The sequence below is a fragment of the Choloepus didactylus genome, chromosome 8 (assembly GCF_015220235.1).
Source record: "Choloepus didactylus isolate mChoDid1 chromosome 8, mChoDid1.pri, whole genome shotgun sequence".
NCBI classification, from domain to species: domain Eukaryota; kingdom Metazoa; phylum Chordata; class Mammalia; order Pilosa; family Megalonychidae; genus Choloepus; species Choloepus didactylus.
The window spans coordinates 24,414,313-24,853,015 of NC_051314.1; the positions used below are offsets into that span (position 1 = coordinate 24,414,313).

Sequence of the window (438,703 nt, forward strand, 5' to 3'; positions counted from 1 at the left end):
GTCACAAAGCAAGTCTCAACAAATTTAAAAATATTGATATTATATATTGATATTATACATTTCTCAGACCACAATGGAATGAAGTTGGAAATAAATAAAAGGCAGAAGGTCATAAAATTCACAAACATATGGAGGCTAAACAACACCCTCTTAGAAAACCAGTGGGTAAAGGAAAAAATTACAAGAGAAATTAGTAAATACCTCGAGGCAAATGACAATGAAAACACAACTTATCAAAACTTATAGGATGCAGCAAAGGCGGTGCTGAGAGGGAAATTTATTGCCCTAAATGCCTATATTAAAAGAGAAGAGAGAGCAAAAATTGAAGACTTAACTGCTCACCTGGAGGAGTTAGAGAAAGAACAGCAAACTAACCCCAAAGCAAGCAGAAGGGAAAAAATAACAAAGATTAGAGCAGAAATAAATGCAATTGAGAGCAGGAAAACAATAGAGAGAATCAACAAAACCAGAAGTTGGTTCTTTGAGAAAATCAATAAAATTGATGGACCACTGGCTAGGCTAACAAAAAAAAAGAGAGAGCAGATGCAAATAAATGCAATCAGAAATGGGAAAGGAAATATAACCACCAACCCTGCAGAAATTAAGGAGATAATGAGAAGATACTATGAGCAACTATATGCTAATAAACTAGACAACTTAGATGAAATGGACAACTTCCTAGAAAAGCATAAACAACCAACATTAACTCAAGAAGAAATAGATGACCTCAACAAACCAATCACAAGTAAAGAGATTGAGTCAGTCATCAAAAAGCTCCCAAAAAGGAAAAGCCTAGGACCAGAATGTTTCACATGTGAATTCTACCAAGCATTCAAGAATGAATTAGTAGCAATCCTGCTCAATCTCTTCAAAAAAATTGAAGAAGAGGGAAAGCTACCTAACTCTTTCTATGAAGCCATCATCACCCTAATACCAAAACCAGGCAAAGACACTACAAAAAAAGAAAATTATAGACAAATTTCTTTAATGAATATAGACACAAAAATCCTCAACAAAATTCTCGCAAATCGAATCCAGCAGCACATTAAAAGAATTATACACCACAACCAGGTGGGATTTACTCCAGGTATGCAAGGCTGGTTCAACACAAGAAAATCAATTAATGTAATACACCACATCAATAAATCAAAGCAGAAGAACCACATGATCATCTTAATTGATGCAGAAAAGGCATTTGACAAAATTCAACATCCTTTCCTGATGAAAACAAATCAAAGGATAAGAATAGAAGGGAACTTTTTCAATATGATAAAGGCAATATATGAAAAACCCACAGCTAACATCACACTCAATGGGGAGAGACTGAAAGCTTTTCCTCTAAGATCAGGAACAAGACAGGGATGCCCACTATCACCATTGTTATTCAACATTGTGCTGGAAGTTCTAGCTAGAGCAATTAGGCAAGAAAAAGAAATAAAAGGCATCCAAATTGGAGAGGAAGAAGTAAAACTTTCACTATTTACAGAAGACATGATTCTATATGTAGGAAATCCAGAAAAATGTACAGCAAAGCTACTAGAACTAGTCAATGAATACAGCAAAGTAGCAGGCTACAAGATCAACATGTAAAAATCTGTAGTGTTCCTATACACAAGTAATGTGCAACAAGAGGAGGAAATTAAGAAAAAAATCCCATTTACAATAGCAACCAAAAGAATCAAGTATTTAGGAATAAACTTAACCAAGGACACAAAAGACCTTTACATAGAAAACTATAAGAAACTGCTAAAAGAAATTGAAGAAGACCTGAAAAAATGGAAGAACATACCATGTTCATGGATTGGAAGACTAAATATAGTTAAGATGGCAATTTTACCTAAACTGATTTACAGATTCAATGCAATACCAATTCAAATCCCAACAACTTACTTTACAGAAATAGAAAAACCAATAACTAAATTTATTTGGAAGGGTAAGGTGCCCCGAATAGCCAAAAATGTCTTGAGAAAGAGGAATGAAGTGGAGGTCTCACACTACCTGATTTTGAAGCATATTACAAAGCTACAGTGCTCAAAACAGCATGGTACTGGCATAAGGACAGATATACTGATCAATGGAATCTAATTGAGTGTTCAGAAGTAGACCCTTACATCTATGGACAACTGGTCTTTGATAAGGCAGTGAAGCCGAAGCAACTGGGAAAGAGCAGCCTGTTCAATAAATGGTGTTTGGTGAACTGGATATTCATTTCCAAAACAATGAAAGAGGATGTCCATCTCACACCTTATACCAAAATTAACTCAAAGTGGATCACAGACCTAAACATTAGCACCAAGACCATAAAACTCTTAGAAGAAAATGTAAGGCAATATCTTAAAGATCTTGTGAAAGGAGGTGGTTTCTTAGACCCCATACCCAAGGCACGAGCAACCAAAGAACAAATAGACAAATGGGATCTCCTCAAAATTAAACACTTTTGTACATCAAAGGACTTTGTCAGAAAAGTAAAAAGGCAACCTACACAATGGGAGATGATATTTGGAAACCACATATCAGATAAGGGTTTAATATCCCGAATATATAAAGGAATCCTGCATCTCAATAACAGAAAGACAAACAATCCAATTAAAAAATGGGCAAAAGACATGAACAGACATTTTTCTGAAGAGGAAATACAAATGGCTCAAAAGCATATGAAAAAATGCTCAACTTCACTGGCTATTAAGGAAATGCAAATCAAAACCACAATGAGATATCATCTCACACCTACCAGAATGGCCATTATCCAAAAAACAGAAAATGACAAGTGCTGGAGAGGATGTGGAGAAAGAGGCAAACTTATTCATTGTTGGTGGGAATGTAGAATGGTGCAACCACTCTGGAAGACAGTATGGAGGTTCCTCATGAAGCTAAATATAGATTTGCCCTATGACCCAGCTATCCCATTGCTGGGTATATACTCAGAGGAACTGAAACTTAAGACACAAACAGACATTTGTAAACCAATGTTTATTGCAGCATTATTCACAATTGCCAAGAGATGGAAACAGCCCAAATGTCCATCAAAGGACAAGTGGATAAACAAACTGTGGTATATACACATGATGGAATATTATGCAGCTGTAAGACAGAACAAAGACATGGATCATGTAATAATGTGGATGAACTTTGAAGACATTATGCTGAGTGAAGTTAGCCAGAAACAAAAGTACAGATTCTGTATGGTCTCACTAATATGAACAGACATTAATGAACAAACTTTGGGAGTTAAAAGCTGACAACACAGGCGACCAGGAGATAGAAAGAGGGCAGAGATCAGCCATTTGATGCTGAAGGACTATAGAATGTTTAGGATTGATTGCATAGATCCAGAAATAGATAGCATAATACTGTGTGATGGTAGCACGGTATTGTAAGTACACTGAACAAAGATGTCTGTGAGTAAAGCTGAAAGAGGTGGGATAGGAGAATGTATGACACCAGAGGTAAAGATAGATGATAAAGACTGGGACTGTATAACGTGGCAAAAACTGAAGTGGCCAATGACTGTTACTAAATATACAAATATAAAAATGTTTTTACATGTGGGAAAGCAAATGAATGTCAACCATGTAGAAATTTGAAAAAGGGATGGTATTCAGGAAAAACCATAATCAAAGCAAACTGGAGTCTATGGTCAACAGTAACATTGTAATATACCTCCAGTAAATGTAACAAAGACAATATGCCAATGCTAAATGTATATGAGAGGGGGATATAGGGGAGTAATATGGGATTCTTGGTAGTGGTGTTATTTGCTGTCCTTAGTAGTATATTGTATTGTATGACATGTTATTTTTCTTTTTATCATTTTTTCTTATTGCTAAAAAAAAAAAAAAACAATTTTTCTTGTAGTAATCAGTATGTTCAAGTGCTGATTGTGGTGACAAATGTAGAACTTTATGATGATACCATGAACAACTGATTGTGCACTGTGGATAAATGTATAGTATGTGAATATAACTCTATAAAATTGTAGGAAAATATATATATAGGAGTAAAAGTGTTGGAGAAAACATGGTGAGAGGGATGATACCTCACAATATGGACAAACTACAATGTGTAAACTCAGAATTGAATCTTAGAACATAGCCTAACTTGGACACAATAATTATAATAGTCCCTAGATTGTAAGCTCTTACAGCAGTTAACTCTATCCCTGAATTGTAAGGCCTATCTCTAAACTTTGAGATGCTGATCCCCTAGCGTATAACCTGATTGGTCTCTGGAACAATGCATATCTCTGAGACACCTGAAACTCAGAGCTAGAGCTCAGCAGATATGAATGTCAGTATTAGTGCATACAGCCACTGTCAAAAAAAAAATCTGAAAAAGAGCCCAGACTTCAATTAGTGATATGAATGAAGGAGGTCTGGTTAAGACCAGGGCAAGCCAGGCCAAAGGATAAAGGTCGAAACTGATTGTGTTTTAAAACTTCAACTTTCATATGAGACCAAGGGAATAGATATCTATTTGGTACAGGATGTAAATTTTCTAAACGGTACAACTCTACAGTCGATTTGTTCAAACACCACAATTGCATGGAACTTTGAATAGAAAGTGAGATACGGTAGGTTAGTATAGGCTGGAGTGAAATAGTGACACATCCTAGAGTAATTTGGGCAGTTAATAAAAATATATTTGCAGCCTCCCCCTCCCCAGCCCCGAGGATCTGGGGGAAGGTGCGGATGTGTTGGACATCCTCACCTGGACTGGTGTTGATGTTGTCACGGACATTGGGACTGGTGGTTTGATGTGCTGAGCCCTCGAACATGGGACTTGCCCTTATGAAGCTCATTACCACAAAGGAGAGTCTAAAGTTGTATGTAATGGTGCCTAAGAGTCTCCCCCTGAGTACCTCTTTGTTGCTCAGATGTGGCCCTCTCTCTAACTGAGCCATCTCAACAGGTGAACTTGCTGCCCTCCCCCCTACGTGGGACCCAACTCCCAGGGGTGTAAATCTCCCTGGCAATGCAGAGTATGACTCCCGGGGATGAATGTGGACCCAGCATTGTGGGACTGAGAGTATCTTCTTGACCAAAAGGGGGATGCAAAATGAGATGAAATAGTTGCAGTGGCTGAGAGATTCCAAATGGAGTCGAGAGGTCACTCTGGTGGACATTCTTATGCACTATATAGATAACACCTCTTAGGCTTTAATGTATTGGAATAGCTAGAAGTAAACACCTGAAACTACCAAACTCCAACCCAGCAGTCTGGGCTCCTGAAGACGATTATATAATAATGTAGATTACAAGAGATGACAGTGTGATTGTGAAGACCTTGTGGATCACAACCCCTTTATCTAGTGTATGGATGAGTGGAGGAATGGGGATAAAAACTAAAGGACAAATGGGGTGGGATAGGGGGATGATTTGGGTGTTCTTTTTTCACTTTTATTTTTTATTCTTGTTCTGGTTCTTTCAGATGTAAGGAAAATGTTCAGAGATAGATTGTGGTGATGAACGCATAACTATGTTATCATACAGTGGACAGTGGATTGTATATCATGGATGATTGTATGGTGTGTGAATGTATTTCAATAAAACTGAATTTAATAAAAAAAAAAGCTAAAAAAAATCATAGTTGAATATACACACATATACTTACATCTCTGACTTCCATTTTTAACTCCATATTTTGATCATCTTCCCATGTCTCTAAAACTTTGTGAAATATTTTAATAGCTACAATAGATAGCATATACCAGAGTTTAATATATTTGTCAAAGACGGCAGAGCAGATGGATGCAGATATTGCCGTCGTCAATATTCAGGCAAAGCAATGGTTCCTACTACTTCTCCTCCTCCTCAGTTTTTAAACTTTTTAAAAGCTTGTGAAAGAAACCCACATATGTAAAGAGGCTTAAGGAATAAATGTGGGTATAATGAATAGCAATAAACACCTCTTCTGTCAAAGACAGAAGGTAATAACCTACCCCATAGCCCATTGGCTTTGGGGGAGGAGTTTTAAATGAGTCAATATATGTCAAGTGTTTGGAACAGTGCCTGGCACATAGTAAGTGCTTATTAGGTGCTAGTGTTGTGGTTTGTATTATTTAATCACAACAAGGAACTATCAATTTAAAAGCATGACTTTGAGAATCAGACAAACTAGGTTACAATTTTATTTCCCTCTCATAATAGCTGTGGGACCTTGGGCAAGTTTCTTAATATCTCTAGGTCTTAGTTTCTTCTGGGGCAGGGTTTTCACTTTTGAAAAGTAGAGATGATACCTTCTACACCCACAGGGATACTGTGAGGATTAACTAAGATAATACATGTAAAGGCCCTAGGATTTAGTAGGTGCTCAATAAATGGCAGTTTGCTTCCCCAGCCTGAATTTGTGGAGGCAGGGATTCTCCTGAAAGAGAGCTGTTTTTATTTTGCAATGCTGGGCAGCCATTGGAGCTCATGGAAGGAGGTGGATATGTGCCTCTCTCTGCTGAATAGAGAGCCACAGGATTTAATGATAACACTCAAAAATCTCAAGGTAGCCAAAGCAAGCAGGAAATGTGAGAAGAATCAGGACCACTAACTAAAGATTCACAGAATTCTGAGCCCAGAAGAACCTTTGAGGTCATTGCATCCCGAGATTTTCAAATTCTCCTTAGTCTCCTTAGGAACCCTCAAGAAGGATGGAGCTGGGATGGGGGAGGCCAAGGGAGAAGGCTACAGACCTCCCTCCTGTCTTTCCACCTCCCCCTCAGCCTTTCAACCACAGCAGCATCTTGATTTCTTTTACATCATGGACCATTCTGTGAACAAAGAATCCCTAGGCTAAATGAAGTTGAAAGATCCATGATCGATCTCATTTTAGAGTTAGCACCGAGTAAGTTGAAATGAATTTTCTCTGATGGCGAGAGAGAAGATGTGAGTCTGATACTTGGGGCTTTTTTTTTTCTTTTAATTCAGTTTTATTGAAATATATTCACATTCCATACAATCATCCATGGTATACAGTCAACTGTTCACAGTATGATCATATAGTTGTGCGTTCATCACCACAATCTATTTCTGAACATTTTCCTTACATCAGAAAGAATCAGAATAGGAATAAAAAATAAAAGTGAAAAAAGAACACCCAAACCATCCCCCCATCCCACCCCATTGTCCTTTAGTTTTTATCCCCATTCCTCCACTCATCCATACACTAGATAAAGGGGGTGTGATCCACAAGGTCTTCACAATCACACTGTCACCCCTTGTACTCTACATTATTATATAATTGTCTTCAGGAGTCCAGACTGCTGGGTTGGAGTTTGGTAGTTTCAGGTATTTACTTCTAGCTATTCCAATACATTAAAACCTAAGAGGTGTTATCTATATAGTGCATAAGAATGTCCACCAGAGTGACCTCTCGATTCCACTTGAAATCTCTCAGCCACTGCAACTATTTCATCTCATTTTGCATCCCCCTTTTGGTCAAGAAGATACTCTAAGTCCCATGATGCCGGGTCCAGATCCATCTTGGGGCTTTTCTTGATGCAAAAACCACTGCAGAGGAAAGGAATGGATGTTTTTTCCTTAAAAAGTGGGAAGGAGGGGAATAAATGTGAGGGTTATCCATTCCCAAAGAAATTTACCCAAAAAGGGAAGAAAATAAAAGATATCAGCAAGATAAACAATAAGCAAAGAAAATTTAAAATGAAGTACATATATACATATATATCCATACTGGATTAGGTGTGATTAAAAAGCATTGAAACACAATGCAGCCCAGGAGACTCTAGCCCATATCCAGGATAGGGAAATCTGCCCAGATTTCCAGAGACTCTCAAGGAAACATAAAGGATAAGACATGAGTCAATATAAAAGATCAAGTAGGAAATGATGTTTGTAAAAAAAGGACATGCAGCAAGTATGAAAAACTAACGCTCGTAAATGTGGCCTGGTGGTGACACTGAGGTGGGACGCAGATTCGACAGTCAAGAGCAGCTTGAGTAAAACCACTTGGTGCAGCCCCAAGATTCCTAGAGTTTTCTTGGTGTCTCAGGGTGAGGAGGCTAAAGAGGGTGGGTAGTCTCTGGATGTAAGTCTTCTTCTGACTGGACTTTTGCACAGGCTTTCATTTGAACCAAGTGTTCTGCAGTTTGTGCAAACTTTAAATGAAAGCTGTTGCACTGGGACAAAGAACCACTCAGTAAGGTGGGAGGTCCCCTGTGCAACAACCTACATGAAGCCTGATTACAAAAGCAGGCAATATAATGCAAGAAAAACTGACAGACCTTGGGAGTCCTGGCAGGTAGTCAAATTGAGACGAAGCGGCGGATTCCCGCAGTATCTAGGGCTCCAGAGGAACGCCAGTGCTAACGGGAATCATTAAAGATCCATTTTCTGACCTAAATGGCAATCTCAAGTCAGACACTGGGCGGGAACAACTTGGACGTCCACATAGGAGCAATGCTCAAAGACAGACAAGCTGGTCAAGGTTGTGCATGCCAGAATCAAAGACAGGACTTACGAAGCCTCTATTAAGGATTTAAGAAGAAAGGAGAGGGAACACGAACAGATGCAAGAACAGAACATATTTAGAATTATCCCTCGGACAATGGAGAATAGAAAAGGAGGGCTTTGGGAAAAATTTACCCAAAGCTAAGAGAAATGGAGTTGTCGGATTTCTTGCAGGGCTAGGTCATGTTGACATTTCTTTTAAAAGCCCAAAGAGGTTTGTGAGCGGTACCAAAACAATTTGTCAACCCCAAATCCCACAGCAACAAGCGTTGCATGAGCGGCAGTGCAGATTTGAGTTGGATGAAGACGCTTTTGAAAGAGAAGTTGCCTCGCCCATTCACGGAGGGAATGGTTAACGAAGGAACATTAGCGTCTGTAATTAGACCCCAAAATAGGAGAAGCACAAGATGCAGATTCGACTCTTGAGAAGATTTAAGATTACTGGGTTAATTCACACACCTGTCTCCCTCACCTCTGAGTAGGGTCTCAATAATTACTTTTCAAAATTATTTTTAGAATTTTTTTTAAGTTAAAAATTTTTAAATTTAAAAATTAAAAAATCAGCATACCAGGTGAACTCACAGCCCCCACCCCCACCCCACCCCATGTGGGACCTGACTCCCAGGGGTGTAAATCTCCCTGGCAATGCGGGATATGACTCCCAGGAATGAATCTGGATGCGGCATTGTGGGATTGAGAACATCTTCTTGACCAAAAGGGGGATGCAAAATGAGACGAAATAAAGTTTCAGTGGATGAGAGATTTCAAATGGTGTCGAGAGGTCACTCGGTGGACATTCTTATGCACTATATAGATAACCCTTTTTAGGATTTAATGTATTGGAATAGCTAGAAGTAAATACCTGAAAGTATCAAACTGCAGCCCAGTAGCCTTGACTCTTGAAGACGATTGTATAACAATGTAGCTTACAAGGGGTGACAGTGTGATTGTGAAAACCTTGTGGATCACACTCCCTTTATCCAGCATATGGATGGATGAGTAGAAAAATGGGGACAAAAACTAAATGAAAAATAGGGTGGGATGGGGGATGATTTGGGTGTTCTCTTTACTTTTATTTTTTATTCTTATTTTTATTATTTCTGGTATAAGGAAAATGTTCAAAAAATAGATTGGGGTAATGAATGCACAACTATATGATGGTACTATGAACAGTTGATTGTACACCATGGATGATTGTATGGTGTGTGAATATATCTCAATAAAACTGAATTTTAAAACAGTGAAAAAAAAATCAGTGTGCCAAACACTGAGCTAGACATTAAGAATATGCTGGTAACAAAACAGAAATGTTGGTTCATGGAATTTAAAGTCCAGAAGATGGAGAGCACAGAATGAAGGGAAATCAAGATGTTTAAATTTACTATGGCAGATAAGCAAATAACAGAAAGCAAGTCTTGGTAGCAACTAAAAATGTACTTAGAGGGTGATGAAAGATACAAATGTATCAATTAATTTAAGTTGAAAAGATGGAACTTTATGGATGAAGAGCCACCGACTGAATTAAGAACAGATCTAACAATCTGTTGTTTAAAGAAACATATAAAAATGAAGGTCATAAGGGCGTTAAGTTATATGAAAAAGACAACAAATAATAGCTTACTACCTTTCAATATGTAATAAGGTCCTACAATATAGATACCCTAATACCACTTGATGAACAGATAGTTTAAACATAAGAAAATTCAGATATTTAATTACTTGATGGGAAAAGGAACAATTTTCCTAGCAATATAAGAAAAAAATAATAATTGAACAATCCTCTAGGTACCATTACTCACAATTGCAGCTAATGAAAGCAAATTAGATTTATAATTCCAATGCTAGCAATCAGCAGAAATATGTATTCCTATTCCTAGTGGCTTTATGAATGGGGTTTTATCTTTCTGGGGGCAATAGGAAATTTTGTGATAATAACTATAAAATTGTTCCATCCTTTGTTCTGGTAACTCTACTAAATCTCAAGGAAATAGCCTTACAAAGGGGGAGGGAAAGTATTTTTTTACAATAATGTTCACATTGATACTGTTAATTTTTTTTAAGTAGAAAAATAATCCAAATCCCAAGAGTTAAAGCCTTAACTGAACAAGCCATGGGATGTTGGCTTAACTACAGCTATTAAAACAAGCAGATTTGCATCTGACAAGTGGAGTGAGACAGTCCAGAAACACCTCCCCACAATAAACTACTAGAAAAATGGATTTTCAAATGTTGGACAACAGGAAGAAGTGGACTGAGTCCTGGAGAAAAGGAAACAAAGGAGGTGAGCGGTACCATTGCCAAGGCTTTCTGCCTGGAGGTGATTCCCAGACTGTGGCTCACAGACGGCAGCACCAGACTCAGCTGGAAGTCTCCCTGAGGTGAGGAGAGAGAAGAAAGTTCTGAGAGGCATGTGAGGCTGAAATTGGTATGAGGCCTATCTGAGGGCAGAGAGCTGTGTTGAGAAAGAGCTTCGGTCCTTGGAGTCATTGGCTAACACCAATGAGTGTATGCCTGGGGTAAAATCCCGCTAGGCCAGACAAGAACAACTTCCAAGGAAAGGACGATACCAGAGAGCTGTATGACTAGTAATTTCCAGAGGTTACACAGGGCCAGGAATGATCTGATTTGTCTCCAGCCAGACTGAAAGCCATCGTTGAATATTCAGGGACTTAATTAACACAATTTCTACCCGAATTCCTCCAGAAAATAGAAGAAGAAACACTTCTCAAGTCATGTTATGAGGCCAGCGTTACCCTAACACTAAAACCAGACAAAGGCATTCATTACAAGAGAAGAAAACTATGGGGCAATATTTCCTGTGAATATAGATGCAAAAATTCTTAATGAAATATTAGCAAATATGATGCAGGTTGCATCGTAAGTTATACTGAAAAACTGAATGCTTTTCTCTTAACCACCTTGAATTAAACCTTGAATTAGAGATTATAGCCTGTGCAATAAAGAAGAAAAAAAAAACATATTGGAGGAATTTCCTACAGTAATTAAGACAGTGTGCAATCTACTTTCTGTCTCTATGATATCAGTATATAGAGAGAAATATAGATGAGTGGAACAGAGTAGGCTGGAAAAAGAACCATGAACATGTGGTCACTTAATTTTTGACAAAGGCATCAAGGTGGTTCAATGGGAAAAGTACAGTTTTTTCAACAAATGGTAATGGAAAAACTGGATATCTATACGGTCTGAACTATGACCCTTATTTCATACTGTATACAAAAATTAACTCTAAATGGATACAGGCTTAAATATAAGAGCTAAAACTATAATATTTCTAGAAGACAGCATTAGAGAAAATCTTGAAGACTTTAGGTTGGGCAAAGATTTCTTATGTAAGACACAAAAAACCCAACCATAAAATAAAAAATGATAAATTGAAGTTCATCAAAATTAGAACCCTTTGCTCTTTGAAAGACACTTAAGGAAATGAAAAGGCAAGCCCCAGACTGGGAGAAAATATTGCACATTTCTGATAAAGTACTTTTCTTCAGAATTTCTAAAGAATTCTTACAGCTCAATAATATGAACAATTCCATTTTAAAAATGGGAAAAAGATTTGAACAAACACTTCTTCAAAGAAGATATGGAAATGTGAATATAAAATCTGAAAATGATAAATGCACATAAATGTGTAATTCATTTATACACAGTGGAAAGAAACAGAAAGGGACCAGAAAACTATTTTGAGTTTAATATCTTCTGCAATTTTTAAAATCAAGTTTTTTGACATAAAAATTTTGGAAAGCTTTAAATTTATTTAAATAGATAATGGAAAATCATTGATTTTGGTGACAAGACACCAAATTTCCAACATTCACCACGTGATCACTCCCCAGTGTGTAAGCTCAAAAGTGAAGAATGCGGATGTGGGGTATCACATGAATTTAATTTTAGACTTTGCAGCATTTCAAAAAGAATGATACATTGACACATCTGTCTGAGAATTTATAGCCCAGGTTTATTTCTGTAAGGAGAATAAAGTCTCTTCTTTCTTGAAGGAGCAGAGGAATCGGGAGTAACTTTTGGCTCCAAAGTAATGACAGGAAATACATTCTCCAAAGCACACAGCTCTCATTTAAAGAAGACATTGGCATTTGGATTCTGCTGCCACTGATGGAGACCTCATCTGTAGTGATAAGAATCACAGATCCAAAATGAGGTTTTGCTTGCTTTTGTTGCTCTGCAATATTGCTGAGTTCTCTGTCTGCCAGCGAGGGTGACATTGATGGACGCTTCCAGCAAGGGGTGTCTGGCTTTGGCCTAAGTGCTGCCGGGACACACAGAGGCTTGTTTGAAAATGTGGTCCCTTCCCCAGTGCCAGCTGGGGTTGCAGCTCAAGGGCAGGGAAGGGCACATGGAGTGCCCAGACTCCCCACAAAAGGGGATCACTTCATTCTATGCTTCCCCTTCCTGATGTACCTGTCTGAAAATAAACGTTGCCCATGAGGGGAAACCTGCACTGTCCACCAGTGTCTTAATAAACCTTTGGAGCTAGTGTGATGTGGAAAGAGCACGGGGTTTGAACTTCGACTCCCTCATGTACAAGCTTTGCGATGACTTGACTTCCCTGAGCCTCAGTTTCCCCATCAGTAAAATTGGGATAGTACAAGTTCACAGTCCTTATTTGAAACACTTGGTCAGATGTGTTGTAGAACTCAGAATTCTTCTAATTTTAGACAAGTAATTTTGTGCAAATAGTATGTATCACCTAATACCTCAGTAGGGTCTAAGGCTGTACCCCTATAATAAAACACATTAATTTATCTGCAAGAAAATATGAATATTCACAGCAAGGGGGATAAATAAAGACTAATTAGTCTCATGTTAGCTCAGATAAGATTTTGCTGTCAAATAAGTTAACTGCAAATCTATGAAAAAATGTTTGGTTTTCAGGATTTTGTGAATTTCAGACTTGCAGATAATAGAGTAGACTTGTATCCAAAGCCACTGACAGCTGTTAAAGCTTTTGTGCAAATTAGAACGTGAACCTTTCAGGTGGTCACAGCTCCTGTGTACATTACTTTGCAAGCAGAGTAAGAAAAAGGCAAATGTCAAATCCTTACCCAGATGTTTTTGTGCAGTGCACAACATGCACAACCAGACACAGTGGCCCTGATCATACCCACATCACAAGGTTGTTTGAAGAATAAGCAATGATGTAAGATGATCCCATCCCCTACCTACCTCCCAGACTCTTGGGTGCTCTAGACCAGCACTTCTCAAATGTGCTTGTGCATACAGAATCACCTGGAGGGTCTTTCTAAAATGCAGAGTCTAGTTCAGGAGGACTGGAGTAGGGCCTGGAAGTCTGCCTTTCTAGCAGCTCCATGTTGCTGGTCCATGGACCACACTTTGAGAGTGAAGTTCTAGACCCACTTATCCGTCTGCCCTGGATATCCCACCTGAACCTTAATTCAGGGTGATGTCATGGCCTTTCCACAGACCTGATTACCTGCCTGCCATTAATGACCCTGGCATCCAGCCACTGCTTCCCAAGCCAGGAACATGACAATCCTCCTTGAATCTGCATTTTCCTCTTCCTCACCGTGCTCACCCATTCAGTTATGAAACGTCACAGTGTCTACCCACTTTAATATTTCTCCCACTCAGGGTTTCCCAACCTTGGTGCTACTCACATTTTGAGCCAGACAGTTCTTTTTTTGTGTGAGGGTCTGTCCACCAAGAGGCAAAATCAACCCCCCTTGAGAATCCCTGCTTCAATCCCTCACCTTCTCTCCACTTCTTCAGCTACTGACTTAGCTCACTTCTTCCCCAGGGAGACTTTGGTGTTTCTTCTTCATGTATATGGCAGCTATCCCATAATTATCCATGAACATTTCTGCCTTTCCCACTTGATTATGAGTCCTAAGACTTTCCTGCACGGGGTTTGACAGAGGCAGATGCTTGATACATGTTTGAATGAATGAATGAATGAATGAACAGCTGTGTCCCCTGACAGCTGCAGCTTCCGAGCAAGGATGGGGAAGGTCAGGGTTCCCATCTCACAGGAGATCTGCCCCAGGGCTGGAGTAATGCCCGCGAGTGTCTGCAGGGAGCCCTGCAGTGAAGCTCTCAGCCCCGATGGACATCCAAGGCCATCTCGGCCCCCAGATCTCCCACCTGCCTTTCTCTCTTACCTTGTTTTGCCTGGCCTCTGGAAAGATCATTCATCCTAGTTAAATGGATCCATCCCCACTGCTGCTCAACCCGAGTGCACTGCAGGGGGCGTTGCTGCTGAGCAGCTGCTGGACTACAACACCTTCGCGCAGAACAGCTGTCCTCGAAACTGGATTTCAGGTTTCTATTGGAAACCAACGCTTGTTTGTTCTGTCCAGTGCATCATACACTTACGGTGTATCCTTTTCATTCTGCAGTCACATGGTTCCCTCTGGGACCCCCAATTTAAATTTCACTTTTGCAATTTAACTTTCTAAACAGTTTATCTGAATTTCACCATAAGCAATCCAGCTGTTTTTGCAAGATGCTGTAAATAGGCAACACGGGTCAAAACAATTTATTTGGACAGATTTTCCAGTTTTCTGTGACTAGTTTAGCCTGAACTTTGCCCTTTAAAAAGTCTTCCTTTTTTTTTTTTTTTTTGTTTTATCCTGTTTACTTGCCTTTTAATTGTACTTAATCAGCTTTGCCAATTTGTCTCAGGTTTTCATCTCCTACCTGCCTCTTGGTAACACCATGATCCCTGGGTGTAGACTTCTGGCTTCCTTCCATTTTGGTTTCCCCTCGTGGCCCAGAAGTGATGCCCCATTCTGTATAATGAGCCACCAGACCAGGGTTTGAATCCTGACTCTGCCACTTATTAGATGAGTAATTTGGGGCAAGTTACTTAAGCATTATTCTAGCCTTCTACTTACCTATAAAAAGGGTACAGTATCTACTTTGTTGGTTGTTGTAAGGATACACACTGAGTGGTATAATAACTAATAAAAGTTAGTTAATAAATGTTAGCTAATTTTTATGGCCAACTTTCTTTATGAAACTACGTATTTTTGGAAAAGACTGTGCCAAAAGCAAACATTTCTAAGCCACCTACATTTGAGTTTGTACTCATTGTGCAAAGAAGCGCAGCAGGAAGGAATCATTCCTACAGTCAGAGGTCCTTCTTCTCTCATCTCTTCTTTTGGCATTTTTTTCTCTGTCCTGTTACCAGTTTGGCTTCAGGCACAAAGTTGTTTCTGGCTTGAAATAGCAGGTGAAGACCCAAAGCTGGGCCCAGCCACAAAAAATTCTCCTCTGGCTGCTGGTTTGTTCAAACCAAAGGGAAATTCAAAGCCCTTGCTACTTCCCCATAACGAGACACTCGATTAGTTTTAAAAACAAACATTGAAAAATAAAAAGCAGATTAATACAGCGACTGTTTTCCATTCCACTCTCTTGTATTTCAAATTAATAAGGTTTTATAGGAATTTGGAGTTTGGTGGACTGTTTGGAAAGAGTAAAAGCTTTGGTTCCCATGTTAAATCTGGGTGTGAGCTATTTCTTTCCTGCATCTGCTACCTTTATTACTTTTCTTAATCTTATTCTAATATTGTTGCCTTAACTCCCTTCTTGAAGCTGTTTTCACTTTCAGGGTACTAGGTAATTGGCTAATCAGTGTGTTTGGTGGAAAGCCACAAAGGAAGATTTGGAGTAGATCTTTAGAGAATGGCAAAGCTGGAAGGGTTTCTAGAGGCCATCTAATTTAGTGGTTCTTAAACTGTGTTCCTCAGAACCCTAAGAGTCCACGGAAGGCCCACAGAAACTTTATGGGGAAAAGAGGCTGAGCAGGCCCTCAACTCTTTCTTCAATCACTGCATCTCTGCATCATCTCTTTCACATGAGTGTTCAGCATACAAAAAATTTTTGATGCCCATTTGAAAAAAACAAAAGGTTGAAAACCACCAATCTAGCACAATCCTTTCATTTTAAAGATGTGGAAACTGAAGTCCAGGCAGGGAAGGGATTATTTTTAGGTTACAAACAACTCCTTGGTGAATTAACTAGACTAGTTACTTCAAGAGTTCTTATTTATCTCAACTTTGGCATAATCCAGTTATCATTGTCTGTCCTGTTTCAAAGAGGAAGAGACTGTGGCAGTATATATGTGAACAGTTCCCAGCCAGCTCTAATTTGGAATCAGGTTGACAGTTCTCTCTACCTGTGGGCCTTCCATGGACTCTTAGAACCCTGAGGAACACAGTTTGAGAACCCCTAAATTAGATAACCTCTAGAAATCCTTCCAGTTCTGTTACAATTTGAGGAAGAGGCTAGCACCAGGAGAGAACTGTGAAGTGGGGGAAGGTTTTTATTCTTGTCCCTGACCGTGTAGTACTCTTGCTAGAATGTCCCTTTGTGTGTTACACTGGAGTTGTCTATTACCCCAGACCCAAGACATCTGATAAACTTTCTAAGGTGAACTTGGCCAGACCTGTCTTCTTCTTCGTGGAAACCATCCCAGGACCCCAGGGGGCCACGGCCACTGGCAATGCACCTGCAGGAACGTGGGTACCAGCTTGTGCACCGCTCAGACTTCAGCCTCAGGAGGGATTTCCCCAGGGTTCTGATCTCCACCAAGCCCTCAGGCTTCTCCCTTGCTCACTTCATGCCTCAGATGCATTTTTGGTTAGTGGTTCCTGGTCTTTTTGGAGATCATGACTTTTTGAGTCAATGTTTAAAATTTCTTTGCGGGCTAACATAGGATTGCCAACGTTTTATTTTCTAATATCCATTAACATGTACTTTTATAGGAGAAAAGTTATTCTAATACTAAAAATGGAGAAAAGGCATAACTTGAGAATGGAGAGCTCTTTCCAAGAAAGGCCATGTTGCCACCGTATACTAGTGACTCTGCCCCCTCCTATTTTTGTTCACTCAGTGGTGGATCAATAACCTCATCCTGGTCTGCCCCTGGTAGCGTTCTAGGCCATAGGCTCTTTGGCATCTGTAGATCCCACAGTGTCAGACAGGGGCCACCTGTGACACCATCAGAAATATCTACTGATTAGCTGACCACAGACAAGGGGGCATTTCAGTCTCACTCTAAGAGGGGTAAATGGAGGCTGGAGATGTCTTGTCCAGCCTTGTGTCCCACTGACCTTTCATGATGCTCCAAATGAGACAGAGACAAGCCATGGACTTGTAAAGGCATTCACCACATTAAAAAGAAAAATGCATTTTCCATTAATTCAAGATGACCAAGCTTCATGATCTGAACATTTCCCAAACAGTTGGGATCAAAGCAAAGAAGATGGGTGGGAACCAGGCCACCGGTGGTGAGAACCATCTAGTGGGTGGGCCTATTATAAACCATAGGGCACATGGTTGAAAGTGGAATATATTTCCTAACCCAGTATTCTAGTGTTCAAATGTCTAGATAATACATTTTTAAAAGAAAGACAATACAAAATAGAGAAACAACTGAGTATGATTTCTTCTTTGGCAAAACACGAATCAATCATTTTACCAATAAAGCAAAAAAAAAAAAAAAAAAAAATCACCGATCAATAAAGTTGAAGGAAGTTATGTGGCGCATCAGAAGAGGAACGGATTTGGAATTGGAAAATCACAGTTTGACGTGCAAGCCCGCACTTCTTGGCAGAAGGATCACGGGCAATCATTTAGACAGGAGCGCCATTTAGTGACCAGATCATGGGATTCTGAAGCCTCTTCAACCTGGGTTTGAAGACAGACTCTTCCACCCAAGCCATTTTACCGCAGAGCCTTATTTGTCATGAGTGGTAGAGTACATGATCACGGTGGGCTTTCCAATGCATCACTCTACAAACAGTTAATCGGCAAAACGGAATGAAAAAGACTTTCATTCATCCGATAAACAGAACGGGTTTGGATCCAGGGGGGCCTTCCTTTCCCACGGGGTCCGTACCTCCCCCTCCATCCTCTGATGCACATGAGCAGGGCCCCCCACATGCTAAGGAACACGACCTGTCCCACCCCTGCAGTCTTTTGTCACTGAGCCATGAACAAACTATACACAGAGAGAAGCTTCTTTTTTTCTTCAATTTAATTGAAGTTACTTAGAAAAATAATCAGGCTTGAATGGCTTTTCCTGGAGGAAGGTTCATGAACATTTCACGCTTTTGTTGGCAATGTGGAATTCAGCTCTCTTTAACAGTACAGTAAGATACAGGGAGAGTTTTCTACAACAAGCCTTCTACTGCATACAAATATGTAAAAAAGGAAATACTCCACAAAGATGTGAAATTATATGTCCATATGCTACTGAGCATGCTCATAAGAAAATAGTACAGGCAGCCCCTTCTGTACCTGACAAAGAGTAGCAGACTGAAATTTGCCTGTTAATGGCCAAGGGTCAAGCTGGTTCTAGAAGGTTCTGTCACTTGTGGCTACTGTCCAATTGGCTGTGATAGGAAGAGGCTGGAGGAAATGCTGGCTGTGGGAATTTGGGGGAGCAGTGAGGTCAGTCCTGCTGACATTGATGTGGGCAGGAAGGGAATTTGGTCACCAGGACTGCACGGAAAGGGGTAGCCTAGATTGCATGTGTGTGTGTGGCAGGGAGGACTGGGCTGAGAGATGTGTTTCAACACATACCTACAGGGACAATAAAAATGGTCCTCCTGTGGGATGAGGACTTTTGCAATCACTGTCTCAGCTCTGGTCTAGATCCCTACCAGCTTAAGTGGGCTAGAGACTTGCTTTGTTCTAGAAGCTTTCTAGGAGCATCTGTGTCAGCCATGGATTAGACCCTCGACTGAAGCTTCTACTGCCCACTGCTCTCCTGTGGCATTCAGAACCTGAATAAGCTGGACGCCAGCGCTCCTCTGGGGGGCAGGGGGGAAGGAAGCTCCCCTCGGAGACATCAGGGGTCAGCAGACGGCCCTTCACCCCAGACCAGCTGGGGAGGGTCTGCAGAAGCAGCCGGATCAGCTGTGGCTAATAAGTTTTCTAACCTAAGGGATACGGTCAACAACAATGTCCTTGTAGATATTACCCTGACTGTACCTGGATTTTAAAAACGTAGCAGCACCTTTGAAAAGTAGCTCGGAGATGGGATATCTATCTGCCTGTACTTTTCTCCAGCTAAGCTAGGAGAGTTTTCAAACATTTGTCTTTTAAAAAACACTCTTGTTTCCAGGCACATTTTCAATAATGGATCATTTTAAACCAAGGACACAGAATACTTTCTACATTCTGCAAAACAGTTGAAGCAATTTTTTTTAAAAAGTATTTATACCATCAGAAAAAAAAATGTGAACATAAAACAAAACACTAGGAGAAAGAGACCCTCATTTCAGAAACGTACTGATGTCTCCTCTCCTGAAGGACAACCCTTCTCACTTAGAGAAGAGGGAAGAAAAACAGGTGGTCTGCGCGTAACACTGAGCCAGTCTGATAACTGATCAAAGGCTGACAGGAAATGCAAAACCCAGGAAATCGACATGAATTTCCATTTAAAACCACAAAAGCACACAGCGCACAATTGAAGAAGCACTTATTAAGGGTTGACTCTTGCTCCCATTGAGCAACTTTTAAGGCTTGAGAAGGGGCCACCCTATGGCCTCATGCCCCACACTCGCCCTCCCTCCCTCCTCCGCACCACCCAAGTCTTTCATCCACTCCCTTTGGGAGGGATGGAATTGCTGCCCGTGGCAGAATCCAGGATTAGAACCATTGCACATAAGTAAAAGTTTAATTCATTTGATAAAGTACCTCTGCTGCTATAAACCAGATGGAGACTGTGTGATTTTTTTTGAAGGGGAGGTGGGGAGGCAGTTTTTATCCAGGAAGACCTCGATGTGTTAAATCAACCAAACCAAAGTATATTCTGCAGAACACTAGCTCTGTCAGATGATCTGTAAAATAGTCTATCCTGATCATATATGTTCAAGAAATGCATCTGGCTTGATGCTGCTGATGGGGATTTACAATGCACAGCATCCATTCAAGGCTCTGAGAAGTCCTGCAGAAAGGAAGTTGACTTAACATTGTTTCCCAAGGGTACCTGACCCACAAAACACTTATCTCGCAACACACCCAGGTGATGTCCTTTAGAGCACGTGTTCTGTAGAGCACACATTAGAAAATGATGTAGGGCCTGTTCAGTTAACAGAGCCTTATTTCTGGGGACAGCATCTCCTGCCTTGGAAATAGGGTCCAGACTCTTGATTCAGGGACAGCCCAAGGTCTGTCACTCTACTTGGTAAAACGCATTGTGTACATCTCTCTCCATCAAGAGTGTAGAATCTTCATTAAGGGGAGAGAGCTTGGGAGAAGGTACACAACATTTTATAAATAGCTCCCACCATCCTCTCCGGTGCACACCTCACACACGGTAAATAAAATAAGTTTCCTTGGTGAGGTGTTGCAGCTGCTGCTTGCTGAGCTTGCTGTGAGCATTACAATACAGTTTTAATAGTTTCTGTGAATAAATTATTCATTTTTGTTTGTTCAGAATATTCTTCTCTCCCCTTCACTATATACTGCATCAGAAACAAAACCCTCCCCCATCCCACCCCCCAATTATTAGAACTATTGTTATTATTATTATTATATACAGTATCTGCTACCAACTTATTCACTAGCTGTAAGAGAGATGTGACTTAAACTTCAAACGAGAGTTGTCAGAAACGGTGGGAAATGAGAAGCCTATGTAGATGTTGATTAGCAAGGAACAGGAAACTGGAAATTTCCAGCCTTCCAGAGGAAAGCTGGATTAAGCTCACAGAAGCCTGTCCTTGCACGGCAGACCCGAGGGCGCCGATGGTCTCTCAGCCTCTGGAGGACGTGGGAAGGTGTGCATGTCTGTATGCGTGAAGAGTCTGCCCTTGATCTTCACAAGGAGTGTAAATGCCAGACCACTGCAAATCCACAAATGAATGAGCCCTGCCACAGCATGTCCCGCACTCTTTTATGCAGCAAGGAGTTGAAAACAACACTTTTGGGGCTGTGGATGCTGGGTTGGGGATGACAGCAGGGCAACGTTCCCCTTCCCTCGCCCAAGACAGACATTGCTACTCCACCATGCTGTGCTTAGCAAAGCGGGCTTCAAGACAGACATGACCAATCAACTGCAGCAGGCACATGAAAGAAAACACTTTTGCCATCTCTTGTGTTGGGAAATGGGCTTGGATCACTTACCAAGTTAAGTGGCCTGCTCCAAGCATGTGGTTTTCAGATTTGTGCCATAGAAAAATACAAATTTGGGGGTGGTGGTGGTGGTATGGAACTTCTAGGGTTGTTCATGAATAGTCCAAACCTCATGTAAAGTCCATGAATGTCAGGGGCTGACTAGTTATCAAGCTGGATGCTCTGTGTCCGTGTAAAGCTTCTGGAGGGCAGAGACTGTTGGTTTTGTTCAATGCTGTATCCCCAGGGCCTAGAATTGGGCCTAGCATATAGTAGGTCTCAATAAATATCTGTTTCATATAAAGCAACAGCCACTTCACCTTCATTGCAACTGGCACTGCCAGTTAAAAATTCCTGTGGAAAAGCATATTCTATCAGACTGCAAATTCCGGTGAAAGAAATGCTACTACCATCAGCTCCTCTTTAGGTTAATTAAAAAAAAAAATCCCATTTCTTTAGTGCAAGAGACTTGCAGGTCGATTAAAATTGGTTTTGGATTTGTTCCTTGCAAAGATGCCTTATTCTTAGTGCAACAGCAGCCTATTTATTTCTACCAGAATTTCAAAAACGGTGGCATCCATACACATCACAATGGCCATTATCCTACAACTCCAAAACAGATTTGCAAGGAGAACATCCCTACCACCAAAGAAGCTGTAGCAAGCAAAGCACAAAACGTAGATTTCTCCTGCAAAGACATTAGAATTTTGCTGCCACAAAAAGAAATCTATACAGAGACCATGTTTAAATAACTATAAATAATATTAATTAGAATTTATGGAATGCACAATTCATGGAATTCACCAGAACACAACGAAACCTCTGAGACAGTGTTGCAGTATTCACTTCTAAAAACAATACCCATCCTATTCCCCCGCAAAGACAGCTGTTCTGCTCTACCAGGGATTTTAAATAATTCTCACCATGCCGCTCGCAGCATCACCCCCAAAGAAATATTAATTTACAAAATAACCCAATATCCATATATTTCTTTTGACAAATAAAAATCTTAAATTAAAAAGCATGATTCTTTCCCTCTCCCCACCCCCTTTTATTCCAATTTCAGGTAGCTTGGCACTGAGTAATTGAACATTAAAAAATCGAGTTTGTAGACTTCGTACAGCTGCGTTTGGTGCTCTGAGCTGATGTTCTGGAAGAACTCTGTGGTCATTTCATCAGTAGTTCTCGTAGACTTGGCATAGGTGGGGAACTTCAGGTAGCTGCCCACCCCTGCCAGCTGCAGGACATAGTTAGAATCCTCTTCCAGCGTCTCATACTTGCCCACGAGGTCGTAATGGATGTGGCACGGGTGGCAGAGGGAGTAGACGGTCTGCCAGTGTTCGTTGAACGGCTCCTCCCGCTGCGTGTGTGGGTCGATGAGATAGGCCACGAACTCCTCGAACTTGACGTCGTCCCCCTTGCGCAGGGCCTCCTGGGTGGCGTTCTTCCGCTGGCGCTTGATGATCTTGGTGCCGTAGCGCTTGTGGAAGGACGTGTTGTACTTCTGCGTGAACTTGTTGCGGTAGGCCGACACCAGCCTCTCGAAGGGCTCCCGGACGAACAGGAACTTCATGTAGCTTTTCAAGCGGTGGTTGATTTCTGGGATGCTGTACTGGTTCAGGGTCTTCAGGTTGGTGGAGACGTGGGCCTCGTTGGCCGGGATCTCCATGGGATCGCTGTACTTGCCCCGCCCGGTCAGGACCATCATGAGCCGCTTCCAGTTGGTGCACGCCACCTTGGGCACGTAGCAGTAGATGAGCTCGTGGTCCTCGTCCACCACCAGGTGCTTCAGGTCGTTGGGCGTCAGGACCCGGCGCTTGCGGCTCAGGGCGCTGCTGGCTCGGCACGTGTCCGTGACCTGGTCCCGCCGCATCTGGTGCAGGATGGCGGTGTTCGAGAGCTCCAGCTGCAGAGGAGACACAAGAGGAATGAGAACTCAGTCCTCGCGGGTGCACTGCCACTTGGCCGCATCTATGACTGCAATGGCTAATGCAGGTCACTGAGAGGCAATCAACCAACCAACAGACAACTTAAAAGGCCCATGGCTCCATTTCTAAATCTCCATCAGGCAGACTTTGTTTCATCCTGCTTGCTTTGTCAGAGGAATAATCACAATAAACTCTGTAATCTCTTCACGATCTACGGGCCAGGCATTTTATTAGGAGCTCCCTATATGCTTTTTCTTTTCTCTGTACAACAATCTTGAACCACCGTTGATTTATTTAACATTATCACATAGCTACCCCTGTGCTAGATACCATGCCACCGGGCAGCGGAGACAGAGTAATAAAAACACTGTGACCAGGGCACTGCCTTTATGGAGTTTGCCGGCTGGCTGGCGAGACAGAGGGAACTAAGGCTCAGAGAGGTTAAGCTAGCAGGTTGAAGGCACACACTTAGCAAAGCCAGTATTCAAACTTGGGTCTGCGCAGCACCAGAGCTGTCCACTTTCTACTCTACTCTGATGCCTAGTCCTCCCATCTTCCTGACCAAAGGAGGAAGAAAGCTTTCAGGTCCGGCTTTTGATTGATCTATTTTAAAGCAAGGGGAGCAAATGTTTCTACAAGCCTGTTAAGGTGGACATCTGTCACTCTTGGCTTCCTCTGGTACCTGCTATCCCTCACTCTCAGGTCCTTTTTCCCTGAAGTTGCTGAGCTAAGAGGATGGCAGCCTGGAGCTGGAGGGCAAGAGAGGAGGGTCCCCATGAGGGGAGGGCTGGCCGGGCAATGAAGGGTACAGAGGAAGAATGAGCAGAGATGGGGGGATATATTCCCAATGGCATCATCTGAACACCTAGGCCCATATGTTGCTGAAGCTTGACCCCAGCCCCTGGACTTTTATTCTGTTAGTTAGGATACTTGCTTTGGTGCATTTACACAGTATGAGTCCAGACTCTGTTGCTTGCAACCAAACGAAATATGCGGGTATTTGCACTGATGTCCTTTGAGCTTTTCTTCTCTGCGCTATATGTCCACTGATCTAACTATTAAAATATGTATCAACATCACACAATGTACAAGGCACTGTGTTTGGGAGACACACCCTTTTTCTAAAGAGCTCACAGTCCAGGAGGCACCAAGGCAGAAAGCTGGCAACCTCAATAGAGGCCAAAGGGAAATGGTTGGGAAGACATGTCTTCCCCTTAAATTCTAGGAACAAAAGTTTCTCCCAAAGGCCACTCACTCTCAGTATGAACCAGTCCTCACAGTCCACCCAGGGCAGGGAACACGAGACCACTCTGCCTTAGTCTGCTGCCATCCTGGTCTCCAACACCCACCCATTGTTACTTTAATGTCATGCCTCCATTTACCACTTCTGAACATGCAACGTGGATCTTCTTTTTTAAATATAAAGGGAATTAATATTAATTGTGGTTAAAGTTACAGAGAAACTGGGGGCACCAAGGCTATGGAGTGGCTTCTCAGGGGCTGCAGGTGACATGGTGTCCTGGCTGTCTTCCCGCCCTGAGAACGGGGTTTCCATTCATACACCAGATTTTTAGGGTCCTCCGCAGTCCAGCACTAGCCTACTTCCCCAGTCTCATTCCCATTTCTCCCGCCTCCATAACTGAAAGGAGCTCCTGAGAAACCAATTACTAACTCTATTCCCTCTGCCCCAAGCATTCCTCAGGCTGGGCCCATCTGGAAGTCTCACTACTCTCTCTCTGCTGGTTCAACCTCCACAGTCCTTCAAGGCTGATGCACTCCCATGCTCTTTCCTGCCGCTTGAGTAGAAGAACCGTTCCCTTCCCCTAACACCCACAGCACCAAGTGTCCTTTACTTTATGCTTGGTTTTCTCAAGTCTTTCTGCACCACTCACTTTGCAGGGACTCAGCATCCCCAAGGCACAGTGTCCCATAGACATGGTCTCCCCCAGGCCAGACAGGGGTGGCCTTGCTTCAGAATGCAGGGGTAACAGTGAAATCCCACCGACCACCTGGGGCAGCCAAGGCAGTGGAGCCAAGGGCTTGGGTATGACCCAAGAAGCTGGCCCCATGCATACAACTCTGAACCACAATCTGTACCACTAATCCTTAAACATGCATGGGCAACAGAACTGGTTGCATAGACCCAGAAACAGTTAGCATAATACTGCGTGGTGGTAGCACAATATTGTAAGTACTCTGAACAAAGATGAGTGTGAGTATGGTTGAAAGAGGAAGGCTAGAGGCATGTATGACACCAGAAGGAAAGATAGAAGATAAAGACTTACGAAACCTAGAGTGGTCAATGATGGTGATTAAATGTACTAATGTAAGAATGGTTTTACTTGAGTGAGAACAAATGAATGTCAACATTGCAAGGGGTTGAAAATTGGATGGTATGGGGAAAAATGCAATCAATGCAAACTAAAGTCTATTGTTAACAATAACATTGTAAGATGCTTCCATTAATTGTAACAAAGGCAATATACCAAAGTTAAATGTCTATAAGAGGGGGATATAAGGGAGTGATATGGGATTTTTGTTGTTGTGTGACATTTTCACTGTGTTCTATTTTATTTTTATTTTCCTTCTATCTTTTTTTTTTTCCGCCTCTTCCTCTTTCTATGTGGAAGAAATGGAAATATCCTCATATAGATTGTGGTGGTGAATGTATAACTACATGATTATACCGGGAATCACTGTTTACTTAGGATGGATTGTATGGTGTGTGAGTAAAACTGTTCAAAAAATAAACAGAAGGATAGAAGTGCTGGAGAAAATGTGGAGAGACAGATATACCTAAACACTGTTGCTGGGGAAGTAGAATGGTGCAGCCCATCTGGAGGGCAGTGTGGTGGTTCCACAGGAAGCTAACTATGGGGTTGCCAAATGGTCCTGCAACCCTGTTATTGGGTATATACCTGGAAGAACTGAGAGCAGGGAAATGAATGGACATTTGCACAGGAGTGTTTATGGTAGTACTATTCATGATTTTCAACGGATGGAAGTGGCTTAAGGGTACGATGACTACAAACGGAATGGTGAACTGTGGTATATACATACAATGGAATGCAGCTCCAAGAAAAAAATGAAGCTGTGAGGTATGCAACTAGGTAAACAGACACTGAGGATGGTATGTTCAGTGAAATAAGCCAGGATCAAAAAGACAAACATTACAATGCCTCACTAATATGGACTAACTATAACATGCAAACTCTGAGAATTGAATCTGAGAGCATAGGTTATTAGGGGAAGACTTATGGTAAAGGTTTCTAGATTGTAAACTCTTACAGCAGTTGCATCCATTCATGAGCTGTAATGGGTATTTCTAAATTCTGAGATGCTGAGCTGTTTGTGTATAACCTAGTCGGTCCCTGTAACCTCGAGTATCCATTTGACATCTGAGACTCAGAGCCAGAGTTTGGCAGTTACGAATGTCAGCATTACCCCATACAGAAAATGTTAGAGGCTGACAAAGAGATCAGACTTCAATTAGAGATATGTACGAAATGGACTTGGTTAGGACTAAGGTAAAGCAGACTAAAAGGTAAAGGATGATATTGACTGTGTTTTAAAACTTCAACTTCTATGTGAGACCAAAGGAAGAGTTCTTAATTTGGTGCAAAATCTGTATTTTCTGTAGCACACTATATAATTTAACTTGTATGGTCAGTTTATTCAAACACCATAATTACATGGAACCTTGAATAGGGGGTAAAATCCAGTTGGTTTGTACAGGTTAGTGTGAAGTCCTGATACATCACAGAGTAATCTGGGCAGAGAATAAAAAGTATTTGCAAAGCCCCCTTCAGGGACTGGGAAAAAATGTGATAATATTAAACGTCCCCACCTGGGGAATTCTTGATATTGTTGCAAGCATTGGGGACTACCAGTTTAGTAGGCTGAGCCCTTGATCTTGAGGCTTGCCCTTATGAAGCTTGTTACTGCAAAGGAGAGGCTAAGCCTATTTATAATAGTGCCTATGAGTCACCCCCAGAGAGCCTCTTTTGTGGCTCAGATGTGGCCTACCTCTCTGAGCCAACACTACAGGTAAACTCACTGTCCTCCCCCTACGGGGGACATGACTCCCAGAGGGGTAAATCTCCGTGGCACCATGGGACATGACTCGCAGGGATGAGCCTGGACCTGGCAATATAGGATTGAAAAAGCCTTCTGGACCAAAAGGGGGAAGAGAAATGAAACAAAATAAAGTTTCAGTGACTGAGAGATTTCAAATGGAGACGAGAGGTCATTCTGGATGTTATCCTTATGCATTATAGAGATATATCCCTTTTCTGTTTTTAGCGTATTGGTAGCTAGAAGGAAACATGTGCACCTGCTGAACTGCAGTCCGGTGTCTTTGATTCTTGAAGACAATTGTATAACTATATAGCTTACAAGGTGTGACCATGTGATTGTGAAAACCCTGTGGCTCACACTCCCTTCATCCAGTGTTAAGGACAGATGAGTAGAAAAATGGGGACAAAAAGTAAGTGAAAAATGGGGGGGGGGGGGAGGATGGGTATGAGATGTTTTGGGTGTTCTTTTTTTACTTTTATTTTTGTTTTTATTCTTATTTTTATTTTTTTCGAGTAATGGAAATGTTCAAAAATTGTGGTGATGAATACACAACTATATGATGATACTGTGATCAAGTGATTGTACAGTTCAGATGATTGTATGGTATGTGAATATATGTAAAAAAATTGCATCGAAAACAAAACAAAACAAAACATGCATGGGGCAACTAGCATGGGCCTAAATTAGGAAGACTGATGAGTTTACTGAGGACCTAAGGGACATCCCGGTGGGCACTGGAGAGAAGTCACTGCACCCTGCGTCGGTCTTGGTGCCTGCCTCCATTCCTATGGGATGACGGGCCTCGGGGGACAGTGATGGTGGTGATGGTGACAACAGCAGACAGTATGATTGGGGAGCTGCTCTGTACCAGGCACCTTTGTAGGTTATTTATAAATATTATCTCTAATCTTCCTAGCAATACTCGGAGCTAGATGTTATCCTCACTGAAGCATTCACAAATCCCTCATTGTGTGCTAGGTACTGTTCTAAGTGCTTTCCCTTGATTAACTTATATAATACTCTCAATAACCCAAGAGGTAGGTATTAATTCAATGCCTGTTTCATGGCTGGGGATCTGTCAGGGGCACCAGCACCTGAATAATAATATTGAGAACAAGTGCAGACACTTGTTTCACAACACTTTGTAAAGCTGTGTTGGTCTCAGCACCCCTATTCTGACAATGGGGAAACTGAGGGTGAGGGAGGGCAAGAGAACTGGGTAAGTACATCAGTGAGAAGCAGAACAGGGTATCGAACTAGGCCTTGTGACTCCAGATCCCATACTTTTTTACACTACACTGGCATAATGTGTGCATCCTGTCGAAGATAAGTACCATGAAGCAGGGACCTTGTCTTTCTACAGCCTGCAGGAGTGCCAGCCACAGAGTTGGTGTTCAATGAATACCTGTTGTGTGAATGAATGAATGAGTTAATGCTCTCTTCAGAACGACCTGTAGCCAAACAAACTTTCTAATTGTTCACTGATGCCAGAAAATTCTTTAATAGCAGCCAAGCCTTCAAATCAATAACATTGAACAAGCTAATATTAAAGTATTTATGTCTGAGAGAAGATAATGTTATCTAACAGCATATTTTCACATAGGAAAAAAAAAGGAGAGGCTATTGGGGCACTGGCGAGTGGAAAGAAAATGAGGTTTGGAATCAGAAGACCCGGGCTTGATCATGGGCAAGGCCCTTAAACTTTTGAACCTCTTCTGTGTAAAATGAGGACAGCTCGGCCTACCCCACAGGGTCATTGACTACATTAAATATAAGGTTCAGCCATTTAGTAAAGACGACAACGTCTAGTACAGGATTTGGGTAAAATATGGCACACAGAAGGTGGCCAATGCATTTTTTTTTCAAGAAGAAAAAGAAATCCGAGAAACAAGGCCAGGAATCTCAAAGACAAATTTCATCAGCTCTATTATTTTGCCGCAGGCTGGCCCTAGGTCATTGAATTCAACTAACATTGATTTTGAATAGGAAAACTCGGACCTTTGCATTTTCTGACTTCTTAGCAGATGTATTCATTCCTTTAGGAATATTCACAGGCCTCATGGGCTTTGAAATAATGCCACTTAAAAACAAACCAAAAGAAAAAAAATAATAAAGAAATAAAGGAAAAGAAATGAAAAAAGATACTGGCCTAAAGGAAATGGAAGGGCTAGGAAGGAAAAAGGACCCGCTGTTTTGCCTATTTGAATTGCTAAGGACAATTCTGAAGGCAATAAATTACTAGTATGAATAGAGGAACCTCTCCTATTTTTTGATGTTCTTTTTAGTTGGAGACAGTTTTGTGGCCTGCAGAATCACCAGGGAGAGAGCATGTCTGTTAATATTGTATTTGGGACCACAAAGCCAGGAGAAAATGGAAACGACACCCCAGTGTCATTTTACATCCCATTGCAGAGGCAGAAAATAGCTCAGCGAGGCTTTGAAATGTGCTGTCTGAGGTTTCTTTCCCTTCCATTTCCTTCTTCTCCATGGCAGTTTAGGAGGCCAAGGGTGCACCTGCACAGGTAGGCACACACAATTTCCCACAGGGAGACTTTCAGGAGAATGTGCATAAAGCTTAGATGTGTCCAGGCTCCTTCAAAGGGAAGAAATTCTCCTGGGCCTCTAATCTTGAATTAAAAAGTATGTGTGTGTGTGTGTGTGTGTGTGTGTGTGTATATATATATATATATATATATATATATATATACACACACACATAATATATGTATTTAAAATTTGATTTTAACTTTTCATTTTAAGGTAATTCCAGACTAGTGCTGATTTAAAGTACTTAAAACATAATGTTACTTAAATGTGCACAAATATAAAACTAGGTACACAACCACACAACCCAAACACATGGAAACATTCCAAGTAACAACATTAATTAAACGATGGATGATATTGTTTTACTAGGAACAGAAGCCCAGGTTGAAAGGCGGGTGGTGCCCGCTGACTGCCCCGGGGCGGGCTCTTTGGAGTATGCCATTTCTCCTCTCCCTGTGCTGCACAAGGACTCAATTTTCCCACTACTTTTCTCATTTTTAGTTACTGTAAAACTCCACCTGGGGACATCATTTGACCTTGACTTGGTGTAATCTCATCATGTGTATATTCCCTGTCTCTGCCTATTTCTCATTAGCCCAAGAAAATTACATGGGGCTACAATGTACCCCAAGACTGTAAGTGAACACATGTGCCATGATTTCACATGGCAGGAGTAGGTTATCAAGGGTGGGCCTGATACATCAGAATGTGCTATAATTAACCTTTTCAAAAAATATTACCACCAAAATAAAAACACAAAATTAATAAGATTCTCATATGGAACTCCAGACCCCTAGGAATGTATCTGTGGACTCTTTGGGCCTTGGTTTAAGAAACCTGGGTTACGGGGAGCTCTGGACAGGTCAGAAGGAAGAGAGGAATTCTTCACCTTCATGCCAAGATGGTGCACGAGCGATTTCTGATGCTGTTCCAGAAATTTCCATGCTTGTTCATAGGACCAACAGCATGTTAGAAAAAACAATCAGCAAAAGAGCAATTTCAAACCTTAAACAAATGCAAAGCTGGTCTTGTCACTCCCACACTCCCCACTGTCTACAGGACAGTGTTCCTGGTCCCGAGCAGACTCACAGGAGCTGCCTTCTTAATTTTCTAACTCTTCAGTAACTAACATGTCCCCCAAACATCAGTTTGGGGAGCTACCTGAGGGACCCATTGCCATGGGGACATCAGGAAAATGAGGGAGTGAAAAGGACTCATTAACGAAGAAAAAATTGCTGCCTCATCACTGAAAGAACGTCTGTCTTTTCCAACAAAGTGCTATCAGTTTTATAAAGCAGGTGGCGATCTGAAAATTATCTGAGCTGTGAAATCAAGCTCTTTTCCTCTTTATTCCCTTTTCTCTTTCCCCTTGTTTATTTGTCTCTGAAAACAGGATTTGAAGAAACCATAACAAAGGACATGTTCACAGAATAAAAGTGAAATGGGGAAAAAAATATATTAACTATGAGGGCTATGGTAAGCATCTCATTTAGCCGTGGGCTTCCTAGCAGCAGGGACAAAAGGGGAACTGTTAGTAAATCTAGCTTTGTTATCAGAGGAGCATTCCAAGTCCTTGGGGTAGAAGATGTCCAAGATTTTAAGGGGCTCACTAGAAATCTCAGTTAAGGAGGGCTATTCTTAGATGCAGTTTGCCCATGCTGGAACGTTTAGAAGGTCTCCCGTTCTTCAGCTGTCTTGGGCAAGTGATGATTCACTCCCACCTAATGTCTATAGTGCATTTACTTCAGCACTGTGATGGCTCATTTTACATGCCAGCTGGACTAGGCGGTATCTGGTTGTTTGGTCAAACTGTCTTAGTTGTCACTGTGGAGCTATTTTGTAGATGGAATTAGCACCTATAATCACTTGATTTTAAGTAAAGGAGATTACCCTCGGCAATATGAGTGGGCCTCATCAAATCAGTCGGTGGCCTTAAGAGCAAAGAACCAAGGGCTCCAGAATCAGGAGGAATTCTGCCTCAAGACTACATCCTCATTCCTCCCTGGCTTCTCCTACAGACTTGGACTAAAGACTTAGAATTTTCTGCCTCTGACCTGCCTTATGGAATCTGGACTTGCCAGTTCCCACAATTGTGTGAGCCAATTCCTTATAACAAATTTCTCTCTTCCCACACTACACACACACACACCACACACACACAGTTGGTTGTGTTTCTCTGGGAAACTCTGATGATACTTACACAATACTTAGATTTAAAGAACCCATTGGGACATTTCTAGAGACTTTTCCAGAGACCCCAGAGCCTACTAAAGACAGTTCATATTTAGCAGACCAGCCCCTCCTTCCACCCACATGTCATCCTCTCCTGGACTGGCTACCCCCACCAGGTATTAAAAATATTTTATGCCAGTGGTTCTCAACTTCAATTTGAAATCACCTGGAAAGCTTGTTAAAATATAGTTTACTGGGTTCCACCCCTAGAATTTCTGATTCAGTTGGTCAGGGATGGGACCTGAGATCTGCATTTCTAGCGAGCTCCCAGGTAGCACTGATGCTACTGGTTCAAAGACCACACTTTGAAAATGGCTTTATGCTACAAAGAAATGACTGTAATCTAACATCTTTTACCAATTCGTAGCTATTCTTAATTATGCAACATAGAACCCAGATCCACCATCTGTTACCAAGGGATGCCTAGCTCTACCAGTCCCAGCCTCCGACCCCCTTCATTTCCCTTTGATCTCCCCAAAGCATAAATTAGGTCAGAGGAGGGCTGATTCCAGGAAAACGTGAACATGGTACAGGCTCTGGGCTGTGGCCTGTGTTCTCCTTTAGATGTCTATTTTTAATTTGGGCATTTTCAAAAGGCAACTATAATTAAAGTACCAAATTTGGGAAAAAGTCTTTAAAACTTCAGTAGGTTTTGTCTTAAAAGGAAGAAAGGTTGGTTTCTCTTAAATTAAAATATCTTTCTGTGGTGTTTGTAATTTTACTGAATGAAGGGCCACCGTGCCACTTTACCATCCCTGGTGGGGGAGATGCAGGGAAATGGAAACCCGGATAAGAAAGGTAAAATCTGAAGTACCAATGACTGGGTGTTGTCAGGACCCAGTTCCAATTCCAAATCTGCCTTTAACAAGCATGACTTGGACCCGAGCCTCAGTTTTTCCACTTCAAAATCCTAGTATAAGGCCCCTTCCAACACCTCAGTCACCTGGCCATCTTCCTGTTGATTTTAGAATTGGGTAGGAAGAAGAGAATCATACTTCATATGATTCTATCACATTTCCTTCTGGGAGAGCTCCCTGATGTTGCCAGGGATGTTTTCTTTTTAAGAAAAGCCAGAAAACCAAAGTTTATGTGAAATCTCCCTATTCTTAAATGTTAGCTACCATTAAAAAATATATTTTTAAAGGCATGAGCCAAACCCTACTTGTTTGGGCTGGGTTTTGCCCGTGGGCCATGAGTTGGCGCCCTAACCCAGGTGTCTGAGGTAAGCGAGGTGCCCTCCTGGAGCTGGCTGTCCTGGGGACCCTCTGCCTCCAGCCCAGCTGCTCTGCTCCTGCTCAGTTAACAGAACCTGTAGGTAACTGCCAAGGAAAAACCGGGTGGAACCGGTCAGATGGTGGGAGTCCCTGAGTGCAATTAGGAAAGCTCACAATTAGTGGTGGCTATTAAGAGAAACCACTGGAACCTCAGCACTCCCATCCCCTTGCCTGCTTTGCTTTTCTTCACTGATGGAAGAGGGCAGCTATTTTTCCCCCTTTTGTTCACTATTTTATTTCCAATGCCTAGAATACTCCCTGGCACATAACAGATGTTCCAGAGATTTGTCCAACAAATGAATGAATGAATGAATGAATGACTTGGTGGTGGTAGATTTTATACATCACAAAATGGCTGATGAGGCTGCATGGGCTTCCTGGAGCCTAAACCCGCACTCCCAGAATGTTACTCTCCCTCCCCCGGCCCCCCACTTTCCTTATGGGGGTTTCTCAGTACAGATCCTGCAACCCCAACAGGAGGGCTCAGCAGCAGCCTGGGAGCCTGGAGGCAAAGTCGGGCGCTCGCAGCCTCCGGGAGGAACGGGCTCCGGGGGGCTCCAGCAGCCTTTGATGAAGGGAGGAAACTGGCACTTTCCACCCGCCTGGCGAGGCCAGGAAGCGGGAGGCGGGCGCCAAGAGCTGCCGGGGAGGGTTTGGCGAGGGGCAGCGCACGGCCGCCGCCGGGGCTCCCTTTCAGCCGGGCCAGGTGCGGCCGGAGGGGCCTTATTTACATCCCAGACCAGCTGTTGGGGCTTCCGGACGCCTGGGCAGGGTGAGGGAGGGGCGCGGGAACAGGAACGGGGCCGCTGCCAAGCCAGACCAGCTTCGGATGAATGGGGTGGCCCGGAACAGGGACAATGGTGGGGAAGGGACGCGGCTCCTCCACTGCTTGGGAGGCGTGGATTTCCTTGGAAATTAGAAATCCGAGGGGCGGGCAGGCTGTGCACCTGCTGACGGATGCTTTGGGGCCCTCGGAAGTCACTGCTGGCTGGAGAGACGGGGGAGGAGGGCTCAGCTGCGCAGCCTCAAATGGCCCATCCGCTCTCCCAGCCAAGGAGGCTGCAGCCGCCCCATTGAGCCTGGCCTCCCAGAAGGCGCCGCTCTTGGGAAGGCAGGGTTATGTAACCCCGTTCTCCTTCCGGCCTTTCCCTGCTGGGACCAACTGGCTCCGCCCACTTAATAGTATACCTGCTTCTCTTCTCGGATTTGCCAGGACGTTCGGCTACCCAGTAATCTTGGGCAGATCACTTGACCCCTTTGGCACAGTTTTCCCATCTGTAAGATGGGGACAGTACTAGTGTCTACCTCCCAGGGTTGGTCTGAGGATTATATGACAGCCTCCAAAGAAACCATTTAGCATAGGACCTGGCACATCATAGACATCAGCAAAGAGTAATTTTCTTTGTCGTTATAAGCATTACAGGGACTATTTAATAACATAAATGACTGGCAGTATAGGGAACATACTGCTCTGCTTTCCTCTGCTGAACAGCATTTCTGAATCTTTAGTGTGCATAACAAAGAATTGCAGTGAGTGTTTGGTGAAATGTAGATACCCAGAGAACTTCTGACAGTGGGTCTTGTCCGCCAGGGTACCTGCACTTGACCACCGTCCCCTGGATTCTGCCAGGTCTGAGGCTGGTGGTCTCTGTGCCCCACTTTGAGAACTGCTGATGGAGCATAGCTTTTACATGTGTGGGTTCAGCAGTTAACACTGATCACATCTGCCATCTTACAAAAAGTTTGGCTCACAGGCATTGGAGACCGATAGAAGCAATTGGAGGCAACTTGGATTGGCAGCTGTTAAGCAAACTGGAGGACTAGAAAGCAAGTTTCTGGGCTATATCAAGATTAGCTATTATTGTGTATTAGCAGACTGTACAGTAAGAATACAGAATTTCAGAGTAATTGAATTATAGATTGAGAGATGCTCCTCCCCTCCAAAAAAAAAAAAAAATCAAGTAGCATGTTTCAACAATATCCCATTTCCCCATTCTACACATGCTGCATGTCAGCCACTCTCTTGGGCCTGGAGGAATCCCAGCTTGATTCATTTCTGCATGCTGTATGTTTCCTGGGGAGATGGAAGCTGGTCTTTCACAGAGAAGCTGAGCCAGCTCTCTAGCTGGGGCACCAAAGCCCTCTTCCCACCCCTGCCCTGGAGACATTTACCCAATTTCCCTGCAACTACCACCAACAAACCTGGGGCCCAAGAGGATACATTTCCATTGCCCTCACCAAGGATCCCCTGCTAAAAGCTGGTCCACCCCAATCAGTTATATCACCATGGATGAATCATATGAGTTCAACTCACTTCCTTAATCCATGGCTGCAGAGACAGTGCCTAAATATCTTTGTATCCCACATGCCAGGCACTAGGTGCCCAGTACTTGCAGGATTTAGGAAGGGTGAGTAGCTTTGTGCCAACACATTAATAAGAACTCTCAGTGCTAAGATTTCATGTCTGCTCATCACTTCACTGTCTTTTCCCTCTTTCAAGAAGGATGGCCCATTGTGCCATCAAAGCAACAGGGACAAGCACATCTAAATTCATCAACCTGGGTTGCTTCTCAGGCCGTGACCAAAGACATATAGATACACATAGTAGAGTCATACACAGACAGAGCCAGGGACTTCATCCTGGAACCCAGAAATGAGTAAGACACCCTCAAGCTAATGGCCATCAGGGATGTAAATGCCTTCTATTTGAAGAAATTTACAATGATTTCACATCTTTAGAATCCTTGGAACTTCAGAGTTGGAAAGTACCTTTGCAAGCATCTGATCCCACGCTCTGATTTTTTTTTTTCTTTTCTTTTCTTTTTTTTTTTTTCATTTTTATTGAGATTGTTCAGATACCATACAATTATCCAAAGATCCAAAGTGTACAATCACTTGCCCCTGGGTACCCTCATACAGCTGTGCATCCATCACACTTAATTTTTGTTCAATTTTTAGAAACTTTTCATTACTCCAGACAAGAAATAAAGTGAAAGATGAAAAAAAGAAAAGGAAACTCTAATCCTCCCCTATCGCTAACCAACCCCCCTCAATTGTTGACTCGTAGTATTGGTATAGTACATTTGTTACTGTTTATGAAAAAATGTTGAAATATTACTAACTGTAGTATATAGTTTGCAATAGGTATACATTTCTTCCCTATATGCCTATCTATTATTAACTTCTAATTGTATCATCATACATTTGTTCTGGTTCATGGAAGCGATTTCTAGTATTTGTACAGTTGATCATGGACATTGCCCACCATAGGATTCAGTTTTATACATTCCCATCTTTTGACCTCCAACTTTCCTTCTGGTGACATATATGACTCTGAGCTTCCCCTTTCCACCTCATTTACACACCATCAGCATTGTTAGTTATTCTCACATCTTGCTACCAACACCCCTGTTCATTTCCAAACATTTAAGTTCGTCCTAATTGAACATTCTGCTCATACTAAGCAACCACTCCCCATTCTTAAGCCTATATCTTGGTACCTTATATTTCATGTCTATGAGTTTACATATTATAACTAGTTCCTATCTGTGAGACCCTGCAATAATTGTCCTTACGTGTCTGGCTTATTTCACTCAGTATAATGCCCTCGAGGTTTTGTCATCAACCCATTTTTTTTTAATATGGTTTTGTTGACTCACCATACATTCCATCCCAAGTAAATAATCGATGGTTCTCTGCACGGTCATACATTTATGTGTTCACCACCTTCACCACTATCTATATAAGGGCATCTGCATTTCTTCCACAAGGCAGGAGGGAGAGTCAAAGAAGGTAGAGAGGCAAAAGAAAGAGGAAAAAAAAAATGACAGCTAGGAAGCAGCAAAAGGAAAAATAACCTTAAATCAAAGCAGAATAAAGAATCAGACAATACCACCAATGTCAAGCGTCTAACATGCCTCCCCTATCCCCCCCCCCTTATCTGCATTTACCTTGGTATATCACCTTTGTTACATTAAAGGAAGCATAATACAATGATTCTATTAGTTACAGTCTCTAGTTTATGTAGATTGCATCCCTCCCTCAATGCCTCCCCATTTTTAACACCTTGCAAGGTTGACATTTGCTTGTTCTCCCTCGTAAAAGAACATATTTGTACATTTTATCACAATTGTTGAATACTCTAGATTTCACCAAGTTACACAGTCCCAGTCTTTATCTTTCCTCCTTTCTTCTGGTGTCTCACATGCTCCCCACCTTCCTCTCTCAACCGTATTCTTAGTTACCTTTGTTCAGTGTACTTACATTGTTGTGCTACCATCTCCCAAAATTGTGTTCCAAACCATGAACTCCTGTCTTCTATCACCCTGTAGTGCTCCCTTTAGTATTTCCTGTAGGGCAGGTGTCTTGTTCACAAAGTCTGTCATTGTCTATCAGAAAATATCTTGAGCTCTCCCTCATATTTGAAGGACAGCTTTGCTGGATATAGGATTCTTGGTTGGCGGTTTTTCTCTTTCAGTATCTTAAATATATCACACCACTTCCTTCTTGCCTCCATGGTTTCTGCTGAGAGATCCGCACATAGTCTTATTAAGCTTCCTTTGTATGTAATGGATCGCTTTTCTCTTGCTGCTTTCAGGATTCTCTCTTTGTCTTTGACATTTGATAATCTGATTATTAAGTGTCTTGGCGTAGGCCTATTCATATCTCTTCTGTTTGGAGTACGCTGCGCTTCTTGGATCTGTAATTTTATGTCTTTCATAAGAGACGGGAAATTTTCATTGATTATTTCCTCTATTATTGCTTCTGCCCCCTTTCCCTTCTTTTCTCCTTCTGGGACACCAATGATACGTACATTATTGTACTTTGTTTCATCCTTGAGTTCCCGAAGACGTTGCTCATATTTCTTCATTCTTTTCTCCATCTGCTCCTTTGCGTGTAGGCTTTCAGGTGTTTTGTTCTCCAGTTCCTGAGTATTTTCTTCTGCCTCTTGAGATCTGCTGTTGTATGTTTCCATTGTGTCTTTCATCTCTTGTGTTGTGCCTTTCATTTCCATAGATTCTACTAGTTGTTTTTTTGAACTTTTGATTTCTGCCGTATATATGCCCAGTGATTCCTTTACAGCCTCTATCTCTTTTGCAATATCTTCTCTAAACTTTTTGAATTGATCTAGCATTAGTTGTTTAAATTCCTGTATCTCAGTTGAAGTGTACATTTGTTCCTTTGACTGGGCCATAACTTTGTTTTTCTTAGTGTAGGTTGTAATTTTCTGTTGTCTAGGCATGGTTTCCTTGGTTATCCAAATCAGGTTTTCCCAGACCAGAACAGGCTCAGGTCCCAGAGGGAAGAAATATTTAGTATCTGGTTTCCCTGCGGGTGTGTCTTAGAAAATTGCTCCACCCTTTGATGCCTCAGGTCACTGTGCTTTTCTGCCCAGCAGGTGATGCCTGTTAGCCTATAATTCTTGACTGGTGTGATGAGGTGTGGCTGTGTTCCCCCAGGCTCTGGGGTCTGGTTCTGAATGGAAAGGGCCCCACCCCTTTCTTCCTAGAGAAGACAGACCCCCCAGGTGGAGGTCATCCAGGCTCTGATTTTGAGAAGGCAAAACTGAGGCCTGGAGCTGGGAACTCATTTGCTTGCACTGGGGAGTGGCAGAGCTAAGACTGGAACCCAAGCCTTCTGCCTTTTTGCCAGGCCCTCTATTCCCTAGGCAACATTCCCACATCATTTCATACGATCGGCCCAGCAGCGATGGATTCAGGAACAGAGAAAGGGGCAGCTTAGCCAGCCAGCGGCCTGCAGAGCTGCCTAAGCAGTGCTAGCACATCTCTCAAGTGCAGAAAACATCCTTGCTGCCCTCTGCCAACCTGAGATGAATATCGGTATGACTCAGGTAGGGTTGCGATCAGTCAGTGGAAATCCTGACACCAGATAGGAGCAAGCAGCCTATTCTGTGATCTGGAATAGGGAACATGCAACAGGCACCCCCTGCACTGGCCTGACTTGGGAATTTATCAAAGAAAAGTGAAGCAAGAACTGGGAAAAGTCTTACCCTGCCTGGGATGTCTCCAGACATGGGCAGAAGTTGGATCCATCACTGGATCACCCCCTTTTGACTCTAGCAGGGGTGGAGGGTTTGTTACTTTATGGGAGCAGAGGTAAACCCACCCTTTAGCACTCAGGACAAAGGCTTCAGTTCTCCAAACATGACACTGCACGATGAGACCCCACGCTGGCCACGGGGACTCAGAGAGGAGCCCTCAGGGTAGTCTGGGGAAAGGACCTGTCATCACTGGCTGTGGCTGATGCTAAAATGTGACCCTTACTATGTGCACAGTAGGACTGGGGAGCATGGGCAGGAGGGGAAGAGGAGGTGACACATGAACCATGGGTCGAAGAATAAACAAGTTCTCCAGGTGGAGAAGGCAGGGGCAATGGCAGGTGTGAAAGTGCACAGAGGGCCCCATAAACCATGCTAAGGAGTTTGGGCTCATCTTCTGGGCCAGTGCTCCTCAATTCTTCCACCAAGGACCCTGGGATGGTGGGCCTACAAGGGCAAGACAGCCTCCTGATTGATCTGAAAAATTCATGCAAAATTTTCATCCTACCTTATGATTTACTGATATAAAAATCATCTTTTAAATGATTTACCACTGATGTTACCAGCATGTTCTAAGAGATGCCATGTTTATTCCAAGACTTTGCATCCCCCTGGCACCCTGCAGGCAGTGGGGAAGAGTGAGATTTTTAATAATTAGGAGTGACATGACCAAATTCCCTTTAGAAAGATCCCTCCCCGCCCCCTTGCTGCTGGGTGGGAAAGAGGCAGAAGGGACCAGACTGGAGGCAGGAAGGCCACACACAATCTCTGCAAGTGAGGATCAGGGCCTGATCAGACGTGGGGAACAGAGAGAGGAGGGAAAGATGGAGCTGGAAATGGCAGCACAGAGGGGGCCCGAGTGAACCCCCAGACTTTGTGGGAAGGTAGTGTTTCCCCAGCTATTTTCTTCATTCTGGTCTCTGCAAACATCAGCTCCAGAGGCCTGACATAAGCATCCTTAGATCTAAAATAGCTGCTGTGTCCCCTGCCTTCTCTCACTCAGTCCCATCTCCCACTAAACCTGCTTGACTTTCTTCACATCTCTGGTGGGTCTGTTCATTGACTGTCTCCTCCAGGAGAACAGGGACTTTCTTTCCTTCACTGCTATTGCTATGAATATTCTGAGTTCAAAGTTCTTTCCCATGAAAACATCGGTCATCTTTAGGTTGTGGCTATTTCCACTGAAAGGGAGTGGAGCAGAATGGTTCAGAACATAAACTGTGGACCCAGACAACCTGGGTTTACCTTCTGGCTCCACCTACTGGCTGTGGACCTTGGGCAGGCTCCTCAACAATCTGGGCATCAGTATTCTCATTTGTAAAATGGGATTACAGGAGGACTGACCTGCTACGGTTATATATTCTGGTGATAATAGCTTATTGCATGCCCAGAGCACTGGGGGTGCAAGGGTGACCAACCCCTGCCCCAGAGAAGTCACTTTGTCTTCTATTCTGGCCAACATGGTGATGAAAAGCCAAGAAATGTCCCAAAATTCACTTCCCCAGCTTGACCTTGGTCCTGAGGTTCCAACAAGGAGGGAAAGTGGCTGGTGTCACTTGTCCTTCTCCTTCCCCTGCTTCCCTGAGGTAGAGGCCAAATAGTGGTGGGTTAAGGCCAGAAGGACAAAGAAAGCTCAGGCCTGGGTGTGCCCACAGAGTGTGCGGAAAAGGGCTTCTGCCGCCTTGAACCCTGGCAGGCAGGCACGCAGTTGGTCCCCCAGCCTCCTGGCCTGCAAACTGCAAGGCCCCACTTTGTCTTTTGGTGGGCTTCGGATGGGTCAGCTTGCTAGTTCCCCACTGCCCAGCAGGTCAGTGACCTCCTGGGCCCATTCGCCGTCCCCAGGAGGGACACTACCCAGCAGCCAGCTCCATGCTTTGCCTCAATCAGACACTTGGAGCTGGGTTAAGCCACCAGGCTAATGTGCTGGGGGACCCAGGGCAAAGCAAGATAAGGTCCTCAGGGAGAAAGCCCGCCTTAACAGGGAAGCAGATGAGGAAAGGAAAACATTACAGCACAATGGGACAGTGGCTAACCCGGGGATAAGGAACATAGCACCGTGGCCAAGAGAGAGAACTCCGGAACGACTCCCAGACCCAGCACTGAGCAGCCGAGAGGCCTGGGGCTTTCCAAACCAACTCTAGCCTCTATTTCCTCCTCTGTTAAATGGGCAGAACAACAGCCCTTACCTCAAAGGCGGTGGGAAAGACCAGGTATGATGAGTTATGGAGTGCCCCTGGCATGTAAGAGTTCAGTGAACACGAGAACCTATTCTCCCCCAGGATCGGGGTGAGAATGAAACGATCGGCTACACGCTCAGGCACCAGGGATGCACGGAGCAGGAAAGCTGGTCCAGACTGGGGAGGGTAGGCAATGATTTCCCCAAGAAAGGGCTGTCCAAGCGGAAGCCTGGGAGATCAGAAGGAGCTGGCTGGGAACAGGAAGTGCAAAGACTCTGAGGCAAGAGAGCAGGGCACCTTTCTCACTGGCAGTCCCTGCACAGGTTGTGTACCCCAAATGACCGGAATGGGCAGAGCTGCTGAATCTGGGTGAGCCCGTGGGAGGCTGCAGCGCCCCTCCCCCACCCCAGGCCTTCCAGAATGGAAGCTTTGCAGGCATAATTACACTGGTACAGCAAGGAGGTGCACTGGGAATCTTTGCTTTTTTTTTAATACACTAAGTGGTATTCTCTGAGCCAAAGCAACGAACAGAGAGGTTCAGAAAAGCAAGTGGGGTCAGGGCCCGGGGGCAGATCCGGAGAGGACAGGCTGATTTTCATTAATGAATCTATTTCCTGTGGTAACTGAAGCCTCCGGTGGAGGTCCCCCAGCTCCAGGGAACAAAGATACTCAGTGATGGCTGGGGACAGACCCCCACAGCCCCCAGGGGAGAGGGCCTGGGCACACCCCTGCTCCGCTGCTCATCTTTCACTTCCTCCTGGGCACAGACCTCCCCTACCCCCGTTTTTGTTTTCTTTTGAAAAACATAAAAGTGACAGTCATTCTGAGAAGAAAGGGATACCTCCACTTAGGGACTATGAGACCACCCTGCAGAAGGTGCTGAGCAAAAAGGTCAGTGTGAGGTCAGGAGCAAAGAAAGAAAGATCCAGAACGGTCTAGACCAGCAGTTATTCAGGAACAAGTCTATGACCTCAAGGTAGCCAGACAACAAAAAATTACATGGTTTTCCATCCCTGTATCATGCAAATTAATCTGCAGGCTCAGGGCAGGAGGGAGGGAGAAAATCAGATGTTGCTTTTATTTAGGTCAGCAGTTAGCACTATATTTGTCAGGTGAGGCCCTGGGTCCAGAAAGGAGTTCAGATATGGAGGCTGGGAGGGAGGGACTCCGCTTGGCTGGTGACTGAGAACAACGGAATTGAGAAATAAAGTGGTATTTTGATGTTCTATCCTTTACTACGGAATCTCCGTCCTTAAATGAAGTCATGGTGATAATCAGAGCCAGATTAATAGCAGAGGCCCATTTACCGAATATAGTCACTCACAATGATGACGTTTACTATTATAGACCTTCTGTGCACTGACCATTCCTTATAGACCTACTGTGTGCCTGCTTCTGTGCTTAGTGCTTTACACACCTTGCCTGTGATTCTTACAGCCTCCCATGGGCTCATAACTCTGAGGTGTACACTAACATCCCTCTTTTACAGAGAAGGAAACTGAGGCTCAGATTGTTAAACAATGCTTCAAGGTCATTGGTCTATCTCATGGCTTTAACCCAGCATTGGGGAAGTCATTTCGTTCCCTCTCGTCTAAGCCCAGCTTTGTGGTTTGAGAATTCTTCAAAGTATATCCAGTATGGGCTTCTTCAAAGCATTCTCCATGGCCACTGGGACCCAGTTACATGCCTGGAATGCTGTCCTATGTGTGGACACACATGGGTGCCACTTGGGCTGCACAGGAAGTGCTTGGCAGTGCCTGTATAGTAAAATGATGGGAGGGCACTGAGCTCCTGCGATGTGCCCAGCATCCTGCTGAGCTGAGCACGTGACAGTCACCCCCACTGAATCCTCGTGATGACTCTAGAAGCTATGCCCATTTCACAGATGAGTAAACTGAGGCCCAGAGAGCTTAAACGCAGGGCCCCGACCCCTCACCTTGTAAATGGTGGAGTCCAGATTCGAAGCTGCTGTCTGGCTCCAGAGCATGGGACTTCACCCCCAGAAGTGACCCTACATTGACCTTCATCCATCTGCCTTTGTGCTTCAATCATTCCCACTGGGAATGGTCCGGTACACGCAGGCTTGATGGCAGCCCAGCTCCACCTTGCAAGGGGCAGGTACAGCTCGGGGTTCGTGGAAGACGCTCAGGCAGTGATCACTGAACTAAACTCTTATGAGGGAAACTTTGATCAATTTCCCTTCATGAAGTTGTTATGAATCATCCCATAATTCCTAACGAAATTAAAGACAATGTACAAATGATATTAGGGGGAATTTAAATTTCCTTCTCAAATATACTAGCAGTTTCAACTTCTGTAAGCCACAGGGTGTGGGTCTTGCCTTCTTGTCTTCTGAAGTCTTATTTTGTTTCTGTCAAGACCTGGATAGAAACTCCCCCAAAGAGGAGGAGTGCATTTTTCCTTAGCTTTCCTAAGTCAGATTTTCAGGGTGCTTTACACATGACTTCTATCACCTACAAGCTCTGTTTAAGGGGTTTAAATGAGCCCAAAGGACTCCTGTCTGACCTGGACACCTGGGTGGAGTTCAGAACCAAACTAGCCCCTCGTGGGGCTGCTGTGTGAACCCCCACTTGGAAGCTTCGGGCAAAGTAAAGCTCTTTTGTGGGTGCAAACGCCTCCCAGCCATGTCTGCGTCGCTGCCGGGAGGCCCTTGATTTGGGGCTCCGCCAACTGTCCATTCTGCTTTTCTACGGCTCCGTTCCAGCTTAGCCGGCCTGGGGTGATCTTCAAACCAGGCCAGAATCCAGAAGGTGGGGCATTTTCTCTGAATCTACAGAACTTCTAACCAGAAACATCTGGAAATACACGGGACTAAGAGTTGGATGCCTCGGGGTGAAGTATTGCCAGGCTGGGCATTCGCTGTATGAACTTGTAACTCACTGGCTTCTCTCTGAGAGCTCTTGTCTGCAAAGTGGCTTTCCTTCCCTCCCTCCTCCTTTTCTCTGAACATGCCATGCTCAGCTCATTTTCAGGGCAGTTGAACTTGCTGCTCCATCTTTGCGGAACACTCTTTCCCCCAGCCCTTCTGGGGTCACAAAGATGGCTGGTTTGTCAGGAGGGCTTCTGTTGGTCAACACCCCTGGGAATATCCCACAGGCACCTCAACCTCAAACTGTCTGAAAGTGAGCAGGTTCCCACCTCTCAGGAAATGGCACTGCTATCTCCCTAGAGCCCTGTCAGACACCTGGTGCCTACTCGTCCCCATCCTTGTGACCTCAGTACAAACTGCATCACCTCTAGTCTGGACCGCTGCCAAGAGCCCCCTAGTTTCAGTGCTCCAAGCCTGGAGACATCCGTGCCCCAGTCTCTTTAAATACAGCTTTGATTCCATCTTTCTCCACCTCAAACCCCCAGTGAGTGTTGATGGCCTTCCATGAGGTGGGCAAACTCCCAAGCCTGGCACATAAGGGTGGGCATGCCCAGCCCCTGCCCACCCCTCAGGCCCCGTCTCTCAGCAGCCTGTGCCGTGCAGGGCTGGACCACCGGGGCTCTCCGTGAGTGGCACACTCCCTCGCACCTCGGGCCTCAGCCGTCTGCCCCAGTCTTACTCCTTGTGTCTTCTGCACTTGCCATACCTCTTCTCATGCCAATTCTTTTGGGGCTTTCAGACCTCACCATACACCTCCCTTCCTCCAAAAATGATAAGTCTGATGACCCACCCCACCAGCGGGCTCAGAGCACTTGGGTACCCCTTTTCCTGGTGCTCCCCTGGGCTTAGCTCTCTTACAGCACCTGTGACACTGGTCATTGTCACTGTCACCTAACAGCACAGCCACCAGCACCTCCCAAAGAGCTAGGATCCTTGAATGATGTGTGCCGACCATTGTTCTGAGCCCTTGTGTTTTCTGTTTGTTTTTCCCCCATTTTTTAATTGTGGAATATAACATATACACATAAAAGTGATAATTTTCAAAGTGCAAGTTAACAAGTAGTTAGCAAATTTCAAAGAATGTTATGGACAGTTCCACAATTTCAGTTATTTCCTTATTGTGACATATATGCAGAAAGGTGAAACCTTTCGAAGTACAATTTAACATGTAGTTATATCTGAGCCCTTGTTCTATGATGACACATTTAATCCTCACATCAACCCTATAGGTTAGAGACTATTATTAGTCCCATTTTATAGATGGAGCAACTGAGGCCCGGAGTCAGTAATTTAGATGATGTCACAAAGCCGGTAAGCAGCGGAGCCAGGATTTCGGATGGGCTCTGGTGCCTGCTCTGTTCTCACGACAAACCGAAATGGCCCTGATTACCTCGCTGGACTGAGAGCTCGCTGAGGGCGGGGACTGTGCCTGCCCCCCAACCCCCCACCCCCCACGGAGTACCAGGCCTGTTGCAGAGGAGGGAGGGGCTCCACAAATGTTTGCCAACAAAAGCAAACATGGGGACGTGACGCGTCAAGCAGGGCCCATGTGAGTAACACGATTATGGTCCAGAGTCACTGGACACATTTGTAGGCCAAACACGTGACCCTGCCCTGGTCGGCACTCCCCGAATCCTCTGGCCACACCTCCTCCTGAGGGTTGCTGCCTTTTATCTCGTCTTATCTGTCCTTTGTCTGGATTCTGTCCCAGGAGCCAGGGCACCCTTCTCACCCCAGAGCACACACTGAGCACCTGCCAGCAAAGGCGGGAGTAGTTGACCATGTCCCCAGGGGTAAAGGACTGCATGAAACACAGCTGGCACCCAAGGCCTACCCTGCCCCTGGTGGAGTAAAAACGGGACTAGAGCACCGCAACCCATCTGCTTTCCACCTGTGTTGTCATTCAGAGCAGGGGTGCTGGGGTGCAAACCCTCCCCTTGTTTGCTGTGTGACCGTGGATAAGTCAGCCTCTTGGAGCCCCAGCTTCTGGATCCGCGAAGTAGTCCCAGGTAAGGTTAAGTGAACGCCCCCACCTCGCACGCCTACACAGGGCCTGGGATTGCTGACCTTCCAAAAGGGACCCCCTCCAGGGCAGAACAGAACCAGTGTCCAGTCCTGGGACCAAACATCCACCTTCTTACAGGTTTTGGGGCTGGATTTTTCTTGAGAAGTTCTGTAACTTATCTCCAACTACAATGAAATTACATAAAAAACAAAGCACACAGAAAGGCATGTCCACTCCTGTCGAGAAGTGCAAAGCCCCCGGCCCCTCCACCAGCTGAGCCTGAACAACCAGCCCCGCCATGTTCCTTCCGGCAGTGGAGCTCACCAGGCACCTCTCGGCAAACAGCCCTGTGGGCGGGAGCCCGTCCCTGCCAGCCTGCCCACAGCTTGTCTCGGTGCTGCTGCCACGGGCAGCCTCCTGGGACACTTGCTCAGAGACTTCACCTTAACCTTCTGACATCTGTCAAAAAATGCCAATCACCCCAGCTGGCTTTTCAAAGAAGCCCCTTCTCCACCAGGACCCTAAACCCATCTCGTCCTAATGTCCTGCCTCAAATTCAGATTTCCCCTCTTCAGAGGCAGTGCAATGGGGTGGACGAGAGCACAGCCGCTGAAGCCAATCTCCCTGGGTCTGGGTCCTGGCTCTGCCACTTAATTAGCCTAATTGGGCAAATTACTTTACGTCTCTGGGCCTCAGTCTGCTTATCTGTGAAGTGGGAAGAATAGACGTGCCAACCTCACAGACGATATAAAGCACACAGAAGAATGTCTGAAACATAGCAAACGCCAAAGCATTACCTGTCATTCCCACCAACTGGGCCAGGTTCATCCCTGCCTGGGTGGCAGGCTCAGGGGTGCCAGGCGAGACAGGGGAACGTGCCAGGTTTGAAGGAACCCCCAGAATCAGGCAAGATCCCCTTCTTGACATGCACAGACCCAGTGTTGCACAGGCCTGCAAAGGCCTGATAAACGTCCTTGTTCTTCTTCCTTTCATCCCATTGGGGAATCCTGTGCCTATTCGGAGATCTTTTACCTGTGGAATTTCAACAGGCAGGATCCTGGATCCTGTAACAAGAATAAATCAAGGTCTGGCCTCATGCCTTCTACACTCCATGAAAGATACTTTGCATTGACTTTGCTGACTTTTCCTGTATCATCTTCTGGTCAAAGAACGCGATATTGTGGGAAGAGAACACACTGAGTTCAGGTGGGGAGCCCAGGTTTAACTTTGGACAAGTCACTTAAGTGCTCTGGGTCTTGTCTTCTCCATCTCTAACGGGGCTGGTAAAACCTAACCCCCCAGAAATGCACATGAGGATGAAACGAGATAATGAATGTCAAGTTCCTAGCACAGCGCTGAGGATACGTCAGGAAAGTAAGGGCTTAAAAAACAGTTAATTCCAGAAAGAGAGAGAAGGAGAGAGATTCCAACTACTTATGTCATTGCAAAATAATTCACCATTTGTTTTGCCATCTGGTCTAACAAGTGATTAGGAAGCCGGGAAATAAGGGGGGAAGGAGGAGGGAGGACTGAGTGCATCGACTGATGACATCAACTGCCTGAACTCAGCAAATCCTCAGTGACACTGATACGAATCGGACATGCCTGACTGAGCCCAGGTTTTGATGTGGTCACTGTGACATGACGGACACTTTGGCCAGGTGCTTTCAGGTGGCCAAACACCAAAAGGTGTGTTTATCCTCTAGCAATGCGTGCAACAGGTACTTCTTCCCATCACCCCGTCCCAGAGTTTCTCGATGCCTGGCCCCTTGCGGGGTGGGGTTGGAGAAGGGATAGGAGATGAGAGGAGACTCAGAGAGAGCACAGGAAGGTCTCTTTCAAATGCAGTAGGGTAATTGCAAAGAAGTAGGCAAAAGTCCAGTGACTTGGTTTTTAGGCCACATCCAAATAGCCCTAGGATCAAATCAGCCAAGAAAACATGCCACAAGTCTACACTTCCTGCCAGGACCTGGCCAAGAGCTGGGGAGGTTCTTAGTGTAAAGAGATGTCTGAGGTACCCACAGGTGCAGGAGAAGCCCTACTGGCCTCCAGCCCCTGGGCCAATACAGGACACGCCGCTGGCTCAGCCGCTCAGAGCTGGGAGGTCCAACACTGCCCCCTGAGGACTAGGGGGCCACACAGGGCCACAGCCCACCAGACCTTGCCCCTGAACCCCGATACATGAGTTGCCACGAGAAGCAAATTTCTCATCACTAGCTGTTCAATCCTCACCAATGGAGGAACAGAACACAGCCTCTGAGCCAGTTCTGGTTTCTGTGCCCCGGCCCAGAGCTGATCCCTTAGCCTGGAGGGGAGGGGACGATGGTGGGGCAGACCTTCAGCCATCACTGCTTACTCACCAAAAACACCAGCAGCCACCCAACTGCCAGCTGCAGGACCCCAAAAGCAGGCTGCATGTCTGTCTTGCCCACAGCTCTATCCCTGATGCCTGGCACAGTATCAAGGGCTCAAAAAACTACTTGGTGAATGGATGACTATGTGGAGGTACTTACTGCACGGCAGGGGAAGCCACAGCTGAATTCAAACCCACATCGTGGAATCATTACACTAATAAACATTGCCCTGGAACCCCGGGAACCCCGGGAAAGGGAAGGGAACTAACTAACCTTTAAGTGGTCTTGACCTGTTATTTCATTAATCCCCCTCAATGGTTAAGAGGTGGATATGCTCATCTCTGTCTTACAGAGGTCAAGTCCTTTGTCCCAAGTCTCGGGGCTAGCGAGGAGGGGGCCAGGGGTCTACCCCCAGGATTCCTGGCTCTTCTATTACAGCCACAGCTCTGAGCCCATTTACAGGATGTGAGGTGCCTGAGTCTCTTCCTCTGCTCCCTCTCCCCCAAAACAAGACCACGAGAAGCCGGTTTGATCCTCTTTCCCCGGGATTCCCACCCAAGTGGGATTTAATCTCTAAGATCTCTATGTGGTAGAGAGCAACCGACCCCCACACGCTGGGGGTTAATGAAATCTCTTTGGCTCACTCATTTGGGCTTTGATTTGCTTATGGGTCAAAAACTTCCTGTTTTGTCTGCTGGCAGGAGAGTAACTGTTTGCTGCACTTGTTTTCCAGGGAGTGGCGTCTGCTGTGTCCGGGCGATAGATCTGTCCACTCTCCACTCCTCTGAAGGCTGTGCAAACAAGAATTCATCCTTCTAATGAAGGTTCCGGTCAGTTTGTGCTCTTTGGCTTGGAATGCCTGGGGAGTCAGGCAGTCAATGCACATGGATAAACAGGATGAAATGGAGCAGGCAGCAAAGATTTGGCCTTAGGAAGACAGTGAGTAAGTGGAGAGAGCAGACAGCCATGTTCAGAAGGATGCAGACAATCTGCTGCAGTTGGGGCAGAAGGATGCGCGGCACTAAGGATGCGCGAGAGGCATTGGTGCTTCTGAGAAGGTTAAATATCCCCTGCTGGGACCAGGGCACCTTCTGGCTTGGGCTCTTCCCTGCCGGCAGCTGGGTGACCACCCAGGAGCCAGGAGGGCGCTTCGGGGGAATTGCTGTGGCTTCCCAAGTTGGCCTCATATTCAACGGCCAGCTTCCCATGGGGACCAAGAGGGTGAGGGATAAAGGGACACTTCTCCCTCCATTTCTTTCCAAAGCAGAGGATGAAGTGAGTGCAGATGTTACAACCTTGGGGCTTTTTACATGCTCTTCTCTCTACCTGGAACGTCTTCCCAACCCCCATTCTGCCCCCTCTTCTTTCATAACCCAGCCTGGGTCTCCTCCTCTAGGCCAACCACTGAGCCCACCACTGCATTTTCTGCCTCAGGTTCTGGACACCGCTTTTCTGGGTCCCAGGTCACAAGCTCCTTGTCCTTCTAGCCCTTCTCCTGCACCCAGCACAGCCCTCAGCACATGGTGGATGTTCAATACATGGTTGCTGAGTGGACAACTGCATCTGTAGCTCACATATATTGAGCTCTGGCTACAGGCTAGAACTTGCAACGAGGTTTTGTGGATTATCTCAGTGAAAATCCTTATGACAACACTCTGAGGTAGGAACCATTCTCTTCCCCATTTGATACAAGAGGCTGCATGCTCAGAGAGGTCAAGTAACTGGTCTCAAGTCACACAGCAAAGCGAGTGAAGAAACTGTGCCACGTCGCCTCTCAAACGGATGAGCAAGGGAATCCTAGGGGAAGCAGAGGGGTGCTTTCAGGGTCTGCTGGAAGCAAATCCATTAGTACACGGCCCAAGACACCAGCTAGCTCAGGGGGTCATGGGAGCCAGCTTGCACAGCCAGGCTAGTGCTCCTCAGACCCTTGCCCAAGTCATGGGGGCTGGTAGAGATTAGGGAACTGAGCTTGCCAAACCAGCAGGACTAACAACCAACTCCCTGACATGGAGCTAGAGGGGCGGCCTCTCCCTCCCCCATCTGACCCCCTACTTGGCAGGGCGCCCCATCCAGATGCCATGTCCCTTCTTCCTACTAGTCTCTCTAAGTCCAACAGACCCATCATAGATCCTCTCTCCCCAGCCCCAGGAATCCTCAGCAGGCTGGCCTCTGAGCTCCCAAGCACATATGTAATCTGAACATCTAATCATTTGCGCTCCGGGTGATTCAGAATGCCCATTTAGTTCTTCAGTTGCAAGAGGGAAACAGCTAGGCCTTTTGCTGCTTTTGGTTAAGTCAGCACCTACAACAATCATTCTTCCATGTTCCTGTGGTGATGCTGTTTGCTCTAAATCCCCAGATCTCAACGTTGAGTAAACATAAGAAATCAGGGGAGATGGGGGGGATGGAATGGGGAGGGTGATGTAAGTAGGGACACACACACATGTTAGAATGCAGATTCCTGTGCTCTGCCCCCAGAGATCCTATCCAAGCCACAGGCCCAGGAATTCGCATTCTTAACAAATCATTCGAGTGAATCACCTGCAAAGAAGCACTTTCAATAATCAGTACTTAATTACCAGATAAAAACAACGATCTATAGGCATGTAACCTCTCACCATTTGCCAGTCCTCCCTACAGCTTCTCATTTGAGCATCACAACTTATAAAGTGGGCAGGGCAGGGGGCATAAGCCCAAATTCACAGAAGCAGACGCCGAAGTTCAAAGAGGGGCTTGCTCAAGGTGATGGAGCAAGTCGGATGAGAGGGCAAGGTGCACACGTTAGATGCCCTTGATTTGTCAGCCATCAGTCGTTCCTGCATGTCTGTTTCTGTTTCTCTTTTGTCTTTCTTGTTATTATTCTTAAAACAATTCTAGAAACTAGAGGTATTGATTAGAAGTAAACAAAAAAGGAAAATAAAAATTCCCGAAACTTCCATGAATCAGAGATAATTCTTATTAATGTTTTTGCATATTTCCCCAGTTTTTAATGTTTTAATTGGTATTGTACTGCTTCATAACCCATAAGTTTCTATCCAACAATTAATCAGGAACAAGGACGGCCGTGCTTGAACTGGCCCTAGAAGCTGGCAGAGAGATTGGTTCTCATACTTGAATTTTCTCCTTTCTGCCCATTTCCTTCCTCAATGGTTTTTCCATCCTCTTCCACCTCACTTCCAGCAATTAGAAGAGCTGGTGGGACCCAGGAGGGCTGATGGGGAGCCCTGGAAAGGGGTGGGGCCTTGGGAAGTTCATGGCACTGAGGACACCACTTCAAGGGGACAATAAACCACCCTATAGCAAGTGAAGCCAGCACTTCCCACAGGGACATTGTAAAATGCATAGCACTCTGAGGAATTAATTTTAAAACACGGGTCTGGGAACCCTGAAATCCATCACAAACCTAGACGGATGGATGGCTTGTATCTGAAATTCCTACTCCCAGCTCTTTACCTCCTGGAGAGAATACTCACAGCTGATACAAACTGACCTCAGTAGACACACACACACACACACACACAGATACAAACTGACCTCAGTACACACACACACACACACACACACACACACACACACTGATACAAACTGATCTCAGTACACACACACACACACACACGCATATTGAGGAGGAGTTCACAGTTGAAGACAGTGTAGTTATTCAAGATGCTTCTGAACAGCAAACAAGAAACTCTGTGTGCTGGTGTGTGCAGTGACAGTGGGCAGGCTGACTTCCTCTTCTCTTTTAGTCTGAAATCCATCATGGTTTCCTCTGGGCTTTGCTTTACATGTAGCCACGGCTTGGGGGAAGTTTTAAGGCCAAGCTTGAAGAGACTTGCAAATCGGTTCCTGCCAATGACTTCTGAACTGATTACAATCTCTATTTCTCAGGAAACCACTTACTCAATTAGAACTGAAGCCTATGAAAGGGGAGCAAAGACTCTCAATGAGGAGAGTCTATTATCAGCATTATTATTTTAAACCATGCTATGTCTAGAAGACATCAACTCTTTCAATACTGGATTTTGCCCCAACACATTCCAGAAGGCACAGATGTTCTGCCTGGATCCACTTCTCCCTCCTCTTTTCCTGACAGACTCCTACTGCCTGGCAGACCTTGGCTAAAAGGTGACTTCCTGGGGGAAGGGGCTTCCCCGACCAGGTAAGTGTCCCTGTTACCCAATGTCAGAGCGCCAGGTACTTCTCTCTCACAGCATTTCTGTGATCATTTACTTGCCCTTCCCCCATGCGGTCAAGGAGTGTGTCCACTGTATTCACTGCTGTGTCCCCAGCACCTGGCACATAGTATATGCTCAATAAACACCTGTTGGCTGACTGAATAAAATGGATTGGAGCATGAAATCTTTCCCTTCCCCTTGGGTTCTGAATGTCGATTCTTGTCTAAACTTGATTATGAAAGCACTTTGATCCCTTGATTCATGCATGCATTCAACAAGCATTTAGGAACCAACCACACTATATCAGGTGTTTGTGCAGATCCCCTGGCAAGGAGGAAGTTCGAGGCCTGTGTCTGCTTCGCCATGGGTTTACCTCGGCATCTCTGTCTCACATCTTTCTGCTAAACTGGTCATTTTCTGTCACTTTTTCTAAAAGAGAAACAAGATTCTGGCAGATCCCTCTCCCTTTTAGAAAAGACTTTGGGGGATGGGCCACTCCGACTGGACCTGCTTCCCCTCCAGACACTCTGAGCAGGAGGGAACCGTGCATCTCCCTGGAGCTGTCCTGAAGTGAGGGCTGCCCGTCGCAGGGTGCCCCCCACTGCCAGACACAACTTGTGCCTTCTCCCTGGCTGGGCTCACTGGAGCTTTGTTCCCCCGAGCCCTGGACTTTCATGAGGTCCCTTGACCAGAGCTGGACTGTTTGGGCCACTCTCATCACCTCCACTCCTTCATCATCCAAGACTCTACTCCAGGGTGTGATGGACCTGCTTCCCCAGAGCCCTGCTCACCTAGGGCCCACTCACGACCATCGGCCTTCTTGTTGGCTCCACGTCCGCCAATGCTGGGCTCTGAGGAGTGAATTTCTGTTTGGACTGGTAAAACTTCACTTGCCGGGACAGAAGGACCACTTCCCTAGTCTCACTACCTGCCCTTGGCTAGGTTAACGCATCCACTGATCCTCAAAGGGTTGGATGGGATGAGCTAGAAAAAATGTTTGACTTTAAAGGGTCTTGAATAAAGGACCCTGAGGGATACAACACAAAATCCAATCAAGACCTTAGGAACCTCTGGAGATCAGCAGGAGGTGGGCACCATTCCTTCTGCAGTTTCTAATGACATAATTTGTGGTTGCTATGACTACGCCATCATTCTTCAGGGGAGGGTATGGCCAAATAAATGCCATCAGTTTCCTTCTAGATCTCTAGAGATCCACCTATTTACAGTTACACCGTGGACCTAAGTTACAGCTTGGTGAACCAGACCAAACTGCCAAAATGGGCAAAATCATCCTTCCTAACAGTAGTGACCAGCTGACATGCTCTAGACTTGTTCCTAGCTAAGTCAACTCAGCAGGTGAACTCACTGCCCTCCCCACTACATGGGACCTGACTCCCAGGGGTGTAAATCTCTCCGGCAATGCAGGATATTGACTCCCAGGGATGAATCTGGACCTGGCATCATGGGATTGAGAACATATTCTTGACCAAAAGGGGGATGCAATATGAAATGAAATAAAGTTTCAGTGGTTGAGAGATTCCAAATGGAGTCTAGAGATCACTCTGGTGGACATTCTTACGCACTATATAGATAACCCTTTTCAGGTTTTAATGCATTGGAATAGCTAGAAGTAAATACCTGAAACTATCAAGCTGCAACCCAGTAGCTTTGACTCTTGAAGACGACTGTATAGCAACCCTTCCTGCAATAGGCTTTTGTTTGTTGGTGGCAGGTTCAAAGTCCTAGGGGGCTGGCACTCTTTAGAGTTCTGGAAAGATGCCATTCCCGTCTCAGCCTCCAGAAGCTCTTGGTTAACCATGTTTCACTGTGAGGGCCTTTGAGAAATGCACCCACCCCCATCCAAGATATCAGAGGGAAGCAGAGAGCTGACTGCAGAGGAGGAAGGACCCTCTCTTATTTGGAGAGAGCAGCAAAAGCTCCAGACATCAGGGGTATTCGGGCAAGCGAACCCATTCCTGGAGGTGTCCACGATGGAAAGCCAGGCTGGAGAAGAGACCCAGATCACAAGAAGGTCGCATCTGCCAGAGCCCATCCTCTCCCACAGACGAAAATGATGAGGTTTTAGAAGTAAAATCCATCCTCACCATTTTTGAAATGTGTTGGGAAGGCAGGACTTATCCACTTGAAGCAGATGTAATTATGCTGTATTTTATAAAGCCAATCTATCTTATCTAAGTACTGTACTTATAATCTAAGATGCCCGCATGACATAACAAAGAGCTAGCATTTAGAGAAGGGGGCAGAAGAAATACACAATACACCATGGATAGGCGAGTAGTAACTTTAGGTGTCACATTTAACTTGAGCTTCCTAGTAGCCAAGATATAAAGGGAAATAGGATAGGTTGTGAAGCCTTCCACATGTGATCAAGTTAAAAACACACATGACTTAAAGATGACTGTATAAAAATGTAGCTTATGAAGGGTGACAATGTGATTGGGAAAGCCATATGGACCACACTCCCCGTTGTCCAGTGTCTGGAGGGATGAGTAGAAAAATGGGGGCAAAAAAAAAAAGGCACCCAGTGTTCTTTTTTATTTTAATTGTTCTTTTTCACTTTAATTTTTATTATTATTTTTGTGTGGGTGGTAATGAAAATGTTCAAAAATTAATTAGGGGGATGAACACAACTATATAACGGTACTGTGAACAATTGAATGTACGTTTTGTATGACTGCATGGTATGTGAATATATCTCAATAAAAATGAATGTAACACACACACACACACGATTTAGAGTTAAGGCCTATGTGTGAGTTTAGGCTATGCCATTTACAGATCCTGTGACTCGGGCAATACCTTAATCTCCCAATGCCTCGTTTCCTCATTTATTAAACAGTCATAATAGTACCTAAGAATATTGGGGGACTTGAAAGAGACACGCAGGTGTTTTAAAAATTATAACGTGAAATTATTAAGTGAAGTATTTATATTAGTGACTCAGTAGGAACAACCTTTTTTCTGTGTTGGTTGTTTTAAAAACATTTTATCACATGGTTCCCTATACAAGGGCCATTAAATAATAGAAAGAACAAGAGTAAAGGACCACCATTTTTGAGCATTAATTTTGAGCACAGATACATTTATGTTTAAATGTGTTGAGCCAACACTGTCTAACTCACTTCCCCTTCACAGAAGTTCTAAGATGTAAGTGCTATTATTATCCCTGTGTTAAAGACGAGGAAGCTGAGGCAGAGAGGAGGACAGGACCAATGGGATTCTCTTTCCAAGGAATGTGGCACTGAAAACCAGAGGGACAGGATTTAGCCAGGGGTGGGGGTGGTGGGCATTGGACCCATATGGAAATGAACGGTCTAGGCTGAAGGCACCATTCAGAGAGAGAGAGAGACAGAGAGAGAGAGAGAGAGAGAGAGAGAGAGAGAGAGAGAAGGAAAGAGATGCAGAAATAAGCAGAGGGAAAGATTCGAGGGCCCAGAGAGCGAGCTGCAGATTCCCGTGTCCTCATCCCTGGCAATTCCTTGGAAGAGTGGGGTGGGGGTGGGGGTGGGGGCCCAAAGCGCCTCTTGCCCTAGACTTCACCCTTCCAATGATTTTCCCTTTTATTTTAGCAGGGTAAGGTGGGTTTCTGTCCTTTTCCAACAAAGACATGCCAAAACTCACCCCTAGGCAAATAATCTCTTTCCCCTATCCACAGCCACTCAGCCCAGAATTCCAAGTCCAAGAACACAATGAACTCTTTAAGGGGCCAGAGGCGACGCAGATCGTGTACTGTCATTTTAAAAGGTCCTGAAGCCACACAGACTAGTTAACACTGAACCACATTTCCTGTTTGTGTTAACGTGTTTTGTCTTTTTTCAAATTAGATTTCTACTCACTGATCCTCTCCATTTTCTTTTTCTTTTTAATTGAATAGCAAATCAAAAGGAAAGCACGCCAGCATTCTCCCTCAAAGGCTGTGCATCTGTTGATTTGTTAGGCCTGGCTGCCGACCATGGCATTTCAGACTGTTTGAAATTAGTAGATGCTGCAATACATGCTGTGTAGAAATATGTGTGGGATGGCCATGGTCCTGGGGAGGCCCTGGGGTGAGCGTCCTTGCAGCTCAGACCGTCGCCCCCAAGGTCGCCCTCATTCAGGAGAAAGCTCTAGAAGGAGAGGCTGCCTCATGGCCCTCGGGGGACAAGGGGACACATTGCCAAAAACAAACATACTTCCCAGAAACCAGGGAAGGCCCAAGTTCCCCAGAAACCAGTTTTCAAGTGTTTGTCGGAGCGTTTGACGTCAGCAAATCTGGCTCTGACCCTCACACCAGTGTGAGGCCTTGAGAAGTTGCTGAGCCGTTCTCAGTTCCAGATGCCTCCTCTGGAAGTGGTACCCACCGCGAGTGGAGGATAGAAATCAGATGAGGCAGGTAAAACGCTTGGCACAAAGCAGCAGGCCCTCTGGAAGTGGAGCTGCTCCAGTATCTGGGCACCGTCCCTCCCGAGCTGTGGATGTTTCAGGAGAAAGCATATTTCCTGGGGCTGCAGATGTTCCCAGACGTGTATATGAAACCAGAAAGGCCCACTTACTCAATTTTTCAAAGTGACATGTTTAAAGACCACATGGTGTGGCCCAACAGTGTGGAAGAACTTCCAGAAGACAGAGGAGATCTGGAGGGAGATTTATTTTTGGAGGTTGCAAAGCAGGAGGTCAATTCCTGAACCCTCTTCACTTCTCCTCTAGGAAATGGGTGCAAAGCAAAGCTCAGCCCTGGACTGCCTTGTTTCAGAAGCGGCTTTGGCCGAGGGGTTTGTGGGGCTTCCAGAGGAAGGGAGGCTGACCACTGGGGCGCAGCCGTGGGCACCCCATCCTGGGAGCTGGGTGGGCCCCCCAGCACCTCCAGGGTGCCAGCCCCTCCCCCCACCAGCTCATCCTCTGTGCCACACCCTGGCCACACTGTTAACCCTTCATTCTGAAGGACACCTAAAATAAACAAGGTGTCCCAGCTAAAAAGGGGTGTTTAGGACACAGAAAAGCTGATAGGCCAGCCAGTCATTTGCCCCGAAGTAGGTATTAGCTAGAGTAGCATTTCTTAGAATTAAAAAAAGAACCATGAATAGACTGCTGTGCTGTGTCTGCAGTCAGCGCCTCCAATTAATGGCAGGAAGCCTCTGTTCCTGCTGGACCACAGCCAGTGCCGTGTGTGTGCGCGTGTGTGTATGTGAAGGAGAGAGAGAGAATGAAGGAAGGAAGGGGGGCTGTACAGTCCAATTAATGGCCGGTGTTGACTTCCAGAACAATACAGTGGTCCCCTCCGGGTCTCAGGAGGTCATCCAGGGATCCAACTGGTGAGAATAGACAGGATTTTGCAAACAAAGCCAATGTAGTGGTTCTTTGCCCAACTCCTGTATCTGGGGGAGATGCTGAGATCACTCTAAAGGGACGTGGGGACCCCAGATCTCAGCCCAGGCCCACCAAGCGTGTATCCAAGTCAGGGAGGCAGGAGCCAGAGGCCAGCAGACGGTGCATCAATGGGTGCTTTGGCACCATGGTTTCCCCATTCTGGAACCTCTGTAGCCAAGTTGGAGTCCTGGGGCCAGGTCTGTGGCCCTTGCCAAATGAGAGCAGTGCTCCCATCCATTCCCTGCTCTCTACCTCAGCAAATGTTGATCCTCCAAAGGTGAAATGCATTGGGTTTCCATGCACCCCAGAAAGCCACAAGCCCTCCCTGGCAGGAGCACACCTCCAACAGTTTGTTCTTCAAACCCTCAGAAACTTTTACCTTATTTCTCAAGGGCCTTCCTTGTCTTGTTTAATTTACACATGGGTAGTAATGAAGGCTGCATCTACTCCACTCTCATACACAGGACCGAAATTTTCATTACATCTGCCTCATTGCTGCAATCTCTTAGCAGACCCATGAAATGAAAATTTGGGGGTGACAGGTAGGATATGCCATTCAATTTTCCAACCAAGCAGCAGCGATTACCTGTATGGAGGGGAGGGAAGATCTGGGCAGAGCACTTATTGGCTGGATAACATTGGGCTGGCCACATGAGCATTCTTGGCCTTGGTTTCCGAATCTAAGCAACGGAAAGGCAAATGAAATCCTGCCCTTGCTGGGCTGCAGTGCAGCTGAAATGGGACACTGTGCATGAAGAGTAGAAAAGCAGGAGAGTCAACCAGAGAAGAGCAGGAGTTCTAGAGTCCAGCTCCCCAGGTTCAAATCCTAGTTCTACCACTGACTGGCTGTGTGAACTCAGGCAAGTCACTAAACCTCTCTGAGCCACAATTTCCTCATCTGTCAACTGAACCTACCTTGTGGGGCTGTTGTGATGATTCAGTGAGTGAACAGACATCACGTTCCTGGTGCAGTACCTTTCACATAGTGAATGCTCAATAAATATCGGCTTTGCATAGCATAGCAGGAACGCTGCTGAATGCAACTAACTCTGACACACAGGAGGGGCTCAATTCACATTTCCTGACTTTGAATCTGCACCATTATACTTGATTAAGAATTGTTACCATCACAACTATGAGTAGATCCAGAGAATGGCAAGTTCATGGCTGTGTATTTTAGGATGAGAAACCACGAAGACCTTCTGAAGGAGTTGCTGGTGTTAAATTCTGAATCCTCCCGGAATGGTTTGGGGCCGTTAAATAGAGAGTTCCTGCAACAGCTTTCCAACTTTCCAGATGAGCTGACTGATCCCTGTGGAGGCAGAATAATGCCAAGATGTCCTTGCCCTAATCCCCAGAACCTTTAAATATGCTGTTCCATGGCAAAAGGGCATTAAGGATGCTAATAGGGAGAGTATCTGGTGTATACAAGTGGACCCAATTTAATCACCAGCGTCCTGACAAGTAGCAGGTGGAAGCAGAAGGGAGACTGTGTGATGTGATGTACCAGAGCTGGACTGGCTGTTGCTGGTGTTGGAGGTGGAGAGGGGTTGTGAACCCAGGCACGAGAGTGGCTTCTAGAAGCTGGAAAGGGCGAGAGCACAAATTATGTCCCAGAGTCTCCAGAGCAAGGCAATCCTGCCAGAACCTTGATTTTAGCCCAGGGAGACTCACTGTGGACTTCCGATCTCCAGAACCGGAAGAGAATCCACTTGTGTTGTTTCAAGCCACTAAGTTTGTGGTAATTTGTTTACAGCAGCCAGAGGAAAGAAATATAGTCCCAGATGTTTCCTTCATCTTCTGGGTCTGTGAACCCCTAAAGGGCTCAGTGACATCCAGAGCCAACCCGCACAGCAGGTTTAGAGTGAAACGCAATCATTGACTCACTCACATCTTCACATATTTAACAAATACTTTCTGAGAAGTTTTCATACGTCAGACCCAGCACTAGGTACTGGGGACACAGTGGGCACAGGGCTTTGACAAATATTTACAGAGGATAATAACAGCAAATATTTTTACAGTGCTTATTATGTACTGGCCCTGTACTGGTCTTTTATATATATTAACTTATTTAATCCTCACAAGCCCTCTATCAGGGAGGTGCATTATCACTCCCCTTTTACAGATGAGGAAACTGAGGCACAGAGAGTTTGAGTGATGTGCCCATGGTCACAGAGCTGGGTAATGGTGGACCCAGATTTGGAACCCAGATGGTCTTTTAACCACTATTCTATGTTGCATCTAAAATTATGAGGAAAACGGATAGTCCCCATTTAAAGGAGGCGTTTGTGATGCTGGCTGTTCTGGGGGCTGCCTTTTGAGAGGATGTCTGTAAAAGTAAATGCTAAATAGGTTCACAGAGTCCTTGGCTCTCTCTGTGCAAAATAAGCACCACCAGATCCTTCTGAGCCTGGGGCTAGGGCTGTACCTTTCTCCAGCTTGGCACAGACCCCGAGCCGGAGCTGCACTGAGCCTACTGATAGGCAACAGGACTTTCTTAACTGTTCATTCTCAGTGAGCACAAGGCTGTCCATTTAAACGCCGATCCAATATTGCTATATGTTGGGTAAGTTCATTAAGAATTCAGAGGATGATGCTCATTCAAGGAGAGACAGGCACGGCCCACATGAGCTCATTTATTCCAGCAAATGCCTGCAATTGCAGGATCCATTCATCCTTCAGTGATATCCCTGAGGGGAGGCTTCCTTCCAGTTGTGAGGGGAAGGGGTGGGAGGGGATGGGGAGGGGGGAATGGGGATAGGCCATAGGAGCCTCAGGGACTCTGAATTCACACGGGGTCTAGTTTTGAACATTAGGTCTTGAGTTCCAACTCACAGTCTTTGAAACCAAGCACTCTATGAAGGAGGTACTGTTATCCCACTTTACCAGTGAGGAAACAGAGGCACAGAGAGTTTGAATGATGTGCCCAGGGTCACAGAGTTGGGCGGTGGTGAACCCAGATTTGGAACCCAGGTGGTCTTTTAATCACTCTACTATGCTGTATCTAAATAGATCTTATAATACACACGAGACTTTGCAGCACTCCCCACTGCCAACTACCAACAAAGCTCACTTTGGACAACAGCCTCTGGGTGTAGGTATTGAATACAGAGCAGCAGCTGTGTCTGCCCAGATATCATTACCATCACCACCACCATCATCATCATCATCATCACCTTACCTTCATCACCATCACTATCATCATTGTCATCATCACCTTACCATCATCACCATCACTATCATCAGTTATATCATCATCATCACCATAACCACCATCACCACCACCACCACCATCACATACATCATCACCATCACAACCACCATCACAACCATTATCACCATCATCACCATCAGCACCACCACCATCATCACATGCATTATCATCACCATCACCACCACCATCACTACCATCATCACCATCATCACCACTACCACCACCATCATCATCACATACATCATCACCACCATCACCACCACCACCATCACTGTCATCACCGTCATCACCATCATCACCACCACCATTACCATCATCATCACCAGCAACACCAAAGCAAACCACAACCTTCACAGTTATCAAGTGCCTTTTATATTTCAACATCCTTTACATCTATTAGCCCCTCTGAGTTCACCCCAATCCTGACAGATAGCTGAGGCAGGTGAGACAATCCCATTTTTGCATAGGATGAAAATGCCAAGGCCCCATAATTATCTAGTAGCAGATGAGGCTTTGCACTTTGCTTTGCAGACTTCCAGGCTAGGGCCTTTTGCCCAGTGCAGCTGGTGGGCAGCACATCCTCAGGCATTTGTAGGAGAGAAAGAAGGAAGTTCCTAGGGAAAGGGTGCCTCGGTGATGGGGGCTTAGATCAGTTTGTTTAAACTCAAACGTACATATTCACACACACATATAAATACAGAGACATATATATAAAAACATCAATGTATGTGTGTGATTCTAATCCACACTATCAGACATGAAGCAATTAAGTTGCAATGTTCCAAGCTACGCTTGCAGGGATGGGGGTAAGTGTGCTCCCTACAAAGCATCTTCCTTCATTGCACACTGCACATGGGGGTGGGGGGAGGAGCCTACTTTAGCTGCTTCCAAGTTGGAAGATGCTCTTTCTGCCAAATAGGCTTTAACGGCCTTCCTGAAGAGCACGGCCAGGACCCCCCTGCCAGAATGAACACAAAGGGCATTCTAAAGGTAGGGCTGGCAAGAATGCAACCAACATGTCCTCACTCCCCAGCCTCACCTGCTGCCCCAACTGGGCTGCTCAGGCAGCCACTGTCAGGAGCTGGCATTTAAGAGGAAGCCTCTGAATGATCCCTGCCAAGGAATGCAGCATTGTGGGGGCGATTAGGATGGAAAGCCGTGCACTGGGAAGCAAACGTCCTGGTGTGGACCAGACCTCAGGGAATCAGTCGCGTGGGACAAACCGAAAAGGAGGCCAAGATGTGTCCCTGGCCTGCAGGGTTCCTTGTGTGGGGAGATTCCAGAGTCAGTTGTCAGCGCCTGTCACATATCCTTTATCTGCCATTAAAAGCCTTTGTAGAGGCTGTCCAGATCTCTTAGCTTCATATGGAGCTGAGTTAAAGAGTTCCTGGAGCAGGGAGCTGCTCCTACCTGGTTTTTTTAAATAAGCCTATAGTGCCCCGAGTGGGCAAAGCCAGGCAAATAGCCCCGCTCACAGGATTTTGTCTCAACTAGGTGGCTTTCCATCTAGGAGGCTCCATCTCACAAATATGTGTGCACCCACTCCTATTTTGACTAAAGAGTGTGAGAAAGTCATGTCATGTCAAATCCCCAAGCAGAGTAAATGCAGTTTAGCTGTGTCCTCAAATACCTGCTGGATTTGGCAAAGGGCCTGGTGTGGAACTCAGCACAGCCTGCCCCGTGTTTCATGAAGCCACGTTCCCCGAACACCAAGGGCTTGCTGTTTTACAAGGCATTATTTGTTCTCTGCAGCTAACCAGGAAATCCTCAAGCATGCAATACAGTGTGCTACACATTTTCCCTGAATCCTCATGGCCGGGCTGCAGGAATTAGGGGCTGGAATCCTTTACTGAGTGCATTTTCTTACTTATTTGGGGGGGGGGGGGGGTCCTGGGAGGGGGATGCAGGAAGGGGAGAGGGACTTGCCTGTGCAGAACAACAGAAGACTGTCCCCTAAAATAGCAACCCCCCTTCCTGCTCCCAGCCAAATAAGGGAAGCCTTTAAGTCGCCAGGGCCCGACAACAACCATCCAGGCACCCTGCTCTGCTCCAGAGCTCAATTTGGCATCACCCCATAAACTGGGAGAAACGGCCCCCATTCATTCAGCCAGGAGAAAAGGGCATTTGTGCTGGCGAGGAGAGAGGGGAGGTTTAAAGAATGATGACATCCTCTTAAGAATTTATACTCAGTGTCAGGAGGACTGTGTGTGGGGTTAAGCTCTGCTAACCCGAGTTCCCCTTGGTCAGTAGGTCTGAGTGCTAACAGTCAGCAGCATGGACCTGCCCTGGGTGTCTTCACTCCGAATGCTTTTCCACAGGATTCAAGATCAGTGGTGGAGAGAAGGTGGCTATTTGGGCTTTGGAGCCAGCCGGACCAGGATTTTGACCTTGGCTCCATTATCTCTTCTGGCTGTGTGATCTTGGGCATGTTACATAACCTCTCTGGCTCCTGATTTCCTCATCCGTAAAGGGGGGCTAGTGCTGAGAGATGATATAGTTGTGAGGAGCTCTGTATCACAGTAAATGCATAATCAAAACGAATGATCTGTTCCTTCAGCCTCTCACCTCTCCACAGATGCTAAGGAGGAAAAAAAGGGGTTCCGACTGCATTCTGATGCAGTTTACACTCGTGGCTTAAAGTCTGGGTTCTGAAAGCAGAACCTTAGAAAAGCCACTGCCCATCCCTGTGCCTCAGTTTCCCTAGGTGTAAAATGAGAGTAATAATTACAACACCCACCTCACAGATACCACATTATGCAATGTGTGTAAAATGTCCAGCACGCTGCCTCACACACAATGAATGCCTGATAATGTCAGCTCTCAGCACGGCTTTTCCATCCTAAGAAGTCACTACTGAGCCCACCCCAACCCAACATTAGCTTGCTCTCACCCAACCAATGCATTTCCAATGAGATTCATCTTTTCCTGAGACTATTCCTTTCCTATGATATGTCCACTGCCCACCACTCTCTCCCTGCTGACAAAGCTAATTCTTTGTGGTCAGAGAAAGCACCCAGGGGGTCACGCTGGAGCTTAAAGGAAATGTTTTCTGTCTTCCTCTGTCTTGCAGTAGCCTCTCATTTATCCTCACTTGAGCGAGACAGAGCAAACTTGTAAAATACCTATGAGCATAGGGTAGACTCAGAGGCTTCATCAAGGGCTTGCTGTTTAGTTATTTCCTTATCTTCCACCCCCCCACCCCACCCCCAGTTTCCAAAGCATTCCTCATCCTCACAGAGTCTGGCTGCCAACTCCACTTTGCCCTCTGATGTCTTTAATTCACCCTTGCAGACACCGCTTAAAAAACGACACTGCATATGGATGAGAACAGAATAAACCTCTCACTTCCCACTTCCACCATCCTTCCCCCGACTCCCCATTTGGATTCAATTATAAATTGGCTGGCATTGTCCTTGGGTTTTTCCCAAGATATTGGGAAATCAGCATTAAGGGCATTTAAAAAAAAAGAGCCTGACTGTTTATTCACAGGGGAAGAAAGGGGGAATAACGTCTAAGGCTTATTTTCCGCCATCTCCTTGTGACATCTCCCATTCCCACCAGTCGCTTCAGGACAAATGTGCCAGAGAACAGATCAAAGCCCCAGTGGAACACTGCCACGTCAACTTTCTTTCTCTTTCTATTTTTTAAAAGCAGTTGTTATTTATGTGGATGTATACCCTATTCAAATGGGGTCTCAAAAGTGCAAGAAAATGCTGGGACCTCCTATAAAAGGAAGCTCATTTATAAATGAGTAGAAAAATCAAATCCATCTGTGACTTCAGGCATCATTTTAAAAGGGACATCTTTGTAAAGCATTCAGGGGCCGTCTCAGGAAATGTATTCAGCTGACAAGGCCATCTAAGCATGGCACGGCCACTCCAGGGAAGATGTAAGAATATGCCTGCTCAAATATTTTACCATTGTAACAGGATGTTAAAATGGAAGTTTCTGCTGAAGCACCAAGCTACTATAGATGAGGCAATCCAAAGGAGGTATTAGGTCATATTCAGTCTTTACAAAGGAGGGGCTAAAAACCTCCTTTGTTAAAAGCCACTCTTAAGTCTTGCCCATATGGAGCACAAAAGGGTTGGGTTTTAGGAGATCTTGGGAAAGATCACTGGAGATCTTAATATCTGTGCCACCTACAGTTTTTACCCATTGTCTGAGAAATCTGAAGACCCCAAATTGCGATTTGCTGGCAGCTTGGACAACAAAGCAAAGGGAGACTGCTGAGATGGACAGCAGCCTGCTTTCTCAGGCTTTGTCAGGGAAAGGCTGTCTGTGTTCTCCCATGGACCAGATATGAGCCTAGCCTGAGGGATGGCCGACAGGGATAATCTTTGAGCCTAGAGGAACTATGGGAGTCCCAGTCCTAGGGTCTGCAGAAGGGGTCAAGGAATGAGCCAGGAACAACAAGCTGGACTAGAGCCCCATTAAGGAAATGCAAGGCCCAGGAAAGTACCACAAAGAACATTCTGGAAACATCGGCCTGGTCTGGAAAGAGCAGACACCAACTCAACAGAGTTGTGAAATTATCTTCTTGCATCCTTTTCTTCTCTTCCCACCCTCTTCATTCTGCAATCCAGAGGGGTTGACTCCTGTCAGCAGAAGGGGCAGGAAAGAGAAAAGGCAGAGAAAGGAAAAAGGAGCTGAGACAAACTGCTCCCCCAGCTGCAGCAACAGGCCGGCTGAGAAAGGGGGAAAAGAGAATTTTTTTAATAACAGCTTTACTGAGCTTTAATTGACAAACCACATAATTCACCCATGTGAAGTGCACAGTTCAATGGCTTTTAATATATTCAGTCATGCAACCATCACCACAATTTGATGACATTTTCATCACCTCGAAAAGAAACTCCATACTCACTAGCAGTCGCTCCCCATTTCCCCCAATCCCTCAGGCCCTCGGCAACCACTAATCTGCTGTATCTACAGATTTGCCAGTTCCGCACATTTCAGGCTTCTTTTGCTTAGAGTTAAGTGAAATTTTAAGTGCTGACTAGTCATCCTCAACTCTGCAACTTCTTAGTCGTGGTTCCTCTGGCAGATCACGGGAGTCCCTTCCTCGAAGGGAAGTGGTAAGGACAAAATGAGATGGCTCTAGTTAACTGCCTGACTTAACTCACTCAGATTCCCTGGCTCCGGCCTTGGCTGTCCCTGCACGCCTCGCCAAGGGGTGTAATGATTTGAATCACGCCTGCCTCATCCACTTTCCTCTCCCCAGAGCCGCCTGGCACGTGCCTGGGACACATCAGAGCCTCAAAAGCCATTTGCAGGCTTTCGAGGGAGGAAGCAGAGGAGAGGAAAACTCGCTTGAGCCCACAGTGGGTGTGGGGGCGTCTGTGGACAGGGAGGGCTCACACGTCCACGTGGGCGCCGATTGGAAGGGCCAGGAGGCAGCGCCAGTAGCCAGCAAACTCCGTTGCTTTCTGGTTACGTTTTAAGTGTTTTGCTTTCCAGTTTGTCACTAACATCTGCTGCTTTTTATTGCACTGGAGGCAAAACAAAAAGCAGAAAATAGGTCTTGGATGCTTTGTTCCACCCCACCTGTGTTCCCTATTTGGACCCGGCTTGTGCTGGGGCCCAGGGCTGCTGACCCCCACTCCCTGCCCCGGTGATCCTACCCTGTCCCTCCATTCACTACTTCTGCCATCCCCCTCCTTAAGGTCAGATGCCACAAAACCACTAATGTGAAAAGGACTTTCCAACTAGTGCACACAAGTGCACCCCAGGAAGAAGCCAAGGGGCCCCTCCCCAGTCCAGGTAACATGGGAACATTATCCCAGAGCCTTCTGGAGATCGGAACGCTGATCCTCCCCAAGCAGGAGAAAGAGTAGATCCACTCAAGAAATTACAGATGTTGTGTCAAATAGATGGTCCAAAAAGGCCACAGACATTGGTCCTGGAGCATCCTAGCTGGAGAAGAGCACAGCCTGACACATGTGTGGCCCCAGAGATGGTGAGGACAGCACAGGGAGGTGGACACTACTGATGGAACATATGGGAAAGAGGCCCACGGCACCCAGCCTGTCGGTGACTGAGCTGAAATTCGAACCCAAGTCTGCATGACTGCAAAGCCCGTGGACTCGCCCACCCCCCACCCACCCAGCTGACTCTGCTAGTGGAGAGAGTGTGCTGAGGACTCCCTTGCCAGTTTGCAGATCTCAAAACACTTGGGAGTCCCCACGCAGGGTGACTGAGCATGAAATGGAAGAATTATCTGTGTGCTTGTATGTCTATGTGTACATGTGTTTGTATGTATACACACATATATGTAAGCATATCATTATGCACTTGTGTCTATGTGTATGACTGTGTGTTTACATGTATGCATCTGTGTGCTGATGTGTTTGTGGATATATGAGTGTGTATGTGTGTATCTGTGTTTTGCATGTGTATTTGGGTTTGAGTGTGTAAATATCCCCCTACATGTCAGTAGAGACCCAGGAGACTGGGTCCTCTCTACAGTGGAAAGTTATTCATTTTTTCCATTAATAAAAGACAAAGGAATCTTTTCTTAAAGTTCTGCTTTGGGGCTCCAGAAGGTAAACTTTATGCAATTGGGTTTCACAGTCTCTAAGGGAAGAATGTTCCTTTTGAAGCTCTAGGCTGAGAAGACTCAGAACTCACTCAGAACTCACTGTTGGCTTTCAAAAAGTGTATCATTTCATATATCTATGCTTGTATAGATCTGTATCTATCTATAACATTTCTTGAAGCTATTATCTTTACCATGTATTCCTATTTCATCTTTTAAAATGCTATTTGTGAGCCACTAAACGAATGTCATAACCCACTAATGGGTCATAACCTGCAGTCTGGAAAACACTGGACTAGGGCAACTCCTCCCCTACTCTATATGAAGGTATTTCATCTATTTATCTAACAAATAAAAACTGAGCAGTTACTATGTGCCAACTGCTTCTCTAGGTTATTGGGAAACAGGTTTCCTGCCCTTCTGGCACTTTCATTCTGATAGAGAAAATGAACCATAAATCCATAAACACTTAAATAGTTTCAGGTGGTGACAGGGGGTAGTCAGGGAGGGCTTCTTGGAAGAGGTGATATTTGCATTGATTGATAAGGGAATGACCATGTGAAGAGACTGAGGGAGAAAGACTGTCCCGCATTTTGTCTCCTGTCTTCACCATCAAAGGGTGGAAACGGGCATTTATTCAGACACTGTTATTGATTCCTGTTAGTACGAATTTTGTCCCCTTCAGCCACATTTTGCTCCAAGTTCTCCACACTAAAATTTGGCAGACCTACAGTGGCACATATTCATTTTTCCCCTGGAACATTTAAAAAGAACATTTGGTCTGATTAAGTCTGTTATTAAGACAAACTCCCTGAAGATATAGCCAGTCTCAAAGAGGGTGACTTGGTTGGTCAATCAGGCTCAGAAATGAAGGGGCTCAGGCCAGGTGGGTGGGACTCAGGGAGCCACTTGGAAAGCCTGTGTCAGAAGATGCAAAGCCCCTCCCTCGAGCAGCTCCACAGCTAGGCACTGTTCCCTCAGTGGTTTCAAGTGCATTTCTCCCGGTAGCTATGTGGCCAGCTGCCTCACCTCCTTTGGGTCCTTGCTCAAATGCCAGTGTCTCAGTGAGCGTCCCCTACCACCCTACTCATTGCGACCCCTCCCTTCCACACACCCTCAGCTCCATTCACTGCTTTGGGGGCACTTGTTACTTATCACCATTTTACTCCTTTACCTACTTATTATCTGGCTCTCCATTTAGAGGGTAAACTCCATGAGGGGCAGGGGGTTTGTCTGTTTTATTCCTCATAGCTGTCAAGTGGGTAAATGAATAACAGCTCCCATTTACTTAGCCCCTACTATGTGCTGGGCCCTTTGTATACCTCCTCTCTAGTCCACAAAGAAATGCTGCCAGGTAGTTATTCCCATTCCCATTTCACAGATGATAAAATTGAGGCCTGGAGAGGTAAAATGAGCACAGTGAGTAAGTGATGGATGTGGAGTGGAAACCTGGGTCTCCCCAACTCTAAACTCACCAGGCCACGATGCTCCCATTCACACAAGAATTAACACTGAACAAACCACCTGCCCCACACCAAGACCCTTCCAAAAATAAGCTGCATAGGCACAGAGCCCTCCTCTTTCTTTTGCCTAAGGAAGGGCAAACGGTGTGTTAGTCAGCAGAGATGCTACTCTGCCAGATAGCTGGGCCAGTCCTTTAAGAGTAAAAGGGAAGTTTCATATTGAAGTGTTATTTATAGGAAGTTTCCATGCTTTGTTTTCAACATAAATGGGACATAAATAGGCAGAAATATATGCCACTAAATACCCTCTCTCGATTTCCCTGAGGCTCAAAGCTGCCTGTGTGCCCCCTAGGGCCACTGGAGTTGGAAATAGGGGCCAGGATGTTCCAACGATGCAGGACACGGCAACCTCTACCTCCCTCAGTACCGCGGGCACAGACGGCAGCGGTCGGATTAGCCAGATGCAGCCTCTGAAAGCCGGGGTTCTGGACACTGACACGGTGAGTCTGCTTGGGGACGGCAGCTGCTTCCAATTACGAACTACTCTAAACAGAGAGGGCATCAAGAAGTTCTCTCTGCCCTGGAAAGAGCCCAAGAAACTTGGGCCACAGCCTGCTTCTTCTGGGCTAAAGCCTCCAGCTGAGAAAGGAAAGCCAGAAGCAGCGACGGCTTCTACCGCAGCCCTGCCCAGCAGCAGCACTTCCCAGAATGCCTGGGCGGGGGAGCCTGAGCTCCGCGGTGAGGGGCAGAGCCCAACAGAAGGCCCTGCCTCTGCAAGGGACGCGGCTCCCACCCCTCCACCCCCACTCGCCATGCCCAGACACTCCGGAAGCCTGGTCAGGAGCTCCACTCCTTCAGGAGACCTCATCCCTGGCTTTCCAGGGTCTCCCTCAGCTTGTAGCCTGGAAGCAAGAGTTAAGCCCTACAGAAGGGACACAAGTGGGAAACGGACTCTCATCTCTCTCTCAAACTGTAAAGCACGTATTGCCTGTACCAAGCAGGTGTGCACTGCTGTACACGGTTCATCTCTACATCTCCAATTCCACAAACATCTGGGTTCCCACTTGGTGCCAGGCAAAACACTCAAAGCCATTCAGCATCCCATTCAACAATCTAAGTATCTACTGTGAATTAGGCCCGAAGGACACATGACAACAACAGGGCAACAGCTAATTGTTACGGAGCTAGGTGCTGTCCTAAATGCTTTTCACATGTTAACTCAATCCCCAGAATAAGGCCTTGATGAGAAGGTGACTTTTGAGCTCAGCCATGAGTACAGCTGGGGGAACAGTGTTCCCGGCAGAGGGATCAGCAAGTGCAAGGGCCCCCAGGGCAGGTGTGAGCCGTGAAAGGGATGGTGAGGAGGAACAGGGGAGGTTCCTGGGTGCAAGATCAAGGATGACCTCCCAGGTGTCACACCATCCAACTTCTGTTCCAGAAAGTTCCGGCTGCATGAACTATTGAGGATATTCTTTGGTGAGGGAGAGGGTAGAAGCAGGGACCCAGTTAAGAATGGATGATGGAGATAGCACTGGAGGTAGGGAGAAGTGGTTGAATTCTTGAAAGCAGAGCTGAGAGAATTTGAGCATGGGCTGAACATGTGGTATGGAAAAAGCGGGTGTCAAAGAGGACCCGGAGGTCTTTGCCCTGAGCAGCCGGAAGGATGGGATTACCATTTACTGAGTGAGGGAAGGATGTGAGATGAGCAGGTTTACTCAGCTTAAACATGTTAAATTTTGCAATGCCAAATACAGACGTCCAGTAAGCAGATGGAGAGACAAGTCTGGGGTCCGGAAGACCCGTGTGATAGGTGAATAACTATGAGCAGGAGCTCCGAATGCGTTCCTCCAACAAATACTCTACTGTGCTCCTACTGTGGACTGGGCACTGTTCCAGGTGCTGGGAACCCAGCAGGGAACAAAAAAGACAAAATCCCGCCCTCCTGGGGTTACATGAATCAGGAAAGGTGAGGGCCCAGTATCAGGAAAAATGCCGGGTGAGGCTGAGACGCCTCTGGGAGCCCAGAGGGGTGTGGGTGTGGGGGGAGAGAGATGCCGTTTCAAGTCTGGAGCTGAGGGGTCAGCAGGTCAGAGGTGACCACTTCCAGGCAGCCTGGGAGCCAAGGCCCTTCCAGGGAGGCGGCGCCCGGCAGCTGCTCAGGCACAGGGAGGGCCTGGACTGAGTCCCTGGGCACCAGGCCTGCATTAGATCTGAACGGCATCCAATGTGCTGGAATCCATTATTGATTCTCACTGACCCACTGTCCACCCTTGGAGAAACATCTAAAATGCACCGTCTGAGCCAATACTGGCTAAGACAAATAGCATGGGGACAAGTTAATATTTCCAATGTGTTTTATGACACTGCTGGGGGCAGGGTGGAATCTGGGCAGAAGCTGGAGGGAGCAGGGGAGGCTCAGATGATTTGCTCCAGTGCGCTTTGGAGTGGTTGAACTGATGGTTCCCCCTTCCAGAAGCTTCCCAAGGGACCCTGGGAAATCACGTGGGCCCAGTCTTTCAAAGCCCAATAGATCTTCATCTTAGTGTAGAGGTTCAGAGCATGGGTTTGGGGCTCCCCAGGTTCCCAACCCTACTAGCTGTGTGACCTTGGGCAAATGAATTAACCTCTCTGTGCCTCGGTATCCACATTCATAAGTTAGGGCCACTGTGAAATCTACAGAATTGCTGAGAGGACTTAATAATAATATCATAGAGCATGGCTTAGAACAGTGTCTGGCATAGTGGGAAAAGTCAGTAATCATTAGCTATTACTATTATTTAGTGAGCACCTGGAATATGCCGGCATTAGGCATTTCTTTGACATGGGAAATATAAAAATGGACAAGCTGCTAAGATGGCAGGGCAAACAAAACACTACCATGAGCTACCCAAGGTAGGGAAACTCTCTCCAAGGATCTTTGAAAATGGAGCAGAGTAGAGTTTCTCGGTCTGCTTGTTGAATGAATAAGAGATGGGCTTTTAGAACCCTTGGTAATGTGGACAGTCATTTGTAGCAACACATATGTGCCTATGAGTTCTGTCCACCCCAGCCCAGCCTGGCTGACAGAAGGGAGTGCCTGCTGAGTCCCAGCCTGACCCTAAACAAGGGTGAATTTGGTGGGAAGAGATACTGGGAGCCCACGAGATGGTGGTGGCAGTGGGTGGAGTAGAACAGTCTGTGGCCAGGGTCGCTGTGCTCCCTGCCAAGCCCCAGCACCCAGTGAGCATCAGGCCCATCTTCCCTGCCGAGCCCCACCCGAGTTGAACAAACTGGGCTTGGGAAGCCCATGTCCTGGCTCCCTGCCTAATTCCCTGACTCCATCCCCAACTTCTCATATGCTATGGTTTAACCTGGAGGGACTGCTCTGGTCTGCTCAATACTGAACACTCCTGGACACTTAGTCTTTAGCTTCTGCTTGACTCCTACAGTGCCCGGGAGCTCTTTACTCCCAGGCAGCCCACCCACCCCACCCTGTGTGCTGGAAAGGACACTTTACACTTGTGCCTACGTCCTTGTGCCCACAGACAATGGTGGCCTTCTGATTTCAGCCTCAGTTACTTATTTTTGCCTGGTCTTCAATACTGTTGGGGATGAAAAATGTGTTCTCTTAAAGCAAAAGAAGACTTTCAGAGACATCAAAAGGCTCAGTTTCATGACTATAATGGAGACAGCTGTGAGGCAGAAGAACGTGCAGGGAATTGACATGCAGAGAGACCTGGGAGTGGATTTGAGTTCCTCCACCAAGTAGCAGGTTAACCTTGGACCAGTTACTCAGCCTCTCTGAGCCTCAGCTTCTCCCCCTGGGTGACATGTGGTGATTATAAAGATGAAACGAGACCGTGCCTGGAGCAGGAATGGGACTGGACTAGGACAGGCATTCAGTGTCATCATCATCATTATTGTTGTTATGTTTTGCCAGACCAGTTCCTATGACTTTTCCTTCGGGAATCTTATGTCTGCTTATACCTTGACCCTTTCACTATGCCATATTCCCTAAAATCAGCAGGAATGAGGGAGACCCTTCCCTTCTTCATTAATCTAATGTGGTGACATCCCAAAATTGCCCAGCATGGGGAAGAGGGGGTTGAAACTGCAGTCAATACCATAATCATACTAAAGTATTATGAGGGGCTAAGTACCATGCTGATTGCTTTTCATGCAACCTTCCCATTTTACATGCTTAATTACTAGTATTATTTCCATTTTCCAGATGAGGAAACTGAGGCACTGAGAGGTTAATTTCCCCAAAGTCACTTAATTAGGCAGAAGCAGGGACAGGACTTGAACTCAGATGATTTGACTTTGAAAACTGCCCTTCTGGCTACCATACTGCCTCATGAGTACATAATTTTCAGAGTAAACAGAGGAGGGAAAAAGTCACATTAAATCTGGTATTTCATGAATTACGGGCAGTGGGATAGAAATGAATAAGTAAACTATAGTAGTTATGTGGGGACAGCTTGAAGAAAAATGGGCACCACAGCTTACAACAGCAGTAGTGGGCAGGATGATTCCTTGGTCTAAGTGAAAACAAGGGGAATTCAGGGAAGGACTACAAAAGAAGACAGAATTACAGAGGCCCCGGGCCTCACCACTCAGCAAGCTGGGGACACAGCGTCACTTTCGGCCCCTGCTGAGTGATGCTGAGCAGTCAGTGCTAGCAGAGGACTAAGATTCTCTCTCAGCATCACTGAAGAGATCCAACCAGAGATACATAGAAGGGTCCCAGCTACTCTGCTCATTTCACAGATTAGGAAACTAAGGACTGGGGAAGTGAAACAGCCTGTCGAGGCTCCCAGAATAGGCAAGTGGGAGTCATGTATTGCTGATGTCATTCGTTCATTCATTCATTCATTCATTCAACAGACACTTAATGAGCACCAACTATCTGAAATTCACCAAGAGACAAGCATCATGTTCTCAATGACTCAACAATCTAGACTAGTGCTGTCCCATAGAGATACAACATGAGCCGCAGTTGTGATTTAAAATATTCTGGCCAGCTACATTAAAAAAAGTAAAAAGAAAAATATGAAACTAATTCTAATAATTTATTTAACTCCCTATATCAAAATTAGTGCTGTTTCAACATGCAGTCAATATTTAACAATTAATGAGATATTTTACTTTTTCTCTACTAAGTCTTCAAAATCTGCTGTGTATTTTACCCTTATAGCACCTCTCAATTTGGACCAGCCACATTTCCAGTGCTCAATGGCCCGATCTGGCCAGTGGCTACCCTATTGGACAGCAGAAATGTAGAGCCATGGTTCTCAATCTTACTATGAGTTAGAATCACATGGACAGCTTGTTAAAAACGCAAATTTCCACAGCCCACCCAGAAGCTCGTTTCATTAGATGTAGGGTGGGGCCTGGCAATCTGCATTTTACCCAGCACTCCAGGGGATCCCTATGCAGTTGGGCATATTGGAACCAGTGAGATGAGAAAATTCAGCCTGGTCATTTATTGTGCCTAATGGAGTTCAGCTAGATAGTCAGTGAGGACTCTTCCCTAATTCATATTGATTAGGAAAAGCTGGATCTTAATTAGCAAAGCCTGAAATAAAGACTACATTTGACCACATTTCAAATTACTTTTAGGTATAAAGAGTAAACTCAAAAGAGTTTTCAAGTAGAGGCTGTTTGCTTTAATGAATAGATAAGACTTCCTGATTAATAACAAAGAATATTCATTTGCACACACTGTTTTAAACTCTTTAAAAGCCAATTTATTTTCTTAAGATTAAACAAACCCTCAATCATGGTTCCAGCATTAATTTGTTCAACAGAAAAAGCTTTCTGGTGCTGCCTATGCTGAACTGGTAAGTGTGGGAATGAAGGAGATAGGAGGTATTCATCAGTAAGCATTAATTAAGTGCCTTATGTACGACAGACATGGTCCTCAGCCCCGAGAGTACAGAGATGAATGAGGAATCTCTGCTCTGGAAGAGTTCAGAAGGTAGCTGACAAGACAGCAAAGCTCTATGGGAGTATAGAGAGGAAAAGATTAATTCTGCCCTGGAGGGTGGAGAAGGCTCCCCAGACAAGAACGGAGAGGAGCCTCAAGTGACTAGAAGGTGTTTAACAAGAAGAGCCGGGACCTTGTCACAGAGTATTTGGAGAATGGTGGGCAAAGAGATTGGACACCAGGATGGAGACAATGGAGATGATGCTGGAGAAACAGGCTGGGGTTGAGATGGTGAAAGACCCTGAAGTCCACCCTTAGGCATTTGGATTTGGGCCAGCAGATAACCAGGGGTCATAATAGCAGTTATACGAATGCAAAAAGCAAGGCATCAGTAAATGGTGGATGAAAAAATGGATTGGTCAACGCAAGCATGAAATGAATGGATAGATTAAAATGGGTGAAACTGGAGTCAGGAAGCCTGTGATGACATGGGGACAGCTGTCCAGGTAAGAGGTGGGTAATGAGACGTGGACCAAGAGGAAAGAAAGTCAAGACAGTGAAACTGCTTAAGGAGTCACCCTTCACAAGGCTGAGGCTGAGAAGTAATACTGCTGTGCCAGAGGCAGAAAAGTTCCAGGAGAGGAAGAGAGGAGGCTTATGAGGACAGAATCTCCAAGAGCCCCAGAGAAGGATGATGCTGAACTCTAGGATGTAGAGAGCATTCCTTTTCACAGGCAGATGTTTGCACTTCTGCACAAACCCCTCATTTTTACACTTTTTATTTTTTCAATGGAGAGGCCACTCAACTGATAGGAATTGCAAAACATCTGCCAATATCAAGTGGTGGGGAGGATACAGGAAAACAAGAACCTGCCTCTGCTGACGGAGGACACATACTCGAGGGAAACTCGTCTTTTTGTATCCAGAAGTGGGAGTGCACCAGAATGTCCAAATCAATGTAAAATTTTTAGCGACAAAAAATTGGAAGGAACGTATCTATCTAAAGAGACATGGATAAATAAAATGTGGTATAGTCATATATGGAATATAGTCATACGATGGAATATGATAGAGCATATAAAACCAACTAAGGCCGCCACAGGGCCAGACCTCAAAACTTAAGGTTGAGTGAAGCAGGCAAACTGAAGAAGAATAAATTTAGTGTGACAGCACCTATATGAATTATGAAAACTTCAACAGCATATTGTGCATGGCTACGTACATAGGGAATAAAAGTACAAAAACATAGACTGAAAGGCTATATAGTAAATTCATAATAGAGCTTGGGAGGAGGGGGGTGAAAGGGAGATTCAAGAGATTTCTACTTTGGTGATGATTTATTTCTATTATATGCAGACATATAAGAGATCTGAAGCAAATATGACAAAATACAATACTCCTGAGTTAGAAGTGGTGCGTGCAAGAATGTATTATCCTGTTCTCTGTACTTTCCCTTATCTTCAAAAATTTTTCCAAATTAAAAAAAAAAAAAAAAGATGGGGTGGATGGGAGCCAAACAGAACGCTTGGAAACCATCTACCAAGCCATTCACTGCTGGCCACTTCACAGAGAAAAGGCAATCTGCAGGCGGTTATTTAACACACCTAGGGAAGTCCTCAGAGATCCAGTGTGGCACTGTGTACAGTGAGAATGACCGCTCAGGCAAAGGCAAAATAAACACATCTCCTGTGCTTCCCTTTCTCACCCCTGCCAAAGTGGGGGTGGGGGTGTCACCTCATTTATTTATACAAGGTCCTCTTCATGTGTATGCTTCCAATAACGCTATTCATCTGGTTGGCTCCTCTAGGGCTGCCCCACTGTTCCCAGCAGACTGGGAGCCTCACATCACTGCACAGAGTCATCTCCAAGTTACCTCGGTACCTGACAACACCAAACATGCACTAGAAAGGAGAACTGTGACGGGATAAGCTGGGGCTGCAGGAATGTCTTCCCCCATTCTGGCAAAGAGCTCTGTGGTCACAGAATTTTAAAAAACCTATTTAATAAGTAAATTCAAGCACACTGATGGTGGACTGGTAGAGCAAGCTCTGAAATAAGATAAAAACATCGGTCTGGGCACCCTCAAGTTACTGTTATGGGTTGAATTGTGTTCTCCCCTTATTTGGATATAGGGTTGTTGCAAATGGAATTAGTTAAATTAAGGTGTCCTTGTAAGAAATGGAGAGGAGAGAGACTCTGGGAGAAGGTGGGCATGTGACAACAGGGGCAGAGACTGAAGTGCTACAGCTGCAAGCCAAGGAGTGCCGGTCAAGGTTTCTCCCCTACAGAGTTCAGATTTCTAACCTCCAGAACAGTGAGACAATACATTTCCTTTGTTCTAAGCCACCCAGTTTGTGGTACTTTGTTATGGCAGCCCTGGGAAACTAAGATGGTCATTGTTATGCCTTCAGGGCTTTGCACAAAAGTAGGTGCTCAGGATTTGTGTGATCAGTAGTGGAACCACAAGGAAACACACATACACACGTTTTTGAGACGTGTGCTTTTGTGAGTTTTATCTTGCTTAATGGAGCAGTACACCTGATGGTTAAAAATGTCCATTCTGGAATCAAATTCCTAAGTTCTAGGAAAAGACGCCAAACCTCTTTTTGCCTTAGTATCTTTACCTGGTAAGGGTCTTTACAGGGCTAAGATAAGACCCTTAAGCACAGCAGCTGGCCCATAAAAAGCACTCAGTAAAGTTAGAATTTTCACTATTTAGTCCTCATAGCAAGCCAGTGGGGCAGGCAGTACCATGCCCATTTTAGAGATGGGGAAGCTGAGGTTCAACGTTCAAGGTCACCTACAATGCCAGGATTTGAAGGCGGCTCATCTAGCTCCAATTCCCCATGCCTCTTGCTGCTGCCACTTCCCAGTAACTGACTCAATGACCAGCTGCTGGTGTCTTCCCTTGAGGCTTTGTTTTCCACCCAGCAAAGGATCTGGTGGGAAACCCCTCAGCCAGCTGAAGCCACCAGCTTTTCCTGCAGTGTGGGAGCCTGGAATCCGAGAACTTGCACTCCCACATTGAGAGGAGAAGCTGCAGACTCAAGTCACTCTTGCTAAGCACCCAGAGAAGGCAGAAAGTTCTGATGTAAAGAGAAGTGGAAACTCAGATGGGCTCCCCACTCCCCACTGGCCCCAGGACCGATGATGAGAGACAAACAGCTCTAGCATCCGTTTGACCTTTTTATCCCAGGGGTTCAAAGAATTTCAGCCACACACCTCACAAAAGCTCACACCTCTTGTCACATTCATGCTTCGCTTTACTGAAGAAAATGTGATCCCGATAGAACTCTTAACGGGCGATCTGGGCGAAGGTCCACTCTACATCAAACTCAATCCTTCGTTAAAGTGGTGTCAAAACAGAATGCTACCAGAGTCCATCTATGCAGTTTTTTTTCCTGACTTGTTGAGGCAGCACCCCAAGGACACACGGAACACCACTTGGAAACCATTAGCTTGTATGTCTGAATTCTCTAACTCTTAATTTGCCTGAACAAAGAAAAGATGGATGTGGTCTCCACTGACTGTTTCTCCACAGCATAGGGTTACCAAGCCAGGTGAACTTGCTATGTCCTATTACACATTTTGGTTGCAGAAGAACAAGACAAGAATATTCAGCCATTATAACGAAGCATTCCAGTAGCATGTGTAGTTTTGTAGATATTTAATAATCTGTTACTGAGGAATAGATTTATATGAAGGGGACAGTGGATAGGCATTAAGAAAAAAAATTCTCTCTTTGCACTAGATTCTTGCCTAGGCACAAAAATTTTGCAATAAATATTTCACCTGTGCATAGTTAGTTGTATCCACATTTTTAAAACCTTATTCATCAAATATTTTTTAATGTGTACACCAGGACCAGTGTGAAGATTTTAGGGTAAAAAAAGAAAAAAAAGATGGAGTCTCTAGGCTTTTGGTACTTAGAGATATTGCATAACTATTTCATGCTGAAATATTTACAATTATAAAAGAAAAGTACCTTAAGGCAGAGAAAGCCACTCTGTATTCTCAACTTGGCTAGAATTACCAGAAAATAAATGTTATGTTATAATATAATTGCAATAATGATCACATATTTTAATATGTGATAGTTCATACTTGAAAATTTTCAGGAATTGATCATTGAGGTGACAAAATAAATTGTCCAAACAAACAAAAAAAAAGGGCTATGCCCCTGATCATGGATGAGCCCAGATTTTTCAAGGATATGACCACAAAATACATGTTTTTTAAAATATCTGTGATTCAAAAAAAAAAAAAAAAAATCTGCGAATGGTGTCCTGGTCACCAGGAATACCTGAACTCTGAGGGCCCACTGCACCGTCTGGCATGGAGTAAGTGCTCAGTGAGTGATGAATAAGGGGAATGGGATGGTAGCTAGCAAATGCAGCCCTGGGAAGGAGGTGGTATTATCCATATCTCATGGGTTAAGGAGGTTAAGTGGCTTGTCCAGGGCCCCCACTGCTGTAGAGGTGGGCTTTTTTTTTTTTAATTAATGACAGCCATTTATTGAGTGCCAGACCCCATATATACATTACTTTATTTAAACTCACAACCTCCCCATGAGGCAAGCCCTATTATTATCCTCATTTCCAGATGAGGACATTGAGGCTCAGAGAGGTTAAGTAATTTGATTCAGGTCACACAACTGGTAAGTACTGAGGATTGAAACTGAGGGGGTTTGATTCTGTAGCCCAAGCTCAACTACCATATTATTATCCCCATTTTACAGAATAAAGAAACTGTAGGCCAGAGAGGTTCAGGGACTCGGTTAAAGTCATGGAACGAGTCAGTGATGGAGAGGATTTGAACCAAGGATTGTCTGCTGTCAAAGATCCCACGGTGCCTGCTGGGTGCACACTTTCAACGTTCCCAACTGTGATTCTCTTTCATCCTAGATCAAAACACACTGTGGTCTCCCTATTCATCCTTAGGGAAGTTGCTGCTTCTCTCTGAGCCCCACTCCACCAAGGGAAACATTCTAAAGCATAGCTTAACGTTCTAATCTTCAGATTGCTTTGTCCGAGGTCTATGGGCTTTTGAGCTGTCTCCCCTCTCCTCTGCCTATAAAACACGTGGCAAAGCTTTCTGAGCAATGAATACTCCAGTTAACAAAGCTGGGCAATGCGGTAAACCTTTGATACAAAGCCGTGGACCAAATCAAGCCAGCTGCCTGTTTTTTGTTTTGTTTTGTTTTATGGTCCTAGAGCTAAAAATGGTTTTTATACTTTTAAACGGCAATATCTTTGATTTTGCACCTTGGCCTACAAAGCCTAACCTATCCACTATCTGGTCCTTTAAGAAAAAGTTCGCAGACTCTTACATATATTTCATTTTATATAAGAGGTTCTAGAGGAGGGGGCTGTGCCTGGGGCCAGAAGCCAGAGACCTCCTTGACTAGTCTCAGGCCTTGGAAGCCCTGCAGCCGCAGCTCTCACCACATACCCTGCTTCGCTTGGCTAACTCCTATTTATCCATCATTCTCAGCCTAGTCGTAACTTCCCCCAAGACCAAATCGGGGCCCATCTCTGTGCCCCCACATTCTCATAGCCTCCTGTAACCCCCATATCATAGTGCTTGGCACATTGCATTAGTGCTGCCACTTTCTTGTCTCCCCCCCAATGGACTGTAGACTCCATGAGGGCAGGAACCATTCTGCCAGGGACAAAAAGCAGAACCCAGGTGATCACACATCCTGGTTTGCTTGAGACAGTCCCAGCTTATGCCCAATGACCCAGCATAAATATTAATGACACCCCCCTTCATTCTCAAAAGTGTCCTGGTTTGGAGCATAAATGACATTGCTATCCTATGTATTGAAGAATAATTGAAGAGCATGGACTCGGGGTTCAAATTTCAGTTCTTCCATGTTCTAGTCGTGTGACACTGGGTAATTTATTTAACCTCTCTGAGCCTCAATTTTCTCATCTGTAAAATGGGGATAATAATAGTATTTACCGCATAGGTTTGTTGTGAGGATTCAATGAATTACGGTGCATAAAACAGTAAAACAGTACATGGCAAATAGCAAGTACAATGTAAGGGTTAGCTGTTCTTGCTGTTTATGGTGAATCCTGGTGTCTAATGCAGTACCTTGTGCACAGCAGACAGTCACACATGCTGGAAGCCTGACTGCAGGGATGGGCATAGGGGCCCTGCAGCCCAGGATGCCAGAGCTGGCCAGGAAGCGTCAGTTGGAGCAGTTTGGCTCCGGGAATTCCTACCCTGTGGGCTGAGGCTCACTCCAGAGGCATAATTGTGAGGTGCTGCCTTCAGGAAAATTGAACTGTGTCAGGAACCACGTGTTCTATCTGGGAAGAAATGAACCTCCCTCGCACAATTTCATCACCTTGCTCTGAACATCCAAAAAACTTACGTGCATTTAAAAAGTGACAATAACAAAATTTAAAAAATAGAAGAATGGGACTTCATCAAAATTAAAACCTTTTGTGCATCAAAGGATTTATCAAGAAAGTGAAAAGATAACTTATTAGAGAATGGAGAAAATAGTTGCAAATCATCTACCGATAAAGGTTTAGTATGTAGACTATATAGAAACAATCCTTACCAAGCAATAACAAAAAGACAAACAACCCAATTTAGAAATTGGCAAAGGACTTGAATAGACATTTTTCCAACAAAGATATAGAAATGGCCGACAAACACATGAAAAGATGTCCAACATCAGTGGTCTTTAAGGAAATGCAAATCAAAACTACAATGAGATACTATTTCATAATCACTAGGATGGCTGTAATAATTTAAAAAGGAAAATAATGTGTTGGTGAGGATGTGGAGAAGTTGGAACCCTCGTACACTGCTGGTGGGAATGTAAAATGGTGAATCAGCTGTGGAAAACAGTTTGGTGGTTCCTCAAAAAGATAAACATAGAATTACTACATGACTTAGCAATTCCACTCTTTGGTATATATCCAAGAGAAATGAAATCTGTGCATGTTTGCATAGAAACTTGTACATAAATGTTTATAACAGCATTATTCATAATAGCCAAAAGATGGAAACAACCCAAATTTCCATTAATGGATGAAGAGATAAATAAAATGGGTATATCTATACAATGGAATATTATTCAGCTATAAAAAGGAATGACCTTACGATACCTGCTACAACATGGATGAACCTTGAAAACATTATGATAAGTGAAAGAAACAAGACACAAAAGGTCACAAATTGTAAGATTGCTTTTACAGAAAATATCCAAAACTGCCAAATAATAGAGGCAGAAGGCAGATTAGTGGATGCCTGGGGCTGGGGAAAGGATGGATGGAGAGTGATTACATAATGCAATCAGGTGTTCTGGAGTGACGAAAAGTTTGGAAACTTGAGAGAGGTGGTGGTTGAATAACACTGTAAAAGCACAAAATGCCACTGAACTGTCCATTTTAAAATGGCTAATTGAATGTTACGTGCATTTTATCTTGATGTTTATAAAAGTGACAATAGAATCAAAGCAACAAAGAGGCACCCATGAGGCACGGTCTTGTGCAGGACACAGCTCGCGTTCAGAGGCACAGGAGCTGAAGCTAAGAGAAGAGGAACAGTTTGCCTGAGTCAGTGATGCCCCAGGACACTCACTCACTGCACTGTCACTCTCTGCAGCGTCTGAGTGCTACCCCGGCTGGGCACCCAAGAATCCATGTGGTCTGCATAAGGCTGCCTGCCACAGCTTGACATCCCTTGTCACAATCTTACAGGATGACAATACAAGAAATCATGAATCTGCTGGGCCCACTACATTTTTTCTAATATTCTTTAAAATAGACAACGGCGATTAAGATAAAAATTGTTGGTCTGTGCCACGCTTTGGGGGAAGGCTGGCTTAGGCTCATCCAACGGTTAGTTGCTGAGCTGGAAGTCCAACTCTCATTTTATAATCAGCTGATGCTGTCTCCAGGAACCCTTCCTTGGTGAAAGATGACAGGACCCACAACATGGCATCATCTGGCACAGCCCGAGCTGCAAGGAAGTTCGGAACGAGCTGGCCCAAACCATCATGTGCCTACTTGGGAAACTGCGGCACATGATCAGTCCTATGTCAACCCATCCCTCAGGGGCAGGAGCGGAGGCAGAACCCACGTCTTCTGACTCCAGACCTGGCGAAAGTCCTTTCCTAAGTTTCTCAACTTAGCCAATAGCAGGTTCTTTCAACAAGACAAAGCGTTTCTTAGATGTTGGCCAAAGAGGATCCTAACATGCGGTAATTATAGTGAGATAAACTGTATTTCTAAAAATACCATACTGATCTTCATTTCTCTGCTCAGCCAGGTTTTACTTTCTACCTGACGTCTTTTTTTTTTTTTTTAAATACAGGTCATTTCTCCATTTCTCTATGACTGGCAAGGGCTCGGTTCTTGGTCCTAATATATCCATTTCTCACATGACCTCGAGTCAGAAACCAACTTTTATTCCATCAAGGAAACAGTAAGTGAAGGCAACTTCAAAAAGAGTAAGGACTGTTTCAGCAAATTGGAAAGAGAACCACGAACGAACTGATTCACCTTCAGAATGCATAAAAGACATTGTGACAGAAAAGGAAGATCTAAATCCTGAAGGGCTCCCCAAGTCGTGTCTCTAGGATGTACTTCTTCCTGTCAATTCCATTTTATTAGAAAGCTATTAACCAGATTCTCCTTTATTTATGGGTACAGTGTTATTTTAATGAAAACTAAATCTTGCGTGCTCTTTCTTCACAATCCTTTCTCAGCCCACTTGATTTCCTGTGGCAACATGGGAATCATTTATATTTAAATCTTCACCTTAGTCACAAAGAGCTTTAGCTCACCCGAATGGGGAGACAAGGATTACCAGTGGATCAAGTCAAAACGGTCTCAAGAACTTCAGGCAAACTCATCTAGTGCTGCTCGTTTAACCTACCCGGTTTTGACCTAAATTAAGATTCTTAAAAAATGACTTGGAACAAAAAACATACCCTGGCATTTTGTGATGAGGTGTGTGTGGGATAAGAAAAGGAGGAAAGGGGAAATAAGGAACGTGGGAGATGGTGCAGAGGGGCAGAGCTGGGGTCCGGGACTGGATTGTTCTCCAGTGAAGCAGATGGCACTGGAATCATCCTTTTTTCACCGGCTCTCGCCTCTCCCAGTGTGACCCTCCCTCTGCCCTGAGTTAAAGGCTGGGGGCCTCCCCCACCAGATCTCTCACCTCAAGCAGGTACCCAGTCTGTCCTGGGCATCCTCAGAGTGCAGAACCAACACAGTGCCTGGCACGGAAGAGTCAAATAAATGTGGTTACTCTTATTAATACAATGACAGTGGGTGATCAGTAAAAGGTCGTGGATTGAATGCGTGCGAGAGCCAGACGGGACGCACTTTTCCTCAGCTTTCTAGACGCTGGCCCCAGGCTTAACCGGAGCACAAATACAAACTTGGGTCTGTGTCCAGGTCAGCCCTTGGGTCCCCCTCCAAACCCACTCCCCACTCCCCCTGGCAATGGGAAAAGTTTCCCTTGTGGTTCTAGGAGGAGGAAGTTGCCCACTGCAGGAGGGAGGAGGTGATTTAGGACCCTGAGGTTTCATCAGAAGGGATTTGGACTGGAACCAAGGTTTATTTTGGTGGTGAATTCTTTTCCTAACTACAAAAGCAACGTGTATAAAAGCAGATGACTTGAGGAACAAATGAGGAAAGGTACAAAGGAATAAAGCCCAAATCATACAAAAAATCCTAATACCCAAAGGTAATTCTGTTAACATTTTGATGTATGTGTTTCTGTGCATGTATCTATATACCAAGAATTGTACCATACAGTTTCTATACTCAAAAGCCTACTGTTTTTATTTTAGTAGTCATTTATGACTGTTTTCCCATGTCTATAGATTTTATTCTATAACATTATCTTAAGGGCTCTGTACGTTTTCATTGCATGACTGTGGCAAAATATACCTAACCAAGCCCCTATTTGTGGTTACTCATCTAGTTCCAGTTTTTTGTATTATAAATACTACTTGATTGAACATCCTCAAGGATCTTTAACAACCTATTTCTGCATGTATGTGTGATGATTATCTTAGGGATGTTTTAAGGGCTTTAACATGTGTTGGGTTGATGTTTTAATATTTGTTTTTGTTTCTAGCAAAGCAAGAGAGACAAAAATGCCCAAAGGGGGGAAAATTTCTTTTGGCAAGATTCTTAATATGTTGTTATAATTCATATTCTTATAGCACTGTGGTTAAGAACGTGGGCTTGGGGGCTCTTGAGCCAGGCTGCCTGGGTCACATCCCACTTCCCTGCTTAGTGGCTCAGGGGTTAGTGGTGAGTCACTTAACTTCTCCTTGCCTCAGTTTTCCCATCTATAAAATGGGGATAATACTAGTGCTCACCTTCTAGGGTTGCTGTAAAGATCAATTTGTCAATACCCGTGCAAAGCACTTGCTAACACTGTGATCAAGGACGAGGACCACACTCCAGGGATTTGCCTAAACCCACTTTTCCAACAGTAAACTACTTATCCACAGTTAAAAACCAACAGAATTACAGTCACCTAACTGCTTGCATCTCATTTCAAAACAGAAGTTTCCCTTCCATTTCCCCTCTGCTGTAAGAGCCTGGAGTTCTAAAGGCACACATGGGGACCCCACTTTATAACCACACAACAACCACACTTTAGGGTTTTCCGAGAATCATAGGCATATCTCAACACCATGCAGGGAAGTGATGTAGAGAAAATATGACCACACAGTTGCCAAATTCGAGTGTGTATTCTCACCTCCCTTCCACACTGGCCGAGAACAGGAAATACAAAATGACAATTCCCCACCCACCCCCCAACAGCATCAAACAGTATGAAATGCAAGTACAATATGAAAACAGCTGAATTGGGACTATTTCTCCCAGGAAATCCTGTTGTTGTTACTAAAACCCAAAGTTGTGAAAGAAAACTTTTCTTTGGAGCTATCTGGAATATGATAATTCTGGACAGAAAAGGCCAATTTCTTTTAAAGGAACCTTGTGCAAAATTGATTTTTGGGCTCCATCTCCTCATCTCAGCTCACAGCACCTGTTCGCTTCTCGAAAGTTGTCTAAAGGCCACTCTGGGTTCAAATCCTTGCCCCTGCTTTCTAGATGTGACTTTGGGCAAGTTTTTAAGTTATGTGGACTCAGTCTCTTAATCTGTAAAATGGAGACTGTCACAGCCTCTACTTAATGGGATGGTTGGAGGGTGAAATGAGATAATGCAAGTAAAGAGCACTTAGCAGGTATGCAATATACAGTACGTGCTCAATAAATGTGAGCCTTTATTTTTAATCATTATTAGCATTGTGCTAAGATATATACATGCTTACTTAGTGCCTCTGATGTGCAAAGTGTTTTTGAGAATTCAGTCAACTACCACTGCCTTGACCGCCTGAATGAGAAGAAGGAAAAGCATAAAGCACTTGGATGCTAAAACAATGGCCCCAAAAGTGCTGGGGACTGGCATGGGCCCTGCTGACTTAACTGGGGCAACTGTGAACCCTTGGCCCTATCACTACTGGTAGTGCTTGGCAATCTCTAGGAAGAGTGCTGTGTTAACTGTGGGTTTGTGGCTTCTAAGCAGGAGACGGGCCATGTGCCTTGGAAGTTAGGTGCTACATAATTCTCAAACCAACACCTACAGAGGGACATAAGGGGAACTGATGGAAAATATAAATCCTAAAGACAACAATGACAACAAAAGACAAAAGACTCCACTTAGCAGCTACTTTTTTTGCTTTAATAGTATCCATAGTTGTCAAGCCCTGCCTACAGGTCCTAAAGTCCCAGATAAGGAGCCTGTAGAGTGACAAGTAGGAAATGAATTGGTGTGAATCCAGTAGCAGAATCAGGTTACCCACTCTTTATTACAGTAATTGTCAACTGACCACCTGGTCTTGAGTCTCCTGCCCTTTGGTGAGCAGGGAATAACAAGTTGCTTAACCACTTAAATCACTTAGAGTACAGCTTTCCCATGGTCTGGCACCTGGGGGGTAGTTAGCCAAGTCCTGGACCACCACAAGGGAGGTTGAGCAGCTATCTCATTTGACTTTTAGGAAAGTCAAGTCAACCAACCCCATGAATCACTACGTAGAAATGTTTTGAATGAATTCTTGGAACCTTCAGAAAACACCAGAGTGTCTGCTTGGGAAGTCCCCAACTAGCATCAGTGGAATGGCATAAAACAACTCATGTCTCAGGGAGTGTAGAGGCGGAGGGTAGAAATTCAGCACCAGCAGTGCCGGGAGCTGTTATTTTGACCTAACTTGCTCCAAATGCAAGTCCAGGCATAATCTCACACGCAAAATCCCTGCTCAGCTCAACCACCACAACAGCATTTATTAAGCACTATTGTGTGCCAAGCACTCCACATACCTTATTGCATTTAATTGTCACAGTAATCTTGCAAGTAGGTATTCACCCAGGTGAATCCTGACATGAAGCTCAGAGAGGCCAACAGACTTGCCCGAGGTCACACAGCTAATAAGCATTGGCATCCCCAGTCACCAACTCATACTTTATGCCTTAATGATTAATGGTTAAAAATGGAAAAAAGGTGTTCAAAATTTACCACTGGGTAATAAATTACAGCTTAATATTTTCAATAAAAAGCAACTCTAAGTAACTTGAGACAAGCATGTGTATAAAAAGTCATAATGTAAGTCTGGGTTTCTTATATCAAGCAACCTAATTTCCTTATACATATATATCAAGGGATGGAAAAGCAGAATTTCAAGCCAAATTGAATAAAAAGCGGGCAGTAACATCACACCTCAGCCTTTCCAGGAGGCAATATATTAAGATTTCTTTAGGCCTTACATCTAGTGTTTCTTGAGCAATAAGACAGATGAGGTTTTGCAGATTTATTTCAGCATAAATTAATGCTAACCATCTGGATGGATAAGATAACCAAATAGCCATAAAATCTTGGCAACCTCCAATGTAATAAAAGAGCTCAGAGAGGAGGAAAAAGCTATGTAGAGTTTATTGGAGGAATTCCAAAGTCATCACAGAGTTTACTAAGATTTTGACTTACTCTTGCACTTTAATCATAATATATTTGCAACTTGGAGGATTACGACAGTCTTTGGAAGAAAGAAGTTAGGTAGATATAATCCCTTACAGCTGTGGAGCACCTTGATTTAACCAAAGATGTCTGGCTTTTATTTTGAGCTTTCTGATGGCTCTTGGAGCTAAGGAGAGGCTGAGTTTATCATTCCTTGTTTTCTTTCACAGATGAAAATACTGGGCTCAGAGAGGTAGAAGGCTGCATAGGTCTTAAATTCAAGATCAATGCTCTTTTCACTACTCATGGTGATGTATCTGTCCATCCATATAACATACACTACCAATCCATCCCTCTTTCTACCCCTCCATCCATCCATCCATCCATCTGTCCATCCATCCACTCCATCCACATTTCCTACCAATTCCTATTTATTCTGTACTCCTTCAAGAAAGAAAGAAGGAAAGGCCAATCTTTTGGTGGAGGAGTCACGCCCACGTGTCTGGGCATAGTCCTGGAGGAGGTGTCCTTCCTCGCCAGTGATGTCACCACCTTAGGGATTTGGAGCCCTGCCCTCCTGCTTCTGCTGCGCCCCCTCCCTCATTTCCACTGCTAACTATTCTTCTGCCAGCAGTATGCATTTAGAGTCACATGCTAGCCATTATGGGATCATTCTTTCATCTCTCTGCCCTTCTGCTAATTCCCAGGTTGGTGGGAATCCAGGCCTCTCTAGCATGGTCAAAAGTTAACAGAACCCACTCCAGAGGTGAATATCTAATAGTAGTGAATTTTCCCATAAATGTGAGTGCATGCTTTCACTCACTCACACATTCATCCATTCACTTACTTATTGCTTCATTAATTAATTCAACAAATTGCTATTAAGCATTACTGCCTACCAATGTGCCCAAGGGATACTACCATTAGAAGACTCAAATGCCAAAAAAAAAGTTAATGATTTTAAAATTGTCATCTCATCAAAGTTATAAGGTCTGGGGAACATCATAGTGGAATCACATAATATCTTACTGGTATTTCCTGAGGAAAATCAATCCATGTCTGATGTTCTGAATGTCTTACTTTAACTCCAATAAGTTGCTCCCAGCAGTTACATGAAACTTATTCAGTGCAGCCTCAACTGAATCTAGAACTTCGGAAGCTTTAAGTCCTGACACCACCATACAGCACCCTCCTAAATTTAAGTTGTGCCAGTTTGAATGTATTGTGTCCCCCAAAATGCCATTATCTTTGATGCAGTCTTCTGTGGGTTAGATGTATTAGTGTTGATTAGATTGTAATTCTTAGACTGAGTGTTTCCATGGAGATGCAACCCACCCACCTGTGGATGATGACTCTAATTGGGTAGTCTCCATGGAGGTGTGGCCCTGCCCATTCAGCATGGGCCTTGATTAATTTACTGGAGGCCTATATAAGCTCAGACAGAAGAAGCAAGCTTGCTACAGCCAAGAGGGACACTTGGAAGAACGCACAGAAACTGAGAGGGCTGTTACAGGTGAGAGCCAGGTTGAAGACGGCCATTGAAAGCAGACTCTTGCTGGGGAGAAGCTAAGAGAGGACAAATGCCCCAAGAGCAACCAAGAGTGACATTTTGAAGAGGAGCTGCAGCCTAGAGAGGAATGTCCTGGGAGAAAGCCATTTTGAAACCAGAACTTGGAGCAGATGCCGGCCACGTGCCTTCCCAGCTATAACAGAGGTCTTCCAGATGCCATTGGCCATCCTCCAGTGAAGGTACCCAAATGCTGATGGACACTTTATGGTTTTAAGACTGTAACTGTGTAACCAAATAAACCGCCTTTATAAAAGCCAATCCATTTCTGGTGTTTTGCATCCCGGCAGCATTAGCAAACCGGAACAAAGCCAATGTAAAAACTTAGCTAAACCTAAAGTAAGTGTAAGTCCAGCCAATTTCTGATTCTTCCCATGAAGATTACATTGATGATTTTTATAAATACCAAAATACAATCAACCTTCATTCCTGCTTCTCCTTGTGACCCTCCCCTTATCTCCCCTCTCCTACTCTCCCTTCTTTCCTGCTACAGATTAGTTGGCCTTCCAAGGTACACAGCACATCTTTTAAAGTGGATTCCCTTCTGTCCTTGACCACAAACCCCCTGTGAAGACAGGTACAGTTTATCTCCATTAGATTATTCACAGCGTGTGGCAGGGCTGGGTCCAGGGCTGGTACTCCACGACTGGGCACTATGGTTACAGTATTTAGCTAGTTAGGGCTAGAACAACATTCAAATCCAGAACCTAGATTTCCAGCACTTTCTACTGGATTGGGCTGCCACCGCTGTGATTAAACATCTACTGGCAAAGCAGCAGGTTTCCTTCCCTAACGAGGAGGCTTCACATGAGACATCAGATAACACAGAGGTGACTCCTCAGACCGTAGAGGGGACACCATTACCATCTCTAGTCCTGACCCCTCTCAATGTCCCCCTTATTTCCTGCAGGTCGGTGAGAAACAAGACCATGAGTTCCAGAGAGATGGAAACCTCCAGAACCAAGATTTGGGGAAGGTATTACAGATGCTCCCAAAATTGGGGTAACCAGGAGTCAACTACGTCAACTACTCAGTTCTGTCTGGTGGTCAACAACATTTTCCTGTCACCAAGGATCTCCTGTCTCCGAGGACAGAACTAAAATGCAATTTTAACAAACTCTGTTCCTTTAGGCAAGGAAAAGTCAACAGAATATTATAGATCTTTTGTACGCTACTGCTTCTACCCAAATCAAACTCAGCCAGGCAAACACCTGTCTATTCCTCAGTGGAAAGATCAGTGGTTGCCATGGTTTCGGGAGGAGCGGGGAAGGATGACTAGGTGGAGCGCAGGGCATTATTAGGGCAGGGAGACTACTCTGTATCTCATACCGTAAAGTGGATAGGTGACATTAAGCATTTTTCAAAACCCACAGCATTGCACAATACAAAGAGTGAGCTGAGCCCTAATGTAAACAAACTAAGCACTTTAGTTACAAAAGAATACGTCAATATTGTTTCACCAATTGTAACAAATGGACCACACTGATACAAGATGTTAAGAACAGGGGAAACTGTGTGTGGGGTGGGAGGTTCTAAATAGCAAAGCTCTGTACAATTTTCTGTCAACTTAAAACTACTCCAAAAGTAAAATTAATTATTATTTAAAAAAATTGTGGGTAAGCACAAACCCCAAAGTGGAGTAAGAGGAATCTGTTTTATAAATTCAGAGAAATAGAGAAAGCCTCCATGTCCATCCTACCTGGGGCAGGGGCGGGTGCTAAATCACTGAGGCTCATCCTTGAGTTGACAGGCAGAAAATACTACTGAGAGGACACCGATGGGAGGCTCCCCACTTCTACCCATTGGTTGAAAGCAATGACGTTTCCTATAAGAAAACTCCTGATTTCCAGGGCCTAACCAGGTTCCACGGATTGGCCCCTGCCCACCTGCCTGACCATGTGTCCAAAACTGCCAACAATCATCACACTGTAGCCACACTGGCTTTGTTTCAGCTTCCTCAGAGCCCCAAGCTTGCTTCCACCACAGGGCCTTTGCACCTGCTTTTCCCTCGGCCTGAGTGCCCCTCTCCCCAATGTCCCCATGGCTTGTCCCTTCTTGTGATTCCCATCTCACTCAACTGAAATTCCCCCACCCATTTCAGCACCCATTCCCCACCATCCTGCCGCCTTATACTGTGTTCCATCACTGCATTCTGTTACCACCTGGCATTTTCTTATTTACCCACTCAGTATTGCCTGGTTTTTCCCCAATGAGAATGTCCAGCTCATGGGAACAAGGATCAGATGACCTGTTCACTGCTGTATCACAAATACCCAGCATAATACCTGACACACGGTAGGAGCTCAGTAAACGTTTAGCAAGTGTATTCATTTCCCAGGGCCACCATAACAAATCACTGCAAACTGGATGGTAATTCAAAGAGCACATTCGTGATTTCACAGTTCTAGAGGTCAGAGGGCTGAAATCAAGGTGTCTCAGGGCCCCCCTCCCTCCGAAGGCTCAAGGGGAGGCTCCCGCCTGGTCTTTTCCAGCTTCTGGCTCCAGGTGCTCCTTGGCTTGTGGCCACAGCACTCCCGTCTCGGCCTCTGACTCCACACGGCCTTCCTCCCCATGTCTCTCTGTGCTGTCCTTTGTGGGCTTCTCTGTCTCTCATGATGATCCATCCTATTCCAGTGTGATCTCATCTTGATCCTTACAAATAAGCTCCCACTCTGACATTCCAGGTAGACAGGAATTTGGGGGAGGGGCAATTTGACCCCTTAGAGTGAATGAATGAATGCTGAACAAGGCTCAAGTCACTCACAGAAGCAGACAGGTGGCCGTGGCTCGATTAGCTGCAAGACAGTCTACCTCTCCCCTCCAAACTGGGGGGGAAGAAGCCATTTTTTGTCTCAAAGCCCCCGCTGCTGGGTTCCATCTCATGCAGACGGCATTGGTTTGAGGAGTAAGAATTGTCTGGGTTGGATTCCTGACTTGCTCATTTACAAGCTGGGTGACCTTGGATAGAATCGCCCTAAATCTCAGTTTCCTCATCAGCAAGACGGATATAGTAATATCTACTCTCCCAGGTTGGCTGGCAGCCATTCCTCCTCATTCATTCATTCAGTCAACATTATTGAATGCCGACTATGTCTCCGGCACTCTGCTAGGGGGCAGAGCCTTTACCTGGGGAATCTCAGAGAAATACAAATAGAATTGAGATTTCTGAGCTGCAACAAGTTTTTCTTCTCCCTCGGTCTTGGTTTCCCAAACTGTGAAATGGAGCCACTGCCCGTTACTTCTCAGGACTGCTTTGAGTATTTAATGATAAAATGTAGCCAGGTGCTTCACACCTGGTAGATGCTCAGTTAATGTTAGTTGCACCTCTATGAGAATATAAAATGCAGTTCCCCCACCAAAAAAAGCAAAATAAAAATCTTGTTCTTTCCCTTCCCTGGCACTCTCAACAACCAGCAGGAAGAAATGGGGTATCTTGTTATGCAGCATTGCTGCAGTAATAGATAACTGATACAATTACTGAATTAATTCAGTGATGTTTCACATATGTCTGAAGAGTCTACTCATTTACTGATTATTTTTAAATTTTATCAAATGGTGTTTCAGTTTCCTCATCTGCAAAATGAGAGGATTAAATAAATGAATGCATGTAAGGCACTTAGAACAGGATCTGGCATATCTTAAGTGCTACATAGGTGTTAGCGGTTCCATCATACATGCCCTCTGTGTGCTAGGCAGGGTCTTAGCTCTGGGTTTATGACAGCAAATGAGAGAGCCAAGGTCCCTGTCCTCTTAGAGGTTATATTCCAGAGGTGGTGCGAGAGATGCCAAATAAAAACATGAGCAAGATCATTTCTGATGGTGATAGTGCTGAGAAGACAATGAAACAAGGCAATGCAATAGGGAGTGACTGGGCAGTCAAGGAATACTTCTTGGAGGAAGTAAGCTTTCATCTGAGACCTGACAAGAAGGAGCCAACCACATAATGATCTCTGGGGAAGTATGTTCCAGAAGAGGGAGGAAGCAAGTCTGGCACGTTTGAGGAAAGCAGCCAGTGGGGCTGGACCAGTGACAGGGGTGGGGTGGGGCAGGGTGACATGAGCTGAGGCTGGAAGGGAAGTGGGGCCTTGGAAAACAAAGAAGCGTTTTCCTCTGCCACCAAATCTCTGACTGACCGTCTTGGTAATATGGTACGTGATGAGGAATAAATTTCCCCACTTCTCTCTCTTTCCTCTGCTTCTACTCAAATCCCCTGTGGTCTCAGCCACTCTCAAATGGATACCTTGAAAGATTTACTCCTCATTCCACCTGGAAACATCACACAAGCTGCGAAAGGCTGATCAAACAGGGTTGCTGTTTAGGCTTCAGGCTAGATAGGGCCCATAAAATATCTTGAGCCTCTTTTAATATAAACATTTTTACAGAAAACCACCGTGACATTCAGGATAAAATACTGCGTGGCCAGTCTCTGCTCACCTTCTCCTTCCAGGGTCCCCCCATCATCTGAGCGGCCGAATAAGCCTTTTGTTCCCAAAGGAATCCCGTTCCAGCTGGCTGCAACCAGGTTTTGTTTTCTCATTTATAGTAGACCGTTTTCAGGGACCCCTCAACCCACACGTTAAGACCCTTGTTCATTTTGGCCAAGCCAAGACACCAGCCTCTGTTTCTTGTAACAGAAGCCTTAAAAATAATTTTGAAGTAATTATCATGAGAAAAACGGCTTCCGTTCGGAGCTTCAATTGGGACCAGGAGCATCACAAACACAACCTCATTTTGTGTTCCCAACAGCCCCACAAAACTGGCACTGAAGCCTCTGTATTTCAGATGAGAAAATGAGGAAAAGGAGCTAGCTGTAAAGAAGTGAGACGCTTGGGCTAGGCCCGCAGTCTAGTAAGGAGAGGGCTGGGACCGGGACGTAGATCTGCTTTGCTCCAAAGCCCAGCACCAGACAGCACCTCTAGGCAAGGTGAGAATGACTCCCTGTGCCGGGCAGAAGACTGGCCCCTCCAAAGGACAGTCACGCCCTCATCCTGGAACCTGTGGATGTGTGATCTTGCAGGGCAGGGGGAGTTAGCAGATCTGATTAAGAATCTTGACATGGGAAGATAATCTTGGATTATCGAGGTGAACCCATTGAAGTCATAAGGGTCCTTATAAGAGGGAGGCAGGAGGCTCAGAGTCAGACAAGGAGATGTGACAGTGCAAGCGGGTGTTGAAGTGATACGACCACAGGCCCAGGAAAGCAGGTGGCCTCTGCAAGCTGGGAAAGGCAAGGAAGGAATGCAAGCTCTGTGGATACCTTGACTCTAGCCTCCGAAGACCCCTTTTGGACTTCTGACCTCCAGAACTGGTAAGGTAACACATCTGTGTCGTTTAAGCCACTGAGCTTGTGGTGATGTGTTACAGCAGCCATAGGAAACAAATACATCATTCACAAACTAAAGGCTGGTCTCTTACCCAAATGAGATAATGACTCAAAAAGCAAAATGATGTAGAAGCGTACCATTGAGAAGTTTCCTCCCTATGCAGAGGGTGGGCTTCACAAGTACCCAGAGATGCTTGAGTAAGACGTGGGAGGGTGCAGGGTGTGAGCTCTGCCTCTGGAGTCAGACTGGGGTTCTAACCCGTGCTTCCCAACCAGTATGCCTCGTGACCTTGAGCAAGCTCTCAGCCTGCAGAATCCCGAGTTCCTCATGCACAAAATGTGGGTCTACCTCTGCTGGAGCTCTTGAAAGAGTTAACAGTAGTAAGACGACTGAGTGCTTACAGCCTGCCAGACTGTGTGCTACGTACTTTACAAGCATCACACATTTTAAACCCCGAAATGACCCCATTCTTCAGGAGAGGAAACTGAGGCACAGAAAAGTACCCCGCTCAAGGACACGGTCTAGGACCAGGAGTCTGACTCCAGGGCTGGTGGTTCGTCAACTGCTGCGGTGAATAAAGTCCTAACAGAGCACCTGGCACTAAGTGCTCAACCTGTAATAGCAATTATTATTATCAACTATCATTATTATTATTATTTGTTCCAGTTAAGTCTGTGGCTCCTGTGGGCTGTAGACAGTAATGGATCCTACTCACATTCACGTGCTAAGAGAAAAATAGAGAGCACAAGAGAAGCTTCTTAATAAGATCCATTTCAATAGTAGATATTTTCATTTCATAAATAATGAGGATTATCTTCATCCATTTCTGGTTAATTTTTAAAGTATTTCTTTATAACCTTATTTGGCCAGACTATCTCAATATAAATAACTGATTAGAGTTTTCACCCCTAAAACATGTGCTAATATAATAGAGATAGCCATACTATGTTTATCTGAGCAAGCAAAACTAGTGAAAGATCAATCTTAAGAGTTACACAGCAGCTTTCTTCTGAAAACCCTAAGTATTTCTGTATTTTACCTTTCAAATTACCATGTATTGAGATTTGCTATTATGCCTGCCTCTTAAGATACGTTAGCATGATTATTGTGTTAAATGTTATCATCATCCCGGAAAAAAAAAGGCTCAGAGAGGTTATGTGGTTTGCCTAAATCACACAGCATCTGGCCTCAAAAGACCATCCTTTTTCATACCACACACAGGCATGAAGATGAGGGCATTATTTCCTAGATGAGAAAACCAATGAGAAAAACATTTCCTACTCTCAAGCCAGGGAGCAAAGAAAAGTTCCCCTTGATGTTCTAATCCTCTAGCAAAGGTTGACTTAGCTTAGGATCCTCAGTTAACAGGAAAAGTCATGCAATGCTCAATTAATTCAATAAAAGATTTAATGGACTCTGGGACCCTTAGAAATGTTCACAGGCATTTAACGAGGGGCAATCCAATGATGGGGCCCAGAGCATGACCGCTGGACTCTAACTGGGTTGGAATCCCAGCTCCACTTCTTCTAAGCTGTGTTGAACTGGGTTCCCCCAAAAAGACGTGTTCAAGTCCTAACCCCCAGTCCCCTAAATGTGACCTTATTTGGAAATAGAGCCTTGGAAAATGTTTTTAGTTACGATGAGGCCAAACTGGACTAGGGAAGACACTAATCCGATATGACTGGTGCCTTATCAGAAGGGGTGAACGGGACACAGACAGACAGAGGGGAGAAGGCCATGTGACGACTGGGGCAGAGAACGCCATGGATGGTGTGATGGTTAAGTTCATGTGTCAACTTGGCCAGGTGACGGTGCCCAGGCGTCTTGGTCAAGCAAGCACTGGCCTAACCGTTACTGCATTTGTGGCTGGTTAATAAACCAGAAGACTGGTTTATTAAATCATCAGTCAACCGATTGCATCTGTGGCTGATTACATCAACGAAGGGTGTGTCGTCCGCACTGAGAGAATTCAATCAGCTGGATTTGATCCAATCAGTTGAAGACTTTTGAGGGAGAAGAGAGAGAACCTTCGCTTCTTCTTCTGCCAGCTAGTCTCTCCTGGGGAATTCACAGAACACATTCATCGGAGTTGCCTGCTTGCTGCCTGCCCTATGGAATTTGGACTCGTGCATCCTGCCCTACAGAGTTTGGACTCGTGCATCCCCACAGTTGCATGAGACACTTTTATAAAATCTCATATTTACAGATATCTCCTGTTGGTTCTGTTTCCCTAGAGAACCCTAACTTATACAGATGTCCAGCTAGCCACCTCCAGAAGCCAGGAGAGAGGCAGGGAACAGATTCTTCCCAACAGACTTCAGAGGAAGCAAATCCTGCTGACACCCTGACTTCGGACTTCCAGTCCCCAGAACTGTGGGACAGTATCTTCCTGTTGTTTTAAGCCACCCTGTGTGTGGTGCTTTGTTACGGCAGCCCTCGAAAACTAAGCCACTGGGCAGGAAGTCACTAAACCTTTTGGGCCTTGTGATTCCTCATTTGTCAAGTGTGTATGGTAGGGGGACCTTCCTCATTAGGACATGAGGATTAAAGGAAGAGTAAGGCTGAAGTGCTTAGAAGAGGGCCTGTCAGAGCCAGCGCTACATAAGGATGGTGATCACTATAGAAATAGGAGCTAATGTAGGGTTTTCTGTAGGGTTTATTACCCTTTAGGATAAACCACTGAGGGCAATGATGCAGCAATGCAATGAAAGGTTAGGAGTTCTAGACATACAAAGGTAGAATCTACCTGGAAACCTTTTAATTAATTAATGGAACAGCTAAGAATTGATTAGATATTGACAAACTTCCTCCCCAAACATGCCAGCACAAAACTGCTTCTGGGACAGTAATCTGGAATGCACGGCTTTGTCTGTGTTGGAAACAGAAGAGAAATTGGACTCAGGGGAGGATATTGACTAAAACTAACCGCAAGCCATTCAATGCAGGCTAGGGAGAGCTGACAGCAGGGGAAGAGCAAGCAGCTGTAAAGACACAGGCGGGGAAGAAGGACGCCATCAACCTTTATGGAGCAGCAGCAAATGGTAAGCATGCTGCTTTCCCACTGTTTGGCTAAGGGGGATTGATGTCGACTTTGTGTCATGTCACCGACCACATTTAATCTTCCATGGCCCTTTCAGACTCAGAGAGGTTAAGGCATTTGCCTAACGTCACACAGCAGTAGAAAGTGGAGTCACAAATTCTAAGTTTTATACACTAAGCCAAGATGTCAGTACATAAAAGACCAGCCTGTCGGAAGGATACAGTGACTGTTTAATGAATGGTCTAAGAAAGTCTCATTGTCTAAGTAAGCTCCAGTGATGATGATGATGATGATGATGACAAGGTTGATGATGATAATTAAAAATAGCTAATATTTAGGGAGTGCCTTCTATGTGCCAGATAGTGCACATCGATATCGATTAATTTAATCCTCACTGCAACCCTATGGGAGATACTATGATATTCCCATTTTACAGGTACGATACAGAGGCCCAAAGAGGTTAAATAAATTGTCCAAGTCAGACAACCGGAAACAGACTAATCACTAAGTGTTTATTTCTTGGGAAAATGTCTCAGGTTCACCTCCTCAAGCTACTGTTGATCCATTTAACTAGCCTTTCCATTCGCGGGGAGGTATGGCCCAGTCGCAGGAGAAATGGGGTCCCATGCTCAAGTGGCTTGCAATACCCAGGGGAGGTTCAATGGCTGGGACTTGTAGGAGGAAAACTTGCAGCCAGTATAAAGAGACCACTGTCCAGCCACGAGAGTTGCCCAACAGCAGGTGGGCATCTTACAACCTACCGACCTTCCTGGTGGGTGGCTATTCCTTCAGAGGCCCTGTTAGACGTAGGACCAGTGGACTTTGTAGGGTCCACCATTTGCATCTGAAACCACCCACATGCATGTTCCACTCCCGATGGAGGCCAGAGCCAGGCAGGAGGCCAGCTCCTCATGGAATCAGGGGATGAAAGTCATGGAATGCCTCACAAAGGATTTTTCCTTTAACGTTTTCATTCTCTGCAGTATTCCAGCAGAATTTGCCAGGAAGCAGAAAGCAATGGTATTGTTGTATTTCTGATGCTTTCAGCTCCTCCCTGCTCCCCTGCACAGAGGCACTTGCACAGGACAGCTGGGCCCCAGGACCGAGAACGGTTGGACACATGGCTCATGAGAGAACTTGGAGATTCTTCCATGCACCACGCCCCGCCCCTTTAGTTTCCACCACGCTGTGGCCCAAGTGGGCCTGGGAGAGCCTGGTGGTACCACACACATTCCTCATTCACCATGTTTCCAGAAACATCCACCATTGTACTGCCTGGGCATTCCTGAGTGTTTCACTGCCAAGGATCTAAAACGTGGGCTATGTAAATGGTACCGGATGTAGAAAATCAGAGCAAAAATCTTAGTATGCCTTCCTCCAGGGGTGATAATTAAAACATTTCCCAACTGGTATGATGTGGTCACTGACCAGTCAGAAGAAATGCTGACAGTGAGCTGTGCCAACGCCTACTGGCCGAGCACCGGTTCTGCTTCTCCAGCCACCCGCATCCTGGGGGCTGGTGAGTCACTGCCCAGTTTGCTAGCCTCAGTGTTCCCACGGCCCCACGCCTACATGACAACCCAGGGGGCTTCCATTTGGCTGTTCCCACTTGTTTCTCCTTATCTTAAGCAAAATGCAAATAATAATAGTAAACGTGGGTGAAATGTCTGAAAATCAAAATTTAAAATCTGTAAGAAAAAGACTCTTTTGTAAGTGAAGTATCACCTCGCTTGTGAGTGTCTTTTCCCACGTTGCAATTGTTCTCCAGAATTGATAAGACACTGTCCTGGCTCTCAATTTGCTGCTACACCCAGGGGGAAGATGACAAGTAAATCGCTGATGACAGTTCAGTCTAATAAGTGCTTCAGTAATGGAAACAATGATAACACACAGTAATAGTAATAATAAATGGCCAGACATTCCAAGCACTGTTTTTGGAATTTTGACTTGAAATGATAAAAGGAATTTATTGGCAGGTGGGCATAAAAAACCCAAAGTAGTTCAGGCTTCAGAGCAAGCTAGATCCAGGATCTCAATGACATCCCCAAGGAGCTGGTTTCTTCCCCTCTGTTGGCTCTGTCATCTGCAGTAATGACTTCATCCTAAGGCCGACTCCTTGCGGTACCCAAGATGACTTCAAGCAGCTCTCAGGGCTATATGTTCCCACATTTATGTCCAGCAGGAAAGACTCTGATCCAGAATTCCCAGCATAATTCTAACAGATTTGCTCTGATTGGACCAATCTGGGTCCCAATCCATGAGAACCATCATGGGGTCAATCTCAAGAAAACCACACGTCTGAAAATGAGGGAGAGACAGTTTCTCAAGGGAACTTTAGGATCCTGTTACCAGTAAGGAGACGGAAGGTTCCTGGCCAGCTGTTTCAAAAGGCAATAACCTCTGTTATTTGAGATTTAAGAGTCATACTTAAATTGTACCTGGAGGTGAGCCCAAGGCTTGTCTTGCATTTTCTGAGACATCCTGCTCCCTCTTCCCACTTAAAGTCGCCTTTAGAATTGGGAGATGATTAGTTGGAATTCTCCATCTTGAGTCTGGCTCAAAGTATACTGGGGTCTAAGTACTTTATATGGGTTATCTTATTGAATATTCATAAGAACACTATGAAATAGGGTCTAATATGGGCCCATTTTGCAAACAAGGAAACTAAGGGACAGCAAGGTCAATGACTTACAGAGTCGAGATTTAAGCTAAGCAGACTGGCTCCAGTGTTCATGTTCTTTAACTGCCTTCCTATATCTCCTTGGTTAGATCATGAGAGCACAAAGAAGCCATGTCTAATCAGACTGGAGATCCTGAGAGACTTCCTGGAGGAGGGGATAACCGCCAGCAGGTTAGATATAAGCTCAAAGGGAAGGATAATCTGCCCCATCCTACATTCATGAGAAAAGATAAAATTCGCCACTCACAGCTGTTTTAACTCAAGCCTTCCAATCTGAGGATTATCTTCTTGTCACCATACCTGATCTTTAGGCTTGCATTTCCCTTTCACCCTCAGAAGGCAGGTCAGGAAAATCAGTTTTGTTAACTAGGTAAACAACACATGGGAAATTGAAGTAACTGAAAAGGCAAATGCAGGTAACACTCAACAGGGATTGTGTGTGTGTGTGTGTCCACAAAGGAGGCTGAGTTTAGGTGGGAGAGATGGAAGTGGTTCATGGAGGCAACCGAAAAGTGGAGAAAGGGCAACTCTGCCCCTGGGGCAGACGCTGGTTTGCAGGATGGTCTCCTGCAGGCTCCCGCGGAGAATCTCCCTTAACACCCCAGGGACAGAGCGAACTCAGCAGACCACTGAGCCTTCTGTGAGCTGTTCTGACCAGATTACACCTGGCCAAGGCACACCCTTCTCCTCCATTACCGTATTAGGACAGCAAGGTGTGTTGCTGACCTTCCAGCAAGCAATGTGGAGACTACAGATTCTTCTGAGTCGTCTTAGCAAGATTTTGCTGCTGTCTAACAATTGGTTTGAGTCAAGATTTAGGAAATGAGGGAGGGGGAGAGGGAACTCAGATATATCAAGTGCTATCACCATGGAGACTGTGTGTGTCTGTGTGTATACCCACAAACACACATATATGCACATACACACATACATATATATACATTGAATATGTATACACATATGTGTGTCTATAGATATATATTTTTTTCCTCTCAACATCTGTGGAGCTGAGTACTTTCTATGTGCCAGCCACTAGCACTTTACATAAATGAACTCATTTATTCCTCTCACCCTCTTTCGAGTGAGTCACAACCATTATTCCCATCTTAAAGATAAGGAAACTGAGGAAACAAAGACACTGAGACCACTGAACAGGAAAGTGGCAAAGCTTGGATTTGAACCCAGGCAGACTAGTCTCTAGAGACAGTGAGGCAAGAGTTGTTCATCACACTGATTTTTCAGAAGAAAAACAAAGTTCTGGAGAAAGTGAAGAACTGTGCCCGGGTCACAGAGCTAAGAGGCAGCACACGCCTTGAGCTTGGATCGATCTGACTCTAGTGACCGGCACCACGCACTGGAAACACTTGGAATCTGCTCCATGGGGTGGAGAGGGAAGGCCTGGGAAGAGAAGGGAGAGTGGTCTGCAAACATGAGTCAGGGCCTGGAATAGGAGGTGCTTAATGTTTATGGACAGCATGAATGAAGAATGAACAAAACCTCAGCTAAGGCACCCAGGTCTGAGGCTGCATTCAGAATCCAGCCTTGGGGGCAGCGGAAGGACCCAGAAGCATCCTTTTCAGAGAAAAAGTAATCATTTGCACCATTTCTGAAAGCTGGAGGGGGAATGGATTCAAAACAAGCAAAGCTCTCCAAATAGCAATCAATACCTTAAATTACCCAGCAAGTTTAAAAGCCTTCATGCTGCTCTTTTTCCCAGCCCAGAAACAGGCTCCTGATTGTGGCAGTTTAGAATGGAACATTCAGGAGGGTGTGGAGCCAGCGGGGCAGGAGACTGGGAGGGGGGAAGGAGAGGAGGGGAGGAAAAACACTGGGCTGCCCAGGATCATTCAGCCCAGCTGGCAGGAGACAGAACAGGGAATTGTACAAACTTGTGCTTGCAAAACAGTGCGTATGTCTAAGGGCACTGGAGCTGGGACTTCCTTAGTTCCTGGGGGCTATTCTCCTTGCCCACAGAAATGGATAAAGAGAAATGTCAAGGCTGAAATGGCTGCTTGAGGATGCCTTCATTTCTGGAAACCGGCACTGAAAATAAGAGTTCTAATTCCAAAGAGGAAAACGGTTCACTGAGGACTATGAGTTTCCGGAATCCAATTCCCTCCGAAGAGCATGGGTTTGGGGTGAGCTTCTCCCCCTTCCTCCATGACCCATATACTATGGGAGCTGCTGCCATCAGACTGTTATGAATTAGTGCTGTCCACCCAGAGGAGATGGCCAAGCCGGGGAGGCAAACCCTCCAAGCGTCCAATACATGCTCAAGAGAAGACAGCTGGAAGGATCGGCTGCAGGAAAGCCTCCTCCCTTCTGCACAACACAGCTAATCTCCAGCCCCAGATAAGAGAAACATCATTTGCTGAGAATATAGTGTTCCCCACCTGTGTGGACAGCTGCAGTTCTGGGACCAGGCAATCAGATTCTGCTGACTCAGCAAGCAACTCAACAGGTGTGTTGTGTTATGTGTTCAATGCTGAGTCATGGTTAGGAGCTCAGTGTCTCAAGGAGTGGATTCTGCGATTCTAGGAAGTACTCTGTGCTTCTGTTCTCACCTAGGTAAGATGTGGATAATGACAGTACCTATCACCTAGGTTTGTCTCCAATAGGGTTGATATGAGGATTAAATGAATTAAGATATAAAAAGTGCTTATCCTTTATTTATTGGGGGCTTACTCTATGCCAGGAACTTTTTTTTTTTTTATTAAATTCAGTTTTATTGAAATACATTCACACACCATACAATCATCCATGATATACAATCCACTGTCCACAGTATGATAACATAGTTATGCGTTCATCACCACAATCTATCTCTGAACATTTTCCTTACATCAGAAAGAACCAGAACAAGAATAAAAAATAAAAGTGAAAAAAGAACACCCAAATCATCCCCCCATCCCACCCCATTTGTCCTTCAGTTTTTATCCCCATTCCTCCACTCATCCATACACTAGATAAAGGGGGTGTGATCCACAAGGTCTTCACAATCACACTGTCACCTCTTGTAAACTACATTATCATATAATTGTCTTCAGAAGTCCAGACTGCTGGGTTGGAGTTTGGTAGTTTCAGGTATTTACTTCTAGCCATTCCAATACATTAAAGCCTAAGAGGTGTTATCTATATAGTGCATAAGAATGTCCACCAGAGTGACCTCTCGACTCCATCTGGAATCTCTCAGTGTGCCAGGAACTTTTTAAAGACTTGACATGCATTACCGTATTTAATCCCCATCTAATGCTGTGAGAGGTACTAATATGTCATCATTTTCCAGGGAGGTTTAGTAATTTGCTCAAGATCACACACTCAGTGGTAAAGGATACGGGGGGAGGGTGGTGGTGCTAGGATTGGGAATTCAAACTTTCTGACTTCATCTTCTGTGTCTGGCAACATGGGCTGCACTATGTCCTGAAGAAAATACAACACAAATCTAGTTCCTTTAAAATCAGTAGTTTCAACCCTGCCTGAGCAGACAAATCACCTCTGGAGTTTTTAAAAAATACTAAGTCCTGGGCTCCCACCTCCAGATGTTCTGATGTAGTAGGTCTGGACATCTCAGGTGTTTAAAAAGCACCCCCTCACCCCAGCCCCCTAGTGAACTGGACACACAACCACAACCCAGCATCACCTGAGCCCTCGACCTGGGTTAAGAAATCAACATGCAGCATTGCATTCAAGCCCCACAAACTTTTGGGAGTAAGACCAATACCATCCTTTCTTTACAGATGAGAAAACTGAGGGCCAGAGGAATGAATGTCTTGCTGAAGGTCATAAATGAGTGGGAAGCACAGCTGGATGAATGCTGAAGTCTCTTCCAGCTCCAACATGCTGCTTGGATGGAAACATGGATGAAAAGGCCAGGGCCAGTCATCCTACACAGCCTTGTCTCCACTGGGACCCCTCCCAATCAAAAGCAAAATTCTGCCCATGATTTAGATGCAAGTTGAGAGCTGGTTTGAAACACTGAGGGCCAGAACTTTCAAGAGCACATGTGTTATTATTGTGTGATATTTACCTACAGCCAGAAGAGGGTCCTAGCAAACCCTGTGGAGGACACAGCCTGGGCATGCAATCTGTGAGCTGAGGGACAAGCGAGAAATGGAGCTGGGGTGGAAGCCAGATGACTTTCACATCTCGTTACAAAAAAAGGGTGAGACATTTTGCAGGTCTCCTTGGTGCCAAGCTGCCGACAGTTTCCTATGAGAGAGGCTGGAGAACCTTAAACTGTGCAGTCCATAGTTGGGACCAAATGACTATTAAGAACTAGAAACTTTATTGGATGAAATTTACTGAACGGAATGATTTCCGTGGACAGGAACAGGGCTATTTACCTCTCAAGATATATTCATGTCAGTTAACATGAGTTCTGTAAATGCAACCAGCTATGTTCATTAAGCCACTATCAAGGTCAACTGGAACATTCCATTTAACAAGCATTTTTAGGCACCTACTATTTGCCAGGCCCACAGGCCAGGCGGTGGCAGAGAGAATATGACCAAGACAGTGTCCTCACCAGATAGTCCTGCACCATTTTGGGGAATGGAAAGGAGCAGCAAATCCTCTGTTCTGGCCCTCTCCAGACCCCACCACCCAAGGCATTGTGGACATCTGGATTTATCCGACTTCTCCTGCCTACCCTGAAGAGGGTCCCAGACCCCAAACTCCTGCCACATCCTGGGCTTCTCTATCTTCACCTCCCGCCCCACCTTCCCTCTCTTCCCCTCTTTCCCTTTCTTTCCTTCTTTTTTAAAATCAAGAAACATTTATTGGCCATCAATTGTTTTCCACAGCAAAATCTGTATTTCAGGCACGTTGCGTCTTGAATACTGAATTTGAATTCCAATGTAGCAGGATGCCCATATTATTTCATCCCATTTCATTCTTCTGTAATCACACCCTCTAGAATTCAACATGCAAGCATATGCAAATGAGTTACAAAAAACCCGGAGTCCTAAGAACAACAGAAGGAAAATGGCTGGTCTTATTTTAATAAAATCTTTCTTGGGCAAAGCAGAATTTAATGCAGAGAGGGCTGCACCAGTCTGTTCATGTTTGACAATAATCCCTGATCTCCTGTTTTGTATTTTTGGGGTGGGGTGGGGGGAGCTTCCTTCATTAAATTCCTCTATTCTTGTCCTCCATCCAAAGTTGAATCGTTTTGGAAAGTTTTGAGGAAAACAGTTAAGTGTGTTTTTCATGGGGAGAGAACCTACACTTTCCAAAAGAAGCAAATTTTTAACCCCTACCCAAAGAAAACTTGCAACTGGTAGCACTTTAAATAAAGGACCCCAATGCCAAGTCTATATAAGTTGTTCTAAAAATGTTTAGAAAACAAAACAAACATAAAACAGGCATTTGCTTTGTTTCCAGAGAAAAACTCCAATGATGTTGTTTCAAATTCAAGATTAAAAACTAGGAATATAACTACTTAGATTTATTGAACATATGTGCCAGACACTGTGCAAGACACTTTAGATTTATTATCGAAGTTAATCCTTGTAACCACCCTGAGTGGGCACTATTATTATCTCAAGTTTCAAGATGAGGAAACAGGCACAGAAAGGTTATGGAACTTGCACAAAGTCACAAACAAACAGAGCTGCAACTCACACCCAGGCAGTGTGACCTCAGAATCTGCACTAGTACTTCTACACTCAACTACCTCTCATAGATGGCAGGATGTGAAGCAAAACGTTCCAGACTATGATACATTTCAAATGTTGGTAAAGTGTATCATCTCCTCCTTTTCTTCCTAGGCTGCTCTTTGCTCCCCCCAGCCAAAGAACTATCTTCCAAAAAATCCTGGGATAGGTGTTAACAGTATTCCTGCCAGTTGCAATGTAGAAATAAGCCCAGACTAGGGCAGTCACATGCTCAAGGCCACCCAACTAAAAATAAACGGAGTGGAGCCTGACCTCAGATTCCGGTCTTTTGCCCCCCAAGACTCAAGGTTTTCCCCATATATCTGCTATAGACCCAAGAATGGCCAGACTGCCTAGAGAGATGGTAGCTGGAAGGAGAAGATCAGAGGACACCAGAAAGTAGCTGGTAGAAAGGGTTAGCTACACACTAAGTGGCACGTGTGTCCAAGGCACTCAGAGCAAGGAGCCTCTGTTTTTTTTCTGAATATTATGGATGTTGGCCACATTATCATAATTAAACTCCACGTTTTCCCTCTGGGTTGGGGTTATTCAAAATATTCTGGCATTAAAGAAAACACACACACATACAGTATAATTCCATAAAGGTAATAAATGGAACCAAGCTGGTAACATAGAAATATTTCCATAGACAGGTTCTAGCAATTTCGTAAATGGCACATGTAAAACTTTAGGATGTCACGAAGGCCCACTGGAGGAATTATTTCCTTAAAAATGTAGGGCGGTCTTAGGAAGTTGAAATGGTACCATAAAAAGAAACAACCTCACTTCCCTGGAAAAACTGCAGCATGCTCCATTGGCGGGCGCCGTGGGAGCTGTTCATACTTGTAACATTTTACAGTAACTGCTGCCGGCAACCAATGAGGTACTTCCTCCTGCCATACACAGTTGCTGGGCTGTGTTCTGCGTTATATTTCACTGGCAAAAATAAATCTTACCTTTTTACAACAAAGCCATGCTTCTCTAGAAGAAACCACGAGGGAATGAAAATGCTGTTCAAACCTAAACGAAACAGCCTTGCTGTCCCTTGGACCGAAGAAGATCACATGCACAAAAACAAAACCTAAAATAACCAAAAGGTTTTTTGTCATCATCCTCATTCTTCTTTGATAGATGAGATACATAATAGTTGGGTTGAGAAACACCTTTTTAAACATTTTGCTGCCACTTTGTCCTTGACTCCAATATCCAGTTCATCTCGTTAACTCACTGAGTATCAGGCTGTAGGTATCAATGGCGATTAGGGATTTATCCTGCCCTGAGATGCTTCCGTTGTAAAACAGGAGTTACCTGCTTTCCCCCCAGTTCTCTGCTGACTAGCCAGCTGGAATGGATCAACTTCATGGTGGAGAAATATGATGGAAGGTACCATCTCGTTTCCAGCGCAGATGGAAGTTCTAGATGGAGATTGGTAACTCCTAGCAGGCTGGAGCCTGCATCATTTATCCCTGCCTCCTTACCAAGAAGCAAATGCCTGGCACAGCCCAGTCATTCAAAATATATGTATACATAATGGATGGATGGGTGGATGGAGGGATGGATCAGTGTTTGAATGGTTGGTTGGGTAAATGGAAGGATGGATGGATGGTTGGATGGATGGATGGAGGAATAAATAGAAGGAAGGATAGATGGATGAGCAGTAGGACGGATGGATGGAAAGGCAGGAGGAGGAAAGGAAGAGAACAAGAATGACAAAGCCATCTTTACCTAGGAACTTCTTCAGAATAGGACTCTAAACGGGCTAAAGAAAGCGGGGAGGGAGCTATATTATTCAGTGCCCTTGAAATGATGTTGCAAGTCACCAGAAAGGTCTCGAAGAAACCCAAACAGAAATGCAGCCAGTCTCACCTTTCTGCAAGGACATCATGCATTTGGGCAAACCATCCCCGCTGAGGTCAGTCTGCACAAGCCCCTTTGAACCCTATTCAAGCAAGGCAGTTAATATTGCAGAGGAAAAAAATGCTCAAAAATAGTCGTGAATACAGGAGGTTAACAAAAAATATGAACTATGTGTGTACATTTAAAAAAATACAAAAATGCATCAGAGAAAAAATATCAGGAAGGATATTTATCAAAATAGTTAGCAATGAGTATTTCTGGGTGGTGAATTTGCTGGTGATTTCCAGCTTACTCATGTGGCTTATATGTATTTTCTATATTTTGCTGTAATTAACAAGTACCTCCTTCCTATCAGAAAAAAAAAAAAAAAAAATTAATGACAAATCTCTGATTGCACCGGTAAAGAAAAAGTAATAGCAAAACAAGCTCACTGAATCAGCCTTAGGAAAATCACAGACTTGACAGAGAATCATAAGGTTGGAAGAAATATTAGGGGGCTCTACTCCAGCTGACAGATGAAGGTAAATCTGTTTGTGAAAGTCCCACAGCCACTATGAAATGATGTGAGGATAACATGTTCCTCTGGTCCCCTCTGTTTATGCAGATAAACCACAAACGACTTGCAAAGAGGTGTGAGCGCAGAGCAGGTTAAAAGGCTCGCCCCAGATTTCTAGAAGGCAGCCCTGCCACACTAGCCCAGCCAGGCTGAACCCCACCTGATGCTCTGTGGGGTCCTTGCCCCAATCCCTAGGGCACCTCCTGTTCTGCAGGGGAAACAGTTGATGTTTGTTTTCCCTTTGGCTGTGGTAAGGAACAGCTGTACAACCTAAATCACATTAAATAAATTAGGGGCTCCTGAGGGGGCTCCGTGGCACAATTTCTAATTCATACAATGCCTCAAGTTTTGCTATTTCAACAAAATCATCTATCAATCCCTTCATGGATGTCAGTAAACTTGGCACCTGGGGACTTGTAAACCTTAAAATAAGAAGCTATAAAAAATATTAGCGAGCCAATTAAAAGCTCAAGTATCTATAAACTCTACTTGCATTACACCTGAAAAACTAAAACAAAATCTCTTCCTCTGAAATTAAACAAATATTCCATATCAGCAGTTTTTCAAAAAGCTTTTTCTTTCTTCTCAAAAGAGCTCCTGATCTCCCATTTGGTATTGTGGTGAGCTAGGGATGTCTTACAGACCAGGCAAAAAGGAATAAAGGATAGAAGAAACCTAAGTTTCTGTCACCAGAAACCAAAAGTGACCCATATTTAGTGGCAAGAGTTGAAAAGGTCTAGTTTGAAACATGGCTAAGAATCTGCTATTTACCCAAATCAAACAAACAAAAAAATGCACAATTATTACCATTAATAATGAAGATGGGAAACTAACACTGTTCAGTGTTTAGCCATTTACAAAGCACTTTCATTTAATTATTCAATGCTCAAAACCGTAATTGTGATTATTCCCAGTTTTCAAGATGAGAAACCTGGGGGTCAGAGATGTCAAGGGGCTTGCTCAAAGCGAATGAGAGACAACATCGACATTTGAATCCAGGTCTTAGACTCCAAGTCCATGTTCCTTTCCTTTATGACCTCCTGTGGGCATTACACCAAGGACAAGGAACCAGTGCACACCAAGGTCCTTCTATGTGCCAGCTGTCATGTTAGCAATGTGGATACTTGACTTTGGTTAATCCTTGTGACCATCTGAGTTTATATTTCTATTAAAAGTGACTTTCTGCTCTTCTCCACTTCCACCCATATAGAGGTCACTGAGTCATCCCAAAATGGAAGATGAGGCTTAGGATGTTTAATTAAAAGTAACATCTCCTTTTTGCCAAGATCACATGTTCAAAGCCTAACCCAAGTAGAAAGAACAGGTGGTTTCTGAAAGGCAAGAATGTAGAGATACTAGTAATGTTCAACTTCCAGAATACTTGATCCCAATTTCATATTTGCCATGAAAGAGAACTTTTCACTGGGTATCACTTGGGTAAAAAATCCTGCCTGTGCTAGAACCCAGCCGCAGACCCCAGGCCCATGCCTGCTCTCACTGTCCTGGTCAGGAGAGGGGAGACCGGAACCCCCACTGCTTGAACCAGACATCAGAGGAGGGCACGATGGAAGAGCAAATGCTTAGGAACGAGCCGGAAGGCATGCCATGCTCCCTGTATGTCTATGACAGTCCAGCTGCAGTTCAGTGCTTTTTGCATATTATCTCATTTAGTTAGGCAACTCATTGTTGCTAATACTTCCATTTTTAAAGATGAGAAAACTGAGTCTAAGAAAAGTTGCCACTTGCTCAAAGACACACAATACAAGTGAAGCTATGTCAAGATTTGGGTTTGGGTGTATATGAATCAGAGTTCGTGTTAATTCAGGATCACGGCCAGATGGGAGAGCCCAGACTTGAGGCAATCAGAAAGTGGACATGGGGAGAAAGCGGAGCTGGTTAAGCCGTGAAGGTTTTCATCCAGGCTCACTTCTTTTGCTGAGCACTCACTCGCCGAGATATCATGGAAGGATAAGAACTGCAGAAACCCAAAATATAAGGAATTGGATTAAAAACCTCTCCTGTGCGTGTTCTTTGGCCTGAAAATGTTGCTCCCGAGATACTCCACAAATCTTGAGATTTGTCAGGTCTGTGGGTGGAGCAGGTCTCAGTTTCCACAAGACCTGAGGCCAAAGAGGAATGTCAAATACACACCCCTTTACAAGAGCTGGGGTTGGGTTTTCTTGGCAAAGAAGGAGATGTGGAGGAGGGACATGGGAGAAGGATTAAGTGTCCCGTTTTCACAGGGTTCAATTTGAGAAGTCTTGAACCTGGTGGAAATTTCCTCAGGCCTTTCTCCCTCACTCTCCCTGCACAGTGTTCTCTTTCACGGGTCTCCTTGGCCTAAGAGGTGAGCTTCAGATCCTCTGTACAAAGCTGGTTTCTCTGACACATTGAAAACAGAAGAAACTGCCACAGCCACGTTCTCGCTCAGGTTACCCTCAAGTGATGCAGCGGTGGCCCAGGCGTCAAACCCAGCCGCTCAGCGGAAGGCCCACCTAAACCGAGCCCACGGGCAATGCCAACGCCACAGGGGCCTGGTGAGCGAGAGACTCCTGTCTTTGGAGCTTTCCCTGAGCTTTGGGAAACAGGGGTTTTCCTCTCTTCCTGGCTTGGTACCCAATAGACCTCTCGGGACTAGGGAGAACAGGACATCCATATCATCAAAACTGTTTCAACAACTCTTCTTGAGCATCCACAAAAGGCCAGAATCTGAGCCAGGTGCTGGGATAGAGCAGTAAAGCGAACAGAAAGGTCCCTATCGATATGGACCTTACAGCACACAGGCTACCCCGGTGCCATGCAAGAGCAATACAATGAGAGCCACGTATGTCATTTTTTACATGGAATTTTATTGAGATATATTCATACACCATACAATCCGTCCAGTGTATACAATCAATGGCTCACAGCATCATCACATACATGTATGTAATTTAAATGTTTTACTCTAGTAGGTACTTGTTTTAAAACTTTTTATTTTGAAATAATTTGAAACTTACAGGAGAGGTACAAAAATAATACAAACCCCATACGGAAAACTCCAACATACACAGACCCCCTCAGGTACCTAAATCCACTAATTTTAACATTTGGTAATAGGCACAGTTTAAAAAGTAAAAAGAAAGAGATGAAATTAATTTTAATCATGTTTTATTTAACCCAATAGCTCCCAAACCAAAATATATTCAATATGTAATCAATATAAAAATTATTCAGATAATTTACATTCTTTTTTTTCATAATAAGCCTTCAAAATCCGGTGTGTATTTAACACAGCACATCTCAATTCACACCAGCCATATTTCAAGTACTCATTATGGTGACTTGGGCTCAGGGTTACTGTATTGAACACTGAAGACAGGGGACAAAAAAAAAAAACAACAATGGGTGATGGCTCTTTGAAGGAAACAGTGAAATAACATCACCAGCGATAATATTTATTAAGCAGTTATCTTATGCCAGCCACTCACATAATCCTCCCTAAACAATCCGAAGAGATTGTCATCCCCACTTTCCAGGTGAGGTACGTAAGGCACAGAGAGGTTATATCACTTACCCAAAGCCACACAGCTGGTAAAAGATGGCACAGAGATGCAGAACCCAGAACCCGTGCTCTCACCCACTGCATCATCCCAACCCTCCTGCACGGAGCCAGATGGACCCCGAGTTAGAACCCACACCATCTCAGTCCCTCCAAAATTGCTCTTTCTGATGGAGATCAAGTGAGAGAGCATATCTAATGTCCTTGGTAAGCTATACAGGGTTTCGTGTCAAACAGTAAGTCCATGAAGTATAGTGGAAGTGGTTTAGAAGGTATCGGGAAGCCAGGCTGCCTGGAGTTCAAATCCTGGCCCCACCAAGTATTGCTGTGTGACCTTGGGCAAGTTACTTAACTGCCCTGTGTTCAAATGTTCCCTTGCCCGTGCTATGGAAATAATAATAGAGCCTACTCCAAGGTTCATTTTGAGGATTGCACGAGTTAATAGAAGTTAAGTGCTTAGCAGCTTGCTTGGTACTGAAGGAGCAATAAGTAATACTTCAAATCAGTATGGTGTAAGCAGGGTACTGCGGGGTCCTGAGAAGTCTGTCTGGATGAAGAAAGACAGAAGCAGAAGGCAGAGAGAAAGGCCGGTCATTAACCCACTCAGAAGCACCCGAGTTATGGACCCCAGGGCTGCTGCCCTCTCTCCAGATGAACACGTCGGATGTGAGGCACATACAGACACACGTCCCTCCTCTTCTCCTTGCCCAGGGAAGGCCGCAGATAGAGGCACCACAAAAGGGGCTGCCAGCCAGCGCCCAGCCCTGGTCCACAGCACGTGCTTATAAAAACCTGAGCCCCCTGGCCAGCTTGCTTCGGCGGGTCTATGGCAGTGGAAAACTACCCAGGAAGGCAGGCCACGTCCCCGAACACTGCTCACTCTGTCTCCCCCGCTACCTTCCAAGGCCCCCTCCGTCAACTGAAAGGGAAATAAAGCATGTCTTTATTCGTGCCCAAGCTCCCCTGGACCCCACGCTCTAGCTCAAGCCAAGACAGACACAGTCGCTTATTGAGCAAGGTTCTCCGCGTGTTTCCCCCACACTACACCGGAGCCTGCGGCCCCTCCAAGATGCATGTCTGTCCGTGGCAGTTCTGAGCAGTGACGGAAGGCTACAGGCAGCAGAAGCTGCTCAATTAGCCAGTGCCACGATTACCTGTTTATTCAAAACCCCAGGCACTGGAATTTTACATTTGCTTTTCCTTCCTAAATCCTGGCAATTTGAGACAATTATTGCCAATTTTCCAAGCTGTGAAATGGGACAGGCCTTATTTCTCCCAGGCTGCTTGCAGAACACGGGGTTTGCCTGTAGATGACTCTGAGGGGTTAATCTCATGTGCCGTGGAAGACTCCCAGATCAATTCCCCATTCCTGAAAACTGCTGTGTGAAAGGCAATTTCCTGAAAGACCTCACGCTCTCCTCCATTAAGAGCTTTTTAGTTTTCTAATCAATCACGCCTTTCGCCCAGAAAAATTAGCTCAATGTAGCAAGTCTTGTCTACGTTTTAAAATGTAGATCACTTGACAATAACTTAAAACCTGGGCAAATGGTCATTTAGGGTGACGGATATGACACCGTTAAGGTTTAATCTTTTTGTTTCTCCCCCCCCGAGATGAGAAAGACCTGCAAATAGTGAATTAAAGATGCTTCCTAGACCAGGAAATAATGACTACTTTAGATTATTACATAATTGGAGAAATAAGTTGGGGTGGTAGCCTGGGTCTGTGCTGACAGCCCAGAGACCCAGAGCTGAGAACGGACCCACTGATTATTAGCTTCATGGCCTTAAACCAGTCATTTAATCTCCCCGGGCCACACTTTCTTCATCAATAATAAATTTTTTTTAAAAAGAAAAAGAAAAAGATGTTCTGTGAGGCTGTATCTAAAATCTAAAGGTCTTTCCCCATAGTCTTCCTTTGCAGAAAAGTCCCATATACCAGAAACATCGGCGTGAACTTGAGGCAGGGACCTGAGGTAGGTCACCTCTGTAGCCTCGACACCTCATAAGGGTCAATAAATGCTGGTTGAAGTGAAAGGCAGGACAAAATAAGGAGGTGACCTTCCTTCCTCTCTCACTGGCCTCCTCCCCCATGGTTGTGAAGATGGTCCATGGGCATCTTTTACTCTGTGACCTCACTGGCTGATGGCAACATTCCAGTGTCCTGTGAGCAAGGATGGTGGGGCCACTTGTGCATCAGTTAGACCATCACATTTGGCCTGGGGCTCAGGACCCTGTGGGCTTCAATGTCACAGAGACCCATGAATGGTCCCCAAGTGCACTGCTGACCTCCACCAGCATCCCACAGCTGGATGCATTAGGGACGAGGCAAGATGTCAGAGGTTGGTCGGCACAGTTTCTATGGAGAAGAAGAGACAGACTTCATGCTGTGGCTGTATCAGTGGCACTATCTCCAGTCTGCAAAGACAGCCCCAGGACCTCCGTCCCAAGCTGACCATTTCTATTTCAGTGCTGGGGAGGCTGAAGCATGACTCGGGCACAGGTAGGAGATGAACAGGAGAAATGAGGAAAACTGGGTGGAGGTTAGAGAGAGGGGCAGAATTTGAATTAACTCAAAGGAAGTACTTATTACCCACCCAATATCCGCTTTCCCCTTTGTTCCTTACTAAAGACAACCTGATTTTATTGGGGGCTGACACTAAATTCCCTGACTTCCCTAGGGGTGGCCAACTCACACAGTTCTGCCCCATGCGTTGTAACCAGAAATCCTCTGGAAATTACTCAGAAAGTTTTGCTTCCCAGCTCTGAGCACTGCCCTTTTTGCCTTGCCCCCATTCCTCATTTCTGCCACCTGGAATTCAGACACGACAACTGGAGCTGCAATAGCCATCTCATCACCACGAGGGAAAAACTAAGAAAAGCACAGAAACTTTGGCCCTGCCATTTTTGAGCTACTGACCCAATGAAAGCAACTCCAACCCTGGACTATACAAGGGGTCTCTGTTACTAGCATCTGAATAGGCCCACCCTGGCTTAACACGTGAGGTCACTGCCTCGGTTACACTCCGGAACTTTCTAACCACAAATGTGCTCCTGGGGTCCAAAAAGATTACATTTCTACTCTTGTTTTTACCCCAATCTCTCACCCACTTCATGGAACTCTGTCTCTCTGTTAGGCTGACTCCCCGGGGTATTTCCTCTGAGCAACAGGAGCAAGGCAAAGTAACCTGACCTTTGCTTGTGCCATAAAAACCAAGGAGACTCAGAACCCAGCCCTCCCCCTGCTGGGCCCTCACACACACCTCTCCAGCTCCTAAGGCCTCCCACCGAATGGTCCTCAGACTGCTCATAAACAAGACAATCCTCCCTCCCCTCCAGCCTGAGGCTCAGCCCTTCATCCTCCGGCCTGGGGTTCCTGAGCAAAGGCCTGAAGGCTCTTCGAGGAGCGAGAGGGAAGAAGGAATCCATCCCTCACCATCCTGCGGAGGCTAAAGGAACGGAGCTGCCTCCACGCTGGCACCTCTTAAATCAGTCAGGAAAGAATGAAAAGGAATGCTGTGCAGCAGAAGGACCTGTGGCAGCAATAGTGCCACGGGTCTGGGGGTTTGTACTGAGCGTCTGGAAGCCTGCTCTGAGCTCTGCAAAGGCATGTACCCCCTGCCCAAAACAGGGCACGCAGAAACCTTCCCTGTCACCCCAGGGAAGCCCCCTGCCATTGCCATCAACTACTACTGGGCATGAACACCCCCTCCTCCCACCCCCAACCCTTGCCCCGATTTCCAGGCATTTCCCAGAATTCAGCGAAGGGATAAGCCAGCACAAGAGAGACCCAAGTCACACACATGTGCAGTCTAAGGATGAGAGACATGACAGCGACGGTATGGATCTGATTTGCCAGACACTGTGCCAAATGCTTCATGTTTATTTCATTCAGTCCTTTCCACGCAGATACGATTTTATCATCTCCATTTTGAAGATGGGCAGAGCTGGCGATACGATGACAACTGCCCTACTCTAGAGAAGGTGGAAGTGAAAACTAATCAAAAGGAGGGGTAGAGCGGCTGTGTAAGGTGATCCCAGTTCGCTTCTGCAGGAAGGCTGGTGTCCTTCCGCGAGGTGCCCTGGCCTCCCCAGCCTCAGCAAGGTCTCCCACTGTCCACCTGCCTCCACGGGCGTCTTTCCGTTGACCTCACTGCCATCCTGCTGCGACAAGGTCTTGTTGATCAGACCCGGAGCCAAGTTCCCCCTCATCCTGCTGGGACTGGGCTTCCTACCCCACTGTGGGAAATTGGCATCCATTTTCATGTTACTCAGACCACTCTGCCCTGGGCCTGGGGACAGCCCATTTTGCCTAGCGAGGAGTTCATCCAGGCACCTACAGTGTGATGGTGGGCACCACGTCAGCTGCTGTTTGCAGCTCCCCAGGACCCAGTTTTCTGTATGACAAAATGTGTACACGTAGGAGGGGCCGTACGTGCAAATCCGAGTACCTCCCACTGAGAGACAGCTAAACGTGGACCAGGAGAGTTGTCATCCCAGCAACCCCATAATGTGACAACGTGTATCAGGTCCTTACTGAGAGCTGGGCAGTCTTCTTCGGATAATTAGCAGCCTCATTTCAACCGAGGAGCCATGTTGGGCTTTGGTTCTTCCCCCAAAATAGAGAGAGCGACCCTTGCTGGGCTGGGTTTGTAAACAGTGTGCTCTGTCTTAGGCCTTGGGAATTTAATAGAATCCCCTGCCATGGCTGGGTGAGTTAACAGTAAATACTGCAGTTGTAAATTATTTTCTAAATTATCCCAAATATACACTCTGTTCTCTAGAGGCAACCTGGCAAAATATACAGCAGAGCCCATTTGCTGGCACACTGAGAATACTTCCCACGGAAGACTCGCAGCTTCCCTCATGGTCCCCATGCCTCATCCCGTCTCTCAGCTCCACCAGGGAACCTTCTAGCCTTCCTGTAGCCACTCAGGACTTGGGACACGACCTCAGTAACAGGCGTGGCTTGCCAGCCAGCTCTTTCCTCTGTGTAATTAAATAAATTATCCTGATGCTGACAATTACTGTCATTGCCCTGTGCCACTTCCAGATTATTCAGGGGCTATTTGTCTCATCTGAATCAAAATGCAAGTTTGATTGCTCTGAATGTAGATGTTAAACACATTAAAGAATTATCTACATTTTTCATGAATCTCTAAGAGTTTGGGGTGGGGCTTGCAGAGGGGAGGACAAGACCCTAACATGGATTGGGAGCTGCGTTAGACACAAGCACATGTGCTACTTCCTTTACTCCTCGCAACCTTGCTGAATGGGTATGCTTATCCCTACTCTACAGAAAAAGAAACTGAGGCTCAGAAAAATTACCTTCCTTGTCTAATGTCCCATAGCAAGGAAGTCCAGCAATCAGTGGTCGTGTTCATGCAAAGAGAGAAGAGAAAGAGTTGACGAAATGTTATCCCTGTATTAGATGACTGCTAAACAAAGGAGGCTGGGGGTACCCCCAAAAGAAACCCCTCTCTAGAGCTTCTGGGGAGCAAGATCCATGCACAAGAAAAGAAAATGGGTCAGGTTCATAAGAACTGGGATCAGGAGGAATCAGGGAACAGTAGAGAGGATGTTATTCATTTAATTAGGGGAAAGGAATAATAAAAGACTTTTAGCAGGAGGAGACGCCATCCATGGGCTCTGGATGGGTTTTGTTTCCTCAAAACCTCCCAGGATGGCCTTGGATGGATGGATCCCTTCTGGTCAATTCCCCCATTTGGCCGAAAGATGGAGTGGACAGAGACCAAGTCCAGGGAATCCCAAACAGGGACACACAGTGGGAGCACCAAACACCACCCAGCAGAAGCACAAAGGCTGGAAAGAAGGGATCTTCACGTAAAGGGGCCTTTGCCCAGCAGGTCCAAAAACCTCCGCGCATTGCTCTGAGGAGCGCATCCAGCCACCGTCTGCCTCCTGACTCCGTAGAAGCCTTTGGTTGCCTTCTGGCCTCTTAAGTCAAAGCCCCTGTAAGGCCCTGCCCAGCCTCGCTCTTTCATGCTTTTCTGGGGCCAGGCCTTGAGTATCCACATGCTCTGCAGCTGAACCCACTTTCCCATCCAGGAACCCCTTTCCATCTCTTGATCACCTGTGCTCACCCATCTCATCTCAGCTGATGGCCCCACCCTAAATCTGGGTGGGTACCCTGCTGGGAGATCAGCTCACAGGGTATATGTAAAATGCTTAGGACATTGCTTTGCACATAGAAAATACTTAATACATGACAGCTAATGTTGCCACCACAATTTTCAACTGTAGTAAAATTACCCCCACATCTATGACATGGCAGGGGTTGGTGAACTCTGTTCTGATGCATTGTTCCATGCCCCCTTGAGATGCCATGAACCTGCTTTGCATCCTGTTCTTCCTCCATTGTGGCTTTCATCGCTGTGTCCTGTAATTTTCCACTTGCAGCCTGGCTTCCTTCTGTAATATAACCTACTTGAGGGTGAAAATGGCACCTGTTTTGGTCCCTGCTGAATCCTCAACACCTGACACCACACCCAGTATCTTCCATGGACATTCAAGAGATAGCTGTGGAATTACATGGAACTTTGAATAGGAAGTGATGTATGGTAGGTTAGTGTAGGTTAGAGTGAAATAGTGACACATTCCAAAGTAATTTGGGCAGAGAATAAAAAATATATTTACAGCCACCCCCCTCCCCAACCCCATCGTGAGGAGCTGGGGAAAGGTGCAGAAGTGTTCCTCACCTGGACTGGTGTTGATGTTGTCACAAACACTGGGACTGGCGGTTTGATGTGCTGAGCCCTCCATCGTGGGACTTGCCCTTATGAAGTTCATTACTGCAAAGGAGAGGCTAAACTTACATATAATTGTGCCTAAGAGTCTCCCCCTGAGTACCTCTTTGTTGCTCAGATGTGGCCCTCTCTCTCCCTAACTGAGCCACTTCGGCAGGTGAACTCACTGCCCTCCCCACTACGTGGGACCTGACTCCCAGTGGTATAAATCTCCCTGGCAATGCAGGATATGACTCCCGGGGATGAATCTGGACCCGGCACTGTGGGACTGAGAGTATCTTCTTGACCAAAAGGGGGATGCAAAATGAGACGAAATAGTTTCAGTGGCTGAGAGATTTCAAATGGAGTCAAGAGGTCACTCTGGAGGACATTCTTATGCACTATATAGATAACACCTCTTAGGTTTTAATGTATTGGAATAGCTAGAAGTAAATACCTGAAACTACCAAACTCCAACCCAGCAGTCTGGATTCCTGAAGATGATTATATAATAATGTAGATTACAAGGGGTGACAGTGTGATTGTGAAGACCTTGTGGATCACACTCCCTTTATCTAGTGTATGTATGGATGAGTAGAAAAATGGGGATAAAAACTAAATGACAAATAGGGTGGGATGGGGGGATGGTTTGGGTGTTCTTTTCTTCACTTTTATTTTTTATTCTTATTCTGATTCTTTCTGATGTAAGGAAAATGTTCAGAAATAGATTGTGGTGATGAATGCGTAACTATATGATCATACTGTGAACAGCTGATTGTATACCATGGATGATTGCATGGTATATGGTATGTGAATATATTTCAATAAAACTGAATTTAAAAAAAAAGTGTTATTTAAAAAAAAAAAAAAAGAGATACCTGGGGAATGAACAGGTGGATGCTTGGATGCCCCTAATGAGAGGGAGCTCCCTGCCTAATTGTTGGTCAGCTCTATCAATAGCGATTTCTTTCCTCGGTTGGGCCACCGACCTTCTTGTGGGTGTTAACCCTCTATCTATTCAGCTTCTGGAAAAGCACTGGCAAGGCAGGCCCTCAAATCTGTGGAGACAACGCAATGTCCCTCAGTCTTGGATCCTCCAGGTTGAACATCCATTTTTCTTTCCACAGTTCTGTGTACAACAGGGTCTGTCACCAAGATAATTTCTCCAAATTTGTTGACAATGCTTTGAAATGTGATATCCAGCATCTAACACCTGGCTCCAGGTGGGTTTTGACTTAGAAGAGGAATTACGGTTTTCCTCTGATGTCTGCGATGGATGAAGGATGAGGAGGGCAGTTTCCCAAAGATCACCTTCCAGTAGTTCCCATGCCCTTTGGGTCTCTGCCATAGGCCTCAGGGAGAACTGCAAGCCCTCGACTGACAGCACTTGGGGGGAGAAGAGACCCACACTTCTGAGCAACTCCTGATTTGGAAGGTCTTGTGGGAAGGGATCAAAACATATAAGAGCAGATTTCAAAATGCGTTCCCCAAAGCTATATGGTTGCAGAGAACTTCTCTTTTCCCAGGGCTGGGATGTCAGGTGAAAGGTAAGGCTGAGCAGGTGGCCTTGGGCTCCTCCCACCCACACACCAACTCCAAACTGGAACCATTCACTTTTATCTGAGGTTCCAAGGTAATATTTTGTTTAAAGTGTTTTTCTTCTGAAAACCAGTGAGGGAAACACTTCTGAGGCATATAAAAGCCACAGCAGGATCCCTTGAACAGAGCTGGAGTTCAATAAATGTTAATGAAATCATATGCATCCAAATACCCTTCGTTTCAAAATAAACAACCGGAGTGTCACATTCTTGGCTCCCATTAAACTTTTACAGTGAGAACCCACAGAACATTTTCATGGAAACCGACACCAAATTGAAAAATCAGGTCTGTTACATCTGGCATTAATTTTTGTTATGCAAATAAGGATGAGAACAAAGCTTTAGATTAATTTAGAAATTAATTTGATGGTGGTATGTTGGATGGTTTTGAGCAGAGAAGTGAATCGGGGACTGGGCCACCAGACAGGGACTCTGGAAAAAAATCCAGGTAGGAGAGCCTAAGCTATTTGGAAATGGGGCTTAAAATTAGGAATAATAATAATGATGTGCCCAGTTCTTTAAAAGTGCCAGTTATTCAGCCTTTGTGGTAGCCTTTATCATCTGTGCTTTGTCTGAGGTCACAGAGCATGGGATTCAAAGCCAGGCCATCTGGCTCCCAAGCCCCATTTTTTAACCACCCCCATGTTGGCTAGACTCTCAGCAATGCTGATGGAGGGAATGCCTACTACATGCAGGACGCTGGGTCCAAGTTCACCAAGCACTGCTGTACCTTCCACATTCTAAGCTCAGATCAACTATTCCATGTGGAATTGTCCCACAGGCTGGCAAAGGCTGGGGCACGGGCTGGTCCCGTCTTTGTGCCCCTGGAGAACATGAACACCTGGGCTGCCCATACACAGCCCCGCTCCCCATTTCCTCCTGCCTTCCCCGCACCCCTCCTCCTTGCATCTCAAAAACAAATAAGCAAATATTTGGGTGGCAGGCAGCCCTCTCACAGACCAGGGTTCCAATCAACGAGATTAACTTGGCAAACCTCTGGGGATCTCAGGGCTGATCAGGTGTTTCAATCATGGCACCTGGAGCTCTGAAGTATTAACAGATGATTCTCTACCCAGAAGAGAAATGACAAGACAAATCCCCCCAAACCCACCAGCTTCTGGCTGCTGCTTGAGGAGAGCTCGACCAGAGAGTTGACCAAAAGACCTCTGACACCACAGGGCACTGGCCATTCCAGACCCTCGGTGACGTACGTGACCTGCACAGGCCAATGTCATCAAGGCCACTCCTCTCCTATGCAAAGAAACCTAAAGATGTAGAAGAAAACAAACCAGGGAGGTTCCTAAATTTTTTACCATGTGTCCAGCACTGAAGACAGAGTGGGTAATTTTCTCTCCATATCATCATCATTATTGCAAAATGCTAAGTGCAAAGTAATATCATTTTGTTGCTGCTCTCTTTCACCCACTCTCCCACCCCTCCTCTCACCCATCCGTCTGCATCATCAGGGAAATTTTCTTCTAGAACCAAGCAATTGGCCAGGAGTGCTTTTCCTGGGTGTTCAGGGCTGCCAGGACACTGTTTTCAGGGGCACTGGGTACCATGAGGGATGCCAGCGTGCCTCCTCCGTTAGCAGCGGCCCCGGCACAATAATTTAATGTGATCTAGAAGGTCACCTCTGCTCTGTTAGCTCTCTGTGCTGACTGCTGCTTGCCTCACTCCATTATTTCAACGGTGACTTTTTTTTTCCTTCTTGCCTACTTTGCATGCACTGACACAAAACCCATAATTTGCCAAACACATGGAATTCTAACTCCTGGGCAATTGTCCAGAAGGGTTGGCGTGTTAAAGATTTTATTCTTATTTTTCTTTTTTCTTTCCTTCTTTTTAAAATATATATTATTGCTCCATTGTAGAAAAAGCCATTGAGGGCTTCTTGCAGAAACCAAGTTGGTTCAGCCCCTTATGTCGGCCTAGACTGAGTTTTAGAGGAAAGCACGTGGAGTTTAGAGTAAAACACATTTGAGTCCAAGTCTAGCTCTGTCCCTTACTAATTTTGTGACCTCAGGCAGGACGCTGAGCCTTTCCATACCCACATTTCCTTGGCTGAAAGAGACTCATAACAACATGTGCCTAACAGATTGGCTATAAAGATTAGAAAGAGTAAATGTAAAATGCTTAATAGATTTCCCTGTACATGAAAAATACTTAACACATGAGAACTAATGTTGCTGCTATGATTAATCATAATAACCTTATCCCACATCCACAACATACCAGGGGTTAGCTGCCTCTCTTCTGATACATTGCTCTGTGCCCTAAGATGTTCCCAAAATACTGACTGATGGAATGCGTCTGTTATCCTCTCTTCCCTCTTCTTCTCACCCCCATCTATTTTCCACCTTTCTTTGCCCCGTGCTGTTCCCTGGGAAACCAACCCCTGTATATTGGGCTCCTTGTTGGCTGACTTGTTTCTTTGTGGCCAACAGGTGGAACCAGCAGAAAATGTAGGACAGGAGGGTGGGGGAGAGATAGAGAGAAAGAGTAATTGATAAATTGGGGTTTATCTTCCCTGCTGTCATTGCGGTTCTGACAGAGACTGGGTCTTGGGGTGGTGGTAGCTGAACGCTGTTGCCAGCCTCAGGGTGCCTCAGCATCTCTTGCTGGTTTCCTAATCCCTGCTCACATCTCTGTAAGTCGTCCCCTCATTGGTCTCTGCGTTGAATTCTGTTTCCTGCTAACCCACTGAGCCACGATGAGTCACTATGATGAGAACTCAGATACTGCTTAAATGAAGTGTTCCAAAGGGGCCCAGCCTTGGATATGACCCCAAATGACTTTGCTCCAAGGTTGCAACTTTGAAATGTTGGCTGGACTTCAGTGAATCCAGATGCAGACCAGGTACTCACCCCACATCAGTTGCCTAAGGCTATCAGGGATGTTCGTGCCATATAACAACAAAGCAGAGGAAACAAGACGGATGCCCAACGATAAGGGATTGTAAGTAAGTGACTGTTACAGACATAGGATGGTGTGTAGTCAGCCTCTAAGACGGCCCCAAATGATCCCAGCCTCCTAGTTTTCAATGCCGTCCTGGAGTCTCTGCCCATACTGAACAGGGCTGATCTGTGGGACAGATAGAACACTGCCCAAATCACAGAAAAGAGACACTTCTTGCCTGGCTTTCTCTCTCTTGGACTTTTCACTCCGGGGGAAGCCGGCCACCATTAGTGAGGACACTCAAGCAGTCCAGAGGAAAGGCCCATGTGGAGAAGCCGTGTAAGGTGGCCATCTTGGAAGTGGATCCTCCAGTTCCAGTCAAGCCTTCAGACACGTCAGCCCCGGTCACATCTAACCACAGCCTCATGAAAGATCCCAAACCACAAAAGCCCAACCAGGTCACAACGGAACTCCTGACCCACAGAAATAGTGAACGATAACGACTTGCTGTTTTAACCCACTAAGATTTGGAATGATTTGTTACGCAGCAAAGATAACATACAGATGCAAACATCATTCAGTAGATAAAGTGTTACTTTGGAACAATATTTAGTGGTGTAAGAAATGCTCAAAATCTATTAAGTGAAAAGAACAGGATATAAAGATTTGACTCCATCTTTCCAGTATATATATTTATATATATTCATCAAACACAACCGGAAGACGATCAATTTAACTGTTTTAAGTGATTCTCTTCGGGTAGAGGAATTAAAGTTCTTCTCATTTTAAGTCTGTGTTTTCTAAAATGATCAATTTTTATACTCTGAAAACAGTACACTTAAAAAACAGCTTTCCCGGTATATTAAAAAATGGGAATTTATTTTGCCTAAAGTGAAAATGTTTAGCTCCAATTTTCAAGATTAGCCTGTTGCCTTCCAGTCAGGAAAACACAATGACAATGTGTATCTCGCAAGCTGCATCTGGGCCCTTCCTTCCCCTGGGTCCAACCTGGCTTGACAGCAAGGCAATAGTAACCTGCCCATGGTGTCTTCCCAAGAGTCAGAAAATCTTGAAGGCGAAAGAGACCTTGGGTGGCTCCCCATGCAGGGGAAATGACCCTACAGCATCATGAGCAGGGGCCCCAAGGCTCTTACTGAATACTTGCTGTTAGGGGGCCTCATCTCCACATGAGGCAATGCTCATTGTTGGAAAAGTCCCAGCAAGAATGAAGGGACATTCCTCAGAACTTCCCACAACTCAACAACAAAAAGACATAGAACTCAATTTTAAAAAGTCCTTGAATAGACATTTCTTCAAAGAAGATATGCAAATGGCCAACAAGCCAATGAAAAGATGCTCAAAGTCATTAGCCATCAGGGAAATGCAAATCAAAACCATGATGAGATACCATCTCATACCTATTAGAACGCATAATAACAAGTGTTGGAGAGGATGTGAAGAAATAGGAAAACTTCTTCATTAGTGGGAGTATAAAATGGTGAAGCTGCAGTGAAAAACAGTTTGGTGATTCCTCAGAAAGTTAAATATAGAATTACCATAGGACCCAGCAATTCTGCTTCTAGGTATATACCCCAAAGAACTGAAAGCCGGGACTTGGACAGATATTCACACACCAGTGTTCATGGGGCTTATTCCAAATTGCGAAAAGGTGGGAGCAACCCAAGTGTCCATCAAAAAATTAAGTGGATAAACAAAATGTGGTATATGCATATAATAGAATATTACTCAGCCATATAAAGGAATGAAGTGCTGATGCGTGCTATAACGTGGATGGAGCCATCATGTTGAGTAAAATAAACCAGACACAAAAAGGAAAATGTCGTATGATCTCACTGATATGAAATAATTAGAATAAGTAAATTCATAGATTCAGAAACTAGAAGTCAAGTTACCAAGGGCCGGGTAAGGGAGGGGGGCAAGGCACTAATGTTTAAGTGGTATGGCATTTCTGTTTGGGGTGATGGAAAAGTTTTGGCAATGGATGATAGGGATGGAGGCACAACTGTGTATGTAATTAATACCACTGAATTGTATATCTGGAAAGCAATCACAAGGGAAATTTGATTGTATGTAAGTTACCATACACAGAGAGAGAGAGAGAGAGAGAGAGAGAGAGAGAGAACCGTAGAGTGAACCCTAATGTAAACAGTGGGCTAAAGTTAATAGCATAATTATACAAACATTGTTTCACAAATTGTAACAAAGGCACCACATTAATGCGAAATGTTAATAATAGGAAGAACTGTGTGTGTGTGAGGGGGTATATGGAAACTGTACTTTCTGCATGATGTTTCTGTAAACCTACAACTGCTCTAAAAGAAAGAATGAATGAATGGGCGTTCCTTGCACTGTTGGTCACTTGTTCAACAAACATGGGATAAGTGGCTGGTGTGCAAGCTCCGGGACAGCAGAGACTTTGTTTTGTTTATCCCTGCATCCTTATCATCTAACCCTCTCGTGAACCAGACAGCAGGTCTGTTGAACGAATGACTGAATAAATGAATAAATAAACAGCATTTGCCAGGCACTCAAGGCTTTGGGGATTCAGTGTCGAGTCTGACATATCATATTTGGTCCTGGCCTTCACCAGGCTTAGAGTCTGGTAGGAGAGATGGGCATTAAGGAAATGACTTTAATTGCGACTATGATGAGTATAATGACGAAGAACTACAAGAGGCTGTAACAAACCCAGTTCAGGGGGGTCAGGGAAAGCTTCCTTGAGAGAGTGACATTTAAGACAAGAACTGAAGAGTAACTAAGAGCAGGTCAAGTAAAAAGTGGGTAAGGAGAGAGAGTATGGCAGGCAGAGAAGAGTATGGAAAAAAGCCCATTAGAAGCTTGGTGCAAGAAAGAAACCCAAGAACAGAAAGTGAGGCTAGAACACAGAGTGAAAGGGTGGTGAGGCTAAAGAGGTGGGCAGAATGGACCACCCAGGGTCTTAGAAAGCACAATACAGGGGTTTGGATTGTAGCTTCTCCCCATGCAGGGAGAGGAAATGCAGAAGCCATTACCGGGGACCATCCACAGGGAAGAGCTGGCTGAGCTGGCGGCATCCCTCATCCGAAATGCAGAATAGGAGAAGGGAGGTACGGGCATGAGCAGGTGCCAGGCAGCGTTTTGCACACCACCCCCCCAAGGCCCCTAGAGAACAGTGTTTACTGAAGCCATCATCACGACCAGTCTGACCATGCCAGGCTGGCAGAACCCGCGTGGGAGGACGGAGAGAGGCGGTTGATGGCTGCCTGCAGGAAGCAATGCCAATTTGTGGGTCGATGATTGCCCCTTTAGGATAAAGAATCTGTGCTCTGTACACTCATCTGCTTTGGTACAGTCAGGTTTTTTTTTTCTCTTTTGGGATTTGTTTATCCTTTCATTTCCTAGTTTAATTTCCTTTTAATAAAGCTCTAATCTTGTCTTGGCTCACCTAATGGGAAAAGGGATTAGCCCACAGCTAAACCAGGAGGAGGGTGGAGGGGAGGGCTCGGAGCCCCCCAGAGGCCAGGCCCAGTGCGGGAGGAAAAAGCAGGGATTGGGGAAGTTGCCTCCAGAACTCAGACAGACAGCAAACTGAGGAGGGACCAAAATAAAAACATGTCCTGTGCCCACTCCTACTAGACTGCCAGCCCCCTTCCCCAACACCACCCCAGCTCAGGCCAGGTTTCCAACACAAACATTTCTTTCCCAACAGAAGGAGGGAGGCCCGAATCCCAGCCCCCTGTCTCTGTGATGGGCAAGTTCTTTAGCTTCTCTGACCCTCAGTTTCCTCTCCTGTATAATGGGGATAATGATCACAGTATCTGCCTCATGGAATTATTCCAAGAACCTCGCACAGAGTGACAGTACTCAAATAACAGTACCCGTAGTATTAATTCAAAAGTATAAGCCTTGCCTCAGTGGATGTGTCATCCTCAGGTTTTCATGTCAATAAGCCACAGGCCTATCCCAGCACCCGTGACCAGTTCTGACCCCAGACTGTCTCCCGGACTCAGGCCTCTAGGGATCCGCCTTCAACCCCACTTTCAAGGGCCAGGCCCGAGTCCAGGATCCAGATATTCTTCCCCCACTGACCCCCGTCAGTCCTGCCTCGCCCTGAGACAGACCCACCCCTGCCGGGAGGGTGCAGACAAATTTACATGCCAAAGCTCACTGGAAATCTTCAGTCCAGGACTCAAAATCAGGGTCCAACCCTGGGGCCCTTTCCTCTCCTCCCAGATGCTGTGCCCGGGGCCTTTAGAATACAAAGCCAGAAAGCTCCTCTGGAAGGAGGGCAAACTGGCCGGAGGGCCGCTGGGCCACGCCAGGCCAGCTGCAGGGAGCACAGGTTTGTCTTCCTGGCAGCTGAAGGCAAGATGCTCGGCCTTAAAGGGAGGGAACTGGCCACACACAGGAAATAGAATCCAGCCTTGACGAAGGACAGAACCAGTGAGAAACCACTGAAAACATGAGTGTACAATCAATGGTTCATATTATCATCACATAGTTGTGCATTCATCACCACAATCAAATGTAGGACATTTTCATTACTCCAAAAACAAAAACACCACAGTAAGTCCCGTACCCCTTTATCCCCCACTATTATTGATCCCTAGCATTGGTGTGGTACATTTGTTACTGTTAATCAAAGAATATTAAAATATTCCTGTTCACTATAGTCCGTACTTTGCAATAGGTACACTTTGGATGGATTGTATGGTATGTGAATATATCTCAATAAAAATGCTTAAAAAATGAAGAGAGCATGACTCCCGGGGATGAATGTGGACCCGGCATCGTGGGACTGAGTATCTTCTTGACCAAAAGGGGGATGCAAAATGAGACGAAAGAGTTTCAGTGGCTGAGAGATTCCAAATGGAGTCAAGGTCACTCTGGTGGACATTCTTATGCACTATATAGATAACACCTCTTAGGCTTTAATGTATTGGAATAGCTAGAAGTAAATACCTGAAACTACCAAACTCCAACCCAGCAGTCTGGACTCCTGAAGACAATTATATAATAATGTAGATTACAAGGGGTGACAGTGTGATTGTGAAGACCTTGTGGATCACACTCCCTTTATCTAGTGTATGGATGAGTGGAGGAATGGGGATAAAAACTAAAGGACAAATGGGGTGGGATGGGGGGATGATTTGGGTGTTCTTTTTTCACTTTTATTTTTTATTCTTGTTCTGGTTCTTTCTGATGTAAGGAAAATGTTCAGAGATTGTGGTGATGAACTCATAACTATGTTATCATACTGTGGACAGTGGATTGTATATCATGGATGATTGTATGGTGTGTGAATGTATTTCAATAAAACTGAATTTAATAAAAAGAAAAATGACTGAAAAAGGACATCAGCAGGAGGGTGAAATTTGGAGAGGCCGCTGCATGTAATGTTACGGGATGGAGAATCGAAAGGCAATCTGAGATGAAATTCAGCAGGAAGACACAGAAGCCTGCCCAGACATGCAAAAGGTGGGGAGGGAAACATCCCTGGGGGTGTGTGGAAATGTCCCCGGACAGACAGTCATGAGCATGTCTTCTGGGCAGGTGTCAGGTGGAGGGGGCAGGAGACAATTCCCACCAGGCTCTAAGCAGCAGCAGGACGGTGAAGCCTCTTGGGAGGAAGCCATTCTCCATTCCATGAGTCACTCCAAGTTGCACCAGACAGAAGTTTGGCCTCCACTAGCAGATGGAATTAAGGGGACCTAAGGCACCCCTCTCCTTGTTAACTGCACCCTCCAAACTCCATAGGAAATAAGAAAACTTAAATTGTTTCCTCTTGGTACCAGAGGAATAAAGGGTGACCACTGATGAGACGACAGCCAAGAAAAGTTCTCCGGTGCTCTCTTCTGCCCTGGGTTGGAACAGAGATTTGCTTTAACCGAGCTGTGTAAACAAGTGCGGGAGAACCAGATCGGATTCTTGGGCCCAACTGACATTTCCATCCCTGATAGCAAATGAGGTATTCTGGACAAAGGAATTTTCCAGATAACAAAACGCTCTCCAAGTGCCATTAAAAAAATAATAATTTTTTTTAGAAATTCTCAAAATTGGAAATGCTCTAAAAGTGTCCAGATTCTTTAAAAGGGCATATTGAACAAAGCCTAACCTGTTGCTGCTAATCCCATATCAGCACAGCATCATGTCCTGGGGCACACAGGTTCCTCTACGCTGTGCAGGAAAGGTGGAAGATTTGAGTTTTGAGGACGTGGGGTCTAATTCCATCACTGTTACTGACTCAGGTAACCCCAGAAGCTTCCGCTTCCTCAACTATAAAATGGGGGGAGAGGAACAACAACTCAACAGGATGTTTTTGAGGAATAAATTGAGATGTATCAAAATCTGACATGTAGTTGGAACTTAACTAATGTGGTAGTTTATTCCTTAAAATATTTTTGAAAGTAATTATTTGTTGAAAATGAACCTTAAAACCAAAGCAACCTTTACTTGACTACACATCCAGCTACCTATTTTTTTAAATTCCAAAGATTTATTTTGGTTTTACTGTCTTAATTACAAAAGTAATAAATGTCCATTGTAAAAAATCCCTAAGTCTCCCAATTAATTTCAATTCTTCCAAATTCTAAATTCCGAATAATAATTTTAAAAGGCAAAAAATCAACCATATTCCAACCACCCTGACGCAGTCTTGATAGTCTACTGTGTATCTTCCCAGACTTTTTAAGAAATGCACGGCCATTCTCTGTCTTCACAATGATGGAATTATTCTATGCATGTTGCATTGTGGTTGTTTTTCATTTGTGCTGTCTCATGAATGCTTTGCCATTTTAAAGGCTATGCAGGGTCCCAGAGTACGGATGTAACATACATTATTTAACTATTCTGTGCTGAATGATATTTTGGTTATTTTTATTTTGTCTCTACTGTGAACAACTGAGATGAAGATCTGGGTACTTGCACACGTTCCCAACTGGGTTTCTCATCCTTGGTGCTAAAGACACTTCTAGAATCAGATCATTAGCTGTGGGAGCCATCCTGTGTCTTGCAGGATGTCGAGTAGCATCCCTGGCCTCCACCCACTAGATCCAAGAGCATCCTCCTGCTTGTGACAACTGAAAATGCCCCCAGACATTGCCAAGTGTCCCCCCTCCTGGCTGAGAACAAATGCTTTAGGATAAACTCCTAGATGCGGAATTGCCAGGTGATGGGGTAAACGGACTTTCCATTGTATACCTCTTGTGCACTGCCCACCAGCGCTAGACCAAGTACCCCAGCCAGACCCAGGGAACAGCAGCCATCCTCCCCATTTCTGCCAGGATGAAGGGGAGTAAGGTCAGATCACTGTTTTTTAACTCCCATTTTAAAAAAAATACTACCAGTGAGGTTGGGAAATTTTCATCTGTTAATACACATTGCTCATCAATTGCCTTGGTATGTCCTTTGCCCCCAATTTTTTTTTTTATCATACTGTTCATGACCGGTTGTATTTTTTTCCCATTTTAAAAATGATTTGTACAGATTTATTGAGATTTAATTAACATTATGATAAATCTCATCCATTGTAAGTATACAGTTTGATGAGTTTTGGCAAACGTAAACATTTAGAGAATGCGACCACCACCACTTCTAAGTTGTAAAATACTTCCATTACCCCATAGTGACCCCTGATGCCCCTTTGTGGTCAACCCCCAGGTAACCACTCTGACTTTCCAGAATGTCTTATAAATGGTATCATGCAGCATGTGTAGTCTTTTGAGTTTGACTTTTTCACTTACCCTAATGTTTTGGAGATTCATCCTTATTATGGTATATATTGGTAGTTTGTTCCTTGTCTATGGCTAAGAAGTATTCCATTAGATGGATATACCTCATTTTCTTTATCCACTCACAAGTTGGCAGTCTTTTGGATTGTTTCACATTTGGGGCCTTTATGAATAATGCTGCTATGAACATGCACATACAAGTCTTTGTGCTATAATCAGCTGTTTTAAAGTATTTTGTCATGTTAATCTTCAACCTCTAATATACAAGTATGTCCTGTTATATAGTTCAAAACACGTGAAGTGGTGCAACACATGGTGCAATGGGGTATGCGACTCCAGATCTATATTTCAAAGCACATTAGTTGGAAATTATTTCGCATGCCTTGTGGACTCCGGGATGGCATAACCTTCCAGCAAAGGTTCTGAGAAGCCAGGTGTAACTTTGAGAACCCCAGTCCCAGACAGCCACCAAGCCACAGTGCACCCGGAAGGGCATACTGAGACCAAGAGAGGCACGTCCCATGACATTTGCAAGCTTCTCACTCCCAAACTGGTATTTCTAGGAAAGATATTCTCAGCCTAAGTGCCAGGAGAAAATCCCACGTACACAGCTTTTTGGATCTGTGTCTGCCGGTGGTATTTGGGATTTGTTAAACTCAAAAGTCACTGCTCTTTGAAGACTGCTTGGACCTTTCCAGTTTCAGGAAGCAGAAGAGAAGCTGAAAATTAAAGAATCTAAAGTTAATAGCCAATGAAAGGAGTTGCAAGACCTGGATCCATCCAGATGAAGAAAATCTCCCTATAAGTGAGGTGCATCTATGTACTGGAGGTGTCGTCCAGAGAGACACAGGAAGAGATGAGACAAACGTCCCAGAGCGATTCCTCTTCAAAGTGACCAAGCCAAAAGAAGGGGATTCCTGGCAGAAACACAAGCTGGTCTCCTAATTTACCCCAACCTTAAGTTTGCACCAGGCCCCACCTGACCCCCTCCCCAATATGTATTCCCTTTACCATGAGAATGGCAGATGCTGGCAATTCAAGCAGCACTTGGACACTGACTCCCCTTTCTCATCTGTCCTCCTAATTAGGGGGGCAGTAGTTGGGGTTAGGAGAGTCAATTGACCTCACCCACACCTGTTGCTAATATCACATTCTAATCAAGTAACTTGGCAACTTTCTTTTACTTCAACTTCTGGTAAGAATGCATTGCATATTACAACTCAACACACACAAATACACGCACATACATAGGCAAAATGAAACGAAAGTTTTCTAAGACGATATGTTTATCCTTACCTACATGCGATGTCCTCTGATATTTCCTATTTTGTTCTTCTCCTTCTTCCTCTCTCCCTTCCTCTTTCTCTCACTTTCTCCATCTCTCCTCCTGTTTCCTCCTTTCTTATTCTTCTCCTTCTCCCAAAGTTGGTTATTATCCATTACACTGATTTCACCCCTACCAAAGGGTCACAACTCACAGACGGCAAACCACCGCCCCAGCCCACTGCTGGTGCATCTTCCAATCCTTCAGCGTTTGCTGAGAAACTGCTGTGTGTCTGACCCTGTGCCAGGCACCAAGGAGACAGCGGTAAGCTATGCCAGGCATCCCTGCCCTCACGGAGTCTCCATTCTGGCAGGGCCCAGGCAAAGAAAGAGAAGTGGAGGGAGCTTGTGTCAGGGATGCCTGACTCTGTGTGCGTTTGTGTGTGTGTGTGTGTGTGTGTGTGTGAGAGAGAGAGAGGGAGAGATACAGAGAGGGAGGGGAGAAGGGAAGAAGTGACAGTTTTCCTGAGCCCTGAAGAGGAAGCAGGCATATGAAGTATATGTACACAACCAGGTGAACTGGAGGTGAGGGGGGGACAAGAGTTCCACACAATGGGAACAGCAAACAAAGTCTCTCAGACAAGAAAATACAAGTTACAACAGAAGGCAAAGAAGACGTCAAGGTGACCAAGTTTGAGAGCCAGGGTGGAAGGTAGGCAGGGGCTAGATTGAGGAGGGCCTCGTGGGCTTTGTTAAAGATTTTGGACTTTATTCTAAGTGCAACAGGAAGGAAACCATGGAAAGGTCTTAAACAGATTTGAATTTAGCTATTGTTTGGGCATTTTGTAGCCAAAGGGATATCTCTTTTAAAAGCAAGAGCTTAAAGATCAAGTTTAGTCACTAAGTGCCTATTTTTACAGATAATTATAGTGTTTCTTATGGAAACCAGGCTTGAGATTACCTATTCCAGGATAGCTGAGCAAAAATAATAACAGCTTAAGAAAAGAAAAGAAAGAAAAAGGAAAAATAGTAGCAATAGGCATTACAATAATACATAACATTTATTATGAGCCTACTACATATTGGTTAAGTGCTTTATATCAATTATCTTATTTAATTCTCATGACAATTCCATGAGCTAGATACTATCATCATCCCATTTTACAGATGAAGAAACTGAGGCAGAGAAAGATAAAGTAACTTGTCCAAGGTCACACAGCTAAAAGTGGCAAAGTCAGGATTCACAACCAGGCTCTTAAACACTATACTATATTGCCAAATTCAATAAAGAGCACAATATTCACCTGCCAGAGAAAGTGGTAGAGAGAGATGCTCTTTCCTGTCTCTTTGCTTGGTTAGCAAGGAAAGATCTCATAGAGATGGGGGTACTGGAGCATGGCCAATGGGCCACGGACTTTTAGAGAAGCATCTCAGGCTGGCACAGAAAACATACGCAGAGATGATGTGTCTCTGGTTCTGCCCCCCACCCCCCTCACCAGGTCCTTCTCTGTAAAGCAAGGGGAGACCCATGGTGTTCCTGTGAGTGAGAGAGTAACCCAGTCTGGCCAGAGTAGAAAGTGGGAGGGTTGGATGAAGAAGGCCCTTAAGAACCTCCAACACCATGGAAATGAGGGTACAGGGAGGCTATCAGCCTGCATTTGGATCCCGACTCCACCACTTCCCTACTGTACTAGCCGGGACCAACCACCAAGCTCACCAAGCCTCAGTGACCACATCCGTAAAATGGGGGGAGTCACGGTTACCATTTATTGTAGAACCTCATGTAAAGCTCTTGGCATATAACACACACTCAGTATATGCCAGCTATATTATTGTATTCTTATACTACTCTTCCTGGAATGCAAACCACACGGGGTAGAACTGGAGTGATGTTCACTAAACTGGGGCACATGTTGATCTGGGAGTTGAACACAACAGCGAACTGACCATCAGCAGCTGTTTCTTCACCCAGTGCCTGCCGAGCCACACCTCTACATTTCTAACCAACAGGTTCCCACATTCACTCTTTAGATAAAACCTGTACTGACGAACTCCACCCCAACCCATTTAAAGTGAGAAATGGGGATTAATAAAACTCCACTGAGACAGGTGATCACTGAGGTGGCCATGCAATGTCCTCCAGCTATGTTCACCCACCCAGTGTCAGGAAACCACGGAGCCTTCAATGCAGTCGGTTTTAGTCTTGTTCAAAGGTATTATCCAGCTAAACTGGAGGTGCCAGGTGTTCCTTCTGTTGTTTGCCTCCTGAACTTCCTTCCTGACCCCCTTTGTGATGAGATTATTGCTTGTACGACAACCCACAACTATGGTTCCTTTAAGAGCCCAGGCATAGATTAAAAGATCAGAAGTCTTGGAAATGTGCCATCAGATGATTTGGTAGCACTTGCAATGGAATGGACCTTTAAATAATTATTTAGGTATAAAAATGTACCTTTCATTCCTGAAAATGTGGAGCTCTCCCTCTGCCCACCCCCCACAACGTCCTTCTCCAGCTGCTGCCATACTTGAAAGACAGATATGGTGGCAGTGTATAAAAAGACATGTTGAGGCCCCTAAGTGTTATCCAGGCCTCATATCGAGAGGTCAGTTCTCACTTAATGAAATGCTGTTGTGACAAATGAATTGTATTTTTAAAAGGGGGGTGGGGGTGGCATAGGGTAGAGTGGCTACAGAAGCAGGACAAGTCTTCACTTTCATGTTTGCTCCAGCTTAGAGAAGGGCCTTCATTCATTCGTTCCCTCCCTCCTTTCCTTCCTTCTCTCTTTCTCTCTCTCCCTCCCAGGGCCAGGGCTGCTGCCAGCCTCTGAGTGCGCGCCTCCTTAAATTATGCAAATGAGGCTAAATTATGCAAATGAGGGGCCTCTGCTTCCCTAACCCCTGCTCCTGGCCTTGTCCCCTCTCTCCTTCCCTCATTTTACAGTGGTCAATTGAACAACCCCATGAGATAAAGGGAGAAAAATGCATTTTGTTGGGGAGAGCAATGATCTGATTTTCAGCTGAGAGGTTAGGGTTTGCTAGAGGTTAATGCCTAGGCCACAAACAAATCAATAGGAAACAGCTATTGCTGGGTTAAAAGCAAAGGTGGTAAAATAGCCAGTAGACACTGCCCAACCAAGACTGGAACAGGAGCCAAAGTGGACTCTTTCTTGGCACCTGAATGAGGTGACCTTGAGGTAATTAAAGGGCCCTGTCACAATCACCCAGTAAATATATATTTGACATAAAATAAAACGATCCCAAGAGTTGCAAGAGCTAAATATACACTGAAGCTAAAGATAGGCGAGCTCTGCAAGGAGAGACAGGAGAACGGGGTGGAAGGTGCGGGGCCTCCTCGGTGCCAGGAGAGGCCCCTGGGTTCTCTCGGGAGCAACTCATGCTTCGGAGACCTGTCGTACTCCTTCCGCTGGCTGGAATCCAGACTTTATGACACCTGGACTCCAAAGGAAGATGCAGCCACTGCAGAGAGCTCAGATTACCAAATCGCGGCCGTTCCCTAAGTACCCGCTGAGCGCACCTACTATGTGCCAGGGACTCACAGGACTTAGCGCTAGGGAGACCGCAGTGAACAAGACGGACAGGGACCTGTCCTCATGGAGCGTCCAGGCTAGTAGAGACGGGTTGTTGATGAACCAATCGCCAAATAATTAGTCATCAGCAAAATGCGAGTGAACGGATCTGTGTCCACTTTGTTCACTGATGCGTTACAAGTGCCCAGAAAAGAGTCCGGCACATAGTATATGCTCGATACCTATCTGTTGAATGAGTGGACTGTTATAAAAGCAAAGCCAAGGGCACAGTGAGAGCACATGATGTAGGGACAGCAGGGAAGGCTTTCCTGAGGCAGTGATGTTCAAGCAGACCTGAGTTTGCAGAGGAGTTGGCTTGGCAAAGACGTCTGGGATACCTGTCCCGGGCAGAGAGAACAGCACGGTGATGGGGGCAGCTGGGAGTGTCCGAAGGACCGAAAGAAGCCTCAGTGGGAAATGGGGCTCTGAGATGTGACCAGAGAGAGAGGGAGGTGCCAGAGCATGCAGAGGTGCAGAGCCGTGTTCAGCTGTGCTTTTGAAACCCGCCCCCCTTCCCAAAAATTCCAAATTAAAACAGTAGAGGGAGAGAGGAAGACATGATGCTCTTTCCCTCACTGTTATCCTTCTCCCAGCACCACCAAGTAATTAAAGATCATTTGATTATATATATTCATAAGATAATGTGTGCCTTCTTTTAATTGCTTAACAGAAGGCAGTGAAGAAACCATGAATTATTGCCCCAAAAGGGATATTTGTCAAGGAAGAATTATGGGTCAGTGCTCAGAGCTCACGGTGAACTGAGGAAGAGCTAAATATTTCAAGTGTTAGAAAGACCAGCATGACATAAAACCGAGAGGGCCCCTAGTCCTGCTTCCCAGCAAAGCCCAGCTGCTTCTACTGCACTTACACACTTATTCCCGGATAGAAAAGCTGTCATCCTCCCTGCCATAAGCACGCTTTGAAAAATTAGGGGTTGCCTCAGCCTGACAAAGCTGGTGATAAGAAGTTTCCTAGGGCCTCTCAGAACCACCAGCATTTCACCACCACCTTTCCTTCACACCCACGCAGGCAGGACCACAACCGGCCGCTCACGTTCCCCCGTTTGAAGGAGCCTCCTTAATGTCAACAACTGCCTCAGAGATCTGGGAAAACAGTGGAGAGTTTGCGGGCTCCCAGGAGAGGAAAAGGAAGAGTGGGTGCTAAGCACTGGGCAGGACACAGCCACAGCTGACGGTGATGGAGGGGGACGAGCATTGCAGGGAAGAGCTGAACAAAGCTAGAAGAAGACGTAACAATTTTATCTGAGCAAACTGATGGGCTGGGACTAGAGGACCAATTTGAGTGGACCAAGGAACCAATCACAGGGGATGATTTCAGGAGGACCCCTTCCCCAAAAAGTCAACCACAACAACTTGCCAATTGCTGAAATTCCACAGTTAGAGAATCTTTTCTTTGATGTGAAGCTCTAGGGCTCCTAATACCTAATGGTAAATTCTTTGAAGACAAGATGCCCTCTCTCTTACATCTAATACTTCCTCTTATCCTTCGGCTCAGCAACTTCCCTTGCATAGAATTCTACCTGAACAGGACTTGGTCTTTTTAAATTTAAATCTTCTGCACTGAGCACATGCAAAGCACCCCCTAGATAAACAGAAGTCCCACCTCTATAACTTTGCACATGCTGTGCTCCCTTTCTGAGCCCCTCTCCTGTACCATCATCCCCAATTCTATCCATCCATCATTTGGGGCACACACCAAGTTCCTAGTGCAGAAGGAAGAACCCTGACTGGAACCCAGGAGCCCTCACGCACTCCCAGGCAGCATTTACCTCCCCACACTGCATGCTGTGGGTACCTCCAGGACTGCACTTTATTTCATGGTCTGATGTGTGACGTAACTCTCTGTGCTTTCATCTGACTTCCTTGCTAAAGAGTGGGCCCCTCCAGGGAAGGGTCAGGGCCATGTATATCTTGGAACCCATTCTCCTCAGTGCTATGCCTCGCCAGCTGCCTTGGGTTGGGTTTATCAGAGCAGAGTGCAAGACAAGAATTCACATGCAAGTGATTTAACAAGGGAGTGCACACAGGAAAGTAGGAAAGTTGCAGGGAGGTGGGGGAGAAGGCAGGGGTCCCAGGCTTGATTTAATTCTCTCCTGTCACCATCTTGAAATTCTTAATAATTTTGGAACCAGGGGCCTTGCATTTTCATTTAGCACTGGGCCCTGCAAATTATGTGGCTGGTATGGGAGCAGGACAGGGTGGGTGAAAAAGCTCAGGTAGGCTGTAATTTCAGGCTTACTGCCAGTCTTCCACCTGATCCCACAGGGAGATGGAACAAAAGTTGCCTCCTCTGGGTTTGTCCCCATTTAAGGTAAGGAAGCTGGGCTAAGGACTACTCAGGAAGACGTAAATTCCCAGGCTCTTTCCCCTCTCTGTGCCTGGGAGAAAGCAGCTCTAGCAGCCCAGAGGCAGCTTCGGAAGCAAGTTGCAAGCACAGCCATTAGAAGCAAAACATGCAGAGACGCTGGGGTACGGGTACCCAGGACCATAAAAGGGCTCTGAGGGGTCTGGGCAGAGTGCCAACTGTGTCTGCTACTGCCATCAATCAAATTACTTGAGTGGAATTATCAGACACAAAACATGAGATCTAAAGAAGAGTGAATGACTTGCTCTAGGTGACCCAGCTGGAAAGGAATTCAATGAAGCGACTCATTCCCAGGGAAAGAAGCCGCGTCATCTTTCCCTCCCTCCCAGCCAGTATTATAAATACACCACCGTGAACTTGCCCCACTGACTCACCTCGCTGCGTCTGCCCACATACAGTAAACAGCATCCCAGATTGAGCAACAAATCGATCCTTAACACTTTCCAGTAAAATGCAAACATTACATAGCAGATTCCCATGCTGTCCTCCTTCCAGACACATTATAAGAATACCCATTCCCGTTACTGCAGGCCTCGCCCCGTGGATCAGTAATGAGGAGAACTTTTATTCTTAAACTGAGCCAACTGGGATCCTGTCCCAGGACAACACCTTCCTCTAGGTCAGACCTAAATTTTGGGGTGCAGTTGCTTAACAAAAGTTGCCGAAATATCCAGTGATGCTCATTTCTTCCTATCTGGGGTATCGATTGTGACTAATATTCCAGATGTGAAGGATTTTAATGAAAGGAACTAAAATGAGGGCACCTGCAGCCACTTACAGTCAATTTGCTTTAATAACTTGATAGCGCTCTCCATCTGCACCCTCTATTTTCTCCTTGAGGAGGGGAAACTGTCTGATTCCCCTTCTGAATGGCCAATTTACCAAGCTCCTTGTTATTCTCCTGTCTCTTCTTTCCCCTGCAGGCTGGCTTCTCAGATTTCATTTTCCTGCCACTCGGTGGACTGTATTTCTAAGCTTGGATCCCACTGTCCCGGTTGGGAATTATCATCTTTATAGCTGTAACAGCTAGCATTTATTGAGTACTCACTACCTGCCAAGAATGTTCAGCATTTTACATAATCAACTCATTTAATCTTCACATCAAACCTGATGAGGTGGGTACCACTATTATTCCTACTTTACTTATCAAGTAACAAGGACCCAGAGAAGTTAAGCAACTTACCCAAGGCCACACAGCTAGTGTGGTAGGCAGAACTGTAAGATAGCCCCTTTTTCTATATGTACGTATAATACTCTTCCCTTAAGTGTGGGCAGGACCTAAGACTATGATGGGACATCACTCTCGTGATTGTGTTACATTATATAGCAAAGGTGAAGGGATGGTGCAGATGTAATTAAGGTCCCTTATCAGTTGACTTTGAGTTAATCGAAAGGCAGATGATCCTGGGTGGGCCTGACCTAATCAGGTGAGCACATTATCAGGGGCTTGAGCCTTCTCTAGGCTCAGACTCTCCTCTGGCCTTGAAGAAGCAAGTCTCCATGAGCTCCCCCAGATGCAAGGAAACGGATTCCGCCAACACTGACATGAGCTTGGAAGAGGGCACTCATTCTCTCGTGAGCCTGCAGTCCTAGCCAACACCCTGACCAAAGCCTTGTGAGACTCTGAGCTGAGGAACCAGCTCATCTGGGCCCAGACTTCTCACGCATTGAAGCTGGGGGATAATAAATGCATGCTGTTGTAAATGGCTAAGTTTGTGGTAATTTGTTGTTTCACAGCAATAGAAATGAATTCAGCTAGTAAGTGGCAGAGCTGGAATCCAAACCCAGGCAGCCTGTCTCCAGGGTTCTTGTTGGGCTATTCTGCCACTCTTCTCAAGAACTGGGATGGACAGAAAATGAGAATGAAAAAAAAAAAATGAGCTAGAGTAGACTGGTCGGAAGACTCGGCTTTTCCTAAGCTCTCCGTCTACTCAGCGCCCACCATGTGTCAGGTACCATGTTAGGCACGAAGCAGACAAAGAGGCTGCCAGCGTGGACCTTAGGATCTTATGGGGAAGACAGTAAACAATAAACAAAAAATTAAATACTTAGAATAGGCAGAGTAAGGGGAAGTAAGGGTGCTATGGGAACATGTAACAGGTCCTAGGGAGCCCTTGACCTGAAGGTGGGTAGGGGTCAGCCAGGTAGAAGGTGAGGCAGGGGAGAGAGCTTTCCAGGCAGGAGAGTAGCAAGTGCAAAGGCCCCGTGGCAGGAAAAAGCAAGTACAGCAGAGGAACTAAACCAAATCCTGCAAGGCTGAAAGGGAAAGAGGGGGCCAAGAAGTGGCTACAGAGGGAGGAGGGGCCAGCTCAATTCAAATGAACTTGCTCATTCCAGCAAAGGCTGACCATTTTCCATCAGAGGAATTCAGTGAACGGAAACACGGTTCACTGAGTGCCAGTGACCCAAAAGTCAAAATTCCTGTTTTCTGAGACAAAAACAAGAAATAATTCCAAACTCAACAAGCCTCAATAGGCTTGTGTTATGACCCCAGCAGCTGAAAAATCTTTTGGCCTTTCTCTTTTCTCAAACATAAAAAACTGAACCCCAAAGAGGCTGTGTGTGGGGTGTCTGGTCAGCAGGCTCTGTGGGGTGTGGGACGACGTATCAGCACTTGTCATGTGGAAGATAAATCCCTCAAAGGAAGCAGAGGACAAACAGGACCATTTGGATTAAGCGAGTGAACCGCTGTCTCCAGCCTCCTGACTTCAGAGGTAACAGCTCATGTTGGGCCCTGAGACTCTTCGCTCTGAGTCCTTGGAGTCACCAGCACGGGAGCAGCATGTCCCGTGACTCCTAAGGGCCTCAGCAGATGGAGGAGGAGCAGCAAGCCAGGCAGCAGGTAAGGGCACTAGATGGCTGGGGTTACCTCCCATGTGCCAGCTGTGTGACCCAAGGCAAGTTATCAACCTCTCTGAGCCTTGGCATCATCCACTGTGACATGGAGTTTCTATCTCATAGGGTTAAGATAATTAAATGAAATACTGTGTGTGAGAGATGTTAACAACTATCACCACCACCACCATTGCTATTTATATTATCATCACCTTTGTCATTATCACTGTTGTCATTGTCATCATCATCATCAAACTACTGAACAATTGACGATGCCAAGAAGACGCTTTGAGACTAGCGCTTATCTTCCACAATCCTGAGTGGAGTTAAATATGCATTAAATACCCTGGAAGGAGAGAATAAGAAGCCTCTCCCCAGATACTTGGAGTGTTCTATTCTCACTGGCAGTGGTTGCAGCAGAATAGAATTCCTGAAGTCCCAATCTGTTCGACTGAACTGGCGCTCATTCACTAAACAATCTTTAATTGCAGTTTGGTGCCCCTCAAATGTCTAACTCTGGGGAGACGATGTGCTGATGAAAACATTCTCATCCATGTAGCAGTCAGTCTGATTTCAATCAATAAACAGGCACCTCATTTATTATTTTTGTAAATCACACACAACAGCCCATTCCCCATGACATCTCTCCAGAAATACTGCCTTTGCATCCACAAATATATTTTAAGCACAGTTTGGGGGCTGCCCAAGCCAGAGACAGCAATTGGGAAAAACATAAAGCATTTGTATGTGCTTCCCAAAGGTGCAGGGCTCTTTCACACACACTATTTCATTTGCTCTGCCCCAACCCTATAAAGCATTACACATCTCCTTGTTTCGCAGAGAGCGGGTGAATGCTGCTTTTAAGGTTAACATGAATAGACAAAAGTTCTGGTCTTTTGAAAAGAAGTTGTTAGTGACATAATTCTAAGAGGGAATGCTGGTTAGAATGAATTGTACAGAATATTTTATGAGGCTTTTAAAAAGCTTTTCTTATTAAATAACTATAAAACCTCACGAAAAGAGCTCAGACTAACTTGAGAGAAGACCAGTCATAATTAGTCGGAAACATGAAATGCAGAATATTTTAAAAGAAATTCACTTTTAATACTTGAAGCACACATAGTAACAGGAACTCCCCAGCTAATACAGAGCCCATGTCTTTCACAAGCAAACAAGACTCCCTGTATTTGCCTGGTGTCCTTAAGGAGGTCAGACTCCCATTATGTGAGTTCGCATCACCTCGCTGGACCTCAATTTCTTCATTTGCAAAGAAACAAGCCACCAAGGGAAACGACTGGATCCCCTCCAGGCACCTCCTGCTCTACACATCTCATCTTTTCTAATTATTCACACTATTAATTTGCTTCACGAATTCCTTCTTCATGGTGAACCTGGAGGAAATGTTACATATTCTAAATTAGCAGTGCTCAAATTAATAATCTTTTACTGTCTTCTAGGCAAAGCTGGAGATGAAAAAGAAGATCAAAAGAGAAATGAGATTCAGTAGGGCTCACTCTGACACAGAATCTGTTTCCCCTGGTCGATCTCGGCTGCCAGGGTCTCTACCTTACGGAATTCCTAAAAAGGCAGTTTAGTTATTTTGCTGTTTTTTTTTCCTCAGAAAAAAAAGCAAGGTGCTCTAGATGCTTCCAGGTGGAAGGGCATACATAGGTTGTTGGAAATCCATCCAATGTCCCAGAATGGAGCATCTCCAACTTCTCATCCCAGGAAAAGTTTATTCCGATGGTTTCAAAAGCTTTTGGTAGCTGCTTAGGGACAAGGTTGGGCCTAATAACTACAAAGGCAAGCTTTGATTTCTTACCTGGAAAAATGTATTAATGATACTAGTTAACAGTGAGCACCTGCTAGTGTCAGGTAGTGTGTGCTAAGGGTATTAGATGCATTATCTCATTTAACTCTCATGCCAGCCATACAGGGTAGGTTCTGTAATTATTCTCATTTTGCATAAATTCTTGGTTTAATGACTTGTTTATTCATTTTCTCTCTCATTTATTCATTCATTTCAAACATGTGGCAAGCACCATCCATCCATCCATCCATCCATCCATCCATCCATCCATCCATCCATTAAACATGTCCCAAACACCAGGCTTGCAACTTCTATGAGAGCAAACCACTTCGTTTCCAAGAAGCCCTATTGAAGGTAACAAGTACACTCTCCACATGGCCCATATGTGATTCTGAGACCACACAATGCTTGCCCTTAAGTAACCCAAGGTGTCTGCCCCTTTATATCCCAGTCTTCCTTGCTGCAACAACCATTTAATATCTATTGTTTCGAACCATCTCCCTTCTTTTTCTTCTCCTGCCAATTATGCCCTGACCCCTTCTCGAACCTCAAGATGGAGGTTTGCACATAATTGCCCTGACAATTCCTGTGGTACAGGAGGTCAAAACCAAGTGCTTCATCATGAGATACATAATTGCTGAGCGCAAAGCTTTTATTCACCAGCCATTCTGTGATTCAGCTTGGGGATTCATTTTCCACCCATCCTCCCTCGATAAAGGCTCTGTGTATCAGTTCTCCAGCCAGAGACACTGAGAAGGAGCATCGTGCTCTTCGGCAGCCCCATTCATCACAGTCTTTGTGTTCATTTGCAATTTTCAGAATGGAGATCAATTCACGCTAAATCAAAGGCGCTGTCACTTGAGAACATCTCATGGCAGTAAAGGGAAGCTTTGAGAGACTGGTGCATTTCTCGGATCCCAAAGTAAGATGAAAGTAATTGAAATTAAATTACTCTTTCCTGATTTCGTAACACAGCCAGGGAGAGTGGAGCTGGGCAGCCAGCACCCGATGATTTACTCCAAGTACACATGCTTTATCTACCACGGGCGGCGGCTTGGAGCACAACTGTACGTCAGCAACAAAATACCAGTAACCAAACCAGGCACAGCGCTCAAACAGCTCTCACCTTCTCTTGAGGGAGGTGGTGTTACCCGCATTTTTAGAGGTGAGGAACCTGAGTCCCAGACTTCTGGCTCTCAGCATTGTCTAAAGCAGGGGCCACAATGGGACCAAATGTAGCCATGCCCATTTATATATTGCCTAAGGTTGCTTTTGTGCTACAATGACAGAGTTAAGCAGTTGCAAGAGATCTCCTGGCATGCAAAGTTTAAAATATTTACTTTAATTGAAAAGGTCTGTTGCCCCCTGATCTAAAGCTGACTCTGACTTAGTTTACCACCTTAGAATGCTCCAGCAGAGCAAGATGGCTTTGGGGTGCTTTGGCTCTTGGTATGCAGGCAATCGTGGACTGAGCACTGAACTAGGAGTCAACTGACACTGGCTGCGTTTGTTGTGGCTGCTGCTGGTGCTACCTGATGTACAATTACACATGCTTCCTATGCGCCCGGCACTATTCTAAGCATTTTATTGCATTACCTTCATTTACTCCTCAAAACAAACCTATGAAGTAGGTACTATTATTATCCCTTCTACAGAGAGATGAGAAAACTGGGGCACAGAGAGGTTAAGTAACTTGCCCAAGGTCACCTAGCTAGTAACTGGCAGAGCTTTCTGCTCCAGGTCCCACGCTCTTAACCAACATGGGCTATTGTTCTTTTGTCTAGATTATCAGGGTTAGCCGCACCTTGATCATTAATTAAGAGCTTGCCTTTGGAGAGCTACTGAACGTCTGTGAGCTTTCTTCTCTTTGCATCTATGAAATGAGGAGGTGATTCCTACCTTGCTGGCTCCCAGAAAACCATGCTTTCGGCGACCCTAGCCTAACTGAAGGAGCTTTGAGCATAGTAAGCATTATATAACCATGACAAGAGAATCTTGACAAATATAATACATTAACTCCAAACACGTATTCAGTCTTTTTTTTTTAAAAAAAAAAAAAAGCACGAATTAAAACCCATGGTAGCACCTTCCGCCTCCAGGAACCAATCACCAAAACCACAATTTGATGTAAAGCTCAGATAGTTGTACTGTTATGAAAGAGGTTCTTACAAGTGTAAGGATTTGGGCTATATCATCTCAGCCTATTCCTTGGAATATATGAGCTAAGATGAGCCACTGGCTCTGTCACCAACCAGGTTTACTGGCTATATCTTAGATTTGCTCAGCATGTTCATCTTATCTGACTTATCCTCAAAACAACTCTAAGAAGGAGGTGGTATCACCGTCATCAGTATTCACAGTTTTCAGATTCCCCACGCTGCTGCTTGACTCGCTTTCCCAAAGCCACAGCCCGCATCTCCCTGGCCTCCCTCGGACTCGGCACATGGGAGAGGAAAGCCTAGCTCCAACCAAAAAGGTGTGCTCGTGTATTAGTTTCCTATTGCTGCTATAACAAACTACCACAGACTTAGTGGCTTAAAACAAAGCGGTGTTTTTATCTTACAGTTCTGAGGGTAAAAGTTCCTAAAACCGAGGTGTTGGCAGGGCTGGGTCCTTCTGGAGGCTCCGGGGTAGAATCCATCTCCATGCTTTTTCCAGCTTCTAGAGGCCGCCCTCATTCCTTGGCTCGTGGCCCCTTCCTCATGTCCCTCTGACCTCTGCCTGCGTTTTCACATCTCCTTGTCTGACCCTGACTCCTTCCTCCTTCTTATAACAACCCTTGTGCTTACATGGGGCCCACCCGGATAATCCAGGATAATCTTCCTGTTTTAAAATCCTTAACTTATTCACATCTGTAAAGTCCCTTTTGCCATGTAATGTCACATAGTCATGGGTTCTGGGGATCAGGGCATCTTCAAGGGGTCACTGCTCTGTCTCCTACAGCTGGGGATGCCAGCAGTTGCAGGCCTTGGGTTTTAAATGACCCTTTAAAGGAAGAATGAGAGGAAGGATGGATTCGGCAGCCTGCTCCCTTAACTGGGTTTAACAGCCTGTGCTGCACACAAGGCCACATTCACCTTGGAGGCTCGCACTTATTCCTCAGAGAGGTTCTTTGAATAGACCTTGGCTAAAGTGCCCCATAAACTGGGGGATGTGGACCATGGGATTTTCCAGATCCCACTGGGTAAAGCTCCAGATCAGAACACTATTGCCTCCCAAGGTTTGCACTGGATTTGGACACTGCCATTTAGCAAGTTAAATTTGAACAACCAAATGGATAAAGATGAGTAAGGTTTCTTACACTCAAGAAAGACTGTACCCAGTCCACTAATTGGATAACAAATGGCAGCAATTTGCCAAAGACTGATTTTGGCAAGTCCTCATCTTCATAAGATACTTATCACTTCTTTCCCTCTGATTTCATTACACCATAATATCCTAGGGAAAGAGATTCAATTATCAATTACAATCAACTCTCGGATCATTCTCCTAATTCCTGGTTTTCATTTAGAGATTATTTAACCCCCCCTCGTTTTCTTTTCTTTTTTTTTTTTTTAGCAAAAAGAGAATCACATTACAGTATATACTGTTTCTCTGATAAGATAAAGAGTAAACAAACCAACCAACAAAATAAGCTGATTTTGCCACCTGCTGAAGAAAAATAACACTCTATTCTGGGTGAATAATTACCAAAAAAAAAAAAGAAAGAAAGAAAGAAAGAAAGAAAACAAAAAAAAAAGCAAAAGGAATTCCAGTTCCTCTAGATACTTCTTATTAAGAAAGGGGTTGGCAAATCATTTCTATTGTACCAATTTTCAGGATCTCTATTTCAAAGACAGAGGTAAAGGCATGTTAGCCCATTTCTTGGCAATGGTTAAAGGCATGTTGGTAGAAAAGGCTATTGATTAACAAGAGGTTTGGAGATTATCTGTGGATTTCCATTTCTCATTCAATCCCTTTCCCCTATGACCATGAATAATTGGATGTCAGCTGCTTCTGAACTCCCCTAGTATCTGCCAATTCCTTAAAGAAATCACATTTTTTTTTTTCCAGCACCAGCTCATCTATCCTATAAAATGAAGGGAAACCTACCAAGAGCACAGGCTGGGATTTTAAAATGAGACTAACTGCCCTCTGGATGACAGAGATCCAAATGCAGCCAGTGGGAGAAGGGGGGCAGGGGTACCATTTGTGAGCCAGTCTATATGAAGATAAAATACCTTTGAGGGACATGTCCCAGAATAGCCTTCAAACCTCCTAATTTCCAAGTGTCACTATAGCATGCAATTTCCCCTAAAACATGCAATGAAAATTTCAGGCAGCCCCATCAGACCTTCGGTGAAGGTTCTTCTGGAATGACAATTACAGAACTACAAAGCTGCCATGCTGGGTGGTTGGCTGGACTCACTTATTAGCTAAGGGACTAGCTTTCTCCTATTCAAATCTGTCCCTCTGCAAAGAATGCAAGTTACTCCTTGTGAATGACTTTCAGGTTGCTCTTGAAAAGTGGAAACTAGAATGTTCCATTGGCAAAAACCAAGGGCTTAGTGTGAGTTTATTTAATCCTTTACCCCAAATTAACCCTTTCCTGTAACACTAGCAATAGCTGGTGGCCTGGGATAGACTGTGGAACCAGTGCTCAGTCAATAGCAACCCAGTGGATCTACCTCCCCAACCTCCCCAAAAAGGGCAGCTCCAAAATGGACAGCCTGCCTGTTTGGGACTTGCTTTCACTGGCTCTGTACTCCTGGTTAATTAGAAGAGAGACCCAGGATCATCCTGATTCCTGGTTGAGGCTTTGCAAGTAAACGGAGGGCGGCCATCAAATAGGGTCTACATTGAGCCTGGACCCAGGGCTGGGTAGAGTGACTGAAAACAGACCCCTCCCAACAAGGAGAATGAATTGAGAAGAAAATTATGGATGGTCAACATGCCTAGGCAGGCAAGAGCTCAAAAAGGAACTTCTAAAAGCAGACTCCCAACTCTTTGTTTAGTGGAAATTCCAGCAAGTTCCAAACCCACAGAAGTACTTCCCTATTTTGGGAACAGTCTCTGGCCAGTCTCATCCTGGTTCTAGGATGCTCTGTCTGACTCATGAAGGGTCTGAGTGAGAAACCAGGGAGTCCAAGACAAGTTCCAGTCCCAGGTCATGGATGGACAGCCCTCCGATCATTTCTTGCTTTCTCTTCCCTACAGTCCTGCCTGCTGGCATGTTGGGGGTAGGTGGGTGGGTAGATGGGGGAGGCCTTTAGGAACAAGCCCTGCATCCTACCACTCAGGTGCACATCACCTTGCATTTAATTGCAACTGACCACCCACTGAGGGCAGGCATGGGGCCAGGCCTGTTCACACACTCTCATGTACTCCTCCCAGAAACCACCGGAAAGGGAGGGAGTTTCATCTCTATTTAAAGACCGGTTCAGTTCACCCATTCAGTCAACAAACCCCTACCCGAGCTGAGCTGCTGGATGTGGCCTGGTCCCAAGAACAATGGGCTCCAGAGCTCAACCGAATCCTGGCTCTGCAACTCCCCAACCTTGTTATCTGCAATGGCTGCGTTACTTTAAAACAAAACTCTCTGTGCCTCAGTTTCCTCATCTATTAAATGGGAAAATGGAAAATGATAAATTCAGAATTGCTTTGGAAAACAGTAACAGACTGTTTGAATGTGAAAGACTGTAAAAGTCTTTGGGCAAAGAACTCGGCAGTGATCTCACTGCCCTCCCCACTATGTGGGACCTGACTCCCAGGGGTGTAAATCTCCCTGACAATGCAGGATATGACTCCCGGGAATGAATCTGGACCCGGCATCGTGGGATTGAGAACATCTCCTTGACCAAAAGGGGGATGTGAAATGAAACAAAATAAAGCTTCACTGGCTGAGAATTTCAAACGCAGTTGAGAGGTCACTCTGGTGGACATTTCTTACATGCTATACACATAACCCTTTTTGGGATTTAATGTATTGGAATAGCTAGAAGTAAATACCTGAAATTATCAGACTCCAATCCAGTAGCCTCAACTCTTGAAGACGACTGTATAACAATGTAGCTTACAATGGGTGACACTGTGATTGTGAAAACCTTGTGGATTGCACTCCCTTTATCCAGTGTATGGATGGATGAGTAGAAAAATGGGGACAAAAACTAAATGAAAAATAGGGTGGGATGGGGGGGATGATTTGGGTGGTTTTTTTTACTTTTATTTTTTATTCTTTTTCTTTCTGGTGTAAGGAAAATGTTCAAAACTAGATTGGGGTGATAAACGCATAACTATCTGATGGTACTATGAAAAGCTCATTGTACACCATGGAGGATTGCATAGTATGTGAATATATCTCAATAAAACTGAATTTAATTAAAAAAAAAAAAACAATTAAAAAAAAAAGACTTTGGGCAAGGGAAGTTTCCAATAAGAGGCAGTGACTGGGACCCAAACTCTGATCATAATTTTGGGGGAAGAAGGAAGAAGAGTGGGAGGGTTTAAGGAAGAGTGTGGAAGGGTAAAAAATAGTAATCACTGAAATATGTGACTGTTTACTGCCAGCCACTGTTCTAGGAGCTGTACACAAGTTAACTCATTCAATTTCCATAGCAACCTGTTACATCTGTTATTTTACAGATAAAGAAACCGAGGCACTGAGAGATTAATTAGGTAACTGGCCCAAGGTTACTTTGCCAGTAGGATGGATTTGAACCCAATCAGTCTGACTCTGAGAACCTTCCACTTCTAACCACAGCACTATGCAGCCTCTTTAGCTAAAGTTAAATTACTCCCATTTTTCCGGTGAGGAAACTGACGTCCAAGAGGTTGAATTATTTGACCAAAGCCCCAGTGTTTGTAAGTGGAAAAGGCAGAATTTGGACCCAGGATTTAAGGCTCTAAATTCCATTCTCTTCCCATTAAACCACAGTTGGAGCTCTGCTGCAGCAGGCATTTGGGGTTGAGGATAGAGGATGACACACAAAAATATCTCTTGGAGGTAGCAGGCTGGGGTGAGGGTGGGGAACATTAGAGAACCTACATAGAGGCTCATTGTTGCTGTTTGTTTGTTGTTTTGTTTTGTTTTTTGACAAAGTGAAGTGAGGAGCAACCCAATCCCTGAAGAGAACAAGCCCTTACCGTGGCCACCCAAGGGAGCCCAGCTCAGCTCCTGAACCCAAAAACCCCTTGCATGCAGGGACCCAGCACCCAGGAAGTCCAGGGCTGCCTTTCGGAGGCACTGCAGTGACTTCTGCTTCCAAGACTCACATTCTAGACCACATTTAATTCCTCCCGGAGTTGAGCCAATTATGAATATTTAATGTATCCAGTGGAACCAAGAGGCCCAGTGGGCTCCCTGGCCACCTATTTCCATGGGCATGCCATGGTTACATAAAACACAGCTTTTATTTTCCAAAGTTCAGAAAGCAGTGTCATGCCACACACTGGGAGAGGTAAGTACCCCTTCTCCTTTTCCGGCTCAGCAATCCACGCAGAATCTGCCATCCTCCTCCTCTGTGATCTAATTCAGAGCCCCCGGGCTTCTCCTAAGAGCTCGGGGGGCGTGGGCTGCTCTCCAAGGAGCCTTCTCCAGTTCAAGCATGCACAGAGCACCTGGGGGCCCTGTTAAAATGTAGATCCCCATTCAGGGGGTCTGGGGTGGAGACCAGGGTTCTGCATTTCTAACAAGCTGCCAAGATGGTGATCCTGCTGGTCCACAGACCTGTCTTTGAGGAGTAAACGCTGAGAGCAGTGGTTTTCAAAGTCGGCAGCACCCTGGAGCTTTGAAAACATACTGATGCACAGAAATTCAGATGTAATAGGCTTGGGCTGTGGCCTGGGCATTGAGATTTTTAAAATCTCTTTTGATTCTAAAGTTGCAGCCAAAGCTGAGAACCCCTGCTTTAAAAGATGGAGTTTCCTTTTAACAGGAGGGAGATTATCCGGCTCTATGGAGCTCTAACAAGTGATCTGGGTCTCAACCTACTCATTTGTCCCCAATGACCATTTGATCCTCTCTGGCTTTGGTACTAAATTATAGCGGCAGCAAACACATAGCCCTCACTAGGTGCCAGAAACCTTTCTAAGACTTCACATGGCCTGATGCATTTAAACTTCACTAGAACCCTATGAGGTAGGAGCTATTATTATCCTCATTTACACGTGAGGAAACTGAGGCACAAAGAGTAAGAAGCTTTCCTGAGTCATGCACCTAGTAAGTGGTGGTGCTGAGATGCCATACAGTCGGAAGGTCGATTACACCCATGGATCTGCAGAGAACACGCTGGGCACAGAGCAGAGGGTCATCCAGCCTGCAGAATGACTGCCAGAAGCTGTCTACTGGGCATTTGGAGGCTTTAAACCTGCCTGGAGGTGACTGAAGACCAAGAGAAGGAAATGTTGCAGCAGGCCACTGGGGGCCTGCCTGGTCGTCCCACCCCTGGGGCTTGTGCCAGGGCTGCCAGCTTCCTTCCAGGGCTGCCTAACGCCTGCCAAGGCCTGGGACAAAGCTGGGGCCTCAGCGTTCCAGCAAGGCTAGCCTGCCAGTGTCTCCGGAATGATAATCGAGAACAGAACAGCGCAAGATCCACGGGAGGAGTCAACCTTTCTAGAAGTCAGAAGCTGCAGTGAGACTTGGCTTTCACACATCCTTGGCCCACCTGTCCTAGGCAGAAGGATTTGGGAAACTCCAACAAGGATGCGGAATGCCCGCCCAGGAGGGCCAAGGCTTTCACCTCTTGATAGTCAGGGCTTCCTCTCTCATTCGCTGGTGTTTAACTGTGAGAGGGAGGGTGGGGCAGGTTGTTCCTTACACGCCACCTCTCCTTAGGGCGCTCAGCTTTTACTCAATTGGGATGACTCAGGCTGAAACACGGACACACGTGCGTACACACACGTGCACACGCACACACATGCCTGCTCTAGGTTAATGGTCCATCTCTACCCTCCTCCAGCACCACCTACTGAACTCAAATAGGCTGCTGTTTTATGATGACTGTAAGAGTGGTCTGAATCTCTTATTAGAGGATGAACTAAGAGAGGACCAGGGCTTCTCTACCTCGAAAGCCCCAGCTTCTAGCACAGTGCTGGATGCGCACCATAAGGCAGGGAGGGAACGAGGCAGGAAAGGAATTTCGTTTGCAGCTCATTCATTATTGAGTGCCTACTTGTGTCCCGCACTATGGAAGAAGGAGGGAAAGCAGGAGGAGAGGAGGGAAGGAAGAAACAGAGCTGAGAGTGGGCTAACCACTGAAGGAGGTTCTGTGACTCACTTTCCCCAGTTCCGTTAAGCAGCCAATCCCTTCCCTTTACTCCATCCAACCTCCACACACCTCTCACACTCTAGTCTCAAGAAAGAATCTCAGAACGTCAAAGTTGGGATGGAAATGACAGACACGCTTCAAGGTGTTAGCCCTTCCACAGTATCTGCACTTCCACATTAGGAAGGTTTCAGGGCGAATACCAGGCATCACCCCAGAGTGGAGACACAGTCTTCAGATGAGGGGATCTCACCAGGGCCCCCAGGAAACCACCCAACTTGGTGGGTGCCTCCGTGCCTCTGGGGTGGGAAGCCCTGGTGCCCCCACAGCATGAATGTGCACACATGGGTACCACGGGAAGCTGGGGGCACGTGGAAAGGGGGCTCGTTCAGTTCTTCTACTGAGCCCCTTTGCTGGGGCTGCCCCGGGAGTAGCTACTGGGGCCTGCCAAGAAGAAAAAGACACGGCCCCCTGCCTCAGGTGCTCCAAGCCCAGCAACATCATTGCAAATGCGAGGATAAGTGTCAGAAGTGCTGAGAAGTGTGGGCGTGAGGGGGACAGAGGCATCTTACAGCCCCACGCAGTCCAATACGGCAGTTATGAGCCACGTGAGCACTTCAAATATGGCCAGTCCACTTAGAGGTGAGCTATAAGCAGAAGACACACATCAGATTTCAAAGACTTAGTACAAAGACAAGAACATAAATTATCTTAATTTTTTTATTGCATTAAATATCTTACTTTTTGTTATTACCTGGTGAAACAATAATATTCTGGATATGCTGAGTTAAAGTATTTATTTAACTTCCAACCAATAATTTACTTAATTATTACAATTAATTTCACCTGTTTTTCAGGGACTCAGCTACTTGTTCAACCAATGTTACAGAAGAATTTTTCACAATCTCCCAAAGGTGGAAGAAACCCGAGTATCTGTCAACAAACAAATGGATAAACAAAATGTAGTACATACACACCATGGAATATTATTCAGCCGTAAAAAGGAATGAAGTGCTGATACATGCTACAGCATGGATGAACCTTGAAAGCATGATGCTGAGTGAAAGAAGCTGACACAAAGGGACAAGAATTGCATGATTCCACTTACATGAAACATCTTGAACAATAAAAATCATAGAAACAGAAGTCACATTGGAGGTTATGAGGGGCAGGGGATGGGGTAAGGAGCGGGGTGATGAAAAGTTTTGGTAATGGATGGTGGTGATGGTAGCAAAATATTATGAATGTTGCCGGTATCACCAGACAGGTGACTTAAAAATGGTTAAAATGGCAAATTTTATGTTATGCATATGTTATCACAATAATTTTTACGTGAAAAAATAAAAGCAAAATAGAGAAAAATAATTTCACTTGTTTCTTTTAATTTTTTAAATGTGGCTACTAGAAAATTTTAAATTATACAAGTGACTAACATTATCTTTCTAGTGGACAGCACTGTTTGGAAAGAGATTTAACCCAGGCTTGGAGGGGGAAAAATCAGGCAAAGCTTCCTGGAGGAGGTTTTGTCTCAGCAAATAAAAAAATCAGCATTGACTGTGCAGCTTGCTACATGCCTGGAACTTTCTATATACTTTCTACTTTAATCCTAAATAACTGAACCATTGGTATTTTATTCTTATTTCACAAATGCTCCAGTGCTTGAAAAGGTTCAGCAGTTGCCCCTGATCTCACAGCAATTAGTAGCAGAGGCAGGCTGGAAACGCTGCTCCCCACCAGACCCAAGGAAGATGCCAGGAAGGAAAGACACAGGCCTCCATGGCCTGTCTCTCAGAAAAGCAGGGGAACAAGCCAGGGCTTTGTTTCAGCTCTCTCCAGCCTGATGAGGTTAAAATCCAATTGACTGAGAAACGACTTGAGTTGTGTAATTTACAGAGAAATCAAATTATGTAGAGCCCTCTTATAATTGAGGGTAATTCAGGAAAGAACTTTCTGAAAATGGCCGATTTTACAGCTGTGTTGCCATTTGGAAATTGCCGACGTCATTTTGTCACTGGAGTGCCCTTCTCCAGTTGAAATATGCCAGATTATATTCATACAGCCTGGCACATAAAAACCCCATTAGAGCACGGAGCTTACTGTCCAGATTTGAATATACTGGGTCAAATTAAGGTTCCTGAAACCGAACAACAGCAGATAATGAAAGCCTGAATTAAATGTGGTTCCATGATGAAACCAATGGGATGGCATTAACTCTGTTTACCAACTGTCACTAAGGGCTGCGACAAACATGAACACAAGGAGACTTTTAAAACTGAAAAGCCATACTTGCCCGTTTTCCAGGATATCAGTGCAACGAGCGAACTAATGATCAATCTGCCAGACACATCACATAAATCAAAATCATTAGGAAGTGATCGCCATGAATAGCTAGTTCCTTCCAGGCAAGAGGAAATTATCTATTTTACTATTATTAAACAAAATTCCAAATGTGCATCTGCAAAATGTCTGAGCCTACAGTGCAGGGACACAGCAAAGGACCGAGACCCTTAAGAAAAGTGTCAGGTTAATTAATTGCATCATAGATGAGGGAACCCAGGCTTGAGAAGGTTAAGTAATTGCTTTGGATCATGCAGTTGGGCCCGGATTCCCCAGTTCTTTTAAAGTATCCAATCCCCTCCTCTACCCCAAATTGTACCTGACTCCAGAGTCCCCATCTGTCGTGGTTGATTGGAAATAAGACCAAAGCAGCTTCCCTGGCTCAAGAGTAATGGCCATGGTCAAAGACGCAACCCATTGTCCCTGGTTTTTGCAATAGGCTTCGCTCATCTATTGTAATTTGCAATTAATAATGAAGCATTCTCCCAAGTGTTGTGTATAAGATCAGGTTAATGTAATATTTCATCTTTGCCGGCCAGCTGCCGTTCTGCTAGGCTGACAGTAAGTAATATCTTTGCATAAGGAGCCAGTCTACAACTAAATCAATTAATCCCTCTCTGGCTGGTAGACAGCTGTTTGGTCAAAGCAAGATAATTAGATGGACTTGTCATTCACCAGGTGGTTGGTAATGAAGGGATTAATTGACCCGAGTTGGGGACTGAACAATGTCTGCTCTTTCTTGCCTTCCCCAGTGTATAAGACCATTCAGCATTATTCTTCCTGAGCAATTCAAAAGGCAAAGTGCCCCTTTGCTCCTCTATTTGTAAGATGGCAGTGGATCCTTCAGAAACGCCCATCTGACGGCTGGCATGGAACAAGTCTGGATTCTCCTTCTCATGAGATCAAGAGGAGAGCAGTTCAAATGTTCCTTTCCCAGGGCTCCTCCCAGTGCTTCTCCTGGGGGCTGCTATCTACTGGGGCTCACTCCTTGCATCTTGTCCACATAATGCTGGTTGAGTCTCCAGCACTTGGGCCTTCCAAATGAAGATGAGGGAACACACATGTCCTAGTGGATGAGGCTAACTGCAGAACCTTGGCATGGGGGCTGTTACGGATTGAGTTGTGTTCCCCAAAAAGACATGCTCATGTCCTAACCCCACACCCATGAATGTGACCCTATAAGATGAGGCCAAGCTGGCCTGGGTTGCACCCAAATCCAATTTGACTGGTGCCCTTCTAAGAAGAGGAAGAGAGAAAAGACGCCATGTGATGGAAGCAGAGCCACTGTGGATTGCCCCAGCCACCATCAGAACCCTAGAGACTTCCAAGGAAGCATGAGCCTGCCAACACCTTCATTTCAGACTTCTGGTGTCCAGAACTGTGCGACAATCACATTTCCATCGTTCTGAGCCACCCACTTTGTTAGAACAGCCCTAGGAAACTAATGGAAGGGACCAACAGAAGGACAGGGGCCTTCATATTGAAAGACAGGATGTTTTAAGGTGAACAGCCTTAGTGCATATGCTCTGAGTTGTCTTTCACGTAATGGATAATGTTATGCTAGCATCAAAGGGTCCAACATTTTTCCACCTGGTGAGGCCCTTAAAGACCCTTCAATCCAGCACTTCTTAACTCCCTTAAACTTAGGCAACTTGGAAAAACACCAATGCCCCAGCCCTATTCAGACCAATAAAATCAGAATCTCTGGGGTGAGGCGGGGCACTGGTCATCTTTAAAAAGCTCCCCAGGTGACCCTGATGTGCAGCCAGGGTGGAGAACCACTGATCTCGACAAACACTTTCATTTTATAGATGAGGACACAGGCCAAGAAGGGACGCTACCTGCCTTGGAGAAGCCCCACAGTTAACAAGCAGCTGAGCCAGAAGCAGAAGCGGGATGATCACAGTGACAGGCTGGTGCATAAGGCATCACCCACACCGTCTCCTGGGGGCCCCTCGGGGCCACCAACCCTGCCGGTGGGTAAAAGCCAAACTCCCTGGACAGCAGACAAAACCTCATCCGCCTCCTCTCCTTCTCCAACCAGCTGAAACAGGCATCCTCACTCCAGCCACAAGCCCTCACAGTTCTCTTAATGTGCTGTGAGGTGGCACTCTGCTGTTCCTTCCCTCGCTGATGCTGTTCCCTCATCTGTCAGGTGAAACCTGGTGTATCTCGAAAGTTCTGGCTCAAATACCACCTCCTCTTTAAACCTCCAGTGTGCACTGCCTCTCAAAAGGTTAAATTACTCACTTCTGATTCTCTCACAGAACTTTGCAAAAAGCTTCTATGAAATAGCACTTATGTTTTAGCACCCAGGTGCCTCTCTTCCCCATGTCTTTTTCCTCCATAATTCTATAAATGTCTATAAAAGAAACGCCTTTGGGCAAGCATTACTGAGAAAGCTACTTAAGTGGAGGCTAAGAGGGTTGTTTTTTTTTTTCCTTCTTAGACTATTAAGAACTTTTATCAATCTAAAACATTCAACCAAATGACCCCAGCTTCCAAATTTCACCAAAGCGTGCTATCCTACAGCAGAAGTCATGGGGCACCAACCAGGAGACAAAAGCTTCCCCTTGACTGGGCTAAATATCAGGCACAGTAAGCAAGAAATAAATCTGCAGTTGCTTGTTGGACAACCACAGTACATTCCAGACCATTCCATAAGCCTTGGCCCCTGCCTTTGGGAGTTTTACACTGTTCCTAAGCACATGCTGGGCCTCAGAGTGAGTCACTGGGAAAGAGAATTTCAAGGAAGCATTTTTCCACCTGGGAACTATAAAGGGACAGGTTTCGTCTCCCTACGATCTAGCTGGTTGGACTGTACCTACCATTTAGGAGGTGTGTGATCTTGGCAAATTCCTCAACCCTTCTGGACCTCAGTTAACTTATCTGAAAATTGGGATTACAGGATACCTTTCTCTTAGGGTTGCTGTGAAGATTAAACGAGGCATATAGGCATAAACAGCTAGAATTGTCATTAACACATATATTATACATGCAATGAACAGAAACTTCTCTTCTTTTCTCCTTCCCTTTCTTCTTTCCTTCTTAACTTCCCTATCTCCCTCTCTCCCACTATCCATCCTTCCCCCTGGGGCCTATCAGATGGAGAAATAAATTTACTTCAGCACATGAAACAATGAAGAGCCATCAAATTACAGATCTTTGTAGAGGCCGTGAGAATCCCAGGAGTGACTATGGGGATCCTGGTAGAGGCCATGGGGATCCTGGTAGTGACCATGGGATTCTGGTAGTGGCCATGCGGATCCCTGTGGCAACCATGGGGATCCTAGTAGCGGTCATGGGGATCTCAGTAGTGACCACAGAAATCGTGCCACTCTCAGCATCCCTAGAGCCTTTTCCCCTCTTTTTGTTTTCTCAAACAGTTCACCCAGAATACCACTAGATCCCTTGAACATTTACTGGTCCCTATGAGGGTTAATTTCATTTGTTGACTTGACTAGGTTATGGTGCCTGGTTGTTTGGTCAAATAGTGGCCTAGTTGTTACTGTGGAGGTATTTCGTAGACGGGATTAGCATCCATGATCAGTTGGCTTTAAGTAAAGGTGATCACCATCCATCATGTGGGTGGACCTCATCCCACCAGCTGGAGACCTTAAATGCAAACAACTGAGTTTTTCTAGAAGAAGAAGGAATTCCGCCTCAGGAGAATACCTCCACTCCCTCCTGGGTTTCCAGCCTAAGGAATTTAGAGGAGACTTCAGCATCACTCTTACTGGAATCTCCAACCTTGCCCTCCCTACAGAATTCAGAATTGCTAGTCTCCATGATTATGCGAGCCAACTCCTTACAATAAACTCCTTTGTGTGTGCGTGTGTGTGTGTGTGTGTGTGTGTCTCCTGTTGATTCTGTTTCTCTAGAGTACCCTGACTGATACAGTCCCCAGGGACCCCAAGGAAAGTCTGCAGACAACTTGATCAGGGGCACCCTGTGTGAGGCTCCGAGACTCAGCTCTTAAAAACTGAGCCCCTAGGCTGTGCGTCCGTCTTTTTGGAAAGTGGTAATCACAGAGTAAGTTTAAAAGCTAAAGAAAGAACAGGCAGGGGAGGGCTGAACCACATGAGGGATGCTGCAAAGATTTCAGGGAACCCACGAGAGGACCCAGGAGGTGGGTGAGGCAGAAGGACAAGCTGTCTCGCCCTCGCTGGCATTTCGGGGCAATTATGCCCTATTAATGGCTGACAGTGTAGCTCTGCCCTGTGAGCCTAAGCCAAGCCAGGGCAGCCCACAGGAGGTCTCTGCCCACAAATATGCAGTTGCCACTTGATGCCAGCTGATCTGATGGGCAATTACATTTTATTTTGGGGCCAGAGAGACAGCAGAGAACCAGGAAAATGATAAGACATCAGAAGGCAGTTTTTCTAAGAATATCAATGACAAATTTTTTTTAACCAATTGTTTTCTAATGGTTAGTGGTTTACAGGGCACTAAAATAAGAAAACCCTGGACACTAAAATTAGATTATATCCAATTCTCCAGTGGGCTTTTAAGCCTTTGTCCAATGAAAATCTGCATTCGATTCTTTTTTTTGGAGGGAATGGGTTACTTCCTACCAAGAAAACTCAGCTAGTCACAGGGAGTTCAGTGTAGAATTAAAGAAACCTGGATTTGTAGTTTGTCCTGGGTTGGAATCCTTACTCGGCTTCTTACCAGCTGTGTGACCTTGGGAAGACTTGGCCTCAGTTTCCACATACCTAAAATAGGGAGTTATAATACCTAGCTCCAGGGTTCTTATAAGGTTTAGATGAGATGTTTAGAAGTATCCACAAAGTATTTGGCACACAGTGCCTCCTTGCCATAATGTTGGTTTCTTATCATCTAAAATAAACGGTTCCTGTTTTCGCCATCATACATCAAACACAAACAACCAGTCAGCATAAAAAGGGGAAATGCCATCTCCGGGAGCAGTTTGGTTCCTAACGATTAGAGGGTTTGTCATCTGCCCCTGGGATGATAACATCATTCCGGGCTTAGCAGCTTCAACGGCTTGGCTGGTGGGGAAATCCGAGCAACTGCAACCAAGTCCAACTGGGCACAAAGTTTGTAAATGTCTCATGGACACAAAATCTAACTGAACTCAACAGGAGCACTTGTTTCTTTCTCTCCCCTTAACACCAGCCCAATGCAGCCCAAATTATCACCAAATCTCTCCTAAAAGCACCACTCAATGAATCTGCATTAGAATGGAACATGACTGCAGCTTGAAAAGGAAACCCACCTAAGAAATAAACATCCCAAGGAAACAGGGTGATTTTCCTGCCTAACTGGGGCAACTTGCCCAAGACAGTCCTGATGGAGGACCATGACTCAGCATCCGTGCTCCCAGGGCTACGTCTCCAGCCCTACCTCCCTCCCAAGTCCCAGGCTACTGCTAAATGAGCCTCTTCCCAGACAACACTCTGAACACCGAACACCAAACACCAAACGGAAGGAAGAGTGATCCCTTATTTGGTTTACAAGAGGTCCGGGAGGGTTCCTTACAAAAGGACCTCACCAGTCAACTTGTTCATGTCATGGAAGGATAGCCACACATGTCCTGTTTGCTCTTGTGTGCCCAGAGCCTAGTGCTGGGCTGCAATCAGTAATAGCGATAAAGAAATGAACAAGTGAATGAACGGATGAATTCATGAATTAATAAACTCCATAGGAGGCAATGAGCAAGGCACATCATCTCATGCAACCCTGCAAGGTAGGCACTGTCAACACCATGCTATGAATGAGTGAAAGCAGTCTCAGAAAGGTTAAGTAACTTGCCCAGGGTCACAGAGCTAATAAATGGTAAAACCAGGCTGCCTTGGTTTGCTGGGGCTGGTCTAACAAAGCACCACAAGCTGGAAGGCCAGAAGTCTGAAATCAAGGTGTCGGTAGGGCCGTGCTCCCTCTTAAGTCAGTAAGGAAGCATCTGTTCCCTGCCTCTCTCCTGGCTTCTGGTGGTGGCCAGCTACCTTTGGTGTTCCTTGGCTTGTGGAAACATAACCAAAATCTCTGCTTTCTTCTTCACCTGGACATCTTCTCCCCTTTGCCTGTCTGTGTCTCCACTCCCCCTCTTCTAAGGACACCAGCCCACCCTACTAACCCCATCTTCAAAGACCCTATTTCCAAATACGGTCACATTCACAAGACTGGGGATTAGGACATCAACAAGACTTTTGGGGGGGACACAATTTGGGCTTCAGATATTAAAGCCACCCTCGTGGCCACGATAATGACGAATCCTGGTTATATAGCCTCTGACACATCAGAATTGTTTCATTCTCCCAACATTGCAGAGAGATTATTTTCAGATGGGAAAACAGACACCTAAAGAGGACCTGTCATGTATTCCAGGTCACACAACCAGTTACAAGTAAAGTAGGAACTGGAACCAGACATTCATTCATTTGACCACAAATAATCAGGAGCACCCACTGTAGGAGAGACCATGGGTTAGGTCTTGGGGGTACAGGCCATGGACAACCCATCCAGTGGGGTGTCTGCTTCAGCATCAGCTCTTCCCATAACACCATATGTTGCCCATAAATCTCCTCGGGAAAGCAGTAGAGCTTCAGCAGTTTTGTTTTGAAGGGGAAAATGCTCTGAGGACAGAGGATGTCAACAAAAAGATGGAAATGGTTTGCATCTGAGTAGCATGTGTTGCTTTCCACACAGCTGATGAGAAGCCCCATCCTTTGTCAAAGCCCGATTCTGCCTCCTCCTGAGGACGGGGGTATGGACAGGCTGGGACACGCACCTGTAATAATCAGGGAGTTTGAGCAGCAAATGAAACCCAAATATCAAATTCCTTTCTGAGTCGTCACAGAACCCAGTAAAGGAAGCCTCAGGCGATGCTGAGTTTGCAATTACCTGGCTAATCTGGCTAGTCATCCCCAGAGCTCCCACGTGATGGGAGTGGAAGCAGAGTGAATTAATCTGATTAGGCTACCCATGTACAAACTCAGAAGGGGGTATAGGTGAGAGATTAGGAAGACACGTGGGATCAGAAAATTTTCAGGTTCATCTCTTTCTAAGACTTCTGGAAATTCAGCACCTTTAATGCCCAAGCATTATCTTCTTCCACCCAAACACCGTGGCCCACGGTAATAAGAAATTAAGAATTTGATACAAAATAAAGCACAGAGTAGACTCTTGCCAAACCAGCACACATATTTTTCTTTTCTTTCTCAACAGCTGTCAAAGGTTGGCTGTTGTTGTTGCTAGTTGTTCCCTCACCAGCTCTGGGCATTAAGGGCTAATTGATGTTCCTACAAAAGGACCAGGCATGGAGCCTCCACGTCAAGACGGAAATACACCACTGAGACATCACCATGGAGACAAGACCTCCAAACTCCGTCCCTGCCCTTCCAAGGAGGACCCTTTTTCCCTGGTTGGATCTTATTTTGCACAGAGAGTAGCTCTTTTCATAATCAACAGTGCAGGGCCATGTTTGCTGCCTTGTTAAACTAATGAGCCAGATTTACTGTGACGATCACTTAGCAAAAAGTCCCAACATGCAAGGGAATCTTGCCAAAACGGCACAGTGAGGTAGGGCTCGTGGGGATGTGGTTGGGCTTTAATAACTGGATGCGGAGTGGGATGGCGAGTTTGCCATGTGCAATCCTTCTTCAGTGGTGCCAAAGGAAGATGGCACAGCCCACCAGCGCTTCACTTTCAGAGTCCCACAGCCAGGGCTTGCGAGTGTGTGGATCTCAGGGGTCCAAAACTTGGGCAGGTCTGAAAGCTCAGTCCAACACTAAACCTAGGCATTTTTCCAATTCTAAATGGCCCTCGCTAGAATTTCAAAGATGTTATATGGAGAAAGGGTGATCAAGAAAACAACCACTGAAGGTAAAATGCCAGGCAATGGAAGGAAGTTTCAAATCCCTAAAGAACACAGTCTTGGGGGGGTTTTAGTTAAAAAAAAGATGTGTGATGACGGAGTCGCAAAAGCAGGGATGACCCAAGGCTTACCTGAGTCGGGCTGTAGAGCTCCTGCAGGGGGCTTCGCGACCCCTTCCGGCAGCAGATGTCCACACCAAAGGGATTCCTGCGCATGACTGAGGAAAGAAAGTGAAGGCTCATCAGACACGAGCAACAAAGTTTTGTTGTCCGACAAAGAAAAAAGGCACAGAGGAGGGAAGAAGAAACAGGGAGCAGGGACAGGAGGGAGGTACCAGCTGGTGGCAAAGAAAGATTTCCAGTTGTTCCCACATCCGATTTCTGTATCGCTCCCTTCTGTCTCCCCCCAGCATTCAGGCATCTTCACACCCAGAAGGACATAATAATTATAACAACAGCAACAACAATAATCATTCTAAATGATTATTTAGAAGCTTTTAATAAAACAAGACAGCCATCCTGTAAAACTCATTGAAATAAGTCTATTTACACAAAGGTTCCTCCATTCTTGGTGATCTCTTTTTAAATTCCACAGCCTTCCCTCCCAACCCTGGTTCCATCTCCTGGGAAAGACACAGCTCCTTCCCCAGGGTCATGAGAGGCCTGGGGGAAACTCAACTACATTTAGCTGCACTCAGCTGATGGGACCCGGTGGGGCCTGGGGAGACAGACCCACATCTTCTATATCATATTATTTCTAATTAAAATATCAACTTTGACGCGGAAAGGATAAGGGTTTGTGGTTCTAGACAGACCCAGAGAGCACTTACAATGAATAAAAGAGGGGGGATTAAGCGAACTCCCCCAACATCTGACACGTGGCGGTCTAGGTTTGAATGGAAATGGATTCTTGTTTTTTTTTTGTTTTTCTTTTTCGCCAAGCACTCCCACCCCACCAGCCCTCACACAGTGCCTGGAACACGGTCACCTGTTTGATGATTATTTGTTGGAGGAAGAGAGAAAGGGAAAGAAGAGGGAGGGAGGGAGACAAGGAGAGAGGAAGGGAGAGAAGAAGAAAAGGAGACAGGAGGAGTGCCTCCTTCTCAAATTAAAGAGACGGTTTTCTAATGGACCGACATGGTAGCAGCCTGGGTGGAACTCTGGGCTCAGTGGACAGAGGATAGTCCCTGGAGCAGAGAGCCTGGTTTTCAATCCTGGCTCTACCACATGCCACCTGTGTGGTCTCGAGCAAGTTACGTAACCTCTCTGTGCCTGGGTTTCTGCGTCTGTGAACTGGGGGTGAGAAGGACCTAACTCCCCATGTTTGTGGTGAGGATTAAATGAGTTTCCATATGCAGAATGTTTAAAATGGTGCCCCAAAAGTGCTAGAAAGTGTTTACTGGACATTTCTTGAAGCTCTTCTAAATCATAAACTAGATTGGCACATCACAGTGGATAACAAAAGTCACTGTCTGCGCCTTACCCCACAGGAGGGAAGGTGGAAACTTCTGCATCTGTGAGCCATCAAGGGAGTGAGAAGCCATTACCACACTTCAAGCACCAAGCATGGCTTCCCACTTCTCTGACAGAGAGCCCCAAGGCCACAAGGGACTGGGAGGGGGAAATTAACCCAGGGCCCTCTGCTGGGGAGCCGGTGTGGGGCCAGAAAACTGGAGGAAAACAATCTCCACAGGTAGCCAATTAATTCTGGAAGGTGTCCAGGTGAATCTATGACTTCTCCTTTGACTTGTCCATTTGAGCCACATTGAAAGTAACCATCAATTCCAGAAACTTGAAGCCAGGATTTCTCTCTCCTCCCTCTCCTTTCCTTCCTAGAGCCCAGATCAGCAAACTTTTTCTGTAAAGGCTCAGATAGCAAATATTTCAGCTTTGTGCCAAGCAGTCTCTACTGTAACTACTCAACTCTGCCACTGTTGTCCCAAAAGTAGCCACAGACAAGTGCAGACATGAGTGGTTGTGGCTGCGCTCCAATAAAGCTTCGTTTATGAGCACTGATGTGAATTCCATATAATTTTCAAGTATCAGGAAACATTATTCTTCTTTTGATTTTTTTCCCAACCGTTTAATAATGTAAAAACCATTCTTAGTTCCCAGGGTGTATAAAAACACATGGTGGGTGATGTTTGGTCCCCGAGGCCATAGTTTGCTGACCCCTGCCCTGGATACCTGCCCCAGGTGTTCCTGTGTCAGCAGTACAGCTTCTGACACACCTTCCTTGCCCCATGGCCTTCCCTAGGGAGGCGGGGATCTGCGGGCAATGTCAATACATAAAAGCCATTAGAATTTGATTAGTCTGTATAGAGAAACACTGGTTCCTTGTTCTTCCACAGTTGTCCTAAGAAGAGGGGAAAAAAATCCACAGTGTGTTTTTCTTTAATTTATTACTTCATTTTTCATTTCCACCAAAAACGAGGTAAACTGTTCAATGCACGCAAGTTGCCCTGGGTGCACAATGACATCGCAACACTTCAGGGGAGAGAAAACAGTCATAAAACTTGTAAAATTATGCTCACGCCATGCAAGATTAAATTCTCCCCATGGCGGCAGACAGGCTCAGCAAGGCCTAGGGCAAGGGACAGCCGTGGTGAAAACCCTACCATGGAATCTCTTAAAAGTCTGCTTTTACAGGAGGCAATATTATTTAATGGGCTTATTTTTCTAATACAAGGCTTTTAAAATGCTCTGCCCATGTGGGGTCTGCAACTTGGGCCGTTTGCCTAAGGCCTTGGGCCCTCCGTGTCTCCTCCAGCCCTGCCGTGACTTCACTGGGCGCCATGTAAACCAGCTTTGACACCCCAGGCCACAAAAGCAAGGGGCCTTGTGTGCTTTTTATGGGAACGGTCATAATCCCACCATTTATGGAGGGCTCAGTGGGTGCCAGGCACTTCATGAAGTGGGATTCTTGCTGCAGAGAAGGAGCTACCTAAATTGCACAGATAACCTCTCTGAGCCACAGTAATCTTCAGGAACCCAGCCAAGGTCAACGTCATGCAAGTGGAAAGAAGCCAAGCTAAGACTCAAACCTGACAGGCGCTGTCCTGCCTGTCAGGCTCGGAAGCCCAGGTCAGCATTTCTCCTCCCATCCCAACAAGGCCAGAAGGAGCCCGGCTAACTTAGAAGGGGCCCACAGATGTGCTGAGTAAGAGACAAAAGAGGCCAAGAGAAAATAGCGTCTTCCATGGCATTTCTAAACGGGAGTTCTACTCACTTCCTCCAACAGACTGGCATTTCTCAATGGGTACTCTACCTCCTCCATCAGACTGCTTGTTAACAGGCAGATTCTGGGCCATCTACTTGGGCTGCATCCCAGACTTGCTGAATCAGAAGGGGGAAAGGGGGGACCAAGGAACCTGCATTTTAATAATATCCCTTCCCCTCCACCGGGGGATGAGCACCCAAATCATACTCTTCATGCCTTTAAATCTCGAGAACTGGATTACAGAATAAATCATTCCCACGCAAGCTGGTACCATAACATTTAAAATAAGAGCTGTGGAACATCTCCCATACCCGTGTCGAATGAGGGTACAGAAACCTCCCTAGAAGCTGAACCCCACTGCATCTCTTTTCAGGTTTAGACCACGGGGGCCTTTGGTTTCTGGGGGCCATATCTGACTATTAGGCTATTCATGTCCAAGTGATAACAATGAAGATCCACTGTGCTCCTGGATGACAATGGAAGGGTCAGTAACACACATAAGTGTGAGTATGTTTACACCAGGTATGTCTTAGTCAAAGGGGTGTTGGGGAAGGTTGAGTAATCAGTGCACAGATGGTGGCAGCTAAGGTTTAGGGAGCACCTGCTGGGTGCCCAGCAGTTCAGGCCTATGGGGCATACCACTACCATCCCCACTTCACTGAACAGAAGACTGAGGCCTGGGGGTGGGGGGTGGGGTAACTTGCCCCAGGTCTCATGACTAGTCAGAGACGGAGGGAGAAGTCTGACCCAGGCAGCCCATGCGTGCTCTCAGAAGCAACCCTGGACTAATATGCCAGTATCACGTTAACCAAACATCACAGTCGTTTCCTCCTGGCCAGGGAACCAGCTGCCTGGCCACTCCTAGACTTCTAGGACAGGTCACCTAAAATGTAAGCCAGCGTTACAAGATTCACCAATAAGAGATGATGCCACACTATTAACTAACAGTTATTACACTCAGGCACTCATTCAACACATTTGTTTGCAGCACTACGATATGCTGGGTGCTTCCCCAGACCCCGGGCATTGGGAGGCAGAGATTCTCTCCGACTTGTTCACATAGTTTCTCCGATGCTTGGCACACAGCTGGTACTCAAAAGAAGTTTAGGAATGATTTAGGCCTTAATGCTTCCTTTAAGAGCATCAGATGAGTTGTTGCTTCCTATATATCAAGGAAAGAGCCGTAGCACCAGGTTACTGTTACGTTTTTTTCCTTTGAAAATGAAAGGTCTGGTAATCAAAAACCCTAAGAAAGAAATCCCTGAGGCCATGTCACAGTGGCCTTCTGCTGAGCACTCACCACCCTGAGGTTTATGTAGCTACAGCACTCGTTTCCTTCTTTCCAAACTCAAATCAATGAAGTTACAGACAGTGTGGCAAGAACCTAACTGAGCCAATTTACAGTGTGATTTCCTAGACCCAAGAACAGTTCTGTATATGACAATGTAAATAAATGAAGCAAAAATTATCATTAAGCCACCCATAACGAAGAGCACATTATTTTTAAACGGATGCCCCACTCCCCTCCTTCCAAACACGTCCTCTAGGAAGCCAGCTAACCGGGAGCAGGTGACGGAGAGTCCACTCGCCAAAATGGATCTGAGCCTGTCTCGTTCTCTGAGAGGCTCCCTTGACTCTGTCAGTGGTGCTGGGGCAAAAGGAAGCTGCTGGATGGTGAATTCAGGTGTGAAGGCATAACACAAAATGCTGCAGGTCTATGGACAGCCACCTGCCTTTGATGCCTTTCGTAAAACCAAAGACTTTTAGAATTTTGAGAGATTACAGACCAGCTCCCTCAATTTACAGAAGAAACCCAGAGAGCTTTTGCCCAAGGTCCCCAGCGTAGCTCACAGCAGAGCCAGCGCTGATGCTCAGGTCTTGTGAAATTACAGCAGCAATGATTAATACTAATAATCTTGCAAACTACCATTAATTGAGACTTTACCATCTGTCTGGGACAATGTTAGGTCCTTTTCTCACATTGCTTCATTTAACCCTCAAAATAACCCTTTAAGTCAGATATAATAATAGTAATAGTAATCATAATAGTAATGATGATAATTATTTGATCATTTATTCCCATTTTACAGTTGAGGAAACTGAAGCCCAGAGAGGTTAAATAACTCCCCCAAGATCACACAGTCAACAAATGGCAGGGTAAGTAGCAAACACACACCAGAACCGGTGCCCTTGACCACTACACTGTTACACATAGCCCCTACAACAAAAACCAGTGCTCTCACTTCCCTGAACATTCAAATTGAAGCACTTCAGTACCAAATCACCCAAGTCCTACTGGATCTCCACTCCTACCATTGGCAAAACAACCACCACAAACTCTAAAACTCAGCTGATTTCCGGTACTTTCCAAATCTCCCAATTTGCTAACATCCCAGGCATGATTCATCATGTGCTCTGAGAACACAAAGCAGCAAAGCAATTAGAGATGTTTTTCCCAAATGCACAAGTTCATGCTGGTGCCCCAGGGCCATGCGGTCCAGCCCATTCATCAAGAAGATGCTGGAATGAGACAATGTCTGATCCAAGTCAGAGGAAGGGCAAGTAATACCCAGCAACCTCAGAGAGAGAGCCATTCCTGTAAAGACAGGCACTTCTCCTTTGCAACTGTGTGGCCCATTCGTAGTCTGTCCTAAAAGGTCACAAAGTAAAAGCTCCCCCCCATCCCCCATCCCCTGGCCCAAAGTCACTGTGCTGAAACTAGGGTGAACAACTGTCCTGGTTTACCTCCTCAGGAGGTTCTCGGCCTGTGGGTCTTTCAGTGCTAAAGCCAGGCCACTCCCAGACAAACCGGGACAAGGTGGTCACCCAGCAGTGCCCTTTGGAGCAAGGGAAGGGTCAGGAGTTGAAGTCAACTAGAACTGGATCAAGCCCTGGTTTTACCACCAACTTGGGTCAACTTCTTAAACAGTTACACCTATGTCCTAATAATAGGTGGTACTACCCTCATTTTAAAGACAAGGAAACTGAGACTCAGAATTAAATGAAAATGTAACATAGCAAAATAGCCTAGTACCTGAGAGGCACTCAGAAACTGTCCACATGAAAAATGATGGGACTAAGAGTTTGGTGGTTCTTCAGAAAGTTCAACTTAGACCTACCATATGGCTCAGTAACTCTACTCCTAGGTATATCCCCAAAGAACTGAGAACAGGGACTCAAACAGATTACTTGTACATCGATGTTCACAGCAGCTTCAGTCGAACCCACCTCGTCCCCAGCCCCATTTCACAGGTGGAAAAATGGTTGACCAGGAGAGCGGGTGATTTGTCCAAGGTCACACAGCTAGTTAGAGGCATTGTCCCTTTCTGCTTTTGCATCCAGTTTACACATAAATGCATATAAAACCAAATCGAACGTTTTATGAAATAGTACTTGTCATTAATGCATGTGATGAACTGAGATTTTCTATTCTCTTTTTTAATACTGGTCACAACTCATTCAATTGATTTTATAAGACACTAGTGGGTCCTGACATGTGATTTGAAGACCCCTAACTTAGACATCTTGAAACAGTCAAGTAAGATCGTTAGTCTAGGTTCAATTTGAGGCTCTTTTTGAACTGAATACATTAAACATTGATAAGGAGTATTCATGACGTTAGGGGTTACCTAAAATGTTTCTCCCCAATGTTCTCCATCGCAGTAGATGCCACCACCATATACCCAGCTGGGTACACCAAAAGCCAAGAGGTCATTCTTGGTTCTCTTGCCCTCCTCTGCTCCACAAAGCTCATCAGCACGTCTTCATCCTTACCACCCTGCCAGGAGCCGCCATCACTTCTCCCTTGTCCTACGACAAAGCCTCTTAACTGGTCTCCCTGCTCTATTATCTACCAGAGGCCAGAATAATTTTCTAAAAATGTAAAATTAGATCATAACCACCAGAAGTCTCCCACTGTGCTTAGAACAAAATCCAAAGTTCTTTCCATGGCCTAGCCCCGTGCCCACCTTTCCTCCCCTCCTCCAGCCATGCTAACCATCTTGCTATTCTTCAAATACATCAAGCATGAACCTCAGGGCCTCTGCATTGCTGTTCCCTCTGACCCAACACCCATAGGATTGCTCTCTTCCTTGCTCTGGTGTCTGATCTTGTATCAGCTTCTCCGTGATGCCTTCCCAACCACACCACCCAACTGGAATCTCTTCTCTTTCTCTGTCCCTCCCCCCACTTTATTCTGTTCTTCTCCAAGGCACTTATCACCTCCTGACTTTTGACTTTAAATGCATTATTGGTTACTGTCCATCATGACCACAAGACTATAAGTTCTATGACCACTAAATCCTCAATGCATAACACAGCACCAAGTTCAGGGCCTGAATGAATGAATGAATGAATTGATGGATTGCTTCTTTCCCCCAAAGAAAGGAAACTAGCCTATTTTTGAAACACAGTTTTCCCTAGTCAACGTCTTCTAAACTTTCCTAATAAGAATCATTTGAGGGACTTGTAAAAACATATATTTCCAGCCCCTTTCCAGCCTCCCCTGGATCAGCTTCTCCCAGAGAGGGGCCCGGGAAGCTGCACCCCAGAGCATCTCTATTTCAGAAAGTCTGGGGACACTGGACTAGACAGACAGGAGAAGCAGGTGCATGCGGAGAAGAAGAGAGGGAGAAACTAGTTTCAGCTAGGCCAGAGGATTCATGGGCCTGGGGACAGGCTGTGCTTCTGGAGATCGTCTGGAGCCAAGTTGCAAAGGGCTGGCAGATGAGGCCAAGGTATCTTCATTTCTTTACTTATACCTCACCCCATTGCCAAAAGGATTGGGACCAGACTGGGAAAGCATGAGTTTCATTCTGCAAAGTGGAGCTCTGAAAAAGATTTCAAGGTGGGGAATAATACAACTAGGGTTTTGCTTTCTAACCGTCTTGGGGCAACATGGAGGGTGAATCTGAGGTGGGACGCAGAGGCAGCTGGGGGAGGGGGTCAGCCCGTGAGGACCACAGCGAGTCTGTGACAGGGCACAATCTCAGAGCTGTGGCCTTGGAGGGACGCCAGGCAGCTCTCACTTAACTGTGTCTTAGGGTTGTGAGCCCACAGAAGAGAAACGAATCAGGAATCCGGAAGGAAATGCAGCCACCTGCTGGGGTTTGGTCTTCTGCAGCTAGACATTTGAATTAAGTAGTGAGTGATTTGAGTCTGGGTCACTGGGGTAGGGTGGGGGTGAGCGAAAGGATGCAAAGCTTAGCTCCCCCACTGGGGGTCTGCTCCAGAAGAAACACCAGGCCACTAGGACTGAAGCCCCAAAATGGCTTGAGACGATATCCCAAAATTGTTTGGGATGATAAGGTTATTTCCTTAAAACTCAGGAGGATTTTAAATTAAGTAAAGAAAATGTCCAAAACTGGTTAATGTATGCAGACAGAAAGCAGAGAGTAGTAAGGGTTGGAAATGGGGAGTGACAGTAAATAGACATGAGGTTTCTTTTTAGAATGATGGAAACGTCCGAAAATGAGATTGCGGTGACAGTTGTACAATTCTGTAAATATACAAGGAATTCATAAAATTCATTGAACAAGTGAATCTTAGGCTAGGTAAATTATAGCTCAATAAACCAGTTTTAAATAATTAACTAAAGAAATGTTTAAGAGAATAAAACTCATACTATTAATATTTTCAAGATTTTGACATTCAAGTAGAAGATCTACCTTGAAATTCCAATATGAAAGATTCAATTAAACAATTCATTTGACTAAAAATTTTACATTGAAATCTTCTAAGTTTACATATAATATTGCAATTGTTAAGAAAATTAAAATGCACCGTATTTATAAGTTTGAGGGATTAGATTTATAAAGACTATTTAAATCCTTGGAGATGGCTGTTAATCAGTCAAGTGAAGCACTCAGAGGGCTCATTAATTATATTAAATAGTAAATGCAAATTAAAATGTTAAAAGAAGGTTAAGTTTGTGAAAAGCTATCCTAAATGTGACTGTTAAAAATTCCTAGATTTATCAATAGAATAAGTAAAAACATAAATGGAAGTTTTTATTTTAGAAATAGAAATTTAAAAATAAGTAACAGTCTTAACATGCTAGCTTCCTAGATTTGTGACTTTAATTTTTTTTTTAGAAGCCTCATGTCACATTCAATGACATGAAAAACGTCACATGAAGAGAGAATTAACAGGAATTGCCACCTTTGGGTGGTCTAAGGGTGAGGTGCCTGGATGTCTAGGGTGAAGGAGAAGCAGCCCCCACCCCACCCCAACCCAGCAGCACAAGTTCTATTCCTGCCAACCTCTGTCCTGGTAGAAGAATTTTATTCTTGTGAAACTTAAAACCCCATGGAGAAAACACAGTTCAAGGAACTAAAATTGGCAGTTAACCCAGGAAAGCCCTTATAAATTACAATTTATGTTCCCTTAAATAAAACAAGAGAACGGCACTGGCAATACAGATCATATTAATTACATTTTACACACCTTAAATGAGTAATTATGGGTATTGTACAGTTAATTTCCATTTACCCTTCCTTGCCTGCTAGAAAATTTTTATACTCTCCCCTGCAGTTTCCCTGGAATGCTTATAAATTTATTTTGCAGTGATTCACATATTTGCCAAAATACTTTTTTCTGCATGTCTGGTGCTCCAAGTCTGACTGTAGGACTTGGAGGCGTTGATGTCTGTCTCTGGGGTTCCGCCATGGCTTCAAAGATGCAGAATAAACAGATGCTTGAGAGGCGAGATGTCCTAGGTAATCTTTATTTAAGCTACTCAAGCATAGCGGGGATATACGCCCCAAACACACGCCCAAGGCATCTCTCCACCTACCCCATCATGCAGCTCTGCATAGGATAATTTCAGACTAATACAGCTGGACTGTGCAAGGCAACCCCCGCTTCATCAGACGGGCCTCTTGCACTGGCCATAGACCCTCTTCAAAAAACAAAACAAATAAAAAGTCCAGGGATTGTCACCCACACTTCGTCTCTCTCAAAGCCACCTGGGCAAAACCTAAGATCCTTTTCTCCACCATCATCCTAGAAGGCAGTACTGGCTAATAAGACCATGGGTTCAGGTTCTGTGTGATCTTGACAAGGTACTGAATCTCTTGGTCTCAGTTGTGTCATCTGTAAAATGGGGATAATAACATTGCCTCTCTTGCAGGGGGTTTGTGAGGATTAAATCAGTTAATCCACGTCAAGTGCTTGGAGCAGGGCCTAGCTGGGAGTAAGTGCTTGATATCTACAATTAGCTACCATTCCCAAAGCCAGTACATTGGTTTTCTAATTATCCCCCAGAAGAGCACCTCAAAATCCTCTTATATTCCTACCCAAAACTCACCACTATGGAAATGATAACTATACATCAAGCCATGGACACTAAAGTATTTTGCAAGCCAGAGAGCAAATGCACCGTGAGTGGACAGAAGGAGCTGATGGTTTACAATGGAAGACTAAACATTTTGGCTTTGCTCAGAAAAAGTGTGGGGCGCTGCAGGACGCTAGCTGGGCTGTTCAACAGTGCATGTATCTTCTCTCCAGAAACAAGAGACAGCTAGAAAGTGATTATCTCCCACAATGAAAGATAGGCTCAGCCCTGTAGAGCCGGAGCCTTCCAAGGCAGCCTCCCTCTACCAAACCCATATTTTCAGTTCCCTATGTCTGGATGAGTTCAAGATGGGAATTATTTTTCAAACTGTTCATTTGTATTATTCACTGCTGATACTTTTCTGGCATAAGATGCTAATGCAAACAGAGAGAACCCTGGTTTTAAAAATATCCTCAGATGCCTATGTCATAGAACCATGAAGATGTTTACACCCTTCCAATCCAGCAATTCCCCTCCTGGGAAATTACACCAAGGGAATAATTCAACAGCAGCTAAAAGATTTATGCCCAAAGATGTTTATTATTTTACAGAATTTCCCTTCTAAGGGCCAAAATTAGAAAACCTTTAAGATGTTGAATTTCGGAGGAATAAGATCATAAATCATAGTTCATTTGGGTACACTGTTAATAAATCACAGTAGATTAACTAGTCATACTTTTATTAAAAGTAATGATGTAAAAACATGAGAATAGGGTTTAAGTTAAAGCCACAGAATGTAAAATATTACAGAGATTAGGCTCTCAGCTGCAGTAAGATATAGACAAATATAAAAGACCATATATAAGGATGAAAACAATTGTTACTGTAGCTTTTATGCTTTCTTTCATGTGGTATATTATTTTTTCCACTTAAAAATGATGACTTTAATATAATCTTATATCCAAATCAACTTTAAGTGTTAAAAATGCTACTACTGAAAACCAGGGCACTTCTAAACAAAGAATTGGAAATTTCCCAAAGAAAACCAAAACATCATCAGCTGCTGATGTGGACAACTCCACCCCCACTCCAAGATCTTTGGAAAATGAGCACACTTGTGAATAACCTGGTCAGTCCCTGGAACTTCAAGTATACATATGACATGACACCTGAGACTCCGAGTCAGACTTCAGCAGCTATGAATGTCAGCATTACCCCATACGGCAAATGTTAAAGAGGCTGCAAAAGAGATCAGACTTCAATTAGAGATATGAACGAAATGGACTTGGTTAGGACTAAGCTAAGTCAGACTAAGAGGTAAAGGATGATATTAACGTGTTTTAAAACTTCAACTTCTTTGTGAGACCAAAGGAAGAGATGTTTGTTTGGTAGAAAATCTATATTTTCTGTAGCACACTATATAATGTAACTTGTATGGTCAGTTTATTCAAACAACATAATTACATGGAACTCTGAATAGGGAGTGAGACCTAGTTGGTTTGTACAGGTTAGCGTGAAGCCCCAATACATCCCAGAGTAATTTGGGCAGAGAATAAAAATGTATTTGCAACATCCCCTTGAGGGAATGGGGGAAAATGTGGAAATATTAAAATTCCCCACCTAGGGAATTACTGGTATCCTCACAAGCATCGGAAACTATCAATTTGGAAGGCTAAGCCCTCTATCTTGGGGCTTTCCCTTATGAAGCTTGTTACTGCAAAGGAGAGGCTAAGCCTACTTATAATTGTGCCTAAGAGTCTCCCCCAGAGAACATCTTTTGTTGCTCAAATGTGGCCAATCTCTCTAAGCCAACTCTGCAGATAAACTCACTGCCTTCCTTCCTATGTGGGACCTGACTCCCAGGGGTGTAAATCTCCCTGGCAACGTGGGACATGACTTGCAGGGATGAGCTTGGCCCTGGCATCGTGGGATTGAGAAAGCCTTCTTGGACCAAAAGGGTAAAGAGAAATGAAACAAAATAAAGTTTCAGTGGCTGAGAGATTTCAAATGGAATCAAGAGGACATTCTGGAGGTTATTCTCATGCATTATAGAGATATCCCTTTTTAGTTTTTAGTGTATTGGAATAGCTAGAAGGAAATACCTGAAACTGTTGAACTGCAACCCAGTAGCCTTGATTCCTGTGCGACTGTGAAATTGTGAAAACCTTGTGGCTCACACTCCCTTTAGCCAGTGTATGGACAGAGGAGTAGAAAAATGGGGATAAAAAATAAATGAATAATAGGGAGGGATGGGAAAGATGGGAAGTTTTGGGTATTCTGTTTTACTTTAATTTTTATTCTTATTCCTTCTTTTTTCAGGTAATGAAAATATTCATAAATTAACTGTGGTGATGAATGTACAACTACATAATGATACCATGGACAACTGATTGTATACTTTGGATGATTGTATGGTATATGAATATATCTCAATAAAATTGAATTTAAAAAAGAGAATACTAGGGGGCACACACTGGGGGTATGGATTTTGAGGGCTATAAAAAAATGAGCACAAGGAGTGCACTTAATTTTTGCATGTTTCAGGGCTACCAACTGCCCAATTTAAGTTGCCACAATCAAGAAGCGTTACAGGGGTGAGGGAGATAAAGGCAAGTGCTGGAAATGATCCAAAAATGGGGGGTGGTAGTGGCCGAGGCTGGAGGCAGAGAACGCTCACACCTGCTTTGGGGGAAGCTGTGCTGCACTTCAAATGTTCCTCTTCTTGAAATGTGATCACAGGGAAAAGGCCACTGCAGCTGCAGCCTATTACACACGCCCACACTCACTCCCCATCTCCCTCCTTCCTCCCACCCGCCTCCCTCTTTCCCCGCCTGTGAATTCAAGGCTACGGCTAGATAGACCCTCTGAAGACACAAAGTGGGATCTGCATGAACCCAAATAGGGGAAAGAAAGGACCCAAGGCACTGTGGTGATTTTCCCCAGAGATAAGTTTAGAATTTTGAAACTTTTTTCTTCAAAAAAAAGCTTTGTGAAGAAGGGGAGAGACAAAGTAAGGAAAATACTGCACAAGATTTGTGGTGCAGTGTTTAAGAGGGAAGCCATGGCCCCTGGTGGGCCGTGCACATGTACAGGCTGCGTTTAGATATTAAAATTCCTTCCAAGTTGGGCCAGGCAGGGTCTAGTTGTGCAGCCAAACTAAAACATTGTAAAACAATAAGATGTGTTGGCCGATGGTTATAGCTACAAGAGAATGTGAGGGCTGGTGATCTGTCTCTATCCATGAGGCGTGGCTGGTGGTGGTGGGATGTGTTCTGGTTTGGGGCTTGCTGACACCTACAAGCTGGTGACTTCGAATGCTGCCTCCCAAGCACTTTAGTAAATGTATTTAACCCTCCTCTCCTCACTACCATTCTGAGATGTGTTATCATTCCCATTTTTACAGATAAGGAAATGTGTTCAGAGAGGCAAGGTAAATTGCCAAAGTCACACAGCTGGGAAATGACAGGTTCTCTAGACTGATCGGGCAGGAAAATGTTTATTATTTCTGAGTATTACCAACTTGCCTGACGTAAGAGAGAAGGAGGAACAGAGAGAACACAAAACCCTCAGAAAGCAACATTTCAAAACTTTGGGCCCATCCCTTAGTAAAAGTAATGGAGCAGAATCAACATTTCTACTCTGACACAGCTGGGTCAAAACACTGACATCGGAGTGTTCAAGCAGCAAGGACACTGACTTCACTACCAGGGAGTAAGTAGAGCAAGACAGCCAAGGGTTGGCCCTATGGATGTCAGAATGCCCACTTCAACTCCCAGCTCCTCCCCTAAGCAGCTGGCTGTGTGATCGTCTCCCAGTTTAACACCCCCTCTCTGTCCCAGTTTTCTCACCAAAAGATGGGAATCATGAGAGTACGGGCCTCATAAGGCTATTAAGAGAGTTAAATGAGATGAAAGCACTGAAGTCATTGCACAAGTTTTCACGCTCTAACTTCTCTGAAATCAGGATGCATCTTAAAATCGCAGCCTTCCAAGATTTGATAAAATAAGGTAGAATGATGATGAAATACAGCCCTGACACCCCCTCCATCTCTTGCCTTAAAGCCCAAACCCAGGATATCTTCTCTTTTCAATTTCTTTCTCTCTCCTTCCCCTTCCTTTCTCCCTCTTTCTCTCTCCATATCTCTCTCTCTCTCTCAGCTGCAAGTTTAATGCGTTGCTTTTGAAGCCAAGCTAAATACCCTCAAGTCCAAATGGCAAAGTGTTGCAGCTTCAAAATGCCCCAAACCCAAAGAAGGGGCTCACCTGGATACAGACAGGCAATTGTGGGGTAGCAGGCCCTGTGAGCCATCTGTCACCAGGCCCACCAAGGCCCCTGCCTCTGGGCAAACAGCAGGGGAGCAGCCCCACCCGGCCACTGTCAGGACAGACCCAGGTGGGGGGTGTCTCCAGCAGTACTGCCCTCTAGCATAAACCCTCCTCCAAACAACTGCTCCAGCCCTTCCTGAGGCCAGGAATCGCAGACAGTGTTCCTTTAAACCAATGGTTTCAAGAAATTCCCTCATGTTTAGCCACTAAATCAAATAATGACCAGCTTACTCAAAATTTACACAACAAAACCAAAGTTATGGCTAGAATTTTCTCAATTACCAAGACTTTCTCCCATAAATCTTTCTTAAATTGTTGACATAGTTGTGCTTGAATCACACAGATGATATAGAGATCGAGGTAGCTGGATTTAAATAGATGTAGTATTAATGTAGCCACAAAAATCACTGCAGCTTCCAGGAGATCAAATCTGAGTCACTCCTTCAGCACAAGCTGGAGGAGGTGAGTGGTCTGTGTCTCCTAGGGCTGCCATGACAGGAGCCACGAGTGGAGGGCTTAAAACCACAGAAGTGGACTGACTTTCTCACGCTGTGGAAGCCAGAAGTCCAGAATCTTAGAGAATCCTTCCTTACCTGTACCCTGTGGTCTGTCGCAAACCTTGGGCTTCAAGATGGTGCTCACCCTGCTCTGTGTCTCCTCTTCCCTGGCGATAAGCACCCCAGTCACATTGGATGAAGCCTGTTCTACTATGACCCCACTTTAACCTGCCTCCTTCCGTCTGTAAAGAACCTATTTCTAAATAAGGTCACATTCTGAGGTCCCGGGAAGTGAGCAGGACTTCAATGTATCTTTTCTGGGGAACACAGTTCAACCCCCACAGAGGCCGACACCCCTTAGGGCAGGACTGGGCAAGACTGCACGTCCGTAACAGGCAGGGCACAGGAAGTAGCCATTTATAAAAGGCTCTACACAGAAAAGGCTGATGGGAAAATTAAAATCCTGGATGCCCAAGGTCAAAGGTCAGGGGCCTCTCACGGAGCAATCACAGAAACCGAAGGACGTGGGACAGCACCCCTGCACTGTGCCTGTCACTTACTTCTTACCTCAATAAGCACCAACATTCGAGGTTTAGCTAGCTTTTTGCAGTAAGTAGGCCGGAATCGAAAATTCTAAGTTGCTAATGCTTGCTGAAGTTCAGTCAAATGAAATGTCAAAATCCTGCTTCTTTCCAACTGAAGTAGGAAGCCTCGGAGGACTGGGGACTCATTTCCTGACAGAATTCCTCCCAGCCAAGTTGCAGCCCAGAAGTAAAATACAACAAATGCAAGGAAGAATTTGGTTCCCTAACCTTCCCGGGAGCTTTTAATGGGGCACAATTCTAAACCCTGGTGTAGAGGTTGAAGGCTCAATTACTTGTTTTTCTACTATTCTTTAATTCCATCTGACAGATGGAGGACTCATTCATCCTTCTCCTAACTTATTCACATATCTATAAGTCTATGATGCGTGAAGGATTACAACAGCCAGCTGGAAAATAAGAAAATTCAGCCCCATGGTGTCCGGAAATGGCAGGCAAACATCTGACCTAACTTACCTCATTAACTACCCACACCCTGAAACTTTATTATACCTGTGCATGTAGTCAAAGTTTTTGGACTTACAGTGTGGCTGAACACTATTAGAAACTTTAGCCAAATCCAGAAAACAATCTTTAATTTTAATTCTCTTTTACACTCTGACTTAAGCCTGGAATCTTCCTTCTTGTCAACAGAAACAGCAAAAGGTATTTTATCCCCCAAACCTATGATGTGTGTGTGGGTGGAAGGGTGGGAGGGGGAGTCACAGTTGATTTCAGGCTCTGACCTTTTAAGGAAATAACAGAAGGGCCTAGAAAGCAAAGAGCTAATGATTTTATTGAAAGCTCAGGCTTTTCTTGTCTTCAAAATGACAGAATGAAAGGAACCGGATGCTCAGCACTGATCTTATGTGAGCATCACCTGTGGTCTTCAATTACAATTAATGTTTCTGTGTATCCCTCCATTAACAATGCTGGTGGAGAGTGTGGTGACCCAGAAGATTCTACAGCAGGAGGGGATCCAAGACATCAGTCTGGTCAGCTTGGTAATGCTGGGCGAGATCCTTAAACATTTACCTTCAATTATATTTGGCCTAACAAGTTATTCAAACTACCTTGCATCTATTGATCATGGGCTGGCAAAAGGCGGCGGGGGAGTGGGTGGGTGGGGGTGGTCAGTGAGCAGAATGAGGGCTGGGAATCTGGGGGACGCAGACGCTGGGACATATCCACACCGTGTCCATCAAAGTTACCCACGTTCGAGTGTATTCTTTCTCTTGAAACTTCATTTCAGACTAAACAGTAAAATAGCCCCTCCCTGACATGGGAATGATAATTATGACTATCTGTTTAGCTGTCTGCCTGTGCCACACAGCCTGCTGCACTTTATCCTCACTGTCCATCTTACAGTGGAGAAATCCAAGAGAGGTTAAGTGAGTCACCCAAGGCCAGAGGATGGATTATTAGCATGTCCATTGTATAGATGGGAAAACGGAGGCTCAGTGACCTTGAGAGACTCATCCAGGGGCACAGAGCCAAGTAGGCAAGCAGAGACTCAAACACAGGTAAAGCAGATCCAAATTTAGTCTTCCTCCCTCCACACAACAATTACAGCCTATTTGAAGTTTAAAAAAGAAAAGATGGCGCATTCATTGAAAAAAAACAAATTCATTGAGCATCCACATTATGCTGGGAGCAAAGAGAAAAAGGCATGGAGCAGACCCTACCCTCACTGAACTTGGAGTGCAGGAAGTGCCTGCATGTCTTCTTTTTCTAGCATCTCTTTCTCATTCTTTCAGGGAAACCAGGGCATGTTATGAAGCCCCTTTACAGGTACTTGAGCATTTTCCCATTGTTGCTTCCTCATGTCAGAGACCACATCAAACTCCTTTTTGCATCTCCAAAACCTTGAGTAGGTAGGGCCTGCACAAAATAGGTTCTACATATTTAATATTTAGTGAATTAACTAATGGATCCAGCTTTGCAGCTGAGATGATTTTGCAGTGCAAGGGCCCAGAACATTCCTAGTTTTAACTCGGAAACATGATGGGTTTGGTCCAAGTAATACAACATGCAAGAGAGGAAGCTGAACCTCCAGCTGGCTTTTCATTGTCTCCTCAAGAATTCATATCGCAGAGAGCTCTATGTTCTTTCTGTAGCTAACTTCCAAATCACATCCCAGGCTGAAAGGACAGGGACTGTATAAGAGCAGAGAGGACCTCAGCATTCTGGGGAATGATAAACCACACCAGAAAGCCGATGACTCAAGTTTCTACTTTTCAACACGTTCCACTGCCATCCTGGAGTTGGCCACTGTATGTACCCAGGGCTCTCATCAGGACAGAGGCAGGGGGTCCAAAAACATACTCAAGAAGATAAAGACCTTGGAGAAGAAACTGCAATCGGAAGGTATGCTCAGAAGCAAACCCAAATACAGGAAAAGGAAAAAACGGAGAAGCCACAAAATACATGCATGAATCTGGAAAGAACTCTCGATTCAGGAAAGCTTATCTTTAGGTTTATTTTACGACAAGCGATCAGGTCAACGGAAGCTGAAGTTCAAGGACTAGGAGGGTCTGATGCATGGGAAAGTTGGAGGAACTGGACACTAGAAGCCAGTGCTGGGCTGGGTTCCTAACTACCAGTGTGACCTTGGTAAGTACAAGCCCCCCTATCTGGGTCTCAGTATCCTCACATTTAAATGAGGGCAGTTAGTCTACATTAGCTTCCTTCCAGCTGCAAAATTCAATACTTCTGGAACTCTCAATCCACTTGCTGATTTAATACTCCACTGCTATAAAACTCACCAATATGACATTGGCGACAAGCTGCACCGCTGAACAGGCTGGCTTTTGTAGCCTTCCCCCAGAGAATGGTAACCACAGAAATAAACCTACATCCACCCAAAAAAGGTAAACTGGTCGGGAATGCCGTTACCCTTATGAGGTCAGCGGTGTGAAATGTATAACAAGATTGTCTACAGATCTTTTGTTGACCCGTGGTTAAAAAAAAAAAAAGCCTCCTCTTAAATAGAAAAAGGCCCATTTGTTTGGTTCTCAACCAGATCTGCCTCGAGCTGGCAGCATGTGAAACTTCGGCCTCAGTCTTAACTGCGGGCCGCCTCCACACACAGGAGGGGAAAGTTGGAATTTTCACAGAGATGGCCTCTATTTGGTCAAGGGAGCCAGGGGAGGCAAGGAAGTTGCCCTTGGCACTGACCAGACAATGAACTCATAACCCTTCCTCACCCAGAAATAGAACTGAGCACTAAACATAGTTCGCCAGCGTCTCCTCAACTCAGACTGAGGTTAAGTTGCTCGTGAGAAAGTCAGGAGCGGGAATACTTACTAGATATATAGTAATCTACCCTACCCCCCCCAACAATCCCCACCGCCCCACTGTCACCTGAAGGCAGTGACAAGCACCTAATGTGTGCACAGACATTCCTTTCTAGATGCTCCAAAAAGAGCCTTTGAGATTGGGATGCAAGTCCCCCAGACACCTCTAACCACACTGAGGCAAAACAGAAATATCCAGCCAGCGAGGTACTTCCAGGACGTCCCAAAAAGGTCTGGGACTGATGATAACCTTTCCCCTCTGCGAAGTTACCCAAATCCTTTGTTTAAGCATCTGGCCCTGCGCCTCAGCGGGAGCCCATGGCCATTTCCACCCCCTCAGAGGCCTCGGTTCTCAGGCTGACACAGGTGGTTCTCAAACCTAAAAGTCCCCACAGAGCCCGTAGGGTGGTGTAAATGCAGATTCCTGGGCCCCTGGCTCACTATCCTGAATCAATAGGCCACTTGGAGGCCCAGGGGTCTGCCCTTTGAAATGCGTCCCAGGGGATCTGGGATTTATTGGAGAACATGGGAACAGCAGGCTAAGAGAAGGGGGTAGATAAAACACATGCAACCCTGACAGTAAAGGTTTTCAAAATGTCCAGAGGGTGCAGCCTCCTCTCCCCTTCGCCACTGCCCATTGTTCTTTCCAACTTCAAGGAGGCCCTTGATATCGATTACTTGAAAGAACATCAATTCGGCACCAGGTAAGGGAAAGGCACGGAGTATGTAACCATACCAGCCTTCCCATTGCTGGTGAACCATAACTCTCTTCCAAGGGCCTTTTGTCCCTGAACCTCCGTCTTCCCCCTCTGTAAAATGGGCCCTTTTCATTTCACATGCTCTGGCTGCCTCCTGGGGCTGTCGTGAGCATCGGGGATTCCAGCCCCCCTTCTCCGAACTGGGTGACCTTGGGCTCCTTATGTTTCACCTCCGTGGACCTCAGCTTCCACGTCTCCAAAGTGGGAACGATAACAGTAATTAGCTCATAGAGTTCTTGTGAGGAGTAAATGGGCTCAACACCATGAGACGCACACAGTAAGCACTGAACAAATGTTCATCGTTAGAATACTTACATGCTGCATGTGATGTGCTTAGGAGGGGACAAATTTAAGAAATGACAGTTTCCACGCTTTTATTATTAAAAAAAGACCAAAACCATCCTGAGGCTACAAATCACAGGTCTTTGACTTAGAGGTGACAACAAATGAGTTTTATTGAAGCCAACCCTTATATTTCTGAAGTTATTTTCTCCACTTCCCAGGCCAAGAGGCCAAGGGAGACCTCAATAAATAATTACTGAGCAGCTGCTGGGGGAGGGAAGGGCAGGACGGGTCATTCCGATAAAGGAGTGAGAGACCCTCCAGCCCTGCTGCTCACAGAACAGAACAGCCTCCCTCAAAATGGGGCCTGGCGTAGGCTCAGTGTCACCCCTTCCAGCCTGTAGACTCCGCCCTGCGCCCCACAGACTGTCAGCCTCTGCTCACACAGGGCCTTCGTGGTTCCCAAGCACGTCCAAACTCTTCCTGCTTCCAGGTCTTTGCCATTGCCTCAGCCAGGACCCCCTTCACCCAGATGATCCATTTGGGCTGCAACTCAAGCATCCCCTCCTCAGGAAGGCCCCTCCTGACACCCCCCTTTAACCCACTCCCCATGTGTTTCCCTCAGAGCACTGACCCCACCTGGAGCTACTTCATCCTGCTGCCCCCTCTAGAATGGCAAACTCTAGGGGCCTCATGGCGGGCGCTCAGAAAATACTTGTCAACCTCATCAGACATCATATTTAGGGTGAACATATAACCCAGTACCCCTGCCATCACCCTAGTGTATGCCTGTAGTCCTAAAGTAATTAAGGATAGCTTCCCCTTTCACTCTAACGAGTGGCTGGGTTTGGATGACAAATATTCCACTGTTTTGATGAGAGGTGATACAACCCAGGGCTTAGGAGCTCGAAAGCTCTAGTATCAGACAAACCTCAGTGTCAGTCCCAAACCATCTCTTCCTACTGCGTGATTTTCGGCAAGTCATTACCCTCTCTGACAAATCATCAGCACAGCATTTCACTCGATACATGGCATGTAGTAGGCAGTGAATAAATGTTGGTATTGTTAATAATAATAATGTCTGTCCTCTAAAGACAGGCTACCTAGTCCACCACCTGCTACCTAAAAGACAATGGCCAACTTACCTATCCTCTCTGTCATTTTCTCATCTCTAAAATGAGAAGAAATCTTAAACCCAGAGTTGTTTGGGGGATTAGATGAAATCATTCAGGTGAAGCACAGAGAACACTGCCTGGCAAATTCTAAGCAGTCAATAAACAATAGTATTTATGAATATCCATCTTGTCTTTCCTCCTAAATAGATGACTTCCTTAAGGGCAGGAATGTTGTGTTTTCATTTCTGTATCCCCAACAGTAAATGCCTGAAAACATTTTTCTAGAAGAAAGGAAAGGAGTGGGCTTCTTTTTTGACTTCATCCCTTCCCATCACCAACTAGCTTGATTCCTGATTTGAGAGAGCGCGTGGATGGGACACAGAGAAGGCGCCTGGCTCATGCTGGGTTGCACAGCATCACAAAGGTAGAGAGCAGACCCTTCTAGGAGCATGGAGGGCTTACAGATGGTGAAGTTCCCAGCTGGTGGGAGGGTGAGGCTTGTTAAATGTTAAAAATGAGTCAACTTTCTCTTAGACAACAAGAACAACATCAAAGATGGTGAGGAGGAGAGGAATAAACAGGCGTGGGTGAAGGAGAGAAGCAGGCACCTGAACCCAGCAGGTGAAGCTTAACCCTTTAGGAGTCAGGGGAGAAGAGGGGTTGGAAGCAGCAGGCAGAGGGCAGGCACTGATTTAATTTAGTCCTCCCAACCGAGTTGGATCACAGACTCACTCCACAGATGCTTATTTGATATTCCTCTGACACCACTGGGGACATCAAAATGCAGGGCACTGGGTTTTGCAGGTTGTAAGACATTGACTGTTTCTATCCAATTTTAACAATTTGGCAGAATATGAAGTAGGGGCTGCTCATGTGGCCAAGTGTGTTGACTGTGTGCAGAGGGAGTTCCTTCCACAGTCTTGTCCTCCTCCAACTTAAAATAAGACCACGGAGCAGAAGCAAGGGGGAAAATCAGGCACTGGGGGATCCAGGCACAGTGTGCTCAATGATATAACCCAATACGAAATGCACCACCATCTTCTTCAACGCCATAACTTACCCCCAGTGGCCCAAGAGCTGGGCCAAACAGATAGAAAAGGTGCACCCTGGGGACCTGGAAGCATCCCAGAGAATTTGGACAACCCATAGAATTCAGACGCAGACTCCTAGCCTGGAATCTCCCCGCCTCACTTTGTTCTTATCACAGGCATGAGGATTCCTTTTTCAACCAATCCAGCACATCTGCTGTGCTCGGCCACAGAAGCTATGTGTTATAAAGACTGCAAAATGGCATCAAATGTCCTCCAGGCTCTTTTTCTAAACTTTAAAGATAACTGAGGCTCTTTCTCTAAACTTTAAAGATAACTGCTCAGAATGGAAGATTGAGAAAATAAGGGAGATTTGCCTGTTCATCAAGTGGCCACAAATCCTGTAGTGATTGTTACATCAAATAAATTCAACAGGTGGTACTGTATTGGCTTTTTTTATTCAAAATATAAAAAAGTCTGAATAATTGAAGGGTCTCATAAGTGGCGTTCTAGTAATTCCAGGAGTGTTCTCTTTCCCTAAAACTCCTTCTACTGGAATAACCAAGCAGAGTCTTGTTTTATTTTGTTTTGAAAGCAAAGTAAGTTTGTGGACCCTGGAGCCAGGCTAATGGGTTTCATTTCTGACTCTGTCACATCCTGGGCTCTGTGACCTTGAACTGGTCACTGAAATTTTCCAAACCTCGATTTCTCATCTATAAAATGGAGATGATAATAATAATACTGATGTATCATGCTGTTTTGAAGAGTAATGAGCTAACAATCACCGAGGGACATACAAGAGTACCTGGCACACAGAGTAAGTACTTAATAGATGTAGCTACAGGCATAAGATAAAACTGTACATTACGTAGGAGGGATTCAAACAATGAATGTGTACCCCTCTGCATTAAGGATCTAACAACCTACTTCTGCTTTAAAGATATTCAAGAATAGGTTTCCAAAATCATTTTAGAAGTAGAGAAGCAGGATAGACACTGCCTGGGACTTAATCCCAGCTCTGCTACTTCCTGGCTGTGTGACCTTGTGTAATAATATAACCTCTCCATGCTTTACTTTCCATAGCGATAAAATGGAGATTACATGGCCTACTTCCTTGGGTTGTTATGAGGCTTAAATGAGTTAATATATGCAAGCCACATCGCATGTACTATGTAAGTATTCGCTTCTGTCACTGTATTGCCAGGAGAGGTCCCATCGGCAACTCCCATGGTCACATTCGTAAAATGTCAAGATGACACTCGAAGTCCTGGGAAGCAAACAGATAGCCAGCCATGAACCAGTCTCGCCCCCTCTCAGCTCTGCTGGAAGGAATCTGCCTTACAATTCATCAACACGTGTGTAGCAAGCAGAATTCAATTAAAATTGGCCCTGGTAGCTGCTCCAATTCTCTACATCCCCATCCCACTGTGGGGCTGCAAGGACAGTGGGAGGGAGGGCCTCTGGCATTGCCCATCTGGTGTCCCATGATAGCACAAGTTGCCAGAAAGCCGAGCAGCAGTGACAAACGACGGCAAAGGAAGAGAACCTGGCTCCTCTCCCCCGTCAAAGCACCAAGCCATCCAGGAGGCCAGAAGGCAAGGAGAACCCAACCCTTAAACAGCCCAGACCAACCCTGGGACTCCTGGTGTGGAAAAAGCCACAGGTGAAAGAGACACTGGTCCTTCCTGCGGTCACTCACGCTGGGAAGCCACAATCACATGGACAAGCTTAGCCTCTAAACCTTCTGTACAGCTCATGGGGTTGACAGAGCTCCCCCGTGGGCCTGGAACCCTGGTCAGTGCTGCCAGGGGCCAAGGCAAAAGAATCGCAGGAGAGCTCATGCCCAAGTGGAGCTGGGGGTGTCTCGTTGGGGTCAGAGAGCAACCAAATACAAGATGGTGTGTTTGAAGAGCGGTAAAACAAGAGGAGCTGCGGATCTGTGGAATCATCCTGGTTCTGCATGGAGAAAGGTGCTGGAATCCACTAGTGATGCCTGCTATGGTCACACTAAGGAGAGAAGGAGGTGTGTGTGTTTGCTGCTACTGGGTCAGCTCAAAGGACACTCCTGAGAGTTCTAAGACTCTGAATAATCATCTGTATCCCAAACAGAGGGTATTTTAGAAAGTTTTCTGGAGGCAAGAAATTGGATCTTAAGGGACTCGAGGGACTGGCAAGAGAAGAGTGGCAAAGACCCAAGCCAGATAAACATACACCCAGGAAACACATTTCTACCCAAAATAAATGAATCCTTTAACAACGACAACAACAAAAACTCCCTTCTGCCTTGTAAGAAAAGACTGAATTTCCTGCCAGATCTGCCAGGTATTTTGTAACTGTAAAAACTGCCCCTCCTTGCCTAACCAAAAATCTCCTGACTCGTCATCTTTGATCTGTTTTCGTTTTGCCTCTTCCAGGTGATGTGGCTCATCTGATTTGTGAGGCTCAATTTCCCAAAGATTCCTGCAGCTTTAACTTGGCTGGCTAGAGTAGCGATGATAGTTTATCTGTGACGGTACACTTTATTTTTTGGAGACATCAGGAAGTTTTGCCTCTGGTAAACGGGTCTTGATGGAGAAGCTCAGATTTAAAGTTGGGGGTGGAGGAACTTTAGATATAGAAGTTTTAACCCACCTATCTGCCCTAAGTTAGATACTTAAGGTTCTAGGTCTCAATTTCTCTAACTGTGAAGATATAAGATTTCTTGGGCTCGGGGCACCAGGGGGAAAGAATTCTAAGACTCCAATTTGGCTCTGCTGGAGAAACATGCTGGGATCGACCAACAATGTCTGCTGTGGTCACACTAAGGAGAGATGGAAGTGTATGTTTACTGGGCCCTGGATCAGCTCAAAGGATCCTCCTGATAGTTCTAAGGTCTTGAATAATCACCTAAGTCCCAGAACAGGGTACTTTAGACTCACTAAAGGCCTATCACTTCAAATGGTTCCAAGCATAGAGTTATGACGGCCACACTTAGAGGTTTGAAGGACAAAGAAGTCCCTTTGCTGGAAATAGAGGAAAAAATGCCATTTGTGGTGAGATCCCTCCCAAAACCCCTCCTACAAGCTCCCTGCAAGTGTGTGCTACAAGCCACAAGGTGGTTTTCACGAAGTTTCTCCCCCACCAATAGCTGGTGGGATGGAGAAATGATTTCCCCCCCATGAGGAAGTATTTTTGTGCAGCTGTTGAGTCACAATAATAACTTCTATGAGAATCTAAAATTATTTGTTGTGAGAAGCTTTCAATTTACAGACAGACCCCCTCAAAGCAACTAAAAACTGGAAAAGAGAAAGGAGAATTTCATGCAAATGACATAATGACTTCTACGGAGTTTGACATAGAGCTTGGGGAGGGAACAGAGAAAGAAGCCATTTGTGGGGTCCATGAAGCCTTAAAACCTCCCTGCTAGGAAGATTCTAGATTCCCATTACAGAGATGAGGACACTGAGGCTCTGAGTCATGAAGTTAACTTTGGGAGTACAGGTTTGTTTTTCAAAATTATATTTGGCACAGACTGAAAAAAGTTCTCGTTCTTTCCATTCTGTGATATGCCAACTGGATGTACTAAAGTGGGCCAGGATGGGGCAGGGCTAGAAATATCTAGAAGGTTGACAGGCCCTAGGAAATGGGGTCTGAAGAGGATGCCCAAAGGAATGAGATCGTGGTTTCCTCATTGCCCATCCCCACTCTTCAAAGAAACTTGGTAAATATGGGTGCTATGGGTTGAATTGGGTCCCCCAAAAAGACATATTTGAGTCCTAACCCCCAGTAGTCTTGTGAATATGAACTTATTTGGAAATAGGGTGTTTGAAGATGTTATTTGTTGAGACTAACCTGGATTAGGGTGGGCCCTAATCCAACATGACTGTTGTCCCCATCAGAAGGGGAGAATTGGACACAAACAGAGGGGAGACGGCCACTGACGACTGGGGCAGAGAACGCCAGGATGGCCAACAAGCCACCTCCGGAAGCCAGGGGAGAGACAGGGAACAGATTCTTCCATAAGGACTTGATTTGGGGACTTCTGGCCTCCAGAACTGTGAGACAATGAATGACTGTTGTTTTAAGCCACCTGGTTTGTGGTACTTTGTTAGGACAGCCCTAGGAAAGTAAGACAATGGGTCTGGCTGCTTCTGTTCCAACCACTTCCATTTCTCTCCAGCTTGCACAGTAGAGGGACATGCTTCAGCTACTGAAGAAAGAATGGTACTCTTATGTTCCTTTATCTCTTAGGATCTGGGAACCTGCCCAATCTCAAGGAGCTGAGAACAACAACAAAGGACAATTGCAGCATGCCCTAACTAGCAAGGGGTTCCAAACTGCTGCTGACAAGGCCAGGACCACACAATTGCCCGGGGCCTTCTCTTCCTCACACATCTTCCCACCCCATGACCCCACGTTGCCTGCAGACTCCCCAGAAAACAGCAGGAAAGAGGCCTCCTACTGGAGGCATTCTCAACCACAGGCTATTACACAAGTGGACAATGCATTAAAGTCCGAGAAAACATGGTGGGAGGGTGGGGAGGCTGTATGAGGCTCCCTTCCAAGATAGGAATTCAGAGACATGTGTAGCCCCCACCACCACCACCACCACCATTGCCACTTGGGAGAATCAAGTCAAATCATTTCCAATTTAAGCTGCAGGTGACTTCTTAATCATTTTCATTTCAAGGTTTAGAAATATTGATTTTGCTGTGGCAGATGACTTGTCTCGAATCTGACCTCACCTTCTTTCACAGTCCTAGAAATATAGCCTAGAAATAAAGCACTTGGTAACTAAAATAAAAACTCAATTTCCCAGCTCCCCCTACAGCGAGGAATAGACCACGTGACCCAGTTCTGGCCAATGGGATGTGAGCAGATGTGCGATGTTAACTTTCTGGGCACACACACCTTTGCCATCATTCCCCTTCCCCTAGATGGGGTATGACACAGTGGAGAACCATCTGGACACGCAGATAAGGCCAATACTCTGGGGATGACAGGGCAACAAGATGGAAGAAGCCTGGGCCTCTGACACCATGAAGCTGTCAAGCCAGGCCACATTGGGACAATTATGTGAGAAAAGAACTTCCATCTCCTGGAAGCCAGTGTAATCTCATGCACCACTGTTTTCCCATCCAATCCTCACAAGCACCAGATAAGGCTGGTAAAATTACCGTATTCATCTCAAAGATGAGAAAAAGTAGCACAGAGAGGTTAAATAACCTGCTTCCAGCTGCACAGCCCCTAAATAGCTGAGCTGAGATTCTGGCTCCAATTCTAGGGCTTCTCTCCAAGGTTAGGTGACACTTCTGTTCCAGCCTTTATCCCCAGGAGGACACTGCAGCCCACAATGCAATTCAATTCACCAATAAGCACCAAGGACTGCCCTTGGGATTTCGCTTAGCTCAGTAGATATAAGGGTGAAGTAAAACATGGCCCCAGGTTCAAGCAACTCAGTCTAATTAAAATGTAGGACCAGTACCTTCCTTTAGAATAGTGGTGACAGTTTATAAAATGTTTCATATTTATTATGGATAAGCAGGACAAGGATATCAGCTGCAGAAAATATTAAATGGCTAATCCAAGATAACTCAGTAAGTGGGGGCACTGGGACTAGAATCCTTATCTTCTGAATCCATGTCTGTTGTCTTTTCTGCTACCCAACTATGCCAGTTTGAAACAGTTATGTACCCCAGGAAAGCCTATGTTCTTCAATGCAATCTTGTGGGGGCAGACTTATTATGGGTGGAAACTTTTGATTGGGTTGTTTCCATGGAGACATGACCAACCCAGCTATGGGTGAGATATTTGATTAGATTGTTTCCATGAAGGCGTGACCCCACCCATTCAGGGTGGGTCTTGATTAGTTCACTAGGATCCCTAAGAGAGCTCAGGAGCTGACACAGACCCAGACGCTTGGAGACACTGGGAGATGCAGATAGAAGGACGTTTGGAGATGCTAAGCTAAGAGATGAAGCCCAGAGTTTTCCCTGGAGAAGCTAAGAGAGGACTCCCTGATGCTTACAAGAGAAACGCCCCAGGAGAACCAAGCAGAGAGCTGAGAGAGGCTAAGAGAGACTAGCCTAGAGACATTTTAGAGAAAGCCATTTTGAAATGCAAGTGGGGAGCAAAGGACCAGCAGACACCTGCCACGTGCCTTCTCAGCTGACAGAGGTGTTCCAGACGTCATCAACCTTTCCTCAATGAAGGTATCCTCTTGTTGATACCTTAGTTTGGACACTTTTATGGCCTCAGAACTGTAAATCTGAAACTTAATAAATCCCTTTTATAAAAGCCAATGCATTGCTTGCATTTTGCATAACAGTAGCTCTAGCAAACTGGAACACCAACCATAAAGTACCATAAAGCACTGGTGTTGCCTGCTGGGGCATAATCATTTTTTCTAACCCATCTCAAGATGCTTTCCCAAGGTTAATCCATATTTCTGAGATTTAACAGCATATATCAAATTCACTCCACCCAAGACTCAATTCCTTGAAGACACCCTGAGCACCACCAACAGCTCATCAAACCTTCCCATTGCTTTGCATGTTAGATTCCTAAATAAACTGTAAAGCAATGCCTCTCTGTATATGAGCAGTGGGCAAACTGCAAACAAGGTTGAGTAGAATATACTAATACAATTGCCACATCTTTTTCCAACACTAGTTCAGTTTTCCATAGGCCCTTGATGTGCATCCAGATCAACACAAACTGGATTGTAATCAATTAAACACCCAACCTTGACCGTTAAGACCCTAGAAGATCTAGCCCTCGCCTTCTGCCCCCACTCCGCTCCAGCCACACTATTCCTCTAACATGCCAAGCTCATTTCCACCTCTGGACCTTTGTCCTTGGCATCCCTCTGCTATGAGCACTCTTCCCTTAGAACCTCACATGGCTCACCATTTACACCCCTCACATCTCTGCTCAAAAGTCACCTTCTCAGAGAGGTGGACAATGTCTGTGATTAACTGTACAAATATTAAAAAGTTCTTTCATGAACTAGAACAAATGTACAACCTGTTACAAGGAGTTAATAATAGAGGGGTATATGGGAAAAATAGTACCTATTGCAAACTATGGACTATAGTTAACTAATATTTTAATATTCTTTCATCAAACAGTAACAATAAGATGGGTCAATAACAGAGGAGCATAAGCGGTATGGGAGGATTTGGGTTTTCTTTTTTAATTTTCTTTTCTGGAGTAATGAAAATGTTCTAAAATTGATCATGGGGATGTATGCACAACTATTGTGATGATATTGTGAGCCAGTGATTGTATGCTTCAGATGGTTTGTATAGTGTGTGAATATATCTCAATATAACTGAGTTAAAAAAAAAAGTTATCTTCTCATCAAGGCCTTCCCCAACTGCCCCTCTCAAAATAGTTCTCCCACTCCATCACTCTCCGTTCCCTAACTGGGCTTTAATGGCTTCTTTATTACCCCAAATGATGCTATTTGTCACGCATGTGTTTACTTATTTATAGTCTGTCTTCCCCACCAAAATGGAAGCGCCGTGAGAATAGTTATAGCATATACACTGGTTCACTGCTATATCCCCAAAGTGGGCGCTTCACATGCATTTGCTAAATGAGTGGATAAATTAATGTGTTGAACATTTACTATGAGCCAAGTTCTGTGCCAGGAACTGAGGACAGAGATTTTTTAAAAAGCAACCACCCTAACCTTGAGTTCATAGCCCAGAGCAGGAACCAAGGGGTCCGAGCCCAGAAATGCTAGCAAAGAGGCTGCCCATGGTGTTACCAGAGCACAGAAGAGGGAGCACGAACCCCATATGCTTGACATGGGGGAACCACAAGCCCCTCCTCTCTGTGGGGAACATGAAGCTGTAAGTTGCAGCCTGGTCTTCAAAGGCCAAACATCAACATGGGCGATAAGGTTCACACCAACCCCAGATGGAGAAAATGACCACACTGTCTCCTTACAATGGGTCTGTGACTAATCTGCTTAGCAAGTAGCACCCACATGGACCCTTAAAACCACTTCTGAAGAGGTCATCTCTGAGGCCCTCCTGGTGCCCCAGGACTTGGAATTAAGAGTTCCCATCAAAGGGAGAGAATGATAACAGCATGACAGAAGCAATTTTACAAACTATGGTGTAGGGGGAGGAGAGAGGAGAGATGCCAGCCCCCAGTTTTCAGGAAATGAGACAGTGCAGACCAGCTTAATTCAGAGGATCACAAACCCCCACCCCCTCCAGTTTTCCCTTAAAGCAAATCAAAAAGACTGGGGCAGGGGAGGGTCCAAGAGAGTGCTCAGGAGGCAAGATGGAAGTGCTGGGGCTTGGTTTCGAGAAGTCCCGTTTGTCCTAAGTAGCAAATAGATGCAAAGGCTCCAGAGCCCTGGGAGGCCCCACTCTGGCATGCCCACCAGCTGGGACCATGTCAGCTCGTCCCTTTATTTACCGAGGCTGCTGAGAAAAGTGAAAACGCAGACACTTTGTGAAAGCTGAAACTGAAATATTGATGAGGGACAGTAATTGCACAGCTCCATGACACGAGGACAGGACCTGCTGCTGCTGCCGTCACTGGGAAAGGTCCCCTCGGCACGTCAAAGTGGGTTGTCTCATGGTCCTGAATGGCACAGCCCTCAGCACCAGCTCTGGGCCCCAGCACAGGTTGTCCCCATCCCTGAGATGTCCCCCCCTCCCCTGATCAAGACCTTCCCCCAGATCAAGACCCACCTCCTCCACAAAGCCTTCTTTGCCCAGCCTGCAGTGATTTAGAATCATGGGATTGTAAGAGCTGGAAGGAAGCTTTGAGATTAACTGGTCCGATTCCCACATTCCTTGGGAGAAGAAACAGAAATCCATGTGGTGGAGTGACCCGGCTTCCATGGTTTTCCTCCTCCTGTGCCCTCTGCTCCTTCTAGGGATAGTCCACCCTCCCTCTCTGCTGGCTCCTATTTAAGGGAATCATTCAACAGGGATTCCCTCTGCTCCTGCCCTCTTCCTTCAAAACCAAGCCCTACCCATCTGATCACATAAATTGCTCCCCAGATGGTCCCCTCCTCTCCCATCTTTCCATCAGTGGCTTCGTTCAGGCCCTGCTCATCTCTCCCCTGAACTGGGTATCTAAGCCTCTTGACTGGTCTCCTAGATTCTCATCTTGTCCCTGTCCAAAGCATCCTCCTCCCAGCTCTCACCATGCACTCCTGACCATGCCACACTCTTATCTCGGAGTCTTCCATGGCTCCTACCACCTAGTCTAGGACTAAGTCCAAAGTCCTTAGCAAGGCCAGCAGGCCCTCCATGACCCAGCCTCTCCAGCCTCAGTGTCCCAGCTCCTCACAGCCAAGGGAACCAGAGAGGGCTGCTGGCAAGGGGCAGAAGGGAGTCCACTTCCCTCCCCACCTCTGCCATCCCCACCCACCCCAACTCCAGGACCATGCAGATCCCCTTCCTCTACCTTTCTTATACTTAGCTGGGTGTAATGGAAAATGTGAAGGCTTTAGAGTCAAACTTGGTTCAAATCATAGCTCCGTCACTTTCCAGCTAGATCAAATAAAACAAGTCCCGTGAAGCCTCGGAGCCTCAGCTTCTCCTCTGCAAAATGGGGCACATTATCTTGAGTATTAGAGAAAACATATGAAACTAACTTGCATATAATTGACGATAAATAAGCACAAGCTACTAGTACCATGACTTCTCTTTCTGGCTGGCCTTTCTTGTCCTACCAAAGCTCATCCCCAGAACTTCCTCCACACACTGCACACCTAAGGGCCCAATTAGTGGGGCTGCTCTGTCAAGGGTTCCAAGTTCTGACTTTGGGAAAACTTCTCCCTCTCCTCTCCTCCTGCCCCCTACCTTGGAAATCCCTTCTCTCTTGGAGCAGTGCTTAAATCTCCAGCACCCTCCTCTCCTGTCCAGCAGGCTGTGGGTGGGCCCTGGACCCCCTGCCCACAGAGCAGCAGGAAGGCAGGTCCTCTATGGAGGTGCCCTTGGTGACTCGCCAACATGCAACCTGTTGCTTTTAAGGACAGGCCCCTTGCCAGCTCCATCTGCCTTGGGGACAAGCTATTTAATGAAGCGAGAGAGAGCTGGCTCCAGGGAAGAATTTTAATGCTTCCGGACACAGCAGTCAGGCAGAACCCAGCCTCTCAGGGGAGCCTAGAAACCATGCAGCCTACCCCTCCCAGGATACCTGGACTCAGGCAGTTGAATGACTTGTCCAAGCTCCCAGAGCAGTTAGTTCCAAGTCTAGAACCAGCTGAGGTTAGAGTCCAACAGAGCAGTTTTTTATAAAAGTTAAAAATGTGCATAGAGGAAGACAGGAAGTGAGTGGAAAGAGGAAAAGGAAAGGTGTCTGCCTGGAAAATGGAGCAAAAGATTTCTTCCTGGGTCACTCCAAATTAGTGAAATTTAACCCACAAGTTTAAAAAGTGAAAACCTCACTACAAAAATATATTTGCCTCTCCTAAGCGTCAACTCCTACTAACCCTCCTAATCTTCACTGCCATTGCCTGCTCCTCCTTCCCACGACACCCCTTTCCTGGGGGCCACGAAAAGGAGAAGGGCAATGACCCTGCCTTGGAGACAGACAGAGCCAGCCACACTGTGCGCACAGGTCAACTAGTATCTGCCTCCCCAACGTGGCTGGCGTCTGGCTTTCCTATCCTACGGGCTCAGCATTAAAGAAATTGTGGTGCTGAACAAAACAATGCGAGGTGACCCCAATGAGGCCCTAATGTAGCACTGAACAAATAAACAAATGAACGAATGACTGAGTGAGCGAATGAATAGTAGTTCTTCTGATTGCAAGCCTAGAAACTGGGTTTTCCCATAACTTAGTAACCTACCTGCCCACCCACCCTTGAGAAGCCTCAAGTGCCAAAAAAGGACTTGCTTATTCTTTCTCCTAATTCTGGGTGGGGAAAACAATACCAGTGTAAATCGACTGGCTCAAGGTCTAAGGTTTAGCTCATGGCCCGAGCCCATATGAACCAACACAGAACCACGGGAGATCAGTGCAGGAAGAGCCCTCGGAGAGCAGCTAGTGGAGATGTTTCCAGACTGCTTTCAAGTCATGGAAGCTTCTGTTCAAAGAAAACTTTTGTGCAGAAAACCTAGCATCTGACACAATTGAAGCAGAGCTGCTTCACTGGGCAGGGGAGGCTGCTCAGCTCCGGCTCCTTCTCCATCTTCCCCAGCGGCCCCTGAGTTCCTCTGTGGAACCCCCAGGCCCCCTGGCAGCCTGTGTGAAAACACCTGATCCAGGCCATGCCCCTCGCTTTTCGCAGAGGAGGAAATGGAAGGCCAGAGCAAGGAACATACTGGCTCCTGGTCCATCTCCATCTCTGATCACTCCCCTAAACTAACTAGCCCACCATGTCCACCAAGTGTGGGCCACTCCCGCAGGAGAACTTGCTCTCTCATGCTTCTGTGCCCTTGCACATGCTGTTCCCTCTGCCTCAGTTGCCCCTTTCCTCTCACCCCTGGTTCCCCTCTTGCTGCCTGTGGTGACGTACCCTAAGACAACTCCAGTGATCCCCAAATCCTGGTATTCATGTAATCACCCCACCCACACTTGGGTGCAGGGTAGTCTAGCAACTTACTTCTAATAGCATACAGCAAAGGGTAAGGAGAAGTCATTTCCATAATTGCATTATATAAGATTGTAATTTCCATCTTGCCATCACTCTCTCTCCCTTGCTGGCTTTGATGAAGCTGGCTCCCATGCTGTGAGCTGCCCTATGAGCAGGCCCACCTGGTAAGGAACTGAGGGCAGTCTTGGCCAACATATGGCAAGAAGCTGAGGCCCTAGTCCAACAGCCTGCAAGGAACTGAATTCTACCAGCAACCATGCAAGCTTGGAAGCAGATCCTGCCCCAGTCAGGCCTTCCAATAAGACTCTAGGCCTGGCTAACACTTTGATTGCAGCCTTGCAAGATACCCTTAAGCAGAGAACCCATGTCAGCCACTCCTAAACTCCTGACGCACAGAAACTGTGATACCATAAATTGTGTGTTGCTTGGAGTTACTAAATTTGTGGACAGTTTGTTACACAGCAATAGGTAACCAATACACTGACCTAAGAAATTATGACCGGCCTTTTGAAATTCAGCTCAAGGGACACCTCCTATGTGAAATCTTCCCTGAAAATTTAGGTATAAACACCACCACCACCACCACCATCATTACTTCCACCACTGCCACCATCACCACCACCATCACCATCATCATCACCCTCATCATGCTCACAGCAACTCTGTGCCAGGTACTGTGCAAAGTGCTTTACACTTACTAGCTCATTTAATCCTCACGACAATGTATGAAGGAAGTGCTGCTACTCAACTCCATTTCATTGATGAGAAAACTGAGGCACCAGGAGATTTTAAAGTCACCTAGATTGGAATACAGATAGTCTAGAGTCTGTATTGATAATGCTATCCTTGCACTACTTCTCAACACCACAGTTGTAACTAATTATTGGATTTCCTATCTTTCCTCCTAGTCAGTGGGATTCTCAAGGATATGAATTCTGACCTTCTTTCATGCAACAAATTTTCCTGAGCATCTACTATAGGCCAGGCATTCTGCTAGGCACATCTGAGGATGGGAGGAGCATGCAGTAGTGAATAAGACAGGCAAATTCAAGTTCTCTGCTCTTGAGGAGCTCATTTTCTAATGCAGAGAGGCAGAAAAGGAATATGAAACAAGGTAATCTCAGAGAAAGGTAAGAGCTAAAACAGGGGCTGGGTGAGCTACTTTAGACATGGGTCACTAGGAAAAGCCTCTCAAAGGTGGTGACATTTCTGCTGAGATTTGAATGAAAAGAAGAAGCCAGCCAAGCAAAGAGCATCTGGACCTTGTGGCAGGAACAAGCTTAATTTTTTCACCTCATCACACCAAAATGACATACAATCTTAAGCTTTGCTACTCAGGGGGTGGTCCCTGGACCAGCAGCGTCAGCATCTCCCAGGAACTTGTGAGAAAGGCAGAATCTCATCTCCAATCCAGACCCACTGGAGCAGGATCTGTACTTTAACAAGATCATCTGGTGATTTGGATGCACATTAAAGTTCAAGAAACTCTGGTATAAGGCATCAAAACCATGCTGGTTGAATGAATGAATGAATGAATGCACTGCAGATTGAGTTTCCAATTCCAGTTGCATCCCTCCCAGCACCCAGACAACCTCCCCTTCCCAGACAGCAGTGAAGGTGTCAACTTCACACCCCATAAAAGCAGGCTGACTGACAGCTGTCACCAACACATGAAAGGAGACCACCAGCCCACTTCAGGATCAAATCACCCAACAGCTGCCCCATACCCAAGTTTTGCACCACCCCAGTCTCTCTCCACCTCTCCTGGCTTCCCCACAGCCTCTCATGATGTTTCAGATTTCATTACAAGTCCCCAAATGGCTATCAAACCCACACAGCTTGGTTAAAAATACTCTTCACACTTGTTAGGCCCCCACACCATTAAATCACTTCGAGGAATCTGACAGCTGCAATTATCAAAATATGTAAATCCAGCCTTTTCAGAGAGAAGTCGCCTGTCTACGTGACGTTGGCACGGAGCAAGCCAGAAAGAAGGGGGAAGGTAATCTAGTGTCTTTTTGGAAGATCTAAAGTGTGGTTGAAAATGGGTGATTCTGGCAATGTGGGCAAGGCTTTCACTTGCAGCTGAACTGCTTCTAAAAATCCATAACCAGTATGCACTTACAAAAGCAAGGAGACCCAGGATATAAGCTGAAAACCAGTCCAGCTCCCTGCACCCCACCCATGGAATCATGCTGTCAGCATTTGGAGACACTTCACACCTGCGTGTGGGTCTAAGAGGCGTCAGTCTGAACCCTGTACCCCTCGTTGGGTCTTCATGTAGAAATAGATTCGTGCAGAACGCAGTCGTATGTTAATTTTTCCTGCCGAAAGTCTGTCCGGGAAATCACAACATTTGTAAAATTGGAAACTGCCTTCCTTTCTTAATAGAGCCATCCCCAGTTTGAGAGAAAATGCCAGTGAATCCCAACACCCACTTCAAGATGGTAGGCTTTTTTTTTTTTTATGGTAAGCTTTCAAAATAAGACAAAAGCTCGAAAATTGCTAAGAAAGAAGTTGTAATATGTCTCAAAAGGGATTGTCAGCACTCATCTTATTTTCCTCTTTAGCTAGACTGTTAGAAAGATGAAGAAAATAAGAGTCTGAGCAAAGTCCTGGAACAGAAAGTTGAAACGCGGAAGCCAGCTAACATAAAACAAGTCAACGTCACCAAGTCAGAAGTCCCAGGGGCTGCATCATCAAGGCAGAGAGCAGTAGTAGAAATTAAGACAGCCTCCTTTAGCACTTGGCTAACCCCATCACCCCCAATGGGATAGGTGGGGGTTCACTGACTCCTTTATCCCCTTTGTTTCAGGTGGAGAAAGGCCTTTTAGCATAAGAACGCATTGACTTTTGCAATGAATTCTGATCCATATTGACAAAAGAGAGATTTACCTGATGTATAAGTGCACCTTGAGGACAACTGATGCTTTAGAGCCCACCAGCATCCAGCCCCTCTTCCTGATTGCACTCCATCTCCTTGGTTAACCACTGTTCATTTCTGTTTCTTACACTGCAAGAATCCTGAGTGCTAGTGGGTCCTACACAGAAGAATGCAAAGAAAGAGGGCAAATGGGGCCTGCATGTACAATTAGAGGGAATGGCAGCAAAATAAAGTGAGGCTAGGGAAGAGGGAGTAGGAAATGAAAGAGGGAGAGTATCAGAGGTGGACCTTAGGTATCCGCACAGGGGGAGCTGAGCCCTGACCATAGGCCAAGGCCACGTGCAGGTCAGACAAGTGGCAACTTGCTCAGTGCCTCTCTGAGCAGTCGTGAGGTTTGAAATACCCAGCTAGATGGATATCTGACATCACTGGCTCTTGGGAGAACTGATCCAAAGCTGCCAAATCATCGACAAACTTTTATTAAGCACCTACTACACACGCTCATAGCCATAACTCAGACTGCTCCCTCAGCACTTTCCTGCCAGAGCCACCTGTCAAATACTGATGGGCTTCCTCTAGGCTAACGGGAGAGTGGTGGGTTCTTGGAGAGTTTTCTTTCTGGATTAAAAAGTCAGAAACAGCTGGCTCTTTGCCCTTCCCCTTCCTTGCCCGGAACATGAACAAGATGCCTGGAGGTGCAGAAGTCATCTTGTGACTGTAAGGCAAGAAGTTAAAAACAGTAGAGCAGAAAAATAGAAAGAACATGGGTTCTTGATGGCCTCATGGATCTACTTTATCAGCCCTGGACTTATTACATGAGAAAAATAACACTTTTATTTGTTTAAGCCACTTTAGCTGGGTTTTCCATTTCCAATCCATCGAAGACCCCTTAGAGCAGGAGTCGGGGCACACGGTGACCCACGGACCAATTCTTCCCCACTGCCTGCTTTTATAAATGGTTTACCGGCAGACAGCCATGCCCATTCGTTTCTGTATTGTCTATGGCTGCCCCTGCACCTCAACGGGGGAGTTGAGAAGTTGCAACAGAGAGCAAGTGACCCACAAAGCCTAACATTGACTGTCTGGCCCTTCGCAGAGAAGGTTCACCAGCACCTGCCTTAGCAGAACGAGGCAACACTCATAACAGAGTAAAAGTACACGGCGTTTTTGAAACATTCTGCTTAAGGAAAAATCAAAATACTTGCCTGGTGCTGATTACACAGATCCTGGTCTCTAACTTATTTAAGTAATTCTGTATTTATCCTCTAAGTAATTCTGTCTTTATAACACAACAGGACAGACCATTTGGGAAAATGCCAGCCGACCAAGAAAAATACACTCTAAATAACAAAGATCCGAAACTGTTCCCACTCTGGCAGCGGGTGGGGGGGTGGGGTGGGTAGGTTCTGTACCGGAAAGGCCAAAGGAACTGTTGCCTCCAACCAAGATTCCCTTGATGTCCACCCAGAACAGCAGGGAGGGGTGACTTCTGATTTGGTTTTACAAAGGGGACAGGTAGGAACCACTCGGACTCTCAGGGCCCAGCTTCCAGCCTGCTGAGAAATAACAGCCTCTTTTCCCCTCAGCATTTCTAGGTGTTTCTTCAAGCTGAAGAGCACTCTCACTTCAAAACATGGCCCGTGTTTTCCAGTGCTTCATCATTCTTATCTTCAGCTGGATGGGAAACAGAGCTTAGGGTTGTCTGTCGCATGCAGTCCGCTACCAGAATCATCAATCTCCTCACATCTCTTCTCTCCCTGCCTTTGTTTTCCCTCACTGGGCCTCTGATGAGGTGGAACCGATAAATCACTCGCAATCTTTCTTCTTTTCTTTTCTTTTCAAGAAACTAACACCAGGAAATAACATCTGCAAAAATCCTGAAGATGACCTTAAGACTAAAGAAATATCCCATAGCATAGTTCTTGCCTTTTTTCCCCAGCAAACAGCCCCAACCTAGACATTTTCCTCTCTTATAGCTTTTCCACCTGCCAGAGAAAAGTGATAATGCTGGACTCTCTTGTTGAGCAATTTGCCCAACAGAATGTGTAAAGGAGCAAGCTGATCTCATAAGGAAGGAATTCTTGCAGTAGACAACTCCGATCACCTCATTCTCTCCACCTCCCTCCCGCCACAGTCAGCCCCCACCTCGAACCCATGCAAGACTTCACGGACCAACTCAAACAAGCCAATCTGCACAAAGGGAGCTCTTGTTTTCTCTAGTGGGTGCTTAACTGCAATCGGGTTTTGAAGATCTGCATATATTTCCTTTCTCCCCACCTCATTTATCTCTGTGGTTGTCATCTGTCTGGTTCAGAAAACCAGTCGCTCCATTGTGAAGGACCAGGTCAGTTGACCAGGCCTGGAGTGGCATCCATCAGAGACAGAGGAAGGCAGGGAGGCATTTTATAGTTCTGATGATGATGAGACTAGTTAACTTTGCTGAAAGGGCAGTTTTGAAATTGAAACAAAGCCCACTGTACTTGAAAAGTCTTGCCTTTCAGACACTCTTGATGTGCCCATCCAACAGTCCCTGCTTCTTCATGAACAGACATCTGCCCATGTGCAGCGAGGCAAGGGGCCTGGCTCCAAGGAATGCCGCAAGAATGTTCTAAGCTGGCCACAGCACTGTCACTCCTCTTTGCCAAACTTTCCTTGCCTCTTTTGCAGCTAGGAAGCGTCATGTGACCCAATTTTGGCCAAGGAGATACAAGGGGAATGCCACCAAGAAGGACTTGGAGCATAACTCAGCACACAGTAAGCCCTCAATAAATTTTAAGCATTACTGTTTTGTTATCATTATTACTATTACTAATTTTAATAAATCTTTCTTTCCCTTTTCTTTTTTCCCTCATTCCTCCCTCCGTCCAGTGGTGACTTGATTGCATGAATCTCTTTTCAACTCTGACATCACATTGATAGCCTGAAATCAGCCAAGATGGAAATATTTACACCATAGAAATTGGCAAATGCTACAAATCAGGGCTTTTTCCCCCAGAGAGATGAGAGTTGAAAATTTACCAACACACAATGCCTGCCTGCTTCCCTCCCTCTCTCCCTCCCTTCCAAACATCCATCTTCCAATCATGAACCAATGAGCATCTACTGTGTGCAGGGCATGACGTTAGGTTTTCCTCAAGGCCCCAAAGGTGAACAGGACACGGCCCTGCCTTCACTGAGTCTGCAGTATAACAACAAATTTGAATCAATTAAGATGCTTTTGGCTGCACATAAGAGAAAACCCAACCAGCAGTGGCTCCCTTAAGAAAGTCTCGAGGTAGGCATTGGTTTGACAGCTCAGCAATCATCAAGGATCCCAATATTCCACCTCTCTCGTTTCTATCCTTTGCATATGGACTTGTGCCCCTCTTGCTCTGTCTCATGTTTGCAAGAGAGCTGCTGCAGTACTGGGTATCAAGACTGCATTCTAAAGCAAGAAACACAGGTAAAAGGCCTCTTTCTTTTCACCAGGGAGAAAATCATTTAATCCTCATAACAAATTCATGAGGTAGCTACTATAACTATTCTCATTTTACAGATATAGACATTCTGAAGCCCAAAGAGATTAAATAATTTGTTTGAGGCCACAGAGCCAGTAATATAGCAGCCAGAATATAAAACCAAGCATTCTGACTGTAGAGCCAGAGCTCTGGGGTGGATATTCTGCTAACCAGAGATATTAACACTTGGAAGCAAAACCAAGCATTTTCCTGCTTAATTATACTCTCTTGTAAATTCATCTTTCAGCCTAAGTCTTTTTGTTGCTCAAAGAATGAAAACCCTGTTGGTTCATTAATACCCACCCCCACCCCCACCTCAAGCATGGGCACATCATCAGGTGTCTGTATTTGTAGATTTGACAGAGGAAATACCTCTATGCACCCAAGTCAGCTCTAAGACTATCCAAACTGAACGGAAAATCTTGCTGTTCCTGGCACCAGCAGGCCTGCATTTGGCTTCTTCCTGTTCTAATTACCCACTTGAAAACCTGAAGCCTTGGGCTCCAATCCACCTGGCAATCAGACCCATCTTTTTGGCCCATGTGCCTGAACTGCACACCCCTCCTCCCTTCCTGGGGCTGCATTCCTTTTTACTCTACCCACTGCTTGGGAAGATCTTACCATTTGTACTTGCCCCAATGACTCCCCCATCTCACAGAAAATTCCCATCTCAACTGACACCCCACTACAAGATAATCCTCCCTATTCCCAGCTCGTAGGAAAACAGCTAGAGTGGCCAAAAGACTTAGGTATTTTATTATTAGTAATTTTTTTAAATAGAAAAAACAAGTTCTCTACTTGCTTTCCCTGGTATCTTTAGGACATATGCCAGACTCAGAAACCCTACTCTGCAAAGAAAGTCATTTGGTTTGGAAATCTAAGTACCACTCAACTGGTACTTCGGAAGACCAGTTCCAAAAGGCATAGCTAGAGGCTGTATTTGTTATAACAAGTTGGGGCTCACACACCTCTTTCCTGGAACGAGTGCCAAGCACCCACGGGAACAGCTAGTCCTGCCACCGCTTCTCTTTTGACTTTTGTTTTTGGACTTTTGCTTTTGCTTTGGGTTTTGGTTTTGTCCAGGAGAGAAAAGAGGTGGTTAGCAGAAGTCACTGCAGGAAACTCCCAGAAGCCTGACGTGATGGGATTCCAGCTTGGAAAAAGATCACCAGGTGCTACACACCCCCTTTCTGAGGCTGCCTTACTTTTTGTGTTTCCTTTTACAAACTCCTTTTTCAATATACATGAAAGCAAAACATAGAGCAACTCTGAGTTGCTCAGAGTATCCCTATTTGCTGGCTAAGAACAACTTGGGAAGAAAAGTTAAACCTTTTAGTTCCCCTGATCAATGAGAAATAAGAGAAATAAAATTGATCAACAACCTTGGGCAAGTTACTTAACATCTTGGCTCCTTGTCTTTCAGATGGATACTAGTAGAAGTGTTTAAGTACATGTTTGGGCTCTGGAATCCTGGCTCTGTCATTAAATGTCATTAAATGTAATATTGGGTAAGTTCCTTAACCTTTCTGTGCCTTGGTGTCCTGAGCTCTCAAATCTATCCTCAGACATCCATTGTGAGGAGATAAATCCATTCATACACGTAAAATACTTAGAAGAGAGCCTGACACATTATTTTTTTGATAATTAATGTTATTCATTATTGTTATTACTCTGCCTCACCAGATCATAGATGATTATGTAAAAATAATATATTTGGTACCTACAATTCCCATTCAATAAATATGAGGTTCCATTTTAAAAAAATAATAAGTATCCCAATATCTATTTGTTCTATATGTAAGCCCAGGCTTCTAGATACCCAATTTATCAACCAAGCATGTACCCAGGAGAGAGAGACAAGGACTGTTGTTTGCAAAATCCTGACCCATAGCAGTTTTTTCTCCTCCATCAGAACACAGTTCACATTCATTTCTCCAAAGGAAAATCTGGAGAGCCACACAGGAATGCTGAAATGATCCATCAATTCCAAGAGTCACACCCGATCTCATGGAATCCCCATTTGCAAACAGCTCCTGAGGAGTCTGGGCCAGCTCCCAGGGCGAGGCCTTGCCAGGAAAGACCACCTCCCACCCTCAAGGAGCCCTTCACCAGTGGTCCTTAAATCTCATACCACGACCCCAAGCCATCACTTCCCTGGACAGCCTAACAGAGGATTTCAGAACACGATGAACTGATTTTCTTTTGTTCTGCCATTTACAACTGAACTCACCTTGAGTTCTGTCCTCCCGTTCACTCTGCAGAGTAACATCGGGGGGCTCAGCCTGGACGTGTCCTGGGGGCCCTCCTGGCTCTGGGGGATTCCTGCCTTCCACAGAGACCATCCAAACACTCCTCGACACCTCTACATCTCCGAACAAGGATGTTGCACCAGGAATCTACCATAAAGATAATTTTTCAGCAGTAGGGCAAAATTATGGCACACTTTTTAACTACATGGTTCCTGTGGAAAGGCCAATATCCACTTAATATAAATTTACCATAGTCATTTGGGTGGGGATGAAAATGACTTTTTATTGTTATTTCAAACCACCACCCCCCCCAAAAAAAAAATCTATTCCATTCTCTTTCAGAGGTGGGGATGGAGTACAACCACCACAACTTATCTATTTACAGCTCGAAGTTTTAATGTCTACGTCTACAACAGCAAAACAAATTTCCACTCATCTGTTCCACTTTCTCCACCAATCTGTTAATTTTTCTCTTCTGATATGGACACAGCCCATAGTTCACTCTTTTCTCAAGTATCTTTAACTAGGGTCATTATTTTCTGAGAAACTAGTGCAGTAAGGCTAGCTGACCAACACCTTCTTCAAACCCAAGAAGGATCTCTTCAGAAACTATACATATGGGCATTAATTAGGACGTCTCAGATACTTCTTAACTGGTGCCCAAAGCAAGTGAGAGAAAAAATAGGAAAGGAGGAGGAAAAGGCAGGAGAAGGTAGGGAAAAAAATATAAAAAAAAGTATACAGTGACCTTAGCACTTCCTAATGCTGCTGAAAAATAAATTCATCAGGCAGGATCCTACCAGATTGTTGATTTCCCTCAATTTATACTTCCCTGCTCTTCTAAGACTCTGAGCCAAATCCAGGGTCAGGGGATAAGGGGAGGGAAAAAATATCACATTCCTCGGCAAAACAATAAAAAAGTAAAAAATAAAAAAACCATAAAAGGTTAGAAAAGATCATCAGTCCCCTCCTTGAAGTCAGGAACAAATAAGAAACAGAAAATATGACATGTTACCCAAAATATCTCTCCTGCTCCAGTAGAAAGGATGATTGGGAAGATACCATATGTCATGCTCCCCTGTTCAGCCAACCACCTGTCTCCAGTGGAAAAATGAAATAACATGCAAGACAGTTGCTAGAATGTAAAATGCAGTGGTACTATTCCCCAATTATTACTTACGGTTGTCTGACTGTCTTTATCTTAAGAATTTCTTTTCATTCCAGATTGGCAGTCTTGAAATAATTTTCACAGCTCTTTCCTCAACTGTTTTCCCCAGTTCTCCCAGGAAATACAGCAAAGAGTAAAGGTATCTCTAAAATACCAGATGAATACATTCTGAGTAAATATTCCACCCTCAACAAGGGGATTCGAAAAGAAGAAGAGATAATGGCCAAAACTGTATTTCAGAACATGCATTGGGGCCACCACAGAAATTTTTTGAATGTTAAAAGAATCATTGCAAAAACATCAGAAGGAGATTAAATTAATTAAGAAGAGAACACCATTATTAGCTTTGTTATGGGGAAGAGAAAACACTGTCCAGAGATGACATGCAAGCAGAACACAGACCATTTTTTGGTGAAAGGGGCCTTGGCTGGCACTAGGAGGAAATCCCCCAAGAGGGAAGCTGAGCCAAATGGACATTTAAGATGTTGACTTCACAGATGTGATAAATCGCTCTGCAGCCTGACACCAGCTCATGTAGGTCACCCTCAAGGATTTTTGCATCTCCGGAGAAAAGCCAAAGACTGCCAATTAATCACCAAAGGAGGACAGCATGACCAGGGCAGATGGAAACTTTTTAAGTATGCGTGTGTGCGCGCACACACGTGTACATGTATTTAAAAGTGGGGGTGGAGGTGGTGGTAAGGGCAACTGGATATAATTCTAGAGACTTTCTCTACTTTGAAAACATTCTGTGGAAGGAAAATATATGTGTCATGCTGCCATTCTCATTCTTACAAACTGGCGTGTTGCACATCTCAGGGACAATGGGGCTTCTTCTAAAAGTCATTTGAAAGCTCTGCCACTGGTGCTTTGCTTCTGCCATCCCAACTTTGCAGATGAAAAAGCATTTCCTGACCTAACTTCAACTTTAACTCAGGAAGCAAAATCTTAGAGGGAAGACTCAATTTCAACTCCTCTCCTGTGGTACGTTCACCTCAACACACACACACACACACAGATAAAAACCAAGATTCCGGAATGAAAACATGTACCATTGCAGAGCATCAGAATTGTCCCTGGCTCACCAAGGGCCATCTGGAGCCCTCATCTCCAGTCCTCATTAGCTTTGTAATTAGAGAGGGCAAGCCTTGGCAACCCCAGGCGGAACACTGCAGATTTGCCCATTTGCAAGTCTCCACACGGTTCCTTTGACACATAGTTGATCATTTCTGATTTTGCTGCAACATGAATCTGAATAGGAACATCCAGGTGTGGGTAGAGGAGGACTGGAGAGCCCTCGTGTCACCACATCTGCTCTTGTATGGCTCAGACTCCTGGGTTTTCTGTCTCTTCCCTCACGTACACACTTTCTCTTACTTTCATTCTTTCTTTAAAAAAAGTTGCATGCCAGAGCTACTGATAGAAGCAAAGATAAAATAAAGAAGTCCAGGAATGGATAGTAGTTCTTAGTTAAAAAAAGATTAACTTCCCTAAATCCAAAATGTTATATACATTTCTTTTTGTGGGTCCTACATTACAATAAATTTTAAGACATAGATTAATTTAATTTAACAGGAGGCTTCATTTATTAATTTTATTTATGACTTTTAGTTCTATATTTAGATCAATGCTAAAAGTCTGACGAGATAACTGAAGGCGGGTTATACTTTACAGTGTTTTATGCTATTGTGGTACTCACAATTTGGCGTTTGAGACGTCGTCTTGAGATACATCAATGGCATGGCTTGTCCTGGCTTTCTCAGTCCCTTCCGTGATTTAGCGCCTCCATCTTTTTCTGAGCATCTTATAATTCCACTATGCAACCATCCTACATTTGGGGAATACTCCCTATTTTTAAATATTCCATCTTAGCATTCCCAAATCTTGTTCTTTTTCATCCTTTTAATTCAGAAAATATGGCAGTTTTATTTATAATATATACTAAATATATTTTATTATAAAATATATATACTAAATATGTTTTATATGAATTATCTTATCATAGCCTCACAGGGACATATCAATATTACTATTATCCCCATTTTACAGATGAAGAGGCCGAGAAGTGAAATGACTTGCCCAAGGTCACACGGCTGGCAAGTGGCAAGGCCAGGATCAAACTCAGGACTCTCAGGCTTCAAAGCCTGGACTCTGCTATCAAAGGAACCAAGTTAAGTGGAATTATCAGCTGCTGTGGGTAACAGGGGAGAATAGTTAACAAATACAAAGATAACTTTTTGCTTTCAAAATTCTACTACCTAGCCCTACAACTGACTAGCTGACTAGCTTCAGGCCACACTTCACTGTGCACAATTTTCTAAGCCTCTGCAAAAAGAGGATAAGCACAACACCTGTCTTAATATAGGGTGTTGTGTGGATAAATGAGTTAGCACATGTTAAGTGCATACACCGAGTCTGGCAAGTTAAGAAGTGCTGTGAAAGTGTGAGCTTTCATTGTTATTATTGCTTGTGCTTCCTAGGCCTCAATTATTCAAAAATCAACACTTCTCAAAATATGGATAGCAAATGTTCCTCAATGATAGATGCTGAAGTACAGGTTGGGAAACTGGGAGATCCCAAATGTCAGGTAATCTGGCCAATGGATCTATAATGTTCACACAAATAAGCCATGAAGGAAATTACAATCCAGTGATAGGAAAAAATACAGTAGATTCTAATAAAATGCAGCGTGCAGAAAGTGCTGAATAAAGATATGGGAAAAGTTAAAAAAATATTGGATTGAACACATTCCTAAAGCGTGGGGTGCACAGTGATGTCATTCCAAAGAGTGTAGTATGGAAAGGGGGGGGGGATGATTTACAGTGCAGAAACTGGGCATGCACAGCCTTAGCCAGGTGATCAAGGTCAACGTCAACAATCACAAATCGTTTTGACAGCTATGTACCCTTGATGTGATGTGATGAGAATAATGGCACCCTACCTCTATGGTCTTCCTCCCCAAACCCACAACCCCAGTCTGTTCATGAGAAAAACATCAGACAAATCCCAGTTGAGGGGCCTTCTACACAACATCTGATCATTACTCCTCAAAACCACCAAGCTCATCAAAAACAAGAAACGTCCGAGAAACTGCCACTGTCTAGAGGAGCCTAAGGAGACATGGCGCAAATTCATCTACAGGTTTCTTGGGAGTGGGGTGGCTTTAGTGAGGTTAATTAATTAATGTGCCTGTGATCCTGCACCCAGAAGAAGGCAGAGCCAAGATGCCAACCCAGGCCACGGGACTTCAGAGCCCACCCTGCTAACCACTCAGCCCCGTTATCCCGTAGTGTGAGGGAAAGCTCACCCAGGTGTCCTCAAGCTCAGTGCCACTGCAATGCGGGGCACCCAAGAGGCCCGTGGTGAAGAGTCTCACCTGGTCGGCTGTGTTCTAGGACAGCCCCAGCCCACCACCCCATGGGATTTCCTGTTTTAGATCTATGTCTTACAAACACACCCCAATCCAAGAAGGCATCTTCCCCGTTGATCAAAAACACAAGCCAATTATTTGGGCTTTTCATTTTCCACCTCATTCCAAAGTGACATGATGATGGAAACCATGAGCCAGTATGTTCTCGGCAGCTGCCCCTTTTGCTCCTCACACCTGTGAGCAAGGTGCTGCACAACCAAAGCCAGTCACAGACTTGCCTAAACCTGGTGGTGGAGGAGTTGTCTTGTAACATGCCGCTAGGATGCTCCCCCATGGAGCTAAAGTTATTAGGACTGCTGCATCTGATGCAAATGGAATTTTCCAGAAACTGAGGATTTTAAGCTACAAACATTAATGCTACAACTATATCATCCATCAAACATGTTCTAGACACAGGGAAGGGGGCATGGAGGAACACAAAGATGAACCAGACAGGGAGCTTCTTTCAAAGGAAGGTACAGTCAGCAGGGGGACATGAATGACTTTCCAAATAAAGCACCATTAACTGTGTGCCTGGCTCTGTGAAGAGGGTTTAGCAAATACGCTCTCTTAATGCTTGAAAAAGTCCCAAGAGATGGTGGTGGTTGTTATCTCCATTTTACAGAAGAAGAAAGCAAGGCTGACAGGTGTGAAATAACCTTCAAGTAGCAGAGCTAACAGAAGAGCCCATGTTGTCGTGAACCAAAGCTGGAGTCTGCTATCCAAGGGAGAAAGTGACACACGATGTTAGCTAACATGGGAAACTGGGAAGAAAAGGGAAGAGAAAGTGTGGACCATTTATACAAGTACATCACAGGGACAGGTGGGGCCTGAGGTTCCACATGCCTAACAAGCTCCCAAGTGATGCCAAAGCTGTGGTCCACAGACCAGACTCTGAGTGGGAAACTTCTGCAAAACAAGGAAGGACATAAATTCCTTGGTAGTTCTATTGTGTAGGAGAGGCTGGCCTTGTTAGACTTAGATCCTAGGTTTGCGGATATCAACACCAGACTTAAAGCATAAATTAAGTGGTCTGTATTTGCTTCCAAAGGGCGTGAGAAAGTACTCACTATCATTTTTTTATGCACTCCAAGGCATTCTTTTCAGCCTTTCTGAACACCTACCCCTAAGCTACTTTCTCAGTCCATCTCCTGCACGTCCCTGCTAAGCAAGAAGATTGGTCCAGCTTTACTCTGCATTTTATATAGAAAAAAATAACAAATTGAATAGGTGCACTTTATCAAATTACAGTCTCCCCAATTCTAATACACAGCCTCTCTATAAGTTGCTGACCTACCACTGAAAATAGCTGAGTTAACAGAGGTCATAAAGGAAAGTTAATATAATACCCTAAATAAATAGGCTTGTCCTTCACAATGTAACTGTATGCAAGAGTCTAGAATGAAGCTGCTATTATTAACATTGAATCCTGAGCTTTGACCTCTTTCAGATGTGCATGCATAAATCTATGTATCAATTAACTTTTCAAGAGCACCATAAATGAATACATGACACTGTTAAGGAAATAATGCCCTGGTTTTTAACTCTGAGGTTCCCTCTGGTTAAATGTATATATCATCATGGACACATAAAGCAGTGTACTTTCCGACCCCTCCAGCCCTCCCCATCTGCTCGGTAAACCGACGTGGATTTAATTTTAGTAAACATCGAGCCACCTTGGCAACAGGAGAGGAGAAGATGTTTTCGAATGCCTCCGACCCACAATGCAAGGTTTATGTTCCTTGAGGTCAGCGACATTCCGCCTGCTTCTGGAATGCAGCACAGTCAAAGAGAGTCCTGTGAGACGGTGCTGAGATTTCAGGACACGTCGACCTCATCAGGATGCACACCTAAGAACCACCAGACCTTCAGTCTCAGTTACTAAGTCCCAGTGCATGGTGACCGATAGGACACCGAGGACAGACATTCCTCTGGAGTCCCCAAGACAAACGGCCACCAGGAATAGGAGACAGTGTCAGAGTCCAAGGTCTGTCATTCCATCCCCATCCCACCTGACACCCAGGAGGGTGAAGGAGCAGACAGAGCCCGTGAACTACAACTCAGCCCCCAGACTCCAAACTGCGGGCAAGGCCTATGAAAAAAGGATCAAAAGGCATAACATACAATATTATCCCATCATGAGTTTCCTTGCCCCACTAAGAAGTTGCTCCCACCAGGAGTAAATTTTACAACCCAGGATGATACAGTCTTTTAGCCAGAATATCTACGGCAGTGGTTTTACAGAAATGCAAATGTATCAGCTTGTACCATAATTAGCTGCTTTTTAAAAAATGTATAATTCACATCTTAAATTGCCTAATGAAGATGAGGCGTTACAGCTAATCACGATCTTGGCTTCTGTGAACTAAGAATAATTGAGCCCCTTAAGAAAATTTATTTTTTATCGCAGTATGCAAATGAGAAATAATCAAAACAAACGCTCCCAAGAAATCAACCTATACATGCATTACTTTCTTCAGTGTGGAAGACTGGAGATGAGCAGAACTTTGGGGCTGTGCATCTTTCACGCCAGAAACCTGATGCAGCCAATACAGAGATGCACACTGAATCTTCCATTCCTGAGAAGAGAAACGGAGGTGACAAGAGCTTCTCCCATCCCTCAATGGTATCAGCTGAAATCCTTCCAAGAACCCTCAGATATGTGTTTCTAATGTGATAAAAACAAATGAAAAGTCACTCAATGTATAGCAAAAACATTTAGCAAAATCATTAAATGGGAACCATGGGCAGCAAGTGCACTGCAACTTGGAAAAATATTGCTGGAAAATTGTTCTTGCTCTATTTCCCTGGCTCTAAGGGGAAGAAGAGTTAAGAAGTTAAACCATGAGAATTGTGCTAGGAAACCACAGATGTTTTCAGGGTAGACATCTTCATGTGCACCACTGAGTGTGCTATCAAAGAAAACTGGAAAAAAAGGAAGAATGCTGGATGTTCATTTTCTCAATTGTCCTTCCTTAATACAAGTAATATTCTGAACAAAGAAGCTGAATTCATCACAGAAATATTTAATAAGTTGGTTTGCTAAATAAATTTACTTATCCTTAAAACCTGAGATCACTATGGCATTAACAATTTTGAAGGCAAAAAGAACTCAGTTGCTTCAAATGCAAAAGAAAATGTCTTGCCAATTGACTACGAAAAGCACATTCTCGTTTTCACTTTTTCCATTTAAAAAAAGCATCTCTACTAACGAAAGACCTTTCTTTCATTAAGGGGTAACTTTAATCCCACCAGAAAGGATTTGGGGGAGGGGCATTAAATTTTAGTTTCATCCTACAGAAATGCCTTCAAATTGCCAACGTTGGCCCAATCTAATGGATACTTATGTAAACAGGATGTGAGCTACACCCAAGAAGGCTTATTCTGGAAAAACTGCATGTGACTCTGAAAATCCATTGACTCAAAGGCCATTTCAGAGTGCTTTCTCTTCAATGCTTATTGATAAATCACTTGCTCTTGGCTCTTTCCATTCTCCCCCACAAGTGGTAATGATCCGTAAACCACCACAAACCACGACTTAAGTGTCTTCCGGGAACACTATCTGGAAGGAACCCGTATTGAAAAGAATCCTTTTGTAATACCAATAACCATTCTTTCATTTATTTATTTATTCATTTTTCAGTCGGCAAGTCAAGGTTAAGGGGGTGTCGGGAAACACACAACCATCAAACTGAGACTTGAGGAAAAGTGCTCTAACTCTTAGTAATCCTCCCTACCTGATCAATTCAAATGGTCAATTTTTTCAGAATCTGAGAAAATTAAACTTGTGGGTCCTTCCTCAAGAGACTCACAAAATCCCAACACTTTTATGCTTGATGCCAAAATAACCAAGATGAAGTGTCACCAAGTCCAAAACAACAAATGCAGAGTTTTCTAGAAAAAAACTGATAATGTTCATGGTTTAATTAAACTTCTTTCAATTTTTCCAAACTCAGGGTTCCTTGGTTTCTTCAACTCTTAGTCTATAATCCACTGGGAAGTGATAATCAAGGCCACAGTCAACCGTGGCATGACGTAGTGCAGTAATGGAGACGTTCAAAATAATGGAGACATCCAAAATGTAATGGAAACTCACAAACGAGCAGGATTAAATCTGTTGTGGGGAGAAGTGGGGGAAGAAAAATCTTCATAGAGAAGGTTACCTGTTGTCTTGGCTTTCTAGGGCAGCTGTAACAAATTGCCACAAACTGCATGCCGTAAAACAACAGAAATTTATTCTCTTGCAGCTCTGGTGTCCAGAATTCTGAAGTGAAGGTGTCAGGAGGGCTGGCTCCTTCTGGAGGCTCTGAGGGAGAATCTGCTCCAGGCCCCTCTCCCAGCTCCAGGGGTGGCTGGCAAACCTTCATGTTCTCTGGATGCTGTAGCTGCTCATTCCAATCTTGACCTCCATCATCCATGGCCTGCTTCCCTCGGAGTCTGTGTCCTGTCCTCGAATGCATTTTTTTTTAATTAAAAAAAAAATTTTGTTGCAGCAAAATCCATAACATAAAATATGTCATGTTAACCATTTTTAAGTGGACAATTCAGCAGTACTGATTACACTGAAATGTTCTGCAACCATCACCACTGTCCATTTCCAAAGCTTTCTTATCACCCCAAAGAGAAACTCTGTACCCATTAAGCATTAACTTCCCATTCACACACACACACACACACCCTAACCTGTAATCTACTTTCTTTCTCTATGAATCTGTGTATCCTAGTTACCACATAAAAAGTGAAAGTGTAAACTATCTATCGTTTTGTGTCTGTCTTATTTCACTCAACATGATGTCTTCAAGGTTCATCCATGTTGTAGCATGTTCCAGCACATCACTGCTTTTTATTGCTGAATAATATTCCACTGTAAGGATAGATCACATTCTGTTTATCCATTCATCTGTTGATGGACACTTGGGTTGCTTCCACCTTTTGACTAATGTAAACAACTGCTAGGAATACTGATGCACAAATATCCATTCAAGTCCCTGCTTTCAATTCTTTTGGGTATATATCTCAGAGTGGAATTGCCGGGTCATAAGATAGTTCTATGTTTAAATGTCTGAGGAAACGCCAAACCATTTTCCATAGCAGCTACACCATTTATATTCCCACCAACAATGTTCAAGGGTTCCTATTTCTCCACATCCTCTCCCACACTTATTTTCTGTCAGTTTTTTTTTAAAATGGCCATTCTGTTGGGTGTGAAGTGTTATCTCGTTGTGGTTTTGATTTCCATTTCCCTAGTGGCTAATGACGTTGAACACATCTTTTTATGTGCATATTGGGCATTTGTGTATCTTCTTTGGGGAAATGTCTATTCAACTCCTTTGCCCATTTTTCAGTTGGGTTGTCTTTTTTTGTTGCGTTGTAGGAGTTCTGGATATTAAACACTTATCAGATACATGGTTTCCATATATTTTCTTCCACTCTGTAGGTTGTCTTCACTTTCTTGCTCATGTCTTTTTTTTTTCTTTTACTGATAATCCACTTTTTTTTTATTAAATTCAGTTTTATTGAAATACATTCACACACCATACAATCATCCATGATATACAATCCACTGTCCACAGTATGATAACATAGTTATGCGTTCATCACCACAATCTATCTCTGAACATTTTCCTTACATCTGAAAGAACCAGAACAAGAATAAAAAATAAAAGTGAAAAAGAACACCCAAATCATCCTCCATCCCACCCCATTTGTCCTTTAGTTTTTATCCCCATTCCTCCACTCATCCATACACTAGATAAAGGGGGTGTGATCCACAAGGTCTTCACAATCACACTGTCACCTCTTGTAATCTACATTATTATATAATTGTCTTCAGGAGTCCAGACTACTGGGTTGGAGTTTGGTAGTTTCAGGTATTTACTTCTAGCTATTCCAATACATTAAAGCCTAAGAGGTGTTATCTATATAGTGCATAAGAATGTCCACCAGAGTGACCTCTCGACTCCATTTGGAATCTCTCAGCCACTGAAACTATTTCGTCTCATTTTGCATCCCCCTTTTGGTCAAGAAGATACTCTCAGTCCCACGATGCCGGGTCCACATTCATCCCCGGGAGTCATACTCTGCGTTGCCAGGGAGATTTACACCCCTGGGAGTCGGGTCCCACGTAGGGGGGAGGGCAGCGAGTTCACCTGTCGAGATGGCTCAGTTAGAGAGAGAGAGGGCCACATCTGAGCAACAAAGAGGTACTCAGGGGGAGACTCTTAGGCACCATTACATACAAGTTTAGACTCTCCTTTGTGGTAATGCTTGCTCATGTCTTTTGAAGCAGAAACCCTCCTTTCCTTACAAGAACACCAGTGACTGGATTTGGGGCCCACCTGAATCCAGTATGACTTCATCTTATTACATTTGCAAAGACCCTATTTCCAAATAAGGTCACAGTCTGAGTTTCTGGGTGAAATTTGGGGAGAAACACTCTTCAGCCCCACACACCTGTGAACTAGATCTTGGAGTAAAACTTTGCCCATCAATAAGGAGAGCAAAGGCTTTTAAGACAGAACGACAAAGGCAGAGGCACAGACAGGACAACGTGGACAGCTTCCAGCCATGCTACACAAGGCAACAAGAAAGAGGCACAAAAGCTGATCGGTGAGGCCAGAAGCCAGGGTGTGAGAGAGAGAAGTGACCAAAGAGGAGGATGGAAAGAGATCAGACTAAACAGGGTCCAGTGGTTGAGGGCACCACTTCAGAAGCCCAGCCACCCAGGGTCCAATCTGGGTTTCACCACCTTTTGCAGGTATCAATGGGAAAATATCACTTAAACTATGTAGCCTCTGTTTCCTCTGCTGTAAAAGAGGGTAATAAATAATACCTACCACAATGCCGCCATTTTGTTACTAATATGTTAGCAGACAACCACAGTGATGGCCTGGCCTTTGGCCCCATGCCAAGGAAGGCTCACTCTGTACGTTCTATTGTGATGGGAAGTACTGACTATTGCAAACAAGGCAGTGGTGGGGCCAGATCTGTGCTGGGAGAATGTGTCTGATATAGGACAGAGGCAGGAGGCAGGGAAACCAGGAGACTACTGCACCAGTCCTAGCAAGGCTGCTGAGGACCTGAACTAGAACAATAACAGAGGAATAAAATGGAGAGGAAGTCCCAAGAAATTTCTTAGGGAGAACCAACAAGGACTGAGAGGTGAAAAGGATGAAGGAGAAAAAAATATCGAAGACAACTTTAATATTTCTTGCTGAGGATTTCCTAGACCCTTGTTTTCATGGTCCCCAATCTTTAAAGACAAGTGCCTCGGTAAAGTGAAGACAGGCCATAATCTTAGAACAATTCTTCCCAGGAGAAAATGTCATTTTCTGACACGGTATTTTAAAAAGGAGAAAGGAGGAGACAAATGATGAAAGTAAAATCTGGCTGTCGGAAAACATGAAGGAACTGCAGCTCCATTAAATTAACTTAACTAAGATTTACACCGGTAGAGTGACATCCACCTTCCTCAACACTTTAATGAGCACTAAGTCCATGTGAATGCTCGATGAACCATCTCCAACCGTGAATGATGCTTCCAGAACATTTAAATCATGAACCAGCATCCACGAAACTAATCCTTTCATTTATTCAAAGTGCTTCTGAAGCAGAAGAAATTTGGCTTCTACATAGCCCAGATTTTAAACCTATCATAATTGGGAAACCCAGAATCCGAGCCAGGAGCTGGGTATCCAGACTGGAGCTTTGAAAAGAACTTTCAAAAAGTTTCAAGGCTTCACACACAGGTAAAACAAAACAAAACAAAACAAAACTTCTTAACCTGCATTTAAAGGTAGCTGAAACTTTTTTTCTTCTCTTGATCAGCTTTTCTTGCCTTATTTTAATTATACTACCAAGTGGACCATTAAGACTTTGCTCTTGTACCTCCTATTCCTAAAATGTCAGTGTCCTCACCAGCTTTAATATCCATTTGGGTCACACAGGAAATCTGCAGAGCTGTGGTTATACTACCAACGTCTAGGTATAAAAGGGTACCACAAGTACATGGACAGTGAGCAAACTGTGGAGTAGACAAAGCACAAGCACTGGGAAAAATGGAAAATAAGGGAACAAATTAGGAAGTGAGGACATGGAGGAATTTATAGGATAAAATCAGAAATGCTGGTGGTGGTGGTGGTGGTAGTCATGGTGGTGGTGATGGTGGCAGTGGTGGTTGGTGGTTGATGGTGGGGGCGGTGGTTGGTGGTGGCGGCGGTGGTTGGTGGTGGTGAGGGGGTGGAGGTGGTGGTGGGTGGTGGTGGTGGTGGTGGTGGTGATAACTGGCTTTTATTTTTTTATCACTGTTTTGCCTTTATTACAGTCCATCAATATGGAGAGGGGTGCTGTAAGATAAAAATAAGATCCACATTTCTAGGCTATCATTCTTACCCAGGTGCTCCTTGCAGGTAAGGGCCTCCTTGAAACATGCAAACTATTCTTTTTTCATCCTCATTTTGGAACATCACATATTCAAAGCCTAGAACATCTTCAAAGCTTCTGGCAAAGAGCTGGGCCTGTGAACTGACAACTGGCTTTTACTGAGCACTTAACTCTTGGAAAGATATGGCCGGTTGTCCCTTCATATCTCATATCTCCTTCTTGCAGCATAACAGACATTTTAATGGGGCTCGTAACCACCAGCTGAAGACTTAAATTTCCCAGCTTCCCTTATGAGTAATGTGGTCACATGACTAAGCTCTGGCCAATGGGATAAGACAGTTATGTAAGCAACTTTCAAGTCACATTATTAAAGGGAAGGGATATGTTCTCCCCTTCCCCTCTCTCCTTTCTGGCTAGAATGTAGAAATGATGACAGGATCTGAAGCAGCCATCTTGGACCATAAAATGGAAGCCACATATGAAGGATGGCAAAGAAAACAAGGTAGAGGAGGCTGGGTCCCTGATGATTGGGGAACCTCCATAACCAGCCATGGGCTACCTCCCTTGGCCTTACATCGGAAAGAGAGAAACTTTCATCTTGTTTAATCCACTATCATTTGGGGCTTCTTTGTTAAAGCAGTTGACCTGATAAAACTCTGTACTGAGTATGATGCATTATCTCATTTAATCCACACACAGACTTATAAAGCAGGTACGACAGTTATCTTCATTTCGCCATGGAAGACACTGGGCCCAGAGAGGCAAGTCACTTGTCTAAGCTCTCACAGTTAAGTAAATGGTAAGGCCTGAATTTGAATGAGGCAGTCAGACACCAGCGGTTAGGACATAATATCTCTCGGCCACACACTCAGTTTACTTAAGCCAAGGAAGAAATGTGACCAACTTCAAATAATTCAGCCCAAGCCTAACAATCTCTCCAGCCAAGGGTGAGTAAACACAGCTCCTTAGCTGTTCTTAGCCATTCTGGTCCCAGGCCCTCAGTTTGTTCCTCATCAGCTTCCCCAGATTCAGAGAAGGTCAGGTAGAGACTTTTCTACTTCTCCATTTAAATTTCAGTTCCTCCACAGGGTGGCCGAGCCCTGACGTGAAATGGGAATACTGCTGAAGTGCTGCAGAAACAGCTACTTCTCGACATCGGTTGGTTTTCTCTATGCTAGAAAAAGGTCCCACAAGCCCCATGACGTGTTTATCATCTCAATTCTCTTCCCAAAGGTACAGTTCTCTTCAGTAGACTCTGTAGAACTGACACAATTCAGAAAGAATTGCAAAGTCAGTCCTGGGGACACACAACAAAATACTGCCAAGTGTGTCAAACTGAAAATGGCCGGGAAAGAAAATGCTCTTTCACAAGTTTTCAAAGTCAAGAATAATTAAAAAGCCCCAAAAGTACCTCGAGTGAGGAGCGAATTTAAAATTCTCTCTATCTGGACACCAAAGGAAAGGCAGCACAGGGTCTGGTTCATTAACTAACTTTTCTTATGACCCAACAAAGTCTCTGGAAACTTCTCCAGGCCTTAGTTTCCAGGAGAACAGCTACTAGCCACATGGTCCCCAAACTGCAGGGGTCTCTGTGAATTAGCAATGGTTCTAATGAACATAGTTTTTGCTAAAAGCAGTTTCTTACTAGGTTTTCAAATGAAAAATTAGTTAAAGCAGGTTTCATTTTCTTGCCAGTTTCATGGGAATTTTATATGCAGTTGGACTTCTTAAGGAAAGTCTGCTTTAGAGTATCAAGTCTTGCCAGAATGATCTGGAGTTAAAGCAGCTTTAACTTTCTCATCTTGCTCTCAGCTAGGGCTACGACATCTCCCAGGGTATGATGGCTCAAGCTTATACAAAGATATACTTAGCTCAAAGGGTGTTGTGAAGATCAGTTGAGGTATGTACTTGTTTGGCGTACAGAAAGTACTCAATAAATAATAGCTAAAATTATTGGTGTTGTCTTAACCATAGTTATCTGGGGTCACACTATGTGTGGGGCTATCAACACCCCGTAGACAATCAGGGCTATCATCACTTCTTATAGAACACAAAGCCCTGGGCCTTCATAAGGAAACCACACAACAAGGTAAATATCAACTGATTGAATAAACATTGATTAACCACCAGGCTCAGGGGAAATCCAGCTGGGGAACCTGCCCTCAGAGTCTAACTGGGGAAAGAGACAACAGAATCAACAATTGTGAAGTGATTCATAAAGCTGCAACTGAAGTAAGCTTGGTGCTCTAGGGATATCCAGAGAGGAGGATCTAAGTCTGGGGGGTGGAGAGGGAGGAAGGTGGAGAGGGGGCGTCTAGGAGGGCCTCACAGAGGATGGGGTCCTTGAACTTAGGCTTGAAGGATGTGTAGGTTGCCCGGCTGGGGATGATATTCCTGCCAGCAGACAGAAGCCAGAATACAAAGGACCTCCTGTCACATTCCAAGGAATTGGAAGCTTATCCCATCAGCCAAGGACAGCCATGGAAGGATTTGAAGTAAGAGAATGACATGAACAGATTTTCGTTTTAGAGAGAGCACTCCGGTTCTGGTGAGAAGGATGGACTTTGGGGGACAGTGGGGTAAAGAGACTGGAGGTGGGCAGGCCAGTGAGGACAGAAGATGGAAACCTCGCCAAACTCAGGAGAAAACAGGGCAGGATGTGATTTAACTGGAGCTTTGTTGTTTTACTCAAGACAAAGGCTCTCATTATCCAGTGCAAACCCCTGTTATCCCCTGCTCAGAGTGCACCTGACTACACGGATTCCTGAACCTATCCTTCCAGCACATTCCCCAGCTGGGCCTACAGCCAATACCTGCCAGGGTTCTGGGAACCCCCAGAAGCTACACAAGCACTGGCCTGGGGAGCAGGAAGAAAACCAATGCTGCAATGGGTTCCAAACACAGGTCGGGGGGACCAGGGACCCCAGGCCTGAGTCAACCCTTCGGAGGTGACGAACAAGAGCTCCACTGCCCTCACTGCCCCCGCTCGCCCATCAATCCCCTCTCACAAGCCCCCTCACAAATAAAGCCCCAGCAGGAAGCTCACTAACACCTCGCAGGGGCAAACCCCAGGCCCCACAGGAGAAACTTCAAAAGACGTCCCTCCAGCACAAAATGCCAGAGAGTCATCAGTCAAGCAAAACAACCCAGGAAGTCGCTGCTGGATTTGGTGAAAGAGCTGAGCACATAAATTAAATGTCCCTCAGCCCCCATAAGGATCTCGATTTATTACCATGGAGGCAGACAGGGCTCCTTAAGTTTAAAAAGGATCAAGGCCTCTATAAACAGTATATAGGACTACCTTCCATGGAAAAAAAAACACTAAGAGAAACTCACTCTCTTTTTTTTTTTTAAAGAAAACTATCCATTTGTTAAATATATCCCACTACGCTGAACTGGTTGCCTCAAGTGTTATATATAAAATCCAACTTGCTGTCAGCCCTTTAAAAAAATACAATGTCAAAGACAATCAACAATTGTCTTTTTGATTTGTAAAAACTATCTGAGTTGGTGACCTGCCTAAAAGATTTGCTAACACTCAGGTGTGTTGGCTAACAATCTATAATATTGCTTAAAATTTTCTTTTTCCCTCTCCCAATGTCCCCCAAACACTCCCATCACTCCTTTAACTGCAAAAGCAGCTTGTCCACTGCTCATGAGCATCATGCAAGGATGCAAATAAGCACTATACAAGAAGTATTAATATTTCTCAGGATAATATTAGTTGTAGAGTAACAAATGGCATCACGTATCTCATGTTGATTAAAAGCCTCAAAATGCCACTGCTTGCTTTTCCATTTTTTCTTTTCTTTCTTTCTTTCCTTTTTTTTTTTTTTTTTTTTAAGCCATCTAATCCCTTTGCCTCTAATAATAATCTAAATAACTAGACTTTACAGTGGGCTGACTATGCCAGCCCTGCGCTTTCCTGGATCTCACTTCATTCTCACAATGATTCTCTTTTCTTATTTTGCAAAGGGGGAAACTGAGACTCAGAGAGGTTAAACTGCCCAAGTTCACATGGGGAGAGTGGCAGAATGGAGATTCAAGCTCAGCAAGCCCACACTGTTAACCACTCAGTTTTACAACCTGCCCCTGTGCTAATTTGAAAGTCTAAAATCTCTGCTTCCCACCTGGCCTTCCAAATTAATATATTTTGAATATGTTTAGCACTTAAATTTACTCAAGGCTCAAAAAACCTATTTTGAATGCTATACATTATGAGGCTTAAAAAAACTTTTAGGAATTTCAGTAAGATACCATCAAACATTTTTAATCATGAGGTTTGATATTTTCTCTAGATTATAATTTCTTCCCTTTTTTCCTGTTTAATAATACAAGAACTTATACTGTGCTTAGAATTATGCAAAACATGAAATCCAACTCTAGACCTTGGGTTATAAAAACAAGTGAAAACGTCACAATGATTGCATGCCTTGCTTTGTTCAAAAGATAAAAACCAAAGCAAAATAATAAGTGTTTGACTTAGAATTTAGGAAAATACACTGAACCTAGACTGCAGGGTCTTTGAGGACGGGAACTCTGTATTATTTGATTTTGTATCCCAAGAGCCTAGCACAGAACTAGCACAAAGGTAGGTGCTTAATAACTGTTTGCCAAAATAGAGGATGGTTGGTGGTTGGAGGATGGTGGGTGGGTGGATAGGTGGATGGGTGGATGGAAGGACAGCTGGAAGGAAGGATGGGTGGAGGGATGGTTATACCAACGGTTAAATATTGGAATCATCTATAAGTAACTCATTCTCTATATGTTCTTATGTCTAAGTTTGTTTTCTGGCCAGGTATATATTTTAAAACAACCCATCCTTGATTCAGATGAACGAATGAATGAAAGAGCACTGATTCAAAAGCCCACTAGCTCTGCATCCCCAGTGCCAAATGTGGGCTGCTACTGAACTACTACCTTCCAAGGTCAACACCAAGGACAGGCACTCCGATGTCAGCAACTGCACATTCAATAACTGCCCATTTAACAAACACATGCTGAATGCAAATAATTTTTCTGGAAGGCAGCCCCATTTGTTGGCACCAAAACACACTTGTGATTTTCTCCATGTGTCCTTCCCATTCTTGAGTCACTAGAGCAAGAAGCAACATCTATTCACAAGAAAGACACTTTGGGTCATAGCTACGCCAGAAAACAAGTCTTGCTGCAGTGCCACTCAACTCCAATTAAGGAGCAAAGAAAAAGAAAAAAGTCTAGATTTTGTGAACACTACAGCATGGAGGCTGCTGGTCAGAGCTGCTTCACACAAGCATCGGTTTTCTCTTTCCAGCAAACACGGCCTCAGATGGATTTTTAAAGACAGCCCATGGGGGTGGGATAGGGAGGAACCCATGTGAGTTTCCAGAAAAGTCTTCTTCAAAGTTCCTGGACACTGCAGGATTCCCAGGGGGCTAAAAAGTGAGAAATAAACTAAAGTACAAATAATCTGCCATATTGAACATAGAGAAGATAGGTAAACAAGTAGCAAAAGTACTGAGAAAATGCCAGTGTTCTAACAAGCAACAAAACATTCCTTTTATAATAAGGGTGACATGGCTGTGGTTTTACAAAGCATTTGTACATAAAATACTATTTCCCTTGAGGATGCTAAGGCCAGGGATGTGAGCCCCTGTAACCAAGAAGTTAGGATTTAAGGACTGATTATGATTGTTGAATCATTATATAGATATTCCTTTTTACTTTCTGGTTTATTAGAGCAGACAGAGGGAAATACCTGAAAACTGAATTGTATGTAATCCAGCTGCCTTGATCTCTGATAATGATTTTATAGCCTTTATCTTGTGCCCTTGGGATTGTAAAAACCTTGTGATTAACCTTCACTTGTACCCATTTATCCAGTTTTTCAACTTTAAATTCTTATGATCACTAAAGACAGCCCCTAATGTTTATTAATGAAAGGTCAGCCCGGAACTAACCCACCCCAAGTCCAAAGTTATCTTGATAACTGAAGCCTGATCTAACCAGAATGGGCCTGCCTGACATGCACAGTAGCTTAGACTTTAACCTCGAAGTCACCCATACCTCATTATAATACTAAAAATCATGCCCATCATAATATTAAGACCGCCATTTTCTTATATACATTCTGTGACTAAGCATGTGATCAATCTGTGCATACCCAATTATTAGATCACCTCTAATTACATAATCTGGGGCCACTGTACTCATTATCCTAAAACTTGCCCATCTTTTGATGCTTTAAAACTATCAGAATCACTGCAGTTCAGGGAGACAGATTTTGGACCGATACACCATCTGTTCTCCTGCTTTGTGCCTAGCAATTAAAACTCTTTCTCTCTTTGAAACCCCAGTGTCTCAGGAATTGGTCATTTGAGCTCATAGGGCAAAAGAATCCACTGCCTTGGTCCAGTAACACCCCTGTCTAACAGGGTTCACTCCAAGGTTCAATGACTTATTTAAGGTCACCGAACCAGGAAATGAAAAGGGAAATGTTTCCTGATGAATGGTTTTTTTGCATCCTACTCTGATATATTTCTCTTTGCTCAACAGAAACATTTCAGGCCTCAACTTCGGTGCCAAGTCAAATCTAGGTAAATTTCAAGCTGGGAACGGATTCCATCCCTGTGAAATTCCCAGCTTTTAAGAGGTGGAGTTGGAATTTAAGCTGGCTTCCCCAGGCAGGATCCACAGGCACCAACCACAGCTCCATCCAGCTCCTCCAGACAGTGATAAGAGTTCTCCCAGTCCTGAGCCAGCCAGAGGGAGAAGGAGAGCCAGAGAAGAAACCCCACCCATACTCAGAAAACAGATCCAAAACTGCAGGCTGATGCTCCATCTGAAAGCCATCTCAGAGACAAATTTCTGCATCTTGGAGGTCAACCCTAGGGTGACCAACCAGATAGAGATAATCCAGTTCTCTTCAGTATGACAAAGAGGGCCTTTTAAAGGTGCAAATTACCAATTTCTACTTAGTCAAGCAACACAGTTGTCTCTTATTAGACAATTGTTTTTTCAATTGTTCCATTTCCCATCCTATCCACTCCCAATAAAGAGAAATAACTTGCTGTGTAAAGAGAGGCAAAAATCCAGCATGAAAAGAAATGGCCAGAATATCTAAACTCTTAAAGCATGTATCACACAATCATTTTGCCTTTATTAAGACGATTAGAAAAAATAAAACCCCATCCTGGAGAGGTTCTCAAACATGGCTGGGCATCAGAAGCAGCCTTGAAAGGCCTTTGTTTCCACCTCTAGAGATCTGGATGAGGGGGTCTGGACAGGGGAAGGGGAGTGGTGGTATCTGGTGCTGGTGGCGGTGCTTGTTTTAAGGCATCCCCGGTAATTCTGATGATCAGCTTTCTTGAGAACCCTTGCAATACACTTACACAGATCACCTTGAAAGCACCTACCTCTATTTGTAGGCCCACTGAGTTCCAGACACTGAGTAAGGATTAGAGTATAATCTCACATGATCCCTACAATATCTTGGAGGTTGGTATAATTATACCCATTATAGATACGAAAAACTGGGCTTAGTGAGCTCTATTGATTTGTCCAAGTTCACACAGCTAAGGAGGTTCAAATTCCCAGGCTTTCCCCCAGAAAGCCTGTTCTGTGATACTAGAAAAATCACCTTCTGAAGAAAAATCCAACATGAATAAAAGAACATAGAGATCACAAATGTATCTGAGAAGCAGAAGCTGGTACAAGGAACGTCTTGATTTAATTTCATATTATTGATTATTGTAACTAAAAAGAAATGCCAGTGGAAACAGACACCCTGATTTTATAAGTTCCCGTAGAGCTGCATTATCTCTCCACCAAGCAGGAACTAGGCCAAGCAAGGTCGTTGGCCTGCAGCTCAGCCTGCACAGCCTGCGGACCCCATTCAGCAGCCACAAGAGGGAATGACAAACTCAGTACCTCCTAAGATGCCCTCTCAGCTCGGGCTTTGGGATTTCAGGCAACAGAACCATCTATCCTATAATAAACTCAAAGTAAAAACAATGGTTACTCACCTGGCTAAGTAGTCACAGTGGTGTTCCTCCTCCTAATTAATACCCACGTACTAAATAGCATTTGTTACTGCTAACAAACTACTTCTCCAACTCTGCTAAATAATCACTAATGATTAGGCCCTACATCCTCTTATGGAATGTACCTACTTCAAGCTCTCCATGGCTTTTACAGCATTTACTCATGGGTCTTCTTACAATGTGTAGGACCCTGTGAGATAAGCAGAGCAGGCATTACTAGACCCATTTGACAGATAAAGAAACTGATGCTCAGCAGTTCAGGAAATTCCCTAAGGAATAACACTTTTTTTTGCCACCTCATCCCATACTGCCCACACTGCCCCTGTGCAGAGACCACTGACCCCAATAACAGCTCGACATCCATGCTCAGTTCTGCAGCCAGCAGCCAGGAATGACAGCTAAGGAATAAGGAGCATCACGTCATAGCTCCCATACCCTGACGTGGTCCTATGCCCTTCTACAGCTGGGTCTTCTCAATTAAACACACACAAGGAACACACACATGTGACACACCACTATCTCTTACAGGTAGTTTCCAAGGTAAATCAGACTCTCGTTCTGTAGGAACCAGCTCTGCAACTGCCAAAGAACAGTTAATGCAACCAATTGCAAAGGCTTTGCCCAAACAGTTCTCAGAACAGCTGTCTCGGTCCTGCTATAGGATGGGGGGATATCTCTGCATCTTGGCAAACCCCACGGCAACCATCTTTCCACACTGCAGCTTTAGATGAATGAAAATCTCCATCTGAGCCAAGCAAATCCAACAGGCTATCATGCAAAATGCTAGTGTCAACTCAGAACGCATAACTAGTATTTATCCATCAAGCCAGGACTGTAATGGCGGGCTCCTTGGGGTCACGTCACTGGGAGGCGGGAAGGCGGTTACTAAAGTGGGAGCTTGGAACTGTACAAGGATAATTGCCTTAGAGGAAGGCGCTCCACTTGCTTTTCTAGTTATCTCCACCCCAACCCCCCACAAAACATACCTACCCTCTGAGGTCAAATTCCAGAGCTTATCCTTTACACTGTCCCCAAAGCACAAATGATTTTTGGCACGCTAGGGCAGATTTCCATCCGTCATTCTATGTGCCCTCCTGTAATTTTAAAGGAAGTCAACTTTAGATAATGGTCTGAAAGGTGTTTCCTTTGAAAGCTGCTGTAATTAAACTAGAAAAACATTAATTTGTATCCTTGTGGTAAGGGGGTTTCCTGAAATTCCTTAAAGGAAGTCTATATTTGACAGAGTAGCTCAATGTCACACATACAACACAGAAACCTGAATTAAGTACAGTTTATGAAGGCTAAAATCCCCTGATAGGAAAAAAAAACACTTTTGTTCCCAAAAAAGTATTGTGCCATGGCTCTATTTAGGGTTGGCAATGTTACAAAGTAAAAAATACAGAGAGAGAGAGAGAGAGAGAGAGAGAGAGAGAGGAAAAACTACTAAAGATTTGCAGGGCTAGGCCTCAAACATCATGAAGATATTTGCTCCAACCCTATAATTTGATTGAAGAGAATAGAAAGAACTAAAAAAAAAAAAAGAAGTGTTTTAAGAAAACAATAGTTTCTATTAAAATTTATAACACTATCTTTCAAAAGATGAAAGGATTCAGTAAAAACACCATAAACCTCAGAATTACACAGTAAATTACTTCTTTTGTTTAAGGCAAATTAATATCTGATCACAGATAAGAAACAAACCCTCCCAATATCCCAAGCCCATGAGACACTACATTCATTATGCAGCTTGGGAGACCATGTGTTGACTATTTTGTAGAAAAAGGCATGAAGGGTTGGCTATAATAACCTTCCCACTCAAATCCTCAAATCCTGTCTCATTACCTGAAGTATTTTTCCCGCAAAATGACACACAAATGATTTTCACGTCTCCATTTTCCTCACATAAGGGAAGGAAAAGCTCAAGGTGATTTAACTGTGACAGGGCTTCGATCCACCGTCCTCCTGAGAGCTTCCTGGAGCACGATGCACAGACGTTACACTTTCACGGATGTGAGAGTGAATTCCTTTCCAACACCTTTATGAGATTTAAATTGAAGCTGGCACAGAGGCAACTGACAAACCTCCCGAATATCCCTTCCTGGGCCTCCAAAAACCCAACTCCCTCGGAAGCCACATAACTAATGAAGGAAATACAGCATGAAAGTGTGTATACAACCAGAATCTTCTCTCCTACCCTGCGCCCCTGCTATCAGCTGCACGGAGGCTGGCCGACACAAAAGCGGTTTTTTGGTTTGTTTGTTTGTTTTTTTTTTTTTTGGAGTTTTTATTTTTTTATAATAACATATGTAATACAAAATTTCCCATTTTACATGAACAAACATGATTCTGTCTATATGAGATATCTAGAATAAGCAAATTCATAGAGATAGAAAGTAGACAGGAGGTTTCCAGGAGCTGGAGGGAAGAGGCAGTGGGGAGTTTATCGCTTAACGGATAGAGTTTCTGTTTGGAATGATAAAAAAGTGTTGGTAACGAATGTGGTGATGACAGCACAATACTGTGAATGTAATTAATGCTGCTGAATTGTATGCTTAAAAATGCTACAAAGTGGCAAATTTTACATTATATATTTTATACCACAATATATATTTTTTTAATTGACAAGCTTCAGAAGGAAAAAGACACTGATGGATTCAAGAAAGATGTCAATCCATTGTCGGTCCATCGTTTCAACAGACTGGGATTGAGTTGGCTTCAACTGACTCATCCACACTCATTCCCAAGAGCCGATTCAGTGAAAGGTTCTGTGAAGGGGATTCCTTCTGGCCAGGCACTGAGTTTTGGGGTGCTGTTTTAAGTCCATTTAAAAAAGTCCTCAGCCTCCTCTTACGTTGCATCCAAAATTTTGTAGAAGAAAAAGGTTGTGGGGAATTTCAAATCCCCATTACCCAAAATTACTTAACTGCTCAGCCTGGAAAAGTTACTTAACCTCCTGGGAACTCTCTTTTCTCATCTTAAAGCGGAGATAATAACCATGCTTGAGAGGATTAACAGAATGAAACAAGATAATGCTTATACAGAGAGCTGAGCGCACATCAGAAGCCGTCAATACACATAAATTATTGCTTCTTTACCATCTTTGTCAGGAAGGAAGTACAGGAACATTTTGCCCCACAAGCAGCTTAGCTACAGGGTAAGAGATGGAGGGGAGGAAATAAACCCAAATGAGTCCAACAGGAGACACAAATTCACAAACACATTTCTTCTTGTACCCTGTGCAGACGGGAGACTGAAATGCCAGGTTGGGTGGTGTCTGCCACTTCCCTTCCGGCCTCTGTCTCCCTTTGCTGCAAAATCTCCCTTTCACCAAGCCTGGTGACGGTAACTACGTGGCAGCCCCACCCTGGGGGCGCCCCTGGCAAAGAAGCCCCTTTAAACAGATGGCGGGTTAACAGTGGAGCCTCTTTGTTTTTACCTGCACAACTTGAATCCTCTGGACACTACGTTAGCTGAGCTGCCAACTGCCCCAAATCTGCTCATTCTGTGCCTCCCGCCCTGGGGAATTCAGAACAGGCAGAGGGCTCGGAGATCTCAGGCACGTTTCTTAAGCTCTCAGACCCTCTGTTTCTGGCCATTCCTAAAAGTGGATAAGATGGTGCCCGTCCCATGACTTCACAGATCAATTCAGTAACTGGCAAACAGCTGCCAGCCACACGTAAGGAATGATGGTTTTTAAGGAAGAAATGCAAAAGATGGCCATTTGGATAGTTTGTATTTTGAAACAAGATCTGAGTCAAGCATATAAATCAAGTCAATATACTTCTCACCAAGACACAAACAGACACTATGCTCCCTGTGGAAGAACAGGGTGGTCAAGACTGAAAAAGAAAGGGAGAGAGCCAGGGTCCCTGCTCCTAGGGAACATGTGCCAAGGGCTTGGGTGGTACCAGGCCGAGTGTTGGCCGCATTCTCCCGGTTAATCCTCCTACGAGCCCTAGGATTGCAGGTTGGGTTATCACCTTGGCTTTAGAGATGATAAAACTGAGGCCCAGAGAGGTTATGTCACTTGTCCAAAGTCACAGAGCGAGTAAGCAGCCTGACCCCAGAGAAGCGGTTCTCAGTGGGGGAAGTGGGGAGCGGATTTTGCTCCCCAAGGGACGTTTGGAGACGTTTTCATGGTCACAGCCGGGAAGAAAGGGGGTGCTACTGGCTTCTAGTGGGAAGAGGTCAGGGGTGCTGATAAACCTGCTACAACACACAGGACAGCCCCTTGTGACAAAGAATCAATTGGCCCTCAGTTGCCCCAGAGCTTGTACTCTTACCCGCTGCACTAGAATGTCTCCCTTTCCATGTTCTGATGTGTCTGAGGAGGACAATACACATTTTTAATGTGACCACAAATCAGATTACCACCGCTCTGTCGCCAGTGCTGCAGAGAACATGCTATGCACACCTTGCTTTCCTTGGCTTTCTGCAATGCCTCCACCCAAGGCTTTGCCTGGGCAGTTCTCTCTACCTCCCATTGTGTCTGTCCATGTCTCACACCTCACCTCCTCCAGAGCAGTACCACCTTCTCAGGAGGGCCTGTCCTGACCGTCATCACCCTCTCCCAGCAGCCCCCCAGCCCCTCCACAGCATTCCTCACCCCTGGCTGACCGTGTATTTCTCTCCTTTGCTTATTATCTAATTCCTCCCACTAGATTGTAAATGCCATGTGGGCAGGGATTTTTTTTTGTTTCCTCACCACCCAAAGTATGTCTGGCACATAGCAGGTCCTCAATAAATATTTAGTGAAACAATGAATGAATGAATGAATGAATGAACTTAAATTCCTCAGGGACTTGAGAGTTCTAGCTTTCTCAAGGCTTTCACATCATCAGGAAAGATGAGTTCTGCATAAAACTTGGTTCATCTTGCTATGATGTCCACAGTTCTAGATCAAGGGTCACCACACTTTTTTCTCCAAAGGGTCAAATAAGTATTTCTGCTCTGCAGGTGATTCCATCTCAACTACAACTGCTCAACCTGCCATTTTGGCATGAAAGCAGCCATAGACAATATGCAAACAAATGACTGTGGCTGTGTTCCAATAAAACATTATTTAAAGACATGGAAATATAAATTTCATGGAATTTTTACATACCAGGAAACATCATGTCTTCTTTTGATTTTTTTTTTTTTTCCATTTTAAAATGTAAAAACCATTCTTAACTCTTGGGCTCTACAAAATCAGGAGGCGGGCCAGATTTGGCCTATGGGCTATAGTCTGCCCATCCTATTTTAGATCTTCATGAATTTTGATGATTTATTCAATAATAATATAACACCACATTAGGATGGCCCAGAGTCCTTCACAATCATCAATCTCATTCATCTTCTTCCTTTGTGTCCTTCTTTACCTCTGTTTATCTTTGAGGAAATGGAGGCCCAAGGTCAAAGAATCAATATCACAAACCTTGGCCTCTGCCTCCACTGGTAGAATCCTCTCTGCACTTAGACTGCTGCAAAACCTTGCCAGTATGGAAACAAAGACCTCAATTAATCCATTATTGACTTTACAGAGAATTAGCAGGGAGCATTCGAGTGAAGTAAGCAGCAGAATCAGCCAAGATTCTTGCATTAAAACACTAACATCATACTGAGAGGCACTGATTGCACATTTTGGATGGACTGTATTGTGAGTGAATAAAACTGTTTTGGAAGCACACACACACACAAACACCAAATCAACCAGAGAGCAGGTGTGCATCATTCATCTTATGGCACAAAAATCACTCAACTTGCCTGGAAGAGAGAAAATGTGAACACCGGCACACTCCTGCCCTTTGGTGTAATAGGAAAAAGTTAATGACACAGAAAATTGGTTATGATGCCCAGGATTACAAATAGGAAGCCTAAAGGTGAAGGCTTCATAATTAACACAGCCCCCTGTGGCTCACAGGAATTACATTTTAGTACCTAAGCCAGGTCTGATGCTTTTTTTTTTCTTTTTTTACCTTAAATTCATGCATGTTCTCTGAATGGTGATGATGACACTCAAACCACTTCAGAGGGAAAAAATTTCATGTCCAAAATCCCAGATGTCTGAACTGCATTCCTCATGATAACTGATTTAGAAGTAGCCTCTCAATACATATACAGTTAAGTATTGTTATTCACAACAGTCATGGTCTAAAAAATCACTGCAAATGCTGAGTTAGTGAATAATAAACTACTGTTCCTGAGATTAAGTTCTGCAAGCCTCTGGTCATAGCATTTTTGTCAACTTTGTTGTATGTGTGTTTCTCTTTAAAAACACCTTATTTACTATAAATTGTTGATTCATTAACACTAAGTCCACAGCCAACAGCACTATAACTAATGCCTGAACAAAGGTTACCTAACACAGGTATTTTCTCCGTAGGCACATCACCGTCTTCTTACACTTAGGAATACTAGACAGCACTTCAGCACTATACCTGGGGTCCATTTTAAACAGCAAATTCACCCACAAAAACCACAAAAATGCAAAAAATGTGGCACTAAATATACTGCAAAAAGGACACTTGTTCACAGTATGAGAGCTGTAACGAAAAGAGTGTCACCTTGTTCAACCTCAGCTGGGAATGCGTGTCCTTGTTCGACCTCAGCTGTGAACATGTGTGTCGGGTCAGATAACTCAAATTTTTTGCCACTCTGTGCATGCCCACAAATGAAGGCAAAAGTGTTGCCAGTATTGATTTGGGGGTTACAAATAATTTTAGCAAGGAGGTGAATTCGCAAATATGGGATTCATGAATAATGAGGATCAACACTACCTTACCCTTTTTAACTCTCCCCAAATCTTCCGCGACAAGTGTGCTCTCAGTGTATGAAAGACATGGCACAGAGAAGCAAATGAAGCCCCCCAATTTCAAGCAACATGTCAAGGAAGGGTTAACGACTCTGCCCCCTCCATCGCACCAATCCACCCCCCACCACAAGAATCAGGTCATTTTGAGGCACTGGTAGAAATGCAAAAGTAGCCCTGAGCACCCTTCCTCCCCCAAGACCTGGGTATCTAGAATCAGAAAGAAAATGGCCATAAAAATCAAGGCACTGACTACTCAGCACCTAAAGTATAAGCAGTAGAGCCCCTCCCTCACTCCTTACTGCCCAAATCCTTTTACTAGGGAATTTTTAAGGCAAAAGAGTAAATACAGTCTACCAATTTGGGCCTCACTGGGACCTGCTGACTGGTGAGACCTAAAACAAAAAAGCCTGGGTGCGTGAGGCTGCTAGGTTAACCACCCTGCCATGCAAGACGGCGCCCCCAGCTGGGTTTCTGTCAAATCACGCTGGCTTACCAACATCTTATTCTATTTCCAAAATGCCTTCCCCTCTGCCTCCTCCTCTTTGGTCCTGCTGCCAACAATCTAGCCTGGATTCAACTCTCTGAGGAGTAGCTTCCATTGTGTTCCTTCCTGTGCAGAGAACTTTAATAGAACTTTTCTCACACAACCCGCTCTGTCTCAGTAATAGACTATATAGTTAACCATATAATTTATTTCCCAAACCAGGACACCTTTAAAGATGAAAGAGGCACCATTAATAAATATGCCAGAATACAGCAGTCAACCAAGACTGTCCTGGATAAACTGAGGCACATGGTTTCCCAGCTATAAGGAAGGCCTTGAGAGAGAACACCTTATCTTACCTTGTTAACCTTGTCCTACTTTTTTAACCAAACAGTTTCTAGTGCAGTATCTGAAACACCATGGGTGCCTGATAATAAATATTTGTGGAATTTAATCTGTAAATAATAGAACCCCTAAAAATGGTATCATAGGTCTCAGCTACTATGAATTTGCCTCCAGAAAGGATTTCTGTAGACCAATACAAATTAAAATCATAACAGAAAATCACGGATTCTGATACTCTCATTTTATTCCAAACCTGAACATCTTTTAATCCCTCACATCTGTAGTTAGTAATTTTGTATAAAACAATAATAATAAAAAATAATAACAGCTACCATTTAACCGATGTATGTGAAGTATACAGTCAAGGAACATTACATAAATTCTCTCAATAACCTTATAATAAGGAAAGCATTAATAGATAAGTAAAAAAAGCCAAGGCTTAGTATGGATAAATAACCCATTTTAAGTCACAGACTCAACCCAAGGTCAGTCTTCCATTGACCAGAAAAGTCACTAACCAGAAAATTTCAGTTCCAAAGGGCTATTTTCTAAAACCATTTCATGATAGAGACAAGATGGGATGACATGCAGCAGACTACACAAAATCATGACATTGGCCATGCTTGGTCAAACTGTACCACTGACTGTCAACTGCACTTACTATATCATTATGTGGATTCAAACTAAATGAAAGCGAGAGGTCCAAGAGAGAGCCAGCAAGTCATTGTTACAACACACAGCACAACCCTTCTTTGGGGCAAAGAAGGAATGCAGAAATTGGCATCTTGATATCCAAGTTCCAAATAAGTTTTGCTGGCCAGCCCCACAAGGGAGACCTGCAAACAGAGAATCCTGTGAGTGACGGAAGTAAATAAGCCTCTGCTTTCCTGAAGGGAGCTAAGGATATCAATGGGAGGAAGACAAAGATGATGAAAACTGCTTCTGAAGAGGAAAGAGACTTTAGGCTGTAAATTCCATGAAGATGGAGACTGAGTCTGTCTCGTTTGTCACTGTGCCCCCTGCAAGAAAATATCTGATGAATAATAAAGGAATCAACTCAACTACATCAGATAGCTCTGGGAGCTGGTCAGCCCTGCAGTGGACTCTCGGTACACTTCCTAGCTCACACACACTCTGTAGAGACGCTTTTCAAGCTTGTGGATGCTCCTTCCTACCAAACGCTCAAGATCCCCTCAGTCAGCAGAAGGGACTTCATTTACATTTATTCCTTGGTTCTCTTCATATCATGGCTACAAGGTGAATGATCCAAACTTCACTGCCCCAGTAATGAACTGAATATTGAACCACACTTCCTTGGAGTGGCTTTGCTGCAAACTGTATCCAGTTACATTTTATAAATGAGTGAATTTTTGTGACTGGGACAAAATAATAAATATTACAGATTCTGCTTAAGAAAACCAGGAGACATTAAGTTTCAGGCTTTGCCACTAATTCACTGTGTGATCCTGAGCAAGCAGGGAAAGAAAATAACGTTTATTGATAGCCAGGCATGTGCTACATGCTGTGATGTACACTCTCTCTCTCTCATCAAACCCTACCAACAGCCTTCACAGTTTGAAATACCAAGGTTGCCCTAAACTTCTCTGGCATCTTGTCCAACTTTTTCTCACTGGAATTCCACAAACAAAGCCCTAGAAAATGCAATCTCCTATCATGTGATACTTATGGTAACTTCCTATCCAACACAAGAGATTCATTTTTCTTAAGTGAGTATATGTTTAGAGACTCCCCTCCCATCCTGCCCATTTAGAATCACGTACAAAGTTCCCAAATCTACAGAACTAGGGCCTCATGTACCACACAAAGCACACGGTACCACAGTGCTTCACAATAGCACAATAGTTGTTGACTCCTCTGGGCAGGGGGGAAATTCAAGAACCTCACATATACTTCAGGAACTACAAACAGACTTTTCATAAATACACTCCCAGTAAATTAACTGAGCATCTCAAGCCCAAAAAAAGGAAGGCTTTGTCAGCCAAACAAGAGATCCTCTTCATCACTGTCTCCCTGTATTGACTGTGGAAGACACTGTACAATGTTTCCCACAGAGAGAGAGGGGCAAAGGCTTGCTGCAGTCACTGAATTCAATAGTCACCAACTCCCTAGAGATTAAACGCTGCTCCCAAAAGCACAGCCATCATCGATCTCAAAGGCTTTAACCCAAGCAAGATGGGCACTGCCTCCTCTGCAGCTGCCAGCCGGCAGCACCAGATAAACACTTAGCCTCAACATTAACTGCATTCTAAGAACAGCACAGAGTAACAATCTGCTTATTCATCGTCATCGTGCATAAGTTGTAAACAGCAGCCCACATTCTCCAACCCCGTCTGGTTCAAAGAGCCCCACGTAGTCACGTGGCACTGCAGTACACTAGCATCCAACGTTGCATGAAATGGAAGTAGGATTTGGTTAAGATCGGCCTTAGTGGAAAACCAAACAGAGGTGTAGGAAGGGAAAAAAAACTGTTGCACAGCTCTTGCAGAAACACTGTTGTGTGAAGTTGTATTAAACAGAAAACAACTACATAGCTGACTACATCTCTCAGTCCCCCTGAGACCAAGTTCTGGCCAATGGAATGTGAGCAGAAATGACGGGGGCTACTTCCTAGCCTGGTCATAAAGGTCTTTTGGTGAACTCGATGCCTTTATTCCACTCTGGCTGGCTGCCTAAAACAGAGATGACCTTCAGAGTGACCTTGGAACCCTGTATTGAAGATGGCAGAGCCACAAGATGGAAGGAACCTGGGTCCCTGAAACACCAAATAAAGGAGCTGCCCAACCATGACAACTACTCTGGACTCTTACATCAGTGAGAATTATTGTTGCGTTCAGTTACCAAGTTTTTGTGATTTCTATGTTACAGAAGCTCATGTTACCTTAAATAATACAGGCAGTAAGGAAGGGTCCATTCGTAAGTATCTGATTATCATAGCCACAAAACCACAATTCTATCATCTTTGCAAAAGTCAGGGATAAAGCTGTTTGTTACAGCCCAGGCATATGGAAAGACGGTCAATTTCATTTCTCTAGGGGAAGAGAACAAGACAGGCTCACTCTGTTATTTTGGGCACATCTCAAGGTGAAAAGGTAAGGTTTATTTGGTTCTGTTTCATTTCTTTTCCTTCCTACTTTTGGAGTGTGGTACCCACACTTGATCTCCATGGCAGCAGAGCAAAGTGTAAGTTCTTTACAAAAGCAGACCTCTATTGAGCATTTACAATTTTTGGCAGCCACTGATAGACATTTTACATCGCTTATCTTATTTAATCCACACAACAACCCAGGAGGCAAGAAGTCATGATATCTCCTTTACAGATGAAACAGCTCAGACCAGGAATGAGTAGGAACGTTCCAGGACCACAAAGTTTTGAGTAGCTGGTGGAACCAGCTTCAAGCCCAACCAGTCTGACTCCAGAGCTGAGTTTACCCAACTGACAAAGCAAGGGGAACGGCATCCAGGTGGAAGTGGACAGATAAAATAAAGCAAGATATAAAGGAAACCATAAAGAGTCAAAGGCAAATGAGCTCATGCCCAAGCTGAGCATGGATCCTGTGTCCTAAGAATGATAACTGGATGAGGGTTTGTTTATTTAAGCAAACGGTGATGTTAATACTTGCAGTGGACTGAAAAACGGCCCCACTTCTTCACCCCTCCCTGGTCCCCACCTTTCAGTCATGTAACTCTGCAGTTCCGTTCTGGGCCATGTGACTTGCTTTGGCCAATGAGATGTTAGCAAACCCGACACGGGCAGAGAATTTAAAAGCACTTGCATGAGTGGCTTGCTGTCTCCTAAACCTTTGCCATATCCAGGAGAACTTGCCTGAGCTTCCCTGCTAGAGGATGAGCCACATGGAGCTGTACTGAATCATCTTCATCATCCCAACCAAGGCCATCCTAGATAAGTGTCAGCCGAGACTAGCAGAGACCTTCCAGATAACTGAACAATGACCACTTATTGTGTGCCAATCAGGTTTAGCGGTTGTTTGCTGTGCAGCATTATTAAGGCAATAACAAAGGGTAACATAATCATCACTCCCATATTACAGATGGAGAAACTGAGGCACAGGGTGGTGAAATAATTTGATCAAGGTTACACAACAAGCAAAGCTGGCATTTGAAAGCAGGAAGTGGCTCCCCAGTCTTTACTTCTCTTAATTTGTCTTAACTTCTCTCAATAAAGCAGCAAGAGTAGAATCGGCATCAGCAGGAGGCAAAGCACTCTGCCTGGGCATCCAGGCGGGACCCCGTCAGGCTGGGAGAAGGATTTTAGGTATCCTACTAATTGGCAGCACCCACCCTCCTCTAGTCATTGATTTTGTGTTAGCCGTGGAGGCCATCTGCTCGCGCTCCACTTCCCTGCTCTCCCCAGGAGCTCTGCACCGCACCGGAGGGAGCCTGACACCCGAGCTCTCCCTGACTTTCTCTGCACTGCACAGCCACAGCTCAGACCCTTTTCCTTCAAAGATGCCTCCCTGGCACAGGCACCTGGAGCCAGCAAGGGCTTCCTCCCACACTCAGCCCCTTCAAGGCTCTCCAGCGTGGCAGCCCCGTCTTTTGACATTTACCAGGAAATTTGCAGAAACGTCTCTAGTATCCACCTCTGTTCTCACCTCCCATCATCCACTTCTTGCTTCCAGATTTCTGAGACCTGGCTTTGAGGTTATCCCAGTTGAAGGTCAACGGTCCCTACAGCCAGCTGTATGGGGCCCCTCTCCCCTTCCCACTGCCCCCCTCCTGCCAAGTAATGATGATGGCTTGGCAAAGAAAGCATAAGCCCCCACCAAAATGAGAGGTCTGTCAGAGCAACTCTCAGGAGTTACTTTGTCCTCTGTGCATTCTCCATCTTTGCCCAGCACCGTGGTACCAAAGGCTCCCATGCCAGATATTAGCACTAGGTGTGTGTTTCGCAAAATGGCACATCTATCAGCATCTCCCAGAGTGCTTATTTGAAATGCAGATTCCCAGGCCCAGCCCTGCCCCTAATGAATCAGGCTCTCTAAGGGAGACCTTTGAAGCTGTACTTGCAATGTTTCTCATATGATGCTAATTCACTAATAGTTGAAATAACCTTCCTAGTGACATCTTTAATTTGTAGGATGAGAATGATACTGATCAACAGCCAAGTAACTTCCATGCATCACCTGACTTCAAGCCTCACTTCAACTCTAGAAGTAGGTACTATAGTTCTCCCATTTTGGAGATGAGGAAACTGAGGCAATGAGATATTAAGTCACTCCCAGGTCACACAGATAATGCCCGGCTTTGAACAAACATCAACCCCATGCTCCAAACCCACTTTGCAATATCTGTACGCCAAATAGCTTACATATTTCAGAAAGCTGATGAAATTGGACATCTATGTTCCGTTTTTATGCCCTTTATTATCTATAAAACCATTATTAGAATGAATACCTAGAAAACAAACACCTTATCCTTAGGAAACTTTCTCCATACTCACATCTGCTGAGCAAGCATGGTATAACTGCTATATTTGAGGATGCAAAGAAAGTCATGGGTGATGCACCCAATTCTCAAAATATTTCCCTTTTCTGTAGGGACACTGAATTGATGATTTTACATGTCCTATTCCAGCCTCAGTTGAGGGTAGGGGTGATATAAGTAAGAATGACATGAGTTATCTTTATAATTTATCTTATTAGAGAAAATCCCTTGTTTCCCCTCCCACTTAAGCCTATTTTAGCAAAGTTTTGGACACAAAGCAGGGGAATAATGAAACATTGGGTTGGATAAATACAGCTGAATTGCTATTCAAATAATAATAATGGTAATGAAAATAACAGTTCCACTTAATGAACGTTTGCCATGAACCAGAACCAGGCTAAGCTCTTTAAAGATATGATCTCATGTGATCCTAAGTAATGTTATCCCTATCTTACAGAGGAAGAAACGTAAGGTAATTGAGGTTAAATAATTTGCCCAGGTCACATGGCTAGTTTGGTGAGCTGAGATTCCAACCCACGCCTGTGCCACTAAAATCTATGGCTCTAAAAACACCTGCTAAGAAGGAGAGGCTAAGCCTACTTATAATTGTGACTAAGAGTCTCAGTCTCCCCCAGAGAAACTCTTTGTTGCTCAGAGGTGGCCTCTTTTTCTCTCTAAGCCCACTCGGCAAGTGAACTCACTACATGGGACCCGACTCCCAGGGGTATAAATCTCCCTGGCAATGTGGGATATGACCCCCGGGGATGAGCCTGGACCTGCATCATGGGATTGAGAAAATCTTCTTGACCAAAAGAGGGAAGTGAAATGAAACCAAGTTGCAGTGGCTGAGAGATTTCAAATGGAGTCGAGAGGTCATTCTGGAGGTTATTCTTATGCATATATAGATAACCCTGTTTAGTTTTTAGTGTATTGGAATAGCTAGAAGAAAAAACCTCAAACTGTCAAACTGCAACCCAGTAGCTTTGATTCTTGAAGATGATTGCATAACTATGTACTTTACATGATGTGACGGTGAGATTGTGAAAACCTGGTGGCTCACACGCCCTTTATCCAGTATATGGACAGATGAGTAGAAAAATGGGGACAAAAACTAAATGAAAAATAGGGGTGATGGGGGGATGGAATGCTTTGGTTGTTCTTTTTTACTTTTATTTTTATTCTTATTTTTATTCATTTTGGAGTAATGACAATGTTCAAAAATTGATTTGTGGTAGTGAATGCACAACGATATGATGATACTGTGAACAGTTGATTGTGTACACCATGGATGACTGTATGGTATGTGAATATATCTCAATAAAACTAAATTAAAAAAAAAAAAAAAAAACACCTGCCACATAAAGTGCAGTCCCCAAGCAGGCAGCACTGACATCAAGCAGGAGCTTCAAAGAAAGACACAATCCCAGGCTCTACCTCATTAAATTCTCAAACTTGGCACTTAACATTCTGTGCCAGATCCTGCACAAAAAGGCTGGACCGGGGTGGGGGGGTGGGGGAGAGGCAGCCTCCCAAATCTAGTTGCATATGAGAATCACCTGGGAGTTATTTCAAAATACAGATTAAGGCATCCCGACCCCAACCCCCCGACCCCACCCCACAGATCTACTAAATAAGAACCAGCAAGCGGGGCCCTAGAATCTCCATTTTAAACTAGACCAGAACATTCCAAAGGGTCCTAACTTCTAGGATTTCACCCTCTCTGTAGGTGACTCCCTTCATCTCTGGCCCAGACGCACGACTAACAGCTAACTACAAAGAAGCCGGGAAGCCACCCTGAGCGTCCCCAGGCAGCCACAGGCTGCAATCCAATCCCAGCCTGAACCCGCACACCCATCCCCAACAAGTACCTTGGGGCAAACCACGGTGGCATCAGCAGGGTTGGGATGCAGCAGTACAGAAGGCAGAACTGTAGTGTCTGGTTTTCTTAAGCACACGTGCCATTCCTGCCCAAGCCTGGCTTGGGGAGAAGCAAGCGTGCTAATTACTTTAACACAGCTTGGCTGCCTCAGGTGGGGCGGAGCTGTTCCCACCATGAGCAGTGGGAGAAAAAGCTCAGCAGCTGCCAAACTGCCTAAGGAACTGAAGTAGGGCTGGAGGAAGGGCTCCTTCCCAGCCTCCAACTCTACCCACAGCAAGACACAGATGCTACTCTGCTGGTATGGGATGCCCCAGGTGAGTCAGCTCTCTGGAACCATTCTCCTGGTTGGAGCAGACTCTGCTGAATTCCTCCACACAGCCAGAAAGAAAAGCTAACATTTACTGGGGCATCCAACATGGGAGGCATTTCACATGCATCCTCCCATTTCACCTCTACACAACAAAGCTGCAAAGAGGCATGAATGCATTTATTTTACAGATGGGGAAAGGAGGCTCAAAGCTCAAAAGTAATTTGCCCCAGCCTCCAGATGCCATGTAAGAAGTCCAACAACCCCAAGGCCACCATATGGTGAGACCACGTGGGGAGACCACAGAGAGAGAAAGGAAAGGACAGAAACCTGAGGAGCCCCAGCTGTTCTAGCCCCCAGCTAACAGTCTTCCCCTCTGTTAGGGGTTGAACTGTGTTCCCCTAAAAAATACGTTAAAGTCCTAACCCTGGTTCCACAAATGCGGCCTTATTTGGGAAGAGAGTCACTGAAGATGTCATTAGTTAAGATGAGGCCAAACTGCATTAGGGTGAGCCCTAATCCAATATGACTGGTGCGTTTATAAGAGGAGAATTGGACACAGACAGACAGACAGAGGGGAGAACACCATGTGATGACTGAGGCAGTGAGTGCCATGAATTGCTGGCCACCACCAGAAGCCAGGAGAGAGGCAGGGAACAGGCTGTTCCCTACAGACTTTAGAAGATGCATGGCCCTTCCAACACCTTGATTTTGAACTTCCAGCCTCCAGAACCATGAGACAATACAGTCTGTTGTTTTAAGACTTCCGGTTTGTGGCCCTCTGTTACAGCAGCCCTGGGAATGAATACAGCAGCCCAGACACCAGACATGTGAGAAGAGAAGCCACCAAGGACCCCAGCCTCCATCTGCAACTACATGAAACATCCAAGCCAGAACTGCCCAGGTGAGCCAGTCGAGCCAGGTTCATTGAGCAAAATAAATGCTATTATTTTAAGCACTCTTTGGGGGCTATTTGTTACACAGTAATAAATAACTGAAGCAGCATGTAACTGCCAGAATTATGATCTGAAAGCTAATCTGTCTGCCTTTGTAGTCCATTGAGAAGCTGATGTCTACATTCTCCTTGCAGAGCTTACCTTTGGGGCAAAACTTGGAGAACTACTTTCAACCTGCGAAACCTTTTTAAAACTCCCTGGTGATGTACCTAAAACTTACATTTTCCCCCAAAAGATCCCCTGGCCTTGAACTAAAGGGATAAACTGGGTCTCTTTGCTTTAGAAACTGTTTTAATGAGGATATTTTCAAATGGGGTCATCCAGGCACTTTAATAATTTGTCCTGCTGCCAAGGTAGATAAGCCTGTGTAACAGATCCTCCTTGTCAAAACAGCCAAGCTAAATTTTCATACACTTTTCTTGTCCTCAACAGATGTGGAGGGAAGGGGACTGGACTCAATTTTAAGGTACTCAGAGGCCCCATCTTGTTGTTTGTTTTGTGTCCTCATCTGAAGGGAACTGTCAGGAACCAGCTCTAATATTCCACCAACAACCTCAGGGATCTGAGCAGAACCCGTACTGGCCCCGGAAACAGACATGCAACTCCCAGAGTTAAACACAGTGTTTGCATGATCAAGAATTTGCCCCAAAGCAAAATGACTGAAGGGTTTTTTGAGCCCAAAAACAGTAGGTTGGCTCCAAAAGCATTTTACCATTTTAAATTCTAGAACGAGCCCAATGACATTTTTCTCTCCTCACTAGAACGTTCTTTTTCTCTCCATTAATCCTCATCCACTCACCACAGCCCTACTGTGGCTTTTCTGGAAGGTTCTTGAAGCCATCCCTGGTCATGGGGAAAGGAAATGGGTCCTATGCATACTATGCTGACAGGAGCAGCTGCTGAAAGTGGCCCGAGTTCATGGAAAGGTTCAAAGCAGTGCTGCCATGAATCAGGTGAGTGGGGGACAGCTTCCCCATCCTGGGAGGCCTGGGGGACTCAGAACAATGACAGAGACCCAGGACCACAGAGCTGAAATTCTCACTGGCCAAGCCCAACTAAGGAGAGGAACTCCCAGGTGAGACAAAGGACCTTTATCGCTGGCTAGTCTGCATATGCTAGGAGCTGTTCTCATCATTCATGGGGATTTTCTCTTTTATTCCTGAACACTTACACACACCCTTCAAAAGTGCAGATGGGCAATGAGGCTCTGAAATTGTCAGTGACCTGCCCAAGGTCACACAACGAGGCAGTGGCCAAGATGGGGCTTCAAGGTAGACCATGCAATGCCACTCACCACCTTGACAACGTTTGCAAGGGTGCATTCATCCCCCCCGCCAACAGTCCCTTCTCGTGCATAGCTAACAGCAAATATCAGCTAAGACCTCACTATGAAATGTGTGGTCCAGCAGCAGCAGCAGCACCTGGGATCTTGTTAGAAAGGCAGAGGCCTGGGCCTGCCCCCAGACTTCCTGCATCCACATCTGCATTTTAACCAGGACACAGGTGATTCCCATGCATATTAAAGTCTGAGAAGCATAGATAAGAACTTTTCTTGCTGACTCAGAATAAGGACCTGCTTCTGAATTCTCTTCTTCAGAATTCTGGGCCTCAGGAGTTTTGGGGTTCTTTCCATTGTATTTTTCTTCACGAACTTTTTCCTGATGATTCAGCAAATTGCTCTCTCCCCTCTCTAACTCATTTTGCACTTGATGCCCTGAATTGCACAATGAATACCTTATATACACCAGCTCCCCAATTTAGCACATGGTGCTGTCTCATGCTCACATATTGTTTCACACATGCGGGGGGGGGGGGGGCTAAAAAATTAAAAGACTAATTGCAGAAGGGATGGAGATAAATTATCACTCACAAATTATCTCATTTCCAGCTAGCAGCTGGGAGAAAGACCTCAAGGCATCTCTCTGTTTTTTTAATTGTATGCGAACAAGCATACATCTTCATGAACTGAGTAATCTGGTCAACCACCACTCTAGACTGTTCTATAACCCAGGCACATAGAAGGAATCAAGGAAGAGTAGCTGAGATCATAGATGTGCTGAGCTATTGCTAGGAGCTTCTGCTATATTGAAGTAGGAGCCCCTGTGGGTCTCCCTGCTCACCCATTGCAGAGGAAGAGAGGGAAAGGCAAGATGCTTGCTCACAGCTGTTGCTTACCCTAAAATCAGCAAGGCCCATGTGTCTGATTAACGCATTTCCACAGTGACTGACCCTAGGGCTTGTGGAAAGGTGCTTGAGATCCATCAACTACTTTCTGCAAAGGCTCTCAGAGGAGGAGGCCGGCTCCTTCATCCAGGATCTGTTGGTGCCTGAGGGAGCTCTGTGTTTGTAGAGGACAACTGGCTGGCTGACTTTATGGGCCAGGTCCTGTGCTAAGTGCTTTATCTGCACTCCCTTAGTGAGTCCTCCAAATGCCCAAGAGGCAGGGGCTAACCTGATCCCAGCTGACTATCTTCAAGGTTAAATGGTCTGTCCAAGTTCAAAAATCTAATAAATGCACTATTCACAACAGTCAAGAGGTGGAAACAATCTAAGTGTCTATCAAGGGATGAATGGATAAACAAAATGCCGTCTATCCATACAATGGAATATAATTCAGCTGTAAAAAGGAATGAAGTACTGATGAGCTACAAAAAGGATAAACTTTAAAAACATTATGCTAAGTGAAATAAGCCAGACACAAAGGTCACATATTAGATGACTCCATTTACACAAAATTTCCAGCAGATAAATCCATAGACAGGAGCAGATTGGTGGTTACCAGGGGCTAGGAGGAGTGGGAATGGGGTATAAGATCTCTTTCAGAAAGAAAAAAGACAAACAAGGAAAAAAAAAAAAAAGATGTAGTGCCCCCTTGAGGAGCCTGTGGAGAATGCAGGGGTATTCGCCTACCCCACCTCCATGGTTGCTAACATGACCACAGACATAGGGGACTGGTGGTTTGATGGGTTGAGCCCTCTACCATAAGTTTTACCCTTGGGAAGACGGTTGCTGCAAAGGAGAGGCTAGGCCTCCCTGTATTTGTGCCTAAGAGTCTCCTCCTGAATGCCTCTTTGTTGCTCAGATGTGGCCCTGTCTCTCTGGCTAAGCCAACTTGAAAGGTGAAATCACTGCCCTCCCCCCTACGTGGGATCAGACACCCAGGGGAGTGAATCTCCCTGGCAACGTGGAATATGACTCCCTGGGAGGAATGTAGACCCGGCATCGTGGGATGGAGAACATCTTCTTGACCAAAAGGGGGATGTGAAAGGAAATGAAATAAGCTTCAGTGGCAGAGAGATTCCAAAACGAGCCGAGAGGTCACTCTGGTGGGCACTCTTACGCACACTTTAGACAACCTTTTTTAGGTTCTAAAGAATTGGGGTAGCTGGTGGTGGATACCTGAAACTATCAAACTACAACCCAGAACCCATGAATCTCGAAGACAGTTGTATAAAAATGTAGTTTATGAGGGGTGACAATGGGATTGGGAAAGCCATAAGGACCACACTCCACTTTGTCTAGTTTATGGATGGATGAGTAGAAAAGTAGGGGAAGGAAACAAACAGACAAAGGTACCCAGTGTTCTTTTTCACTTCAATTGCTCTTTTTCACTCTAATTATTATTCTTGTTATTTTTGTGTGTGTGCTAATGAAGGTGTCAGGGATTGATTTAGGTGATGAATGTACAACTATGTAATGGTACTGTGAACAATCGAAAGTACGATTTGTTTTGTATGACTGTGTGGTATGTGAATATATCTCAATAAAATGATGATTAAAAAAAAAAAAAAAGATCTCTTTCAGGGGTGATGGAAACTAGTAAGAGGTGATGGTTGTTCCACACTGAAAGTACCAAATGCCACTGAATTGTACTCTTTAAAATGGTTGATTTTATGTTGTGTGGATTTTACTTCAATTAAAAAAAAAATCTAGTAAGTGGTCGGGCCAGAATTTGAACACAGGATTAGTCTGACCACCACCTTGTAGATCACACTGAGTAAACAGGAGAAAACTACCTCATGTCCTGCCTCTTCCGCTTGGTGCTTCCACTAGATTACTCATCAAAACTGGGCATTTGCCCTCAGGAACTCCAAAGGGTCCTCCTCCTACTTCCTGGGGCCTCACCGTGCAACCACCCAGGTCCACTCAACACACTCTAAAACCTGCTCCTCCCAGGTAACTCCCGAGCAGCAGGGCTATGTAGACCTGCGAAAGACAGAACTGGGCTCCAGGCCCAGGTGCAATTTCACTCAAGCGGCGAACGCAAGGAGGGGAAAGTCATATCTCTAGCATCTTTCTCCTCCATCCCCAAACCCTCACATCTTATCTCTTATTCCAGAATGCTCTGAAGATTCTCTGTTTTTAAGACTTTCTCCATAAACCTGAAAAACTTAGAGACCCTCTGATCCTCAAGGACCCAGAGGATGTAATGAAGAGTCCTTAACAGTGGATTCTGTTGGCACCAAATGCTGCCCTGAACTCGGGATGGAATCCCAGGGCTCAGTTTCACTCCCGTGCAACAGAGGCAGCGGTCAAACCTACCTTCCCCCAGTGACCCTACAAAGGTCAGAACCTGGGGCACTTCCAAACCACCACACGATCCACCAGCCTGCTGCCATCATTCAATTCCACTTCTCCCTCGTTTCTTTCAGAGAAGCAGATGCATTGGAAGCTAAAATCCTGTGGACAAGCCCTCACCAACTCAGAGCAAAAGGTGACAGCCCTGTCAGCCAATAAAACCTGCTATTATGGATTGAATTGTGTCCCCCAAAAAGACATGTTCAAGTCCTAAGCCCTGGACTGTGACTTTATTTGGAAAAAGGGTCATACAGGTGGAATTGGGCAAGTTAAAATGAGGTCAAACTGGAGTGGGGCAGGCCCTTAATCCAAATGAATGGGTGTCTTACAAGAAGAGGACATTTGGACATAGAGACACAGATGGGAGAACACCAAGAGATAACACCATGGAATACCAGCAGGCCAGTGCCAGGAGCCAGGAGAGTCCTGGGACAGATTCCTCCCTCCCAACTATGAAGGAAGCATGGCCCTGCCAACACTTTGGTTTGGGACTTGCAGCCTCCAGCACTGTGAGACAATGCATATCTGCTGTTTTAAGCTATTCCATTTGTGGTATTTTTTACAGGAGCCCTAGCTATCGAAGACATCCTTGCTATTATTTGTAATCTCTCTGTTAAAATAAGCTATGGGGGGAAAAACTGGTGTGCCTGTAACTTCACCAGAACCAGCATCGTAACTACCGCAGCATTTTGTTCAAATACCCCTTTGCTGCTGAACACTTTCTTAGCTCATGTCGTCCTTTCTACCCACTTCACAGAGAAAAATGCCAAGCTAAAAAAAGAATCAGTCTTAAGTTGGTAAAACACCAAAGGGCAGAAGAAATTAGATGGGCATTTGCTTCTTTCTTTCTTTCTCATTTGTTTCCAGTTATCTTGGTTCATTTTGCCCCTGATTAGCCACATGGCTTAAAACACACTGTTGAAAATGCTCCATGCTGCTCACCACTAAGTTGGGACCAATAAATCCAAACTCTTACCTCCCAACATAGAAAATGAGAGGCAAACAAACCCTTGACAAGCACCAAGCCCTCGAAAGGAGAGGCGATACTGTGCATTAAGGAAATAAAATGAGAGCTCAAATATAAGCTGCCAGGTACCAATGCAGAGCAATAAAATAGGAAAAGACCCAACAGCAACATTTTATAGAGATGAAGCAAGAACTTCTCCCAAGGGGGTATGGAGGGAAGAATGAAGCTTCTAATCTAATAACTCAACAGGAAAAAGCAAGCCATTGACGAGGCTCAGCAAATATAACTCAGAAGACAGTCAAAGGAAAATACAGAAGGAGTTACAGGTCACTAGGGGTGCTGGAATAAAAGTTCACCATCAAATACTGCAATGCTGGATGAATCTTATTTAGCACCCTCAAAAAAATATTTATGCAGCACTTCCCAGCTGGTTCCGGAACTGGCCCAGGTCCAGGGAGACTCAGAGAATAGAGAACGCCCCCAAAGCCATAAGGGACCAAGGGAGGACAGCAAGAGAGCAAAATGGACAGAGAGAAGGCGGCAGAAAGGACCTAAGCAGAAGGCAGGAGGCATCTAAGGCCACTATTTTGGCTGATGAGTCCCCTCCTGGCCTTTTATTAGGGGGGTCTGAACTCTCAATCTTCCAGCTTTAGGCTATCTGCTCTCTAAGCTTAAGTGTCCATTTGATTTACCTAAAAATGACTTCTTAATACCCTGAAATTCTCATGACCTACCATGATGGGTATCCATCCATTTGTCAGTGCACATTTTCTTCTTGCCTCCCGCTTGATATTTTCTTGCCAAAGCCAAGGTTAAAGAATGCTTGTTCTGGGCTCAAAAATGCATCAAGTTAACAGCCCTGTAACCAATTATTGCCCAGGCTTAGGCTGGGTTGAAGAATAACGTGGGCACCTGGATTTGGGGTGCCCGATTCATCCCTTCTCACCCCGTCCAGCAGTGGGGACCAGAAAGAGGCTACAAGCGGGTGTACCTCAACTACTAGGGACCCAAACCCTGGCCACAGACCTCAATCCAACTCCGAGCCAGGCCCAGAGATCCCTCTTGGCTGCTACAGAAAGCCCAGGTATAAAGGAGTAAATCAAAACCAACTGCCTGCATCCCTAACAGTCTATAAGTAAAGGATGAAAAACCTAACACCCCCTCGAGTCCCCAAAAAAAGATGAAACAATAAGTATGTGCTGAGCGCTGGTCCGATTCCTTGGTATCCATATGAGTTAAAAAATAAGAACCATGGTCCCTGCCTACAAAGAAATGAAATTCCCGGCAGAGAGAGCTAAATTAAACTATGACTCGGAGAAAGAGACAAAGATGGCCAGCAATGGTGAGTCACTGAAGGTTGTGGGGTGGGAGAGTGACAGCCACATTGAAAGGAAGTTAAAAGTGAGTCACCTCTCTCTTTCCTTACTGCTGAGTAACTTACCCCTCCAACCACCTAAAAACTTTTATGTTAAAGGGTTCCTAAAAGAAACCCTTGAACCTGAGAGTCTATAAAAGATTCACTCACCAAGTTTTATCTCTCAGAAACTTAAATCCACCAGAGTGTTCCTATGCCAGACAAGTCCTAAAACCCAGAGGCAACAGCTTCTTTAAGAACAACAATCAGATGCAGCCCCCTTTCCCATAGTGTTGACACCCTCTTTCAATACGAATAAGTTAGAGTGCTCACTGCCTAGACTCCCTGAAGATGGAGAAAGATATTAAGTGAGAGGAAAGGGTAGCAACAAACAAGATAAGATTTAGCAAAGGTCTATGAATACTGAAACTTTATATAAATAAATAAATATATATATTTATATATATTTATGTATATATATTTAGATGCTAGGGTATTGGAAGAGCTGGAAGGAGATAAATGGCATGGTGGAAACGTAACCGATAGCATTGTTTGAAATTTGCTCTAAAGCTACTTGTTGAATTGTGCTTTGAAAGTTTTAACCATTCTGTATACACCATATATTGCATAATAAGGAAAGAACTGAAACTGTGGACTATAACCCATAACAATTTTTGAAATTACTTATATAACTGCTTGTTGAGCTGTACATCAAAAGTTAACACCTTTCTGTATGTATGTTATATTTTACAATAATGGAAATAGCTGAAGTTCTTTCAAATTTGCTCTCTAATTTCTTGTTGAATTGTACTTTGAAAGTTGTCACTGCTATGTATATATGTTAAAGTTCACAATAAAAAAATGCATTCAAAAAAACAATTTATCAAAAAAAAAAGAAGGAAAAGAAGAAAGAAAGAAAAAGAAACCCTTGACAATGTTATCAACTTCAAAAAGACTATTAAAACCAATGGCTAACTCAAGTTTCCCAGCTCTTTGAACTGAATCCTCCCCACATCTGCTTGAGTAGGCTCTCTTGGAAATCATTAAAAGTTGCACAAATAACCAAGACCCATTCTGACAAATCAGATAACCCAGATGTGAAATCTGCTGAAATCTTCAATGAAAAGGGACTTCTAGGGAAGTTTCCAATAAAAAGCATCCTCGAAGGCTTGGCCCTCCAGTGAACTCCACAATAGAATATTCCGGTCACGAGGCATTAACACTCTGCTTCACGAACCCATCCCTTTGTTTTTCTGACTTTTTACTAATTTGAAGTTAATTTAAGATTCCCCTAAAAATCTGGTCACTTCCCATCCTATCTGCCAGTTTCCCAGTAAGAGTTCGCAGTAAAACCTTTAAAAGAAAATGGACCCATATATGCTAACATCTGACCCACAGACAGACCGGGAGAGGAGAGCCAAATCAGAGCCTACTATTAAGAAGAAAAGTGGGGCCCCCACGTCCCTGGAGCCTTGGAACAGGAGGTTGGGGGCAGGGAGATGGACCTGAAGACGCACGTGGAGGGCAGAGGGGGTCTCCTGGCAAACTGTGCCCTTGTCTGCATGTAAACAGCTTGTCAGGGAGCAGCTGGCTCATCATGCTTCTGCTTTCCACCTCACCCACCACCACAGATCCGAATCCGGGCCTCAGAAAGGGGAGCAAAAGAAGACGTCACAAACATAGGATGGGAAAGGTAGTGCAGGCCAAGCAACTTCAGCCATCACTGAAAACCCCAGAAAACACCTGAAGAAGAAACCCCCCAAGGAAGCAATTTGTAGAGGAAATAGGATGTGAACAATTTTTAACAAAATATTCAAGAAGTTGTACAAGTATCAAAGGAATTAAATGGCCAATGTGCACCTGTTAAGGCACACCAACTTTTTAGTACCATTCATATCACACCAGGTACTTGACAGGCATCAGCTGGCTGTACCCTCCCAGCAGGCCCATGAGGCAGGTAGCCTCATTCACAAGTCAAGATATGGGTGCCAGGGGTCACCTCACAAGGTGGCTAAATTATCCACAGAGGGAGGTCTAATAGAACCGCAGAGGGGGGTCTGAGCCCATCAGTGAGACGAGCAGGACTCTCTTCCCCACCCCCAATGGAAAGGCTTCTCCTGGACTGTAAATTCTTGCAGAATCCCCAGTCAGTGGTCCAGAGAACACACCATAAAATTCCTCCAAACTCTGTCTAGGATTTTGTGACAAGAAGAAACACGTTGTACTTTCTTTGTCTTATTTAAAAAAAAAAAAAGTTTGGGGGAATTATCCTCTGAGTTATGTTCTTGAGGGAGACTTCATTGTATGATGCCAAAATAAGAAATATGCAAACAAAAAACACCAAAGAGAGAGGGGTGGCCCTGTAGATTTAACTGACCCTATTCAAATCACCTGTCGATTATTTACCGATAGAATTAGCAGATCCCAGTGTGGAGCAGGTCCCCCAACTTAAAATAATCAGTTCTCCAGGTAAGTTATTTTTCCTAATGTAATCGGAAACATTTGTTAATATGATAATCCAACACAAACAGAACTGACAGCGGGAACTGTGGCTGGCAGTCACTTCCATAGCACCTCAAAAATGACTGGGATTATTGTTATGCCTAATCAAAAAACAAACTTCCATATGAAAAGATTAATAAAAATTAAATCACAGATTTCACATTTAATTTTCCAGGCATACAAGAGCATCTGTGTTTTCCAGAAAATGAATTATCTAATGCAATAACTCATTAATTAACACTCTTCCCCACTAACAGATACTGAATTCAGGAGTTGAGTAAGTAACTTGTGTCAAGAAAAAATGTTTGAAATTATGTGTCTCTCTCCTCACATGTTCTATTATTTACTCAAGAGTTAGGGGAACTCAAACCAAAGAAGTGTGGGGTCCTTTATAAGCCAAGGGTTCAAGAGACAGCCATTATTTGTAGAGCCCAACTTGGGGCTGGTATTTTAGGGGTTCAGTGATGACTAAGGCATAGGCCCAAATCTTCAACTCTTGAGCCCAGCAAGGAACTCTACTCTCCAGGAAGGGTCTGGTTAGCCATTATACCTCTTAAGATAGGGATCAGCTCAGGATGTGCATTTTAAAGAGCAGAGCTGGTTAGGAAGGGAAGGCAGAAAACTCCATGGAGCTGGCGAGCATGGTTCAAATCCAGGCAGCAACCTTTACTAGCTGTGTGATCTTGGGTAAATTACTTCAATTCTCAGAGCCTCAATTTCTTCCTCAGTAAAACGAGATAAAATTGGAACCTGCTCATAGAGTTGTGGTGAGAATTTAAGTCATGTAAAGTGCTTAGAACACATAGCAAGCACCCAATAAGCAGCAGACATTAGTTTCAAGTAGTGCCAATTTATGTATAGATGACTCCATGAAGTATAGTTTAAAGTAATAAAACTGCATGGTTTTAAATGTTTTAAAAAATGAATTCTAGAAGCCTTGACATCAGCTCACTATGCACCCCATGGTTATCGTTCTGAATTCGTGGTAACTTACAAAACTAAGACACCTACGAGACTGCTTTGAGAAATGGTGGAGCTCAGTGGAGTCAGTGGCTAGCAAGAAGATCAGGATGGGGGAGTTTTATGAAATTCACTTAAAAAGGAGTATTCTGACTTAGCACAGATTCTTTGTTAATGCTTTGAGACAAAATCCTTCCCCCGGAATATTGCCTCCAACTCACTTATTCATCCTCAAAATGGAGACTATTTTTCACCTCCGACTTGTTATCGCTGAGCCACTGGAATAAGAGCAGGGATAAGGAACCTTAGCATGGAGGCAGGCCAGGATGGCTGATGGACACGAATGAGGCCAAGGTCACCCAGCCGGGCAGCTTCCGGTTTGGACCTGTAGTCCAGGTGCTCTCTCTCTCCTCTATGCCATCCCTCTGGAGGGGGACCCCCTGGAGCTTTAGGGGAATCGGCCCCATTCTGCTGCTCAATCTGTAGTCCCAAATCCTGGTAAACTGTTGGTGGGTCAGGGATATGAATTCATGCACAAACAGCTCATTGCTGAATGGGTAACACCCCAGGGTCACCCCAATTGATGAAATGCTGCAGAAGGGACTGCTCTCCACAGACCTTAAATGTGTGTTTCTTCAGGCGTCTCTTGTCTTTTCACTCCCACCAGCACAAGTGCACGTTCAGCGTTAGCCTGGGCCAGAGGTGGGGAAGGGGAAGGGGCAGATGCAGGGAAGGCTTGGCTGGTTCCACACACCCTCAGACCCTAAATACCCCCTCCACTGTCAACTTTAAGTCTGCTTTCCTAGCAAATCTTCCAAGTGTACAATGCCTTTACCATTTATGAAGCACTCTGCACATATGTACATATATTCTCTCTACCTGTCACAGGACTAGTTCAAAGCAATCAGATTACAAGCCAGCATGTCTGTTTTATTCACCAATGTATCCTCAGCACCTCGTTCTTAATAGATGCTCAGTAAAAACCTGTTGAGAGAATGACTTAAGAAGTCATCCTCATTACTTATGGATTCCATATTTGCAATTTCACTCACTTGTTAAAATTTATTTGTAAACTCAAAATCAATACTGCCGGCACTTTTAGACATTTGACATGCTCAAAGCAGGGGAAATTTTGAGTCGCCCAATACACACATTGCCAGCTGAGATGATCATGGCGACACTCTGCCTTCTTGTTTCAGCTTTCATATTGTAAACAAGTGTCCTTTTCATGGTGTATTTAGTGCCACAGTTTTTGTATTTTTGTGCCTTTTTTGGTGACTTTGCAATTTAAAATGACTCTCCAACCCTCCATCCAGTGTAATGCTGAAGTGCTGTCTAGCGTTCCTAAGCACAAGACTCTGATAGACCTTATGGAGAAAATACATGTGTTAGAGAAGCTTCCTTCAGGCATGACTTATAGTGCTGTCGGCTGTGAATTCAATGCTAATGAAGCAACAATATATACTAACACACATAAAACAATGTTATCTATGGATCGGTTGATGAAAATATTGTGACCAGAGGCTCACGGGAACCCAGCCCTGTATTTCCCCAGAAGCAATGGCTCAATATTCGCTAATACAGTGTCTGTGGTGACATCATAGAACATAACAACCTCAAATAACTAGAGCCTATTGCATGTCTATCAAAGAGCCAGCTGAATAGCCAAAAGCCTCTCTGGCTCCAGGCAAAAGCATTCTCTTCCACATCCACCATCTGATGGGAAAGCAAGAAAGATCTTGCTGTGCCCTGGAAGCTGGCCCAAAGTAAATACAAGGTCAGAGGGTCCCGCCTGAGGGTGAATGGCCACTGGGGTTATTCATGTTATCAGAAAACCACTGAGTCTTATATACCATTGTCTCGTTTCACTTCAACTTTTTTTGGTCAAGAAAACCTGACTTGATTGACAGCGGGAAAGACAGTTATAGGTAAACATGCACGTGACTTTAACCCAAAATTTTCCTGTTACATTTTGAACGCTGGTTAACAAAACCTTAATCAGCTCCATGGATGCTGTGTCCACCGTGGTACCTTCAAGCCATGGCTTGTTTCAGAGGCAGAGCTCAACAGTCAAAAACGCAATTTTAAAAAGTAATTCCATTTTTACTCACAACTCCCAACAGGCACTAAAATGGATTTATTCATTCCGTCAACAATAATATTTAGAGTTCTTACTTTGGCACTGGTGTATATTCCAGAAATACAAGGGGTGAGGGGGCGGGGTGGTGGGATAAACAAAGACTCTGCTCTCACACAGCTTCTCTTCTGGCTGGGGGAAGAGAGGTAATAACCAGGAAAAAAAGAAGTAGCTATTTTCAGAGAACAATACATGCTTTGAAGAAAAGACAGGTAATGTGATAAAGGGGGACTCTTTAGACGATGTGATGAGGGAAGGTGTATCTGAGGGGGAACACAGGAGTCGAGATTGACTGATGAGAACTGGGCAGGCTTGGGAGAAACAGCTTCCCAGCTACAGAGAACAGCAGGGTGCAAAGGCCCTGAGCCAGGAAAGAGTTCTAGAGACACAGAAGAGCCACATGGCTGGGGCACAGCCAGTAAGGACGCAGGTGACAGGAAACACACCAGAAAAGTGGGTAAGGACGGGGTCTCCTGGAGCCCGGTAGACCCTAGTAAGTGGTGTCAGTTTTATCGTTAAGTGCAATGGAAAGTACCAGAAATCTTTAAGCAGAGGACTAAGGTAAACTGGTTGTTTTTAAAAATCTCGCTCAGGCTACTATGTAAAGAATAGATCACTGAGGGCAGGGAGATTTTACTTAATTATATGCTCTTGCTAAATTCTGTTCATTCTACCCCAGGTCACCCTCAGAAAAATCTAGATAGAATGAGGTGGGTGCGGTGGAGTAGGCCGGCAAATTACAGGATTCTCTCTGATGGCTGTGAAGGAAGCTAGCTGGGAGAAATCCAACAAGGCATTCATTTATTGTGCACCCATCGCGAGAATCCTTGTAAAGAGCTTAGAACCGTGCCTGAATGTGGTAGGCCATCAAAAATATTTGCTGAATAAATGAGTGAATGATTCAATACACTGTCTACACTATGCTAGATGCTACAACAGATATCAAAGAAGTCAGACGCCTTCCCCAACATCCAGCACAGCACTTGGTCTACAGCAGGGGTTCTCAACAAGCTAGAGAAATGAGTGAATTGTAAGCAAAACAACAGGCTTTCCCAAAATTGCCCTGTATTTTTCTCTTTGAACAATGGTCAATTTTTTATTTCTCAACCCCTATTCTATAGCATTGGAAACAGTTCAACAATACACTCTCCCATCTACATGTTGGCTATTTAGAGCCATCATACATAATACAACATACCCAGAGGACTTTTTTTAAAATAGCAGTTCTTGTGAAGAATCCATCTTCGTTTTTCAAAGGATGAGAGAAGCCCAGATTCCACTTCTCAAATTCCCCTGACAAATGTTCAGCAAAACCAGGTTCAAGACTTAAATAATAAAAATTAAGCATCAAATCCAATATCTGTCCTGATTTTGTTGAATTTTTCAAGGAAGGAAACTGCTGTGCTTGTAACCTGATCCAAAAATAGGGCAGATTCAGGGCAAACCACTGATTTAGTGACATTTTCTGAGAAACTCTTCCATTGTCTGCAATTTACCTTAAAGCGCTTTAGCACAAACTGTGTGACACAGTATGTGTCAGTTTTAATCTAGGTTCAGTCAGGTAACATCTGAGGTCCCTAACGAGCGAATGAAAATACGCTGGGGCAGTTAGGATGTGGAAAATGCAAATCAGAAGCCCACTCTCCAATCTAACAGCACTTTATCTCCATATGCACCAGAAGGTAGGAAAGTTAGCATAATGAATATCAGAAGTAATTTCACATCAGGGAAGTGAAAGTTGTTCAAGTTGTGTAATTTGGCTAGACTTGTTCTGCTTTTTCTCAAAAAACTCTCAGCCGGGGCCCATGTCTTCCAGAGTGTGCTCAGTCTGGAGTGGCATCTGCCCATGAGAGGACATTTTCAGAGGATTCTTTGCCTGATGATCCTACTAGAAAGTGAGCTGAAACCTGCCCCAGGGCACTTTCTCATCCAGCATGAGGGAAACTTCCATGCCAGATGCTCTCAGAGTGCCTAAGAGAATGGACAACTGGGACTTCACCAGCTCGAAGGACAAACTGGATGACTGTTTATGTGGCTGTTTGCCAAAAAAATGTGCAGGAGGCAGAACCGGGGCTAAGGCTTACTGTCTCCCTAACATTCTCGTAGTAGTGAGATGATATGGAGACACTAATGACCCTCAGTTCCCCTGAAATGCTGGAGGCCACAGATCTCTGCCAAAAGAAGGCAGAAACGGTAAACAGCCAAGAAGGTTTAGGTACACACACACACACACTCACACACCCCTAGCCCTCTCCACTCAGGCTCCCTCAGAACTCCCCAGGGGACACGCTGCCCTCACTGGCAGATCACATCCTCACATCCTCACCCCTCCGTGGTGCCCTGACCCAGAAATACCTCGTTGGAAGTAAACTTCTACAGCCAGCTTCCTTCTCCTCTTCCTTCCCTCAAACACATGCCCACGTGCAGAGCTCATTCCCAGAAGTCCTGGGCCCCTGGCTAGCTTGATTAAAAAGAAAAACTCATCCACAGGAAGAAGAGCTTGTTGCCAGATAATATAAGTGTCTCTGCGAAAAATGTACCAGTATTTCCAAACATGCAAAGGATGTATACAAGAAATACAAATTAGCAAAAGAGAAGAAAATTAAATAGCCTAGAATCCTACCTCCCATGCAGGAGGATCCACCTTTTTTAAAAAATGGGAACATATTGTTTCACATGCATTTTACCAGGATTCTTAGCTAAGGAGCTAACTGATCTCAATTCAGCTGTGACCTTTGGTTAATTTCTGTAACTCTCCAAGCCCTAGCATCCTCATTGGTAAAATAAGGTTCAATGAAAACCTTCTCTAAAGTTGCTGCATTAAACAAGATACTGATTCTAAAAGTCCTGGCAGAGCACGCAATAGGAACTCACCCAAGCCTGTATTTGTCATTTATACACAGTTGGTGGCATCCACTAAAGGATTCACCAAAAACCAAGGCCAGATTTTAAAATAGCTCACACCGGAAACGTGGTTTGTTTGGGATTATTTTTAGTTCTATTCAGGTACGCCTCTTTTTAAAAACCTAGCTTTATGGGATACCTAAATTGGATTATTATTTATTTGTATAACAAAAGTAGAAAAGCCAGCAAGCACTGGGGTGCACTGAAACACTCTCCTCCATCAGCAATCACTTTCAGCTGCAAAAGTAGTGAAAGCAGGAGACCCGGGTTTGGGCCCTTCTCCTCCCAGCAAAGTTCCCTTCTCCTCCAATCGTTTAGGAGCTCTTTCCAGCTCTGAAATTCCATGATTCTGTTTGTCCTAGGGAGAGGCTCTGGCAATGGGGCCTTTCTTGTGTGGTCATTAAACACTCACCATGGTGAGGCTTGACTGAAAAGTTCCAGAACACACCCTCTAGAAAATCTCGCTGCCCAGACAGACCAGACAAGGGCAGCCGTGAGCTCCGCCTGGGTGGTTCACACTCCCCCGTGCACCCCCAGCCGTGAATGAAGCACTGGTGAATTAAACCCCACAAGCCAGTGTTGCCAACAGGCCAAAGCCAGACACCCAAAAAGCTGAAGTCATCATCTCAGAAAGCTGGCAGCTTCACGGTCCACTCCCAGGTTCTCGTCCAAACAGCCACTGGCAACAGGGTGGCCCTCTCAACTAATACTCATTTATAGTCATAAATATACATATATATACATATATATATTTTTTTTAATCACACTGACTTTAAAACACTTTCTCCCATAGATGCAAAGTGAGGCAAGACGGCTGCTTGGGATTCATATACATCTGCTTGAAAATACAGAATAAGGATTATATTTCCCCCAAAGAGAAAAATCTAAAGGTCAAGCAAGAATGACGAGCACCATCACGTGCTGGCAAGGAACCCAGCAAAGTGAAACTCACAGTGCAGGAAGTGCCAAAGCCTGAGCAGAAAAGGGTGCGAGGAGGAGAGAGGAAGACACTCAAACACACACACACACACACACACACACACACGTGCGCGCGCACACACACACACACACACACACACAGGTGTGTGACGAATGATGCCCCAGCATCAAACCAAACCAGGCTGAGTGAAGACCCTATTTACTCTAGACGGCCCTGCCACCTAAAAACATGCATTGATAATGACAACTGAAGGTGAACCCGGATGGTGGAGGACAGTGGTTCAGCAGGAAGTCTGTGGTCAGAGCCCTTTTCATTTTTCCACTGTTTGCATTTTCAACTCAAGAGCTCTCTCAATAAGCCCCACTGATCATAAAGGTATTGTGGTTACCAAACATTAAACATACTTCAGATGTGAATGCACGGCTTCCACACCCCAGCATCCGAGCCCAACAATGGGTAGGAAAGTCTAAACTGAACTGCTTTTACTGCTTTGAGGCTGCAGAGAAACCCAGCAACCCTAATGTCAGGAAGAGGCACCGTGTTCACCTTCCGGAGTCCCTTCTAATGACCTGCAGCACCTCCCGGGTCTCCTCGCTGCAGCCTTAGTCCTCCTGACGCTGCTCTTAGACGACTAAGTCGTGTGCTCTCTTCCTGCCAGCCCCGTGCACAACTTTCTAAATGCAAATACAAACGTTCCTTTAGGTCCCCCCTTTTTCTTCTGCACTGGGATCATTTGTTGTTGCACATCTCAGATCTTTCAGAGTCATCCAAGAAGTGTTTCTCAAAGTGCAGTCTGCGAACTACCCACCCCACCCCCCCATATCAGAAACCTTAGGAGCAGGGTTATTAAATAGATTGCTAGGCCCCCATCTCAAACCTACTGACTCCAACCCTTTGTGGGTGAGACCCCCAGATCTGCATTCAGAGCAAGCTCTCCAGGAGTTCACATGCAACCGAATCATTTGAGAGCAGTAATTCCAAAAAAGAAAAAAAATTCCCAACAGCACTCTGAATCACTGGGAGTTTTACAAGAAATACACATTGCTGGACCCCACAGCCTACTAGAGCCCCCACCCCAAATTCTGAAAGAGAAGGCCTGCCTGGAGGGGAGCCTAGGAATTTAACTCCCCAGATAGCACTGGAGATCCATCCAGGCCACGTTTCCCCCAAAAAGTGCCCCCCACCCCCTTCCCATGCTTTTCCTAACTCCTACTCACCCTCCATGTCTTAGCTCCAATGTGACTTCTTTGGGAAGCCTTCTGCAACCCCCAACACAAGGTTAGGTCTCCTGGCTTTATGCTTTCTTGATATCCTGTCCTCCTCTTTTGTATAACTAGCCATGACTGTTATTAAATATGTATCTGATTATTTGTTTAATGTCTAATCCTTCACTAGACTGACTATAATCATAGATATGTACCACTGGATCACAGCTATGATGTCCCCAGACTGTGATAAGCAATTTACCTGTATTGGGTCATTAAATTTGGTCCTCACCATATCCGTAGGAGGGAGGTACTACTGTTATGCCCATTTTATAGGTGAGGAAACTGTACGCTTCCCATGCCTGCTTCGTCACCTCCATACTTCCAATATGAATGGCATCTGCACAGGGTGGTAGCTCAATAGCCAATTAGTGAGTGAATAAATTAAACAATACCTCCCCAAAAGTTCCATGGTTGTGTAAATCTGAGAAATACTGGGTTAATCACAAACAGGTTTCTTTACTGCAGGACTTCTCAGAGCCTTTAGTATGTTAATATGATCACGAATGGGGAGGGGCATCCCCTTCATCATCTCAAGCCAGGGATCCCGACCGCTCCAGACAACTGCATACAGCTCTCCAAGTCCAGCCCCCCTCCTTGGTAAAGATTAACTAAAAGATGACTTGTCCCCTGACATGCTACTGCAACCACCAACCCGGGTGTGAGCATTAGGAACCAGCTTATTCTGACCATGATGCCATCTAATATCATCCCACCTTACTCCAATTACCAAGTGACAATGGGGAAAAAAAAAAAAAAAAAGACCTAGATGCAGGAGACCTTGTATCAGTAGAAAAAGCAGAGCTTGGCAGCCAGTAGTTGAAAGAGCAGGGGCTTAGAGTCAGGCAGGCCTGGGTTCAAGTCCTTAGCAGTGGACCCTGCAGCTTCTTCCCCAAGTACCTCTGGCCTCCTCCACCATCCAGGCCCCTTCCCTCCCAGTTTCATCCCAGGGTTTGCTCTGTACAGGCAGGAGAACCACACAGCCCTCCCCACCCCGGCCTCACCTCCATCATTCACCTACTCATCTATGCCTTTCAGTCAATAAATATTTTCTGAGCACCTCCTCAGTGCCAGGTAGGGGGACATACCTAGGAACAAAGACACATGGAGACCACAGAGCAGAATATTGGAGAAGAGACACGAAACAAACTCAGGTATCCCTGACTTATCCAAACCCACACTATCCGAACTCAGGAACCAAAGAGTCAGGGGAATTTGGGGGCGAGCCTCTTGCATCTAAACTCCCTTCTCTCATCATCCAAAACTCAGGAACCTAATGTATTTAGACACCAAGGGATCGCTGTGTGGACCAAACTAACATGCATGGAAAGAGGTCATAACCAAGGGACCTGACTTGAGGAATTTAAACAGAGACCTGAGGGGCGAGGACTCAGCCAGCCAAGAGGGGAGGGAAAAGCATTGTAAGCAGAGGGAACAGCAAGTACAAAATTCCTGATGCAGGCAAGAGCTTGGTGCTTCAAGAAAGGGAGATGGTCAAGTCTGATGAGACAAGGTATGATCATGCAGGGCCTGGAAGCCAGGTTAAACATTAGGGTTTCTGTTCTAGGTGTAATGGGAAGGCTCTAAAGGATATCAGCCAGATTTGGGTGCTTTTAAAATAGATAACTCAGGCCAAGGTGTGGAGAAGCAATGAGGTATGAGAGGTGGACAAATGTGGAATCACGAGTCCAATTTTGTGCAAGCCCAAGGGAAGGACAACAGTGGCTTCGACCAGTTTGATGGCAGTACAGACAAAGAGTTTGAACGAATCTGAGGGATATTTGGAGGCACTTCACCAGAGGTGTTGCGGAAAACTCAGAAGGGCATCAATGAAACAAATTCTGAAGTTTAGCTGATGTTAGAAACCATGGTGTGCAGTGATGCCAGTTGGCATCACCTTACAACAGGATACTTTCCCCAATTGTGACTCTGCCGACACGCCCATTAAAACCTGCTTTGTGTTCCAAAAAGCACACGGAGACTTTTCAGAAATGAAGACAAGAAATGGGAAAAGTGAGGATGCCTCTGAGACACGGAGGCTCAACAGGGAAGGCATGGACTTTGAGACTAGCCCAAGTTCAAAACTCCACTTGAACTAGACTAACGGGTGACCTTGGGTAAATCAAGTAATTTCTTGCCCATAATATGAAGATGACATGCCTTCTGAAGTTGTTGTGAGAATTTGAGACAACATCTCTGACGCACCTGGCACACGACAGATCCTCAATCATTATTACAATAATTATTACCTTATTACAGCAACCTCTACCTTGCTCAAAAGATCAAACTTTTGTCCTGCCAATCTAGGCAAGTAAAAACTCCTTGCAGTTCTGTGAGCCTTTCCTTTGTGGTAAAGGCCAAAACTAGGTACAGAAGGTGGTACAGAGGAGGTGGTGACCATTTGGTCTAGTAAAGGGGTCAGCCCATTTGCCTAAGGGCCAAAAACACATGGGCATAAAGGAGGTGCCTGAATTTAAAAGAAGCAAGCACCAGCTGCCATTTAACGCTGGCTCCTTTAATTTCCTCAGGTTCCCCGTTTGATGTGGCTCTGAGGCCATTTCCACATGTCACTGCCTAAGGAGGCCACTGCCCGGCCCAACCCAGGCAGCAGAGCAGGCCTCTGCCAGTTCAGAAACACCTAGAGCTGCCAAAGATGACACACTCTTTTCAGCGAAGGAAAGGGGGGTGGGGCAGGGCATGAATGGATGAAGGAGGGGTGGAATATGAGAGAAAGAACCATGTATTTTTTTTCCAACAATAGAGAAGCGAACCCTATTTCACCTTGGATGGGACACTCAAGTATCAACACTCCAAAGCACTTTCCAAAAATGCTTCCCCTTTCCTTGCCCATCTGTCATTTTTGTCCTGAGCATCCACATTTGGCCATTTCTGATAATTATGCCTCCATCAGAGCGTGAGAGAAACTGTTAACTGTTCCCTACAGAAAGCAGATGAAGCAGGTAAGATGGTGACAATAACACAACACTGTGGAGGTAATTAACACCACTGAATTGTGTACTTGAAGGTGGTTAAAATGGGAAATCTTATGCTGTGTATCTCTTACTGCAATAAAAATGTTAACAATGACAAAAAAACCAAAAGCTAGAATCGTGGGGACAGGTGACTTGAAGTCAGGTTTGGTTTTTGAAACCATTACTTTCAGTGTCTCAAAAAACCTGGGCCAGGGCTTGCTTGGGCAGCACATATACTAAAACAGGAACGAAACAGAGAGGATCGGCATGGCCCCTGCACAAAAAGGGCACACAAATTCGTGAAGTGATCCATATTTTTGAAATCCTACTGATAAGCATATACAAGGAGCAGGGGTTACCTTTATAATAAACAAGGGCTGTGAGATCTCAGGTTAAAAAAAAAAAAAAAAAAAAAAAAACCTGGGCCAAACTCTTAAAAACAAAAGAAAGACAACCATGCACTATTTTAGTGCAAAGTGATGATAACTTTACCTCCACATTGTCCCCAAGGAGCAGAAGGGCAGCCATCCTAGCTCCAGTCTTAGGGGTGGACAGTAGGGCACAGAGGGGTAAGTGGCCTCTGCTGAGTGACACACGGGTGCAGGGGAAGAGCTGAGAGAAGCCAGACCCGCTGATTCCATTTGGGAACAGTTGCCACTGGGTGACGGCAAGAAACGTGTTCCTCCTGACCGTCTTAGTTTCCCAGGACTGCCGCTAACAAAGTACCACAAATTGGGTGGCTTAAAACAACAGAAATTGATTCTCTCACAGTCTGGAGGCTGAGTCCGAAATCAAGGCAGCCTAAGGGGCCAAACTTTAGCCGTGCACATGACTACACAGAACAAGGCTACCTTTCCCAGCCTCCTTTGCAGATAGAATTGGCTGTGACTATATGAGACATAAACAAAGGTGGAATGTGAACGTGGAGGAGGACGACAAGCTGGGTAGAGTGGAGCAACAAGATGGAAGGGGTGTGGGTCGCTAACACCAGGGAATCTCTACATCAGCCCCGAATGCTTACAAGAGTGTGTAAACTGCACAACAGTGTGTTCAGGCCACAGTAATCCATTTGTCCAATAACAGGTAAACAGAATCAGAAAGTTCACACTGCCACTCTCAGTCCAAACAGATTTTCCAAATATCCTACCTATTCTAGGAGGGTGATCTGTCTAATTATAGATTTTTCAGCTCATTGCCTCTCTTGCTTCAGCTACTCATCGGGAAAAAGTATGTCATTCAACAGTCACGGTGACCCAGTCTCAAAAGCAGTGCCCAGGGACATGTGGAGACCATTTCTTCACTGCCACACATATCTGGGCACACATATCCCCAAGTTATACAGAGGGTGAGCATGCCCAGATGTTGACTTATTTTTGAGGAGGTTTCAACAGCCAGTTCTAAGCCTCTTATTCTGGTTGCAAGATAAATACTTGGTAACTCCTATCTAAGCTCTTCAATCAACATATTGTGCACTTGTAGGATTCCATGGGCCAATCAGAATTCCTACTGGCCTAGTTATATAGCTGACGCCCAGTCGCCATTTTGGTTTTGCTAAATGATTCCTCCAAAGCTCTCTGATGCTATTTTATACAGCCCAGTGCAAAACACCACGGGATTTATGTCCAGCATTCTATTCCCCGTTCTTGGGTAACACCACCCCCAGTTTTCTTGGGGAACACCTTCTTCCACTCTCAGCCCTACCCTCATACTGTGCATGTGACTCCAGCCACACCAATGAGATTCACTCATTCATTCATCTATTCAACACATATTTATTGAATACCTACTGTTCTAGCAGCTGGGGCTATGATACTTAACAAAAGATAATATTCCCTGCCCTCATGGAGTTTATATCCCAGGACTTTTATGAAAACTGCTGGGAAAGAGGAGCACGCTTTCTTTTTGTGAGGACTGTTAAGGGGGGCTAATGGAGGTTGCAGCTTCTGGCAACCATTTTGCCACCATGAGGGGAGAGACACAGAGTGAGAGATCAGATTCTGGATCTTTAGGTCCTTGAACTCTTCCTCACTGGCCTTTTCAGTTCTATGGGCCAAAAAAAAAAAAAAAAAATCCCTTTTTTGCGTAAACCAATTTGAGCTGGATTTGGGGTGGAGTGGGGAGTGGCATCTAAGACTCCTCCTCCTGACCAACATGCAATGCATGAAGAAGCCTGAAGACAACTTAAGAAAGGTGTTAAAAGAAGCCTGGAGATGCTGAGTAAAGACAGGTAACTCCCGAAAATGGCCCATCCTTCAACGTTCCCCAGTCCCAGGCTCCATTTTCGTGACAACACAGTCCTTCCGTGTTGTCATTCCCAGTTTCAAAAAACCTCACTCCCAATGTTCACAGCCTCTCCCACTGTGCATTAAGAAGAAAGCATGCCAACGTGGAATATGACTCCCGGAAGGAATCTAGACCCGGCATCATGGGATGGAGAACATCTTCTTGACCAAAAGGGGGATGTGAAATGAAATGAAATAAGCTTCAGTGGCAGAGAGATTCCAAAAGGAGCCAAGAGGTCACTCTGATGGGCACTCTTATGCACAATATAGACAACCTTTTTAGGTTCTAATGAATTGGAATAGCTAGCAGTAAATACCTGAAACTATCAAAGTACAACCCAGAACCCTTGATTCTTGAAGACGATTATATAAAAACGTAGCTTATGAGGGGTGACGATATGATTGGGAAAGCCATATGGACCACACTCCCCTTTGTCCTGTGTATGGAGGGATGAGTAGAAAAATGGGGGCAAAAAAAAAAAAAGGCACCCAGTGTTCTTTTTTACTTTAATTGTTCTTTTTCACTTTAATTTTTATTCTTATTATTTTTGTGTATGTGGTAATGAAAATGTTCAAAAATTAATTCTGGCAATGAATGCACAACTATATAATGGTACTGTGGACAACTGAATGTATGCTTTGTATGACTGCGTGGTATGTGAATATATCTCAAAAAAAATTGAATTTAAAAAAAAAAAAAAAAAAAGCAAGCATGCCAACAGCCCGGAAATGCCCAGAGTCTAGATGGTTTGAGCTGCCTCCTACAGCTCTTGAAATTGCCTGCTACTGCTGCCCGCCACAGGGAAGAGCCCCTTTCTGTCCCCAAGGGCTGAACTGCACTTTCTCAAGGCGGTGATAGGGACCCAATGCTTCTGATAACTGCCTTCATTCCCAGGCAGCCCCCACCATGCTCTGGGCACTGTGCCCACCTTCCGTTAGCAGGAACAGGCTGACTAGACATACAGATAACTGAAGCTAATCGACCACATCCTATTTAACAGGAAACCTAACAGCCAGCTATTTTAGACCCATTCTCGCTTCCCCTCATCTGCTTCTATCAGGTGCTCACAGTGTGCAGTATATGGGCAGAGGGACTGTGGCAACTCCAGAATTCTGACATAAAACAAGAAGACTCGGAGGCCTTAAATTTCATTGTAATGCTACATGGAACCATAAACCTTTATTACGAAGTCATGACAAATTATTGTTTTATTGGAATTGACTTAAAATAAAATTCATCAGTCCTTCAGTAACTAAATCAAAGTTTGGGTCCTACCTAAGGAGTGCTTTTTACCAAATTCTACCCTAAAATAAATATTTTACTAAAGATTTTCCTATAATGAAATTGCTTTGCACTTGAATAATAATTTGCAAATTGTCATTAAGATTAGATATGAAGCTCTAATAGGAATATCTTTTGTTCCACTAACAATATAGTATAGAGAATGAAAAATTCACTTTGCCAAAATAATTTTTTTAACATCCAACTTTAACTTAACCAAACAAAGCTGTTTCTGGATAACCAAAAGAACTGGCCTTGAACCCTTTTAACCGTAATCAATCAATCAATGAAGAAATATCTCTTAAGAGGGTACTTTTAGATTATGTCAAAATGATCAGCTACAGTGAAGCTCTTATTTCATTATTGTTATAAAATCATATTTGATAGGATTTGTCTATTCAAGTGTGGCAGGGTCTGGCTAGATGTTCATGAATCCCATTTCCTTTTCCTGGAATAACGAAACACATATCATTGGACTTGAGACCATGCGACTCGAGTCTTTACTAAAATGACATGGCCAATTTCAGGACTGTCCATAAAAATCATGCACAGTCCTCCAGGCTCTCTCTCTTCATCTGTCAATGAGCTGAAGTTAAAAGAGCATAGAATGCTGGTGAGGCCCCAGTGATACCAGAGATATCAGATGGACAGACATGGCTCCCAAACTCTCCACTCACTTAACAACCAAGTGGAATGTGATGTGAATGAGAAATAAACATGTATCATGTTAAGACAAAAAAAAACAAAAACGACTTGGGGAAATCCATTCAGTGGAAGAGGGGTGCTAAGAACAGCATTTGCATAGCAAACATCTTCTTCCTTAAGAGTGTATTGTGGGGTGATCTGCTGTGGGCTGATGGAAACTGTGGGGGGCTAAAGCTTCCCTCAAGTCACCCCTGGGGGCTGCCACTAGAGGAGATTGCATCCAGCCTTTCTCCAATATCAGGAATAGGTGATTCTGCCCACCCCCCTCCATGGGACATGATCCCCAGGGGTGTAAATCTCCCTGCAACACGGCACATGACTCCCAGGATGAGCCTGGACCTGGCATCATGGGATTGAGAAAGCCTTCTGGACCAAAAGGGGGAAGAGAAATGAAAAAATAAAGTTTCAGTGGCTGAGAGATTTCAAACGAAGTCGAGAGGTCATTCTGGAAGTAACTCTTATGCATTATATACATATCCAATTGTAGTTTTTAGTTTATTCGAATAGCTAGAAGGAAATACCTGAAACTGTTGACCTGCAATCCAGTATCCTTGATTCTTGAGGATGATTGGTTAACTATATAGTTTATTTGGTGTGACCATGTGATTGTGAAAACCTTATGGCTCACAATCCCTTTATCTACTGTATGGACAGATGAGTAGGAAAATGGGGACAAAAGTTAAATGAATAATGGGGGGGGTGTTTTGGGTGTTCTTCTACTTGTATTTTTACTCTTATTTTTATTTTTTTCTGGAGTAATAAAAATGTTCAAAAATTGTGGTGATGAATGCACAACTGTATGATGGTATTGTGAACAGTTCATTGTTTACTTTGGATGATTGTATGGTATGTGAATATATCTCACTGAAACTGAATTAAAAAATAAGTAATTCTCCATTATCGTTTCAAAGGAATAATACGAAACTCAAAGATTAAGGTACAAAAATTTTATCTTGCCATTTTTTTAAAGTGGAAAAAAATTTATAATGTTCAACCAAAGAGAATGATTAAATTAAAATATACCCAGGCCTCCTCTCTGGAAGGAAAGGCAACAGAGATATTACACGGGACCCCCAATTTGCTACTTATGTAAAACCATCAGCAACGTCTTTCACTTTCGCAAAAAGAAAGGTAATACAGTGAGTTACAGGCTGGTTTGGTTTTTCTTCTCCCTTCTCCCTCCCCGACACCCTCCCCACCCCCCACCCCCCGCCAGGCTTCCTGTTTAGGGGGGCTCCTTCCCCAAACTGACGACATCATCAAGACAGCTCTCAGAGGAAGCCCAGTCTCGGGGCACTGCTAACCACCTCCCTTCCGAGAGCGGCACGAGCGTGTGAGGGGTGTCCCCAGTCCCTCTCATTCAAGAAATCCCCTAGTTCTGCTGCAGTTCCTTCCTGTCAGTTGGCTGAGGACCCCCGCGTGCACAATGCCTCCTAGAGCTATTACGGTGTCTTGCCTCCAGCTCAGGGATCTCCCGCTGTACACTTTCCTAATAAATCACACAAAGGTGTTTCTCTCCCGGACACTAGCCCCCAGCTTTGCGTGCAGAAGTAAGCTCTTAATTAATACAGCGTTTGCAATCAGACGGACCTGGAGCTCTGGCTCCTCCACCTAGCAGCTGGGTTACCTTAGGTGAATTTCAAAACCTCTCTGAGTCCCCACCTAAGGCAGAGGATGAGGACGGAGCCTCCCTCACAAGCCTGCAGTGAAGACTAACTGATTTACCACGGGTAAAGAGTACCCAGTGCGTAAGCAGTCAAGACACATCTTGTTAATTGAATTTCAACCCTGATGATGAGCTGCAGGCCTCCCGGACATGCAGTGAGACTGTGGAGGTGGCTTTAGAAGCACTCATCTTAACCACAAGCTCTCCTTTCTCTGAAAGTCCACTGATAAGGTACTTTGTGACAATGAAGACATTTCTATTCTCTTCCCCTCTGTCCAGTGAAACTTCCCTCCGTCCTTCTTGGCTCATTCATTCCAACACACAGATATGCATTCAACGAACATTTGTTTTATTGCAAACCTGAGATAGGCCAGGCACTAGGAATTCAGTTTGCGCTGTTCTGGACACTTGCAATCTAGTTTGGACCAAAACCTAAATGAGGGCATCCACGCTAAGAAAGAGGCAGACGCCATTAGCAATCTGGGTGATGTTATGTCCGATTGGCTGGGATATCATAAAACCGACATTTTCATCCACAGCTCTTGGACCCTGCACAAGTTTATAACCTTCTGAGAATTTATGTAAAAGAAATATTAAGAAACTCAAAGATTTATGTACAGAAATACTTTATCATGGCATTTTTAAAAGGGAAAATTCTATTTCTTTGAAGTGCAACAAAAGAGAACAATTAAATTAAAATACACCCATATGAGAGAATATTATGGTGTTTTCAAAGACAATTAGATAACATGAGAAAATACCCATGATTCAGTTTTAAGTGACAAAAGCAAGATACACTATAACATACGCATGATGATTTCATCTCTATAAAAATACACATGCCTTAAAAAAAAGACTAGAAAGTAACACATCAAAAGGAAAACAGAGAGCCTCCCTGCATGGTAGAACAGGTTATAACTCATTTTGGAAGTGGGTCCCTGTATTGGTTTCCTAAGAGTGCAGTAACAAAGGGCCATGAACTAGGTAGCTTAACACAACAGAACTTTATTCTCTCGGCTCTGGAGTCTGGAAGTCTGAAATCAAGATATCTACAGGGCCATGTTCTCTCTGAAGCTTCTAAGGGAGAATCCTTTTTCGCCTCTTCTAGCTTCTGGTAGTTTCCAGTTTTCCAGTAATCCTTGACCTTCCTCAGCTTGCAGGTGCATCACACCAATCTACACCATCACACAGTGTCCTCTCTGCATGTACATCTCTGTCTCTGTTATCTCTTCTTATAATAAGGCTACCAGGTATTGGACTAAGGCCCACCCTAGTCCAATATAATCTTTTCTTAACAAGTTACATCTACAAAGACCCTATTTCCAAATAAGGTTGCGTTCTGAGGTTCCACATGGACATGAACTTGGGGGGAGGGGGATACTATTCAACCAAATACGGCCCTCTTTAAAAAAAAAAAACTCTATAACGATCCTGAATAAATTTTATAATCAAAAATAAATAAACATAAATGAAACATTGCTTTACCCTGGGGTATGGAGGGGTGGGGGTGGAGAAGGAGCCAGTGTGTCCCAACCTTGCCCCCTGATAAATTCTATGCCAAGAATGTAGGCTCCATTTAGACAGGGATGGTCTTCTGGTTTGTTTCCTGCTGTGTCCCCAGCACTTTAAAAAGTCCTGGCACACACTGCAGGCATTCAGTAAATGCTCGTTGAATAAATGAATGAATGACCCGAGTCCAGCTCAAATGTTCCTTCCTCTGTGAAGTTCCCTGACCTCCCCTAAACTTAATTACTCCTTTTTATCTAGACGCCCATTGCTGTTCTTACAAAGTATTACAGCTAACATTTATGAGTCTGTCACCACTTGCTAAATTGCAAGTTATTTGAGTGCAGGAACCAAGTCTATTTCGATTTGTCACCTTAGTCAGTCAAATGTTTGGTTACACAGTAATTAGTCACTTTAATTCTGATTTAACCCTAACGTAAATGTATATCAACTTTGAGAACTATTAACAGAATAAGATCTGAGTGGGGAAGAGAATTTAGAAATAGTCTAAGTGGTAAACTGCAAAATTGTTTTTAGCCTTGGAACTTTGTTTTAACAAAATTTTACTCAGAACTCCAAAATATAAAAAGGTGACCCAAGGACTTTTCTCCCTTACCTAAAGTCATCTGCTGCAGATCTCTTGAGCTTGGAGGAGCAGTTTGAAAACTGCCAACGTATGTATTTGCTAGTAATGCAACGAGAATGTACTCCAGAAAGTAGCAAAAGGTCCAGGACAAGATCCCAAATTTCCCGACACCCCCCTCCCATCCGATGTCCTTTCTACCTAACAGCCACCTCCTCTTCCTGCCAGCGTTACTCGTATTTTATAACAGGTCAGACACTCAGCGATGACAGCAAAGGCTTGCTTGTTGAGAACTCTGTGCTCCTAATTCATTCCTCCTTTATTTCCTATAAAAATAAAGGAGGAATGTCGCTGTGACTTTCCAATGACAACACCTTCACATCGTGCGAATCTCATTTGCAGGAAAGCACTTACTATCAGACCTGTATTTATTTTTTAAATCTCAATTTCCTTTTACAGGCACAGGAAACACAGTCAGCCTAAGCCTCAAAAGAATTCTCCCCCGAGTTCTGCAGGAAAAGGGCCTGACCACGCACTCCCCTCCTGTATTAAACGGATTATCTTCAAAAGAGCAAGGCCACTGTTTCTAGTTAATATCTTTAAGTGCCTAATTGTCTTTCATATGATGGCTCACACTCCTTCAACAAAAGCTGTTTTATGACAAGTGACTATAAGATTGCCTGTTCACTGATCTCAAACCTGTGCTTCCACTTTTGAACAGCAAAATTATCCATAAAGCCCTCCATAAAATGCAATCTTGGCCCGTAAAGGATTTTACTATCTAATTCTTCCTGTTTCAAAGTAATGTCCACTCCGATACTTATGCACAGGCTTCAAATAATAAGTACAGTCTTAATTATTAGAGCGTCCAATCCCTAAATCCCTAAATCCTTGCAAGGAATTGTGGCTGGTCGGTCCACATGCCCCCTTAAAAAGTTGTTGCACATCTCTGATGGCATTATGTTCCCGTTTTTTATTATTTCATTAAACCTTTGGGAGAATTCTTCCTGAAGTTGTTCATCTATTTGTTTTTTTGTTTCATTTTGTCTTTAATGGGAAGAGGAGGGATTAAAGATGATGAGATACTTAAGAGAGGCAAGCAGCTCGGGTGTCAGATGCTACATACAGTCTGGCAGAGAAAATGAAGGCTGTCCTCGGCTTTGTACCAAGCACAATGCCTCCCAGAAGTGATTCTGAAAGCCAGAGTCCTTTCTGTTGCACACAGGCCTCCACAGCCCAGGAGGGGCTTTTGAGATGGCAATTATAAAGGGCAGCACCTGGGGGCGGGAGGATGTGGGATGTGATCAGACCCCACACTCAGAGCAGGCTCAATCTCCTCAGAGCCCAAAACCTGACCGCAGGCTCTAGGCTCCCAGGAGGAAGTGGCTGGCTCTATTTTCCTTTCTACTCTGCTCTTCTCCAGGGCTGCCCAGAGCTGCAACCTGAGCCCAGACACACACAGGAGCTCACACTGAACCAAGAAACTCCTCCCTGGGACCAACTACACACTGTTCCTTTCCTCTGCCACTTCTTCAGGGACCCCTGAGGGTGGACCTCGGGCACCATTAAGCAACTGAAAGCCTGAAACTTAACCTCCACGGCCTAAAATTTTGGCAGGAGCAATGCAAACAGTGGAGTTTTAAATCCTGCCACAGAGTACTTTAATGCTATTTCTTACTTTGCACTTTAGGCCTTCCTGAATAATCTTCTTACCTCCCGTTAAATGACAGAAATGGAAACTATTTCAAAATGGTCTCAACTTCATTTTGAGAAAGTGAGTTTAAAACTTCTGCCCTCCTGATGAAACTAGACAGTGGAATTAAGTTGAGCTTAAATGTCATCATCTGTAAATGAAGAGGCCCTAAATCTTCTCTGGCTCCCTGGTCCCAATTCACTCTCCGCCCTCAGCTCCCACACCTGCCGCATGCCCTGTGTTCCCTCCCATTCATCACTCCCCTTCCCTCCTGGGCAGGTGCCCTCCCTCACCTAGAAGGTCTTTCCTCCCCTTTTTCTACCTCCGCCCAGCACATTTCTATGCATCCTTCGAGGCCCAGTGGAAACACTGCCTGTCCCTCCGAGTCTTCCTGAACGTCCCCCAGTCTAATTCAACCACCCCTCCTCCCTCCTTCCTAAGTGCTTCGTTTCTCTTTGTAACCCCGATTCCATTCTACCCCATGAACCAGTTCATCACGGGTGTCTCTGGCCACCCCAAAAGAATGAATGTTTCTCAGCGGGTCTTCGCACTCAAACCTTGTGTTAGAACCACTTTAAACTGAATTTAAGCAAGACTCGGACCCCTCTGAGTTTCCATCGCCTCCTCTGGAGAATGCAATTGAGAACATTTGTTCTCTCTACATCGCGCTGCTAGGATCGCAACAGGCAATCCTATTGTATCAAGCTTCAGATGGTGAATGATTAACCAGCAGACTCCAAGATCGAGGGCTGAGATTATTTTCAGCTTTTAGATAAACAACTTCAGAATCAACATGCCTTATTTAACACATTGAACTAAGCAGAAATTTCCTAGCACCCCAGAGAGTCAATAGGCTTCTCAGAGAGTATAGCTTAGCCCAGGAAAGAAAACATCCCCTGGGAAGAAGAAGAAAAAAACAGATAAATAAAATAAAATAATAATAATAATGACACCAAAAATACTCAAGCCCAATGCATAAAAAGTTCTCTAACACTTCAGAGTTGCCACTAGCCACACACAACTCTTGAGCATTGGGAAATGTGCCGAGTATGAATTGAGATGTGCTATCTGTGTAAAATACACACTGGATTTCTGAAGACTTAGTATGAAAAAATATATAAAATAACTCAACAACTTTTAATACTGATTACCTGTTGAAATGATAATATCTTAGATACCCACCTTCACCCATTTCTTTTTACTTTTTTCAACATGGCTACTAGAAAACGTAAACATGATATACGTAGCCGTTATTCCATGTCTGTTGGACAGTGCTGCAGCAGAGGCAACCGTGGGTTTTCAGACCCTCCCTTTGTGAGCTGAACCTCAGATCCCTTCCCTAGACACTCTGCTTACTGTTGTTTTTTCAGCATCACAACGACCACAAGTTTGATATGTGTTCCCTTTTTGGTTGCATCTACATCTAGCCACCTGCTCAACGGGTTGTTCTTGGCTCTCCTAAATGGTGGCTCACTGTAAAATCTAACTGAAAATCAGGTTGGCAATGAAAATGGCTGCTAATTCCACACCTGCCTTCCCAACATGGGAGATCTTCTTCTTGATCACTCTTCTGGTTTGCTAATGCTGCCATTACGCAAAATACCAGAAACGGATTGGCTTTTATAAAAAGGGGTTTATTTGGTTACACAGTTACAGTCTTAAGGCCATACAGTGTCCAAGGTAAGGCATCAACAATCGGGTACTTTCCATTGGCATCCAGAAAACCTCTGTTAGCTCGGACGGCACGTGGCTGGCATCCACTTGCTCCCAGGTTGCATTTCAAAATGGCGTTCTCCAAAATGGTGCTCGTGGGGCGTTTTGTCCTCTCTTAACTGCAGCTCCAAAATGTCACTCTCAGTTGCTCTCTAAAATGTCACTCACAGCTGCTCTGAGTTCCTTCTGTTTATCAGCAATTTTATATGGCCCCAATAATTTAATTCAGACCCACCTTTAGTGAGGAGGGGTAACACCTCCAAGAAAATTATCCAATCAAAGGTCTTGCCCACAGTTGACTGAGTCACATCTCCATGGAAACACTGAATCAATAGGTTCCAACCTAATCAACACTAAAACATTTGCCTCACAAGACTGTATCAAAGAACATGACATTTTGGGGGACATAATACATCCAAACCAGCACAATCACCAATTTACTGTCCATGGATGCATTTATCAACAAATACTTATTGAGTGCTGATTATGTACTAGGCCGTGTTCTAGTTCAGATCTGTACTAGACCTGTACAAGACCTGACCCCTGCCCTTACAGAGCAATTACACCAGCATGTGTAAAAATAGAGGTGTGCAAACATGCAGTACCACTGGGCCACCGAGGAAGGGCACCATCCCCAATTCTGACCACGGCAGGGTGGGATGAAGGCTTCACACAGGAACGTGTGAACTGGACTTTGACCTCAGGATACATCAGAGCTGAAGAGAGAGGTGAGTGACATCTGAGCACATATGATAGCACTCACCTGAGCTCACCTGGGGATGGAGTGCAGGGTAAGAAGAGAAGAGCCTTTCACCAAATGCCCCACTGAGAATATATAGCAGAGCTTAAGGCCTTTAAAAATAATTACCACTTGACCTAATTAGCTGAAACCAAGAACACAGACAGGGTATACCGGTGAGGTAAAGAGTACAGTCTTGTGTCCGTCAAACCTGGACCAGATTCTCTTCCAACCTTTCAATTCTGTGATCTTAGGCAAGCTTCTTAACCTCTTTAAGCCTCAGTTTCTTCATCTGTACAGTGGGATTGGTATAGTAGCCACCCACCAATTAAATGTGATAATCCAAGTAGAGCAGTTGGCATAATATCTGATATATAGTATATATTCAGTAAGCGTGCTAGTTTGGATATATTATGTCCCACCAAAAGTCATATTTTTTAATGCAATCTTTTGGAATCCTTTGAGTGTTTCCATGGAGATGTGACTCAATCAACTGTGGGTGAACCATTTGAATGAATTATTTCCATGGAGATATGGCCCCTGCCCATTCAGGGTGTGTCTTGATTTAATCACTGGAGTTCTATAAAAGAGCTCACAAACAGAAGGACCTCAGAGCAGCTGAGAGAGACATTTTGGAGATGGCTGCTGAAAGCAGACTTTTGCTGACACTTGGGAGATGCTAGCCTAGTGTTTGGTCTGGAGAAGCTAAGAGAGACAAAATGCCCCAAAAGCAACATTTTGAAGAAAGCACAGGAGCTGAGAGTGGAGCTGGAACTCAACCCAGAATCAGCAGATGCCAGCCATGTGCCTTCCCAGCTAACAGAGGTTTTCCAGACACCATCTGCCTTTCTTAGGTGAAGGTATACTTGTGCTGATGCCTTAATGTGGACAATTTCGTGGCCTTCAGACTATAAGTCTGTAACCAAATGAATGCCCTTTATAAAAGCCAACCCATTTCTGGTATTTTGTATAATGGCAGAATTAGCAAACTGGAATAGTAAGTGTCATTGCTGTTAGTATTATTACTTTAAGTAAAGCATCAGAAAAAAAATTAATCAGAGTTTCCTGGGTTCAGGATTATTGACATTTTGGGTCAGATTCTACTTTCTAATCACAGCGTTTCTATTTATAGGATACGACTCAAGTCTGTTTATTGCATTTTATGGTCCCTTTCTTTGATGGTGCTTGCAGGTTTTCTGGGTAGAAATTATTTCATTATAATAAAACAATGTCTGACTCAGAATTTGAACAAAATTGTTTTAAATAAATTGTCTGCATACCGGTACAAGCTTGTTTCAGTACACTTGAACTAATAAAATAACAGTGCCAATTGAAAAAAAAAAATGTCCTGTTTATTGTAAGAGGTTTAGCAACATCTTTGGCCTCTGCCCACCAAATACCAGATACCAATAGCAGACCCCATGCCCCCAGCTGTGACAACCAAATATGTTTCCAGATACTACCAAATGTTTTCCCTGGGGGCAACATTGGCCCCAGTTGAAAATTACTGATGTAAATCAATGATTAGGTGTAGGAGAAAGTTGGGGTGGAGGGGTCATGTGCTGGAGAAGATACTTTTTCAATTGTAAACAAGTGTGAGTGATAACAAACAGACTCTCCCACCCCTGGTTTAAGTATCAAGCCCATCGGGGTGTCTTTAGGGATGTCACAAGGAAGACCTCAAGCTGAATACTAAGGGGAGCCCAAATCAGGATTACAAGTCTTTTAACCAAATTCAGTTCCTGGTCTGGTGCTGATTGGAAGAAATGAGCGGTGAATGTCCCCCACCTGGGCAGGCTGCCACCACCCTTGCAGTTCAGGAGTGGGGGGCCACTAGCTGGCCCCTATGCAAAGCCCAGAAGGGAGAATCCATAAAGTCCTCCTCTGCACACAACAGGCCCCAATGGGACAAAGGCCACTCAGTTCTGCCCTGTGCCAAGAGCCAGGCTCATCCACCCCACAACCGCTCCTTTAAGGGGTGCAGTTATACCACCTCTGTTTTCCTGGAACGACTGCTTTTCATCTCCTCAGAGTTCAGCTTCAGAAATGGCATTAAAGGGGGCCCTGCGCTGTGTTGCTTTTTAAAGCTAATGGGAACCTGAGCAGTAATTATGTGCAGAATTGGGGGGTGGGGGGGAAAGCCAAGGTCTTTGCAGTCAGCATGAAACCACAAAGCTGATTTTTCACCAAATGCAAACTCTGCTTTCACAAAACACTATGCTGAGGCAGAGGCGAGGTTTGGCCTTGGCAGGGAGGTGCACGGGTCAGCGCGGCCATCAACGGAAGCCTAGCACGTACAGAAAGAAGATATTCATAAGAGCCTAGAAGTCAAACCCTTTGAGTCTACCTTAGGGTGCAGGGCACACACAGGAAATGGATACACATTTGCTTAGGTCTCAAACGGAATGAAATACAACAGCATCCTTGTGAACGTGAACATGAAAATCTTAAAAGAGCCACAGTGCATTTATTATAATGTTTGCCTACAGCTTTCACATCTATTTTCAACGCAGTTCAAGTCTAGTTTCTCATTTAATCCTCACCACCTCATAAGAGAGGTAATATTACTTACTACCTGCACTTGGCAAATAAGGTGACCAAATCTCTGCTAGATTGTGACTTTAACTCAGTCACTCATTCAATCAATTATTAAGCCCCTATGATGTGCTGGGCACTTGCCCAAGTGATGGGGCAGAGGAAAGAGAATAACATTTATCTAGAACCTTGTGCAGGCCAGGTACTTATACCAGGTGCTAATACAGGTGCTTTTCAAGGAGGGACATTGGCATTCAGACTGGTGAGCAGAAATGTCCCATTCTTTGCAGGCTGTCTAGCATCCTTGGCCCTGCTCACTAAATGCCAAGAGTTCTCATCAATCCCTGGGAACAAGAAAGAACAACCCCACACATTTTCAAATGTCGGGGAAGGGGTTAGTACCTCAACAGAGAACCCCTATAGAGGCTCAGACTAACAGATCTAAATCACACAGCCCTGATTCAGTTCTAGTTCCACCAAATCCCCTCTGTATGACTTCAGACAAGTGACATTCTTTATGCCTCAGTTTCCCCCTTGTAAAATGATGCTAATAATAATGAGTTATTATCATGTCAGAAACAATATACACTAAACATCTGGCCCAAGTGGGCCTTCAGTAAATAATATCCATTGAGTATCTTTATTAGTGCATCAGCTCATCCTCTTTATGGCCTCATCTCCTTCTATCTCCAAAGCTACTTTCCCAGGGAAGCCTTCCCAGTTCGCCCTACTTAAAACCACACCCACCACCATTCCATAGCCCCCTTCCTTGCTTTATTTTTTCTCCATAGCACTAGCCACCATCAAACATATCACATATGTTAAACATCCATGTGTTTATTGTGCATCCCCAACTAGAATGTAAACTCAAGGAGGACATAGATTTCTGTCTGTTTTGTCCAATGCTATAACCCCAGCACCTAGAGATAGGCATATCAGCTCTAGGTGCTGACATATCTCAAATATCTCGAATGACGTTGAATGGAAATAGTCAACAGCCAAAGCTTGAAAGCTCCTTTCACTACAGCGAGTGAGCACATACAGTGATATTAAAGGTAAAAAATGTCAACCCTTAAGAAATGTAAAGTGTTACATTACAACACTACCCTAAAGGGGCTTTTGTTTTTTCTGTGATTCTTTGAAGTTAACAGCTTCTAACAGAAAACTAGCCACCAACCTGTTTCACTTGAGTTGCTTTTGTGACTTTTTTTGCCCCAAGGCTTTTAAGATAACAGTCAAACCAAAGATTGATAAAGATCTAAATGTTTATATTACCTGGTTTCACTTATATTAACCTGGTTTCTTTAACTCTCTCCATATCTTTACCTGAATTAGAACTGAACTCCAGGTGACACTGGAAATAGCCGCCCTGCCCTACTTATCAAAAGCCAAACTCTGGCTCCACCACCACCACTTTACCCAGACTGTGGCATGTGGGAGGTCTGACAATTTCCCCTTGCATGTAAGACAAGTCTAGACCCATGGTTCAAAGTATTTTGGACATTGTACCACAGGGTCTGGAAAGAAAATAGCAGACTTTCCATTTTTATTTCATCTAAAAAAAATTAACCAATATTAAAAATTCCACAGTGGGTTGAATGGTGGCCCCCAAAAAGAGATGTCCATATCTGATCCCCAACCCCTGTGAATGTGACCTTATTTAGAAAAAGGGTCTTGGCAGATGTAATTAAATTAGGGATCTCAAGATGAGCCCATCCTGGATTATCTGGCTGGGCCCTAAATCCTAAGACAAGTGTCCTTATAAGAGACACTTGAGAGAGACACAGTGGGAGGAGAAAGCCACGTGAAGCCAAGGCAGGGCCTGGAGTTGTGCAGCCACAAGCCAAACACGGCCTGGAGGAGGCGAGGAAGGGGTCTGCCCCAGAGCCTCCCAAGGGAGCAACCCCGTCTCACTCCAAAGGCTCCAGGGCAGGATTTCAGACTTCCGCCTTCGGGAACTGTGAGCCCTTAAATGCCTGTTGTTTTAAGCCACCAAATTTGTGGTACTTTATTACAGCAGCCCTAGGAAACAAAAACAAATACAAACGGACGCAAACAACCTCATCTAATCTGTCATATCAAGTTACATGACACTTATGAAACTCGGGGATCCTGAGGAGAGAGAGGGAGACCCACAAAGTGTAGGGCCTCCAGTGGCCACTTCCAGGATCCTACTCTCCCAGCACATTTCAATGGATTACCCTTTGCAACAGAATCAAAAGTAGATTTACAGATTACATTACCTACTTTCAACTAAACTAATCCTCACAAAATGAAGTAGAAGCTTAAGATCCCAGCCAAGAAACCAGACTGGAAGTAGTACTCGCGAAGTACACACCCAAGATAATGGCCTTTCTCTTTCCCCAAGTACTAACTTGTACATCCCATAACAAGGTGAAAGAAGCATGACAAAATCAGAGCTGATGAGGAGTCAGCCAAAAGAATTATCCAGAAGACAATGCGCATATGGATTCATAGTTACTGTTATTAGAGAGGATTCTTATTCTATATATTTAGAAAACGGTGGTGCTATGTATCAATTATTCATAAACAAAATATATGGGGGGGTAGCTGCTCGAGTATTTTACCAGTTGGGTACATGGTGAGCACTGTGGACAGTGTGCTCATCATCCATTTTACTCTCCTTCCAGAATGCTATTCTGTACTGCAGAGGCTGGGAATTTCAAAACTACTTCCCAGGGTCTCCTTGAAGCTAGGGTTCTAAATGTGAACCTGGTTCCGCCAAACTGAAGCATTCACTCAGGATTTAAAAAGCAGACATGAAGCAGAGGCTGTCTTCCTGGCTTTCTGGCTGCTCTGATGCTGGCAGATACCGTGGTGGGACTGAGGGCTTTTGCAACAGTATCACAGGGCCACTCTCGGTTTCTGGATATGGAGAGGTGGCTGTAATGGCAGAAGTGGGGAAGTGTCCTGATTCTGGAATCAGGATTTCCGATCTCGGGTTCTCAGCTTTATCACTTTGTTCCTGAGCTCAATAGTTCCAGGGAAAACCTCAGAGATAGTAGCATCCCTGCTCAATCAGTTTTCTTGAGCAGCCATCAAGAAAAAATTATTTTTTTGTTTGTTTAAAAAATATTACATACATATACTACTATCATTAGCTGAGGGTCACTCTTGGAGAGCCAGCCTAGAGCCTCACACCTCCAGCCCTCCCAACAATTTCATAAGCAGCAAACTCCCTGTATTAAATACTTTTCTGCTTAAAACACCTCGACTGCTTTCTATTTCCTGCCTTGAACCCTGATTGAATCACAGCAGAACAAGGTCAAAGAGGTTTTGGGAGACTATCAGAATAGCAGACCATATCAAAAGCTGTTTGGAGGTGGAAATCCAGCCTGCCTGGCCCTTCCCCCTGGGCTCCATTCATCTTGCTGAGGTGGGATGGGTGGAAGGGCTGCCTGTGAGAATGAACACTCACACACTCTTAAAACATTTCCTAAGCACCTCTGGGCCAAGCTCAGAAGCTATAAAGATGAACCTGGCAGAATCCGTGCCCCCTAAATCAAAAAGGGAAGGTGTACAAGTAAACAAACAGCTATAATCCATTCTAAAAGGGGCCAGTAAAGAGGAAGTACAAAGACCAGGAGAGCTCAGTGGCCTTGAAAGAAACTAAAGTTCATGTGGGTGATACTTTCCCCAGGAAATTTCTATTTCTATTTCTAGTTAAACTTCCAGGTTGAAGCCCCAAGTGAAGTAACTTACTTCTCCACCCTTCCCATTAGAACTCTAACCAACCTCCCTCATTAATCAAGGAGAGAAATACTAGGGGCAAACCCTAAGCCTCTGAAAATAGGTGCAAACCTCACAGGCAAAGTGGAAAAGACCTTACCAGTCCACCTTTGTGTCTGGAAAAGCCTTTATGAAACAGGTAATTATGGTACTTCCAGGCCCTCGGCTGGGTCTGGGTCCTTGAAGGAGGGCCTTTTTTCATCACTTAATGAGGTTATGGAATGTGCCATGGTTTACAAAATAGTACCTTCACAATTTACAGAGGTGGCCTCAGCTGGCATCATTTGTAAAACATCTTATGTTCCACTAAGTGGTACTTTATATGTACACATGAAGTACCACTAAGAAGGAAAAAACTGCCCATTAGATGATGGCACAGTGCTCAGATGCCATCAATCACAAGCCAGTCACATAAATATTACAATGTGAAAAAAATGTGTCTTGGAATCAATAAAATACAACAATTTGCCAGGTTAAGAAGTGAGAGATCTCACTAGAACCTTGGTCTCCTACTCGCAAATCATCTATCTGTTTAATCTCTTATTCTCATTGAGTGTGTCTACTCTGTCAGATATTCTTCATGGATGTTTTTATTCATGAATGCCACAGATTGCACCCTCTACGTTTTGAATAAAAATTTCCCAAAATCAGCTCAATTAAATTTTTTTCTCAAATTTCTTTTGCTGATTTGTACATCACTGCTTTAAAAACTGAAAATGGGGGCATGGTCTAGCTTGGGGGTATGGAAGGGAAATGGGGTTTGCATGGCAATCATTTTACAAAGGTCAAAAAAAAAGTGCCAGTGAGAGGCTTCTGTATTTGCCCAAAGTCTGTCTCCTCAACTAGTATGTAAATTCCATGAGGGCAGGAATATTTGTGTCACATCCCCAGTGCCTAGAATGATACTTGGCACAAAGTAGGCACTCAATAAACACCACCAAGGGAGGGAAGGTGAAAAGGAAAGAGAGAGAGAGAGGGAGGAAGAAAGAAAGAAAAGTAGCAGGCAACTCTGCTCACAGGTTCTGATCAATCACATTTGATCTAAGAAGCACCAAATAACAAATCCTCAGGCATTTCAATTGGCAGATCAGATTGCTCAGTGACCTCATAGGAAGAACCACCACCCCCTTCGTTTGTTATAAAGATGGGGTACCACAAATTCAAAAGGAAAACTAAAAGGAGAAAATGAGTAAGCAAAATGACCTCTGAATTTTCTCAGAATCCGAATTTACAAGGTCTGCTGGCGATGACTTTCATACGAGCCTTTTCCATTCAACCTCCAGATTAAGACGTCTGTCCTTTTGGTAGGTTTAAGAAGGGAAAGGGTGACGTCTGCACTTGTAAGCCATTTATTTCCTGTTTTTAGATGCCTGTGCTGATAAAGGTCGTCAAAAGCAAAATGATTTTTCAAGCAGATAAATACAAACAGCAGTCGCCTCTGCTGGGGATGGATTCCTAAGCCCCTGGCCACAGAAGCCCCCCACCACTTTTTATGGTGCATGATCACCCCTTTTTATTTCAGCAGATAATGAAATGAGGACTTCTGAAGAGTGACTATGACTATAGAAGGAAATAGCTTAAGTGTTTCTGTCTCACCTTAAGGCAGCTGTGGAAATGGCCCCATCGAGGCTTAACTATTTCAACCACCAATGGGAGATCCCATACTGAAATCCTTCAGTTACTTGATTCATAACTGCCTCATATTTGAGAACTTCTCAGTATTTTTTAAAAGGAAGTTTCCAATAGATAACATAAGAACAGCCCCTTCTGAATTCACATGACTCCAAGCTCATTTCATGTAAAAGCAAAAAGATTCTTTAACTTAAAACTTAATTTGTACAGCAAAATACTGAACTGACACCCTGCAGAGGGGTGGTAGCAGAGATTTATGCAGGTCCGTAAATTTAAAAGGTGATAATTAAAACTTTTTGTCCTTAAACCTTCGTAAGTAGGGCTAGTAACCACCATGTATTTATCAAAAATACATATTATCAAGCAAGGTACAAAACACATGATGGGATCAACCTTGTGTGTGTGTGTGTGCATGTGTGCATGTGTGTGTATTCTATAATACATAGAAAAAAGTACCAGGTACCAGCTGTCTCTGGGTGGTGTAATAATGGATGATTATTTTTCTTCTGTAATTCCTAAATTTTCTAAAATGAGCACATATTACATTTATAACCAGATTAAAATTAATATAAAATACATATTATAGTAATAATATAATATAATATAAAATAATATAATATAAAATACATATTAAAGTAATAATGAAACTATAAGGGGGTAACCCAAGAGGTCTTTAAATAAAGGAGATAATCTTTCAATACATTGTTCCAAGGCAAATAAATCCCAGGTGACAGTGGAAGCAAACATATTTCAAAAGAAAAAAGAAAAAAGAAAGCAAGAACAAGGGCTTTCTCCTCCCCAGGCTTCACTTCTCTGAAGAACAGCTTTCAAACAAAAACCAAAATCCTAGGGAGTAACACAAAAGGAAGGGTTCAGAGGAGCTGTCTGCACACACAACACACACACAAACACAGCCTGGGGGCGTCTCAGCTTTGCTCCTCGTGACACAGCTCCATCACAGGCCAGCTTTCTCGGTCAGGTAGGCCAGACATTTTAATGCACAGGACACACTTTCAGAGGATGCACTGATGGACTCAAACATGCACAGGAGCTGCAGGCACATGGCTGAATTCTCACTGACTGCAGGAGTGATCCATGCCCACAGAAGGTGCCCGTGGGTTAAATGAGGCCAACCGTACCCAGGACCCAGGCTGCCTGACACCGTGGGGCTGTCAATCTAGGCCCTGGCAAAAGGCTCCTCTTGGGTGCAATAAAAGCTTAAACCAGGTCCACGTCTCAAGTCAGCTCAGTATCCAGGAAGACAGGGAAGTGTCCAAATGAGCCACAATCATCGACCAGGCATTACTCAGCAAGTCTTGAAGCAACCTCCCAGAAAGCCAGAGAAGCTGGTCTTTTCGAGTTAAGTACTCCATGCATTCATCCAGCAAATATTTAACCTACTATCTACTATGGGTCAGGCATCGTGCAAAGCATCCTTGCATTACAATGGGGTCTAAAACCTGATTCCTGCCGTAAAACATATTCTAAACAAAGAATATTAACTCAGAGTGTCAAACTTGTAAAGAAAACTGCCTCACTGACAAGGCCCACTTTTGCCAAATCCTCTACCCACTGATGATCAATTATGCAAGTTTATGAATTAGAAAAGTACAAAAGATAATGGACCCCAGCTTAGAATTGACGGGAGAGACAGCCAGTCCCCCGCCAGCTGTCTCCTGCTATTCTCCGCCCCCTACTCTTCTCATCCTCCAAGTAATCCTTACCCACCCCTGGGGCCAGGAATCCATTTCTTTTGCAATCCTAGTTTTGCTGGAAGGCTCCAAATTTTTAGCAACATAATCTGTGCAACTGTGCAGGAGTCCCTTCTGCGTCTCCCGAGGTGATCTCGAGTGGCTGAACCTGCAGAGCCACGTAAAAGGATCAACTATCTGATCCCGTGCTTCGAGAAGTAAAGATGGTGTAACTTGTAAAAAAAGAAAAAAAAAAGAAAATCAAAGCAGTAGGAAAAAGATTTAGCATCAGCTGTCATTGATGGTGGACTTTAATGAAATGAAAAGAAAAATGTTTAATAGGGATTTCAAAGCACAGTTTCTATGTCCAATATAACCATAGACTGTTGACAATGGGGTTTTCATAGAACTATGTATTTCAAACTAAGAAACGCCCTTCAAGTGAACAATCTGCAGTTCTACATTTGATAGAATGTATTGAAAAGAGCATTTGCTAAGGACTGGGAAAAAAGTATAAAACGAGCATACTCAAAAGGATGTGAATAACAAGCAAATGCCATTTCCTGGGAGGAAAGCCAACTTGTAAATGCAGGGGATCATAAAGACAAGCAAAGGCTGAGGTGAGGGCAGGGTCAAGGACAGAGGACCCTTAGCAGCACAAGTGTAGAAAGGCTTTTCGGCTCCATCCCTGGCACCCAAAGGGGGGGGGGGGGCAATGTCATTTGGAATGGACATAATATTCTAACTAAAGCAAGAAAATTTCTCAAAGTACCAATTAAAAATTGGAAGTCCCTTCCTAGCATCTTTGGCTAGAAAGTTATTTCCTAATTGCCCACGGGGAAAAATGCACAGGATCCATGCAAACCTTATTTCACCAGACAACAGGTACAGAGAACCTAAGTGCATTCCTGTTGGTGGCTGATACTCATCTGTGTTCCAGGCGTCTCTGCAGAGAATTACCTGGCATGTGCAGTGCCAGCAAAACTTTAAAAAGCCTAAATTCATCTCTGGTCTAGACCAAATCAGGGGGCCCTTTATTTAAACTGAGCTCCAGTGTATCTGCACACCACCCAGTCAGTTCTTGGCACTCTGAGGGTTGGGGGGGGGGGGGCGGCGTGTGGCCTGGTCTCCAGCAGCCCCAGGAGCTTGGCACTCTGAGATACCCCATCTGTCTAGTCCTGCCTGCTGCAACCACCGCCAGGCAGCCAGAATACAAGCAAGGTCCATTTTTAAATTCCCTTAGAAGTTTCACAACCACCAGTTTGGGTGAAGAGACAGACACCCCTGTAGTTTGCTGACATTAAACTAAAAATACCCCGCTGCAAACAAAAGCCATCTTTTATAACGCTGGCTCGGATGTCCTGAGGTTACATGTGGTAGTGTCGACTATATCCTTGGCAGGGTGGCCGCCTTAACAACTGCTCCAGGCCGAGCGGTGCAGAAGGGCCATTCCGGCCCCCGAGCTGTCAAGGAATCTCGCAGCCGGCGAGCCTTGCCTGTTTGATGGAAAGAATAGCTTTATTCCTCTGCCATCGACTCAAGACTCAAACGAGGCTTGATGAATTCGGGGCTGCATCTGCAGAAAGTGTTAGATACACACTGAAAGGAGAAGGCGGCAGTAAAAAAGAAAAACACCAACTGCATTTCCCTGGAAGGAAATGTTTCCAGCTCCCTCCTCCTTGCAATTAAAAAAGCAAATGATTGCTGTGACTACGCTGAGAAAGGCAACTCCAGGCGTAGAAAATGGATTTCAGAGCCAATGTGGTCCGACGAGGGGCTCCTGCGAGGGTTGGAGGGTGGTTTGCAAAGAAGACGGCGTCACCCGGGAAGCCTTCTCTTCTACCTGTTGGGCTCCGGAGCCGGGCTGCGAAGCCCCAGCCGCCGAGCTCTCCGGCGCCCCTCTGCCCCAGGTCCCAACTTTCCTTCGCGCCCCTCGGAAGGGGTGAGTCTCATTCATCCCTACCCCAATCCAGATTTCAGATTTGGAACTTGCCCGAGACACCGAGGTCCGAGGGTAGAGGACTCATTCCCAGACAGCGGGGAACTCCAGGTACTCGAAACCCAAGAGTCCGGGGTGCAAACAAACGGTCAAGCCAGGACCCGGCCGAAGTTTCCTCCAAAACTTTGGTGGCCAAGGCGTGACCCGGGAGCTCTGAGCCCCCCAACGCAGGGTCCCAACGTGGAGGGGGGGGTGACGGAGAAGCAGACGCTAGAGATACCAGCCGCAAGGTCACTGAGGAGTCCGACCCCTGGGGTTAAAAAGCCGGAGGCTGGCCCCTCCCCAGCCTGGAGGAGCAGCGCCGGGCACCCAACCTCTCTCCACACCTGCTCAGCGCTGCGCCTAGCCCCGGGGTCCACAGCTGGCTGCGGGGATTCGCAACCTCGCCTGGGCGTACACCGCTCGTCCCCGGTCCCCCAACCAGGAAGAGGCAGCGCGCCCGGGCACTAAGCAGTCGGCTCCGGGCGCCTCTTTCATTCTCAGACCTCGGCAAGAGTGGGGAGGAGCTTTCGGTCTCTTCCAACCAACCCCTCCATCCCATCCCTGGGAGCTTCCCACAACCTCGGTCTTTCCCTGCTACCTCGCAGACAGACAGACATGGGAGACACAAAGAAAAAAAGAAGGGGAGAAAAAAAAAAAATAAACTACCGGCCCTCCTGGTCCTATCCTCCAGCCCGGAGCGGGGAGAAAGAGGAGGAGGGAGCTCGTCTTCCCTCCTCCTCCCCATCCCAATTCAGTGACCCCAGCAGACCCCCGCAGCAGGGATCCTCGAGGTGGCCGAGGGGGTAGAGGTAAGGTTGGAAGAGGCAGAAACCAGGCGGAGCGAGCGAGCGAGAGCGCGCGAGAGAAGAAAATATCCAACAAAACCAAGCTAACGCGCCCCCTACCTGGGTGCAACATACTTTGGAAATAGAAGATAACCAGGATAAAGGATCCCAAGCAAGTGGCCAGCACCATCCGGCAAATTCTGTTCATCCTCATCACTTCGAGCAGCGCCGGCTTCATGGCTTTGTCCTGGCTGAGGGCACCGGGGTGTCCGGGAGGCGCGCCCGGGGCGCAGGAACCCGGACCCAGCCGCGCAGATCCGAGCCGGGGAGGCGCAGAGGCAGGGCTGGGCAGGGCTCGCGGAGAAGCTCGGGCTGGCTTCGCGGCCACTCTCGAAGCCCCCAGCCCCGGGCGGGAGGTGTGGAAGGCGCCGGAGTTGCTCTGAAGTGCGGAGATGCGTGGACCCGCCGGCTGCGCGCTCCAGCTCCTCCTCCTCCTCCTCGCCTCTCTCGCCGCTGCTCCGCCGTCTCCTCCGCTCCCGCCGGCGGCCGCCGCTGCCTCCTCGAGGTCCGGGCGGCTGGGGTGCGAGCGGTGATGGTGGTGCCGCCGCCGCCGCTGCGCTGGCTGCTGTAGCTGTGGGACGGGCCCCCTCCCCGCTCTCCAAAGGCTACTTCATTGCGCTCCAGTAATCTATATATTCCAGGGCTGGGCTTTACCAAATGCAACTCGCAGCCCTCGGCGAGGTGAGGGCGCCTGCGAGGGCCGGGAGGGGGGAGGGACCCGAGCGCTGGGCGGAGCGTCGCGCTCCCCCCGCCCCTACCCGGGATTTGGTCGCGTCCAGCTGTTTCCCGGGGTGTGCGGAGTGCGCGCCGCGCTCCCGCAGGGTCCCAAAAGCCCTCAGTCCCAAGCTGGGCTCGTCCGCCGTCTGGAGGTTGTGTCAGCGTTTCCGTGACAAAACCCGGAGGAAAAAAATACGAATAAAATAGCCTCGGCGTTGCCACCCACCCCTGCCCGCGTTTGCAGAGGGGAAGTGGCGGGGAACGGGTTGAGCATCTCCCAGGCAGGGGCAGTCGGGTGCCACGCGTTTATTTAAAATCCCTGGGCAGGGTAGCAGGGAAGTTACCCCAACACCCACCACCCCCGACCCCCATCCCAGGGAGCGAGTGCCCTTTTCCCGACACCGTCTTAACAACAGCAGCCCACTTTGAGTGTCGTTTGGGAAAGGGGTTGAAAAGGGCTGGTTTAAAAAGTCAAGGTTAGGAAAACTGCACGACCCGCAAGGTCTCTAGCACCCCTCCCTCCCCTCAACAGGGCAAAAGGGGTTTGTGGATCTAAAAACTCGGGCTCCCCAAAGGGTAGAGCTCCCTTCAAATTCTCCAAAGTGCCCCCGGGTCTTAGCAGGGTGGATGTCAGAGCCCCCCGAGAAACCACCCCAACCCAAGTCCAGCAAACTGCTGGAAAGACCAAGCAAGAAGGCTTGGCATTGGCAGGTAAATGGAAAGGTGGTGTTGCTTTGTTGCATTGTGTAAAGTGATTTAAAATGTCCAGTTCCATGCAGGTAGCTTGGTTAGCAATCAAGAAAGTGGACGTGGACAAATTGCGTGGAGATCATTGGCTCACCTACCCAGTACTAATTGGAAAAACACATTAATAGAGCCCACTTACCTACTACCTACTAAGCTCCTCTTTTGTTCTGCCCTTTGTGGTTTCCATATGCAAAGAAACAGGTGCTGTTTGATTTTTCTTCTAGTGTTTTTAAAAGTTGAAGGATTATTTTAATTCCAACAATAAATGGATATTGCTTTTATATCAGGAAAAAAATGTTCTTGTAAAGAGTAACTTTTGTGTCTTATCAAATCATTACTACTAACTCGATTAATAATGAAATAAGAAAATGTGTCTTTCAATGCCTCTCACAAAATAGACCCTTGATAAATACTTCTTGAATGTGAATGTAATGGGCCTTATCCTCCTCCTCAATATGGCAGAACACAACTGGCAGTCAGATGCAAGCAGCAAAAACCACCTCAGCAACCTTAGTTCCCTTCCCCCCAAGTTCCTCCAGCATTTGCAGGGTAGGGAAAGTAACAAAGTCAGCAGCCTTGCCTTTGATTACAGAAGGCAATCAATTGCTGCACAATATTTATGTAGCTAGTTTGTACTGTATTAATTTGAACTCACTTAGGGATGAGCTGCTTGCTAAAGGCAGCCAAGCTGAACAAGCTCCAGTACAAAGTCATTCTCCAATGATTACTTTCATAAGAGACTGGAAACTGCACCCTACACTGCCACCAAGGCGGGGGATTCCTTACAGGGAGAATGTCTGGATGAACATTTGCAGGAAGCCTTTGTCTAGAATTACAGGTTCTCAATTAACACCTGATTTTACAGAGCAGAAAACTGAGGCCCAGGGAAGGGAAGGGATTTGCCCCCAGGTCATTGAACTGGCCTCTTGCCTTCCAGGCCCCAGACCACACTGCTACCTGTGCAAAAGCCTGGGCATGCATAAGACAGTTAGGGAAGTTACAGGGCCAAGGGAGAGGCCATAAACCTAATTGCTAGTGGGTCGTGAAGGTTGAGTTGGCCCCACATGGTGGGGGAAGATGGTGAGCCATGCCCAGCACCCATTTTTGATTTCCCATAATCAAGAATTGGCTCAAACATACACTGAGGGATAAAGTTCTGACAGGGAAAATACTGTCTCTCCCAAGAAGCCTTCCTTGATTTTTCAGCTGGATCTTACCTTTTTCCCTCTTCTGTGTTCTAAGCACTATATAAAACCCCTCTTGGTTCACTTTACCCATGAGGTTGAGCTCCTTCCTGGAGAACCAAGATTTTTTCATTTCTGTCTCTCTCTGGTATCCAGTATAGTGACTGGCAATCGGTAGGCACAAATAAGTAATAAGCAAGAGATGAAGAAGTAATGCCCTTTTGGGTTAGGAAGTTAAATTAGATCACCCTAAAGTCTGTGGTAATGGTAGGTGATGAAAAGATCTGTGATGCAGTCTGTTCTGTGCACTCTGGAGGTAGGGGAAGAGTTCTATGTCTTGTCACCCTCATCAGAACTCTTAACTTCCCAATGGCAAGTAGAGTCATCGCTTTCTTTTCGTTCCTATCCTAACAAAATGTTATTACATCTTTTCCTCATGCTATGTAATCAATACTGACTAGATAAAGGACAGTGCTGTACGATAAAACCAAAGAGAAAGAAGATTTTATATTTTGATCTCTGGGAGAGTAAAGAAGGGGGCTGCCTCTGAAATCAAGCTTTGTGTTTTCCCAATGTACCAGTCAGGATAGGCAAAGTTATGCAGCAATGGCAAGCAAACCCTAACCTCAGTGGCTTAAAACAACCAGGGTTTACTTCTCCTCCACCACATGCCCACTGTGGGTCAGCAGAGGGGCTGTACATGTGGTGGTTATTCAAGGATGGTGCTGAACTGCCACCTTCTAGAATGATGCTGGTTGCCAGGCCAGAGGAAAAGGGGTCTCTAGGAGGTCTCACCCATGAAATTAAGTGATCCAGTCCCCCAGAAAAGACACGTGTCAATATATGTTCATCATTTAATGGTTGGACCTAGTCATGAGGCTGCTCCCCTCACGCTTAGGCCAGGACATGCAATCCTATCACGAGCCTGGGAGTCAGAGAGCCTGAAATATTTCCTGGCTACAACCCCCAGTCACTCTTGAGATCTCATTTTCTCTCATTTTTCTTAACTCCCTTTTATCCCAGAAGCTTCTGCAAATCAGCACCACAGCTCACTGTGAGAACTGGCTACACCTTGCTTGATCGTTAGGTAAGACTTTACTCTCTAAATTAAACAACACCGAAATGATACTGGGGCCTTTCTATTTTAAAATCTTGATTGTGGTCCCTGAAAAGCATATTGAGGAAAAAGTTCCATATCTGTTGATAATCTTGTAAAATTTATAGGAAAGGCAGAAATAGATGCAAAATCAGAATCCTGGTATGTACGTGCCATCAGTGAGTCGACAGATATTTATCAAGCCCCAGCAATATGTGCGGACTGAGCTCTACCTCATTCGTGTAAATTACACCTACAAGGCGGTCTCTTGTTAAGGACTTGCAAAACTGGCAGTGAGGCCTCTTTCTGCCCTTCCCTGGAGGGAGACAGAGGCCCAGGGCACTGGTAGACAGAGAGCTCTTTAGCATCCCCGGGTTGGGGGGAGGTGGGAGAGGCAGGACACAACTTCTGGCAACATCAGCCAGGGGCCCCAGGCTGGCTCCCCTGAGGTCAAACTTTGCCCGTTTGCATCTCTCTGGCACCACTAGCATAAAGCGCGCTCAATCAACCAGAGCACAGTAAATATTTGTACAGTTGAATTTAAAGCCTTTTGCCCACACCATGTGGAGGTTTTAGGGTACAAATATGCTACAGGTAGGTAAACCACAAGTACACAAGTGGATTACTCATGATGTGCCTCCCAGCAGTCGCTTCTTCTCAGGATTTTTGGAACAAGGCAGGGAAGAAAGGGACAGGAGAAGAGATGGATGAAGGGAAGGAAAAAGGAGAAAGGAAGGAGAGAGAGAAAAAGGAAAGAGAGGAGGTGGAGAGAGAGAACAGAAGATTAGGGAGGAAGAAAGGGGGACAAGAAGGAAGGGAAGAAGATGAGAGAGGGAAGGCAGGGGGAAAGAAGTGCCCCCTATTATTCTGTCTCACTTTCTGACGTCACCTTTGCTCTCCTGCCCAGTTTAAGCCCAAGAGTCTCCACTCCCTCCCTTACTGAGCCTTACTGAGGAACGAGGTCTGTGGGACCCCAAGTACCCCAAGCCTACTTCAACTGCCCTCTAGCTGGCCTCAGCCACCCTGAGCACCCAGAGATCAGCTCCCTGAGCTGTTCACCCCTTAAGCGTTTAATTGGTGGCACCTGGTCAACTCCTAAACCCCCCTCCTGATGACCCGAGGCTCTTCAGCTTGGATCTGACGACCTTGTTCCCGTCACCTGCCACCCCCATCTACGTCAGGTCCCCATTCCCTGCCCAGGATGGTCCCAGTGAGCCCCCACTGATGTGGTTCTCCTCAGGGCCAGGCCCTGTTCACAGCGCTTTCCGCATTTCCCCTTGCCACAGCCCCGCGATGGGAGCCGCTGACTTCTTCCTTTTACCAAGAAGGATACTGAGGCAGAGAAAGGTGAAGTGACTTGCCCCGGGTCACACAGCCAGTGTGGGCAGATCCAAGGTCACGAAGCCAGGAGGCAGGCGGTGTCCGGTGTCCGTGGCTCCAGAGTTTCCACTCTTCACCCCTACTCCAGGCAGCCTGTCGGGGTCCAGCTCAGACAGGCCAGGAGGGCATGTGGCCTGGGGAGGTTACTCACCTCTCTGAGCCCCCCTTTCTCCACCTGTAGAAAAAGGATGACACGCAGCGATGGAAGTGGAGGGCACACACGTTTCAGGCTGGCCCTCGATGCATGGCGGGTGCTTTCTCTTTTGTTGTTCTTGTTCTTTTCACACCTGCCAGTCCCTCATTCAGGTGCCCTGTGACGAGCCTGCAAGATCCCTCTCTCCAGGACCCCTGCCCCTTGCCTCTCCTCAGTAAGTGACAGCATTTCTTAAGCACACTTTCCCATTCATGGCAGGATAATTTATTGAAATATTCATTTGTGTTTGTTCTTTTCATCTTTTTCTCTTCTCCTGTCTCTCTCAATTTCAAGCAGGTTCCAGGCTACCTTGCCTGAGGGATATGATAAAGACTTTCTTGGGGAAAAAAATGTAGAACTGCTGTTACAGAGATCATGCCTGGGAGAGAAGGGGGAGCCTTGGGGGAGATTTCTGAAGGGAGGTGTGAGTACTGCCCCCATGCTGTGCTGAGGGAGGCAGGGGCAGGGCAAGGCCTCAGAGGGTGCCCGTGGTTACCAGGTGAGGTGAGAACTGAGCACAGTACCCCAGGTATCATCAGAGATTTCAGTGCCCCAAGCATGGCATAAAGTCGCAGAGCTGCTGACCTGAAGAGCTCTGAGGACAGGGCCAGCACATGTCTGGGAAGTGATCGCTGTGACTCGGGCATGGCCAAAAGGCCTCTGATGCTGTGGTGCCAGGGCCAGATTGAAATACAGAACCTCCAGCACTGAGAATCTTATGCTGTACCAGTCCCATATGTCATTCAACATGGAAATGAGGCTAAAGCAGACAATAACTATTAAGAGAGCCAACAAAGTTCAGAATTTTTTCCTGTTTTTCTCCCAGCCTTATTGAGATATAGTAAACATAAATAAAATATACTCATTCTAAGTGTACATTTCATTGAATTTTGGCAGTTGTATAGAGTTGTATAACCCCCACCACCAAAATCAAGTTACAGAACATTTCCATCATTCCAAGAAGTCTCCTCTTGCCTCTTTGCAGTGGATCACCTGGTCAGACCCTGGCCCCAGACAATGACTGACCACTGATCATCTTTCTTCCATTAGAGTTTTGCCTTTTCTAGAATTTCGCATAAATGGAAATTATAATGTCTGGCTTCTTTGACATAGCAAAATGATTTTGAAATTAATTCTTGTAGCATATGTTAAAATTTCATTCCTTTTTATTGCTGTACAGTGTTCCTTAGTATGGATGTACCACAGTTTGTTTATCTACCCATGAATTGGTAGACATTTGCACTGTTTCCAGTTTATAGCTGTTCTGGTTTGAATCTGTTATGCACCCCGTAAAAATCTGTGTTCTTTTAATCCACTCTTGGGGGGCAGACCTATTGTGGGTGGGATCTTTTGATTAGGTTGTTTCCATGGAGAAGTGACCCACCCAATTGTGAGTGGGATCTTCTGATTAGATTATTTCCAGGGAGATGTGACCCCACCCATTGAAGGTGGGTCTTAATTAGTTTACTGGAGTCCTTTAAGAGAGCTCAGAGCAGACACAGACCCAGACACTTGGAGATGCAGACAGAAAGGCGTTTGGAGAGGCTAAACTAAGAGATGAATTCCAGAGTTTGCCCCCAAGAAGCTAAGAGAGGACCCCAGACGCTTAACGAGAAATGCCCTGGGAGAAACAAGCAAGAATGCACAGGAGCTGAGAGAAGCTAAGACAGAAGCCCAGAGAAGTTTTGGAGAAAGCAACAGAAACCAGGAGTTAACCCCCAGAGAGGCCCAGCAGACTCCAACCATGTGACAGAGGAACCCCAGATGCCATCGGCCTTTTCTTCAGAGAAGGTATCGTCCTGATGCCTTAATTGAGACATTTTCATGGCCTTAAAACTGTAAATTTGTAAACTAAAAAAACTCCATTTTAAAAGCCAATCCATTTCTGGTGTTTTGCGTTTTGGCACCATCTAGCAAACCAGAACAATAGCTGTTATGAAAAATGCTGCTGTGAACATGTGCATACAAGTCTTTGTGGGACAAATATTTTAATTTGTCTTGGGTAAACACCTGGATGTTATATGAGACCCTGCCAAATTCCTCTCCAAAGTGGCTGCAACCATGTTGCATTCCCTCCAGCAATGTAGGAGAGTTCCACACCCTCACCAACACTGGGCATTGTCAGTCTTTTTAAGTTAAGCCATTCTACTCACTGCAGAATGGGATCTCAGTATAGTTTTAACTTGCGTTTCTCCATACACATATCCAGTGGTTCCAGCACCATTTTATATTATTATTATTATTCCCCATGTTGTACAACTAAATTCATTCCTGCCACAGCAGCAAATAATTCCCATTGGCAAGCCAGCTCCTCAAGATATTAATAATAGATAAGATTCCAGTGATATTATAGAAATGAGGCCATAAAAACACAACAGAGTTGATTTTTCCCCCTAGAAAACCCTCGGGTTGTTCTGAATTATTGACCTACTAGCTTTGCTGTTACATGAGTTAACAAAAGGAAAAAAATAACATCTACGTCCAGGACCTGCTAATCATTATGAGGGTTACCTCAACCCCTCAATGGCTTTGTTTTGACTAGATAATCAAGGAAACGCAACTTATGCTCATCAAGTTTACGGTAATTATTTGTCTGATATCTTCCCCCACCCCTAGCCCCCATGATCCCTGAGCCCCATGAAGGGAGGCTGGGGCCATGTTGTTTTGCTCCCACCACGTTACCAGGGTCTAACACAGGACCTGCCGTGCATACTGGACGGTCAGAAAATACCCTTTAAATGAATGATGTAATTTTTACCTACCAGCCTGGGAAAGATTATAAAACACTGACAATACCCAGTGCTGGGAAGGGGGTGAGGAAAAATGAGCCCTCATATATTGAAGGTGAGAATGAGTATAAAGTAGTACAATCTTTATAACCTTTCTAGAAAGTGATCCAGCAATAGCTTGACTAAAATCACCAAGTGATTGAATTATAGAGCAGGAGATTTCATAACCTTAGCTGTGCTAAAATAACCTCAATGTCCAACAATATAAGGATTTGGTTAAACAAATTGTAAAACCTCCATATGATGGGATACTCTATAGCCACTAAAAAGGACAATGACTAGTGTTTTAGTTTCCTTGGCTGCTCAAGCAAATACTATGAAATGAGTTGGGTTAAACAATGGGAATTGATTTGCTTACAGTTTTGAAGCTAAAAGAAAGTCCAAATCAAGGCATCATCAAGGCGATGCTTTCTCCCTAAAGTCTATGACATTCTTGGGTTGGCTGCTGGTGATCCTTGGTGCTGAACTTGTCACATGACAAGGCACATGGCATGGTCTCTCCCTTCCCTTCCAAGTTCCATTGATGTTCAGCTTCTGGCTGCTCCCTCTGTGGCTTTCTCTCTTGTGTCTAAATTCCATTCTACTTATAAAGGACTCCACTATAGGCTTAAGACCCATCCTGATTGAGGTGCACCACATCTTAACTGAAATAACTTCATCAAAAGGTCCTACCTACAGTGGGTTCACACCCGTAGGAATAGATTAAATTTAAGAACATGTTTTTCTGGGATACATATGTCTTCAAAGCACCACAACTATCTAAAATCGATTAGCTGGGAAGATGTTACTATACAGTATGTATTTATTCTCCAGTTTTGTTCATAAGTAAATACGCAAATATAATTATATCTATATATAAATATACAAATTTTACACAACAAAATGTTAATAGGTATTCCAGAGTAGTGGGATTTTTTAATTGATTTACTGTATTGTCTAACCATTTTTAAAAGAGTATGTATTACCTTTAAATAAAAAAAAATAGCTATTTTCATTTTTCAATGAAAAATATTCTAATAAGAGAATATCTATCTTTCTTAAATCATCAAAAGCCAATTCAATGGATAGATAAATGTAATATATGCATACAATGGACTATTATTCAGCCCTAAATAGTCACGTAGCGCTGATACATGTGACAACATGGATGAACCTTAAAAGCAGTATGTTGAGTGAAATAAGGCCCAAAAAGAAAAATTTTGTATGATTCCCCTAACATAAAATACCTAACTTAAGCAAATGAATGGAGACAGAAAGTAGATTAGGAGTTGTCAAGGGCTGAGGAAGGGGGAGATGGGGAGTTATTAGGTAGAGTTTCTATTTGGGGTCATGAAAAATCTTGGTCATAGATGGTGGTGACAGTAGCACAACATTGTGAATATAATTAAGTGTACACTTAAAAATGTTTAAAGTGAGGCCAAGCATCTTTGCAGAGTCACAAGTGTTTCCAGCTTCCATGGTGCTTGAACGGAACCACTCGCCTCTGGGAGTCAGCTCTCCCCCACCCCCTTGCAGGGCCCCTTGGCCACCCGTCATGATGACGAGGTCCCCACCACAGGGACGCCATGTGACCAACCAGGACTCAGAGGCTGCTGTCAGCCCCAGATCAGCCAGCTCTGTGCCTCCAACATCTACCTGTCGACGTCTTATTACTTTGACTGTGATTATGTGGCTTTGAAGAACTTTGCCAAATATTTTCTTCACCCATCTCATGAGGAGAGGAAACATGCTGAGAAAGTTGTTGTACTTTGCTCAAGCTGATGAAGTTCAATATACCGGAAAAGGACCGTCACTTAACAATGGGGATTTATTAGCTTACAAGTTTACAGTTCTAAGGCTGTGAAAATGTCCAAATCAAGGCATCGTCAGCATGATACCATCTTCCTGAAGAAAGGCTGCTGGAGATCCAGGCCTCCTCTGTCACATGGCCAGGCACACGGCAATATCTGCTGGTCTCTCCCTTCTCTCCCGGGTTTCGTTGCTTCCAGTTGGCGTCAATGGCTTCCTCTCTCAGCTTATCTGGGGCTTTTTTCTGTGTCTTCTGTCTTTTTTATCCTCTTATAAAGGGCTCCAGTTAGAGGATTAAGACCCACGCCTCAGCTGAAATAACTAAATCAAAATGTCTCACCCACAATAGATCTACACCCACAGGAATGGATTAAAAGAATGTCTATCTGGGGCACATACACCTTCAAACCATCACACTTAAGAAGCTGCAGAAGCAAGGAGGTGGCAGAATCTTCCTTCAGGATACCAGGAAACCAGAAGGTGAGGACTGGGAGAGCCAGCTGAATGCAATGGTGTGTGCATACACTTGGAAAAAAGGATGCATCGGTCAGTACTGGAACTGTACAAACTGGCCTCTGACAAAAACAATCCCCACTTGTGTGACTTCACATTACCTGAATGAGCAGGTGAAATCCATCAAAGCATGGGTGACTACATAGCCAACTTGTGCAAGACGGGCAGCCTGGAATCTGGCTAGGCAGAGTATTTCTCTGAAAAACACACTCTGGGAAACAGTGATGAGGAGAGCTAAGCCCTAGGCTTGCCTCCCCAAAGCCACAGGGTCACCGCAGAGGACATGCATATTGGGTTTACCTTTACGTTTTCTACAAATTGTATCAGAGTCTGCCAAGTTCTTTCATTTTTACCATTCCTTCAAATAAAGTATTTTGGTACACCCCCTGTTCCGGTTTGCTAATGCTGCCATTTGCAAAACACCAGAAACCGAATAGCTTTTATAAAGGGGTTTATTTGGTTCCATAGTTACAGTCTTAAGGCCATAAAGTGTCCAAGGTAAACACATCAGCAATTGGGTACCTTCACTGGGGGATGGCCAATGGTGTCCGGAAAACCTCTGTTAGCTGGGAAGGCATGTGGCTGGTCTGCTCAGAGTTCTGGTTTCAAAATGGCTTTCTCAGGACATTCCTCTCTAAGCTGCAGCTCCTCAAAAATGTCACTCTTAGTTGCTCTTGGGGTGTTTGTCCTCTCTTAGCTTCTCCAGAGCAAAGTCTGCTTTCAGTGGCTGTCTCCAAAATGTCTTTGTAAGCTGAAACTCCTCTCTCAGCTCCTGTGCATTCTTCAAAGTGTCCCTCTTGGCTGTAGCAAGCTCGCTCCTTCTGTCTGAGCTTTTATAGGGCTCCAGTGAACTAATCAAGGCCAATGCTGATTGGGCAGGGCCACCCCTCCATGGAAATTTTCTAATCAGGGTTATCACCTACAGTTGGGTGGGTTGCATCTCCATGGAAACACTCAAAGAATTACAATACAATCTAATCAACACTTAATACGTCTGCCCATACAAGATTGCATCAAAGATAATGGCATTTTGGGGGAATAATACATTCAAACTGGCACAACTCCCCCCCAATGGTTAAAGTGAGAAATTTTGCAATATATATCTCCACTATTTTTAAAAACGCAGCCCCTACATCCTCTGTGAAGCTTTCCCTCATTGCTTCAGTCTATAGAGATGTCTTCCTGCTTGTAAGAATTAAACCAATCTCCCACAATTCAGCACTTCTATACTGTCTAATACAGTTGGAGAGTTTTTTCTGTGCTTGTTCCCTATCTCCTTGGCCACACAGTATAAGATCATGAAGGTTGGCTCTTGAGACCTCGTGCTGGTTTGGAGCTGTTATGTACCCCACAAAAGACCCTGTTCTTTTAATCCTTTCTTGTGGGGGCAGACCTATTGTGGGTAGGACCTTATCGTTAGGTTATTTCCATGGAGATGTGACCCAGCCCATTCAGGGTGGGTCTTAATCCCCTTGCTGGAGTCCTCTATGAGAGGATAAAAGACATGAAACTCAGCTCAGAGAAGCCAAGAGAGAAATTCCTAGAGACATTTGGACACAGCCATTTTGAAACCAGGGCCCGGGAGAGAAGGACCAGCAGATGTCACCTTGTGCCTTCCCAGGTGACAGAGGAACCCCTGTGCCAGCAGCCTATCCTCAGAGAAGGTGTCTTCCTCTCGATGCCTTAATCTGGACGTTTTCATGAACTTAGAACTATAAATCTGTAACCTGATAAACCCCATTGAAAAAGCTAACCAATTTCTGGTACATTGTATTCTGGCAGCTTTAGCAAACCGGAACAGACCTACTGCCCCTAATTCTAGGAACACAGCACATGGCCCACAGACGCTTGCCAATTGATTTCCTGATACATTGGAACGGCTTCCTATTGCATACCTATTGTATGCTAGACTCTGCTAGACTTACCTCCACCACCACTAATCCTCATATCCACCACACAAGGATGGCAGACTTATCCCCTTATGCAGATGAGAAAACTGAGCCTCAGAAAGATTAAAGCACTTGCCCAAATTTACACAGCTGTTGAGTCCTGGAGGTAGGATTTGAACCAAGGTTTTATGGCACCAAGCTATATATAGAGTGAGTCAACCATATTTATATGTCCTAGAGACATCCAGAGCAGCTCCTCTCAACTTCTTATCAAGATCACACTCTTAAAGGTCCCTGGGGCAGAGGTCATAGAAACTCAGGAGAGAGGACAGTGGGAGGCAGAAAATAAGGGGTTAAAGGAGAGCTTCTCCATCAGTTACAGGGTTCTTCCCTTTGTAATCACAAACATGCCACTTTCAGAGCCTTTCCTTCATGCAAGTCAAATCTCAGGCAATGTCTCAAGCCAGGGCTTTAGAATTCTCTCTGCCCTCCTCCTGCTTCTCCCTGCAAATAGTTGTTTAGATGGGAGGATAAGATGAGTCTGTGTAAATGATTGAAGCAAACAGTTTTTACCTTTGTCTTTTTTTGCTGTATGGTGTAGTAAAAACCCAAGCTTCAAATTGTTTATGACCTCTCTCTAGAGATGAAAGGGCTCCCTGGAAATTAGCTGACCCAATAGTATTGTGAGGTGGCCAGGAGGAATTATCTAAGTATTCAGTGTTAGAGATTGCTTTCTTCTTTACACAATCCCTTGTGTTATGTGGGCAGTCCAAGATATTTGTTAAATATTCATCCCTCAAATGTTAAACTCCTATAGGTCAGAGGAAAACGAGCAAAGTTAAGCAGGAAATTAAAATGTGGTGAAATATTTATTACAAAAATAGACAGATAAAGGGTTATACTTCTTTGCTGTATAAAGAGTTCATATAAACAACTAAGAAAACCCCAGCAGATACATGAACAAAAAACATGGATGGGATTTTTCACATCCACAGAAAGGAAATATAACCAGATGATAAAATACCAGGAAATGTTCAGTCTCAACAAACAGGCAAACTCAAACAGTAAGACACCATTTTTAGTCTGTTATATTAGCAAAACTTTTTGTTAAATGGTATATCTCCCTCAATGCTGGGAAGGGTGGAGTGAGAAGGGGACAGCCATGATGTTGCTGGTAGAAGCAGAGTCAAGTGGAAGACATGTGTCCTTTAACCCAGCAATGGGGTTGACGCACCCATAGCGTGTGGTCAATGGGAGGGTGGGCTTTGGAGTCAGCCAGACCTAAATTTGCCTTTAGCAAGTCACATAATATCTTTAAGCCCCAGTTTCCTCATCTGCAAAATGGGAATGATAATACATTTTTCTAGAATTGTTGTGAGCAGTACACAAATGAAGTCTAACCAATTAAAGGCACCCATTGCAAATGCTGAATCAGGAACTGGTGATGCAAAGAAGCAGGGTTAGCAATAAATCCATTTTAGTGGTGGCAGCAGCAAAATCCAGAACTGCAAAGGCAGCATCTGGTGGTGGTGGTGGTGGCTGTGCCCACAGCAGTGGCCTGTGTGAGTGGCCGTGGCAGTGGTAGCCTCACTGGACTGGTTGTGTGCTGTGGTTTGGGCAACAGCTAGCTTCCCTTATTCCTGCTGATTTTTTAGCTATTTCCCAACCCTCCTACCATGTGTCTGAGTTACTCGTTATCCTTTCAGTACATTCCTTTTCTGCCTAAATCAATGTCATTTCTGTGGCTTGCAGTTAAGAACTCTGAATATGCAGACCACAAGGCATGGATGGAGAAGCAAAACCCATAGCTAGAACAGCAATATCTAAGAGGATGTGGTGATTTCTTCCCCTTCCTACCAGGCAGTAAGCTAAAAATGTCAATTATCAGTCAAAGTAGAGTATCATTCTATTACCTAAATACCTTCATTTTCCTAGATGCATCATGCTGAAACCTGATGGAAGTAGAGCTGAGAAGTGAATTAGATGCCAGGAGGCAAGTTTCAGCATGCTTCTAGCTTTCTGTGTGATTTTGGGTAAATTGCTTAGTAGTGGACCCTTGTCATGTTTGGGGCTACTCAGTGTCTTTTAGCCATCCCACGTTACGAGCCCCTTCCACTCAGGGTAGGAGTCAAAACTTGTCTCCCAGCATCCCTTGCAGCTAGGGTACAATAAATGGCCTAGACTCTGCCAATCAGATGTACATGCTGTATGAGAAGGGTGGTGCTACAGGAGCCTGGCTTTTTGTAGGAGCTGTGAGGAGTTTACAGGATCCAATCCCACATTCATCCATGTCAACAGTGGAGTCTGAGCCAAAAGCAGTATTAGCAATATCTTTACTGGAGCAGCCACTGAGGCTCTTGTTTCCAGTTGAGTAGATGTATACCTGATTCTCTGGCTCTCCTGGAATTTCTGAGTTACCTAACATCCTTTAAAATCAATTAATCTTTTTTATTCATAGATTCTGTATCTGCAAAAGTGCCTACTTGCTAAAATTTATTTATATCCCCCAAATCAATGCTCACAGTTACTTCAACATCTTTCACTGTCTTCCACCATCTTTCATGGACATTTGCAGACATGCACACAGCAGCAAAAAATTTGAGTTGACAAATACCCATGTTCCCATCTGAGGTTGAACAAGATGATGCTCTTGCTTTCTTGTTTCGCCTCTTGTATTGTAAACAAATGTCCTTTTCAGAATACTTAGAGCCACATTTTTTGCATTTTTGCGCTGTTTGTTGGTTATTTCCTGTTTAAAATGGCTCCCAGGTGTAGAACTGAAGTGCTCTCTAGTGTTCCTAAGCCCAAAAATGCTGTCGTGTGCCTTTCAAAGGAAATGCATGTGTTAAATAAGTTTCATTCAGACAAGAGTTATAGTGATAAGTGGTAACTATGTATCAGTCAGAGTTCTTGATTAGACAGGAGGACCTACTCTGCTAGTTTAAGAAGAAAATGAATGTCAATTCTTGTTATTCATTATAGTAATGTTCTATAAAGTCACCATGAACACTGCGTTTGTCTCACTTTTTCAAGTGGAAGATGCGAGGATAGGATTAAGCGATCTTCCTGTTCTGACTCGGGTATGACTGTAGAACTGCCATCTGAGCTTGGTTCACGTAGATGAAACAGATCAATGCCATCAATGTTGGGAACACAAACGAAGTTCCTTTTAAATACGATCTCCAAGGGTTGGCAGGGGTCGGGGGGTTGTCTCTTGCCCCTCAAAGAGATGTTTCTTGCAAAAGAGCAGGTTGAATCTCAGGTGCCGGTTAATAACAATAACCTTGGAATGCAACCTTATTCCGTGGAGTCAGATTTTTAATATTCAACATGTTAAATAGTCTTGTTACTGTTGCTACAAATGAAAGGCTAAGACTGCTAATAATTGTGCCTAAGAGCCTCCTCCCGAATGCCTCTTTGTTGCTCAGATGTGGCCCTCTCTCTCTAGCTAAGCCAACTTGGCAGGTGAAATCAGTGCCTTCCCCCCACGACGTGGGATCAGACACCCAGGGGAGTAAATCTCCCTGGCAACGTGGAATATGACTCCCAGGGAGGAATCTAGACCTTGATGGAGAACATCTTCTTAACCAAAAGGGGGATGTGAAAGGAAATGAAATAAGCTTCAGTGGCAGAGAGATTCCAAAAGGAGCCGAGAGGTCACTCTGGTGGGCACTCTTACACAATATAGACAACCCTTTTTAGGTTCTAATGAATTAGAATAGCTAGTAGTAAATACCTGAAACTACCAAACTACAACCCAGAACCCTTGACTCTTGGAGACGATTGTATAAAAATGTAGCTTGTGAGGGGTGACAATGTGATTGGGAAAGCCATATGGACCACACTCCCCTTTGTCCAGTGTATGGATGGATGAATAGAAAAATGGGGGCAAAAAAAAAAAAAAAAGTTACCAGTGTTCTTTTTTATTTTAATTGTTCTTTTTTACTTTAATTTTTATTCTTATTATTTTTATGTGTACGATAATGGAAATGTTCAAAAATTAATTTTGGTGATGAATGCACAACTATATAATGGTACTGTGAACAACTGAATGTATGCTTTGTATGGCTGCATGGTATGTGAATATATCTCAATAAAAATGAATTTAAAAAAAGATTAAAAAAAAAGAGAGGAGCTGGTCAGTGGGAGAGTGGGTACAGTTTCAAAGGGATAAATAAAATCTGATATATACATTAAAAAAATAAATAGTCTTGTTATGATAATGATAAACCTAAGGCTTAGAAAATGAAATCAAGAAGACAGATCAGCAAGGGAAGAGCAGCAAAGACTAACTGTATGCAGTAGGGTGTGAATTTTCAGAGCCAAAGAAGTAGGAGGGATTATGCTCACACAAGAGCTTGAGGCAGTGTGCTTGAGAGAGTGCGTGGCACTAAGACTCAGAAGACAGAAGTTCTGATCCCAACTTGGCCACCATCTGACTGTGTGGCTTTAAGTAAGTCCCTCTGCTTCCCTGGGTCTCAATAGCTGCATAAGAAAAAGGCTGAGAAAGCAATACACCATGTACAAGTGTAATGCAGGATCTGTTAAGTAAAAGGATGGAGGTAGCAATTCCCGGAGGTAACATTCTGCTGGTAAAAAGAGGACTCACTTTATCTCCCTGGTTTTAACTGTAAGATCGATTCCATTTGGACAAGAGCATGCCTCCTCTTCAGTAGTACTAGATTATTCTAAGAGTATTGAACTTCAACAAAATCAATCATCAAATAATCCCTTTTAGGCGACTCCTGACCAAGCAACTGCATTAGTCAGGAACATTTGAGTTCAGAAATCCAACTCCAACAAGCTTGAACAGAAAGTGACTTCACTGGCTCCTGTAATCGGTCTTTTGGAGGCAAAAGCTGGCCTTAAATATCACTGGATTCAAAGCTTCAAGCTGTGTCATAAGGACACTGTTTCCAGTCCTCTGCTCAGTTTTCTTTTGTGCAGTCTTCATTTTCAGATGGCCACGTCCTGCTCCAGGCTTCCCTTCCTCCAGCTCAGCCTCCACTGTAGAAGGAGCATGCCTCATCCTGCCAACTCCAGCAAGAGTCTAGAGCTTCTTTCTGATTGGGCCGACTGTGATCCCTCAACCAGTCACCGTGACCAGAGAATACGAACTTCTCACTGACCAGACCTGGACGAAATGTTCTATCTTGGAGCCAGAAGTGGAGTCAGCTCCACCCAAAGCACAAAGACCAAGAATGGGTATGGGTTGATTCCTTAAGAGGCAACCACTCCAAGAAGCAGAGATGGATTCTGTTAAAAGAAGTGATGTTAGATATATTAGTTACCTATTGCTGCTGTAATAAATTACCACCAACTTTGGGCTTAAAACAACACAAATTTATAATCTGATAGTTCCAGACACCCAAAGTCCAAAATCAGTCTCAGCGGGCTAAAATCAAGGAGTCAGCAGTATGTGTTCCTGTCTGGAGGTTCTTGGGGAGAATCTCTCTCCTTGCCTGTTCTAGCTTCTGGAGAGCACCTGCTTTCCTTGGCTCATGGGCCTCTTATCCATCTTCAAAGCCAGCAGCACAGAATCTTTTAATCTAACTCTGACCCTCCTGCCTCCCTCTTATGAGAAACTCTGTGATTACACTGGGTCCACAGGGATAATCCAGGATAATCTTCCCATCTCAGTTTCCCTAACATAATCCCATCTGCAAAGTCCCTTTTACCATGTAAGGCAATGTATTTACAGGTTCCAGGGACTACAAAGTGGACATCTTTGGGGGGCCATTATTCAGCCTACAACACCAAATAAGAAAGAACAGTTATCCTTTGCAGCATTTCCAGCTGTCCAGAGACTATAAGAGTAAATTAAGTTCTGTTGCAAGCAACAAATTAAGTTCTGTAGTAAGAAGTTTATTGGACCTCACATTGGAAGTCATGTGTTCAAATCCAAGCTTTGCACTAGGTATTCCTCTTTGAGCCCTGATTTCTTTATCTTTCTAATGGGCGTGCTCACGTCAATCACTGAGTTGCTGTGGCATAACATTCATGAAAGCATATTTACATTGGGAAGCATCATACAAATGCAAATGATCACTTCTGGAATGAACAGTGGGTGATATTAAATACCTCTGTATTTTCATTTGACCCATCTTTGCAGTCATCATGCCCAAGCCCAGGCCACAAGTCTTCTCTTCCCAGGAAAGGCCAGGGCCCAGGAGCCCGCTAGAACAAAAAAGGTCATTCATCAGCTTTGAATCTTGGAGTAGCACTGAAAGCCAGGATTTGTCAAGACAGAAAAGGATTTTCTGTATTTCTTTAGCTCCCATTTAACACATTAACAACAGCCAGGCCTGGTTGCCCAGATGCCAAAGTTTACTACAGATATGATGCTGTGGCTAGGAAGATATGGAAAGCCACCTGCTCCTGCCTTGGTGGATTATAGGAGTAGAAGGTAGGAAGAAGCTGAGTGAGCAGTTGAAATGCTGGGATTCTTGTAACCCCTTCCCATCCCCTGCCTCAGGACTAAGCCAAGTGGGTGATTGAATCTGAGGAGTATAGATATATAGAATACTATGCAGGGGGGGGTCTCATGCCATACTTCCCATGGGTAACTTAGTGGGGGAGGCGAGGGGAGGGGTTGAGCTGTAAAGAAGTCCCCATGTGGCCACATCCAGCACAGGATGCAAGCACTGGCCTGCCACACCACCCTTGGCTTCCCACAGTCTGTTTAGGATGTGCAGCTGTTCATAAAGCAAATGGCCCCCAGCAGAACCTAGAACCTATTGTGACTCAGAGGCCACCAATTCCAGAATCAGGAAGACACAGGTAGATCTGAGGCCCTGCGCAGAAAAGAATTAACATAGCAATCCTGGAACTGCTTGCCAAGACTGACTCTTGACTGGCATCTGGGAACTTGGATTTAGAGATGGTTCCCACCATTCCCAGGACTGAAAAAAGTGGCTTGCTGTGCCTAAACTCTGTGCAAACAGTGTGATTTATGCTGAACACTGGCTTTCCTTCTGGGAGCCTGGAATTTTGGTGTGTGCTAAGCAAAGGATATCTACTTACTGGCCCCCAATAAAATCCTTGAACTCCTAGGCTAAGTCTACCTTCCCTTTAGACAACATTTCACAAGTGTTGTCACATCTCATTGCTGGGGGCGTAAGCATGTCCTGTGTATCTCCACTGAGAGAAGACTCTTGGAAGCTTGGGCAGGATTTCCCCCAGACTTTATCCCATGTGTTTTTTTGCCTTGCTGATTTTGCCCTGTATCATCTCATGGTAATAACTCACAGCCATGACTATGACCATATGCTGAGTCCTTTGAGTCCTCCTCCCAAATCATCCAACCTAGGCACATGTTCTCCTGACTGCAAAAATTCACTTGAGCACCTCCACCCCATCCGGTGAGCATCTTACAGAGAAGCAGGGATGGGGTGGAATCCGAAAGGCTGAGCACTTAACTTTAAGAAACCCATTACTTTAAGAGGTTGTTTAAACTATTTATTGGATTGAATTTTTATTTCTCCCCTTTTTTCTACTCACTACATTTCCTTTGTATGTTTAGGTGTTATGTGAACAAATACTCAAGCCCCTGTGTTATTACTATTGGGGACTGTCCCTTTCTCCCCATTCCCATTTGTCCACCTCTTTCTCGCCCACACAGCAGTGCACTTGACATTCGGGGTCCCACCTGTCTCAACAGCCTAGTCCCTGCCACTCCCCAATACCAATTCCATGCTCAGATCTGGTTCCTCCTCCCAACATCGGCCCTATCTCTTCCACCAAATAAATAAATAAGTGTGTTGGTTAAGTTCATGTCTCAACTTGGCCAGGTGACGGTGTCCAGTTGTTTGGACAAGCTAGCAGTGGCCCTAGTGTTACTGTGAGAGTATTTCGTAGATTTAAATCCCCCTAAGCTGATTGCATCTGTGGTTGATCTCATCTACAGTCAACTAAAGAGACTACATTCAATAGTTAGAGAAGTCTTATCCTATCAGCTGAAGGCATTAAAAGAAGAAGTGATTATTTTGGCAGTCAGAAGAGAGAATTTTCTTCTCCATGTCAGCTGGCTGGGGAATTCATCGAAAACCTTCATTGAAGGTCCCAGATTGCGGTGTGCCCTACAAAATTCAGACTTGCTCATCCCGTTACGTGAGCCAATTCCTATAATAAATCTCATAATATTTACATTATACAAGAGAGTATATATATATATACACACACATATATATGTATGTATATATGTGTGACTATGACCATATGCTGAGTCCTTTGAGTCCTCTTCCCAAATCATCCAACCTAGGCACATGTTCTCCTGACTGCAAGAATTCACTTGAGCACCTCCACCCCATCCGGTGAGCATCTTACAGAGAAGCAGGGGTGGGGTGGAATCCGAAAGGCTGAGCACTTAACTTTAAGAAACCTATTACTTTAAGAGGTTGTTATGTATGTATATATATGTGTGTGTGTGTATATATACACACACACACACACACACTTTCTTGTCAGTTCTGTTTCCCTGGAAAACCCTAATACAATAAGCATGTATGTATGCATATCAGTTTTCTTTTCTGTTAAATGAGGGAAATAGAATGATAAAACATCTAAATTCTTGATCATTTCTCATTAAAATTGCAGTTATGTGTGTGTGTCTGTGTGTCTTAGCACAAATATGTCCTAAATATATACTATATTCCTCAGAAGACTTAGGAACTTATTAAGCTTTCCTTTTTTATCTTTATCTTTAATAAAACCTGCAAATCTTCATAAAGAAATACACTCAGATATATTCATAAAATATATGGCGAAATACACGGTTCTATCTTGACTAACGAAAATAAAGCTTTGTTTATTTGTTTGTATCTGGGTGGGTCAAAATACCTTCAGAATTAAGTTTTGTAAGTGGGAAAAAAAATCCCCTGAAATTCAGAGCTGTTCCATAGATGGGTAACTGGGAAACATAGGCCCAGATCTCAGAAGTCCTTGCCACTCCAATACATTGTGATTTTTCATATAGAATTCACTGAAGTCTGGATCAGAAAGCTCCTTTCCCAAGCTACAATTTCATGTATCTTAGATTGTTTGCATCTCTCCCCAGCATTCTCATTTTTTCTTCCTTTTTTTCCTCCAAAGGTTTTATAGCAATCCTTAATATTTTAGGAAAGAAAATGCAAGAGTGAAATGCTCAAAGAAAAGCCAAAACACCAAAATTTGGGCAATTAAACAGGTAAAGGAAGGGAATGTGGCAGAAGGAAACTTGGCCTTCCTGAAATCACTTACAACAGGATTTTTTTGAAATAGTAAGTTTGCCTAGTAACTAAACAATGGAATTTGACATACCAAAGTTCAATTTTTATCTGAAATTTAATGGTGTCATGTGAAGCTTACTTATAAAAGCAAAAGCAAGGCTATTACCCCAAGAAGGCTGGGGCCACAGGTGTTTCTCATATGTGATTCTGGAGAAGTCACGACCCCACTATGATGGCTTCCAAATTTGTACATTCAGCTCTGCCACCTCCCCAATCCCAAGCTTCAAACTCAAATATCTACCTGCCTACCTATCTATATCTCCTCTTGGATCTCAACATGGCCAAAAGAGAACTCTTGATTTGCTCCCAAATCTTGTTTGCTTGTTTTTTTGTTTCTTTGTTTGTTTGTTTTTTGCCCTGGGTCTTCACTACCTCCTTAAATGGCAATATCCATCCAATTGCTTATGCCAAAAACCTAGGAGTCACCCCTAATCCTTATTGTGGTCAGCAATTAGTCTTTAGGTTCAGTTGAGGGACACTAAGACCCAAAATAACAATAGTTTGAACAAAATGCAAGTTGATTTTGTTTATTTCATCCTCCTCCAGAGAAGGGAGGTAGGAAATTACGCCAGTTTGAAACTGTTGTGGACCCCAGAAGAGCCATGATCTTTTAATCCAATCTTATTGAGTGGACTCTAAGCTAAGAGATAAAGTCCAGAGTTTGCCCTGGAGAAGCTGAAAGAGGAAACCTAGATGCCTAGGGAGAAATGCCCCAGGAGAACCAAGCTGAGAGTTGAGAGAAGCCAAGAGAGACAGAAGCCCAGAGACATTTTGGAGAAAGCCATGTTGAAACACAACCTGGGAGCAAAGGACCAGCCATGTGCCTTCCTAGCTGACAGAGGTTTTCCAGACACCATCGGCTGTTCTTCAGTAAAGGTATCTTCTTGCTGATGCCTTAGTCTGGACACTTTTATGCCCTTTGAACTGTAAATTTGTAACCTAAGAAATCCGCTTTAAAAAGCCAATCCATTTCTGGTATTTTGCATAACAGCAGCATTAGCAAACCAGAACAGAAGTCCAGATCTGGTAAAATGGCTCCACAATATGAAGTCCTCAGGGATGCAGATTCATTTTGGGTCATTGCTCCACCATCCCTAGGTGTCGTCTGCCTCCTCATGACACAACATGGCAACGAGGGTGCCAATCATTGCATCAGGATGGAGAAAGGCATGCAAAAGAAGAGGCAAAGGGCACACAACCATCTGGCTAACACCTCATTAGTCGTAATTTAGTGAGATGACTGCACTAATTGCTGAGAGGCTGGGAAACACAGTCTTTATTCAGGCAGCCGTAGCCCCAGTTAAGAATAGGGGGAGGAGTTATTACTATGGAAGAAGTCTAGACCAGGTATTGGGGGATGGCCAGAAGCTCCTGACATATATGGCTTGTAAAGCCCTATGGGATTGGCCCCTGCCTGCTCCTTGACCTTGTCTCCTTGACCTTGCGCAACACAATCCAGCCACATTGGCTTGCTCTAATGTATTTTGAATGCATCAAACTTGTTCTTGCCTCAGGGCCTTTGCACTTGCTGCTTCCTCCCCTGGAATGCTGTCCCCCAGATCAACACAGGGCTGACATCACGTCTCATCCCTCCAGCCTCAGCTCCAATGTCAGTTTCTCGTTGGGGCCTTTCCTTACCCCACTTTCTTAAAGTAACAGCCCCCACCCCCATTAGCCAGCACAGCCACATAACCCTATTTTCTTGTCTTCAAAGCACCTTGTAACTTTCTGAAAATATTTTTCACCTTTTTCTTGTGTGTCTCCTGATACAAGAACATAAACTCTGTCAGGGCAGGGGCCTCATCTGTCTTGTTTACAGTTAATTCTCCACTTTAGCACAGAGTTAGGTACCCAATAACTATCTGTTAAATAAATGAATGAATTTATCAGCTGATATTTCTCGAGTTTCCTACACAGACACACTGCCGCTGTGGTTGAAGAGTTATTTCTATGCCTGCCAAGACATGAAAATTAAGGATTCATTTTTCCCTCAGGCCCCATAGGGAGAGACAGGAGAACAGGGTCTGGACTTCAAAGGGAGCTGTGTTTAGCTCCCACTTCACTGCTCTGAAGCCAGGAACTGACACTAGATGAACAGGTAAAGAGAAAGATGAGTCAGGTTTCTGTAGCCTGTGCTAACACGCTCTTTTGAAACTTGGGGCTTTAGCCTCCAGGGTGGCAGCCGCAGCTCCCTTCCTGCTCCTGCCACTCACAGGCTGTGTAGCCTTAAGCAAGCTCCTTAAACCCTCTGGGCCTCAGTTTCCTCATCTGTAAATCAACGACAGTGACAGCGCCTCCCTCACAGGTTGGAATAAATGTTAAAATATGTAAGGGCTTTTAAAACTAGACATGTAGTACACATTCGATAAATGTTAGCTATTGTTACTAGATGTCAGGCCTGCACGTGTGTTTTCCTTAAGCCTCCCAAACAACCCTGTAAAGGCAGCTATTGATCTGCCCATTTAACAGATAAGAAAACAAAGGCACTCTAAGTCTACTCTTTTCCACATGGATAAATTGTTCTCAGCCTGGTTGCACATTTGTATATACAGGAATCTTTAATATTAGGGATCGAAGTTCTATTGGTGTATTATTGTGAATGAGTCTTTATAGTATTATGTTCTAGCATTATTAGATTATAGTGATTATAGTATTGAAATACAGGAGAGAGTATTTCTGGCAATTTATTTCTTGAAGAATCAGTATTCTTTTGGTTTTCCTTCATTGTTTTGTGCTCTGTTGGTCATCTTTTATCAAAATTAACCAACACAGCTCTGTTATTTAATTTCTTATATTGTTCTTGCTTCTTTTAGGAAATAAATGTTTATTTGGACATAAAAAAAAAAAAAAAAAAGAAAGAAAGAAAGAAAACAGAGACTTGGAGCAGTCAAGTTTCCCGGCCTGAACAGCTCCAGCACTCTTCACCTCTCACCACCTCCCTAATGTGGCTGAACCCCTCTCAAACTTCCCAGAATGATTTCTGGATTCTGGGTCAGGACCACGGCCTTGGAGTGCTGCCATGGCAGATATAGCCTGAGGGGCAGTCATCATACTGGCTTATTTGGCCCCTTGTACAACAACAGTTCTGCTGAACTTGTGCTGAGAATCTACCAACAGCCCAGTGCGCACTGAGGATCTAAAGGTGCAGGAAATCAATCTTAGCCCTTGGAAGGCCACAAGTGATGGGGGAGACAGGTGTGTTGACCGAGCTTCCAAGCATTTCAGAAAACAGTGGGCATTGCCCTGCCAGGGACCCTGGAAGTCTTCCTAGAGAAAAGGCCATCAGACTTGAGTCTAGAAGGATAAGGCAGCAATAACTAGGCAAAAAATGTGGGTTGGAGATTGGGGAGAGGAAAAAGGGTGGATTCAGGGAAAGAAAACTTTCCAGCGAAAGGGAAGTAAAGAGACAGAGACACAAACGTGAAACAGCAAGGTGTGTGTGTGAGCCGAAGAAAAAGCAGTTGTTCTTCCTGGAGTGTAAATTCTGTGGGGCTTTGTGTTCACGGCTAAATCTACAATGGTGGCTGGCACATGGTAGGCGCTCAATAAACACCTGTTGATTGAATAGTTGCTAAAATGTAAACGGAAAATCTGGAACCACAGGAGGTGACTCTAAGCAGGAGGCAGCGGCCAGAGGCAAAGCCCTTGAGGAGCGGGTCCCCAGACATCTCGACCCCACCCCCCTGAACTCTGCCCTCTCTGGGGGCCGACTCTCTGCTCCACGTGGCTCAACTTGATTCCAAGCAGCAAAAACAGCCCTTAGCACCAAGTCAAGCAGAGGGTTTTTAGAGTCCGCCAGATCTGAGTTCAAACCTTTGTTTACCAACTTTGTAGCCTTGAGCAAGTTACTCAGCCTCAGGATTCTCAAACAGTGGCAAACAGTTCCTGGGCTGTTAGGAAGAGTAAATGAGCCAGTGCACGTGGAGAGAAGAAAGGGGCAGGATAGAGAATGTTGTCTACTGACCCCCAAAAAGAACACCAGAAAAATCCAGAGATCAAACACAGTTGGGATTATTGGCTTGCTGCAGTAAGGGACAGAGTCTGAGTAACATTTCAGAAGGGGAGAGAATGGGGAGGATAGTTACAGGGTTTAGGGCTGGATATGGTGATTTAAAAGTGGGTCTTGCAAGGCAGGGAATTGTTTGGGATTAGGCAGATACAATGCGATATAATAGCTTTGGCTTGGTGGATTTAGTGAGATGGAAGTCTTGGCAATCAGTCTGTTAGACATCTTAAGTAAACTATTTTAGTTGGTTCACAGTCTTATCTTCCAGGAGTAAGCTTTTTTTTTTTTCTTTTTGTCAGTATTGTTTAACACAGAACAGGAAAGTCAGTTTTGGTTTTCTGGATCTAGACTGTTGGGTGCCACCATAGCCAGGGCTCTGCTGAGCTGTCACATAGGGAATTTCTTCATCTAATCCCACAGAAGCCCCAGTGGGAAACATATCTGGCCCTTCACTGCAGTCCTAGGAAGTAGGTCTTATGCATTCACCCACCATGGATGAGGAAACTGAGGTCATACCATCTCCAGAGGAAAATGAGATTCAGAGAGGTTAAGCGATTTTCCCAAGGTCACAGAGCTAGTAGATAGCGTGTCCAGGACTTGAATCTAGCACTTTTGACCTTGAGTTGAACATGGACACATAATCATATTTCATTAACCCAAACAAGAAAAAGTGGGAGGGCTTCAGCGTTATTGGTAATAGCCCAATCCAGAGGAAAAAAAAAAATCTCTCAACAGCAGAATGGATTTTAAAAATAGGGTACAGTCACACAGTGGAATACTATACCACAAAGAAATTAAGAAAACCCTGTCACATGCAACCATAAGGATGAATCTCACAAGCACAATGTTGAGGGAGAGAAGCCAGACAAAGAAAACTACGTACTGCATGGTTAAATTCATATAAAGTTTACCAACAGTAAAAGCTAATCCCTGGTGTCAGAGATCAGGATAGCGATGACTTTGGGGGAAGAAGAAGGGGCTAGTGATTGGGCAGGATGGCTGGGGGCTTCTGAGGAGCTGGTAAACCTTGGTTTCTTTTCCTGGGTGCTGGTTATACAGGTCTGCTTGCTGATGATAACTCACTGAGCTGTACACTTATGGTCTGTGCATTTGCCTATACACATTTTTGTTTGTTTGATAATATTGCTAATTTTATTTTTTCCTACCATGTATCTTTTTTTGTTTGCTTTTCTTCTTTTTTTTAATTAGAGAAATTGTGGGTTCCTATATATTTTTATTTTGAAGTTTTATTTTTTAAAGGGGCGATACCTATCCTTTGTTTTAAAAGTTAGTTTCAAGATTGGTATTCCGGAAGATGTCTGATTATCCAAGTTGAAGTTAAATCAGCTAACGCCCCAAAAGCAGTTAGCACACTGTTGGAACGGAGGATTATGCTCAATAAATGCCAGCAATTGTTATTATTACTATTATTATGTCCTTGACTTTCCAAACAATACTGGAGAATTTGTAAAAAGCCCAACATGGCTAAGATCCAGCTCAAGTGGCAGGAGTTCACTTTGGAGGGGTGGGGGGTGTAAAAAAATAAGGTGAAATCTTCACCCGCCAAGCCCTTCCAGGGCCAAGGCCTTTAACCAGCGTGGCCGTGTGCCACGGGAGGGCCGGCAGCCCAGTGGCGGTGCCTCAGGAGGGCCATGCAGCCTGCCAAGCTGCCCAGACCCCTTCCAAGTTCATATGGTTTTTCTTTGCCTTTTTTCCATTACCATCACAGGACACCTTTTTATAAAGTGAGGCTTCTGGACCCAGACTGAATGCAGGCTCATGTGTTTTCAGGGAGGGCAGAGAAGCTGCTCGGAGCTGTCGTCCCCAAGTGCCAGGAGCTCTTGGCCATAAAGCTGCTTGTGTCCCACACCAGAGCTCTGTCAATTGGCATGATTCTTGCAGTCCTTCTCTTGCTTGCAGGTCTTTCTCCCAATCCCCCTCAAAACCTGTGTCCTATCCCTGGTCCAGTATACACCACACACACACAAACACACACATTCACACACAATGCTAACACTCACACACACAGGAACCCACTTGCTCACACACACACTCACTCACACCCATTACACGCTCACACATTCTTATGCACATGTGCACTCACTCCCACACACTTGTTTTCCCACACTTACACTGTTGCGCATCAGGAACAACTCATGACAAAGAGATGTCCCTTGTCCACCAGAAGTGCTTTGCAAACCTAGAGCAGAGTTTCTGAAAGCAAGGTCCGATGATGTCCAATCAACTTCTATGTAAAACCACACACCCTCCTTGGCCAAACTCTAGACCACCTGGAGCAGAATCTGTGTCTGCAAGGCCCAGGAGTCTGCATTTTAAACAAGTCATGGGTGGATTTTGCTTGTGACAAACCTGAGAACCAGTGATCTTTCTAAAGAAAAGGTAGGGAGGGCAGTGGGGCACAAGTGAAAATGTTCCCGAGGCAGAAGTGCAGAGGTAAGTGTGAGTCTGTACCCAACCTACAGATCTGCTGGTCACGGTGAAGAAAGCATGTGTTTTCTGGGCAATAAGCATGACTACAATGTACAGATTTTCTATTTTTGCAAGAGAGGCAAAACCTCTCATGGAGCCTACCATTCATGAATTACCATCAGTAAAGATACCAAACAGTTCCTCCATGACAGACCATTTGTTTTCACATATGAAAACCGAGCATAAAATATTTAAAATTTCTAGAAGAAAACATTAGAAAAAAATCTTAGTGACCTTTGGGTTAGGCAAACAATTTCTTAAATAAGACACAAAAAACATGAGCTATAAAAAGAAGAATCGATAAATTGGACTTCATCAAAATTAAAAACTTTTGTTCTTTAAAAGACAGTTATGAACATTAAAATGCAAACCCAGCCAGAAAGCAAATATATTCAAAACATATATCTGACAAAGGATTTGTATCTAGAACATAAAAAGAATTATTACAACTCAATAATAAGAAGACCAATAGCCTAGTAATAAATGGGCAAAAAATTTGGGCACTTCACCAAAGAAGTATTACAAATATGCACAAGAAAAAATGTTCCACATCTATGGTTATTAGGGAAATACAAATTAAAACCACAATGAGATAACACTGCACACCACTAGAATGGTTAAAATTAAAAGAGTGAGCATATGAAGTATCGGCAAGGATACCAAGCAACTAGAGCTCTCATATTCTGCAGGTGGTAATGTAATGTGGGGCAACCACTTTGCAAAATACTTTGGCAGTTTCTTACAAGGGCGAACATGTACGTATCACATGACCCAACTTTTCTACTTCTAGGTGTTTTCTCAAGAGATATGAAAACATATGCCTTGTACACAAATGTTCATAGCAGCTTTATTTGCCAGAACTAAAAACTGGAAAGAACCCAAATACCCATCAACAGATGAATGGATAAACAAACTGTGGTATATCCATACAATGGAATGCTACTCAGTAATAAAAAGGAATGAACTACAGATACACACAATAGGATGAGTCTCAAAATAATTAAGTGAAAGAAGCCAGATATAAAAGTATACACACTATATGATTTCATTTATGTTAAATTTTAGTAAGAGAAAGCAGATCAATGATTGGGCATGGGATGGGGTGGGGAGGCGATTAGGAAGGAACGGATTATACAGTGGCACTGAGCAAAAATTGTGGGTTGGTAGGTATATTCATTATCTTGACTGTGGTAATGGTTTCATGGATCTACACTTATGTCAAAAGTCACCAAATTATATGATTTATTGAAGGTCAATTATACTTCAAGAATGCTGTAATAAAAATAACATAACATAAAAAAATAAAATACATATATATTGGATTTTACTTGTTTGGGGCAGCTCTTTGTAGCAGAAAAAGTATTCTTATATTTCATCATTATTATAAATCTTACAAATGCTACACCATGACATATATTGGTGAAATCTGTTGACACATCAAGCTGGATAGAGAAACTGTTGTTTTTCAGTTTATTACATAGACCTCTTCATCAGGCTGTGACATATCATCACTCTGTTGACTTATTGTACTCCTGGAGAATAAAAACTTTCAGTTCCTCATACTGCAGCTTGTCCTAGCATTTTACCCAATAAAATTGTAATTTTAGGTTCTTACCTACTGTGTAGTCATTCCTTATCCGGGCAATAAGCTTCACTACTCTACAACTTGCTTCTTGAGCCTGAAGGTGACATTTTCACAAAAGCTTTATACTGTTTGCTTGAGATTCCAAAAGCCATTAAAAACAATCAGTCCTTTCCTTGTTAAATGGCTGTGGTCCAAAGTTCAGTGTCTTTTCAATGAGCCAGACACTATCACTCCACTGACAAGTTGTTTTTCACAGAGACGCACAGGGGAATAGGACCACATGGGTCACCGGCCCACAGAAACCCCATGGCGTGCGACTTTCAATGAAATGTCTCAAAGACCGTAGCTCCTTGTCACTGACTTCTGGTTTTAGTTCCAACCTGTAAGTCTTCATCACTAACTGCTATCATTGAATCGTGTCTCTCGTATATTCATGTTCAAGTACTGTGGGTGTGAACCCATGGGTAAACAGGATCTGTGATGATGTTATTAATTAAGATGAGGCCAAACTGAACCAGAGTGGGCCTTACTCCAACATGACTGGAGCCCTTATAAGAGAGGAAATTTGGATCCAGGAGGAGACAGGAAGAGAAAGAAGGAAAAGATGGGCATGTGGTGGAGGCAGAGATTGAGTTCTAGATTGCCTGCAAGCCACCACCAGAATGCCATAGACTTTGGAGCAAGCGTGGCCCTGCTGGCACCTTGAATTTTGACTTCTAGCCTCCAAAACTGTAAGACAGTAAATTTCTGCTGTTTACACCAACAGTCTGTGGTATTTGTTGCAGTGGCCCCAGGAAACCAAGACACCAACCCTGTCAGAACTGTCCATTGGCATAGACTTAGAATCCTCCTCTTCCACACCTCATCTTAAAAACTCACCACACTGACCCTCAAAAGAATTTGTAAAACACAAATGTTAATCAAATATAAAATAGTGAACATAATAAATTAACAAGAAAACTTCACAACACAATTCTCTTCTAACCTAACAATCTATGTTTTGTGATGTTTACAAGATAACCAAGAGGTGGGATGGGGAGTGGCTGAGTCACAGTGGGTGAAAATTCCTTTTTTAGGACAAAAATTTCTCTGATTTTATATTACACCAGCAGAGCTTGTTTGCTCCTGTAAGCCAGTCAGCAGCAAATAAGGGAAGGTTGGAGGAGGTAGTTTGAGAGGACCACTGTCCTCCTCTCTGTGCTATTCAGAACTCACTAGTTATCAACAGCCTCCCCTATTTTGAGTTAAGGGACTCAGTGGAGAATGGACTCAACCAAATAAATGTGACTCAACTTCACACTGACATAAGGGGCTATGAAGGTAATTTCTGTGTGTCCACTTGGCTAGTTTATAGTCCCGAGTTATTCAATCAAATACTAATTTATGCATTGCTGCAAGGGTGTTTTGTAGATGTGATTAGAGTCTGTAATCAGTTTACTTCAAGTAAAGAAGATTATCCCAGAAAATCGGTTTAATGGCCCTAAGAACCAAACCAAGACTTCCCTGAGGAAGCAGAAATTCTATGGATTGACAGTTTCCAGTTTGCCCTTCCTAATGGCTGCCTTATGACTTTCAGACTTGCTTAACCAGCTCCCATAATTGTGTGAGCCAATTCCTTGCAATAAATAAATAAGTGTATAGAGATATATCTTACTGGTTCTGTTTCTCTGGTAAAACAAAACACTCTCATACAGGGCCTGAAGGGTCTTTAACAAAGTTGAAAACAGCTGTTCTCTCGATGTCCTTCACTGCAAATGCTAGCAGAGTGCAACACGTGAAATTCAAAAAATGATGTGTGCTTTTTTTCCAATCACTGTCTCTCTTAAGAACCACTAGTGATATCTCGTGGAACCCTACAGTTCTGTAGAACATCTTTAGAAATGTGGGTTCAAAGTCTTATTTCTGAATCACTCACTAACTTCCTTCTCCATTCAAATCAGTATTCTTTCTGGAATTGTTCGTTCTCTTATTCTTAATTCTTTTTCTGAGCCATGCATTGTAGGCTCTCTTACATAAGCAACCCTCCAAGCCCTGCTGGGTTCAGGGGCCCTCCTATCCCTTTTTCCTGCTCCCCTCCCCCCACCCTTTTAAGCCAATTTCCAAGAAGCTATGCATGGACCCAAGTGGAAAACAAACATCTCTTTTCCTCATGTGAAAATTGAGGATAATGATGCTTTTCCTACTCAACTTCATAGGACTGCCTTGAGAATCAAATGAGATAAAGTATTGCTTTGAAAACGCAAAGTCATAAAAATGGAAGGGTCATCATTACCTTTGTAATTATCTTAATTATTATTATTACGGCACTAAACCCACCAATTATTCTCTTCCTGCTCACACTCCTTTATAAGGGAATTTTCCTTCATCCACAAACCAAGGTGGAGTTAAGCCATTATTTTACCAAGTGGTGAGAAAAGGTAGACGACTGAAGACTTTGGGTTCCTTCAAGAACTGGCTATAGTTCTGCACTCAGTAACCTTGAAGAAGTTACCCTATATTCTCTGAATAAGTTAGGGTTCTTATATTGTAAATTTCAGAAAACTCAACCATTTTTAAGAAAAATCAGTTATTAGCCCATTAGCTGAAAGTTCATAGGCAACATTTACCACTGGTGATTACTTAGCACTAGAGGTCATAGCCAATGCTATACAAAAAGAAAAAGAAAGAAATGGCTAACAATTGGAAGCGAAGAGATAAAGCTGTCATCATTTACCTAGAAAAACCAACAGAATCAACAGACAAATTATTAGAACTTAGAAGCAATGCTGCTATGTACAAGATTAGCTCATAAAAGTAAATAGCTTTGCTCTACAGCAGCAATAAACCACTAGAAAAAAAATGCAGGATTTTACCAATTTTACTACATATATTTTTCACATTTAAATGTCTCTGAGTTGCCTCTCCCTCTAAGCCAACTCTGCAAGTGAACTCACTGCCTTCTCCCCTACATGGGACATGACTCCCAGGGGTATAAATCTCCCCAGCAACGTGGGACATGACTTAGGGATGAGCTTGGCCCTGGCATCATGGGATTGAGAAAGCCTTCTTGGACCAAAAAGGGGAAGAGAAATGAAACAAAATAAAATTTGAGTGGTTGAGAGATTTCAAATAGAGTCGACAGGCATCAAAGATAATGGTGTTTTGGGGGACATAATACATCCAAACCGGCACAGGTAGGGATCTAATTGTAAGCCATTTTTTTCCAGTACCATCTACCAACAATCTGTTCTTCCCTCATTGATTTGTGGTGACTTCTTTGTTCTAGATTGAGTTCCCACAGATACATGCGTCTATTTCTGAACTCTATTCTGTTCCATGGGTCTTTTGTCTTTTCTGGCACTAATACCAAAGTATTTACATCACTGTGACTTTATAGCATGACTAAATATCTACTAGGACAAGTCCTTCATCTTCCCTTAAAAAAAAGGCCACCTTGTGGGGGCAGATGTATTAGTGTTGATTAAGTTGGAATGTTTGGATTAGGTTGTTTCCATGGAGATATGCCCCACCCAACTGTAGGTGATAACTCTGATTGGATAATTTCCATGGAGGTGTGGCCCTGCCCATTCAGCATGGGCCTTGATTAGTTTACTGGAGCACTATATAAGTTCAAACAGAAGGATCGAGCTTGCTACAGCCAAGAGGGACATTTTGAAGAACGAACAGGTGCTGAGAGAGGAGCTGCAGTTTACAGACATTTTGGAGACGGCCTTTGAAAGCAGACTTTTGCTCCAGAGAGAGGACAAATGCCCGAAGTGCAACCGAGAGTGACATTTTGGAGAGAAGCTGAAGCCTAGAGAGGAATGCCCTGGAGAAAGCCATTTTGAAACGAGAACTCCAGAGCAGATGCCAGCCATGTGCCTTCCCAGCTAACAGAGGTTTTCCAGATGCCATTGGCCATCCTCCAGTGAAGGTACCCGATTGCTGATGTGTTACCTTGGATACTTTATGGCCTTAAGACTGTAACTGTGTAACCAAATAAACCCCCTTTTAAAAAAGCCAATCCATTTCTGGTATTTTGCAAAAAGGCAGCATTTGCAAACCAGAATACTACCTAACACCACATAGCAAGGTGTATGCTACATGGATTAAGACCCATATGAATATAGAACTGTAAAGCTAATAACAGAAAATGTAGAAGAATATCATTGTGACATGGGGGAGTGTTTCTCAACCTTTTAAAATGATTGTCCCCTAATTGGCATAGACCTCCTAATCACACACCCTTCTCCCCAACCATGAAATTTTAATACCACAGATATACTGATTTTCTGTTCACATATTGAATGTGTATCTGTGCTTTGTACATAAACAGTTCATTTTATTTTTCAGTCCCCCAGAACCAATTTTCTGCCCCATGGGGGCAATATCTCCCACACTGAGAATGCTTGCATAGGGGTGAGAAAGGGTTTTTTTTTTTTAATATTTTATTTATTTATTTTTTTTATTTTTACAAAGCAAACTTTTTTTAACACATTAAACAGTTTTTTGTAGAACTTCTAAAGAAAGATATTCAAGACAAAATTCTTTCAGTAGGTAACAAAATAATCTGTTATTTAAATTCCTTCTCATCAAGATGACTTTATTTCATGAAATAGTACACCAGCTGGACAGGTTCATTCTTCTCTTACCAAGAGTAAAATAGCTGTGTGACAGTTTTAGTTACTGTTTTTCGTTCTATAAACACAACTATAGGATATAATGATATCATCATAATTGAATTTGAAAGTAATTTGGGACTGCTGTCTTCCAGAGCAGGTGTAAAACATGTTATCAGTGCCTGAAACAGTTTACGGTGGCTTGCATATTTACTTTAACATGTTATAAGTTAAAACAAAATATGCTGTTAGGAAAAACGTCTCCCCTCATTGGTTTCTGGCAGAGTATCGCTGTGTCTTCATCCTGAGTGGGTAAAGGAAACTCCTCTTAGAAAAATAAATTGTGAGGAAGGGATTTAAAAAAAAAAAAAAAATCCAAAAGCACAAAACTTAAGGCAAAAGACTGGTTAATTTGATTACTGTATTACTTTCCTATTGCTGCCCTAAAGAATGACCACAAACTTAGCAACTTAAAATAACACCATTTACCACCTCACTTCAGTAGATCAGAAGTCTAGTGGGCTCAGCTGGGCACTTTGCTTAGGTTCTCACCAGCTAAAATCAAGGTGTCGGTCAGCCTGGGCTCTCAGCTAGAGGCTCCAGAGGAGATCTGCTTCCAGAATGTGTTATAATGAAAACTTGCCTACTCTTGGTCCTCAGTTCCTGGGGGAGCAACCTCTGAGTCTTTGGCATTTCCTATGATCAGAGTGTCTTTTGTTTTTCATGGTGGGCCCAGGACCACACCTGTGAAGGAGACACCATGAAGGGGCCATCCACACCTGCAGCCTTAGGGTGGGGGCTGCCACACCAGAAAAACCAACCAGGTGATTCGGGGGTTGGGTGTTTGAGCCACTTCCTATCAGCCACCGTCCCAGACCTCTGGGCAGGGAAGTGGACTGCAGATTGGATTCAACCATGTGGACACTGATTCTATTGATCATATCTATGTAATGAGACCCCACATAAACTCAGAATACTCAAAGCCCCAATGAGCTTCCATGACGGAGAAAATACCTGGCTGCTTTGCCAGGAGTGTGATGCGTTCTCACTCCATGTAGAGAGGACTTGGTAACTTGAATTTGAGACCTTCCCAGACCTTGCCTTATGTGACTCTTCCTTTGGTGTCATCTTATTTGTTTCCTTTTACTATAATTGAACTATAATCCTACATATAGCACTTTCGGTGAGCTCTGTGAGCCTGAGCCCCCTGAATCCTGTGGAGGATTGCCCTGAACCTGTGGGGTCTGACCTAACTCCTGGTAGAGTCAAAATTGAATTGATTAAGTTAACTGCAGTATTTGCAGTTGGCATCAGAAGCAGATGTTGCTGTCGGTGTTTCTGACAACCTTGTCACAGGGTCATTCAGGTTGTTGGCAGAATTCAGTTCCATGCAGCTGTAGAAATGAAGTCCCACTTTCCTTGCTGGCTGTCAGCCCAGGGGTCCTTCTCAGTTTCTAGAGGCCACACCCATTCCTTGCTTTGGGGCCTCCTCCTTCTGTCTTCTAAATTAACTACAGCAAGTCAAGTCCTTCTCACATTCAAATTTCTTTGACTTCGTCTTTTCCTTCATTTCTCCTGCCACATCTCTCTGCCTCCAGCCAGAAGAATTTCTCTGCTTTTAATGACTCAAGTGACTGGACTGGGGACACCCAGATAATCCAGGATAATCTTCCTGTTTTAAGGTCTGTTACCTTAATCATATCTGCAGAGTCCCTTCATATACGTAGATTAGTGTTTGATTGAATGACCATTCAATGGGAATCTCAGGGGGACATCTTTAGAATTCTGCTCACCACAGTTCTATCAAAATTAAGGATCTCTGTTCCATAAAGGGCACTGTGGGCAAAGTTAATAGATGAAAGAATGGGGGGAAATAGTTTCTATTTCTGAAACCAACCAGGGGCCAATGTTTATAACATATAAGCAACTCTTGCAAGTCAACAACAAGAAGAAAGTCAACCCAGTAGGAAAATGGGCAAGAAATAGGAACAGGCAGTTTATAGAAGTAGTCACCCAAATACTTGTACATATATGAAGAGATGCTCGAAATCATTAGTAACCAGAGAAATGGACACTTTAAATCTAGGAGATATTGCCTTATTCTTATTTGACTGGCAAAAATTAGAAAGCTGGATAAGGCTAAGTACTGGTGGTGAAATAGAAATATAGGAACCCTCAGGCTCTATTCCTGGGAGTGCAGACTGGGGCATCAATTATCCAGAGAAATCTGACTCCACTTAGTCAAATTATGGGTACCTGTTCCTGTTTGCTAAAGCTGCCAGAAATGCAACGTACCAGAAATGGATTGGCTTTTACAATAAGGGCTTATTAGGTTACAAATTTACAGTCTAAGGCAATGAAAATGTCCACATTAAGATATCAAGAGGTAGATACCTTCTCTGAGGAAAAGGCTGATGGCATCTGGAACACCTCTGTCAGCTGGGAGGGCATGTGACTGGCATCTGCTTGTCCTTTGCTCCTGGGTTGCCTTGCCTTCAGCTTCTGATTACAGTGGCTTTCTCCTTAAGCATCTTTGGGTTCTCACTTGCTTCTCTGGAGCAAACTCTGAGCCTCATCTCTTAGCTTAGCATCTCCAAACATCTTTCTGTCTGCATCTCCAAGAGTCTGGGTCTTGGTTGGCTCTAAGCTCTCTTAAGGACTCCACTAAACTAGTTAAGACCCACCTCAGATAGGCAGGGTCACATCTCCATGAAAATAATTTAATCAGAAGTCCCACCCACAATTGGGTGGGTCACATCTCCTAATCAAAAGATCCCACATGTAATAGGTCTGCCCCCACAGGAGTAGATTAAAAGAACATAGTCTTTCTATGGGGCACATAACAGATACAAACCAGCACAGCACCCTAGGACCTAGCAAGTCCATTCCTAGTCTTATGTCTCCAAGATATTCTTTTAGAGCTCTACAAAGGCACAAATACAAGTATGCTCATTTAAGTGTATTTTATGGGGAGAATGGATATGGAAAATAAGTTGAATACACACTGTGGAGAGATACGCAATAATGAGAAGCAATGGAAAATATGGTACCCATAGCACCCTGTATGGACCTTAAAGACATGGTGCTTAATGAAAAAAAAAATGAGAGACAGAATAAGATATGGCAAAACTGTTTGTGTAAATTAAAAACACATATAACAATTGCATACAAACATAGTTACATATTAAACACATTAGGATAATTGCCTGTGGGAAGACATGGGGAGAGAGAGTAAACTTTCAGAGTTAGTAGAAATAAAGAAATAATAATTATGCCTAAGAGGCACCGCCAGAGAACCTCTTTTATTGCTCAGATGTGGCCTTTCTCTCTCTAAGCCCAACTCAGCAAATAAATTCATTACCCTGCCCCCTACATGGGACATGACTCCCAGGGAAGTGAATGTCCCTGGGAGTGTGGGATATGACTCCCAGGAATGAGTCTGGCCCTGTCATTGGGATTGAAAATACCTTTTTGACTAAAAGGGGAAAAAGAAAGTTAACAAAATAAGGTTACAGTGGCTAAGAGATTTCAAGTAGAGTTGGGAGGCCATCCTGGAGGTTACTCTTACACAAGCTCTAGCTAGATATCCCAAATGGCCAGTATGCTAAGCCTTAACGAACAGTAGTCCCAAAATACTTAGGTCCCTATCTGAGACTCTATAAAAGTTTCACTGACTAAGTTTATCTCTCAGAGTGTTCCTATACCAGACAAGTCCTAAAACCCAGAGGCAACAGCCTCTTTAAGAACAGAACCAGATGCAGCTCCCTTCCCCATAATCTTGGCACCCCCTTTTTATATGAACAAGTTAGGATGGTCAATGCCTAGACACCCCTGAAGATCAAGAAAGTGATTAAATGAGAGGAAGGGGTAGCAACAGACAACAAAGGATTTAACAAAGGATTACAAATACTGAATCTTTATATAAATTTTTTTTTGGATGCTGGGGTATTGGAATGGCTAGAAGGAGGTGGCTGTGGTGGTAGAACTATAACCCATGGCATTCTTTGGGGTTTGCTCTATAGCTACTCATTGAATTGTGCTTTGAGAGTTATCATCTTTCTGTATATATCTTTTGTTTCACAATGGGGAAAGAACTGAAACTGTGGAACTGTAACCCATAACATTCTTTGAAACCACCTATGTAACTACTTGTTGAATTGTAGTTTGGAAGTTGCCACCTTTCTGTATATATGTTGTATTTCTCAATAAGGAAGTGACTGAAATTGTGGAACTGTAGCCCGTAACATTCTTTGAAATTTGCTCTCTAACTACTTGCTAAATCATACTTTGAAAGTTATTGCTGTTATGTGTGTATGTTGGATTTCACAATGAAAAATGTATCTTAAAAAAAAAAAGAAGAAAGAAATCGTAGATTTTGTATAATGTGCCGTGAGTTGAGGATTATGGTTAACTCAGCCTTGTCCAATGATGTCCAGTTTTTTCAAAGATGGTAGGCAGGGCTGGCTCCAGGCACAGCTTCATCCAGGCCTCAGACAATGTCACCAGGATCCATCTCTCTGCTGTGTGTCATCTGGGGTTGGCTCTATCCTCAGGCTGACTTAGACAGAAGTGACGCCTGACTAACTACAATTTTCAAGTCAAAGTATATGTTCCGCTTGATCGAATGTTCTTATTTACCAGGCAATACCCAGACTTGTGGTTGAAAATACAACATTTATTAGTGAACTTTCCTTGGTAATTTTAGCTCCATGAATCCATTTGAATGCGGTTTATTAAGGTCTCTCATTTAGAACAGCTACTGTCACTGTTCTCAAAACCAGCAGTATAAATGCAAATTTGCAGGTAAAAACATCTATACAGATAGAAGATCATCCCTGAACATGGTTGTTTTGATTAAGTGCTTAAGCTAAGTTCCTTTACCAATTTTCTCTGGTAAAGGGGACAGAGGAAAAAATGAAAGTTCATTACTTAAGGATTCTAGCTTAGTTAGAATTGAGGCCTTAGTTAAGGCTTTGCTCCACTAGTGTGATTTTTATTAGTGATGGTGTTGGGGGTGGGGGGGAATGCTTCTCCCCTTGCTTCAAATCTCCATGTGAGGCAGCTCCATTAGGGTCACACTCATGGCCCCCCGGGGGCCCCTTCCAACTCTTCTCTATGGGAGAAATGATGAGTTGGGAAAGGACCTGGGCATGCCCAGCTCTCCCTCTGTCTTTGACACTGTAGCTTGCCTACAGCGTCACTGACCTTGGTGGTTATGGCAGATTGCTTCATGTGCCCCAGCAAATACATATTCTTAATCTGCAATTCTGTGGGTGTGAATCTATTATATATAACACCTCCTAAAGATGTTACTTTTGGTTAAGGAGTGGCCAACTGAAGCAGGGTAGGTCAGATTACTGGAGGCCTTATAAAGAGAATCCTGAAGTCACAGAAGCCGGAGAGGATAGGACAGCATCATGTGAATGGGAAGCAGAGATTCAAGTCAAGGGTTGCCGGCAGCCAACACCAGCACACTACGCTGGTTCTAACGACATCGTGCAGAGCTGCGGCATTTGTCATTTGTAAAGATATCATCTCTCACTGCCTTTGTCTTTGGGGATAAGGCAAGCCCTGCCAATATCTTGATGTTGGACTTCTCCTAACCCCAAACTGTGAGCCAATAAATTTCCATTGTTTAAACCAACCCATTGTGTGGTATTTGCAAATTATGACAGCGGTCTAGCCCTGCAGTCACAAAGCCTGGGCTGACAAATCAGCCTAATGCAGAGAGAGGGTGAGCAGGAATGAATTAGGAAGCCATTTGGCCGGACCGAGGCCATGCTCTCTCATGTCACTTTATCAATAATAAAGGCCAAAAGGGAATTCCAACAAACCCTTGCCTTCTACAGGCAGCAAAACACCTTATGCTCTGGTGGCAAGAGGTGGTGAAGAACAGTAGTTTGCTTTGAGGCCCCCTCGATACCCCAAGGTTCTCTTGGTTTCTCCCCCAAACCATCCTTCCAGGAGAAATCGACATTCTCTAGCTTCCTTGCGTGGCTTCTCTTTGTTTAATTATGCAGCTCCCAACCCCAGCATGTGATCAGAATTCCTAACCTGAAATCCTCACCCTGCAATTGAGAGGCGTTTCCAAGGAGACTGACAGGTAAATGTGAACGTTATAAATCAAGATCTCGATGTTGCATTCTTAATGCCTTTTTCTTCTGAAAGGGCTTCTGTGCTTTCCTCGCAGCAGACTTGTTAGGGATGTAACCGAAACTTGGGTTGCACCCGAATGAAAATGACACCCTGTGTGATTCCAGAACGCTGTGGGAAATTATCCTCCTACCATGGAAATCTGATTCCTCCTCCCTATCAGGATTTAGCCTGGGGGGGGGGGGGTGGTGCAAAAGGAGGAGAATTGATACTCCAGCAGAGTGATCACTGGAATCTTCCTTTTGGTGTAGCTTCATCTCACAAAGCCTCTGTCAATACATATGGTCTGGTCAGCCATCCAAGGTGGAGCGGTCATCCTTGATTTTTTTTTTTTTTTTAACCTTTCGATTGGTTGTAACAACATCATGCAAACAGAGCTGCGGCATTAGTCATTTGTAAAGGTGTCATCTCTCACTGCCTTATGAAGTTGCTCCATAAGCTCCAAAGGGATCTGTGGGTGGAAGGTTCATGACTCCTTTAAACAGCAAATTGTTTCCTCTTTTTAAACCCAGATGGTTTGTTTGTTCCATGAACAACTTTTTGAGTCCTGTTTCGGTTATCTGTTACTGCATAACCAATCACCCCAAACTTAGTGGCTTAAATAACAATAATTTCATTTGTTCACAAGTCTGCAATTTGAGTTGGGCTCCACTGAGCAGCTTGTCACTTCTCCTGTCTGTGTCAGCTGGAGCAGCTCAGTGTAAGATGGAACACCCACATGGCTGTCAGCTGGTGCTGGCTGTCAATCCCTCTCCATACAGGTCTCTCCATGGGCAGCTTGGCCTTCCTCACAGCATGAAAAGAGCATGTATCCCAAGAGGTATGAAAGGGAAACTGCCAATTTCTAAGACCTGGCCAACTGGCACAGTGTCACTTCTACCATATTCTATCGGTCAAGCAATCACAGAGCCCAGATTCAAAAGAGAGGACATACATCTTCAATGGAAGGTGTCTTAGTTTGTCAGGGCTGCTATGACAAATCCCACTCGATGGGTTGGCTTAAACAATGGGAATTTATCTCTCAGTTTTGGAGGGTAGAAATCCAACATCAAGGTATTGGCAGGGCTGGTTTTTTCCTAGTCCGTAGCATTCCAGCAATCCTCCAGCACATGGCAATCTCTCTCTTTATCTGCTCCTCTGATTTCCACTGACTTCTGACTTCAGGCTTCTATTGACTGACTGCATCCAAAATTCCTCTCTTTACAAAGCCTCCAGTCATAGGGGTTAAGACCCATCCTGATTCCATTTGGCCACACCTTAACTATTAATAACACCTTCAAAGCTCCCATTTACTAATAAGTTCACCCTCATAGGAATGTGGATGAAGACTTGAACATGTTTTTGGTAGAGTATATGCTTCAATCCCCATCAGGAGGAATAACAACTACATGTGTCTACTACGTGCCAGCACTGGGGAAACAGAAATAATAGCCAACCTTCATTGAGCTCTTGCTATGTGCCAGGATACTTATACTATCTCATTTAAACTTAAAAAACACCTATGGCATGGTGTGGAATAATGGACCTCCAGAGACGCCTACGTCCGAGTCCCTGGAAATCTGAGGATGCTACACTACCTATGAATAGGTTGGGATATGTGTCAAGGGGAAGATGGGATTAAGGTTGCCAATTAACCTTAAAATAGAGAGAGTATCCTGGATTACGCAGGTGGGTCTAATGTCATCACAGGATCCTGAAAAGTAGGAGAGGGAAGCAGAGGATCAGAATCAGAGAAGGAGATGGGATGCCAGAAGCAAGATCAGAGTGATGTGGTGTGAGAAGGACTTGACTCACCATTGCCAGCCTTGAATGTGGAATAAGGGGGCCATGAACTAAGGAATATGTGGGAGTGGGAGTGGGGGGACTCTAGAAACTGGAAAAGGTGAGGAAACTGATTTTCCTCTTGAGCTTCCAGAAGGAATGTTGCCCTGCCCACACATTGATTCTACCCAGTGAGACCCATGCCTGACTTCTAACCTGCAAAACTGTAAGATTTAAAAAAAAAAAAAAAATTGTTGTTTTAAGCCACTAAACTTGTGGTAAGCAATAGGAAACTAATACACATGGGTACCATTATTATCCCCCTTTACAGATGAGGATGCCAAAGCCTAGAGATTCCTCAACTTGCTCAGGGTCACACTGGGGAGGTGGTGGCGGCAAGTTTAAAGCCCAGGTCTCTGTGATTCCAACACCCATGCTCTGAGCTATAGTTCCTGACTCAAAAGAAGCTTCGTAAACTAGTGGGGGAGACAAGTGTGGGATAAGGGGGGAAGCAAGGCAATGAGAGGCTGCAATGACAGAATCCATCTAAGGTCAGTGGGGGCAAAATGAAAGAGTGAGCCACATTCCATCAGGAGGTTATAAAGGCAACTTGGAACCCTTTCTCTGACAACACACAAAAAACCCACCAAGGATTTGAGTAAATTATTTAGCTGATATGCTTGGCACAGGGGACTGTAGGTGGGCTGTATAAGTCATAACAAGCTGAATCCAGGTTGTATAGATCATGGCATGGCCCTGCTGATTGACAGCATGTCTGCGAAAGCACTTGGGCAACTGCAAAATGCAATGCACTTGTGAATGACTGATCATATTTTATTACTATTTATGACTGAAGTTTCATAATAACTTTTATTTTCTTGCCACTTTCAAAGTAAAATATAATGGTTTGATACAATAAAAAAGCACAATGAGTATAAGCAAAGGAAAGAATGTATTGGCTCATTTGTGTGTAAAGTCTAGGAGATGAGACACAATCGATGTCAGCATTCAGTGCTTCGGAGGACTTCCTTCATTTCTTGACCTGCTTTTCTCTCAGGCCCTCAGGCAGACAAGCCCTCCCCATTGAGAGGGCAAAGGCCTACATCCTGCTAGCATACCAGAAAAGAACTAATCTTTTCTAATAGCTACCAAAAAAGACCCTGGATTGGGGCTCATTGCACAGATTGCACCAGGTGCCCAACCCAGGAACAGTCATTGTGAACGGGAAGTAGAAGGAGCTGATTGGGCAGAGTCACCTGGACCCTTGGAGCCTCCATCCAATCCATACATTCCAAGAGTAAGGAAGAGGCAATTCTCCAAAGGAAAAGCAAGATCAGTTGTCAGGAGAACAAGGAATGAACGCTGGGTTACTGTTTTAGTTTGCTAACATTGCTGAAATGCAATATACCAGAAATGGGTTGGCTTTTACAAGGGGGATTTATTAATTTACAAGTTTATGATTCTGAGGCTGAGATAATCAAAGCATCAATGGGATGATACCTTCTTCCTGAAGAAAAGTTACTGGCGATCCAGGACTCCCCTGTCATACGGAAAGGCACATGGTGGCATCTGCTGGTCCTTCTCTCCCAGGTTTCATTACTTTCTGCTTCTGGCTGCTCCATCTGTGGCTTTCTTTCTGAGCTTCTGTGTGTTCCTTTCTGTTTTCTGTGTGTTCTTCTCTCTCAGCTTTTCTAGCTTTTCTCTCTCAGCTTCTCCATGTCTTTTCCCTGACTTCTGTCTCTCTTAGCTTCTCTCTGTGCTTCTTTGAATTTCATCTGTTATAAAGGACTCCAGTAAGGGGATTAAGTAAGAGCCACTTACTCCAGCAAGACCCACGTGGGACATGCCTCAACTGAAATAACCTAATCAGAAGGTCCCATCCACAATAGGTCTACACCCACAGGAATGGATTAGCTTTAAGAAGGGTCCATAAAACCTACACACCATCACAGTTACCTACCTCACAGAGTCCTCTTAAGGGTCAAGTTGAATACGGGAGGGTCACACATGTGACACTTATTCCTTATGTGTGGCAGATATTGCTCTTACCTCCCCGCTGCCTTATTCCCTACTAACAGAACCTGGATTTTGCTTAGGTAAGAGGTGCAGAGTCCTTGAGTTCAGGAATGATTAACATTTCCCCAAGCCCCAGGGGATAAATCATGATAGGTCTTAATCAATCATGATACTCTCATTTTACTTTGCGATACTGTCTTTTCTGACCCCTGGCTGTTAGAGGTGGCCATGTGCCCAAGTTCTGGCTAAAAAAATATAAGAAGTCTGCTGCGGGGCTTCTGAGAAATGTTTTGCTTCCTGAGAAAAGAGGGATGTTCCCTGTCATCATCCCTCCCCACTTCTGGCTTTGACGATGATTGTGTGAAGACAAGATGCTTGGAGCTGTAGCAGCCATTTTGCAGTCATGAAGCAGCAAGCCTAAGACAGCAAGCAACATACTGAGGATGACAGAGGGGAGAAATAGAAAGTCGTCCCTGAGCCACTGCACCAACCTGGAGCTGCCTCCTGCCAGACATCTTGTTATGAGAGATAATTAAATGTCTTTATTGCTCCAGCAATTCTAAGGTATTCTGTAACTTGCAGCCAGACACATCCTGACACTTTATTATAAAAATGAAAGATGATTACAACTCCTAGTCTGTTTTTCTTTAAGGATCATAAGAGTCTTTCTAGAAGCCCTCACCAAAACCATTATCTCAGGTGCTCCTTCTGCCAGAATTTCAGCAGCTGCCCATTAATATATCTTGGAGAGGGTCAGGGTGTCTGCAGGTAGTGTTGCTAGTCTATAAAGTTGCTTTAACAGCCTAGTGTACTATATTATTAGCTGCATAAAATAAGCAAGTTAACTTCTGTTCCTTCTGAAATACACATGGGAACAGGGTCTAATTCAGTTCTTTCTGGGTATTAAAGAGAAAATCATAAGGGACATATTTCTAGCTTTCAACAGGATTTTTTTGAATCATGAAAAGCAAAAGTTTTTTTTTTTAGATGACAAAAGTCATGAAAGTCCAATCATATACTAGCAAGACACTCTTGAAGCAGTTGTCAAATAGTCTGCTAAATGGAAGTGAAAAAAATCCTAGCTATTCCAAAAAAAGATTCATATGCACGCTGATGACCATAGGTGGCCCCCCTATCTGGCAATCTATGGATAGCTACAAACTTAACAGGGGATTTTGGGGCATACTTAGCTTGTTTGTTTTGGGCTTAATTTATTAAATAATAGGTATTTACAAACTACAACAACAATTGCAGTGATAATTATTGAATGCCTACTATATGCCATATTCAGGCACCCCGGTTACTGCTTTTCATGCATCACTTTATTTAATGTTCATGCCTCCCCCTCACCTGCAGGAAATCGGTTCTATTATTATCCCCATTCTGTAGATGAGGAAACAAGACTGATGAAGGTAAGTAATTGACAAAGTTCATACAGCTTGAATGGGGTGCTGGGACCATTTTCAGGAGTTTAAAGGAGTTTGGTTAAACCACTGGTATCTTGAAATTCATATGGTGGTAAAATTAACACCATAGAAATTGGCAAACACTACAAACCGGGGTTCCCCTCTCCATTAACCATCATTCCACTGCAGAGCTAGTAATTGGTATAATCGAAATATTGACGTTGGTAAGAAATGGTAGGCCAGGGATGTGGCTGATGGATTGGAAAATGGGTGGGTTTAGTGATATTCCAGAAATAAAAAGCACTCAGACAGAGGCAGACGATATGGCTTATGTATGTAACAGATTTTAAGGATACAGCCAGAATCACCTCTGAGCCTCATTAAGCCTCCAAATGGAAAAATGAAAATTCTTCAAAGCTTAATCAGTGTCAGGGCCCCCAGCTCAGACATGTGAGTTATGTAAATATCAGAGACTAGAAGACTGGGTGGTGTAGAATACATTTGCAAGAACCTAACTATTTTAAAGATATTTGCAGATGCCTTCACTTTGGGGTTATTAAAAAGATTCTACCCAACCAAGCACAAGATTTTAACCCATTTAAAAGCCCCAGAAAACAGTGATGATGACAATATTTTTACAATGTTTAAAATAAGAAAACTGGAGCTTAATATGTCTGTTATAAAGACAAAATGCACATATGAATAGTAAAAGAAAAAGCACATATCCTGTGCACTCAGCTCATAGTGCTCATTGGATTGCCCCTTCTCTGACTCTGATGCCAAGTTTGCAGTGATTTTTCCTTCTCTTGATTCCTTCACCTGGCTGTGGTCCTCAGGCTTTTGGTATAGTGGGGTCTTGGCTCTGAAATTGAGAGAATTTGCTCATTCATCAGGGAATCTTCTGAAGTTCTGGAGAAAACATTTCTCTTCTAAGATAGCTTGAGAAACAAACTGCTCACAGAGAGAACTTCTCAGCCGGGCATGGCAAGGTTTTGTGTATATTTTTTTGTGTATGTTTTTTTCCCCTTGCCTTTTTTCTGAAAACATGTGCCCTTGAGTCCTTTCTAGATTCTTCCAGCCATGAAATGATTTATTCTTTAAAGGTAAATTTGTATGCCTCTAATCAATAAGGTGACTCTGCTGCCCTGGACACCAAACAGGTGAGATAATGACCCTGCCTTTGAGGAGTTTGTCTCTGGTGGGAGAGACAGACTTGTAAAAATAATTTCAAAACAAGGGAAGTGCTGAAGCAGAGGTGCCTTGGGAGCCAGAAAGCAAAGGAAGAGGAAGAAGGAAAATGAGTGAAATCCCTGAGCTTGAGCTGAGTGAGATTGGATAATATCCACTAGACTGAGTTCAGGGACCTTGGGGACCTGAAGTCTAAATAAGGAGATACGGGCTAAAAGGAGGAGATAGATTCCAGGAATTTGTTTCGTTTTGGAGGTAAAATGTGGCTAAATGGTTGATAAACTAGATTGTGGGTGGAGAAGAATTTGGAAGAAGTCAAAAATAACCCTTTGAGGAGCTCTGCTGCCTCCCAGGTGTGGAGAATGGGTAAGGAAAGTAGGAATTTCCAGAAGATATAGCTGGCGAAAGCTTCCAGAACTAGAAATGTTTGTATCTAAAGCAACTGTCTCCATCACTGCTCAGGAATCCTTTTTTTTTCCTGGTAGCAATGAGGAGAGTAAACAGAAAGGCTGTTGGAAGCAGAGGTGTAACAGATATTAGAGCTGGGCAGACCTGAATTTGAGTCCTCTCCTAATGGCTGAGAGACCTTGGGCAAATCTCTTCTTCTCTCTGAGCCTTGAGGGACAATAGCAAGCCTCCAAAGGCCGGTGAGGATGAAATAATAATAGTAAAGATTCGATGCTTTCTAAGCCCCACACCCTGTTCTGAGTGTTAACACAAATCAGCTCTTAACCTCACAACCCTCTGTGGTGAGCTCCACCACAGTCACCCCTCAGAGGAGGAAACTGAGGCTCAGGGCATTTACAGGAGTTCCTCAGGGTCTTGGTTTCCTGGGGCCGCTGTAACAAAGGACCACAAATTGGGTGGCTGAACACAACAGAAATTCATTGTCTCAAGTTCTGGAGGGGCCGTGTTTCCTCTAAAGTCTGTGGGACGGATCTGTTCCACGCCTCTCTCCTGACTTCTGAAGTGGCATGAAAAGCTTGGTGTTCCTTGGCTTGTAGCTCTGTCACTCTGCCTCCCCCACCTTCACATGGCCTTCTCCCCATTGTCCCTGTCTGTGTCTCTTCTCCCCTGTAAGAAAGGGTTAAGTTTAGCTTTCACATAAAGACCACACGGAATAGAGAAAATGGAGATTGGGCAGAAGAGCTGGCTTAAATTAGCCCCATAGTGAGGGGAAGGAAAAAGAGAAAGAGCACCATGACATAAGTCTAGAATCAGCACCAGTTCCTTATGTGGGAAAGATAACCAGGGTTACAGGAATGTAAAAGAAGGCGGGTATGGTCAAAGGCGGGGACTCTCAGCAGGAAATTTAAACTGGATGAGCTCTCTCGGATAAGTTGTACAATTCAAAATCCCAAAGGTGGGCTAGTTACCTCTCTCGGGTAGTCTGTACCCTCTGGAGTACCCAGCCAATGGAGAAACAGGGGAGGGACTTGTGTTTAGGCCTAGGATATAAATTTTTGCTGTGTTCTATTGTTCTGCATGCCTGCCATGTTTCTGGCTGTGCAGCCATTCTTGCAAGATCATGCATAAATTCTTTTCTCCTCCACAACTGGGTGAGCGTTTTTAAGGTATAATGCTTGTTTCTAACATCCCCTTCCTGTAAAGACACCAGTCATATGGGATTAAGTTCTACTCCAATCCAGCCCGACCTCATCTTAATGAACCACATCTTCAAAGACCCTAATAAAGTCACATTCACAGACCAGGGGTTAGGACTTGACTATGTCTTTTGCGGGGGAGAGGCACACAATTCAACCTATAACCCCCAGGGTCACACAGCTGGGCTCACAACTTCTATACATTGCAAATGACTTACAAATATTAGCGAGTAGTAACCATCGTTCGAGGGCCCGTTGCAGTGCAGGGGGTTTACCTGTATTATTTCTAATTTTACAACAGTGCTAACAGGTAGAAATCACTATTCCCATTTTTTTTTCCAATGCAGTTTTATTGAGATATATTCACATACCATAGAGCACTATCTTCATTTTACAGATAAGGGAACTGACTTCTCGAGAGGTTTAGGTACCCTCCCTGTGGTCACAGAGCTGGGAAGTGACTGCAGAATTCCGTCTCAGCTGTGTCTGATCCCAGACCTTTCCATTCCACACAGGCCCCTCCATGGAAAGACCCAGAAGCTGAATTGGAGGTCTCTTGGGTCTGGGTAAGAATTTATCTTCCACAGCTTCTTCTGCCACTCTGAGAGAAGAAATAATCCTGGCTCCTTCCTGAATGTGAAGAGAAAGAGAGAAAAAGCATATATAAATGATGAGGGAAATAGCTTGGAATTTGTCACTACGCCAAACCTTGGGAACCTAGATATTTGGGATATTGGCAACAATGATGATTTTAAAGTAATAGAACTCCCTCCCAAGGGTACAATGATCAGTGTCCCAAAGGGGAGGAGCCAGCACCCAAATACTCAATTCTTTGGTCTTTGTCTTCTTGGGCAAAGAATTTGGGTGATGATATTTGTCCAAATGCTCCTTGTCCAGCATCAAGCCCTGTAACCCTGAGCCTGCTGATCCCTTAGAACCACGGTTCTTAAGCTCCAGCATGCATAAGAGTCTCCTGGAATCCCTGATAAAATACAGATTTCTGGAAAGCATATATCCCCACAAAGACTTCTGTATGAATATTTAGAGTAGCTTTGTTCATAATAGCTGTTCCAGTTTGCTAATGCTGACAGAATGCAAAATACCAGAAATGGATTGGCTTTTATAAAGGGGGTTTATTTAGTTACAAAGTTACAGTTGCAAGGCCATAACAGTGTCCAAGTGAAGGCATCAACCATAGGGTACCTTCACAGAAGAATGGCCAATGACATCCAGAAAACCTTTGTTAGCTCGGAAGGCACGTGGCTGGCATCCACTTGCTCCCAGGTTGTGTTTCAAAATGGCGTTCTCCAAATGTTGCTCTCAGGGCATTTTGTCCTCTCTTAGCTGCAGCTCCTCTTCAAAATGTCACTCTCAGTTGCTCTCTTTAAAGTACTCCAGTGATTCAATAAAGACACACCCTGAATGGGTGGGGCAACACCTCCATGGAAATAATCCAATGAAAGGTCTCGCCCATAGTTGACTGAGTCACATCTAGATGGAAACACTGAACCAATAGGTTCCAACCCAATCAACACTAATACATCTGCCCCCACAAGATTGCATCAAAGAATATGACTTCTTCTGGGGGACATAATATATAACTGGCATAATAGCCATAAACTACAAACAACCCAAAAGTCCATCAACAAACTGGTACATCCTGGAATACTACTCAGCAATAAAATGGAACAAACTACTGACCTACACAACAACATGGATGAGTCTCAAAAGCATTATGCTATGCAAACAAAGCCAGATACAAAAGGGTACAAGCTGTATGACACCAATATGACTTTCTAGGAAAACTAATGTATGGTGCTAGAAAGCAGATCAGTGACCTGGGGCTGGGGGGTGAAGGGGTGTATTGGCAACAAAGGGGCCCAGGGAACTTTTTGAGATGTTGGAAATATTTTGTATTTTGATTGAGGTAGTAGTTACATGGGTGTCTATATTTGTCAGAACTCATGGAACCATAAACTTATGAAAGTCACATTCTATTGCATGTAAATTTCATGCCAATAAAGTTAATTTTAAAAGTTAAAAACAAACAAACAAACAAATTTTGGGGTTCTACTTCCAAAAATTATGATCCAGTGGACCTGGAATCAGGCCTTGGAACCTTCATTTTTAATGAAACATCCATGTGATTCTAAAGCAGGTAGCCAAAGTCCACACCTAGAGAATCACCACCTTCCGTGGTTTAAGGAGGACCAAATCCAGAGTCCCTGGAAAGAGTTATCTCTACTCAATAACCTTTACCCTTCTGACAACTGTAAACCTTAGCCTTATCAATAAATAAATGTTTATTGAGCTGCTGAGCACCAGGGACAATACTTGGCTCTGGGGACAGAGAGACAAGATACCATTTCAGACAGAACAGTTGAAGAGGCAGGACTTTGTTAAGAGATGAAGTAAGCCAATTACCTTCCTCTTTTTTTTTTTCTTCACCTCAGGGGTACATATTTCTTGATTCATGACACACTCTCATCAGTGATCCATGCAAGGCCTTTTATTTAATATATTGATTTTAGTATTAAGAACTCAAATGTAAGAAGCAAAACTTGAAAGCCAAACTTGAAAAAGTAAAACTTGAAAAAGAAGAAAATGTAGGTTAATGTCTTTCTAATTTCAGAGTAGGAAGGGATTTTGCTAAAACAAGACACAAAAAGCATCAACCATGAGAGAGAGGATGCATAATTTTGATTGCATTAAATTAAAATTCTGTTTGTTAAAAGATGCCTTAAAGAAAGTGAAAACACGACCTACACTGGTATGTTGCAAACTGGTAGAAGAAATTTGCAACACATATATCTGACAAAGAATTAGGATCAAGAATACATAAAAAATTCTTACAAACTTCTTTAGTCTCTGAGCTTTGTAAGACAAGAACTTGCCTTTCTAATTCATCTTTTTGTTCCCCTGCCTTCTAGCACATTATCTGGTATATATGGATGCTTGATTTGTATATCCAACTCCCTATTTGATATTTTCATTTGATATCTCAAAATGCCAAAACTGACGTGATTTTTCTTTCCTTACATTGTCTTTGTCTACTTTTCACATCAAGGTTACACTAGCCATTAAAATAAAGTTTAAACTCTTTCAGAAAAAATGCCAAAAATTAGTTCCTAATCACCACTCCACCCCAACCTGCTTTGGTCACCATCTTTCCCATCAGTTAATGGCAATTCTATCATTCTTGACCCTTCTTTCTCCCTCACATCTAATTCCTCAGCAAATTTTATTGACTCTATCCTCAAAAACTTTTCAACCACTTCTCACCACCTTGGACACCACCCTTTTCCAACCAACTATGATCTCTCCACTGGATCATGTCAGCAGACTCTCCGCTGGCCTCCTGTTTTTGCCTTGTCCCTCAGTAGTGTATTCTCAACATGGCAGCCAATGTGCTTCTTCTGAAACATAAGTTGGATTCCATCACACCTCTGCACAAAACCCTTTACAGCTTCCCAACTCAGAGTAAAATCCGTAGTCTTGACACTGGCCTACAAGTTCTACACAAGCAGGCCCTTCACCCTTTGTCAGATATATGTGTTTCTAATTTCCTTATTTCCTTATAATGTAGAATATAGGGGACCTAGAGATAGACAGAAGCTAGTGAAGGGGGAATGATAACCTATTATGCTCAGATATGTTAATGAGGGTTGCTGGCTTCAATCTATATGTCCCTCACAAAAGCCATGTTCTTTAATGAAATCTTGTGGGGGCAGACTTATTAGTCTTTTGATTAGAGTGGGATGTTTGATTAGGTTGTTTCCATGGAGATGTGACCCACCCAACTGAAGATAAGACCTTCTGATTAAATTGTTTCCATGGAGATGTGACCCCACCCATTCTAGGTGGGTCTTGATTACATCACTGGAGTCCTTTAAGAGATAGATTTTGGAAAGAAGCTAGGAGCTGACACAGATGCTTGGAGATGCAGACAGAAGGATGTTTGAAGATACTAAGCTAAGAGAAGAAGCCTAGAGTTTGCCCCAAAGAAGCTAAGAGAGGATGCTCAGACGCTTAGAGAGAAATGCCCTGGGAGAACAAGCAAAATGCACAGGAGCTGAGAGAGAGAAGCTAAGAGAGAGAGAAGCCCAGAGACATTTTGGAGAAAGCCATTTTGAAACACAACTCAGGAGCAAAGGACAAGCAGATGACAGTCATGTGTCTTCCCAGCTGACAGTGGTGTTCTGGATGCCACCAGACTTTCTTCAGTGAAGGTATCCTCTTGTGGATGCCTTGGTTTGGACACTTTTATGTCCTTAGAACTATAAATTTGTAACCTAATAAATCCCATTTATAAAAGCCAATCAATTTCTGGTGTTTTGCAGGACAGCAGCTCTAGCAAACTGGAACTGAGGGTGCATTTAAAGGTATGGGAATGGATAGGGTTGATGATTGCTCATGAATGGCATAAATATCAGAGCCGCACTGAAGGCAAACATGACTAAAAGGGGTTGTTTAAAGGCATGTATCCCACAGATTAGCACTACAAATATAAATAAGTACTTGCATGATATACGACCAAGGTATGGCACTGGTACAAAGAGTTAACCACAGAGAGGTATATGGGGAAAATATCTATTGCATACTAGGAACTATAATTAATAGGAATACTTTACCAGTACCACACAAATACTGGGGATAAATAATTAAGGACTGATAAGAGCTTTGGGGTGTTTTGGGTCATGAGAATTGTTCAAAATGAGAGTGATGAAGATTGTACAACCACGTGAAGATAATGTGAGACACTGATTATCTTGGAAAGAACATATGCTATGTGAAATTAGGAACCTCCTACTTAATAAGTCAAGCCCTCAATCTTCATGCTTGCTCTTGTGAAACTTACGGCTGTAAAGGGGAGGTTAAACACACCAATAATTATGCCTTGGAATCACCTCCAGAGAACCTCTTTTGTTGCTCAAATGTGAACTTTCTCCCTCTAAGCCCGACTCTGCAGATAAATTCATTACCCTCCCCCTGATGTGGAACAGGGCTCCCAGGTGAGTGAGTCTCTCTGGAACCATGGGGCACAGAGCCCAGGAATGAGCCTGACTCTGGCATCAAGGGCTGAGAATGCCTTTTTGACCAAAAGGGAGAAAAGAAAGGCAATAAAATATTCAGTGGCTAAGAGATTTCAAACAGAGTCAGGAGGCTGCCCTGGAGGTTACTCCTATGCAAGCTTCAGCTAGATATGCCAAATGGCCACAGTATGACAAGCCCAAGTCAACAGTAGTCCCCAAAACCCTAAAGAATACTCGGATCCCTATCTGAAACTCTATGAAAGTTTCACTCACTAAGTTTATTCTTCAGAAACTTAAATTCTCCAGAGTTTTCCTATGCCAGATAAGTTCCAAAACCCAGAGTCAACAGCCAGATGTGTTCCCCTTTCCCATAATGTCAACACCCCTTTTCAACTTGAACAAGTTAGGGTGGTCACTGCCTAGACATCTCTGAAGATAAAGTGATTAAACTAGAGAAAGGGGTAACAACAGACAAGATAGAATTTAACAAAGGATTACAAATACTGAATATATATATTTTTTCTTAGTTGCTAGGGTATTAGAATAGCCAGAAGGAAAGAACTGAAATTGTGGAACTGCAACCCATAACATTCTTTGAAATCTGCACTATAGCTACTCATTAAATTACATGTTGAAAGTTGTCACTTTTCTTTACATATATTATATGTCACAATAAGGAAATAACTGAAACTGTGGAACTATAATGCACAGCATTCTTTGAAATTTGCTCTCTAACTACTTGTTTAATCACGCTTTGAAAGTTATCACTTTTTGGTATATATGTTATATTCCACAATAAAAAAACTGAAGGAAAAAAAAGTCTGCCAGAGGGCTGCCTTTAGAAAAGGTGAAAATCTTCTTTTCCAATTGTACAGGTCACAGCTTAAAGTGAAACACATCTAATAACTGGGAATAATTAAAAGACAGATGTGCTGGTTTGAATCTATTATGTCCCTCACAAAGCCATGTTCTTTATGCAATCTTGTGGGGGCAGACTTACTATGGGTGGGATCTTTTTTTTTAAATTCAGTTTTATTGAGATATATTCACATACCATACAATCATCCATGGTGTACAATCAACTGTTCACAGTACCATCATATAGTTATGCATTAATCACCCCAATCTATTTTTTTAATTCAGTTTTATTGAGATATATTCACGTACCATACAGTCATCCATGGTGTAAAATCAGCTGTTCACAGTACCATCATACAGTTGTGCATTCATCACCCCAATCTATTTTTGAACATTTTCCTTATACCAGAAACAATCACAGTAAGAATAAACAATAAAAATTAAAAAGAACACCTAAATCATCACCCCTCCATCCCACCCTATTTTTCATTTGGTTTTTGTCTCCATTTTTCTACTCATCCATCCATATACTGGATAAAGGAAGTACAATCCACAAGGTTTTCACAATCACACTGTCACCCCACTCTTGACTCCATTTGAAATCTCCCAGCCATTGAAGCTTTATTTCATTTCATTTCACATCCCCCTTTTGGTCAAGAAGATGTTATCAATCCCATGATGCCAGGTCCAGATTCATCCTCGGCAGTCACAGCCTGTGTTGCCAGGGAGATTTACACCCCTGGGAGTCAGGTCCCATGTAGGGGGGAGGGCAGTGAGATGATGGCTTAGTTAGAGAGAGAGAGGGCCACATCTGAGCAACAAAGAGGCATTCAGGGGGAGACTCTTAGGCACAATTATAAGCAAGTTTAGCCTCTCCTTTGCAGTAAGAAGCTTCATAGGGGCAAACCCCAAGACACAGGGCTCAGCATGTCAAGCCGTCAGTCCCCAGTGTTTGTGAGAACATTAGCAACCATCCAGGTGAGGAAAGTCCAACACCTCCGCATCCTCCCCCAGCTCCTCAGGGGGGCCCCGAATATATATTTTTATTCTCCACGCAAATTACTTTGGGATGTGTTGCTATTTCACTCTAATCTATACACACCTGCCATATCTCACTTCCTATTCATAGTTCCATGTAATTGTGGTGTTTGAACAAGCAGAGTGTAGAAGTTTTATTGTTTAGAAAATATAGGGATCTTTTGATTAGGTTGTTTCCATGGAGATGTGACCCACCCAATTGTGGGTGAGACCTTTTGATTAGAATATCTCCATGGAGGTGTGGCCCCACTCATTCAAGGTGAGTCTTGATTAGTTTTCTGGAGTCCTTAAGAGAGTTCAGGACACACACCCAGGTGCTTGGAGATGCAGACAGAAAGACATTTGGAAATGCTAAGCTAGAAGATGAAGCCCAGAGTTTGCCTTGGAGAAGCTAAAAGAGGGCCTCCAGATGCTTAGAGACGAACGCTCTGGGAGAACAAGCAAGGAGGCACATGAGCTGAAAGAGAGAAGCTAAGAGAGACAGAAACCCAGAAACATTTTAGAGAAAGATATTTTGAAAGCAGAACCTGGGAGCAAAGGATTGGCAGATGCCAGCCACGTGCCTTCCCAGCTGATAGAGGTGTTCTGGATGCCATCAGCCTTTCTTCAGTGAAGGTATCCTCTTGTTAGTGCCTTAGCTTGGACACTTTTATGGCCTTAGAACTGTAAATCTGTAACCTAATAAATCCCCTTTATAAAAGCCAATATCCATTTCTGGTATTTGGCATAACAGCAGCTTTAGCAAACCAAAACAAAGGGTGTAAAAACTCCCTAAATCCCACCACCCTGATTTAAAACTTGAAAATCCAAGTTCAACAGGCCAAGCCTCTTTCTTTCTGTCTCACCTATCCCTGCCCCCAGGGCCTAAGCACCTAAAGCAGCTATGAGGGAGAGACTAAGTGCAGAAAGATGGGGGAGGTGTAGTGTTCCGGTTTGCTAATGCCACTGTTTTGCAAAACACCAGAAATGGATTGGCTTTTATAAAGGGGGTTTATTTGGTTACAAAGTTACAGTCTGAAGGCCATAAAGTGTCCAAGTAATCAGGTACCTTCACAGAAGAATGGCCATTGGTGTCAGGAAAACCTCTTTTAGCTCAGAAGGCATGTAGCTGGCTTATCCCATAGTATGTGGGATCTGCTTGCTCCCCAGGAAGTGTTTCAAAATGGCATTCTCCAAAATGTTGCTTTTTGGGTGTTTTGTCCTCTTAGCTGCAGCTCCTCTTCAAAATGTCACTCTCCATTGTTCTGAGGTCCTTCTGTCTGTGAACTCCTTTATACAACTCCAGTGATCCAATTAACACCCACCCTGAATGGGTGGGGTAACACCTCCATGGAAACTATCCAATCAAACATATCACTCACAGTTGATTGAGTCACATCTCCATGGAAACACTCAATCAAAGAATTCCAATCTAATCAACACTAATATGTCTGTCCCCACAAGACTGCATCAAAGAACATGGTGTTTTCTGGGGGACATAATATGTACAAACTGGTACATGTAGTTTAAAATTCTTTTTTTTTTAACTAAGCCTGAATATTAAAAATAGTAAACATAAAAAAAAAATACTGTGGGATAAGCCATGTTTGTTCCCCTATATCAGAATACATTTTAGAAATTATCTTCTACAGAATGCCATGTTGCAAACCACTTTAAGAGAATTCTGCCTTTGTTATAAAGTGATTGGATCTTGCTAATCCTTTCTTTAGCAAGCCAGCCTGCATTCACCTTCTCCTAGGGAGGCCAACAATGGACTAATACTGTGCTACCCCAAGGCTATGCACATACCACGACCATCTGCCACAGTCTTGTGGCAAAAAGATTTGGCTAAGTTAAAAAGTCCCAGAAGTGTAACTGCAATGTTTCCCTGTGCTGCAAACAACAAAGCAACTAATGGCTTTCTTAGGGTTGTTAGGGTAGTGGAAAGCTTTTGTTCCTCACTTAGCCCAAATGTTAAAACCTTTGTATGTTTTAATTTAAAAAAAAATCCCTGGGAATAGAACACCTTCCAACAGACTGTGTTTGAAAAGGCAAAAAGGGTAATAACACAGGCACAAGCACTGGGGGTCATAGATCCGGACCTGCCCTGTGAATTGGATGTAGCCAGCACTGATGTTGGCTTTGGGTGGGGTCTGTGGCAGAGGCACCATTCTAAACGAATGCCCCTTGGCTTTTGGTCAAAATATAAATGGGTCAGAACTGAGATACAGCCCCTGGAAAAGCAATTATGTGCTGCATATAATGCCTTATTGCAAGTGGAGGAACTGACACAAAGATGCCCAGTCACCTTAAAAACAGTGATCTCTATTCAGGGGTGGATTACTGACACAGCTTCTAAGCCACACTCTGCAGTGCCAAACTGGGCACACAGACCAAATGGAAAGCCTACCTGCTATGGCACAGCATTTTCAATACCAGCCCTCTGAGTGCAAAAATGTATGAAGTTCTTGGACCAATGTCCTATATAGAGAATTCAATGGCTAAAATTGCTGCACCTGAGGTAGCTGTTGAAATGCCCACCATAGAAGGCACAAGTACCACTCCCAAGTCTGCTTGGTGCACTGATGGGTCCACTAGCAGGCAGCCTCCCACATGGACAGCTGTGGCAGTGCAACTCACACTATGTGGTGGGAGACTGCTTCTGTGCAAATAGTCAATGGGCTAAGTTAAAAGTAGTGTGGATAGTAATAGTGCATGAATCAGGAAACAGCTACCCATCTGTACTGACAGCTGGGCTGTTTATAAAGGCCTTACAACCTGAATGGCAACCTGGATGCAGAAACAATGGACAGTCATATGTCGCCCCCTCTGGGGACAAAAAGTGTAGAAAGATATCCGGGATGCCTGCCAACAACAAAAGGTAACTGTTGCCGGTTACCACACCAAGTGGGACATATTGGCTGGTCACAATCCCGGTGATCCAGTAGCAAATGGACTACATTGGTCCCTTTCTGCTCTTGGAGGAGACAAGGTATGCTTTTATTGCCATGGACATGGCTACAGGACTTTTCTTAGCCTTCCCAGTGGGGAAAGCTAACCAGTGGACCACCATCCGTTGTTTAAAAAGAGTGTGTGCTCTGTATGGTGTACCTACACAAATAAACAGTAATCAGGGGACCCCTGTCACTGGAGAAATGATCCAAGCATGGGCTATGGACGATGTAATGTGGACTTTCCATCTACTTCATAACCCCACAGTGCAAACCTTATTGAAAAAATGAATGATTTATTAAAGGAACAGTTAAAAGATGATAAAAGGTCCTTGCAGCAGTGGACTAAAAGGCTCTATCAGGCCTTAACTCACTTGAATGCAATGCCGCGGGCTGCTACACCTGCTCCTGTTAAAACGCTAACAGCGGGGCCAATGCAAGTAATGAGAATTGAAGTTAAAGGTCTGTGCTGGTTTGGATGTATTATGACCCCCAAAACACCATTATCTTTGATGCAGTCTTGCATGGGCAGGAAATGTACTGGTGTTGATTGGGTTAGAGACTTTTGATTGGATGTTTCCATGGAGATGTGACCACTCAGCTGTGGGTGAGATCTTTCATTGGATGGTTTCCATGGGGGTGTGGCCCCACCCATTCAGCTGGGCCTTGATCAGTTCACTGGAGCACTATATAAGCTCAGACAGAAGGAGTGAGCTTTGCTACAGCCAAGAGGGACACTTTGAAGAATGCACAGGAGCTGAGAAGAGAGGAACTGTGGATGAGGGACACTTTGAAGAATGCACAGAAGCTACAGATGAGAGACAGTATGAAGACAGCCTTTGAAAGCAGACTCTTGCTCCAGAGAAGCAAAGAGAGGACAAATGCCCCAAGAGCAACTGAGAGTGACATTTTGAAGAGGAGCTGCGGCCTACAGAGGAAGTCCTGGGAGGAAGTCATTTTGAAACCCAAACTTGGAGCAGATGCCAGCCACATGCCTTCCCAGCTAACAGAGGTTTACTGGATGCCATTGGCCATCCTCCAGTGAAGGTACCTGATTGTTGATGACTTACCCTGGACATTTTATGGCCTTAAGACTGTAACTGTGTAACCAAATAAACCCTGCTCTAGTTTGCTAATGCTTCCGGAATGCAAAACACCAGAGATGGATTGGCTTTTATAAAAGGGGATTTATTTGGTTACACAGTTACAGTCTTAAGACCATAGAGCGTCCAAGGTAACACATCAGCAATCGGGTACCTTCACTGGAGGATGGCCAATGGTGTCCGGAAAACCTCTGTTAGCTGGGAAGGCACATGGCTGGTGTCTGCTCCAAAGTTCTGGTTTCATAATGGCTTTCTCCCAGGACTTTCCTCTCTAGGCTGCAGTTCCTCAAAAATGTCACCCTTAGTTGCACTTGGGATATTTGTCTTCTCTCAGCTTCTCCAGAGCAAGAGTCTGCTTTCAACAGCCGTCTTCAAACTGTCTCTCATCTGCAGCTCCTGTGCTTTCTTCAAAGTGTCCCTCTTGGCTGTAGCTCCTCTTCAAACATCACTCACAGCTACACTGAGTTCCCTCTGCCTGTCACCTCATTTATATGGCTCCAGTGACTCAACTTAGACCCCCCCAAATGGGCGAAGCAACACCTCCATGGAAATTATGCAATCAGAGTCATCACCCACAACTGGGTGTGGCGCATTCCAAAGAAACACTCAAAGAATTGCAATCTAATCAACACTGATAATGTCTGCCCACACAAGATTACATCAAAGATAATGGCGTTTGGGGGACACAATACATTCAAACTGGCACAAACCCCCTTTATAAAAAAGCCAGTCCATTTGTGGTGTTTTGCATTCTGGCAGCATTAGCAATCTAGCACAAGGGCCATCTGCCTTAAAGCCTAAGCAAGGAAATAGTAATAACTTGTTGTTGCCTGTGCCTCAAACCATACAAAATGAGGGAAAGGAAGTCCTTCAGCCTTACTTTTGGCCTATGCAGCCATGTTGGTAAAAAAATCCTAAGCCCTTGGGGAATAGTAATTACCCAAAATATTGCAATAAGTCCTCAATTTATTCAGAAAATGCCTGCTAAAATCTTTTTTTAACCTGTTTTGCTTTGTTTTGCATGTTTTATTTTTTATTTTTGCTGCTGCTAAAATCTTTATCATCAACCCGGGGCCTCCTATTCCCATAGGAACCTTATGCATGACTATGTGAACCCTTCTTATGCCCAAATTAACAGTTAATGTAACAGTAGAAAACTCTCAAAATTTTCATAAAGAGAATATCTGTTATTTAAACCCACCCTATAATGTTCCTCTGTGTTGTACTTTGTTATGAACCAATGGATCTCTTGCATGTTATTACCCCTTATTTTCCCCCATAACTTCATTCTTTTTGCCCATAGCACCCTAGCAAACACCTTTCTGCCCTGGGCTTCAACCATAACTCATAACAGTCGCACCCCATGGTGGGTTTGCCATCTTCTGGCACTACCGGCCTTCCTTGGGAGAAGGAAGAATCTGACACATTGAAAAATCTGGACTTCTAGTGTTCTGTTGTCTCTTGTATTGTTGTTGTGGAATATGGATGCAATGTCTGCCCTACAGTCAATGTCGTCTGCTGTGTGGGGATGGATTGTAAGGACCTAGGGCCCTGCCCCCTCCTCTATTTTGAGAGCAAGTCACAGAGTTGCCTACATGAGCAGGACAGACATTACAAAGTCATCAGAGCTCCCGGGGGCAGAGGGAAAGAATGGTATTGTAAAGAAAGCATTGAAACTTCCCTCCCCTGATCACTGTTAATATCCAAATCTCGCGAGACCCTGCTGAACCTCTGCTGTCACACCCTATGGACCTAAGTCTTTATAAGCCACCCCCCTTGGCACTCCTCTCTCTTTTTCATGCAGTTCACTTTCCACGGCTGGCTGCAACTGTGAGACCGTCATCTCCTGTCAGTAAGTCCCGATTAAACCCACGTCCACTTCCATGCCAGGTGTGTTCTTCAGTCTTAGGGCTAAGCAGGCTTAGAATACATTTGAAGTACAAATAGTATGTTTTTAAAAAATATATTTATGATTCTCTCTACTGAATAGGACACAAGTTCAATGAGGATAGCAATTTTGTCTTATTCAATGCTGTGTTCCCACTAGTATATAGTAGGCTCTCTAATGTTGTTGAATGAATGAATGAACTAACAGGATCACCTCCTGTCTCCTCATTTCATGATCTTTCCTGTAGCAACCCCTGTGCACTGCTCACTCTGGTGGCTCACCTGTCCTTTGTGTACACTTCTCCCTCTTTCTTTTGGCTTGAGAATCTTCTATGCACCCTTCAAGACGTCCTCTGTACAGCCTTCCTTGAATCCTCCAGGAAGGTCCAGTTGCTCTGTTCTTTGAAGTCTCACAGTCCCTGGTGGATAGCTCTATTTTGCTATGATTCATCCAGTCACACAGTGATCTCTCCCACTTGGTGGTGTGCCCCAACGATGGTGGCTGGGTCTAATTCTTATTTCTATCCCCACTACTATCCCTGCCTCTTCTTCTACCACTCTACCTTTCTCCCCACTCCTGATCACAGTGTCTTCTCTGATTCTTGGGCTTGGCCAGGCCCCTTCTGACTCTAAGACTTTGGCACAAGCTGACACTTTTACACAGAATTCTCTTCTCCCCCTTCACCTGCTAGCTGCCATCCTTAATGTTGATTCTTTCCTCAGGCCTCAGCTTAAATGCCACCTCCTCAGGGAGGCCTTCCCTGATCTCCATGTTCCAGTCAGACCCACATACACACATTTTATATTCTCATACTATCCTCCATTATCCTCCTGGACATTTATTACAGTTAGAGTTACAGAGCAATTTGTGTAGTTGTGTGTTCTATGTCTATCTGTCCCACCAGCCTAAGATCCAGGACCTTAATTGTCCTGCTCTTACTGGGCCTCTAACCCCTAGCATAGTGTCTGGCACATAGCAAGTGGACAAAAACCACATGTTGAGCCTGACCCCAATCAGGATGGTGGAGTGAGATGCTTCAGGACTCCATTCCCCTCCAGAAGCCTAGAACAATCAGCAAGAACTGGCAGAAATGTCTTTCTACAAGCACCAGAAAACAGTTAAGAGATTGCAGTAAGAGGCAAGCACTGAATCAAGGAAAAAGCTACTTAAAAGCCGTAGGATCGTGTGGTGCCCTGGCTGGCTCCTCCCCGTCTCCTCACAGAGCTGGCCTATTTTCCTAGTGCAGATCCCTGATCCCCGTTCCAGAGGAAGAGGAGTAACCATTGTGCATCTACTGGGAGCATGTATGTCTGGCTCAATCTGTCTGGTGGTCCCCTGAGGGATTTGCTGTCCCAGAATTTGTCCAGTGTATAGAATGTGGCTCTCTGACAGAATGCTATGGGAGAGCAAGTCAAATCATGGCTGCCTGGGACAAGGGATGGCTGCTGTAGGACACACAGAGCAGGAGGGCACCTGGGACAAGGAGGAAACTGTTTCCAAGGGAAGAGGGAACATCTGTATTGGCATAAATGGGGGAATTCCTAGGGCCATGCCTGCTTTCTTAAGACAAGAGGCACAGGCAAAAAGGACCAGGGAGACCCCTATGCTTTGGCCTGGAGCTATTCTCTAAACTCATTTTATGAATAAGTCCTAAGGGAAAGAGCACAGGTCAATTTTCAAAGACTGGGAAGGATGTTTTCTTTTTTCTTTTTTCCTTTTTCTTTGGGGGGGGGGGGTGTAGCTCCTGGCACTGAAGAAAAGCTCTGTCATAACACTAGCTGGATACAAGCTTAAGGTACAGACACTTCAGAGTGTACATTCCAGTGATAACACACTAATTATCAAAATGTCCAGGTTTCAGTGAAAGATTACAAAACATACAAAGAAACAGGAAGTCATGGCCCAGGCAAAAGAGGAGTTTAAAGCATTAGAAACTGTCATTGAAGAGGATCAGACCTGGGACATTCCAGACATAGCTTCTAAAAATGTTCCTAACTAGGCTCAAAGAGCTAAAGGAAAACATGGACAAAAGAACTAAAGGAAATCAAGAAAACAATAGAACACCCAGAGAAATCAGTAGAGAGATGGAAATTATGAAAAAAGAACAAAACAGCAGTGAAGACCACAGTAACAGAAATGAAAAATTCCCTAGAGAGGTCCAACAGCAGATTGAAACTGGTGGAAGAATCAGTTAACTTGAAGATAAGACAATTGAACTCATCCTGTCTGAGGAGCAGAAAGAAGAAAGAATGAAGAAAAGTGAACTGAGCCTGAGGAACCTGTAGGGCACTATCAAGCTACCAATATATGCATTATGGGAATCCCAGGAGAAGAAAGAGTGAAAGGGGCAGAGAGAACATTGAAAGGGATAATGACTAAAAATTTCCCAAATTTAACAAAAGACATGATTATATACATCAAAAATGTTCAATGAACTCCAAACAGGATAAACCCAAGTAGACCCACACCATGCTTTGTTATAATCAAACTGTAGAATGCCAAAGATGAAGAGAGAATTCTGCAAGCCACAAGAGAGAAGCAATGTTTCACCTACAATCAAGCCTCAATAGGATTAAATACCAGTTTCTCATTGTAAACCATGGAGGCAAGAAGGCAGTGGAGAAACAGATTTAAAGTGCCGAAAGCAAAAAATTGCCAGTCAAGAATTCTGTGTCCAACAAAACTGTCTTTCAAATATGAGGGAGGACTTAACATATTCCCAGATAAACAAAAGCTGAGGGACTTCATCACCATTAGATCAGTCCTCCCAAAAACGCTAAGGGAGTTCTGCAGGTTGAAAGGAAAGGACACTAGACAATTGACTGAAGCTACATGAAGAAATAAAGATCTCTGGTAAAAATAATGACATGAGTAAATATAAATAACAGTACTATTTTATTTTTGATTTGTATCTCCAGTTTTACTTCCTATAGGATCTAAAAGGCAAAGGCATAAAATACAATAATATATCAGTGGTTTTGGAATCATAATGTATAAATACGTAATTTTTGACAAGAACTATGTAAAGGTGGGGGGATGGAAGGTGTGCCAGTTTGGATGTATTATGTCCCCCCAAATGCCATGTTCTTTGATGCAATCTCGTGGGGGCAGACATATTAGTGTTGATTAGGTTGGAATCCTTTGATTGAGTCTTTCCATGGAGATGTGACTCAATCAACTGTGGGCAAGACCTTTGATTGGATAAATTTCCACGGAGGTGTTACCCCACCCATTCAGGGGGGTCTTAATTAAATCACTGGAGCCATATAAAAGAGCTGACAAACAGAAGGAATTCAGTGTTGCTGCAGCTGGAGCATTTTGGAGACAGCCATTGAAAGTATACTTTTGTTAGTCCAGAGTTTGCCTGGAAGAAACTAAGAGAATACCCTCAGATGCCTAGAGAGAAAAGTCCTGGGAGAAAGCCATCTTGAAACCAGAACCCTGGAGCAGACGCCAGCCACATGCCTGTGCCTTCCCATCTAACAGAGGTTTTTTGGATGCCAAAGGTCTTTCTCCAGTGAAGGTACCCTATTGTTGATGCCTTACCTTGGACACTTTATGGCCTTAAGACTGTAACTTTGTAACCAAATAAACCCCCTTTATAAAAGCCAATCCATTTCTGGTGTTTTGCAAAATGGCAGCATTAGGAAACTGGCACAGAGGGATATAGGAACATAGTTGATATATATTATTGAAGTTGTTAAGTTGGCATCTAAGCAAACAAGATTGTTATAAATTTAGGATGTTGAATTTAAGCCCCACAGTAACCAGAAAGAAAATATCAGGGAATATGTAAACTAATAGAGAAAGAAAGTAAAGTAAAGTACAGGTTACCAGGGGTAGGGGTCAGGGGCAATGGGAAGTTAATGCAAAGAGTGTAAGGCTTCTGTTTGGGATGAAGGGAAAGTCATAATAAAGGATTATAGTGAAGTTAATGTAACATTGTCAATGTGATTAATCCCACTGAAAAGTATACTTAGGAGGGGTTGGGATGGGAAAAGTTATATTTTATATATGTTTCCACAATTTAAAAAGAAGAAAGAGAAACTAAAGAAATGATGATAATTAAATGCAATACATGATACTGGATGGAATCTGAGAATGGAGGAGAGAAGGCTCAAAAGGACATTATTGGGACATAAGAAAAAATTGGAGTATAGAATGTAAGCTTTATATCAATATTAAATTTTTTGAACTGGTTAACTGCACTTACGGTGATTACATAAGTAATCCTTCTTCATAGGAAATGAATATCCTTGTTTGTAGGAAATGTCCATGGAAATATTATGTGTTCAACCAGCTCTCAAATGTTCAGAAAATGGATAGGTAGCTAATAGACAGATGATAGAGTAGATAGATAGATAGATAGATGATAGGGAGGGAGAGAGAGAGAAGGGAGGGAGGGAAAGAAGGAAGGAAGGAAGGAAGATAAAGAAAGCAAGCTATGGCATAGATGTCAAAATGTTAAAATTGGTGGATATGGGTATCTGGGGGGATGGGGTATGTTGGAGTTCTCTGTATGGGGTTTTTATTATTTTTGCAACTGTCCTCTAAGTTTTAAATTATTTCAAAATAAAAAGTTTTTAAAAATCGCATGCTGAATGAGTGAGTGGATGGATGGATGCATGCATGGATTGACAGTTGGTCTTGGATTTATGTTTTTGGTTGGATGAAGGGTATGGTTGTGTGTTCCGGCTTATTAGGGTAATGTGGACCCAGTTCCCATCCATCCCTCCCTCCTCCCCCTTTCTCATAACTTAATGGAGGCATCAGCATGCTATTTTTTTCACCCAGTCTTATGGCTGCTGCTTGATTTTATATAAAGGGATTATTGATAAAAAGAAATGATTAGTTTGGACTATGATCCATTCCTGGACTGTGATGCATTTTTCCAAAGAGATTTTTCTCCATCCCCACTAATGTCCAATAAAACGTGGGGAGCAGAACGCAGCCCTCGTCTCATTTAGCACCTCCCTGCCCCTCCCCGCTCAGGATTCACGTCTCTCTAGAGGAGCGTTTAGGGGAGAATTGCTGGTTGTTTGTCAAGTCTGGAATCATCCCAACAAAGCAAGAAGAATTGTCCACATTAGCTGGGTAGGGAAACAGCCAAGTCAAATAGATCCTTTCTCTGGTGCCGCTTGGGTAAAGCTCTGGCCTCCTTCCATCCCCTCCAGTATAGTTATCTAGACTATCCATTAGGTAATTAACCAAATGAAGCTCTCACCCAACTTTCTCTAACGACTTTGACAGTTTGTCTTCCTCCTCCTGCTTCTTAAATCTGTCTTTTCTAAAGTACTGGTGGTGGCACAGATGATTTTAGATCTACAGAATGTTTTGAAAATTTAACTGTCATTGTTGCCTAAGACAATTTGGCCATACACAACTCTTGGGTTCTTTTTGATAGGCAAAGGTGGTTTCCAGAAATATTGAGCCAAACGAAGTCAGTTACTTTTCTGCAACTTCACTGCAAAGTTTTACTGAAAGCAAGCCTCAGACCAGATTCTACCACACACCCAGATTTTTATTTATTAACAAGCATGCAGTTAAGAAATGGTTCATACCACGTATTTGTAAACTTGATAAAGGTCTCCAATTTATTCTAGGTAATCTGCTCATGTATTACAGGAAACATTTTCTTGAGGATTAGACAGCAAAATTCCAGAGACAGGATCCTCTTATTCAAACAGTTAGTATCAGGCAACTAGAAATCCTCCTGCCCCGTGGCTGGACACAGGACAGAGGAATAAAGCCTCAGAGGCCATCACTAAGATGCAGGGCAAGCCTGGTTGGATGCTTATACTTCATTCTACGAATTTTAATAATGCAAGCCTATTTCCAACATTCTGTAGGTTGGTTAACAAGCCACAAATTTCACCAGTAAAAACTCACTTCTGCTTCTCTCTATGCTAATTAGCAAGATAACTGGAATTGATCTGAGATAAGGATAACAGAAGAGCTTTCAGTAGGTGTTTTGAGGTATGACCCTTCTCATCTAATACGAACTGATCACACTGGACGGTGAATTCCCCGTGGCTTAAAGCAGAGGGTCACCAACACAGGCATTCACATCTAGGACTAAGTGTCAGCATTCAGTACAGAGACTAAGTGTTTTAAAGTAGATTACAGACATTAAATTACCAAGGCCTTTTTATCTGAGGCCCACAGACTCCCAGGGGGTTCATGGATAGAATTTAGGGAATCCAAGATTTTGAAGGGGGAACATTACATATTTATTGTCATTGACCTTGATTCCTACATAACCTGTGACTTTGTCATCAAAGAGGTCAGATATTTTCGTATCACATTATGGCAGCTACTTATGTCTTGAAATCTCATTAAAGCTCATTGCTTCTTCTAGGTTATCCATCCACTGATGGATCTTTTGTTAACTATATTATTCTATCACAATCATTTTTTTTAATTCAGTTTTATTGAAATATATTCATAAACCATACAGTCATCCATTGTATACAATCAACTGTTCACAGTATGATCATATAGTTATGCGTTCATCACCACAATCTATTTCTGAACATTTTCCTTACATCAGAAAGAATCAGAATAAGAATAAAAAATAAAAATGAAAAGAGAATACCCAAACCATCCCCCCATCCCACCCTATTTGTCATTTAGTTTTTACTCCCATTTTTCTACTGATTTTTTTTCAATTTTTTAACTTTGTTTATCAAAAAATTAAAAACAAACAGGCAAACAACAACCAAAAAAACCCCACAACATTTCAAACAAAGCAATGGATTAAGGAAAACAAATAACCTAAAATAACTACTTTGCTTCCAATATGTTCCTACCATACCCCAAGAAAATTAATAAACCATGTCCAAACAGAGGAGTAAGAAAAACAAATAATCTAAAATAACTACATTGCTTCCAACATGTTCCTACCATACCCCAAGAAAATTAACAACCCCTAAGAAAACAATGGAATAAGAGAAAAAAAAAAACCTAAAATAACTCTATTGCTTCCAACATGATCTTACTATATCCAAGAAAGTTTACAAACCATAATCATTCCTGAGCATTCCCATAACATTGAGATTACCCTCCATAGTTTATCTGTTCTTATTAGATTATCATTCCCCCTCCACTAATTGGTATCTCTAGGTCCCCTACATTCTACAGTATAAAACATTGTACATTTTCACAGAATTCACATTAGTGGTAACATACAGTATCTCTCTTTTTGTGCCTGGCTTATTTTGCTCAGCATTATGTCTTTTTTTTTTTTTTTTTTTTTTTTTTTAATCTTCATTTTATTGAGATATATTCATATACCACGCAGTCATACAAAACAAATCGTACTTTCGATTGTTCACAGTACCATTACATAGTTGTACATTCATCACCCAAATCAATCCCTGACACCTTCATTAGCACACACACAAGAATAACAAGAATAATAATTAGAGTGAAAAAGAGCAATTGAAGTAAAAAAGAACACTGGGTACCTTTGTCTGTTTGTTTCCTTCCCCTATTTTTCTACTCATCCATCCATAAACTAGACGAAGTGGAGTGTGGTCCTTATGGCTTTCCCAATCCCCTTGTCACCCCTCATAAGCTACATTTTTATACAACTGTCTTCGAGATTCATGGGTTCTGGGTTGTAGTTTGATAGTTTCAGGTATCCACCACCAGCTACCCCAATTCTTTAGAATCTAAAAAGGGTTGTCTAAAGTGTGCGTAAGAGTGCCCACCAGAGTGACCTCTCGGCTCCTTTTGGATTCTCTCTGCCACTGAAGCTTATTTCATTTCCTTTCACATCCCCCTTTAGGTCAAGAAGATGTTCTCCGTCCCACGATGCCAGGTCTACATTCCTCCCCGGGAGTCATATTCCACGTTGCCAGGGAGATTCACTCCCCTGGGTGTCTGATCCCACGTAGGGGGGAGGGCAGTGATTTCACCTTTCAAGTTGGCTTAGCTAGAGAGACAGGGCCACATCTGAGCAACAAACAGGCATTCGGGAGGAGGCTCTTAGGCACAACCATAGGGAGGCCTAGCCTCTCCTTTGCAGCAACCGTCTTCCCAAGGGTAAAACCTGTGGTAGAGGGCCCAACCCATCAAACCACCAGTCCCCTATGTCTGTGGTCATGTTAGCAACCATGGAGGTGGGGTAGGTGAATACCCCTGCATTCTCCACAGGCTCCTCAAGGGGGCACTACATCTTTTTTTTTTACTTGTTTTTTTTTTTTTTAATTTTCCCTTCTTTTTTAAATCAACTGTATGAAAAAAAAGTTAAAAAGAAAACAAACATACAATAAAAGAACATTTCAAAGAGACCATAACAAGGGAGTAAGAAAAAGACAACTAACCTAAGATAACTGCTTAACTTCCAACATGTTCCTACTTTACCCCAAGAAAGTTACCTAATATAGCAACATTTCTGTGAACTTGCTCCTACTATATCCATCAGAAATTAACAGACCATAGTCATTCCTGGGCATCCCCAGAACGTTAAATAGCTTATCTGTTCTTCTTGGATTATTGCTCCCCCTTCCTTAATTGCTCTCTATTGCTAGTTCCCCTACATTCTACATTATAAGCCATTTGTTTTACAATTTTCAAAGTGCACATTAGTGGTAGCATATAATATTTCTCTTTTTGTGCCTGGCTTATTTCGCTTAGCATTATGTCCTCAAGGTTCATCCATGTTGTCATATGTTTCACGAGATCGTTCCTTCTTACTGCCACGTAGTATTCCATCGTGTGTATATACCACATTTTATTTATCCACTCATCTGTTGAAGGACATTTGGGTTGTTTCCATCTCTTGGCAATTGTGAATAATGCTGCTATGAACATTGGCGTGCAGATATCTGTTCGTGTCACTGCTTTCCGATCTTCCGGGTATATAACGAGAAGTGCAATCGCTGGATCGAATGGTAACTCTATATCTAGTTTTCTAAGGAACAGCCAGACTGACTTCCAGAGTGGCTGAACCATTATACAGTCCCACCAACAATGAATAAGAGTTCCAATTTCTCCACATCCCCTCCAGCATTTGTAGTTTCCTGTTTGCTTAATGGCAGCCATTCTAACCGGTGTTAGATGGTATCTCATTGTGGTCTTAATTTGCATCTCTCTAATAGCTAGTGAAGCTGAACATTTTTTCATGTGTTTCTTGGCCATTTGTATTTCCTCTTCAGAGAACTGTCTTTTCATATCTTTTGCCCATTTTATAATTGGGCCGACTGTACTATTGTCATTGAGTTGTAGGATTTCTTTATATATGCAAGATATCAGTCTTTTCTCAGATACATGGTTTCCAAAATTTTTTTCCCATTGAGTTGGCTGCCTCTTTACCTTTTTGAGAAATTCCTTTGAGGTGCAGAAACTTCTAAGCTTGAGGAGTTCCCATTTATCTATTTTCTCTTTTGTTGCTTGTGCTTTGGGTGTAAAGTCTAGGAAGTGGCCGCCTAATACAAGGTCTTGAAGATGTTTTCCTACATTATCTTCTAGGAGTTTTATGGTACTTTCTTTTATATTGAGATCTTTGGTCCATTTTGAGTTAATTTTTGTGTAGGGGGTGAGGTAGGGGTCCTCTTTCATTCTTTTGGATATGGATATCCAACTCTCCCAGCCCCATTTGTTGAAAAGACCATTATGACTCAGTTCAGTGACTTTGGGGGCCTTATCAAAGATCAGTCGGCCATAGATCTGAGGGTCTGTCTCCGAATTCTCAATTCGATTCCATTGATCTATATGTCTATCTTTGTGCCAGTACCATGCTGTTTTGGCAACTGTGGCTTTATAATAAGCTTCAAAGTCAGGGAGTGTAAGTCCTCCCACTTCGTTTTTCTTTTTTAGAGTGTCTTTAGCAATTCGAGGCATCTTCCCTTTCCAGATAAATTTGATAACTAGCTTTTCCAAGTCTGCAAAGTAGGTTGTTGGAATTTTGATTGGGATTGCATTGAATCTGTAGATGAGTTTGGGTAGAATTGACATCTTAATGACATTTAGCCTTCCTATCCATGAACATGGAATATTTTTCCATCTTTTGAGGTCCCCTTCTATTTCTTTTAGTAGAGTTATGTAGTTTTCTTTGTATAGGTCTTTTACATCTTTGGTTAAGTTTATTCCTAGGTACTTGATTTTTTTAGTTGCTATTGAAAATGGTATCTTTTTCTTGAGTGTCTCTTCAGTTTGTTCATTTCTAGCATATAGAAACATTACTGACTTATGTGCATTAATCTTGTATCCCGCTACTTTGCTAAATTTGTTTATTAGCTCTAGTAGCTGTATCGTCGATTTCTCAGGGTTTTCTAGATATAAGATCATATCATCTGCAAACAATGACAGTTTTACTTCTTCTTTTCCAATTTGGATGCCTTTTATTTCTTTGTCTTGCCGGATTGCCCTGGCTAGCACTTCCAGCACAATGTTGAATAACAGTGGTGACAGCGGGCATCCTTGTCTTGTTCCTGATCTTAGAGGGAAGGCTTTCAGTCTCTCACCATTGAGTACTATGTGGTTTTTCATATATGCTCTTTATCATGTTGAGGAAGTTTCCTTCAATTCCTACCTTTTGAAGTGTTTTTATCAAAAACGGATGTTGGATTTTGTCAAATGCTTTTTCAGCATCTATTGAGATGATCAATTGATTTTTCCCTTTTGACTTCTTAATGTGTTATAATACATTGATTGATTTTCTTATGCTGAACCATCCTTGCATGCCTGGAATAAACCCCACTTGGTCATGGTGTATGATTTTTTTAATGTGTCTTTGGATTCGATTTGCAAGTATTTTGTTGAGGATTTTTGCATCTATATTCATTAGGGAGATTGGCCGGTAGTTTTCCTTTTTTGTAACATCTTTGCCTGGTTTTGGTATTAGATTGATGTTAGCTTCATAAAATGAGTTAGGTAGTGTTCCATTTTCTTCAATGTTTTGAAAGAGTTTGAGTAAGATTGGTGTCAGTTCTTTCTGGAAATTTTGGTAGAATTCCCCTGTGAAGCCATCTGGCCCTGGGCATTTATTTGTGGGAAGATTTTTGATGACTGATTGGATCTCTTTGCTTGTGATGGGTTGGTTGAGGTCTTCTATTTCTTCTCTGGTCAGTCTAGGTTGTTCATATGTTTCCAGGAAATTGTCCATTTCCTCTGCATTATCCAGTTTGTTGCCATACAGTTGTTCATAGTATCCTCTTATAATTTTTTTAATTTCTTCAGGATCTGCAGTTATGTCACCTTTTTCATTCATTATTTTGTTTATATGGGTCTTCTCTCTTTTTGATTTTCTCAGTCTAGCTAGGGGCTTGTCAATCTTGTTGATCTTCTCAAAGAACCAACTTTTGGTGATATTTATCCTCTCTATTGTTTTTTTGTTCTCTATGTCATTTATTTCTGCTTTAATCCTTGTTATTTCTTTTCTTGTACTTGGTTTAGGATTGGTTTGCTGTTCATTTTCTAGCTTCTTCAGTTGATCCATTAGTTCTTTGATTTTGGCTCTTTCTTCCTTTTTAATATATGCATTCAGTGCTATAAATTTCCCCCTTAGCACTGCTTTTGCTGCATCCCATAGGTTTTGGTATGTTGTGTTCTCATTTTCATTCGTCTCTATATATTTAGCAATTTCTCTTGCTATTTCTTCTTTAACCCACTGATTGTTTAGGAGTGTGTTGTTTAACCTCCAGGTATTTGTGAATTTTCTAAGTCTCTGATGGTTATTGACTTCTAATTGTATTCCATTGTGGTCAGAGAATGTGCTTTGAATAATTTCAATCTTTTTAAATTTATTGAGGCTTGTTTTATGTCCCAGCATATGATCTATTCTGGAGAAAGTTCCATGAGCACTAGAAAAGTATGTGTATCCTGGTGATTTGGGATGTAATGTCCTGTATATGTCTGTTAAATCTAATTCATTTATCAGATTGTTTAGGTTTTCAATTTCCTTATTGGTCTTCTGTCTGGTTGATCTATCTATAGAAGAGAGTGATGTGTTGAAGTCTCCCACAATTATTGTGGAAACATCAATTGCTTCCTTTAGTTTTGCCAGTGTTTCTCTCATGTATTTTGTGGCACCTTGATTGGGTGCATAGACATTTACGATTGTTATTTCTTCTTGCTGAATTGCCCCTTTTATTAGTACGTAGTGGCCTTCTTTGTCTCTCAAAACATCCCTGCATTTGAAGTCTATTTTATCTGAGATTAATATTGCTACACCTGCTTTCTTTTGGCTGTAGCTTGCATGAAATATTTTTTTCCATCCTTTCACTTTCAGTTTCTTTGTGTCCCTGTGTCTAAGATGAGTCTCTTGTATGCAACATATTGATGGTTCATTTTTTTTGATCCATTCTGCAAATCTATATCTTTTAATTGGGGAGTTTAATCCATTTACATTCAACGTTATAACCGTGAAGGCATTTCTTGAATCAGCCATCTTATCCTTTGGTTTATGTTTGTCATATTTTTCCCCTCTGTCTATTAATATCCTTTATTGTACCCATACTGAATCTCTTTAGTACTGAACCTTTCTCCAAGTCTCTCTGTCCTTTCTTTGTTTCTCTGTCTGTAGGGCTCCCTTGAGTATCTCCAGTAGGGCAGGTCTCTTGTTAGCAAATTCTCTCAGCATTTGTTTGTCTGTGAAAAATTTAAGCTCTCCCTCAAATTTGAAGGAGAGCTTTGCTGGATAAAGTATTCTTGGCTGGAAATTCCTCTCTCTCAGAATTTTAAATATATCGTGCCACTGCCTTCTTGCCTCCATGGTGGCTGCTGAGTAGTCACTACTTAGTCTTATGCTGTTTCCTTTGTATGTGGTGAATTGCTTTTCTCTTGCTGCTTTCAGAACTTGCTCCTTCTCTTCTGTGTTTGATAGTGTGATCAGTATATGTCTCGGAGTGGGTTTATTTGGATTTATTCTATTTGGAGTTCGCTGAGGATTTATGATTTGTGTATTTATGTTGTTTAGAAGATTTGGGAAGTTTTCCCCAACAATTTCTTTGAATACTCTTCCTAGACCTTTACCCTTTTCTTCCCCTTCTGGGACACCAATGAGTCTTATATTTGGATGTTTCATATTATCTATCATATCCCTGAGGTCCATTTCAATTTTTTCAATTTTTTTCCCCATTCTTTCTTTTATGCTTTCATTTTCCATTCTGTCATCTTCGAGGTCACTGATTCGTTGTTCAACTTCCTCTAGTCTTGTACTATGAGTGTCCAGAATCTTTTTTATTTGGTCAACAGTTTCTTTAATTTCCATAAGATCATCCATTTTTTTATTTAGTCTTGCAATGTCTTCTTTATGCTCTTCTAGGGTCTTCTTGATTTCCTTTATCTCCCGTACTATGGTCTCATTGTTCATCTTTAGTTCTTTGAGTAGCTGCTCTAGGTGCTGTGTCTCTTCTGGTCTTTTGATTTGGGTGCTTGGGCTTGGGTTATCCATATCGTCTGGTTTTTTCATATGCTTTATAATTTTCTGTTGTTTTTGGCCTCGTGGCATTTGCTGAACTTGATAGGGTTCTTTTAGGGTTTGTAGACCTATTGAAGTCCTTATCTCTAATTTATCAGATCTACAGCTTCGTGGAGTACACTTTCTCTAATTAACCAGCAGGTGGCGTCCACGAGCCACCTGTTCTCCACAAGCCAGTTCTCCCCTGCTTAGCCTTTTTGGTGAGTGGGGGAGTGAGTCTTGTGGGGTCCAATTGGTGTACCAAGCTTGCGTGTGTAGTTGGTGTTGCCTGCCCTGTATGTGGGGCGTGTTTCTGGGCAGTCGGGGAGGGGGGGTGGCTCTAACAATCAAATCTCCCTGGTGATCCTAGAGTTTTAAAGCTGCTGCAATAGTCTAATCCTTCAGTTCAGTCCTGCCACAGTTTGTCTCTGCCGCTGACCCACAAGTCCTTGGTATTGGCGTATGGCTCCTGAGACTTGCAAGTGGGCCCCTCTTCCAGGCCGTGCACCCCGGGTCCTCTGTTGAGGGATGACTGTGCTATGTCACAGGTGAGTGCCGTCCCCCCAGGGCAGTTCTGGGCTGCTGGGCTGTGTAGGGAGGCTCCCAGTCTGCTCAAATGATGGCTGAATGGGGCTTTGTTAATTCACACTGCTCTACCTTCCCAACTCTGGGACAATCAGCTGAGGTTGCAGGGAAGGCTAATGTCCACGCCCAGTTTTGTGGTGTGTGCCTGTTATTTGAAGCACTTCCGTCACACTGGGTTGTCTGGGGCAGTTCTGGGCTATGGGGCTGGCGATGGGCAGGAGTGTTTCCTGCCTACCAGGATGATGGCTGTGAGCGGACACCCCCTGTGCCGGTTTGAATGTATTGTGTCCCCCAAATGCCATTATCTTTGTGGTCTTCTGGGACAGACGTTTTGGTGCTGGTTAGATTTGCTTGGAATGTGCCCCACCCAGCTGTGGGTGGTGACTTTGGTGGCATACTCCCATAGAGGTGTGGCCCCACCCATTCAGGGTGGGCCTTGATCAGTGGAGCCATATAAAACATGCTGACTCAAAGAGACTGAATGCAGTGCAGCTATGAGTGATGTTATTTGAAGAGGAGCAAGCTTGCTAGAGAGGAATGTCCTGGGAGAAGCCATTTTGAAACCAGAACTTTGGAGCAGACGCCAGCCACATGCCTTCCCAGCTAACAGAGGTTTTCCGGACGCCATTGGCCATCCTCCAGTGAAGGTACCCGATTACTGATGTGTTACCTTGGACACTTTGTGGCCTTAAGACTGTAACTGTATAGCCAAATAAACCCCCTTTTTATAAAAGCCAATCCATCTCTGGTGTTTTGCATTCCGCAGCATTAGCAAACCAAAACAGATTTTGGTACCAGAGAAGTGGGGTGCTTTGCTGCTGAGTTTGCAAATACCAAACATGTTGGAACGGCTTTTTAAAGGGATAATGGGGAGTTTCTGGAAGAATTGTGAGGAACTTGATAGAAAAGGCCAAAACTGCTTTAAAGAGACTGTTTGTGGAAATATGGACTCTAAAGATACTTCTGATGAGGACTTGAGCAGAAATGATGAATATGTTGTTGTAAACTGGAAGAAAGGCGATCCTTGTTTTAAAGTGGCAGAGAATTTGGCAAAATTGAGTCCTGGTGTCAGATGGAAGGAAGAATTTAAAAGTGACAAACTGGAATACTTAGCTGAGGAGATCTCCAGACTACCTGTGGAGGATATATCCTGGCTTCTCCTTGCAGCTTATAGTAAAATGCGAGCAGAGAGAGATAAACTTAGAACTGAACTCTTGGGTTCCAAGAAACCAGAAACTGATGGCTTGGAAAATTACAGGATTCCAGGGGGTGGAATCCCAGAAGCTACAGCCCAACGTGAGGATGGAACCAAACATGGAACCCAGCCGCCATTTCAGTACAAGCCAAGATTGGAAAAGGAGTTAAGCAGAAAGGATTTGTGGAAACTCCTATTGTCTGATGGCTTTGACCCCTGCATGCTTCATGCAAAGCCAACAGAATTTTTGCGAGATCTTTATAGACAGAATCATTGCCGGTCTGGACTGGAGGAGACAGACAAGGAAAAAATTAAAGGAAAAATCTCTTCAAAGACAGAGTCATGGAGATTGAGGTCTGGAGTCAGGAGGTCTTGGGCTGGGAGAGCGGAGCAGCCCACATGCATGGAAAGGGTGAGTTTGCCCTGGAGGTCGAGGGTGGGCATTCCACCTCGATGCTCTGGAAGAGTTTTGCCACCTCAGGTCCCAAAGAGGTTGAAGCACATTCCCAGGGAATTGGGGAGAGCCTGGCTGCCACCACACTGTTCTGAAGGGGTTGAGCGTGTGCCCCGGAGATGGAAGGGAATCCGGGAGCTGCCCCGAGGTTTGAGGAGGGTGGGGCCGAGAAGGTGGTCTCCCCAATGTGTGGGTATGTTGGAGCACTCACCTAAGCGTTTGGAGAGGAAAGGGCTACCGAAAAGGCCCTTAGGAAGGGTTAGGCTCCCGCTCTCTCAAGCCCCAAGGATGCAACGTTGTTTTGTTAGTGACTCTCAGACTTTGAAATCTAATGGAGTTTGTCCTGTGGGTTTTAGGAACTGTTTTGCTCCTGTTAACCCTGTTTTCCTTACTGTTTCTCCTTATGGCAATGGAATGTTTATCCTATGAATGTCCCTCCTTTGTATATTGGAAGCATATAACTTGTTCTAAGTCCACAGATCCAAGCTAAAGGAAAAGTTTGCCTTAGGACTGACCACGCCTATATTTGAGTTTGATGGGATTTTGTACTTAACTATTGTTACTGAAATGATTTAAGTTTCTGTGGTATTGTGGGATGAATGTATTTTGTATTTGGAAAGATAATGTCATTTTGGGGTCCAGGGGGTGGAATGTGCCGGTTTGAATGTATTGTGTCCCCCAAATGCCATTATCTTTGTGGTCTTCTGGGACAGACGTTTTGGTGCTGGTTAGATTTGCTTGGAATGTGCCCCACCCAGCTGTGGGTGGTGACTTTGGTGGCATACTCCCATAGAGGTGTGGCCCCACCCATTCAGGGTGGGCCTTGATCAGTGGAGCCATAAAAAACATGCTGACTCAAAGAGACTGAATGCAGTGCAGCTATGAGTGATGTTATTTGAAGAGGAGCAAGCTTGCTAGAGAGGAATGTCCTGGGAGAAGCCATTTTGAAACCAGAACTTTGGAGCAGACGCCAGCCACATGCCTTCCCAGCTAACAGAGGTTTTCCGGACGCCATTGGCCATCCTCCAGTGAAGGTACCCGATTACTGATGTGTTACCTTGGACACTTTGTGGCCTTAAGACTGTAACTGTATAGCCAAATAAACCCCCTTTTTATAAAAGCCAATCCATCTCTGGTGTTTTGCATTCCGCAGCATTAGCAAACCAAAACACCCCCCTTTACTTGGGAAGTTGTGGTGTTTAGTGAATTTTCTCAGCCACTGGATTATTGTGTTTTGTCTCAGAGCTCTCCTAGTTCTGCTCTTGACTTGACCTGCCCAAATAGCAAGTCTTTGAAGCTTTCTGTATTGGGCTTCTTAGAGTAATTGTTTTAGAAAAAGAAAAAAGGATTAAAACAAAACAAAACAAAACAAAACAAAAAAAAAAAAAAAACGGGCCCTCCTCAGAGATCTAATGGGTTATTGAAATGCTAAGAGACAAAGCAACCAGGGCCATTAAGGAAAGGTCCACAGGGCAGAGAGATCAGCTTTCCTTCGGGATTTGCATATGCACCTCAGGGCCCTTCCCCTTTCTATGTTCACCAGAACTCCAAAAATCCTCCGCTTTATTTTGGAGTTTTTCGTGTTTTTTTTTTTCTATGCCTGTCTCCTCTCTGCTGGGCTGGCTGCTCTCAGATTCTCTGGTGTCTGGTCTCAGTCTATCTATGGTTGGAGTTTGAATCAGTAGAATGAGTTTCCAATAAGGGCTGCCACTGCAGTTCTCCCTTCTCCTTCCCAGAGCTGACAGCCCCTCCTCCCCCGGGACTGAGCCTGGCAGGGAGGGGCGTGGGTCCCCTGGCCGCAAAAACTTGCAGATTTCACTGATCTCAGCAGTTCCACGTTTTCATGAATGTTGTATGAAGTATGCCCAAAGTCAGATTGCTCTGTGGTGTCCAGTCCACGCAGTTCCTGGCTTTCTACCTACTTTCCTGGAGGAGTAACTAAAACATACAGCTCACCAGTCTGCCATCTTGCCCCGCCTCCCCCACAATCATTTCTATAGTGCTATATCATATGTTAAGTTGCCACAGTCTGTTTTTGTAATGTGTTTCAATAAAATTGGTTTCTTTTGCAATGCTATGTATTTTACCTTATGCATTTGTTGATGTTTATAAAGAAGGGACCCACAGAACAGAAAGGAATTTCACACCCACCTGAGAAGCTTCTTGACCCACAACCAGGCCTCCTGAACATGTTTTCCTTCTGAGCTACTAGTTGAAAATTTGCAGTACAGTGTCTAAGATTCTGGCCACAAGCAACACTCAATATTCTACTGGCTTGAAATCATTCCACCAAGATAATACCATCAGTGGCAGGTTGGTTTCTCAGGGAAGTGTACTCTGAGATAGAGATTCGCATGCAGGAAGTTTATTGGGGAGGGCCCTTTGGAACAAGCCCTTCAGAGGAGTGAAGGGAGCAGGATTAGGCAGAGGGAGATGGGCTGAGACGCAGGCTCAACAAAGCCCTCAGCCCATCCCATGGGGTGCTGGGGCCTTTACACCCCACATCTACCAGTCACTGGATGCAGATGGTCCTGGAAAGGATGTGGGGCTTTGGGCGAGGCGGAGCTCCTTAGGGACTCAGCTGCCAGCCACCAACACGCCCGAGGGTGGGGAGAGAAACACTCTGGTCCCGAAAGGGGATCTGAGTAGTGCAGCACACGTTACACCTACACTACCCAGCATCATCGCACGTGGCGCCCACCTCCATGTGCCATCGCTAAACCTCACCACAGCTCTACCAGGAAGGCTCACCACCCCCATTTTACACCCGGGAAACAGACGCTCAAAGCGGGTAGGTGATGCAGGCAGCGTGGCGAGGAGGGGCCTGGCTGGGGTGGAGCGGAGGCTCCCTGGGGCCCTGAGCCTGCCTCCTTCCCTTCTCCCCACCCCTGCCTGTCGCCTTCAGTGCTGACTGACTGACATTTTAAAGTCTGAGACTTTGGGTTATGTAAGTCCATCAGTTTTCCAAATTAGACCTCAGCGAAACCAAGGACTTGCTCTGCATTCACTCAGCTTTCCCAGTACCTGCTCCTCCCTGTAACCTCCACCCTCTTTGGATCCACTTTCCCTACACCAACTGAGTCATCAATCTTGTGCCTCCTGTCATCCTCCCCCAGCCACCAGCCCCCACCTGCCTCCACATCTAGTCCTGCTTCTCTTTCCACTGCCCACCCACTCTCACCTAAAATTGCCTTCACAGCCTTCTGGCAGCTACTGGTGCCCTGTTCTCAACCCTCCTCTCCCTCTCCACCCCAGCCCCAGCCTGATGGAGACTCCCCAAGCTGAGCTCTGATCATAGCTCCCATCACCTACCAGATAAAATACCGCATCCTCACCTGGAGCCCTCTACAGACGCCCCGACCTTCCTTCTCATCCATTGCCCCCTACACACACTCAAGTCCCAGCTGAACAGGGTGACTCACTTCTCCCCCAGTTTTGCTCATGATCATCCATTTACCAGCAGTGTCCCCTGTGCCACCTGTCCCTCTCCACCCCAAACCCCCATCCAAGCATGGACACATTCATTCAGTTCATTCAAGGAATATTTGCTGAGCGCTGATCACGTGCCAGACCCCATGGAGGAGAGAGCAAAGGACAAGATGGGCAGATTCTGCCATCTCAGGGCTTTACTTTCCACTAGAGAATTGAACAAGTGAACAAATAAATGAACATGATAATCACAGATTCTGGTCATTGCTATGAATGAGGTAAAACAAGTTGATGCAATTCAGCTATGCTTCCCAGCCATGTGCCAGGAATGGATTACAGGTATGCAGAGATATAAAGCCCCTCAACTTTTTCATCCATCAGTCCAGTGAGCCATACAAGGAGTCATGTTCTCTGCCTCCACCACAGGGTGCAAAAGGCTGAGGAACAATGAGAGCTGGGGGAGTCCCATGTGAAATAGAGGGCCACCGATGGCCTCTCTGAGGTGTTGACACTGGAGCTGAGATCTGCAGAAAGAAGCCCACGTGTGGGAGGCCAGGGAAGGGCAATCCTGGCAGCAGGACCAGCAGGTGCAAAGGCCAGAGTCTGGGAGCCTGAGCAGAGAGTCAGGTAGAAGTGTGATGTGCCCTGAGACCAAGAGGTAGACAGGGCCAAGACCAGCCTACTCCAAGTGCCCACCTTGCCTGGGAACTTCTCAGAAATGCAGAATCTTGGCCCTACCCCAAACTTACTGAATCAGAATTTGCATTTTAACAAGATCCTCAGGCAATTCACATGCTGCTTGAGAAACTCAAGCCAGACCACACAGGGCCTTCAGGTCTTACAAAGGGATTTGAAATCCTTTTTCCCTCTTCTTCACGGTCAATGTCAAGTGCTTATTCCTCTGGGAAGCCTGTCCCGATCCCCATACTCTGTTGGAATTTATATCCTTGTAAATGACTAAATTGTACTTGGCTCCAATGACTAGATCACAGACTCTTTGAGGTCAGGGAGTATTTCTTAGTCATCTTTGCAATCTCCAAAGCTCCATGAAGCATCTTGCCCATGGTAGGTAAATTATCAAAAGTAAACAGAATAGCACAGTCAACCTATGCCTTGCAGGTGTAGTGATGCCATTTCAGTCAGGACTCTGAAATCTTTTAGAAGAAAGTGATGGAATCCAACTCTGCTAAATTAAGCCAAAAAAAATTGAAGGGAGGGGAATATATTGTCTCTCATAACTGAAAAGTATAGGAGTATAGCTTCAGGCATGGCTGGATCCAGGTGCTCCAACAACTTTAACAGAAGTCTTCCTCTTCATTTCTCTATTCTGCTTTCCTCCATACTGCCTTCATTTTTAGGAGGCTCACTCCAAGTATTGACAAAAATGGGCCCCAACAGTTCCAGAACTATGTTGTATCCGCTTGGCAATCTAGAGAAAAGAAAACCCTCTTTCCTGATATTTACAACATTTGGTCCTACTTTGGAACCAAAAAGTAGGAGTTAGCACCACCTTAACCAAATGGATCAGGAGTAGGGGAGGGTAGTTTCCTAAAGGAAAATCAAGGTGCTGTTACCAGAAAAAGAGGGAAAAGGGTGCTGGGCAAGGGGAGAAAGCCATTCACTACAGCCATCATAAGCCAGGCCTGCTATGCTGTCGTTAAAAATCAGGATGTTGAAAATATTTATTAATCCGGGGAAGAGTTAATAGAATCTTGCTAAATGAAAAAGGTAGGCTGAGAAACTTACTACAAAATGATACTACTTGGGGATATAAAAATACATACTTTATAGTGTTCATATGCTTAAAATTAAGGTGTAAGGAAATATTCCAATGGACCATGGTAAGAGTGAAAGTTCTTTTCCTTTTTCATGTATATAGTATTTTTTTTTCAGTTTTCGGATTTCTATATTGAACATGTATTGTATTCACTACCATTAAAAATGTATTTTAAAAATTAAGGTATGACAGGCCTCAACATAGTTGAACCATGGAAACATTATGCTAAGTAAAATAAACCAGACACAAAAGGCCACATATTTTTGGTTCTACTTATACAGACTGTCTAGAATAGACAACTCTACAGAGACAAAAAGTAGATTAGGTTGCTAGGGCTAGGGATGGGGCGAGGGTGGTGATGAAAGGAATAGGGAAGTTACTGCTAAAGGGTATGCAGTTTCCTTTGGGACTGATTAAAAGAGTTGCACAGCTCTGAATATATTAAAACCAGTGAATTGTAAACTTTAAATGGGTGAATTGTGTGGTATATGAATTATATCTCAAAAAAGCTGTATAAAAAAATTTTTTTTTAAATTAAGTTACAGTTCCTGCCTTCTGTTAACTAGCTGCTCAGCAGTCTTGGAGCCAGAGAGCCTGAGTTTGAACTCCAAGCTGCCCTTTCCAGAAGGTTAGTTTCAGACAACTCCACTCCCCTCCCTGAGCCTGGTTTCCTTGTCTCTAACCAAGGGTGATCGTTCAGAATGGCCTTGCTTACAGACTGTGTGTGGCAGAGCCGATGATATTACCACCACAACAGTGCTTTAAAAAAAAAAAAAATTACTTTATTGAGAGATATTCCATACTATACAATCATCCAAAGTCAATTGCTCACAAGCACCATCATATAGTTGTGCATTCATCACCACAATTAATTTTGAACATTTTCATTACTCCAAAAAATTAAAAATTAAAAATTAAAATAAGAATAAAAATAAAAGTAAGAAGGAATGCCCCAAACATCCCATGCCCATTATTATTCATTTAATTTTTGTCTCCATTTTTCTACTCATCTCACAACAGTGCTTCGAGAGCCTGAAGCCCCCTCCAAAAAAAATTCTTAATGTAATTTTCTGAATACTGAGCTGTCAGTTACCTATTTCTGCAGATGAGGCACTGCCGTGAGTTTCTTTACTTTAGAAGTCAGTGCGGGAAAAGAAAGAAAATAAAACAACAAAATCTCCTCACTGGAAGACTTTTCTAGTCACTAATGAACGCTAAAAAGAGACATCTGTTTTCTCTTCGACTTGAAACACCTGAAATGTCAATATTGTTCCCAATCTCATTATTAACGTAGAGCAGACTGATCCGTGTTTAAACCCAAACAGACCTGGCTCCCACGAGGAAAGGATCCGTGCATCTCTGAGGTCCTCTCCCTGGCTTTGTACTTTCTTTGTGCGTTGAACATCAAACATGGCGTGAGGTGAGACACTCACGTCAAACCCACGCTCGGAATCGTTGAAGAGGGTCTAAAAGCACTGGAGATGAAGAGGCGCTCTGCCCTGAGGACCGCGTGTGCTTATCGGCTATGCCCAGACAGATGAACACCTGGGTGAAGGTGCAGCAGCCCCCAGGTTCCCTCGAGTTTCCCAGCGTTCCCCGGAGCTGCCCTCAGCCTGCCCAAGTCTCCTTCTGCCTCAGAGATGCTCATGGTGACCTCAGGGCCTGTTAGAGCTGGAAGGTAACTAAGAGTCATTCTGTCTAACTAACCCAGTCGTTCTCACACCTTTCAGACCCAGCAGGCCCTTTATAGAACAAAAGATTTTAATGCTTCTTTAACACTGTGCTCAAATGAAATTCATACATAACATTGCCTCCCTACAGACACAATTTTTTAAAAACCAATATAATGCCCTATTTGTAATATAAAGGAGGAATAAAAGAAAGGTGATTTAGAATAAAATATGCGTTCTTTCAATCATTGACGATGTTTATTGAATGTTTCCTCCGTGCCAGGCAACGCCAGGGATGTGAAACGTTGAGAGTCTGGGTTAGTAGCTAAGGCAAGACCTCACTGGAAGTCCTCACAAAAGAATCAGAGGCTTGCATCTTCTTGCATTAATTAATTCAATAAATATTTACTGAGTGTGGCCTGGATGCCAGGCACTAGGAGATAGGAAATCAGCAGTAAACAAATCCTTCCCCTGTGGAGTTGTCATTCTAGGCAGCGGCATAAACTTAAATTTAAGAGGAATAAGATCAGAAGCCAAGCTGTGTGAGAAAATGGAACATGCTGGAGGTGTGCGTGGACACGTGGACACGAGGATAAAAGCTAGGAGAGCACACCCCGCAAGAAAGCCTTTGTGGCTTGGAGGGGAGGAGCGACGTCAGTCATGGATTTCTCCCAGACCTCAAACCTTGCCTAAATTTAGGGCAAGTATGCTTCACTTGGGCATTGCCAGAAATACTTTTGGTTCCTACAAGATATCTGAGGTGTTCCAGATCTCCAGACCTTCAGAAACAAAGTCTAAAGGCAACCCCCGGGGCATCCCCCCAGATTCCACTTAGCAACATCACCCTTGCATTTTCTTCTCCCTGGAAAGATCTTTCCCCTGACGTCTGCCCAGACTCACTCCACTTCATAACAATATGTGCTCAGGAGAGGCCTTCTCTGACCGCAGTATGCAGAAGAGCTCCTGCCCCCACCCTCTACTTGGCTTCATTTTCCTCATCATTATCTGATGTTATGTCAGAGAATATTAACTAGTTAGCTAGTTGGTTTATTGTCTGTTGCTCCTACTCAAACCTAAACTCAACTGGGCCAGGGGCTTTGTTTGGTTCATTGTTATAACTTCAGTTCATTGTTGAAGATATAATTTATATCCAGTAATGTGTTGGAACCACCTCAAACCGGCTCACGAGAGCCAATTGCCTGTATCTTGTCCCAAATGTATATTCTGTAATACTGTGTTTGTAGCTTAAAATCAGCCACAATGGGAGTAATTATACCACAGAAGCTGGCCAACATTATATACGAGGGCTTTTTCTCCCTGGAAAGCTGATGGTTAAGGATTTACCCGCACATCACTGGACATAAATGAGCACGTGCTATTGGAATATGTCTTCTTTTTTAAGAGAGGTGCTTCCCCTGTAACTCTGAGGGAAACTAACCCATTTGAGGAACCCAGAGACAGACTGTTCCAGGCCTAAGTTGCTCTATCTCAGACGAACAAGTGGGTTGAATAGTGTGAGCCCCAAACACCTTTTATTTATTTCCTACACACTAAGTTACTGATATTAAAGTAAAAATGCATTCGTAATGACAGTAGAACAATCTCATCTAAGGGGGTAATATTTTTTTTTGCCTGGTAATTAAAAAAATGGCAATTGTTAGCCATTAAAATAGGAAAGTAGATAACTGTGATAATTGCCACATTTTTCTCTTCAGAGAAAACAGCAATACTGTATGTAGTCATTTTCGATAAATACAGAAAATAAGTAATTATTGCCAGAGCTATTCATTATGGATCTCTATTCCCAGGCTTACTTCTGCAAACACCATTCATTGTTTAAAATAATCATTTTGAAAGAGCAAGCCATACTTCTCATTAATGTCTATGGGCTACCCCTTGGATGGAGATGCCGCAAACACGTGGGTTAGCCTGGGTAGTTTGTTGACTCTAAAAACACAATTGAAAAGAACATCTTTTCCAATATGGGAAATATAAAAAAAAAAAAAAACAAGAGAAAGCCAGCATGTCTCTCTGTGTATCAGCCGAGAGCTGCTGTAGGTTTGGAGATCTAATTAAGAAGTATGCAACAGGGGGTGGGGGGGGATGGGGGAGTAAGGGGGTGCCTGGAGGGGGACTTTGCACCACTGAGCCCACGGGACTTCTTTCAGGTCTAACCTTGATTGAACCATGCTCCTCAGAAAGTCCAGCCCTAATGGAAAATAAATTCCACTGAATTCAGATGAAGCCATTAATATCTCCCTTCTCAGGCCCTGAAACATGTTATTTGCTATAAAATACACACATTCATCTCAGATCTATTAGGAGTCAGGGCCAGCTTTTACCTGGGAGTGAGACTTACCTCTGCCCACACTCACTCCCACTGCTCTCCTCCCCCAGGCAGGGCTGAGCTGGTGGGAAGAGGGGAGAGGAGGGGCATCCCATGGGCTCCAGTTCTCGTCAACTCCTGGGGAAAATCCTTAGGAGCTCACTTTTTTATTTGAGCACCTCCCACTATCCATGACTGGAGGAAGATTACTGATGCAATATCAGAGATTTGTGTCCAAATCCTGGCTCGATCATTTGGGCAAGACTTTCTCCTTCCCTGGGTCTTAGTTTCTGAAGCCATGGGGGAGTGGGTTGACCAGTAGTTCCCAATGGGGTTACTGTTCCTATAGGTGTTTTGGAGATCTGTGAGAGCATATTTGATGGCCCCGATGACTGGGGACACTGTTGGCATTGGTGGGCATCATCAGGGATACTAGATGTCCTGCAATCTCAGATCAATGGTGCACAATGAAGAATTAGTCCACATCCCATATGACTTTCAAAGGCCCCACTGCACATTCATATATCTCTGTGACCTTTACAAGTCAGTTTGCTTCTCCAGACTTTATTTTCCTTATCTTTACCATGAGAGGTATTGTACTTTAGGCTCAGGCAAGTTTGGACAGTCTGGGGATCTATGAGACTAATTAAAATAAATATTCATGGTAAGTATTTCTTGACCATCAGTTATGTGCCAGGTACTCTGTTGGGTGCTGGGAAGACAGCGTTGAATCAGACATAGTTCTTGCCCAGGTGGGGCTCGTAGTCCAGTGTTTTCAAATCTGCAACTCTAGAAAGGACATTATGCCCCTCTAGATAATAAACACTCGACTTCCATTTACTGGTCCCCCACTGTGTGCTGCGTGCCAAGTTCCTACTACAGACTCAGAGAGGAATAGGACACTTTCCCCATCCTTAAGGAGCTCGGAGTTCGTGGGGGTAATAAGCAAGTAAACCAGTCACCATGATGCAGTGCAATAGATAAATCCTCTCATGGAGGTTTGTGCACTACAAGATAACAGCCGTTTACCGCACATTCACTAGGTGCCAGGCGCTAGGAGAGGCACTTCACATCCATTATCTCATTTAAGCCTCACCACAACCTCTGAAGGAAGACGCCATTATAATTTTTGCTGTTTCCACCTAACACTTCTCATGAGCCAGTTTGAGCTGGTTCTATAACTTACTTGTTATTTTTCTTTAGGATAACTCAGATGACTAAACCAACCCTGGTCCTAAGTAATAATATCTCTGAAGTCATAAGATTGATGAGCTGGTTTTACTTTTTTCCCCTAATACCTATAAAACAAATGTGTAACAAATCAAAACTTGAAAATGTTTGAATACCACCCAAATCATCTCATATATCAGACACTGGAAAATGCTGAATATACTAGTCACAATAAGAAACACTAGCCCCTATAAATACAACATGATAAAGGTTTATTATTTGCTCATGTCACAGCCCAATGTAGGTGATTGGAGATGAGGGGAGGGGGCCCCACAAAGTCATTTGGGGGCCCAGGCTCCTTCCATCTAAAGGTTCTATGATCCCCTGAATCCTCAGAGGCCTCTCCAGGGTTCTCTGCATCCCGGTGACAGGTGAGGGGAGAAATTGGCCACAGTCCATTCATATGCCCACCTCTCCCCCCAACAGCAGGGGATGCTGGGAGATGTGGTTTATCATGGGCACAGGAGGAAAGGAAAACAAGGTTTAGTGAAGATCGAGCATTTTCTCTGACACCCTGAGGTGGCAACACAAAGGCAAGAATTTCCCTTTTACAAATGAGAAAAAGGAGGTTTAAAAAAGTTAAATATGCTGCCCCAGGTCCCACAGGTTTTAAGCCATAAAGCTTGGATTCAAGCCCAAGACATCAAAGCTTGTGTTGCAGCCGCCACATCGACGCTACACAGCGACTCCCACAGCTCTACCTCCTGCTCGGAACTCACTCCTGAGCTCCAGGTCTGCACATCGAACCTTCGACAGTGTCCCCACAGAATTCTAATGAGACATCCTGAGCTGAGGTTATCATTTCTCCCCACATCCCTGGCCCAGTCAGCTCCTCCTTCTGAATTTCCATCTTCAGTAAATGACCAGAAAACTTGAACTTATCCTAGAATTTTCCACCTCAATTAGAATGCTTTAGTGCAGGTAACAGAAAACCCAACTCAAAATGGCTTAAGCCATTTGGAAATGTCCCATCTCATAAAACAAATCTCCAAATGCGGTGGTTCCTGGGTTGGCCGGTATGGCTGTTCTTTCACAGCAGGAAGGACCCAAGGTCTTCCATCTTTCCACTCGGTCACTCTCAGCCTGGGGGCTTGATGTCCTAGTCTAATTCACGCCCAGTCCCAAGAATGGCTGCCCTGGTTCCACGCAACACACACAGACAACAATGTCCAGAGATGTCTGGGACCCTTCCCAGTGGCACACCGGAGAGATCTCCTTCACCTCTAGGACTGCGTCAGATACCCATCCCTAGACTGGTTGTGGGCAAGGGGAATGGAATCATCAAGAACAGCTGAGATTAATGATGATTCACTTTCTGGGGTTGTATGGAGACCCAGCCTCTCTTGTCACACTGGCCACCTGATACCTGAACCAAAGTGGTGCTTGTTCTAGTTTGCTAATGCTGCCAGAATGCAAAACACCAGAAATGGATTGGCTTTTATAAAAGGGGGTTTATTTGGTTACACAGTTACAGTCTTAAGGCCATCAAGTGTCCATCAGCAAAGGGTACCTTTACTGGAGAGAGGCCATTGGCATCCGGAAAACCTCTGTTAGCTGGGAAGGCACGTGGCTGGCATCTGCTTGCGTCCAGGTTGTGTTTCAAAATGGTGTTCTCCAAAATGTCTGCATTAGCTTCCAATGGCCGTCTTCAAAACGTCTCTCAGCTCCAGCTCGCTCTGAGCTCCCTCTGTCTGAGCTTATGTAGTGCTCCAGTAAACTAAACAAGGCCCACACTGAATGGGTGGGGCCACACCTCCATGGAAATTATCCAATCAGAGTTATCACCTACAGTTGGGTGGGTCACATCTCCATGGACACTGAAACAATAGGTTCCAACCCAATTCACACTAATACATCTGCCCCCACAAGAATGCATTAAAGAATATGGCTTTTTCTGGGGGACATAAATATGCAAACCGGCACAGTGCTCTTTTATCAACAAAAATGGGGGAGTAGATAAGTACCACACAGTGTCGGCACACTTTGCCTTCCTTACTCCCACTTCTAACCAATTACCAAGGCCTGCCAATTTTGTCTCTTCTCTTGGATCCCTTAGTTTGGGTCCCCATTTACTACCATAATTCAAAGCCTCAGTTTGCATTGGGCAAACTTCTAACAGTAAATGGCTTTGTTAGTATATAAAGAGGCCCTTCTCAAACACTAAAAAGTAACCATTCTTTCTCTTAAACATTTTGTAGTGTCAATTTGCTCCAGCAAATCTTTTCCTTATAGATAATAGAAAGGTAAATTTTATACCAATTTTTGTGCAAACTGTAAAGAAATAAATTCTAGAAGTGATACGTCAGGATTAATGGGTTGATGCTGTATTTGATGTCCTCAGTTTCCAGAAAGAATTGACTCAAATTACTATAGAATATGATTTTTGAAGATGCACTAATTAACTGTGTTTTGAAGTGGTTCATGGGAGAGCATTTAGATCATATATATTGGTAGCTAATTACCATTTGAAAAAAATCACAAGAAGCATTGCCCCCATAACAAAAATATGTCTGCATTGAATATATCCAAAACCAAACTTGAAATCTTCACTCCCACCTGCCAAAACAAAACAAAACAACTCATAGTCATCTTATGAGTTGATAAAAAGTAATTTTATTTTTTCATTTGCCCAGGTCATAAATCTAGGCATAAACCTGTTAGTTTTTAAACCTGTGTATTGCTACATAACCAATTATTCCCAAACTTAGCTCGAAAGAGCACAGGTATTATCTCACAGTTCCTGCCAGCCAGGAATCTGGACTCGGCTTGGCTGGATCTCCTGTATCAGGCTCTGTCGCACCTATAGTTAAGGCGTCAGCTGGGGCTGTAATCTCATCTGAAGGCACAGCCAGGAAAGGGCCTGCTTCCAACCTCGTGTCGTTGCTAGAAGCACTTATTCGAGGGCTGTAGGACCGAAGGCCTCAGTTCCTCACTGGCTATTGGACAGGGGCTGCCCTCGGTTCCTTGCCATGTGCACCTCTTCAACACGGCTGTTTGCTTCATTGAAGTCTGTTAGCCAAGACGGCAATAGAGAGAAGCTGCTAGCAAGACACAGTCACAGTCTTCTATAAACTAATCACAGAAGTGACATCCCTTCATTGCTGCCGTATTATATTCATCACAAATAAGTCCTAAAGTCTGGCCAAGACTCAAAGGGAGGCGTTAAACAGGGTGTGAATACAAGGAGTGGCGAGGGGTCATTTGAGCAATGTTGGAAGCTGCCTACCAGCCCTTGGAATCATCCCCCATTTCTCTCCTTCTCTCACACCCTGCATCCAGCAGCCTGCCCTCTCCAAACAATTACCCAGAATGCTTCAGTTGTTTGCTCAGATGTCACCTGCTCAGTGACATTTGATCTCCTCTTAAAATCATAACATCCATTGACACACATATTCCCATCTGTCTTCCTGTATTTTTCTTAAAGCACTGATCACTGTCAGATATTCAAAAGTTTTAATAGTTTTGTTTTGTTTTGTTTGCTTGTTTGTTTTACAAATTGTCTCCTCACCTTAGAATGTAAGCTCTACAAGGGCAGGGATTTTTACTTGTTTTCTTTGCTGTTGTATCCCTCATACCTAAAGCAGCTCAAAAATTATCAGTGAATGAAAGAATATTAAAATATGTGGAAATATGTTTTTAAAAAGCCCAATACAGGTGGCTACCATTTTAGAAGGTCAAGCCCTTGATCTTGGGACTTGCCTCTATGAAGTCTGTTACTGCCAAGGAGAGGCTAAGCCTACTTAAAATTTGGCCTAAGAGTCACCCCCAGAGAACCTCTTTTGTTGCTCAGATGCGGCCTCTCTCTCTAAGCAAACTCTGCAGGTAAACTCACTGCCCTCCCCACTATGTGGGACATGACACCAGGGGTGTAAATCTTCCTGGCAATGTAGGACATGATTCGCAGGGATGAGCTTGGCCCTGGCATCATGGGATTGAGAAAGCCTTCCTGACCAAAAGGGGGAAGAGAAATGAAACAAGATAAAGTTTCAGTGGCTGAGAGCTCTCAATTAGTTGACAAGTCATTCTGGAGGTTATTCTTATGCATTATATAGATATCCCTTTATAGTTTTTAGTGTATTGGAATAGCTAGAAGAAAATACCTGAAACTGTTGAACTGCAACCCAATAGCCTTTATTCTTGAAGACGATGGTATAACTATATAGCTTACACTGTGTGAAGGTGTGATTGTGAAAATTTTGTGACTTCCACTCCCTTTATACAGTGTATGGATGGATGAATAGAAAAATGAGGCCAAAAAGTAATTGAATAGTAGGGAGGGATAGGGGTATAGGATGTTTTGGGTGTTCTTTTTTTACTTTAACTTTAATTTTTATTCTTTTTTGTGTGTGATAATGAAAATGTTCAAAAATTGATTGTGGTGATAAATGCACAACTGTATAATGGTACTGTGAACAATTGATTGTACACATGTGTATGGTATGTGAATATATCTCAATAAAATTGAATTTTTAATAAAAAGCCCTATAAATAAGGAAAACCTTCTTTAAGGTCTGCAAAGATTCCATCATCCAAACACTCATAGGGATGGACTCTGTTGGTTTTCCAAAGTACTCTTGTCTTCTCACTGGGCTCCCAAATGGAGCCCGTCATAGCTTTAAGTCCCCATGGCCCACCCCCCACTACACCAAAACCAGAGGAGACTGAGCAAAGGAAAAGGCTCCGTCTGAGTCTCAAAATTCTAGGGAGGTCTCTGATTTAGTCTGGAAAACCACACTAGGGCCTCCTGGGCTAAAACTACAGGGGAAGTTCTGCCAAGGGAATCTCAACTCCGAAGACCCTGCCCACCAAATGGGCAGAGAGTCATGGGTGGACAGCAATGGAAGGCAGCCAGGACAGAAGGAACCAAGTGTATTTTTCTGCTTAAAGACCGACAGTCAAAAGACTCAAGGAACTCTTTGTAAAGCAGAACTTCTCAAACTTTTCCACATCAGTACCCCTCAGGGCAGATAAAAATGAAGGCTCAATCTTGGGGATTTGGGCATCTAGTCTGAAGCTGACCAGGCAGCCAGAACTTTATTTGGTGTTTCTACTTTTTGCTTTAAGATTCACCTAGATCTCACAGTTTCCCCAATAATATAGCTGCATTTGGTTCTATACAAAAATAATGCTTTAAATTACTTACAAAAGTTTTCTAAAATTGTCTACACTTCTTTTTCAGTCACTGAATGCAAAGCTACAGTGCCAAAGCTATATATTTCAGAAAATTTGGGCTGAATTGAAGAGTGTGTATCCTACACAGATGGTTCAAGATCTAGGCAATGTTTTTCCATGATATTTCAAGAATCTAGATGCACATAAATATGTGGATGCAGAAGGCAAGGAAGTCACAGAGGAGAGAGACACCAATGCTATGTGGGAGGAAGCAGCAGGTACCTCTGGGAGCTCCTGTCAGGGGACCTTTTGCAAGCATCTTCCTGCCGAGAGGGCAATCTTGTATCATATAGATGGCTTAAGGGTCTCTGATCACAGTCTTTTTTTTTTTTTTTACCCTAAAAAAATAGCTATCTGGAGAATATTTTCCATTAACACAGATAATGGAATCTTTTTTTTCCTATTTCATCACCAGTGCATAATTTTGCTCACCTATAAATGAACCAAATCTCCAAAGACACAGTCTCCATGATCAACTCCAATTACTCATATCTTGGATTTCGTTGTCATCTGTTCTGGTTTGCTAATGCTGCTGTTATGCAAAATACCAGAAATGGATTGGCTTTGATAAAGGGGGTTTATTTGGTTACAAAGTTACAGTCTTATGGCCACTCAAATGTCCAAACAAAGGCATCAACAGTAGGGTATCTTCACTGAAGAACAGTGATAACATCTGGAAAACTTCTGTTAGCTGGGAAGGCACATGGCTGGTGTCTGCCTGCTCCTAGGTTGCTTTTCAAAACGGCATTCTCCAAAATATCATTGTCAGCTTCCAAAATATGACTCTCAGCTGCAGCACTAAGTTCTTTCTGTTTGTCAGCTCTTTTATATGGCTCCAGTGATTTAATTAAGACCCACCCTGAATGGGAGGGGTAACACCTCCATGGAAATTATCCAATCAAAGGTCTTGCCTACAGTTGATTGAATCACAACTCCATGGAAACACTCAATCAAAGGGTTCCAACCTTAATACTAATACGTCGGCTCCCACAAGATTTCACTAAAGAACATGACATTTTGGGGGACATAATACATCAAAACCAGCACATTCCACTCCCAGGCCCCAAAATGACATGATGTTTCCATATACAAAATACATTCATTCCATCACAATATCAGAAAACTTAAATCATTTCAGTAACAATAGGTAAGTACAAGATTCCATCAAGATCAGTTACAGGCATGGTCTGTCCTAAAGCAAAATTCCCCTCTGGCTGTGGACCTGTGAAATTCAGAACAAGTTATGTACTTCCAGCAAACAAAGGATGGATAGTCATAGGATAAACATTCCCATTGCCATAAGGAGAAACTGAAAGGGAAACAGGGTTAACAGGAACAAAATAGTTCCTAAAACCTGCAGGCAAACTCCATTAGATTTCAAAGTCTGAGAGTCATTTGTAGAATGATGTTTTATCCTTGGGGTAGTATCACACTTTCCAAAGGTTTACATGGCAGCTCTTTTCTCTCCAAATGCTGGGGTGAGTGCTCCAACATAGCCACGCATTGGGGAGACAACCTTCTGCTCATCCCCACCCTCCTCAAGCATCAGGGTGCCACCCAGATTCTCTCTCCGGGGCAAAGGCTCTCCCCTCTCCAAACAGTGGGTGGCAGCCAGGCTCCCCCCAATCCCTGGGGAATGTGCTCCACCCTCTCTGAGACCTGGGGAGGCATCACTCTTCCTGAACATCGGGGTAGAAGACCCGTGCTCTGCCTCCAGGGCAAACTCACCCTTTTCACATGTGTGGGCCACTCCACAATCCCTGCCAAAGACCTCTTGAGTCCAGACCTCAATCTCCATGGCTCTGTCTTTGAAGAAGTTTTTCCTTCAATTTGTTCCTTCTTTATCTCCTCCAGTCCAGACCAGCAGTAGTTCCATTTATATAGATTTTGCAAAAATTCTGTAGGCTTGGAATGCAGTTTACAGGGGTTAAAACTGTCAGACAATAGGACTTGCCACAAATCCTTTCTGAATAACTCCATCTCCAATCCTGGTTTGTACTGAAATAGTGGCTAGTTTCCATGTTTGGTTAAATCCTCACGTGGGACTGTAGCCTCTGGGGTCTCACTTTTTGGAAGCCCAGAATTTTCCAAACTATCCATTTCTGGTTTCTTTGTACCCAAGAGTTCATTTCTCAGCTTATCTCTGACCTGTGACATTTTACTATAAGCTTCAAGGAGAAGCCAGGCTACATCCTCCACACATAGTCTGGAGATCTTCTTAGCTAAGTATCCCAGCTCATCGCTTTCAAATTCTGTTTTCCATCTGACACCAGGACACAATATTGCCAAATTCTCTCCAACTTCAAAACAAGAATTGCCTTTCTTGCAGTTTGCAATGACACATTCAACATTTCTGTCCAAGGCCTCTTCAAAGCTATCTTTAAAGTTCATATTTCCACCAACAGTCTGTTTAAAGCATTCTAGGCCTTTTCTATCAAGCTCCTCACAACTCTTCCAGAATCTTCCCTGTATCCATTTAAAAAGCTGTTTCAACATGTTTGGTATTTGCAAATGCAGCAGCACCCACTTCTCTAGTACCAAAATCTGTCCTGGTTTGCTAATGCTGCCATTATGCAAAATACCAGAAATGGATTGGCTTTGATAAAGGGAGTTTATTTGGTTACAAAGTTAAAGTCTTATGGTCATGCAAATGTCCAAACAAAGGCATCAACAGTAGGGTACTGTTCTAGTTTGCTAATGCTGCAGAATGCAAAACACCAGAGATGGATTGGCTTTTATAAAAAGGGGGTTTATTTGGCTACACAGTTACAGTCTTAAGGCCATAAAGTGTCCAAGGTAACACATCAGTAATTGGGTACCTTCACTGGAGGATGGCCAATGGCATCCGGAAAACCTCTGTTAGCTGGGAAGGCATGTGGCCAGCATCTGCTCCAAAGTTCTGGTTTCAAAATGGCTTTCTCCCAGGACGTTCCTCTCTAGCAAGCTTGCTTTTCTTCAAAACGTCACTCACAGCTGCACTGAGTTCCTTCTCTTTGAGTCAGCTCATTTATATGGCTCCACAGATCAAGGCCCACCCTGAATGGGCGGGGCCACACCTCCATGGGAACATCTCATAGGAATCATCACCCACAGCTGGGTGGGGCACATTCCAAGCAAATCTAATCAGCACCAAAACGTCTGCCCCACAAGACTACATCAAAGATAATGGCATTTGGGGGACACGATACATTCAAACTGGCACAGGTACCTTCACTGAAGAACACTGATGGCATCCAGAAAACTGTTAACTAGGAAGGGACGTGGCTGGTGTCTCCTTGCTCCTAGGTTGCTTTTCAAAATGGCGTTCTCCAAAATGTCATTGTCAGCTTCCAAAATGTGCCTCTCAGCTGCAGCACTAAGTTCCTTCTGTTTGTCAGCTCTTCTATATGGCTCTGGTGATTTAATTAAGACCCACCGTGAATGTGTAGGGTAACAACTCCATGGAAATTATTCAATCAAAGGTCTTGTGCACAATTGATTGAGTCACATCTCCATGGAAACACTCAATCAAAAGGTTCCAACCTAATCAACACTAATATGTTGGTCCCCACAAGATTTCCCTAAAGAACATGGCATGTTGGGGGACATAATACACCCAAACTGGCACATCATCCAATCAAAATTGTCATGTGCAGCAAAAACAATAAAATACAATAAAATTGACAAAAATTCAGACTTTAAAAAAATCTGCTAAATAAAGTAAATTTGGGAGATAGACTTTACATTTGAGCCAAACCCTGAATCTACATTTTTATCCTTTGTCCTAATATCTACTTACTACTTCATGCAGAATGAGAATTCAACCCCAAAATCAATTCCTAAAATCTGGGATCACTTCTTTCCCCAGCAAAGGTGGCAATCGTCTGTATAGAAATCATCATTTAAAGTTGTTCCCTATTTCATTTAAAGTTATGGGAAAAGGTGAGCATTTGTACCATTTTTTGTTTTACTCTTTTCAACCTCTCATTGAACACAGTGCAAAACCATGGTGTGATTTCTGTTGTGAGGTGCTCCCAGTAAACGAGGCAGCACCTACTGAGGCGTTTAGGATGAGAAATAATCTTGACGTAAATGACCTCTGCTGTCATCTTTGCCTGTCACAGAATTGGTCCCATCTTTGCAACATGTTTGCATGTTTTTTTCCTGGTCTATATCATGCTCACTGAAACACAAATCTGGTTGAAAATTCTCCCGCAGTTATTATCTGACACATTGCAAATTAAAATGTTTCTATGTAAAATCCAGTAGTGCTGCAGTTCTGAGCTGGGTCTCTAGAGCTGACTGCCTGGATTGGAAACCTACCCAGCTCTACCAATTTCTCACTGTAACCTTAATCTCCCCAAATGCCTCAGTTTCTTTATCTGTAAAATGGGCTAACAATCATGAAGACTCGAATGAGCTAATGTGTATAAAGCACTGATGCCTGACATGCAGTAAGTTAGACGTGTGTGTGAGCTCTTACACCATTTCATTGTATCTAAGGTGCCATCAATTGTAAGATGCACCATTATTTTACGTACCACTAAGAAAGAAAACAACCGCTGCAAATTGGGCTATGATGTAAGGCTCTCATATCTCTTAAAATTTTTATATTAGACATATTGAAAGTACCCTTTTAGACTTGTTTAGACATAAATTTTTATCACAGGTCACTATCAGGCACACCTAAAAACGAAAATGGAAGAGCAATTAATTGGTTAAGGTGTAACTTCTTCACAGAGTCCAACTCTTGTTAGTGACTTTTCAACTCAAAGTTGTCAATGTTCATATTTTTCAACATGCAGTTGCCCCCTGGGCCGTAAATAGCACCGAGGAGGAAGACTTTCTTAGAAGCCTGCTGTATTCTAGTCCGGGGGAGGAGGCGTTGGTGGTTCCAAGCTGCTGGCTCCCATTCTGCAAATTTCGTTTCTGTAGCTTTCAGGACCTCACTAGAAAACATTAGGCAATGACAACCATATCATGACCTTGTCTCAGTAGTGATTCTAAGACACCATTGAGCATAAGACACATCACAATTGCACAGATGCTAAAAATGGGGTGGGGGGAAATTGCATCTTAGAGTCAATGAAATATGTTAATATTATTACTTCTTATTATAATAGAACAAACCTACTAAAATTGAGTCACCGATGTCATGCCTTCATCTAAATGGAAGGTAAATAATTGTTAACCTTGGTCAGGATCTTAACCAGTTGTTGCAATGCATCCGTGGAGCACATTATGTTGTTATTCAGCCAGGGCATAGTTTTCAGTTTGGTTACCTTTTAAAAAAAATGTGGTAACATTTATATAACAAAATTTGCCATTTTAGTCATTTTTAAGTGTGCAATTCGGTGGCATTTAATTATTTTTACAATGTTGTGCCACCATCACCACCATCCATTACCAAAACCTTTTCACTCCCCAAACAGAAACTCTTTAGCCATTAAGCAACCCCTTCCCCCACCCCAGCACCCCACCCTGGGCCCTAGAAACCTTTAGTCTACTTTCTGTCACTACAAATTTGATTACTCTAGATATTTCTAGATTCCAGAAATACTATTGTAGATATCTCATATACATGGAATCATAAAATATTTAAAATATTTGTCTTTTTGTGTCTGGCTTATTTCATACAACATTATCTTCAAAGTTCATCTGTGTTTTTGCATGTATCAGAACTTAGTTCCTTTTTATGACTGATTAATGTTCCATTGTCTGGATATACCACATTTGATTTATGCGTTCATCTATTGATGGACATTTGGGTTGTTAATATCTTTCGGCAATTGTGAACAATGTTGCCATGAACATTGGTGTACAAGTATCTGTTTGAGTCCTGTTTTCCATTCTTTTGGGTATATTCAAAGAGTGGAGTGTGAGAAACAAGCACTGTTCCTAAAAAGGAATGAATGCTTACCCAATTGTGGAGAACAAAAGAATTTATTTACCATCTTGCAAGAATGGCATGGAACCAAAATGTGGGGGGTTGACACCCAGAACAATAGACCCAGCACTATTTATTCCCTATGCCTAACTTGCAAATCCCTCCCCTGTTTCTCCAGTGGCTGGATACTTCAGAGGTTACATTCTATTCACAGGCCTAACTAGGCCCTGCAAATTTGAAACAGCCCAGGCAGATTGGAAACATTTGAAAAAAGTCTTCCAGGCAAACTTAAAACATTTTAAACAAGAAACGTTTCAAACAAGTCTTCACCCCTCTTTCCTTTGTTCTTTAACTGCAGAGCCAGTCTGAGCTAGTTTGGTAACAACTTATGAAGCTGTTTTAGGAAAATCTACCCTCGAGTCTCTACCTTGCAAGGATAGTGGGCGGATAAACAGGAGGACTGGCCACTGATTACAGCTTGGCTTCTTGACCCTCTCCCATTCCCCTGAGCTGCCCCCACCCTGTGTGAAAGCTAAACTTAATCTAATTCTCACAGGAGGATGCTTATTTTTTACCAAATCAGGTTCATGCAATCTCTACTAAAGTTTCTCCTGAGGTGTGTGGGTCACCATCTGGCAGTTCTGAAAGGAAAACTTCAAGTCATTTTTACTTGTGTGTTTGATTAGACATTTTGAGGGGAAAGACACAAACACAGGGCTGATAACCATTTTGTCTCAAGGGACCCCTCTGGGCTGCATTTGCACACAATCTCAGGGGCACAGCCTTAAATCTAGTCACACTAGAAAAATGGTTCTCAAATTTGGTAGCTGCACAGTCACCTGGAGAGCTTGGTCAAAATTCAGAAGCAAATAGCCAACTCTAGAACTTGACTAAACCAGCTTCTCTGGAACTAAGATGTGGGAATCAGTGTTTTACACAACCATGCCCCTCAACAATGATTCTGATGCACACCCAAGTTTGAGAGTCACAGGTAGGAAAAAATAGACAACAGATGGGAGGAGGGATGTAAGGAAGACAGGAATATAAAGAATGGTTATTTCTGCAGAACACATTTTCAAAAAGTGGCTCCTTTTCAACAGCTTTTTAAAGGTAATAAGGTGGCTTTATAATGTGTTGAAATGTGATGTAAAGATGTGGAGGAAGCTGTGGCAGGGGTTTAGGTTATGATGCTTTCTGCCTCAATCAAAAGCCCTATCCCAACAGGATGACGCAACTAGGAGATATGTCGGCTCACCCAGGAGGGGGCCAGCAGGGCAGCCCAGCAGCCCCCTGAGACCAAGAGGGACCCTGCCCCTTTCTGTCCATCCACTCTGTCGCCAACAGTGTAGGCTTCATCCCAAGGCTGGGACCCTCGTGGGTGGAGGGTACCTGCCAGTGAAATCAGAGCTATAGGGTCGCCAAGCAGACCCTGGAAAATGGCAACCAACTGGTTTGCCTGTTTGGAAATTACTGTAGGGAGTTCTTTAGAAGAAATAAAATATAGTAGAGTCCACTGTAAAACATTTTAAGGGTATTTTCAATTGCTCATAATCCAGCATTTTTACACAGTAATTATTTTAATTTATTAATAACAGCCTTCCAGTTTTAATTCCTATAAAAGAACAAAATGTTTACATAGTTGTAATCACAAGATACACATTTTTGCATGTAGTTTTTTCTCTTAGTATTATTCTGTAATACTTTATTCATGTTTCATAGTCACCACATTATTTCAAAGAGCAGCGTGGCTTGGCTTCGCGTTGCTGCACGGCAGTACTAAACCAATCACCAAGATTTCCTCCAGTTCTTCATGTCATCAGTAATGCTGTGATGAAAATCTTTTGCATATGACATTTTTATACGCCTACTGCTTAAACTAATTTTCACTTTCACGCCTGGCCTGAGGAAGAGAGAGGAAACTTCTTTCTCAGGACCCCCCAGCAAACTGCTCCCGAGGGACTCTTTGCAGACTTGGGTCACGTGTCCATCCTCTTAGAAACCACAGGAAGGGGGCGGGGACCTCCTAAAGCCAACCAGCACCCCACCCCACCCCCCGCCACGGAGCTGCACAGGCCCAGGCTTGGCCCCCAGTAGGTGCTCAGTAAATATGTGCTGATTGGGTGGATGATGTATTAAACAAGACAGCCCAGTACCAGTAAGTCAGTCTGTACATAAGGGCACCTTACAATCTTGACATTCTAAAGTTGTCACCTGGTCTCTGGCACACTCCTTGTCACTTTCACTGGCTAAAAATATGCACTGACCTACAACTGGATAGAGAAGTCAGTCTCTCTGGAAAACTTTTGAACTATATCAGTTATATAAAATTTTATTCCTAAAGTCTCATTATGGGCCATCTTCCCCACTTCCCAGCTTCTCTTATTCATCCCAGAAAGAAAGCTGATTGGTTACAGACCTTCAGGAAAAAATGAAGAAAAAATAAAAACCTTGATGGTTTTAGAGGAAGCGAAAACTATGACAATGGGCAAAGATTTTTAAATTGATTTCGGCTGGCCTCATTAGTTAAAGCTGACCACAAGAGACTGCTATTATTAGCATTTCTCTTTCTTCAACTCGATCAAATTAATTCTCCCCTTTGGGCACTGGAGGGTAGTGGAAGCACTGCTCTGCCCTCCTCCTCTTTCTCTTCCTCCTCCTTCTCTTATTAATAACAATAATAATAGTAGAAAACACCATAGCATCTTTGAAATTTGCTATATAGCTACTTGTTAAATTGTAATTTGAAAGCTATACCTTTTTGTATATATGTCAGATTTCACAATTAGGAAATAACTGAAACTATGGTACTATAACTCATAATAACTTTGGAAATTTCCTAAATATCTACTAGTTAAATCCTACTTTGAAAGATATTACCTTTTTGTATATATGTTATATTTCATAATAAGGAAATAACTGAAACTGTGGAATTGTAACCTATAATATTCTTTGAAATTTTCTCTCTAACTACTTGTTAAATTGTGCTTTGAAAGTTATTACTTTTATGTATATATGTTATATTCTACAATTAAAAAAATGTGAGTAAAAAAAAAACAGTAGTAAACACATATCGAGACACCACGTGCCAGGCACTGTTAATACTTTTCTATGCAGTAGCTCGTGTAATACCCCAACAATCCTATGAAGCAAGTACTCTTCTCTTCTGATGTTACAGATGAGGAAACTGAAATGCAGGCTAAGAAATATTGGACACTGACCATTGCCTTGTAACAGAGGGAGCTGCCCACCCACTTGAGCCTGCCAAAGACCACCAGCCAGGCATGTTGTATATATGGGTCCCCTACATATAGCCTAGGTTTTGATTTGGTCAATTTGGACTCTAAAGGTTGGGGAATTCCAATGATTCACTGTATTAGTTAGGAATAGGGTGGGTGATGCACCCCCCAAATCCCAGTGGCTAAGTACAACGTAAGTTTGTTTCTTGCTCATACAACAGGTGGGTGCAGATGACAACACAGGGTGGAATACTCCACGCAGTGACTCACAAAAGACTGTTATGATCAATCTCCAGAAAAGACCCCTACACCTGTCCTGGCAGGGGAGGAGAGGGGCTGAAGCAATGTACAGGGGCCTTCTGCTCCTTCAGCATTGAAGGAAGGCACTTCTCTTCCGTTCACTTGTCTTTGGCCAGAACTAGTCAGCAGTTATATATCTCTGCCCAAAGAAGCACAGAACTGCGTATTGGTGAGCAATAGTAACATCTACCATATTCATTCATTCATTCATTCATTCATTCATTCAATAAGTGCCTCTTAGGCCAAAAAAGGCAATATGCCAGGCACTGAAGATACAAAGATAGAAGATGATACACGGAGCCCTTCACCAACCCTTTTTTTAATTAACTAGATCTGTTTTTCTCTCTGTAGTTGACTGAATAATGCTCCCCCCCTCAAAGATGTCCTTGTCGTAATCCCTGGAACCTGTGAAGATGTGACCTTACATGGTAAAAGGGACTTTGCAGATGTGATTAAGTTAAGGAGATTGAGGTGGACAAGTTTCCTGGATTATCTGGGTGGGCCCAATGGAAGCACAGGGTTCTTCTCAGAGGGAGGCAGGAGGGTCAGAGTTGGTGGTAGGAGATGTGACAACAAAAGGGAGAGGCTGGAATAATGTGGGGAAAGGACCATGCGCCAAGGAATGCAGGTGGCTTCTAGAAGCTGGAAAAGGCAAGGATTCTCCCCTGAACCCTCCAGAAGGAACACAGCTCTGTCAGCACCTTGATTTAGACACCTTGCTCCAGAACGGTGAGAAAATAAATTTGAGTTGTTTTAAGCCCTAAGCTATGGTCTTTTGTTCTGGCAGCCAGAGAAAACTGAAACCCCCTGCTAGGGGACTGGATCTGGTAGGGGTGGGGGCATGGAAGAGCCAGGCCCGTCAGGGGCCCGATCCAGGTCAGGTTCTTTAGGGTTCTGCTTCCTTCAGGCCTGGCTCGGGGTGCTGCTGCTTCCTACCTGGATGGGCCTCCGTGTGAATATTCCTGTCTCGCCAGCTGCTCTTTGGTGCTTCTGACACCTCGCAGCAGCCTCCAGCCAGTGCTGCCCTCTCTCAAGCCTTAGCGCCTTTGCTGCAGGGAAGTCTGAGGAAGCGCCCAAGCCCACCAGCCCCGAGTTCCTGGGGTCCTTGCAAGCTCTAGAACAAAGTGTGTCTCACTGAAAGAACAAAACGCCCTGCGAACGTGTCAAGCTGAATTGAGCTGCTTGGATCTAAAAACCCCCAGCCTTGGCCACAGAGAGCAACTGTATGTTCTGAGCGCCACCTAGTGGTTCCCGGGCCCCCAGGGTTTCTGATTCCTCAAACCTGGCCCGGGAGGAGGGCTCCTCGTGACTTCTGGGGCTTGCATCACGGCCCCCAGCCCTCTCTGGTTCCAGGGCACTTTCGGAAGCCCAAGGCTAGTGGGTTTCCCAAACCTCTGTGGGTTTACAGTAGGACTTCCCACCCTTTGCTCTGCTAGAGGGGTCCAGGATGCTAACTTCTGTGTCGGGGTACAAAAATTGCTTTTTGTCATTTGTCAGCTATGTGACCAGAGGGAAGGGAAGGCCTGGGGTGAGGGTGGTGTAGGGTCGGGGGGAGTCAGCATCTCATGTCAATGTGAGAGGAACTAATAGAGGAAAATTAATTTTAAAATGCTGTTGAGAACACCCACTCATCTGACAACTTAGATAAAATGGACCACTTCTTCAAAAAACACCAACTACTACAACTCAATATGAAATAGATCATTTGAATGGCAACAACTTAACAACTGTTAAGGAAACTGAATTTGTAATTAAAAACTCCCAAAAAAAGAAAATCTCCAGACCCAGACGGTATCACTAGAGAATTCTGTTAAACATTTAAAGAATTAACACCAACTTTACACCATCTCTTGCTGAAAATAGAAGAGGAGGGAACACTTCCCAATTCATTTTATGAAGCCGGTATTATCATGGAACTAAAACTAGACAAAGACGGTACAAAAAGAAAATACAAGTCAATATCCCTCATGAATATTACCACAAAAATCCTTAACAAAATATTAACAAATAGAATTCAGTAATATATAAAAAGAATTATACACCATGACCAAGTTGCGTTTATTCCAGAGATGCAAGACTGGTTCAACATTTGAAAATCAGTCAATGTAATTCATCATATGAACAGTCTAAAGAAGAAAAATCATATGATCATATTACTTGGTGCAGGAAAAACAGTTGACAAAATTCAATACCCATTCATGGTAGAAACTCTCAGAAAAATAGGAATAAAGGGGCATTTTCTTAACTTAATAAAAAACGTCTACCAAAAAAACTTACAGCTAACATTATAGCTGCTAGTGAAAGACTGAATTCTTTCCCCATAGGATGGGGAAACAAGTCAAAGACGTATGTCATCACCACTCTTATTCAACTTAGCACTGGAAGTTCTAGCCAGTACAATAAGACAAGAAAAGGAAAGAAAAGGCATTCATATTAGAAAGGAAGAAATAAAACTGCTCTTATTTGTAGATGACATAATTGTCTACATACAAAATTCCAAGGAATCTGCAAAAAAATAGAAAATTTCCTAGAACTAATAAATGAGATCAGCAAGACTGCAGGGTAGAAGCTAAACATAAAAAAAATTCATTACATTTCTATTTACTAGTAATTAACACATGGACACCAAGATTAAAAATACAATACCATTTACAATCACAAAAAAGATGGAAGATTTAGGTGTAAATCTAGCAGAATGTGTTCAGAAATTGTATGTAGAAAACTATAAAATGCTAATGAGAGAAATCAAAGAAGCTCTAAAGAAATGGAGAAATATAGTCATATTCATGGATTGGAAGACTCAGCATAGAAAAGATGTGAATTCTCTTCAAGCTGATATACAGGTTCAATGCAATTCCTATAAAAATCCCAGCAAGATTTTTTTTCATAGATATAGGCAAGATTATTCTGAATTTTATATTCTGGCAAAGAGACCAGAATAGTTAAACAATTTTGAAAAAAAAAAAAAAGAAATGGGAGAAATCAGTCTACCCTATTGCAAGACTTATTATAAAACCACAGTAATCAAGACAGTATGGTACTGATGGAGAAATTGATACAGAGATCAATGTACAAAATAGAAAATCTGGAAATAGATCCACACAAACATGCCCAACTGATTTTTGAGAAAAGGTTCAAAGGCCATTCAGTGGAGGAAAAATAGCCTTGTCAAAAAAAAGGTAGTAGAGCAACTGGACATCCACAAGCAAAAAAATAAACTTCAACCTAAATCTCACACCTGATACAAAAGCTAACTCAAAATGGAGAGCAAACTTAAATGCAAACTGTAAAACTATTAACAGTTTAGAAAAAATAGGAGAAAATCTTTGGGACTTAGGGCTAAGCAAAGAATCCTTATACTTGACACCAAAAGCATGATACATAAAAGGAAAGATTATAAATTGAACCTCCTCAAAATTTAATACGTTTGCTCTGTGGAAAACTCTGTTAAGAGGATGGAAAAACAAGCTACAGAATGGGAGAAAATATTTGCAAAGCACTTATCCAACAAAGAACTAGTATCTAGAATATATAAAGAAGTTTCAAAAGTCAACAGCAACTTAAACAGGCAACCCAAATAGAATATGGACCAAAAAATGTGAAGAAACATTTCATCAAAGAGGATATACAGTTCTCAAATAAGCACATGAAAAAATGCTCACCATCACTAGCCATTAGAGAAATGCAAATTAAAACCACAATGAGATCACCACACACCTATCAGAATGGCTAAAATAGGTAATAGTGACAACATAAAACTGGTGAGGATGCAGGCATTGCTGGAGGAAACGTAGAATGGCACAGTCATCTAGAAAACAGCTTGGCAGCTTCTTTAAAAACTAAACATGCAATTATCATGTGACCCAGCAATTGTGCTCCTAGACGTTATCTCAGAAAAATGAAAACTTGTTCACATGAAAACTTGTACACAAAAGTTTATAGCAGCTTTAGTCATAATAACCCCAAACTAGAAGAAACTAAGATATCCTTCAACTGGTGGATAATAAACTAACTGTGGTACATCCATACTATGGAATAGTACTCAGCCATAAAAAAGTGATCTATTGAGACAACCTGGATGAATCTCCAGGGGATTATACTGAGTGAAAAAAGCCAATCTCGAAAGGTGATCTACCTTTTATAAGTGATTCCATTTATGTGGCATTCTCAAAATGACAAAATTAAGGAAACAGAGAACAGATTAGTGGTTGCCATTAAAGAGAGAGGAGGAAAGTGGCTGTGGCTATAAAAGGTCAACATGCAGGATGCTTCTGGTGACGGAAATGTGCTGTATCTTGAATGTATAAATGTCAATATCCAGTTGCGATATTGTACTAGAGATTTGTGATATGGTTAAAGGGTCCATGGGAACTCTCTGTATTATTTCTTAGAACCTAATGTGAATCACCAATGATCTCAAGATAAAAAGTTTAATTAAATTTTAAAAATAAAACTGTATAGACACAAAAAGAAGAAGCTATTGACAAGAAAATAGGACACATTGTCCTTTCTTTGCCTTCCCATATTGCTGCCTCTTCCTACAAAAGAATAGAATCATCAGGGAAACTTTAAAACTACCAAAGCCCGAACTCGATCCATGGTGATTCGATCACGTGGTCCAGGGTGGGGCCCAAGCATCCTGATTTGTAAAGCTCCCGAGGTGATGCTGAGGTGCAGTCGAGGTGAGAACCACTGGACCAAACGCAGAGCTCCCACAAAGCACATTAGCACAGTGGTCCTCCAGGTGTGATCTTGGAACAGCAACATCAGCCCACCTGGGGCTCTGCTAGAAATGCACATTCTCAGGCCCCACCCCAGACCTACAGAAACAGAAACTCGGGGATGGGGCTCAGTGATCTGTGTTTTAATAAGTCCTCCACATGACCCTGAAGCCTGCTCAAGTTTGAGAACTTCTGCTTTTGCAGAGAAATCCTGACAACAGACAGGAGCAGCTGGTTCACAAACATCTGGTTTAAAAGCATCAAGGACATCGTTCAACTTCCCTGGTGATCAGAAGAAAGGCAATATAAACACAACAGTGAAATCCCATTTTACACCTGTCAAATTGAAAAATAAATCAAACAGAAGAATTTCTGCATAGGTACAGTAGATGCTCAATAAATACTTGGGGATGGAAGGAAGGGGATGGAAGGAAAAAAGGAAGGAAGGGAGGAAGGGGAAGGAGGAAGGAAGATGGGGAACCACTGTGCATTCAGTCACTCCCTCCAATATTCCTAAGCTCCCAGACACATACCATGATTATCGATCTGATTGCACTGTATTATAACTGTTTATTTATAGATCATTCTCCTGCAATTAGCCATGAACTTATCAAATGCATGAACTAAATCCTACCTACTGTCATATAATCAAAGACGTCAGAGCATAAAGTTTAAGTGAATGGGTGATGAGCTCAGCTACCTGGGTTCAAATCCTAACTCCAATAGCTGAGTGACTTTGGGCAAGCTATTTTAGCCTTCTATGCCTCAGTGTTCTCATCTGAAAAATGGGTATAATAAGAATAACACAGGACCTGCCTCATGGGGTTGTTGTGAGAATTTAACATGAGTTGATGCATAAAAACCACTTAAAATGGTGCCTGGCATATAAGAGAGCTCACTAATGTTAGCTAGAATTATTATTAAATGAGGAGAACCCACAAATCCCATTTGAGAGACTGAAAATAATCTAATAGAGACCAGGAACCTGAGGGTGGCTGTATTTTCTGGATGGATCTCTTATAAATGGGCAGACAGAAGTCTCTCTGACTTCCTCCAAGACATTAAGAGGGACCTTCGCAATGTGGGGAAGATGACACACGAAGGGGAAGATGACGCAAGGAGTCTGCAGGCTGTCACAAGTCTCCCCTTGCCCTTTTCCCCCTTCCCATGCCCCCTACTCATTTCCCCACTGAGACCAGGGACCCCCCATGCTCCTGGGTTCCTCAGGGCTCCTGATTTATGGCTACATTGTTCACATGCCTTGTCACTTGAAGGGGCAATGGCGCTAACAGGAAAGCCAGCTCCAGGCCCGCAGGCCCTTCTGTTCATTGCTGAAACCCCAGAACCGATTGAAACCCTGGAATCGAGCTTCTAGCACAGAGAAGCCATCCTGTATCAATATGCTGAGTGACTAATTTTAATGATTTTGTTTGTGCATGTGTATGTGTATGTGTGTCTGTATATATATTTTTAGTCCTCATCTAGGGCCCAGACCCAGCTCACATCTAGTCCTGCCCTGGACCAAAGGCCTCCCCACTGGATCCTTTCTGTCGGGTCATGAACCAGGAAGCAGGATGGCCATAAACAAAACGGCTCCACCTGTGCATCCCCACACACCAGCCTTTGATGTGGGAGATAGGCAGGAGGCTAGAGCATCTTCTTTATCACCATTCTTTATTACAAAGCTAATACGAGAGCCCTTTTGTCCTGGCTCCTGGCTGGCACACTCGCCTTCTCTCTGCTCTGCTCTTGTCTTTGAGTGTAGACTTAACCATGGAGCTAGGGGTGATGGGAACATCCATCCAAAACAGAGCACTTGTGAAACCAATACAGGCTGGATCAGCACCAGTCTTCCCCCCACCCTGCCCCCCTAGAATCAATCATGTCTCCTGGTATCTCCACTGGGAACGTGTCTCCAACAATGCTTTAGAGTATATGCATGTATGTATGTATTTATAATTTTCAATTTTTAAAAAATATATTTATTGATCCGTTTCCCTTTCCTAGGCTGGGAGCTTTTTAAGGAAAGGGACTCTGTTTATTCATCATTCCTTTATTAAGCCCCAACCAATGAGTTACCAAGGACTATGCTAATGACTGGGCAAAGATGAATGAGAAGGTGCCATGGCCACCAAGGAGTTTACACTTTAGGAGCTCCATGTTGCTCGTTTCTGCATCCTTGGCATTTAGCACAGTGCTTGGCAAATGAAAGGCATGCAAGAAATGTTTGTTGAAGGGATGGATGAAAATCCCTAAATGACCCTAAATCGGGTTATGGAAGGTGCCACCACTAAAATCTGTTGTGGCACTGCAGTGATCTAGGCCTGGGGTGGCAGTGATAAGGGTGGGATGGCCTCTGAGTCACATAAGGATGAAGACCTCCTTTATCATCATGGATTAATCACCAGCCCAGCCCCTCGGCGTTGGGTCTGACAGCCCTGGTGTCGCACTTTGTGGAAGAGAGAGCTGCAAAACTGAGAACTGTTTTTCCAGGACTGGAAATGCATCCATGGTGTTTTTGTTGCTGTTTTATTATTTTTTTCCTTTTAACAAAAACAATATTATATGATACCTACTATTTTGTAACTTTGAGGGTTTTTTTTTCCGCTTAGCATATAATGGATATGTTTCCATATTTTTCAATTTACGAATCAAGCACTGATTTTAATGGTTGCATAAATTTCATTGTATGTATCAGCCCTTATTTAACTGGTTTATTTAACTAGTTCCCTAGATTGGGATGTTTAGCTTATCTCTAGGGTTTCGCTGTGATAAATGTCCTTACAGCTAAATCCTTAGGAAAAATTCCTAGAAGAGGAATGGCTGAGTCAAAGGGTATGTACATTTAAACAATTGATATTATTGACCAGTTGCCATACAGAAAGAGTCCCTAAGAACATCTGGGCAGACTGGCCTCTGTAAGGGGCATGGAGTGGGCATCAATTTTATACAGGTTTACAGCCCTTATCTGAAACCCTGGGGGCCAGGTGTATTTCAGAATTCAGAATTTTCCAGATTTTACAATGCTCATACCTTATACTACCTACCAGCAGGTTCTGGGCAGACCCACAATTAAACTCATTAATACTCCCTCCGTGAAACATACAAACCTTCACAATAAATAGGGAAAATATAAAACACAGAGAGCCATATGGCAGTTCTAGGCAGGTTTTGCCACTGTATGAGTTTTTGAGCCAAAAAACATATTTTTAAAAATATATGACTTTCAGTTTTCAGAATTTTTGCAGTTTGGATTTATGGAGAGGGGAATTTGGACCTGTGGGTAGTCACTCTACTGCTTTGCAAGGGAAGTGAGCTTAGCAGGACAGAAGGAGGTAGAGCGGAATAAGGATTAGGTTATGGACTTGGGAGGAAAAACAATATGTTTGAACCCTGGCTTCATCTACTGCAAACTGGGGGACCCTGAGCAAGTGGCTTGCTCTTTCTGGGCCTCAGTCTTCTCATCTCTAAAGAGTCCACAGATCCTGGACCTTAGAGATTATAAAGAATAAAGTATATAAAATTTTTAGCACATACCTAATTAGCACTGAATACATGAGAGCTATTGTTATTAAACTTGCCTTCTTAAATGGCAGAGTGGGGAAGTGAAAGCCCTTCCTTTTTCTGCAGTGCCCAGGTAGGGCCAGTGGAACACTAAGGCTCTTCCAGTCTATCAGCCCCCAAAGTCGACGCTCAGCATTCTTGCTTTAACTCACCCACATGGAAGGCCCAGAGATTTGGGTGGAAGGAACTGCCCAGCAGAAGCCTCAGTGGAATTTCTCCCACTGTCCCCAAATGGCTTCTGCCCACCATGGCTGCTCTGGTACATTCTGTCCAGCTCTGCCTGGACCTCCATGGAGACCTATTTTGGTGTTCCAGAGTGTGGTGTTGCAAATGATGGCCTGGATGGTTAAAACCTGCAGTTCCAGGAGCAGTTAAACCAGATGCCTGGGCAGGACACCAGCCCATGCCACAAAAAGTCAGTGTCTCACTAAAGACTCAGCCCTCCCATGGGAGGATGGGCAAGAATGGGCAAAGGTTTGCCTTCTGTGAGTGCTGGTGCCCTCTGTCAGAACACAGGTGGGTGCTGGGGTGGGGCTGGGAGTGGCTGGGGTGACAGAGATCGGGTCTTCAGTGACAGAGCGGGGGGTGGGGTGGGCAATGCAAAGCCCCCCTCCACCATGACCCACCCTCACTGACCTAGGGGAGCACAAACTACACCCCTGGGCTGTTTGTTTACTAAAATTGGAAGAGAGAGAGAGGGGTGGGGAGAGAGAAGGTACAGACTTGGAAATTAAAGCCTGAAAAGCCCTGTGTTGAATCTCTGCTGTTTACGAAGTTTTACAAGAACAGATTATAGCACCTCAGTCACTGGAGGCCCTTTTCACTGAAAACCCTTTCTGACATGAGGTTGTGTTTGCCAAGAATAATTTTGCCAGGACCAAATTGCTTTCCGCCAGGAGATGGGGAGATGGAAATTTTCAGAAGCCCCCTATCCAATGGGGCCTTTCACTGCTCTCCAAATAGACCCTGGAAAACAACAAACAACTGGCTCATCCGTTTAGAAAATACTACAGGCGCTTCTTTAAAACAGTTAAAATACATTCTAGAATCCATTGTGAAACATTATCAAAGATGTTTTAAAATTAATTTTACATTAATTAAAACCCCGTTAATTGTACACAGCAATAATTTTACTTCCAAATGTGCCTTCCAATATTAATCCATATAGATTTATGTGTTTATGCTGTTTTAGATTTCATCTGTACCCTTTTCATTTAATGACATTCCATGAACACTTTTTCATGTTTTTATAGTCCTCATGTTAATTTTAATATGTGATTTCATTGTATTTTTATAACAAAGATTTCTTATAAAAATAATTTTTCACTATATTATAAATAATTCTGCAATGAACATCTTTGTGCATATGGTGTTATCACATACCTTTTGCTTAAACGACTTTTCAGTTATTTATTCAACGTTCATTTATTAAGTACCTATTATGTTAGGCCCTGCTGATAAGTGAACAAAAGGGACACAGTCTCTGCCCAAAAGGGTAAATGTTCTATATTTTAGCAATTTTCAGATGGTCCTGAGTGGGTCTCAAATGCATGGTAATCCTCTGAATTAGAAATTGTTGCCTTTACAACCAGTGTAGAGTGTGGCCAGCCTGCTTCATTTGCAGCAGAGTTTCACAAAGCAGCTGGAGGTGGGGCTAACGAGTGACACCCCTCTCCAGCCCACCCACAGAGCATGCAGGACTCCCAGGGATGGAGAGGAAAACAGCAGTTCATCTGTGTAAGAGCCAGGCTAGAGGGCAGGAGGCAAGAGACCGAGAAGCGTTGCTAAAACTTCACTGCACAATTGGACTTGCCTACTCCATCGCGGAATGGGACCAGACCTCTGCAGCCTCTCCTGGACCCTTGGGCCTGCCCCTGTACACTGATGTCTTTGGGGGGTAGGGAGGAGGAGCAGGAGGTATGCTTCTGGTGAATGCCAGGCTCCCATTGGGGAAGAGATGTGCTGAGCCCACTCAGCAGCTTCTCCTGGACTCTGATCAGAGAACTCACTCTGTGGCACCCAACCCGGGCTTGTCTGCTTGATGCATACAGAAGTCAATGCCATGATACCAGGATTTCTAGATGAGAAAGGGTTTATTGCATAGTCAGCTAGGAAGAAGGCTGGAGGGAAACCCTCAGATCTGTCTCCCCTAACAAAATGGAGTTAGGGTAGAGTGGGGAGATGGGAAAAGATGGCAGCACAGAGAGGTGTGGAATTTAGTTCCTCCTCTAGAGCAACTAGTAAATAGCCAGGGACAACTAGTAAATAGTCTGGAACAACTGTTGGGAGACACCTGTGAGTGCTCACACATCGTACACCAGCCTGGAATGGGTGGAATGGCTGAGATCACAGCATAGAGCGTTAAGTAAAGCTCCCCAAACCACAGAGCTGGCGGACCTCCTCTACCAGCATGGTAGGCTGAGCAGAAGCATTCCCTGTGGAAAAAAGAAGCTAGGTTACCTGAAGCAAGGGAAAGTAACTCAACCAATCCCCAAATGTGGTTTTAATTAACAAATTTGGACTACTGAATACAAGCTACAAGCTACAAGCACAGGTAAACCCAGAGCAAGCAGAAAAGTACTCTGAGGTTGCTCCAGCAGAGAGGGGGTGGGGATGACAGGAAAAAATAAATAAATAAAAACAGAGACTTTTAGAGATGGCTGAGCTCAGAACACTGGAAAACAGCTGAGTCTCAAGAAAAAGGGCAGAGAGAACCTGGTACCAACCCTTGTCGACTGGTGAAACTGGGGGAGCTGAGGACTGGCTCTGAAAAGGGGCTTTCTCTCTTTTTCCTTTTTTTTCCCCTCTCATCCTAAGTAGCTTATTAGAAAAAACCTAGTCATTTTCAATTGTCAGCATTGACCCAGGCAAGGGTGGAGTTAACAGAGTCAGAGAGACAAAAGAGGAATTCAAGGGTGGAAAATGAAACCCTAAAGGGCGTATCTTCCTGTGCCAGTTTGAATGTATTGTGTCGCCCAAAACACCATTATCTTTGATGCAATCTTGTGTGGGCAAATGTATTACTGTTGATTAGATTCTAATTCTTTGACTGAGTGTTTCCATGGAGATGTGACCCACCCAACTGTAGGGGATAACTCTCATTAGATAATTTCCATGAAGGTGTGGCCCTGCCCATTCAGCATGGACCTTGATTAGTTTGCTAGAGCCCTATATAAATAAGCTCAGACAAAAGGAACAATCTTGCTACGGCCAAGAGAGACACTCTGAAGAATGAACAGGAGCTGAGAGAGGAACTGTAGTTTACAGAGGCATTTTGGAGATGGCCTTTGAAAGCAGACTTTTGCTCCAGAGAAGCTAAGGGAGAACAAACACCCCAGGAGCAACTGACAGTGAGAGTTTGGAGAGAAGCTGAAGCCTAGAGAGGAACATCCTGGGAGAAAGCCATTTTGAAACCAGAACTCTGGAGCAGACGCCAGCCATGTGCCTTCACAGCTTACAGAGGTTTTCTGGATGCCATTGGCCATCCCTCAGTGAAGGTACTCTGTTACTGGACATTTTATGGCCTTAAGACTGTAACTGTGTAACCAAATAAACCCCCTTTATAAAAGGTGGTCCATTTCTGGTGTTTTGCATTCTAGCAGCATTAGCAAACTGTAATACTTCCCTAAGAAAAGATGGGTGGGGCCCAGTTCAAGTGGCTGCCCTCCTTCAGAGAATTCAGACCCCAGTACCCAGGGAGTGGTGTGGAGAAACCAGAAACAACTTAAGCTTGGCTTCTGACACCCCTGGCCAGGATGAGTCCTCTGAGAATTAAAGGAATCACACCTCTTTACACCAGTGGGGAGCTGCAGGCTGACAAACACCACTTGCTGGGCAGGATAGGAAAAGCACAGAGCCTAGAGGCCTAACAGGAAGGTTTCACAATTCGCTGGGTCTCACCATCAGAGAAACCCAGTACTGAATACAGCCTCCACCTGAGACCTGGGCCTGTCTGGTCTGGGAAAATCTGATTGGTGTAATCAAGGAAACCAGATGCCTAGACAAGAAAAAATTACAAATCACACTCAGAAAAATGAAGATATGACCCAGTCAAAGGAACAAACTTACACTTCAACTGAGATACAGAAATTGAAACAACTGCTTATTAATCAAACAAATCTCCTAAATCAATTCAAAACTCAAATCAATGAGTTGAGGAAAGATATGGAAAAAGAGATGAAGGATATAAAGAAGACATTGGGCAAACATAAGGAGGAACTCAAAAGTTTGAAAAAACAATTGGCAGAATTTATGGAAATAAAGGCCCAATACAAGAGATGAAAAACACAGTGGAGACATACAATAGCAGATTTGAAGTGGCAGAAGAAAGGATTCATGAACGGAAGGGCAGAACAGCTGAAATCCTACACACAAAAGAACAGATAAGGAAAAGAATGGAAAAATATGAGCAGGGTCTCAGGGAACCTAATGACAACATGAAGCACATGAATATACATGTCATGGGAGTCCCAGAAGTAGAAGAGAAGGGAAAAGGGGCAGAAAGAAAAATTAAGGAGGAAATAATCACTGAAAATTTCCCATCTCTTATGAAAGACATAAAATTACAGATCCAAGAAGTGCAGTGTATCTCAAACAGAATAGATCCAAGTAGACCAATTCCAGGACACTTAATAGCAGATTATCAAATGTCAGAGACAAAAAGGAAATTCTGAAAGCAGCAAGAGAAAAACAATCCATCACACACAAAGGAATCTCAATAAGACTATGTGCAGATTTCTCAGTAGAAACCATGGAAGAGAAAAGGCAGTGGTATGATATATTTAAGATACTGAAAGAGAAAAACTGAGATATAGAGAATTCTATATCTGGCAAAACTGTCTTTCAGAAATGAGGGAGAGTTTAAAATATATTCAGACAAACAGACACTGAGGGAGTTTGTGAAAAAGATACCTGCTCTGTAGGAAATACTCAAGGGAGCACTACAGGCAGATAGGGAAAAACAGGAGAGAGAGGTTTGGAGAAGAGTGTACAAATGAAGACTATCAGTAAGGGTAAAAAGAGAGAGAGAGGAAAAAATAAAAATAAAATAAGATATGACATATGAAATCCAAAAGACAAAATGGTAGACAGTAGACATTATGTTGAGTGAAATTAGGCAGAAACAAAAGGACAGATACTATATGGTCTCACTAATATGGACTAACATTGATGAGCAAAATTTGAGAGTTGAGAACAAAGGTTATCAGGAGATAGAGAGAGGTTGGAGATCGGGCATTTGATGCTGAAGGAGTACAGAAGGTTCAACAGGATTGATTGTATAGATCCAGAAATGGAATGGATAGCATAATAGTGTGTGATGGTAACACGATATTGTAGGTACTCAGAACAAAGATGAGTGTGAGTATGGTTGAAAGATGAAGGCTAAGGGCAGGTATGACACCAGACAGAAAGAAAAGGACTGGGATTGTATAACTTAGTGAAACCTGGAGTGGTCAATGATTGTGAGTAAATGTACAAATATAAGAATGTTTTTAAATGAGGGAAAATGAATGTCAACATTGTAAGGTGTTGAAAATTGGATGGTATAGGGGAAAAATACAATCAGTGCAAACTAGAGTCTATAGTCAATAGTAACATTTGCTTCCATTAAATGCAACAAAGGCAATATACCAAAGCTAAATGTCTGTAAGAGGGGGATATAAGGGATATATGGGATTCTTGGTGGTTGTGATGTTGTCTGACATTTTCATTGTATTTTATTTTTATTTTTCTTCTATCTTTTGTATTTTTACTCTCCACTTTTTTCCCTCCTTTTCCTCTTCCTTTGGGGAAGAGATGGAAATGTCCTCAAATATATTGTGGTGGTGAATTCATAATTATGTGATTATACTGGGAATCACTGATTGTTTACTTACGGTAGATTGTATCATGTATGAATAGAACTGTTTAAAAAATAGACAGAGGGATACAAGTGCTGGAGAAAATGTGGACAGAGGGATGTGCCTATTCCCTGTTAGTAGGGAAGTAGAATGGTGCAGCCCAGCTGGAGGGCAGTATGGTGGTTCCACAGGAAGCTAACACTGGGGTAGCCATGTAGTCCTGCAACTCCATAATTAGGTATATACTTGGAAGAACTGAGAGCAGGGACATGAGTGGACATTGCACACTGGTATCTATGGCAGCCATATTCACGATTCACAATGGATGGAGGTGGCCTTAGGATACATCAACTGATAAACAGAATGGTGAACTGTGGTGTATACATACAATGGAATACCGAGTGGCAGTGAGAAGAAATGAAGTCATGAGGTATGTACCTAGGTGAATGGACCTTGAGGACAGTATGTTGAGTGAAATAAGCCAGAATCAAAAAGACAAACATTATAATGCCTCACTAATATGGTCTAACTATAATGTGCAATCTCTGAGAATTGAATCTGAAAGCATGGGTTATCAGGGGAAGGCTTATGGTAAAAGGGTCCTAGACTGTAAGCTCTTATAGCAGTCGTGCCTCTTCATGAGTTGTAATGGTTATCTCTAAATTCTGAGATGCTGAGCTGGACAGTCACTATAACTTTGGGTATCTACGTAACACCTGAGTCTCAGAGCCAGAGTCCAACAGCTATGAATGTCAGCGTTACCCCATACAGCAAATGTTAAAAAAGCTTTAAAAGAGATCAGACTTCTATTAGAAATATGAATGAAATGGACTTGGTTAGAACTAATGTAAACCAGACTAAAGGGAAAAGGATGATATTGACTGTGGTTTTTTTTTTTTTTTGTATATCTTTTTTTTAATATTCATTTTATTGAGATATATTCACATACCACGTAGTCATACAAAACAAATCGTACATTCGATTGTTCACAGTACCATTACATACTTGTACATTTATCACCAAAATCAATCCCTGACACCCTCATTACCACACACACAAAAATAACCAGGATAATAATTAAAGTGAAAAAGAGCAACTAAAGTAAAAAAAAAACACTGGGCTCCCTTGTCTGTCTGTTTGTTTGTTTGTTTCCTTCCCCCACCTTTCCACTCATCCATCCACAAACTAGACAAAAGGGAGTGTGATCCCTATGGCCCCCCCAATCCCACTGTCCCCCCTCATAAGCCACATTTTTATACAATTGTCTTCAAGATTCGTGGGTTCTGGGTTGTAGTTTGATAGTTTCAGGTATCCACCACCAGCTACCCCAATTCATTAGAACCTGAAAAGGGTTGTCTATATTGTGCGTAAGAGTGCCCACCAGAGTGACCTCTCAGCTCCTTTTGGAATCTCTCTGCCACTGAACCTTATTTCATTTCCTTTCACATCCCCCTTTTGGTCAAGAAGATGTTCTCCGTCCCACGATGCCGGGTCTGCATTCCTCCCCGGGAGTCATATTCCACGTTGTCAGGGAGATTCACTACCCTGGGTGTCTGATCCCACGTAGGGGAGAGGGCATTGACTGCGTTTTAGAACCTCAACTTCTGCATGAGACCAAAGGAAGAGATATTTATTTGGTGCAAAATCTATACTTTCTGTAGCACACTATACAATTTAACTTGTATGGTCAGTTTATTCAGACACCATAATTACATGGAACCTCGAATAGGGGATGAGATCTGGTTGGTTTGTATAGATTAGTGTGAAGCCCCAATATATCCCACAGTAATTTGAGCAGAGAATAAAAAGTATTTGCAAAGCCCCCTTGAGAGACTGGGGGAAAATGTGGAAACATCAAACTTCTCCACCTGGGGATTTCCTGATATTGTCACAAGCATTGGGGACCACCATTGTAGAAGGCCAGGTCTTTGATCTTGGGACTTGCTCTTAGGAAGGTTGTTATTGCAAAGAAGAGGCTAAGCCTAAGAGTCACCCCCAGAGAACTTCTTTTGTTGCTCAGATGTGGCCTCTCTCTGTAAGCCCACTCGGCTGGTAAACTCACTGACCACCCCCTCTCCTTGCCCATGTGGGACATAACTCCCAGGGCTGTAAATCTCCCTGGCAATGTGGGACATGACTCCTGGGGATGAACATGGCCTCTGCATTGTGGAATTGAGAAAATATTCCTGAACACAAAAGGGGGAAGAGAAATTAAAATAAAGTTTCAGGGGCTGAGAGACCTCAAATGGAGTTGAGAGGTCAATCTTGAGGTTATTCTTGTACATTATATATATAACCCTTTTTAGTTTTTAGTTTGCTAGAATAGTGAGAAGGAAATACCTGAAACTGTTGAACTGTAAACCAGTTTCCCTGATTCTTGAAAACAATCGTACAACTATGTAGCTTATATGGTATAACTGTATGATTACGAAAATCTTGTGGCTCACACTCCATTTTCCAGTGTATTGACAAATAAGTAGAAAAAAGAGGGATAAAAAGTAAATGAATATGGGGGGGAAAGGAGTATGAGATGTTTTGGGGTGTTCTTTTTTACTTTTATTTAAATTTTTATTCTTATTCTTATTTTTTGGAATAATGAAATTGTTCAGAAAGTTGATTGTAGTGATGAATGCACAACTATGTGATGATACTGCGAACAGTTGATTCTGTGAACACTTTGGACAATCGTATGGTATGTGAATGTATCTCAATAAAATTGCATTTTAATACTGTGTAAGGAAGGGGCCCTAAAGGGAGTGGCTAAGGAAGGGGTGAGATAATGTGGTCTAAGCCAGGTGCAAGAAGGCTTAAAGGGGTGGGGTTTAGCGAAGCATGCTCTGTTGCAAATCATGCTTGGTCTTTTTTTTTTTTTTAATCTTCATTTTATTGAGATATATTCACATACCACTCAGTCATACAAAACAAATCGTACATTCGATTGTTCACAGTACCATTACATAGTTGTACATTCATCACCTAAATCAATCCCTGACACCTTCATTAGCACACACACAAAAATAACAAGAATAATAATTAAAGTGAAAAGAGCAATTGAAGTAAAAAAGAACACTGGGTACCTTTGTCTGTTTGTTTGTTTGTTTGCTTCCCCTATTTTTCTTACTCATCCATCCATAAACTAGACAAAGTGGAGTGTGGTCCTTATGGCTTTCCCAATCCCATTGTCACCCCTCATAAGCTACATTTTATACAATTGTCTTCGAGATTCATGGGTTCTGCGTTGCAGTTTGATAGTTTCAGGTATCCACCACCAGCTACCCCAATTCTTTAGAACCTAAAAAGGGTTGTCTAAAGTGTGCGTAAGAGTGCCCACCAGAGTGACCTCTCGACTCCTTTTGGAATCTCTCTGCCACTGAAGCTTATTTCATTTCCTTTCACATCCATGCTTGGTCTTAAAATGGAGCTTTAGCATACTGAGCAGCTAGAACTGGTCAGAAACCGGTCTTAGCAGGTGCTGCAAAGGGGAAGGAAAGCAGTAACTTTTCTTGCAGTGAAGCAAGCTTCTTCTGAATAAATTTGAAGAGGTGGGATCTCAAACAAAAGATATGAAAACTTTTTCAAACAAGTAAGGGAGCAGCTACTTAAATGGAAAAGTGGTTGGGAAGTGGTGGTTTCAGCTCCGCTCCTGACAGAGCCCAGGATGCGACTGTAATCTGGAAGCCCTCTGCTCTGGCCAGTTTCTTCTGCTTACAGCCATCCTTCCGCACCCCCAACACCAGCTCCTGACACCCCGTCTCCTCTCAAAGCCCAGCCGCTGTGGCTCAGCCCTCCAGGCTTTCCAAGGCCTTAGCAGTCCGCTCGGCCAGCAAAGAGGTTAGCTACTGCTGATGTGGCGCCCGTGGTCCGAGAGAGGGTCAGAGGTGGCAGAGACCAGGAAAATGGCAGGATTCCATATAACACCGAGGGATCTGCCTCCCACCGTACGCTTCGCCTGGTCTGCTGCTTAGTGCAGATGATGGATTATGGAACAGACAGCCAGTAGGCAAATCCCTCTGCCGGGCGGTAGGCCAATTCTTTATTGCATTAACTTATTGAGCCTTAATGTGTACCAGGCATGGTGCCAACTTTTGTTTTACATCATTTTCCTTTTAAATCCTTGTAGCAGCCCCATCACCCCAGGGTATTTACCATCCCTCCTTTATGGATAAGGGTAGATAACTTCTCCAAGGTCACCATCTTAAGTAGCAGTGATTTGATTCAAACCAAATGCATCTGATTCCAGAGTTCAGGTTCTTAGCCTCATGCCGTGATCATGCCATGCTGTGTTTTTTCAGCCCCTGCTCACCCCTGCTCCCTTGTGCCTGTCTCCTTGAAAAATGGGATGGATTGCCTCCAAAATCAGTGCTGAGGTTACCAAAAAGAAGAGAAAAAAAAAGGTGCCTCCAGATGGACCACACAAGACATCTCCCAGCATCTCCCAATGGCCAGCATCTCCCAATGCTACCTGCTTGATGATTCAGGTAGAAATAATTGCTGGCTCTGGACATGGCCCTTCCTGAGGGCCAGCCCCTGTTCTCAGCACCTTACAGAAGCCACTCATCTACTCACCATGACAACCATATGAGAGAGGCACTGTTCATCATCACCCCCATTACACAGTTGAGGGACAACTGAGGCTCAAGGGGTTAAATATCACACCCAGCTAGGATCTGACTCAGCCAAGCTGGCTGTAGAAGCTTCTGGTTTAACTGTTCTCCTTTGATGGCCATTTTAACTGAGGAAGGACAAAGATGCCAATCCATCTGGAGTCCCAGGACTGTTGTGGCTGCGGCGGTGATTGTAATTTCCCTCAGCATAAGCACTTCTAGGTGTTTTTCCACCAAAACAGTCCCAGGAAATGTCCACTATTTCCCTAAAATGGGGAGGAGTATGGAGTAGCTTTATTATCTTATTGTCATTGTCGTTACTGAGCCTTAATTGGCATATAAAAGACTCAACCCTCTTAGCCTTTTATTGACACCACCTCCCACAGTTCTAAAATGTCTCTCTGCATGATGTGGCCTTCCTCACTTGTGGAGACTTTTTGTCTTGTAAATATTGACAGAGACTTTTCCCTGTTGATGTTTGAGCACATGCCTCATCCAATCCTCTTTGAAGTATACCTGGGAGGTTTTGCACTGATCTTACTTTCAAAAAGAACCACCTGGGCCTTGTTGAACTGAGAAGAAAGAATGACTGGATCAAGAGGGATCACAAAAGGTTTTTAAAGCAAACACTGAGACTGCTTAATGATGATTTAACCAAATCTGCGACCTTCTAATAACAGAAAAAAAAGTAGATTGCTTCAGGATTATTAGTTTTGCTTTCTTTTTTGGCAGCTCTGATATTCTGAATGACAACTCTGACTTGTGCAGCACCTTATGAAGCTCTTTCACATACACTGTCTCTGAGCCTCAACAACCGTGAGGGATAGATGGAGGCTGTAGGAGGGGGACAGGCATGAAGCAAATATCAGTTTCCTTCCTCCCCTGACTCCCTCTACAGGCTAGTTACTGTGTGACAGTTCTGCATGCTGAAGGAGACACTATTCATTGCCAAACCCGCTTCCATAGCCTGGAAAAGCTAAAAACTCACTTTCCAAGCCTCCCTTGCAGATATGGGTGGCCTTCATTGGAACTGCCAGCCTGCTGCCTGCTGTATAGAATTTGATTGTGCCATCCCCACAGAACTGAAGGATTGAGTAAAGCAAGAAAGAAGAAATGGGATCCAGGAAGCAATAGTTCACAACTCAAGAAACAGGTAAAGAGAATCCCCAGGATGACAGTGAATCAAGATGCCAAGAGTGAGAGCTATGCTCCAGGTGTGGATGAATATATCAACAAACTCCAGGAGACCCATGAGAAACTAGAGAAAGGGACTGGAGATGCCCTGGACCACAGTTTCAGGATGTGACCCAACCATCGGGTCCCCCAGAGTATGTGGAGGGGACATGGACAAAAAACACAAGTGAGACAGCGGTTCCAGGGATGCAGTGAGTGTGTTCCCATCAGCCACCTGCCGGCTGGTAGCGCTCCCCACTCCTGTGCACCTACCTTGACAGTTGGCTAGGAAGGTGGATCCTCCCACGCCAGATGGTGGGGAGCTCCCATGAGGAACCCACGGGAGTGTTTTGCTCTCCCCACCACAGAAGTCTGGGGGATATGCACCAGCAAGAAGCAGGAGAAGGGATAGGCACCATACAGAGATCAGGGGCCCCTCCCACGCCGCAGAGACTCACAGACACAAGGCAGGCAGGCAGGGAACCAGCAGGTAGGGCCCATGTTCCCTCTGTAGGGTGCCCTTGAGTGACCTCCCTGCCCACCTACTCAGAGCACATATCACAGCCCCAGTGCAGGCAGTCCCCTCTGCACACAGAGAACCGGACACTGATTGGTTCTCCAGCCAGTGTGAACTCTGCCCCAGTGCCCAGGAGCTGGTCAACTTGTACAGCACCACCTGCTGGTACCTTAGGGAAACTACACTCTAGCAAGCTATAGCTTTACCATATTATATATAAATGTTCAAATAATCCTGCATTTCCCAAAATAACCTTATCAAGATAAGCAAATGCCCCAAAGTCAACAGAAAATTACAAAGAACTTGAAGAATCTAGAAGATATGGAGAAGCCAACAAACAAATTAAAATGCCACAAGAGACCCCCAAATTTGGAAGCAATTAATTAAAGAAGTACAAACAAATCTCCAAAAGAACTTTCAACGAGAGTGGCCAAAGACATAAAGGAAATCAAGAAGACTCTACAAGATCATAAAGAAGAATTTGAAAGAGGTAAGTAAAAAATAGCAGACCTTATGGAAAATAAAAGACATCGTGGAGATCAAATGAAAAAATATACTAGAGACACACAACAGCAGATTTGAAGAGGTAGAAGAAAGGATAAGTGAACTTGAGGACAGAGTAATTTGAATGTGAACACACCAAAGAACAAATGGAAAAGGAATAAAAAAATTGAAATGGATCTCAGAGAAATGATGGATAGCATGAAGTGAACAAATATAAGAATCATTTGGTTGTCCCTGAAGAAGAAGAGAAGTATAAAGGGCTAGGAAGAGTGGTTTCAAGACATATTTGGAGAAAACTTCCCAACCCTTCTAAATGACATAAATATTCAAATAAAAGATGTCCAATGAACCTCAAATAGAATAAATCCAAATAAACCTACTCTGAGACATATACTGATTAGCTTGTTAAATGCTAAAGAGAAGGAGAAATTTTCTGGAAGCATCAAGAGAGGAACAATTCACCACATACAAGGGAAAGACATAAGACTTAGTTACTGACTACTCAGCAGGCACCATGGAGGTAGAAGACAGTGGTATGACATATTAAAGATTCCAAAACAGAAAAATTGCCAGCCAAGAAATCTTTATCCAGCATAGCTCTCCTTCAAATTGAGGAAGAGTTTATAATTTTCAGACAAACAAATGCCTGAGAGAATTTGTTAACAAAAGACCTGCTCTGCAAGAAATACTAAAGAGAGTTCTACCAACTGAGGAAAAAAGAAAGGAGAGAGAGGTCTGGAGAAGAGCACAAACTGAAGAGTATTAGTAAGGGTAACTTAGAAAAAAAAAGAGAGGGGGGGGGATAGATATAACAACTAAAAACCAAAGGATAAGGTGGCTGATTCAAGAACTCCCTTCACAGTAATAACTTTGAATGTGAATGGATTAAACTCTCCAATTAAAAAGATTCAGGACTGGTAGAATATATTAAAAAATATGACCCATCGAAATGCTGTTTACAAGAGACTCATCTTAGACCCTTTGACACAAAGACACTGAAAGTGAAAGGATGGAAATATTCTATGCAAACTGTAACCAAAAGAAGCTTGATTAACTATACAAATATTGGACAAAATAGACTTTAAATGCAAAGATGTCAGAAGAGGGCAAAGAAAGACACCTATATATTAATAAAAGGGACAATTCACCAAGAAGAAATAATGGTCATAAATGTTTATGCACCCAATCAAGGAGCTCCAAAATACATGAGACAAACATTGGCTAAACTGAAGGGAACAACAGAGACATCTACAATAATAGTGAGAGACTTCAATACACTACCTCTCTTCTACAGATGGAACAACTAGACAGAGGCCCAATAAGGAAATTGAGAGCCTAAACAATATGATAAATGAATTAGACTTAACAGACATGTATAGATCATTACGTGCCAATGTACCAGCATATACATTCTTCTCCAGCACCCATGGAACATTTTCCAGGGTAGATCATATGCTGGGGCACAAAACAAGTCTTAATAGATTGTAAAAGATTGAAATTATTCAAAGCACATTATCTGACAACAATGGAATGCAACTAGAAAGCAACAACCATCAAGGAACCAGATCTTTCACTGATACATGGAGGTTAAACAACACACTCCTAAACAACCAGTGGGTCAAAGAAGAAATTGCAAGAGAAATTGGTAAATATCTCTAGAGAGAATGGAAATGAGAACACAACATATCAAAATCTGTGGGATTCAGCAAAGGCATTGCTGAGAGGGGAATCTATAGCTCTAAATGCATGTATCAAAAAGAAAAAATAACTAAATCTAAAGATCTAACTGAGCAACTGAAGAAGTTAGAGAATAATCAGCAAACTAACCCTAAAAAAGTAGGAATAAAAGAAAAGATAAACAAAGATTAAAGCAGAAATAAGTGACCAGGAGAAAAAAATACAATAGAGAGAATAAATAAATCCAATAGTTCATTCTTGAAGAATATCAACAAGATTGACACACCCTTAGCTAGACTGACAAAGTAAAAAAGAGAGAATACCCCAAATAAATAGAATCAGAAATGAGAAAGGGGATAATTACTACAGATCCTGAAGAAATAAAAAAAATCATAAGAGGATACTTATGAACAACTGTTTGCCAACAGGCTAGACAATTTAGAGGAAATGGACAATTTCCTGGAAACACAATGTACAACATAGACTGACCCAAGAAGAATAGAAGACCTCAACAAACCAATCACAAGCAAAGGGATCCAATCAGTCATCAAAAATCTACCTACAAATAAAAGCACCAGGCTAGATGGCTTCACAGGAGGAATTTTTACCAAACTTTACAAAAAAAATTTTGATACCATTCCTGCTTAAACTTTTTCAAAAAACTGAAGAAAAACAGGACACTACCTAACTCATTGTATGAAGCTAATGTCACTCTGATACCAAAACCAGAAAGGATGCTACAAAAAAGGAAAACTGTAGACCAATCTCCCGTAATGACTATAGATGCAAAAATGCTGAGCAAAATGCTTACAAAATAAATCCAAAAGTCACAGTAAAAAGAACTATACACCATGACCAAGTGGGGTTCATTCCTGGCATACAAGGGTGGTTCAACATAAGAAAATCATTAATGTGATTCAACAGGTTAACAAATGGAAAGGGAAAAATCAAACAATCATCTTGATAGATGCTGAAAAAGCATTCAACAAAATTCAACAATCCCTTTTTATAAAAGCACTTTAAAAGGTAGGAATTGAGGGACCTTCCTTGATATGGTAAGGGCATATATGAACAAACCCCACAGCCAGCATAGTACTTCAAGTGAGAGGCTAAAAGCCTCTTCTAAAATCGGAAAACAAGAACAAGGATACCTACTGTCACCTCTATTATTCAATATTATGCTAGAAATTCTAGCCAGAGCATTCACCAAGTTAAGATATAAAAGTATCCAAGTTGGAAAGGAAGAAGTAAAACTGTCATTATTTGGCAGATGATATGATCTTATATTGGAAAATCCTGAGAAGTTTACCCACAAAGTTACTTGAGCTGATAGATAAATTCAGCAGAGTGGCAGGAATATAAGATTAATGCACATAAGTTGGTAATGTTCATATACACTAGAAATGACCTAACTGAAGAGGCAATCAAAGAAAAAATCTGTTCACAATAGCAACTAAAAAAATCAAGTACCTAGGAATAAACTTAACCAAGGATGTAGAAAAACCTCTACACAGAAAATTACAAAATTTTACTAAAAGAATTTAAAAGGACCTAAATAGGTGGAAAAACTATTCCATGCTTATGGATAGGAATATTAAACATTGTTAAGATGTCAATTCTACCCAAACTGATCTACAGATTCAATGCAATTCCAACCAAATTCCAACAACCTACTTTGCAGACTTGGAAAAATTAGTTATCAAATTTATTTGGAAGGGAAAGGGGACTTGAATTGCCAAAAAACATCCTAAAAAGAAGAACAAAGTGGGAGGACTTACAGTTCCAGACTTTGAAGCTTACTATAAAAGCTACAGTGGTCAAAACAGCATGATATTGGCATAAATATAGACATATTGATCAATGGAATCAAATTAAAAGTTTGGAAATAGACCCCCAGATGTATGGTCAACTGATTTTTGATAAGGCCCTGAAATCCACAGAACTGGGACAGAACAGTCTCTTCAACAAATGGAGCTGGGAGAACTGGATAGCCATAACAAAAAGAATGAAAGAAGGGCCCCTACCTCACACCCTATTCAAAAATTAACTCAAATGTATCAAAGACCTCAATATAAGAGACAGCACAATAAAACTCTTAGAAGATAATGTATGGAAACATCTTCAAGACCTACTATTAGGAAGTCGCTTCTTAGACCTTATACCCAAAGCACAAGCAACAAAAGGAAAAATAGATAAATAGGAACTCCTCAAAATCAAAAGCTTCTGTGCCTCAAAAAACTTTGTCAAAAAGAAAAAGAGGCAGCCAATTCAATGGGAGAAAACATTTGGAAACCGTACATCTGATAAGAGATTGATATCCTGCATATATACAGAAATCCTACAACTCAACAACAATAGATCAGACAGCCCAATTATAAAATGGGCAAAAGACATGAAAAGGTATTTTTCTGAAGAGGAAATACAAATGGCTAAAAAAAACAAACAAACAAACAAAAAAACCTATGAAAAAAATGTTCATCTTCACTTGCTATTAGGGAAATGCACATCAAAACCACAATCAGATACGCTCACACACCAATAAGAATGGCTGCCATTAAACAATGAATGCTGGAGAGGATGTGGAGAAATTGGAACTCTTATTCATTGCTTGTGGGAATGTAAAATGCTATAGCTGCTATGGAAAACAGTTTGGCAGTTTCTCAGAAAACTAGATATTGAATTACCCTATGATCCAGCAATTCTTGTTCTCAGTATATGCCCAGAAGATTTGAAAACAGTTGACATGAACAGACATTTGTACACTGATGTTCATAGCAGCATTGTTCACAGTTGCCAAGAGATGGAAACAATCCAAGTGTCCTTCAACAGATGAGTGAATTAAAAAATGTGGTATATACATATGATGGAATACTATATAGCAGTAAGAAGGAACAAGGTCCTGAGACACATGGCAACATGGATAAACCTTGAAAATATATTGCTGAGTGAAATAAGACACAACAGGAGAGATATTGTATGTTACCACTTCTATGAACCCTCTGAACAATGTAAAATCAATGTCTTATAGTGTAGAATATTGGGGACCTACTGATAGACAGAAGTTAGTAAGGGGGAATGATAATCTAATGTGTTAATGATGGTGACTTCAAAGGTATGGGAATGGATAGGAGTGATGACTATTTGTTAATGAGATTATAAGCATTAGAGCTCTATTGAAGGCAAATAGGATTGAAAGGGTTGTTTAAGGGCATATTTCTCAGAGATCAGCACCACAAATATAGATAGGTGCTTGCATGATATATTAGTTAGTGTTCTCTAGGGAAACAGAATAAACAAGAAACATCTAAATAAAAGGTTTTATGAAAGGGTCTCATGCAACTGTGGGGATGCATGAGTCCAAATTCCGTAGGGCAGACAGCAAACTGGCAACTCCAATGAAGGTGTCTGATGATTTACTTAGGCAGCAAACTGGGAACTCTGATGAACTTCTCAGGAAATGCTTCACTGGCTAGCTGAAGAAGAAGTGAAGGTTCTCTGTCTCACTTAAAAGTCTTCAACTAATTGGGGGAGGGGCAAGATGACACCATAGAGAGGAGTGGAAGTTAGTCAGTCCCCTGGAATAACTAATAAACAACAAGGAACAACTAGTAAATAATTTGGAATAACTCCTGGGGGACAACTGTGATTGCCTACACATCGTACACCAACCTGGATTGGGAGGACTGCTGAGATCACAGCATAGAATCTAAGTAAAAGCAGCAGAACTGTGCTGAGAGCCCCTTCCCCAATGGCAAGCTGAGCTGCAAAACCTCGCTGTGGTAAAAACTGGCAGCACTCTCTGAGTGAGCGAATACAGCTCAGGTGAGCTCCAACTGGGGTTTTAATTAACAAATAGGGACTGCTGAATACAAACTACAAGCCTCCAACAAGCAGACAAGAGGCTTTTAGTGATGACTGCCCTTAAAGAGCTGGAGGACTCCTCTGTCCTGGGAGGGGGAGCCCAGAAGACCGGGCATTACCTCTGGCCAACAAGTGAAACTGGGGGGCCATGTACTGGTTCCAAAACAGGGCTTTCTGTCCCTTTTTCTCTTTCACAACCTGAGGGGCTCAGAAGAGAGAGTCACAGCCATTTTCAGTTCATAGCGCTCTGACCCAGACAGAGTCAGAGAGACTATTCAAATGCAGATGATAAATCCCTAGGGGGTGTATCTTCCCTAAGAGTAAGGAGGTGAGGCCCAGCTTTCCCTTCAGAACCAGACCCCAGAGCCTGGGGGAAAACAGCCAAAACAGAAACTAAATAGGCCATATTTCCTTACACCAGTCAGGAGTGACAGACTGATGGGCACCACCTGCTGGGCAGGTTAGAAAAAGCACAGTGACTGGAGACCTCACAGGAAAGTCTATCATTCCTCTAAGATACACCCTGAATATGGGTTCTGAGACCTGAACCCATTCTGGTCTGGGAAAATCTGACTGGGGTAACCAAGGAAATGAGATACCTAGACAACAGAAAACTACAATCTATACTAGGAGAAACAAAGATATAGTTCAGTCAAAGGAACAAACATATACCTTCAGTGAAGATATAGTTGAGATATTGTTTCACTTTAATGAAACAATCAATCAAAGATTTTCAAAGAAATATGCTAAATCAAATTAAAAACCAAATCAATGAGTTCAGAGAAGATATAACAAAAGAGATAAAGGCTATAAAGAAAACACTGGGTGAACATAAGGTAGAAATTGAAAGTTTGAAAAAACAACTGCAGAATCTATGGAAATGAAAGGCACAACACAAGAGGTGAAAAACACAATGGAGTCATACAACAGTAGATCTCAAGAGGCAGAAGAGAACACTCAGGAACTGGAGAACAAGACAACTGAAAGTGTACACACAAAAGAATAGATAGGGAAAAGAATGGAAAAAAAGGAGCAACATCTCAAGGAATTAAATGATAACATGAAGCACATGCATGTACATGTCATGGGTGTCCCAGAAGGAGAAGAGAAGGGAAAACGGGCAGAAGCAACAATAGAGGAAAAAAATCAATGAAAATTTCTCATCTCTTATGAAAGACATAAAATTGCAGTCCCAAGAAGCATAGCATACCCCAAACAGGATAGATCTGAATAGATCTATGACAAGACACTTAATCAGATTACCAAATGTCAAAGACAAAGAGAGAATCCTGAAAGCAGCAAGACAACAGCGATCCATCACATACAAAGGAAACTTAATAAGACTATGTGCGGATTTCTCAGGGGAAACCATGGAGGCAAGAAGGAAGTGGGGTGATATATTTAAGACACTGAAAGAGACAAACCACCAAGCAAGAATCCTATATCCGGCAAAGCTGTCCTTCAACTATGAGGGAGAGATTAAAATATTCTCTGACAAACAGACAATGAGAGAGTTTGTGAACAAGATACCTGCACTACAGGAAATACTAAAAGGAGCACTACAGACAGACAGGAAAAGACAGGAGTGAGAGGTTTGGAACACAATTTTGGGTGATGGTAGCACAGCAATGTAAGTACACTGAACAAAGATGACTGTGAGTATGGTTGAAAGAGGAAGGTTAGGAGCATGTGGGACAGCAGAAGGAAAGATAAAGACTGGGATTGTATAACTCAGTGAAATCTAGAGTGCTCAGCAATTGTGATAAAATGTAAAAATATGTTTTCACATAAGGGAGAACAAATGAATGTCAACTTTGCAAGTTGTTAAAAATAGGATGGTATTGGGGAAAAATACAGTCAATGCAAACTAGAAACTATAGTTAACAGAAACACTGTATTATGCTTCCTTTAATGTAACAAAGGCAATATACCAAAGTTAAATGCCTATAAGAGGGGGACATAAGGGAGGGGTATGGGACTCTTGGCATTGGTGATGTTTTCTGACTCTTTTATTCTACTTTAGTTTAATTCTATCTTTTCTTTGGTTGCTTTTTAGCTGTCATGTTTTTTTTTCTTTCTTTCTTTTTCTTTTCCTTTTTCTTTTGTCTCTCTACCTTCTTTGACTCTTCTTCCTTCTTCATGGAAGAAATGGAGATGCCCTTATATAGATAGTAGTGATGGTCATAAATACATAAATATGCAACTATACAGGGAACCATTGATAGTTTATTTAGGAAGGAAAGTATAGTGGATGAACAAAACTGTCTTAAAAAAAAAAACAGGTGGATGAAGAAACCTTGAGGGCACTACATTGAGTGAAATGAGTCAGACGCATAAGGACAAATATTGCATGATCTCACTGATACGAACTAATTATAATATGTAAACACATAGACGTGAAATATAATTTACCAGGATATAGAATAAGGCTAAATAATGGAGAGTGGTTGCTTATTATGAGCAGAATGTTCAACTAGGTTGAACCTAAGTGTTTGGAAGTAGACAGAGGTGATGGTAGCACATTATTGTGAGAATAACTAACAATGCTGAATGGTGTGTGAATGCGGTGGAAAGGGGAAGCTTAGAGTCATGTATGTCACCAGAAGGAAAGTTGGAGTATAAAAGATGGAAATGTTTGAAACAGTGAATCTTATGGTGGAAAATGTCCATGATTAAGTGTAAAAATATTAGAAATCTCTTTCATGAACTAGAACAAGTGTATGACACTAAAACTAGAAGGTAATAATAGAGGGGTATATAGGGAAAAATATACCTATTGCAAACTATGTACTACAGTTAACAATATTTTAACATTCTTTCATCAACAGTAACAAATGTATTCTACCAATACTATGAGTCAATAACGGAGGGGGTGTGGTTAAGGGTAGGGAAGGAAATGAGTTTTCTTTTTTCTTTATTTCTTTTCTGGAATAATGAAAATGTTCTAAAAATTGGAAAAAAATTAATTGTGGTGATGGATGCACAGCTGTATGATGGTACTGTGGGCAATTGATTGTGCACATTGGATGTTTGGATGATTGTATGGTATGTGAACAATGTCAATAAAATAAAATTTAAAAAAAATTAAAAATTAAAAAAATAGGAAAAAAGGTCTTCAACTGATTGGATTAAATCCAGCTGATTGAATTCTCTCATTGTGGAAGACATGCCCTTCATTGATATAATCAGTCACAGCTGCAGCCAATTGACTGATGATTTAATAAACCAGCATTCTGGTTTATTAATCAGCCACAAATATCCTTGCTTGACCAGACACCTGGGCACCATCACATGGCCAAGTTGACACATGAACCTAACCATGACACATGATATACTTCTAAGGTAAGACACTAGCACAGAAAACAAAGAGTGATGAGGATTGTACAATTAAGTGGGGATAATGTGAGATATGGTTGGATTATCGTGAACATAACATATGCTATGTGAATTTAGGAACCCCCTACTTTATAAGTCTAGCCCTCGATCTTGGGGCTTGCTCAGGTGGAACTCATGGTTGTAAAGAGGAGGCTAAGCCCACCTGTAATTATACCTAGGAGTCACTCCAGAGAACCTCTTTTTTTGCTCACATGTAGACTTTCTCTCTCTAAGCCCAACTCTGCAAATAAATCCATCACCCTCCCCCACGACGTGGGACAGAACCTCCCCTTTGATGAATGAGTCTTCCTGGCAATATGGGACACAGAGCCCAGGAATGAGCCTGATCCTGGCATGTAGGGATTGAGAATGCCTTTTTGACCAAAAGTGGGGAAAGAAAGGTAACAAAATAAGGTTTCAGTGGCTAAGAGATTTCAAATAGAGTCAAGAGGCTATCCTGGAGGTTACTCCTCTTCAAGCTTCAGCTAGATATGCCAAATGGCCACAGTATGACAAGCCCAAATCAACAGTAGTCCCCCAAAACCCTAAAGAATACCCTGTTCCCTATCTGAGACTCTATAAATGTTTCACTCACTAAGTTTATTCTTCAGAAACTTAAATCCTCCAGAATGTTCCTATACCAGATATGTCCCCAAACCCAGAGGCAATAGCCTCTTCAAGAACATCAACCAGATGTGTCCCCTTTTCTCATAAAGTTGACACCCCTTATTAACATGAACAAGTTAGGGTGGTCACTGCTTAGACATCCCTGAAGATCGGGAAAGTGATTAAACTAGAGGAAGGGGTAGCAACAGACAAGACGGAATTTAACAAAGAAGACGAGTAAACTGTTGTCATTGTTAGGAAGCTTTACGAAGTCTTCTTTAAACCTGGTGTTCTAGGTTGCTAATGCTGCCAGAATGCAAAACACCAGAAATGGATTGGTTTTTATAAAAGGGGGTTTATTTGGTTACACAGTTACAGTCTTAGGGCCTAAAGTGTCCATCAACAGAGGGTATCTTCACTGGAGGATGGCCAATACTGAATTTCTATATAATTTTCTTTTTCTTAGTTGCTAGGGTATTAGAATAGCTAGAAGGAAAGAACTGAAATGATGTAACTGCAACCCATAGCAGCCTTAAAATTTGTTTTATATAAAAAAAGAGGCAATTGCACCCTTTGTCTTCTCTGGTTACTGCCTTGAATATGGATTTGATGCCTGGAGCTGCAGCAGCTGTCTTGTGACCATGAGAGAAAGAATGAGAGAATTGCAAAGAAGCAGACATCACTGAGCTGCTGCTCCAAAGTCCACAATCACCACATCTCCTTATTCAAGAAAAATAAACATCTATTTGTTTAAGCCCTTGTCAGTGGGTGTTTGTTACTTGTAGCCAAAAGCACTCCTAAACAATACAATTGGGTGTTATTATCTCCATTATTCAATGAGGACACTGAGGCCCAGAGACACTGAGTTCTTGTTCAAGATCCTATCATTAACTAACAGGACTTAAACTGAAGTTTTCAGATTCCTTGTCCTGGCCTCTCCCCACCCTTCCATATCTGCTTTCACAGGCCTGGCAGAAATTCCATGTAGTAAAATAACCCACTGACCATGAGTGACTGGTACTTTACTCAAGCCATTAATGTGTTTTTCCTGGTCAATGGTCCAAGTGTTTGTATGCAGCAAGAGGCATTAACCAGCTGGGACTTTGGTCACAGAGAGAGAAGAGTAAACTGTTGTCATTGTTAGAAAGCTTTAGGAAATCTTCTTTAAACCTGGTATTCTAGTTTGCTAATGCTGCCAGAATGCAAAACACCAGGAATGGTATGGTTTTTATAAAAGGGGGTTTATTTGGTTACACAGTTACAGTCTAAAGGCCATAAACTGTCCATCAATAGAGGGTACCTTCACTGGAGGATGGCCAATAGCATCCGGAAAATCTCTGTTAACTGGGAAGGCACATGGCTGGTGTCTGCTTGATCCCAGGTTGCATTTCAAAACAGTGTTTTCCAGAATGTATGCATCAACTCCTGTGCATTCTTCAAAGTGTCCCTCTTGGCTGTAGCAAGCTTGCTCCTTCTGTCTGAGCTTATATAGTGCTCCAGTAAACTAAACAAGGCCCACGCTGAATGGGTGGGGCCATGCCTGCATGGAAATTTTCCAGAGTTATCATCTACAGTTGAGTGGGTCACATTGACACTGAACCAATAGGTTCCAACCCAATCCACACTAATACATCTGCCCCCACAAGAATGCATTAAAGAATATGGCTTTTTCTGGGGGACATAAATATACAAACCGGCACACTTGGTTTAAGGAATACCCAGCGAGCTTTCCTTTCCCATCTTAGACATATGGTTGTGTGCAGCCGCTGGTGCCTTGCATTCTGGCTTGCTGTATAATGCCAGAGAAAATGCACAACCTTCCTGTGACCTAAGGGGACGCTATGACCCTCTGTCTCCATCTGCTGTGCAAATACTCGTGTGGTATCAGCCACCACGGGCTGACCATGCGGCTCTTCACTCACCAAACCTTCCCACCTCTGGCCTGTGCAGACCCCCAGGCTATAGCAGTTCCCCCGTTAAAACGCTCTTAATGTCTTCTGTATTCTATTTGGTATCACTTATCACGATTGTAATTAAATGGTTATTTATGCAATTATTTGTTTAACTTGTTTCCCCTCCATGAGGGCAGGAACCTTGTCACCTCATTTGCAGTTCTAATCTTCAAGTGTAACACAGAGCCTGGAGTAGATGGTTTTGAAAGAATAAATGAATCGATGTCTGGGTGGTGTCACTGGCTCTTCTCCTTCCTGCTCATTCAGAAACCTCATTCTCTCATCTAGCTCTGGAAATTGGCATGTTCTCTAGGCAGCTGACATTTTCCCTCCTCTTCTGATTTAACTTTTGTTCTAGGCCTTGAAAGTGCAGAGATGCATAATAATAATAGCAGTTAGCATTTATCAGGCATTTAGTACGGGACATGCACCGGGCTGAGCTCTTTCCAAGTATTGGCACATCTAATCCATGTAACAACTTTCTGAGGGAGATATTCCTACTGTCATTTCCATTTTCTGGAGGAGGAATTGTGCCCAAATAAGCCAACTCATTTTTTTCAAGGTCACACATTTAGTAATTGGCAGATCCAGGATTCAGGCCTGATTCTGGGCTGCATGCCCCCACGATTCTCTACGCTCTCAGCAAACATCCAGGATCTTCCAGCCTGGTGGGGAGGAAAGACATTTATCAAACAATCTCACTACCATGAGTACTATGAAGGAAAATCCCAAGGGACAATTGCTTTGATAATCAAACCTTTTGCAATGTGGGAAGGGGCTGCTGGGCACCAGGCTGCATCCTTTTGATATCGGCCTTGGTTGAAGCCAAGTGGGTGCAAGGAGAAATCGTCACAAACGGCTCCTGGGCCAGGGTTCACAGTCTTGCTCTCCCTAGGGCCAGAACATAAGACTGTTGGGCAGGCTGGAAGATCTCCACTCCTCAGGAAGACATGCTGCTTCTTAATGAACACAATGGAGGCTAGAAATGGGTTCTCCTTGGTAAAATTTGTGGTTTTCAGATATGTGCATTGGCTAGAATATTCTAGAGACAGTGTCCATCTTTCCATAAACGGGGTATGGAATCTAGTGTGCTCTTCCCTTCCAGTTTCAAATTTGAGGCCATAGTCTCAATTTCTAAAGGGTCTTGCATCCAGCCACTGGTTCAGAGGATTTTTGGACTCATCTCGATAAACCTTTTACGCAAGGTGCAGGTGGAATACCCAAAAGGACAAAGAATTGGGTCTTTCTTGGGTTTACTGAGCAGGTTGTATGGCTGCTTTGTGTCTTTTGGTTAATAAATGTTGGTCCAAGTGGTAGCATTTTAACCAGGTAGCAAGCGTGTAGGGGGTGTAGCTTTCCCTCATGACCTCTGGTAACTAGTACCTTGGAAACCTAACAAAAATTACCTAATCCTTTACCTATGAAATCAGCTTAATTCGGTTCACAATACCTACAACTCCACCCAACATCACAGATCCTTTTATAATTCTATGGAGGTTATGTTTGCATGGAATTTTGGAAACAGTTTTGAAAGCCTTTCTAAGTAATTCTAGAATGGGATTTCTTAACCTCGGCGATATTGGCATTTGGGGCCAGATGCCTCTTTGCTGTGGGGGGAGGCTGTCCTCTGCCATGGAGGAGGTTTGGCAGCACCCTGGCCTCCACCCACTAGATGCCGGGAGCACCCCACCCTGTTCTGTACCTCGCTGTGACAATCAAATATGTCTCCAGACATTGCTAAAGACCCCTGGAGGGGTTGGAGAGTAAAATCACCCCTGGATGAGATCCACTGCTCTAGAATTGTAAGGTCAAAGATTTAAACAGAATTAGCATCAGAGTCAATTAATCAAAGGAAAGATCCTCCAGCCTCCTACGAGGATTGAAGCCACATTCAGAAGCAGATCTTCTCGCACTCAGATTGCTTTGCTTTGCACAAACATCTGCTAAGTCATTTGGTTTTTCCGGGTCTCGGGCCTCCTATGGAAGTTGAGGCTGGGAAGCCCTCACCTGCCCAGAGGCAGAGTGCTGGACAAAATGGACCCTTGTGGGTTCTTTCCTCCAGCTCAGAGATCTATGATCTTCCTCACCATGAAATCACTAATTCATCCATCAAGAGTTGACTGAGAGACACCAAGACTGGGTCAGTGTCCACTGTACTAGCTGCATGTCCTGGGAGAAGTATCTCCTGAAGCTAAGTTTCTGCTTCTGCAAAGTGAGGGCTTTTGAGCCCTTTAGGGGTCACCGATCCTTCAAGAATCAGCTAGAAGCCATAGACCATCTCCTTAGGAAATATATATTAGTAAAATCTTTTGCATAAAGCTTCGGGGATTTCAAAGGGCACCAGGTCAGGAATACTCAGGAGAGCGCCCTGGAAAGCTGGTCTAAATTCTAGCTCCCTGGAGTCTGTTCTGTTCCTAGGATGCCTGGGGAGTATAGCCAGGGAGACAGCACAAACAGAGCCGCCATGGAGGGGGAAAGATGGTCCCTTCTTATGCTTCAATCCTTTTATTACATCAAAGAGAAGTCTCATCTAGGTAGCACAGTTTCTTCAGCAACTCGCTAGGTTTGCCAATCCTTTCTCAGAGAGAGACCTTAGGCTTAGAGTCTCCAGCAGGGAACAGTATGGAACCAGAATTTAATGCCAATGTTTTGTTTTCATAATTTTTTTTCAAATCATTTGTGTTAATTTAATCTCCAAAGCAAATTTATAAATGCAAAAGGGAACATACAGCCTTATTCACTAAAAGTCACCCCCCCATCCCTGTCCTTGGCCGCCATCAACTCATCCCTCCATAGGCCATCCCTATGTTTCTTATGCATCCTGCCAGAAATATTTTATGCATATGCAAGCATATATGAATATGCATTTTCACACTTATTTTTAAGATCGATCTCTGTTTGTGGCAAATGACACTGGTTTCCATATGTGATTTTGACCCATGATTTTAAATGTGTCTACGCTGAAAAGGAGGTATCACTTTAAAGCATGCTATTCAGCAAAGACGCGGAGATGACTAAATTGTGAACGAGGCATAGACCACGACACACTCCATAAAGGCTGCTCACAGCTCCACGCCCTGCAAGGGGAAGCAGAATCTCCACTCCCTCCCTCCCCTGAGGGAGGCTGCAAGGTACATTGATTAGATTCAGATTCCTGAGGATGAGCAGCCCCCCTCTCCAGGGGGTGGGTGAGCCCTCTGCTTGGGAAGAAAAGGTAGCCCAGGAAGAGGGCACAGACACTTCCCAAGAAGGTGCCCAGCCTTTGAGAGCATCCGTAGGCAGGACCTGGACCTCTTCAGTTCCCACAGGATGTCAGGAGCTTTCGGGGTCTCTGGGTCCCTATTGTCACATCCAAGCAATGGAGGTTTGGTTAAATCAGGCCTGATGTATATTTGCTCCTGGAAAGAAAGCTGTACCTGGACACTGTCCCTCCTCCGGCTGGGCGAGGGGCATCCGTGCATGGGCACACGTGCATGAGTGAGTGCTGCAGATTTGGCATGTGTGCCTGAGCAAAGGACCAGAGAAGTGGCAGAAATGGAACCACAACCCACATTTCATTATAAATACAATTAATGATCTCATTCTTCCTGATGTAATATCTTATGAAACTAGGGAAGAAAGTTTGGAGAGAGCAACATATTGTCATCATCGCTGGCTAAATTCAGATTTCAGAAGATATATGTAGACTTCTGCCTTCATAACTCAGAAGCAGGTACAATTCTTATCAACAGTTTTGGGAGCTGTGTTAAATTTAAAAGAGGGGGAGCATGTTTACCATTGCACAGGAAAGTTTTAAGAGCAATTTCAAAAGGGTCAAATAAAAACGTGCCCAGAAATGCATGTAACTGTCATGAGCAGTCACTATGTAAATATCGTATATAGTAACAGGCTTGTCATTGATCATGGGATGCTGGCTCATTCTTGGTTGGAGGGATTATGTGACTCTCATGCCCAGGTGAGCCTTGGAGAAATGTACCTGAGCATTTTGGAGAAAGAGATTCACTGAGAGACAAAACCTTCAAGACCGAGGCGATGCCTTCAAATCAGTGTGTGGCCTCCCCCAGCAAATGTGGGTTTGACATGTTTAGTAAGAATCTATACAGTTTTTTTTTCTTTTTCTATTTTATTGTGAAATACATATATATATATCATAAAATTTGCCATTTTAATCATTTTTAAGTGTAAATACTGTGGCTTTAATTACTTTTACATTGTTGTTTTACCATCACCACCATCCATTACCCAATCTTTTCCATCACCCCAAACAGATAGTCTGTACCTGCTAACCAGTAACTCCTCATTTGTCCACCCTCCCCAGCCCGTGGAAACCCCTATTTCATATAAGTGGAATCATATAAATTTGTCCTTTTTTTGTCTGGCTTATTTCGCTTATCATAATGTTTTCAAGGTTCATCAATGTTGTAGCAAGTATCAGTACTTCATTCCTTTTTATTCCATTGTATAGACATACCACATTTTATTTATCCATTCATCTGTTTACGGACACTTGGGCTTTCTCACCTTTTGGCTATTGTGAAAATGCTGCTATGAATATTAGTTAACAAGTATCTGTATGTTTCCCTGGTTTCAGTTCTTTTGGGTATTTACCTAGGGGTGGAGATGTTGATTCATATAGTTTTTCTATGTTTAACTTTTTGAGGAACTGCCAAATTGCTTTCCACAGAAGCTGCACCATTTTACATTCCCACCAGGAATGCAGAAGTGTTCCAATTTTTCTACATCCTCGCCAACATTTATTTTTCATTTTCTAAACAATGAGTGTGAGAAGGTTTCTCATTGTGACTTTGATTTGCATTTCCCACTGACTAATGATGTTGAGCATCTTTTAATGTGCTTGTTGGCCATTTGTATATCTTATTTGGAGAAATGTCTGTGCAAGTCCTTTGCCCATTTTTTAATTGGGTTGTTTTTCTTTTTGTTGCTGAGTTGTAAAAGTTCTTTATTTATTCTGGGTATTAGGCCCTTGTCAGATGAATGATTTCCAAATATTTTCTCCCTTTCCCTAGGTTGCCTTTTCACTTTCTTGATAGTATCCTTTGATGCATATATAGTTTGGATGGTCTGCTATTTTCCCACTGAGTTATAAATTATAAATTAGATAGATGTTTCTTTTTTCTCTCACCTAACAGATGGGAGGTGGACAGGTGCTCCACAGTGTGGATCATTAGGGACCCTGGCTCCTTCCGTCTTATTTCTCACCATCTGCTTACTTGTTGCCTTCATCTGCTTGCTCACAGCTGGCTCTCCAGCCCTGCAGAGTGGGTGTCAGCATAGTGACAAATGCAGGGGAAGAGGAGGTGGAGAGCAAGCAATTTCCTTATAAAAGAGTGATGTGGAAGCAAATCACTTCCACTTCTATTCCTTTAACAGGAACTTCGTCACAAGGGCACACTTAGCTACAAGGGCAAATGGGAAACATTGAGTGTAGCTGGGTATCCAAGGGCATTGCTAAAATGCATGTATGTGCAGGGGGAGGGGAGTTACATTACCAAAAGGAAAAGAAGGTTTCAGGGAACAATTAGATCTGTACAATCATTTAGATAAACTTTCTCCTCTGGTATGATCTTTAAATTGTTTTCAGTTTTTCGTTAATATAAATAACACTGTGGCGAATAATCTTATACACAAACTTTTATCTGAAACCTGTAATATTTCACTGAGATAAATTTTTGGATGTGCAATTCCTGGGTTGAAGGGCATGAATGTTATTAAAGCTATTGATACATACTCCTAAGCTACCTTCTGGAAAGTTCACAGGGTGGTCCTTCGTAAACTGATGTCGCTTAGTCAGCCTGACCTCTCCGATCCCCCTCAGGAGCGCTGTCCCAGGTCTTTGTTCCCAGGGTTTGAAACCCCTCACCCCTTCTGGCTGTGCCCTGGCCGGGTTAGGCAGGCAGCTGGTGAGGGATGACGAGTGGGCAAAGCTGGGGCTGGGCTGAGGGGTGGGTGCCAATGCTGGATGGTCGCGGATGTGGGGAGAAGCAGGCACGACGGTGCTCAGGCCTCATCACCAGGAGAAGAGGTGGGAGAGAAGCAACCAAGCAGGACCCAATGGGCTCGGCGGAGGCTCTGGTGACAGAAGAGGCAGACGGGGTGTGGGGAGCACAGGTTTCCACCAGGGGTTCCTCGCTCATAAAGCAACCTGCTAAGTACCTCCCCAGCAGCAACCAAAGACTGCCATTGCAGTGCTGCCTGGGCCGCCAAGTCTACCTTAATCTGTTCAGGGGAGGAAGGAGTATAAAATATCTCCAATTTTAAAAGCTTTTTATTTACAGACCAAATAGTATGATGAATCCTCATGTACCCATCCTCTGCTTCATCAACTCATGGCCAATTGTATTTCATCCCTACCTCATCCCCATATCATTTTGAAGCAAATCTCAAACATAATATCATTTCATCTGTTAATATTTCAGTATATTTGTCTCTAGGGATCTTTTTATTTAATGCAATTTTATTGAGATCTATTCACATATCATACAGTCACCCAAAGTGTTCAATCAGTTGTTCACAGTATCATCATATAATTGTACATTCATCACCACAATCAATTTTTGAACATTTCTAGGGGTCTTTTAAAAACTGTAACCACAATAACAGTATCACCCCTAAGAAATTAATTATATCCTCAAATATCCTGTCCTGTTCAAATTTACAGTTGTTCATTTGAATCAGGAACCAAATAAAGACCTCTCATAGCAATTGGTTGATATGATTCTTCATCTCTCTTTTCCCCATTATACTTTATTTGCTGTGGAAACCAGAGGGTTTGTCCTATAGAGTTTCCCACAGTATGGATTTTGTGGGTGGCATTTCCATTGTACTGTTTTACATGTTCTTCTGGCCTCTGTATTTCCTGTAAATTGGTTGTCAAGCCTTCCTAGAATGTAGGCATCTGGCAGGCTTGGGAGGGCTGATGGCTATACTTTCTTTCTGCCCCAGAAGACAACACTCTCTTCCTGGGGCCACCACCCTGACACCCTGTTCCCAGAAGGATTAAATCTGAGTTCAAACTCTGGCTCTGTCACTCTCTAGCTGTGAAACTTTGGGCAAATTATGAAACCTCTCTGAGCCTTAGGTAGTTCCCTCTTTTGTTTCTTTTCCTCACATGTAAACTTTTATTTTCTTTCTTGTCTGTGAGTGATAATAGGCCTCATGAATGGAAGCCTCTAGAATCTTCCCATCTTCCTCACCTGCTAAAGTATGAGCTATTTGGGCCGCTGACCTGGCTGCTATTGAAAGCCATTTTCTTCTATTCAAAACATCCATTTCTTTTCTAATCTTTCATTACTATTTTTGCTTACAGTTCTTTTTCTGAAGGGCAGTATCACATAGTAGTTAATAGCCCAGTTTCTGGCATGAGCGACCGTGTCTAATTCTGGCCCCACCACTCCCTGTGGGCCTTGGCATGTTACCTAACTGCTCAGTGTCCTCTGCAACCCAGGCCAGTAAAAGTTCTGGGCTGACCTTGCAGGGTGGCCATTATGGATTGAGTTGTGTCATCCAAAAGGATAATCCTCCATACCTCAGACTAGCCCTATTTGGAAATAGGGTCCTTGCAGATGCTATTAGCTAAGACGAGGCCATACTGCGGTAAGGTAGGCCCTAAATTCAATATGACTGACATCGTTAAAAGAAGAGAGAAGTTTGGACTCATTGGCGAGAACACCATGTGAAGACAGAGGAGGCAGGGAGTGGAGTGATGCATCTGTAATTCAAGGAGCGTCAAGGATGGCCAATCACCCCCAGAAGCCAGGGAGAGACAGGGAAGGATTCTCTTCATGTTCAAAGGGAGCATATGGCCCTGTCGACATCTTGATTTCAGTCTTCCAGCCTCAAGAACCATGAGACAATAAATTTCTGTGGTTTTAAGCCATCTGGTTGGTGGTACTTTGTCACAGCAGCCCTCGGAAACTAAGACAGTGGTTGTGAGGCTTACACTTGGATAGTTCTTGGCACATATGAGCCCTGAATGAGTGTTTCTTCTCTGTTTGGTTTTACCTGTGGGCACCACAAGAAAAATTGGGGAAGGGGAGCTTGAATTCATTGGTTTACGTCCACAGGACGTCAAACCCAATTCTACACATGTGCTATTACCCTGAGGTTCTTCTGGATAAGAAGGCCCACCTCTTGGCTTCATTTGGGAACTGAGTGAGATGATGCAGGGAGGTGCCTAGTGTGCTGGGTAGCACGGAGTGGGTGCTTTTACTCGAGTGTCCCTTATTATTTCAGAGGCTCAGAGGAGAGAGGGGACATTGTGGTGACAGTACACCACCCACTTACACAGCACAGCTCTTGAGATCCCAGCCGGGGGCCCCCACAAGCCCTGCCAGGCCCAGCCCTGCTCAGCTGTGACGATTTTTTTTCTTCCCTTCATTTGCTTAATGATCCCAGGTACCTCCACTGGCAAAGTGTCAAAAGAAGAAATTCGTAATAAAGCAATCATTAATCTGCGTGGGCCACATGGAAGGCAAGGCCATTGCATTCCTAATCATTTTCCTGTCTCTTCACTATTATGTTCAAATTTGCTACAGCAAAAAAGGGGCCAGAGAAGGGAGGTCCCACAAAATCCCCTTCTGATGGGTTGTTTGCACACCAGGGCTGGGGCGAGGGGCAGGGGATTATTAGCCCAGGATAACCCCCATATCAGGTGTTACTTTAAAGGGTCCCTAAATGAAAAACACATTGCAAGTTCATTTTTTTAAAATTCAGTTTTATTGAGATATATTCACATACCATACAATCATCCATGGTGTACAATCAGCTGTTCACAGTACCATCATATAGTTGTGCATTCATCACCCCAATCTATTTTTGAACATTTTCCTTACATCGGAAAGAATAAAAATAGGAATGAAAAATAAAAGTTAAAAAGAACACCCAAATCATCCCTCCTCCCATAACACCTTATTTTTCACTTAGTTTTTGTCCCCATTTTTCTACTCATCCATCCATACACTGGATAGAGGGAGTGTGATCCACAAGATTTTCACAATCACAGTCACCCCATGTAAGCTACATATTTATACAATCATTTCAGGTATTTACTTCTAGCTATTCCAATTCACTAAACCCTCAAAAGGGATGTCTATGTAGTGCATAAGAATGCCCACCAGAGTGACCTCTCTATTCCATTTGAAATCTCTCAGCCAATGAAACTTTATTTTGTTTCATTTTGCTTGCCCCTTTTGGTCAAGAAGATGTTCTCAATCCCATGATGCCAGATCCAGGCTCATTTCTGGGAGTCATATCCTGCTTTGTCAGGGAGATTTACACCCCTGGGAGTCAGGTCCTACATAGAGGGGAGGGCAGTGAGTTCACCTGCCAAGCTGGCTTAGCTAGAGAGAGAGGGCCACATCTGAGCAACAAAGAGCACTCGGGGGAGACACTTAGGCACAATTATAAGCAGGGTTAGCCTCTCCTTTGCAGTAACGAGTTTCATAAGGGCAAGTCCCATGATAGAGGGCTCAGCATGTCAAGATGTCAGTCCTCAATGTTTGTGAGAACATCAGCAACAGCCCAGGTGAGGAAGTCCAACATTTTTGTATTTTCCCCCAGCTCCTCAGGGGAGCTCTGCATATATATTTTTATTCTCTGCCCAAATTACTTTGGGGTGTGTCACTGTTTTACACTAACCTGTACAAACCTACCAGATCTCACTTCCTATTCAAAGTTCCAAGTAATTATGATGTTTGAATAACTGACTGTACAAGTTAAAATTATTTAGTGTACTACAGAAAATATAGATCCTGCACCAAATAAATACCTCTTCCCTTGGTCTCACACAGAAGTTGAAGTTTTAAAACACAGTCAGTATCATCCTTTACCCTTTGGCCTGTTTGCCTTAGTCCTAACCACATTTGCTTCATTCATATCTCTAGTTGAAGTCTGGATTCTCTTTCAGCTTTTTTAACAGTTGCTGTATGTGCTAATAGTGACGTTCATATCTGCCGATTTCTAGCTCTGAGTTTCAGGTGTCACAAAGATAACCAAAGTTCCAGGGATTGATTGGGTTATACACAACGGGATCAGCATCTTGGAATCTGGAGATAGCCATTACAGTTCAGGAGTAGATGTGACTGCTGTAAGAGCTTACAATCTAGAGACCATTACAATAAGCATACCCCTGATAAGCTGTGCTCTAAGATTCAATTTTGAGTTTACACATTGTAGTTAGGCCATATTGGTGGGGCATTATAAGGTTTATCTTTTTGTTTCTGGTGTACTTGACTCAAAATACTGTCTACAACCCAGGGTAATGAAGCTCCCTGGCAACGTGGACTATGACTCCCGGGGAGGAATGTAGACCTGGCATCATGGGATGGAGAACATCTTCTTGACCAAAAGGGGGTTGTGAAAGGAAATGAAATAAGCTTCAGTGGCAGAGAGATTCCAAAAGGAGCCGAGAGGTCACTCTGGTGGGCACTCTAACGCACACTTTAGACAACCCTTTTTAGGTTCTAATGAATTGAGGTAGCTGGTGGTAGATACCTGAAACTATCAAACTACAACCCAGAACCCATGAATCTTGAAGACAATTGTATAAAAATGTAGCTTATGAGGGAGGACAATGGGATTGGGAAAGCCATAAGGATCACACTCCCCTTTGTCTAGTTTATGGATGGATGAGTAGAAAAATAGGGGAAGGAAACAAACAAACAAACAGACAGACAGACAAAGGTACCCAGTGTTCTTTTTTACTTTAATATTGCTCTTTTTCACTTTAATTATTATTCTTGTTATTTTTGTGTGTGTGGTAATGAAGGTGTCAGGGATTGATTTTGGTGATGAATGTACAACTATGTAATGGTACTGTGAACAGTCGAATGTACAATTTGTTTTGTATGACTGCATGGTATGTGAATATATCTCAATAAAATGAATATTAAAAAAAAGTTGGTAGAAAAAAAATTAAAAAAAAAAAAAATACTGTTTACAGGATCCATTCAGCTTGTCCCTGTCTCACAGCTTCACTCCTCACAGTTGCTCAGTATTCCATTTTATGCATACACCACAGTTCACCATTCTGTTCATCAATCGATGTACCCTTAGGCCACCTCCATCTGTTGCAAATCATGCAAACTACCTCCATAAACACCAGTGTGCAAATGTCCATTCATGTTCCTGCTCTCCAAGTATATACCCCATAATGGGTTTGCAGGACCTTATGGCAAGGACATTCTTTATTTTGTAATTATTCTCTTGGATGTGGAGGCCTGTGTGGGTTCCTGGTAGACGGCCAAGGGCCACAGCGGCCTCTGGTGCTTGCTCCCTTTGGCAGAGAGGGGCCTTCTGGCTGGGTCTCCCTCCCGCTGGCCCAGGCTCACCCCCAACCACCCTCCCTTCAGCACCAGCCAGGGCTCTGAGCCACACTCCAGGTCAGCGGCTCTGGGAGATATTTAAAATCAGAGTCCCCTTCCCCCTACCGAGACTCACAGGCCCTCCTGGCATGGGTAGGGGATCTGGCTTTACCATCTCCCAGGACTGGCATTTGGAGGCTTCTAGAATGCATGGGGTTGGAATAGAGAGTCAGTGGAATCACTCTCCTGGGCCGAAATCCTGACTCTGCCCCTTTATCTTTGTGGACCTCATGTGCCGAGACTTGAATTCCCCATACTCACAACAGTAATAAAAATAGTAAAGGCTATTCTGAGCCCTTTACATACATATTACCTAACTGGGTTCTCTCAGCAATCCAGGAGGTGAGTACTACTGTTATTTGTATTTTACCAGTAGGGGGGTAGGGAAACAGGCACGAAGAGGCCCAGTGGTTGTCCCAGCTCCTGTGGCCACTCATAACCATGGCCTGCTAGGAAGCCTGCACTGTTGCACCCTCTTTTCCTTCAACTCCCCCTTATTCCCACTCTCCTTTGGCTTCTCGTAGAGAAGCCCCTTCAATGTGTTAGACGTGCACCCTGCTGTTTGTGGCCATTCTTGTAAAATGCGTAGCGTGGTTTTATAAGCATGCATTTCTAATGGTCAGAGATAGTCCTGGGTTATAAGGCTCATTCTATTTCTTGCTTTTTTCCACTTGCATCTACCCATGTCATGGGAACATCCCATAATATTGCCACATTTGTCCCTCATCCACCACAATTTAGTCATCCAGTCTCCCAGCAAGAGATATCAGTCTCCCAATTCTTCAAATGACACGACAACCGATCTCTTGGCAAATATCCCCTTGTGGATCTGCACGAGAATTTCTTGGAGGTTGATGCTCAGTAGCAGGATTGCTGGGACATGGGGTACATGGTGCTTAATCTAACTAAAACCAACCAGGGGCCAGTCACTTCTCCCTCCAGCAGAGCCTGGGAATCCCCTCTCCTGCCTCTATCCCTCATCGCTTGGCATTAAAAAGATTTTTGATATCTGAAAATCTTATGCATGTAACGTGATCTCCCATTATTGTAATTTGCATTTCTTAATTACTTATGATATGAGATATCTCATTGTATCTTATTAAACTTTTGGGTTTCCCTTTTCAAGAATAACATGTTCAGTGTCCATTGCCTGTTTCTCTTTTGGGGTTCCTGTCTTCTTGTCAATCATCTGGGTCTAAGTCCCTTGTCAGTTTCAGACATTGAAACTGTCTTCTCCCAATTTTGTCATCTCTCTTATTAACTTTTTACATGGTGAGCTTTGTGGATCAAAACTTCTGATGCAGTCAGTCCCACCAAAGCTTTTTCCTTATAATTCGGGCTTTGAGGCTGCAGTTTAAGAAATCCTTCTTTACAGTCCTTATCTGTAGGTCACAGAGATATTTTTTCTATATTTACTATGTAAACTTTATGTTTGTACCACACATATTACAGACTATGCTATTTGAAGTCTACCTCTGTGTTGTGTGGTATTGTGTAATGATTCAGTTTTATAGTTTCACATATAGTGAGCGAGTTTCCCTAGCAGTATCTGCTAAACTGTTTGGCCATCTCCCGCTTTTCCAAACCCTGTAACTTTTTAGCTTGGTGGACTTATTCATTCAAGTGCATGGTTTGTGCTCCAAGTAAAAGTTAGAAACTGATTGTAGCTGGCAGGCAGGAGCGGAAGCCAGCTGTTCACAAGATGGGCACCAGGGGGCGCCTTTTCTCCTTGGCTTTGTAGTCACCTGTGCTACCTAATTAGCCATGGGAGCTTGGGCAACTGACTGAACGACTCGGAACCTCATTTTTCTCACCCGAAAAATGGGTATAGTATAACTCCAGTTTTGAGATTCTTACCAAGGTTCCATAAACCACTGCATGTAAAGTGCCTCTTGTGGGTAGTTTTTTCTTTCTCCGTGCCTACCACTCCCATACTATTCTCTACATTTCACCACTCCCGTCAATAATATTCTTCTCTACATTTTTCTAAAGGCCATTTTAAGGCCTTTGTCTCCCCAGGCACACATTCATGCAGAGCTGCCACCCTATTTCACTCCAGATAGAATGAAATGCATCTCCTTCCCGTAAGAAATATAATTCATTTACAAATATATGGGAATTGAATCTATTTGCATTTGATTGGTTGAAATAATACTTTGTAATGTAGGCATTTAAAGATTTGTCCATTGCAATTTTGCTGGGTTTGATTTTTTTTCTTTCCTTCATATTTTGAAAAATTTTTAAGGGTCCTAAAAGTTTTTGTAGACACTAGCTCCTTTACTCAAGGCACTTAGTGGGTAAAAATCCCTGCCTCCTATACCTTAGCAACACTTAATCCTGAGGCTATCAGTGGTCCTTCTGTGTAGATATTGACCCAGGTTCCTAGCCTCTCCTCCCTCTTGAGCCCTCCTTCCCATCTTCCCATTGGAGGCCTCCACCCGGTACCCGACCTGCATCTCCAACTGGGGACACAGTTTTCTTTTCTAGAGCAGAAGCCAACAACACAGGCCCTGGAGCCGGGCCAGTTGGGTTCAAATCATTCTTTTACTAGCTGTCACCTTGGGCAAGTTCATTAACCTTTCTCATGTCCATTTCTTAATCTGTAAAATGGAACATGTTACAAAATGTCACAAGGGTGGTTGTGAGGATTATATAACAGGAGTAGATATGTTCCAAGGGCTTGAACAGGTAAGTGCTAAATTCACATTTGCTATTGTTACAGTTGTGTTCAGGGAAGTAGTTTTCTGCCTAGGATGTAGTCTAGTATTTCCACCATTGGCTTGCTCATAAAGATTAACTGGAGTGCTTGTTAAAAATACAGATTACCTGGCCCATCATTTGAGAAATCTTATAATGTTGGTCTGGGGTGCTCAAAACCTAGATTCAATCTCAATTCTGCAATCCAGGAGTCATACAGTGTTAGCCAAGATATGGAATGTCTCCGAACTTCGGTTTCCTCCTTTGTGTAATGGTGAGAAGATCTAGCTGGGTTGAGAGTTAAAAGAATACTGTATGTACCACCTCGCATAACGCCTGGCACAGAGCTTTCTTCCCATTCTATCATCTTAGCCACTCTGGCATAAAAACCTTGGACTGATTTTGTTGTTCTTCTTCCAGTTTCTTGAACTGAAGCCTTGATTTTTTTTAAAAATGTTTTTATTAAATAGTTATTCATTTTTTTGAAATAATAAAAGGCTCTAAAATTTCCTCTGCATACAACTTTAGTTACATCTCATAGACATTCTCTTTTTTTGTTATTTTCAATTACTACAGTTTTAATTATCTCTTTGATCCAAGAGGTTTTTTTGTTTTCTTTTGTTTTGTTTTATGAAGTGGCGGACATTTATTTTGTTCACAAAATTTTGCTACAAAAAGAATTCTCTAATGAATAACCTTGAATATACAACTTTTAACCTATAAATGAGTATATGTGGAATAATTCCCTAAAGGCAACTTACACATTTAAAATTTGGATACTTATTAGCAAAATACCTTCCAAAAGGTGTGCACCAATGCATGCTCCCATCAACAGAGTCTTCAAGTGTCTATTTCCCCATATTTTCACGGCTAGCATATTATTAAACATTTTTATCTTTACCCTTCTGATAGATAAAAAGTATTTTTCAATACTTTTAATATGTATTTAATATGTATTTGGTCTTAATATGTATTTGAATGAGGTTGACCACTCCTTTATGTGTTTAAAAGTCATTTGTATTTCTTTTTCTGAGAACTCTGTTCTTTTATTTTCCCCCAGTTTTCTATTTTTCCCCTCATTGTTTTATACAAACCTCTTTACATATTGGAGAAATTAGTCCTTTGTCTATGTGTTTTTCTTTTGCCAAGTTTGTCACTCCTCTTTCTACTGTTTGTCATGCAAAGACTTACATTTTTTTTTTTTTAGGTAGTTAAATGTCTCAATCTTTTAATTTTTTAATTTTTTATTTTTTTATTGTGATTGTTCACATACCATACAATTATCCAAAGATGCAAAGTACACAATCAATTGTCCATGGTACCATCATAGAGCTATGCATCCATTACCACAATTAATTTTTGTACAATTTTTAGGACATTTTCATTACTCCAGAAAAGAAATAAAGACAAAAAAAAAAAAGGAAACTCAAATCCTCTCATATCCCTAACCACCCTCCTCCATTGTTGACTTGTAATATTGGTATAGTACATTTGTTTATGTTTGTTTATGTTTATGAAAGAACACTGAAATATTACTAACTGTAGTACATAGTTTGCAATAGGTATATATATTTTCCTATATGCCCCTCTATTATTAACTTCTAGTTGTACTGTCATACATTTGTTCTGGTTCATGGAAGAGATTTCTAATATTTGTACAGTTAATCTCAGACATTGCCCACCACAAGTTTCACTGTTTTATATATTCCCATCTTTTAGCCTCCAGCTTTCCTTCTGGTGACATACATGACTCTGAGCTTCCCCTTTCCACAACATTCACACACCATTCAGCACCTCCGTTCATTTCTAAACATTTAAGTTCAAACTAATTGAACATTCTGCCCATACTAAGCAACTGCTCCCCATCGTTTAGCCTTGTTCTATATCTTGGTAACTTATATTTCATGTCTGTGAGTTTACATATTATAATTAGTTCCTATCAGTGAGACCCTGCAATATTTGTCCATGCGTCTGGCTTATTTCACTCAGTATATTGCCCTCAAGTTTTCGTCATCAACCCTTTTTTTTTTAAGATGGTTTTGTCCACACCCCATACATTCCATCCTAAGTAAACAATCAATGTTCCCCTGTATAGTCACATATTTATGTGTTCACCACCCTCACCACTAGCTATATAAGGACATCTACATTT

General features: G+C 43.8%; 1 protein-coding gene and 1 non-coding gene across 6 annotated transcripts; one reads left to right on the forward strand and one right to left on the reverse strand.

The window, feature by feature from the left end:
- Positions 1-17,985: 17,985 nt before the first annotated feature.
- CHST11 (carbohydrate sulfotransferase 11) lies at positions 17,986-288,892 on the reverse strand. Of its 5 annotated transcripts, none has more exons than XM_037845138.1 (3): positions 288,037-288,892; positions 163,397-163,482; positions 17,986-23,478 (listed from the first exon to the last, which is right to left on the reverse strand). In XM_037845138.1, exons 1-3 carry the CDS (start codon positions 288,113-288,115, stop codon positions 22,624-22,626), a joined length of 1,020 nt encoding a protein of 339 aa, XP_037701066.1. In that variant the 5' UTR covers positions 288,116-288,892; the 3' UTR covers positions 17,986-22,623. The 5 variants fall into 5 exon arrangements, with proteins under 5 accessions (XP_037701066.1, XP_037701065.1, XP_037701064.1 ...); XM_037845137.1 differs by having other exon boundaries at positions 288,291-288,891; XM_037845136.1 differs by having other exon boundaries at positions 288,276-288,891.
- LOC119543599 lies at positions 263,829-263,931 on the forward strand. Its single transcript, XR_005218663.1, has one exon. It is a non-coding gene; the product is annotated as a U6 spliceosomal RNA (small nuclear RNA).
- Positions 288,893-438,703: the final 149,811 nt, after the last annotated feature.

Bases quoted from the DNA above. Each gene is read 5' to 3' on its own strand.
- CHST11 (XM_037845136.1), bottom strand. From the start codon at position 288,393: ATGAAGCCGGCGCTGCTCGAAGTGATGAGGATGAACAGAATTTGCCGG. The intron at 163,483-288,275 runs GTAGGGGGCGCG...TTCTTTCCTCAG, and splicing joins CCAAAGTATGTTGCACCCAG to TCATGCGCAGGAATCCCTTT. The intron at 23,479-163,396 runs GTAAGCCTTGGG...TCTCCTCTGCAG, and splicing joins AGCTCTACAGCCCGACTCAG to CTGGAGCTCTCGAACACCGC.